The sequence below is a fragment of the Scardinius erythrophthalmus genome (assembly GCF_964197995.2).
Source record: "Scardinius erythrophthalmus genome assembly, chromosome: 3".
In the NCBI taxonomy this organism is placed as follows: Eukaryota; Metazoa; Chordata; class Actinopteri; order Cypriniformes; family Leuciscidae; genus Scardinius; species Scardinius erythrophthalmus.
In genome coordinates this window covers 16398905-16952793 of record NC_138223.1, presented here as the reverse complement: position 1 = coordinate 16952793, position 553889 = coordinate 16398905, and the positions used below count along the sequence as shown (strand labels likewise).

General features: G+C 37.6%; 18 protein-coding genes across 32 annotated transcripts; 15 read left to right on the top strand and 3 right to left on the bottom strand.

Moving 5' to 3' along the window:
- Positions 1 to 14452: 14452 nt before the first annotated feature.
- Positions 14453 to 27396, top strand: frmpd1a (FERM and PDZ domain containing 1a; the record flags this gene model as incomplete). Its single annotated transcript, XM_081360441.1, has 15 exons — positions 14453 to 14553; positions 14664 to 14827; positions 16555 to 16657; positions 16866 to 16911; positions 18112 to 18216; positions 18875 to 18970; positions 19267 to 19392; positions 19936 to 20055; positions 20165 to 20301; positions 21081 to 21204; positions 21573 to 21665; positions 22822 to 23004; positions 23095 to 23239; positions 23449 to 24522; positions 24725 to 27396. 15 exons carry the CDS (start codon positions 14453 to 14455, stop codon positions 27394 to 27396), a joined length of 5289 nt encoding a protein of 1762 aa, XP_081216567.1.
- A 2262-nt stretch (positions 27397 to 29658) lies between these two features.
- On the top strand, positions 29659 to 42756 carry melk (maternal embryonic leucine zipper kinase). Its single transcript, XM_081360875.1, has 18 exons — positions 29659 to 30191; positions 30675 to 30755; positions 30890 to 30975; positions 31171 to 31287; positions 31379 to 31522; positions 31924 to 31992; positions 32338 to 32430; positions 32526 to 32624; positions 32759 to 32827; positions 32912 to 33010; positions 33410 to 33496; positions 34241 to 34369; positions 34913 to 35065; positions 35603 to 35867; positions 36668 to 36773; positions 38706 to 38865; positions 41313 to 41416; positions 42007 to 42756. Exons 2-18 carry the CDS (start codon positions 30692 to 30694, stop codon positions 42182 to 42184), a joined length of 2022 nt encoding a protein of 673 aa, XP_081217001.1. The 5' UTR covers positions 29659 to 30191; positions 30675 to 30691; the 3' UTR covers positions 42185 to 42756.
- Positions 42757 to 75999: 33243 nt separating this feature from the next.
- On the bottom strand, positions 76000 to 130912 carry pax5 (paired box 5). 4 transcript variants are annotated; one of them, XM_081362423.1, is made up of 12 exons: positions 130509 to 130878; positions 125539 to 125976; positions 121397 to 121562; positions 117766 to 117963; positions 116545 to 116609; positions 113899 to 114024; positions 104276 to 104376; positions 95446 to 95575; positions 89140 to 89241; positions 81690 to 81776; positions 80676 to 80762; positions 76000 to 78836 (listed from the first exon to the last, which is right to left on the bottom strand). In XM_081362423.1, the coding sequence occupies exons 2-12, from the start codon at positions 125579 to 125581 to the stop codon at positions 78754 to 78756; spliced, it is 1188 nt and encodes a 395-aa protein (XP_081218549.1). In that variant the 5' UTR covers positions 125582 to 125976; positions 130509 to 130878; the 3' UTR covers positions 76000 to 78753. The 4 variants fall into 4 exon arrangements, with proteins under 4 accessions (XP_081218549.1, XP_081218547.1, XP_081218546.1 ...); XM_081362421.1 differs by having other exon boundaries at positions 104195 to 104376; positions 130509 to 130546; XM_081362420.1 differs by lacking the exon at positions 125539 to 125976 and having other exon boundaries at positions 104195 to 104376; positions 130509 to 130912.
- Positions 130913 to 136107: 5195 nt separating this feature from the next.
- zcchc7 (zinc finger, CCHC domain containing 7) lies at positions 136108 to 189874 on the top strand. Its single transcript, XM_081360626.1, has 9 exons — positions 136108 to 136271; positions 137330 to 137928; positions 168443 to 168501; positions 168664 to 168801; positions 170491 to 170661; positions 173309 to 173344; positions 187309 to 187404; positions 188616 to 188733; positions 188817 to 189874. The coding sequence occupies exons 2-9, from the start codon at positions 137343 to 137345 to the stop codon at positions 189392 to 189394; spliced, it is 1782 nt and encodes a 593-aa protein (XP_081216752.1). The 5' UTR covers positions 136108 to 136271; positions 137330 to 137342; the 3' UTR covers positions 189395 to 189874.
- A 9244-nt stretch (positions 189875 to 199118) lies between these two features.
- On the top strand, positions 199119 to 214436 carry adamtsl7 (ADAMTS-like 7). The gene is made up of 12 exons (XM_081362232.1): positions 199119 to 199334; positions 201537 to 201720; positions 204382 to 204557; positions 204964 to 205075; positions 205966 to 206133; positions 206545 to 206674; positions 208160 to 208373; positions 209384 to 209557; positions 209631 to 209807; positions 212664 to 212843; positions 212927 to 213071; positions 214030 to 214436. Exons 1-12 carry the CDS (start codon positions 199185 to 199187, stop codon positions 214167 to 214169), a joined length of 1950 nt encoding a protein of 649 aa, XP_081218358.1. The 5' UTR covers positions 199119 to 199184; the 3' UTR covers positions 214170 to 214436.
- A 5210-nt stretch (positions 214437 to 219646) lies between these two features.
- Positions 219647 to 226910, bottom strand: primpol (primase and polymerase (DNA-directed)). Of its 5 annotated transcripts, XM_081361050.1 has the most exons (15): positions 226792 to 226910; positions 226379 to 226515; positions 226100 to 226297; positions 225916 to 226010; positions 225602 to 225740; positions 224618 to 224765; positions 224434 to 224485; positions 224114 to 224250; positions 222255 to 222417; positions 222035 to 222129; positions 220955 to 221041; positions 220693 to 220801; positions 220516 to 220598; positions 220109 to 220155; positions 219647 to 220002 (listed from the first exon to the last, which is right to left on the bottom strand). In XM_081361050.1, the coding sequence occupies exons 3-15, from the start codon at positions 226280 to 226282 to the stop codon at positions 219766 to 219768; spliced, it is 1575 nt and encodes a 524-aa protein (XP_081217176.1). In that variant the 5' UTR covers positions 226283 to 226297; positions 226379 to 226515; positions 226792 to 226910; the 3' UTR covers positions 219647 to 219765. The 5 variants fall into 5 exon arrangements, with proteins under 5 accessions (XP_081217176.1, XP_081217174.1, XP_081217172.1 ...); XM_081361048.1 differs by having other exon boundaries at positions 226100 to 226515; XM_081361046.1 differs by lacking the exon at positions 226379 to 226515 and having other exon boundaries at positions 226100 to 226378; positions 226792 to 226879.
- Positions 226911 to 227195: 285 nt separating this feature from the next.
- Positions 227196 to 244461, top strand: ncapd3 (non-SMC condensin II complex, subunit D3; the record flags this gene model as incomplete). Of its 2 annotated transcripts, none has more annotated exons than XM_081360420.1 (35): positions 227196 to 227287; positions 227694 to 227845; positions 227979 to 228141; positions 228344 to 228519; positions 228688 to 228855; positions 229142 to 229203; positions 229713 to 229800; positions 229883 to 230016; positions 230230 to 230302; positions 230769 to 230894; positions 231014 to 231266; positions 231389 to 231427; positions 231518 to 231625; positions 231714 to 231787; positions 232536 to 232670; positions 234458 to 234678; positions 234792 to 234983; positions 235200 to 235297; positions 235747 to 235856; positions 235943 to 236050; positions 237523 to 237631; positions 237883 to 237984; positions 238077 to 238315; positions 238416 to 238495; positions 238593 to 238730; positions 238858 to 238991; positions 240162 to 240358; positions 240437 to 240547; positions 241309 to 241479; positions 241604 to 241737; positions 241906 to 241973; positions 242271 to 242312; positions 242408 to 242470; positions 242606 to 242669; positions 243681 to 244461. In XM_081360420.1, the coding sequence occupies 35 exons, from the start codon at positions 227236 to 227238 to the stop codon at positions 243751 to 243753; spliced, it is 4257 nt and encodes a 1418-aa protein (XP_081216546.1). In that variant the 3' UTR covers positions 243754 to 244461. The 2 variants fall into 2 exon arrangements, with proteins under 2 accessions (XP_081216546.1, XP_081216547.1); XM_081360421.1 differs by having other exon boundaries at positions 227236 to 227287; positions 231392 to 231427.
- Positions 244462 to 246042: 1581 nt separating this feature from the next.
- wdr19 (WD repeat domain 19) lies at positions 246043 to 271976 on the top strand. Its single transcript, XM_081360419.1, has 37 exons — positions 246043 to 246091; positions 246484 to 246575; positions 246661 to 246726; positions 246864 to 246989; positions 247095 to 247210; positions 247662 to 247777; positions 247889 to 247969; positions 248315 to 248427; positions 249140 to 249313; positions 249973 to 250043; positions 250165 to 250337; positions 252227 to 252341; positions 252765 to 252871; positions 252970 to 253092; positions 254097 to 254246; positions 254540 to 254687; positions 254977 to 255184; positions 255372 to 255531; positions 256925 to 257035; positions 257144 to 257253; positions 259396 to 259453; positions 259837 to 259983; positions 260515 to 260597; positions 260712 to 260795; positions 261657 to 261803; positions 261967 to 262091; positions 262812 to 262921; positions 263141 to 263209; positions 264854 to 264931; positions 266152 to 266248; positions 266537 to 266661; positions 267846 to 267927; positions 268515 to 268665; positions 269663 to 269786; positions 270063 to 270139; positions 270223 to 270369; positions 271137 to 271976. Exons 1-36 carry the CDS (start codon positions 246086 to 246088, stop codon positions 270335 to 270337), a joined length of 4038 nt encoding a protein of 1345 aa, XP_081216545.1. The 5' UTR covers positions 246043 to 246085; the 3' UTR covers positions 270338 to 270369; positions 271137 to 271976.
- Positions 271977 to 273883: 1907 nt separating this feature from the next.
- LOC308688019 (glycine receptor subunit beta-like) lies at positions 273884 to 293553 on the top strand. 2 transcript variants are annotated; one of them, XM_081360839.1, is made up of 10 exons: positions 273884 to 274080; positions 275810 to 275935; positions 276432 to 276538; positions 277757 to 277824; positions 277981 to 278207; positions 280569 to 280651; positions 280792 to 280932; positions 291716 to 291868; positions 293060 to 293130; positions 293267 to 293553. In XM_081360839.1, exons 2-10 carry the CDS (start codon positions 275820 to 275822, stop codon positions 293309 to 293311), a joined length of 1011 nt encoding a protein of 336 aa, XP_081216965.1. In that variant the 5' UTR covers positions 273884 to 274080; positions 275810 to 275819; the 3' UTR covers positions 293312 to 293553. The 2 variants fall into 2 exon arrangements, with proteins under 2 accessions (XP_081216965.1, XP_081216966.1); XM_081360840.1 differs by lacking the exons at positions 291716 to 291868; positions 293060 to 293130; positions 293267 to 293553 and adding an exon at positions 281097 to 281268.
- Positions 293554 to 295872: 2319 nt separating this feature from the next.
- LOC308688020 (glycine receptor subunit beta-like) lies at positions 295873 to 300712 on the top strand. 2 transcript variants are annotated; one of them, XM_081360842.1, is made up of 3 exons: positions 295873 to 296019; positions 297966 to 298118; positions 299988 to 300712. In XM_081360842.1, exons 2-3 carry the CDS (start codon positions 297969 to 297971, stop codon positions 300282 to 300284), a joined length of 447 nt encoding a protein of 148 aa, XP_081216968.1. In that variant the 5' UTR covers positions 295873 to 296019; positions 297966 to 297968; the 3' UTR covers positions 300285 to 300712. The 2 variants fall into 2 exon arrangements, with proteins under 2 accessions (XP_081216968.1, XP_081216967.1); XM_081360841.1 differs by having other exon boundaries at positions 297966 to 298124.
- An 8941-nt stretch (positions 300713 to 309653) lies between these two features.
- Positions 309654 to 344176, top strand: gria2a (glutamate receptor, ionotropic, AMPA 2a; the record flags this gene model as incomplete). Of its 2 annotated transcripts, none has more annotated exons than XM_081361362.1 (15): positions 309654 to 309761; positions 309978 to 310118; positions 329972 to 330211; positions 332174 to 332370; positions 332525 to 332578; positions 333267 to 333425; positions 334282 to 334449; positions 334536 to 334640; positions 336320 to 336427; positions 336519 to 336725; positions 338093 to 338460; positions 339049 to 339247; positions 340055 to 340302; positions 342786 to 342900; positions 343931 to 344176. In XM_081361362.1, exons 1-15 carry the CDS (start codon positions 309689 to 309691, stop codon positions 344174 to 344176), a joined length of 2628 nt encoding a protein of 875 aa, XP_081217488.1. In that variant the 5' UTR covers positions 309654 to 309688. The 2 variants fall into 2 exon arrangements, with proteins under 2 accessions (XP_081217488.1, XP_081217487.1); XM_081361361.1 differs by lacking the exon at positions 342786 to 342900 and adding an exon at positions 342231 to 342345.
- Positions 344177 to 362445: 18269 nt separating this feature from the next.
- Positions 362446 to 367264, top strand: tmem144a (transmembrane protein 144a). The gene is made up of 12 exons (XM_081362193.1): positions 362446 to 362700; positions 362784 to 362945; positions 363819 to 363941; positions 364132 to 364231; positions 364319 to 364399; positions 364545 to 364623; positions 365044 to 365120; positions 365379 to 365497; positions 365573 to 365692; positions 365784 to 365881; positions 365969 to 366022; positions 366120 to 367264. The coding sequence occupies exons 1-12, from the start codon at positions 362622 to 362624 to the stop codon at positions 366201 to 366203; spliced, it is 1176 nt and encodes a 391-aa protein (XP_081218319.1). The 5' UTR covers positions 362446 to 362621; the 3' UTR covers positions 366204 to 367264.
- med28 (mediator complex subunit 28) lies at positions 367236 to 369293 on the bottom strand. The gene is made up of 4 exons (XM_081362194.1): positions 369066 to 369293; positions 368678 to 368744; positions 367945 to 368057; positions 367236 to 367792 (listed from the first exon to the last, which is right to left on the bottom strand). Exons 1-4 carry the CDS (start codon positions 369225 to 369227, stop codon positions 367595 to 367597), a joined length of 540 nt encoding a protein of 179 aa, XP_081218320.1. The 5' UTR covers positions 369228 to 369293; the 3' UTR covers positions 367236 to 367594.
- Positions 369294 to 382696: 13403 nt separating this feature from the next.
- npy1r (neuropeptide Y receptor Y1) lies at positions 382697 to 398060 on the top strand (the record flags this gene model as incomplete). Its single annotated transcript, XM_081362192.1, has 2 exons — positions 382697 to 383425; positions 397644 to 398060. The coding sequence occupies 2 exons, from the start codon at positions 382697 to 382699 to the stop codon at positions 398058 to 398060; spliced, it is 1146 nt and encodes a 381-aa protein (XP_081218318.1).
- A 32610-nt stretch (positions 398061 to 430670) lies between these two features.
- Positions 430671 to 478581, top strand: rapgef2a (Rap guanine nucleotide exchange factor 2a). Of its 3 annotated transcripts, XM_081362588.1 has the most exons (29): positions 430672 to 431379; positions 450313 to 450383; positions 450479 to 450535; positions 452480 to 452563; positions 452655 to 452730; positions 452819 to 452986; positions 453486 to 453503; positions 457536 to 457658; positions 458130 to 458307; positions 458415 to 458551; positions 458659 to 458817; positions 459048 to 459200; positions 460554 to 460718; positions 460815 to 460922; positions 461034 to 461237; positions 461325 to 461433; positions 461533 to 461776; positions 461974 to 462134; positions 464181 to 464421; positions 464514 to 464897; positions 465799 to 466010; positions 466115 to 466238; positions 467366 to 467389; positions 472927 to 473144; positions 473591 to 473719; positions 473848 to 473997; positions 475075 to 475234; positions 475328 to 475851; positions 477430 to 478581. In XM_081362588.1, the coding sequence occupies exons 1-29, from the start codon at positions 431296 to 431298 to the stop codon at positions 477453 to 477455; spliced, it is 4491 nt and encodes a 1496-aa protein (XP_081218714.1). In that variant the 5' UTR covers positions 430672 to 431295; the 3' UTR covers positions 477456 to 478581. The 3 variants fall into 3 exon arrangements, with proteins under 3 accessions (XP_081218715.1, XP_081218716.1, XP_081218714.1); XM_081362589.1 differs by lacking the exon at positions 453486 to 453503 and having other exon boundaries at positions 430671 to 431379; XM_081362590.1 differs by lacking the exon at positions 467366 to 467389 and having other exon boundaries at positions 430671 to 431379.
- A 1271-nt stretch (positions 478582 to 479852) lies between these two features.
- Positions 479853 to 503411, top strand: klhl2 (kelch-like family member 2). Of its 2 annotated transcripts, XM_081361367.1 has the most exons (16): positions 479919 to 480196; positions 480889 to 481014; positions 482156 to 482262; positions 484227 to 484283; positions 485986 to 486107; positions 487328 to 487490; positions 487602 to 487711; positions 489678 to 489794; positions 490039 to 490188; positions 491620 to 491737; positions 492947 to 493144; positions 498128 to 498229; positions 499172 to 499300; positions 499391 to 499531; positions 499643 to 499786; positions 502081 to 503411. In XM_081361367.1, exons 1-16 carry the CDS (start codon positions 480180 to 480182, stop codon positions 502107 to 502109), a joined length of 1830 nt encoding a protein of 609 aa, XP_081217493.1. In that variant the 5' UTR covers positions 479919 to 480179; the 3' UTR covers positions 502110 to 503411. The 2 variants fall into 2 exon arrangements, with proteins under 2 accessions (XP_081217494.1, XP_081217493.1); XM_081361368.1 differs by lacking the exon at positions 484227 to 484283 and having other exon boundaries at positions 479853 to 480196.
- Positions 503412 to 504454: 1043 nt separating this feature from the next.
- Positions 504455 to 508768, top strand: msmo1 (methylsterol monooxygenase 1). The gene is made up of 6 exons (XM_081361119.1): positions 504455 to 504552; positions 505553 to 505841; positions 505956 to 506104; positions 506276 to 506402; positions 507574 to 507728; positions 507995 to 508768. Exons 2-6 carry the CDS (start codon positions 505587 to 505589, stop codon positions 508182 to 508184), a joined length of 876 nt encoding a protein of 291 aa, XP_081217245.1. The 5' UTR covers positions 504455 to 504552; positions 505553 to 505586; the 3' UTR covers positions 508185 to 508768.
- A 2549-nt stretch (positions 508769 to 511317) lies between these two features.
- cpe (carboxypeptidase E) lies at positions 511318 to 540632 on the top strand. Its single transcript, XM_081360646.1, has 9 exons — positions 511318 to 512163; positions 532775 to 532971; positions 534513 to 534680; positions 534809 to 534926; positions 536055 to 536237; positions 537391 to 537530; positions 537673 to 537772; positions 538753 to 538871; positions 538956 to 540632. The coding sequence occupies exons 1-9, from the start codon at positions 511923 to 511925 to the stop codon at positions 539052 to 539054; spliced, it is 1365 nt and encodes a 454-aa protein (XP_081216772.1). The 5' UTR covers positions 511318 to 511922; the 3' UTR covers positions 539055 to 540632.
- Positions 540633 to 553889: the final 13257 nt, after the last annotated feature.

The window sequence follows — 553889 nt, the reverse complement described above, 5'->3', positions numbered from 1 at the left end:
GATATCATATAGAGAGGTCCCCTGCAGACACTCATGACGGTCTGTCTGTCACAATTATGTTCTATTAGTTTCACTTTCATGGACTTTTAGGCTAAATCTGAAATCGCCCCCTAAACCCTCATTCACTATTCCCTAGGTTAGTCCACTAATACTGTTCATTGAAGGAGTGAATGAAAATGAGTGAGCGGATTCAGACAGCCGTTTAACTTACATTTGTTGTACACTCATTATTGCAGTGCAATGTGGGATTACATAAGTGCACTCAATAAAGTCCACTATGGTTTCGGACACCACTACAAATGGCTGTCCCTTCAAATAACGCCCTATTTAAGGGTATAGGGGGTGATTTCGGATTCAGCCTTAGTTTGTTTATCGGTAGTTTCTTGTTTTCTTTGTTCTAGTTTCTCGCCATTCCTTAGTTTCCATGGACTCTTATTCAATCATCACAGCTGTTCGTTATTTTGTCATCAACATCGCACTAACTATTGGATTACTTGAGTTTGTTAATAATAAATACTTTGTTCTGTAACCTTTTTGAATCTTCTTCATCTGGACTAAAACGTGACTCTGTCAAGGTCAACAAGTCTCTTAGATTATTAAATAATATAACTTTTTATAAAAAGGCAATTTTAGTCCAGGTTGTAAAAATATCATCTGGGGCAACCCCCCAAAAACCAATGATATTTATGAATTAATACTTTGTGATATTTGTAAAAAGGTTTTACCTTGAAAAACCTATTTTGATTAAGATTTGCACATGCACATGTATTCAAGCACAATATGTTATTGTTTTCTACTTGATGGTTGGACCACATGACATTTTTATGTCATTAAAGTGAAACTTTTCTTGATACTGGGACAAAGGTGTTTTTTTTTTTTTTTTATGAAGCCAAAATAAATATGAAGAGAATAATTACAAAAACTTGGTTAAATGTTAGTAAATTTGGTACAATCTATAAAAAAGATTTGTCCTTTATCGTTGACACTCTTAAATTATTAACCTTAAAATAATTGACCCTGAAATAATAATTACATGTTAATAATTGCATTGTAAAGCACCACATTTATCAAATTGTTAGTGAGTGTAACTATATAAAGTATGTCATTTTATGTACACAATTGTTATGTTAACAATTCCGTATATAAAGCACAATTGGAAAGCACATGTATAAAACAATAAACCTAGTCAAACTAAACATTGAGATATAACTAAAGCTCTTTATAGGGAAAAGAAAAGATGATGCATTTCCTGTTCTAAGCACATCTCTCCCCTCGTGCTAAGACTCCCAGAAGCCAAGATCCAAAGAACAAATAATGCACACACAGTCACATGCAACTTCCCCAGTTCGTCTTTCTATGTTCTTATTTAGCATCTCTTTCTCTTCCTTCAACCTTATCATCTTCCCAGCTTTCTCTATCTCATTCTTTTCCCTTCTATCTATACATCTTTTTCTCATTTTCTCAATCCTCTTCCATTCACCATTTACTTATAACCCCCGATCACCACATGCAGTGGTCAGATCATGCTGCTCTACCACTCTTTCACTGTCTTTTTGTTTTGTTGTGCCTGTGTGTGTGAGTGGCGAGGCAGCATTAAGATACATTATTAAAGCTGTGCACTCTGTGGTTCTCTCTCTCTCTCTCTCTCTCTCTCTCTCTCTCTCTCTCTCTCTCTCTCTCTCTCTCTCTCTCTGCAAGTCTGAAAGAAGTGTTTAAGGGCAATGATAGGATTACTAAAGTGTTTAAGGAGAGTTTGAAGGATGCATGCACTGCTGGGAACTTCATAAATATACATCTGCTCAAACAACCCATATAGTGAACAAATCAATCAAAACCATTACCGTTCTACAGTGCTATCAATTTTTAAAAGATTATTATTTTTATTTTATTTTTTGAAGAAAAAAATTATAAACATTTCATGGATTCAGTCTTTTTCATTCATCCACTGCAACTACTCTCATTGTTTAACGTCCATCTGTATTGCTTTGTTTAAAATCTTTCGTTTGAGAAAGACAGTAATGGCAAAAAAAACAAAAATAAGGGCACTGAAAGATTCTAATAAGGCAGGCTGTGGTTTTTGGGAGAAAAATAGCGCTGAGAGAAGGATAAACTAACAAAAGCAGAGAACAAGCGAGTGAGAGGGAGAAAGAGAGCTGTGTTCTCTGTTTTTACTGGGATACATTAATTATTCAATAGCTAGGAGATGAAAATGTTCAGAGGGGACTCCGACAGCCCTGATGGTTCTGTCTCTCTTTCTCTCTCCTTAATTTCCTCCTCAGACTTCCATTGTCACTTTATCAGTGTTAAGGAAGCTACTTTGTAACTGCTTCTCTATAAGCTTCCCATAACTCAAAATAGATCAAACATAGATGAAAACACTCAAGAATTAGATAATTTTATGCTATTCAAGAGGGAAGTATCCTTTTAATAAAATCAGATTATATAATGTATTTTTACAAGCACAAATGTTTAAATCATTATTATAATAATTATAAATCTTTATTAAAAGATTCTTAACTGTAAATACCAAAATTGCGAGGAAAATCCAACAAGCTGTGAAAGGTGCTTGATAGTCCTATGCTCATCTAACATATTCAAATACAACACCATGGACAAACACCAAAGAACATTCATAACATGATTGATTTGGAAAACACTTATACAGACAATGCCTTTTTCAAGTGTAAATAAAGTATGGATGGAGATAGATATTATGCTCTCTCAAATGCCTCACTACAAAATGGCTTAACTGCACATGCTCTACTTAAATAGGGGGATATTACATAGGGGTTGCTAAATTGCAAACTGGAGCAGGGAACAGCATACAAAAAAAAAAAAAAAAAAAAACAGCATTTAAAGTTGCGGTAATCGATTTCTGAGAAAGACTGTTGATATTTTAAATCAACCCAAACAAACACACTCCTCCTTTCATTAGCTCCACCCCCAAGATACACAAACTCCCAATGCAAGGATGTCTCTTAGCTAAAGCAAAGCAAAATAACGCTTAGTGAAAAATAAACCAAAAACGGCGAATGAATGACAAGGAAGAACAAAAAATTAACATTCAGTTAGTTAGTCACCAGCAGCACACCAGCTCAAGACAAACAATAACGTTCAAAACTGTCTTGTTACTTTAGATAACATTACAACAACTGCATAATTTGGTTCTGTGAAATATAGCAAAACCAATGTTACTCACGCATGGAGCAGAAACAATGCAACCTTGGCGTCCGTTTTCAAGCTTTCCCGCTTAGGTTTTTCCGTGCTGGAAAGCTTTTCTAATATTAAGGGGGGGTCTAAAACTCTTGCCTTATCACAACCATTTCCCCCCCCCCCCCCCCAGTGATATTCCTCTGACCTTTTCTCTTTTGTAAAGTCTATGCCAAGTGTGTTGTGGTGCTCGATCCGATCCACTCTCAACAGTGTTTCTCAGAAATTGCTTACCACACCTTTAACTAAATATTTTGTTACGTAAAAGATGTAAAATGCTATGAAGGAACTTTTATGCATATGGGGCTTCGAATAAGTTAGGTTCATTTTAGTGAATCAGTTTGTTCAGGTGGCTACATTTATATTTCCATTTCCATTTCTAATTATATTTGGTAAATGCTTTTATCAAAAGAGACTTTGCTTTTTATCAGTTTATGCATTTTCTAGGAATTTAACCCAAGACATTGGCGTTGCTAGCACCATGCTCTCTAATGTTTAAATGACAGGAATGAGCTACTCCATGTACATCAAACACGTCACATGGAAGATTAGTGGAAAACCATTGTTGTAGCTCAAAAAATAAATAAGAGAATATTACCAGCAATGCCAAGTTCATGGTTTTGATTTCCAGGAAATATACATGAACTAAAAAATCTAAAAATATTCCTTGAATGCAATGCAAATGCTGTAGGCAAAAGCTAAAATGAGATGCAGGGTCTGTGGACAGGCCATTTCAGGCTGAGATGAATTAATGGCCAGACTTAGTTTTATGGTTTGATAAAGGTAGACAAGATGTGTTGAGGCAAGTTGTTTCAAGCCAGTATGAATTTCTTTCTTCTGCTGAACACAGTAACCAGGTAACCAGACAGTTGATGTACCCCATTGACTTATAGGGAAAAAAAATACTGTTTAGTTACCGACATTCTTCAAAAAAACTTCTTTTGTGCTCAGCAGAAGAAAGAAATTCATATAACAACTTGAGGGTGAGTAACTGATGACATAAATTTCATATTTAAGTGATCTATTCCTTTAAGGGATGCAGGTGTATATGGCATATGGTCTGGATGGGGTTACATTCTGGCCATTATACAACAACAAACTGGATAAGCAGTGATAAGGAAAAGACCTTATTTTCCTTTTAAACAAAAAGAGAAAGCCTTTATTAGCATCGCTTTGGATTAGCATATTAGATGATTGCAGTATTGGCAAAACATTATGCACTTATATAATACAGTTGTAGGAAATAAATAAAATGGAGTAAAAGAAACACAATACAACACACATAGAAATACTGTTGTTACTATATCATTCCTCATTTAAACAAGAAAAAAATGCTTTTCATTGAGAGAGCTCTTTCAATTAAACAAACCTTTGTGGTACAACAGCTTTGAACATCAAACATAGGCTATTGCAACCTAATGTGACTATTCATTTAATTGGTACCTCCTTGCCAGATCTTTAGTAAGGCCCTTTTGGTAATGTCTAATTTCCCTTTTAGCATATGATTGAACAGGTGGATAGGGTAAAAAAAATAAAAATAACTAATAGATATTACCACACTTCCAGTTGACTGGTTAAGAAATGCAAATATTTTTTTATTACAGGTTTTGTAAAATGTTATGTTCAAATATGCAAATAAGGTATAATCTAATTAAATATGCACTAATTTGCATACATTTCCAGAACAGAAATCCAGGTTCAAAATTCTAATTTTCATGACAAAACATTAGGCTACTTTACCACTGTTCTCTACTAAAAGAGTGAGGTATACTACCAGTGTTGGGGGTAACGCATTACAAGTAAAGCGAGTTACATAAACAGACTACTTTTTTAAAGTAGCCTATCTGGTAAAGTAGCACATTACTTTTAAATTAAAAACTAAATATCTGAGTTACTTTTTCAATGAATTATATCAGTGAAATGAACAGAAATGAATAAAAACAGTGAAATGCAAACCTACAATAAGTGATGAATTTCACAAATATACAGTACTTTATGTATTTAATCTCACTTTATTAACCAATTTGCTGCTGACATTTGATTATTCATTTCAACCATACTAATAAGCAAAAATTACTTTACCCCATTCTGCGCCCTATTCCTTTGCAATCCAGAATGACAGCACAGCTGAAAGTTTTGTTTGAGCTGCGCACTCTACTGTACAGGAGTGAATTTGCATTTCCTTCGGCCAGAGGCTTATTAATTTCACTTTTGTTGCATAAGGGCTTTACATTTGCCAAAAATAGAACTTAATTGGTATTTAAAATCAAACAAGCAGATCCAGCACAGATCAGGAAAAGTAACTCAAAAGTAAAGTAACACATTACTTTCCTTAAAAAGTAACTAAGTAATGTGATTAGTAAATTTTTTAGGGAGTACTTTTAAAAGTAACTTTCCCCAATATTGCATACTATGGGAAATGTCTCAGGCGTAACTGACCACAGATAAAACACTCCTCACTCATGATGTGTAGCAATGTTACCATGACGGCTAATCTATAAACTGTTCATTTCTCTTCAAGTTGAGAAAGAATGGGAATGATGCAATAGTGGCAGTGAATTATAATACTGTGAGAGTTGTCTTCTTTGGTCAGTTACGCAGGAATCGTTTCTCATTGTGAGATAAAAAAACAACATCAGATTACATATGTGTCTTTTTGATAGAGCTGAGGACCCCTTGGAGCACCCACCATGGCAACAAAGAAGAGTCCATGTCTGATGCAGAGGACCAGTGGATCAAGAAGAAAACAAAGCACCTGCAGTCTCTGGAATTCATTACTGATGAAAAAAGACTTCTGAATCTTTCTCTTTGCTCTTATTAACCTCAGAATTTTCAGGTCTAAAACATCCATATAGATGCAGTGCAAATGGATAGGACAAAAACTTCAAAATCCCTTACACTGCATATATGTATATTCTGAGCCAATGAAATAAAGACGTTTATTTAATTTTAGCTGTCAATTTAACAGACTGAGGCACAGAAAAGACAAAAAATGAGTAGACCAAAATGATCAAATGAATGCTTTGAAGAATTGGTGATGCAGTCCAAGGAAAAGTTCCTCTTCAATGGGGCGACATATTATCTGACTTTAAGGTAAGTGTAGAGTGTGTATTTGTGTCTGTGTGTACTAGTGTATCCATAGTGTTAGGTGTTTATATGTGTGTATATGGCTCAGTGTGTGACGCAATTACACTTTGTCCCAGCCTTTAGAAACCTAATCCAATTAGAATACTTGTCAGTAACCTTAGGGTCAACTGTCTGTAACTCTCTGTGCATGTACACTCTAAAAAGTCCAATGGGTCCAATGTTAATATGATGAAATCTTCTGTATTTTTTTTATAGGTGTTTTCCCATAATTAGAATTTTGCATTGCACAGTGTGCATGAAATGGATTGTTGGGTTAGGGTTAGGGTTAGGGTTTGGTAGTCTTTTCTTTCTTATTGTGAAGTATATCTGAGCGAAAGGGCTTCTGGAACGAGATTTTTTTTTAGAGTAGGACTTGATTTTGTCTTCGGGAATTGAATCGTAGGAAGTTGCCAGTTTGCAGTCAGTTGTGGGGGATATTTAGTCCTTCCCCTCCCCCGAGATGTACTTTATTTAAGCTGCACCATTTGTTCAAGGCAGAACGTAGCTAGTAGGTCGTAAGCTCTCGTAAGCAGCATTCGAACTTCAGTTTATCCTTGATTCTAACTTATTTTTCCCTAATGAAACAAATGGTAAATTGTGGTACAACAGTTTGTCACTGGGGCAGTACTCTTAAAGGGACAACTTTGTATCTTATTAACCTGTAAAAGTAGTACTTAAGGGTACATATTACCACACTAAGGTACTAAAATGCACCTTTTAGAGGTGGATACGATACAAAGTTGTCCTGCTATTTCATTAGGGGCCAAACACTGAAACACACAATTTTTTTTAAATCGTTGGCGTTCTTTTTATTCTTCTTCTAGCGTATCGTTACGAAACTCGGTATGAGTCATCGGCACCATGCTTTGAAGGGAATTAAAAAGTTTCGGGGCAGCGCCACCTTGTGGTAAAAAAGTTATAACAAAATTTCCAAAAATGCTAAAAACCTATTGCACTGACACTGGTCTTAAGGCAGTGGTCTCAAACCGGTTCCACGGAGGGTTTGTCATTAAGGTTAAAGGTTTGTCATTGTCACCTCACTCTGGCCAGATCACATAAATTTTGTAACTGTGCCACTTATTGGTTGAAAGTGATAATCCATTAAATCATATTTTTAGTTAATATATATGATTTTTCAGCCATTTTGCCTAAATTCATCTTTAAATGTCTTAAATTGCTCCTTGCTGCAGTTGGTCTGACACTCCCAGCCATGTTGTCATGTCTTATCGTCTTCTTTGCACTTGGCCCTGATAATGGCTGCTTGCAGCTGTATTTCCAATTGTTACTTCAGGTCGGAGGCTTCCGTAAATATTTAGTAGTGCATAAGTTGTATCTTAGTACCCCTTTACGCCAAATTGTAACTTGCGCAAAGCTGGTGCAACCAGCCCCTGATTTTGTTCTTATATACTGTACAGTATAACATATAATGATACTTACCATCAGCACTGTCTGTAAGTGATTTTTGAGAGACAGACTTGTTGCGATACATCTGATGTATGTAACTGCGTTGGACACTTTTAGCCTGCTGAAAGATCTATTACAAGCTAGGATCCTGATATACTAAGTGTAAATTTTTAAGCTATTTAGCTGTGCTCAGTGCTAACGTTACATAGTCCACTGCCTGTAATCCTCCCATGTGAATGTCAATGAATTGTAGACAATTCTTACGTTAAATAGTCAAACCAAGCCATTAGCGTTAGCTGCCCATGCTAATGATGGAGTACAGCCATTATCTCTCAGAGAGAGCATGAGCAGACCTTTTTATGAGGGAACATGGGCGTAAGGGGGAATTAAACCCCACTCTACAGGCCACTAATCTAATCGAGAGAGAGAGAGAGAGAGAGAGAGAGAGAGAGAGAGAGAGAGAGAGAGAGAGAGAGAGAGAGAGAGAGAGAGAGAGAGAGAGAGAGAGAGAGAGAGAGAGAGCAGTCAACTGAAATGTTTCATTGTGAAATTCATTGAATATGGGCCCCTATATCTAAATGCTACAACACAGACTTAGTTCCTGGATCCAGTTTAGTGATCTAGCAGTTTACAGAAATTGAATCCCTCTATCTTGAGTATATAATGTAATCTTAAGATTTTGCAGTAAGAAGAGGCCTTACGTTTAGAAGATCTCCATTGACCAAGAGGCTGCTGAAGCATATCATGAATAAAATATATTAAATAGTGCTGAAAAGGTAATGAGATTTGTATAGGAAAACCTCAACAACATTTCGTGCTAATCCTCTTGAAGACCGGGTGAGAGAGGGGAGGTGATTGGTATCCTTAAGTGACTAAGCTTTACAGAGAGAATTAAAGGAAGGGATCTATAGATGACTACCTGGCACCCCTTTGTATTTAAAATAAATAGAGAGTTGTTGTTTTTAGTGAACAACGTTCTTTGGTAGAATAGCTACTTATATGTTATTGTCATTTATTATTAAACTTATCAATATTTAATCAGGAAACAATAATGCTTATGATTTACAAACTGATTTGTTTCAGTACAGTGGAAAAAAAGGCAGGTGCATCATGGTCAAGCGGTGTTTTTCTTTATCCATAATGCAAACCGCCTGAGGTACAAACTGCTTTGGAAACTCTTCAGAGAGCAAATTATAATATTTTGCTATTTCAGTCTTCCCTTTTCTCTCTCTTTCTCTCTCTCTCTCTCTTTCTCTCTCTTTCTCTCTCTCTCTCTCTCTCTTTCTCTCTCTCTCTCTCTCTCTCTCTTTCTCTCTCTCTTTTGTGCATTATTTGCGTTGGCAAGGGAATTGTAATGTTCTGAAATTATGATTTAGTTATTTAAAAAACGTAAAGATTAGGGAGAAAATTTAAAATAATTCAAAAGTATGTCAGAATCAGAATCGTTAAATTCCCCATGAATTATATCTAATCAGCTGTGTTAATTCTTTTCAATGAATGTTACAGCAGCAGTATGTAACTTTTTCTAAGTTAAAATGTGATGCTTTATTGTGGCCTCAGTTGAGCTGAGATTAGATAAACAAAAAACTGTAACCTTATTAAACTAATGGTATTAGAATTGTCACCTGACACTAATGAAAATCTGCCCCAGTAATCTTTAATTGTTAAATAAAATACCTTAGCCTAGAGCAAAGCAGTTGAGTTGTGCTCTATAGGGAGATAGAAATGTTATTAATTTTCACAATACATAAATGGATTTTTAGTGATTTAGTCATTATAAATCATTTAGAACACACCTAGCATAAGCTCTGAAGTTGTTATTGCATTCAGCATTTTCACCAAATTATGTTTACAAACTACACCATTGCAAATGATGTAATGGTTACTGAAGACGCTTCAGGCTAATTCACACCGCGTCAACAGACGACAACAGTCAGAGTCTGTTGGAGCTTGTTTTCGCAGATTGAACATACTGAATTGGATTTAGAATGTCTGAGAAGTGTAATCCGGTGACTGTCGGCATTGGTCTGCGTCTGTCAGTGCAGTGTGAATTGGCCTTTAAACTACTTAAATATTCATACATTTTGCAATAAACATATTCACGGTCATGTTTAGTTTCATTGTCTTGTTTAGTTTCTAGTCATGGTTTTCTTTGTTTCTGTTTTCCTGTGCTTGTATTTTTCATTAGTTGGTTTCAGATTAGTCCACGCCTGTTCATTATCATCCTCAGTGTATTTGAGCCCTCTGTTCCTTTAGTTCATTGTCTTGCATTAATGTTTTTGGATTGTGTTTTGTAGTATTGTTCTCTGTATTTATTAAAGTCTGGGTTTCGTTCATTCTGCGTCACGCATCTCTTGTCTTTGGATTTTAACTACATGCACCCCTGACAATTTATAAATCAATTGTATTTTATTTGTATGAATAATGACTATAATTAAATTGATTTATAGTAACTGCATGTCGTTTTAGATACAGTTACATAATTATCATTGTGTGGTGGTTATTTGCTTCACAAAAGATGCTTTATAGATGTAAATAACTCGCACTGCGTCATAGTGTTGACTAGGTATGTCACATTATCAGATTTTTCACTTCACAATTATCGTGGCCAAAGGAATTCAAAATAATGGGATATCGTGATATCTATTGAAATCTTTTTTTCTTTTCTTTTTTTTAAGATATCAGTCAAATTCAAATTAAAAGAAATTATATTATTGTATAGTATTATATACAGTGATAAAGGCTATGTTGATTGGCATTGCATTATAAATATACATTATCCTTATGAAAATACCCGAGATGGCTTGAAGAGCACAGATAAACCATAATATTGTTGCAATGGTGTGTTTATTCTCTTCATGTTTAATCAGACAAAATGGCTCCATCTGCTTGTTATTCAGCTACAGCAATCGCTGAATGTCTTTATCCATATTAGGAATTTCCTAGGGCCCTTTTTTAACAATCTAAGCGCATAGTCTAAAGCGCACGGCACAAGTGCAGTTAGGGCGTGTCCAAATCCACTTTTGCTAGTTTAACGACGGGAAAAATGGTCGGCGCCCCCGGCTCATGGTCTAAAAGGGTTGTCCCTATTCTCTTAATGAGAAATGGGTGTGTTTTGGGCGTTACGTGCAAAAAAACAATCAGAGTGTAATTTCCCATTCCCTTACAAAGCAAGTTGCGCTCGCACTATGGCGGATTCGCTATTTACATGGCGGAATTTGCAAAGCGGAAAGACTGAACGTGTCTCCAGAGAGCAAACGGATCTGTTGTGCGCGAGGAAAGCGCACAAGCAGACCATCTACCGGGACAAGCCAGATTCCACCATATCTTTATGTACACAAAATTAATCTTTTACATTGTAATCCTTTTAGCAGGATTACTAGCAGCAGCCATATCACCCTGTAGCCCAAGACTGGTTGCCCACTGAAGCTAAGCAGGGTTGAGCCTGGTTAGTACCTGGATGGGAGACCTCCTGAGAAAACCAGGTTGCTGCTGGAAGAGGTGTTAGTGAGGCCAGCAGGGGGTGCTCACCCTGTGGTCTGTGTGGGACCTAACGCCCCAGTGTAGTGATCGGGACACTATACTGTCAAAGAGCACCGTCCTTTGGATGAGACATTAAACCGAGGTCTTGACTCTCTGTGGTCATTAAAAATCCCAAATTTGCCCCTTGGCCTCTGTCCATCATGGCCTCCTAATCATCCCCATATACTGATTGGCTTCATCACTGTCTCCTCTCCACCAGTAAGCTGGTGTGTGGTGGGCGTTCTGGCGTAATATGGCTGCCGTCGCATCATCCAGGTGGATGCTGCACATTGGTGGTGGTTGAGGAGATTCCCACTTCCATGTAAAGCGCTTTGAGTACCCAGAAAAGCGCTATATAAATGTAACGAATTATTATTATTATTTTTATTTTAATATTTGGCTACTAGTTCTGCTGCGCTGCCCTGTGTGTGTAATAAGCAGAGTGTACACGAGTTCTGGACCTGCCTATAGGCGCAGATTACTAACGCGCTCTTTAAATAACCAAAAAAATATTGCAACCACTTTAGACCAGGTTTTTGTTAGTCAAAACATTGAGGTGCCGAATTGCACCAGGTGTATGATAGGGCCCCTAGTCTTGCATAGCCAGACCTTCAGACTAATGGCAGATGGTCTGGACTCCATAGCAGTTTTCATTGGCCAAGGACCACCCAGAAGTCAAGTGAAGGGTCTGTTGATCATCTGCCACCTGTTGAAGTGGAGATGTAATATTTTGAAGAAGATGGGCTTTTGGTGTCCCACTTTATCATTATCTCCCCAGTATTATGTATAAATACATTCAGTACTGTATGCGTGTAAGGAAGATGGGCAATACAGCTTCTCGCATCCCCACTTCCTCATCTACCGCTGCTTGTTGTGGAGTAATGCACAATGTTATACTCCTTCTGTAATTGTAGTTTGTGTTATGAGACATAGCCGAGGAATATGGGTTATTCCACCTCTCGCGTCCTGCTTCGTCAGCCATTGTCTTCCCAGTATTTAGAATAGGGAGGTATATTCCGGGATAAATGTATATGCTTTTTAATATTTGTATGCAAAGGGTTGCCATACACAGCTGAAGAAGAAGGGCTATTTCACTTCTAGACACTATGGTGTCTCCATAGTGTTACAAATGTGGAAATAATACCAATATGCTCCTCCTGTGTTTATAGTTATGCACTGGTTGGCATCGGTAAGGAAAGATGGGCAATTCCGCTTCTCCTATATAAATACAGAGATGGAAGTGTATGCTCCTTTTATGTTCGCAGGGACCATGGCAATTAATGAATGACTAAATTAAGGGGCCGTTTACACTACACTGTTTTCAAATAAAAACAAAAAACTTTTTATGCATTTTGGCCATTCATTTACATGACAACAGCATTTTGGGGACCTGAAAACGCAAGCTTTTGAAAACGGTTTTCAAAGTGCAATTTTTTTAAAACGATATCGTTATCGTCTCCATGTAACCAACAAAAATGTGAATTTGTGAAAATGGTGATGTCTTGCACATGCGTATTACGTGTTCAGTCTGTAGGCGCATAGTGTTTGTTTACAAAGTGACATCGCCAACTACTGGCCTGGCCTGCATAATACAGCTTTTTATCGGTTTCGTGGATCTGTGTGAACTGCGATCATTTTGGACAACGTTGTCATCTGTACATGAAAAACGCAAAGGAAAAACTTTTTAGTTTTTTTAGTACATCATTGTTGTGTAAACGTACCCTCAGACAAATGGTTACAAAGAAAATTAACTAAACAAGGCAGAGAAGCTAAACATAACTGTGACAAAATAGTCTTGTAACTTTCTATTTCTTTCTTGAAAAAGCGTCCTCCTGAAAATATTGAAACATAAACAGGGCTTTTGAAAAAGTGGGCGGTCACTATTGTGCACAGTCTGGGCAAATGTTGCGCAGTCTGTAACGACTTTGATGTGGTGTATACAGTATTGATAACGGTGTTGACAGTAGTCAAAATAAATGGAAAGTCAGATCCAAATCCTGTGAAATCTGAGAACATAATGGGACCATGACTCATGATCTCCTGGGATCTCTGTCTATTATTTGTCGCAATATGTAATTTGTCTCTTTGCCATTGTTTGGCCCTCTCTCTGTTCACCATGAGGCTCCAGACTGTCTCTCACATTCCCTAGTGAGAAATACCTCACCATATAGAAGCACCATAAACATCAAAAGCAATTCTGCAACAACACCACAATTTACAGAACCTACAACATAAAGAGAGACAATGTTTCATACCGTTATAAGAGAGGTTGACCGCACATTATTAGTACTGCTGTAAACACTATTTTGCTTGCAACAGCTATGTCCATTATAAGAGTACATGCTCAACCTGAAGGCCACTGTAAACAGCATGAATACGTTTTGAGTTTTATCACTTCTCAGAAAGTGGATAGAGAAATTTACCAACCATTTATTGAGCACCACCACAGTACTAAAAGTTTGGCTCTTTTCTTCAGCTTAATTCACCTAAAGAGGGGTTTCAGTGTTGGCTTAATACACACAAGATATGTTACTGTTACAATGCAGTTATTATGAACACGAATTACTTAGCAGTTAAAGTCACATGAAATCAAAATTGACATCTTTTTTTTTAATGGAATATTGCAGTATATATTATAAACAAAAAATGTGTGATAATTTGCACATGCATATTCAACAATAAATGCGCATTGTATATTTTCTGTATATTGGTTAACGTTAGTTATTACATGGCTTGGTTGAATTCCAATGTAGAATGCGGTCTGTTATTTCTTGATAACAGACCGCTGCGAATTATATCACACCGTTGCCATGAAAAACAGAGCATTGCTATGGAACGCGGAACGGACTATTTTCTTTAGCGGAAGCAATACAATCGTTTTTAAATCAATAAACTCCTTTTTAAATCAATAATTTGTGTCATTGCCTCCGCTTCGCGTCGGGGTCCCGTTCAGCCTGTCGGGGTTGTTATTCGCTATAACAACCGCCTCGCTATACATTATCCCGCTTATTACATGGCTACCTACAAAATAAATAAATAATCTGACACAAAGAAGCTATTCGCCTCGCTATACATTATCTCTTACATATGAGTGATTATTTTATTTTTTTTATATCACTGAAATTATTACCTTATTTTCTTTGCAATAAATAGTGGCCTAATGGTGAACTTTCACCCTGTGTGTAGCTAAATGGAGGAGCGGGACCGCAGTCGCTCACCATCTCGCAGGACCAGCAGAGTAGAACAGGTGGTGGGACGCTGGCTTCGCCGCTCCAGAGAGTCCATCAGCCGGTACCACTCTTTTAATCTAAGAATAATTGTGTGGACGAGTACTTTTACATTTCTTTTTTGTACATTGTGTTCGAATAGCATCACCCATTTCCCTCTCTGTCTGTATATAGCGAGCGTGTGTTAGAAGATGGGCAAGTTGCTGACAATGGCTCCCAGGATCAGAGGAGCTGTCCAATTAGAGTCACTGTTAAGATCCCACTTGACCCCACCCTTAACTCCCATGGCTTCACTGTATCAACACACACTCCACCCCAGGTGCTGGACGTGACAGAAGGTACGTTACACCCACAATCATCTCTAAAAATATTCATCAGGTCAAATAGTAAGGTTCTTTCATAATTCTTTATTATCCACCTCACATGTAATGAAAGCGCTGAAGCTAAGAACTAGATATTAGCCAGGTGGCCTTGGTTAACTCCAGAGCTCAACTGTGGGACTTCCAAATTCTTATGAATCACACTCACAGGGGTAACAGGCAGGGGACCATTGGCCATACAATTCAGAAACGAGATTATCCTTTTTTGGCGATTTTTGAATCCATTAGATTTTATTTTGGAATAATCCCACAATGATCATTTCTAGATTAGCTTGCTGGCAGGAAAATGCCCATGGACTCCATGAAGATGTTATCGTAATAAGAAGTGGATGACCAGGACTGCATTTCTCAAAAGCATCATGAGCTAAGTTGATCATAGAGACCATTGGTGCGAATGGCTTACGATGCTTTTGAGAAACGCAGCTTTGGTCTGTTGAGCCATTTGATGGAGCAGGTCTGAGGTCAATTACATTTTAAAGTAAAATTTTGATTATACAGCACACAAGCCCTTCATGAAAATCGATAAAACAGTTACAGTGCATTAGCTACAAAAAATGTTCCATTACTGCAAAAAGGATACTGCAGTAATATATTTATTATTAGAATATATTTGAGTCAAATCACAATAAACCTTTAAAAATCATATTTTTCACAAATCACTATGAAATATTTTAACATTTTTGTAGTGCATTTTGCAGATAATTCTACTTGTGTTTATGTATATGATCCCTTATATGCATATATATATATATATATATATATATATAGTATAGTATATAGTTATACTTTACGTTTCATTTGTTAACATTAGCAATAAACAATACTTCTACAGCATTTATTATTCTTTGCTAATGTTAATCTATACATTTACTATTGTACATTTTTAAGATCAAAAAATTGTATCTGTTAACATTAATGCACTGCGAACATAAACTTTTTTTTTAAATAAAGTTACAGTAACAAAGGTTAAATATATATTGCTCATTGTTAGTTCATGTTAGTTTAAGGGACAGTCCACCCAAAGATGAAAATTCTGTCATCATGTTGTTCCAAACCTGTATGCATTTCTTTCTTCTGCTGAACACAAAATAATATATTTTAAAGAATGTTGATAACCATTTTGGTTCCCATTGTATTTATTGTCCATACAATGGAAGTCAATGGAAACCAAAACTGTTTAGTTACCCACATTCTTCAAAATATCTTCTTTTGTGTTTCAAAGAAGAATGAAAGACATACAGGTTTGAAACGACATGAGGGGGAGTATGATGACAGACTTTTCATTTTTGGATGGACTATTTCTTTCATGCATTGACTAATGATAACAAATGAGACCTTATTGTAATGTTACCTTAAAAACTGTAATCTTTAATAGAGCAATTTAAAAACTGATTCATTTTATAAATGTTCTCTGAACATAAGTTTAAGGTTGAAATGTGGCCAAGCAGCTATGTGCATGTATTGCCTGCAATGACAGCAACATGTTGGCTGACTGGTTTGGCACATGGAGCAATGTCTACAGGAAACCCTACTCTTGGAATGGCTGATGCCATCTGGTTACCCCACAGCCAAATGGGATGACATAAACACTCTTTCTCAAACATTCCTTCTCTTACAGCATAATTAAGTCAATCTTGTAAACAGATTGACAGCTACAGTGTACATTGACAGTCTGTTTTTTATAGGAGGCCCTGCTGATGGAAAGCTTGTCCCTGGTGACCAACTTTTCAAAATAAACAATGTTGCTGTTGATGATCTATCTTCTGAGCAAGCTGCTGAAATCATCAGGTATGCGACATGTAAGAGTGTCTATGTGAAACTACAAAATCAGCTGTATCTGGGCTCCCAGATGTCCAGTTTTAGGTTTTAAAATATTTTACCAAATATTTTTGATCATTTTCATGTGCCAAATGTATCTTCGGAACAAATGGGACATCTGGTGGCTCTAGCTATCTGTACCACTAATTCTGTTGTACTCTTTTTCTATTATTTATAGAGAATGTCAGAACACCATAATACTGACTGTCCTGAGAAATACTGTGGTAAGTGTATGTGTGCATATAGTTAGAGACTCACACAAACTGTTACTTCTGATTGGGGAATGGCAGGAGGATACAGTGTTGTTATGCATTATGGCAGCAGGCGGAAATTACCAAAAAGTATTTTTTGATAGATAACTATTAGAATAATAAAAATTCTACAAATCTCCCAACTCTTATGTGTTCATTTATTAAATATTTTTTTTCTAATTTGATTATGCTTTCAGTTTTCAGTAAACCTATTAAATACAAAGCATCAGAGTATATACTGTATATATTTAGGTCCGATGAAGATGACAAAGATGCAAATGGTTCCAAAACAAAAGTATTTATTAAATAAAACAAACTCAGGTAATCCACAGGAATGAAAACGCAAGAAAACAGTGTAATATGAATGGAGCACAAAGAGGAACTTACATACACAGTGATGATGACTAAATAATAAACAGGTGAGATGATTTAATGAATGTCCAGAACCACTAATAGCTGGCAGGAAACAAGAACAAAGGGAACAGGTAACTGAACGGAAACAAACTAAAAGTCCAAGAAAATTAAACTAAACACACAGATCGTGACAATATTCAATTGTTCCTGGGCTGCAAAGGAGTGGAACAAGAATATTCAGAATGTTTATTCTGAATGATGCAACACAAATTAATTTGTGTTTAACTGAAAAAAAAATTATTAACTTTTATAATTAATAAATTAATACTTTAAATCGGCTGTAGTACAATGACAAATAAAAGCTAATAATTTCATTTCGAAAACATCTATTTATAATGTAAATGGCTAAAGTTTGAGAAAAGCCCCTGGTTTATTTTGTTAATGCGATTTCAATTAGGTCACACAAAAAGTATAATGATATTTCCATGATAATTCCATTGCATTCTTTGAATACGGTAATCATTCAGTACCATGATATACAGTATATTAAAGTCCCATGATTGCTCTCTGATACAATTCCTGTAGCATGGTACCACCACAGTACCTTTTTTTGTAAGGGTCATAAAGAGGAAATACAGATAGTTTGATCTCAGGATGTCACTCTGTTTGGAAATAATAGATGTTTCTTAGTGACAGGTAAATTTCACAGTCAATGCGAATGCCAGTGTAATTCTGCAATGAATGTTTTTTGAAAGAATATGTCACTGAAGGTCAAACAGATCCATATTTGTGCTGATTGTCATTATGGCTGTGCCATAGGGGCCAAAGTCGTCCTTCATAACTCCAGAGAAGAGAGCCAAGCTGAAGTCAAACCCTGTTAAAGTGAGGTTTGCAGAGGAGGTGGTGGTCAATGGTCACTCACAGGTTTGACACATTCTGTTCATTCATGCTATGTTAGTATTCACATTCGCTAATTTACAACAACAAAAAAGATAACGTGAATAAGCGATAAAGAAAATAAGAGCGAGAGAATATGAAAAAAAGATGTAGAACAATAGAGAGGCATTGAGAGGGAGAGGTTTGGCAGTCTACCCAGTCTTGGGAAAAACCTTAGTCAATAATTTAGCATTTATTTATTAATTATTCAATTATCCATTAATCATATCTCTGTGTAACTGTGCTGACATGGTGTATAGTATAGCTGAAATTTTGATTATAATAGAGCACCTTAAAATAGATAGAGCACAGTTAGCCTAAAAGTAAAAATTCTGTCATTATTTTTCAGTGAATTGTTCCTTTAGGTGGAGTGCCGTGAGTCTATTCATTTCCCTCGACCCAAGATGTTTTTTAATTAACATCTAATTAAAATTACCCATTATCAGGCACACCACATGACTAAGGCAGTGATAAAGTTGTTTTATCTTTGTTGCATGCAGCCTTTGAGTGCTTAATCTTTTTTAATGTGATAATGAGACTGATAATATTCCCTGGCTTAACTAGAATTGTTTAAACACTGTTGAAACAGGCAGTTGCTTTGCCATTGCTACAATATATTGAACATATATTGACCTTTGACCCCCAGGGTAACTCTCTGCTGTTCCTGCCCAATGTTCTGAAGGTCTATCTGGAGAATGGCCAAACGAAGGCTTTTAAATTTGAATCTAAAACCACTGTGAAGGTACTTTAGACATTTTTACTGTAGTCTGTTGTTATGTGATGCCTTATTTTTCAGTCAGCATTAATTATGTTGCTTTTTTTATGATGTTTATTGGATAGTTTCGATAATTTCATGCATGATCCAATCGCAGTATTAGGGACTTTTTGGAAATGCTATATACACTACCATTCAAATGTTTAGGGTCAGTAAGATTAAATTAAAGCAAGTATGCATTAAAATGATCAAATGTTTAAAAAAACTGGGGTACTTTTGAATTTTGTATTCAACAATCCTGAAAAAAATGTATCACGGTTTAGGACATAGTGATGACTCTGAAGGAGAAACTGTCAATCACCCGGATCGAACACTTCTCTCTGGTACTTGAACAACAATACAGCATCAGCAAACTATATCTACTTCACGAGGAAGAGATTATTCAAAAGGTGCACACACAAACACAAGAAAAAAACAAAAAACAAATACACACATCAATAAATGATCATTTATTCATCATCATGTAGTTACAAACCTGTGGGACTTCCTTTCTTCTCTGGAACATGAACTATTTTTTGAAGAATATACTGGCCACTTACCTCCATGTAATAAAGGTGAATAAAGATGCGAGCGGAAAGTCAAGATCTAAAACTCATAAAAGCATTCTGAAAGATTTTCAGTGATTATGACTTTCTTACACAAAGCTGTCATTTGACTCCAGAAATCCTTTTGCATATGGACCACTTTTATGATACTTTCACAAAGTCCTTTTCCCCTTTCACTTTCCATACATTAAAAAAAAGAGTATGTTCTTCATATCACCTTTTGTGTTCCACAGCAAAAGCAAAGTCATACAGGTTTAAAACACCACAAGGATGGGTAAATAATAACAAAATTTACATGTTGGGTGAAAATGTTCCTTTAAAGAGTTAAGTTACTTCTTTCTACACTCACATACAGTATACATCTAACACTCTGTGTATATGTGACAGGTGGCTGAAAAGCAGGAGACTCACGACTACAGGTGTCTGTTTCGTGTCTGTTTTCTACCGAGAGACTTTAAGAGCATGCTCAAAGAAGATCCTGTGGCCTTTGAGTATCTATACTTACAGGTGTGCGTTTGTGTCTGTGTGTATATACAGGCATTTAAATAATACAAATAATAATATCGCCACAGATTGATTTTAGATTGTTTTTAATAGTTTGTGTGTATGTGTGTAGAGCGTGAGTGATGTATTGCAGGAAAGGTTTGCAGTGGAGATGAAATGTAATACAGCTCTCAGACTGGCTGCTCTACTTGTACAGGAAAAACTAGCAAGCAGTGGACAATCTCTTAAAACACCTCTGAAGGCCATGATGTGAGTACACACACACTAACACATGAGTGTCCATGCTATTTTAACTAATGAACGAAAACTTGTTGCTGCATTTTCTAGTTGTCCTCCTTAGCAAGTACACTAAGGTTTGGGGTCAGTAAGATGTTCTTTTTTTTTTTTTATAAATACTTTTCAAAATTTTACTTTTCAAAAATAAAAATTTTAATTCTATTAAAGAATTCCATTTAAGATAGATAGAAAAATGTCTCTAATCATGTTTCCACGACCGATTTAATAAATCTTTCTTGAGCACCAAATCAGCATAATTAATTCTAAAGGATCATGACTGAAGATTGGTGTAATGTAAAGTACTGGAGAAACATATGATAAAATTGAAAGCTGTTATTTTAAATAGTAGTAATATTTAACAATATTATTGTAACGTGTAGACTAACACCCACAAAATCCAACAGTCTTTTAATAAACAATGTGAGCACGTAGGAGGAATGAGAATAGCAACTAGACTTAACATAAACAATACTGGACGAAGAGGAAACACAGGGCTTATAAACATGAGAAAACGTAATCAGGATGAAACAGAACAGGTGAGTGGGACTAATTAACAAACAACTAGGAAACGAATTAACTAACTTGGAAATCTGGCAAACAGGAACAGATCAAACAGAGTGAAAAACTATAACAAGACATAACAGTACATAACCATTACAATTATTGTTTTTCTGTATTTTTGATCAAATAAATGCTGCCTTGGTCATCAAAAACTATTCACAGTATTCTGTCTGTACTATTTCTGTCTGAAGGAAGGAGTGGGGTATTGAAAGCTTTGTGTCCCACACCTTACTGCGAAACATGAGAGAGAAGGACTTGAAGAAAGCCATCAGTTACCACATGAAAAAGATTCTATCTCAGGAGCCAAAGCAAAAGGTGTGTGCATGTGAATGCTGTATTTGTGTTCTGTCTTGAGCATTGAGTGGAAAAATGTAAATCATGCACATAGTACATAAAGTATACCTGTAACTCAAAAATAAAAATATATATATAACCCATACTGTCTGCCATAGAGCAATGATGGTTTCAGATAGTATTGTGACATATACCATGTTACAGAATAATACTATATCCATTTATCATGTTGTTGTTGTTTTACTTTGAAAGAATATCATGGTGCATGTAAAAATATACCATAGCATTCCCATGGTAGATGTGCTCAAAACATGAATATTTTGGTTTTCTTTGCTAGTGAAGTACAGTACAATGTGTATTTACATTATTTCCCATGGGTGTTTTCATAGGTGATCTCAGTGAATCGTGCTAGACTGAACTACTTGAATGAGATGTCTGAACTCAAGTCCTATGGTGGAAAGGCTTTTAGTGCAACTATGATGGTAAGAGATGCACTCTGAGTCTTAATATCCACTTTCAGACATGAAATCCATTAAACTGCTGTAAAAAAAATGCCATTAAATGTACCCCACCTGCATTTACACACGCAATGGCTTTACATCTTTCATCTGCATTGCTACCACTCACACATCAGCACCAAAATGCCACTTTAGAAAGTCAGAGACCTACATTGCACATGCTCTCTTCAGTCATAGAATTTTCCACCAGTCGGACCAGTAGTTTAGATTCACTGCCTACACCACAAAAAAATGTAATTTACTCTACACTGTCATTCAAAAGATTGGGGCTGGGTTTTTTTCAGGTTTTTGAAAATCTCTTATTCTCAACAAGGCTGCATTTACTTGATTAAAAATAAATTAAAAACAGCAAAATTGTGACATATTATTACAATTTAATTCAACTGTTTTCTATGTTAAGATATTTAAAAATAGCAAAGCAGAATTATGCCCTGTTATTTTTTTCAGTGTTACATGATCCTTTAGACATCGTTCTAATATGCTACAGTTACAGTTAATTACTGTTGAAAATAGTTGCGCGACTTAATATTTTTGTGGAAACCGCAATACATTTAATGAATTAAAAAGGTCCAAAAGAACAGCATTTATGCGAAAAATATAATTTTTGTAACAATTTATAAGTATTGACTGTCGCTTTATGCACCCTTTATTGTCAACGTAATGCCTCATTGATGGATGAAGTATTCTTTTCTTTTAAAAAAAACTTACTGACCCCAAACTTTTGAATGGTAGTATATTTTTACATTTTATTGATGCAGCTGTATACACGTGAGAAAAATATCTTTAACTTCTTGATCCAAATCAATAACAGCACTATTCAATACGTCACAGAAAAACAAATACTTTTACTCAAAAAGTATATGTTGAGCCCTGAAGTGGGCCATTATTTAATTCCTTTCCATAAAAATGTTACCTTTCTGTTTTAATTCAAATAACCTGTATTTCTAAATAAAACAGGTGAAATGAAGTACAAAAAAAAAAAAAAAAAAAAGATGAGATTAAATGTTTACATATTTCTATTTTGGTTTCTCTTTTTGGTTTATTTGGTTTTCTCCCTGCTGTCCATTCCATATATCACATGCTTTATCACATACTGTATGCTCTTTCTCTATTTAACTAGCTACAGGACAGAGAGTCAATGGTGAGTTTGTTGGTGGGAGCTCAGTATGGGGTGAGTCAGGTGATCAACCATAAACTGAGCATCATGACCACACTAACTGAATTCAGCTGCATTACCAGAGTGGAACTATTACCCGAGTCTGACAGAGTTAGTCTGGTCAAGATCTACCTGCAGGATATAAAGGTAAACAATAAACATGCACTCGTACTTCCATCTACATATCCTCTCTGCTCTGACTTTGTTTCACATTGGTCACACTTTTCCTGTCTTCAGCCAATAACGTTGCTGATGGAGTCAGTGGCAGCAAAAGATTTATTGTGTCTGGTTGCTGGATACTGCAAACTATTTGTGGACCCCCAGATCTGCGTGTTCCCCTGGTCAACTAATTCAAAGAGCCACCGCATATCAGCAGAGGAGGGTATACAACCTATTTGTCTGTTTTACTGAATTCTTTGTTCTGGTGAAACATTACATTTTTTACTTTAAAAACAGAATTTTAGAATGAGTTGGAGAGTGGGGTATGATAGGCCGACAGTGTGACCACATTACTGTTTCTGCATGTTTGAAAAAGGATATTTTCACAATGCGATTTATCTGAATTTTGTCTCTGCTTCTGCCTTTGTGTAGGTTATGTGTCACACTGTGGCAGTGACTCTGACGACTCAGACACAGATGTGGATGCTCTCCTTACTCATGTTGCTAGCACTGCTAAAAGCAACAAAACAGCAGTTAAACCCAGAGATAAGCTACCAGATGGAACTGAAAAAACACAAAGTAACAATAAAAAAGATGAAGAGGTGGAGAAGGAAGGAGGCAAAGAAGAGGAGGTGGTTGAGAAGAAGGAAAAGGAAGAGGATAAAGAAACCATCCATGAACATGGTAATAATGAAAAGACAGTAGAAACAGATGATGAGAGAGTAGGCACAGAAAAGGAAGACAAAGAGCAAGAGAAAAAGCCTGAACAACCTCAGTGTATCATCATTGTGGATGACCCTTCATCTGAAGCATCTGATTCATACCAAACTGAATCACATTTCATGACCAGCATGTCCAGTGACTCTATAGATGCCCTAGAAGAGGACGACCTGATGACCTACTTCTCTACCAGACGCCCATGCCATTTACCAGTGAAAGACTCTTACTGCTGTGAAGACCGCTATTCACCAGCATTGTCTCCACAGCAACTGCACAGCAAAGATTCCCACTCTCAAAGTGACCTGTGCTCTGCTGATTCCCATTGTGAGTCTGATATTGACCAATTCTTTTGCTTTGCTGCACTCTCAAATATTGCTGAATGTCTACCTAGTCCCCCTGCAGCCAGTGAAGAGGAGGACTGTGAGGAGTTGGGGCCAGAGACTGAAAAACATGAAAAGAGGTCACCTGCAAAATGTCCTGGAACCACCCTACCCCCTCCTGGAGACTATGTGTTCACCTTTGAACAAGGAGACACTAGACACTACTACAATATCTGCTCCAATGTGACCCCTGACAGTGCCCGCAGCCTTCCACAACCTCTCTCTCCTCCGGGTCCTATAGAAACACAACCGGATCGGGAAGGAAGGGAAGTAAATCAAACAGTAACAGTGCCAATTTTTCAACCTCCACCAGGGTTTGGAGACAGCAGTTCAGATGATGAGTTCTTTGATGCTCAGGAAAGATTCATATCCCCTGAAGAACCCTCCTCAAGTACAATGACAAGAGGTATGACGTAGGGAAGATTCTCTATGAAATGTTCTCAAATTATTATAACAAATGTTGTAGAAGTTAAAGAAGTTAGTTAATCATATGAAAAAGTAGTTATCTGCACTCATAAAAAAAAAAAAGAAATCATATCCAAAATAGTGATGTAGAGTTTTGCTAACAAATACTTACCATGTGTATTTGCTGATATTTCTCTTTATAGAAAATTCTGCAAAGCCAAGCACCATAAGCGTAGGTGGGATTGGCATCCGTGTCAGTGAACAAGAAGCAGAGGATCTAGAGAAGAAACAAAAGGAGGAAGGAAAAATGATTACACAAGATGAATTTTCAAATTTCAATAAAAGATCCAAAAAGCGTCGCTCATTTATGGAAACAAATTACACATCCCTGGTATCATTCCCAGAACAGGATCAATTAGATAACAGCTATGGAAATAGCATACCAAGCTATGGTTCCATATCAGTCAACTATGGTGCTGGACAAATAGCATGTTTTGATGGCGGATGCTCAGATCAAGGGCCATGTCCAACAGTCTCATCTCTGACCGATTCTGAAGGAGAACCATCACCACTGGAATCAAAACCCATCAACCCATCCAAAGTCAATGGATCAGGACCAGATAATCCTACTGATACACAAGTGGGACACTCAAACAAAGCATATCAGCGGAAACAGCAACTTATAGAGATGGAACCAGATTCCATGGAGTTCAAATCAGTCTCTGAGCTAATGTCTTCAGTATCGCCAACTATAGTAGCAGTACGCTCCCGCATGGACCTACAGGACAAAGGTAGTTCCAGTAACCATGGCAGAGATGATGAAGAGGAGGGTGCAGTTGGAGGTCTTGTTGAGAGACTGTTTGGAGGCCACTTGTTCTTTGATATATCTGGAGGAAAGTGTGATAGCAGCGTTTTATTTGGTCAAAGAGATGACCATGTAACCAAACAAATGGAGGATTCATCCCAGGCCAGATTAGTGACCCAAAAGAGCAGTTCACTGCCAAGACTAGGCCAGTTATCCCCATCAAGTTTACCCTACTTCCATCTCCCGAGTATATCATACACCACAAGCCCTAATATAGACAAGGATGATGATACTGCATATCTAGAATCTGGGATGGGAAAATGCTCAGTGGACCCCACGGAAAGGACAAGAAGTCAAAGCATGTCTGCCTACTTTGGCAGTGGTGCACCACATTGCCCATCAAGACAATTATTTTCCCAGCGAGTCGTAGGACCAGAATCTGATGAAACTGACAATTCTTGTAACGCTTCCATCCAAGAACTGTCTTCTGGCATTCCTTCTTATGAACCAGCCCAGAGATTCCTTCTTACGCCCTGTCCATCTGGCATCCTTGGGCAACTTTCTGCCTCAACATTGCGGGGAAAGATCCAGAGCCTTCCTCTCTACTTATCACGTTCCCAGGAAATGCTAACTGCCAGTTCTAATGGCAGTGGCAACGTTAAGCCTGTGAGAAGACTTTCAGAAACACAACTACAAAGAAATGAAGTTGAGGTAGCAAAAGAAGTAACTGAGGATGTGACATTGAATGTAGGTACTCCTGAAGTAACAGAGGTAAAAGTGGTTACCATAGTATCTGAAGAAGTAACTGAAGTCATTGAGGAGATAAGAGAGGTCAACCATATTAGTCCTCAAGCATGTGGACAGCATAAAGCCAAAACTGAACCTAAAGAGTTTTCTGTATTAGCCATATCCCCCTTGTGTTCCAAAGCAGACAACTCTCTCCAAGTCAGCCCCTCATCTGTTGTGGTTACTACACAAAACCTAAACGGACCCTGGGGGCTGGTAACGTCTGGTGGATTACAAGAATATAGCTGCCCTCCCTCAAGCACAACTCCCCAAAACTTTACGTCTAGCTGTGGGGTTTTCACAAACTGCCAGTCCAAACCTACCATAGCCCAGCCACAATCCTTGCCCAGCCCCAATCAACATAAGAAACAAGACCTTAGCTGCAGCTCAGTACTGGCTATGGGTTGTGACACTGTAAAGGAGAGTGTTGAGACACCTTTAGAGGTCTGCCAGACAGTATACACCAACTGTTTCAGTGGAGTTCTTGACAGTGCCAGCTTCGATGATGAACTCACTGTCTACGAGTTTTCCCGCAGAACGAGCCAGGGTGAAACAGGGGATACAGTGCTGACATCTGTCCCTCCTTCCTCTCTCTCTGCATCCCCTGCATCGTTCTCTCCATCTTCTCCATTGCCCTCATTCCCTCATCTAGTACTGCCTGCTTCGTCATCTACAGAGCTCAGTCCCCTTCTGTCTCCCCTGGATGCTCCGAACTGCTTCCTAACGAACCCCCATGGAGATATCATGACTTCACTGCTGACTCGCCGGTATCCTTTACCACCAACAGGATTCCTTTCTTTGCAAAGGGATGTGGATACCATCTTAAGTGTTCTTGCTGGTGCTATAAAGAACCAAGATAGGGTCCACGAGCACCCCAGGGATACCTGTGTGGCTCACTTTTCAGAGAACAAAAGGCGATTACATGCAGAGGCTCGGGGGCTTTTAGCTGGATGTCAGCGTGTGGTCAGGGTTGGGCAGACGCCAGAGGAAACACTTCAATCGTTGTCTGAAAGCTTCCGCTCACTGGTACAGCTGACAATTGTATGCTTATGTTTCTCTAGTTGCCAGCGATGCAGGGAGCGCCATGTCCAAGCACTTACGGGACTAGCAAATGTTGCAAAAACTTATCAAGACTTTGCTCGGGCGGCAGAGCTTGTGGGAAGTGCTAGCGAAAGGAAGACTTGTCATGATCTGAGTATTAAACTCCTGGCTCGCCAATGCACTGCACTGACAACCTCAGTCTTCTGCCTCACCCAGCTCTTTCGCACTCTCACTGCCCTTTGACATTTGGACTGTTACATTGAGTAGTCGCAAGAAACTTGTCAGAATAACTCAAATGTGGTTTAAATAAACTTATTGAGATATACAACATTAATATTGAGGCAGTGTCCTAAGGCACTGTCACACCAGTAATAAGCATAAACTAATACATACACTCACACACATACAGACACAGAAACATAAAACCTGCCATTTAAATGTATTGAATGGATTAGCCTAAAATGACAAATGTACTGAGAACAGAATTTCTAAACAGGGTACTAAACAGCTTGTTTTGCAGTATTTGTATGTTGGGTATAAGTATTTAGTATTGAATGTAATTCTAAACTATAACTGTATTTGTACTATGGTTGTCAGTTATTTATTCTGCTTCATGAGGAAAGCATAGACAGGGATTTTCCATAGTATCCTCCAACATTCTCTGCTATCTTTCTCATAATTGCTCTCTCTTGCTTCCTCACCAATGTTATGCACATACAGTATTCTCTTCTCAATACCTAGTGTCTATTAGAGAATGTTATGAAAGCTTTCTGCAGTAATCACCTGGGTTATAAATGTTTACTAATACAAACAATATTTTACTTGAGTTGCCAGTAATGTTACATGTTCTTTTAGAAAAATATACCAAAGCCTACGGATGAATGATTTTGCAGAGTGAATGCAGATTCATTCAAAAGACTTTACATTAACTTTTTCGTATGCTTTACAGCTTAATAAGGGGGGGTATTATTTGGATCATTAGATTATCTTTGTGGAGAAATAACAGTATCATTTTTGGTGCCATTGATTTATTTTTCACTGACAAGTTATACCTTTTTAGTCATTCCTCCCCCTAAAATATTTTAGTCTTCACAAAACACTGCGCACATAATCATACAATGATCAAATTATTGTAGAAAATGGTTGAAAGGTGACAGGAGTGGAAAATTACAAATTTGAGTTTGAGAAAATATAAAAATGACTAAATTAATAGCCATGTAATTTACCTACCAGTCCAGTACGTGTCTGAATACCAAAAAGCTGCCATGCACTCTCTTCTTATAGGGCATGCTGTAAGCCATAGACATACTGTATACGTTGGAAATAGTGGGATGCATGCAAAAATGAATGCATGATTGAAAGATTGACCAGTGAGTGAATGAATGGTTATAACAATGAAAACCAGCTTTGTAATGCAGCATTCACCCCCATTAAAATGACTTCTAAACAACAGGAGAAGTTTGTTTTATTAATTAGACTTCACACTATTCTCTTCCATATTAATGGCAACATATATTTGCATCAACACCACGGTACAGCCAGGAATTTATATTTATGTTGCGCTGACTGATGTGGGTCAGTGGATTTACCACTGAAGCCTAGCTGCAGATGCAAACTCATGAGAGCAAAAGTTTTCAGTCAGAGTGCGATTGTGATATTCCCTGTCAGCTGAGACTGATTTATTCAGTGAGTGAAAGTGTCTAATTGGGATTGCCCAAATAAAGTGAATGGTAGGCTAATTGGCTAGTCAAGTGATCTTAACGTTGCGATGAAACTGAAGATCTTTTCTTCATATTGTGATGTAGCCTACATCCATGTGTAAAGGGATTATTAAAAATATATTTATATGGCAGGGATTTGGTTCTATGCTTCGGTTGTTTTGAGATGTGGGCATTGCACACAAAAGTGGAGACAGATAAAATGCAAGCTTGAAATGGCAGGGTTTAAGCAGAGAAATCCAGCATACGTCACCAGAAAGAAGTCCAGTTATGATATTATAGTTAAACAATAAAACATTTTTTTTTATGAAACATGCACAGATGAATTGTTCACAATGAGACCATTAACATGCATTTAATATGATGAATTTCATTTCATGCCGACTTTAACACAGCAGACCCATTACACAGCACAGCTTCATGTAAAATAAATAGAATTTTTTTAGATTACTGATATGATTTCATTTGAACTATTTTTCAAAAGTAAAATTAATTTTGTTTAATATTTAAAATTGATATACTACTTATATGGAGTTCCGAAATTCATAAAGCATGTTCATTGGCTATCTGCAACTTTTCAATATGAATAAATAAAATATTAATAAAAAATATATTAAATCTCAATTTAATTTGTAAAAGCATTGGCTCATTTCTTTTTTTTTTTAATTGAAAACAGTCTTATTATATAAACAGTCACAATGTAGTTTTAATTTTTACATTGCCACAGCACATCATGATCACATGACATCATTTAGCCTATAAGCACGCAAGCATTTTAGAGCTCCTTGGCCATAGATAAAGTTGTAAATGTTTGCCTTCCCTGTTTAGTAAATTAGGACATAGTTTTTGTTTTGTTTTGTTTTTTTATTGTGAAACGTAACTATATGGGGTAAATCAATGTGTATGAAATCGAGTAAACAATTGTGACAACTAGCCCTAGTCTTCCAAAAAACGCAAAATAACGTAAAATAAATAGTGCTAGCAGATCATTCACAATAACATGTCATTTTTTATTGCTACATTAAGTAAATAAATAAATATATACTCGCGTTATTCGGGGAAACACCTTCCACCCGAGCTAAGAGACTTTTATCTCTACCGGAAACAGGAACTCGTCTGACGTAGCAAGTGGGAAATTCAAATTTTAAAACATGTTCGACTGAAAGATGTTTTGGTACTTTTAATTTTATATCGCATTATATGTGTAGTCTTGAGTAATATAGTAAACGATTGCCTCTTTTTAACCTTAAATTATAAGTTCTTAGTTGTTTTGAACTCTCTTTTATCGGCATTTTAAAGTGAATCATTGGAGCACAGCTGGTGAGTTTGTTGTTCAACATGTCAGTCAGAACAAGCAATTTTGCATGCCTGATTCTATATCAGTTCAGTTTGTTATCTGGTGTTAGTTTGGCGTATTTACATTTTCAATTTTTCACATTTATTTGGGTTGGAATTTGCTGATGCATCAGTACTCTGATCCACGAGTATCGTTAACGTTAAACGAATCAATGCAGCTTTAGCTGTATTGCCAGTTTGCCACATTAGAAAACTAATCGAGAGCATTAAATAATAATAGTAAAAAACATGGAATTATCTCTAAGGATAGTAATTAAATGAGTTAAAATTGAATATTAAAGCTACACTTTGTGGTTTAATCCTATTTTGATCGTGCTGTGTACGTGGCGTGATCATTGTCATCAAGTACTTGGTATTGTAAACGTGATGAGTGCCATTTAATCGGTTTTCTTAAACAAATATGTCCCCTTAATATATTTGAATAAAAATGTGCTGTTATTAATGCAGGTCTAAGTGTCATCAGTATGCCTGTAGACAACACTTCTGAACTTCTCAAGCACTATGAGGTTTATGAAACCATTGGCTCAGGTAATGCCCCTTGATTATGCTTTTATGGAAAACGTTCTTGATTGCTTCAGAGATTGTGTTTATTAGAGAAAGTTGTAAAATCACCTTTAATCAAGAGCAGTTTTTATTTATTTATTATTATTTCTATCCCACAGGTGGGTTTGCCAAGGTCAAACTTGGCAGACACATACTTACAGGTGAGAAAGTGGCCATCAAAATCATGGAGAAGAAAGACCTAGGGGTAAGATATTCTCCTTAATCCTGGCTTTACCATAAAACAACATTTACATAAATACGCTATGGTTATGGAGGAAGAATGGGAATATTGCTTAATTTATTCTACACTTAGATGAAACGCATTGTTAGCATGATGAAAATGAAAAGAGCATGTTATTTTGAAAAGAAATGCTCTTTAAAGTGTGTATTCTGGATCTAGGATGATCTTCCCAGAGTAAAGATAGAGATAGAGGCTATGAAGAACCTCAGTCATCAACACGTGTGTCGTCTCTACCATGTCATTGAGACATCAAGCAAGATCTACATGGTGCTTGAGGTATGTTTTGCTGAACGTGATTCTGCTGCTTAACAGAAATTGATTAATATGCTTCATATGTTTATATGCATGTATCTTGTCACTTTGTCAGTACTGTCCTGGAGGAGAACTGTTTGATTACATCATTGCTAAAGACCGGTTACCAGAGGAAGAGACCCGAGGGTTTTTCCGTCAGATCATCTCTGCGTTGGCCTATGTTCATAGCCAAGGCTATGCCCACCGAGACCTCAAACCTGTGAGTTGGTTGATGAGAACTTGACTTAAATAGCTTAAGCTTATGTGCACTGAGTTCTCCCATTTAAAGGAACCGATCTCTCAAAAATGAAAAGTGTCTTAGTTTACTCATCCTCATGTCATTCCAAACCCATTCTGTGGAACGCAAAAGAGAAATTCAGAACACTGTGCTCATCCCATTTTCCCATTCAATTACAATTTATCTGGACTGATGTTTTCAAGCTTTGAAAAGGACACAAAAGCACCATCTACATGGTCTTTTTTTTTTAAGCCATGTGATAGCTTAGTGTGAAAAAATTCAGGTTTGGAACAACATGAGGGTGAGTATATGATGGTGATATTTTCATTTTGCAGTAATTTATTACTTTAATAGAGTACAATAACTGTTCTTATTGACCTTAGGAAAACCTGCTGATTGATGAAGATCATAACCTGAAACTCATTGACTTCGGCCTTTGTGCAAAGCCTAAGGTGTGTATCCATCTATTATGCCCCATAAATTCAAGTCACATTTATTTATAAAGCACGTTATACAATACAGATTGTTTCAAAGAAGCTTGACAGTAATAAATGGGAAAATAAGTTAAAATCCAACAATTATAAAACTACCTCAATTTTAGCTATAAAACAGCTCAACAGAATACAATAATGTCATTATTCAGCTCAAATTAGTTCAATGTTGATTGTTCAATTCAATAGTGTCAATGTTGCAAATTCAATTCATGTCATTAATATCTTACCTAAACTTGTTTTTTTTAAGTAACACGTCCCTTGTTTTAGTAGCATTTTAAAAGTTTTGAATTTCATTTTTATTAGGGTGGTTTGGGTTTTGAATTGCTGACCTGTTGTGGCAGTCCAGCATACGCAGCTCCAGAGCTCATTCAGGGCAAGGCTTACATCGGCTCCGAGGTCAGTGTGGCATATGTGTTTCTGCATATTTAAAAGGAATGACAAATTAAATTATAAGTTTAATAAATTATTTCTTGTGTGTGTATATGCTTCAGGCTGATGTGTGGAGTATGGGTGTATTGCTTTACGCTCTACTGTGTGGTTTTCTACCATTTGATGATGACAATTGCATGGTCCTCTACAGAAAAATCACAGTAAGTTTGTTGCATGTGAACATTTAATTACATCACTACATTTTGTTCATCCATGCATTTATTGGGCTACTAAAATAAAAGTAGACTAGTTTTGTGAAGTAAGTGATCTCATATATTGGCTTGTGTTTTGACAGAGGGGCAAATACAGCAACCCGCACTGGCTTTCACCTGCTAGCATTCTGCTTCTAAACCAGATGATGCAGGTACTGTGCATGGTTTGTATGTCTGTTTGCTGTGTTTTAGGAAGTCGATACAATTTCATGGCAGTTTATTCTATTTTCCTGCAGGTGGATCCAAAGAGGCGTTTGACAGTGAAACAGTTGCTTGATCACCCCTGGGTTATGAAGGGATACAGCACACCAGTGGAGTGGCACAGTAAATATCCTGTAAGATAAACATGCTTATAGTTGCATCTCATGCCTCCAATATCCAATTAGTCAAGTGATGCCAATATGGCTCTTTAAGACATAATTTTTTTAGCATAAATGCTGTTGTCATTCTTATTGATTACTTGTCCATAAATTGTATCTGATTTTGTTCCCTTGAAGCTTTAACAGATCAATATGATCTTAATATTTTTAGTCCTTTTGATGAATTAAGCAAACTTGACTCAGGATGTTTGTTGATCAGCAGTGTTTGATTCTTTATAGATGAACACTGCTAATAAAAGTAGAGAATGCTGTATAAGAGTCATACATAATTTTACTTTTGAAAAACAGGCAACCACGTTTTTAACTTACTAAATTACTGTGTATAATTTCCTTTATATGTTGTTCTTTTTTTAGTTGGGTCATATAGATGAAGACTGTATCACTGAAATGGCAGTGGCTTTTAAACGGTCCAGACATCGCACAATCAAACTTGTGTCAGAGGTAGAGAAACAAGACATGTTACTAAGTGTTTCCTGTTATTAAAAATGAAAATAATATTTATTAATATTATAATTAATAAATATTTATTTGTTTTTGTATTTATTGTATAGATCTAACTGCAAAGACGCTACCATTCAAAAGTTTAGAGTCTGTAATATATATATTACAGAGAAAATATATAATATATATATATATATATATAATTTTTTTTCTCTAAATATATATATATATATATATTTACATATTTATATATTTATAAGTATCTTATGCTCACCAAGGATCCATTTATTTGATTAAAAAATTCCGTAAAATTGTAATGTTGTGAAATGATTAAATTAATTTAAATTATTAATCATTCATTTCTTTTTTTTTTAAAAAGGAAGCAAAACATCCCCAACCCCAAACATTTGAATGGTACTCTGTACATGTAATTTAAATAATAATTCAAGCAAATTGTTGCAAACTGTCACTTTATAAGCATGGACTGTTTGTCTCTAACTGAAGAAAGTTTATTTGTAAAGAATGTAAAATTCTTATTGAAATATATAAATGTGTTATGAGTAATGAGAATTAAAGTGACATTTGACTTTTTGGAATTTATTACTATGACCACTAGATGTCAGTAGATTCCAGAGCATCAGCCAAAGCTGCTCGCTTTTAACAGCTGAAATGTGACTTCTAAACAAGAGAATTATACATCAATCACACAAAAGACAAATCTTTACTTTGTGCCTGTTTCTTCAGTGGAAGTATGATCACATGACCGCCACCTACCTTTTACTGCTGGCTAAAAAGCGTCACGGCCGCCCTGTGCGTCTGAGAGCAGAAAGCCCCATGCTTGAGCCCATGTACTCTCCTTTACAGGACATACAAGTAAGTCTTTCATATTCACACAGTCAGGACCATAAAGCTATTATTAGATGCTTTATGATTGCATAATAGTCAGTTAATGCTACATTTATAAAAAAAAGCAGTGATGGTAATGTTTCAGTACTTTTTTGAAAGGGTATTTCAGATTCATTAAGCCACACGGGAGTGATAGATGTGTTTGTTTAATTCTTTTCTGCCCTGTTGTGAACAAAAAAAAAGTAGGCTAGGACTTGATTTTGTCCATCAGGAATTGATTGATTAATTGGATTATTGTGGTTTGCTATTGCTGTGATCCCATGTGAGTGACAGGTTGTCCCAGTGCCACCCAAGCACCAGTAAACACATCATTAGAGAATAGATGAGATGTTAAGAGGGAGGGGAAGTTATTTTCATTAAAGATTATGAAGGCACATGTATTTAAAAAAAAATGTGTATAGATAAATTATTATCACAAATACTGTGACTTAAATATAACTGTAGTCAGGTGTATAACTTGTGTAGTTGCAGTCATTTACAGGAGTTTAATTTTGTGTATCTGTGTCTCAGCTGAAGCAGAGTCTACGCTTCAGTGAGGAGGATGATGGTGTTCACCCAGTGGTGCTTGGCTCTATGGTCCTCCCCCCTGATTGCTACGATGACGAGAATCCCTGGACCCCTCTCACGCCCAAGAACACACAGACCACAAACACTCCACGCATGGTTAGCCTCCATGTTCTCTTTATTTGTCTGCTCTTCCCTCTTGTCCATTGCTGCTTATTCGGCCTGTCTTTTTTTACATCCTTTTTATTTCTCCGCAATCTTCTTTTCTCTGACCAACTTGTCTTGAACTGGAGTGGGTTTGGTCAGGCTATTAAATGTTTATGAACTTTCATCCTTTGTATTAGCAGCCCAGATCCATTATGAATCTATTATTAACAATTTACAGCAATGCTAATCTGTAATTGCAACAAATTAAAATTCATAATATTGTATTCATGATGTAAAACTATTCGTCGATGTCTTGCTCTGGAGGCAGTCATATGCATCATTTGCCAGTGTGACGTCACAATTTCCGCATTATCCAAACGAGTTTTTGGAGTTTGATTAAATAAATGCTTTGTTAATAGTGAGGATGATGTTTTAAGCTCTGAAACTTGCAGGGTGTTTTAATCGTACTTTTTTTATGTCACAAGATCAAGGTAAATTTGATTTTTCATGTCATGACCTCTTTAATGTGGAAACTCTTGTCTTCTTCAGAAGTTCACCTCTGCAACATCAGAGAAGAAATGGAATGAAGTAGACTACTCCCCCATCATAGGGCATGGAAGAACCCGCCAACAGAAGTCAGAGAGGCGTGGCAGAACCAAAGAAAATAAAGAGAATGTGGTGACTGGCACAGATGGAGATGTTTTTGCTCTGCCTGCCCCCCGAACTCCAATGTGCAGCAGAAAGGTCAAATCCAACAGAACTGTTACAACACCCAACAACAACATCACTTACACAAGCAGTGACACAAACAAAGGTGAGCTGGGTAATGAATCGATTACACATCATGGCACCACAACTGTACAACTGATGGACTTTTGTATACTTTTGAAGTTTTTTTCCGAAAACATGCCAAGTTTTGCAATCCTGTGTTGAAATAATGTCTTTGTCTGTATGTCTTTATATATCTGAAGAGCACACTTTTCTAAATTAAATTCTTTTCGCTTGTGTACTAAATGATACTCTACTGTTCAGCAGTTTGTGGTTGGTAAAATTATTATTTAATATTTAATATAACTTGCTCGCCAAGGCTGCATTTATTTGATTAAAAATACTGTAAAAACAATAATATTGTGAACTATTATTGCAGCAAAAATCTTGTATTCTGAGCATTTTTTGCAAATGATGCATTTTAGGTGTCATTTTGCACAGTAGCGTGACTACTGCAGATGCTTCAGTGGCATCTGGCATCTAGAGTATCTAAGAATACACCTAAAAAGAGTGTGTGTTGTGTGCTTTTCATTCATCTAGCATCCTTAGTTTGATTCACTTTGACCAGAGTGTGTGTGTGTGTGTCTCTGTATGGGCGCAATGTACCTGGGGAAAAGTCTTCATGTCCCAACATCCACTGTGTCCACCTCGTTACTGTCACACACCACCTCCTGCACTGGAACAGACAGGAGCACACTGGGGACGGAGCGTGTGTGTATGTGTGCATGCCCGTGTGTACGAGACAACTCCCGAAGCGCATACTGACAGGTGTACGTGTCGCCGTTCCCAGTGCTCCGGCAGCATGTAGCATTTAGTGACACGTGTTTATCCTTTGTGTGTGTGCAGGAGCGGGCAGTGCCACTAAAGAAGTGTCCCACAGGAGAGAGATGGACCAACAGCAGAGCGGCCAACAAGGAGAACTGGATATACTGGCTTTCAGCCCCGAGAGAAGGTAGAGAACTTTCTGTATTTTGTGAAAAGGGTCAAATTAAGGGTGGAGAGAAAGAATGGAGAGGAGGACTGTGGGATTTAAAGGTGAAGTGTGTAACTTATGCCCCGTGAACAAAAGGGATTATAAAAATAGTTTCAATTCCAAGCAGATTTCACAGTTTCAATGTACAAAGGGCTTTTTAATTATACATATACTTAATCCTGGTCAGAATTATTGCCACCCTTCATAAATATGAGCAAAGAAGGCTAAAGGCTGTGAAAATAAATAGATCTGCATTGTTTATCCTTTTTGACCCTTCATTAAAAAAAAAATCGAATCTTTCCAGTGGCGGCTCATAGATTTTAAAATAGAGGCACATTAATTGTAGCTGTAACTGCCTTAACATGGCTTTTTTGGCACTTTTAAACATAAAAGTGCCAAAAAGCCTATCACTTGATAAAAGAGTCCTTATGTCCTTTTAAATATCCACGTTAAAAGAGCATTAAATGAAGCTGATTTTACTATATGTCCAGCGTGGGGTCTTCCTTCATTTTTAATCTGTAGCTGCGGCTCGAATGATAAATCTGTTGGCAATCAAATATTCAATATCTCTACTCTCCATAGCTGCAAAATTATTAGCTGGAGCAGTTCAAACTAATATAGAATTTACGTTTCTTTACCAAGGGAGGCTAGACTCTGCTATAAAAACATATATTTATCAACACTAAACGCTGAAAGTCAAATACGTGATTATGATTATTGGCTAATTTTTGTTACCAACAGAAGCAAAAGGATTTGCCTCCCCCTCCCCTTCTCTCCCCTTCTCTCCCCTTCTCTATCTCCTCAGACTTAGCACAGTTTTCCGAACGGCAGATTCGGCACGTTTGGGGAAGAGCAGCAGTGGTTCTGACTTCAGTAATATTTTATAGTATTACAATGGTGAATTACAAACAAGAAATTCACATTCTGAGACATGAAACATTAAATCATCCTTCTCCCATTTTCCACCTCAAAATTTTATGTAGGCTGTGCCTCCCCTGATGAGCCGCCACTGAAGCTCAAAAAGTAGCTCAAAGCTAAAAATTGTAAATGGAGGGGGAAATCTCGTTATGAAATAAATTAGATAATCAATTTCACTTTACCTTTAAAAATCACACTTTCTTTTTTTTTTTTTTTTTTTCCTAAGTCAACTTATGTTTGTTTGTTTTTAGCCAATAACAGCTATATATGCTATTGTTCAAAGATTTTTTGTTTTGAAAAGAAGACTTTAATACTCACCAAGGCTACAATTATTTGGTCAAAAATACAGTAGAAACAGTAATATTACAATTTAAAATAACCTTTTTCTATTTGAATAAGCTATATATTAAAATGTAATTTATTCCTGTGATGACAAAGCTGAATTTTCAGCATCATTACTCCAGTTTTCAGTCACATTATTCTTCAAAAATATTTCTAATATGCTGATTTGATGCTCAAGAAACATTTCACATTATCAATGTTGAAAACAGATGTTCTGCTTAATATTCTGTGGAACCCGTGATACCATTTTTTTTTTCTTTTATCAATAGAAAGTATAGAAATGTACAAATGTTTATATTTTTTATAATGTAAAAGTCTTTACAGTCACTTTTTATCGTTTTAATGTATCTTTGCTGAAAACAAATTATTATTATTTTTTTTTAATGTTACTTTTTAAAAAGGAGTGTATATATGTTTTTTTTTTGTTTGTTTTTTTACCTTTATGACTTGACGTCAATAACCTCTTTGCATGTGAAATAAATTGCAGGACTTGCTGCACTTTCTCTTGGAGTATTCTGTCAAGCCATTTATAATTTTAACTGCCCCATTCTCCAGTAATTGCCTCTTGGCAAATCCTGTATTGCTTTGTAATAATTGTACAACTACAGAAATGTGCAATTGTGTTCTAAACGGCATTTCCTATGTGTCCAGGTCTCGATCTCTGGACCTGGCTGGCTGTCAAGTGGACAGTGGACAGAAGCGTAAGGGGGGAAAAGTGTTTGGCAGTCTGGAGAGAGGCCTGGATAAAGTCATTACAATGCTCACACCCAACAAGAAGAGAGGAACTCGAGACGGACCACGCAAAATTAAGGTATCATTCATCTTGTTTTCACATTTGCGCTTAGTTTTTTAAGATTGTGGTGTTTGTCCTTTGTGCTTTTGACTGCCTAAAATTTCCCTTGTTTTTCCATATTCCAAAGATTTAGAATTATTATTTTGCATGTTCATCACTCTGCTGCAACCAGTAGCTTTAACAGCGACTCCTATCACAATCACCACATCACTGATGGTTTCACAGACAGGGCTTAATTAAACTAATGCCTAATCCTGGCTTTATCTAAGACATTTAAATTAAGTACCTTTTATAAACTTGTCCTAGATAAAAACATTACTGGTGTGCATCTTGAGACAAAATAATGGCACTGATTTATTTTAAAATATGTCAGTGCAAGTTGCTTTCAAACAGGCATTTTAGTCTGGGACTAGGTTTAAGACTTGTTTGTGAAACTGGGGGCAAATTAGACATGACCCTCATGTCGTCCTAAACCTGTAAACTAAAAAAAAAACTTAAAGCAATTCTCCACAACATTATTCGAAGTTCCCATGACTCTTTTTATTTATTTATTTTCAAACAGGACAGGAAAAAAATTACTCCCAATTTGTACCCTATAAAATATTTTAGAGATTAGCATAATCTGAAAAATGTATATTCATTATAGAAATTCCAATGGAGTTATAAGATTTTATTCATTTTCTTGACTTTTCCTGGTCTATAAATCACACTTAAAAGAAAAGATAGACTTCCTTGTTTTTGATTCCACAGGAATCACTGTTTTTTCAAAGAAAACAAACAGTAGTTATGGGGTTGAATTACAATAAGAAATATCTTGATTTTTTTTTTTTTTTTTTTTTTTTTTTTTTGCTTATTTTAGTGCTTTTTGTTTTTATTTTAATGCTTATTTTAAATCAAAGTGGACCCTGGCCCCCTGATTGAGAACCACTGCCTTAAAGCATAAAGAAAATAGCCCATACATCTTTTATGTTCTTTTCCAAGTCTTTTGAAGCTGTAAGATAGCTTTGTGTGAGGAGCAGACTGAATTTTAGGTCAATATTCACTGTAAATCTTGCTGTATTAAAAACACTGTATTATGCATGCCAGACAAGTAATTGGAAATGTCACTTTGTAAAGAAAGACTACGCCCCCACGCACATATGCATTCAAACGCACATGCCTATAGACTAAACGTGTTATACGCATGTGCATGCCGTCACAGTTTTCACAGATTCACGTGTTTGAAGTTTACACGGAGAAACCCATTTCAAAGTTTGCGTTCTCAGGCCACCAAAACGCCGTTGTCATGTAAATGAACGGCCAGAGCGCATAAAAAGTTTTCTGTTTTCAGTTGAAAGCAGTGTCGTGTAAACGGCCCATGAATTAAAACTAATGATTTTTACAACGGTAATGAAGCAAAGCTGAACTTACTTAAACTGAACAATGACTTCCTTCTAGAGCTGCTGTACAGCCAAAACAATCTTTGTTGCTTAAGTTTCTGTTATCACTGTAAAGCTGCTTTGAAACAATCTGTATTGTATAAAGCACTATATAAATAAAGGTGACTTGACAGATGTGGTGACCATTCACTTTCATTGTATAGAACCAACTTGAAAACATTTTGTGGTCAATGGAATAAAAATGGTTTCAAAAGACATTTGCCCTGTTTAAACCTGGTATTAAGATGCGTTTTGGTTGATCGGATCACAAGTGGACAATGCTAAGTACAGGTGTAAAACGGGGATAAATTGTTTTGAGCTTGTCCACTTCGACCACTTCCAGAGGTAGTCGAAAATGCATTGACCGGATTTCTTAGTGCTGTAGACACTCATGTGGTCGAATGTGTTCAAACAGCCACAAAAGACTCGCCGCCTACTGACCTAATGTCCAAACATTATGGGAAGTGCACTAGCCTTATGGGATTTACACTTTGTTGGCTGAATACCAAAGTTTGGTTTGAAGACTAAAAATGTCCCAAGCACAATGTTCTCTCACCATTCCTGATTTCTTGCACGCTCTCACAGCGATTGGCATGGTCTTGTGGCTATCAGAGCAGAAATGAAAGCTGCTGCTCTCCAAATGTTTTTCCGTCGTCTCAGGGCATTTTCATATGTAAATTGTGCAAGTTTATTTTGTCCACACCATACATTTACCCTCCCATAGACCCTCCCACGAAGAAATCCGAACAGGAGTGTTTGAAAGTGGACAAAAGAGACAGATTAAAATACCAGGTGTAAACGGGAATGTGTCTCCCCCGTCTACTTGTGATCCGACCGACCAAAACGCATCTTAATACCAGGTGTAAACAGGGCCCTTGATAAATGATGATAAAAGTTGTTGAACTGTCACTTCAACATTTGCTTTAAGTCCTCACCTTGTTCATGTGTTCATTGCAGGAAGTCTCTCCATAATGCAGATCTAGATGTATGCCAGTGGCTATAAACTCTGTGGCTACATCTGATTTCATAACTGTTAATGTTTTCCAGGCTCAATACAATGTGACATTTACCAGTCAGACTAATGCTGAACAAGTGCTCAATCAGATTCTCAGCATCTTACCAGAGAAGAATGTGGACTTTGTTCAGAAAGGGTAAGTTAAACTCTTACATCAATTGTTTCCTGAAATGGCAATTCAAATTTGTTCTTCCTCTAAACCAGTTACTTTCATGCAGGGGGCCTCAGCAAGCTTCAGAATAAATTAAAAGTATTTAAATTAATAAATTTATATATATATATATATATATATATATATATATATATATATATATATATATATATATATATATATATATATATATATATATATATATATATATATATATATATATATATAAATCTAACTCTAATCTAAATTAATATTCTTAAAAAACATGAAATCAACTGAAATCAATTAAAATTTTTCACATCAATAACTATTATTTTAATTGAAGAACATATAGTTCTATAATACCGAACATAATTGCATGTTAAGCCAATCTATATATCTATAAAAACTTTGTAAACAAGTAGCTTTGTCATAATTACAGCAGAAATATTGGATATATTGTAGCGTATACATAGAAGCGTCCTTCAGAAATTTTGTTGGACAACAGGAAGTCTTTGTGTCAAAAAGGTTGAGAACCGCTGCTCTAAACGATTAACTTAGTTGTTAAATGCTATCATGTCCTCTTTTTCTGTTAGGTTTACGCTAAAGTGCCACACACAGTCAGACTTTGGAAAGGTGACCATGCAGTTCGAGCTGGAGGTTTGTATCCTGCATAAGCCTGAGGTGGTCGGGATCCGTCGACAGCGTCTCAAAGGTGACGCATGGGTGTATAAACACCTGGTAGAGGACATCCTGTCCTCCACTAACATCTGATGTCACTGTGACGTCACCTTGGGCCCACCCTGAGTTAAATCAGAGGATTTTTGATGTACATTATAGATGACCCTCCAGTTGATGAACATGTCCATCATTTTTCAGCATTTATGTGTGGGAGGCAGTGCAGTATTATTTTATGTTCTTCTCTTGATAGAATTGCAAAAAAATATTTTTGTGTCTTTATACTTTATACATCCTTTTAATTTACCAATAAGCAATACTCATAAAGCATTATGGCAGCACATGTCTGTCTTGTCTTTTATTTGTTTTTGCGTTCGTCTCCATGATAGTGTTAGTGTTGTTTTATTTGTTTTAATATGTAAAGCTTCTAATCTGTTACCCTTTTCAAGATGTCTGTCATTTTGTTCATGTTTACTTTGTAATAATGAAAATCTGACTTGTAATTAAATAAATCTTTTTAATATCTGTCTCACTGTATCAGATGTATTTTAAATTATTTGTCTATTTTCTGAAATAAGTGAAATAAGTTTGTTGGTATTCAAATTCATGCTAAATTATGTCTTGCAAATGACATTTTCCTAAATGAAAATATTTAGATTTTTTTTTTTAATTGATTGAGTTTAATACACAATGATTTATTGACTGAAAGCAAAATGGAATATTTGTAGTTAAATGTAAAATATATTTGCCATATTACAGTACTATTTATAAGAAGGCTCCTAAAAAGAACCTAAATCACACTACACTTCCCTTGCATATATGTAACTTAAAGTCACAATGTATCCGAAGTAGCAGCAGATCTTTTCTTCTGTATTGTGACTCACATGTACATGGAATGGATTATGATAAGACTAAATATAGGGTGGGGGACTTTTTCTTTTATCCATCAGTTGTTGAATTGGATGGAGGCAGATCTGAGTGAGAGCTTCCGGTCGATTGTATGAAAGGGGTGGGATTTAAGGGACTAAATGATTGAAGCAGTCTAAAGAGAAGTCTGTTGTTTCACTAGATTAGAAGATAGGGTTGTTTTAATTAGAAATCACAAGGTCATGCACTTAGAAAATAGATCAAAGTCAAGTTCAATTCCATGCTTATCTTATACCCAAATCATATTTACTCAACAAAATAAATATGTGAATAAGAAAAAACAGGCCTTGAGAAGAAAACCTCACTTTAGCCTGTCAAACGGCTTGTTTAATATTAATTCTAATTCAATAAAGTTGAATAGCTGAAACCCCTCCCATCGTTGTATGTTATATCTGTAAAACCAATATGTCACATGCTGGTAAGATCATGTATTATCTTGCTTTAACTGTTCTATTATGATTGAAGTGGGAGCAACCTGTGTGTCAGTCCTACTGTGCATATCAGCATAACAATAGCTATTAGTGTGACAGATATGAGTGCTTACATAGTTAACATCAGATGAAGTGTGTGAGCTGCTGGGGAGGTGGATGGTTAATGGGGGGGTAAGGTGGTAATATGGGGATGAACTAACCCCCCCACTGATAATGACTCCTGCTGTGCATTTCATAGAAGCGGGGCAAGGGCCAGCTGTGGGAACAGACGCTTGCTGTCATCTCTCACATCTCCTTAAGCCGTCTCTTTCTGTGTTTCTGTTTCTCCATATACACTCTGCTTTTCTTCATATGAATGTTATTTGGTAGCCTATACAGACAAAAATCTTTTTATTAATTACTTCATAACCCCAAGTAATCTTGGACTGTATAGTGTCTTAAATAGGCTTAAAATTAGAAAAGGCGAATTTGATTTCATGTCAGTGCATGTACCCTAAAGTGTCTGCTAACACATGACCCCAGGTCTTTTCCTTCATTACTCTCACTTATACACCATTGAGGAGCTAAACATAATGAGGTGAACATGTGTTTACCCCTTCCTCTGCTTGTCTTTGTGTGTTTTCTTGGGTCAACGAAGGCAGTGATGTTTCTCTTCATTACGAATCTGACAGATTCAGAAGGCGGCTGCACTGTGACGGCTCACTTTCCAATTACCTCCTTCAGTTTTAACGAATTTTGCTTTCCATTGATGGTGCCTGTTCATTAGGGGACTTCATATTCCAGAGATGTGGGTTTCCATCACACACACACACACATACACACAGAGAGAAACCCAGAGCTAATGGGCATGTACAGTAGATGGCGGCGTGTGATGTCTCCAATGGGAAAAATGATTCGCCGTGTTGTTTTGTTAACGGACGACTGGTTCCAGTGGTTGAGGAACAAATGAAGAGTTTGATTCTCATGCCGAAATGTCTTTTCAGCCTGAGAAAACTATTGGCAAATATGCCAGCAGTGCAGGACAATGACATGATCTTTGTACATGTAAAACACTGCTGTTAGAGCAAGGTTTAAAATTATAGTTGAAGATACAGACAGAATGACATCTTTACTGCTTTTTAAGGGATGTCAAGCATTTTTTAGACATACAAAGACTACAGGTTAGCTTACTTGTAGGCTACTAGAATTAAAAGGGTTATCATGAACATTACATTTATATCAAATGCAGAGTTCAGTTCGGTTTTACAGCAGCTCTAAAAGAAAACAGTGCCATTGTTTAGCTAAAGTCAGTTCAGTATTGATTCAGTTCTGTTGTAAAGATCAATTATTAAATTAGTTCATTTCATCTATAAAGCAGTTCTGCAGAAAACAGGGATGTTGTCGTCCAGCTCAGTTCAGTTCTCATCCAATAGTGTCAGTGCAGTCAAATCAATAATATCGATTTCTTTATATTTAATTTCATAATTACTTCTTGTCTTTGAAATATATTTACTGACAAACATTTATGGAAATCTAAAATATACTGTAATGTCAGCTTGTATGTCATGTTTAAATATATTTGTAATTTAAAAATTGCATGTTGCAATTTAGTATATTTAAAACATTAACTTTAAATGCAATATTTAGTAACATACTTTATCTAAAATTATAATAATATATCCTTTACATTTGCTTTAATATGTTAGCCAACACATCAAGATAAGTATAGCCTACTTTTTATTATTACAAAAAAAAAAAAAAAATGAAATGTAGGCTACTTGTAAGTGTCATGAAATTCTGTGAAAACCAACAAGTAACTCAAACCATTTGAGGAAACCAATTGCCATAAACCATTTCATTTCTAAGATCTTATATTTAAACTATATATTCCACTTAATACGTTGCATAACTGAAAAGGTGCAATATGTAACTTTTTTATTTTTTGTTTAAAATGAACCAAATTTAAATTTTGAGTCAATGCATCATCACTCATTCTTCCAAAACATGTTTTGTCTTACCCTGATTCACTATGGTAAGCATATGTAAGGGTTAATGCCCTTCGAGGTGTCCATTGTCAGGTATTAATGGAGGACGGCGAGGCGAGTCGGACGGTTGCCTCTGCCGAAATCCATTAATACCTGACAATGGACACCTCGAAGGGCATTAACCCGCTTATACCTTTACAGTCTATGGCTTATACCATGGTCACTAGCCAAATAACACATTTTTAAAACATTAGTTTACATTTTAATTAGTTTTACAATCAAAATCTAAAGTTTTTACAAACAATAACTTGGTTTCCCTGGTTACGTCTGACGGTTTATTTACCAGGTGTCCTCTATTTTTAATAGACACCCTGCAGCCAATCAGAATCGAGTATTCACCCAGACCATGGTATAATGTGTTTATATTTTAGACCTGGGGTCTGATGACGGTTTTCATGGGAATTTGTGTAACTTCACTCGCTAGTGCCTGTTGTCATCATATCCATAAATAGAGAACAGTTGCTCCAGCTACTTTGAGGCATGAATCATGGCAAATTCCAATCGGAAGTTAGCATGGTGCTCTCACTGCGAAGGGCAGGGCCCTTGACGTGGGGACTTTGGAGGGAGCAGGGCACGTGTCATAATAAAGCCGTCTGGAATGCAGGCAAAGGGAGCAATGAAAGACAATAATGTCCTCATTAGCTTTACATGGAAAGTTACCACAACAAAGCTAAGCAGGAATATCTTATTGTTGGTGTTAATACATACAAATGAATGTAGGCCTACATAATGAAGTAAAATATGCTGTGTGTGAATGTGTGTTCCGATCTGCTCTTAAGTTAAGCATTAAACACATTTCTTACCTGGGTGATTCTTAGACTATGGGCACTATTATGTTCTATTATCTTTGGTCATATTTTTAAAAATACATATAATTTTGGACAAATTCCTCTTTCTTTGTCAAACTAACAATAAAACCACCTTAAAAACTTTTTACTACATTTCTTTTTACATTACTTTTCAACCTCCTTATATGTGTTGAAATGACATTTCTGTATTTTTTTTGTGAAAAAATGGAAGATAGCTTCACTGATTAGCTCTGCATTAATACTTAGCATTTCATGTATGCAAAATACTCTTTTTTAGAATACAATTAATACTTGCGAGATTAGATTTGTGTAATAGTTTTTTATATTATAATGTATTACAATACTTTTTATTTTTATATTTATATTATGATATTATATATATATATATATCCCCCTCCTCCTTGAACTGCCACCTTATCGTGGTGGAGGGGTTTGAGTACCCGAATTATCCTAGCCGTGTTGTCCGTGGCTATATGCCCCTGGTAGGAGTTCGGTGAGGCCATGGAGAAGGACTATCGGTTGGCCTCGAAGAGATTCTGGCAAACCGTCCAGCGCCTCAGGAGGGGGAAGCAATGCCCTACCAACACTGTTTACAGTGGACCTCAACTGGGGATATCGTCGGACGGTGGAAGGAATACTTCGAGGATCTCCTCAATCCCACCGACACGTCTTCCATTGAGGAAGCAGAGGCCGAGGGCTCAGAGGTGGACTCGTCCATCACCCAAGCTGAAGTCACTGAGGTAGTCAAGAAACTCCTCAGTGGCAAGGCACCGGGGGTGGATGAGATCCGCCCTGAGTACCTCAAATCTCTGGATGTTGTGGGGCTGTCTTGGCTGATACGCCTCTGCAACATCGTGTGACGGTCGGGGACAGTACCTCTGGACTGCCAGACCGGGGTGGTGGTCCCTCTTTTCAAGAAAGGGGACCAGAGGGTGTGTTCCAACTACAGGGGGATCAAACTTCTCAGCCTCCCCGGGAAAGCCTATGCCAGGGTACTGGAGAGGAGAATTCGGCCTGGGATTCAGGAGGAACAGTACGGTTTTTCGTCCCAGTCGTGGAACACTGGACCAGCTCTATACTCTCTCCAGGGTGCTGGAGGGTGCATGGGAGTTTGCCCAAACAATCCACATGTGCTTTGTGGATTTGGAGAAGGCATTCGACAGTGTCCCTCACAGCATCCTGTGGAGGGTGCTCCGGGAATATATGGTCCGGGCCCCTTTGCTAAGGGCTGTCTGGTCCCTGTACGACTGGAGAAGGAGCTTGGTTCGCATTGCTGGCAATAAGTCAGACTGTTTCCCAGTGCATGTTGGACTCCGGCAGGGCTGCCCTTTGTCGCCGGTTCTGTTCATAATTTTTATGGACAGAATTTCTAGGCGCAGCAAGGGGCCGGAGGGTGTCCGGTTTGGGGAACACACGATTTCGTCTCTGCTTTTTGCGGATGATGTTGTCGTGTTGGCCTCATCAGACCAGGAACTTCAGCATGCACTTGGGCAGTTTGCAGACGAGTGAGGGAATTATGGATCGGGAGACTGACAGACGGATCGGTGCAGCTTCTGCAGTAACGTGGTCAATGTACCGGTCTGTTGTGGTGAAGAAGGAGCTGAGCTGCAAGGTGAAGCTCTCAATTTACCGGTCAATTTACGTTCCTACTCTCACCTATGGTCATGAGCTGTGGGTCATGACCAAAAGGACAAGATCCCGGATACAGGATACTCATATTTAAACATATGAGACTGTGTTACGTGACTTTTCAACAAGTTTTTTTTATTCAACTTCACAAGGCTAAAAGTGCCCCTGAAGAAACGCCCACCTATGAAACTTTTAAAAGATTAATAGCCTATGAAATGCATGGCGAAAATGTGTGTAATAAATCACAACAAAACAACTTGAATTATTTTGTTTATAATACGTTATCTCCCGCCATATCTAGATTTAAAATGAACACACGATTTCGTCTCTGCTTTTTGCGGATGATGTTGTCGTGTTGGCCTCATCAGACCAGGAACTTCAGCATGCACTTGGACGGTTTGCAGCCGAGTGTGAAGCGGCTGGGATGAGAATCAGCACCTCCAAGTCCGAAGCCATGATTCTCAGTCGGAAAAGGGTGGTTTGCCCGCTTCAGGTTGGTGGAGAGTTCCTGCCTCAAGTGGAGTGAGGGAATTATGGATCGGGAGACTGACAGATGGATCGGTGCAGCTTCTGCAGTAACGTGGTCGATGTACCGGTCTGTTGTGGTGAAGAAGGAGCTGAGCTGCGAGGTGAAGCTCTCGATTTACCTGTCAATTTAAGTTCCTACTCTCACCTATGGTCATGAGCTGTGGGTCATGACCAAAACGACAAGATCCCAGATACAGGCAGCCGAAATGAGATTTCTCCGCAGGGTGGCTGGACGCTCCCTTAGAGATAGGGTGAGGAGCTCGGTCACTCGGGAGGAGCTCAGAGTAGAGCCACTGCTCCTCCACATCGAGAGGAGCCAGCTGAGGTGGCTCAGGCACCTGTTCCAGATGCCTCCTGGACACCTTCCCGGGGAGGTGTTCCAGGCGTCCCACCGGGAGGAGACCCCGGGGAAGACCTAGGACATGCTGAAGGTATTATGTCACCCGGCTGGCCTGGGAACACATTGGTATTCCCCTGGAAGAGCTGGAGGAAGTGTCTAGGGAGAGGGAAGTCTGGGCGTCTCTGCTTAGACTGCCCCCACGACCCGGACCAAGATAAGCAGAAGAAGATGGATGGATGGATTATGATATTATTTTTATTTCTATTCTATTTTAATTATATAACTTTTATATTAATTTATTTCATTTTTATCTATTTTTTATTTTAGTATGCACTGTCGCCTATGTGACGTCACCCCATTAAGTTGACTTACCCGTGGTTTTCACCAACTTCAACGATTTTGTCCTCTCCCTGAAAGAAGGCGGTGAAGTGCACCAAAGACACAGCCATGTTTAGCGGGATCCGTGAGCTAGTCCGTGTGCTAGTGGTGTTGACGTTTCAAACGCGTCGAGAGTTGTAGTCCACAAAGTGCTCTCACACAAAGTCTAACCGTATCAAACTTCTACCCGCTAAATTGGATCATTCTTTTCACGAAAAGTTATATAAAAAATTCACAGACAACATATGTTCACATTCATGGCACAATTCAAACGGGACCAGAAAATAATTATTTTCTCCCATTCACTTGCATTGACGGTTTTTCAACTTTGAGGTCCAGCGGGGTTTTGCCATAGTCAAGTCAAGTCAAGTCAAGTCAAGTTTATTTATATAGCGCTTTTCACAACACAGGTTGTATCAAAGCAGCTTCACAGTAATAAATTAGAACAATACATCAATGTTTGTTTCTAGTGGAACGTCTACGTTCGGTAATGCTGATCAATAGTATCGTTGATTGATTAATTAAATTAAATATCCCCAAATATCCCCAACTGAGCAAGCCAAAGGCAACAGTGGCAAGGAACCGAAAAACTCCATCAGGTGACCTAATGGAGAAAAAAAAAAACCTTGGGAGAACCCGGGCTCAGTCGGGGGCCAGTTCTCCTCTGGCGTTTATGAACTAGAGGTCGGATTTAACTGTAGGATTAAAAGTATTATATGAATGCCTGGCTGAAGAGATGCGTCTTTAATCTAGTTTTAAACTGGGAGAGCGAGTCTGAGCAACGAACAGTATCAGGAAGGCTATTCCAGAGTTTTGGTGCTAAATGTGAAAATGCTCTCCCTCCTTTGGTGGACCTAGATATCCTAGGTATGACCAAAAGCCTCGAATTTAGTGACCTTAAAGAGCGCGATGGATTATAGGGCGATAGAAGATCCGTTAAATAGACTGGAGCTAAGCCGTTTAGGGCTTTATAAGTCAGTAGCAATACCTTGTAATTAATACGGGACTTTATAGGTAACCAATGTAGGGATGATAAAATCGGTGTTATATGATCATATTTTCTTGATCTAGTTAGAACTCTAGCGGCGGCATTTTGGACTAACTGTAGCTTGTTTATTGAGGATGCAGGACAACCGGCTAATAACGCATTACAGTAATCTAGTCTCATATAACACCCAGGTCTTTTACTGTAGAGGATGAAGTAACAGGACATCCTACTATGTTAAAGTTGTATTGTGAGAGGTTTTGTGGGTGGTTTTTTGAACCGATAAGTAGTACCTCTGTCTTGTCTGGATTTAATAAAAGAAAATTATGCGTCATCCAATCTTTTATATCTTTAACACACTCTGTCAATTTGGATAATTTAGCGTTTTCATCTGGCCGTGATGAAATATAGATTTGAGTGTCATCAGCATAACAATGGAAACTAATTCCATGTTTCCTTATAATATTTCCAAGTGGTAGCATATATATTGAGAATAATAGAGGGCCTAACACAGATCCCTGCGGCACTCCATAGTTTACTGGAGTTATGATAGATTTTTCTCCATTTAAATAAACAAAATGGTAGCGGTCAGATAAATACGATCTAAACCACCTTAATGCTTGTCCTTGAACACCAGTATAATTTTGTAGTCGATCTAAGAGTATTGTATGATCTATAGTATCGAACGCAGCACTAAGATCAAGAAAGGGGACCAGAGGGTGTGTTCCAACTACAGGGGGATCAAACTTCTCAGCCTCCCCGGGAAAGCCTATGCCAGGGTACTGGAGAGGAGAATTCGGCCTGGGATTCAGGAGGAACAGTACGGTTTTTCGTCCCAGTCGTGGAACACTGGACCAGCTCTATACTCTCTCCAGGGTGCTGGAGGGTGCATGGGAGTTTGCCCAAACAATCCACATGTGCTTTGTGGATTTGGAGAAGGCATTCGACAGTGTCCCTCACAGCATCCTGTGGAGGGTGCTCCGGGAGTATATGGTCCGGGCCCCTTTGCTAAGGGCTGTCTGGTCCCTGTACGACTGGAGAAGGAGCTTGGTTCGCATTGCTGGCAATAAGTCAGACTGTTTCCCAGTGCATGTTGGACTCCGGCAGGGCTGCCCTTTGTCGCTGGTTCTGTTCATAATTTTTATGGACAGAATTTCTAGGCGCAGCAAGGGGCCGGAGGGTGTCCGGTTTGGGGAACACACGATTTCGTCTCTGCTTTTTGCGGATGATGTTGTCGTGTTGGCCTCATCAGACCAGGAACTTCAGCATGCACTTGGGCAGTTTGCAGACGAATGAGGGAATTATGGATCGGGAGACTGACAGACGGATCGGTGCAGCTTCTGCAGTAACGTGGTCAATGTACCGGTCTGTTGTGGTGAAGAAGGAGCTGAGCTGCAAGGTGAAGCTCTCAATTTACCGGTCAATTTACGTTCCTACTCTCACCTATGGTCATGAGCTGTGGGTCATGACCAAAAGGACAAGATCCCGGATACAGGATACTCATATTTAAACATATGAGACTGTGTTACGTGACTTTTCAACAAGTTTTTTTTATTCAACTTCACAAGGCTAAAAGTGCCCCTGAAGAAACGCCCACCTATGAAACTTTTAAAAGATTAATAGCCTATGAAATGCATGGCGAAAATGTGTGTAATAAATCACAACAAAACAACTTGAATTATTTTGTTTATAATACGTTATCTCCCGCCATATCTAGATTTAAAATGAACACACGATTTCGTCTCTGCTTTTTGCGGATGATGTTGTCGTGTTGGCCTCATCAGACCAGGAACTTCAGCATGCACTTGGACGGTTTGCAGCCGAGTGTGAAGCGGCTGGGATGAGAATCAGCACCTCCAAGTCCGAAGCCATGATTCTCAGTCGGAAAAGGGTGGTTTGCCCGCTTCAGGTTGGTGGAGAGTTCCTGCCTCAAGTGGAGTGAGGGAATTATGGATCGGGAGACTGACAGATGGATCGGTGCAGCTTCTGCAGTAACGTGGTCGATGTACCGGTCTGTTGTGGTGAAGAAGGAGCTGAGCTGCGAGGTGAAGCTCTCGATTTACCTGTCAATTTAAGTTCCTACTCTCACCTATGGTCATGAGCTGTGGGTCATGACCAAAACGACAAGATCCCAGATACAGGCAGCCGAAATGAGATTTCTCCGCAGGGTGGCTGGACGCTCCCTTAGAGATAGGGTGAGGAGCTCGGTCACTCGGGAGGAGCTCAGAGTAGAGCCACTGCTCCTCCACATCGAGAGGAGCCAGCTGAGGTGGCTCAGGCACCTGTTCCAGATGCCTCCTGGACACCTTCCCGGGGAGGTGTTCCAGGCGTCCCACCGGGAGGAGACCCCGGGGAAGACCTAGGACATGCTGAAGGTATTATGTCACCCGGCTGGCCTGGGAACACATTGGTATTCCCCTGGAAGAGCTGGAGGAAGTGTCTAGGGAGAGGGAAGTCTGGGCGTCTCTGCTTAGACTGCCCCCACGACCCGGACCAAGATAAGCAGAAGAAGATGGATGGATGGATTATGATATTATTTTTATTTCTATTCTATTTTAATTATATAACTTTTATATTAATTTATTTCATTTTTATCTATTTTTTATTTTAGTATGCACTGTCGCCTATGTGACGTCACCCCATTAAGTTGACTTACCCGTGGTTTTCACCAACTTCAACGATTTTGTCCTCTCCCTGAAAGAAGGCGGTGAAGTGCACCAAAGACACAGCCATGTTTAGCGGGATCCGTGAGCTAGTCCGTGTGCTAGTGGTGTTGACGTTTCAAACGCGTCGAGAGTTGTAGTCCACAAAGTGCTCTCACACAAAGTCTAACCGTATCAAACTTCTACCCGCTAAATTGGATCATTCTTTTCACGAAAAGTTATATAAAAAATTCACAGACAACATATGTTCACATTCATGGCACAATTCAAACGGGACCAGAAAATAATTATTTTCTCCCATTCACTTGCATTGACGGTTTTTCAACTTTGAGGTCCAGCGGGGTTTTGCCATAGTCAAGTCAAGTCAAGTCAAGTCAAGTTTATTTATATAGCGCTTTTCACAACACAGGTTGTATCAAAGCAGCTTCACAGTAATAAATTAGAACAATACATCAATGTTTGTTTCTAGTGGAACGTCTACGTTCGGTAATGCTGATCAATAGTATCGTTGATTGATTAATTAAATTAAATATCCCCAAATATCCCCAACTGAGCAAGCCAAAGGCAACAGTGGCAAGGAACCGAAAAACTCCATCAGGTGACCTAATGGAGAAAAAAAAAAACCTTGGGAGAACCCGGGCTCAGTCGGGGGCCAGTTCTCCTCTGGCGTTTATGAACTAGAGGTCGGATTTAACTGTAGGATTAAAAGTATTATATGAATGCCTGGCTGAAGAGATGCGTCTTTAATCTAGTTTTAAACTGGGAGAGCGAGTCTGAGCAACGAACAGTATCAGGAAGGCTATTCCAGAGTTTTGGTGCTAAATGTGAAAATGCTCTCCCTCCTTTGGTGGACCTAGATATCCTAGGTATGACCAAAAGCCTCGAATTTAGTGACCTTAAAGAGCGCGATGGATTATAGGGCGATAGAAGATCCGTTAAATAGACTGGAGCTAAGCCGTTTAGGGCTTTATAAGTCAGTAGCAATACCTTGTAATTAATACGGGACTTTATAGGTAACCAATGTAGGGATGATAAAATCGGTGTTATATGATCATATTTTCTTGATCTAGTTAGAACTCTAGCGGCGGCATTTTGGACTAACTGTAGCTTGTTTATTGAGGATGCAGGACAACCGGCTAATAACGCATTACAGTAATCTAGTCTCGAGGTCATGAATGCATGAACTAACTTTTCTGCGTCAGAAACTGATAGCATATTACGTAGCTTAGCAATGTTTCTAAGGTGGAAAAAGGCTGTTCTTGTAACATATGAAATATGATTTTCAAAAGACAGGTTGCAGTCTCATATAACACCCAGGTCTTTTACTGTAGAGGATGAAGTAACAGGACATCCTACTATGTTAAAGTTGTATTGTGAGAGGTTTTGTGGGTGGTTTTTTGAACCGATAAGTAGTACCTCTGTCTTGTCTGGATTTAATAAAAGAAAATTATGCGTCATCCAATCTTTTATATCTTTAACACACTCTGTCAATTTGGATAATTTAGCGTTTTCATCTGGCCGTGATGAAATATAGATTTGAGTGTCATCAGCATAACAATGGAAACTAATTCCATGTTTCCTTATAATATTTCCAAGTGGTAGCATATATATTGAGAATAATAGAGGGCCTAACACAGATCCCTGCGGCACTCCATAGTTTACTGGAGTTATGATAGATTTTTCTCCATTTAAATAAACAAAATGGTAGCGGTCAGATAAATACGATCTAAACCACCTTAATGCTTGTCCTTGAACACCAGTATAATTTTGTAGTCGATCTAAGAGTATTGTATGATCTATAGTATCGAACGCAGCACTAAGATCAAGTAAAACTAATATTGAGATACAGCCTTGGTCAGAAGCTAAAAGTAAATCATTTGTGATTTTAACGAGCGCAGTTTCAGTGCTATGATGCGGCCTGAACCCAGACTGAAACTTTTCATAGGTGTCATTTTCTTGTAAGAAAGAGCCCAGTTGGGCAGACACAACTTTTTCTAGTATTTTAGACATAAAAGGTAGATTTGAAATGGGTCTATAATTTACTAGATTATTCGGATCTAATTGTGGTTTCTTAATGAGAGGTAGACTGTAAAAAATAGACTGTAAAAAAATGCGGAAGGGGCGGGACTTACCAGCTCTATACATTCACATTCATTAACTGTCATTGCCACAACACCCTGTCATTTCCATCACCACACACATTTTTTTTAATATTTATTTAATATTGTCGTTTATATATGATATCTATGGTATAGCTACCATGGACCAGATTTTCGCCTCAGTTAGGGAACCAATCACAGAACGGGGAGGGAGCAGCAAGACGATGACGACATCTATGCGACACACCGAAGCAGTTTGTTTATATCTATGGATCTAACATGAGACGTAAAAATATATGCATATTTTTATGAACACATCTACAAAAATATGCCTGTATTTCAAGTTGATAAAATAATTTAAAATCAACATCAGTTTATTTGTGCCCACGCGCCACGCCCTCCCAGGATCTATAACGTTACCTAGGCTACTTTCATTTTTAAAAAATTCTTCATAACCGCGCGCGCGCGATCTGCTTGCAGTCGTCGAGATGGATGCTGAGGAGTTGAAGAAAAGAATAGCTAGTGAAGATTGTAAAGTTGTCGACAATACGTCATCAAAAATAAAGTAAAGTGTGTGGGAGAAATTTGGAGTTATCTGAAGAAAATATTGTGAAAGGCTTTGCTGCAAACATTTTCGTGTTGGATAGCCGCAAATGTGGAACTTCATCCCCAAGGAAGCACGCAGATAACTGTGGTAAGAAAGCAGTTCTATCGAACGGTATTTTTCATATTTAACACTGTTAAGTACAGTATGTGTGGTGTGCAGGGCGTGTTTGAACCCAAAATGGTCAGATGTAGGCTAGACGAAATTGCGTGGCATATAGTGTTGTAACTTATGCTGCCTTCACGTGCTATGGAAAAGATGATATTTTCCACTTGTGAACTGGTATTTACCAGTGTGTTGTGTTCAAGTGCTTTTGCTGTCGTAATGTAGTACCCGCAAGGTCTGTGTCAGTAGAGTATCTTTTTTATCTTTACAAAAAAAACAAAAACAAAAAACCTAAATGTGGTGCTTTCTGATGATTAAAACATAATAATTAAAAAAAATAAAACATGACAAAAAATGATCAAATATGAACCAAGGAAATTTCGGCGAAGTTGAAAATTGAGTGTTAACGCATTATATTACAATCGTTAATGACACAACATTGTATAGGCTACAAAAACTATCCGCTAACAGTATTCACGGCTGTGTCCAAATTCAGGGTCTGCATCCTCTTTAGGATCCTTCCTACCCGGTTGAAGGAGGAGGGGTCCTCCGACGACCGCAAAGCCTGGAAGTCGGTGTTTGTGAATTTGGACAGCCTACCCTTCTTTCACATATTTTCAGAGGTAGTAGGGAGGTTAAGTGACTTTTGACTTCAAGTCATGATGCAAAGGTCCCCTTTGGTATGGAAGTACCTTAGGGCCATAGAAATCAATTTATCCTAAGACACACGTGAGATCACATTTTTTATCTTATATACGCACATTTTTTAAAAATGGCCGCCGACCATACTTGAGAGGCCCATATCTTTGCTTCTGTTATAGCTATAATGACAAATTTGGTATCAACGTGTACATTTTTTGGCTCAAGGAGTCCAATAAAATAGGTTCCAAGACTAAAAAACAATAATGTTGTCCTTACCATGACAATTGGAGGTGAAGTATGCAATTTTTTGTTAAAAAACGCATGCCAAACACACAGTGTTTCTGCGCCAGAGGTTTTTTCCAAAAATTTTGACATCTTAATTTCAAAAGGCTATATCTTAAAAGTGATAAAAGATAGAGACTTTCTGTAAATTAGATAAATATTAAGGATGACCCAAAGTTTATGAAGGGATTACATTTTCCCATCTAATTTGCATATTATGACGTCATTATGGTGGCGGCCATCTTGGATTATAGAATTTTCATGAAAAGTCACGTTTAAATGATAAAATGATCAAATGCAGCACTTCTTTCCCCCCAAAATGACCCTCACCTTCTGTATGCTATATTACACAATACTGAATGCTCAGGTAAATAGTAAGTAGTAAACAAACTGTGTACCTCATTACTAATAAATGGTAGAAACAAACCAAATGCAAGTAGCGGCTGGCCTTTTGCTGTAGAGATTTTCTATTTACTACATACAGTAATTCATCCTCATTGGCCAAGTACTCAAAAGCCGGCATTCCCATCAGCTTGCGATAGACTATGACATAGTCTGTCCTAGGTCTTCCCCGGGGTCTCCTCCCAGTGGGACGCGCCCGGAACACCTTCCCGGGAAGGCGTCCAGGAGGCATCCGGAACAGATGCCCGAGCAACATCAGCTGACCCCTCTCGATGTGGAGAAGCAGCGGCTCTACTCTGAGCTCCTCCCGAGTGACCGAGCTCCTCACCCTATCTCTAAGGGATCGCCCAGCCACCCTGCGGAGAAAGCTCATTTCGGCCGTCTGTATCCGGGATCTTGATCTTTTAGTCATGACCCAAAGCTCATGACCATAAGTTTCCAGCAGCTTGTTGACCGGGTTGGCCACCCAGGTTGTGATCCTCAGACATCATAGATTTCATTTTTATATGACAACCTTTTACAGCAGCCCATGTCTGATTTCCTAAAAAACAGGTGTTTTGCCCCCTGGGTAATAGGTGAGAGTAGGAACGAAGATTGACCGGTAAATCGAGAGCTTCGCCTTGCAGCTCAGCTCTTTCTTTACCATGACGGACCGATACATCGACCGCATTACTGCAAAAGCTGCACCGATCCGTCTGTCAATCTCCCGTTCCATCCTTCCCTCACCCGTGAACAAAAACCCAAGATACTTAAACTCCTCCACTTGAGGCAGGAACTCTCCACCAACCTGAAGTGGGCAAGCCACCCTTTTCCGGCCTCGGATTTGGAGGTGCTGATTCTCATCCCAGCCGCTTCACACTCGGCTGCAAACCGTCCCAGTGCATGCTGAAGGTCCTGGTTTGATGAGGCCAACACGACAGCATCATCCACAAAGAGCAGAGACGAAATCGTGTTGTCACCAAACCTGACACCCTCCGGCCCCTGGCTGCGCCTAGAAATTCTGTCCATAAAAATTATGAACAGAACCAGCGACAAAGGGCAGCCCTGCCGGAGTCCAACATGCACCGGGAATTCGCGGCTGCCTAGGCTCCACCCCCTGTGATGTGAACCAGCAGTTCATTAGCATTTAAAGGAGAAGCACTAAAATAGTGCGTTTTTCACAGACCCAAAAAATGATGATTTAAACGTGCTGTAAATAAAATTCTGTTGGGTATTTTGAGCTAAAACTTCACATACACACTCTGGGGACATCAGAGAATTATTTTACATCTTGTGAAAAGGGGCATAATAGGTCCCCTTTAAGAGGGATATAATGTTTTTTCAATCTTTAGGGCGGACTGACATAGGAAGCATAAACTCCAGTCACGGCATTCCTATATGGCTAATCTGAAAAAATAAATGAAGTTGCTTTAACATCATAAGAGAGATAATATGAGCATTAACAAGCATTCGCAAAAGTAAAAAACTATCAAATAATGAAGCTAAGTAACTAGCTAGCAACATGTAGGCTATGTGCTTGCTTCAATAAAAATGACGCTAACTAGTCACTAGCTAGTTATGATGAAGCTAACTAGTTACTAGCGACCTAGTTATAATGAAGCTAACTAGTTACTAGCTAGCTAGTTACTAGTTATCTAACATTAAAAGCATTTTTCTATTTAATGAGGAAGTCATACGAACCTCAAAGTGTTAACCTGTCACCTCTGACCTTCAACAGCTGTCACAGCTCCTGGTGCATATAGGATGTGTTGTTGCAGGAACTGATTTGCTATAGGCTACTCCTGACTGGTCGAAATCTCATGCTACTTAGGACAAATGTAATGTACAGAAGTAGCTGCACTGCTTAAATACAAAATTAAAGTTTTTGAAGGAAAAGATAAGTAAAGTCACTCTGATGACACAATTTTTATGTGAAATGTGCATATTTACCCCAAATTGTCATGGTATGGGGAAAAATTGTGTTTTTTTAAACTTGAAACTGATTTTATTGGATTCCTTGACCCCAAAAATGTACACTTTGACACCAAATTTGTCATTATAGAGATAACAGAAGCAAAGATATGGGCTCTAGAGTATTTTCGGCGCATTGGCGGCCATTTTTGAAAAAACCTGTTTATTTCTGATACAAAGTGTGATCTCACTTGTGTCTTAGGATAAATTTATTTGTATGACCCTAAGGTACTTCCATACCAAAGGTGACCTTTGCATCATGACTTGAAGTCAAAGGCCTATTTTTTGGGCTTAACCTCCCTACTAAGGAGAAAGGCGGCGAAATTTAAAAATACTACTGTTACTGTGTCACGAAATGTAGTTTTAAGAGTTTTTCAGTCGACAATGTAGTTGTTTAAAGCTCAAATCTGTGGTTTATTTATAAAGAGAGCGCCATTTTAAAAATGTTATCTGACGGTTTCGGAGTTGTGAGATCCAGGGATCACCGGGTGCTCAGCGCTCATGTACCCCGCCGAGAACAGCCTTGCCTCGGCTAGTGCTTCTAGACGTTCGCCGCTGTCAGTCTAGTGAGAATAATTCGTCCTGTGTTTATCTAACAGGCGATCTTTGGTTTCATTAATCTATAATTTGTTCCTTGGCAGATTGTTGTGGCTGAGGGCAAAGTGAAGTTTCATAACTTTATATATTTAGGCTTATTTAACTTTAACGGTGTAGCCTGCTGTATGTTTGACTGAATCGTTTACTTTATTTCTTGACTTGTATAGCTTCTTATACCTTTTAAAAACTGAAATTTAACAAAAAGAGACAGGGTTGCGTCATTTTATTTTATATAACCTATGTAATAATATGTTAAAATGTATAAATTTACATTATTTATTATTGTTATTATAATAATATACCACTTGCGAATATCAATCTATTATAGTTATGCTGTTAAATTATTTTACTATTCATAGTAACTATTTAACTTATTATTTTTTATTGTCTATATTCTGTAATTGATATTTCATATTCTATTGCTATTATTATAGTATTATACATAAACTATATGCTATTATCAATATATTATTATTATTATTATTATTATTATATTAGTACTTATGATATTATATAATTATACTTTTCATTACTATTTTATTTGCTGTATACTGTTTGTTTATTTTATTGACTAAACTATTTACTATTAGCCTACCTCTCACTTTATCTAATATTTACTATTTGCATTGCACTGTAGTTGTACCATATCATATGTATTACCATAAAGGATCCATCAGTTATCTTTGTTATTGCTAAAATCAGGTCAATGACAGAATATGCTTTTCCCACAATAAGAAAACTTTATTTAATTTAATGTGAAAATTAAATTATATCTCAGTATGGGGGTGTTCACAATTCTTATCCAAGAATGAAAAACCAAATACATGACAAGCCTGAGCTTTGGCCATTCCTTATTAAAAAAAATAAAAATAAAAATTTCAACCACTGAACATTTTTTTTTTTTTTGAAAAGCCAGTTTTTAAAAAACTTACATCGAAAAGCATACTCCTCTCCCACTCCGCTACCGCTCGCTTCGTCCGCCATTACGCTCTGCCGAAAAGAATTATGGGATAGGTAGGACGGGAAAGGATCCACCACACCCATCCTTCCAATTCGGGGAAAAGGAGGACGTATTTGTGGGCCGCATTTGAAGGATCCTACGAATTTGGACAGCCTTCGTCGCGGCGCTGTGACGTAACATCCTTCAAATGAGTACTCCGAAGGATGTAGACCCTGAAATTTGGACACAGCCCACAACTCTTGCGTTGCTCTCCGCCATTTTGAAAAGGTCAAAGGTTATCTCATCTCGGCAACTCGTGCATCAAAATATTCTACGAGTTGCCCAGTGGAAAATACCACATGAGGGGGTGTTCATGTGCATTTTCCATGTCGGCTTTTGGTATTTACTAGGGCTGAACGATATATCGTTATCGTATCTATATCGAGATATGAACTTTCAAGATATTAATATCGAAAAAAGCAACGATATAGACGATATAGATTTTCCCTCTCCGCGCTCGCCCTGCATACAACTCTGGCAGTCACAACAAACATCAGTTTTACGAGTGTCCTTGAATGCACCGCTAAAGCCAGCGCGCGCACACTACCAGGGACGTGGGAACTATATTGTGAGAGGGGGGGCGGCGTTTCCATGGTGACGCGTCATTGCTTGTCATGTGACACACCGCAGCAGCAACAGCGCTGAATGAATGATGATCTGCTTTTATGTCATTTTTCCTTTTTTATTCAGAATATTCACAAATGTGTTAGCTATGGCATGAAATATCTGATATTCCGATTGTCAAATACATGCAAGTGGAAGTATATTGTTGTTTAAACACCTTTATAACGATCGCTTTAGTTGAGCTGTATGCGCGATGGGCGCCGCCGTGTTAGTTTGTGCCGCAGACGCAGTTCAGAGAATCGGATCTGTTGGATTTACAACCTCTATGTTTACAACACGTGAATTCATCCACTTCTCCCGAAATACTGAAAAGTAAGTGGCTGGTGAACTGGGAATAGAATAGAGTAAACATTGAAGTTACTTACACAATGTGTATCTGATATGAATAAAACGTGTCGAATTATAATGGAAAGGATTATTATTACCTCTTCCATAGACATCAGTGTGTATTTTACAAACTCTAAATGTATTGTTTTTTTAGTACTTACGTAGTCATATCGTATTGTATCGATATCGAGATATCTGGCATGAAAATCGAGATATGAAATTTTGTCCATATCGTTCAGCCCTAGTATTTACCATAACTACCATAGCACGTGAAGGCACCATTAGCCGCGTCTGTACGATTGGTAAAATGTGATAACGCTACTCAGTTTTGTGGTAACGTTAGCCATGTTCTTCATGTACACAACACCGGCCTTTTGACAGCTTCGGCTGAAGTAGGGTGTTTCTCAATATGCGTTCTTCAGCGATCTTGCGTCCTTGTGTTCTCGTTTTATGTCATCATTAACCGTCGAAGTTCAGACCCAATTCTCAAGAACGCAAGTACAGAGGACGCATGAAAGAACCCGGATGTGTTCTTGATACCGAGGATGCATCGAATGCAGACTTGAGCTAGTACTCGCCTGGTGTCCCAGAAGTCATTGCGGCCGGTTCCGAGTTCGTTCTTCCAAGGAAGCTTGGCAAGACCGGTCTCCACGAGAACACAAGTCCGTTCTCTGCGTTCTTGGAATTGAGAAACAGCCAGAAATCTCTGACCCATCGTCTTCTTCTTTGTTGAATATCTGTCGCTCTACATACGTCATCTGGTATAATTGAAACGATTGGCTATGAGCTACGTACAGGCGCATTTGATAGACATTTGTAGCGCCCAATAAACGGCTCTGGGCATTCGTAAACCACGCCTCAAATACGAGAAAATGCACATGTGGTTCCCAGACCACGTCTCAAAGAGAAAGTGGTCTGACGTTAGCCAGGCTACCTTTTCATAGGAACTCCTTTTGGAGGAACCAATTTAGCTCCTTAAAAAAGTAAAAAATTAAGCTCCTACTTCAGAGTAGGATCTAACTATCCGTGACGTTAGTGTACGCTGATTGGCTGAACGCACGCGGACAGATCGTAAACACTGAGAATGCCAGCACTGCGTGCTCAGGCTCTGGCGTTCTCAGCGCCGTCAAAATAAAAGTCACAAGAACAAGCGCGGCTTACGTCATCTGACTTCAGCGTTGCTTTTGGTGGTACGAATGCAACCAGGAAAACGTTCCTAGGAGAACCATTAGTTCTCGAGGAGCCACCCTGGTGTATAGTTCCTAGAACTAAGTTCCTAGAACTACCCGGTGCGGAAGCCCCTATACACGGGTTTCTTGTATACAAACAATACCGGATGCGCGCGCAATCCGGACATACTATGATGCATGTATGAATTATCATGTTAACGTTAGACTATAGCAATGTAGTAATGTAATAGCCAATGTTAGCAGTGCAGCATCTATAGAGCTTTGCTTTTATATAAGTTAGCCTTGTTTACGTTACGACCTGCAACATTTCATGACACATATACCGTTACTTTACTGTAAATCAAAGATTTGACGATGGATTATGTGGGAACCCTTAGTACCTCCGACCGTGGCGATTAGGCTAACTTATATTAAAAAAACTTACTTTCAGCAATGGTGAGATCTTGCCGGATCCCTATGCAATACATGACGATCTTTGGATTGTGGATGACAAGAAGTGGCCAGCAATTGTATGATATATAGATATATAGCCTATAATTATCTTATTCAGACACCAAGTATACAAGAGAAATGATTAGAGCATACAAATCCCTTGATGCATACTACATGCTAATATGGTCATGTGCAGCTCGTCAAATACTTTGATGCTGCACCGGATTTTTGCGTGTTGAGGATGTGCTCCCTAGTCAAAGGCAAGGCATTAAAGGTCCCATGACATGCTACTTTTTGTAGGCTTTAATATAGGCCTTAGTGGTCTCTAGTACTGTATCTGAAATCTCTTTTCAAAAATTCAGCCTCGGTGCAGAATTATAGCCACTACAAGCCAGTCCCAGAATGAGCTTCCTTCAGACAGGCCGTTTCGGTGTCTGTAGCTTTAAATGCTAATGAGGAGGAGAAAGGCGGCGCAAGGTGGAGGGTGGGTGTGGTCTTGACCATCTTGCGCAACGGTACCGGTCCGTGCATGTTTACGTTGGATATAGCAATGGCACGAAGACACGCAGTCGTTCAAGCATTTCAGTTTGACCCAGAATCTGATCCGGATGGAGAAGCAACAACTCAGCGGTTCCAGCAGGACGTTTCCGAATGGTTAGTTTAAAATATTATGTCTGGATACGGTACTTTATTCGGATGGTTTACAGTTATTATCATGTAGCTAACGCTAACCTACTGTTGCCTTTTCATGAGAGATCTGTAACATCTGTAATTTATCTTATTACAATTACATCATCAAGCTCTGCGATCTTGAAATGCGGATATCGCGCGCACCATATAACCAACAGGAAAACGGTTATCCAAATAACAAAGAAGTGTAGGCTACAACACTCGCGTTACAGTGTGTGTATTCACACACATAAACTGCATAGCTGCATAGCTAATGTGACAGCCACATTCTACGTGTAACAGTCTAGGCAACCATAAACAGTAAAGCAACACACTTATATATCATTAGTTGACTTACTGTTCCGAGGTGTGTAGCTGAGCCAAAGAGAGTGATCCAGACTTTAGTTTCAGACGTTCAGCAAGCCCAGCTCTGTATTAACCCTTCGGTGTTTATTTGTACATCCAATTATTGAGCAATTGTTATGCTTCGCTCGCTCAAAAGCCATGATATCTCTCGTGGACAAACTAAATTCGCGCGTGCGCGTTCCTACTTCCTAGCTCATTTTCTCATGGGCGGAAAATATTCTCTGGGCGGGCAAAGCAGAGACAGGGGAGGTAACATTCCTCCTTTTAACGTCACAAGGAGGAGATTCAAGATCAGCGCGATTGAGCTTCCATTTTCTCAAAGGCAGAGAAAGATAGCAAAAGCTCGATTTACACCGATTGAAATTTCTAGAAACTTGGGGACCATATACAGGCTAGGGGAACTCATATTAATGTTAAAAAACCTCAGAAAGTGAAAATTTCATGTCATGGGACCTTTAAAGCCAAGCCTTATGATTTTAAGGCATTTTTTTTGGCAAAACCATGCTTCCCCCTAGTAATGTTGAACATCAGGCTCCCAGCACTGGCTACAACTCCTTGGCATTTTGACTTAGCGACAACACCACCACTATGCTACTAGCCAAACCCTTTACTCCGGTACGAAGACCGCGGGTCTTTTGCCTTTTGGTTGCGTGCGCAAGCAGTGATGACGTCGCCGAGAAATCCATGTATAGTGTATCTTTAAATAAATTGCATAACATAATTAAATTAAGAATTTTTTAATTAACTCAAATATTTTATTGTTTACCGCTAGTTTGCACAAGCACCTGCATTAGCTTAATAAGTAAAGATGCAATCACTGTGCTGTTGAACTGTGCAGTGTGCACAGCCGTTGCTTTTAAATAAAGCAATAAGCTAATATAATCAGTTGTTGAGTTTACAACTTTTAGTTGTAGGCTACAATAAATTTTAAGTAATATTTGAGTAAAAAAAAAACTAATTTCATTTAGTAAATATGACTCTATGTTTTACTGTAGTGGTCTCTTGTCTAAGTACATTTAAGTTGCATTTCATTTTATTATTGTTATATTTTCTGCAAGTATACTTTTACAGTATTTTAAATACTACTTTAAGTACACTACAAGTGCACATTCAATATAATTAAGTGCACATCTTTTTCACAATACATTTATTCACAAATGATGTAATTACAGGGAAAGACTGTCAAACCTTGTGCTGCTCCTGACAATGTTACTGAGCATTTCAGGCTAACCTCCACTCGAAACTAAAAACTCTGTCTTCATTGATAAACCTTCATGTTTTTCCGAAAACCAATGACTTTCTTTCTTATGCACAATATAAATGGAGATCATTTAATGAATAGCTGGTTGGGTGAATGCAGTAAAATTGACAAAACATCATTTTTTCAGTGTAATTAATGACAGAAATTTGGGTGAACTATCCCATTAATGCTAAATAGAACACCCAGCAGTGTAAGCAACAATGTATATGCTGGTTGCACATTGTTTTCCAATTTACTTGGATCTGTTTTGGTAAAAAAGTAATCATTTATTTTGATGAGGTGGCCCCCATACTTCTGGTGAAATGGTGAAATGCCCTTATTAAATTGGTGCATAAAAACCATAGACAGTATAAGAAGTGGACAGAGCCATCTCATTGGAACTCAATTGAGACAAGTGAAGCCCATTTTTAGCGATTTTTTAGGACTTCCGTTCCTGACGCGCAGACTCAAACCGACTCAAACTGAGCTTGACGACGTAGATGTGACGTGAGCAACCCATCGGTCTTCTAGTGGCTGTGGCATGAGAAATCTGAATCATTCCCTTCCAAATCTTGCAGAGACGGAGAGTGTGAGTAGGAGCTGTCCATGAGCTAGGAGCAGGAGAAACTTTTGCTAGGTATTCTGATTAATTATTTTGTCATTTTGCCTCCACGTCTCCCCGATTGCCCGCGAGCTTCTCCTCCCGTCCATACGGTAATTTCTCTACTGTGCGACAGAGTCGCGTGGTTATGACGCAATCGTTAGCCTACTTTTACAAAAACTGCTTCTACGGGGCCATAACATAAGCTACAACGTAATGGAGCATTTTATACATTGTCGTGTTTCTTTAGAAATAAATAATGGACAAATGGAGTCTTCAAACGCCTCAGATGTAAAGTTATTCGCTGTCAAAGTGACGCCAAAATGAATGGGAGTCAATGGGATGCTAACAGCAGGTAAAGTTCTGCTACAAGATGGTGGCACACGGCCGGCTTCAACTTCCGGTCGACTTCCTTCCCGCTTGATAAAAACCACCAATAAAACCACCATAAAAAAAAAAAAAATTGGTGTACATTTCTGCCACCTACTGGACTGGAGTATGAAGAACTGGATAGTGCACATGGAGAGTGTTCTGAAGAAAGTAAGTCATACAAGTTGGAACAACATGATGATAGAATGATGAATGAATATTCTATTTTTGGGTGAACTATCCCTTTAAGGGTTCCTGAACAGATCATTTCTGCCACTTATTTCTGAAACTTCAAACAAGTTTTAACTAGTCTTTTTACTCTGTATAAAAATGCGCCGAATATTTGTGAAAAGAGAAATGATCAACGTAAATCTGGTGGATGCCATGCAGAGAGAGAGAGTGTGGGTGTGTGTGTGTGTGTGTGTCAGTGTGTATCATAAAGATTTATTACATTGAAACTGCTCATTATCATGTAGACTGGACTTACTCAGTCATGCAGAGAATTAAAATCCCTAATTGTGCTGTCATCCTCTCTTTATCCTCTCTCTCTTTTTCTCTCCCTCCTTGTATCTGACCCCCTCCAACTCTCATTCTTACCCTCTCTTCCTGTCTGTTTCTCCTCTCTTCTGTGTCTGATCACTTTCTCTTTACTGTCTTTAAATTTAACTTCCACATCCATCTCCTCCATCTCTTCTTGGTCTGTTTTCTGTTCCTCTCAGCTTTCTCTCTTTTCGCCTCCTCTCTATATCTGTATAATTCTCTCTATCCATTGAATGGCTTTTGTCTTACTTTTCCTCCCTTTTTACCTTCAGTGTCTCAGCCATTTTCACTTTTTCATTATCGGTCTGGCCCTCTCCCTAATCTTCACTTTTCTCTCTCCATCTGTCCTGGTCTTTATCGCACTCTAACTGGATGTATCTGTTTAGTGGCTGCACTCCTACGGTGATTGTGGAAGTTCTCACACATGCCCATAAAATGTTCATTAGTTTAATGGAAAAACAATTTAACAATTTTACAGTAAAACCTATTTTTTGTACACCAAAATGTACATAATTCCTAGATTTTTTTTTCACCCTTATTTTTTCTGTGAATTTGTGGTATCCAGAGTTGTTGTTGTTTTTTACCTTTAATGTAACAACAGTATTAATGGATTATGTATGCATCCTTGTGTTTTAACAGGGGAATCTTTTTAAATCTGTTAAAATGAAGGACTTAACTTTCAATCCCTCCAAGTCTTTGAGTAATTTTCTCTCAGTTTCCCTCATGTATCTCTCTCTCTCTCTCTCTCTCTCTCTCTCTCTCTCTCTCTCTCTCTCTCACACACACACACACACACACACACACACACACACACACACACAAACAAACAAACACACATACTTTTCTGCTGTCTTCTTGTCAGTTACATTACAGCTTAAACCGACAAGGTTAAAGTCCTAAGACCTCTTTCAAGAGTGTGTGTGTGTGCCTTTGAGCTACAGACCACTAATACTCACACACACTCTCCACTTGTAAGCAGGAAACAAACACGCCAAAACAACAAAAGCCCAGAGGAAATTGAGAAGCATCAAGGAAAAGCCCTCTATTCACTGCTGTACAAAATGCTCCCAGTGGCTCTTTCAGGTGGGTGTCTGATCTTCCTGTGTGTGTGTGGGGGGGGGGGGGGTGGGGGGGTGGGGGGGCGGGGGGCCTGGTAAGACCTATATTATGGGGATAAAATGTACCCACAAAGATGGCAGTATCCGAAATCCTTGTCCTTGTGGGAAGAATGTTTGGTCCCTATGAATAAAACGGCTTATAAATCATACTGTGATGTTGTTTGAAAATGTAAAAATGCAGAAAGTTTTTTGTGATGGGAAGGTTTAGGGATATGGTTAGTGTAAGGGGACAGAATATGCAGTTTGTACAGTATAAAAATCATTATGTCTATGGAAAGCCCCCATAAAACATGAAAACACAACGTGTGTGTGAGAGATTTAGCTATATTTTGGGGAAATTGTCCTCATGAGTTAGCTCTACTTGGCATAAACTCCCTCTTGGGACATTTAGAGGTAAAAGTAAAATGATTCCTAAATAAAGTAAATGTTTTATTTAATTTTCTCATGTTGCTATTAATGCAATATTATATATCCTATATGTATATATATTACACACACACACACACACACATATATACTACTTAAACAAAAGGTTTTACAAAATGTATTTTTGAGACTGTCAAAGTTAAAGTTTTAGCTTAAAATGTTAATTCATTATTTTTAAAGCAGTATTTTTTGAACACTCCCAGAATCTGATGAGCTTTTTGTGATCCTCCTCCTAAAATGTAAAACGAGTTATATATTTTCATTGTCAAACAATGCTTAAAAATAAATAACTGGGGGACCTTGGCATCAAGAAGTTTAAAACCCCTGCTGTAGTGACTGTAACTGTAGTATTTTTTCAGAAACTGGTTACTGTTACATTGTTGTGTGGGAAAAGTTTTTTTTTTATGTCTGTACATGTGTGTGTTTAAATTAATTCAGACCAGCAGTCTAGTACAGTGTATGAAACACTATAGAAACCCTGCTTTGAAAGTGAGCATAGACTAAAATAATACAGTTCTTTCCTGAATAGCTTACTTGTGTTTGGGATTCTTTCTCTCTCTCGCTGTCTCACTGTCACTCTTTCTTACTCTCACTCATCCCCTCTCTCTCTCTCCCTGTCTCTCTTCCTCTCTCTGTCTCTAATTGGGTCTAGGATGAGTTTCTTTAGACAGGTCCATTCATCATGGACGAGACCAGAAGGACAAACCCTCTGGGAGAGACGGAGAGAGAGAGAAAGAGAGAGAGAGAGAGAGAGAGAGAGAGAGAGAGAGAGAGAGAGAGAGAGAGAGAGAGAGAGAGAGAGTGTAAGGAGGGGGGTCAGACAGCTGGATGAGAGGGTCTTTTGCCTGTCAGCTCACTTCTCTCCTCTTTTTTCCTCCTTTCTTTTTTCCAACTCGTCATGAGTGTCAGTTTTACAGGCGTAGGAAAAGACAAGGAAATTGTACAGCTCACTGGGGCATTAGTTAGACGATTAGATCAACATTTGTTTTAACCCTTTAATAAGCACACAAATGTTCACATACTTGAACTAAACTTTTACTCTGTTGTGCATTTAAGAAATGAGAATGGAGAAGCTGGTTAAAGAAGAGTGAACGGTTGTGTGTGAAAGCAGGACGATAGCAAGAACTCAGTGGCTACTCATGTGAGTAATGTAGTATTAAATCACAGTGCAGACTGTAAGACAGTCCGTGTCCCCTGACATCCTATCAACAAATGCCTGATGTTTGAAACTATCTACATTTTCCATGTCTTAAGAGACACATGGAAACTGCAGAAATGCTTGTTTTATATCTGTTTTATGCATGCTTTTGCATCATGTGATTCACTGTAAATGAAAATTGGGTTGATTTCAAAACCCAAGGTTGGCCTGACGAATTTTGGTTGAAAATTAAAATCAGATTGATCTTAAAACCAAATGTTTTTCACAGTCTGTGATGATGCATTTCCACAGTTATTAACATTGTAAATCTAGCAATTTATATATATATATATATATATATATATATATATATATATATATATATATATATATATTGAATTATATACATTTATAAAACCATACTTTGCAATATATAGCCTTGCCATTATATTTCAGAAAACTAGTTAACGCTGCTGAGTGAGTATTTCTAATATAATGGCTGAGGGAGTGACGGCTTATTTGACAACTTTTCTTTCTTCGGACTACCTTATTAAAGCGCTCTATATTTTTATCCTATTTTTGAAAGTCATAGAAATTGTGGATTTTATCTTTTGCTATTGGATCAAATAGAAAATTTAAAAAACTATATTTGTTGTGGTTTGTTTCAATGCAGAGTTAATAAAAAGGTAATTGTGATTTTATTTCTCCCAATTGTGCTTTTATATCACGTAATTTATTGTATTGTGACTTTATTTCTTATCATTTCTGATTTATTTCTCTTAGAGGAATACCTGCAGTCTTCAAAACATCTTTTGTGTTCCGCAGAAAAAGGAAAGTCATACAGGTTTGGAACGGCATGAGGGTGAGTAAATGATGACAGAATTGTCTTTTTTGGGTAAACTATCTCTTCAAATGAGACTATATCTCACAATGTGACTTTATTTCTTATTTAAAACTTTATCTCAGTTACTTTTTTATTGTTTGTTTTTTCCTCTCTAAGGTAGAAATAGGCTTCCATAACTTCCATTGGGTTCAAGTTATACATTTTCATCAACACGTGCTCCCTGGGATTTAAAACCACAACCTTGGTGTTGCAAACATGCTACATGCCTTCAACACATAATTCACTAGAAAATGTCATTCTCTTATAATTGCAGAACATATGAACAGACATTTAATAACAACTAACTTCTTTGGACATTTAACAGTTTTAAATAAGCGGTAGTACTTTTCTTATTAACTTATTACTGTAAGGGAGTACACTTTCCAGAAAGGACTGTTCACCTCTTGGCCTCCCCTAAGGCCCACTCACGACCATCATGTGTGAATGTGAGAGAAAAAAGAAACTCTTAGTAATCAAGTTACTCAAGTTGCTTGTGTGTGAGGGGAAGAGCACATGTGCGTCCTCGTGTAAGCGTGTGTGTACGTCGATGTGTGTGCCTGCAAGTGTCTTCACCTGCACGTCAGCTTTATGCTCCTGTCTTAATAAGACTCTTGCAATTACCTTACCAGCACCCTCCATTTCCACTCACACACACGCAGAAGTAGCTGCTCTGTGAGTGACGTTAATTTGCATGGCTTCTTGGCCCTCTAATGGCTATCTCTCCCACTTGCGCTCTTCTCGCAGAGCAAGAGCAAATAAAATAGACAGGAAAAATAGAAATGTCATGATTATTTATTTAATCAGGCTTGAAGAAGCCAGTCTAATGAAGAGAAAGAAAATTTGTCCAACACAGATGATTCATTTTAGTTTGTAGACTAAAATTCAGTTCTGAATTATATTTATCTTCATATTGGTGTATGCTCTCAATTATAGCTCCCTGTGTCTTATTAAGGCTAGTGTGGTGTGGATGTAATTAACATGTGGATATAACATTCACATATGTTTTCCTCCTCCATATTTACTAAAGCATGCCGAGCACTTTAAATGCACATGTCATTTGTGTAACTGTGATATAATTATCAACTGCATAATGCAAAGTTTTGGATGGCCAAGCGTCATTCCAAAAGTCCTTGTATACAATCCAACATCACTTGGGCTTTTCACTGTTTGTGTTTGTGCAAATGACTGTCAGTTGGTGCATTTGGGGATCTTTCTGCATGTTACATCATTACACCAGTAGGTGGCAATGAGTGAGTGAGTCATTGAATAATTGACTCAACCACTTCACTCAAAACACAAGGCAATATCACACTCTTAATCATGCTGGTGGTCTGAATATTATCTTAGCATTTTTGTCCATCCATTGAAAGTCCATGCAACCCAAAATTTTCAAGCACCAAAAAGTACATAAAGACATCATAAAAGTTATAATATAGGCTTTTATTCACATATAAACACTGATCAACGCATATTCATAGAGCACATCAAATATGGTAAACAAGCTCAAGCGGGAATGCTTGAGGCACGAGAACAAATCTCTTGCATTCCAGCTTATGTTTACTGTACTTGATGTGCTCCGCTATATAAAGCGATAGTGTCTTTACGATTGAGTTTTGACAAAATTGTTTTAATGTGATATTCACATTAATACAATAGATATTGAATGAATGTGCATAGCTCATTTGTGACACTTTTTAAATTTTTTAACTTTGAATCTCAAATGGAATTCATGCAACCTGATGGCGAGGCCAGCACACCAGGACTGTCCATATTGTCATGCTGGTCTTTTCATCAGGGATGTTCAGCTGGTGGCACTACATTGCTTTGGTAATTATGCCCATTATATTTTAAGTAATCCCTGAGCAAATATCTGTAAGAAATCAGAAAAGGTGTATTGGCTTGGTTTGGAGAATCAATTTGGGATGTTACACATAAGGTTTTGTGGGACACAACTGCACATTTGGCTAAGTAACTTCTGGATGCTTTAATGAGCTTTAGAAAGGGCTGCTAGGAGAGAATGATCCACTATCCAGAATATCCAGAGTCACAAAAGTACACACCTGAGGAACTCCTCTGCTTTGAAGTGCTCATTCATCATGTTATCTGGCTGAGACTCAAGCTCTGCAGAAATCACAATTTGCCACTGTGCTTCTAATCTGGGAATGCACCCAAGCACCGAAATGCCAACCTGGCAAACTAGGTATTCGGGCAGTGACCCAAAACTGTTACTGAATGTGTGTGAGAGACATGGTAACCTGGCACGCGACCAAATGCCAGCTGGTGCTGAGTGTGTATCCAGCTGGGCTGAAGCTGTTTTTCGTGTGTGTGTGGTGTGTTGTTGTTGTATTGCAGTTTGTGGTCCATTATCACCCCGTTAAGACCTCCCGTGGACCAGGCCACCAGCCAAAATTGAAGCGCTGGTAAGCTCCATTCGCACAAGGTGGGGAGGTTGTTTTTATCCAGCTCTATAGAGGGAAGTAGATTAATTTCAACTTTTGTGTAGAAACACTGCAGTTGTTGCCTTTTAAAATGTTTTTCTTTAATTAGGTTTATGAAACCTGTATCATATAGTTCTACTTAGCCTACATGTCTGTAGCAATATAACTTCATTGCTTGTTGAAAGAAAGAAGACATTTTTTAAATGGTTGCTAGAGTGCTTTTCTGTTTACCCATATTTTTTTATTATTATTGTTATTATTTCTGGTTAAAAATTGTAATTTCTACACACATCATTAGGAGATATGCTTGCATCCTTGATAATAAACTCCGTATTATTGGAATTGTATTATTCGCAACTCATTCACTTTACCACACACAACCCCAATTCCATATCTTATACATACATCTGATACATTTCAACTTCCCACTATGTGTGAACTACTACATAACTGGGGAAAGACCCATATCATGAAAGCCAGGCTTTTTTCATTAATACTAATACAACCTGTGAACTTAAAAAATTACTTTTATTCTGATGAACCAATAAAATTATGGCCAATATTTACAAATAATTACTTCTTAGTTTCACATTACAATATACGTAAATTGATAATTCACAAACAACATTCACTCATATGCACATACACAGAGTAGCCTATGACCCTGTATCAGGGATTAGGAGGAATGCCAGACAATTGAATAACCCTGAACAACAGTAAAACAAACAAATAAAATCATAACAATAAAAATAATAATATAACTATAACAATATAATTCCATTAGAAAATCAATATCAAATCACATTTATTTCCAGCTTGTGGACAGACTTTAATAAAATGAAGAAATAAGCTAAGTCATGAAGAACCAAAAAGATTGAAATCAAGTGGCATGATATCTTTGGCAAATTTTGTTCCGCAGTAAATACATTCAAATATTAAGACAACACACGACACGCAGAGAAAAACACCAAGAGTTTTTTACTACTAGAAAATTCAATAAAAAACATATACATTTCTTAAAGAAGCAGTTCATTCATTTACTCATTGCAAATATCTGTTGCCTTCATCTTTCTGTCATGTTGGTTATTTCATAATTTGACATGTTTTTGCACCAGAGAATACTTTTAAACCGGGCATCTCTAACTTTGGTGGATGCTACAGATATGTTATTGGTCTGATTTTTTTCTTCTTTCTTTTTCTTTTTCTTTTGAATTGAACTGATTGCTGTTATCAAATTCGTCAAAACGTTTCAAACTTTCTTAAAATCTTTTATCTTTACTTCAAAAACCGAGTAAAAAATACTTATGAACCCATTGGGAAAGAAACTATTAGCAAGTAATTACAGAAGGAGCTTCCGATTGTACACAGAAGGCCACAATAAGGTGATAACCAAGTCCTCTGTTTTGAAAAGTCTGCTTTTTTTAATCGGGGAAACCTTTAATATTGATCTGGCCGTACCGCTTGTAGAATCAATTACCAAATATATTACAGTTTTAGGATTGGTATCCAATTTTTTGTTTATTTCGGAAATAACTTTTGACTCCTGAACTGAGGAAAACTGGGAGACGCTAACTAATTGAGGGCTGTTCCCACAAGGCAGGTTCACTGGATAAATGTGTATCATTCATGATGCTTAGCTTCTACTTTGGAAACATAGTGGAGTCATATTTAGACAGCAAACTACTTTGTTTTAAGGTATATCTGAAAGCCTGTTATATATTTAGCCACATTTGTGTGAATGAGAATGAGAGTAAATGAGAAAAATAAGATTACTTAAATGAACGTGCATGCCAATAATCTAAAACCAAGATCATTTTATGAATGCTATTTATAACTTAAACACATGTGATTAAACTGAAATGTGCAACGGGAAACCTGTAATAAAAGGCTAAAATAAATGAACTGCTAGTATTGTGAGGTGCTTTTGAAAGATATTAATAAGTTGGGATATTTCCTTGCCACCAAAATTACAATTACAATTTAATCTTCTCAGAGAAAATGGGGGATTTTTATAAAGGTGATCAACGGCTAACTTGTAGAATTTCTAATCCTGATGGCATTGGAGAAAGGGGTTAGGAAGATCTAATGAGATTAAAGGTGCACCGGAGAGGAAACGGGAGTAAAATGGGGGTGGGGTGCAAATAAGAAATTGAAATAAGAGGGGATGAGAAAAGAGAAAGGAGTGTTCTTCGATTTTGCTGGTGCAGCAGGTTTTGATCATGTCGATGGAGATGTGTGGTGTGTTCATGACCTGACTAAGGACAAAAGGACTGCATGTGTGTATTTAATTTTGTATCTCTCCACTTTAAGCCAACAGAAATACACATAGCCACTATTTAAACAAAAATTGTCAGATAAATGGCACGGCAATCCTTTCATAATTAATCTAACATTCATTCTCAGTGCTTAAAGTGATAGTTCACCCTCACATCATTCTAAACCTGTATGCCATTTACATTTCAAAAGATATTTTGAAAAACTCATCAGTGGTTTTATTGTCCATACAATGAAAGTCAAAGTGGTCCAATGTTACTTTCCGTATATTCACAGAAACACTTGGAGTAAATGATGACAGAAGTTTCATTTTTGTGTGAACTTTCACTTTAAGACAAAGGAATTCATGTTGCCATCAGGAGTCTCTTGTACATTCCTAGAAAAAAGGTTCAGTGGGGTTCTATATAGAACCCTAGGGTTCTTGTCTCAATTTTAGAGAACCTTTTATGCCAAAAAGGTTTTATATAAGGAGAAATGTCTTAAATGATTGCATAATACTTTAATGTTTAACAGGTTATTTAAAAACATTTTATAGTGATAAAGGATGTTAACAAGCTGTTTAATTCATAAAATGTAATTAAAATGAAAAAACGAATGAATTAAAACTAAATCCATAAAATGATCCCATAATGAGAACCCCTAAAATGTTCTATATATGATGCGCTTGATAGAACCCTTTAAAGTTCTATATAGAACCTTTTTTTCTAAGAGTGTACCTGTTATATCATCAGAAAATAAAACAGCTTTTGGGTCTCATATGTGGATTTTGCTAATAATTTTGCTATTTACTTTTTAGTCTCATTTAATCTGTTTTTAGTGTAAATTACTTGTCAGAACAATATTGTATATAATAGAACAATGTTTTTTTTTTATTTATGGATAATCATATCTTACTTGCTGTTAGAATATTTAATAGATAATATGAGTATCTTTTTTTCCTCTAGTTTGTTTGCTGGGTTTTAATTAGTTTGTAAAATTGGCATATAAAAAAACACTGTTAAAAATTGTGGGCAGTGGCATCGGTTGATTGATTGGTTGGTCAAGCTCTGATCTCATTATGTCATGCAGACAGCTTCGCAATTTAGTGACGCGTGGTCATTCTGGATGACTCGGTAGAAAAATAAAGGCACTGTCCTTGATTTCAGCTGGTGTACTTCAGGTTCATAATGCCTCAGACTAAAAGTTTAAAAGGTCAAAGTTCACCAGTAGTCATTAGTGGTAAACGGCATCAAGGGTTTCTTTAGAGTTGCATAACTTGCAACATATGGTCTACAAAAAAATCCTAATACTACTTTACAGTCCAGAGCAACAACATAAAAACATAAAAACTATCAACTTCTATATATATATTCATAGGTTTGTCTTTTTTTTTCTTATTACTTCACATCAAAATTTTGGTGCTTGCGACTCACTACTACAACTACAGTGTTCTCCTTTTTCGAAAGCTACTCAGCAATGCACAGTGTATTGAAAAGAAAAGGAAACAAGGAAATCAAGAACTGGGAACACTCATCACAGACAATAGCTAAATAAAGCACACTTTTTGTCTTTGCTCGTCTACTAGAATCTAAAGTTAGATATCAATATATTAGTCAATAATGATATCAAAAGCTCTTGTCATTGTAAATGATAGATGTACAGGATATCTCAGACAGACAAATAGGGAAGAATGTACAGCATTAATGTTGCTACATAGAGAGTTTGGTAAGGCCTCCACCTTGGTCTCATGCATTGTCTTGGCGCAGTATGGATGAAGGGAATATTCAAAAACAAATGCACTCATGGAGCATGAACAAAAAAGGTAACTTCCGGATAACAGATTTGCCACTTTGTGCTTTTAAGAGTGTCTATTTGCACTACTAAAGAGTAGCCTATCTTTGGGGAGGCTAAGGAGATGTTTTGAATGGACGGACAGTATGACATCACTTCCTGTTAGGGACATTAGCATCGCTAACGGTGTTCCCCTTCTAAAATGTAGCGGCTTTACAAAAGTTTGTCAGCGCTTCAATACCAGCAAGCTCTGTTAATTGCAACTGATTTGCGTTTGGAATGAAACATCAGGGGTTTGAAAAGAGAACCAGCTACGTATTCCACGGCAACATCTTTAGCTAGCAGTAGCATTGTAGCATTTGTCTGCAGTAAACTTTTACACACAATTATATATATTACTCTCCATCATAAATAGCTATAAATCTTACTAATGTACAGTTGAATAAGGGTATTCTGTACATACGTAAATAGTATTTATCTACACTGAGGAAGGAGAGGAGTCTTTAAAATACAGTGCTCTCATTCATGACAACAGTGCTTTAATGCTGCTATTTTCCAACTTAATGACTGAAATCACAAAACAGTCCCATTTATATGCGTCTCATCGCACAAATGCTAAACTTCCATCTTATTTAAGAAGTCCATTATGCTTGAATGGTATACCTAGATTAGAACTTAGGGCTCAAATATTCTTGTGCTTACGCATCAGGGCTAATTTCAGAATCTTTCAGTAATCTCTCTCCTAACTCTACTGTAATTACACTCCTATTTCAAATGGAAGCATCCCATGATCAATGGTGAAATGGGTCTGTCCTTCACGCTGGCTAATTTTAAAGTAAATAATGCCAATATTCCGACCTGAGTTATCTGTCCAACTCTATTAAATCTCCGTTCACTTGATACTTTAGGTTCTCTCCAAAACGATTCATGGTTTTAGCGGACTAGTAAAACCGTCTAGTCAAGTTTAGTAAGACAGATTATGATGTGCCACATTCACACAGTTGATGAACGACTCAAAAATCACGTAGGTCATCTCAAGCTGCCACTAGTAGATTGTCTGGTACCAACTCCCAACACCTGATCATCTCTATAAGAACAGACTGCATAGAGATGCAAAGACGATAGGATAAGCAAGGCTTTAATGACAGAAGATAAATTAAAAGCAATAACAGATTTAGGGTACTACGTTTACACGACAACAATGTACTAAAAACGGAAACATTTTTCCTTTGCGTTTTTCGCGTAGTTGTCAAAACAATCCCCGTTCACACGGATCCGCGAAAATTACTAAAAAGCTGTATTATGCAGGCCAGGCCAGTAGTTGGCGATGTCACTTTAAGAAACACTACGCACCTATAGTCTGAACATGTATATGCATGCGCATGACGTCACCATTTTCACAAATTCACGTTTTTGTAATTTACATGGAGACCATAACGGTATCGTTTTCAAAAGCTTGCGTATTCAGGCCCCCAGAACGCTTTTTGCCGTGTAAATGAATGGTCAAAACGCATAAAAAGTTTTCCGTTTTTAGTTGAAAACGGTGACATGTAAACAGCCCCTTAGTGTGAGGTGAGACCACAAGAATACAGGTGAATGGTTGTATACTTTCCACTAATGGACAGAAATTAGACACATCAGCTGAAGCTACTGATTGGACCATTGATTGTAATTGGCAGGAAAACATTGTCACCTCTTCTTTCTTTCTTTTTTTCTTTCTCCATTCTCCTTCCTGCTTCTCCTCCACTTCTTTTCTTCCATATGTAGGCAGTCTCATGTGGGCGTTATCAATCCATTCTCACTCCTCTTTTTTGTTTTTGTTTCTCCCACTCCTTCACCATTCCTCTTCTCCTCTGCTCGGCTGGTCAGTGACGGTCATAGGCAGTGGCAGTTGCTGTAGCTGCCGTTCCTGGTCCCCGTGTGGCTGCGCTATAGTAGTATGGAGATCCTAAAAGGGATATGGAAAAAAAAAACTATCAGTCATTTGATATACAAATGGCCCCCATCTAATAATTAAATTTAATCTAGGTTTTGCAACTCTGTTTATATGATCAAATTAAACCTCACTTTAAATATTTCTGTACACTACCAAAAGTTTGGGGTAGGTAAGATTTAATGATGCTTTTAATGTTTTTGAAAGTATCTTATGCTCATTAAAGCTGCATTTGTTTGATGGAAAACACAGTAAAAACCATAATATTGTGAAATATTATTACAATTTAAAATAGCTGTTTTCAATTTGTATTTATTTTAAAATGTAATGTATTCCCATGATGGCAAAGCTGAAGCAGCTATCACTCCATCAGAAATCATTGTAATATGCTGATTCTTTACTCGAGTAACATTTGTCATTATTATCATTGATGAAAACAGTTGTTCTGTATATACATTTTTGAAACTGTATAGCTTTTTCCAGGATTCTTTGATGAATGCAAAGAACAACATTTATTTGAAATAGAAATCTTTTGTAGCATTATACACATCTTTACTTTAACTTTTGATCAATTTAATGCATCTTTGCTAAAAAACACATACTGGCCCCAATTTTTTTAACCATAGTGTAACGAGTCATGTTAAATGTATTATTTTCAACCATTTTTACAACATTTTGTGGCAGTGCGTTTATTATAACCATGCACTCCTGTTAAAATGATCTGAAATCAACAGCAGTTAAAGATTGCTTTAAAATAAATGCTAAATAAGAAGCAATGCATTCAATACAAAGAATATATTTGATTACAGGATGATGGATTTACCGCCCAGGGTACGTTTGATTTATCAGTCCCCCACAATCATGTCACCCTTCCACTTATTTGAAATGACACCATCATCATCAGCTCAGTTTCTGCTGGGAAAAGACCATTTCTGCTCTATAGGACACATGATCCTTCTTGATCAGTCTGTGTTGGCATTAAGTGCTGATGGACCCCTTAGATCCAGAAATGTCTTTAGTATCATATTTAGTTTTAGCAGGAATTATTTTTCTTTATTCCACACAGAGACAGCGGGCATGAGTGAAGGGTATAACAGAGAACAGGGACAACAACGCTGCTTAGTCTTTATTGACGGAGGTAAAGAGTTTGAAATTGGGAGAAATATGTTGGAGAAATATGGTGGATGTGTGTGTTTGTCTTCCCTGGAAATGAAGATTATATGAGTGTGATTAAGTAGCTTTTGTGTTGTGGTAAAACCTAGTTTGAGAGCGTGAGGTATATCACAATGTCATAGATGCTATAGGGATATATTTCAAATATTTTTTTACAACTATATTCACAATTATTTTGCTGACAACAATATTATGCAACATTGTGATTATTGCAATGATTTACAGTACTTTTTTGTGCCCAGTAAGTTTAAGTAAACTAATTTCACAATTCTTCCTTGTCTCACTACTTAGATGAGAGCATTAAAACAGAGATTTCAATAAAACGATATATCCCTAATAGACACTAAACTTTGCCTTGGAGCACTTCACACAAACACTGTCAAACTTCTGTCAAATCAGGGTCTCTTTCTTGACACACAAAGCAAAAAATCATGAAATCTCCAAGGAACCCCTTGTCCATTGGGAACGTTAAGGTCAGCTCTATGGCTCTCTCTTACACACATATTACTGTTTTTAAGCCTATGCACCTTCACCTTGCTCTTGACAGATGTGTCAGTCTGAGGTTTTGCTGATCGGGGCAGGTTCTTCTAAAACACTTATTCTGTGCACCATACTTGGCATGCTAACCAAACAATGTTTTAAACATCACATCCCCCTCTGATGGCATGGGTGTTTTGGTACCTGTGGGTTGTGGGGTTTGGCCGGAGAATAGACCCGATGAAGCTGCTCTCTCCGAGCCCAGTAAAGAACCGTACTCCTGCTGGAACACTGAGAAGAAAGTGCACACACATACAACAATAAGTAAAATGCAGTTATTTTAGAAATGTGACTATAAATGAATCCTTTATAAAGCACTCTTAAGCCAATGCATTTTATTTTCCACTTAAAAGAATAGTTCACCCAAAAATGAAAATTCGATCTCCCACATGTCCATCCAAACAGGTATTTTGTTATCTATAGAATCTTTTCCATATACAATGACTGGGTCATGCTGATTCGGAGCTCAAGAAAAATCTCTTATTATTATCAATGTTGCAAACAGTTGTGCTACTTTTTTGTGTAACATTATACGTCTTTACAGTCACCTTTTGCATCCTTGATGAAAACAATATAATAAAAACAAAATTAGGCCTATTAGTTTTTTTCAAAAAAGATAAAAAATACTGACCACAACATTTTGAATGGTAGTGTATAAGTTTTACATAACCTTTCTGTGTGGAACAGACTGAAGTTGTTCAATTTTCCGATAATCTTCCCTTTCACTGAAGCCCTGAAATCGGATTCATGTCCATTGGTTCTAGCGCGAGTCCTAACTAGTGATGGCGGCAGTTCAAATATGCATAATGGAGGATGAATTTGCAGATGAGGGCAAATTATTTTAATTGCATTAAAAGTTTAACTGTGAGATATAAAGTAGGAAGTGTTACATATGAAGTCTCATTGTTATATAGAAAGTTGCAATTACGAGAAAGTCGTAATTTGAAATATAAAGTTATATTGGTAGATATAGTCACAATTACCTTTTCATTTATTTTCTTATTCTGAGGCAGAAACCGGCTTCCATATGATGGTGAGTAAATAATGACAGAATTTTCATTTTGGGTGAATTATTCCTTTAAAGCACATTATTACAAAAGCATGGGCTGAGAAAGTTTGCTCCATCACTGTCCAGACGGTGCTTTCAGCAGCTTTTACCTAGTAGACTGGGGTTTGCAAATCTCCAAGAATCATTGTATGTCGAATACTGCGGATGGGAGTATGGACTGCCAGAGAAATCTCCTCCTGAAATTTAAGAAAAGACAATAAAAATATTAGATATGCGTGTAAAATTGTTCAGTCAGCAGGTTGATTTTACATCCTACGTAGTGTGTAGGAGCCTAAAAGTTCCAATTGGCTAGGTGAAAGTGTCGATTTGTGACAGTTTTTCTCCTCCATTGCTTCAGTGTAGTTTTCCCTTTATCTCCATGTCTCTTTCTCTCCCTCTTTTCCCATCTCCCTCGTTCTCCCTTTCCCTGGGGAACACTTTCCCTTTGCTGGCTGTCACAAAATCAGAGGCCCCAACTCTCTCGCTCTCTCTTTCCTTCCATCTCGCGCTCTGTCGGTTCTGCCTGGCTGGTTTTGTGCCCCCCTCCCCTGTGTGTCAGCCCCCCTGCTGAAAGAGAGGAAGCAACAGAACGAAAGAGAAGGAGAGGAGAAATAAGCGATACACTCTGAGAGAAAGTGGAGGAAGAGGATCCAGCAGATATAGGGAGAGAAGAAAAGGCACTACTAATCCATTTTTTGAAAAAAAAATGGCAGTGAAATATATAAATCTATCATATCTGAGAGCTGTAAATAAGCATTAAAGGCATTCATGCACAGTTTTTTTTTTTTTTTATCAAAATTATCAGCATTTTAACGATATCAATGTACTCAACATGACTGATTAAATACAAGCTGTGCAAAATGCTAACTGGGGTTTTAAGCAAGCTAACTAGACACTCTTAAAAATAAAGGTACTAATGGTTCCATGAAGAACCTTTAACATCCATTGGAACTTTTCATTGTAAAAAAGGATCTTCATACTGGAAAAAAGGTTCTTTAGGTTATGAAATGTTCTTCAAACGAAGAAAAATTCTTCAAAAAAAGTCACAATTACAAGAAATGTTAGAAACAGGTAGAAATTAGCTTGCATTAGATGGAGAGTAAATAATGACATTTTCATTTTGTTTATTATAAATTTCAATTTAGAGAGCAAGTTTTCATAATTTCTATTTATTACAACTAACCACAACTAAAGTGAACTTTAATTAAAAAAATAAATATTTAAAGCAACATCACAATTTGTATTGTTTCTGCAGAGTAAAATAGCTAGCTAAATCTCATCTAATTTAAGAGACTAAGATTGTTTCTACTGAGAATGAAGGGACATAAATGAGGGCTTAGTAAGATTATTTATAGATAAATACTTTTATTCAGCATTGACGCATTAACCTGATCAAAAGTGAAGGTAAACGCGTATAATGTTACAAAATAATACAATTTCAAATAAATGATGTTCTTTTGAACTTTTTATTCATCAAACAATCCTGAAAAAAAGGCATCACAGTTTCCACAAAAATATTTTGTGGAAACCATTGTTTGTCTCATTGATAATAAGAAATGTTTCTTGAGTGCCAAATCAGCATATTAGAATGTAATTAGAAAGTTCACGCATACTGTGTATATTATATAAAAGAATAGGGATATGTGAACATGACATTATTTATGAGAATGTTGCCTTCAAAGTAATTAAAATGTAACATCATAAAGACAGGGGGAAAAAAATAGTTGAAGGTAAATGAAATGGGATTATCTAAAGTACATGTCTGGAGCTTTGTTCCTACTCTTAACCTTCAGCACGCTCTTAGATGGGATCGTTGGCATGGTTACCTCTCCTCTGTCAACTCTGCGCCACAGCGTCTAAACCGTGTCAGGTTGTTTAGGGAAGATGCTCGTGAAAGCGAGGGGGATGACTTATGGACGGAGAAGAAAATAGGGATGGGGTCTCCCCAGCGAGAGAGATGGGTTGCAAGGTCATAAATGCTTGTCAGAAGTGGGGGAAACATGGGGGATTCAGTCGGAGGGAAATACGAGACAAGGTTACGGATCTTGCTCTGAAGAGAGGGGACCAGACAAGACCCCACGAGTCACTGTGGCAACCGGGGAGAGCATCGACAGAGACACCCGTGTGACAGACTGGAGACACGACAAGAGACATGTTGTTGTTTTGGCTTGGGTTTGTTTTGTTGTGTTCAGGGAGTTGATACAAGGGTTGGTGAACAATCCTTCATCGTAGACCTTTTGTTTTTTTCTACCAGTCTATTCGTCTTTTTGCACAAGAGATTTCCCACTATATCACTCGTTACCTTGCACTTGATATTGAAGCTAGACAAGCACACATTTGTTACCTACACTTTGATGAGACATTGAGAGAGAAAATTAATTATTGAGTAGCTTTATTAGAACTGAAATCCCTCCTTCCAATTTTTTTCCTTCAAATTTTTGTTACAATTTAGCTTGGTAAGCCACATTTGGGAAGAGAACAGTAGTTGATTAAACAATTGTTCATTCTTTTACATACTACACTAGAAAAGTTTTCATTCATGTGCCTGTGTTACTTGTTTTTCATTACAGTTTAGTCTTCAACCCTCTACGATGCGAGTAAATCACTCGCATATGCGATTAAATTTCACTCTGGGCAAGTGAAAGAATGTCTATTATCAGCCATTGGCTAGTATCAAGTGTGAGTTTAGCATAGTTATATTTGCACTCGCTGAACACTGACTGAGCACTTGAGAGTTTCACTCTCCGTTAAGTGATCTGTAAATATAATGCAAAGAGAGAAAGTGTGAGAGTTTTACATACCACGCAAAATTGACGCGCTACATGTAAACGATATTCTTGTTTGTATTTTCCTGTCAAAATAACGGAGTTCATCTGGAATTATTCAGCTTTTAAGAACAAGCAGAAGATATGCCGGGTTGTCCGGTAATGCGCAAACGGCAATCTCATTGGATGGCACTCATCCCTGTTTTAATTTCAGCAAATCAACAAACGCTGACAATGTGATTAAAATTCATAAACCCAGCAGCTCATGTGTTGTATATTGTCATTATTAGTAGTAGAATTAGTAGTAGGATTATTATCTTTTAATTCCTTTTCCTTTTTTTTTATAGAAACAGTGAATGACCAACAATATCTTAAGCTCTACCACCAGTCCTAAATTAAAGTAAAATTAAGTTAAAATGACAATTTTTTTATTAAGTTTTTGTTCTAATTACTAGAGTTCTATCATTAAATAATACTTGATTATCATAATATCATAATATAATACTTGATTGACTGATTTTAAGTGTAGATTTAGATATTTAAAAAGCTGTGCCATTTTTACAAAGATGAGCTGATTTGGTGGAATTATTATATATATAAATATAAAATAGTATATCAGTCTGGCTAAGGTGTGCGTAGAAGGTTGGTCTTGTTAATTCCCTAGTTCGTTTCATTGGTTGCTAATGTAGTTACAAGTCTCATTTAGTTGCCTTGTGTATATACTCCCTGTTTTGTTCAATTCTTTGTCGGTCATCGTTTTAGGCTATGTCTACATTAATCCGGATACATTTGAAAATGGCGTTTTCGTTTCAAAATGCTCTCTGTCCTCACTAGTGTTTTCACGCATTTTATAAAAGTTTCTCATCCACACTGATCACACATCCACTCATAAAAGCTCACTGAGATGGTACAGATGGAACAGACTTAATAAAGTTCTCTTGCTATTCTTCTGGCAGGATCATTTTATTGAGCAAAATATCTCACCATTCACTGATGCATCCAGGTCGCACTCAGTCACAATTATGTTTGGTCTAAAACGCAACCGCTCTCATGTTTTGCCACAGGACAGCAATTGTGAGTAAATTTTGGAACGCGTTTTTTAAAGAGAAGGCACTCTTCAAGAGATAGTTCTTTTAACTCTTTCCCCGCCATTGACGGAAATGTACGGCTTTCCGTGTTTTCACTGTTATATGGTAGGGGGCGTTATTACGCTTCTTCTGAATCTCCTAATCAAAACACAGGCAAAGAAGAAGCAGAAGCAAACGATATAATATGTAAGCATATAATGTAACTGAATGAAATGTCGACCCAGTAGGACTGTGCAAGCTTTGGGGGTGTTGATGGACTCGATCTACTCCATCGATTTTTATTATTTTTTTGCTCAAAATATTTTTTATTGAACTTCAAGAGTTGATAAAAAAGTAATGCAAGAAGCTAGAATAAAACTCTTTTTTTGTTTAAAAGCAGAGGGTATGTTCTTTATTTTGATTTTGCATATTCAGATATTCATACAACTAAATATTCTGGGGGCCATGAAACTTTTGTGAAAATGACCAAAAATGCTGGTGCTGGCTGGCAACTTTTTTTTGTTTGTTTTTTTTACGCTGACTGCGAAATAATTAATAGGTTAAATTTAGCTACAGTGAGGAAAATAAGTATTTGTATTTGAACACCCTGCTATTTTGCAAGTTCTCCCACTTGGAAATCACGGAGGGGTCTGAAATTGTCATCGTAGGTGCATGTCCACTGTAAGAGACATAATCTAAAAAAAAAAATCCAGAAATCACAATATATGATTTTTTAACTATTTATTTGTATGATACAGCTGCAAATAAGTATTTAAACACCTGTCTATCAGCTAGAATTCTGATCCTCAAAGACCTGTTAGTCTGCCATTAAAATGTCCACCTCCACTCCATTTATTATCCTAAATTAGATGCACCTGTTTGAGGTCGTTAGCTGCATAAAGACACCTGTCCACCCCATACAATCAGTAAGAATCCAACTACTAACATGGCCAAGACCAAAGAGCTGTCCAAAGACACTAGAGACAAAATTGTACACCTCCACAAGGCTGGAAAGGGCTACGGGGAAATTGCCAAGCAGCTTGGTGAAAAAAGGTCCACTGTTGGAGCAATCATTAGAAAATGGAAGAAGCTAAACATGACTGTCAATCTCCCTCGGACTGGGGCTCCATGCAAGATCTCACCTCGTGGGGTCTCAATGATCCTAAGAAAGGTGAGAAATCAGCCCAGAACTACACGGGAGGAGCTGGTCAATGACCTGAAAAGAGCTGGGACCACCGTTTCCAAGGTTACTGTTGGTAATACACTAAGACGTCATGGTTTGAAATCATGCATGGCACGGAAGGTTCCCCTGCTTAAACCAGCACATGTCAAGGCCCGTCTTAAGTTTGCCAATGACCATTTGGATGATCCAGAGGAATCATGGGAGAAAGTCATGTGGTCAGATGAGACCAAAATAGAACTTTTTGGTCATAATTCCACTAAACGTGTTTGGAGGAAGAAGAATAATGAGTACCATCCCAAAAACACCATCCCTACTGTGAAGCATGGGGGTGGTAGCATCATGCTTTGGGGGTGTTTTTCTGCACATGGGACAGGGCGACTGCACTGTATTAAGGAGAGGATGACCGGGGCCATGTATTGCGAGATTTTGGGGAACAACCTCCTTCCCTCAGTTAGAGCATTGAAGATGGGTCGAGGCTGGGTCTTAATGACCCGAAGCACACAGCCAGTATAACCAAGGAGTGGCTCTGTAAGAAGCATATCAAGGTTCTGGCGTGGCCTAGCCAGTCTCCAGACCTAAACCCAATAGAGAATCTTTGGAGGGAGCTCAAACTCTGTGTTTCTCAGCGACAGCCCAGAAACCTGACTGATCTAGAGAAGATCTGTGTGGACGAGTGGGCCAAAATCCCTACTGCAGTGTATGCAAACCTGGTGAAAAACTACAGGAAACGTTTGACCTCTGTAATTGCAAACAAAGGATACTGTACCAAATATTAACATTGATTTTCTCAGGTATTCAAATACTTATTTGCAGCTGTATCATACAAATAAATAGTTAAAAAATCATACATTGTGATATCTGGATTTTTTTTTTTTTTAGATTATGTCTCTCACAGTGGACATGCACCTACGATGTCAATTTCAGACCCCTCCATGATTTCTAAGTGGGAGAACTTGCAAAATAGCAGGGTGTTCAAATACTTATTTTCCTCACTGTATATATATATACCTCAACCCAAAAATACGATACAAAACTGTTAAATGTGTTCCAGTGACAACACAAAAAAAATCAGGTAATCCTTAACCATTAAAAAAAAACATAACAAAAAACAGTTAATTTCAAATTATGTCAGATGAAGAAAACATTTGTTCAAGTTAGTATTATTTAAAGCCACATGCATCTATGCGAACAGTATTCAAAGACATTTGTGTTTGTGAATATGAATATCCTATAGTCAGAAAATCCGTGTGTATTTCTGTGATTCTGAAGTGGCCTGTGGATTAAAAAACAGCTAAAAGAAAGGAGGCCGAGGGAGTCTCCAGGAGAATGAATGAATTAGTCAAGGGTCAGCGATGATTCTCATTAAAAACAAATTACTGATGTTGAGAAGGGACAGCTGTGTGACTGGGGTCTAATAGTCCAGCCACTCCTGCTGAAGACTCAAAGCCAGTCCACCCGCCCCACACTCTGCCAGCCACCCAACAACCCCCCCACCCTTCTCCATCCCATAACCCCCTGGGAGTGCTGTCAACCTGGCAGATGGGGGAGACAGGAAGTGGCAAAGACAAGACCCCCTCCCACTGGGACCTCAACTGAAATAAAGCAGAGGTGAAAAGGGGGTATTGGGAGAGTGACTACAGCAGGAAGAGCGAGAGAGGGTGAGAGAGAAAGAATGAGGGTGGCACATGTATGAAAATTAGCCTATCTATTAGTTTTGTCATCAATCCCTTCTTCAGCATTATGCCTAAAGAACTCAATCCACTATGATGGGATAAACTTCTCTGTCTGTACACTACAATCAGAAGTTTGGAATAATTAAGATTTGTTAATGTTGTTAAGAGTCTCTTATGCTCTCCAAGGCTACATTTATTTGATCAAAATACAATAAAAAAAGTATTATTGTGAAATACTACAATTTAAAATTTGAATATATTTTAAAATGCATCATTACTTCAGTCTTCAGTGTCACATGATCCTTAAGAAATCATTCTAATATGCTGATTTGGTGCTCACAAAACATTTATTATTATTAGCAATAACTAACAGTTCCATAATTAACAAACTTAAGTTTTTGTTGCTTAATATTTTTGTGGAAATCGTGATTTGCACTACCATTCAAAAGTTTGCTGTAAGTAAAATTAATATTTCATTCAGCAAGGATGCTTTAAATTTCAATTACATTTTTTTCCATATAAATGCTGTTCTTTTGAATTTTCTTTCATAAAAAAATCCTAAAGAAATGCATCATGATTTTCACAAAAAACTATAAAACAGTTTTCAACAACGACCATTTTCGTCATGATTAATAACCGAGTGCCGATAATTTCTGAGCACCAAATCAGCATTGATTTCTGAAGGATCATGTGACACTGAAGACTAGAGTAATGATGCTGAAAATTCAGCTTTGCCATCACAGGAATAACTTGCATTTTAAAATATATTAAAATAGAAAACTGTTATTTAAAATTGTATTGATATTTCACAATATTACTGTTTTAAGCAAACCGTAAGTAGTTTGTACGGTTAAAAATTGGTTGAGACTCACCAGGTACCATCCCTGTGAGGGAGGGTGTGGAGTAACTACCCTGCCCAGTTGGAGGAACATGAGGAGGGTAACCAGGGAGCGTGGTGCTGGCCAGGTCACGACCTGTAAAGATAGAAAAAAGAGCATTTCTAGCATGATTAGCATCAACTCCATAGGGAAGAGTTTATTGATCTAACTTGTCAGTGAGTCATTCCAATCACCACAACCATTTATGAAGCAATTTCTCCTATAATTGTTCACTTAACCAGTCTTTAACCTTTTTATCCGCTTGTTAGTTGTGACGCAAAGGAATACTTTTTATAAATAAATGCATAAAACATTTGAAAACAACAGTCTGTCTTCACGGAACGAAGATATTCTTGTTTTGATTCTAGTGTTACCACTCAGCATGGCTGGTAATCAGACCAACAGTGTGAGTAATATATTGCTTTTATGCAACAGTGCAAAAAAACAAAAAGTTAATACTGAAATACTTCGTTACTTTGTGCATTTTTGTTCCACAAATGAAAAATTTCCAAATGAAGCCTAAACCGAATTGACAGTTGTTAGTCACTGACACAGTAATGATGTTCCTAAATGAATTTGGCTTTTTGAACGAATCTGTTGAATAAATCACATTTAATGGCTCACTCATAAAGACTAAATTGGCGTATTAATATAACTTGCTGGACTGTACATCAGAACTCTTTGGAGCATTTTAATAATTGTGCATAAATTTATGACCATTTTTCTTATTAATAAAGTTTCAATTAAGAACTAGTGTAATTTAAAAGCTGATATAGAAAGCGTTCACATTTCAAAGCGAATGAAACTTGGATCTGTGCTGTAGCTTATTAAATCTGATAAGTGACATCTCATGAGCTTGGTAAACTAGCGACATCCTGTATAACCATCCCGATTAATATAGCCATCTTACTTTATGTCAGATCACAAATCTGCCTTTGCCCCAGTAATAGGGTCTCTGGTATAATTATGCACTGATGTATGACAGGGTCTGGTTGTCTCTACTGTTAGTGTAAAAAAATACATGTCCCGTGTCACCCTCAGGCCTGAGAGGAACTAAAGAGAGAATCACGTCAGTGAAATTGAAAGGTAAAAAATGAAGCTCTTTAGGCACAGGTAACTGACTCACATGTGGCAACAGTCAGTACCCTATATAGACTATTGATTAGAGTTAATTAAAAAACAAACAAGGATGTATTATTGAAAATATTAACAAGCGATTTAACTTGTCCATTTCACAATGATCACTGGGCAGTTTCTAAATTTAATTCTCCCTCTCTCTCTCTCTCTCTCTCTCTCCCTGTTGTATGGATGTATAACTGTATTAGGCTACATGACATGGCTGTCAGAGTGAATCATCTCTCAGTCTGCACATGGTGCTGATCTGTAGACTGCAGCCCATTCATCATAATAAACACCATCACCCTCAGTTCATCCATCCTCTTCAACACAGCCACCATTTAAGCCGCTGTAGGGCCCGTGAGGTGGAGGGAGGCGAAAACAGAGTCAGAGGAGGGAAACTGAATACTTTATCAGAGCTTAAAAAACATGATAGAGAAGATGAGAGAAGGAATAAGAGAGATTGAGGCAAGGTGGAGAATAACTCAGGGATGGAGGAAAAGGAGCATATGATGGGAAGAGGTGAAAAGTGTGGACAGGGAAATATTTCAAATACCCATCAGTTTTTGCGCAACGTGAGTGTGTGACCTTTGGATAAAATAAACTCTTTGATCAGTTACTGTTTCTATGTTTGCTGGTATAAAGCGAATGAAATGTGAGTGTTGAAAGAAAACACATACATTTTTAAAATATATTAAAAAAGACAACAGTTAGTTCTGGTCCTCGAATCTGATTGTTCAAGCAGAGTTCCAACAGCACTGAAATAACAGTTTTTCTGCATGTTAGTACCTTTTTCTGCTGGTTACATCATTACGTCGGTAGATAGGTCTTTATGAGTGAAGTTGAAAAGCGCTAATTAATTCAAGAATGAACTGTCTTTATGAATAAGTCATTGAATCATTCACTCAACAGGGGCTTGATTTACAAAACATTCTGAAAATTCTTAACAGCCATTTTCCTCATATTTTCTAACTTAAGAATAGTTATAAAAGAATATTTTGTTTTCTCAAAAAAACATTTATTTTTCTGAAAGAAGACTCTTTAAATCAATTATTGTAAATAACCTCTTAAAGTTAGAATATTATTGTCTTAAAGGACAAGTTCGGTATTTTTCACTTAAAGCCCTGTTTTCAGATCGTTTCTGATGAAATAGAACGGTTAAGATTAAAATTTGGACACATGCTGCTGGCCCGAGAATTTTTAGTTTCTTTCGCTTTCCCCCCCACCTCCACAATGGCTGCATAGGTGCACTGGAACAATCCTTCCTAAAACGCATTAAACTTTCGTTTACAAAGATGTGAAACTCACCGAGTGGTCAGGGGTGTTCACTGATATGCTCACACAAAAATCGCTGCAAAAGATGCTTTCCAACAGGTGTTTTACCATTCGTTGTAAAACTGTGGACCTATTTTTCCAAACGCCTCACACCCGTACATTCTTCCGTTGAGAGCTTGAATAATAGACACTCCAGTCCAGTTGGCGGCGACGGAGTAATACCGTACCCCACAGCACATCCAATACAAGTCAATGGAGTTGGACAAAAACTACGATAAAACCTGTTGGAAAGCATCTTTTGCAGCGATTTTTGTGTGAGCATATCAGTGAACACTCCTGACCACTCGGTGAGTTTCACGTCTTTGTAAACGAAAGTTTAATGCGTTTTAGGAAGGATTGTTCCAGTGCACCTATGCAGCCATTGTGGAGGTGGGGGGTGAAAGCGAAAGAAACCGAAAATTCTCGGGCCAGCAGCATGTGTCCAAATTTTAATCTTAACCGTTCTATTTCATCAGAAACGATCTGAAAACAGGGCTTTAAGTGTAAAATACCGAACTTGTCCTTTAATTTCTTAAATGTTAGATGCTTACTGAATTTATTGGGTTGTTTTGTATATCAAGGATTTTTAAATAACACATATAAGAGGTACATAACACCAGTCATTTTCTTCTTAAGATTAAAATAAAATCAGGAACATTCTGACAAACTTCTTAGAATTTCTTAACTTCTCTCTTAGAAAGATTTTCATGAATCCAGCCCGATTCGTTCACAAACGGGAACAAAAAAAGAAACAACACCTACTGTGTGTTGCTCAGAGTTGCACAATGGTTAGTTCTTCTGCTTTAATGTCATTTGAAATTATTTTAATTTACCAAACAAAAACAAAGTAACTTGCAATATTGTTTCTTAAATGCTATTACTAAATATTAACTGTTGTATAAAAGCAATATCACAATCACAATCATTCTGTCTTCGGCTGAATTGCAGAGATATTGCTTATTAGGGGTGTAATGGTACATGTATTTTTGTTATGAGTCTTTCTGTTCGGTACACATGTGTATCGAACGAATACAGTGTGTACTGAACTGTAAATGAAAAAAATTCATGCAAGTATTTCCATTCCGCATAAAGGATTATCATGACAGCAAGCGAGTCTATTGTATGTTTAACTTCACAGACTTAAATGAACAAGTGCAGGGTAAGCGTAAAATAGACGGAGCGGATTAGAATGGGAGCACAATAATTCTAACCTTATCCTAACATATTTTGAATCTAAAAGTGTAAGCACTTCAAATCCCTTCCCCAATTACAACAGCACCATAAACTGACAGACTTTTTTATTAAAAGACAAACATAGTTTGTACGGTAAACCACTGTTTAATAAAAATAAAAAAAAATATTGTTTTTTCTCCTGCTGTACCGAAAACATAATGAGCAGCAAAAATGTAAAAGTTTCTAACATTTAAAATGTATATGTGACCACTTTACCCATTGAAAATGAACCTTGCCCAGACCTTACACAGTTACAGAGAGTCTCACTCTCTCTCTGTTCTGCTGGTTGCCATGTTAGGGAGTTGTCCATGTTAGGTGACAGGAAGACATTAGTGAAGACTGGATACTAATCCACTCTGGGTCAGTGGACAGGGCAACAGCGAGGGACAGAGAGAGAGATGGACTCTTCAGAGGTAGAACAGACAAGGCCTCGTCCTCTGAGAGACATTGTCAGAAGAGAGAAGAATGAAAGAGGGTAGACAGGAAAAAAAATGTTCTTGTCCAAAAGAGATCAAATCTGGGTCTGGTGGGTAGTTCACATGCTGTGACACATTGAGCAGTGGTGCTAATGTGGTCAATGTAAGTTTGAGTCTGGCTTGTGTCACCCAGAAAAACAACAACAACCATTCATTCATGTCTAATTGTATTTGCATGACTGTATCATTGGTAAATTGATTAAAAAAATTATAGTCATCATAAATGTAAAGTATAATTTCATTTGTGATCTGCCAATAGGGGGCGCCATTATGCAAACATGAGGAACTCAATCCAGTCTTTTCACATGGTCCATTATGAGACGAGCTCTGCTTGTAATCCATTCTGGCTCTCTGTCCTTCTACACACGCGCTCATACACACACACCGTGTAGATGTACAGGTTTCGCTCTACCTTTGTCAGATGGTGCACAAATCCCAATTCCATGATTCCCTCGTTAGGGCTCCTGTCCAAGCAGCTCTTAATTAGCGCTCCCTTACTCCCAAATGGAGTGAGCGAGTAAGGGAGAGGAGGAGACGTGTATATAGTAATTACAGGTCTCCATCCACTCCCTCTGTCCCTTAGGAAATAGAGTCTGAATCTGAATCACTGAGCACTGTTTAACAGGTCTGATAACACTCATCTCATCCCTGGGCTGCCCACAGCAAGCTGAACCACAATCAGGTGGTTCTCCTTCATGTTTAACATAGCTATTATAACAGGAAAGCCTTGCGGATCTCAGATCAGCACTTCAGCTGTTAGCAGACTGGAAGGAATGTAGTACATATCATATATAGTACATTTCTTTTTGCTAACACTGCTTTAGAAATGTCGTACCATACCTTTGACATTTTTCTACTTTTCAAGTTCCTTTTTATATATAGATTTTAATGTTGTAACCTTATCCTAGACTTCCGAACTTAAACTCACTCAAAAGTCAAATTATGCAAATTGTGTGAAAATATACTTTAATTGTGGAAATTGGTCTTAGAACAACAAAGGTGTTGGCCATTTAATTTCAAAATGCAATAATAATAATAATAATAATTTCCATCACAGAATGCTATTAATTTGATCATAATTTGAAAATGACACTATAGTGGGAATTTTCATTACTCAGAAAAAAAGAAACAATTCTTCCATGATGCATGCATGTTTACTGTTGGATGTTATTGGACAAATCAAATGAATGAATTAATTAAATAAACTAGTCTCACTTGTTTAATTAATTGTTTAGTATAAAACATGTTTTGACTAATTTAAGCCTTACCTGTTTTGCTTGTAGTTTGTTTGCATTCAAATGGCATTTATATTTATTTATCCTCTAACCACAGCTATAGATGTACATAAACATTAATTACTTGTAGTTACTACTACTAGTTGTAGAAATGATCAAATTTGATGTACGCCCTTTCTGAAAGTGTAACTTCCCAGATTTTCAACCCGATTTGTATTGTTACAATGTCGGTAGTATGTCTAAATCAACAATATTTACTTGTTTACTGGGAACCAAAAGTAAACATTTAATCTTTGAATTCTTGTATCTGGGAACAATACAAGTTGGCACTATTATTACTAAAAGTTTGCTAAGAAGTATATCCTACTAAAGCAAGGCGGAATTTGACTATGGTGAGCGTATCCATAGCAGACTGGTGGGAGTGGTCTTGGATGGCAACATGTCCAGTGAATTATAAGCATTGAAGTTTTTCTACCTATTTGGCAAACGGGAAGACAACAGGTATCACCGATTTCAAAAAAGTTTCCGCCTTTCTATTGTATAGGCAGCCAAGTTTTATTGAAAGCCCATTTGCCAGCAGTCAAGTACCCCTTTAACCCAGCTGGCATTTCAACATTTATTCACATGTAAATCAACATCATGGATCAAGGTTGAAGCACTGCGATGATGTTTCAACATTTTACTTTTACAATATCTTAATTTCAATGTTGATTTATAAGTGTTAAGTATACTGTTACCATTTTACAACCATTTAGCATTAAACATTATTTCAACATTGAAACAACAACTGACATTATTTCAACCACATTTCAGCTTTAAAGGTTGATCACATGTTGACTGGGATGGGTTGCTTTGCAAAACATCTGGAAAGAAGGCAGAAGTGAAAACTACATGGTTTTTTTTTTTACATACAGTAGTTTGCTTACCGGACACTAGTGGATACGATTGAGGTCCCGCAACAGTGGAACCCAACTCTGCTCCTGTCTGATTGGCCAAGCTGTTCTTCATCTCTTCTAATCCACCAGCCAGAGATGCCATAGCTGAGTAATCAGACGTCTATGGAAACAGATTTCATTAGATGGCTATAATGGAAGAAAATCAACTTCATGCAATTTACTTTGTATGTTAACCCTCATCTTTGTGTTTGCTTGTGTGTGTGTGTGTTCTGCTCGCTGTTTGCATGTGTATCCAAAATATGATTCGCAATTTGTGAATGACACACAGGTACATAGTCAACACTAATGAGTAGAGGTGGCACAGAATCAGGTGATGTATGTGGCCGACCTCAGACTGACCCCGCTTGTGTGCTTTCATGACCAATTACTTACAATGATCTCTGTCCCACACCCACAGTGATTTATCTCCATTGGTGGTAATGGGGTTTGTCACTCAGGTGTGGATGTGGTTTGATGGCAGAGTTTGGGAAGTGGATGTCGCTTCTGTTTTAGTGCAGGAGGAGGTTATTAATAACCCTGATTAGGTGTGAATTAAACTTCAACAAAATCCTGATGATACACCTGCCCCTGCTGTTACCGTACAGTTTGTGCTCTTATACTAGGATTTGGAAATAATCTTTTTCAGAACTGATTCCATTTTGGATAAAAAGACAAAATACTGGAACCACATAATTTGATTTCAAGGTTATGGCTTTAAACACATTTAAAATCTGCAGTTATTTTCTTCAGGAAAAAAGTCAAAGAGATTCTTCACTAAACCACAATTCATTGCTTTCATCAATTGTGATGTAACAAAAATTCCTGTTTTTCTGTTCAGTATATAGTTAGCTCAGATTATTGGGGGGAGGGAGTTTCCTTTAAATTACCTAATATAATTGTTAATGGAACCATAATTCAGTACTAGAATTACAACAGAAAACCACAGCTGTTAAATTCCAATCTATTACACAGGGTAGGCAGGATGTTTGTTTGTGTTTGTGTGTGAATGTATGTGTGTATCCCAGTGACCCCTTAAACACCTCAGTGCTCATCACCACGGCGAGGGCAGTAGACTGTGACCTCACCAATCACAGCTCACGCCGTCCACTTCTCCTCTCTCTCTCTTTCCATCCCTGACTCCTTCCCACTGTCTATTTCTCTCTGTTTCAGTCATTCAGTCTGAGATAGGCATTTCCTCTCTATTTATGCAGCTCGCAACCACCCCCTCATCATGTGTGTATGTAGATGGGAAGGTTAGCGCTAGTAATTGGGGATTATGAAGTTTGGCCCTACCTCTGACAGCAGCCTAGTGAAGATGGATGATTCTCATTTTAGCCTGTAAATGTTGTCAATTCTGAAGCTACGCAACCCATCAGCGACCATGATGCACACACACATTTCACATATAGACGTGGCACACACACACCACAGCTGGGGCAAAGATTGGAGCGAGGCCAGACGTAGAGAGAGGATAAGGTTGGGAAAAAAATGGCTGTTAACAAGGAATGGAGTTTGTAAAATAAATTGAGATGAAAAGAAAAAGAGGGTAAAAGAAAAATGAAGAAAAAAAAACTTTTATTGATTTTGACTAAATAACAAGCACACAGCCTTTCTGAAACTCACTGGAATTCCATTTCAACTGTATTCCTTGTTCTCACGATTTCTCTCTGGGGTCACAGTTTTCTCGGGGGTCGTTTTTGACACAGCCCCTCTGTAATGGCTCTCCTCTTCGCGCACATCAATAACAGATGAGGCCCCTAATCGCGCGACACCAAAATAATTTCACCCCAACCCGCAGCCACATTTACATAATAGTATTTCCTCTCAGATGCTCTTTCTCTCTTCCATTCCCTCTATCTCCCTTCCTCTATTTTTCCCTCAGCTTGTACGCATTGTCTCCTAGAAGAGCCTGTAAACTGCACTATGTGTGTGTGGGACTGAGACAGAGTGATGGGGGAGGTATTTAGCAGTGCATGCAGTATTAAATGAGCCTGACTGGCAGGGAGGCATTTATTGGTGAGCTCCTCTGGAGCAAAGAGTCGCGGCTCTCAGCACGTATAACACACACACACACACAATTTTAAATGCTTTATTTGAGACCATGTTGTTTCCATACCTTTTGGGAGAAATATTATATTTAAAGGCACAATTCCCCCAAAAATGGAAATTCTGTCTTAATTTACTCACCCTCATTCCAAACCTGTATGAATTTATTTCTTTTGAGAAACACAAAAGAAGATATTTTGAAGAATGTTTCAGCAGTTTTTGTCCATAAAATTAAAGTGGGGTCCAAAACAACATTGGACAACATTGTATTGCACCGTTTCTTTTTTGTTTTGCTGAAGAAAGAAAGTCATACAGGGTTGAAAAGACTTGAGTAAATGACAACACAAAGTTTATTTTTGGGTGAATTTGCCCTTGCCAGCACTGTTATACAAATATGTTATATAAGTTATACAAACTTTTACCAAGTGTTGACCGTGTGTAATTTTAAGTAACAATTTTTACATGAGCACACTTAAGTTTTCTTTTTTTATTATTACAGTAGAAAGAGTATGTGAAATGATAGAGAGAATAGGATCAGGACACAGTGCAAACAAGACTCAAATTTTTCGCTCCGAAGGAACCTTCTTATAGTTCCTAGAACTAATTGGCGGAAGTACCTGCGTTTTGGCGTGTTCGCACCACAGGAACTTGGGATGATTTTAGTTCCAGGAACGCCTTTTGGGGAACTAAATTAGCTCCTACTTCAGAGTAGGGTCTAACCCACCACAGTAGGAACTACCTGTGACCTGATTGGCCGAACACATGCGAAACACCAGCACCCGCTATTTAAAAAAAAAAAAAGAAGCTGTGTACTCACAGATCATAGCCTATATATTCAATCCACAAACTAACTCTACGAATGTGGAAAACGGTGATAGATGGACCTCTCAACCTTTACACTAAGAAGAAAATCCAACACGACTTTTAGGGGACCAAGCAAAACATGATTACGTGTTTGTGCTCAGCTAGCAACATTGGGCATCAACCACACTGCAAACGCTAATACATTTTCATATACTATCTACTTTCTTTGTATAACAATTCTATCTAATAACATATTAGACAGGACTGTTAAACAGATCGTAAACTAATGAAGATGGAGAATGGGAGCACTGTGTGCTCAGGCTCTGGCGTTCTCAGCGCCGTCAAAATAAATGTCCTCCGCACTATCAAAATAAAAGCACGGCTTACGTCACTTCAGAGTTCCTACTGGCGGTGCGAATGCAACCAGAAAAATGGTTGTAGGGGAACATTTAGTTCTCGGGGAACTACCTTGGTGGCTAGTGCCTAGAACTACGTTTCTAGAACCCGGTGCGAAAGGCCCTATACACATCATGGCTCAGTAACTGCTATGGTGCAGGGGACTGAGCACCTGCTTGTGCCTATGGCTAATTTTCTGCAAAATTATATCACATACAGTACTTATAGCAGGTTTCGGGACACTCTCATAGTGAAATGTCCTATGAGTGGTGCTAAAAGCATGTTCAGTTTTATCGGTAACAGATGTGAAAAAATTTTTTTTAGTTGTTAGTTTTGTTACTTGTTTTACATACTGTATCGCAGCAGTTAGGAAATGAAATGTCCTGTGAGTGGCGCTAAAATATTAATGCTCAGTTGCATTTTAAACTAACATGCCACCTACACTAAACCCTACTCTATACCTAAACCGATAGTGTTAACAAAAATGTAAAATAAAACTGCATTGTTGAAGCAACCATGCCATTTTAGCTTGCTTCTACAAGTTCTTTCATCATGACTTGTGTTACACAGGACACGAGTGCAATGCTGTATCAGGTGAGCTACCAAGCAAGTTGCATAATCTGCCCCTTGGAATCATAATTTTCATAATAATCATAACCGAAAAGGAATAAAAGTTGTTGTCGTGTAAAAGTAGGATGTAGTGTAACGACGAATTATAATTTTTCCAAAGTGTTAACAGCTTAGTGTTAACTAATAATAGTTGCAAACTGGTACTACCAACAAAATATTAGTGCATTCCTGGAAATGGGCGTCGTTACACTAAATCCTTATGCATCGCTTTCTGCCAGGACTTTTACAGGCTTTTCCCAAATAACGGAAGTGACCTTGACGTCCGAGTTAGCGGTAGCATGAGCCTACGCAAGTGTTATTTAAATAAACTCCTGATGTACTTACAAACTTTCCAATGCCTCGTTTTATGAGTACAGAACCTATTTGTACTACTGTAGAAGTTTGGTACCATTCCGGGCATTATTAGTGGGGTAATTTACGAGATACATCCTTGGGTCCATTAGCGCCTGCACTAAACCATTCGGCTGATATCTCTAAATAAGCTCTAACTTTAATAATGTTCGACCAAGGGAAAAAAGGCTTCTGGTGGGGGGGTGTTTGGCTCGAGGTCATGGTGCAGAGGACCCTAGGTTGATTTTACTCCGAACCATCCCTTTAAACTTGTACTTTTGCTATACTTTCATATAATATAAAAGCGAAAGCCCCCAAAATAAAAATGCTTTGGCCTGAGTCAAACACAACTGCATGCATTTTTGCACTGATCTCTTAATATTTACTATTTACCTCTAAAGCTTGTTTTTATAAATGAATATTTTCCAGTGCCTTTATCTCTCTAGTCTCGTGGTCTAGCTCAGTAATTAGTTCAGTGTAAGGGTTGTTGGGCTGTTGATGTATCTTTGGCATAATATAAAGAGAAGGAAAGAGGAAATTCAAATGAAAAGACTCTCACGAGCGTGCAGTTTTATATGCTCCCCCTTGAAGTGCAGGGCACTAATTAATAGATCTGCCAGTGCTTAATGGTCCTTCCAGCACCACAAACTGAGAGATGGAGAGAGCAAATGAGAGGAGAAGTGAAAAAAAAAATGTAAAAGAGGCGGAGAAAGGGTGCGGGAGGGGAGGATGAAAGATGAAAAAAGAAATTTCATCACTATAGATATAGCTTGAGGGTAAATTTATGGGTGGAGAGAAAAGAGAAACATAACATTTTATGTTTACCATCACAGCAGATGCTTTCATACAACATCGACCTTACAAAGTATATAACAAACAGATTGCTAAGGATATTAGATGCATATTAAAGGGGGGGTTGGGGTCATATCGTACATTTTTTCCACTTCTAATTAATAATAATACATTTAAAAATAGTCAAGGATTTTGCTTCATATATTTTGCTGAAGAACTCATTCTAATTAAATAGGTATTTAATATTTTTTTATTTATTTACTTATTTTCTTTTTTTATTGCTGTGTATGTAAGACTTCTGTTTGATCCAAGGAGGTATATAATACATGGAGCTTTTTGATCTTGATGTAACTTGCTCAGCCATTATATCATCCTCACCTGTCCACAGCACAGGCGCATAAGATTTGCGAATGGACACTCACATATTCAGATTTTTGAGCCAATCATCTGAGCCATAAATATCATGTGACCAATTACTAATTGGCCATAGGAATTATGCTGCCTTCATGTGGTATTTGAATTATTGTAAATATGAATTTCCTAGTCGTAAATTGGAAATGAATGGACTTTCTCGTCGTATAAACTTTGGCACAGTTGAGAACTATTGCTGTAGTGACTGTTAAGTTGAATTCTTTTTTTTTACACATCTACAAGGCTTTCTCTTGCCATTATTACAGTCCTTTATATATAAATAACCATTTGATGCATTTCTGTCAGGACCACTAACGTCAAATACGATTGACAATTAGCATACAGTTTGGATTGGCGGTATGGTTCCGTTCTGGGCGAGAACTCCCTGCGCATCCATGCAGCCTAGCATGGATAAGAGCAGGGAGAGCAGCAATAAGCCCCCTTGGGGTAAACAGAACAGAACCAACATGAATGTTTGCAAATATATTTAATTCAAGATTTTAAAGTACAACATAATTCAAGAATTTATTCTGATTCAAGGGGAATCAGAATGCCAAATCCTGACTGGGCGAGAGAAGGAGCTGGGGATGGAGGAGGGTAATTAGCTCCTGAGAAACGCAATAGCTGCTGATAATACTGAAGGAGCTTATATATGTATACGGTGATATGCGTCGTATTCCTATAGGTAGATGTGGATCAGCTGAGAGTCAGCTGATACTATTCTAACTCAAACTTTCCAACTTGCAGATTTTACATTAGATTGAAAGATTTTTCAGAAGCTTAGTGGTGGTGACGTTGAAGTCATGTGACCATGGTGTAGACCTCTGGCGAATGTATTTAGGCTTCAAAATTCATAAAAACTTTGTTCATTTGTGAGGATTATATGAACAACCTGTGTAAGATGAACTTTTGTTGGTCACAAAGTTATTTTCTTCAATAATCCAAAAGCCAGTGAGAAAATCCTATTTGCTTTTTGTCAAAGGAAACAGAGTGATGCTATTTCTGGGTTGGCCTAAAAAATATGCCATCCTTGCAGAATGGATGGATGGATTAATGGATGGGTGGATGGATGGATGAATATTGCTACTTCTAAATGGCTGAAAGACTTGCTGTACCACCATGAGGTTTAGTTACAACATCTGAAAGAAAGGGTTAACATGTTGGATTTCTGACATCAGAAAGTTGCAGAAGTTTGGAATAAGACCTTGAAGACTTGAAGTTTGAATTCTGAAAGTTGCCGTTTGTTTTCATAGTACTCTTATTTTAAAAGGTCAGGGAAAATTCATATATCATGATTTGACTTAAAATGACAGGTGCTGAATAAAGAGATTATTTGAGAATAAAAGGGATTGATTGTACATGCTGATTTATCATCTATTTTCAGGTTCTTTGATTGTTGTAGGTTTTGTTAGAACACTGTAAAAAGTGCTATCGTTACATTAAGGCAAGTTTCTTTCGCTGGTGTAACTTAATGTAATCCGGTTGATTTGGTCATATTAGGGAAATTTAAAAGACCCATATTAGGGTCATAAAATTCATTCATTTTGAAGTCACTACATGAAGCACACTTTTACTTTATCTAAGAAAACCATATGAATGGTATAATCAAACCATTGATTTTATATAATTGAACCCTTATGTAACCGAATCAAAACAGCAGCTACAGGGAAAAGAACTAAATCAAGTCCCAAGTTCATATCCTGCCTCTGGTAGACACAAACACACTCGACAGATTCAAGCTCTCTATCATTTCTCTCTCCTTCAGCAACATTCACAGGTTAGACTGTCAGCGGAGGGAAAACAACCTGCCAGTCAATCACCTAAGACCACTTAGCATATACCTCTCTCGTACAATCTAATTTCTAAAAAAAAGAGACAGCTCCAAATTCCCAGTTCTCAGTTTGTCTGATCGTTTGTGCCACAACAAACCTGACTCACACACACACCCAGGGGATGTGGATTGACCTTAGGGTTAATGCCCTCCTCAGTAGCCTTTGACCCTGCCAGCCTCAGCGCTCAGTGGTGAAATGGACAGAGGAATTATGGGGTCTTTCAGACAAGTCTATAGAACTCTGACACTGGCCTTGTGTGTGTGTGCCTGAATGAATGTGGGGGTGATAGCATTTGACTTTTGACTGACATCTTTGACTGACTATTCTTGTAGACAGTTTTTATGCAATGTGATTGTTTGTTTGTGCATGCAGCTGTACTTTTGCATCTTATCTGCTATGTGTTAGCATTTACACAAACCCAGCATTGCCCAGAATGGAGACAACAGGCCCATTTTGATCCAAAGGGATTCCCCTCTCCAAAAATGATAAAAAAAAAAAAGTGTTTGTCTAAAATGCTGTGGCAGAAATATTCTATTCACAATTTGGCCAGTCCAGTGAAGTCACACTATTCGCAGATCATTTGCTTTAAACTGCAACTATTGTCATCATGTACCCTCCTTAATGTCGCTCTAAACTTAGGTCACTCTTTTCAAAATGTCAAAGCTGTTATTTTTCATTCAATGAATGTGCAGTACCTGTCCAGTTTATTTGCAATTATAAAATGTTTAAAAAGAAAAAATGTTTTAAAGCTGCATTTATTTGATCAAATATACAGTAAAAACAGTAACATTGTGAAATATTATTAAACTTTTTTTTTTTAATCTATTTGAATATACTTTTAAAATGTAATTTATTCCTGTAATGGCAAAGTTGAAAATTCAGCAGCCATTACTTCAGTCTTCAGTCACGTGATCCTTCAGAAATCATTCTGATATTACGATTTGGTGCTTGGATGATGATTTATGTTATGTTTTATCTCAAATATGTGAGTGACCCAGGCTTGCCACTAGTGCCTGTTTAAATGACGTGGACAGCAGCTAAAATAAAGAAGCCTAAAAGCTCACTATAATATACACTAAATCAAAACTGAACATTTATGAAACCCTCATCTTACAGTATGAAATATTTTTTTGATAGTAATAATTGCAGAATGTATCTTATGTGGACATAGAAACATAATTCCATGTGTGTGAGTAACTTTTGCAAGCTAATAAACAAGTGTTTGCTACTTAACCCTAAACCTCTACACATTGCTGGGACTTAACCTCACCCTAAAACTCGATAGAGGACAGATCAGCACCAGCGGGGTCAAGGCCCCAGAATTAGCTTAAAGAGGTGAAAGGTCAGCATTAGCTTCAGTGTGGGGGCGCATAGGTCAACAGCAGGGTTGGGACAGGGTCAAGCAATATTGGCAGCCAGGCAAGGGCAAGCGTGAGTTTTCAGAGGAGGTGCACACAACCACCGTGGCAGGATACACACCCCTACCCCCCAGCCCTTACCTGGGCGGGCTTGTAGCTGATGCTGTCAGGGACGGGGTAAAAGTCAGGATAGGGCTGTCGATCAAAGACATGGTCCAATACCTCGAGCTGCTGCGGCGTAAAGAGCTCTCCTCGCATCTGCTTCCGCAGGAAGTCCCGCCCTGAATGGGCGTGGCCATTCGCCAAAGGAGAATCCTGTAGAGCTGGAAAGAGATTCACACAGATTTCATGAAGTAGTAATAATATACAAAGTAAAATTTAGGACATTTAAGAATAAGAATGCATATTAAGCACAAGCCCATGTTTTGGATGTAATAAGAACAATAAACCAACTTACAATAAGTTTCTATCCATGAATTTACACCATTATTTTGTTCATTGTTAATTCATAATGTTAACATATGGGTGCTTTCAACTTCAGGCACTTTTATGTGCCAGGGTTTGATTTTTATTTAAACCAATAGATTTCAACTTTTCTTTAAAGGATCCTTTTATCATTTATTTTTGCCAATGTTCAAATGGCTTTAAAGTTTAGAGTTTATTGTTGGAGTCTTGTCCCCAGCCCAGACTTTTAATAATATAATAAAAATGAAAATTCATCATAAAAAATATTATAACATTTTTAGAATAATTTCTGTAAATATTTCAAATATTACAGCTCTTCATTAGTTTTGACGTCATTTCCACCACACCGAACAATTCTGCTCCTATAAAAAAAAAAAAAAGTACTTGTATGCCAAGGAAACAACAGTGTCAATAAAAAATATGCTTGAGATGAAAAATGAGACATGGTGTTTGAAGAAAACGCATCATAATGAAAGTAAGCACATACCTTGAGCAGAATATTTGGTTTCACTTTATTTTGATGGTCCCTTTAACACATTCATTTGTCTATAAGTAACGTTACACCTATGTCTACTAACTCTCATTTTAGAGTGTTAGTAGAGTATCGGTAGACTGGTAGGGTTAGAATAAGTTGACATGTACTCAGGGCCGGTTCTAGACATTAGGAGGCCCTAGGCAAAATTCATGTTGGAGGCCCCCCACCCGCCACCCCCCATAAAAAAACACTTGAAAACAAATATGATTCCTAACCTTTTTATTTATACAACATTTAATTTTAAAAGCAGTATATATTTTACTTACACAGTACATAAGTTTGGACACATTACTATTTGTAATGTTTTTGAAAGAAGTCTCTTATGCTCATCAAGCCTGGATTTATTTGATCAAAAATAAAGAAAAATAATATAGTGAAATATTATTAAAATTTTAAATAATGGTTTTCTATTTTACTATACTTTATATTTATGTGATGCAAAGCTGAATTTAGTGTCACGTGATCCTTCAGAAAACTTTATAATATTCTGATTTATTATCAAATGTTAGAAATGGTGCTTAATATTTATTTTATAACCTGATACTTTTTTTCAGGATTTTTGATTATTAAAAAGTTGTTTTTAAAAAAGTACAGTATATTCCTGTTTTTTCCTGTATTTTTGATCAAATAAATGCAGGCTTGTAGAGCATAATAATAAACTTCTTTCAAAAACATTAAAAATAGTAATGGGTCCAGACTTTTACCGGTACTGTATGTACATATTAATCAAACTTTATCTAAGGTAATGTCTTTTTTGTTTAATGAAGATGTTATTGTTATTGTTGTTGTTGTTGTTGTTATTTTGCTGTTTTATTCAATTTATTCACAGTTCCAGAATCCCACTAAGTGCTTTTATATTGCATTGCTACCTTAAATATGCTTTACACAAATCAAGTGGAAGAGAAAGACACGATCGCTACTGAGCAGAAAAAAAAATATATAAACTGATATTATTGGCGTAATGTCAGGAGATGTCTAATCATCAGCAGAATTTAGAAGCCCATAGATATGAGATCCTTTAGCCTATTAGAAACATTTAAAAATGTTGTACTGTGTTGGCTTTTTAACTTAGAATACACACGTCTTGTCTTTTAATTTTGTAGCTTTTTTACTAGTCAGCTCCCGACACGATGTTATTCATTGTACGCGCAAATTCAAAGCGTCGCGTCTGGGCACGTTAATGACGCTCGCGCTCTTTTAAACTCGTAATAAAGCGGTGAATGATTTTTCCAGAAATGACGCTGATCTACAGTAGGCTACAAGTTTATATTTAGAATACATAATCACTCCAAAATAGATGACGACAACTCACACACCTGCATTATGAGCTGTGCTTCTTTGTGTGCTTATTAGGCTTTTGCCTCGCAGCACCTGATGGATGCGTTCGTTATACTTTCAGAAGCCGGCACCCGCTTTGTAACGGACACATTAATTGGTTTAACTGCAGTAATGTAACAGTCTATGGTTAAGATAAACATCGTCACTATTTTTAGTTAATTAATAAATATTGAAATAAATTGTAGATAGGACATATGTACAATTTTTTTTTTTGTCCCTCTGTCTGGGCCCCATCCCGCCAATCGGGCCCTAGGCACGTGCCTAGTTTGCCTTTGGGTTAATCCGGCTCTGCATGTACTTGTAAAGTTACTTATAGTCAGTAGAATGTCTTTTGAGGGAGCATCATAAAGAGTTAGCAGATATTAAAGGGGTGCTATAATGCTCTTTTCACAAGATGTAAAATAAGTATTTGATGTCCCCAGAGTGTGTATGTGAAGTTTTAGCACAAAATACCAATACAAAAATCGCTGCAAAAGATGCTTTCCAACAGGTGTTTTACCATTCGTTGTAAAACTGTGGACCTATTTTTCCAAACACCTCACACCCGTACATTCTTCCGTTGAGAGCTTGAATAATAGACACTCCAGTCCAGTTGGCGGCGGCGGAGTAATACCGTACCTCACAGCACATCCAATACAAGTCAATGGAGTTGGACAAAAACTACGATAAAACCTGTTGGAAAGCATCTTTTGCAGCGATTTTTGTGTGAGCATATCAGTGAACACTCCTGACCACTCGGTGAGTTTCACGTCTTTGTAAACGAAAGTTGAATGCGTTTTAGGAAGGATTGTTCCAGTGCACCTATGCAGCCATTGTGGAGGTGGGGGGGGAAGCGAAAGAAACCGAAAATTCTCGGGCCAGCAGCATGTGTCCAAATTTTAATCTTAACCGTTCTATTTCATCAGAAGCGATCTGAAAACAGGGCTTTAAGTGTAAAATACCGAACTTGTCCTTTAACTGTTGACTTAAATAATGGTACCAAACCATATTACAAGTCAACCACTTTAATCTCACTGGGTCTCATTCATGAAACACGAGCAGAACGAATTTTTGTGTAAATCGTGTGTAAAGTGGTTCTGGCGTAAATTTTCAGATTCATTAAAATGTTCGTATTTTCCAAATGTTAGTTGGTACGAAAGAAATCTACACCTGCTCCCAGCCACGTGTAAATAGTGCGTTTAACATCCGAACGTTTTGCTCATTAATAAGGCTGCATTTTGAAAAAATATTATATATAGTAATTACATACGGTTTTTCTTTTTACTTTTATTATGAGAGCCAGTAATAGCATCTGTAAACGGAACACAAGTCCGCAAGTCACAAGTGTTGCAGTCAAGCTTCATGTCGAACCATTTTCTTTTCTCTTCTGGGACTGTTCGATTAACAGATAAAACTCCATTAACTGCATCTGTAATTCGTGCCAAGCTTCCTTTTTTTAGGACCTGATACACCACTATGTACGCTTGAAAATAAAATGTGGCGTTTTGAATGAACTTCTGATAATAAAACTTAAATTTCTGCATCTGAGAAATTTCTCTTTTTCATTCGCTTTTGAGAAGACATGTTGAAATCCTTCGTTTGGTGTCATAATATGATGCCCATATATAGTTGTCAGTCGGATTTAATGGGCGGGATTTATGGTAATTGAGAATGAGCGTGCACGCGCGTCCCATTTACGACTGATTGGAATTCATTAACACACACACATTTCACTATCACATCTGACGTTTACAAAGTATTTGTGAATCAGGAGAAGAGTTTTCTCTTTACGCGCAAATCACTCACATATTTACTCGTATGTTTACGAATGTTTCATGAACGAGACCCATTTGTTTTAACATAATCGTGAGGATCTGAAACTCTATAGCTGCATCCTAAATTGTATACTCTATGTAGGCTACTACATGTACCTATATGAACTTACTTTTCAACCATTAAAAAATGTGCCTATACTATTCACCAATCGTCATGTTAGCATTGTCATGTGACCTATGGCATAATTCGCTTTGCCATTCATGACTTCTCTCCCATGGCCTCATAGGATAGTAAAGTGTCCATTGGATGCACACATCCGAATCTCACCATAGTAAGTCATTCAGTTACTTTCCCCTACTGTTTTATGATCAGCGCAAATTTGGTTGAAAATGATCATACTACTCATTTCACTTCAGTTTTTTGCCTGCTATATAGTAGGGAAGTGGAGATACGGGGCCTGACTTGTGTTCCTTATTACATTCTGGGGAAAAATTTATAATAGTGATTTATTTCTCTTTGTCATCATGATCATAAAGATACTTGAACTTTTCTAAAAACCAACAGACAGAGACTCAAGCACACATACAGGCACACAGACAGATTCCTGGACTTGCGTCCTCCTCTCTGAGCGAGTGTTAAGGCAGCGTGTGAGTCAGTTATTACTGGGCTGTTGAGTTTCTGAAGAGACAATTATAAGAGCTGAGAAAGCTACAGCCCTCAAATGATTACAAGGTGAGAAAAGAGAGAGAGAGAGAGGGGGATGAAAAAAGAAGAATAGAAACGAAAATCCCTGATATAGAGCCAATTCATTTCTTCAAAATGCCTCTGAGAGGTTATTCTAGGGAGTTTGAGTCAGAGGCCAGAGCAATCCCCACAAAACGAGAGAGAGAGATGGAGGGATAGAAGGATAAAATTACAGGCAGACAAAGCCGCTATCCTAACGTTCCTTTTTCCTCCTTCATTTGAACACAGAAATCGATCCATTTGAATGTGAATTCAGATCCAGTTTACTGCCGCCTGCAGTTATTTAAAAGAAAGATCTGCTAGTCACTGACTCGCTGATGGCGTGAAGGTCCCATGTGTCTCTAATACACCTCAACGCCAGGACTTACTTAAATGCTCTCTCTCTCTCTCTCACACACACACACAGAACACACTGAGAGTGTATGATCTCCAGTGTTTTGACCCTCTTAATCCCAGCGGTCAGTGTGTCTGATAGAATTCAATTGATCAATCATGTCTGTGAGATGGCACCATTTCAGCAGGTTTATTGCTTTCCACTCTTCTCAAAGACTGTCCACTGACGGCACACACACACACACAAAGGATGGCTGAAAGGTTGGATCTTGGTTTTAAAAAAAAAAGGGCTGTTTGTAAACTGCAGCTCTCTGGAGTGTTTGTGTGCTTTGCTTATATTTGTGCACATGGTTGTTTATTTATGCATCAGTAGGGACTAAAACATCTGAGACCACTAGTGAAAATGCATTTATTTAGCATTCTAATTTCATACAACGTTTGCCTTATTACAAATTATATTTTTAGATTAATATAGAATTTACATGAAATTATCCCCTTTTCATTCAGTGACAGCAGCACTCAAGATATATATATCATACTTAATAAGCAAAGCACTCATATAATATATATTATATATATTTGTTTCATCATAACTTTCACCAGAATTTCACAAAGCAAAAAAAAAAGGTCAAAAGTGTCATGATGTATGAAGCACAGCTCACACAGAAGTCACATTCAAACCAAGCAGCTTTCTGGTCAATATGGCCGCTTGAACCCATTACAAAATCTGCATGAGGAAATCTTTTTACCTCATGCGAAATTCCCAATGGACATGGATTCCTATTGAAATTACTGGATTTCACCTGCAAAAATTTGCAGAACAGCTGTAAATGTGACTGCCTATTATTTCTTCTAGAGCTTCAGGAGTCCACAAACATCCATATCTTAAAACATAGCCGTTGAGTGTCAAAACAATGTAATGGACTTTTTTTTAGCTGTTATTATTACACAGATATGTGTTTATATGTGACTGTTTGCGTGTATGTTATGCGTGTAACTCTTTCACAGTGTCAGCCACCATGTGTGAAATGCAATTTCAAACACATCTGGAAGTCCACTCAGCCATATCAGAGCAAAAGAGAGACAGAAAGAAGAGAAGTCGCCAATAAAGCTATTTTTCACCAAATTTAAACAAACACACCATACCAGCATCACGGTTAACCAACCTTCCTCGTGTTAAGTTTCAAACCCCACAAACCCGCACGTACACAAACAGAATCATTGGTCTTAGGTATTCAGATGTTCTCTGGCCTTTTGTCTTTCAGCCTCTGAACCTGCTTTAGGGAACCACTCTCTGTAACCAGACACAATACAGCCCAGCTGCATTCAGGGTTAACCCCACTATTCACACACACACACACACACACACACACACACACAGAAGGAGAACGGAGGAGAGGAATCTTCCTTGCTTCAAAAGCAGAGACAATAGCAACAATGAGATCACCGTTGTGCCCCCTCTGTCTTTTTCTGTCTTCCTCTCTCTTTCTCTCAGGGGTGAGGTTGAAGGTTTTTGGGGCAGAGAAAACTGTTTGGCTGATTTCTTATGCACTTGATACACTTTGTGTGTATGTGTGTGTGTGTGTGTGTGTGTGTGTGTGTGTGTGTGTGTGTGTGTGTGTGTGTGTGTGTGTGTGTGTGTGTGTGTGTGTGCGTGAGCGTGTGTGTGCGTGTGCCAACCTTGACAGATCAAAGTACAAGTCTCTGAAAGGAGGATACCAACCTTTAACAAATCCCACTGTTATCATCTATCCCCTATCCTCCCTCCCTCTCTCTCACTCCCCCTCTCTTTCACAATCCCCCCACCTTATTAAAAATTTCCCCTATCTTCCATTCAAAATATTCCACAGAATGAACGAGATAAAAATGACTGAAATGAAACTGGACAAGAAGTGAACATATTAAACGGCAGAGGAAATCATGTCTGTCCTGATGATGTCCACTGCTGATGCAAACATCCAGGTTTGGTTTGTTAAACTGAACAGAATAACAACCATACATTTGTATAATTTGTCTATTTGACTTTTTTTTTCCCTTCCACTTTTTGAGGTTTTTACATTAAAGGAAGGTTTCTTTATTGTTTCAGGGGGCAAAGAGAACATTGTCCGACCCCTGTGCCCCGTACCACAGGCCTCCTGTCTTTCTTTATTCTATTTCTCCTTTCCTCCACTCCTCCCCTCGTCCATTCCTCCTCCGTTCTTCGAGAATGGGCAGACACAATGCTTCTGTTCCAGAGGCCCCACGAGTCAAGTTCTCTCTTTCAGATCACTTCCCTTGGGTCAAAGGGCATCAGTGGGCTTTCCTCAAACACACACACACACACACACACACTAAGCCATCCAAACCCTCTGCCACTTCCTTTCCTGCTTGTGTGCAGCTGGAAATCATAGTGTCTTGCTTCACTAAACATGTATTTTGTCTCCCTCTCTCTTTTTGAAAGCATTACCACTCAGCATAGAAATTCCTAGTATTACATAGACGCAATTTACCGAAGTACATGAAAAATGTTTTTATTTAATTTCTCGCTTTTGCTTTCAAAGGCCTGGGTATCAATAGAAATTTCCCAATTCATGTTTTTCTGAAAGTTGAATAAAAGAAAGAAATTTCCCAGTTCATCGCTGATTCACAAGCTTTAAGTTTGACTATATATATATACATATATATATTTATGGTATATTTCAGTTATAATGTCCATTTTGCAAATATATGAAAGAAATTCTCTCTCTCTCCTAATGCTGTATATTAGAGCAGCGATTGAGACTGATTGAAATGAGTAACTCATCTTTTATTCATTAAAACTATTAATTAAAAAAACAACCGGCTAACAAAAGTCAATCATTTTCGGAATTGAGCTACTCTGGTAGCGCTGTGTTTTTGATTCACTAAAAAGAACCATTTCACATGACTCATTCGTTTTAGGAATCGGTTTACACTTGTCATGCAGTATGTTTTTGATTCACTAAAAAGAACAAGCTTATAAGAGTCATTCGTTGCAGTAATTGGTCTACACTGGTCTCACTCTATGCTTTTGATTCACTAAAAAGAACCAGCTCATGAGACTCATTCGCTTCAGGAATCGTTAACACTGGTTGCGCTGTAAGTTTTTGATTCACTAAAAAGAACTGACTCAGAGACTCAAAGAGTCATTTGTATGTACGCATGTCCAAATTGGCCTGTTTGTTATATAGAGTTTTGGCAGTGTTTGTGATTGAGTGAGAAAAGTATTTATGTCATTTGAAAGATGTAGTCATTGAATGCATTTTGTTCCAAAGCAATGATAAATTATCCACGTTTTAGCCCACATAGACTGCTGTTGTGCTAAGTGTGTGAAGAGGTTTGAAAAAGTGACCAAAATATTAAGAAATGGGTCCTATAAATTTGTAAAAGAACTGTAAATCACAATTTTTGTCCATCATACTCTTTCTCAATTTCACAAAACCATGACCAGGCTCCTTAACATGTGCCTTATACTTAAAATTTGCAAGCAGTGTAGGCTACTACCTGCCAAAACTATCGCTTATGTTACTTTATGCCTTCAGCAAACCCATGAGAACGCCCCTCGCAGCAAGCGTGCAGACACACTCACACACACTGCAAAACATCACAGCACTGACCACCCGCAGTTTCACCACGTCAATTAAACACACAAATTCATTTAGTCGCCCCTCCCTCCCTGCTGGATGTGATGTGTTGCATTAATTAAAGTGGCAGACGTCGGCCTAATTGGAGCTTGGATGAACGTTGATGTGTGTGTGTGTGTGTGTGTGTGTGTGTGTGTGTGTGTGTGTGTGTGTGTGTGTGTGTGTGTGTGTGTGTGTGTGTGTGTGTGTGTGTGTGTTCAGCTAAGCCAGTAGTCAGCCTACAAAGTTGCATTGCATCTATAGTTTATGCAGTTGCTTAATTTAACCTTGAGTATTATTGTATTATATTATATTATATTATATTATATTATATTATATTATATTATATTATATTATATTATATTATATTATATTATATTATATTATATTATATTATATAGATAGATAGATAGATAGATAGATAGATAGATAGATAGATAGATAGATAGATAGATAGATAGATCATTTGTCAAAACATTTAATCTGCATATTTACATTTAGAAAGGAATCTTCTATTGTTAATGTCTGGTATTTCATAAGTCATATTGTGTGTGAGAGTATGTGGGTGACATCTGGAGTTCCCTCATGTACTGCAGGGGTCTGCCAAGCAATGGCTTTTTAATAGACACATGTGTGCAAACACACACACACACACACATGCATATCCACATGCACACACTGTGCCTCCCCTGGATAGAGATGTTTATCTAAGACGTGCCAGCGGTGTCCAATCCCCCACCTACTCTGATGCATCTGTCAATGTTCAGCAACTTCCATCTGTGCTCTGTGTGCGCTTGTGTGTATGTGTATGTGTATGTGTATGTGTATGTGTATGTGTGTGCATTAAGATGACGTTGTGCATAAGAAAGAAAGAAAGAAAGAAAGAAAGAATACATGGTGTAATTTAATTTTTGTTCTGTAATTGCTGGTATACATGTCTCATTAGTGTCCTGCATGAAATAAACTTCCTCAGCGCAACAGCATGAATAACACTTTAAGCTAAGTTGAGAGTCGATTTTCTGTTCCCGAAAAACAAAGCGCACACATCGACTTACTTTCATCTCTCTTCCGCTTGCTTGCATCGGCAGGTGAGCTAATTCCCAGAATTCCACTGATAGAGTAGGAGGAGCCTGCAGTGTCACTGGTTACTGAGGATACCTGGGTCACTGCCACTGTAGAGGCTAGAAAGTTACAGAGAGGTTATGAAGACCACAAATGTCCCAAAACAAAGTGCTGCTCATTGCACTGACAGGACATTAACATTGGAAAGAATATACTGTGATAAAGAAAAATCTTTCAAAAATCTATTTTAATATGCTTACACATTGAATATTTGTACACACATAAATCATTATTTTGATTATACTACTATACAACCCAAACTAATCTTGCTTTGTCATAAAAAAAGTAAATTTATTAGGATTTATTAAACTGCAGATGTCCTCTATGTAATTTTTTTTCTTTCTTTTTTTCTGTATGTTGGTTGCACCACATGAATTTTTTGGTTGCACAACATGACAGACAAAAGTTTTTCATATATTAAAAACATAAAAAAAAAAACATTCTTCAAAATATATTTCTTGTTTTCCACAGAATAAAGAAATGCATACAGGTTTGGAACGACATGAGGGTGAATAAATAATCACAGTTTTTTTACATTTTGGGTGAACTATTCTTTAAATAAAGCTTTCTTTTCAAAAAATATCATTTTAATAAGTTTTTTTCTTTCTTTGTTATAATAGCAGGACAGTACCTCTCTAACATTTTTACTTTATGCCCCAAAATATATATCCAAATTTTAAATTAAAATATATTATTAGTTCAAAAAGAAAATTAGCATCATGTCATCAACCCTTATACATAAATGTACTATGAACCATTATCCATTTAATATTTTGTATTGAACTGGTGTAACCTGTAGCGTCTTCCATTTTTAGTCCATTTTAATCATAGGTTGGATTTCCAGGTAATGTTAAAGTGTGTATCTGTGTAAATATCTCCGGACAGAATGGGGTTTTATGTGATTCTAGCCTCTGCCTAGTTAAAGCTCTCAGCCCATTGTCTTTTGTTGACGTGTAGTGTTTTTGAGTTTTGTTTTTCCTCTCAGGGTTCTTGGCCCAGCGTTTTCCCTGTTAAAGACCTTTCACCGAAAACTGCTGTCACTCTATTCTAGCAGCGTGCTGCCGCCCAAGGATAAGATGCTAACAAGCTAACAGCTTTTCGACACGTCTGGCTGTCTGTGAGGTCTTGGCAGTAAGGGACGAGGCCACAAAGTCTTCTCTCTGTCAACCCTTCATTCTCTCTCTCTCTCCTCTTTATCTCACTTCCTGTCAGCTGACGTACAGCCTGAGTGACAGTACAGTGGCCCCAAGGGGACACTAAGGTGTAGAGATGAGGCTAATCCCACATCCCAAAAGACTGCGCTAAAATGGAGAAGGTGGGAAAAAAGAAAAACAAATCGCTCGGAGAAAAGATAAACGCCTTTGCTCGCCCGCCGCTCTCGTTTGCTAACCAGGTGGAAAATGTAATGAATGCATATCCATCCATTTTTTACCCCTGATTTATCGTTTCAATTATCTGATTCTCTTATTCTTTTGCACTTTTTTTTCCCCTCCTCACGTCAAGGAATGGAAACCCGAAGCGAGCGCTTTATATTCAAAATCCCTAAATTTCAATTTTCCGCCTGAGTATGAGAACTATTTATCATCATAATCTGAAGGAGACAGAGAACTGGCGAGCGTCGTGCGTGTGAAATTAATTTAGATTAAGCGGAGGTGTGCGATTATGAAGATTACTGACAGTGAGACAAACACAGTTCAATAGTTTATTAACTGCCGACGGGAGTTTTCCTCTTAAACTGGGCTCAGACCATTTTTAGAGAATACCCTTTGGTTTTTGGAGGTGGCATTTTGAGTGTCTGGGATTCAAGGATGTAATCAAACGTTGAAGACTGAGTATATCCATGTAAATGTTTCAAAATCTCAAGTCTCAGTCCCCCTCAAAGTCTATGGCATTGGTATACAACACTGCCTAGATAAGTTACATAGGGTTACTGGTATGGTGAAACCTTCAGGGAATAAATGAAATTAAATAGAGAGTAAACTGATACTTTTGCTAATTCAACAATGTCTCAAATTGTGCTCAGATTTGCCCAGATAAGTTTGCTATATAACAAATGTAAAGTTTATTTTGCCATATTGTCTGTGCTATCCAAACTCATTTTATTGCTTTCTAACTGCAAACTACTGTTCAAAAGTTTGGGGATTTTTAATGCTTAATGCTTATGATCATTTATTTGATCAAAAGTACAGGAATATTGTGAAATATTATTACAATTTACTTTTTTTTTTTAATATATTTTAAAATTGATCCTTCAGAAATCATTCTAATAAAGTGTTGAAAGTGTTGATAATTGCTACTTAATATTTTTTTACCGAAACTTTGATAAAATAAATTCCAGGATTATTTTATAACATTTTAAATGCATTTACTGTCACTTTTAATCAAGTGAATGTGTTGCTGCAGAATATAGTATTTAAAAAAAATTTAAAGTCAAAATTTTGAATGGTAATTTTATTTCCAGAAGCTACATTTCTATTTATTTTTAAAATCCAAATATATTTCAATCCTACCAAGGACTAAAGTTATCCATTGTGAGGAATTTGAAATATGACAAAAGTAAATGTGACGTTGACTCTTACCTAAGTTATGGGCAGAGATAGCTCCTGATTGGCCAGGTGGTTGCTGGACTTTAGTGCGAATGATCCTGCGGCAAAGAAAGAGCAAACGGGAATTAGACATTATGGTGTGTTTGAGGTTTACCATGCAAGGAAGGCGCTAAGTATGCAAGCACGTGATGTGATGTGTGTGTGTGTGTGTGTGTGTGTGTGTGTGTGTGTGTGTGTGTGTGTGTGTGTGTGTGTGTGTGTGTGTGTGTGTGTGTGTGTGTGTGAAGTGGCTCATGCAGGCTGACATGGCAGCAGAGTCTCACACTTCCTGCATGGCTGCTCAAGCAAAGCACCTTTCCCCTCTCCTCTGCGTCCCTCTCTCTTTCTTTCTCTCTCTCTCTCTCTCTCTCTCTTACTCACTCTCTCTCTCTCTCTCTCTCTCTCTCTCTCTCTCTCTCTCTCTCTCTCTTACTCGCTCTCTCGCTCTCTCTCTCTCTCTCTCTCTGAGAAAGATTGTCATTGTACACATGCTGTTGAACCAGACACTGCTCATGAATATGTGTCTTTTTACTCCCCTAACTCAGTCAGTCGTGTTGTTTTTCTCTATACCCCTCCATTCGTTCTATCTCTTTTCCATGCATTGCTCTATCCTTGTTCTATAGTGATCAACTTGTTCACAAAAATGCATTTATTTGATCAAAAACCGTTATATTGTGAACAGTAACCAGTAATATTGTAAAATATGATTACAATTTAAAATAATTGTTTTCTATTTGATTATATTTTAAAATGTAATTTGTTCCTGTGATCAACATCATTACTCCAGTCTTCAGTGTCACACGATCCTTCAAAAATCATTTTTATTTGCTAAATTGGTGCTCAAGAAAAATGTCTTATTATTATCCATGTTGAAAACAGTTGTGCTGCTTAATATTTTTGTGGAAACTGTGGAAAAAAAATTCTACAAAAAAAGCTAATTTTTCTGACCCCAAAGTTTTGAACAGTAATATATGTACACAAACATGCTTTATGCATGTTAGAAAAGTGCAGAAACAAATTCGGAAAAACACACTTTCAACCCAATCAAATCTTAAAGGGTTAAATCTTAAGTCACACCCTTATATTTTAAGGAAATCAAAGTTGATTAAATTACTGGTGAAGAAATTCAAATTGACACTTAAACGGACATTTTTGTGTCAAGTTGAATAGATAATAATGAAAATATTTTAACAGTGCACACACACACACACACACCTGTTGATTGAGCTGACACTGGGCACGCTGTCATTGTCACACACTCTCTCTGCCAGCAGTCTGTCTCGGATCTCCCAGGCAAACATGGTGGGGTTTTGGCGTTTGTAATCAGCGATTTTGTCGACGACTTTGGGTGTAGCAACCTTTGGTTTGGAGCCTCCGATCACCCCTGGTCTGATGCTGCCTGTCTCATAGTACCTGTGGAGCAAATAGATAGAGAGTTGTATTTCACCAGGCAAGATAAACAGAGAGTTAGAACATATGCTTATCTGGCAATGTAGGTCTATAATGCCTAGCGGTCAGCGCACAGTAACACAGACACCGAGAACAATACATTTCACAAACCTGAAATAAATGATCAATCTGTTCAGCCTGTAAAAAAAATATTTAAGCCATACACACAGGAATTCTGAAATACACCCTGGTCTAAATTCTGATTGGATGAGACGCTTCAAAGCCATGCAGATAAATGCACACCTGTGTCCGCACATTCTATATTAATGCATCTATGGTAAGCGTAAACAGCCTAAATTTAAAGGGATAGTTCACCCAAAAAAAATGTATTACTCACTCTATGTCGCTCCAAACCCTTAAGACTAAGTTCATCTTGGGAACACAAATGAAGATCTTTTTGATGAAATCTATGAGCTTTCTGTCCTTCTATTGACAGCTATGCAACTACCACTTCCCACAAAGTTCATAAAGAGATCATAAAACTAATTGAGCGGTTTAGTCCAAATTTTCTGGAGAGACACGATCGGTTTATATGACGAACAGATAGAATTTAGGCTTTTATTCACATATAAACATTGATCAGCGAACATAAACAGAAGCTCAACCGAACCTGCTTGACGTGCGAGAACAAACCTCTTGCGGAAGCTCGAACCTGCTGCGTAACACACAAGGATGAACATCATTGGTTCTTGCACGTCAAGCTACCATGCTTGAGCTTCTGTTTACCACAACTGATGTGTGAGTTGATTTATATGTGAGTAAAAGCCTAAGCGTTCGAGTCTCATCAGAAAATTTGGACTAAACCGCTCAGTTCTTATGGATTAGTTTTACGAACTCTTTAATAAGTTTTTGAAGCATCAAAGTGGTAGTTGCGTAGACTGTCAACGGAGGGACAAAAAGCTCTCAGATATCATCAGAAAGATCTTCATTTGTGTTCCGAAGATGAACGAAAGTCTTACGAGGTTGAGAAGGCTAATTAATGACAGAATTTGAACTATTCCTTTAAGCAAATCATGGTGGAATAATCATTGGTTTAAATTAGTAATATGAATAAATTATTATAGATTTTTAATATTAATACATTTATTGAAAATATTTAAATATATTGAAAATTAGATCATTCGGTGAATAATCATTATTTAAATGATTCATATTAATGCATTATTATTATGATTTTCTAATATGCTTATTAGGTTAACATTTCTTGTTATTATAAATGCTGAAAACAGTTGTGCTGCTTAATATTTTTGTGGAAACTCAGAACAAGTTCAGAACAACAGCATTTATTTGAAATAAAAATATTTTGTAACATTGTAAATGGTTTAACTCTTTTTATTCAATCCTTGCTCAATAAAAGTATTCATTTATTACAAATAAAACAAATCATAACTTTTGAACTGTAGTGTATATTATGATATTAGCGATATATGATATTATTCATTATTTATTAATAATTATATTAAATCTGATGATTAATATTAATAAATGAATGTGATCTTAGTTTATTAACATTATGCAATTATTGAACATTGGCGCCTCATATATTGCTCTTTCTAGTCTTTTATGAAGCATCCATCCCGGCTATGCATTACAGTATTTTACCAAGGTAAAGGGGTTTTAGGTGCTCTGCTTCATCTTGCATGGCTAGATTTAGTTAATGCCTTACACACAAACATAAAGCATACAGCACAGCCATGATGAGCGCTCACCAAAATGAGCGTGCAGAAAATTCCCTCATTACAAGAGAGCCGAGTTAGTCATACGCCTTATTTACTCAAACCTCACTTGCAGCCCACATATTAGTGTGTTTTCTGCCTGAGCAGTAAGAGGGAGGGAAGATATTACCACACACGCACACACACACACACACACACACACACACACACAGAGAGCGCTGCAGTAACGGTTGAGTGAGTTGGACCGGGGCTGGGGGAAGAGGGTTGAGGCAAAGGAGAACAATGCGAAACACATTTTTTTGATATAGCTAAAGGCTCTAGCACTAATCCACACCTTTATCCATTCAAATTCTGTCCTCCCCCTTAACCCCTTCCTCCCTCTCCTTCTCTCTTTCCTCCTCTCTCTCTCCCTTTCTCTGTCCTTCCAGCCACCCCTTCCTCCTCGGGAGACGTATGGTGCCCGGTGTCATTTTGATGCAAATGTAAAATGTGATGAATCTTTTCTTTTTTGTCCCAGAAAGACAGAGAGAAAAGACAGCGCTTTGACTTTGGCTTCGGTGCGAGATTTGAGAATTACTGAATTTCAACGTGTCTCCTTTGAAAGGAAGCGCTGAGTCAGCCTCAAGTTGAACCAACGGCAGAGAGAATATCAGCCGTACGGCCAGCATTCATCAGTGTATGGATATTTTAGAAATTGATATTTATTATGGATTACGTATAAGTTGACTTGATGAAAGAATGGAAGGAGGGTTGGAAAGCATTTAAAGGCAAGACTCCAAACAGACACTGGCTCCACTGTTTGAACGCAATAGAGGACATTAAGCTGGTTTGCCAGACAATGATTAAGCCTAGTTCTGGATAAAATGGCACAGGCAATGGAGATTCTCCATTCAAAATCCTCTTCGGTCTGGGACTAGGCAAACTCTGTCTGTGGGAACTAATCCATATTATTCACCAATACATTGTTATATGAAATAATCATATAATATCTCAAGAAACTGTCTTTTCATCCCTATACTGACACATGAGAGCTCTATAGCATGTCTAGTCACATGTTCGCCTATAGTTGCAAGACTCATCCACTCTATTATATAATATTGTTCAGCTCAAATGCTAATGTTTAGAGTTTGAGAAGTGAGTTTCATAAAGTGCTACTGTTTGTTTAAGTCTCTTATGCTCATCAAGGCTGCATTTATTTGATCAAAAATACAGTAAAACGGTATAATAATAGATTATTTTCCATTTTTATAAATATTTTTGATGCTCAAGAAACATTTCTTATTATTATCAATGTTGAAAACGGTTGTGCTGCTTAATATTTTTCATTTTTCAGTGATTATTTCAAGATTGTTTGAGGAATAGACCGTTCAAAAGAACAGCGTTTATGTAAAAGAAACTAATTTTGCATCATTATAAATGTCTTTACTGTCACAATTGATCAATTTAATGTGAACTTCTTTCAAAAACAAATCATACTGACCCCAAACCCATTTGTAATGGTATAGTGTATTTGTCAATGTTTAAATGTGATATAAAAACAGCGTGAATATATAGGACCATATAGGATCTTTTATAAAATGTTACATGCAAAGTACTATAAAAGAATCTCTTGGAAAATATGTTAGTACCATGGTATTTTTGGTACTATTTTTCAAGTGATATGAGTTTTTATATAAATACATGCTTGTGTTTGACATTTTCTTATGATAAGCAGAACTCACCTGCCCAGTATCTTGCTGACGCAGCCATGGCTGACCCGGAGCTGGCGGGAGATGTCACATGGACGTACGCCCTGATGGGCCAACTCCACTATCCTCTGCCTCACCACGTCAGGCAAGGGCCGCCCGTTTACAAACACCCCACCCAGCTGATTCACCCCTCCATGCCCTGCGGACACAGACGGCAATAAAAGGACACTGAGCAAATCATATCATCCGTAAATACAGAAGCTGTCACATAGCAGGCAAAAGGTGTTGCTGTCCCACCCTGGGTGTGTGCGCACGCGTGTCTTTGACCTGAAGGTTACGATTCATTATGCAGTCTCTCCCTCTCCTCTTTATCATATCTGCCTCTTGTGGTCACCTAGAGAATTGCACATGACCTCCTCACTCAAGTTTGTTTTTTATTGTCTATAATTGTAGTGGAGTCTTTTTTTGCACCGTGGGTGGTGGGCTGGACCTCCATCATGGGCTTAGACTTTTGGATACCAATTTTCTTTCATTCTTGTACTGTATATATTCATTAGAATTCAGTATCTTATCATCATTTCAGTGCAGAAGTCTTTGTGGTAATCCAGTCAATCTGTCATATTAACATACTGATTGCTTCAGAAGGGGAACACACAAACACACATTTACACACACAAAGGGACTGGGGGATCTGTTAATCCGAGCTACGGGGTAATGGATCTTAAATACATCCGGGCAGGCAATATCAAAAAGACCTAACTGGCCTTGTGTCCTCATAACTATATATAAGTTCAGCTAAAAGAAAATTAATACCCAGCTACATGTCATTTTCAGTCTCTCAAAGCAGTGAGCTGCTTTTTGATAAAGTTCCTTTACTGAGTGATTTGACCTCTGAGAGCTCTGTGTAAGTCTGATTTCAGTTTCGTTTGACCTCTTTTCTATTTCGTTTCTAGTTTGCTTCAGTTTCCTTTTCTCTTTCTTCTTCTGTCGCTCAGTTAGTTTATTATTTAAAAACTTAAGTGACAAAGTCATGTAGTCAGCTATAGCTCGATTGATTTTAAAGATGTACATTAAAAAATTAGGTGTGCAAACTTTTTTATTAACAAATGTATAATTTTTATTTTTTTATGTTTTGTTTAATCCCGTTTTAATGTGATAAACAGCATCACACATGTGTCCTTCTACAAAAGAAACACACATTGAAATACATCAGACAAACACATTTGAAAGTCGAGTATAAAATGATTATTCCTGTGGTTTTTAAATATGCATAACTTAGAGAGTTTTTAGATCAGTTTATGTTGCATTTCTAATACTTTAGTTAGAAAAGGTGGAAACTTTTTCAGCTGCAACCAGTTACTTGGCTATAGTTATGACTATACATATTGAGCAAGCATGTGTTTAAGTGTGTATGAGATATGTGTTTGTTTGAATATAAGAGCGTATGAAATAAGGCTGCAGTAAGGATTAGACGAAACAAGCTATTCAGATGTGATCTGACCCAGACTTTTCTCCCGTTTCTTTAGCAAATACTGCTGGCTTATAAATCGAAGTGTTCCTGGAGCTTTGATTGATTTCGAGGCAGGTTCCGTTTAGAAATGGCGAGAGCGGCTGAAAGACATTCATGCTCCCCCATCCAGAAAATAAACCCGATTAGAGACGCTGCTCCATTACGATCCGCTATCGGCCGCTACGATTAAACCAAACGCCAGCAAAGCGACGTGACATCAGGCGTGCTTTAACAAACACACTCCAGAAGAAAAAAAAAAGAACGAAAGAAAGAAACAAACAAACAAACAAACAAGTAAGAGACTACCTTCATTCATGCAGGGTAAATGCATTGTTTTCGAGAATGAATGCATGCAGCATTTGGAAATAAAATCCCAGATATTTACATTTTAAAAATAAAAGAGTTTGATTTTTCTTGTAGGCTATATTAAAAAATACGTTTAAATATATAAAGTGCAGCCTAAGCGTTTAGGGTTCCTGGATTAAAAAAGTTTTAAAAAGATGTTTTTTTAATTCTTCAATCTTCAATTTAATTATTCTAGTCTAGACTATGTAGGCTACATCATATTATTATTGACAGGCTGATTATTAATATGTTGTCATAGTTTAGGCTATCATAACCTATTATGCCTCACTGCCTGATTAGAAGCCTATTCTTTCTTTTATTTTCTAATAAGTAATTTTTGCATAATTTACGTAAAATGTAAAATTGTACAAAGAAAATAATACTGTTTTTTAATTTTTTAATAAGCGACACCAAACAACCAAGGGAAACTCAAGAGCACAGAAACAAAACAATGTGACACCAGAAATTTCAGCAAAAAATAAATAAATAAATCTTAGCAAACTTCAATGCTTCACTCCTAAATAAGACTGAATTAGTCATTTTTTCGGTAGACAATGAAAATGTATTCGTATTTAAAATAAGTATTTAATTCGTGTTTAAATAAAAACAGATAAAACACTGCAAAATTCATACACTAGCATAATATATGACTCGTATACGGATTCATTGCTCGTGTCAATTTATGGTAAAACTTTAACCAATTTATACGACCAACTAGTGGCATAATAACAACTGTAACATATCATTTACTGCACCAGTGGGAGTGTTAAATATTGTAACTTACATTGTAGGAGAGTTCACACTTTTTATGATCATTTAAAACCTGCAAAGTCTTATGAGAAAGATAAGTAGCCTATGAGTTTAAAACATCCTAAAGTCTTCTTCCTGTCTCTGCAACGTCACTGGAGTTTCTTTCCTAATAGTCTCGCAGGTTCTTGGCACAGTCCATTCTTAAGGCTCGCACCGTTTGACATTTTCGGTGTAATCGTTTTACCCCGCGGATTGTGTTGAGATATTGTGGCAGAGAGGAAACGTGATTCGTTCTAGCTTCTGAAATGTGTATACATCTAATCCACCGTTTCATTCACCGTGCCAATAGATGTCATTTCACATAGACGTGCGTGTGCGTGTAGGAGTGGGTGGGTGCGCGCATATTTGAGTTTTGCGGGTTTATTCATCGATGAGAGGGAGAGAAAGAAAGAATGAGCGAGCGAGCGAGCGAGCGAGGAACAGGAGGAGAGAGAGAGATCACAATTGCATTTTCAGGGTGCATATATGTGATTGGCAGCTTGGTTTTGGTAACAAAGACATTGCAATTTTCGGTTTTCAGAAAATATTTTCTTACAAATTGAAGATATAGGCCTACGCTGATTTTTCATAAATAATTAATAAATATTCAAAAATAAATAAAAAATGTAAAGTCTTGCACACTGAAAATGCTAATTCATAATGAAGTCAAATGTGTAGCAGACTATTCAAATGAAGCTGTTGTTTGCGGGTTGTACGCAACACGAATAACATATAGAGGAGGGAAAGAGAAAAGGGGCCCTTAACGCTGGTATCTTGGGGGACCACCGGTGTCCGCCATGTCACGAATGAGTGACCACACATCTCTCCGCCACAGTGAGCAACTTCAGCTCTCGTTTTTAACCTCACGAGTGGCCTGTTTACAGCTACCCTCAAGCAATGTATTTAAAGGTTACGGAGCCTGTTTGCCATATCCTCAGCTGCGGTTCAAGTTCAGTTTGTGTCCGCTGGCTGCTGGCCTTGGCCGCGATCTCTTCCCCCCTCTCTGTCCCCCAGGGATTGTCAAGCAGGCTAAAGCTCTAACAAAGCAATCCGGTTCTTAGAATGCCAAAACAACCGGACCAAACAGCAAAAAAAAAAAAAAAAACGTCACATTTATTTAAGACAGTTGCCTTATTAAAGTTTACCAGCTATAATGCACATGCTTTGATTTCATTAGAGAGTACACTCTTAAAAATAAAGGTTTCAAAAGGTGGGAACCATTTTTTGGTTCCCCAAAGAACCCTCAGGTCATCAGTTCTTCAAATAACCATTTTTTTTTTTCTTAGTGTGAAGAACATTTTAAAAATCTAAAGAACGTTTTTCCAGAACGTTTTGTGGAATGGAAACATTCCAAGGTTCGTCATGGAACTAATTCCAATAAAGAACCGTTATTTTTAAGAATGTAGCCTGTATTTTTTTTATCCTATTTCTTTAATTAAAAAAAAAAAAAAAAAAAAAAAACATTCTGGGAACTTTGAAAGAAATCAAACATTTCAAACAAGCAGTTAGTGAAAGACTACGGGGAACTTACTGTGCATCGCTGCGAACGGGTCGTGTTTGCAGTGGATTTCCATCGTTTAGCAGGACAGGCCTTCCGTTAAAAAGAAGCAAAAAGTCTTTAATGTCCTGTACTTTTTCTTTTAAAGGTCTGTGCGTTTGTAGTCAGTCCGTTCTGCTCGGAAATGTCTCTTTTAAACGCAGTTTCAGCTGTTTGGAAGTCCAAAGAAACTTTGGTTGGAAAATAAACAATTGACCCTGAAGACCTAAGGCCTATTAGGTCAAGAGTAAAAGTAGTTTTTGTGAATTGCGAGGAGGGAATAAAAAATGATAATTTCATAAATAATCATTTATCTTTTCCGTCATTAATTAGTCGACAAAAATCAGCAAAAAAGGCGGTCAGGGCACAATCCTGCAGGGTCACACAACTGCTTCTGCGGCCCAACATCCAGAGTGAACTAACTCAAGACATCTGTAGGGATTCATCAAAATGGCATATCAAGAAAAGTCCTGGCATGCACCAATTTTAATATTAGTCCGAACAGTCTTCTTAAGCTTTAGATAAAAATGTAGAAGTCTCGTTTCCAAGCTCTATCTTGACATCCTCGCTCCACTGACCGTGACCCGTGAACTGTGACCGAGGTTCGCACTGTCAGAGCGCGTCCCTTCCAGGGATCTGTAAAATCCTGGTGAGGTTTCTGAGAAACCCAAACATTTACTTCATGTTTAACGGATCTTCACATAAACGCGATTTCCTTGCATCTTGATCTTCTAATTGCTCAAATCAGACTCTCTTTTTTTAAAAAAAAAAAGAAAAGAAAGAAAATATTCAGATTACTCCGACAGCACGAAGATCCCCAAACAATAGACATACGACCGTGGACATATGAAATTAAAAAGTACTTGGTGTGAACCCCGAATCAAAATGTTTGCCAAAGTTAAACAGAAAATGATAAATAGCCATTGCGCGAAGCATTTGAACTTGAAAAAAAAAAATGTCCAAGAAATGTCGTGAAGAAGAAACAGGCTTTATCAAGTTTTGACGCGCGTAAAAATCCACGGAAAGTCTCAGATGACTGGTACGGTAGTGTAGTTTTTCTCTCTCGTCGCAACTGATGTCCGCTGAACGGTTGTTCTTCCAGTGTGAGAAGCAGTGGTCGAGCCTCCAGTCCGTACCGCGCAAACACTGCACGAGCGCACGGCGCGTTTCAGAACCTGCTCTCTTGTGGACAGCGCCAAAGCTACAGCGCTCTGAATCTACTACCGAGCCCGAGCGAGACTGTCAATCAAGAGAAGCCTACCTATCCGAGCACTGCACCTCTGCCGTCACAATCGCCCTGAGACGCGCTCAGATAAAGACGACACCGATTGGCTAACACTGAGCCAATATGAGAGTGGCATGCTGTCCCAATTGTGCACCGACAAATAGGGAGTCTTGAATCGAAGTTGGTTCTCTGGCTTCGCTGATCCCATGTCTAATTTCAATTAAGGAACGTGATAAAATTTACATTTTTAAATATCCGTTTGCACTTTTTTTCAGTCATTCAATTAATAAATGGTTAATAATTGGGTATTGCGTCAGAATGTGTTTTCAATTGTGAATAAGCTTTGTTAAATCATTGTAAAAAATTGTTTTTTTTTTTAAATGGTTATGACAACTGACGTATTGCAGCATTTTGCTGAGCTACATGTGCATATAAAAGATAATGATACATAAAAATAAATGAACATATTTTCTCACTCTGTTGTATTTCACATTATTAGAAATTATAAATGATGTCCCACTTGCACGTGCTGTTTAGTATCTTCGACAAAAGTTTTAATATTGTTCATTTGAAAAAACGACTTTAAAGGATTAACAATTCTGCATTCACAATGAAATCGATTCGTTTTTATTTATGAGGTTTATTTGTGCTTCCAACAACAACAGAAATCTGTGTTTGACGGACACGAGCGCTGTTCCACACAGACCTTTGCTCTATGCTAAATCATTTTTCATTACCAGCCCTAACAACAGATTACTAAGCACTTGATATTAAGTCATGTTAAGTTTAGTTGACTTAGAAACTGTGGTGTGATACACTTTAATTATAAAAAAAAAACAGGATTATTTCATTCATTCGTTCATTTTAGATTAATTTCATTATTAGATCAATAATGAAAACGAAAAAGGAACAAAACATATAGGCTACTTGAATTTAACTGATTCAGTCAGCCTATAATGAATTAACTTGGGAGTATTTTCAACACCTATTGATTTTTTTATATAATTACCGTTGTGTATATTTATTTATTTATTTATTTGTCCTTTATTAATTTATATACAAAAAAGACAAAACATAAACGATAAGGCAAAACATAAAACAACCTTATAAATGTGTTACATCACGTTATTCAATGTGTTACATTCAGATGTCCCATTGCCCACCTATATATTTAAAGGAACACCCAAACCTTAACTCTTCTAAAACTCCATTTTAATGTTTTGATTGAGAACACTTTGGGGCAAATTTGCGTGCATATTGTGCGACTAGTCACATTGTTATTCTAGAGATCAAAGATACAATTATCTTACATGTATTTGCCTGTGTGGTCAGAATAATGTAATCTTTAAGTCACTGAAATCCTGTGGTACATGCTCAAAATGCATGTGCTCGGCACACATATTCGCTGCATTCTGTGAAGGAGAGATTCCTCCGTGGTGCGCCATAAGTGCCACGAGGGGGCGAACCTTTGGTCTCTTATGAAGAAGCTCCATCGCGCGCAAATACACACACACACACAGAGCAAATGCACAAGCACACTTATAAACTTGTGAAATTATAGCAACTAGACGTTTTGCAATGTTAAAAAAGACATAAGCGCTATTTGCAGATATCTTGTATCCCGTTTAATTAGATGTTTAAATGTGTATCTGTTTTGTTTTTGAGAGACAAAAACGCAGCTACACTCTCAGAAAAAAAGGTACAAAAGCTGTCACTGGGACAGTACCCTTCAAAAGGGTTCTAATATGTACCATTTAGGTACTAATATGTACAATTTTGGTACCAATATGTACCTTAGAGGGACTAAAATGCACTTTTTAGGTATACCTTTTGAAAAGGTACCGCCACAGTGACAGCTTTTGTACCTTTTTTTCTGAGAGTGTATAATAAACATTAAGTAGGCCTATTTTAGAAATTTATGATGATTTATAGATGTAATTTTTTCGCATATATTATTTGAATTGTTGTAGCCTAGGCTATGCCTATATGCTCCTTTTTGTCTAAATTTCCCCGTGTTTAACTGTGGCCCACGTGATTAAATGCTCTCATATTGTCTTTCTTGAGGAAATGCTTGCTTATAACAGTTGCCCAAATGTTCTGCTATAGCCTACTTCGCAAATTAAATCTAAAACACAGCTAATCATTTGTAGCCTACAGTTTGCTTTTGGCTCTATCTTGGATTTTTTTTTTTTTTTTTTATAAAAGTTCTATCATGATTCAAAACATTTATTTTTTTTCTAAATCATTAATATAATCCATTATTGAGATAGGCTAGTATTGTTTTTTTTACGACAAAATGATTTAGAATTCGTGTTATTAAAGAAATCACTTGGGTTATAAAAAAAAAAACAGGCTAGGCTACATAATAGAGAGTAAAAACAAAAAACACACACAAAATAAAACAAAAATATAGAAGTGTTCAGAAGTCGGTGAGCACAATTTTGAATAATAATTCTGAATAGTTCAGAGCCTATCAGAGCCAAAGACAAGCTTCAGTCCACTCCAAGTTGACGGTAAATGATTTACACCATTGACAGAAACTCGTATTCTGTTCGGTTTAGTTTAGATTACTGTTTAGTTTTATTCGAGTTAAATCGAGTTATTTCCCGGGCGCTATCATTGAGGAAAGGAAACCCTCAGAACATCAGGTGGATGACAGTGCATAGGCTGAGCATTGCTTTTCGACGACGTTTGCAAGTTTTAAAGATAGGTAGCCTATATTTTGACACAAAAAATTAACAATAGCAGTCCTAGCCTATACTATAAAAATTGTATGCTCATATAAAAACACGAGAACCAAATATAGGCCTACTGGGATGTCTGATGTCTCATAATAATATGATTTAGTCTTCAAGGAAATCTGGGCGTAGCCGTTTTGACGCAGGTGAGATGAACCAACTTAGCTCATTTAAACAGGTCTATTTAAGACAGAACTATTAAAGAACGTGTAGTTTCTCGTTAAAAATTCCCTTTAGGCCTATATAGCCAATATACTAACACATTCTACATGTAAACAATCAATTTTGACTACTGCTACATTTGTGAAGCTCAATCTCACGTCGAGCCATAAGCAGCAACAACACCGACAGATTCGACGCAGAAATCTCAACTGCACGCGCCATTTCATTGGGAGTTTTAAATGTGACGCGTGAACGAGGGACGTTTATGAAAACACAAAAATATTTCTTATTGAATCCAAGGGCTGAACATAATTTATGCTTCTGAGTCATAATTAAAACATCTGCAGGGATTCACAAGCCTCAACGTTTTTATTTTCCATTGAAACAAACATCTTTCAAGAACCCCATTGTGTGACAGGAAACGCCACTGGTTTCTAATCCATTTTCGCGTAGGCCTAAATTTCCTGACGGTTTTGAAATTTTGATTATGTTCTTTGGACTGTAGGCCAGAAAAATAGGCCAAAACCCAGCACACTTCAAGCTCAAAACACACTGCTGTCAAAATCAAAGAGTCAGCAAAGGTGTGGCCAAAATAAGCTTGTAGAATTTCTAGACCCATTACAACGTGTTGTTACAAAGTGTCAAAAGATGGACCACCAACATTCATCTCAATATAAGGATCAATCCCAAAAACCAAAACAGTTTTATAAAAGACATCTAGCTCGTTTAGCAAGTGCACAAATGCTGTATTTGTACAAAGTTTTGTAAAACAGAGACCTAGTAGACTACTTTGAACAAACAATAGTTCAAGTGAAATGGAGAAACAGACAAGGCCCTACCCGACCGTCCGATGCGCAGAGATGGACCCTTTTGGTCCAAGTCCATGCCGTGGCTAGAGGTTGGACAGAGGGATGAGCGGGGGGGTGAGAACAGAAAAAGTTCCCTCTCCTATATCCTCTGTTGCTGTTCTCTCTGCTCTCTCTTTTTTTTTTTTTTTTTTTTTTGTAACAGTGGTTTTGACGAATGGTAGTTTGAAATAATGTGACTCTTCCGCTCCCTGTTGCGCCGTTGCAATTGTTCACTGGAGTGAGACTAAACGTTTTAGGTGGAAAAGAGACTCTGAAGGAAGCGTGAAACGATTATGGGGCAAAGTCAAGAAAGAGCCGCGCGCTCATGCCCTCTTTCTTCCTCTTTCTCTCTCTCTCTCTCTCTCTCTCTCTCTCTCTCTCTCTCACTCTCTCTCTTTCTTCCTCTCTCTCTCTCTCACTCACTCACACACAACCGCTCCCCCTCTTCAGATGCTCTTCAGTGGCGTGGTTGTAGGCCCATAGATCCGATCATTTGTTGGTAATACTTTTCAAACTTAACTTTCGCCCCCTCGTTTAAAGAGATAGCTCACCCAAAAATTAACATTCATAATTTACTCACCCTAAAGTTGTTCCAAACCTGTATGCATTTCTTTGTTATGTGAAACATCAAAGAAGATATATATATATATATATATATATATATTTTTACCTTCATACTATGGAAGTCAATCTGTATAGCGAATATTTTTCAGAATAATTCTTTTCATACAGGTTTTGAACAACTTGAGGGTGAGTAGGCCTAAATGATGACAGAATTTTCATTTTTGGGTGAACTATCCCTTTAAGTGCGTCAGGTGATTTTGGGTTCAATAAATAAGTGAAATACAGAACATGATTAGTTCAATAATAGCTAATAAAATAACCACTCTAAACATGTGCGTGAATTTTAGGTTACGGTGAGAAAGCCAAATAACAGTTACAATAATTTTCAATATTCAGTTAATAAAACATGTATTTATTACATTATTTATTTATAAAATCCATGTATAACCTAATCATTAAGATATAATATATGAAAATATATATATTTCTTTTACATTTCATAGGCTAGGCTACTGGCTATTTGAATGTACATTCACCAATGGTCTATAAAGCATTAGTAATGCAGGTGTAGTAATGCTTTATAGTAGGCCTAGCCTGAGTGAGAAGTGTTACCAAACAAATGTATCTGCCAAAACAACAACAAAAAAAGTTTCAGTCGGTGAGGCCTTTTGGTTGCATAATTGATTTGACTATTTAAAGCATAATTTTGTCAACCTAACAAGACTTCTGCTGAATGTTTTTGCTTTTTTTTCCCCCGTATAGCACCGACAATGCACGTGAACGCACGCGCTGGATGACGCCAGGCGATGATTCGAGGTCTCTAGGTTCATGGGCGACACAGACACAATTGAACGCGGAACAATGCGATGGACGCGCCGTTCAGCACTCTCTGACCTCTTCTCAGAAAACAACAAATGTAGCTCATTTAATCGCGCCCCATAAAGCCATGTTCCATTGATAGAGGGCTAAAGGCAGAATAATGAATGAAGCTTTAGACCTTATTAATTTAATTCAGAGCGGCCCGTGGCTTGTCTCGGATAATTTTGGCCCAGAGGTCAATTATTTAATTACAACATTTTTCGCGCATGACGGAAAGCCCGTATTCATTTGCAATACTACATAAATAAAAGAATGATATTTTGAGGATAAAGCCCATGCAGAGTTTGAACTGCCCTCTGTGAGTTGTGAAGCTCTGGCTGTTTCTGTGCAGGTGTCTGTTGTCACGGTGACCTGAGGCGATGTAACCGCATCGCTACACACGACTCTCCGCTCGAAGATCAAAGGCCAAGCTTGTCCTACATCAACTTACATCAACGTCCACTCTTTCTTCCCCTTCCTCCCTTCATATCGCCTCCTTTAACACATGCATGACACCACAGAATTTCCTTTTTTCATTTAATAATAGACTTTAAAATCATAGAATTTATGTCCTCAGTTTTGTATCCACGATGGTCAAACCACAGGCATAATTCTTAAGACATTAAGGACGATAAAATAGCATTTTAGGATTTATTAGTCGAATGACACCGTTTCCGCTTAATCTTACTGCAGCTACAATAGTCCTGAAAAGCGAAATAAAATCTATAGGCACATGTCATTTTACATGTAAGCCTTTTAATGTAGATTTACAGAATTATTATTATCATTATTATTGCAACAACAACAACACCCTAAAAATTATTATGACAAAAAATAGCCTATACAGTTATTGTTCCCACTAAAATAAAAGAAGAAGAAAAAAGGCAAGAAACGTCAGAAAGATTCTCAAAAGTCTTATAGCATATTTTGAAGGCTGTCCCATATAATTTACAATGGCTGTAACAACATATTTTAGAAACTATGCTACTATGAAAAATGTATTAGCTAAATTGCTCTGTAACTAAAAAGTTCAAATATACTTGGAAATATATTTAGGCCTATGCAAATGTAAAAAATAATAATAATAATATTTAAGTAATTTTTTTTATTAAAACAAAATTCTAAAGAGTTTTGCTATTCTGCTAATATTTCGATTGGCAGCATTGCACCGCTCATGCAGTGTTAACGTGATAGGATTACAAAATGTGGTGTTTCAGGCTCCTTCTTGGTTTAATTAATAAAGTAGGCTAATTAAAGCGCGGAGAGTTTTTGGTAAGGGGGATTTTGGTTGTTGCCCTGCTGGAAGCGGAAATAATCGCTTTTGACCGAGACGCGAGACGCGAGAGTCAATGAGGACAATTAAAATAAAAAGTAAACAAATACACAGAGAAAATCAACAACATTAATGGCGCCTCTGTTTCCATTCAACTCATTTGGTCTGTGAATGGTGTTATAGCAGTCCAATAATCGAATGCTTTCCCCGCAAGCTCCCATAAAACAATCTACGTAATCAAAAAGCGTCTTATCAGTAAACATTTAAAAACAAAAACAACAGAAGAAATTCTGTCTGTCTGTCTCTGACCCTCAATGTTTATGCAGAAACACACTTTTTACGTGTTTTTTAATAGCTCGCTTTTTGTTTCCTCAAAATACAATGATTTTTTTTCTTCTACACTGTCATAAAAAAAAAGTAGCCTAAATAAAATATTTACAGAAATATGCAGTTTGAAGGAGATCTCCTTTGGATCCACCTGTATTTCGTCAGACTATATTCGGAGCATTTTTTGGTAAGCAATTACTTTACATATTAGGCCTACTTAATTACTTTACATATCTTATCTGTATCTCCCAAAAACCTGAAATTGGAATTTGCTTGGCTAATAACTACCTCATAAAGAAAAGCTTTTGTTGCAGAGCTGTCAAATCTGTGAAACCATACTTTCCCACCTGGGCTTATTTAACAAATCAAAGGTGTTAACATGCACATTTCCCCCCATATTTAAATAGTATTGTTAGTTTGAAATGCAGAGAACATTGATGTGCTGTTGTCCTATTAGAGTATTATTATTAAACATGGATAGCCCATGTGTTAATGAATGCAGAATGATTGTCAGCCAGAGAAACAGAATCCTCATACTGAAAATCAGTTTAAAAGAGGTTTTTCTTATTCGGCAACACGCCATGTTTGGTGTTATGCCAAAAAATCTGTATCAAATTGGAAATTATCTAATTGAGTGATTTATTATCATGATGCATTTTATGTATTAACCTGCCAACAACTGTGAAAATGTCTCCTGAAGTAGTGAACCCCCGAGCCTCAGCGGGAAACAGTGCCAGTTCTAGACCTGTCAACACTTGGCACAACACCAGACCACACAAAGAGGACATGGGTTTCTTCACTCAATGTTTTGTTCCAGATCATGTGACGTGTAGCGACATGCTGGGGTCAAACTGTGCCTTGATATTCTAAGTGGACCCTCAAAAAGGAAAACAATCAAACAGGCGAATGACATCACCCTTTATAATAAATGATCAGAATCACAAACAAAAGAGAGAGAGAGAGAGAGAGAGAGAGAACCTCATTTGAAGATAAAAAAAACTTATTTATTATTTACATTTGTTATTAACCCATTATTTAGTGTACAATTTGGTACGCTTTATGCGTAACGTTCATATGATTGTTTTTATTAGGGATTCCCCATCTTTATAGCTTGGTTCCTACACAGCAATAAAGCTATTATGTTTGTATATAGCACCCAAATAGACTTATAACTTTCAATGCCATGATAATTGTATGCTCAAATATTGATCATAGCACAGTATGGGGCAATGTTACACTTGAATAACACACTGAAGGTGCAGACTGGAGACATCAGCGATATAAGCGCAGGGGTAGGTGAAGGTGGCCATTTGGCTTCATTTTCCAAATGAAAATCTTTCTCATGCAGAACAGCCATGTGAAATCAGATATTGGAATGGGAAAGCCTGCATCCTCGCTTGTGACTCCATCTTCAACACCTGACTGGTTTGAATTTGTGCAGATTAACAGATGAACAAGCGCCTTCCCTTTTCCTTTTAAAACAATAATAGTAATAATGATCAACAAATACGTCCAATATGGCAAGAGCAGCCAGGCATTCCGTTCTCCAGCTGCAATCCCCTATTTCTATAGCTTTCTCCCAAAATATGGCATATGTGGTGGGCTTTTGGCTTCATTTAGGAAATGTAACCTTTTGAAAGAAAACAATCCACTGCTTTGATGGCCTTTTCTGACACTGACACGCATGGGGACGTCTTCAGAATCAGATGGCATTCACACCGTGATTCCCACATCAGTCTCGAGCTCTGTTCATGTCATAGGCTCTGGAGATGATAAAGGTATAGCCTGTGATTTCACAAAAATAGAAAGAAAGAAAGAAAGAAAGAAAGAGAAAGAAAGAAAAGAAAGAAAGAAAGAAAGAACAAAAATGTGTGATTTGTATTCAGATAGATATGTTTGTGACAGATATGCTGCTGCTGTTAAGATATGTAAATTCTGGACCTCAGAAGAGGCCAAACATAGCAACTGATAAAATGACATTTTGCATGTTATTTCTATCACAGCAATAAAGATAGCAAGAAGTTCACATCTCAAGTAAAAATATCTTGAAATGCCAGCTTGTGTCTTGGATAACTGTTAGCTACAAATGAAATTGTCTTAAGTAGGTTAGGCTATAGGCCAACATGTTAACAATAAAATAAAATAAAAATTACATGGGCCTACATACAGATATTGCACATACACAAACATACATACATACATGGGTTTTGTATTTATTTATTTTTTTTGTAGCCAAGTTATGAGGCAATGCTTTAGGCTATCATTTGGTGTGTGTTGTTTTTTTAGTTATTATTTTCTGCTTTCTGACCAATACCAAAGGCAAATCAAACCTTTATTATAATAATAATAATTATTATCATTAATCATTAACGGCAACCTCTTCACAACGACACTATATCTATTTGAACAAATTGTAAAAAAAAAAAAATTCTTAGGCCTTCAGTAGACATTTCAGGGACCGATGTTTAATGCCTGGCTTCCTTATGTTTCTTGTAAGTACAAATTCCTACAAACAGAGCATTCAAGTATAAACAGTTCAAAGAGTTCCAAACCCTCTCCCGTTCACACTATGAACAAGTATGGTAACAGTTGAAACAGTGCCTAGACTCAGAGCCACACTAACCTTCAGTACATTTTTTTCCCAGGGATGAAGAATAGTTGGCCAACCATTTAATTTCCTGCGGAGTCCGGAAGCGAGTGTCACCGCGTTGCAAATCGGAACTTGTAAACAGGTCAGATTTTTATTCAGCCTGGTAGAAAGCCGTTTAAAACGTGTCATATTGTGTAGTTAAGGTTACAGGTGTTTTAAAACACTGTCGTGCCCGTTTAGTAGTAATACATCCACAGCCGACAGCCATGTGTACGTAAACACACGTGGGTCATTGAGTAGCACTTAATAGCACTGAAGCTAACACATGTTCATCAAATTTATGTTGCCTAATAAGAGTATTCATTGATTTAAGGCTGTTAGATGGCAAGTTTTTTTTTTATGTAGTCACTGCTTTTATACAGATATTTATTATTGTGAACCATTCCTGTTTTTACTGAATTATTCAGGCTTTCAGTTAGCATAGTGTCCATAGCTTGTGTTCTGTTGTGTTGTTTATGCGTTAAATCTGCTGTGTTCGTGATGTTTCGAATCGTTTTTATGGATTTGACTAGAAATCTCTCTCTCTGTGACTTATGTGTAGCTGTCAAACAGGCTAAATTGAAACAAATCCACTCGTGCTTTTTGACAAGTGAGACAGAGAGAACAACAAAACAGAATTTATTATGATGCATGGATCTGGCCTATTTGTTATTGTACAGAAGACAAAGCAGTAAACTGACAATTTGATCAAAAGTAAACAGTAGCTGTCCTTTGTCTACGTCATTGCACTTTGTGTTATGGAAACAGATTGTCTTCTCATGGCTTTCACTTTGAATGAAACAGTTTGACTTGTTAAGTGTCTATCTATCTATCTATCTATCTATGCAAAGTTTACTCATTAAAAATCTAATATTTTCTAATGAGTTCTGATAGTATTAAAAGAATCAGCTAGAACATAAGTAAAATCATGGTTTCATTTTCTGTTATTATTGCAAATTAAAAACCTTATAAATGAATCTAGTTTGTGTTTTAAAACAAAAAATGTTTTTTAAAATAAAATAATGACATAAAAATATTTAGTTATTTTTGTGGTGGGGCTTGTGCAGATATTGGCAGAATGATATTCTGAATAAAGTAATCTTTATGGCCATTGAATGATGACTCATGATGATGTTTATGGCTGGGCTGTTCTCTGTTTAGGGATCACCTTGAGATGTTCTCAGGGTATCAGGAGCGGGAGGACTATGAGGACGAACTGTACGGGGATGAGGCGGACTCTGGTTTGTCTGACGCTGACAGCGAGCTGGAGTTCCGGCTCTATTCCCAGCTGCACTACAACGCTGAGATCCAGGAGGACCGCGAGGACTCGAGAGAGGTCCAGTCACCAGTACCACGGACTCAGCCACAGCAGAAGTCCTTGCCTCCTGCTCCACCTGTAGATGTTATTGTGATCGACTCCGGCCCAGATACCATCACAGTGTCAGACAACACAGAGGAAGATGACAGCGTGTGTGCTAACAAAGGTCAATCATCAAAATACTGGAAAAGGATGTTGCATCCCAATAGCATACCTTCACCCTGTCCACCACAAGTTCAAACAGGAAGGAGCTCTCCAGATGATATCGTGGTGTTGGATTCTGAATCCGACGAGAGCTCTTCTGAATCTATACCTCCTTTTGTGGAGGATCTGGATTCGGACTCGGACTCAGATGTACTGGAGAACTGGATGATTCTGGGTCAGGAAAAACAAGAAGAAGATCAGAGCATCCAACTCAACATCTCCAAATCTGAGAATCCAGGTAAGGATTTTCACTCAAGTTTAAGACAAATACTAAAGCTGTTAAATAAGCTCACCTAAAATGCCCATGTGGCCTTCCACTATAAGAACAGAATGATCTATATTAAAGGCAGGGTAGGCAATTTGTTCCAGAAACATTTTTTGTTATGCTGATTGAAAGTCTCTTCACATCCTGATAGCAATCACTAAGTGAAGTGGTCTAAATGTATTTAGGCTATATATGCCGTCTGTGGAAGGTGTAGGACCATAAAATGCTCGTCCAATCATTGCATTCGGTCCGATACGATGTCATACCTGCCTGTCAACATATATGTATTTTCATATCTTCACGCTCTCTGCTCGCACAGACATCACACTTCATCAGCGCGTTTCATTCTATTTCATTCACGAGTTCTCTCGCAACGCTTTTGTTTGCTCCCTGCTGTACGCGTTCATGTGTTTTGAAGGAGGCGTGGCTTTGGAGACGCCCTCAAGGGAGGGTGGGATCTTATGCTTTCAAAGCTAGCTCGCTATAGAGAGCCTAAGTCCCTCCCCTTCCGGTCGACCACCATGGGACCTTAGTTCGGAAAAATATTGTATGGTAGTCAATGGCGAGAGACAACGAATATTTTGATCTCGTTTGAATTGTGCCCTGATTTACACATATGATGTTTGCCAATTTAAAAGATGCATTTTAAAGTCAAGAAAGTCGCAGCTTGATGTAAAACTGCTGAGGTATAAGACTGTGAAAATACGTAATTACAAAGACTACAAACCCAGAAGGCGCACATGGGACGTCATACCTTTTCTCTCAATGAATGAAGCAAACTTTACTGAAGCTAACGTCTGACATTTTTTCTATAGTCTTACATTATAATCGTAACGTTACGCCGTCATGCCTGAGTGTTTTGAGCCAGAATACACACATACGAGCAACGGATCTTGTGACGTACATAGTGCGAGACGAGAGATGTAGTTCATTGAGCGATTTTCACATAAAACTAAACGTTACTCTTCTGTTTTATGACAAACTGCGACTTTCTTGACTTTCATAATTACCTTTTAAATTGACAAACATCATATGTGTAATTCAGGGCACAGTTCAGACGGAATAAAAAGATAAGTTGTCTCTCGCCATTGACTTCCATACATATTTTTTCCGAAATAAGGTCCCATGAGCCAGAAGCGGAGGGGCGGGACTTAGGCTCTCTATTGCTAGCCTTTCCGAAAATTGCCTACCTTACCTTTAAGTTGTTCGTTTGTTTTAAATGTTTTGATGTAAAAATGTAAACAAACCCTTGCAGACTGCACTTTTAAAGGGACAGTTCACTCAAAAATTAAGATTCTGTCGTCATTTACTCATGTTGTTCCAAACCTGTATGACTTTCTTTCTTTTGTGGAACATAAAATGTTTTGAGAAATGTTTTTTTTTTGTAATCAAAACTGTTTAGTTACCAACATTCTTCAAAATATCTTTGTATTCCTGAGAAGAAATAAAATAATACACGTATGATCACACGTAAATGATGACAGAATTTTCATTTTAAGTGAACTGAGTATTTTGTATTATGTTTGCACTTTTCTTTTCCATGCAATGAATGACTGACTAGGGATTTAAAAAAATAAAAAAAAATGACATAAAATTAGCCCATGTGACTTGAACGCATATGCCAAGCCATCAAAGCCAGTGGTGTAAGAATTCATGGCAACCCATGTTTGATTATTTTTACATTTTTTTTAATTTTTTTTTATTTAATACATTTCTTTTTTTCTTTCCTGGGTAGTGCTGCTTGTACATCATCTTAATCATATTTGCACAATCTTTATGGATGGGCTGCCTAGAGGGTCTGCAGGCCAGAGCACTTGTGTTAATATAAGCAAAGCAAAAATGTGTGTTTATCCCCAAAACTCGGCTGTATGTGAATAATCAGCGAATTTGATGTCTCATCTTCATGTATTTGTCATAAAGTTACCGTGCCGGTGTAACAATTGAACGACTAGGTGTGAGCGTGAGCACATGCGTCCGGCTTTACGTGTGTAAAGTTAATTTGCATGCGTGTGAGAACATGCAGGAAAAGCGATGAGGGAATATTTCTGTGTATGTAGTGGAAAAAACAAACAAAACATAACAAACCTCCTGTCAGAGAGAGAGAGAGAGAGAGAGAGAGAGAGAGAGAGAGAGAGAGACTTTAATCATAGATGAATAAAAATGTCTTTGCAAATCTCTCCAGATCTACACATTAGGTTAACCTGCAGAGCTCAGCAAAGCAGCAAACCTCTCTCTCTGTTTCTTTCTTTCCTCTCTTCCCTCAGTCCTCCCTGAATGTGCTGTCCTCATTTCCATTCGTAGACTCCTTCCTGTTCCTATTATTCATTTTCTACTCTTTCTCCTTCTCTCTTTCTTTTTTTTTGATCTAGTTCTCCCCTTCAAATACAGAGCATTTCATTGTGCCTTTTCTCTCTCTTTCCCTCCCTCCCTCCATCCATCCATCCTTCCTTCTCTTGCTCTCTCTGGCTTATTTGAATGGTGACTGTGGAGGAGTCTGTGGGCTGGTATTTCTGCTCTGTCGGTCATGCCTCTCACACTCATGTGCAGAGGGGGCCTTCTCCTGCCCTGGCCTGCTTTTGTTACCCAGAGAGAGAGATTCAGTGGAGGATGAGAGAGAGGGAGAGAGAGAGAGAGGAGGGGTACAGAGGGATATACAGAGGGTGGAGGGAGGAATGGGGCAGCTCTCTGTCTCTCTTTTTCTCCTCTGTGTCTCTGATCTCTGGGGCTTGACCCTGCACTCCAGAACATGTGGGTCACACAAGGGAGGGGAGCTGGGAGGAAGTGGCTGAAGAGGTTGCAGTCTGCATGTGCACTTACACCTCTAAAAACCAGAGGTTTCCATTGCCAGTTTAACTGTGGTAGAGCGGGACAAAAGGATGCCCGGGTGAGGTGGGAGTGTAGGTGAGGGTTGTGAGACCATAAAAAAAATGTGTGCGTTAATTGGACTTGAGAAAACTTATAGCCTACCAAACCAGAGCCATCATAATTTGTTCCCAGCACCCACAAATTCAATTGACAGCCTTAATATATACCATATCATCATGATATATTTATCATATACACTACCGTTGACATTTTATAAATGTTTTTGTCTCTTATGCTCACCAAGGCTGCATTTTTTTTATCAAAATACTGTAAAAACAGTGATGTTGTTAAATATTTTTTACAATATACAATAACTGTTTTCTATTTTAATATATTATAGGATGTAAGGCAAAGCTACATTTTCAGCATCCTTACTCCAGTCTTCATATTTTTCATATTTCTGTGGAAACCATGACATTTTTTATAAGATTATTTGATGAATAGTTTTTTTAAATTAAATGTGAAATTAAAATCTGTTGTAGCATTATAAATGTTGAAAATAAGTATTAATTTCTCAAAACAATTAATTTTTTTTACTGACCCCAAACTTTTGAACGATAGTGAGTGTATACCATATTGTAGAATAGCGTTGGACTGAAATTTCAGACAAGACATGTTTCTGTAGCTCAAACAGTAACTGATAAATGTATACCTTGAATGCAATGGAAAAGTCGCTTTAAATAAAAACAGTCAACTGTATAAATGTAAATTAGATGAATTCTTGTTTTGTTTATTGGCATTGTCCTAGGACTGCACACACGTGGCCAGTTAACAGAAATGTTAGTTCCCCTTTGTGCCATTTTCAACATCACAACTTAGATTTAAAAATAAATACTTAAATAATAAATACTAAACATTTAATAATTAAATCAATATTTGAAATCTCAAAATTTTAAGCAAATAGTTTTTTTTATGATTTGTTTGATATCAATTAAAAATGTCAAATAAATATATATTAGATGTATATATCAATTCTTTATTATTAAATACAATATTTAGAACGTGAGCATAATATTAGCCATAAGCCATTGCAATACACAATCTACCACTTAAAAAGGCAGATGTGGTGTATATATAGATGGAGTGAGCCTAGCTGTTTTGTTGGCATCTAAAATACCTCCAAAACACAGCATTGTGTGCATAGGGGGACGTAAACACATTTTGATTTGTTAACATGTCCTGTCCTGTCATGGCTATATGCACTCTCCATAGGGGACGAGGAATTTGTGTTTAGTGTGATTGTGTTTGTGATACACTAGTAAAAAGCTTTAGACAGCAGTGACTAATTTCATTTGAGCACACAGACTCACACTCACACACTCTCGCACAAATCCAATTCTCTTCAGTTGCAAGGTCTCAACTATGTGATGTGTCAGCCGAACAACATACAGTCGTATTGTGACACACACACACACACCGAAATCCAATTCTCTACAGTTGTTAGTGTTGCTGTTACTATATGGGAAACACACACACACACATACACATAGGTTGACAGAGGTTGATTTGTACACATTTAGAAGACAAAAAACCTGAGAATGAAAATGCACACAAGTGTTTATCATCAATTAAAGCGAGATTTTAATAATATTTCAGCTCATCCATCTACAGTACTCTGTCAGGAGGACAGGTGGGTGGGTGGAAAAACACAATGATGGCACGATGAGACAAAAAATCCCCCAAATCCCACCCAAAATATCCTATTTGTCCTTACAGTCCAGCACACACAGGTTGTGTCTCTGAATCTATCTGACTTTAGGATGGAGGGGGGCCCTTGGACCCCACTCAAACAGAACAGACAAGAAATATGAGAGCCTCCAAAAAAAGGAGGGGGAAACTCCGCGAAGGGGGGCTCTAAACTTGAATTCGAGTTGTTGAGCCTTCCTCAGTGGTCACACTTTCTTTTTCTTCCCCCTTTGTGCCTTTTTAATTTCCCTTTCCCCCTTTTTATCTTTTTTTCCCCCAGTGTTTTTCCCTCCCCTTTTTGGTTCTGTCTGGTTTTTCACCCTGTGAACACCAAACTTTGTCATTAGGTTGGACTAAAGCAGTGGCAGCAGATGGGCATTAGTTTAAGCTGAATGCATGGGTGTTTGAAAGAGAAGTGTCTTTGAGTGTGTTTGATATACTGCAGGGCATATGCAAAGGTAAGACATTAGCAATCCGTCTCCCTCTCGTTTTTTGTTTCAAGGGTTCAGAAATGGCATTACAGCTTCTTTAGAGTTGTTCGTAGCTGTTTGCGTGAATCATTCTGTTTTTGGCTCTCTTACTCTGTCTATTGTGACTCGACTGCCACCTTCAAAGTAGTAAACGTGGCCCACCGTATCCTATTGGGTGTTGTTTTCTCTTGCCGTCATCGCCTCATTCTCTCTTGATCTCCCTCTTTTTTCTTATATTTCCCTCTCACTCTCTTTCATGAGGCCACACCCAGACTTCCACGTATAACTGACAGGTGTCAATCACCTTTGTTACCTTTCCCTTGAACTTTGACTTTTGCACCATTGTGAAGCTTATCTTTAAATTAGGGATTTTGAATGAAACTAAATTGTTTTGGTAGCCATTTGGTAACCAAAGCTGCATTTATTTATTCAAAAATACAGAAAAACATTTAAATCGTGTGAAATATGTGTACAATTTGAAATAACTGTTTTTCTATTTCAAAACGTTTTAAAATGTAGTTTATTTCTGTGATGCAAAGCTGAATTTTAATGAACCTTCAGTGTCTCATGAACCTTCATGAGATCATTCACAAAATCATTCTAATATGCTGATTTGCTGCTCAAGAAGCATTTCTTATTGTTATCAATGTTAAAACATTTGTGCTGCTTAATATTTTTGTGGAAAACATGGTTTTCCTTGGATTTTTTCCATATACATTTTTCCATCCATTAGAGTTTATTTAAAATGACAATGTAAAAATATTTACTGTCAAAATTGATCAATTTAATGCATACCTGCTAGACTTCATATAAAAAAACTATATATTTATAAAAATGTGTGTATATATATATATATATATATATATATATATATATATATATATATATATATATATATATATATATATATATATATATATATATATATATGAAACAGATATAGGTAATATATTTATTTATTAAATATAAATATATTTATTTATACAGCCAAGTCTTTATATTATTCCCATTGAGAGAGCAAAAGATTAATACAAATGCCAATAGACTTCTAGAACAAAGTTGATTATTGTGTGGTATGGATGTAAAAACTGCACATTTTTGCATATGCTTGCATTTTTTTACGTTTCTTTTGGATTTTGATGTTCACAATCAATCATGGATTTGCATTCTGTTTCAGTATAATAAGTGCTCTTTAACTCAAGACTGTTTCCTTCCAAACACATAAGCAACCTTACAGTTTGTTTCTTAGTGTAAATTCATAGATATTTATGTTTCATGTGCTTGTTTTCACATTGAGCTGTGTGTGGTGAGAAGGGCTTGAAGGTGAGGTGTAAGTGAATATGAATGTGGTTGTTTTGAATACGCAGTCAATAGAAGAGGAGAAGTGCATCATTATGGATGGGTCACAATGCTCTAGCTTGAGGCGGTGGCGGTCGGTCTCGAGAAATGAAACCGTATATGTTGTGTTGTAACTTCTGTTGCTGAGTGCTATAGAGAGTGAAGGTGTTTTATCTGCAGGATTTGTGAAGACTGCGTACTGCTGCGTGATTCTAGCAGCTGTGTGTGTGTGTGTGTGTGTGTGTGTGTGTGTGTGTGTGTGTGTGTGTGAGGCGTGGCAGCTGCGAGGTGATATGTGTCTGTAGGTCTGTGTGTGTGAGATTGGAGGGCTTTTTGGGTGTAAGTTTGTGTAATACAAGTGATGCTGGTGTGTGTGTGTTATTTTGTGAGTGTGTGGACCCGGAGGTGTGTGTGTGTGTGTGTGTGTGTGTGTGTGTGGCAGGGATAGGCATCAACTCTTATCTGGGCACAGCAGTGCCACTTCAGCTGAAACACCACACCCATTTCTCCACACGGTTTGTTTGAACAGACGCCATGTCCTCGCACAAACACACAGATTTGTCATAAAATCACAGCTCGAGGCTGTTTTTTTCTATATTTTGAGATAAGATATTTATTGGTTGGATTTTATTGTAGGAATATTTAATAATTACTACGTAAATACTGTTACGAAATTATTATGAAATGGGCCTTATTGGAATTTATGAGAAACGTCTTAATGCTGTCAGATATTGATGCATTTGTATGAATTTTGATCATACGGTTTTTATTTATATGTATTGACATTAGTATTGACATTAGTATTGAATTGCTTTTCAAAATGTTAAATATAATTTTCCCTATCGTTTCCTACTACATCAAGCCAAGATTATTTAAAAATTATTTTCACTGTACATATTTGTACTGTATGTATTATAATTGTTATTTTTACCTTATTGTGCATGTGTATCTAATTCTGTTTCCGAGCACACACACACACACAAACCAAAATAGTCAAATAATAGCCAAAGTATCATTACAATCCATTGATTAGTGACTATAATTGGTTTCACCTGTTTTCAAGGACAGTCTAACAAGCTCCCAGAGGTCCCATATTTATTATGAAGACTTTTGTTTTATTCAAACAGTATCTATTCAGATCTCAAAAGGTATTGTTATACATCTGTCATACTGTATGTAGTGCCTAAATTCACTTTTAATACTTTATTTTGTGGGTGTTTTTTATTTATTTATTTTTTACAAACCCTATAATATTGTCAGCTGTCATCCTTAACATTAAAAAATAATTATTAGCTTATCTGTATCAAGGGAAATTTCAATATTACTACTTCTCTACGGTCAGATTTTTATCATTGCAAGCTGTTAATATTTTTTTCCACATATTTTTATATATATATATATATATATATATATATATATATATATATATATATGTTTCATATCTTATTTGAACCATTTTCGTCAGGACCGTTCTCTTTATCAAAAAAAGTAGGCAACACGACTCACTAAACTTTTGCCTTAAATCGAAAGAATCTCATCAAACTTTTCCAAGAGATTGTAATTTTCCATCGGCTCGACATCCGGCTTCTCTGTGAAAAGAGCATTTCCATCAGCTCTTTCTTCACGAATGGCCGGTGAACTACGCTATGAGTGTGGGCAGTGTAATCCTGTTTGAAAGGTCTGCGTGTGTTCCCGGTTGGACGTCTGGCGTTTTGGGTGGGCTCTGCATGGGACAGCAGGTATCCTTAATCATGTTACGGGGTGCGGGGTGTATTTTTGAGAAGGCGTTAGCTGGCAAGCTCCCATCCCAATTTCATACTAAATGGTCACACACCAGGTTTGATTAGAGAAGGCAAGGCCGAGGTACCCATTGTCATAGTTTCTGTCATTGGTGCAGAGCGGCAGGTCTGTGCATTTAAAGCCGCTGTAGTTTTTCTGTTGGAGGAATTATTCACTCCATTTTCTGCGAGTTTTACGTATGAAACGAAAAGTATTTTGACTATGGTAATCTGAGTGAATAGACTTAACTTTTTTTTTTTTTTTGTCAGACTTTACTTTTTCTCACATTAGTCCAATACACTTAAAAAAAAAAGAAAAAAAAAAAAATTATATACATTTAATACATGCGTTACATTTATGACAAATGAGCTGTTTTTGTTACATGAAGATTTACCTATTCACCAATGAATCTAAATGCTTTAATGAAGTTATCTCAATATGTTTATTAATATATTTTATAATAGTTAGGAGAATATTCTCCCAGAGCAGGTTAAATCTGAATGTCGTGTCTGTTCCTCTGTGATTATCTTCACAGCACAAAGATGCAGCGTTGTCCCGGAAAACCTCAAGTCCAACATCTGTGTTTGTTTTTGCAGGTGCTCATTTGGTTTGATGCGAACGTTTTTTTTTTTTTTTTTTTTCAATATAGAATATTTGTGTGGGCTGTTTAAGTGTAGTGGAAAAAGTCCCCCCACCCACTAACTTCTGTTGATAATTCCACACACCAAATATATTTGTTTTTCATAGAATTATTTAAATGCGATGACAAGATGGTGGTCAAAAAAACAAGATGCAGATTTAGTTTTTCTAAAGAAGAGGAATTGAGAGGTTGGTGGTCCATTGGCACTGCAACAACGTAATGAAGACCCACAAATACAGAAATGAGTCATGTGGGTCGTAGAGTGACTATTTATTCACATTTAGAGTAATATTGTAATATATGTTAAACTTCATTTAAGTGTAATCCAAGCCAGAATATTATGGTTAAAAATTCCTGGCCTGTGGATATTATCGTTTCCTCTTGTCTCTTATAGTCTGGGTTGATTATCATTCTGAGGTACTGGCCCTCATAAGTTGTGTGTCGGTGCGGGGGAAACTTCAATGAGGGGGAAAAGTAATTGCAATTACCAATAAAATTCATTATAATTAAGCAGTCATTTAATATAAAATCAAATTATTGCCTCAGCAGCCGAGGACGGAGGCACCCCAGTGAGACCTGATTAATTTTTTCTTCTTCTCCCTTTCAGCACAACTGTAACTTTTAAATCACTCTGTCTCTTTGGGTGGGGTGTTTGGGTAAGGGGTATTTATTAAAACTGAGCCAATATGATGATTACCTGACTGTTTGGGATATTTATTAGACTGTACACTATTAGACTATAGATTATTAATATCATTTCATTAGTGCAAAATGAAGCGGGAATATTCTGCATCTGTTTTGAATCTTGTGGCCTCTTTAAGTCGACCTTGTGGATGCATTTCAAAAGGCTAGGAATTGGAAAACTGATATTGTTATACAACAGCTTAGTGCATGGATCATTGTAATGTTTGAAAACAAAAAAATATGATTTGTCTTCTATTCAGTCACTGCATTTATATAACTGCTATAAACCAATTCTCAAGAGCAATCAGATTTGATGTGAAATATTAAGTACAAAAGTAAACAAAATATTAAAGTACAGAAATATTAAAGTAAAGTGTGTCCTAGGTTTGGAAGTTACGTGTATTGACTATAAAAATAACAGTGATTTATGCATATTTACAAGCAACTAATATTAAACCTGTTAATATTACTCGCTACTTATGCGTGTAATTAAATTGTAACAAAGACTCGTTAAAGTAAAATTAAATAGCTATCGCACTTATCTTTATGTACTAAAGATATCCAGATAAATATAGATGGCAACCTACCTATAAAAACTGGGTCAATATTATCACAGTATTCTGTATTACTTTCCAAATGCATTAGTGTAGATGATTGACATTCACTTGTTCAGATGTAGTTCTTAAATATCTACCCCAAAAAATTCATTCTTGATTAAGTTCTGAAACTATGAAAATGTATCATTGGAAAGTCATATTCATGATATTTATATTTTACCTTTTCAGACATATTGCCCTATCTCATTTATTTCTCTTGCTTGTGACTGATCTCTCCTCACACTCATGAGCTTTGAGGTTTTTGTGTGTATATATATTTGTATGCCAGTCAGTCTGTGTCTCACTGTTACTAATCTCTCAAGCCTTCTTAACTCCCTTAGGGACCTTCCGGAAAACGCCACCTCACTATTATTAGGGTCTCTTTTGCATATTAAGGGAGTTGCTCTCAATCGTGTATGTGTGAGGAGAGAGTGAAAGTGCGCAATGTGCAGCAAAAGTTTTCCTTTTTGTTGCGCCAACTGTTAAACCAAACTCGTGACATCAAAAACAACGTAATAACTGCTCTAGTTCTCTAGAATGGTTACGGTTTCTGTGAGGCAGAAAGAAAGAACCTAAAACATCGTCAGTTATTAATTCTCCTTAATAAACCATATTCACCACTGTTCTTGCATTGTAACTATTTAGTTAACTTGTATTTGTTCTACGACTAGTAAGTTCAGGTAAATCCATGACTTCATATTAACATTGTAATGGTTTAACTTTTCTTAAGGTGTATTTTTAATTTTATTATGAAAAAAAAAAAAAAAAAAAAAAAAAAAAAAAAATATATATATATATATATATATATATATATATATATATATATATATATACTATATTATATTATGTTCTTCTTTTTTTGTGATATTGGTCATTTATTAATGTCACATTTAAGATTGTTAAAAATATTTATTTATTATTTTTTAAAAATGTATATATTATTTATTCTTTAATCTTTTAATTTATTTGTATTTTTATTATAGGGTATTAATGCTACCTTAAGAAACCATATTTGCCATAATTCTTGCATTATAACTGGTATTTGTAATAAGACTATAGTAAATTCATGATTTTGCTTCATATTACCACCATGGTTAATTCTACTTTTTTTAATGTTTTTATTGATTTATTTAGATTTCAATTTTTTTTAAATAAAATTTTCAATGTGAGACCTTGCATTTTGCCTTTTCACAGTGGTTCTAATCTCATTATTTTAATTTATTATCTACTTTTCTTGACTCTATGCTCATAAGAATAACGTCTTTCTTATACAAATTTTTGGTCTCTGTGAAATTATAGAATACTTACTTCACTGGTTTGTAGGTGACATTATGTTTTTGAACCACACAAATGCTTGCCTAACGTTTTAAGATGTTTTATTGTTATGTTATTCATTGAAGGCTTTGAAACCCTTCTGTCCTCCTAGATTTCTGTATTTCATACAATGATATAAAAACGTATCAAATAATCCTCCAACATGCAGAAATAATGAAACCCCGCTTTGGGATTTTAAGCTTGAAAATTTCTAGTCATAACTCGTAATGACATGGAGATGTAAAGCTTTGAGTTTCGTCTGCTATCTAATACAGCCCGAGCATATACAGTTGGTTTAGCTGTGATAGCTGACAGTGGAGCTGAGAACCTGGCAGTGTAGATTTTGGCTTCATTGGCGGAATGAGGCCGATATGTTCATGCGGCGACTGTCGGGAAGCCATTTCTCTTATATCATTCCACTTCTTCTCCCATTTACTGTCACTGCGATTGCTGCATACGCCAGACATATTGGTTTATCTTTCCACTAACATCCAATAATGTTTTTGCTAGCTGTCATCCTCATTATCACATAAGCAGGGATTTTTATTATAATATTATGAAGCCTAAACATTTCTTAGAGTAAATAATAGCTACACCAGCAGGAATGCTGTTGAAAAAAAAATAATGTTTAGGCTGGGTGAAGAATAAGACTTTTTCAAAGCGGCATGTTGTTTGTATGGTTTATTTATTTTGCCATTTTTATGACAGGACATTATGAAAGAAGAAGGGGGAAAATGTGTGCTGCATCACCCGTGTAAGCATAGCAGCTCCATGTACGCTTATAGATATGCAATTTGTTTAGTCCTTTTATAGTTCAATAGCCCCATGATAATTGAACAGATCTGGCAGATGTTAAAGTCGTCATGAAACTGAAATTGTCTTTTCTTCCCTGTTGTGACGCATATGTGATTGGAACAACTTCTTAAACTTCTTAAATGGATTTTTGTCCATTGGGAATTGTTTGGATCATTGTCATTTGCTAATTTCTGGAAAGGTTTCATGCGAGTGGCAGGTTGCTGAAGGTGAGGGATTGAAACTTGTCTGCCTATTGGACAACCTTATTGCCCAGCCCTCATGTCGGTCCGGTGTAACACTTTGTAAACAAAAAATGCTCACAATCGCAAGGATTTTTTTAGATGAGGCCATAGAGTACGTTTAGCATGCTAGTTAACTTTTAGCAGATGTACACATTTAAAAGTTTTTGTGAAAAACAGACTAGAAATTGTGATGACTCATCCTGTGCACTACACATTTTATCCAATCAGTTGCTCTATAGTTAAGGGATAATGTACATCCAGCTGGTTGTTATCAGAACCCCGAAGCGGAGGGGTCTTGCATCAGCCTGAAGGGGTTTATTCTGCGATAACAACCGGCTGAATGTACATTATGCCGCTTATTACACGGCTACTTGCTTGCTACTAGTAAATATTACACATGAAATATTGATCTGAGTCTAAATATTTTATTAGCTCTTTAAACGCAAAGCTTCCGCAGAGAAAGCAGTTGCTAGCACGGCAAGTTCAAACTAGATGGACATTTAAGGCATACGGTACAGTCACACCAGTTATTACACGGCATTTCGCCACATAAGTAATAATGGGCATAAGAGATATTGATCTGAGATGAAACTGTTTTAAAATCGTACCTGTTCGTTATCTTATAATCCAACAGTGTACAAAACAATAGTCGCAAAATGGCAGCAGCTGCGTTTGAATGAAGCAAGAGAGAGCGAGTCCACAATACTGGATGACATAATTAAATAACTGTACACAAAATATTGATTTGACTAGGTTTTGATATTTTATTAGCTCACCAAACGCAAAGCTTCCACAAAGAAAAAACTTTCCTAGCAAGCGTATAGCTCTGCTGACTGTTTTCAGCGGTTGTTATCGGGGAATAACATACCGCTGGATGGCGTGATTGACCTATCAGGTTCAAGTATTACACAGAGCCATGTAATAAAATGAGAATAATACCACCTTCCTCTAATTAGCATGTAGCCAGTCATGATTCATGGCTGTGACAGAACTAATTCCTATTGGCTATTAACAAATGGGATGCACCTGTTTTTATATATCGCTGCTGTCAAAGTAACATTCCTATACAAAATAATGTCGCAGTGACAAACGTCCTCGTTTAGGGTGTACCAAATGAGCACACAGTAATGCCCTGCGCCCTCCAGAGTGAGTAGGGCAAAGTGATGCTCACTTTTGAATAGATTTTGCTGTCTATCTGTCTATCTCTTTTCTCCCCTTGCACTCTTCCTCTCTCTCGTTTTCCTGAAGTGCGGTGATCAATAGTAATTGGGTTGCCGCTTCTGACCAGCTTAGTGGCCCGGTGGACCAGCAGGAGGAGAAATGGAGAGTGTTTACGAGGTACTGAGCGTGACTGACTTTCCTCCGTAAATCTCTCCATATTTATTCAGCATTAGGCCTAATCTAAAAATCTTTCTTTCTCAACCCCCTGTTTTATCTATATATTTTTATTTTCCGCTTCTTTCCCTCTCTGTCTCTGTCATGCACCAAAGCGAGAGAGAGAGAGAGTGAGTGAGAGAGAGAGGGGTCCAGAATGTAATCCTTTTTGAGACTAAACCACCGGTACTCTTTGATGGCATATTTAATAGATTTTTCCCATAAAGGCTTTTCCTTAAGTGACTACATTCAAATAGAGAGGTATTAGTGATGGCATTAGGCAATCGTTAAGGTGTATTAAAGAAACCTCCTGTTGTTCATATAAATACGTTCAATTCAATTTGCAGATCACTTTTGGTGTAATTGGATTTTCTGATGTATGGTGCAAGGGCACTTTAGGGTTATATATTCACTCTACTTGGAAAGCTTCCTCTGTCAGTGACAAATTGTATAGCACTCACTTTGTAAACAAAAATGCACACAAACTTGTTCGTTTTTTGTTCATGAGTGAGATGCATGCTATTTGAAGAAATGAGCATTTGCAAATGGAAATGCCAGGCTTGCATGGTAGAATAGAACATAATATAAAAAAACTTTCGTGACTGCGTATAGGACTGCAACGTCATGTGAGCGTAACCGTGATAGAGACTGTACAACATGGAATGTCATGCAATTTTTAATCTGCAAAAAGAGATATGCCCAAAATCTTATATCACGATACAAGTCATTTTAGTTCACGATAACAATATATATCACAATGTAGTTATTTTTGCTTTAAATAAGTGCGTTTTTATTTTATAAATTTTTCATACCATTAAAATTTCATTATTCTTAGCACCATTTTCAATATCAATTAAAAAACTAATACTAGCTTAAAAATCTCAAAGTAAACGGTGATAAAAAAGAGCAAAGAAAACAAACTACAATAGAACATACACACATGAAATAGACCCACCTGAAAAACTTCAAGCCCTAGAAATAAGAAATACTACATAAATTGTGTAAAGTAATCAAATGCTTAAAAAAATGCATAGTCTACTGTGTAAATTGAATAAACATTTATTCTTATTAAAGTTACAAAAGTGATTCAGTCAAGAGCTGAGGGATTTTCTCTTTTTGTTGTTGTTTGATTAACATTAATAACGAAAGCAGGTATATTTGAAAGCTGTCACTTTAAGACCGACTGCACGGATCCATCATACTCGAGCGTTTTCTTTCTCAACTCTTTACATTGACTTAAGACAGAAATTACCATGTTTACTTGCAAATACACTGTGTCAGTGGTTAAATGTACTTGCGCCTCAATGTTTTTATGATGCGAAATGTCTAAAGGAATTAAACAGACAGGACAAAAACATCTTATATTTCAGAAGAGATCTGTGCATAAGTGTAAATGCAGCTAATTAGATCTCCCGCTGTCTATGATGTCATCAGTCAACAGTTAAGCTGAGAGAAAAATCACTCGCAGCTCTCGAATGGAAAACGTTCAGATACTTAAATACTGAAAGCACTCTTTGTTTATTGCTTGTAATATGTTTCTTTGTTCCTCTTTTTTATTTACTACTTCCTTTTATGTTTTGAAGCTAAATTAGTTTATATATTTTAAATTCTTAACATACAATTGTTTTAATATTTTTTCAATATGTAATTATATTTAAAATTACAATTACATATGTAATAATAAAAAAGGTTTTAAGATTTTCAAGTCTGTAAAAAGTAAATCAAAAATCGTTTTAGAATTGGACGTGACTCCCAGATTCATAATCGGATTCATTTCGGATCTGCTGTTTTCCCAAGAAACCCAACACTGAACCAATAGGACAGTGTTTCGGGTAAACATCAAACAGGAAACAAAAAAAGTAAAAGATAAAGATTGTTTATTGTAAAGGAGTTGAATAATTTTTTTTATTTGATTACAAGTTTTATGCATTCATTAGATTCCCACAGTTTTTGATGATCAATTAACTTAACACACTTGTTTTTTTGTTTGCTTGGTTCCTTTTTTTCCTGACCAAAAACAACAACAACAACAACAGTTAGTCCTGGTCCGAGTAGTGTTCAGATTGGCATTTTTATCACCGAACCAAAATAGACCAAACTTAAAGGCATAGAGATATGTTCACAACCTGATTGGTCGGCTTTTATGACGAATTGCCTATTTTGAGACGGAACTTGCCGAACATCCAAAACAATGTCGTGTGCTGGGATAAATGCGCTCGTTGTATGTGCGTATTCTGCTTGTGATGGCATTTTGACCAGCTGAGAACTCGCGAAGAGTTTCAAAATGTGTAAAGGAGTCAAAACAGAGGCAGGAAACCTTGTGCACCAGGGTTCGGATGGCAGCGTTCACACTTATTCAAATGAACCGCACTAACAGAGCAATCGAACCAGGGCTCGTTTTAATCGAACCAAACATGCCAAGTGTGAACACACCCTTAGTGCGGTTCATTTGAATAAGTGTAAACGCTACCATCCGAACCCTGGTGCGCCCCAAACAAGCGGACCAAGACCACTGAAAAGATGGGTCTCGGTCCACATCCAAATGAACTCTTGTGCGGTTCGAATGATGTAGGAACGTAACATGGACCAAATACATGTAATCAAACCAAAAACAGGAAAATAAGACCCTAAAAAGGACAGAATGTAGGTTCACACACTGTAGGCTTCATCACCTTTTTATATTCAGAAACTTCATATTTCAAAGACTTGGGTAGAGTTTCCATTGGAGGGCTGAATAGAGGAGCGAGAACAGGATGCTGTGATGTCAGGTAAGGTCTGAGGACTTGACCCAGTCTATCGTTATCATATTAAACGCACATTCAAATGGGCTTGTCAGTTGGGTTCTCTTTTGGATGTTATTACCTGTCAAAGGCTGAGAAAAACAAAATCGGATGGAGGGATGACTAGAGTGAGAGATGGATGGATGGGTGGAGAGATGAATGGTTTCTGAGGAGTAAATCCAGCCCTGTCTGTCATCTTATGCAAACCATTCTATCCTTTCAATTTAAATATGCATTAATCATCACTGTAAATTGATGTATATACTGTGAATTTAACTGAACATTTAATGATGCTAAATAAAAACAACTTCAAACAAAAGCCTCTTGTTAATCTGCATAGTCGGACTGTAACGGAGCAGACTATTCCAGCTGAAATGGGCGAACCAACAGAATGAATAAACAAGAGCTCGGAATAGCAAGGGAAGACCCGATAAATGAGAATTACGAGCGGGAGAATGAGCAAAGAAGGAAAGGGAGGAATGCCCTGGGGAAGAGAGTGAGGTGAAGATGGACAGGCAAACCCTCTCGTTACACCTTCTCTCTCTTTCTCTGTCGCTTCCTTTGCCCCCCCCTTTACCCCTCTTTCACCCAGCCATAGCCCCACCATCTGTCTTTCCCCTTCCCTTCGCCTCTGCGCCTGACATCTCTCAGCCTTTATTTGAATCTTTTTGTTTGATGGAATTTAATGTGACTGTTTAAAAATTAGACATATCGTCTCAGTCTGTGTTTATTAGTAACGCTAAGCTATAGGAATGAAACCGAAATCACCCTTTAGAGAATTTGCCTTGGTTTTATTACAGTAACACTAAATAATGGTATTTCGACAGAAATGTTCTCACTAATTCATACTAAATATGTTAGGGAACTGAAAGAATCTACTTTTTTTTTGACAGTTTAACCCACTATTTCTCATAATAAAAACAGTATTGTTTTTAAAATAATATTTACATATTTGATCAATTTAATGTTCTACAGTCAATGCACAGAAAATACCAAAAATCAAATAATTACAATGATAAGCAAGAGAATGTTGACAGTCACACACTTACAGTGCAAGTCTATGGGGCAAACAGTGTTTCTCCATAGACTTTCATTGTAAGGGGATTTTGTCAACACTTTTTTTTTGTTTGGTTGAGTTAGTTTAACCATTTCAAGTTGAATTTGTCATGTTTTTTTTTTATTTTTTTAAATGTAATGTAACACCTGTGGCTATTATGGTCTTACTACAAATAAATTGTGGATACTATTCTGGAATTATGGCCCAGATTTTTAAGGGGAGTATCTCGCCATATTGTTTTATCATCACTTAGTTTAGTTTAGTTCAGTTCCTCCATAGACTAATCATCTGCTCTGTAGCTTTGTAGGGAACTAAGTGTAATTTTTCCTATTTTTGCTTCTTGTTTACCAACAGCGGATTTAGTTTTTTTTTTATTGAAGTATTCCTTGATGCTCCGTATGTGGAAACGGCACATTTGTAGTGTTTGTTTCAATGCAACGGTTATTTTTACACATGCTGCCTGCCGTCAATCTAGTGTAACTGAACCCCACCCAAACTCATATTTTATTCCAGGTTGTCCGAGCTGAACAGTGCAGTCGTCCCATACCCCCCCCCCACACACACACACACACACACACACCCGTGGACTTTTCCCCGGGTCTCTTTGGGGAACAGTAGAAATAATTCCTATTGTCTTTCATTATAATTCCAGACTGAGAGATATCGTTTTTAATAATGGCAGCTTTGTTTCCTAATCTAATTTGTGTAGCTATATTTAATGTCTGTCTGTGTGTGTGTGTGTGTGTGTGTGTGTCTTTGGTTCCCACCTGTTTTATATCCATCCTATATTGTTTCCACCTTTCCTGAAGTCCAATGATGGCTACAAGCAGAAAAAAAAAACAAATTAGAATCTTAAAGCGCTATTATTTAATTACCCCAATGGCTATGGATTTGCTGTGTGTGTGTGTGTGTGTGTGTGTGTGTGTGTGTGTGTGTGTGTGTGTGTGTGTGTGTGACTGAAGAGGGCGATAGAAAGGGCAGGATTATTCTGCTTTTTCAATTTACAGAAGCCCCACTGCCCACACACCCCCTAACACCCCAGACCCATAACATACACACAAACACACACACACTTCATCAGCACCCCCACCCAACCGCTGGAAGATAAAACAGCATTATGGTAAATTCCACTTAATGACAAATTTTTAATTTGCTGAACACGGCTGTCTCCCGCATCCCTTGTGTGTGCCTGTGTGTGCGCGTTCACGTTTTAGTGAGTGAGTGAATGAAAGGGAGGCCTAATTACAGTGTGGGTTGGATGGGAGGAAGAAAAGCCCTCCTCTCCTTCTATCACAGCGATAAGGGAAAGGGAATGTAGCCGATTAATGATGGTGTTTATCTCTTTTCATATAATAACAATCATGAAAAGTCGATCTGCCCCTCAGCTTGATAGAAAAACACTCCCAGAGGAGAATTTTCATCCGAATGAAATTGAAGTCGCAAGCTAGTGGTTTTATTAAGTATTTCATTTTTCCTTCTCGCGTGTTTGTGCGTATGTGGATTCGAAAGGAAAACTAAAGGTTTGGAATATTAAGTCTGCTTGTTGTGTTTGTGATAGGCATGTTTCCAGGGTCAATATCAATTAAAAAACGTTCTTTAAAACACACTGCTAGCTGTGGAGACTCTACAGGGAGAGTCTTTTAGATATAGGATACATTCATACAGAACATGTAGTGGTTCACTAATCAAGAAATTTAAGGTTGATACTGCTATTTTGAGAAGCTAGACAATATTATAAAGCTTAAGTCAGCTGATTGTGATCCAAATATTCTTTTTTTTTACCATGCTTTTACAAACATCGAACCATTTGCTCCAGGAAAATGCACCACACTGTAAAATTACAGACAATTTCCGTTTGAAATACATGTCTTGGAATATATGTATAGAACATTGTGACACTAGAAAACAAGTAATGACAAGTTCAGCATCTAAATACTATCAAATCAGTAGTATTTATAACTTGTTTTCCCTAACTGTTGGATTTTATTCAGGTTTGAGTAACATGAGAAAATTCCTATTAAATAAGCATAGTGTCTCAGCCCTGTTATCATTTGTATGACAGGGCAAGCTGTAGACACATTTCTCTGGTGGGCTTTTAAAGCAGGTTTGTCACAGACTAGCGCTGTGACGAGTGACTGAGCGAGACTACATGTGCGCACAAGCTGTTTCTATCAGTGCGAGTGCAGTCTGACTGCCAGTGCACGTTACATCAAGTATTTGTAATTTGCATCATTATTTGTTGTTAAATTTGTTTTTACATGTCTTTTATTGGATTCAGAATAATGATTTTATCTTGAAAATGGATGTTAAATTAAGAGTTCATAGACATTTTATATACCGATATATAAAACTGGCATTAAAAATCTGGTAGTTGTTTAGAGTGCATAACAATTCTGTGCATTATTTTGTCTATTGTCTATTTATTTGGATTCCCCTTTAGCTATGTCCAAGAGCACTGCTAGTCTTCCTGGGGTCCACACAACACTTAAAAACATGCATTATTTATTATCACACACAAAAACATTAAAAATATTCTCAATAACAAACCAGGGTCCAAAAACAACTCATTTGCATATATTCAACATTTCAACCATCTGTGAATGTATAAAAAAAAAAAAAAACTGAAACAAAACAAATATCTAACCAACACCAAGTCTAACACTTATAATGCATCCAACTAACTTCTATGCATAACCTCCTATAAATATGATAATCCAAGGTGTGCCTGTAAAAGTGTGCCTTTACCTGCCTTTTAAAATAATTATATGTTTAATAAGTTAGTGTGGTATAATAAGTATAATAAAGTTTGTGGTGATTTTGTGTAATATTTAGAAGCTTGATAGCCTCTGGTAATTGTAAACTTTTGTTTGCATGATCATGACGAATAGCTTTTTTTATTTAAGCTGTTCCTGATCAAAAGGTTTTACAGTTTACAGTTACCAGAGGCTACCAAGCTTCTATATTGCACAAAATCATCACAAACCTTATTATACTACTTATACCACATTAACTTATTAAACTTACTCCAATGATTTTAATTATAATAATAAATAATAATAAAAAATTTAAAAACACAAAATTCAGAAGTTTCTGAAGCTGATATCTTTGTGTTAGGAATAGACCAAAACAGGGAAAAACTTTTTTATTCACCGAAAATATTGTGTTATTAATAACGTGAATGAGATTTGAGAGCTATGATGTGGAAAATAGATGTTAAGATTTCTGTTTTAGTCCATTTTGGAGTTTGGCAAGCCTCTGGTCACTGTTCTAAAAAGAGCAGCTTCAGCATTCTTCAGGATTATTCCTTTTATGTTCCATGGAGGATTGGGAAGTCATGCAAGTTTGGAACGACATGAGGGTGAGGAAATAATGGCAGAATTAAATTTGGTGACCTGGATGAACTGTATTTTTTTTATGGTTGAAGGCTTTGTTTTTGTTTTTTCATTAACTTGACATCAGATTACCAAGTACAAAGAGTCGTGTTGAGTGTGTGCGTGTGCTTTTCTCAATCCCATGTGACTCTCTTACCTTATCTCCTGTCACTTACCCGTCTGCCACTCTGATTGGAGCGTATGGTTGCCGTGTGGTTGCCATGCTGTTGCCATACCGCGCCCCGCTGGGCAGTAATTGGGCCCCCTCTGGGTTGCAAGAGGCAACGGCACGTTGACAGACAGGTTTGGCCACCTGCCCCACCTCCCCCTTTAAATGAGAAGTCAGGAATGCCAGGAGCGTGGCAGCACGTACTGTGTGCCATGCCGAATGGTGGGTAGGGGCACCGATTTGGCCACATGCCACAGTGTCATTTTGTACCTGCAGAGTTGGTGTAATATGAGCTGATAGTCAGATTGTTTGGCAGACTTGGGGGTATCCTTACTGTACATCTTCATTATCATGCGTTTGCCTGGCTGTCCAAATGAGGACTTCCATTCTTTTCACATTCTTTTGTCCTAATCGGTTAAAATCGTGGTTTGGTGGGGGCACAGGGATGTCCATGGGCCCTCAGGGCCTCTGGTGCCAGGCCTGACTGTTCGTAGCGCTGGTTCATCTGGAAAACTAAAAACAAACCATATAGTTTTATGATCTTTTAAAGATCTGTATGAGGAATTTGTATGGAGGTTTTTCAAAAATGCTGAAGATCTAAGCAAACGCAAACCCAAATTTATATAATGAAGTTTTAGAATCTTGTCAATTCTGTCATTATTCATAGTTATATATCTATTAATCCTTCCACAAATGAACTGTCTTGTTGTTCCAAACATCTTTGCTGATTTAAAATAAAAGCGGTCATATAGACTTATTCCAACATATTCCAAGTCATCATGGGTGAAAAATGATTTAAAGTTGTTTTACAGTTGTATTGGTGACATTACAGCCAGTCACGCTCGTCAACATTCCTCACTCTGTAGATGTGCTCGAATGCCAATTGTGTCATTCTCATAACCAGTTCAAACACTATAAACGCCTTTTATACAGTCCTCTTATTAGCCAGCTGTACATACGCGTAAAGCTCCGTTATTCAGAGAAACCTCGCAGCTGAAGCTATAACGCAGTTTTTCTCTTTTTCACTGTATATGATGAAATTATTTATTCATTTTTTTTGTATAATTTTATATAAATAATATAAGATGTCGTGTTAAGATGAAATATAACTTCTTAACACGGTTATAAGGCTGCACAGAGAAAGTGATTTTTGCGTACGTGTGGTTTCAGTTGTTCCTACATTTTTCATAAATTTAGAACAAATTTTAGTAAGAAAGTTTTTTTAGTGAATCATGATTTGTTCGTGAAAACATTCATACGCAGATTTCACGCACAAATTTGTTCGTACGCATGCATGAGACCCAATGTTTTTATTGTGTGAAGAAGATTTACATAATATGAAAAACTTTTTCCACTATAAAGAACCTTTTTTTTCCCAATGTAAAGCTTCTTTGCGGAACCAAAAGGAGTTCCTAGAACTAAAATCGTTCCTAGTTTAAAAAGTGGCTTCTTCCGCCAATAGTTCCAGGCCGGTGCGAAAGCCCCTATTGATTGCCAAAAAAGAACTTTTATTTTTAGTTCTTTCAGTCTTTTTTTGAAAGCTCTTGATCACTATGAAAGGTTCTTCTATGGCAAGGGTTGCGTAATGATTCTTAAATATATTCTACTTTTGTGTTTCTCTAATAAAATCACTGCATGAAAGTTTGAAATGACATGAGAGTGAGTAAATGACAGAATTCAGATTTGGGTGAGCTATCCCTTTTAAAAACAATGATGGCAGCAACAGACTGCAATAAAACTGGTTGTGTGTTCATATTCAGGTGGTTTTTGTTGCTAAAGTTGTGTGTATGTGTGCAATAGAGATATCAGTGTAATCCATGTTGCAGGGCTCCACAGCAGTGCTGCAAACATGAAGACTGAGCATGAAATGAAATGAAATGTGCCACTGTAATCCATAATCGACCTGTAGGCTACATGATGTATTGACCGAGAGGGAGATCTCTCTGTCTATCTCTCTCATTTCATCTCTGTCTCAACATGTCTGTCTCTTTCTGCTTGATTTCATGTCCTGGTCTTCTCTTCCAACATGGTCTGTTTGTGATCCAACCGGATGCTTGAATTAAGTCGAGTGTGAAACGCTAGCGAGTATGTTTGTAAGCACGCGTATCTCCAGTCTCTTGTACTGAGGTACCCTTGTGTGTGTATTTTGTCTTTGAAGTGTGGCGTTGTTACACACTGTTTGGTTTTCACACTCACATTCACCACTGCTCACCTAACTCACTGTGGTCTGTTCACAGACCATGATGCATTTCACTGCACCACTCATTTGAATTCTGCCTTCCGTCTCCTCTGTCAAGTAGAGTTTAATTGCCCGTGTGGATGTAAATCAGGCATTTCTGGTAAAAAAGGCAACGTTGTTGAATAAAGAAAGCCATGAAGGAACATAGAGGATGGAGTTGTGGCTTAGCGGATGGTGCTTGTGTGGGTTATGAGTGTTTGAATCCAGCTCGCAACATTTCTTATTCTCATTCCCCCATTCATTTCCTGTTCTCTCTCTACTATCATTTCCATAAAAATGGCAAAAAAGGCCATAAAAATAATGAAGAGAGTGAAAGGGCTGCGCAGAAGGTATGAAAGCGTTTTGGAGGCATGGATTCCGACAGGAAATGAGAATGAGCAAGGAGATTATTTAGCCTAGCTGATGAAGGAAGTGCAGGAACAGGAGAATGGCAGGCCAGGAAGAGAGAAAGACATGCCTTTGGTCAAGCAGCCGCGAACGCTGTGTGTGTGTGTGTTTGTGTTTGATCACTCTTTGATTGGATTAAGGTCTGCTCCAGGCAGGGTGAATAGGGACGTAATGCATTTGCTCCGTGGTCCATGTCAAGTATTTGTCAGGGGGTCTGTGAGGGCCACTGACCCCCCATGTCTGCCCTTCTGTGGGGCATCTACCTTTCTCTCTATCGCCAGTCTCGCGTAGCCAGACCTTTGACTAAATGGCAAAAGGTCTGGTCCACATTGCTGCTTATTCTGGCCAAGAAACGCCCACTTAGACAGGGAGAGAAAGCAACCAGCCACAGTTCGTTTTGCGTGCCATTTAGAGGCGGGTTTATCTGAAATAGATGAAACCAGTGTGGGAAAAAAGTCACTTAAATAATGCTGTGGAAGTCTTTAAGAAGGGTTATATGGAAAAGACAAAAAAAAAAAAAAAAAAGCAGAAATGTGGCCTTTTTTTAAAGTATTAAATACAGACCATACGTGCTGTTACATTTCCGGGCAAAATCCACACAATCAGGAATTTCGCATGGGCCGAAAGATTTCCACACACAAATTTCACAGCAGGTTCAAGTCGGTCACGTGGATTTGCTGTGGTGCCCAACATAAAGTTGCTTGGTGAGTTCTGTGAAAGCCGTGCTTCATATATGTGACCCTGGACCACAAAACCAGTCACATGGGTCTATTTTTTGATATTGAGATTTATACATCATCTGAAAACTGAATAAATAAGCTTTCCATTGACATATGGTTTGTTAGGATAGGACAATATTTGTCCGAGATACAACTATTTGAAAATCTGGAATCTGAGGATGCAAAAAAATCTAAACATTGAGAAAATCGCCTTTAAAATTTGTTCATTTATGTTCGCGATTGTGCTGCATTCACTCACAAAAATAAATGTTTTATATATTTACAGTTAGAAATTTACTAAATATCTTCATGGAACATGATCTTTACTTAATAACCGAATGTTTTTTGGCATAAAAGAAAAATCGATAATTTTGACCCATACAATGTATTGTTGGCTATTGCCACAAATATACCCGTGCGACTTATGACTGGGTTTGTGATTCAGGGTCACATATCGCTTCTCTATTGACAAGAGACAACAGACTCCTTTTGATTTTGGGAATCACTGATTTAGTCAATACAAGGCTAAACAAGGATTTTTATTTTATTTATTTTATACAGGCCAGTGTATCAGGTTTTTATCTGCCCTGCCAACATTTTGACTGGTTTTATCACAAAAATTGAGGCAGGTTTTTTTTTTTGTGAAACATTTTATATTATATAGTTATTTTAAATTTATTAGCTGGAAATTATACTAAACTTGCTCTGAAGGCTATGAATTCAAACAGACAAAAAAAGTATTGCATAGTTTGTAAAATATTATTAATTTGTGTCATACTTAGGCTATTGCCAGTCATTTTCAGAATTTTTATAAAACCTCATCTACAATGTTATTCAAAAGTTTGGGGTTGGTATTGTTTTTTTTATGTTTTTGTAAGAAGTCTCGTGCTCATCAAGGCTGTATTTATTTGATCAAAAATACAGTAAAAACTGAAATATTATGACAGTTTAAAATATATTTAAAAATGTAATTTATTCCTGTGACTGTAAAGCTGAATTTTCAGCATCATTACTCCAGTCTTCACATGATCCTTCAGAAATAATTATAATATGCTGATTTGGAGATAAAAAAAAATTTTCATTCATTCATGTTGAAAACAGTTGTGGTGCCTAATATTTTTTTGTAGAAACCATGACTTTCAGGATTGGTTCAAATTTTTTTTTTTTTTTATGGGTATTTCTGGTAACAATTTAACAGTCTTTACTGTCACTATTGATCAAATGATTGCATTCTTGTTGAATAAAAGAATGAACCATTTGAACAGTAGTACACGTTAGCCAAATAGGTCAAGTGATGGTTCTATGAGCTATCCCAAAACACTAACACTGATCCTGTGCCATCAGACCATCTATATTGTTGAGCCCTGCAGTAAGAACCAAAAGTAGGGCTGAACATGAGCAACTTCTCCCTTCCTTCTCTCCTTCACTTAAACGTACACCCTCACACACAAAGGTACATGGGGTCGCCCACACTCGGGCTCCATTGTTATGTATGGCTGTGTTAATCTGACTGCTGGCCTCTCTTCCGCTCTCTTTGTCCCCTCCACCAGCCCAGTGGCAGAAGTCAACAGCACCGCACAAAGGGCCTGCATCCCCCAAAACTGGTTAACGGCGGGGCCTGCTTGAGGCTTTGATCAGCTTTTTCAGGGTTCAGTCCCATGTTCCCCCTCCCTGTGCTGGAGAAGGCTGAATGGTTACACTTGAGGGAGGTTGTTAAGGGAGACGAGTGCGGAGAGAGTTGCTCAGGATTGATACTTGTGTCACTGGTTCAGTAGGGGATGCTATGTGCTGCCTATACAAACACTGAAGGTTTTTTTTTTAGATTCTTTTCAGATTCATTTTGTGATAAGACAACAGATCTATCCAAATAACTTTAGAAAATTCCCTTTGAAGCAAGTAGTTATTTAGCTAACATGATTTACAGTACACTTACAGGTACAGTCCACCTGCATGTAACCCAAGGTTTAAGTCAGCATGAAATCAAAATTGACCTCCTTTACTTACTTAAAGGATTAGTTCACCCAAAAATGAAAATTCTGTCATCAGTTGCTCACCCTCATGTCATTTCAAACTCATGAGACTTAAATTCATCTTCAAAACACAAAGAAAGCTATTTTTAATGGACCAGATTTCTGTCCATTGCCCCAAAACCTTCATGTTTCAATAGATTTAATTTAAGCTTTTATTCATGTATGAACATTGATTAACGCACATGCATAGTGCACAAATATGGCCAGAGAGAAGTTCAAAAGATGTCTTAATGGAAGGGCAGATCTGTCAGGTTTTATTAAAAATGTCTTTATTTTTTATTCGGAAAAACAGTGAAAGCATTTTCTGCTACGGCTTTTTTTCGATGACTAAAGAGCAGAAACAGACAATATTGTGTCTAAAAAGTAACTCACTCAGTTTTAACTTCTTGTTTGTTGAACTGTTGTATAAAATCAATATCATATTCAGGAAAATGGATTTCTTGCTTGTGTGATGTCACTATCAATGTTATCATCAATATAAAAAACTCATATTTTTTGCCCACATAACTTGGATTATTGGGGCATTCTAACTACATTCTAATAGGCCTTATCACGCAGTGAATGCTTTTGGACTCTAAGACGTGTTTCTGTTTGCTTTTTGCAAAGTGAGTGACATACTTGAAAATGTCACCTCGCATTTCATTAAAACAACAATTACGATGTTTTCGTAGACGATAAATATTGCACACCCCTACCTTCAGCTTCCATATTTGGGTCAAAAAGATGCTGGCAGTGTTTCCACTATTGATTGCAAACTGACATCAAGGTCTAACTCCATTATGGTATTGAACACCCAAGTTTTAATGATCCAATCAGTTCCGATCAGCCAAAGTCCCACCTTACTTTTTTGTTCTCATTGAATATTCTGCTTCATTTGGAAATATGTCTCATTACAAGTGCTTTGCTCAATGGTGGTAGCCTCAAATTCCTTCAATGCATAGTGCATGCAAATATAGCAAGGTATAAGCTACAAAGTAGACCGAATTGGATACCAATAGTCAGAAGTCTGACTGTGTGAGACTACAATGGTGGTATTTCACACATCAGCCTAAAGAAGTCCATATAATTCCTAGAGAAAATTATCTGTTAGCATTCTTATTCATCTCAAAGGCACTTGGCTGGCTGCAACAAGACAAAAAACTGCCATATTTGCTGGCTACCAAGCTAAATACCATGTGGCTCTAAAGCAGGGGCGTCCAATCATGCTCCTAGAGGGCCACTGTCCTGCAAAGTTTAGCTCCAGCCCTGACTAAACACACCTGAACCAGCTAATCAAGGTCTACCGTCTTACTAAGCATACTAGAAAATTGCAGGAAGGTGTGTTGAGGCAAGTTGCAGCTAAACTCTGCAGGACAGTGTCCCTTCAAGAGTTCGAACACCCCTGCCTAAAGCCACAGGAAAGTGACGTGCCAATACTGATTGGATCACAAAATTTGAACCTACAACCTGCCCAAATCTTTAAATGATTCATTAGATCATGTGATTAGTTTATGATGAATCATAATCCTCTGTTTCTGCACACATTTAATGAATATTATAAGAAATTCCAATACACCACTGTAAAAAATATATATTTTTTGGAAGTTAAGAAAGATTATTGGAATACATTTTACAAGAAAAGGAAAAAAATTCACGTTCTCTACTTTGTAATTTCACGTTTCATTCAACGTGTTACTTAAAAGTTCTTTGTAATTATTTGTGAAATAGTTTTATTTTTTTATAAATTAATACTTTTATTCAGCGAGACATTAAATGTATTTACAGTGACGGACATTTTAAAATGATACAAAAAAATCTGCTTTAAATAAAAGGTGTCCTCTTGAACTTTCTATTTATCAGAGAATCCTGAAAACAAATACATCACGATGTCCACACAAATATTAGGCAGCACAACTGTTTTCAACATTTATAATATGTTTCTTGAGCATCAAATCAGCATATTAGAATGATTTCTGAAGGATCATGTGACACTGAAGACTGAAGAGACTGAACATTTTGCTTTGCCATCACAGGAATACATAACATTGTAAATCATATTCAAATAGAAAACTATTATTATTATTTTAAATGTATTTACTGTATTTTGATCAAATAAATGCTGTCTTGGTGAGCATAAGAGACTTCTGTCACAAACATGAAGCAAATCTTCATCCACAACATTTTGAATGGTAGTTTATATTCACTGTGGTATTCTTTGTGGCTTTATGTTCGCTTCCGAACTGGCTAAATGCATTTTCCAATGAGGATCCCATTAACAAGTTTTAGTAGCCGTTTAGTTCAGGACTGTGATTCAGCTGTGAGAGGAAACACTCGAGAGTCCCAGACAGTTTGTGTTTTGAGATACGCCTTCACATGGCCTGTTCCCTACACACAGAGTACTCTTAAACTCAGAATAGTATCTCAGTCTCTTTCTGTCTAATGGGAGCTTGTGTTCATGGTTAATTAGTTTCTCCTACACATCCGTTTTGTTCTCCGTGGACCCAACGATGGTGGCCGGGCGCACGCCAGCTTTCTTCTCTCTCAGACTATTAGTCAGCTGGAATTCATTAAAACACACACACACTGATGAAGTTGCACCCTGCGCGCACACCTCTTATTTTTATTTGTTGGTTCTATGTTAATTAGCATACCTATGAGACGTACAAGTAGCATCTGTCGCTATTCCGCTATTCCCCCCTCCCTTGCTCTACTTTTCATCCCTCCATCTCGGTCTCGCTGTATGGTAAGCGAAAGGTTTTTTGTGATGTTGATTATGGCTTACTCTCTAGCGCCCTCCCTGGTGGTGGTGTACAATGTGTGTAGCTGCCAATTGGAGAAACTCCCCACACTTTTATTAATGTATAAAGCCGATTTGAGGTAAAAACTAGGTGGATTTATGAAAATATTTCCTAATATTCATATGAGAAGCACATTATAGTATCTTTGGTGTGTGTGTTTGTCATTGTGAATAGGCCTGGCAGGATTACCATAGTGAGGTCCTCCTTTCTCTGGCTTTGTGTGATTGCTGGGCCGTGACTGACGAGGCATTTCCCCCACGTAGACACGGAGGTGTGTGTGTGTGTGTGTGTGTGAGAGAGAGAGACAGAAGGGGGGCATCAGGATTAAAGGAAATGTTTCCTGTTTATTGTACTTGGGGTCCTCAGGGATGTTTTGGGGGCATTGTTGCGACGTGTTGTGCGCGTAGATTTAAAAAGCACACACACACAAGTTAATGAACGTATAAGGTTTATTTTCATACCGATTTTTATTAGTTTGAATAAATGTGCCTCTGAATGTATATTTTTGTCTGTGAAAATTAGAATTTTGTTTCATGAATCAGTATCATTTTTCAGTACAGATAATGTGACATGCTAAACTAGCATCAGTTTTTGTAGCATCAATAGTTTAATGGCCCTTGTAAGCTCTGGTCACTTCCCAGAGATTTGTTTTGTTTATTTTCATTACTTTGTTCTCTTCTATGGAGTTTGCAGTTGTTGTTGTTTTTTGGTGACTTTATGTATCTATGTACAGGTTTTGGCAATGCGTGTGAGGGCCAAATGTCTTTGCTTATATAGTGAAATATTAACACAACTGACTAGTGAGGGTTATGTTTTTGGTTGGATTAGGCCATAGAAAATATCATTAACCTGATATAACATCAGTGGAAGTCTATGCAATGTCCTCACTAATATAGTGAAACAAACGTGTGTGTGTGTCATTTTTTAAGCTATGTGTGTTGACGTGCAGCTGTGTATTGCTGTAGTAACTGTCTCTCTGTCTCTTGAGAATGATCTTAAAAAAAGGTCAAATTAGGGGAGTGGGCCTCTTGTACTATAGACACACACACACACACACACACACACACACACACACACACACATAATCGCATACAATATCTTATTGAAGTTTTATTTAATTCCATGTCAATGGCTTTAGTTTGTTTTTCTCATGTACTGATCTCTTTTTTTCGTAGAACATGGAAATGATGGAGGGAATATACAAACCTGGACTGTATCAGAAAAGGATAAATGGGTAATGTTACATTTTTGTTAAAAAATGATCAAATTGATAAATAGATATTACTGGTATTTTATAACATACTTTTACAGTTACTTTTTAAAACTGAAAATAATTGTTATTTTTAAGGATTGTCTTTGATAGGAGGTAATTACCATTTTGTGTGTGTGTGTGTAGGCTCAGATCCATAATAAAGGGGTTGGCCCGAGGCGTGTTTCAAACCGCTTCTCAAACCGTTACTACACAGAAAAATCCATCACGTGTCACAACTGCAGAAAGACTGGCCATCTCTCCAAAAACTGCCCCACACCAAAGGTACATCATTATCCACCCTTCACTCTGACTATACTATAGTCAGCTGCCCCTTAGCAAAGGTCCACATTTTCTCATTTCCACTCAAAGAATGTGCTGACACATATAGTACCGGATTAGCCAAGAAACTGTCAGCTATAGAGTTTAGCCACTGTCTCAGAATCCAGCGACTGACCAATCAGAATCAAGTTTTTCAAATTTCAGACAGTTGGAGATAATGTAACTTATAGGTCACGATAAACTCTAGGATGAAAAGGCATTTTAGGTCAAAGTTTTTGTGTGACATGTTAAACATTCGCATATTTTGACAATACTGCATGTAAATATAATTGTTGTCAAAAATAGAGATGAAATTTTCAAATATATTTAAATTGAAAATAGGTATTTTAAATTGTATTATTTCATAATGTCACTTTTTTACTGTATTATGTTATCAAATAAATGCATATCATGCACAAGAATAGATTGTTACCAAATGTCTATGTTAAAAAAAAAATGATGAGCATTGGCATTGAAGATAAAAGGTTGAATAACTCTGGTATAAACTATAACAAGTTCTGAGTTTGAAAAGTATTCTTTTCGATTCATTTAAAATATAAGGAATATCTGTTATTTTTATACTACTTTTTTTTGTTTTTTTTTGTTTTGTGTGACCATTAAAGGGTTAGTTCACCCAAAAATGAAAATTCTGTCAGTAATTACTCACCGTCATGTTGTTCCAACCATGTAAGTCTTTCGTTCATCTTCGGAACACAAATTAAGATATTTTTGATGAAATCTGACAGAATTCTGACTCTTCCATAGGCTTCCAGTGTGACCGAAACTCACCGGCCCAGAATAGTTATTAAAAACATCGTTAAAATAGTCCAAGTGACTCCAGTGGCTCAATCTTAAGTATATCAAGCGACGAGAATACTTTTTGTGCGCAAAAACAAACAAAAATACCGACTTTATTCCACTATTCAATTCCTTCTCTCTGGGCCTCGTAGTGTTTTTGCGTAGCGCGTCTGTGTTGCACGTCATCACGCAACACACACATGACCTTCTTCGGCCAATTGTGAGCCTACGTGGTGACGTGCAACACAGACGCGCTACGCAAAAACACTACGAGGCCCAGAGAGAAGGAATTGAATAGTGGAATAAAGTCGGTATTTTTGTTTGTTTTTGCGCACAAAAAGTATTCTCGTCGCATGATATACTTAAGATTGAGCCACTGGAGTCACTTGGACTATTTTAACGATGTTTTTAATAACTATTCTGGGCCGGTGAGTTTCGGTCACACTGGAAGCCTATGGAAGAGTCAGAATTCTGTCAGATTTCATCAAAAATATCTTAATTTGTGTTCCGAAGATGAACGAAAGACTTACATGGTTGGAACAACATGAGGGTGAGTAATTACTGACAGAATTTTCATTTTTGGGTGAACTAACCCTTTAATACAATTGAATGTTTTGCACAAAATAGCCGTGGAAACAAAAAAAAGGGTGTTGTGTGTAGTTAGTTTATTATTATTATTATTACATATCTTTAATGGGATTTACAATGATTAAAGATAATTCTTTAAAAAAAAAGGTTTTTCTAGTTTTAATATTTTAAGAAAACAATCTTGTATCAACTTAATAGTGTTTTGTAATTTAGGCTCGTGTCACTAAGTATCAGAGTTGTTCTTATTGTGTGTGTGTTTATGAGCAGAAGATGCCATGCTGCTCATTATGTGGGCTTCAGGGACACTTACTGAGGACCTGTCCGAACCGTCACTGTTATAACTGCTCGCTGCCCGGCCACACCTATGATAGCTGTCTGGAGAAAGCTCGCTGGCACAAATGCTGCCACCGCTGTGGCATGACCGGGCACTTCATTGACGTGAGTAGTTCTATGTGGGTGTGTTTGTTTCAGAGTGTATTGTGTTGCGTTGTGTTTTACTTGTTTGTGTGTGTGTGTGAGTGAGTGAGTGAGTGAGTCTATCTCTGGGGCCATTCTCTCTCTCATTAAGACAGACGCTTCACAGGCTGTGAGTGGGACACACGCTCCACTCGTCACCCCCAACAACAACCCCACTGAGAGAGATAGAAATGGGGGAGGAAGAGATACAAGTGACTTTTAGAAACGGCAGGAGAGATGAAAGAGCAAAATATATAGCTTGTTAAAACAGAGACTGGAATCGTATTTCATAACTAGGGATGGGTCAGGGTCATTGCAATTAGTGCAGTGGACTAGTTTTTTCTTGCATGCAGATTGCGTTTTGCTTGTTTTTTTCAGCATTTCACACCATTAGCGTTGAATTTTTACGAAGCCCCTGTATTATCTTCCTTTTTTTTTTGGACGCAAGAACATTCACTCACCATAAAAGCTTGTTAAGTTTGTTCATCTTCTGTTGTCTTGTGGTTTGGAAACAGTTTTAATATAATTTTGGCATAGTTTTAATTGAAACGGAATTGGTTTCCCCATTCATGCATAACATGACAAACAAACACGTTTAGGATTTGGGTGCAGTTAAACAATCCTGCTGCAAGATATTCTGCAGCATTCTATTAGTCAAAGTTAGAAGTTGTGCTGATTATCTAAACTCCGTAAGTTCTCACATCACATGATCACAATCATAATGCCCAATCATCCCTGTAAGACTTCTGGTTGTTGATGGATCTAGAACAGATAGTAAACATGGAATACAGAGCTTAGGTGATCTTACTGGTTAACTGAACAAACAATTCTTCAGTCGTCAGTGCAACATGACTTTTAATTATGCTTATAATCTATAATTACACCAGTCCCAAAAACTGCTATGTAGCATTTGTTAATGAACTCTGAGAGTTGAAAAATATCAGCCGGTCCATTTACTTTCCGGTTTTGGGCTTCCTCTACATAATGAAGACCACCGTTTTTGATACTTACATATATATTACATGTTTGGGATATGTACATTTCTAGACAGTCTGAACCCAGATTGTTTGCAAGATTTATATATATATATATATATATATATATATATATATATATATATATATATATATATGTGTGTGTGAGTGAGTATCTCTCCTGCCGTTTCTAAAAGTCAATTGTGTATATATATATATATATATATATATATATATATATATATATATATATATATATATATATATATATATATATATATATATATATATATAATTGATTGATATTGCCATTATAAAGGCCTTCTCTAAAGTAGACAATTTTTGGAATTTCAATGTTTATGTTCTAAATGTTAAGTTGTTATTTTTTATTTAAACTTTTTTTTCACCCGGCCTTTTCTCACGCTTCTTGAAAATAAAATGACTGATCACTCAAATCAGACACTATTTGTGCCTAATTTGTGCATAGTTTGGCACAAATCTCATTTGGATGTGAAAATATGATCTTGCTTCAAATTGGTTTTAATATTCGATTATACCTCTAGATTTGTGTCTATAAAAATGTCATTTTATCAAAGCTCAGGAAAATCTCAATTGTCATGGTTTTAGATGACCAATAGGCAATGGGCCATCGCTTTGGGTGCCCTCAAACAAGTCTAAAACAACAGTAGAACTCATCATTATATAAAGATCATGGCAGTATGAAAATATGTTTTTAATAGCTTTATTGCTGTATAATCTTGTTACAGTGAGCGAGGGAAAGGAAAGCAGATTCTTAAAGATTTTGAACGTTTCCTTCAATACCCTCAGCAGGGTAACCCTCCAGCCTCTGCCTGGCTCTCAGGTGGGGTTAAATGAAAAGCTAACTGTATAAATGAGTCTGGCTGCTGTGCCCTCGGCACTTTCAATTTTCACAGAAATGTAGGAAGCTCGCAGGGCAAATGCGCTAACCACCCTCGCTCAGTGTCTGTTAAGACGACTTGAGCTGTCAACACCGCACCTCTTTCTTCTCCTACTATTATCCTTTCCTTTTCAATTTCTTCTCCTTTTTTTTCCGGTTCCATTTTTCCTTTCTCCTGTTCTACTGTCTTTTTCCACTTCCTTTTTCCTGGTCTATTTTTTTCTGTTTTCCTGTTCCATTTTGTTTTCCTTTATCCTGTTCCATTCTCTTTTTCTCTGTTCTTTTTTTCCTTTTCCTTTCATTTTCTCTTTTCCATTTCCTTTTCATTCTTCTTTTCCACCTTCTCTCATTGTCTTGCCTTTTCTTTCATTTTCCCATCTCCTTTCATGTCCACATCTTCACATCTCTCATCTTCTCTTGCTTTGCTGGATTTCCTTTTATCTTTATCATCAACACTATCAATCCCTCCATAAACGTCATCCAGTTCATGAATAGTTTCCTAATAGGCCCTAAAAGTTTTCACTCATTTAGCTTCTGCTGTACGTTTAATCCAAATATGACGAAACAAAGCTCGGAAGTGTAGAGCAGAACAAAAACGAACAGAAACGGAGATAAAAAGATGGATTTTGTGTCATAAAAATCTGTGTGATTATTTTTTATTTGTGTTTCTGAACCTACGGACTGTCATTTTATATAAACGTTATGTTTTCACACTGACTTTTTCTGTTCTCAACAGGCCTGCCCAGAAATCTGGAGACAGTTCCACCTTACGGTAAGATTTGTTTCTATGTCTCTCACATAAAATTTGAAGACAACTTGTGTGAACACCTTGAATGCATACAGAATCTGCCTGAGGGAATTCCAGGTGACTGACTGTGTTAAGCGTCTGAATTAAGAAAATGACTGGAGTCCTTTGTGACACAAGTAAAGTCGAAGCATATTTGTGTGCAGCAAAACCTCACATGTATATAAACACACACATTCATCATGAGCTCTATTAGTCCTGATTGTTGTTAGCAGAGAAAAGACTCCCGCTGGTTTTGTCTTTGTGTGAATGTGTATAAATGGTGGACTCCTGATGGTGTGTCTAAGCGGAGGAGAGATCAGCTTTCATTCGCCACAAAGGGCTGCTTTAATAACTAGCTTTGTGCTAAAGTGTATAAAGTTACTTAATACACTGAATTTTTAAATGCAATTTAATATTTTAATGTGACTTTGAGACTCCTTAAAACGACACGATTGGTTTACACGAGTTTTATTGAGTCGCTGTGTGCATTTCTCAGTATTTGCATCTTTGTGTATGCGTTTTGTCACAGAACAATCTGAAAGTGGTTAATTGGCAAACTCAGTGAGCATTTTCTCCCCAAAGATCCACCAGGGTGAGAAGGCATGTGACAGTCACACACACAGCTAAACGTCAAGGGGCGCGCTGGAACATCTGCACACGCACACACATCCGCGCAGACTCCTGGAATATAGACCTCAGCCTAAGAGAAAAGAGCAGGTTGTTTGTCAATTAAAAGACGTGATAAAGCATGAAATGGGCTGCCAGCATCGCGCTGCGCCGAGCAGTCACTCGACCCGTCACACACACACACAGTCTAATTAGCTAGCCTGCCTAATGAAAAGGCCAGATCGTTAGCGCTAGCCTGGTGCGCTGGGTGGCAGAGTGGAGAGAGAGGAAAAAAAGAAAGGTGGGATGAAAAGAAAATGTTGCCTCTAGGGCTGTTAAAGAGCTGCGCGGAGGGTTAAAAGTCTTAAAAAAATCTTCCTCGATTTCACCGATTCTCAGCTTTATGGTTTTGTTCCTCGGTGTAAAAAAAAAAAAAAAGAGTTTCCTGAGTTTGTACTGATTGAGCTCGGAGCACAAAGGAAACTGATATTATTATCACTCATAGCATAAAAGTACCATTGTTATTACAGTTATTGCTTCTACAATTAATTTCAGTGGTTAAGTAACATTTAAAATAAAATTTATTTCAGAAATAAAGTCAAATAATTTCCTGTCCTAAAACCCAAATCCACTATTGTCTCATATGAAATTAGCTTCTGCTTGTTTACGAAATATATATATACGTGTGTGTGTGTGTACATGTGCATTTTAAATGCATATATGATATGCATGAAATGCATGTACATACATTTTAAAAACTTAAAACTTAATGAAAACTTAACATGAATATAAATTTTTTATTATAGTTCATAATTTGTATATAATATTGTATTCAGTCTATTTCATGTTAATAACATAATACATTATTTTAATAATAAATAATGTATAATATTTTATAATAAACATTTTAATATTCAGCCTTATTTTATGTTTATAATTATCTGTTAATAGGCTTATTCTTGGTAATATTAATGCATTTTAATATCTTGAGTTGTATTAAGTATTAATTTGCCTTTCGTAAGATTAATTAAGATACTTTTATTCTGTGTTGGTACGATTTTGATACACTATCTATTGTAAAATAAAAAATCAGATAAGAAACAACAAAAAGAAAAAGAAAAAGAAAGAAAGTGTTTTTACACAGTTTGAAGGAGATCGTTTATCCTTCTGTAGTATAATTGAAATAATTATTGAATTCCAGTGGAAACTATTTATTTACAGCAAAATGTTAGTTCTGTTTAGGCCAAAAGGCCTTTTGCTGTCACTGTGAATTGCTGTTTGCGTGGATGACGTGGACTGTTGTCCGAGTCTGAAGGCTTTATAGTGGTGTAAAATAGCGTGAGATGGTTTCCTTCAGGTCCACTTGGTTCTGCTGGGCTGAGTCCATCTGCTTGTGCATTACTTTCATCCTCTGGGTCCTGCCCTGGTTCTGTTTGTGTGTGTAGGTACTTAAATTGAGTCACCCTCAACAGACGGTCTTTAAGGCCTTTAAACTATCCTGGAGTCTAGAGGGCTCAAAGTTAAATACAGTACAGATACCCGTGTGTGTGTGTGTGTGTGTGTGTGTGTGTGTGTGTGTCGTGCTTTGGAAGCTCTGGCCTGTCGCCCTATGCTAGGCCCAGTCAGGTGTGAAAAGGCATTCTGTCAGACCAGTCCCTTTGTACTGGGTCTGTTTATACTGTCTGTGTGTGTGTGTGTGTGTGTGTGTGTGTGTGTGTGTGTGTGTGTGGATGAGGCCTGCACCTGTCTTCACTAACAAACAACCACTCAACTCTTCTAAGTTTGCCACAAAACCCAAAGGAGACCGACAGAGAGAAGTGCGAGTGTTCACAGAAGCTATGCAAAGAGTGAAAGTTTTACCAAGCAAATGTGGCATCTGGGACAAATGTGCGGTTTGGTGCGATGATACTGTATTTCTGTTCACTCTTTTATTCAATCTTATTCAAACTTTACAGCAGCATTATTATATAATATGGTCACAGCCTGTTTTACATCTGTAAGGACATAATTTTCCCCACAAATCAAATCAAATATCCTTCATTCTCTTTAATATACCGTTTTAAGCATGTTTTGTACACACGCACAACTAGACACATTTTTTGTGACGGCTAGGTGTATTTAGCAGCGCACAACATAGCTTTTTCTCACGGGTCTGAAGGGGGTACGGATTCCAGACCTTTTAAGAGGATATTGGTGAGCAATTACCATTTTTAAAACTCCTTTTTAAAATCCCCCCGTTCCACAAACTGATCAGCCTAGTAATCCTTTACACTGTATTGAAATTTAATTGAACCATTAGTATAAGTGAAATGTATTAGGAACATAGCATTCAAAGTTAACGATTTGCCCCATGCAACTCATTCTTTTAAAGAGAAAGTCAATGGCAATTAATAAAGAAAAGGTTTTGCTGTCATTTTTGGGATTTTATTCGGTAATTCTGACACCACACAACCAACCGAGCCAGAAATGGTCTGAAAACTTTATAACGAACATTTATTATTCCTTATTCACTATAAAGGTTATTATGCCGATAGATTGCACATTTAGTTGCACCTTATGTCATCAGGAGATAAAAAGAGCTAGAATCAGCCTGTTCAAATGTTTAAACAGGAAGCAAATACTGTATATAGTTTGTAAATGTCTACATAGATGTATATGTGTTGGTGTGATAGACATACAGCACCATCTACTGATATAGATGAGGCACTACAGCAGTGGAACATTGTTCTGGGCTTATGTGCATGATTTTGTTTGATCTAGCCATATTTCAAGGACAAATAATGGCTGTAATATGTCCCCAGAAGATATTTTTTATTTAATAATATGGTATGATATGGCATGCTTTCAAACTTTTCCATGAGATTTCTGCCTGGTATAAAATGGGCGAAACAAATAAACTTACAACGAATGAGGGCAAAGTCATATATCATAACCGCTTGTAAGTGTCCCCACTGATTGCCAGGTAAACATATATGAATGTGTGTGTGCCATTTGTGTAAATTGTGTGATGACTTCTCTCCTATGGTGAAGAGGAACACTGTCCATGAGATACAGAGAAGGATCTGACACAGTTTATTTAGAGTATTTGTATCGATTCGACTCCCAAGGGAACAGCTCAGTGGAAATGTCAAAGCACAGCGCTCAGATAAAGCAGTTTTTTCTCATGTTGATGTTGTGCTGCTGAGCTTTTTAAGAGTCTATGATTCCTCTGGAACCGTCTGCAAAAAGCATTAGTTCAGGGTAAGAACAGTTTAAATCAATTGAGAAATTAATATGGATGAATATGTGCTTGTGAGCTTGAATTGAGGATTTAGTTTGTACGATTCTTTTGTTTTTGCAAGAAGTCTCTTATATGCTCACGAAGGCTGCATTTATTTGATCAAAAATACTGTTAAACAATAATATTGAGAACTGTTTTCTGTTTGAATATATTTTACGGATTACTGTGATGACAAAGCTGAATCGATCCTTCAGAAATCATTCTAATACGCAGATATGCCGCTCATGAAACATTTCCTATCATTATCAAAGTTGAAAACAGTTGAGCTGAAAATACTTTTGTGGAAACGTGAATCTTTTTTTCATGATTTTTTGACGAATAGAAATTTCAAAAGACCTTTGCTGTCTTTACTGTCACTTTTTTTGTCAGTTTAATACATCATTGCTGAATAAAAGTATCAATGTGTGTATGTGTGAATTGTAATTCAGCGAGATATAACATTTGCTGATAAATTTTATTCATTAATAGTCTCCCTTTTAATCTATCTCTTCCATATTATTATTATTTTTTTGTATATTGCTTTTCTGTTGATGATGGATTGATCATTGTGATTCATCTGATGGTGATAAGTGTCATCATGCTATGTTGTGTGGTGTCGCCACCTGGGGGAGAAACTTCAAAATGCTGCAGTAGACATTTGTTTGGTAGCAGTATTGTGCTGTTTTCACTTTGTCATATCATTCATTCATCTCTTTCTTGTCTTCTTTCATGTTCTTCTGACTCATGTTATGCTCATTGAAACTCGTATAAGCTAAAGACATGGCATGGGAGCTTTTTGCCTTTTATCAAATGGGAAAGTAAAAATGCAACTGGTAATATTGGGAAAAAGAGGGGTGTGGGAATGGGAAAGAGGCAAGAAGATTCGACACCTTCTGATTGTCTGTGGTATTTTGATAACATTTCAATGTCATGATTCAGAAATCTTAATTTAAGCTAAATATAATGTTGTCTGTCTTTTGACTTTTGGAGTGAATTGTGAAATATGAATTAGAATTTTTCCTTGAGCAGTTTGAATTTTTTTGATGCATCATGATGACCTTTTTAGACGCAAACTCCTCAATCACTGATACAAACACAGTGCTTACGCTCCCGTTTACTTTCTTTTTTTCCCCTTCTGTCTCTCTCTTAAACTCTCAAATCCACACAGTCTCTCACTCCTCCGCTGGTTTGGACGATGGCTTCTGGTTATCAGTTGGAAGGCAGGCACAGTGTGTGTGTGTGGCATTGCATGACAGGCCAGGGGTCGATAGCATTACAAGGCGTGTGCGTATGGCCGCACATCCGTGTAAGTGTGTGTGTGCCTCTTGGCTGCCAGTTTCCTGTGTCTGCATTTGAATTACAAAAGCAAGAGGAGCTGGCATGAAAATAGAAAAAATGTTTATCTGTTAGCCTCTCTCGCCTCTACGTATACACACACACACTTCTTACTGAACACAGAGAGACGGGAGAGTAAACGGTCTGCAGCTGAGACCAGAAATGGGTCAGAGTGTCCTTCATTGCATTTCTTTGCATCTTTTCATTTATGGAATATTTTGGCGTGAAACAAACATGAAAAAGAGGATGTTGACAGGTGGGTTGACATAGCGTTTGTACACAGGGGTATACGTTTCCAGATAAACCTACATACGGTTAATGTAAATAGCCGAAAAAATACTAATTGTTCAGTGTAAATGTAGAAGAAATGGAAGACTGTTTTGGTCTGTTTGTAAATCACATCACAGGAAAGCAGTGTGTACCTGCATGGAAAAGACTGAGCTGCTGCAGCCCTGTCATGTCAATCATCACTCGCTTTCTGTCCGCTGTGCAGAAGAATCAACAATCAACATTTGAGCATGATACATCGATTCCTGTGATTGTGGTTCTATGTATATAAATTTAGGTCACCTCTATGCCATATTAAAATATTATGCCAGTTGATATGTACATGCAATGACAAGACCTGACATTTATATAAGCTATTGCAAGTGGTATATTCCAGGTTATACTGGGAATGTTATACATGTGCCATATTGGACATTATTTAATATATTTTATTGGTCAATATTGGATATATAGTGGTATTTAAATATGCATACTCTTTTCCACTATTATTACATTTAGATTTTAGATTATCTTTGCTAACACTCACTTAAAATATAAAGCTTTAAAAACTCTAACTTCACTGTTAAATGTAAACTTTAGTAAATCTCTAAATATCCAATTTTTGACCTGTACGTTTTAATGTTGTAATGCCCAATTTTACTTTTAGCATTTGAAACGATTGATACAAAACCTGAATAGGATTTTAATATCAGGCATTTATCGGTTATTGGTCCACGGATGATCATAATTATTAGCTTGTTGGTATCGACCAGCATTTTTTATATCAGTGCATCCCTAATTATTACACTTATTTTTTTCCTAAAACACATTAGATTGTGATGTGAATGGGAATTCGGGAGGTTCTGGATATTGAGCCCTGATCTGCTTCCATTTAACTTCCTCTCTCACTCTTTCTCTCACACACAAGAGGCATATGTAATTTGTGGTTTCTTAAAGGGATAGTTCACCCAAAAATGAAAATTCTGTCCAAACCCGTAAGACTTTCGTTCATCTTCGGAACACAAATGAAGACTTTTCTAATGAAATCTGAGAGCTTTCTGTCCCTCCGTTGAAAGTCTACGCAACTACCAATTTCAAACCCCAGAAAGGTAGTAAATACATCATTAAAGTAATTCATGTGACTCCAGTGGTTTAACCTTAATGTTATGAAGAGATGCGAGTGCTTTATTTACGGAAAAACAACAACATAATTTACCATTTTATTTATAAAATATTAATCTCCAAAGCGCATTCACAAGAGCACCAGAACGTATGCATGTTTTGTTGACTCGAGAGCAGACGCTGTTGCATGAACACGTGTTGGAGATATAATATTAAGTAAATAAAATTGTAAATTGTTTGGTAGCACTTATTTTAAGGTGATGTAGTTACATGTTACTATATGTACTTAATAGTAATAACAGTGCATAATTACAAGTAACTAACCCTAAAGCTAACCCTAACTGTAACTCTATAGTAAGTGCATGTAGTATTTAATTAATATTACTCAGTACTTATTTGAGCAAGTACAGTGTAACTACATCACCTTAAAATATAGTGTGACCTTGTTTTTCTGTGCAAACAAAGCACTCTGGAGTCATTTGGATTACTTTAATGATGTCTTTAGACTCTTAACTCCCTTTCTGGGGCTTGAAAGTGGTAGTTGCGTAGGCTGTCAATGGAGGGACAGAAATCTCTCAGATTTAATTAGAAAGATCTTCATTTGTGTTCCATAGATGATCAAAAGTCATACGTGAGGTTGACAGAATTTACATTTTTGGGTGAACCATCCCTTTAAGTTTCTTAATTCGTACTTTTCATTAGTCATGTCTAATGAGTGTTGTTTTTTGTGGAATGCCATATTTTCAATGCATTTCTGGAATGAAAATGGTGAATATCTTCTTATGATTTCTATTTACCTTCATCCCTTTCCTGTCCTTCTGGGGGGCTCTCTAGATTTTTCTATTACGTATGCAAAATGCACCCCAAATCTCCCACCTCTCCCTAATCCACCAAGCACACAAAGACTGTTTACACTGTGTGTGCATGTTTGAATTGTGATTACACTGGGAACAGTTTAAATTTGATGTGGGTTTAAGGATTAAGGTTGTGTCCGCCTGTAGCCAAGGTGTGAGGTACTGTTGCCAGGATGTGCAATGTGTGTGTGTAAATGTGTGTTATATTTGCTTAAACATGTGATTGTGTGGGCACAAGGACCGTTTTCTTTGAGGAGGCAAGGGAGGCGGTGCCTCTTAAAAACATTGGATGAGAAAATAATCAACAGTACAATAATAATACAAGAAATAATATGAAATATGAGAAGAAATATTGTGCAAAGCACTCATCTTTGTAACACTGTCCAACAGCAACACCAGCAGATGAGCTTTCAGAGAGAGGCAGCGTCTCTTTGGCCTCTTGAGCATTATGTTCTCATACTAGAAGCCCTGAAGCATGAGGGGAGAAACAGACATAAAGTCATGTGAGGGAAGCCAGTATATTCATATGTACTTCACTATGATATACTTGATAGCACAAGTATATCTCTGAGACGTCTATTTGATGTTGGCATTTACATCTGCAAGATGTATTTTTTAGACCGTTTGCTCATCTGCAATACGTCTCTAGGGCGTTTCCTGTTAGATGTCATATAGACATTTAAAAAGACATCTTTAAGATGTTTAAGATTTACAAAGCATGTAAAACTGCTTTTTTTAATGCCGGGGACACACTTAACGACCAGCTGAAACAATCTTAAGACTGAACTGAACACACTTTCAGACTGTTTCCAACAACTGGAGCAGATTTTAAACACCGACTGTGAACACTGACTGAACGCGACTCGGAACGTTTGGGCATGATCACGTGCAAGTGTCAAATTACAGTCATAATCGGCCTTACAGTCGTTAAGTGTGTCCTCGGCTTAAGACGTTTATCAGATGTTTTACACCGCAGATGCTTTCCAGATTAAGAGATCTTTAGCAGACATCTTACAGATGTACCTGACCTATCATGATTGCAACCAGTCCGTAAATCAGCCTGAATTGGTCAAACTTTTGTAGTTGGTTTTAATAAATATAGTGTTTGTTGCTTGTTGATAGTGTAAGGCCTTGTCCACACTAATACGTTTTCGTTAGAAAACGCATATTTTTCTCTCCATTTTGGCCTTCCGTCTACACTGAGACAGCATTTTTAATTTGAAAATGCTGTTTTCGTGTTGTAGAGTGGATTATGAAGGTATTTAAAAATGATGCATGTTTAGTCATGTGACGTATATTGAATCGATAGATATGTATGTTTATACCGCCATGTGCTATTCACTTTCACACAGTTGCTAAAGATATGCTACTTTGCACACTCTTCATATCACATTCCTGCAAAGATGGCAGAAAAATTTACTCTCAACTGCTTTCATGTTTTGCTGCAGGACAGCACTTGCATTTTAGACCAGACATATAATGGTGAGTGAGTGCATCCTGGGCGCATCAGTGAATGGTGAGATATTTTGCTAAATAAAATGATCCTGCCAGAAGAATTGCCTGATAACTCATTGCCTGATATTATGACTTGTTCTGTCTGTATCATCTCAGTGAGCGTTTATGAGGTTTTACGCATTCGCAAATTCAAGGTGAATTTAGCGTTTTTCGACATTTCAGTGTGGACAAGAAACTTTTGGAAAACACTAGTGTGGCAGAGAGCGTTTTGAAACACAACACCGTTTTCAAATGTATCTGGAGTAGGCCTAATGTAGACGTAGCCTTAAATATAGGCTGTTAAATTAACCCAGAAACGGTGTAAAAGAATCAAAGTCAGAACATGAATTTATATAGCATTAAATGCTCTTCCTTGACAAAAATAATCAATTTGACTTGAATCTAATTTAATTAGGCTTATACACAAAAGGAGAACATTTTAACCAGATAAATTACATAAAACCTTTTTTTTTAACCTCAAAATGCGACTAATAGCCACCAAAATAATACAGGTGGCACAATAGAAAACCATATGATAAATCAGAGTTCATGGTGTTATGGGTCACACAGTGACCAAAACACCATGACTAACACACACAAGACTAAAGTAATGCTATAAATATAAACTAAATGTAAACAGAAATTGTAACACCCTAATGTTTAAAATCGACAACAAGTATAAGAAACAAAACCATTTAAATAATATGTGTGTCACATAGGGATTTTTTTAATACAGTTTTTCACCGTACGTTATATGGTAATATGGTACTTGCAATAAATACAACAAAATTACATATAATGTGATGGTAAACATTTACAGTTTTTCATCTTATATGGTCAGGTAACCAATTAAACTTTTTTTACTGTAGCATTTTTTTTATTATTTGACAAACGTTTTTACAGTATAGTTTTTCAATAAATATAAAGTCATAAAAGCTGCATACTTTTTACAAATGAAATATAGCATGTCACACTGTAGGATGCAATTTGTCACTGCTTGAAATTTTATGTTAACTCACCAAATAGTACAGTAGTAGTGAGGGATGTTGTAAGATATATTTTGAAGCTTCAAACAAGATTTAGCATAAACCAAAAATCTATGGGTGGGAAAAAATGCTATTTCAGGTGGGGGAAAAAAAATTCTACATTTTATGTCACAACTTAGGCTAACGTTTATTTTTTTTTTTACTGAAAAATGTGGTACAGATATTTGGGTCTATGAATTCAGTTTTGCACAAGGTCGTGTGTGTGTGTGAGAATAGGCTCTGTGACTCTTGGCCCTGAAACACAAACATATCAGAGGCCACCCTCTGCCCCGATAATCCTTTCAGATAGAGGTGATACACACACACTAAAGAGAGGTAATTAATAGTGCCACAGAGCAGCTCTTATGCACCGAGAATCGGATGAAGGAGGGGTCGCCCTGTCGTCTTTTTCTTTTTCTTTCCCCTGTCAGTCTTCCTCCCTTTTCCGGCACATTCGAGCACGAGTGTGATAACAGAAGCTCAAGGTCAGGGGAGGGGGGCACAGCGTAGGTGCGACGGTGGGGAGAGTCTTCCTAAACACCAATTTGCATGAGATATCAGCAAGAATGAAAAAATGTAGAGAAAGAAAAATAGATGGATAGTGAAGGTACAGTATAGATGAACAGAGAGAGAAACAGGAGACGAAAGAACAACATAAAGATTAGAAGGTAGTGAGTAAGAAGGAGCATAAGAAACACTTATGGAGAAAGGGAAGTTTAAAAGCAGGAATGTGGAAAACTGGTTAAAATTAATTTTCCCAAGTCTACAGGAAAAAAAAGAGAGAAACCCCAAAATAATCCAAAAACTCAAAATAAATATACGTCTTTCTTTTGAGTTGTCCTCACTGTGTCCAAACAACAAACAAACCAGTATAGTCCAGTTTGTGAACAAATGACTTGTATGAGATGATTCTTTTTTAATGAATCAGTTATAAAGATGTTGGATCTGATGAGAGATCTGTGTGAACCCGTCTAGCGACTCATTCACTGACTCATCTGGTGTTGATCCTGACTCGCTGGGCCACAAGTCTTTGATTTTGCCATGCTGATGCTTAACTCAAAAATGTAAAGAACTGTGAACTGTTATGTGTGCTTAAGACTTCTAACATTTAAATCTAATTATTGTCTATTTCTAATTATTGAGTGGTTGTTCACATGGGAGCAAGTAGAAAAGAGATACACTACTGTTCAAAAGTTTGGGGTTGGTAAGATTTTTTTAAAATATATAATATTTATATAACATTTTAGAAATATTTTTTAAAGAAATGTCTAATGCTCACCGATTTAATTTATATTTTTTTTAAATATTATTACAATTTATTAAATATATTAAAACTGTTTTCTATTTTAATATATTTTGAAGTGTAATTTATTCCTGTGGGCTTCATGATCCTTCAGAAATCATTCTAGGATGCTGATTTGGTGCTTAAGAAACATTTCTTAACATTGTCAATGTTGAAAACCATTATGCTGCTTAATATTTTTGGTGAAAACCATGATATATTTTTCACTTTAGTATAAACCAAAAATCTGAGGGGGAAAAATGTTTTAATATATTTTGTTCTGTAGAAGGTTAAAAAGAACTGCATTTATTTTAAATAGAAACATTTTGTAGCATTAAAAATGTTTTTACTGTCACTTTTCATCAATTTAACAATCATCTGAATGAAAGTATTAATTTTTTTTATCAAAAAATCTACATATTTTGGTGGTGTTCTCCTCAAAACGTAAGTATTCAAATAATGTTATTTTTTTATTCATTAGCATTTTTATTTAGAAAGGGCTAATAATTAATTAAGGAACTGCTTTGTGGAATCGAAATTCAAATTAAAACCAATCAATTTCGATTCCCATCGTAAGTTAGTGGTTTCAAGGGTGTGCTGTGTGGATGCTTATTGGCCCAGGTCAAAAGAAGGCTCTAAGTTTCTCATTGATTCCTCCTTCAAAGTTCTCACCCATTTCTCACATCCACCAGGCAATCCATCGCTTGGAAAAGTAACAGCATATCTCTCCTCAATATGCCAAATGAATTGAGGTGTCATATATGTCCATAGCACATACAGTACAGGACGAGTTACACTGAAGTATAATACTTAGAGTAAAGGGTTTGACCAAAACTCTATGCATGAGCAATAGTGATGCTTGATTAGCAAATATACCTAATAAAGGCCAGTGGAAGGCAAACCGTGCCATGAGTTTGGGGGGTTAGAGAGAGTGAGTGAGTGAGTGAGCGACAGAGAGAGAGAAGGGTGGGTGTCTGGGGGGGTAACCGGTGGTGTCTTTGTGATGGAGATGGAGAAGTCTCCAGCGCTGAGCTGATAATGACCAACGGTTCTAATAGCATTCACCCCTCCACCCTTTAACCACTCAAGCGGAAAACGGACAGAAAGGAAGAGAGAGAGTGTGTGGAACGGAGGAAGATATGTTTAAAATATGACGTAGTGGGACCGCGTGTGTCCTGGCTTATTGAAAATTTGTGTATATGAGTGTGTGTATGTTTCGACGCCCCCTTGAGGAGACATTAAAAGACAATATGTGTGTAGTTTTCGGGCACGACGCACACACACGCACACAAACATGCTCGCACCAGTCAGCTTACCCTCTTTATCGTGCTGTATTTACGGAGGGCGATGGAGCGTGAAACGCCTTTGGGCTCCCCGGGACCAGATGGAGAAACACACACACATACACACACTCCAAAGGCGGCCTTATCACCAGCGCATTACTGGGATTTGTTGATACCCTCGGTAATCACTCCCTTATATCACCTCAAAGAAAAGGAAAATATACAGATTATATGAATGTCTGTGAGAAAAAGTGGGAGGAGGAGACAGAGTGGATGATGGGAGAAAGAGAGAGTGAATGGGGGTCATCATTCACTAGCGAGATGGGAAATGTAAGTGAGGTTTATAATAACAGAACCGAGTGAAAGGAATTGAGTGAAGTAGAGTAATATAACGCAGGTAGTCGGCTACCGCTGACATACACACGCTCACAAAGGGCACAGCTGAGAGGCCGAGGTGCATTCACACACTTGACATGAGCGTGTTGTATTCTTGTGTGTGTTTAGTGAGTGTTCTGGTAGTGGTTGTGCCCAAATTCATGTCACCCTAATTGGAGGTTTCTTAACCTGACTGCTTGTTAGCTTGTCACACAGTAGATGCTTTTGTTACAAAGGGTTTGTTATTATGAGCATAGCAGCCTGCTACAGGACGTTCGCAGAATGTCAGAGCTGCTCTTTTCCACACTATGAAAGCATGAAGTGACCAGGGACTGTCAAAAATGGACAAAAGTGACCTATAATGTATATTAGCAAAATTGTCCGTTTGACTAATGCCATTCATTGTTGGGAAAAAAGCAGAGATGGTTTTGCAACACAGGAGAACGAGTAAATAATGACAGAATGTCTATTTTTCTGTTAATTATCCCTTTACATCAGTGGGTCTCAACCAGGGGCTCTCGGCAAACTTTCAAGCGGGCCTTAAAATGATTTAAAATAAGTTTAATTGCAAAATAAGCTAAAACAACAACAAAAACAGTTTTTCATTTTTCTTTGAAGAACCAGGGTTCCCACTGGATATACGATGAAGCCTATAAAAGTGGGATTTCTAGACCAGGAAAAGTCAAGTAAATTAATCAAATATAATGTGAATGACTTTTTTTATGATGAATATAGATTTTTCTAGTAATGCCAAGCTTGAAATTGTGAGAAAACATAAATAAGGCAAAATTATTTTGAAAAAATAAATAGAGGAAGTATTGTTGTGGAAAATGGCCGGCCTTGGAGTCAAGAAGGTTGAAAACCACTGTTTGAAATGGTACAATACTGAGTGTGAATGACGGAACTGCTTCACTGTTTTTCTTTTGACAGACTGTAAATACAAGAGAGTACTTTGGTGCACTTTGTCAGTCGAGGCGTCAAACTCTCTTTTAAAGATTTCGGTAATTTGGTAATCATTCTCCCTTTGCTCTGTTTGTTTCTCTGTAGACCACTTTGGGACCTCTCAACAAGTCCAGTGATCCAGAGGCCTGCAGGAAACCTGCCTACTGTTATAACTGCTCTAAGAGAGGACACTTTGGGCATGTAAGTGGATTGGCCTCATCCGTGGGCCATCACATGGGTGTGCTGATGTTGTGATGTCACTTTTGCTTTCTGCAATGGATAACAACCACACATTTCCACACACAAACTAAATGAAAACCCCTGCTTGACACCTGTGCCGGCCCCTCATCATTTCACACTGCTCTGTTTGTCATACTTAAACCAATTGACACATTTTCCAAATATGTGATTTACAAAACATACACTGCTGATTTTTTTTTAATTCTTACTCCGTGTGTACAAATCTTTTTGGCATTATGTTATGTTCATATACAACATGCTAATGCTCACCTAACAATATTAAAACTAAAGTATACAGTGTGTGCATGGTTATTATAAAAGTTGATATTCTTATCTTTTTTTTTTCCTAAGCACATTTTAAAAATCCCAAACCACATCAATCTTAATAATAGAAATTGCAAAATTTAGCCATGACCAAAGGACAAGAAATGTTTATTGGGGTAGCAGCATCACCCAAAAAACAGGTTGAGAAGAAAAGATATTAATTGTAAAAGACTTTAAGAATTAAGGTAAAGAATTAGGTGTGAAACCATCAGGAAGCCTTTAGTCTTCAGTGCCACCGTTTTCCAGAACTGCATCCTGTAAAGGAAAACGTGCTTAATAACAATGCACATGTTAATATAAGGCTTTTTTCCACCTCCAGCCCTTGTTAATAATTATATGTAACTTATAAATGATTATATACAAAACTAGAAGTAGTTATTAAGATTGATGTGGTTTGGAATTGGTAAAATGTGCTTGAAAAATATATGGTATAATGACTTGCACACACTGTATTCACTACCGTTCAAAAGTTTGAGATATAAAGATATAGCCATAAAGAAATAGCCTACATTTATTTAGCAAGAGTGCATTAAATTGATAAAGTGACAGTAAAGACTTTTACATTGTTACAAAACATCAATACTGCTCTTTTGAACATTTAAAAAAAATGTATTGGCTTCCACAAAAAATATTAAGCAGTATAACCATTTTTAACATTGATAATAAAAATATATTTTGGAATATTGGAATGGTTTCTGAAGGACCATGTGACACTGAAAACTGGAGAATTGATGCTGAAAATTCAGCTTTGCCATCACAGGAATAAATTACATTTTAAAATATAATTAAATAGAAACAAATTTAAAGTAATGAATAATATGAGGTGCTAAAGTGTGTGTTTTCTGCAGGAATGCTCTCAGAGGAGAATGTATAACGGGACGTATCCCACCCTGCCCATGATTACTTATTATGACACAACAAAGGACATCAATTGCCGGGAGCACAGACTAAAAAAGAAGGCCAGAGGTTTGTTGGAAACTTTCAGATAAGTTGAATTGATAGACACTGATCAAACTGATCAGATATAAGGACATGCGTTTCTCTTACAGATCTTCAGGATGCCGGATTGATGTCCACTGATGGAGGCGGTTTTACATCTACCCCTCAACCGCCCAGGAAGAAACAAAAAAACAGCCACAAACAGTCTCCGTACCCACACAACACTCACACTAACAACCAGCGCACACCGAAGAGACGCATCGCACACACGCCCAAACATCATCAACAAGCGCACCAACACTTGAGTGTCAAGCAGAACTCACAAACACCAGGGAGCCACGGCAAAGGCAAGTTTATACCACAGCAGCAAAGCCAGAAGGAAGCCAAAAAGAAGAAAAAGAAAAAATCTTCAGTTATAGTTATAGATGAAGATGCAGACTTTCTTAGAGGTGGCAAAAAGGGCCCTCACTGGACAGGGTTTTTTCCGTCTCCCCGGAAAGCCAATATGAAGCTGAAAAAGGCCTTTGGAATAGAAAAGAACAATAAAAAGAAAACGGAAACAACAACGAAAAAGAGGGAGAGGAAACTGAAAAAGAGACAAAAAAAAGCAGCAAACGATTCTTCCGTGTATCCATCTGATGAAAACCTTTTTCAAATTAAACAAAGAAAGGTTAAAAAACGTTCCTAAAAATGCCAAAGCATGCGAATATGACTTCAGATGATTCCATCACCAATGCTGGCTTTCTCAGGTTGGCTAGTTGGTTTTGGTCCGTCTTCTTCCATCCACGTTTTCATGTACAGTATTAGAATTTCTTTAGGATTGTTCTTGGAAAACGAATCAATGCAAATAAGCCCCTCTTGCCCAAATACAATTAAAGTGCTGTTGAATATTGTGAATGTTAAATTGATCACATCTCATTTCAGAGGTTAAAAAAATAGGGAAAACAAATGAATATTGAAATAGCAAATTCACTGTGTCAGTGTTTGGTGCGTTTCACTTTCACAGAATTGTAAAAGAACTATTAATTGCTTGGCTGCATTACACAATGTTTTTCATGTACGAAACTGACTTAGTTTCGATAGGTTTAGCAAACATTCGAGTTCTCTTATTTTATGTACATGCTGAGTTCTGTAACACCATGATTAAATTAAAGTCTGTTCGTTTTGATATCCTGTTTGAGATCTTTTGTATTAACGTCTATTTTAAAGGCGCGATTTTTAGCCTGCTAGCATTGTAAGCATTACGATCCTGCAAATTGCCGTCCAAAGCCACGCCTCCTCCAAAACACATGAACGCACACAGACCAGAAGCGAGACGACCAGAGACGACATTGGATTACATCATGTGTCATTCACTGGTGAGAAAACTTTACAGTACAGTGAATAACAGTACTAACGAACATAAATAACTGTTTGCCTGCCATTCTCTCTCTGTCTACACAGTGTACGTGAACGCGTTGATGATGTATGATGTCTGTGTGAACAAGCTGTGCAGTGGTATGCAAACACACGTTGACTGACAGGGAACTCATGCTTTCATTTCATTCGGACCGAATGCAATGATTGAACGAATATTTTATGGTCCTACGCCGTCCACAAACGATATATACAGTACTGTGCAAAAGTCCCCCCCCCCCCCCCAAAAAATGGTTTTAAGTCAGTTATTTATATATTTTGCTGTAGTTTGTCAGTAGGAAATATCAGTTTACATTTCCAAACATTCTTTTTGCCATTAATTGTAATAATCCAGTGAGTGTCTGACAACAGCCGGTATGATCGGATCTCACCATCATCGAGTCTGTCTGTGATTACATGGAGGAACAGAAAAAACTGAGACAGACTAAATCCAGAAGAACTGCGGGAACATCTCCAAGATACTTGAAGAAACCTTCCTGCAAAGCTACCTGAAAAACTATGCGCAAGTGTACCTGGACAAAAGCCGTTTTAAACGCAAAGGGTCGTTACACTAGCCTGGCAAGCCAGACCTACATCAAGATGTTAGGTCTGGCAACTCACCATAGACACGGCTCAATCCGAGGGGCGGGATAAACGGCTGTCTTTCAAATTCAATCTGCACGCAATAGGACAGCGCTTCAACCAACTAGAGCGTTTTCCCAACAGCGGAGCTAACGTTAGTTGATAGATTCAACTTTTGAATCTGGCCGGCAAAACTACGAACACATCTTCCTTTTTTAAGAATGACTTAAGTGCTGTCCTATGCTCTTTTCTCAAAGAAAAGCTTAACTCCAAGTCCTCCAGAGTCGCGGCCAAAGCCGATTCGAAAGACTGTTCTCCAGCAGCAGCTCTTCTTTGTTTTCAAGCAACAGTTAGCAGGGAACCGTCGCAACTCTGTCGTCATTATGTTAAGCCCGTCCCACCTACTCTACACGACGTGATTGGCCTGACCCAATTTAGGTTTTTCCAGCACGAAAGTCAATGGAGAGTTGCTAGACTACCCTGGCTGCAAAATACATTTTGCTGCCGCTAGGGTGCGTCTAGATTTCTAGGCTATCGTTACACCATATATTGATTTGAATTAGTTAATAGAAGTTAAATCATAAATAAATTCAATTTGTGATTTTATTTTTGAAAGCATTCTCACTTTACAGCATTTTAACACAAGTGGCAGTACTTTTCACAGTACTGTTGCTATGCAGGAAGGTTTCTTCAAGCATCTTGAAGACATTCCCGCAGTTCTTCTGGATTAAGTTTGTCTCAGTTTTTTCTGTTTCTTCATGTAATCACAGACAGACTCGATGATGGTGAGATCAGATCATACCGGCTGTTATCAGACTCCTTGTGCATACAGAAATCTCACTGGATTATTACAATTAAAGGCAAAAAGAATGTTTGGAAATGTAAACTGATATTTCCTACTGACAAACTACAGCAAAAGATATAAATAACTGACATAAAACCATTTTTTTTAGCATCCCACCAGCTTAACCAATGAGATGAGGTAGGGGGCGGGACTATCTGTTTTATCAATCTGTGGCAGATGTGGGAGTGTTTTGAAATCCAGTTTAAAAGCAGCCATTATTTCTGCAATTTTGTTTCATAAAATAAAATATACCCGGTTTGTGCTTGCCTGTTTTTACTTGCCAAATATCTGTATGCCAGTTGGTGGTGACAAGCGAGTGAGCGAGTAACTGAATCATTCACTCCACCTATTCATTCAACAACGCTGATTCATTCAGGAATGCAACTTTTGCTCAGATACTCTCAATGGTGGATTCTGCTTTTGCGTCATTTGGAACAGTTTTCGTTGTCGGATCAAAACAGATAAGTAACTGGCAATGTCGTGCCTTCAATGTTAAGCTCCTCAATATGAGCTTCTTGTTTATTGAACTTGCAATCATGTTGTTGATCTGAGTATCAGCGCGGCTGTGATTACCTGCAATCTCATATTAAAAATCTGTCCGTTGAACTAAATTCTCACTTTCAGACAAAAATATGCGCTCCACCTTTCTCCTCTTTCCCGTGATTATCTCCTTGAGCTCCAGGTGTTGTGTTTAGGGCTGTTCAGCTTTGAAGTAATGACAGGCAGAAAACAGCTGGTTAAGTGGTTAAACCATTGCCGTTTCTTTCCTTTTCCCTATTTTTCACTTTTTAAGATCCCACATTCCTTTTTATTCTCTATATAATTCCTCCTTTCGCATTTACGGGTTGTGTTTTTGTTAAGAACAACATTTGAGCTCCAGAGGAGTACAGATTTGTTCAATTGTTCTGTCAAATGTTTTTATGCTCTGCAGAACTGTCTCTGTGTGTGTGGATGTTTATGTGAAAGTGTGTGCCATCAAGCTTTTATTGCCTGAAAAGTTTTCAACAGTAAAACAGGAGAGATGATTACTTAAGCCAAATATAAATCCAACACCAAACACGGCAATCCAGCCCACATGCAGAAAAAAGATTTGCAGACAGAATGTCAACTCAAGGGTCCCCCAGGGCTTGGCTGAGATGTGTAAGAGAGATACAGTACGGAGTGAGTGAGTGAAGAAACACGCAGTCACTATTGAAACTGAATATAGTTGTGAATCACTCACACTGATTTTCACTGACTAATTCCTTAGAAATGATTAATCAGGCTGTTTACTGGCATAGTTGGCCACAACACATTCCCAGTAATGTGTCACAACACTTGGACTCAACATACAGCTCTCAAAACAATCACAGTCATCCACTTAAGTGTAATTATTGAATCATACTCAAGGTCATTTTCATTTCAAGGACAGTGTTTGCCTGTAAGGAAGTCTTGTTTGTAAGATTGTGATTTCTAGTTTCCTCTGAATGTTTCCTCCACTACTGTGGTCCATTTCAGCTGTGTGTGACATGTCTTTTTCATTAGTCCAGTTCTCAGTGCAGCCCAACTGGGGCTTAATAAATGCTATATATATGTACAATGCACACAGGCTATAAAAAAACATATAAATATGTCTATAAATCCAGCTTTAAACCCATGAAAGTCAAAATATAATGAAAAATGGGAAAAGTTTGTGGTTAAAATAGATGTTCATAGGTTTTTACAGTACTTTTTATGGTCCCTGCATATGTGCTGATTGCTTGCCAGAAAATGTCACTCAGTGCTGAGAATGGCCAAGTTTATGGAAACCGTGACAGAGTCTGATTTAAAAAAGAAAAGAAAAAAAAGACGTTTTGGTTTGAACTGAAAATGTAATTTGCATGCTCAAATATTTCTGAAGCAGTGTTATTTTAGTATTATATACTATTGTATTTAATAATAGTTTAAAATTAGCTTTGCTTTTTATATTTTGAGGTTTCATTTTAGTTTGTTTTGTGATTTTTATTAGTTTTAGCGTTTTTATATTTCTATATATTTAATTTCAGTTTTAGTAATCTACTACATATGGCAACACTACAATAAGGTCTAATTTGTAAACATGCATTTATTAATGTTAGATAATAAAAATGTTCTTGTTCATGTTAGTTCACAGTGCATTTATGTTAACAGATGGAACTTTTGATCGAAAACATTTCTTAGTAAATGTTGAGATTAACATTAGCTAAGATTAATAATTTTATTTAATTAGCATTTATATTTTATTATGACTGAAAATTATTTTTAATAGTTTTCATTTTAGTTAACAATAACAACCTTGTAGTTTGGCCTAAAATCACTAATTATCCAATAATAAATGCAGGTTTTATTTATTGTGTCAGCTCAAAACATCTAACAGACATCAACTCACGGCACAATAACTACACATTTTTTGAAAACCAGAGCTCTTTCAGAACTGTACGGAAGCCCTAAGAGGCCATGGATTCATTTTATACATTTTTTCTTTCATTTTTTCTTTCAACTTAATTTTCTCGTGATCTCAACATAAAAAGCTTTTTTCTCGTGATCACAACTTAATTTTCTTGTGGTCTTGACATAACGAACGTTGTTTCATGAGAAAACTCAATTTTCTCATGATTGCCATTTAAAAAAAAAAAAAAATATATATATATATATATATATAAATATATAATATAACTTCCATTTTAATACAGCTGTTACATGCTCTTTCTAACGGCTGGGATGATTATAAATTCTTCCATTTAATAGAACATTATATGTGTGTTTGTTACTCTATCACCCTCAAGTGAGAGATAAATGTGGCTTAAAATGAACTAATTTTCAGCATTCTTGGAATGTAAGGAATACTGATACTTGGATTAAAGTCTTAAATCACATTGATTATGTCAACATTTTATGTTTCCACTGCCTTGTAAAGAAACACACATAAAATGAAGGCCTTGGATTTTAATGGCCCAAGTGAAATAAGACGTTCAGTCAAGTTTTTGTGTGATCTGCACAGCAAGTTGTAATTTTTGGGATTAGTTTTTTATCAGCTTGTGTCAGCACAAGGTTGTAGACCTATGATGTGCTAATAACAACAAAACTAATTTACTGGTGTTATTTAACCACTAGAAACAACTTTTTTTGGGACCTATAGAACCAAGAGAAGCTCAACTCATAGTTCATTGCCAAGTTGTAGACAAGTTACCCAGATATTTTTGCCTCCGGTATCATGAAGTCTGCAAATTTCAGCATACTTCTCATCTGACATACTGCTTTTTGCATATTAGTTAAGTATGAATATTTGTAGGGCGGGAGAGAGACTGTCTTCCAGGGTTCCCACGGCCATGGAAAACCTGAAAATAACACATTACAATTCTGATTTCTAGGCCTGGAAAGTTTTCCTGGGAGATACATTGTTTTTTTTTTTTTTTTTTTCTCTAAAGTATTTAATCGGCTAGACATTGCTGTTTGTGAGTGCTTGTGTAGAGTAAACTCCCTCGAGGCAGCGCGATAACATCAGTCTCGTTTGTCATTTGAGGGTCTTATTGAAGATATTTGCACACTAATTTGTACTCTAGGATCATTTAAATCTGTATAAAAGTCATGGAAATACAGGAATTCACAACTGTTAAATGTCATTACACAGGCTGTGATCTCTATTGACAATGCTGTATTTTCAGTTTGCATTTCCATCCTCTCAACAGTCATTCCACCTTTAGTACTTTAGCATAAAGATTTGGGGTTGTTTGATTTAGTACACTTGGGAGACATCCACTGTTATTATGTTATTTACTGTCCATACTAATCCACAGCGGGCATGTAGAATGCAGGGCTCAGAGCTGTTATTAAGTATGCTTAGTACTGACATTCCTCTCCAAATCCCTGTACTTTTGGATGAGTCTCTGTCGAGTTTCCAGCTATCTGTTTCTGTCTCTTAAAAACTCTCTACGAAGGCTGTCAGACTTGTCTGCGTTTAACGTCACTTTGAGATTTCCTCAAATTTCCAGTCGCTGAATAGACTTCTCTCTATTTACCATCCTGAAGGATGAGCAAATGTGACTAGTGACCACGTCACACACTTATCCACACACACACATGTACAGATGCATGTCATCTAAATCACTGCACTGCAACAGGTGTGTAGTCAACAGTGTGCGGATTGGGAATGTGTCCGTTTTATGCTTGTAAATCCGAGTAAAGCCCCACTATACCTCTCCTTCCTCCTCAACCGGTGCTTCATACTGTAGTTTCCAGACAAAAAATAATTTTCATAGAGGGCTCTTATTGCAGAACACAACAAAAAACAACACCAGTGGTGGTCACCCAGTCTAAGTAGATCTAATTAAAAAAGAGAACGGAGTAAATTTCACTACCAGTAAGTGGAGTCTTTAATTTTGTAGAATTTCTTTTGAGGGTTTTAAAAAGTGCATGGTCTTGGTCTTGGTCTTAAATCAGACTCAGTCCTAGACTATCCATGTTACTCACAATTTATTGGTATTTCATCTGAGTATTAAATCCAATATTTTCCACTCTTCATTTTGTGCAAACCTCAAATTTCTGCGATGAACTCGAGCTCTTACTGTAAATAAGTATCAGATCATCTTCCATCACAACCAAACTTTGGCCTGAGATAACTGTAATGACCTACAAATGGTCTATAGGTTATCATTTATAATATGAATGCAATAAAAGGCAACTTCAGTAGAGAGCACACTTTCATGACTAAGTGTGAGTACACTTTTAAAAAAGTGCACTGTAATAATGTAAATTGTGTTTTAATGATTATTTAAAGTATACTTATTTTGATGTGTTGACTAACATACTAAAACACGTGGTCTGCTACTTGATTATCATTTTACCTGTCGTGTGTTGTTAGATTACATTTAAAGGGATGGTTCACTTTGAAATTAAATTTTGGTATGTTTTAGCTTTCCTCAAGGGCATCCAAGATGTAGGTGTCTTTTTTTCCGCAATAGTTTCAATTTTGATATTTTTAGGTCAAACCGTTCTTGTCTGTCAGTCATATAATGCAGGTCTATGGTCACTGTCTCAAAGAGCATGCACAGAGTCCAAATTAAAACAATTCCCCATCGTCCAAATTAAACAATTCCCCATCGTAAGTACACATTGATGGCCTAAGACACGAAACGAGCGGTTTGTGTGAGAAAACGAACAGTATTTATATCGTTTTTAGCTCTTATACACAGGCACGTCCAAGTGATCTGAGGGCGCGCGCGCATCCTGGTGTGTGACGTGTACGCAGACTGGTGCATAGATATATACACTAGATGTCGCTTTAAAGACATTCGTTCCAATGAACTGCTGTAGACAAGGCGACATCTAGTGTATATATCTATGCACCAGTCTGCGTACACGTCACACACCAGGATGCGCGCGCGCCCTCAGATCACTTGGACGTGGCTGTGTATAAGAGCTAAAAACGATATAAATACTGATCGTTTTCTCACACAAACCGCTCGTTTCGTGTCTTAGGCCATCAATGTGTACTTACGATGGGGAATTGTTTAATTTGGACGATGGGGAATTGTTTAATTTGGACGATGGGGAATTGTTTAATTTGGACTCTGTGCATGCTCTTTGAGGGGGTGACCATAGACCTGCATTATATGACTGACAGACAAAAACGGTTTGACCTAAAAATATCAAAATTGAAACTACTGCGGGAAAAAAGACACCTACATCTTGGATGCCCTTGAGGTAAGCTAAAACATACCAAAATTTTATTTCAAAGTGAACTGTCCCTTTAATATATTTTAAATGTAGTAAATTGTAACATCATGATTATAAATGTGTAATTACATATGTTTTAATTCCTTGCAACTGTCGCCTCTGGCTTGCTTAGTTGAGGACACTTAATATTCAACAATATTATTGATTTGACTGCACTGACTGTACTAATTTCTGCAGAACTGCTTTGTAGATGAAATGAACTAATTTAGAAATGTATGATCTTTACAACGGAACTGAATCAACAACAATCCGTATTGTATAAAGCGCTGTATAAATAAAGGTGACTTGACAATATACAGAGTACTCACCAGAAAACAAGAAAACACAGTATACTGTGCAACTACAGTAAGACGAAAAATACTGTATTTTGTAGTTACTATAGTAACATGTTTATATTTTTGAGGTTGAGTGATAGCAAAGTCCCTTTCAAGGACATCGAAAGTCTTTGGTAATAGTTGCAGTCGTGAAACGGCTCAGATTTGGCCCAGCTTTTTTTTTTCAGCTTTTTTTTTATTTTTAGATTTTCATTATTTACTCTTGCTCGTGTTGTTCCAAATCCACAAGACTTTCGTTCATCTTCAGAACACAAATGATGAAAAATCGTGATTTAGAATTTTCATTTTGGGGTGAACTTTAACCAGAGAAACACAGATTTCATCGGAGACAACTGTCCCTTCATTATCTTCTTGGTCTCAGTCCCTCAATGCTCTGCCTCTTCCAAAACATACTCACCTGTGTCTTAATTTGATTTTGCGATTAGAATTTGATGTTTTTGCATGTGTGTTAACTGAGACATATTGAGTGCTTGGGTTTCCTAAAAAAGAACATGGTGAAATCTGTTCATGAGGACATTTTTGTGAAGATAAAAAACAAAACAAAAAAACAAATGGAATAAAATGGACCATGTGTGAAAACAGGTGAATAGAGTTTAAAGTTTGAAAGAATGTGTCTTTGTTTAGGGAGCTGAAGTAATGCTCTGGGATTTTATGCTAATAGAATCTGTTTTAATGTGTTTGCAATGAAGAAAAACTGTAAGTCGCTTTGCATTATTGACCTGGAATAAAGAAACACAAAACCACTGCCACAAGAAACATTCCTTAGCCGCGTCAGTCTGAGCTCCAGTAGTTTATGTCCGTGAAAATATTTTCTGTGAACAGAACTGACCGAATGTTTCAGTGCAAGAGTTCTGAACGTTCTCTGTGTTTTTCCTTTAGATCTGATGTCTTGATATTCTCCTTTCCTCTCCTGTTTGATGAGGTGAAGTTCATGTGACCTCCAGAAGGTGTGCAGGTCATAGAAAAACACACTTACCATCTGGACACGAGTGACATACACCCTCATTACTACAAAATTACACACCACAAGACACACTCAAGTATGCGAAGAGACGGCTGTGGACTGCATTACAGAATGGGCCTGTTTTACATTTGTTTTCTGTTCTAGTGGCTTTTAGAGGGAGAGGGAGAGGGAGAGTTTTTTTGCTCTAATTCTCTGATTTAGTTCTGGTTAGGTCAGAATAAGCCTCCCTGAGTGTTAGAAAGAAAGATAGAGAGACTGTGTCTGTCCATCAGAAAGTGATTGTAATTCTAAGCATTTTACAGCTTCTCTCACATGCAGAGAGATTTCTTGGAAGGAAACCTTGCTGCTTATGAAAGAACAAAAAATGGGGTGAGTGGAAAGAGGAGAGGAGGGAGATGTGTGCCAGTGTGTATGTGACTCGCTGTCTGGGGGTGAGACACACACACACACACACACACACACACACACACACACTTAAATACCAAAGAGAGAAACCCCCTTTCACTAAAACTTTCTCTCACACAAACACACATCTCCATTCAGAGACAGCGCCACTGCATCACTTCTCATTAAGACCAGGACATGCACACACATTTACACACTTACTAACTGTCTTGTTCTGCTCATGGCTTGTGGGATGCAACTGCCGACCTGGAGCGGACACCAGTGGAGACTCATCCAGCGTTTCCTCCTGATGACCCTTTTGCTCTCCCTCCTGTGCCCACCCACGGAGCCCGTTCCCCGGGACAACGACTTCAGCAGCGGCCCTGGAGAGGTAAGAACCGCACAGAATGAACAAATGATTCCAGCCGGCAGAACTAGAATGCATGCAAGTGTCTGTAACAAACAGTGTTTAAGTAGAACAATATCTTATAGTGAGTTGGAATACTTCAAACTTAATTAGGATAAATTAAGATGTAGAAATCCACATAAATCTGCACTCACAAAAATTCGAAATATTCAACATCCATAGTATTAAGTTCCTAAATTTACATCGAGTTATCAATTTAATAGGTTGAAATCTACATAAATATGACTTGACTTGATAAATGTTTTGGTATTGTACAATAATGTGATACCATTTTCAAGAAGGTCTTTCCAAAAAGTACATTGCTGCATTTTAAAATGATGCACATTTCTAAAAAAATGCAATTGTTACAATGACAGTAACAAAAATACGTTACAAAGTACAGAGTACTCATTATAAGACAAGAAATACAGTATACTGTAAAACTAGAGTTGGCACAAAAAAAAATTAAGTTGTGAAAAAAATTCTGTCTCTTACAGTTACTATAGCAACCTGTTTACACTCTGAAAGTTTAATAGAAAAATATAAAATAAAAATAATTTTAATATATAAAAATCTTGTTAAAAATGTATTTTTCTAAATATTCAATGTTATCTATGTAGTGCAAAGGACATTTTTTTAAATAGGCCGATATGTATTTTTATTTTTTAAAAATGATATACTATATTATGCGGTATTTGAGAAAAAATCTTTAAGTAGGAAATGTCTATATTATTATTATTATATATTTTTTTATTTTGAGTACTGTGAGAATGTGAGTAGATTACTCAAACTCCTGAGTCCAGTATAGTAAACACTGGAGCAAACATTGATGGCTCTTATAAAGATCATCTTGGGGACAAAACATTGCACAACTATCCGGTACGGATGTGTGTGTGGGGCTCTGGGGTCAGGTTTTGTCTTCATTGTAGTGAAGAAATGTCCCCATAGGAATAGTAAAACCCAAAATCACCTCTACTGTGGGGATCAGTCAAAGGTACCCACGAGGAAAATGGCTTAGTAAACATACTAAATAACACATTAATAACATTGTTAAAAAAAATGCCGAAAGGTTTATTTGAGGTTTGGGGGATAGAAAACATCATGAACTCAGAGTAAAAACAAAAGAAGTCACTGGAAAGTCCCCACTATGATAGAAAAACAAAACTGTGTGTGTTTTGGTGTTAGGAAGCAGAATTTTTCCAGTCTGTCAAGTATGATATTCTTAAAACTAAGCCTGTTTCTTATTGTAAGTCTGACAAACTGGGAGAAAAGGTGTTTTTTCATAGTCGTCTTAATCAATCCCAGTTCTTAAAGATTCTTTGGAACTTACAATAAAAGCAGTTTGTTTAAGCATTAGATGGCTTGCAGTGAGTAATTTTGAATCATGAAACGATGTGGTCCTTGTCTGACCATAAAGTGTGTGTTTCTCATTACTGTGTTATGCTAAGAGGGACTGATGATGGTTTGAATGAAAAAGTTTTCGGAAACGGTTTACAGTGAATCATTGTGATTATAGTAGCAGTGTTTCCAAATCTGTAAATCTCAAACACAAGCAATCTCTCTCTTCGTTGATCTGTTTTTTTTTTTTTCCTGTATTTATCTTTGTTCATCTGCGAGCTTGGGTGAATATTGAATTTGATGTTTACATGTTCAGTATACTAAAACTGTGAAGAAAGTGTATAAGAAGTTGTATTTTTAGTAACTTACGTTAACAAAGATGAATAAAAAATGTATTGCTCATTTTTTGTTAATGCATTGATGTTAAGTAATGAGACCTTATTGGAAAGTGTTACCTAAAATTTTCGTAAAATATGCACTCGTGCTTTGCGTCTAATTTACATATAAATTATAAATGACTGAAAGCATTTTTACAGGCATAAATACAGCTCAATGTGAGTGCATTTTCAGTGAAAGACAGCAATGCCCTTTTGAAGAGCTACATGTTTGCTTTTTTTGATTAACTCTTGCTAGATAAGACAGCCAATGTTGATGAATTTTCTGAAATCGAATCATCTTAGCCGTTCAATTTTGATTTTAATCTTTTTATTAATACGATCTCAAGCAAACATCTGCCCAGATAGTCTCCATTTGAAGTGGTGAAATCCCTGTTTTCATCTGTGTGAAGTCATTACTCAGGTCTGAAGGTTGACTCGTGTGTGTGTGTGTGTGTGTGTTGTTCTCGTGCAGGGCTGTGAGGGTTTCCAGGTGGATGTATGTGGTGTGTGCGCAGGGGATGGGAGCTCGTGTGAGCTGTTCAGTGGGACACTCTTTCTTTCTGTGCTCTCTGTTGGTTACCACAAGATCCTGGACATCCCCTCTGGAGCTCAACGAATCAAAATACAGGAAACACAGAAGACCAGGAACTACTTAGGTAATGGAACTGAATTCTTGCTGGCTCTTGTTTTTAATTTACTTCAGGCTCATTATCATGGCACGTTCCTCAAACAGGGTGCAATTTAGTGTTTTGAGACATAAAACTTGTTTTTGTGTTTGTGTACTCTGAGAAATATGTTAGATAAAAAAAACTGGCATGGTGAGAATACAAATAAATAATTTCATTGTTAACTTATAATCAAATTTTAGCATTGACTGTATTTGATGTGCACAACCATTCAATCATTTTATTATAAGAGTGTAGACAAAATTATTAATCAAATAATTCAAATATTTTCGGGTTGGTAGTATTTAAAAAAAAAATCTCTCTCTCTCTCACAAGGCAGCATTGACAGAATTCAATTAAAAAAACTGTAATATTGTGAAAAATTTAAAATGACTTTTTTTTTACATTTTTCTTTTAAATTTGATTTATTCCTGTGATAGCAAAGCTGAATTATCAGCATCATCACTCTAGTCTCTAATGTCACATGATCCTTCAGAAATCCGTGATACATTTTTTTGATGAATAGAAAGTTGAAAAGAACGGCATAGATAGAAGTCTTTTGTAACGTTTTAAATTTCTTCACTGTCACTTTTGATCCATTAAATGCATACTTGCTGAATAAAAGTATTAACTTCCTTCAAAATAAATAAATAAAATCTTACCAACCTCAAACTTTTGAACAGTAGGGTACCTAATTGGTTGATCAATAACTACAAATCAGCATTTGGTTCCAATACAGCTTAATTTAGACAAAAACCTGTAACCCCACTTCTGGTGCAGTATAGGGGAGCGCGGGGCACAACCTAATGCGGGGCTAGTTGTAACACGCTTGTTTTAAATACTTCCGCACATGCTTGGATAACGAAACTTTGTGTATTTACTAGTTGCCATATCAACACTATATAGAAAAAAAAATCCGCAAAAATGATAATTTTTTTTGGAAGATATCCATAGACATTTATTAAACCATAGCAAAAGTAAATTTCTTAAGTTAATTTTTCATCTCTATTTTTTGTGTTTATTTAAAATAAGACAAATCTGATATTAATTTAATCTCCAAGATGTTATTTAACAGTTGACATAGCTCTTTAATGCTTCGCTGACTAGCAGAAGACACTAGCACGGTTTAAATCCCAGTTGTGCAGGCGGGGACATGTTAACACTGCGTTACAATGTGCCCCTATTAGAAATATGCTATTATATTCTATACTTTTATTAATTTTATTGAGAAAACATGAGAAAAATGTGAATAAAGACTGAGAGTCAATGTTCAGAAATTACTAATTATTTTTTTTGTTTTAACTATGTTGTATAGCTGTGTTTTCATGTGTTCGTAGTCAAAACTCAAAAATGAGTTTATATTTAATTATTAAAAATTGCCATTATTTTATATGAAAAAGTTTTTTAATTGTATTTTATTTAGAAAATATTTTAGTTTGTTATGTATATTTTTTTTTATTAGATCAGATAACATTTTAAGCTGTCATATGTTATGTTATAATGTACCCCTCACATGTTACAATGTACCCCACCTATGGGGCATGTTGTCACATTTCACTTCCATTCTTTCGGGGTATATCAAGAAAAAGGTATATAATGTATTAATAAAACAAAACCACATAATTGTACTAGACATGTGGGAAATTAATGTGGGAAAAAATAAATACTCTGAACCATAAGTAGATTTACACAAACTGAGAAAGTCAAAAAGCGTTACTTTGTGCCCCGCTCTCCCCTACATATTTGTCAATTTTGAATATTTAATGTTTGTTGGTGAAACAAATCATGTTTTTAAACTGTATGTAGACAAATTTTGGAAGCAAGCCTCATATAAAATGGAATGTATAAATATATATACAGTCAAACCAAAATGTATTCAGACACCCTCAACATTTCTCACATTATCACAGTTTATTCGTTATAGTTTAGAAAATGGTAATAAAATATGACAAGAACTATCAGTTGATATTTCACTGGTTTTGGCTCATCCTTCTATTAGACTGCCTCACAAAGGAATTAGGTTGAATAGCCGTCAGCTGTCAAATTTAAGTACACAATTAGATGATACCAATTTAGGTCAACCAATTACCAAGCAATGCTTAATTTTGTTCAGTCTGTGGTGTAAAAAGGTCGCATTAGCAATTAAAGAAAAAACACTTAAGCAAAACATGGTCAGGTCAAAGCGTGTCTGAATAATTCTTGGTCCCACATTTTTATAAGTTTTTCTGGTAGTCCACGGTATGAAGAATTTTTGGGTAGCTATAATATGTCACAGTTTACTTCATTTTGCTATCATCACTTACATAAATGAACTATAGTGTCCTGCACCCACTAGTAAAAAATAAATAATAATAAAAATATCTGGTGTCTGAATAATTTTTGGTTTGACTGTATATTGCTTCTTTCACTGACAGTTATTAAGCATTTCAGGCCCTATTATACCCTATTCTTTAAAGTGCCATATCTTAAGGTGGTAACTGGTTTTACTTCTAACTGGTCCAAGCTGGTAGACCACTGTGGACCAGCAGAATAACAGCTACCATACATATAACAGGTGTGACCTGGTTTATCCCATTAAGTTTAAAATGTGTTATGGAACCATGTGTCCTTCTTCCATCCATAATCTTTTTCCCCCCTCTCTCTTTCTTCAAGCTCTCAGGACAGCGAGTGGTGAATCAGTGCTAAATGGTGACTGGGTAATCGACAGGCCAGGATATTTCTATGCAGTGGGTACTCAGCTCACATACAAACGGCCCAATGAGATCCGCAGCAGAGCGGGAGAATCCATCACTGCTCCTGGCCCAACCAATCAGGAGCTGCATCTCTTTGTGAGAGACCACTCCTACTGTATGATATCACAAAACTGCCTCGATTAAAGATACATATATAGAAAGCGGCTTAGTGTGGAAGATAATCTACACTCTAAGAAAAGTCTGTTAAAATAAAACAGTATTGTGTTAATACAAAGGAATTTTCTGTATAGATTTTTCCACAGGTGTTTTACCTGTATTGTGTATTACACATTGCATTGTGCTGTTTAAGGGTTAAAGAAAATGTAACTGATAATGTTCTGCATAAAATGACTAGGACCGCTTTGGCTTATTTTCCTTACAGTGTGATGCATTGTTTTAGAAAGTTAGGAAGTTTGTTTTTATGATAACAAAGGCTTCTGATTAAGTCCATATAAAAAGCGTGTAAGACTGTGGATTTTTTGTTTTAAACCATATTTTTCAGGTGATTTATCAACAGCCCAATCCAACAGTGTATTATGAATACATTCTACCCAAAGACCCCATCACTGACACTTACTCAGATGCCTATTCTTATTCTAGTGTACTTCCTCTGGGTAAGTATTTCAATATATAATTTTATATTATACTAATGCACATATGGAGTACACTATAAAGATTTTTTTGAAATAAATATTTTTTTATTCAGCAGGGAGGGACACATTTAATTGATCAAAAGTGAGAGTAAACACTTACATTGTAACCAAAAAACTGTTTTCAACATTGATAATAATAGGAAATGTTTCTTGAGCACCAAATCAGCATATTAGAATGATTTCTGACGGATCATGTGACTGAAGATTGGAGTAATGGCTTCTGAAAATTGTAATATTTCTTTTTACTGTATTTTTTATTACATTCAGCCTTGGTGAGCAAAACAGACTTTCAAAAACAAAGAGTTTTGATTCACAAGTATAAAAACAAGATGTTAACAAAATTCCAAAAAATAATCAGAAGTTTTTAGATTAATATAACTGTTTCCATGCTTGTACATACTTTTTTAAGGGTTTTTATCTGCTAGGTAATGGGGTATTTTATAGACTGAATCTGAATATTGTCTTTGAACTTCCGTTTTTGCAGTCGCTCTGTATATTTCTATGGCATTGCTGTCCAGGAGTAATTAGCTTTTGAAGTGGATTTACTTAATGTAAAGTTAACGAAAGTTATCATGAGGATTGTAATGTTTAAAGCAGATGCCTTAACATATGTCAGTAGACCAGGAAGATTATAAAACGAGACGTTCATTCATAAATACGCAAGGTCGCTGTGAAAATACAGACCGGAATTCAAAAGTCAACGAGCGCAGCGCTGAAAAGGGGCGGGGCTACATAAGGTCTATATGCTGTATTAAAAAAAATAAAGTATCTTTAAGTTTTTTTCTTTCTTAAAATCTTAAGCAACCATCTTTCACCTTTCTTTCTCTGTTTCCCCTTCTCTCATCCTCCAGTAGAGAGTCATGGAATGTTTCCTGATCCTGAGAATAGCGACGGTGAAAGCTCAATGGGCAGCCCTCATCCTAACCAAGTTCCTTTGGACCCTATAACCCCGGAACCGGTTCCTCAATACAGCTGGGTTGCCATGAAAACAACACCCTGCAGTGCCACCTGTGGAACAGGTAGTTTTGTTGTTAGTCCATACATTAATGTGCATTTGTGGTTCTTTCTTCTTTTAATTTGGTCTGGGTAAACTAAATTGTCTCTTAAAAGATTCCTAGAATATGTGCAAGACAGAACTAGAAAATAATTATTTTTGGCCCTGAGATATATAAACACACTGTTGTGTTGTCTAATGAATAGTGTTCTGAATTTGAATGTAGTGACACACACACAACATTCACGCATTCCAGGCCATTGCTGAGGTTTTATAATGCCCTCACTGTTTAAAAATCTAAATCAAATCCAGAGTAACCATACTTTTGTGCTTGCGAATAAAACCAGAATAGATTGGTATTCTACTAGCCGCAGACACTGAACTTGTAAGACAGTGTCTGTCTCTGTTTAATCTGTTTGTCTGGTGTGTTTATCAGGCAGTCGTCAAGTTGTGTTCAGCTGTGTGGAAAGGGCCACTCAAACCACTGTACCGGGGGATCTCTGTAGCTACACCAGTCATTCTGGCCCCCAGGTAGAAGAGTGTCAATCGCAGCCTTGTCCAGCCTTGTGAGTGAACATCTTTTACTGCAGACAAAGAAAAACAGCACTAAAGTTAGTTCAAGATTATTTAGTTAGTCAGTCACTTAAGTATATTGTATTAATACATTTGAAATATATACTTAAATAAGCCTATCACATAGGCCTAACACACTACAGTTAAAATTATAATCATGTCCTACTTTACATATATCTTGGTATCGTCAAAACTACTTGCCAAATATACTTAGAATGCTTAATCATACTTTTCTTAATGAAGTACAATTATATGCAGATGTACTTAAACTTTTCTGTATACATGTCAGTCTAAGCCAAGTATACTTATGTATAATTTTGTATGTATCTTACATAAAAATGTGTATACACTTAAAATATGCTAAACTAATAGCACACTTAAAGTCCCTGTAAAGGCAATTTTAAAAAAAAATTCTAAACACATTATAAATGTTAGAAATGTATTGCTAAATCATATTACAAAGACTGTGCACTGTGAAGTACTGAATTGTGGAGTTAGACCGCTAAACAGTTTTTCACCGTTGCTGTGTTCCGGATTTTTTGGGCGGGGCTAAAACGGGGGCTCGATGACGCACTGGAGCCCCTGAGCTCCTGGACACGCCCCTACTTGATGACGCACTGGAGCCCATTCACATCAGTTTGCAACTCAATCGCGAGTTACTGTCAGTACTATTATTTACTACATCCTACAGTTTGCTAGCTAGCTATGCCTTCGTCACGGAAATGCGTATTACCTGGATGCGATCACGTACAAAACAGATCGGTGTCCTTATTTAAATTTCCGAAAAACTATCATATCAACAAGAGGTGGATTCATTTTTTTGAAGAGCCACCTTGATGGAGAGCTGAGGATCACCGACAAAATCCGCCTCTGTAGTGATCATTTTACACGGGATAGTTTTATAAACTTTCGTCGGAGACAACTGGGATTCATTCACTGATAATCCGCTGTTACTGGTGAATGTGGCCGAACCGACTATCTCCCGCCTCGGCCTTCATCCTCCCGTCGCGCCGACAACTGGTGCCATCATCGGCAGTGCGTGCCCACCAATGAGTGTAAGTTGCCTTTGTAAAACAAATTAAGCTGCTAGGAGCATCCTTTCCGGCTGTAGCGGTGACAGTTGAGTGTTGTTGTGAGTCGACGGCAGCGAGCTTTCCCGCGAGTGGGCGTGGTTTCAGCGCAGCCAGCGGACACGCCCCCAGCGTTTGAAAGCAGAGACTACTGCTCATTTTTTCAAGATTTTGATCGCTTATTTTATGTACTTGCCGGCTTTTTTTATCATTCAAATTTGGCTGGGTGGCTAATAACACAATTTTCTGTGGTGTGACAAACTCAGAACACATACTTAATTTTGACTTTACAGGGACTTTAAAAACTGTCCATATGGGCATTTGGACTTGATTTTCAAATGGTGCAAATGAGAAGCACATGTGAATGAAACCAAGCAGTTGTCCTTCAACCAGTGTGTGTGTGTGTAGTTGGGATGTAGGGGAGTGGTCTGAGTGCAGTAAGACCTGTGGTCCAGGTTTCCAGTATCGTCAGGTTATTTGCCAGCAGACGCAGGGACACCATGGCAATAGCACAGTCATCGTGGCGGCCAGCCTCTGCGACGACACGGAAATGCCAGAGACGACCACTGTGTGCCAGCTCAAGATCTGCAGTGAGTGGCAGATCCGCTCAGAGTGGACAGAGGTTTGTGAATGTGTCTGTGTGTAGGGGAGAGTGGGGTAAGATGAGCCAGTTTTTCCTTAAGTACGTGAAGAAAGATGAAATGAGTTAGAGGTTAAACTGATACTCATAACTGTGTTTCATGGCATCATCTATCATCTGGAATTAAAAGAACGCATCTATAACACATAACATCTGGCTATTGAAATATTGACTTGAATAATGTGGTCTCAGTTTGTCCCATAACCACCTAATTAGGAAAAAAATACCTCATTAACAGTGTTGTCATTATAAACAAAAACGAAAACAAAAATTGTAGTTTCCTAAACACAGATGGTGGCTCATCTTACCTCGCTCTCTCCTTATACTACAGTTTAAAAGTTCAATAAGTAGTTTTTTTTCCTTCTTTCTTTTTTCTTAAAAAAAATTTAATTACTTTTATTTAGCAAGTATCCTCTAAATTAATCAAAAGTGTCAGTAAAATCTTTTAGATTGCTACAAAAAAATAAATGCTGTTCTTTTTAACTTTCTATTTATCACGTACACAAAAATATTAAGCAGCACAACTGTTTATATTGATAATAATAAATGTTTCTTAAGCATCAAGTCAGCACATTAGAATGATTTCTGAAAGAAATTTTGTCCTGTGACACTGAAGACTGGAGTAATGATGCTGAAAATTCAGCTTTGACATCACAGAAGTGACATTTTAAAATAAAATTAAATTCACAATATTACTGTCTTACTGTATTTATCATCAAATAAATGCAGCCTTGGTGAACATAAGAGGCGTCTTTCAAAAACATAAAAAAACAATCTTATGGGCTCCAAACTTTTAAACGGTAGTGTAGATGTGAAAAAGAAAAGATGTAAAAGAGAAATTATTATTTACATTATATTTGCTTGTGATAACCTGCACAATACAATATATTAGGCCTAACAGATCATGGTTTTTGGAGGCCAATAGCCATCAATACAAAGTGCTCAGAGAAAACCTCTCTCTCCCTCTCTCTCTCTCTCTCTCTCTCTCTCAGTGCTCTGTGCCGTGTGGAGTAGGTCAGCGCAGAAGAGAAGTCGTGTGTGTGGATAACCTGGGTGACATCGTTTCTGATGAGGAATGCAACATGGCGCTTCGCCCACAGGACCTGCAGAACTGTGACAAAGGAGTGTGTGCCAGCAGCTGGTTCTATTCTCTCTGGAGTGATAGGGTGAGAAATCGTGCGCTTTTCTTCAGTATTTCCCAGTAGCACTTCTAAAACAGCTGTTTATGTCTCTCTGCAGTGCTCTGCAGACTGTGCGGAAGGAAGTCGCAGCCGGTCGGTGGTGTGTATGATGAGTCAGACCAACTCGCTTCCACTGGACAACTGCGATGATGCGGATAAACCCGACGAGCTCATGCTGTGTGACCTGGGACCCTGCTCACAGCGACTGGAATGGTACACAGGAGCCTGGGGACAGGTGCATGGACACACACATGCAGAAAAGTCAGCTAACTGAAAGTTTAGTTGAAGTGCTAAAATTACTAAAGCTAAAACTGAAATAAAATGAAAGGTATACAGAAACAAAAAGTCATAAAAATGATAAAAGCACACAACAAAAGTTCTAAAACTGAAACAAAAATTACGACTAAAAATATAAAATAAAAGTTCATTTAAAAAACTGTCAGTGTCCCGTGGCCATACCAGTGTTTTTTAATTGTGTTTATTTCCTGTCAAATATTTTAGTAATCATTATAAATTAGATATCATTCAAGAGCTAAAACACTCAAAATTCATATTTTGAAATCGCACATGGAAATCATACTTTACTCCTTTTAGCCGGTTCCTCCCCCAGTGAGCGGTGTCATGTTTCACATTTTACAAAATGTATTGGATTATTTTATGGTCAAATCTATTTCTAATCAAATCAAATCACATATGGTTGGAAAAGTCTGAGACAAGGAAAAGTTCTGTATTTGACCACTGTTTTGTGATAGAAGTGATATTGTGACAGAAATGTATTCATTTGTTACAGGAGAATGCACAATTAAAATTTCAGTGGAGTGTGAGTCACTCGGTGGCTATTTTTAGCATAGCGCCTTTTCAAAAGCTCACAGGAACCTCCATTTTTGTGATGATAAACTTTCAATTTGGAACACAACTAAATATTTGGCTTTGATTTTCTAGCGGTTTTAGAGTTCAAAATATTTTGTAAATTATATGGATGCTTCTTCCTTTTATACCCCTTGGGCATGGAATGACTTGCAAAACGTACTTAAATTGAAGTCTTTGGCACCTTTGAATACTTTTAAATATATTTTGCAATCTGTTTAAGTAAGTGTAAGTGCTTTTCTTGACCCTATTTTTTTAACTGTTTTGTTTAAGTACTGTTTTGTAGAGCCCGACCGATAAAGGATTTTAAAGGCCGATACCGATACAAATATTTGGTGATTTAAAAATCCGATATTCCGATATATCGGCCGATATATATATATATATATTTTAAAAATCCAGAAACGCGTAACAAAACATGAACAGTTCTGATAAATATAATATATAAAAATACAAACTTAAGATATTAAAACAACCTTTGAACAAAAAAAAAAACTATTATTATTAATAGGCCTATTGACAGTAATAATTAAAAAAAAATCAATGATGATGATATTATTATGATTATTTTTATTATTTCGAGAACCGTTCATCCAATCGACTTCACAAGGGAGTGTAGTGTCGCATTTGGTGCAATAGCCTATAGACGGACACGCGAGACGCCGCACGTTCAGAATTAATAAACTTTTAGGAAACTACAGAACAGCACGAGCGGGAAGCGGCGCACTTCACGCCGGCAGGGCTTATGCTCCGAGAACGGACACTGCAGTGATATAAAACGCACACGTCTGTTAAATTAAGCAATACTTTTAAGGTAGTCTAATATTTTTCTGTCTAATACAAATTACTGACACAGTAAAGGGTAGATTTAAATAAAGAGAAACGAAATTTAAATAAAGAAAAACGAAATTTAAATAAAGGAAAACGAAATTTAAATAAAAGAAAAACGAAATTTAAATAAAGAAAAACGAAATTAAGTTAAATTAAAAACGAGATTAATTTAGATTGATAATAAGGGGTAAAAAGGCTAATACATTTTGTTTCTACTATTATTCTATTTTCCACAATGTCAAAGCAACGCAGCTTAACCCAAAACACAAGCTCAGGCATGCACTTCGGTCCGTACAAACTCCGCTGTTCTGCGCTCTAGCCAGAGAACAGTCCAGTTGCTGGAACACGGCGTCGGTTCTATTTCTAGCATGCACGCGTTTTCCGCGTGGCTCGAGCCGCGCCTGAGACGCGTGTCTCACACAGGCAGTGTGCAAACTCCAACCTGTTAATGGGAGCCGAAATAAAAACGGAAAAAACGGCCTTATTCAAGCGTGAATGAGAACCATTTCGCGGGGGATCCCAGGTGTGCAAAAAAACCACAAAAAAAAAACGAATATTCCAATGTCAAATTTTCAAATCCGAACGAATATTTGGGTCCAGCCCTAGCTGCTTTTATTTTATTTTTTAAATATTCATTTATCGGCCATTATAAATGCCGGTACCGATAGTTTGGAAAATGCCTAATATCGGCCGATAATATCGGCCCGCCGATATATCGGTCGGGCTCTACTGTTTTGTCCTATAATAATCTGAGAGTGTTTTCTCTAAAAAGAGATCAACCTTATGTCTGGATTCCAAAGCATTCAAGAATTACAGCAATTTAGGTTTATTTAAAGGGATAGTTCACCCAAAAAAGACAATTATGTCCTCATTCACTCATCCAAGTTGTTCAAAACCAGTATGAATTTCTTTCTTCTGCTGAACACAAAATAAGATATTAAGAAGAATGTCGGAAACCAATCAGTTGTTGGGCACCATTGACTTCCATAGTATGAAAAAAAAATACCTTGGAAGTCAATGATGCCTCACAACTGTTTGGTTACAAACATTCTTCAAAATATCTTCTTTCATGTTCCATATAACAGAGAAATTCATACATGTTTGGAACAACTTGAGGGTGAGTAAATGATGACAGAATTTTCATTTTTGGGTGAACTATCCCTTTAAGCATTTTCACATCTATGCTTAAAAATGGAGGTGACTAATTAAAATATTAATAAATACTATAATAATAATAATACATTTAACACTAAAATAAGTCTGCTTTTGAACTATTCATTAAAAGAGCTGACTCATAAGAGTTGTTCGTATTTGGAATTGAGCTGCACTATAACTCACTGAAAACCCCCCAGATCTAATACTGAAACCGTGTTTGCTTATGTGTGTGTAACAGTGCTCGTCTGAATGTGGCAATGGTACCCAGAGTCGAGGTGTGGTCTGCGTTGTCCAAAACAATGTCCAATTAGAAGTCACCTCAGATGAGCGCTGCTCTCATCTGCCCCGTCCTCCGAGTGGACAGACCTGCTATTTGAAGAGTTGTGGTGCGCAGTGGTACATGACGGAGTGGAGCTCGGTTAGTTCCTCACACACACAGTGCAACTTCAACCAAGCTGTTTCAATCAACTCGTTTAACAAGAATGTTTTTAACCACCTCAGTGTTCTCGTTCCTGCGACGGAGGCTTTCGAGTGAGGGAGGTACGTTGTTTGCAAGATGAACTGACCACAAGCCATGACTGTGATCCTGCCCTTGAACCTGCAAATCAAGAGAAGTGTAACACACACACCTGCACGCCACAGATTGGTATGATTTTTCTACAGCTGTCACTTTCTTCATTTAAAATAATTTGTACTTTATCTAGAATTGTTAAACAAATCGTTCACCCTAAATGACAATTCTGCCATCTAATCACCCAAATGTCATTCCAAAACAAGGCTGGGTATCGATACAGATTTCCCAATCTGAATCTGATTCACAAGCTCTTGAATCGATTTGAATATATTCCGAATCATTTATTTCTTCCATTTGATTACATATTCTTCTTATTGCAGAAATAAATTTATGCTATAAATTATTATGGCCAGTGTTTCAGACTTATTTTAAACTTGTCTGTTTTACAGTGTTGTTATTGTTACCTAAATCTAAAACTATTAAAAAAAAAAAAAAAATGGAAATGAAACATAGTAAATAAAGCTGTATTAAAATAAAATATAAATGTTAAATGAAAAACTTAAATGAAAATTAATTTAACTAAAATAAATACGTACATTTAAGTTGATATTCTAAAATTACCAAATCTAAACTGAAATAAAATGTTACATTTATATAGAAATAAAACAAAAACAAAATAAAATTGACAGACACATAATAGAGATACTAAAACTGAAACTTTTCGTATCCAGTCCTCACCCTACTTTTTTCCCTCTGATAATCCATTTCATATAGCTGTACATCCCAATATAGAAAGGTTCCGTAACATCGTGACTTTAACAATGAACATCAGTATTGTGTAAATGAAGATCACGATTAATCAAAATCTATATTTTTACCCAGCTCTTTCCAAACCCATATTTTCCTTCTTCCATGGAACAATTAAGGAGATCTTAAACTAAATGTTAAATTGCTCTTTTCCATATTAAAATTAATGAAGACTTTGTAGCTATCAAACTCCAGAAAAAAAAGTAAATTATGTATGGTAAAAAAACATATAGGTTAGGAATGATCAATGACCTTTAAGATGTTTCTCTGTCTCCGTCTGTAGACGAGTCCTGCAGGGATTTGTACTATAACTGTGTGGTGGTGGTCCAGGCTCGTTTGTGTGTGTACTCATACTACCGCACCACATGTTGTGCATCATGCTCTCGGGTCATTCAGAGAGACACACTGCATAGAATCAGGTGATCAGGTCGGCTCCTTGGGATGTGACATCATCACTCGCCTTTCCTTGGATTGTTATGTCCTTGTCTCTCATCATGACATCATCGCCCACCTGTTTTCAGCTGGATCTGACCCTGAGATGACATCACTGTTCATCACCTCTCTGTCTTTCACTTCAAAAGACTTTAAGTATACATTCACTGCCTTTCTTTTTTAAAACACAAAATGAGAATGCTCTATGAGCAATTGAATATTTATTGCAAATAAAAACAACTGAGCCTCTTTTACTTCATTTATCATGTTCAGTAATGTCTAAAAATGAACAATGACTGATTTTCAAATTAATCTTTATATTTAAATGTTAATTTATGACTATTAACCTATCTAAATACAACATCTAAAACTTTGCTTCTCTGCCATTGTAGAGGGGTCCTTGTATTAATCATAATTTAAAGAGAGGTCCACATGCAATATTAGTCAAGGTTTCTTGCTCCAAAATGAGTTTAGTTTTCAAAACCATTTTCACCTTCTTTTTGATCCTGAATTTTTAAGTTCCATTGAAATGGAAGTAGCAACAGATCTTCCGAATTGATCTTCCGAATTCCGAAATGTGGGCAGATGAACACAAGCTGTAAGGGGCGGGTTTAAGCAGACGAAATGATTAGAGAAGTCTTATCACCAGAGATAAGTCTATTGTTTATATATACCAGAAGATCGAGTTATAAGACTTTAATTAAACATAACGAGGTCAAAAACTGGAGTTTGATAGCATGAGTTATTTACAAATAGTTTTAGAACATGCGTTTAGAAAATAAACTGGGTAAAATTTCATTTCACACTGTTTTAGCTACTGTACATTTAAGACTTCTATGCAAACACTTGGTGTGTGAAATGAAACAGTGCTTATGTTGTAAGCTGAATTTCGACAAATTGTCTTTTTGGACTGGGGAGGTTTTGAGTTTTGATTCAAAAGATCAAAAATAATGTAATTAATAATGTATGACCCCTTGAAGAGGTCACTTCAGTATGAGTAGAACTCATATGAGTAGAACTGAGTAGACTCGCCAGAAATGCACACATGCTTCAGAATGACTGAAAAATGCTTTTTCTGAAGACTGCTCTCACTCTGAAAAATGGACACAAAAAAATGAATACAAAATAAACCTAACGATGAAGGTGAATTCTAAAATAAAGGAAAGACGTGTTCCTTCAGCGAGACACTCTATTTGCTAGAAGATGTACAAAAACTAAACAAGAGTCAAACAAGAACATAAAATGCTCTGAAAATACTGTATATTCACAGTGGTGTCTATAATGTGAGAATGGGAATAGAATGAACCTGTACTTGTTAGATAATAAAAAAAAAAAGTATTTTATTCATTATTAAATAGAAAATAATGAAATTGTTATTAACTCATTAATAACATTATGGGAAAACATCCCATCCCATAAGTGGCATATTTCAATATAGGAAACAAACTTCCAGTGACAACATTGATATAAATAATAATAATATTCATTTGTGCAATAAAAAAAACATTCTTGACAAATATCTTAATCTTGGCATTCAAAATTAATGATTTGGGTCATTGTATGCAAAGAAATAAAACAAAATGATTAATAGGCGATTCAATTAATTTATCATGAAAAAAACATCTGCTTTTACATTAGTTAACATGAACTAACTTCATGTTAATTTCCACATTTACTAATACATAACTAAAACTAAATGTTGTATATATGTTATTCTTGTTATTTAATGGACATGAGCTAACATAAAATGGTAGAGTAGGACCAAAAAATGTTCATCCAATCATTGCATTTAGATTTCCTACCTGCCTGTCAACATACCTCCACACACCCTGCTCGCGCAGACATCACACGTCATCAGCATGTTCCGTATGGCAATGCATGCGTTGTAGACAGACGTCAGTCACCGAGCGCCGCAAACGAACAGCAGCCGCCTTTTACAGTTCTCCTGAACCAAAACAGTGAGCTTATGCTGTGATCCCGCCATGTCGTAATGGTTCTACCGTAACTGTTCTAATCGTTTTTATGCATTTCTATGTCTACCCTATCAATGCTGAAATGAATCTGCAGCAGTCAGGTGGTACAAGTCATTGCTGGTTAATTTTAGTTAATGCATAACTAACGTTAACTAATTGGACCTTATTGTACAATGTTACCATTTTTCCTTAATACAAAATATTATTGAATTTAAAAAGATTTCTATTTGTTTGTATATGTAAAAAATGTCACAATGTAATTGTGTAAATATAGTCATATGTAGAGTCGCAGTCACAGAACAGTGTATAAAGAAATAAAAAGATGTTTGTAGAACACTCATCCACCCTACTAATTTCAAGTTCAGTTTGTTTGAATATAGACTTTCATGATGCATATTGTTCTAAAGAAGCTTTAAAGGAACACTCCAAAAATAGCCGGCTACTATTCACGCTGGTATGTGACGGAAGTTGGGGGATTTCAGGCGTTGTGTGATACATGTATCTCTGCGCCCAAGTAGCAGTGCTTCGCCTGTGCTTCACCCCAATATAGTCCCAAGTCAATATCTGCATAGGAAATCACCTAGTCTTAATCTGCATTGCTATTTGTACTCGTTGGGAATACGCAGGCCACAAGTAATTCGTTTTTTGTTGTTTTTTGATCACTTTTACTCATGACATGCTAGCTGGCAACAAAGGATTCCATTCATTATGCTAAGCTAAGCTAGCGGTGGCGCTTCCAAACTAAAACAATGCATACACTGAGACAAAAATGCGTTCACCTATCTAAATGTAGGAAAGACGGCGAACAAGCCCAATTTAAAAAACAGTGGAGTGTTCCTTTAAAGAGGAAAAAAAAGACCCTTATGTGTCCTTGGGAAGAATCAAGGCTCTGGGGAAGACCGCCTCTTCAGGTTCTCATATTTAAATTTATACAGCAACATAAAGCATTTCCAGCCCTGTCCTGAATCTGTGTTCAGAAGTTGACAAATGCTGCCCTCTCCTGGAATATCACAGTAAGAGGAAAATGGACACTTCTTTACATTACCCAGTATATTATGTTAATAAATCTGACTGAATAAATTAATAAAATGAATCTAATTGTTTGTTTTACTTACAAGAATTTTTCTCAAAAAATTGATCCTCAAAATTATTCTATAAATCAGAAAAGTAACCAAAAGCAGTATTTACTGTTTTTGATCCACACCATTGAAAATGTAATTATTGTTCAAACATTTTGTTAAATGTTTCCATTCAACTCGTCACAATAATTTTTGTCATTTATACTCACTTTTATGGATTATCATTTGCAGAGTTTCAACTTAGTTTTCTTCAATCGAAAGTGGTTGAAAAGGGTCAATTACCTTGTCACTGCAGGTTGTAATTTTGGCAAGATATTTAATTTAAGGCAACAATCAAACTTTACCGTTAAATCAAAACTTTACATTTAAACCATTTTTAAAATAGGTTAAAACATTTTATAATGCAACAGATGACATCAAATATTATGTCTCTTTTGAGGATCTTGAAATGGGTCAAAGGTGTGACATTTAGATGAGCTTGTGTCACAATCTTGACAAATCAGATCAACATGTTATGTATTTACAATTTTATAAAATGTATTGCATTGTACTTAAGCATTTGCATTATTTCTCAGCACTATAAATGTGTATATTTATAATCTATTATACTATTATATGATTTGAAATAATTTATGCTCAGAGATTGAGTTGTATTTCTTTTGTTTGCAGTAAAAGGTGCATATTGACATATATTGATCTCAGTAAATAAAACCTGTTGTTCAGTTATATACAGTTGTAATATCCCAAGCCAAGTCATCTAAAATAATCAGGCATGTGATTGGCTAAGGACAAAAAAGCAGGAAAATATACAGGGAAATATAAGTCCTCCCGGATTGGGGGGGGGGGGGGGGGGGGGGTTGCAGTATAAGTTTTTTTGTTTTTTGTTTTTTACACCAAACTTAAACTGCTTAATGTGCAATATCCAACTTGTGTCATGAGTATGACACATAACAACACAACTAAAAAAAATGCAATATTGTGATATATTATTACAATTTAAAATAATTGGTTTTCCATTTATTAGCCTATACTTTAAATTATCATTTTTTTTCTGTGATGCAAAGCTGAATTTTCAGGATCATTACTCCAGTCCTTTAGAAATCATTCTGATATGATGATTCATTATCAAAGTTGGAAACAGTTCTGCTGCTTAATATTTTTTAATAACCTGTGATACTTTTAGGACACTATGATGAATAAAAAGTAATAAAATTAAAATAAAAATAAAAAAGAAGAAGAATGATTTTTTTTTTTTTAAATAGAAATCTTTTGTAACAACAATATACTCTACTGGTCAGTAATTTGGGTTCAGTAATGTTTTTCTTTCTTTTTTGAAATCAATACTTTTATTCAGCAAGGATGTGTTAAATTGATAAAAAGTGATAGTAAAGAAGATTTATATTATTAGAAAATATTTTTATTTTTTATTTTGAATAAATGCAGTTCTTTTTAACCTTTGATTCATCAAATATATTAGGCAGCAGAACTGTTTCCAACATTCATAATAAATCAGAATATTAGAACGATTTCTAAAGGATCATGTGATAGACCGGATGTCACATGCTGAAGATTAAGTAATGATCCTGAAAATTCAGCTTTGCTTCACAGAAATAAATTATAATTTAAAGTATAATAAATTGAAAACCAATTATTTTAAATTGTAATAATATATCACAATATTAAAAAAAATCTGTATTTTTGATCAAATAAATGCAGGCTTGATGAGCAGAAGAAACTTCTTTCAAAAACATTAAAAATAGAAATGTTTCCAAACTTTTGGCCTGTACTGTATTCCCCCCAAAACTGCACAACTGTAGAGTAAAACATTAATAAAAAGTGATAATAAAAAATGCGTCTTAAAACTGACATGATTGTAACAAAATCACACAGTCTGGAGAACTCAGAACAACTGCTAACATTAAGTTTAAGGTAAAAATAACTGCCATGAAATTATAGTATCTTACTCCTATGCAATTAAGTTAGATAAACTGTTCATTCACTACATCACTTTACCTCTGTCTTTATCCCCTTTTATCCTCTTCTCTTCTTTCTGGCACTGTATCTATCGCAGACTATAATGCTCATTTATAATGTGTCATGTAAATTCGGCCATCCGTCACAATCAGGAAACTTTCACCGCGTCTAGAACTGGCGCGAACTGCCAGGGCCGTTTCTACGAGCCTGTGTGTTAAGCGCCCTCAAATAAAGCAATGCTGTCTACATTGGATGCGGCGTCGCGCACGCTACACAACAAATTACCAACAACTGATCGCGCGCGCGGGGGGGGGGGAGCGCGCCCCCCCCCCCATCCCCCATGATTCACGTATGTATCACATTTTCAGATCGGAAAATCCGGAATTCCAGATTAATCCGGAAAAATCACATCCCTGAATAATAATGGAAATGAATGAACATTTGTCTTTAACTTTGTATTGAACATTTCGTACGGAAACAGAGTTTAAGCACATATTTTACAAATGAATGTATAGAAAGAAAGAAATTCATGTATTGCACTATAGTAAGTTAATAATGGTGTCATTCACACTCAGTCACTGCCTGGAGCAGAAGCTCATCAGGTACCTCTTCAGTGGTGCTTTCTACTTCCTGCAAAGCTTCTAGATAAGCAGGGTCATCAGGCCACTCTCCCCAATCCTCAGTGTTCGCAGGCTGGGCAGCCGAGGAGGACTCTGCTGAAGCATTCATGGGTACAGAGCTCTTGGCAAGCTCAATGTTCCCCAGTTCATCCGTCAAATATTCCTGATCCTCTTCATCCTTAAGATAAAGAAAGGTGTACAAGTCAACACACAAACATGTAATCAGCCAAATGTACGGTTATGTGAATGACAGGTGTCTCCAGACGAGGTGAATCCTGGCAAACCTTCATCAGTAGGTGGCTCATGCAGACCTCCTGAGGCAGTGGGAAGCCTGAACATAGAAATGCCACCATATTACAAACAAACCATTTTAAATGCAATATCATTCCCCACAAACTTTCCATATCTTAACATTCTTATTTTAGTATTATTTATATACTATTATAAAGTTTCTTAACATTTTTTTAATGAACTTTTATTTAAATTTTTTAATTGTATTCGTTTCTTGAAAAAAATGGTTCATTGTTTTTAATTTGCAACTTTACTTCAGCTTAAACCTATAAAAGGGTTTAAAGGGTCATTTTTTTTAAGTGACCTAAAATTACTTTTAATAGTTTTAGTTAACAACAACACTGAAATTTTGCCTATCTGGGAGTGTAATATCATCTATTTATTCCTCTGTGGAGCGTACTGGAGGATCCGAAGTTCTGTCTCCTGCAGTCAGGGTCATGGCATCTCTGATACCACACTTCTTCTTTGAGATCCACCACAATCCTATCAAAAAGAAGAATAAAGAGCATTCGTAATTTGTTGCAAAGCATCAAACAGAGAATGTAAAGCAATGCAAGTCACAGTGATAGAGACTCACATGATGTTGTTGCTCTTGTGGAAGCGCTTCACATTGTGGCACCAGCGGAATTTCTCAATGTCATAAACCAGCAGCTGTTCAGATGCAAAGTAGTTCCATCGCCGGATACCTGTTTGGGTTAAATGTGACATTCAGTTAACAAAGCATTCAGCTGAAATAATTCCTTTTGTGAAAAACATGCCTTCAGCAACATGAGGGTGAGTAGATAATGACAAATTTCATTTGAAAGAAATAGTACACAGATCTTTTTTCTCCTGCTTACTTCCTTGAATGCCATCCTTGCACACGAGTGTCAGCACAAATTCATCCACCTCTTTAAAAGGAGACGGCTTCTGTTCACCTAACAGATCTATACAGAGAGGGCGGAGTGAGAAGTATCTAATTGTAATGAACTGTCTATGGTGTGAAAAGTAAAACATGACATGACATTACATTTATTTCACCCAACAGCCACCAGGCTAGTGAATGTTCAATTTCATTTATATATAAATGCACATTATATACTGTATTTAATGCAAATGTTAAGAAAACCACATTACAGCACTGACCTGAGAGAGTTAATTCTGAATAAATTCACTTACCTATCCTTCCTCCATTCATTTTGACCCAATACTAATTTTTTAATTAAAAAAAATAATAATTGTGTCCATCGGAGTGGTCCAAGACCCTAGGACTTTTGTCACACTTGAACCACGAATACACTTTTTTTTTTTTTTTTTACTGGATTCGAGGAGTTTTGTGGTTGAAATTTAAAAAAGTAACAAATTCTTCCCTTGAGGGTCAACGTGACCCCCTTGGAAATGAATGAAATGCAGAACTAAAACTGCTCAAAATTCAAACTAAAAATGCTTAAACTTTACCAAAAAATGAGTTAACACTTTATTTTAGTGTCCTTGTTACATGTAACATATGTACGTACCATAGTAATAACAGTAAATTATGCGTAATTACATGAAACTAACCCTCAACCAAATCCTAATCCTACCCTAACTCTATAGTAAGTATGTGTAGTTGCTTAATATTACTCAGTACTTAAATATATAATTACACTGTAACAATGACACCTTAAAAAAAAAAAATTATACTTATGAATTATTACTTATTTATTATTTATTGATAAAATCTAATAATTTAAAGGTAAATTAAATAACAAAAAATCTCCAAAAAATTGCATAGAAATAGAAAAACTATTACCAAAATAAAATAAGCTTCCTGGAAAAGAAAAGAAAAAAAGTATAATTTAGGAGCTTCGGGTCATTTTGACCCATGAGAGAAGGATTTGTTACAAAGTGCGAGGGAAGGTTGAGGGTAGCTCTTGGTGATGTTAACTTGTATTTCTCACCAGAGCTGTGTGACTCTCTCTGCAGGGTTGAACACAGAGACCCTGCGGTTTTCTTCTGTGGTATATCATACGTCAAAATCCTCTGTCCTGTGAAACTGGTACAAAACAGTAATGTGCGTTAGTGTGTGTGAAAGCGAGAGAGACACAAAAATAAAATCACAAAAAGCTTGCTCCACCACAGTGTGGACAACATATTTACACAATTTTTGCATACAATAACCTGATGTTGGTGATTAAAGAATCTAGAAATATGCGTTCTTCTTTAGTGGTGTGGTTGGAGGGCTTTGGGACAAACTTGTTGTCTTCTGCCACACTGAAGGCTGCATTCTTTCCCAGTTTGGAGGACTTGTAGAGGCGAAAGTTCCTGTTCTTGGTGTAGACACCTTCAAAAGAGAGCATGGTATTAACATCAGGCATAACTTTCTTGTCCTTTACATTAATAAACTCTTGCAAAAAAGTGTGCTTAATTTTATTGAATACACACTTGTAGTGTACTTCAAATCTTAAAAATATATTTTCTTAAAAACTGTACTAGCTGGACAGGGCCGTAGAAGGGCAACAACCAAGCAGCAGGATCGGTATTTGCTCCTTTGTGTGAGGAGGAACAGAAGCAGCACTGCCAGAGCCCTACAAAATGACCTCCAGCAGTCTACTGGTGTGCAAGTTTCTGAACAAACTGTCTCCATGAGGGTGGCATGAGGGCCAGACGTCCTCTAGTGAGACCTGTGCTCGCAGCCCAGCACCGTGCAGCTCGATCGCATTTGCCAGGGAACACCAGAATTGGCAGGTCTGCTATGGGCGCCTCGTTCTCTTCACAGATGAGACTGACAGACATGAAAGAGTCTGGAGAAGCCATGGGGAATGTTATGCTGACTGCAAAACCATCCAGCAAGACTGGTTTGATAGTGTGTCAGTGATGGTCTCGCACAAACCTTCACATGCTCAAGTTGGATCAGCCTGTAATTTCAATTTTTACTTTGATTTTTGGTCTGATTTTAAATCCAGCCCTCAATTTGTTGATTACTTTGGTTACCATGGACACATAATTTTGATAAATAAAAAAATTAAATAAAATATGGTGCTACCCTGACTAGGGTGTATACTACATATACATTTAATTGTAAATAATATACAATTAAGTGTCTGATAACATTACATTTAGTTTGCACTTAAGTGTATCCTTCTAAAGTATATTATTTCCATAATAAGTATTATTTTTTTCACAAGAGACCATTTGATGTGTTGAATTTATTTAAAGGTGTTCTAGGCGATGCTGAGTGACGTCACTTCTTGTTGACGTTCGAAGTATTGTCAAACAAAATGGAGGCTAGCTCGACCCTCCCTCCTCCTCATCCCGTCCCCTCCCCCTCCCTTCCGTGCTTCCTAAAACAGTCATGAATCATTTAGGAAAAAACTAACTGGATTTACCCACCTGTCCAGCAAAAACAGAGCCACCTGCATGTCGGATTGGAAGCCCTTCTTCCGGCCGATTTCTCGCCACCTTTTGAACGCTTTTCCGGGACTTCGCGACAAAATTCGGGACTTCGCGTTCCTTCTCCTTTTCCCTATTCTTTGTTTTTGTTCATCGGAACGTCGTCTCTTTGGTCGTGTGTCGGCCATATCAAAATTCTCAAGAATATACCATTTTAACATTAGTCGTTGTTAGGACATCTCTCCTCTAGCTAACTCTAGCTCTCTCCTCCACTCCCCACACACCCCCTTTCATGTGTACGCGCACTAACCCCCCAACCCCAAATCATTCTTGTCGGTTATTGGCTGGAACACTGTTTGTTATGTTTCGTGGCCAAGGCTGGGCCAGTTTGTTTTTCTTGCCATTTGTTGAGCCTGGGCTGTCTACAGAGACTGCGTTTTTTTACAGTGTGTTCAGGGGACAGGCAGCTAGCGGATAGTGAGGAGATGTGACAAAACAAGTTTTGGCCTAAAAAACGTGTGACATCGCTTAGAGCACCTTTAATCAACAGCAAAGAGGTTGGTGTACAGCAGTCCTCTAAAGTCCAGTGTGTCATCGAAACAATGTTTTCAAGACTGTAGACTAAAGAACCAACTTTAAATTCTTACCCAGATCAACAAAAAGTTGTTCCTGTCCATTTTTGCTCTTGACTACTAGAAAGCCAAGATCCTTCTCTTCAAACTTTCTTCTCTTGGTCTGAGAACCATCCACATCATCTCTGTTCTCTCTTGGTGCCTCTGGATTGCTTTAAACCAAATCAAACCAATATTATAACAGAAAGGATGTATTAACACTGCAAAAACATTTTAAAAAGTGAGGCTGTAAGAAACTGTAGGAGGGTTTTTACAGAAAACAAGAGGGGGAATAAAGAAATCAGTTCAAAATAATGACTTAAATTACAGCTCTTCCAATGTTTGTCATCTCTCACCTTTTTTGAAGGCTGTTTATAGCAGAATGTAGGATATCATGAATAAATCGCCCTGCAAACACGCACACAAAAATCACAATGACAGATCGTGACAAATATATATATATATGTATTTATAAACCATCAATAGTGTCACTCAACAGAGTCACTCAAAGCACATGATGATGACATGACAATGACTCACCTACATGGGAGTTGTCTTTGAAGGCAGCACTGGGAAGCATGAAGATAAGATGGCGACTAAACTTCTCAGAGGTGCTGGAGTCCAGATTAAGGACGTCTTTTGCAGAGCAGCGTAGACTATAAACCTCCTCTAGCTTCTCACACACATACTGTTATTGTATATTGAGGAAATTACATGTGTAGTTATGAAAACCATTTTAAAACTAGAACAGAAAAATCACCACACCACTTTTGAAAAGTTTAGGGGCGCCAGAAAGATTTGTGTGTGTGTGTGTGTGTGTGTGTGTTTTTGAAAAAAGCCTTTTGAGCTCACCAAGGCAGCATTTATTTGATCAAAAATATATTAAAAACAATAACATTGTGAAATATTATTGCAAGTTAAAAAAAATGTTTGTTTTTTTCTAAATGTAATTGATTCCTGTGGTGGCAAAGCTGAATATTCAGCAACATTACTCCAGTCTTCAGTGTCACATGATCCTTCAGAAATCATTATAATATGCTCATTTGGTGCTCAAAAAACATTTCTTATTTTTATTCATGTTAAAACAGTTGTACTGCTAAATGTTTTTGAGGAAACATTATATTTTTTTCCCTATTTTTTGATAATTAAATGAATAGATAAATAATGTTTAGCATTTAGCATTTTTTAAATAGAAATCTTTTGTAACAATATTTCTTAACATTAGTAAATGTATTAAATAATATGAACTAATAGTGAGAAATATATATATTTTTACATTTAATCATCTTTGGCAATGTTAATGAAAAAAATACAATTGTTACATTTTTGTTCAAGTTCACAGTGCATTAACTAATGTTAACAAATACAACTTTTAATTAAAAATGCACTAGCAAATGTTGGAATTAACATTAACAAACATTGGCTTAATCAATTTAATGCGTATTTGCTGAATAAAAGTAGGCTATTACTTTCTTTTAAAAAAATCTCACTGACCCCCAAACTTTTGAATGGTAGCATATTTACCTGAATTAGTTTTGCTACCATAATCTTGCCGTCCAGGTGCGTGTTGGTGCCTTTGTGAAACTCTAAGTCAAAGTAGAGTTTGCAGACGGCTCCTTCCAGAATGACCTCATAGCAGTGCATCAGAGACTGTCTGTGAGTGCTGAAGAGACACAGATCTCTCATTCACCTACAACAATGTCTCTAAGTGCATGTACATTGTATTAAAAATGAAGTGAAAATAAACAAATAATGTGCAAAGTAACTATTCTGTTGCAGATTCCTTTCCATGAGTAACTTCCCTAACACTGATTTATCATTATATATGTCACAGTTACCTGTAATAATGCCAAAGTTCACTGTAGCTGGTCACTAGGAAAATCCTCTGTCCAGCACCACTGCCTTCCTTCTCAAGTGAAAATATGTGCACGTCCTGACAAAGACAGAATAAGAGAAAAACATTTTAAAAACAGCTTATGATATACTTTACTTGAACGGATATCTAACAGCTAATGTCTAGACCTGTTTTATGTGCTGAATGAAGCCGATGGCTGCGTTCTGGCGTGGGAACAGTCTCCAGACAGAGGAGGGCTGCCATGGCCGGGACAGACGTGGCTTGTATGGACTGCACAGAGGAGAAGACTGAAAGGACGAGGCTCTCTGCTCCAAAGACTTCAGCCTATCCTGCCACTTTCCTCCCATCATCCTTGCCTCAAAACACTGGAGTATGATTAAATCTCACTCATGCTCTGTGATGTGATCATCAGAGGACAGTAATGAGGTCAGGAAAACTGAAGTCACCTGTGAGCAGGTAAAAGTTCAACAGCAAATGTACAGTGAAGGCTTCTGGTACAGCAGATGTAATACTGGGATATTACTGGGCTGGTATATGAATGGTGAAATTATTAACTATCAAGAATGTTGGCCATTTTTGAATCCTAAATAGACAGACAAACAAATTAATAAAATGTTACTGGTTTTGTTTATGTAAATGCTTTATGCCAGACACACAATGTGTTACTAATACACTGTAAACAATAAATAACGTTAGATAGATAGACAGCCAGACAGGGGATAAAACTGAACAATAAATTAAAGAACATCGAACTGCATACAGTAGCCTAAGTTACAGGTTAATGAAACATATATATGAGTGCTACATTATACATTAACGTTAAGAAATAAGTGCACATACACCTAGTTTGGTTGCTTACTTGTATTCTTGCTTTATAGTCCTTTGTTATTTTGTTTTTACGTATTGACAGTCTGAAGTACTTCCTCTATCTGAGCAGCATCACAGGGGCTTTTTGAGGAACGCGCGTAATTGCGCGTCACAGAACGAAGCACTGCGCATGCGCTAGATGCACCGAGCGCGAAACGGAACTTGTTCAAGATCATGAATATTAATTATTTGACACCCCTCATCGTTATTAGAAGTTATTTTCTCTTGTTTTTTAATTGTCTTATTATTATTATTTGGAGATTAGTACCATATATGCATGTTATGCGTACTGGTATTACGTTTAGGTTTAGTTAAAACGAAAAAAAAAAGTCATTTTCTAATTAATATTCATGAGATCGACAGTGAATGCCGCAGTGCATGCCGGGATATGTGACGCGAAGTCCCACTGTTGTTGGCGCGTTGTTTTGAACGAAAGATGGAGTTGATACGTGCTCTGCAGTTATTAAAATTAAACAGCGTGTCTTCAGGTATAGTGTCTTTTTTGTCACGAGCATGTTTTGGGAACAAATGCTAAATGCTTTTTTGAGACTCATCGTGTGTATTTTTCTATTAAACCTCAAAATATGTTGAGCTGCAACTGACATTGTCATACCGGGAGTTTGTTTTGGTTTCGGGTCATAGTTTGTAATATGCGAGATTTTAGGTGTTTTTTTTTTAGCGAAACATTTTGTTCTGCTATATCCAAACTCACTGTCTTTTCTATCTAACGTTTAACTATCCGTTCAAACTGCCATAGTAATATTATATAGCCTAGTCATAGTGTAAATCGCATGCTCATTGTATATTTTAAAACTTAATGAACTGCCTGCATAATGTTTGTGCATCATTAGCCTCAGGATGTACATATGGTATTGACTTGTTGAAATGTTTTAGACTGGGTGGATGCAGTGTGGGATTTCGAGTTCACCGACACAGACCCTCTTGACCCTGTTATTGAGGAGGAGATAAAGGAAGACCCTGATGTTTTCAAAACAGTCTACATGCAGCTTCTGACCTTCTCCAATGAGGATGATGACAATACACAGGTATAACTTGATGATTTTGTGATTTCTTTGTTTCACCTCACCAAGGGCTTACACAAATATCATAGATTAGTTTTGTTATTCACTGCAATGTAATCTACTTATGATTTCTTGAACATGTATTGTTTTCCTGTAGAGTGTCTGGGTGGTGTTTGGTGAGAATGGTGTCTCCGCAAAAACTTTGGTGGCTGTCCTGTCCTACTTCATCCTTAGTGCTAAAGCCAAAAATCCCAGTCTTGAACAGAGACTGTGTGGTCTACAGGCAGCGTCTCTATACTTGTTGCTGCTGAAAATACCAGGTCAGATTGCAACAGATTATTAATATAGCCTAGAGCAAAAAAAAAACTGATTTCAAGTTTGTTAGTGATGTCAAGGACCTGTCATCCACAACCAAAATCCCTACATAAAAGCAAATGTGATGTCAGATCCTTCTATTTTAACATAACACTGTCAGAATTTCTCTTTAGTTTATTTAATCTTTTTCTGTGTGTCCATCTTCAGGTAGTGTTGCAAATAAAGTGTACCATCAGATCCTTTTTGATACCTGTCTGAACATGCCCCTAAAATGCTGGCCTCAAGACTCTGGCAAGAAACGCAAGAAAGATTCTCTGAAGTGCTCCCAAGGTGACCCCAAACCTGGAAAACGATCCAAACCCCCAAAGAAAGCGTCAGAAGAGGTATAGTATATATTTTTTTTATTGTTTGTTTGCATATGTGACATTTACACTCATCATCTTTAAAAGTGTATTTTCCTACTCTGACACGTCAGATTCAGTCTATCTGTCAAAGATAGTGTTGACAGTGATGTCATGTATTGCATATTTTTGTGTTTTGTTTCCCAGCAGATGGAGATTGATGACGATGAAGATGATGAAGAAGAGGGGATGTACTTTTCTGCACAGGATTTGCTGAAACTAAGGGAGAGCATTGTATCACTGGTTCGCACACTTCTGAGACTCCTAGAGAGAATTTCGCTTCGAGACAAACCTCAGAGTGCTGACAGTTGTGTTCAGGTCTGTAAATGATGCGAGATGTGTGCCAGCCTCACCCAGGATTTGTGTGCTTCTTGTGGTAGTTAGGGATTGGTCTTTTTTCGTTTCTTCTACTCCATTAAAAAGAAGGTTGACCCCTTTGAAGAGTAGATAACCTTCTCAGAGCATATTTGTCTCAGCAGAAAAGCAGCGTTAATGTATATATCTGAGTATGGTTAGAACACTTTCACATGTTGATATTGAAACCAAGTGCATTTTGTACAGTTATACTAATGCTGAGATTTCTTACATTATTTTCATTTTTCAGCTTTTCACTGAACTTACCAACTTTGAACCAGTTATTGGAGATCTGTCATTCTCTCAGGAAAGGTAAATGCAAAATTAGAAAGATGAGGAAATGCATTACAGCATTGTTTTAGTTTTATTTATATACTAGTTTTCATTTACATTTTTTGTCTGTCATTTTTATTAATTTTTTAATATTTCAATTTCAGTTTGTTCCCAAGGCAAGATTTACAGTTGTCTTTTAGGGTTTAAGTTTTTCATCTAATGTTTAAAATTGACTTTGTTTTAGATTTATTTGTTTTTATGGTTTTTTTTTTCATGTTTGTTTGAATAATCAGTGTGTTGCAGGGCTGTGTTTTATTGGTTGTTGTCTCCCCTCTACGCTCCCAGTTTTCCACAGATTTGCACACCCAATTTCTAACGACCAGGCTAAAAAAACACCAAAAAGTTTAATAGTTTTTTTAATTTTGTTTTAGTTAAGAATATCAAAACTGATGCATTTCTTCTTAAAGAGTCTTTTACACAAATACATCTGACTTTATATCAAGCTTTGCAGCCTTCTGAGTTTTTTTTGTGTGTGTGTGTTTTTACAGGAATGTCGACCAATTAGAGAGTCTGCCTGAGCTGTCCTATCATGGACTGGGGCTACTCTGCTCAACCATTCATGGTGAAGGAGATGAGGTGTGTGGGGTTACTTTAAGAAGACCACTGTATTTTGGTTGCATGATTACATTGCTTGATCACTGTGTGTTGTATTATACAGTGCCGTCGCCGAGTGTTCCGCAAGCTACTGTATGCGATTCTAATGATGAAAGCACAGGAGAGATCCAAGCCATGTCTTCTTGCTCCATCTCAGGCTGTCTGTGGTGCCAGAGACCAGGCCATCCTTTTCATTAGGTTAGTGACTCCAATTCTATTTCATATAGGAAAAGGGAAAAATAGGAAAAAATAATAAATAAATCCTATTTTTATAGGAAAAAAAATCTATTTTTATTTTTTTTATATAATGACATACAATCTCTAAATGTATTAAGTTGGGTTTACTTAGTCCCCCAATATTTCTTCAGCATTGATACTGTGAGTTGATTCTATCTGATTTATGTGTTCTAGTCATATTGTTGATCAGCAGAGGGATGCCACATTGCCACTTTTACGGATCATTGTGCAACACATCTGCCATCAGGTATATTTTATTTTAAAGGAACATTTTAATAAATAATTTAATTTGAATTATTTCAGTTTTGTCTTTGTTGACTCTCAACCCTCATGTCATTCCTGATATATTTATATAGTTATTATTTTCATGGAACACAAAATTAGATTTTCATAAAAATCTACATACAGTTGCATATATGACATATTATAGTGACCTCAGCTGTTAAGCTTCAAAACAGACAAAAAGCACTATTAAAGAACCATAAAAGTAGTTCATACAACTTGTCTTATATTCCAAATTTTCCAAAGCTATATACACATACAGACATCATTATTCACTATCAAATCATTCATGCAAGTCATTATGCAGCTCTCAAATCAATTCTAAGAACAACAACAGCAGCTTTCATTTTTGGGTGAACTAACCTGTGAGGTGTTGCCATTAAAAAAAAAATCTTCCATTTAATTCCATGTAACTCATTCTGGGTTTTTAGATGGTGGAAAAATCTGAATATCGATCCAGTGGAGCACAGGCAGTTGGGAAGCTGATGGCTAAGATGCCGTGCCAGGACTACGCAGCCATCGTTAAGTGGCTCTATAACTACTCCCAAAATAACAAGGTGAACATTGTGACTATAACGGCCCCTTATTTGAGCACAACTTGACATTTGCACAGATTATTTGATATTTGTCAATGCACTGGTCTTTTCCTGATTCCTGAAAAAAAACTTCTCTACAGGTGGCATTTAGAATGTTTGCGCTTGATGTTACCATGGTCCTTCTGCAGCAGAGCGAGAGGGACGTGGACGACACAGTGGACCCTGAGCTGGCTGTGTTCCTGTCTCACAGGTTCCTGGTCCACAATATAATTTACAATCATCGTAATGACGTCTCTCCCACGGTCAGAGGTCACGCATTGCATTGCCTGGCACAGTGTCTGGAGCTGGGTTCCCAGAATGCCACAAAATGTGTGCATGAGCTATTCTCCAATAGTATGTATATTACTACAGTATAATAACTGTACATCTCAGTGTAAAAATGTTTGTATATGAGGGAATTCTATTCTTTATTTGTAACATACATTTAAATACTGATTAAGCGCATTCTTTTTCAGCAGGTGCTCAGACTATGCTGGATTCAGCCCAATCTGAGCGTAAGATTGTATTTTGGTACTTAAAATGAAATTAGGTAGATGGATTTTTATAGTCAATGATGGTTCACTTCAGTGTGTAATGTTTTTCAGAAACTCTGAAAGGTCAGAAAACTGCCCTGACCTTCAGAACCATTGAGCTTACAAAACACAAGAGCATCACTACGACCAACAGGAGTGGTATGAATACTTCTTTTCAGAGTAAGTTTAACTCAAATAGGCCTTGTCATTTTAAATACAATTTTTTACATCACTATTTCTTTATTAATTTTTTTTTATTTACTTTTAGATGAGGAAACTATGGCTCTGTTTAAAAAGCATGTCAGTGATCCAAAAACCAATGCTAGAAAAAGTGCACTGGAGGTATGAAATACATTGTACACTTTGTAACATTTCACATTTTCCATATATTATACATAAATTATTAAAGTCAATGTTTATTACACCAAAACGGTTCTTAATTATTTTTACTGTATGTGACCACTTTCCACTATGGTCTATAAAATAAGCAGTTTTTGCTGAATTACCCAATAAATTACTGTTTGTGATTGCCAGATCTTTGACCTTCAGATACTGGTGTAGCTCACAGTAGGGTTGGGTCACGATGGGCGATTAGTCGTCCAACTAGTATTTTTTTTTTTTTTAAAGAAATGTATACTTTAATTCAGCAAGGATGCATTGTTAATTAAATTGACAGTAAAGATATGTGCGTGGTTACAAAATTCTGTTTCAATTAATACTGTTCTTTAGAACTTTCTATTCATCAAACTCAAAGGATCCTAAACAAAAAAAGCCTCACTTTTTCCATAAACTTTCCAGAACTGTTTATTGAGCTCCAAATAAGCTGTTGAAAATTCAGTATGGCTATTACAGGAATAAATTAGGAATGAATTATGGTAGAAAACTGTTTCTGTAAATTGTAATAATATTTCACAGTATTACTGATTTTATTTAAATAAATGCAGCCTTTGTAAGACTTCTTTAACAGAAAGCATTAAAAAAAAATTCTTACTTTTCAATGGTAGAGTATGCTAGGCCATTAGTTTCATTGTCAAAACTGTATAAAGCAAGCAGATGTATCTGATCGTGTGTCTTTCATGTGTTTGTGTAGACCGTCATGAGTCTGCTGAAGCATGGTGTGGTCTCATGCAGTGCGGAGAATCTGAGTATACTGTCGGAGCGCTGCAGGGATCCTGCTGTCTCAGTGAAGAAGAAAGCCATGCAGTGCCTTATGGACCTCCTCGCTGTGAGCACCCCCTTCCAACCTCACATTACAACATTATTGCTGCATCTAACAGATGGATTCATACTATCTAGTATCTGTTATGACCAATCAAATGATTAGCTAGTCAAAACAGTCAAACTTTTACCTGTGCCTCTCCATTTTAATGTTTACTGAGATCATGTTTCTAAATTCTAATTCTTGTGTTTTTAAGAACTTGACATTTTTCCTCACGACTTATCTTCAGCTGGTATGGTAGCTTTCTCTGAAAATGGCCTGGCCAATGAGGGGTTGCCATATCTCTTAAGGCCCGTTAATAACAAGAATGATAATTCTAACTATAACTATATTAGCATCCACACCACCGCACTGTCCTTCAGGTTGTCTACTGCCACTTTAAATGTTTAAGGATTCTGATTGGCTGTTAATGTTTTTATCGTCGTGTCAGTGTAAAAAATCATTGTGAAAGTGTTTCCAACCATTATCTTAATCAAAGACTTCAGATATACAAAGACGGTGCTCTCATATTACCAAATGGGAGAAACTACAATGCACAATATGGCGGAATAATTCACGCCTTCTAAATAAAAGAGCCAATCGTTGATTGATAGTCATCTCGTCACTGGAGCTGCTGTAAGAAGCTCTGGTTGCTATAGAAACAGTACATTTTCTGAGAACCATGCTTTTCACTGCACATAAATATTTTTTTATTGCTATTTTATCATAAGAAACCATTTCATGATTTATTTCAAATATGAAATTGAATCTTTAGGTTGGTAAACAGCTTTGGAGAATTTTATGTTTCCTTATTCAAAGAGATAGGAGCTATACTTGCATGACTGACACCCGTGATTTTTTATTTTCTTATGTTTTTTCAAACCAGTTCAGTGGAAATCCCCTGCTGCCATCTTTGAAATTGAGTTTCAAAGATGGCTGCAGAGTGAAATGACTTGTCTTAAACAAGCGGTCAGGAAGTCGACCGGAAGTTGAAGCCGGCCGTGTGCCACCATCTTGTAGCAGAACTTCACCTGCTGTTAGCATCCCATTGACTCCCATTCATTTTGGCGTCATTTTGACAGCGAATAACTTTACATCTGAGGCGTTTGAAGACTCCATTTGTCCATTATTTATTTCTAAAGAAACACGATAATGTATAAAATGCTCCATTACCTTGTAGCTTATGTTATGGCCCCGTAGAAGCAGTTTTTGTAAAAGTAGGCTAACGATTGCGTCATAACCACGCAACTCTTTGTCGCACAGTAGAGAGATTACCGTATGGACGGGAGGAGAAGCTCGCGGGCAATCGGGGAGACGTGGAGGCAAAATGACAAAATAATTAATCAGAATACCTAGCAAAAGTTGCTCCTGCTCCTAGCTCATGGACAGCTCCTACTCACACTCTCCGTCTCTGCAAGATTCGGAAGGGAATGATTCAGATTTCTCATGCCACAGCCACTAGAAGACAGACGGGTTGCTTACGTCACATCTACGTCGTCAAGCTCAGTTTGAGTCGGTTTGAGTCTGCGCGTCAGGAACGGAAGTCCTAAAAAAACGCTAAAAATGGGCTTCACTTGTCTCAACTGAGTTCCAATGAGATGGCTCTGTCCACTTCTTATACTGTCTATGGTCTTAAAGGGACTCTGCTATTCTTTTACATTTAGAATTATTTTTAAAACTATATCTTATCTTTATCGTTATTATTCTAGCTATCGTCCTTGGTGCAAACGGGTCTTTAACCTCAAGACAAGTGCTAGTTTATTTTGTGTATTGTTGTCCTATAACCTTCTTTCTTTCAATTATGATGTGTCCAGGCTCTGCCTGAAAATAGAGAGGTGCAGGAGGCCTGGTTGAGAGGAGTGTTACCGGCTGTCATGGACTCTGAGAGCTCTGTGCAGGAGAAAGCTCTAGAGTGCCTGGACCATGTCATCATCACTAACATTAAGAATCAAGGCAAATATCGGGATGGCGACACCTCTCAGAGGCTGGCCTGGGATTTACTGGGACTGATGTGTGAGAAGTGTCAAGACCTCAGGTTAGTAACACGTTGTCCTAATCATCTGTGATTACAAGTGTGTGACATATCTCCCCCTTTCTTTGCTTTCATTGTTTTATTTCTGTCTTCCTCCACATCCTTCTCTTCGGTAGCCGGTATTTCAGCAAGGCTTTCAGCGTGTGGGCTCCACAGCAGAAGTTCACTCCTGCCTTTGTGAACAGTTTGCTGTCTCACACAGAGGGAGAGAGGGCTGCTGCTGCCTGGCTGCTGTTAGCTAAAATTGCCAGTTGCTCTCCTAAACTGAACTACTCCACCATTCTGGATACCTGGGAGAATACTATCAGGTCAGAAAACAGAGCTGAGGAAGTGGAATTTGTTGTGTCATCAAACCATATGGTAAATGTGCAGACAGTTATAAAGGAAAGAGGTCAAAGAGTATGTAGTTTTTTTAGTGAATAATTTATTGTAAAAATTTAGTGTGTAAATGGTGTCTGCTTGCTTTGCATGTGATTTTGTTCTAAAATATTTTTTTTTAATGATGTGTTTGTTTTAATTATCAGGTCACCAGTTGTTTCAGTTACAATGACCTGTCATATCTTGAGCGTTATGGGTGACATTGCCTCTAATATCAATGATGACACCAAGGCCAGAATAGTTGGTAAGTGTTGTGTGAACCAGTTCCTTGGTTTTTAACCTGAATCTGACTTGTGGTTCAGTGAGTGTGTAAGACCAATTAATTGTGAGTTCAAGACTTTTTAAGTCAGGTTGGATTCAGATAAACTTAGAACTGCTATTGTTTCATTTGTCCTGAAGTTTTTTAAAAAGATTTTTCATGCTCAGAAATTCTGCATTTTTGGGGGAAAATAGAAATACTATTACAATTTAAACTAGAATAACTATATTATATTTAAGCTTATTTTTAAATTTTACATTTATTCCTGTTGGCAAAGCTGAATTTTTAGCAGCCATTACTTCAGTCTTCAGTGTCACATGATCATTCTAAAATAGAAAGTTACAGTTAAAGTTACACATTCAAAACACAGCTTTGTTAGTAATGGAATTTTAATTCAAATACATTACAAATGTGTGCATGTTTTACCTGTGTAGATGATCTGATGGGCTGGTTGAAGACTTTCAGTCTGCCTTTGGAGGTGATTAACTCCTGTGTGGATACTCTGGTCAGGTTTGGAAGATCAGACAACACTCAGGACACATTGGTAAGATCTTACATCCATTATACATTGCCAAGAAGCCATTATTAGATGTATTTTATTTATACTTTCTGTCTTTGTGTGTGTTTCAGAGGTTCCTGGATCGTTTCTGTGGAGAGCTGGTCTCTGTTTGTGAGAGTTATCTGTCTGGTGTCATTCTACAAGAGAAAGGAGCTATGAACATCAATGAAGACCTTCTGGTACAGACAGAGCCTTTATTAAGGGGGATAAATCACACTTTTTTCATTGAGGCCTAACATTATTAAAGTTTTTGCAGCAAAAACAATCAATTTAGTTTTACATGACTATTTTTCACACTCTTATCCCTCTTGTTAAACGGCTTTTTTCTTTTCTTTTTTTTTTCTTGCTGTTGTGCTTTTTAAATCAGAAAGCAACAATATAGTGTCTGTTTACACCTGGTCACTTCATGCGTTTTCTCTGATCGGAAAAGACAAGGTGTACTGTAAATGTCCTCCGAAATGCTTTCGAGACTGATGGTTTCAGGAGGTGGTTTCAGACTCATTCCAAACGAAACTGGACAACCGAAATGCATCTGGCTGTCGAAGCCACATATGTAAATTTTACTCGTGTGAGAGTGTGTTAGGCTATCGGCAGCCAGATATGATAGTGCTACTGCAACACGCAACGCCACAGAAATGGCCCACCTCAGATGAGCAGCTGAGCATTTCTTCAGCAAGCAGATGCTCAAAATGAAGCATTGAACTGTTTAAGAGGGAAATGGCTTTCTGGGAAGAAGCTGTTCCTGTGCCCTAGATGTTTCAGGTCACTGGGCAATAGAACGTCTAGACACAGGAACAGCTTATTCCCACAGGCCATTTCCCTCTTAAACGGTTAAATGCCTCCCAAGGCATAAGCCTGTAAGTGTAATACTCTGCTGCTTAGTGCAATATCTTTGTAAACTTAGTTGATATTTATTCATAATACTGTATATACTGTATGTTCACAATCTGTAAATATGTTTTTGTCTTTCTTTATTCTTTTATATATTTTTAAGAAATATTCCTTGTTTGTGCAAGCATTCTGATTCTGAAACGAAACTGAAAGTTCGGTGTCGCATCCTGAACATACAATAATCATACAATAACTAAAAATAGTGAGACTAAATAATCTTAGAATAAAATAAGCTGATGCCGCTCTCTCTCCTATTGATGTCTTTTGATGAGAAATTAGCTGATGATAAATAATATGCAGCTCTTATTGATGTTTATTTTGCATATGGTATGGGAATTGAAGTTTGGATTTATATTTGTTTTGCAGTGACACATTTATGTGGCTGGGAGTAAATGGAACAGTTTTCACATATTAGATGGTTGTCTGATCAGTAAAAGTGACCAGGTGTAAACAGACCCATTAGCTTTATAGTGTTAATGCAGTATCTAACCTCTAGTCTCAGTCACAGCCACTTTATAAACCTGCATTACATTATGAAAGAAATAACAAAACTATTGCGGTTGAAATTTGCCAATCAGACTTAAATTATCATAAACCTTGTTAAAAATGAACGTACCTTTGACTGTGTGCATTAAACTCAAAAACGAATCTCAGAGACCACAGCTTGTTAAAAGCGTTAAATAAAGTGATAGTTTAATTTACATTTTGCATTTTAAAATGGCAATGTTATATTCCCTTCAATGTATCCTGTGTATCTCAGGTGAAACATCTTTATACACTTGGTGCCACTTCTCTCCATTGTCCTTCTAAAGTGGGGAAGAGAATTTTCCTTCTGGTTCAGTCTGTTCTAACTCCATCAGAGCAGCTAGGTGAGGCCATTCAATTTTTTTTTTTTTTTTTTGCTTGGTATGGATGCACATCTATCCCAGGATTCTTATCATGTGCATGTGTCATTTCAATAAATCACATCCAAGAGCTTTTCAGAAATTTGTTGTAGCTGTAAGCACAGATTAAGATGCAATTTACAGCTGGTGTCAATATCAAGGTCTTGGAATAATGCTTTAAAAACATCTGTCTCATCAACTGCATGTTTTGTTTTTTGTTCTGTGTTTTCTTTCAGTTCCTGCTGAAGGACATGAACTGCCTGCTAGTCAGCCTCTGTCTCAGTTCAAACCCAATTCCATGCCAACAGTGGTCCGAGCTCATGCTGTTATCACATTAGGTGATAAACATTTACAAACCGTTTCTTTTTTTTTTGAGATGCACATTACCCAGCTGGCTCAATGTGATAGAATTGTTCTCTCTGTGTCATAGGTAAGCTTTGTTTGCAGCACGAGGAACTAATGTTGAAGTATCTCCCTGTGTTTGCGCGGGAGCTGGAAGTGGGCACAGAGCTGGCCGTGCGCAGTAACGTGGTGGTGGTGATGTGCGACCTTTGCGTGCGTTACACCAACACAGTGAGCCGATATATCCCAAACATCTCAGCATGTCTGAGAGACAAAGAGCCCATCGTCCGAGAACAGACCCTCATTATGCTCACCAACTTACTGCAGGTACTCATGCAAGACCCTCCAAGCATTTCTTTTCTTTTTTTTATCTGGCTGTGTCAGATTCTTTAAACGTCCTGCATTGTGTTTTTTTGCTCTTCAATAGGAGGAATATGTGAAATGGAAAGGTGCGCTGTTTTTCCGCTTTGCTATTGCTCTTGTGGACCAAAATCCTGCCATTGCAGAGTAAGAAATATGGCTTCACAAAGAAAAGCTTATTACAGTGCAGTTTCTTTTGCCATTTAATATAATGTTGTTGTTTTACGTTTGTTTTGTTGTTTAGTCTCTGTGAGTACTGCCTGGTTGACCTCCTGCTTAAGAAGAGTCCCCTCATGTTTTCCCAGCATTTCATTGAGTGCATTTTCTACTTCAACTCTTATGAGAAACATAAGAAATATAATAAATTTCCTCAAACTGAGAGGTACATTCTGAAATTATCCATTGTATGTTCAGAAACAATGTTTAATTTCCTTTCCCTTTATGGGAGGAATCGACTAATGTGGAATGCTAGGAGTTCTGAAAATGTGTTTTGGTTTGTTTTCTGTCAGTGAGAAAAGCAGGTTTTCTCTGAGAGGACACCAGAATCAAGGCAAACGCTTCAGGATCTACAGGTTCCTATTGAAAAACTTTACAGATGAGCAACGCTTCAATATCACCACCAAAATTTGCCAGGACATTCTTGGTGAGAGCTGTTTGTGATAGATTGCTTTCTGTGGTGTTTGCAGTGTGCAGGGTTTGTACAGGTTTTAGGAGTGAAATTTAAGCACTTTTCCAGCACATTCAATGGGCTTCCAAGCAGGGCAAAATACAGTGATTGAAACAGTGAGTTGACAAAACTGTCTGGAGAAAAATAACTTTTTACACCAGAGGCTATGCAATATAGTGAAATGAATCGCAGACGAATGGTCCTTTTACACCAAGAGCAAAAATGAATATGAAACACAAAATTTTATCTGAATGATTCAGGCTGAAAGAAGTATAAATTCACATCTGTACAGTGCAACAGAAACACACCTTTTCTGCTGCAATACCATTCCAGATATTAAAAGAACAGAACACAAGAGACCCATGACTCGGACTGCATTTGAATACGCATACATCCCTACTAAATAGTTGGCGAAAAACAGTATGTGACAAAAGTATGTCTGATACTTCTCATAAAAGAGAAAGTACTCATAAAAGAGTAGGCAAAAAGTACCGTATGACCTACTACTTCCGGCAAGATTCTGAAGTGTGCATAGGATGATGAACACATTACTATGCCATGAGGCCACAGGAGAGGATTTATAAATGGCAGTAAAGCAATGTAACTCACGCTGGTAGGTCACATGATAATGACAACATGGCAAATTAGTACGTCCAGATTACATTTATACTATATAGAACATATTTTTTAGCAGTCGTGAAGTAATTACCTACTAGTAATGAGTACCTACTCATGAGAGTATGCGATTACTGACACAGACTCGATCTTTTAAAAAAAGAAAAATATTTATTAATCTAACTGGAAGTTCTAAGGAAAAATACCAAGCATTTATTTTCAAAGAGGATCTTCAAAATTCAAGGACATTTCAAACATTGAAAACATAATGTTTAAAACAAGCTCTTTATGAACCCTGAATAGAGCAACAGCCCCACCGATTACAATTTTGTTACAATGTTGTTTATCAATGTTTAACCCTTTAACTATCTTGTGTGTTTTTTTTCAGTAGCAGGAATATTTATCCATGACTTATGTAGCTGTAAATCCAATTTACAGGTTGAAAGCAAATGGTTAGGGACTCAACAGAAGTTCAGAGAAACACTGGTTTATTACATAGATGTGACCCTTACAGATGCCTCTTTTCTCCAGCCAGTTTTGTGGACTCTGAGCTGCCTCTGGACTCTCAGGGTTCAGAGTTGCTTGCAGATACATTTGACATCCTCTCCCTGAAGGAGATGAAACTGTCAGCCATGAGTGGCGCAGCAGCAGGAGAGGAACCTCAGGAGGATGAGATGGCCATGGCTAAAGCTGTCTTACAGGTGGCCCAGAAAAAGTTGGTGTCACAGGTGAGAAAACATCCTGAGTGTAAATTCTGGGGGTGGTCATCAGATCTTTGTTAAACTTGCCATCTGTCTCATGTGCAGGTCCAAAAAAGAAACTTTGTGGAGAATGTTATTCCTATCATCATCAGTCTGAAGAACATGCTGGAAGAGCGACACTCACCTGTCCTGAAACACCTTATGGCGTACCTACAGGTGATGCATACAGGCATGATTAGATATAAGGGATGTGCCTACCCCTCCCTACTTCTTTAAATAAATTAGTTTTTAATTATTTGTCTACATATCAAACACATCAGACAAATGTCTTGGGCCATTGCATCTCATCTCAATTTTTTCAGTCAATAAGATTTATAAAAAAAAACAAAAAAAAACTGTAGTGCCGAAATGAATCCTTTTCACGTTTTCATGTTCTCAGAAACACAAGTCATAGTAATTGAGTAAACTTCCATGGTGGTGAACAAGAGAGTACAACAAATATTAATAATAATATTTTGTTACAATTTGCTCCAGTAAGTAAACTATAGTCCATGATAGGGTTTCTGTGACTTTGCAAAAGAGGGAAAAAATATAGAGAGATTGATTATGGTGGTCAGAAAAGAGAAAAATTCCCTTCCTCAGACATTGTGGTAATGCTAAGGTAATATAACAATATATTCTGTGAAAGGGTCCATTAGTTTACACTGATTCATCAAACACATCCTTGTGGTAGTTGTAGCACTTATGTAGCAATGTTTTAATTAACTGACAGATTGAAAGCACACAAAAAATGTGAATGTGTCATTAATATTTTATGACATTAAATCATATTAATTTATTCATACATTTAAAATAAACCACAATTTTAAAATCAAGAGAGAAGATGAGGCAATTGATCATTGATGTAATTTATGAGTTAATGTCAAGTTATTCACACCCATCACAAGACAAGCCTTTTGTTTATGTGTCTATTGCAGGTGACCATGCAGGACTATCGTTCAGAAGTGAAGGAGCTGTTTGCTGCTGATGAGCAGTTGGCTGCAGAGGTGGAGTATAACATGAAGCAGTTTGAAAAGGAAAAACAACAACAAGAACAACAACAGATGGAAAACCAATTGGCCAACTTCACAATGTCACCCCGACAAAACGTTAGTCAAACATACGCATGCATCGGAAAGTAGCAGAAATTTGACAACAAAGCCTTTACTGCCAGTTTTTGACATTGTCTCTCTTTCTTTCCTCTGTTTCCCTCCCTTGCCCATTCTTCTTTAGGGTAATGCCATGGCTTCTCCTGCCCAGGCAGCAAATGTTGGGAGGCTGACACCGAGGGGAGGTTTTGCCACACCTCTACATCCTCATGCTAATAAAGGACCCGCACGAACCCCAAAATCTGCTGATGCTCTGAGGTAAAACTGAGCCACATCCAAGTACAACAGATAACCTGTAACTTTTTAGTTAGATATCACCAATATCAATATAATAATATCATCAGCAGCACACTTTGTCTGTAAAAATAAGGCAAAAGTGTTATGTATGAATATTCACATCACTTTTACAATTATTCGTTCTCTCAGGCGCCGCACATATGCAGGCATGGTAACTCCAGTCAGGGGCAATTCTTCCCCTACAGTGTTTTCAACAGGTAAACCAAAATCAGCATTTTCTTTTGTCAGCAACCCAATAATAAGATTGCTCATACAGATCAACACAGATCAGTCATTTCTGGGATTTCTTTTTTTTTTTTTCTTTTTTTATATATCTGCAGTACAATAATTAATCACACAACTTCAAAGGCATTTTAGATCATGTATTTTATTATAATTATATTATAAAGAACATCTGTATTATCAGTTGAAAAGAATTTTTAATCTCTCTCTCTCTCTCTCTCTCTTTCTCTCTCCCTCTCCCTCCCTCCCTCCCTCCCTCCCTCTCCTGACAGGACGAGGAAAACAGGTTGGGAGAGCCATTAGTACTCCACAGGGTAAGATTAATTCATTTGGACGTCTTCCATAATTACAAAAGTCCATCTTTAGGGAAACCGCTATTTAATTGAGCTCTTTTCTGATTCTTTTTAAGCGAGCATCAATGAAGTGACATTTGGAGAGCAAGTCAGTGCCATCTGCAATGAATCTAGAAGAGGTATGTTTTTGCGAATGGTCATTAACATTTAGTCTTATGGTCAGAAATCTCATTTACAATGCTATGGTGTTCAAATCTTTAAAACCATTCAACAAGTACATGGAAATTTGCGAAAATGGTCAAATGTGTACTTAGTTACAGATAACAAAGATGCGGAAGAAGAAGAGAGTGTTCTACATCTGATGTCACCAGAGCAACAGTAAGCTTATACATTTCATTATGCATTGAGAGCTAAGCTGAATTTACATTTATTCATTAAACAGACACTTTTAAATAAAGTGACTTAATGAGGGATACAACAAGCACTTCATCTTAAAGAGGCAATAGAAACGAGAAGTGATAGTAATACAAAGTTTTAGACATCGTTCATTAACATTTCAATTAAATGTACACTGTTAAAAAAACAGAACTGCATGCATTTTGCAGAAGACTTTTTTTTGGTTGTGCTTCGGCACTGCATGCGGATGAAAATGATCATCCTACTGCTCATAAAACATTCCCTACTAGGCTTAAGAAACACCAGTTGAGATAGAAAGGATCTCAAGCTGTCTAGCTGAAGATGTTACTGTAGCCATTAAAGGGTTAGTTCACCCAAAAATGAAAATTTTGTCAGTAATTACTCATCCTCATGTTGTTCCAACCGCGTAAGACTTTCGTTCATCTTCAGAACACAAATTAAGATATTTTTGATGAAATCTGAGTGCTGGATCACTCCTCCTGCAGGCTTATGGACACTATAACTTGCTGGCCCAGAAAATGTATTAAAGACATTGTTAATATAGTCCAAGTGACTCCAGTGGCTCAATCTTAAGTTTATAAAGCGACGAGAATACTTTTTGTGCGCTAAAAACAAACAAAAATAATGACTTTATTCCACTTTTCATTTCCTTCTCTCTGGGCGTCGAGTCTTTTTACGTAAAAATAAAAATATCTTAATTTGTGTTCCGAAGATGAACGAAAGTCTTACGGAGTTGGAACAACATGAGGGTGAGTAATTACTGACAGAATTTAAATTTTTGGGTGAACTAACCCTTTAATAGACAAGGTACTTCCTTGAAAATAATTTTCAGCACAGCGCTACAACAACCATAATGAAATGACCCTTCACAATATATACTGTTTTACAATGACCTAAAAATATTAGATGAAGCATGAAGGTATATTGGTTAAGATTTCTTTTTTTTTTCTTCTTTTTTCTTCCACCCTTTAGAAAACCAGTGCCCAGGCAGTGGAATGTGCAATCTCCTCTTGTACAAAAACTGAGATCCAAGAAAAGGTTTTAGTGAATGTTTATCTGTACATTTATTATGATGTAGTATGTATTGATTCTACCTTTCAGTTCACTGTACCTTTATAACAAGCCCTCTTTATTTCACTGTTCTCCTGATAACTCCTTTTTTACCATTTCATCGACTTGTCTTGTTTGTAAAAAGGAAATGTTATTAAATGCTTTTGATACTTTGGATCGTATCATGTGGATTTCCTCCAAACCTGGTTGTTATATGGAAATGTACTGAATGTGTCTGAAATTCGCAATCTACTATCCCTGCCGTTCATATCAGTAGAGAAAGTGTGGCAACTAATGATTATTATATGGAGCAGATTTATCACCCATTGGTACACAAGTGTTCTGGTTCTCCTTTATGATGTTTTTCTAAAACTGTCTTTGAGAGGTTTATATATATATATAATAAAACATTTTGTCATGCAAGTGACTTTTTTTTAAGGTGTAATCCACTTTCTTGTGTGCTTTTAATCCCTGAATATTATCACCTGTGTCTACAGAGTGGATTACCAGTGTTTGCTGTCTTTATTGCAGAAGAAGTGGATTAAATGTATTTGACGAGACATTCATATTAGACATTTCCAATGTTCAAATGTAGCAACCGAAATTCTCATTCTGTACTTTAGTGTTTAATACAGCACCTGTGTGTACAAGAATAAAGTTTAATATAGGCTATTTAAATACCAATAAAGTGAGGTCTATAATTTTTTTATCAGTTTTATTTTGATAAACATGACACAAAATGCCGGTAATACGATTACATGAAGAGTTTTTACTGTTATAAAAACAGATTTTGGAGCATTAGCATAACTGAAAGTGTCAGAATAAACACGAAATGCACATTGTCTTTTGAAGATCACAGCATATACTGGTTACGATCAAAATATAATGTCATAATAATAAATAAAAATACAAAAATCAAGAAAAGCATGAAATTATGCCAATACTGCACATGAACAGGCTGCTCCATAAATATGAATCCAACATCTAACAAATCTAACTTTGAAGAAAATGGCAAACCCTACATTTATGAGGACAAAATATCCCCACCAAGATGGCAATGTCTGAAATCCTTTTACTTGTGGGGACATTTTTTGGTGCCCATGAGGAAAACAGCTTATAAATCATATTGTGATGTTGTTTGAAAATGTAAAAATGCAGAAAGTTTTCTGTGATGGGTAGGTTTAGGGGTATGGTTAGTGTGAGGGGATAGAATAGAAAAATCATGTCTATGGAAAGTCCCCATAAAACGAAAAAACATGCGTGTGTGTGAAAAATAAATTAATAATAAATCATTTTTGGAAGTTACATTCAATGCGTTCAAAACCTGATGATCATGTTAACCAGCATGAATTGATAATTTTCCAAATAACATACCAATTGTTGCGTTTCCTCTCACTTCCACATGAGAGAGATAGAAACCTTTTGATATCTGTCCTGATCATAGACTGTAAAAAAGGTCCATGATACATGATTAAAAATGGAATTCTGACATCAAGAAATAAAGTAACCGTTTGCTGTCTTAGAATTAAAACACTTTATACCCAAATGTCAAAAAAGTTACTCAAATCAATGAACAGCACTAATAAAGCCCCATTCTTACAGATCATTAACTAAAAAAGTTGGTTTAAGCTTTAGTTACCCTTTAAGATCTACATTTCCAATTTGGTCTGTCAACTTTTTAATGGTTGTGCATGGACCATTCAGGATGTATATATATTATATATATTTACATTTTATTTATATATTTACATTTTATTGAATTATTCTTACAGATAACTGCTTTTTAATTTTAAAATAAAAATATATATTAATTAAATTAATAAATATTGAATTAATAAAGAGTTTAATTAAATTCATTTAAATATGTTAAAAATAGAACGAGAAACAAGAAAGAACAAGAATAGAAAGGGTTACCTCATTATTAGAATAAGATGTTCTTGTTCTTCTATTTTTGTTAATATAATTAAATGAATTTAATTATTCTATTAGTTCTTCTATTAGTTTTGCCAGTTTTCTATTAAAATATATAACTTTTTCAACCATGCATTTTTCAACTACATTATGCTTAACATAATTTTGGCAGACAAATAATGTTATTTACTCCTATTACTCCTTAAATATAGCTTTCTATAATTTTTATTACCGTATTTATTAATTAGTACCTTTCTTATTATTTGTTCGACTATTTATTATTATTCTGCTGTTTTGTAAATCATGTTTTACTGTTTGCTGAACGCTGACTGGCTGTTGCTTAGAGGTTGCTAAGAGAGATCAAGACGCGTCGGAGTGAAGCATCCTGGGAAGTGAAACGTTTTCAGCAAACAAAAATGAAGGCACGTATGTTTTTATATATATAAACACTTAGTTTCCTATTGCATTTAAACTGAATATCGCTATTTGAAGTACACGTGCTTTCGCGAAGATGCTTTTAAAAGCATCACGTATAGCATTAGCACGATGGCTAGTTAGCTCAGCAGCAATGTCTTTTACTAGTGAAAAGAAATTAATGTAAATAAAAGTGAACAAACTGCAAAATACTGAAAAAAACTCAACTTTTTCCTGTCTGCTAATAATATAAATGTTGTCCAAAAAGATTGGACAGTTATTACATTATCTTTCAAGATTGTATGTAACATTATTTTTGTTGTCATTTTAGCCTGATATTCTATGACTGTCGTTTATTAATGAACTGTATTTATTTGAGACTTGTTTTGTTTCTTTTCAGCGTGTTTTCACGCTGTCAGAAAAGTCCTGGTCTGGATCATGTTTGCAATACAAATGGCAGAAAACAGTAGGAAACTATCTTGCAGCTGCAGGGTGAGTAGCGTTTGCTGGTTTATATAGGCAAGAAGTGTTCATCTTTTTAGGCAATGTTTGAGTGAAATATTTGATATATCCACAGCCCTGACAATTTAGTAAAAATCTTTGATCGACATGGACAGAAGGTCAATGAGTTAAATCTCCCTGGGTAAGTGAGCATTCAGCCATGCTCTGTCTGAGACTCTAATTTATGTAATATTGTTTCTTTATAACTATAGAGCAATACTGCAGGCCGGACATTCTCTTCCTGCAGTTGCTCAAAATTTTGTGTTTTTGTGCGTACAGGAATTGTCTATCTCTTGACTGGGATAAAGATGGTGATATCTTGGCTGTGATTGCTGAAAAGTCCAGTTCCATTTACTTGTGGGATGCGAATGTTAACAAAACCTCTCAGCTAGACAGTGGTATGAGGTGAGTGATGTGATGAGAGAGGGAATGTGTTAGAGAATAAACTCTCTAAACTGTTTTTCAGCTGATGCCTTTTTTTTTCCGGGTGTTATTTTCGGGTTGATACAGAGATCAGATGTCCTTCCTGCTCTGGTCCAAAACTGGGCCACTGTTGGCTGTTGGCACATCTAAAGGAAACCTTCTCATCTACAACCAGCAAACCTCTCGCAAGATTCCTGTTCTGGGTAAAATAGAATAATAAAAAAAAAAGAAATGTGTGAATATTCCTCATGTCATATATTTATTTCTTCTTTCAGACATGTGTTCTTTTATATTTATATAATTTATTTATTAATATAATTATATAATATATTTCTAAAGGAACAGAAAAGGTTGCCTTTATCCTAATGTTTTAATTGTTTCTCTGATCCCTCTTGCAATTTAAAAAAAAATATATATTCATGAAATGTGAAGGTTTAAACAAAATATATTTTCTATTTAAAAATATATTACAATTTATAATATGCTTCACATATATTTTGGGCAGACACAAAAAGGTATTTGCCGTATGGAATACACTCTGTAAGAGTTTAGGTACTCTTCTACTATCAAATATTATGTTCCTTTCCATTCTACTATTTAGTTTGGGTAAAAAAAGATAAAAAAAAAAAACATACATACTGTATATTCATGTAGGTAAGCACACAAAGAAAATCACATGTGGCTGTTGGAGCTCTCACAACCTCCTGGCGTTAGGCAGTGAAGACCGCAGCATAACGATCAGCAACCACGAGGGAGACACCATTCGACAGGCACGTGAGGATCTGTCAGAGCGAGATCCTGTGTTATCGGATCTGTTGGTGTAGACGTTTAGATAGCATACATAGTTTGAAATGTTGTTTTCCGCTCTTTCTTGCCTTCAGACCTCTGTGAGAGCAGATCCTGCAGAAGTTCAGTTCTCAGTGATGAAAACAGATGAGAGATCATCTCCAGGAGAAAGCACTGTATGTTGACATGCTCATTTTACCTGATTTTTTACACTGATTATAGGTAGAGGTGAACGTATTAGCAAAATCTTAATTACGTTATAAGTAATTTCATATCACAGTAAAATTCATATACTAATATCAACTATTAAAAAATATGTATATATATTTAAGATAATATATATTATTTTTTATAATTGTAATAATCACAATATGGGATTATTCTGTGTATTAATTACTTAATGCAAGGTGCTTTGTCTTTTGGTTATTTACTCTTTATTTTGAACAGTGAAACTTTCTCCATCTCTGTATTTTTGTATGCAAATATTTCTACAGATTGACTAAATGATCTTTAACTTGCAGGTGAGTGTGGCTTTGGGTAAGAAGACCCTGTTTCTTTTTAACATTAATGATCCCGATAACCCTATAGAACTGGCTTTCCAGCAGCGCTATGGCAACATCATCTCCTACCGCTGGTACACACACACACACACACACACACACACACACACACACACACACACACACACACACACTGATGTACTTCAATGTGGGAGTGATTGTTTTAAGTCTTTGACCACTCTGCTCAAACAAGACATTTAACCACAGATTGAAGGACTGTTCCTTCATTCAATTTAGTCATTTTGGATACATTTAAAAAAAAATACTAAATAAACAATAGCATCCTGGTTGCCAGTGCCACGCAAAAGTTAACTACCATTTTAGTTACTAATAATAAAAAGACATTTATAATTATTGTTGTGCTGTCTAATCGATTAATCGCATCTAACATAAAAGTTTATGTTTACATAATTCATGTGTGTGTGTATTATTATATTTATATATATTATATGTGTGTACTGTGTGTGTGTGTATACAGTATACACACATACACATATGTCTACATATATATGCGTATATGTATATATACACACACACGGACACACATATATATATAATATATATAAATATAATATAAACTGTATATACTCACATATATTATGTAAACAAACTTTTATGTAAGATGCGATTAATCGATTTGACAGCACAAAATTATTTATAATGTACCTTTCTTAAAGGTTAAAAAAAGTCAACCGAAACACAAAGAGAAAAAAAACACCACTCAAAACATAATTGCTTATTGTGTTTTTTCATATACTGAACACATATTTTCCTTTCTGTCTATAGGTATGGGGATGGCTATATCATGATAGGATTTTCTCATGGTTATTTTGTGGTAATTTCCACACATATCCGTGAGATTGGCCAAGAGTTGTTTCAAGCCCACAATCATAAAGACAGCCTTTCTAGCATCGCCATCTCACAGTCACTAAACAAGGCTGCGTCCTGTGGGGACAACTGGTAAGTGTTTATTAGTATGAAAGACTTTAGATATACAAAGACGGTGCACTCGTATAACTATGGATGGGAGAAAGTGCAACGCGCAATGTGCCAGAATAAGCCCCGCCTTCTAAATAAAAGAGCCAATCGTAAAGTCACTGAGATGTACACTTATCACTGCACATGTTCATTGGCTGGTCCAGCCTGAGAAATGCAGTGTTTTGTCATGATTTTTTGAGACAGTTGTTAAATTTCATTGGTGATTTCAAATAAGAAATTTAATCGTAAGCTTGGTGAACAGCTTTAGAGAATTTGATGTTTCCCCATTCAAAGAGATATGAGCTATACTTGCATGACTGAAACAGCTGCCCAAGAATAATTTCAAAGATGCCCGCTGAGTGAAATGACTTGCCTTAAAGGGACTTTGCTAGTGTGCACATTACAATAGATGTCTGGATAACTGTCATATACCACATTTTCCACAGTTTAGGTCAGTTGTCAAAACCAATTTACATATACAAAGTCATTATAAATAGATTTAAAGGACTGACCTCACCTACAGCTCTCAGACGCACACTTCACTGTTTCGTCCAATCATGACAGTTTTATCCACCACTCTCAATGAACATGACATTTTATTTCTGTGCTGTTAAGATAACACTATTGTATCTCTCTGTGAGCATTAAGATACATGACCTGACTGATCTGAAGGAGATGTATGCTATAGTCACGTTGGATGAGGAGACCAAAGGTATGCTATGAAATCATTTCTGATGCATATTGATGCCCTGTATATGTGTTAAAAAATAAAATAAAAATTGTTCTCTCTGAAGTGTGCATATTCAGTGAACACTCACTCATGTCTTTCTCAGGCCTTGATCAGATGTGTTGGACTGATGATGGGCAGCTGTTAGCAGTGTCTTCTCAGCAGGGCACTTTGCATGTCTTCCTCACCAAGCTTCCCATATTGGGAGACAGCAGTGGCACTAGAATCGCATATCTTACATCCCTGCTGGAGGTTACAGTCGCTAACCAGTTGGAAGGGGTAAGAAGACGATACAAAGACATATATACAAAAAATCAGTTAAATGTGCTCACGAAGCATTACTATAACTATTGATCATCTTTTTCCAAACTCCTAATGCTAAATGCTAAACGCTAAACATGCATGTAACCTGTCTTGCATTGTTAACACTACAAATGTGTATGATAACGCAAATTGTGCAACTTCTTGAAAAGAGGTGTGCTATTACTTTTCTAAGCAATCAGAATTGCACTTTTTACTGGTACTAGAGCTGCTCAGTTCAGGATACATTGAGAATCATGATTTTTTTGTTTAAAATAGAGATCACGATTATGAATATACAACCAAACAAAATCACGTGTATTTAAATTCTGGGTTCTGAAAAAAGGTTAATTGCTGCTCTCTACTTAACAAAATTTTTTAATTAATCTGAATTATTAATTTAAATGAAGGATTCATTGACTCCATCATAAAGACGTCTGCTGCATCCCAGTTCGCCTACTTATACTATGCCCTAAAAGTATGTACTGTTTTTGTGAAGAAAAAGTACATACTTTTAAAGCGTATATCAGAATCGTAGGCAAGCTTTGGGACATACTACTTCTTCATAATTGCATCTTTAACGGACAGCTCTGTCACTTATTTATGTGCATCCTGTCACCATTTAAACTGACCTGTCAATCATTTTGTCACAGTTAAAATCCTCCACATTCAATGTAATATAATATCCTACCGTATCGAAGAGAAACGTAGATCTGCCAGTCGTGGGTCTTTCATGCAGAGACTCTCCTCATGTGTTTGTATAATGATGCATTTAAAAGTTAATGACCAAACTTATCTTCATAAAAGTTCACAATGGTGTTGCAGATGAAATATAATGTGGATAACATTGAATGAACATTGAATAAACATTAAATAAACATGAATCCTCATCCAACATGCAATGGGTTGTGGGCAATATTAGCCGACAATTATCAGATTCTATCCGGAAATAGTAAACCATCCGGGTATCATTGGAACACTCATTTCAACATAAGTACTACATTGTAGTTTTGAATACTATTTTGGATGGCTAGTATTCGAGTTGGGACACAGCATTCACTTGTTTCATTAATAGATAAATCAGCCTTTTTGAACTAATCTCTTGAATGAATGTTTCAATGACAAATACTTTTATTTAACATAAAAGACATTGCCAAATCGTTTTCATTTATGAATAAATCGCGTGGGTGTTTGAATCAAGATTGCAATCTTTTAACAATTAATTGTCCAGCTTTACCTGGTACACGACGAAACGGTTGAGAAAATCCCTTCGATTTTTGTTGAAGGAAGGACTTGAGCCATATCTAGAGATTTAGGGTGGGTTTCTTTTAATTTGGACCCAACCTCAACCATCTAGCAACTGTCCAGAGCACCCTAGCAACTACCTAGCAACACCCTTAAGGCCTGTTCACACCAAGAGTGATCACTATAAAGATAACTGTAGTAGCATTCACACCAGTGGAGAATATTGTTCTGTTTATTCTAAGCGTGTGCTTGTCTGTCACTTTAAATAAATGCTTGACACCAGGATGGATTCTGATTGGCTGTCAATGTTTTTATCGTTCATCAGCTGGATAAAACCGTTAGTGATTCCAATGATATAGTTTCTCTGTGCTGTTATCGTTACAGCTGTTGTGTGTACTCAGCTATTCTTATATTGAGAAAGATTTTTAGAACTATATCTTTATTGTTATCTTTATCGTTATCTTTATAGTTATTGTCCTTGGTGTGAACGGGCCATTAGAATGACTAACAACTGCATAACAATGCCCTTGCAACCACCCACAACACCCTGTCATTTTGTGGTTTTGCCAGGATGTTTTCTTCCAGAAAATATAGTTTATAGATGGCATTTTATCTCTTCTTAGGAGTCCCCCGTTGCTGTGTCAGTGGAGGTGGAGCCTAATTTCATAGCTGTGGGACCATATCATGTTGCTGTGGGCATGAATAACAGAGCGTGGTTTTATGCATTAGGAGATGGTGGTAAGTGTGGAACAGTATGAATTCACATTTGAGAAAAAAGGAAATATTCTGACTTGTAGCAGTAACTTTCTTTACATCTTAAAGGTTTAGTTCACTTCAGAATGAAAATTCTGTCATCATTTACTCATCCTCAAGTTGTTTCAAACCTGTATGAATTTCCTTCTTCTGCTGAATGCAGAAGATATTTTGAATGTTGGTAACCACACAGGTGATGTACCCCATTGATTTCCATGGTATTCTTTTTCCAACTATGGAAGTCAATGGAGTACATCAACTGACTGGTTACCGACATTCAAAATATCTTCTTTTGCATTCAGCAGAAGACAGAAATTCATACAGGTTTGAAACAACTTGATGGTGAGTAAATGGTGACAGAATTTTCATTTTGAAGTGAACTAATCTGCGCATGTGTGTGTGTTTCAGGTGTGGAGCGTGTAAAAGACACTGAGTATTTAGGGACAGTGGCCAGTATGTGCCTGAACTGTGACTATGCTGCTGCCCTGTTTGAGGGGAAAGTCCAGTTGCATGTGGTAAGAAGACAATCGTGTAAAAAGACATCATTCTGAATACTGTATATGACTGTCAGCTTTTTCTACTTACTTTTTGTTTTAATGTTTGTGTATGAAAGATTGATGGAGATGAGCAGGTTGTTCAGGAGGACAGACAGACTAAACTGTTTCCGGAACCCGATCAGAAATACCGCATCCTCAGTCATGCTCTCACCTCTGAGTTTCTGTATTATGGGACTGATGTGAGTCATTCACAAATACATCTTTTTTTCCATCCTTACCTCATTTTATTAAATTGATAGTTATTGTTCTGAATGCTGTTTGGTTTGTGCTGATACACTTTATAAAACACATTGTGTAACTTCTTAAAAGCCAATATTTGGGCACATTTCTGTTTTTTACAAAAAGAACATGCATGAATGACAAAATAAGGTGCAGAACATAATTAATGTTAAAAAGAGTTAAGCGCAATAAGCCATGGACATAGACATCATGCGATCCTGAATTTAGTTCTCTTTAGCGTGAATTGTGCTTGAATGGTCAGAGACACATTTCAAAATATCTGTCTTCGTGAGTATTTACATAAACATTGTTGTTATGTCTTAAGTGAACGCAAACAGTTGGGGGAAAAAATCTATTTTGTGATTATTAATATAGTAATTATTATTGGTCACACTTTAATGTACACTCCTGTTCCACATGTACATACAATGTACTTATAGTAATTACAATAACTAGGTACTAACCCTGAACTTACCCCTAAACCAAACCTTAACCCATGTAGTTACCTTGTATTGCCCACTACTTTCCTTGGTAAGTACACTGGAAGTACATGTAAGTGCACGTACTGTAAAATAAAGTGCAACCTTAGTATTATTAAAAGAATTTGAGAGAAGATGCATCGAGAATCGTTTTATAATCTAATCAATAACTTCTGAATCGTAATTGAATACGATTGGACTGGAAATTCACTCTATTTAATAATATATTATAGTTGTATTATTTATATAAAGTATATTATGTCCTCTAGCAGCAGGATACTTATTAAAATAACATTTTAATGAAAATGTATGCCCTTAATATTTTGTAGTTTGATAAAAGCAATAAGGCACTCAAGCGTGAGTAATGTGAGCCCTTTAGTGTGACTCCGTTCATTATATAACATGGCCTTTCGTACCTTATTACCTAAATGTGTCATTCTTTGTGTTCTTTCTGCCTATGTTTTTGTTTCTCTCTCATTCTGTAGACCGGGTTGATTCAGTGTTTCTATTTTGAGGACTGGCAGAGTGTGACTGAATATCGCCATACAGTGGGTGTACGCAAAGTCTTTCCCGACCCCAATGGGACACGTCTCGTTTTTATTGATGAAAAAAGTGACGGCTTCCTATACTGTCCGGTACACACAAACAAACACGTTTTCCACTCTTAAAAGGGTAGTTAATGCAAAAATAAAACTTTTTTTTTTTTACTCGCCATCATGTTGTTCCAATCCTGCATGACTTTTTCTGAATATCTTTATTTTGTGTTCTGAAGAAGAAAGAAAGTTAAGTAGGTTTGGAATGATATGAGGGGGAGTAAATGATGACAGAATTTTTATTTTTGGGTGAACTATGTCTTTAATGACAAGCAGTAAAAAAAAAAAAAAAAAGAGACAACCTTTAAACCAAGTGACATCTGTTTTTCCTATAGGTGAATGATTCAGTGTTTGAGATCCCAGACTTCTCTCCTGCCATTAAAGGGGTGTTGTGGGAAAACTGGATCAGCAATAAGGGTGTGTTTGTGGCGTATGAGGAGGACAAAGTCTACACATATGCCTTCCACAAAGACACCATACAGGGTAAAACTAAAAAGCAGAATGTTTTTATTATTGATAGGTATGGGAGTTGTAATATTGTTTCCGATTTCATGTAATGATTACGGATGCATATAATGGATCTGATAGACGTTCTTTTAGACATTTTTTTTGAGGAAGCAAGGACAGAGTTAAAATTCTTTAAAAAAAGGTCTCAATTCCCATTCTAATCATCAATGCCTTGTAATAGACATTTTGCTTTATTGGGCAATGAAACAGACTACACTCCTACTGAATGTTCATTAGTAGCGTGTTTTTGTGTGTTTTTCTCTAGGCTCTAAAGTGATTCTAGTTGGTGCCACCAAGTTGCCATTTTCCCATAAGCCCTTGCTGTTGCATAACGGGGAGCTGACATGTCAAACCCAAAGTGGGAAGATTAACAGTGTGGTTTTAAACACACATTCATTCCTCAACAACCCACATAGTGACACTAGCAAAGACAAACTCCAGTCATTACTGCAACAGGCCATCATGCTGAAAAGGTAATTTCATGCTACATTAATTTGATTTGGAAGTTTATTGTGCATTCTTAACTACAGGATATCAAGCCCAAAAATACAAACCTAAATGCTTCTGAAAGCAAGGTTGTTAAATGTATAATTTATCAATGATTGTATCCACATGATGTCTTCAGCAATGTTCTGAACTCTGTCAAATGTTTGTGTGCAGGTTTTCTGATGCGTGGAATACCTGTAAAGCTCTGAACAAAACCGAGGCTTGGGGTGAGCTGGGCAGGGCATGCCTGCACCACATGGAGGTGGAACTGGCCATTAGAGTATACCGCATGATGGGAAACGTCGGCATGGTCATGTCCCTAGAGGACATCAAGGTGTGACCATGTCACTAGGGCTATGTCTACATTAATCCGGATAGATTTGAAAACGGGAGTTTTCGTCAAAACGCTCTCCTTCCACACTAGAGTTTTCAAATGTTTTCCAAAAGTTTCTTTAAACATCGTAAAACGCTTAATTACAGAGCATGCGTAAACCATCATAAAAGCTCACTGAGATGATACAGACAGAACAAGACATAATCAAGTTACAATGCAATTCTTCTGGCAGGATCATTTAGCAAAATATCTCACCATTCACTGATGCGCCCAGGTTGCACTGCAACGTAATTGCTCAGCAAATGCGAGTGAATTTTCTGTCATCTTTGCAGGACTGTGATATGAAGAGTGTGCAAAGTAACATATTTTAGCAACTGTGTGAAAGTGAATAGCATATAACAGGCACAATACCGGTATAAACATGAATATCTGGGTTCAGTATGCGTCACATGACTAAACTTGCGTCATCGTTTTTAAATGCCTCCGTTTTCACAGTCCACACTACAACGCGAAAACGGCATTTTCAAATGTATCCACTTTGGAGAGCGTTTTCAAAAAGCTTTGTTTTTTGTTGCTAAAAATGCCATCTCAGTGTAGACAGAAGGGCAAAATGGAGAGGCCTAGATCTGTTCTAAACGTGTACTGCCTCAGTAGGCAGAAGTTTAAAGTTAGCATAAAATTGAAATTTATCATTTATCATTTTTTAAATGCATGTTATTGAATTTATTGTGAACAGTTTATCCATGCATTTATGAATTGTTTTCTAATTTTTAATCAGACTGTCATAAACCGATTTTCTGGTGAAACAACAGACTTCTCCAGTTATTTTGTATACATAAACCCTCCCCCTTTCTTACAATCGACTGCAAACTCATATTAAGATCTACCTCTATCCAATCAAGTATCCATCCTACTTTTTTTTTCCGATAATCCATTTCACTCGGTTATATGTCACAGTATTGAAGAAAAGATCTTTCACTACTTCCGTTAAATCGTGACTTCATCATATGTGCACTGATTCTTAAAGCTTCTGTTCCAAAAGCTTGGCATCTCATTCCATTGCCCCCTAAAATGTAATTAATATCAAATTTGTGTGTGCCACGTATATTTATTGTTATTAATTATTGTGTTGCCTGTATTGAAATCAAAGTTGAGTAACCAGTACACAAGGAGCACTTTTATATGACACATTATAACATTCTAAATCAGGTCTTTTATATGGTTCTATTTCAGTTAGGATGTTGCCATAGAAGGAAGCGCCCCATTTAGGCAGTAAGCAGTGAGGGAGCTCACTGGGTTTTGGAACGGAGACATTGTGTGTCCGAAGTAAAGAAGAAGTTTGAACTCTTTTACACACTGAAATGTGCAAATTGTTCATTGACTGTGTCTGCAGGGAATAGAGGATCAAAATTTGCTGGCTGGACATTTGGCCATGTTCTGCAATGACTACAACCGAGCCCAGGACCTGTATCTGACATCTTCGTATCCCATGGCAGCCCTGGAGGTAAAATAGGCATGCGCACACACATGCATGACAGTTTATATCCATGCTAACTATGTACGTTTTTAGACTTCCCAAGTCACATTGACTACTGTACTGTTGTGTGTATAGATGAGAAGAGACCTGCAGCATTGGGACAGTGCGTTACAGCTTGCTAAAAGACTGGACCCTGAAGAGATCCCATTCATTTCTAAAGAATATGCCATACAGCTGGAGTTTGTGTAAGTCAACTACATTACATAGTTAATTACATCTAAAACAGCTGTTTTGGAAACACATCAAATGCACATTTCACTGCACCTAAAGTGACATGGACTTGTTTATTGTACTAGATGCACCTGAAAGGAAAAGCCGGTGTAATAGAGTGCTGCAAGGTTGATGTGTTTTTGTAGGTCAACACGGATGTTAGCATTACTCAGGTTCCCTCAACACAAAAATAATAGGATTTTCCCATTGGCTTCCATTTGCAGGAAATAAGCACTGTGACCAACAAAAGTGTATAATAATTCCCTGATAAACTTCACAAATTAACAATACTTTTATGAATTTTGAAGCTTAAAGGGTTAGGTCACCCAAAATGAAAATTCTGTCAGTAATTACTCACCCTCATATTTTTGGGTGAACTAACCCTTTAAATACAATCGCCAGAAGTAAAAAGCTAAATATAGTCTACAAACAAACTTCACCACGGTCACCACCATTAATCTTCCAACATTATGTTGTAAAAACATTTTCCCTGAAAGCGGACTAGTGAGTAGATGAATTTACCTGTTTGTTGTTATGATGTTTAAAGGGTTCATGAAATGGATTTCATTTTTTTATTTAATATGTTCCTTCAATTAAATGTTTACTTATAATGTTAATAAAGTTTTTTGCACAAAAATCCCCCCAACCAAATATATATGCAGAAAAACAATTGTTTTTAACCCTCATTCTGACCCTCTGTCTGAAATGACCAATTTTTAAGGGGTGGCTCCTTTAAGGTTTGTCAGTAAATGGTCACTGTTATGATTGGCTAACGTCAGTGCATTGGAAACAGTTTCAACCAAGTAAGTGTTTTGAAAACTTTATCCATATAAAACCATCATTTACAGACAAAGCACTATGAAATCATTTACTTACGGTTTGTGATGGAGCTGCTGTCAGATCCAATACAGTTGGCTGCTTCATCTTTCAACAAAAGTTTCTTTGCGAACTCTCCAACAAAATGGTCTGATGAAACATATAATCCTTCAACGCTATCCTGTGACGCCATTAAAATAAACCATCCACTTATTTTGACGCTGGGATCCTTCTGAAGTCTATACAGAGACGCAAATAAGATGAAAATTGGATGCGTCAATTCACCAATTCACCAGTCTGTGTCCAATGTAACTTTAAAATAGCCCAGACAACATACCTCTATTTTTAATGGTATTGTACCCCATTTCAGATTTTTTGGTCTGAGGTTACGGAGAAATTGTGATTTAAAATACCATTTATCCCCTTCTCTCTGTTTGTTAGGAGAACTTTCAGAGCTGCCCCACATTACATCAAATTAGTCCTTATTCTTTTTTTTTCTTCTCATATTGTATTGTTGTAAAATACTTAAAATAATAATAAAAAATAATAATTGGATGCATCAAAACAAACGTTGTTTCAGTCTTCCATTTGTCTGGTTGACAATAATGGGTTCTTTTTGCTTTTGATGTGATGCTCGCATCCTGTGTTGGCAAATGTCAGCCGTTAAGCAACTCAATGCCAGTGGTGCGATGATGTATAACTCATTGTTAATGTCTTTCTCTGGAGGCAGTCATTTGCAAATGTATTTGCCCATGTGGCGTCACTGGTCCGAGGTCCCCCAATATCAAAACGAGCTGTTTTTTGATAGCTATAGCTGGGGCATTTAGAAAATAGGCGTAGCCAAGTCAACCCAAAAGCCTGTCATTTCTAAACAAAAACTTGAAACTTCACAAAAACAGGTGAGAATATGCGACATATGATTCTAAACAAGCATGCAAACTTTTATGGGGATCGGCCCATAGGTGGGGCTATATCTGTTAAAAGGCTTTAAAACCATATTTTCCTCTGTAAATTGTCTGTATTGGCTGTAAATGATCTTTTCCATCAATGATCTTGGTGGTTACAGGCAAATGCTTGAATTTTTGCCTTTTGGAATTTTCTGTCTGAGCATACTACTCGCACTATTTATACTACAAAACAGCATCGAATAGTACGCGAACCGGAACACACCTATTGACTTCATGAAGATAAAATTGCTAAAATGCCAACTTGTTTCTGGGTTTTGGCCTACAAAAATATGTGATCCCTTTACAGCACTCTATTGTTGATGTAATGTCATATGTTTTTGTGTCACCCTCTAGTGGAGATTACGTGAATGCACTGGCTCACTATGAGAAAGGCATAACAGGAAACAACAAGGTAAATGTCTGCATGTCAAATGATGATCAACCACCTTAAAGGAAATTCTCATCCAGAAATGACAAATGTGTTATCATTTACACATTTACAAAGTTGTCAGAGTGCCTTTCTTTCATGGAACAGAAAAGGAGAAATTGTGAATATTCATGGTGCATATTTCAATACAGTGAATGGGGTGACCAAGGGCTATCAAGTTCCAAAAAGGGAGTCTTCTGAAGCCATACAATATCTTTTTCAAGAATAAAATTTGAGAATCATGGAAGAGGAGAAGATTTTACATGAATAACAACTTAAAATGACATGATTTAATTCCAAAAATACCTCCTTATGGTATCTAGAACCATGAGCATAGACAGCAGATCCTGATATGTGTGTGTTTGTAGTTCCAGGATCATGATGAGAGTTGTCTAGCAGGAGTGGCTCGTATGTCCATTAGAATGGGTGATATTCGTAGAGGAGCCAACCAGGCCATCAAACATCCCAGCAGGGCTCTGAAGAAAGACTGTGGAGCCATTCTGGAAAGCATGAAGGTGTGTGTGTGTTCATTTAGTATATGTCATTTTCGCACAGTTGTACGTATAGCCTTTCAAAGTATACTCAAAAAGTACGCTTAAACAGGCGATTGGCGTATGCGCATTACTACAACTTGCACTACTTCCCTTTAGCATCTTTGTAGCCCTGAAATCTGTCATGAAGATATTTACTCATCTTTATAATCGTTTAGGCTAGTAGTTGTACAAATCTAGGTTCTTTCTAACCTCCTTTCAAAATCTCTAATTTACTTAGCCATCCATTGTTGTTGTAGTTTACACATGTTCCTTTCTCTTCTGTTTATTAAATTTGTTCTTCAACTACCTTGTGAATCAATGGCCCTGGGGCGCTGTTGCCCCTTTGTGGATGAACTAATCTGGTCAAAACTATTCAATGCGCATGTTTTTGTACAGTATACTGATGTTCGCGTCATGCACACTGTACGAGGACCCTAGCCCATGAATAAAAAGTGAGAGCAGTTAGTGAAAGTTTTCAGATTTTCTTTTTTGCTGAATGATTTTTGTGTGCAGCAATATTCAGAAGCGGCTCAGCTGTATGAGAAAGGCCAGTACTACGACAAAGCTGCCTCCGTCTACGTACGCTGCAAAAACTGGTAATACAACTTCATAATTTTAATTAACATCGTACATCACTGATTTTAACATTGTGCTAGGGAAACATACTTGTGATTTGTAACTAATATTGATCTCTAACCTCTTAATGTCAGGGCAAAGGTGGGCGAGCTCCTGCCCCATGTGACTTCCCCGAAGATTCACCTGCAGTACGCTAAGGCAAAGGAGGCTGATGGCAAGTATGTACCAAATGAAATGCAGTCCCTCCAACAACGTAAACACTCACTTCATATAGACCTTATGTGCCAGAGAAACAAGGACACAGCCATCTTTAGAATATTGTCTTTGAACTTCCGTTTTTGCGGTCGTGTATATTTCTATAGCATTGCTGTCCAGGAGTAATTAGCTTTTGAAGTGGATTTACTTAATGTAAAGTTAACGAAAGTTATCATGAGGATTGTAATGTTTAAAGCAGATGTCTTAACAAATGTCAGTAGACCAGGAAGATTTTAAAACGAGCCGTTCATTCATAAATATGCAAGATCGCTGTGAAAATACAGACCGGAAAACAAAAGACAACGAGCGGAGCGCTGAAAAGGGGCGGGGCTACATAAGGTCTATAATGAATGACTTACAGAGGTCACGTCATACTATTATTTATTTATTTATTTATTTATTATTTTAAAGATTTTTTTGCCAAAATGAAGAATACATTTTCCATAATTTTCCCTTTTTTTTTTCAACCCTGTGACTATTACAATTAGTTTTCATTGTTGTGACTGTTGTGTAGTACAGCCTCTTCACATGTGAAATGAGATACAGCACTGTGCATTTTCACAAAGAAAACTTTTATTTTGCAAAAAAAAAAAAAAATTCTGGTTGACTGATAATCTGGCTTTTGGAGAATGGAAAAAAAAAATTCAGCTCAGCTTATTAAATTGTCCTCTGGGGAGGCATGTTTGTCCTCTGGGTAGGATTGTTTCCTGGGTGTTCATCCTGGAAAATGTTTCTCCTTGTTTTATGTATACTACTGTGAAACCACATTCAAGAAACACCAACCGAATTGCCACTTTTCACATTTTGTGCGTGTATGTGTTTAGATATAAAGAGGCAGCAATGGCCTATGAAAGTGCACGAGACTGGGACAATGTAATTCGAATCCTACTGGAGAATCTTAACAATCCTGAGGAGGCTGTCCGCATCGTACGAGAAACTCAGTCCATTGAAGGAGCCAAAATGGTAGCCAGGTCAGTAAAGAGAGCAGCTGTGGAAATGAAATGTTTTTTTCTTTTATAAAATGTAGTCTCAACAAGTGATTTTTTATAGATTATTAGGATTTAACATCTGCCTTTATTTCAAGTTCTTTGCTCATCTGGATGTTCTTTTAGTGAAATTAAATGTTATGCACAGGTTTTTCCTGCGTTTGAGTGATTACGGCTCAGCGATCCAGTTCCTGGTTTTGTCACGTTGCAGCGATGAAGCTTTTCAGCTCGCCCAGCAGCACGGGCAGATGGAGGTCTATGCTGACATCATTGGTGAGCTCTCTGATCATCTCATACTTGGGTCATTCCTACAGTACATTATATGTCTTGATAAAATATTAAATTCACATTTTTAAAAGATGGAAATTTTAGTAATTTTCAAAATATCACAATTATGTGAAGATATGGGTGAATACTTCATGTGAATACTTTGGTTTACACTGACTGGATTTTTTTTTTTTTTTTTTTTAAGAAATATTCTAGGTTACTTTTTTCTTTCTCTAATCAAAATGTTCCAAACACAACATGTTTTCATGTCGAGGATATAGTTTTAATTGGTAATTAATATATAGGCTTTCTTATGTACTCTTCAGGACTTTCCATTCTGTTAATCTTTTGTAGTATCCCTTTAATTTACAAAGCCAAAGAAAGAACATAATTTTTCATGGTTAAAAAATATTGACTTAAAGTTGAGGCTATTGTGTAAACTCTCAAACCTTCACTTAGCAATGGCTTACTTCATTCTTTATTTTCTTTCTGTTCATTCTCTTACCATTGTGTAAATAATCAAGCTATAATTAGTAGTTTAAGTGTCTAAACCACTGATATATATAATGACATTATATAGATCAGTGGTCAAAACCTGACCAGTGTATATTTCTAAAAATATGAGGAAACCTGTTATATAAATACTTCCTTCAAATACTGCATAAGCATTTTTTTTTAAGATATATAGTTAAAAGTAAATAACTTAATTTAACTACATGTGTCCAGGTTCGGAGGCTACAATAGAGGACTATCAGAGCATAGCGCTGTATTTCGAGGGGGAGAAGAATCATCTTCAGGCTGGGAAGTTCTTTCAGAAGTGTGGACAGTACAACAGGGTATGAGATCTGTGTGTGCTGTTAGACTCCTTTCTCTCTTTCCCTGCCATGCCTGAGCGCACTGCCCCTCTGTCTTTCAAGCTCTCACTTTCGTCACACTTGGTTGCCCCGCTCTCTTTGCTCATTATCTCCAGAGGGATTATTTACTCAACTGACTGTGCTAATTACCTTGGTCATTAAATGTTATTAATATATTTGTATCTGTCTGTCTGCACACAGGCGCTGAAGCACTTTTTGAAATGTCCTAGCTCTGATGACAGTTTGGCCATAGAGATGGCCATTGAGACAGTGAGTACAGCTGGGGAGCAATTAATTCACTCTTTACCACATAAAATTCACACAATTTATCACAATATATTCATGATATTTATATACTGTATGTATAGTTTACATATTATATATATATATATATATATATATATATATATATATATATATATATATATATATATATATATATATATATATATATATATATATATATATATATAATTAGTATTATGACCCAGAATAGTATTATGACCCAGAGATTGATCATATCGCCAGATCTCTAAATAATTTGAGGGCTTATTCATTAATAATACAGCATAATACATCACACAGCCCTGCTGCCATTGAATTGTTTTTCAAATGCGTCACCACCCATGAAATACACTTGACAGAGACACATTATATAATTTGGCCAGCCATTTACTAGTATGCAGTCATTGCTGTATGTTTATATTATTACGAGGACATAAAAGATCATGATCTCTACGATTTGCTTGAAAATTAGATTGATCTACTTCACACTACGACCGTCTTCTTCAGATTGATCGTCTTCAAGAGCGATCATGATATAAAACCCTATACTTGGAATTTATCCTCTGCATTCAACCCATCCAAGATAGTGCACACACATTAGTAGTGAACACACACACTGGCAGCCATTTTTGCTGTGCCATCTCAGTCATTGAGAATCAAACCCGCAACCTTCTGTTACCAGTCTGACTCTCTAACCATCAGGACACAACTGCCCCTAAATATCTTAAACGGTGTGGCCGTGGTGAGGCAACAAATTTATGCCGATAAAAAGGAAACAGGGAGTGTGTTATAACTTCTGTATACATTGACTGATTTTGATTAAACTTCAGCTGTGTGTTCGTTGTAGGAGGACGATCACATGGCTGTGTCTATTGTGAGAGTCATAGCAGGAAGTGTGTCACTTTCAAAATGCTTTAAAATTGGCTTTGTCAGATTTGTCATAATGTCAAGATATCAAAATGCTGTTGTCATGGCAACGCGTTTAACTTTAATATACTTTTTGAGACTCTTGGCATGCTTGAAATTGCATGAAACTCGACACACACATCAGAGTTGTTGTCCAAAACAAAGCCTTGGAAATGGCCGTGTAGGAGGGGCTCAGTAGTGCCATCTTTTGTCTAAAGTGTGGGATTAGTTTTAACTACAGTTACAAAACTCTCTACATATATTGGTCTCATTGAGCCGGACAACTTTCTAATTAACAGTCATTAGCTCCGACCAACAGGAAGTCAGCTATTTTTGTTTGAAGCTCTGAATTTGTAACTAATGCTCCAAAGGGCGTCAAACGATTCACACCAAACTTTCTCAACATGATGCCAATATATTGAAGATGCTAAATTGCAAACATAGTTTAATATAATTAGTTTAATAAGGTTAATACAATATATATTTTTTAAACTTAAGATAAATACAAAATGTTTAGCTGCAAATGATAACTAGTCATCATAATGGTTATTATTCTTAACAAATAATTATAATTAATTGTACGAGCTAGAATTCCTATATTGATGCCCTAATCAGAATCAAGGTGTTTGGTTTGATGATTATATCTAGTTGTAGCAGTTATTGCTAGAAAATTGTTGTGATGATGATGATGATGATGATGATGATGATTTGTCTGTTTAACAGGTAGGAGAAGCAAAGGATGAAGCTCTAACCAATCAGCTTATTGATTATCTGATGGGGGAAAGTGACGGAATGCCAAAGGTATTTAAAACAATGGATTAAACTGAAACTAAAATTTAAATTTTAATACATTAAAATGAATACATTTATTGGAACTTATTTCTTTGAATTGAAAATTTCCTTCAAGAAATATAGCTCATTTGAATTTATTAAGATGTTGATGATTTTATTCAGAAAGGATGCAATAAATTGATCAAAGGTTACAGTAAAACCTTTTACTCTGTTACAAAAATATTAAACAGCACAACTGTTTTCAACATATAATAATAAGAAATGTCACCTGAGCACCAAATGTGTTAGAATGATTTCTGAAGGGCCATGTGACACTTAAGGACTAGAGTAATGGCTACTAAAATTACATTTTAAAATATATTAAAACAGAAACCATTTATTTTAAGTTGTAATAATATTCCAAATAATTATTATTTTACTTTATTTTTGATCAAATAAGAGGCTTCTTTCAAAAACATAAAAAAAAATCTTACTGACTCCATTTTGAACAGTAGTTTTGTCTTGCTGGATTTGTTTCCTGTATCCTGTATACCCCACTGGATTCATCACCACTCCTTGCTCCAGGACTTGATTTTCACTGAATAGAACCCTTTTAATAATCGTTTATTAAATTATAATAAACATGAGGATTATCTAGTGTCTCCAGAGAGCTCTAACATTGACTTTCACTTTATCATTTATTGTTTCTTGCAAGTGCGTCACCTCTTTTAAAATGTGTGGGCATTGAACCCTTTAAGTGCCTGTCTTTAGAACAAGCATCTATTGATTTTTCAATTATGTTCTGTAAATATTTTGTAACTCATTGTCTGGTGCCTGTTGTCCTTACACTCATCATCTCTCACTCATCATCTCTCTCTCTCTCTCTTGCGTATCATTGCATGTGTGTAGTCTCTTGCCGTGAGTAGCTCATTGCATCTGCTGATACTTCCCCTTGTGGTGACCCGGCAAGCAGAAGGCACTCTGTGTGTCTGTGTGCATATGTGAAAGTGTTTTTGTGCTTCAGTTCAGTTCCTCTCCTTAATCACTTCATATTTTTACTTTGTGTGTTTGTGTGTAGTTCTTTAAACTGTATATGTTTGAAAATGGTTTGATTCAGCCCAAATCATTTTGTATAGAACTTGGGTGGTCTACTTTTTTGTTTTGTTTAATGTACTGGTGTTTAGCATCAGCAGTGCTATCAGAAATATTGTATCAACTAGATAATATTTGTTGGTTCTGCTCTTTCCTAGGATGCAAAATATCTGTTCCGGTTGTACATGGCTCTCAAACAGTACAGAGAAGCAGCGAGAACAGCTATTATAATCGCTAGAGAGGAGCAATCTGCAGGTCAGATTTCAGTGCTTTTTGGTCAGTTATCTAGGTAGTATAGGTTTATATTATAATGTTATTTTATGAAACAGATTGTCATTCAATGTTGTTGCCTTCAGCGCAAATATTTGGTAGCATGTTGCATCCTTGCGTGATTTGTATAATTCTTATCAACTTATTAACCAAGCTCTAAAACAATCCAGACACTAAATGTCTGGATTGTTAGACACAGACACTGTGCAAATAAGAAGACGCAATACATTCTTAGGGAATTCCTATCATGTGTTTTTTGTGTGTGTGTTGTAGGAAACTACAGGAATGCTCATGATGTTTTGTTCAGCATGTACGCTGAGCTTCAGACACAGCACATTAAGATCCCAGCAGAGATGGCCACAAACCTGATGATCCTGCACAGCTACATACTAGTGAAGGTGGGAAACACGTTTACACAAAGACATGTCTTGACTGTGGATGAGAACATTCTCATGTACATTATTTGAAGCAATATAGTGAAAAATACAATGTCACTGTCACAACATGCATTCTTTACATTTTATGTAGTGGGCCCAAAAAGTAAAAATAAAATGAATGTTATTGCAGTATATTGAAAAATAGCAAACCAGTGGGTTCAGTATGATTCATACTTTTATTAAGAAATTGACACACAAAAGTGACTTTTGTGTAGTAAATATTTTCACATTGTTACAAAACAGTCAAGGTTGCAACTTTCTATTCATCAAAGAATCCTAAAAAAAGTGTTATTTTCCACAAAACAATTAAGCAGCACAACTGTTTTCAACGTTTCTTGAGCACCAAATCCGCATATTCGAATGATTCCTGAATGGTCATGTGACATTGAAGACTGGAGTAATGACTGCTGACAATTCAGCTTTGCCCTCACAGCAATAAATTACATTTTAAAATATATTAAAATAGAAAACAGTTATTTTAAATTGTAATAAAAGTTGACAATATTTCTGGGTTTTTTTTTTGTTTTTTTTTTTCTGTATTTTTATCAAATAAATTCAGCCTTGGACCGCATAAGAGACTTTAACGTTTAAAAAACAGACTCCAAATTTTTAAACAGGAGTATATAGTATAATTTATTATAGTTATATTTATAATATTTTTGATTTCTAACTAAATTCAGTGCGTTCAGTCTATAAGTGTGTAGATTTCTTTACAAAGGGACATCGCCAACTACTGGCCTGGATGCATAATACAGCGTTTTTAATAGTTTTCACGGATCCGTGTGAATGGGGATCGATTTGACAACGTTGTTTCTGTTTTTAGTACATCGTTGTCATGTAAACGTACCCTAAAAATCACCTAGATACCAGTTGGTTGTGCATCACATGATTTGATGTTTTTTATCTAAGACTTTAAATTCATACATTTTAACTGTGGTTTAATTGACCAAGAGTGTTTAAATACTTTTTGTGGCCCCAGTATTTTTCATGTTTATTTAATGAAGAAAACTGAATTAACAAACATGTAATAGGTGAGGAAGGCCTAGAAATCTATGTCGGACGTTCATATTCAATGTGTTCATGTGCTCATAAGGTATTCAGTGTTCTTTGAAGTTTTAGATGTTTGTTTTTCATTCATTTTTCAGATCCATGTTAAAAGGGGAGATCATTTAAAGGGGGCACGAATGCTTATCCGTGTGTCCAACAACATCAGCAAATTCTCATCCCGTGAGCCTCTCTTGTACACCCCCACACACACACACAAACGCACTTCAGCACTGTTATGGCTGTCATATCCACCAGATCTTTTCTTATATAGAGAGGAGATGACAACCTCTACGTCTGTATCACTGGTTTAACTGTCAATAATGGGTCACTTGCGCTTGTGAGCTAATTATATAATGACCCTGACCTCATTGAAATGCTTTAAGAGTTTTACTACAGTGCTGAGTAATGAGCTGTTTCCACACAATAGCAGTTGTGGTCTCCCTGAGTATTGCTCCTTTTTGAGCTAATGTTGTAGGCTCTGGATCCACCTTTAATGTAACATAAAGCTGTGTGTGTCTGTGTGTGTGTGTGTGTGTGTGTGTGTGTGTGTGTGTGTGTGTGTGTGTGTGTGTGTGTGTCTGTGTGTGTGTGTGTGTGTGTGTGTGTCTGTGTCTGTGTCTGTGTCTGTGTCTGTGTCTGTGTCTGTGTCTGTCTGTGTGTGTGTGTGTGTGTGTGTGTGTGTGTGTGTGTGTGTGTGTGTGTGTGTGTGTGTGTGTGTGTGTGTGTGTGTGTGTGTGTGTGTGTGTGTGTGTGTGTGTGGCCTACAGACATTGTTCCCATCCTCACATCAGCGGTTATTGAATGTCATCGTGCTGGATTAAGGAACTCTGCCTTCAGTTTTGCCTCTATGCTGATGAGACCAGAGTATCGTAACAAGATTGATCTCAAATACAAGAAGAAGATAGAGGCCATGGTCCGGTAAGGCGCACAAGAGACATTTGCTATTAATGAATTGCACCCATTAAAGAGGTAGTTCACCCAGAAATGAAAATTCTGTCATTACTTACTCGCCCTCACTTCGTTCCAAACCCGTAAGATTTTTGTTCATCTTCGGAACACAAATGAAGTTATTTTTGATGGAATCTGAGAGCTTTCTGTTCTTTCTGTACTGTGGATGGTTAGTAAACAACCATACAAAATGTGACCCTGGATCACCAAACCAGTCATAAGTCGCACGGGTATATTTGTGGCAATAGCCAACAATACATTGAATGGGTCAAAATTATTGATTTATGCGAAACAGTAGGATATTAAGTAAAGATCATGTTCCATGAAGATATTTTGTAAATTTCCTACTGTAAATATATAAAACATTTATTTTTGTGAGTGAATGCAGCACAATCGCGAACATTTACAACTTTAATGTCGCGGACAACTTTAAAGGCAATTTTCTCAATGTTTCGATTTTTTTGCACCCTCAGGTTCCAGATTTTTCAAATAGTTGTATCTCAGCCAAATATTGCCCTATCATAACAAACCATATGTCAATGGAAAGCTTATTTATCCAGCTTTCAGATGATTTTCAAAAATTTGACCCATGGTTTTGTTGTCCAGGTTCACAAATACAGTGTACAAAAGTGGCACACCTATTTATTGAATTCGCTCCGCAGTTTCTCTTTACCCTTGTCCTTTCATTATTGTTTTACTATAATAATAGAGAAAAAAAATATTTTCATTGAATCATTCTGTCCATCTATGAACTAGTTAATCTGTCTTTTACAAGTAGAAAAGAAGTTTGCATTTTCTAAAATTGTTTGATTAGTGTTTGCTTTCTGATGTGTTTTTTTGTTTGTTTGTTTTTCAATCTATTGTATGTGAGGGTTCATTTTTTTATTTTTTTACCTCTAAACTACTGTAATGTATGAAATATCCTGCTTTTGACCCAATCATTGACCCTTTTTCTGTCTTCCATCAGTCGTCCAGATACTTCTGAGGTGGAGGAGGAGAGCTCATCCTGTCCCTACTGCAGTTTCAGCCTTCCTGACTGTGAGCTGCTCTGTCCCGGATGCAAAAACAGTCTGCCCTACTGTATCGCCACAGTGAGTACAGGCACCTTAATCTACTGCGTCACTGCACTGACAGCTCTTGCAACCTACAGCTTCAGTTCCACAGTGCAGACGTCACAGAGCCTCTTCCTCTGCCTGACAAACAGACCCTATTTTAACTCCCTCTTTAGGTGCAATATTTCATTCATGACTCGTCTGTGACCGTAATGAGAGGAATGACAATAAACTTGACTTGACCTTTAAGTGTGTAAATGCAGACACGCACAGTTCCACAGTCTGTCTGATAGATGTGTGTGTCATCATTTTCAGGGTCGTCACTTGGTCAAGGAAGATTGGAGTGTCTGCCCACACTGTGATTTTCCTGCTCTCTACTCGCAGTTCACCCAGTAAGTCTCATCCATCCATGGTTCATCTATCTAGTCACCTATCCATCCATTGATTTTCTGTATTTGTATGTGTTTTGTTTCAGGCTCTTAGAGACGGAGTCAGTTTGCCCCATGTGCTCGGAGACTTTAAATGTCAGTGATGTGAAAAAGGTTTCAGACTGCTCTAAATATCTGCAGCAGGACCAACTGGAGCGCTGAGATCGAGAGAGCAAGAAAGGAGAGATGAAAGGGTAATAAGAGAAAAACATATCTTGCTGTTTTTACTCATACAATGGGGGCTAAATGTCTGAAACTAATGAAAATGCTTCTATTTTGCATTTATCTAGTTTAATATATATTTTTTTTATTATATATTATATAATCCGCATAAAATTTGAGTGCTTAATTGAATTTTTACAATTTTTACATGGAATTTATTGTGAACATTTAAATTTTTATTTTAAATCAAAAGTTTACACACACACACACATAAAATTCAGTCATCATTACATAAAAAAAAACATAATTTGAAGAAAATTGGCAAACAAACAGCTTTGGGTCTCATTGACTTCCAATAACATCAATATCTTCTTTTATGTTCCACAGAAGAAAGAAAGCCTTTTTCATTTTTGGGTGAACTATCCCTTTAAGTATTTCTTGTTTGTTTTATATCATTTTAACAGTTCTTTCATTTCGTTTTCTAGGTTTGTATTTATTTCCACTGTACATACCTATACAGCACAATTTCCAAAAGATATAGATATATGTCAAAGACTACATCTTCTAGCACTTACTTTTGCCTAATGAAATAACATTTTGATGAAAATGTGTGTCCTTGATATTTAATTATGTATTAACATTATATTTATATTTATTGTTCCCTTCAATTTTAGAAAACAGACAGATATGGAATATTAGTGTTTTAATTATTATTTTTTCGTGATTCTTTTTGTAAACAGAGCTAAAAATGGATGATATTTAAAGCATCTAAAGTGCCCCTTATGTTTTCTGTTTTCAGATACAGAGAATTGATGTTCTCAAATTTGCTGACAGTCACACCTCTGATGATGTATGATGGTCAGTCTTTACAGAATCAATATTGTGGGATCACTATTGTAACCTTTCAAGCCAGTCATGATCGCATTTTCCTGATATTGTTGAAAATACAAAAATGTTTATTGGTAATAAACATTATATTATTTATTTACCAATAATATTTATTTACCAATTTGCAATCATGCTATATTTATCTTGAAATACAGAGAGAGAAAAAAAAGAAAATATGTATATCTGTATAGTGACTCTAACATGTACTTCTACAGTGTTTTAAAGGTAAAGTGCATACTTTCATCTGCCATTGGCTGTACAAACAGGTAGTCCCGTCCCAAACTCATGCCATTGGCTAAGTTGCTGTTGCTATGTTGGGCCTTTTTTAAACACTCAAAGCCATGTTGAAAGTACCACGAAGCCTCTGCATTTTTACTTTTTGGGGAAATCAGCCTATGAATGTTATCTCTGCATATTAAACTTGTATAGAAGATAATTGCACATCAGCTTTAATCTGAGTGTTTTGTACTGCTGTTTTGTAGCCTGACCACAAGAGTTCAGCACTGCAGTGTGAGCTAATAAAAGGAGAAAGACAGTTAATCTAACCACCCAAGTGCTGACATTTATTATGAGCTGGACTTTCCATTCACCTTACATGTGGCCTTAAATTTATTAGTGCACATAGATTTAAAGTCAACAACTCTCTCTTTTAATGTTGAGCTTCACCTCACTGTTTTAGACATTTAGGCCAATAGTTCTGCATTCTGTATAAGCTTTAGCTTTACTGTACTAAAAAATTGTAATTCTAATTATTAGAGCATGTGAAGCCTGATTTATTTGCATTTTGTGCTATGTCTGTGCTCTGAGGCTGAACTACAGTGTATGCTTTAAAGAGATTATTGAAGTATGTTCACTTCATAGCGGATAGTTCACCCAAAAATGAAAATTCTGTCATCATTTACTCACCCTGATGCCATTCAAAAACCTGTATGACTTTGTTTCTTTTGTGTAACTCAAAAGAAGATATTTTGAAAAATGTTGGTTACCCTAGTTTTGGTTACCTTTGAGGGTGAGTAAATGATGACAGAATTTTCATTTTTGGGTGAACTATCCCTTTAACATGTATTTTTTGAACATCTTAGGTGTCCCTGTGTTGTGTGACAGATTTTTATGAAGATATTTTTGAGTATTTCAATTAGAAGTAAAAAATTAGGTCAGTGCTCTTATCATACAAAGTTCTGTCTATAATGTGGATTAAAAATATGTACCCTTGCTCTGTCTTTGGACATGGTATTCAATCAGTGAACTCCATTATTTGCTTATAGTGGTCAAAAAATTGTTTGAGCTCAGGATGAATTGTGTTCTTGTCAGCCCCGGACAGATGGTGTGGGTGTGTGTTATATGTATATGTGTAGAAGGCATGGAAGCATGTCCCATATTTAGCATAGCATCTGTCTTGTTTTGTAGTATCAGAGCGGTTATGTAGTATGTCCTTTAATGATCACTTTATAAGAATAATAGTCACTCACTCTAATTGTATTACACAATATTCACCTGATTCACCTGTGAAACTACCACATCTGACAAGCTTGTGTGTGTGTGTGATAGAGGATTAAGAGATGATGTTTTACAGCATCTGAAATGCTGAGGTAAGTTTGTAATTTGTAAAGACCATCATGAAGCTGTCCAGTGAGTGAGTGAGTGTGTGTGTGTGTGTGTGTGTGTGTGTGTGTGTGTGTGTGTGTGTGTGTGTGTGTGTGTGTGTGTGTGTGTGTGTGTGTGTGTGTGTGTGTGTGTGTGTGTGTGTGTGTGTGTGTGTGTGTGTGTGTGTGTGTGTGTGTGTGTGTGTGTGTGTGTGTGTGTGTGTGTGTGTGTGTGTGTGTGTGTGTGTGTGTGTGTGTGCGCGCGCGCGCGCGAGCACAGCGAGAGAGTCTGTGTGTGTCTCCTCTGCAGCATGCTGGCGTTGTGCCACGCTGTGAGCAGAATGGCTTCACCAATTCAGAAACACAGTTGTAGTGTTTTATTTCCCAGTTGCACTTTATTTCTTTGTACTGATATCACACACCTATGCACCCAAGTTTTATATGCTGTTACTTCATGTATGTGTATATACATACAGAGAGAAAGAAAGATATAAATATAAAAGGTGTAACTTTATAAGGTATACTGAGCAAATGATATATGAGCTACATGATATAATTTATACATATATTAATGATATATTTGTATACATATATAAGATATACTGAGCAAATATAATTCATCCTATTCTCATATTGTACACGTGTATCTTGCTCATTCTCTCTCTCTTTATTATTCTCACGTGGGATCATTTATCTTTCCTGCCACTTCCTCTCTCTCTCTAACACACACACACACACACACACACAGAGCCCATCCCATGCCCTCGTTTAGCTCTGTGGGCTCAGTGTAAATCTGTTAAGAGAGAGGGGCCGTGATTTAATGTGACACAAAGGACAAGTCGAGGTGAGGCGGAGCTGTTCACAAAACCACCAACATCTCGTGAAGTCTTGCTCAGTATCAGAGAGTGCGGCTTTCACCGTTATTTCGTTGAATGTGCGTGTACGTTTAACAGCTTAAATGATACCACTCTTGCTTTTACATAACACATGTACCTTATATCTTCAAATTCATTTAATGGTATTGTAGCTCAGTAGGTTTCGTAACTTAAATCCAGGAGGAGAAAGTGACGCCGGTGCGGGACAGCGCCTGCTTCATCACGCGAGAGCACAGCAGAACTCACTGCAGCGGCGGGACAGGTGCATGCACGCGCAATCCATAACACACACCGAAACTGAGCCTGGAGTGTGGACATACATACAATGACAGACGTGTGTTTGCTGGAACCGTGTTTGAGCGGGGGGCACTAATATAATCTGTGTTTTCTTCCTGAGGTGAGGCTACGTGGCTTTATACTGTCATTATGTTCTCACTGACACGCGCTTTTTTCGCTTCAACGTGATTTCGCAAGTTCTCAGAGAGACTTATTACGGGTGTCTTTATATTGTAGTATAAGTCTGCACTGAGGGGGTCTTAAGAGTGTTTAACGATGTAATGAGTGTTTTCTGGTGTTCCCACTGCGGATCTCTAGTGCTGGATTCAGTCCCGGGTGTTTTTCACTTCGCCACTGGAGCGAGAGCTTTTATTAGCTTTAATTAATCTGTACATTATTCTCAAGGTCTGATCAAAGCGCGAGGATCAAGCAGTTCCAGGGGTTTTGTAAGAGATTGTATTGTTCATTTTAAGCTAGGACATTTCTCTATCAATATACGCAACTAAACCAAACATTTTTATATAGGCCTATAATGATAAACATCTATAGTTCAAAACTAATTTGCATTTACATTGGGATCATTTTTGTGAATTCTGTTCTCCAAACTAAAATTCAGATATCATATTTTTGCCATTGTAGCTTTTACGTATGTAGGCTACATTACATTCAGACTGTCAATTAATGAAAATGGATTGAAATGTTGAACTGACGTGTTCTCTCAGGACAAGGGTATTTCATAATATGTCAGGGAATGTTGACACATTTATAATTTTTACTCATCGTTTTAAGTGTTCATGTTTACAATATTGGACATTCCATTTGCAGTTTTGCATTTTTATAAATTGTTTTCTTTCATAACTGTTTTACTGTATTCATTTCCTATTTATTCAATTTGTTTAGCTGAAAGGCCTGGTCAACATAATGTTTCATTGTGACAACCTAGTCCTAGACCATAAAAACTAAGACAACATGGCCCCAGCTGAACGTGTGTTCGGTGAACTGTTTCTGTTTCTGAACATCAAAATGTTCAATAGCTAGACAGCTAGCCTTGGCCAGGCCTCCCATATAAAAATAAGTGACTGTATTTATATATGGGAGAAGTATAATAGAATAGAATCTGTGAAAATTCTAAATTTGAATCGGCCCTCACTTTATTTTCAAACCTATTCTATTCAAATGCAATGTTACAATTTCATCTTTAAAAACAATGCACTGATCTTTCATACATCACATATAGGCCTAATGCATGGAATTATTATTATTATTTGGTTGAATCATGGTTAATATATACTATATATGATATACTATTTATATATTATAAAATATTATATTGCATACTTGGCCTCTATATACTTAATATACTTGGCCTATACAAGCTCAATCAACTTTTACAATGTGTAACTTTCTCTTCTCATCTCTTCTCTGATGATGTGTTTACTGGCGCGAGGGCGGCACAAGCTGTCACTCACAAACCACTACGATCCAATCAATTCCTGACGGACAAAATCAAGTCCCGCCCTTCTTTTTTTTTTTTTTCTTGTTTAAGAAGATGTTTACTTGGATGTACAACATAATATGGAAAAAAGACTATCCAACCATGGCGACTTTATGTTACCGGGTTGGCACTAAAGATTTTTTGAAAGAGAAATTTCATATATCTAGAATTTACGTTGTTATCTATTCAGCAGTAACTTGTTCAAGTGAAATGATTAAAGAATTTCTTTATTCCTGATCTGGATTGATGTTTTGCGGCATTGATGTAGTAAATGCCATATTTAAATTAACCCCACAGTTACATTCAAGCGTTTTGCCATTGTATTTTTGCTGACTAATGTGTCTGTGTGTTGTAGGTGTGCAGTCATGGTTCTTAAGGGGTTGATCGTGCTGATGCTGTTGCTTCAGTTCTCTGCAGAAAGCACAGCAGACGGAGTCAAACCCAAGAAGGCGAAAAAGGGCAAACAAGTCGTCTGTCCCTCGTAAGTCCCCCAGACAGTAACACACACTCTCATGCATACATATGTGTGCTGATCCCATAATCATTTAAGGTTGCCTTGTATGCAAGGATGTCAGTCATGAAGAATCACAGTGCTGTTAAGCAGAGTGAAAGACTGGCAATACATTTCAGAGCCTGCCAGTCTGAATGTTTCTGTTAGTACTGGTCCAGGACCAGCTGTGTCCTTATCAACACTCTCTATTACATACTAACAGATCCAGCTAAATTGGCCTCAGGCCATAGGCAGGGCCAGTGGTCCATTTCTGTATGACTAAGCATGAGTAATTGTCTCTGCTTTTTACTGTATTTTCTGATAGCAGACATTATTCCAGAGGAATGATGTGTTGAATAATAAATATTTCTTGAATCTGAGAGGGCTGTGATTTTTTTTTTTTTGCCGGGGCAAGTTACATCCTAGTATGACTGATGAGTGATGCACTGCCAGTATAATGTGAATGTGTCTGTTTTGACATTGCCAGTCAGTTATCAGCAGAGGACTTGGACAGAGTCCCAGCCAACTCGACCAGCAACATACTGAACCGCCTGCTGATGACCTATGATTCACGAATACGACCAAACTTCAAAGGTACTGAGATTTCAGAATACTATCTTGAAATACTTTCTCATAAAAATGTTTTATTTCATATTATCTTTGCCATAGTGAAGCAATAACCAAAATGACTCCCAAACATTTACAGACGAAAAAATAAGACAAAAATTAAAAAATGCAAATGAAAATGATCGGTAACACATTACAATAAGGTTCAATCAGTAAGAATGACTAATGACTAACTATAAATATGAAATAAAAATGAACTTCAGTTAATGCATTAGGTATGAACTAACAATGACAATTTTTGTAATGCCTTTATTAATATACTGTAGGTTAATATTCATTTCTACATACACAATATTTTTCTAATATATAAATATGAAATATTATTACATTTAAAATGTGTTAATATATTATGAATGAACATACATTTACAATAAGTAGTAAGTATATTTATGAATTAACCTAGCTGATAAATTCTGTAAAAAAAAAAAGTTTTTCATGATACCTAATGGATTAACTAATGTTAATGAATTGAAATTGATTGTAAAGTCAAGTCACCTTTATTTATATAGCACTTTATACAATATAGATTGTTTCAAAGCAGCTTTACAGTGATAAACAGCAAAAATAATGATTCAATGATGCAAACAGAATTCTAAATTTTTCTAAAACAATTTTTTTTTTAAAATATCCTGTTTTACTCTGAAATTCTTTTAGGTTCAGATCAGTGGTCTTTGATTTTATAGTAGTATTTTAGTCAAGCTTTTTGTTTTTGTGTCATACCCTGATTACCAAACCTCTCAGACCTCTAGCATGTTCATAAAGCAACTATAAAATTCAGTACTTGCATTTTTTTCTTCTCGAAAAGTCACAAATAACATAATGGATGACCTCATTGGAATGATAATTTAATCACAGTGTCAGAAAATGGCAAGAGTGTGTATTGTACAGAGTAATTGGAAATTCTCCTCCATCGTGCTGCTGAGCATCACAAGACCCTGTGGGATTAGAATGTGTCGTTCTGAACCCAGTAGGATAAGAATATGTCAGATTGAAACTGTTAGATCAATGGGCTTCTGCTACGGTTCCAAGTTCTTACATCCAACGAAGCACAGAATATTCTCATGTTTGAGAGTATTTGTTTTGCACTTTGGGGAATCTGAGAATAGCACACAGCTTTTATCCTACACACATGGTTGATGTCCATGATTATATTCCTATGAAAGAGTTGCTATCGTGTGTTTGCAGGTGTCCCAGTGGAGGATAAGGTGAACATCTTCATCAACAGCTTTGGGTCGATTCAAGAGACGACAATGGTTAGTATGTGTGTGTAATTTACTAGTTGGCTACTTTATATTCTATTCCATATTATTAATTTAGGCACACAGGATTGTTAAATGTTGTTCATTTGATTGATTTACAAAATATATTTGCCTCTATTGATGCTACATTGTACATTGTTTCATCTCCAGGATTACCGTATAAATATATTCCTGCGCCAGCGCTGGAATGACCCACGGCTGCGTTTGCCAGCTGATTTTAAGTCGGATGCATTGACCGTTGATCCAAAAATGTTCCAGTGCCTGTGGAAGCCAGATCTGTTTTTCGCCAATGAAAAAAATGCTAATTTCCACGACGTCACACAGGATAACATACTCCTGTTCATCTTCCGCAATGGAGACGTCCTCATAAGCATGAGGTAGGTCAAGGCCATAGTTATTGTTTTAATAATACAGTGGCAATATGATAATAAAAACAACAATGGTCAATATAGGGATGCTCCAATCGATCAGCCGCAGATCTGAATTTACCAAATGGATAACCACATTCTATGACTCAATCAGGAGTTACTAAATTTGGCCGATCTCACGAACCGATCGGAATTTGATGACGTAAAACCGCAAAAAGTTGCAAGTACAGATGAGGTTTTTGCGCCACGTTATGCTTTGTATCTTCATGAAACTTTAGTAAACTATAGTAAGTCACACATCTTTATTTAGAGCAGGTTTTCTCGATTCAAATGAGCCCAAACACAACATAACGATGTGCAGATGTTGAGAAAATCCTCACGGAGTGACATGATATGCTGCTTGGTTAAAGCTATAGGACATCCGGGATTGCGTCGCGATTATTTCCCAACTTCATTTGAAAGTTCAACCAATGAAAACTGGATCTCGAGTATGGTGGGTAGGGACGATGTGTCAAGACCAACCGGACACTTGTTTTACAGCTGGAGAACGCTTGGATTGGATCGATCTCTCTGATTGACAGGTCTTGATTACCATGCGGCATAGAAAAGGAGCGCACAGCTAAAAACAGCACTGGAAGATCATCAAAAACTAAACCAAACTTGATTTTATAATTTCTAATAGTCATCATGTCAAGCATGAATAATAACAGAAAAAGTCAATAATTTGCACCATTTTTTCTCAGGTTTCTCAGCAGTGTTGTGACATAAGAACCGCCAAACATGATCAAAATCTATTTTCCTTTCAATTTTAAATGTTTTCTTTCAAATGAGACCATGTACTTTATGATATCATCAGAATAACCAATTACCAACTATGTAATATAGGTCATTAGACCTTTCACACTGGCCAAGCAACAGTTTTTATTTATATAGCATTTTTATAGAACGTGTAATCACAGGTGTGCATTTATCACCACAGATTTATACCAGTCGGAACTATCTGATTTATTATAAAACTTAGGGGATGAACATAACATTGATCTTCAGCACTATTCTATTATTCATCACAACTCTATTTTTAATCAAATAAATACACCAACCCTTGGTGAGCAAAAGAGACTTAAAATAAACATTAAAAAATCGTATCGACCCCAAACTTTTGAATGGTAGTGTATTTTTTGTTGGTTTTATTCAATTTAAAAGTAAACCGGGCTTCCCATGCAATTTTAAAGCAGTCACCATCCTTGGAACTTTTTTTTTATCAAATGGTATCATTCAAATCTAATAATCATAGGTATATATTCAAATCTAATAATGTAATCTCTTTATGGTGTTTCAGAAAGTTTAGAGTTTCATGTCAAAGAACATCAGTGAGCCAATGTTTAATGCATTATTTACCAAATGGTTTGTAGCAGTTGGCCTACATTAGAATTAGGTCTAAACTATATTTGTAGTAGTTGTAAATATGTTGTATGTAGGATGATATAAGGATAAATAAGAAGAAAAACTGTTTAATACTGTTTATGTAATGGAACATAATGTTAAATCTGGCCCTGCAGTTTACTCATTTCACATATACTGTATGAAATGCTTATTGCACCTCTAGCAATGTGTTCTTTTCACATTTCCTTTGCTGAAAGATCTGTTGAAATCTGTTGAAAGTTTTCCAGTATATATTTTTCTTGCTGTTTTTTAGGTTCCATCGTGCTCTTTATTCTGCTCTGATCTTTAACCGCAGCATATTTAGATAGCAGAATGTTAGAAGCCATGGCTATTTGCTCAAGCTGAAAGAGTCTTTGTGGCAGATGAGAGAATATGCTACATCTTTGCTTTACCGTGTGTGTGTGTGTGTGTGTGTGTGTGTGTGTGTGTGTGTGTGTGTGTGTGTGTGTGAGAGAGAGAGACAGAGAGACAGAGAGAGAGCCTTGGGGTGAGAATCCCACCCAACAGCTTCCTTTACTTCCTTTACTCTCTCTCTCTCTCTCTCTCTCTCTCTCTCTCTCTCTCTCTCTCTCTCTCTCTCTCTCTCTCTCTCTCTCTCTCTCTCTCTCTCTCTCTCTCTCTCTCTCTCTCTCTCTCTCTCTCTCTCTCTCTCTCTCTCTCTCTCTCTCTCTCTCTCTCTCTCTCTCTCTCTCTCTCTCTCTCTCTCTCTCTCTCTCTCTCTCTCTCTCTCTCTCTCTCTCTCTCTCTCTCTCTCTCTCTCTCTCTCATCTGCTACTGCTGCTCCACATGTACCCAAGACTAATGAACCTTGCAATGTGTGTGTGTGTGTGTGTGTATCCTCTCTTCATACTCTCTCGCACACATACCGTCTGTTCTAAACTCTGGACAAACTGGCTGTGTATTTACGTAAATGCCCTTTTTTTTCAGGTTGTCTGTCACTCTGTCTTGCCCTCTGGATCTACAACTCTTTCCTATGGACACCCAGCTCTGCAAGATGCAGTTAGAGAGCTGTAAGTGAATTAAACACACACACACTGGTGCTCCTGCGTTACATTTTATTTTTATTTAAGAGATGGAAAGAAAGATGAGGATGAGGTAAAACAGCCATCTTATTGTGGTGTGTGTGTTTTTTTTTTTTGTGCGTACGTAGTTGGCTACACCACAAAGGACCTGGTGTTTATGTGGCAGTCTGGAGACCCTGTTCAGATGGATGAGATTGCTTTGCCACAGTTTGATGTAAAGCAAGAAGACATCAAGTATGGAAATTGCACAAAGTTCTACTCAGGAACAGGTATGGATTGACATAAAGATACATTCATATTTGCATACATATTAAAGGAGGGCAACAGAGAAAGAGGACATAGTGTTTAGAAAGGCAACAACTCAAGAACAGCACACACACACACACAAGTGAGAAATTGCTGAGTTCATTCCTCTTTTACACTCCTAATTCAGACTCAAATGAATCAATACCTCTGAGATCGGTAGCTTGGCTGAACGACCTCAGCATCAGAGCCAGAGTCTTACTATAGCATTAAACTCTTGGAATGATCACACTTCTTTTTTAATGAATGTTGTTGTTATGAAGTGTTTTTTTTTTTAAATGATAAATCTTGCATGCACCTTCTATTCTCTCTCTCTCTCTCTCTCTCTCTCATATATATATATATATAATACGTTATGTAAAGATGCTTTGAAATAATGTGTATTGTCAAAAGCACTATACAGAAATACATTGAACTTGACATTCGCCAAAAAGTGGCATGTTCAACCATAGCCCATTGTGCAAAATATTGTATCTGGCACTTTCCACAAACAGGTTACAAAGAGGGTCTGAAACTTTTTACATTTCCAAACAGTGAATAGGGGTGCTTAAAAAATTTAATCTTTCGAAAATTAAAAAAATTATTCATTACAAGTGGTAATGGATGCCAAACACAAAATCCAAGATGTTTCCAGTGCTTGAAATGTTAGTATTGCATATTGCACACTGTTTCACATACTATATCTAGTATATACTGTTCTGTGCAGTATATAGCAAACGGTATGCAAGTATTTGATTCTGAGCATAGCCAATCATTTGCTTTATTCACAAATCATATATATAGCTCTCTTAGTTTCTGCTGCACTCTGTGCCTGAGGCAGACTGGCAGAGATGTTAGTGATAATGATACTGTTAATGTTGCTATAGATTGTGCACAGCATGTTTGCCATGTAATGTGTGTAGTTATATCTTTGTGTGACAGTCTTGTATGAATACCATGCTTTAGCAGTTCAGGGTTTCCCAGCATTTTTTATTTAATGTTTGTACCCCCAACTCCTATCAGTAATCTATCAATACCAAAGCTGAAATGTGTTCCTTTTATCTCATTATACTGGATTTGAAATAAAAGGTACTTAGTGTTTCAAGTCTTTTTCACAGCCCTAATATACAGGTGAAACTCGAAAAATGTGAATATCGTGCAAAAGTTTTGATATTTCATGCCTTTATTTGTTATAATTTTGATGATTATGGCTTACAGCTTATGAAAACCCCAAATTCAAAATCTCAGAAAATTAGAATATTACATGAGATCAATAAAAAAAAGGATTTTACATACAGAAATGTCAGCCCTCTGAAAAGTATAATCATGCATATGTACTCAGTACTTGGTTTGGGCCCCTTTTGCATGAATTACTGCCTCATTGCGGCGTGGCATGGATGCTATCAGCCTGTGGCACTGCTGAGGTGTTATGGAAGACCAGGATGCTTCAATAGCGGCCTTCAGCTCTTCTGCATTGTTCTGTCTCATGTCTCACATCTTTCTCTTGGCAATGTCCCATAGATTCTCTATGGGGTTCAGGTCAGGCTAGTTTGCTTGCCAATCAAGCACAGTAATCCCATGGTCATTGAACCAGGTTTTGGTTCTTTTGGCAGTGTGGGCAGATACCAAGTCGTGCTGGAAAATGAAGTCAGCATCTCCATAAAGCTTGTCTGCTGAAGGAAGCATGAAGTGCTCTAAAATGTCCTGGTAGACGGCTGTGTTGACTCTGGACTTAATAAAGCACAGTGGACCAACACCAGCAGATGACATGGCTCCCCAAACCAACACAGACTGTGGAAACTTCACACTGGACTTCAAGCATCTTGGATTGTGTGCCTCTCCATTCTTCCTCCAGACTCTGCGACCTTGGTTTCCAAATGAGAATGAAAATTTGCACTCATCAGAAAAGAGGACTTTGGTCCACCGTGCTTTATTAAATCCAGAGTCAACACAGCCGTCTACCAGGACATTTTAGAGCACTTCAACACCTCAGCAGTGCCACAGGCTGATAGCATCCATGCCACACCGCAATGAGGCCGTAATTCATGCAAAAGGGGCCCAAACCAAGTACTGAGTACATATGCATGATTATACTTTTCAGAGGGCCGACATTTCTGTATTTAAAATCCTTTTTTTTTATTGATTTTATGTAATATTCTAATTTTCTGAGATTTTGAATTTGGGGTTTTCATAAGCTGTAAGCCATAATCATCAAAATTATAACAAATAAAGGCTTGAAATGTCTATGTAATATATTAGTTTCACCTTTTAAGTTGAATTCCTGAAATAAATGAACTTTTGCACGATATTCTAATTTTTCGAGTGTCACCTGTATTTTAGCTTATTTTTTAAAATTTGTTTTTTAAAATCTTTCCTTGAACCCCCTATAACCTGCTTAAGTACTCATTGAGGATGTTCCATGAATAGATAAATATTTGGGAATTGAAGAAAAAAGAATTGAAAAAGAGAGAGAGTTTCATCAGACTTTATGTGTGTGTGCGTACAGGAAAATATTAAACCTTTTTACATGGCTGTCTGGAATACTGGATTCTGATTAGTCAAATATTTTTCTATATAGACCACTAAACTATGTAGTTGTTTCTACATCCAGATGGACTAGTTTAATGTCTTTAACAGCACCCCACAATCTCTTTGTTCTCACACAGTTTAATTTCAACTCAAATCAAAACGTCATATACATTTATTTTATTTATTTGTAATGTTAAGTAGCCTTTAAAAAGAGGAATAGTGTATAGTCAGTTTGTCATTATTGCAAAATAAATCCTTTCAGGGTGATTTAAAAAAAAAAATAATTTGGAATAATAACCTGCTAATAATAACTACTGTACATAATCCCTTATTTATCCCCCCCCCCCCGCCTCCCGCCTCCCTCCCTTCATAAACACACATACTCACATTTGTAACTTTAACATAGTATAGCTTTAGAAGTATTGGAGTGTATTTCTCCCGTGGAAATCCATTACATAATACACTATTCACTTCTTATATAAGAAAACAGCATGAGTGTAACTTGCTAAGAACACACACAGTGACAGCAATACCTTCACACTTATATATACATTATCAAACACAGTTACAGCACAAAGAAGTCAATAAAAATAACATCTGTCTGGTCTTAATGATCTGGTCTTTTACGGTAATACAGTCACACTAAGCTCAAAGCTTGTGCTACTTCAGAAAAAAATATTTTTGTCAGTTTCATATTTTAATACTTTCACAGTGACAATGGTATCGCCACATGATGTACATGTCATTGGTTCATCCCTGCGTTTCTAAATGCACTGTTCTGTTCTAAATGCACTGATGATACTGCTTTAAAATGAACACTAAAAGCTTCTAAAAGTAATCAGGAGTGTCTGTGTTATCTATTACATATAGGTAATGAATGTTATAAGTAATGCTAATAAATAAGAGAAATCTGTCATAAATTATCCAACAACTTTGTTTATCTACATTCTGATCCTGTTGTAAACATAATCCATAATCCATTCCATTGCTAAAGTTTTTTCCACTGTGAATATTTTTTTTAGGTGACTATAAATGTTAAAAGAAAACGGTTAAGTTACTGTTGTAATCTCTATTCCCTGATGGAGGGAACGAGGCATGGGGTCGATGTGATGATACTAGGGGTCGCATTTGGGAGCCTCATACACTTCTGATACATCAGAAAAGGCCCATGAGAATTGGCAAGTGGAATTTGCATGCCATTCTCCCGTCGTACGGGTATAAAAAAGTGGCGTGCATCCACTCATTCAGGTTGTGCTGAGCAGCTGAGACAGGCCATTTCAGCGAGCAGTTCAGGGTTGTGACAGGAGGGACATCACGTCTCATTCCTTCCATCAGGGAATGGAGGTTACCACAGTAACTGTCATTCACTTCGATGTGGTGTCGATGTGATGACCCTAGGGGTCCCTATACTAAAAGCCACAACTACAGAACTGAGTCTCGAGAACTGGCGGTGGAGATGTTGGCAGGCTTTCATGTGCAGCTATGCTGTCTTGCAACCTTCCAGCACCTTAGGTCTCCCTATCAAGGGGACCTCCTTACCTCTTGGTAGAGGTTTGCTCCAGCCGCAGGCCCTCTTCTGCTTTTCAAAGAAAAAAATAAATAATAATAATAATGTATAATTTTATTTTTACGGCTGAGTACACATGGTTGTTTACGTTGGGGAAGTGTTCTCTTTTCTGCTGAGAAATTAACACTGTGGAAACCACATCCTACCTGAAGGAGGAGGTTAATATGTGAAAGTACATCCTAAGGACTCACCTGATGGGGAGTACTCCAGGGGAAGACCAAGGGTTCGCTGATAGGGAAACTGAACAGTGGAAGAATACATCATTTTGGGTCACCAGTAATGAACCACTACATACGGAGCACTAGCCAGATTACAAGGGTTCACCTAAAGCGCACACTGGGCACTGCAAAGACAGGGCTGGGTCTCCCTCGTCACGAGAAAGCGCTTGCAGGTTCACCACTTGGTCCCTGAAGGAAATAGAGGGAACTTTGGGCACGTAGCCTGGCCGGGGTCTCAGGACAACAGGAGACTATGCCAGGCCAAACTCTTGGCATGAATTGCTGATAGAGAGGACTTGCAGATCCCAGGTATGCAAATTGCCCACTTCCCTGAGAGGGGCAAGGGCAGCCTCTGTGACTTTCGTGAAGACACGAGGAGATAGGGACAACCCAAAAGGGAGGATCCTTTACTGATATGCCTGACCCTCGAAAGCAAACCGTAGGAACGTTCTGTGCTGAGGAAGGATTGAGACATGAAAGTATGCGTCCTTCAGGTCTATCGCCACAAACTAATCTTGATGCCAGACACGTCCACATGTGTTTCAGCATGAGCATCTTGAACGGGAGCCTGTGCAGGGCCCGATTCGGTACTTGCAGGTTTAAGATTTGTCGCAACCCACCGTCTTTCTTGGGTATGATGAAGTAAGGGCTGTAAACTCTTTCATCTTAGCTGGAGGGACAGGCTCTATCAGGTCCTTCTTTAAAAGGACTGCGATCTCTGCCCGCAGGAGTAGCGCACAATGCTGTACCTGGTGGACTGAATTGCATAGCCGAGTTGATATGTTGATAAGCCAACATGACGGTTAGGACAGCGCTAACCACACATTTAGACTCCGCACAAGAGGCACCAATGGAAAAACATCCGGGATACCCAAGGTGGGAGGCTCACGGCAAGGTGGAGCAGGTTCTGCCACATCAATAGGCCCAGCATCCCGAAGAAACCGTGGCGTATGGTGTAGTGGTGTAGCACCTACCTTGCTCCGGGGGCCCACAGTACAGGGGTTGGTGACAGCGGAGGAAGACAGGCTTTCTCGGCTCGTCACACTTACCTGTCTCTTTGCGCAGGCCCGTGGCAGCAGAACGCGGGAATGCAAGTGTTCGCAGCCACCAGGGTTCTAACGCAGATACTCGACGTATGGCCGTCACAAAGTCGATGGCCATAAACATCTGATATCAGGGGATGACCCAGGGAGAGAGGAAACTGTCCTTTGCTGACCAAGAAAGAGTCGCCTGGCATCGGGCAAAGAAAAATCTAAATTGAAAAAGTCTCCTCCCGTCCCATATTGAGCCACTCAAAATTACCGCAAGGGAAATTCCTTCACCGCAACAGCCCTACTAGAGATACACTATATGGGCAAAAGTATTGGGACACACCTCTTAATTTTTGATTTCAGGTGTTTCAATCAGACCCCCATTGCCACTGGTGTATTAAATCAAGCACCCAGCCATGCAGTCTGTATTTACAAAAATTTGTGAAAAAATGGGTTGTTCTGAAGAGCTCAGTGAATTCAAGCAAGATGGTATTGTGGATGCAACCTTTGCAATAAATCAGTTTTCATCTCTGCTATCACAGTCAACTGTAAGTGGTATTATGGGAAAGTGGAAGCATTTAGGAACGGCAGTGAACAGAGTGGGGTGACTGAGTGCTGAGGCACATGGTGGGTAAAAGTCACAAACACTCTACTGATTCCAAAGCTGAAGTGTTCAAAACATCCACTGGTGTTAATATCAGTACAAAAACTGTGCGGCAGGAGCTTCATGGAATAGATTTCCATGGCAGAGCAGCTGCATGCAAGCCTCACATCACAAGTACAATGCCAAGCATCGGATGGAGTTGTGTAAAGCACGCCACCACTGGACTCTGGAAAAGTATTCTGTGGATTGACGAATCACACTTCTCTGTTTGGCAGACTGATGGGCGAATCTGAGTTTGTCAGATACCAGGAGAAAGTTACATACCTGACTGCATTGTACCAACTGTAAAGTTTGATGGAGGATGGATAATGGTATGGGGCTGTTTTTCATGGGTTGGGCGAGGCCCCTTACTTCTAGTGAAGGGAAATCTTGATGCTTCAGCATACCAAGACATTTTGGACAATGCTATGCTATGCACAAAGCAAGGTCCATTAAAGGGGACCTATCATGCCTCTTTTCACAAGATGTAAAATAAGTCTCTGATGTCCCCAGAGTGTTTATGTGAAGGTTTAGCTCAAAATACCCAACAGATCATTTTTTACAGTATTTTTAAATTGTCACTTTTTGGGGCTGATAAAAACACAGTGTTTTAGTGTGTGCCCTTTAAATGCAAATGAGCTGCTGCTGCACGGCACAGGGGATGGAGCCTCACAAACTCACGCTCAGTCTCAGAACAATCTCATCTCACGGAATGATGATAATATCAAAACAGAAACTCTCAGTAACAGTGTTCATTCCGACCCGGAGTCGGACAATAATGCCTACAGAGTCAGAGAATATATGCTGTATGGAGATGGAACAGGTATAGTTTAGTTTAATTACAATTATAGCGTATTTGTCATCTGCTTGTATCCACTATTAATACAAGCCTGCTGTAGCGGACCCCGTCCCCAAAAATATACTGATGAATTTAATCACACAAGTACAAGTACATCACACAAAAGATGAAGCGTCAGTTTTACTCCAGAAAATCACCGTAAGAGCTGAGTAAACACAACGATATTTAGCGAATTTCGGTAGAGTTGAGGGAGCATTTTCTTTGAAAACAAAATCAGTCCACCTCTTCTGAGCCTTAGTGGCTGTCTCAGATTTTGGGAGTAAATAGAGAGAGCTATGTGGATTAATACATCCAGCCACACAACACCTACAACGCTTGGGAGACATTCTCGTCAGTGCAGCAATGGCGGATGTGTTCAACTCACTGTGAACTCGTGTCTGTCAACATTCGTGGGCGGGGCCTGTGGCTGTTGTGAAGTCATACCAGCCCCATGGCTGAAAACAGGTCATTTGGGAGACACTGCTTATGATTTATGGGGATTTAAAAAAAAGGAGTAAGTGGATTTTTTCACTATAGGGTGGTTGTGTACACACACTGCCAACACACATTTATGTCCAAACACCATGCAAAAGTGAATTTTGCATAATAGGTCCCCTTTAAGACATGGTTGGATGAGTTTGGTGTGGATGAACTTGACTGGCCTGCAGAGAGCCCTGACCTCAACCCCATCAAATACCTCTGGGATGAACTGTTATGGAGATTGCAAGCCAGGCCTTCTCGTCCAACATCAGTGCCTGAGCTCACAAATGCCATACTGAGAAATGTGTAAAGGAGTCAAAACAGCGGCGGTATCCCTACCCCTTTTAAAGAAAAGTCTTAGGACTAAGAAACTGATGGTTTGCTCAAGGCTGTTGATCTGCTGAATTTCAAACAATGCTATAACTTATTGCTTTCCTGTATTCTGCTTCAGCTCTCTTTCTATTGTTTAACTGTATGCATGTATGTGTGTGTGTATTAAATTAGTCTACTCTACATGTTTAGTCTAGTTAATAAAGTCTTGTTCATGTCACATGTAAAGTTGTTTGTGTTTCAAGCTCATATACTGGAGTCCCTAATCATGCAGATTTTGGCTGCATGCTCTGAGTAGTACTGTACAGTAAGAAAGTTATTTCCCTTGCTCCAGAAAACATTTTTAGAATTAATAAATAATTAATACTAAGAGTTCTTTGGACAAACAGGTTAGTTGATTGTGGTATTAATTCTGCTACATCAAGTTAATACTATTAACTGATCCAAAAACTTTCAAAGCAAAAACGCAAGATGCTGCCATTGGAATGAGGGAAAAACACAAGGTCTCGAGACACGTTTTTTTAGAAGTTGAACTTATTTTAACTTGAGCGCCACGTTTTTAGAATGCTGTGTCTTGCGCGAGACGCAGCAAAAGACGCGAGCGCAATGGTTGAACACGTCCGTCTAGCATTTTTACATAGAAAAGCAATTTAAATAAAGTAGCACAGAGGAATGGAAAAACGATTCAGTGTGAACGGCCCCTGATGCCAATGAATGCTTTAATCAAGATCACTATATTTCGTTTTTCACAGATATCTGCGTGAACATGCATAAGTGTCAAATGAGTTCTGAGACATGCTGGTCCTCAACCAGCGTAGTCACGTCACTAACTCCATGCGAGATTGGCTTTTGAAATAGCCTAAATTAATTTCTCAAAGTCAAAAAAACATATTCGACAATATATATAAACAAAATAGTCTTTAGAGTAATTTTATGAATAAAGATGAAAAATTAAAAGGTGTGTCATCTTAAATTCCAGCAATGTGGTGAAACGGCTGAAGCAGCTCCCTTAGCACCTCCAGTTCACGCGGTCATATGCCCAATGATCATTAAAGTTGCTGTATATTATTCATCGTCATTGTTTATCATCATATACTTACAATAACACAGTTACACCACAAACAAGACAATAAAAACATCTGTCTGGTGTTAATAATCTCTTTAACTATTTTACTCTTAGCTCAAAGCTTGTGCTACTTCAGAAAAATCATATTTTTCATAGTTTCATATTTTTATATTTTCACAGTGATGATACTATCACCACATGATGTAAAAGTCAGCGATTCAGCCCTGTGTTTCTAAATGCACTGTTCTGTTCTTCATTTGTATGACTGATGATACTGCTTTAAATTGAAAACTAGAGATTGTGCTTCTAAGAGTAATCAGGAGTGTCTGTGTTATCTATTACATAGGTAATGGATGTCTTTAGTAATGCTAATAAATCAGAGCAATCTGTCAAATGTTATTCTACAACTTTATCTGCATTCTGATCCTGTTGTAAACATAATTCATTTGAACTCACTGCACATTCGCTAAAGTTTCTTCCACTGTGAATATTTTTTGAGGTGACTATAAAGGTTAAAAGAAAATAACACGACAACATTGGGAAGAGCTTTTGACAACATTCTGGATAGTGTATCCATGTGGTGGTCAATTCATGTTCCAACTTCAGTGTGTTGAGAAGTGCACCTGGCAAAATTCCTATTGAATTGTGGCCCGCACAGAGCCCTGACCTCGACCCCATCTGAACCTTTGGGATGAACTGGAACAGAGATTGCAAGCCAGGCCTTCTCATCCAACATCAGTGCCTCACCTCACAAATGCTATACTGGATTAATGGGCAACAATTCTCACAGAAACACTCCAAAATCTTGCAGAAAGCCTTCCCAGAAGAGTGGAAGCTGTTATAGCTGCAAAGGGGGACCAACTCCATATTAATGTCTATGTATTTAGAATACGATGTCATTACAATCCCTATTGTTGTAATGCTCAGATGTCCCAATACTTTTGTCCATATGCCCAATGATCACTAAAGTTGCTGTATATTATTCATCATCATTATTTATCATCATATACTTATAACTTATAATTATAATAATATAAATTAAATAACAAAGACATAAGACAAAAGAACATAAATATGTATGACTATACAGTATGCACAGTATTTTCATGTGAAAATAATTGAATGTCAGGCATTTCTGGGAAAAATCTTGGCCTTAATGAGTTAATTTCTGTTCCATTTCATGTGGGGAATTAGGCTCCTCTGATTAATTCAGTGTGATTTTTTTTTTGTCATTCTTTTGTTTTTGTTGTAGTTTATTTAATGGTTTTTTGACAGATGTTCAGTGTTCAACAGAGATTTCACAGTGATCCCAGGAGAATCTGCAAATGGTTGCACACAAACACACAGCACTGACACATGAGCACTGAAATAAGAATGTGTATCAATTGAATCAATAATTTGGTGAAGTGTATCAGAATGATTAAACTATGGGCAACTTCTGGCCCTGTAGACTTTTAGAAAACACATGTTTCAAACTCACTATTTTTTTTTTTTTTTTCTAAACTAGAAAAAAATTAATTTCCACAACATTCACACAAAATTATGTTTTTTTTTTTTTTTAATTTTGAGGTGGAAATGACAGAGATGGAAATATTTTTGGAATTATACGACTTTTATCTTACTGTAAGGCTAATTTCATAGCCAGTATTTAATTCATCCTAAAGACAGAATTGAGTATTTGTACACTTTTTTAATATTTTGTCAAATGACATCTTGATTGGAAATACATGCAATAAAAATATTCTGTTCACATTTTACACTTACAGTGCCTTGAATTTTCTTAACATATATTACGTGTCTTATATTTCATCTTAAGCTCCTCACTGTCACTGCTGTCTCTTGGGTAACCAAGTACAATGGTTTGTTTATATCACTCTTTGTCTTTGTTAAGATTATTAATGTAATGTTTTTATGAGGATTTTTATATTCTGGGACGAGGATAAAACAATAAAACCTTTACATAGAAAGCATCTTGTTGCAAAGTAAATTCTGAAGATATGGTGCAACGTTTTCAAGAACTTCATATAATTGTATGCATCTCTCTTGTTTCCCCTCTCAAAATGTATAGGTTATTATACATGTGTAGAGGTCATCTTCACTCTGAGGAGGCAGGTGGGCTTTTACTTGATGGGGGTTTATGCTCCCACCCTGCTCATTGTCGTCCTATCATGGCTGTCCTTCTGGATCAACCCAGACGCCAGTGCAGCCCGAGTCCCCTTAGGTGAGTCAGCCTTCAAATGGAGCTGATATTGTTGTGTTGTGTTCGATGACCCATATCAGAGATGCTATTCTTCATACCATTGACCATTTAATGATTTTATAAGCCATGGGGTTTTATGTGACCATGGTGATCAGCTCTGCAGGCTTTGGTAATAGCAATTCCTAATAATTAAATGTTTTTGAAAGAAGTCACTTATGCTCACAAAAATACAGTAAAACACATTACATTTTAAAACAGTTTTCTATTTTAATATATTTTAAAATGTAATTTATTCCTGTAATGGCAAGGCTGAAATTTCAGCATCATTACTCCAGTCATCAGTGTCACATGATCCTTCAGAAATCATTCTTTTATGCTGATTTGCTGCTCAAGAAACATTTCTTATTATTATCATCAATGCTGAAAACAGTTGTGTTGCTTAATATTTCTGAAAATCATAAAACATTTTGGTAGCACTTTATTTTACATCCCTGTTCCCTATGTATATGCTATGTACTTCTTATAGTTATTACAATAACTGGGTAATAACTACGTACTAACCGTGAACCTACCCTTAAACCTAACCTTAACCCATGTAGTTACCTTATATTAACCAGTACTTTCAGGTAAGTACACTGTAAGTGCATGTACTGTAAAATAAAGTGCAACCAACATTTTTTCCCAGGAATCTTTGATGAATAGAAAGTTCAAAAGAATAGCATTTATTTGAAATAGATTTTTTATGTAACAATGTTAAAGTCTTTACTGTCAATCTTTTGCTATGTTTTCATTACAATTAAATCAATTCTTGCCGAATAAAAGTATTCATTTCTTACTTGAAAGGTATCCAGTGGACGAATTGTAAAAATCTTTAGGGGGGATGGTGAGGTCAAAGGGGGGAGCTAACTGTACGCAATGATTACAAAATTAGTCTAATTTTTTAAAGCATTTTTATTGAACAAAAAATAAGCTTTATTAAATAAACTGGGAACCATAAAAACAAAACATGCGTTTAATTGCAGTTGTCGAAACAATCTTGAATTAAACACACTAAATCACAATATTTTCCACAATGATTCATAGCCATGAACTTGTTTCACAAATTTAAAAAAAATGTTTGCACTGGGAACTTCATCCGTCAGTCATTCCCATGATTACCCGAAATCCAATCCGTTTTTCCTCTCTCATCTCTCCATATTCCTCCTCTCATAGGCTCCACCTCTCCTTCATTCCTTTCTCTCATTTGTTCATCTGTCCATTCCAGGGATGGCTGTCAATTCCAGGTCAGTTTTAAAATTAAAGCGTTTTATTAAAGGAAACTCAAGATATCTGCTCAAGATCAGGGCACAGTGAAGTTATTTATGAATGCAACTACATGAGAAATTTGTCTTTCTTTTTCCCCCATCTTTCTCTCTTTAGGTATTCTGTCTGTTCTGTCGCTCTCGTCTGAGTGTACATCTCTAGCATCTGAACTTCCTAAGGTCTCCTATGTGAAAGCCATTGATATCTGGATGATTGCCTGTTTGCTGTATGGTTTTGGCTCTCTTGTGGAGTACGCTGTGGTTCAGGTGTGTATGCACATGTCTGCTGTTGTCTTGCATTGAAACACTGCAGAACTACAGATTTAACAGCTGCTTCAGCACACTTATAAGGGTGTTTCACACTTTGGGCCCTGTGGACTAAACTTGCTTAAAATAAACTTGCTTAAAATACACATTTCACACTCTCACTAGTTTATTTTTCTGCTAACAGTACCCAACAGTGGACAAACATGCATCACAAGAGAATTCTGTCTTTTTTTGTCATTCATTTTTTCCTGAACATGAACATTTTCATCACATTAGATTTTCATTTCAGCCTCGTTTAAATTATGTATTTTAATAACGTTCTGTGGTGAGAATGACACTGAATTTTATAGTAAAATGACAGACTATTTTGTCTTGCTAAGGTAGATTTTAGAGGTAGCATTATATGTACCCTAAAAACACATAATTAAAATGCTGTTTTAATACTGTTTGCATAATTTCACAAATTTACAGATTTAATAAATATTGTTTAATACATTAATAAATATGTAGAAAATTTCTGTAGTCTAATTGACAATATTTGTATTTGAAATTTGGAAGAAATGTTGTCACTTGTTTATAGAATAAAACAAAAAAATTATTTTACCCAAACACATAAATCTTAAATCCAGAAAAACTGCTAATTTTAAGAATGGTTTCTTAATTTTTATCCAGAGCATGATTTGATATTTATTTCACATGAGTTTGTACAACTTCAGGCATCAGACATATATATATCAATATATATATATATATATATATATATATATATATATATACCTTTATATTTATATCTCATATCTGTATTTGTTTGTGTATGTATTTATCCCTTATTCAGCAATATGAGTGAATATTATGTTTAATGATGTTCAGTACCATGGACAGCACCTTTCAAAACAGTATGTGTTGTTTATGTGCAAGTTGTTATTTGCACAACAGATCTGTTATGTTGGATCTGTTTGTATGAGATTTCCAGTCTTTCTGCTGAGGCAAACCTCTATCACTAAAAGCAGTAAACCAGAAGAGGTTGTACAGTACAGTGAATTTACCACAGAAAAGGAGTGTTCTAAGACATGACACAAAGTCCAAATCAACGCAAGGAATGACCTTTTCTGTTTTATTTTTTTTTTAATTAAAAACAGTAATAATGATAGAAGAGACCAATGTTTTCAACATTTATTTATTTATAATAATAGTTTATATATTTTATATAGTTCTTGTAGGCTAATATTGATTAGTAGTTTGCCACTTAAAGGAACACTCCACCGTTTTTTGAAATAGGGCTTATTCACTTTCTTTCCTACATTTAGATAGGTGGGCAAATGCATTTTTGTCTCAGTGCATGCATTGTTTTAGTTTGACAGGGTCGGCGCTAGCTTAGCTTAGCATAATGAATGGAATCCTTTGTTGCCAGCTAGCATGTCCTGAGTAAAAGTGATATAAAAAACCCACCTAATTACTTCTTGTGGCCTGCGTATTCACAACAAGTACAAATAGTCATGCAGATTAACACTAGGCGATTTCCTAGGCAGATATTGACTTATATATTAAGGACTAAATTAGGGGGAAGCACAGGCAAAGCACTGCTACTTGGGCACTACTATCTATGCGCCCAAGTAGCAGTGCTTCGCCTGTGCTTCCCCCTAATATAGTCCCAAGTCAATATCTGCATAGGAAATTGCCTTGTTGTGAATACGCAGGCCACAAGAAGTAATTAGGTGGGGGTTTTTTTTATTTTTTATCACTCTTACTCAGGACATGCTAGCTGGCAACAAAGGATTCCATTCATTATGCTAAGCTAAGCTAGCGCAGACCCTGTCAAACTAAAACAATGCATGCACTGAGACAAAAATGCATTTGCCCACCTATCTAAATGTAGGAAAGAAGGTGAATAAGCCCTATTTCAAAAAACGGTGGAGTGATACTTTAAACGATTGCTTTCTGCTTATGTAGCAATATACTGATGTTTTCTCACTCCAAGAAGAAGTTTTATTTAAATAGTGCCTTTCCGTAGCTCAAGGTCACTTTACATTGTACATTACAATACATTTACACACCCGCAAGTTAAATAGATATGTTTTTAGCTGAGTCTTGAATGTAGCCACAGATGAGATATTATGAAGTGTAAGTGGTAGTGAATTCCATAATTTAGGAGCATTAACACTAAATGACCTTCCACCTACAGTAGACAACTGGAAACGAGGGATGGACAATAAACCAAATTCAGCTGATCTAAGGGACCGGGCAGGGCGGTAAGAGTAAAGTGGATCAGACAGATATGGAGGTGTAAGACCATTTAATGCCTTAAACGTTAGTAGTAATACCTTAAAGCAGGGGTGTCAAACTCAGTTCCTGGAGGTCCACAGCCATGCAGAGTTTAGCTTCAACCCTAATTAAACACACCTGATCCAGCTAATCAAGGTCTTCAGGATTATTAGAAACTTCCTGGCAGGTGTTTTTGGAGCTGGTTGGAGCTAAACTCTGCAGGACTGTGGTCCTCCAGGAACTGAGTTTGACACCCCTGCCTTAAAGTGAATACGTGATGCCACGGGTAGCCAGTGAAGGTCATGAAGCAGAGGAGTAATGTGAGCAGAACGTCTGGTGGAGGTGAGAACTCTTGCTGCTGTCTTACTCCAGTCTTTTAGCCATATGTTTCGGATATAAGCATGATTTATATCCCAGTGTGTTTGAATTTGACTCTTAAAACTTCATCCCAGAACCCAAAATGTCTTGTATAGCTGTTCCCTAAATAGGAAAGTAAAAAAGGCTGACATGGAAATGCACTCTTTTCGAGGAGAAAATAGATCAGTAATCAAAGCCTGAAAACAGAACAGCAACCGCAAGAAAAATCCTTACTAAGAAGCAATGAAATCCTTCTGAACCGTGATAGAGATATACAGTTCCTGTGGTTACATTGTGCTTCAATCCTAAAAAAAAAAACAGCTCCGGGAGCACAGAGCCAGAAAATACTGCAATTTACTTTCTGCAATCACTGAATAATTTATTCTTAGTTTTGTGCTTAACATTAAGAAATTTGAGAAGTGACCTAGAGTGATAACAGAAAACCTCCTGCATTACAAATATTATCAGAATTTTTTGTGTGTGAATAAATATTTATTATAAATATGAATTGTAACAGGTAAAATCAACACAGCAGTAATATTCATTTTTAAAAATGTTCTACAGGAGCAATCAATGGAACAGAGAGAAAGGAGGAGGCTAGAAGACTGCTACCATAATGGCCCTAATATTATTTTAAACTAAACATTTATACCAGTTAACCAAGAAGTCCCCCTGTGGTGAAAATCAAGCTGTTAATGTTGTTTATATGTCTATGTGGTGTTTTTAATTTGCTTTAAATGAACAGTTCACCGAAAAATGAAAATAAGCCCATGATTTACTCACCCTCAAGTCACTTGGTGTATATGATATTCTTCTTTCAGACGAATACAATCGGAGTTATATTAAAAAATGTCCTGTCTTTTCCAAGGTTTATAATTGCAGTGAATGGCTTTTTTAGTCCATCAAAGTGCATCCATCCATGATGAAAGTGCTCCACGCAGCTCTGGAGGGTTAATAAAGGCCTTCCGAAGCGAAGCGATGCGTTCATGTAAGAAAAATATCCATATTTAAAACTTTATCGACTAAAATAACTAACTTCCGGCAGACAAATCCATCGTGTAGACAAACGGTCAAACCGCATAGAAAAAGCTGCGGTTTTAAAAATACCCGTGTTCATGTGGACAGGGCTTAAATGAGGCAAGGGTGTAGAGTTACATTTAAGCTATTTTAAGGCATGAAGACATTTTTTTTTTCAATGAAAAATCATTTTGGTGATCAAAGATGAGTTTTAAGTGATAAAATTATGACTACAGGGGGACTTAAAGCTTTCAGGTTAATTGCATAAAGGGCAATGAGTAACACTGGTTTAGTCTATCTTATTAAAGGCACACTATGCAGTTTACGTTTTTCTCAAACAGCGACCCCTAGAGTCGCTGGAGAGTACTTGTATTTAAAGTTACTGTCGTAAATACCACTCATGCAGAGCCGTCTCTACACTCACGGCCTGATCCTTCCAAAATCCAAATCTTGCGTAGTGTGCCTTTAATATGAACACTATTTATGAAGTTTGAGTGCCATAAAGTGTCCAGAATTGTTTTCGTGAAATGTATTGATTAAAAATATACTTCTCTAAAACAAATGTCACTTCATATTAGTACAAAAAGTTTGGCTTAGGGGCAATTGACACTACTAATTCTTGTGGTTAAAAAACGTGAGTCGCAGGTCAGTGGAATGAAAAAATCACAAGGTCTAGAGTTGTTTTTTAAAAGTTGAACTTATTTTAATATTGAGTGCTGTGTTTTTTAGAATGGCGTGTCATGCGCGAGACGCTGCGGAAGACGTAAGACACAAGGTTAAAGACATTGGTCTGACGTGTTTACATAGAAAAAACTATCGAAAAGTAGTGCAGTACAATGAAAAAACACATTCTGTGTAAGTGGCCCTAAAGTGTCCAAGAGGTTTTTTTTTGTTTTTTTTGTGCTATGTCTTAGGTGATGTTGAACAGTCCCAGAGGCATTGCAGAAGAAAAAATAAAGATGGCTGAGAAAGAGAAAGCTAGAATAGAAAGAGAGAGCAAGATACCACCCAAACCTAACAGTGCCAATGGTACTGGTGGGACACCTGTACATGTCAGCACACTACAGGTCAGTGTAAGTATGCACATGTATTCCTTTGTGTGCCTCATGTGTGTGTGCTCTAATGTTTGTATTCACATACATTTATGAGTGTGTGACTGCGTTCTCTCTCTGTATGATGTGTGTATGTCTTCTCTTTATGTAAGATGAATGTGTGTGTGTTAATGGGTACATGGGGAGATGAAATGGCTGTAATTGAGTCTACTGCTCTGGGCGTGCTCAGTGGGACATGGGTGCAGAGAAGAACAGAGGATTCTGGGGGACTGAGAGTAATGTGACCCGACAGCACTGAGGCCTGAAGCTATGACAGAGCAGCACAGGGGTTCACAAGTGTGTGTGCACTTGCGTGTGTGTATGAATGAGGGGTAGAGGTCATGTTAAAAACAATATTTAAGAGAAATGTCTTGATAGGATGACTGAAATGGCAGGAGATTGAAGTTCATGAGAAACTTGTCATTTTATGAATAAAATAGTGTTCCAATCATACGGTTTTCATTTTGCATTTAACTGACCGAATTGACAATACACTTGTTGGTTTTGACTTCCTTTGCTCTATACTTTGTCAGATTAACACAGTAACCCAGATAGATAGATGGATGGATGGATGGATGGACAGATGGATGGACAGATAGATATATGGATGGATAGATGGATAGATGAATGGATGGATGGGTAGACAGATAGATAGATGGATGGTTGGATGGACAGATAAATAGATGGATGGATGAGTAGACAGATTGACAGACAGATAGATATATGGATGGATGGATGGATGGATGGGTAGGTAGACAGATAGATAGATAGATAGATAGATAGATAGATAGATAGATAGATAGATAGATAGATAGATAGATAGATAGATAGATAGATAGATAGATAGATAGATAGATAGATAGATAGATGGATGGATGGATGGATGGATGGATGGATGGATGGATGAATGGATAGACAGATGGATAGACAGATGGATGGACAGATGGATGGACAGATAGATATATGGATGGATGGATAGATGAATGGATGGATGGGTAGACAGATAGATGGATGGTTGGATGGACAGATAAATAGATGGATGGATGAGTAGACAGATTGACAGACAGATAGATATATGTATGGATGTATGGATGGATAGGTAGACAGATGGATAGATAGATAGATAGATAGATAGATAGATAGATAGATAGATAGATAGATAGATAGATAGATAGATAGATAGATAGATGGATGGATGGATGGATGGATGGATGGATGGATGGATGGATGGATGGATGGATGGATGGATGGATGGATGGATGGATGGATGGATATGGATGGATGGATGGATGGATGGGTAGACAGACTGACGGACGGATGGATAGATATGGATGGATGGATAGGTAGACAGATGGACAGATAGACAGATAGATAGATAGATAGATAGATAGATAGATAGATAGATAGATAGATAGATAGATAGATAGATAGATAGATGGATGGATGGATGGATGGATGGATGGATGGATGGACGGATGGATGGATGGATATGGATGGATGGATGGATGGATGGATGGATGGATGGATGGGTAGACAGATGGACGGACGGATGGATGGATGGATGGGTAGACAGATGGACGGACGGATGGATAGATATGGATGGATGGATAGGTAGACAGATGGACTGATGGATAAATAGATGGATGGATGAATGGATGGATGGATGGATGGATGGATGGATGGATGGATGGATGGATAGATAGATGGATGGTTGGATAGGTAGACAGATGGAAGGACTGATAGATAGATGGATAAGTGGATGGATGGACAGACAGATGGATGGATACATAGATAGATGGATGTCTACATTTCTAAATGTCTTTTGTGTGTTTCACGCTTTTGTAGGTTGTGGAAAACCGCAGTAAGAAGGTGTGCACTTCTAAATCAGATCTGCGCTCAAATGATTTCAGTATTGTCGGTTCTCTCCCGCGAGATTTCGAACTCTCAAACTTCGACTGTTACGGCAAGCCCATAGAGGTCACAGATGCCTCCGGCAAATCACAGAACAAGAACAACAAGAAGCCTTCACCTCCGAAACCCGTCATTCCATCCGCTGCTAAACGGGTTGATCTCTACGCACGCGCTCTGTTCCCTTTCACTTTCCTCTTCTTCAATGTTATTTACTGGTCTGTCTACCTGTAACCATGACAAAGTGTGTGTGCGTGTGCATTTATGTTGATGAGGGCGATGATTAAGCATGAACAAAGTGTCGAAACGTTCATCCTTTACATACTTTGATGTCTGTTAAATAGTCCTGCTTATTTGTATTTCTCCTTGTAAGTCGCTTTTTGAGATGTGTGTCTTTAATACGAGCAGCATGACTGTACAGACAGTGTGTGTTCGGCCATGTTTGGCCCAGGCTGCTAGATAGTGTCCCATGCCAACACTTCAATAAATATCGGTTGTTTATAAACTCAGGCAAGAATGTGCTTATGGAATAAAGGACTGAATAAGATCTGGACAAAGACAGCATGTGGTTTTCAAAATGGGCTTATTGCATATAAGTCTGTGATGAAAAGGGATTAAACTGCTGTTATTGAGCCATACAATAAAGATCCTTTATCAACCGCATTCTCTTGTCTATATTATTTTGGATAATCATATGTTTGCATCATTGACATTCTGTTCGGGGATTTGTTTTAAACTTCTCATGTTAATTTAGCAGCTTAATGTACAGACTCATTCAAACAACATACATTCGAACTTTTTTGAAGATCATTTCAGTCAAAATCTAATATATGTGCTTTAATAAAAATGCTCTGTACATAAAAGTGCAATCATGTTGTAATATTTCCATACTGAATTACAACTGGTTGTCCTCTTTCGTACATCTATTTGCATTCTGAATGAATTACTCCTGTCTTGCATTTAGCCATTTGTAGCTGCCTTTACACTGCACTAGTGCTGAATCTTGTGTGCAGCCGCCTGAAAACAAGACACATGATCACTGTCATGACAACGGCTCTGCAGCATTTTATTTTATGCAGAAAGACTAGAGTACTTAAAACTGTACCGTATTACTGCCTAGCAAGCGCTGGTATTTCCTTTAGGAGATATCTAGATGAATACTAGTTAAAGAATACATTATTTTTGTGTTTGTACGACTGGGCTTCATCAGTGGACTGATGTATTACATTCAGTATTACTCTATAACTGTCATGTTGTTTTTGATTTGGTTTCATGTTTTATTTTACTTCATGTTTCATTGTTCTCTTGTCTGGCTTTGTTAATGTAATCGTGTAAAAAGTTTGTGTTTCTGTTCAAGTTTAGTTCATGTCAAAGTCTTTGTTTATTGTATATTTTGTCTACGTTTATGAGAATAAACTGCACATGTTCTGCAAACTTGCCTTCAGTGGACTTCATTACAATAACATTAATTTCACCATTATTTTTCAAGATTATGTATTGCTATTAGTTAAACTATTAACCTATAAATCTCTATGCACGAAAATCTCTACATTATTTTCTGTTTTTGTGTGTGTGTGTGTGTGTGTGTGTGTGTGTGTGTGTGTGTGTGTGTGTGTGTGTGTGTGTGTGTGTAATACAGACCTACTAATTAATGCATATGTGCATTATGCAACACTTTTGGTTGTGATAAATACATATGTTGAGTTCTTTGACTTCATATTAACCCCCATTCTTCATTTTCTTTTCCTTCGATCAATCTGCACTTCAATAATACCGGTCATATAGAAAACATCAGTTGTTATTCCTGTCCCCCACAAAAACTCATCCATCAGAGTTAAATTACCACAGGCCTGTATCATTAATCTCTATCATAATGAAATGCTTTGAGAAAATGAGGATGCAGTGGCTTGTCTCTTGCACTGTCTACTTCAACACCTAGATATCCCTGGAAATTATGCCAGACTTCTTTTCATTGACTTTACTGTAGCTCCGCCTTTAATTCAATTCAGTGTCACCAGGTAATCAAGGAACTACAGTGTCTGCAAGTTCCATCCTCTAATACAATGGATTTATTCCTTCCTTTCTAATAGACCACAAGTGGGAAAGGTGGACAATGCATTATCGTCCACCATTGTTCTCAACACTGGTGCCCCTCAGGGGTGTGTACCTAGCCCATTTCTTTATATTCTCTATACAAATGACTGTCAGAGTCTACTTGCCACTACTCATTACTTTAAATATGCAGATGATACAGCCATTCTTGCACTGCTTAATAAGAACTTAATTTGATTCTTTTTTTGGACTATCAACACTCCATAGCATATTTTAGTGCATGGTGTGATGATAATATTTCAAAGACTTAGGAACTAAGAAACAATCCATCCTTCCAGTATTATCATTAACAGAGAGATGGTTGAAAGGGCGGAGCATTCCAGATATCTTGACATTACATTGGATAAACAGCTCAACACTCTAGGTATTTACAAGTGCTGTCAACAGAGACTTACAGTTATCCATAAACTAAAACATCTGTCTGTTCAGCCTAGTCTTCTTCTGTATCAAAGTATTATCGAGCCAGTTCTTAAGTATGGTGCCATTTGTTTCTTTCAAAACAGCTACCAATAAGAACACACTCTTAAAGATAACTAATTAAGCTAGAAAAAAATATTGTTATTCCTACTCCTAATTTATTGGCCTGTGTCATTTCATTTCAGGAAGGCACATAAAATTTTAAAAGATCCAGACCATCCACTTTATCAGTATTTTATCTCCCTTCCTTCTGCCCGCAGGTATAGACTCCCAACGTGCAGAAAGGCCAGCTATTGGAATAGTTGTGTTCATATACACTCACCTAAAGGATTATTAGGAACACCATACTAATACTGTGTTTGACCCCCTTTCGCCTTCAGAACTGCCTTAATTCTACGTGGCATTGATTCAACAAGGTGCTGAAAGCATTCTTTAGAAATGTTGGCCCATATTGATAGGATAGCATCTTGCAGTTGATGGAGATTTGTGGGATGCACATCCAGGGCACGAAGCTCCCGTTCCACCACATCCCAAAGATGCTCTATTGGGTTGAGATCTGATGACTGTGGGGGCCATTTTAGTACAGTGAACTCATTGTCATGTTCAAGAAACCAATTTGAAATGATTCAAGCTTTGTGACATGCTGCATTATCCTGCTGGAAGTAGCCATCAGAGGATGGGTACATGGTGGTCATAAAGGGATGGACATGGTCAGAAACAATGCTCAGGTAGGCCGTGGCATTTAAACGATGCCCAATTGGCACTAAGGGGCCTAAAGTGTGCCAAGAAAACATCCCCCACACCATTACACCACCACCACCAGCCTGCACAGTGGTAACAAGGCATGATGGATCCATGTTCTCATTCTGTTTACGCCAAATTCTGACTCTACCATCTGAATGTCTCAACAGAAATCGAGACTCATCAGACCAGGCAACATTTTTCCAGTCTTCAACTGTCCAATTTTGGTGAGCTCGTGTAAATTGTAGCCTCTTTTTCCTATTTGTAGTGGAGATGAGTGGTACCCGGTGGGGTCTTCTGCTGTTGTAGCCCATCCGCCTCAAGGTTGTGCGTGTTGTGGCTTCACAAATGCTTTGCTGCATACCTCGGTTGTAACGAGTGGTTATTTCAGTCAAAGTTGCTCTTCTATCAGCTTGAATCAGTCGGCCCATTCTCCTCTGACCTCTAGCATCAAGAAGGCATTTTCGCCCACAGGACTGCAGCATACTGGATGTTTTTCCCCTTTCACACCATTCTTTGTAAACCCTAGAAATGGTTGTGCGTGAAAATCCCAGTAACTGAGCAGATTGTGAAATACTCAGACCGGCTACATAAGAAATCAGCCATTGACGCTCTTGCATTTGTTGTATGATCTTGTCTTTGTTTTGTTTTTTTGTCTGTGATTGTTTTGATTGTTAGTATGTATGGTGTTGTTGTGTTTGTGTTTTCTACGCATCCATTCGTCTCTGAGGACAAATAAATTATCGATTGATATAATTTGCAAAAGTGTACATCCAGACCTAAATAATAAATAAAAATAATAATTCATTGCATTTATATAGCACTTTTCTAGGCACTCAAAGTGCTTTACATAGAAGGGGGAATCTCCTCAACCACCACCAATGTGCAGCATCCACCTGGATGATGCGACGGCAACCATAGTGCGGCAGAACACCCAACACACACCAGCTTATTGGAGGAGAGGAGACAGAGTGATGAAGCCAATCAGTGTATATGGGGATGATTAGGAGGCCACTGGGCAAATTTGGCCAGGATGCCGGGGTTAAACCCCTACTCTTTCGAAGAACATCCTGGGATTTTTTATGACCACAGAGAGTCAGGACCTCGGTTTTATGTCTCATCCGAAGGACGGTGCTTTTTGACAGTATCCCCGCCTCTATACTGGGGCGTTAGGACCCACACAGACCACGGAGTGAGCACCCACTGCTCACTAACACCTCTTCCAGCAGCAACCTAGTTTTCCTCGGAGGTCTCCCATCCAGGTACTGACCAGGCTCAACCCTGCTTAGCTTCAGTGGGCAACCAGTCTTGGGCTACAGGGTAATATGGCTGCTGGCTGACCTACTCAGATGTAGATGTGTTGTTCCTAAATGAAGACATTTGTAATAATGAAGCCCAGTCCTACATATCCATGCAGACATGGGGAAAGTAGGGAAACTGAGTATCACAGTTAATCATACAATTGGCTGAATCTGTATGACTGATGCAAAAATGTCTGCAAAATGATTTGATTCATCTAAGGAAATCACTGCCTCAGCAAATCTGCTGCTTTATCTGGCTGCATACTCTTAGAATATTCCTTAGTCTCGCAAATGTTTAACACTTAATGCATTGGAATGGTGTGAGAAAGCTAGTCAAACCCATACATGCACCATGCACATTTAAAATGATCTAACCTCTACAGAATTTGCATATTATTGTATTCATCTATTATATAATAAAATGAACTTTGACATTATATTTCTCATAGAACTCATAGTAGGCTATGTATAAGTCATGCACATTGCAGCCTATATGCCTATACCATTACAAAAAAATAAGTTTATTCAAGTGTGCTGATAGTATAATTCCAGTCTACTCTTTATTACTTCTCAAATATTCTTAAAAGTATATACTTGACTTTACTGACAGAAAATTCAATCTTATCCACTTTTTAAAAAGTATAATTAAATATTCTAAGTATACTTGGCCTGTAATTGTGTTTATTCCTTTGATTGAGTAGCCAATTAAATACTTTTTTCCACAGTTTTACGTGCTATACTAAAAAGTGGCCCAATTTAGTCCCAAGAAGTACTGAAATAGTACACTTACAAGTATACTACTACATTGATCTAAGTAAAGAATACTTGAACTTTACATAGGTATACTAAATAGAATGAACTTGAAGTAAAGTACACTTTTTTAAATGAGGGCTTAAAATAATGGTGTCTTAAAAGAATTAGAAGTTTGGAATATGTAGCAGGGGTGTCCAAATCCTGCTCCTAGAGGGCCGCCGTCCTGGAGAGTTTAACCCCAAACTGCTTCAACACACCTGCCTGAAAGTGTCTGCATTTGTCCAGTAGGCGAAAAACAGTATGTGACAAAAGAAGTATGTACAATTCACAGTATTCATAAAAGAGTAGGTAAAAAGAACCTGTATGACCTACTTCTTCCAGAAAGATTCTGAAGTGTGCATACGATGGACATAAGAATTAGGTAGACAATTAGGACGTAAGGAGCAGGATTGGACACCACTGATTTAAGGTGCGTTATGAGATTGAATGAGTGTACTTGATAATGTCCGATATGGTTTCGGACACCACGACAAATGGACTATATAAGGGAATAGGAGCGATTTCGGACACAGTCTTAGAAACTTCCAGGCAAATGTGTTGGGACAGGTTGGAGCTAAACTCTGGAGGAAATTGGGCAAGATTGGACACCCCTGTACTAGAAGATTCAGCATTTGTTGGATCAGGCTTCCACAGCACTTCAATGCTCTCTGCTGGTTGTGCTGGGAACTACTGTGCTGCAAGCAGATTTTGAATAGCTATATGGCAGTATTGGACAATTGCTGTTAAAACAACACAATTCATGAAGGCACCTAAAGACTTCTTCAATATCTAAACCTAATCTTGTTTTGTTTGATGTTTTGTTGAAGTCAATTTATAATTAGATGTGTTCTGATACTGTTTGGCTTAAACTCTAGTCTATGCACATCCTTGTGATATGTTAACTGTCCTCGCCAGCATTTGTTTTTTTTTAATTGCCAGCCATGCCAGCATTTTTGATAATTTTAACAAAATGTTCATGGCCCCCAGAATATTTTTGCATGAATATCTAAACATGCAAAAGTCAAAAGTCTTTTATCAACACTTTATGTGGGTGTTACATAAAAAAAATATTTTTTTGTGAGCAAACTGAGAAAATCGCATTTTTGTCAAAGACTACATCTGGATAAATTTCAGAACGATGATCAAAACGTAGATGGAGTAGATCGAGTCCATCAACACCCCCAAAGCTTTCACAGACCTCATCCTGGGTCGACATTTCATTCAGTTACATTAGGCATTTTTGATTTATATGCTGTTTAATGCTGATGATATACCCAAAAAAAGACTGCAACATTATTACCAAAGCCCAGAAACGTATAGCCTAAAGACATTGTTAAAATAGTCCATGTGACTACAGTGGTTCAACCTTAATGTTATGAAGCGACGAGAATACTTTTTGTGCGCAAAAACACACAAAAATAATGATTTTATTCAACAACTTATTCTCTTCCCTGTCAGTCTCTGACACTGTTCACATTGTAAACACAGTGCAGTGCTTCTGGGTTCTAAGTCTGAACGCCGACTCAGTATTGACCGGCTCCTGCATCAGCATCACATGCATGTGAGAACAGAGCGTTAGAGATCTGACACAGAAGAGAAGAAATTGTTGAATAAAGTCGTTATTTTGGTTTTTCATAACATTAGGCTACGGTTTAACTACAGTAGGCTAGTCACAAGGGGTGCAACGGATAAAAAAACTCACGGTTCGGATTGTTTCTCGGATCAGAGTCACGGATCGGATCATTTTTCGGATCAGAAAAAAAAAAAGACAAGACAAATAAACACAAGTTTTGTTAAATTAAAATATATAAAATCAACAGTGGGAGCGCGACGGGTTCATTCCATGAAGCGTGACTATAAACACACTGATAGCGTTTGTGATGGTTTTAGCCCGGTCTGATTGTGCAATGTTGAGCAGCCTTCGTTTTCACTCCTGTCAGCGAAACACCGGGGTGATGTCGCTTCAAATGCGTGGCCATGCTTGATGTGTTTCCACGGATGTCCCGATACCACTTTTTCAATTCCGATACGATACCGATGACGCAGCTTTGGCTATTTGCCGATACCGATATCAATCCGATATTTTTATTTTATTCTTGAACTAATACTACTAATAATACAATATATGGAAGCACTTTGCTCAATTAGCCACATAAAAACATCTCACTCAAATGGAGAACAAATACTTCTCCCTTATATAGTCCACAACAACAGTTGATAATGAAAGACTGTCACCCTTTATTCAAAAGACCTTGAGATATGTTTGGTAATTGTACCTGAATGAATTTAAAATTAATTTGCTATATTTCAGATCAATATATTTGTTTCCTTAAAATTTTAATTAACTTTAACGTTATTCTCATCTGAATTATAAATCATTTATTTCTGTATAAAATGATACTACCATTAAAAACATTTGATTTTCTTTTTTAATCAATGTAGAATGTGTAACTTCAAAATAAACAAAATATACTGTTTGAGGACAAGAAATGAAAACCAATGCAATATGATGAATGTCCAAAAGATGAGATAATTTTTGCTTTTAAACAGCATGTGTGTGTTCGATCGCGCCCGTGCCTCTCTCTCTCTCTCTCTCTCTGACACACACATTCCAGCATACATCGCAGCCTGTTCATTTTGCTGCGTCCACACCATACGCGAATAGAGCGTCAAATTCGCGTCTAGTTCGATGCTTGAACAGAATCCTTTCGCGCGTCCAAAGCGAATAGGACGCGCCGCGCGCGTATAATGATAAAGCGAGCGTTTGAAGCGACGCGTGTTCCAGGGAAGCCAAAATGCTCCCATACAGAGGATTTAAATGACGCGGGGCGTTCAAGCTCCTCGTTCCTCCGCTCGCCATGACCACGCTGTGTGTGGACTGACTGAACATGCGCACAACTTTTTTTCTTTTTTTTTTCATAAATTAATCCGCGGATCACGTGTGTGCCGAACCGAAGATATTGATCCGAACGGATCACGGATCAATGATGATCCGTTGCACCACTAGTAGTCACATGGACTATTTTAACAATGTCTTTATTACCTCTCTGGGCCTTGAAAGTGGTAATAACATTGCCGTCTGTGGGGGGTGGGGGGCTCTCGGATTTCATCAAAAATATCTTAATTTGTGATCCGAAGATGAACAAAGGTCTTACGGGTTTGGAACGACATGAGTAAATAATGACAGAATTTTCAATTTTGGGTGAACTAACTCGTTAAATATAATTGATCACGGGTTCAGAGTTTGTTAATTAGAACTGTGCTGTATTTTTAAAGATATTTACACTTTTTTCATCTTGATGTGTCATCGTTATTTTATAAATCAGTTCCTTTTTGTTAGAATGTTCCTTATACATACAAAAAGGCTCACAAGCACAATGGAGATTTGCTCAGATTCTATGTAGCCTATCCTGACCCATTTCTGTGACCACAAGGTCAAAAGTCCTCAACAATTTTATCAAAAAGTAGGCTACATATTAAGATAAAATCAACCAAAGCTACAGTAAAAAAAGTCAAATTCAGCTAAATGTTTTCGCTGATGTTTAAGTATGTGAATCATTAGGCTAATGATTATTTTAATGGCTTTTTAATGTAAGCAGCACCATAATAAACTTTTAAACATGTTAAACTGTACTGCAAACAATTGTATACAGGGATCCTGATTCCATCTCTCTCCACCAAGAGGTCATTGGTCCATTGGTTAATGGGAGTATGTCAGTTATTGATTAGTCTGGGTGAAGGTGGTTAAGCGGTTCATTGTATTAGCCTACAGAAGATGGTGGAGCCCAAGCCTATTGGATTGCAGGGGAACATCTGTCACCATTCTGCCTCATAGTGGACACATATTAGGCCTTTTCTAATTCAATAAATTCATAACAATAAGAAATCACGAGACATATAATTAAACAAATTCAAAATTCCTATTTCCTCCTGAAGCAGCTGAGCCGATGTCCAAGAGCGAGCGCGCGCCTCTCTCTGCTGCGCGCGCGTTCAAAATAAGAGCAGCTTCGGCTCCGCTCGGCTCTTTTCGTCTTCATCAGTATTCATACCGTGTCCACTGAGTTGAAACGAGTCTCAGAGACGGAGCCGCAAAGGAGGAGAGGAAGACTCCCGCATCATCGCGCCCGCTCTTTCCCTCAACAGCACCGCGGAATAACCAGAGCCTCTGCGCTTTAACTGTGGTTTATTTTAACATGTGTCGACTCTATATTGTTCCCGCTGTTTTGTGAACAGTGCGTGTTTGGTGGATGTGGTCGCGTGGATAAGCAGAAGACGATGATTTTGTCGGGTCTCCTTTTCCCCGCGTTATGGGGACTGGCGCTCGGCGGATCTCCGAGCGTCCAAATCGGTGAGCGCACTCCACCTGTCTACGCCTTTTAGATCATGCTCATAATTCTCATAATTCTGGTAACAGAAATGACATATAAAGGTCCTCTTTACTTGAGTACCATGTGCGAATTTCATGATAAAACGATATAATCTGTCTGTTTTGGGAATTTGAGACAGTGTGGTGATTCTTCTTACGATATAATTCTGAATAATTTTTTATGTATTAATTTCTCAGGCGGCCTGTTCCCCAGAGGAGCAGATCAAGAGTACAGCGCATTTCGGATCGGAATGGTTCAGTTCGGCACGGCCGAATTCCGCCTCACTCCTCACATTGATAACCTGGAGGTGGCTAACAGCTTCGCCATCACAAATTGCTGTAAGTCAACATGGAGTTTTTACCGCTTGAACTAATTAATTCCCCATATATAGCCTACTAATCTAGATGCTGTTATAAATTAGCCTGTCCATGCACAGGTGTGATCATAGCCAGTTTCCCTCCCTATATTAATTCATCCTGCATTTATGCCATATTACATATTATAGGAGCATGTATGGCAGGATCTATGTGTTATTCCTATTTGATTTAACACAGGATAGCTATCGCCTGCATACATGTGTTCTATTATTAACGCTGGTGTGTTATTTATTCCTTTACGCAACCCATGAAAGGACCGGGGGCTGGATGTTGGCAGTCACTCAGTTTATTATTCAAGCACTTTAGCTTCTAATGAGTCTGAACTGTGGCACATTTTGTTTCTTGCTGTCTGGTTGTGTAAACTATGCGTTGGGAATGGTCGTTATATAAACCAGTTTTTTTTTTTTTTTTTTTGGTTGGGGGGGGGGGTGATAATAATTACCATCCGCGGGAGCAGCATGATGATGGTTTCCACAGTAACAGAGAGGAGATGGCCCCGTTTTACCAGCATCTGCATAATTCGATGGCAAATGAAACAGCAGGTTGCCTCCTTCGAAACGTATTTGTGACATATCGTGTTGAATGTTTTACGGTACAATTTCTAGATTTTAATTTTGCAATAGTCTATGTATAATGAAAGGGTTTTTGACAGAGGTTTGCAAGGCATGAGGACCTCGCGCGTGTCCCTCCCCCACGCATCTTCTTAGGCTACATCTGAGGCATGAAGACCATGTAGGCTACTGAATGATGAAATGCTAACCCAATTCGAAAATGCGATTAATTATTAGTGCATTTGAGTTTGTGTCACATAGGTTAGAAGATTCTTTAAAATTGTTGGTCTTACATCACATCCAGACTGGTTTGAGTCAGATCTCTTCAATAGAGTGGTTCTGTTCAATGGATTCACAAATCCAGCCGGAACGATTTAGGGTGTGTTCACACTTGTAGTTCGGTTTGCTTGGTTTGTTTGGTCCGGACCAAAAAAAAACAACAACATTTAGTCCTGGTCCGCTTAGCGTTCACATTGCCAATTTAACATTGAACCTAAAGATACAGAACCTTAAGGCATAGGATATGTTCACAACCTGTTTGTTTGCTTTTATTACCTATATTTAGCGACGGAACTTACTGAACATCTAAAACAATGATGTGTGATTGTCTAAATGTGCTCATTGTGTGTGAGTAGCCTGCATATGATGCTATTTCTGTCAGGACCACTATCGTCAAATACGATTGACAATTAGCATACAGTTATGATTGGCGGTATGGTTCTGTTCAGGGCAAGAGCTCCCTGTGCATCCATGCAGCCTAGCATGGATAAGAGCAGGGAGAGCAGCAATAGCTCCCCTTAGGGTAAACAGAACAGAACCAACATGAATGAATTGCAGATATCATTAATTAATTTTAATGTACAACATAATTAGAGAATTTTAGTCTGATTCAGGGGGAATCAGAATGCCAAATCCTGACTGACGAGAGGAGGAGCTGGGGATGGAGGAGGGTAATTAGCTCCTGAGAAATGCGATAGCTTTTGATAATACTGACGAGCTTATATATGTATACAATGATAGACGTCGTATTCCTATAGGTAGATGTTGATCAGTTGAGACGAGAGTCAGCTGATGCGAGTTGACTAACGTGACCTGCCAGAACTGACGCTACGCTTAATTTTGACCAGCTGAGAACTCATGAAGAGCTTATAAAATGTGAAAAGGAGTCAAAACAGAGGCAAGAAAACCCTCTGTCAGACTCGCACACAAAAACGATCTGCTGCGATGAGACGTGGTTTTGCCTGTACCGAAATGTGATAGGCAACATTGCGACAATGACGAGAAAAAACAATACCTGTTTTTTCTCGTCATTGTCGCAATGTTGCCTATCACAGCATTCAGCATTCTGTCCTTTTAAGGATTGCATCTTGTGACGTCATGTCCCATTTTTGGTTTGTTTACCTGCCTTTGGTCCATGTTGCGTTCACATTTCATTCGAACCGGACCAGAGTCCATTTGGAAGTGAGACCCATCTTTTCAGCGATCCTGGTCCGCTTGTTTGGTGCTCACCAGGGTTCGGATGGCAGCGAGACCCATCTTTTCAGCGGTCCTGGGGCCTCATTTATAAAACTTTGCATAGGATTTGAGTCAGAAGTGGCGCACAGATGAAACATAGGACGTGCGTACGCACAGAAATATTCGGATTTATAAAACCGTGCGCACGCACATCCTACGCAGTTTTCCCTTAGTAAATCACAATCAGTTCTAAATGTAGCGCAGCTTTTGCGGCTTCATGTCACGCCCATAGTTGCCCATAAATAGTCCGTGAAATGCCCACAAGTTAATATTCATTGATTGCGAAATCATGGCAAACACAGAGAGGAAAACCAAGAAACGTAACTTCACTCAATAAGAGCGCAAGATCAGCCATTGTGCATCATTACGCATTGTGATGTCATCATGGCATTTTATTACCATCCATTTGACTGCATCTGACAAGCTACAGATGTGTTATGAGGATGAATTGCATAACATGCCAATATTATTGCAGAACATATTTCACTTTCTTTTTACAAATATGAGTTAATTTGCATTTCTGTTGTAATCTTCGTTTGATTTAGTTTGTTTTACACTGCAGATCGATCAAACGGCTGTTCGTGTAGGCTGTTAATTGTAAGACTTGTTTTGTGAAGTCTTCATGTTATTTATGAGAGGCAGTATTGCCATTACACAACGGTCTACAGTTTCACACACTTTCACGTGTTTCTTCCATCTGCCGACGGTGTCGCCATTTCTCATTTCACCCGTTTTTGTGCGTACGCCCGGGTCAGAGTTTGCGTGAAGGACCGCACATTTTCCCGTCAAGTTTGCTTTTTATAAATACCAATTATTGCGTAGAGAGCGGCGTACGCCTTCTTTTGTGCGTACGCAACGTTTATAAATGAGGCCCCAGATCCGCTTGTTTGGTGCTCACCGGAGTTTGGATGGCAGCGTTCACACTTATTCAAATGAATCATACTAACAGAGCAATCACACCAGGGTTCATTTTAATAGAACCAAACCTGCCAAGTGTGAACACACCCTATTCATTAATTGAACTGAATTGGCCAGGAGTGCATTTACTGTACAATGACGTAACTCGCTGCTTCAGTACCATAGTACGATGCATCGTTGAAGAAATCAACTAGCTAGTCACGACTGTTTCCCGAAACCGTTTTGTCGCAAATTGGTCGTTCAACCACATTGGTTAATGATGTCACAAAGGTGGTGGAGTAATAAGTGCTTTTAATGAATCTTTGAGATCTTTGAGAATTAATGCTAGATGTTTTGCTATAAATTATGGACATGTCATCTGAGGACTATCTCATATTTTTCTCAGTTATTTGCTTTATTTCTAGATTCAAGAGCACGTTCGCACATGCGCACTCTTTAAAAATGGTGCTTTAAATCTATTGACAAATTAAAAGACGTAAAGGACATTTGTATGTCTTCTAAATAAAAGTTACTGATTGTACTGAATGTCAGCTTGCGTATTTGGCTCAGGATAAGGATTTATTAAGTCCACGTGTAATAAAAACAAGAAACTATTCTTCTAACCACAGGTCGAGAGCCTGTCGTTCCAACCTCACAACTTTGCGATGCTGTTTGCGAATGTTCGTTTCGGGAAACACCGACTTGTTGAACTACGCTGATAACGATGGAACTTGCGAACATAGTTGGCTAACGATGCTTTTTGGAAAAAGTCAATAGGTGTGTTCGACTTGAAGCGACGATGCGCAGACCGATTGGTTTACATAGCGCCGCTTTAAGTCGAACACACGTAACAAAACTGATTCACTGAACTAAGAACTGTCTCTATCCAAAATGTCAGATTCGTAATGAGCCGAGAACCGATGAGTGAGCTGATGATACCAAGGTCAATTAGATTGAAACAACTGAAGGGACATTGCAGAAATGTTACAATTAAACATCTCGGAGATTAATAGTAGTTTAATGTAAATGCTATATTTATATAACTTTATTTAAATTTATATAAATTCTTTTATGTTTTTATGAGTTGAATCATGGCTGCAACAGACTGAACTGGGAAAGAAAACAAGCAACGTATTGAAACAAACAGCAATACGTTTAAAAAGAAATACGTTTAGAGCATTTAAATGTCACGTCAGAATGTCAAAAACCCTGCTATGATGTATTTACGTCATCATGCTAATGAATAATTTAATAATTTTTTTAACCACGTTTTTTAAACAACCCGTTTCGCAGAAATTAGGCAGACCTACTGTGAAATCTAACAAACAGGCTTTTGATAAATGATTCATATTGTAGATACATTGTTTTGTTTAACGATTGCATATTGTAAGACATCATTACAAAATAGAAATCTATGCAATGAAAATTTTACACGTCAAACACGTAGCTTGAATTGAGCAAATCTGAATTGGCCGTGGAGACACTTGGTTTGGCCTCTTTAGTGTATTTTTCACCCAATCCAATAACCTGAATGAGTTTTCTCTTGGTGGGCATGGCTCCTTTTGATGTCAAACACTGATGCTTCACAATGTGAGCTTCACTGCGACAAGACTGTCTCAGCGGCCTGAACAGCCGCTGATTCATGTGAGCGGCCTGCCCACTCTCACACACCCTTCCCACACGTACACACATCACACACACGAAAACTCAATGATACTTCAGGCCAGGGTACGCATACATAACATTATGGAAATTGCTTAGGCATTTTATCGTGAGAAGGGGTGTGGGATAGAGGGATGTGTTTACTGATTTGGGACTGCAAATATTTGAAAATTTGTATTCAGTGCATCTGGAAGATGAATAGGCCTAGTATTTAGTCATGCTATATTCAAACATGCTTAGACCTATAATGTTGTATATTTAACACACACAAGGGATTTCCTTTGCTGTTAGTTGTCACCCAAGCACATTCACCCACATGCAGATATATAAAGATGGCACTGAGCAGGGTTTTCTCTGAAATATATAAGCATATGATAAGAAACACACTGCCAGAAGAGCCCATTGTTTATACAGTTTATGGTCTACCATAGCGAAAAACACATTTATGCTGTAACATGCACTCTGTTATCGCTTGTTTGTAGCCTTGAGGTGGTTGAAGTGACTCATCGGAGACCCATCTTCTATTGACAGATATGTGCCCTAGAAAGGTTTCAGCATTGTTGTTGCTGTTACATGTTGTTTATTCTTCAGTGTGCAACAGTCACTGTTATTCTGTTCAAACACTTTCAACGGCATGTTTGCTTTCGGATAGTCCCATTTGCTTACGCATATTCCTTGATGATGTTAGAGTTTATGTTCCTGGAACACAGAAGCTTTTTTTCAGTAGTCAGATTGAATAACATTAATGTTAACACTGATCATACAATGCCTCGAGCTTGCCGCCAGATATGACATCCTATCACCCTATATACAACAACAACCCTTTACTGTGACGCACCAACAATTGTAACACAGCTCTATCGATTCCTTGATTCTGATTGGTTAATCGCAGCATTATTTTGTTTAATGTTAACTTATTTGTCTGTTTTACCAGGCAACTGATTCTTTACATGCTTGTTTCAAGTCTCACCTGTCATCTTTATCAATCTTTTCTTGTCACATAGAACAGATTCAACTCAGATCAATATTTATGGGCATTTGTTATTTATTTATTTGTTAAATAGCTGTGTTATAAATGGTGCATTAATGAATTACAGTAATGACTGGCTGACTCCACATTACTTCTTTTTTTTCTTTTTTCTTTTTTTGGAAAGAAATTAATACTTTAATTCAGCAAGGATGCATTTATTTGATCTAAAATAACAACATAATGTTACTAAAGATTTATATTTTGAAATGCTGTTGTTTTGAACTTTCTATTCATCAAAGAATCCTGAAAAGAATTGTAACAACTTTTCACAAAAAATGTTGACAACTGTTTCAGCATTCAATATGATAATAATAAGAAATGTTTCCTGATCACCAAATCAGCACAGTATAATGATCTCTGAAGGATCGTGTGTAATGTAATGAAAGTAATGATGCTAAAAATTCAGCTTTGCCATTACAAGAATAAATAAAATGTTGAAATATATTAATATAGAAAACAATTTAACAAATAAATGCAGCCTTAAGAGACTTTCAAAAATCTTACAGACCCCAAACTTTTGATTGATAGTGTTTCATTGAGCCAGTCATTCTAAGATTTTTCCCAGTGAAAAAGAAGAACATTTTTTCCCAGTGAAGATTTTTTTCCCCAGTGATGCTCCATTTTCAGTTTTTTAAATCAGGGTTTTTAAAAACGTTTTGATGCCACAAACCCCTAAATATGATGATCTTGTGAGAGATGGACATAACATTTATACACGTGTTCCAATTTATACTATGAAAAATGTATAATTTATTAATACATTTTACATAATTTACATTATATATTTCTCCTACCCACTACTAAATTGCTTTTATATGTATAAAGCTTAAGAGAAACATTAGAATAAAAGAGCTCTCAGTAGAATAAAATAATAATTAATCTCAAAATTCTTTAAAAAGCAGAAAGAATTAGGTAAATCTTTCTGTAAACTAATTTATATATATGTGACACATCAAAATAACAGTTTCTGCTGACACTGTATGTGGCACACATATAATATGCTCAGCATTTATAAAATGATCTCTCTGTAACTTCTGCTATCTCTTTCACACAACCACCAGCATGTTGAAGGCAGCATGATGATGGTGTGTGTGTTGTATGTGTGTGTGCTATATTAAAGATATTCACATCAGCGCGTCCAGAAGGGGGTGTGGAGGATTTATTGCTGAAGACAGGATGAAAAACGAGTGACTGAGCATTTTCTCTCCTTTACTGACAGTCCTTCAATCCAGCAATCTGCAATCACCTTGAGGAACAAAAAGGGGGGGGGATGCCAAGAAAAGAAGGGGTTTATTTAAAAAGGTTAGTTAATCAGGAGAATACAGTCGACTTTTGAACGAGGAATGTGTATATGACGTGATGATTTGGTGCTCTGCAGAGAAAACGGCTCTTTTAAAGTCATTAATGTGTATGTGCCTGCAAGGATAACCTGATCATTACAGCATGTTTTTGAAGGTTAAAGAGGATTGCATGTCAGAAGATGAATGAGGCCATCAATCTTTTCAAAAGTGATAGGATAAGAAAGTAGTGGGTGAAAAACATGATATCACTTGCTATTAAGAGGTGTGACACAAGTACATGTCCTTGGTTGTCGAGTAATGTTGCAACTTGGCGCATAAATACAGTATATACTAATTCAATTGATGTGCCATCCTTTTCAAAACAAAGTTAATTTGTTATTAATAATCGTGTGTTTTTGTTTGCATCCATTAAGTTCGGAAAAAAAAAGAAGAGTCAGAAGATATTGTCATTTGAATTTTTAAAGTATCTGAATTATCTTAAAATAGGCAGTACCACATGGTTATTAAAAAAATCATTAGATTTCCAGCAAAAATAACTACATTTAATCAAAATCACTCAAGCAAGTTGGTGTTCTGGGTACAATTGGAGCATCTGTGCTGGTATTGCTTTTCAGTTCAATAAACAAGTTAGGATTGAATAACTTACATTGTAAACACAACATTTCCAATTGCTTTGTCAACTTTCCCTCCACCAATGAAAAGTTTCAAATTAAGCCAAGGCTGAAATGAGTCTCCAAGCAACACAGTAGTTGTTTTTCATTCCTGAATGAAGCAGTGGGTTGAACGAATCAGATAAATTAATGATTCATTCAAATTTCTTTCAATTCAATTCAATTGACATTTATTTGTATAGAATGCTCAGCATCTGTCTCACCCTGAGGCCACAGGAGTGACTTTCCTGATGCTAACCTGAACACCCAACCTGCAAGAGAGAGAGAGTAAAATGGCCCCCAGCTAATAATAAGACATGATGGAACGAGCTAGACCAGGACCTTGATAGAGTTCTAGAGGCACTATTAGTAGGAACAACTGAGAAGAAAAATTTATAGTATGTCAACAATCATCTTCAGCATGGCCAGAGAATGCTTTGGCACAGAGGATTAAAGGGCATCAGTGGATCACCTGGAAAATGGCCCACCAGGAGGGAGAGAGATATTGAATCTGATAAAAGAAAGAAATTAAGACTCATAGGGGCAGATTTACTAAACAGGGCAAATTAGCGTGAGAGCGCAATTCCAAAACAGCGCTGGTGGGAATGGAAAGGTCTGCGTGTGATCTACTGACGACGCGCAAGTTAAAGAACACAGATGCAGTCAGCTCATTTCCATAATGACCAACGTAATCTACCAGGTAGTGTCTGGTTTAAGACATGTTTTTTTGGGCAGTAAATAATGGCGCAAACACCAAGTACATTGACGAGCACAAACCTTGCGTGATTCATTTAAATACTGTCCTCCCATACGAGTCTCGGTTACGTATGTAACCCTCGTTCCCTGAAGGAGGGAATGGAGACATAGTCGACGTTACGACTGATTGGGATCACGCTTAGGAATCACGCTTGTCATCTTCGAGTACTGATAAAACGAGCCAATGCACACTCTGGAGTGCAAGCTTTGCATCCACGCTCCACCCCGCAGTGTGGGTATAAATACGGAAGTGGATGCACGCACCTCTTGTTTTTCGCTGAGGATCCAAGCAGAGCCCGGAGTTAGTGGTGGTCCAGCAATAGTGGCGACGGGACTACGTCTCCGTTCCCTCCTTCAGGGAATGCGGGTTACATACGTAACCGAGACGTTCCCTTTCAGTCACTCACATTCGTCATAGTCGACGTTACGACTGATTGGGATCCCAATTAAAACGGCACTAGTACTGCCACCTTCCAGTGCCTAGACAAAAGCCTCCTGATCCCCCCGCATTATTGACAGGGCATAGGCCAGGGAAGTCACTGCTGTTCTGCAAGACCCACTCAGTCAGACTTGGATAACACTGGGAAAGCGTGCCCTTTCGTTGGAAAGGAATACGTGCAGAAGCCACATCCTGCCCGTATGGAGGTAACATGTACCAAGGGATCACAACATATGGACCCAGCCTAGCACAGGTTCCAACAGTGCATACGAGTGTTAGGCCTGGCCTCGGACGCTCCACCCCGTCCGATGCCGAAGGGTGTGGAGGAACTCAGCAGGGTTCCGCTAAAGAGGAACTCTACTGGAGCAAGAACGGTGTATGGTCCAGTCCATAGGAGGCGCAGAAGCCGACACTTCGAACTGGGCTGACAGTTAAACTGGCTTCATGTTAAGGGAGCCCACAGAAAGCAACTGTCTCGACACATAGGCTATTTTTCTAGCAAATGTGCTGATGTCGCCCAGCCCGCAGCTCTAAAAACATCTGTCCCTGTGTCAACGCCCAGGAAGGAGCTACACTCTCTCTTTGGAGAGGCTCACTACCCAGCTGGGCACGGTGCATGTTGGGTAAACACACCAAGATGATGGCAACCACTATCTAGTGGGCCAACCTCTGCTTGGAAACAGCCTTCCCGTCTGCTGGTCTCTGTAACAGACAAGAGCTGGTCTGAGGTCCTGAGTCTTTGTATTCTGTCCTGTTATAACCGCAAGGAGCGGAAGGAACAGAGAAAAGCCAGGGCTGGGTCTGCCTCCTCCGGGGCAGCGCTTGCAGGCTCACCACCTGGTCCCGTTTTAAGGGAGAGGTAGGAACCTTGGGCACATATCCAGGCCGGGGTCTCAGGATATCGCGAGAGTTGGCCGGCCCGAATTCCAGGCACGATTCGTCGACCGAAAATGCATGCAGGTACCCTACCTTCTTGATAGAGGAAGCAAGCAGGAGAACCGTTTCTTTAAAAAAAGGATTTTTAACTCACCTGCCTGCCGACTGAAGGGAAGGTCTCTAAGTGCAGTAGAACCAGAGATAAGTCCCAAGAAGGTATAGAGGGGGCGCAAGGTGCAGACTCTTTGCTCCCCTCAGGAACCTGACAATTTTTGGATCCACTGCATCATGATGTGCGCCTCGCTCCGACCCATCTTGCAGGAAAGAAAGCACGGAAGTGATTGAACACCTTCGGGGGTCTTCTCGGTGAGAAGAACGCCACTCAATGAACAGGTTCCACTTCAGGTCGTAATCACAGTGAAGCACTAACTTTCTTCGCCCTCAACCGGCTGTCAGAGAAACAAACACAAAAAGGAATGCTGTTAAAACAGCAGTTGAGAGCTCAGAAGGCTCGCAACCACCGCTGCATTCGCGCTGTAGAAAAACCAGAACCAGGAGATACTTCTAGAAGAAGCACTAACACACTCGCTTGTAAATCAACACTCTTCAGAGACACCGTCATGAAGACCGATCGGCTCCGAAGCAAAAGACAAGTGGTGCGTGCATCCACTTCTGTATTTATACCCTGCGGGGCGGAGTGTGGATGCAAAGCTTGCACGCCAATGTGTGCATTGGCTCGTTTTATCAATACTCGAAGATGACAGGCTCCCTAAACGTGATCCCAATCAGTCGTAACGTCGAAGTTGAGCGACTGAAAGGGAACTCCTACAAATGCATATAGGTCAGCTGCAAAAATAACTATCCACGCCTTTTCAGTGCTAATTTTTTTCTTTTGTAAATCCTGACAGTAGTTTTTTACCGCCAAAAGAGGGTTTGTGCTGAAACCCCTGAGGAAAAGTTTGACACCAGTTAACCAAAATGGAGAGAAACCCAGGAAATTGTACAGAAAGCCTAATCAGCATCTGCTCCAGGACCAAGTGGTATGCCTTATAAAGTATACAAGAGATCTCCGCAGAAATCTCTCGCAGGTTATGGAAACTATTGCGTAGGATATGGGCAAAGGGCATCATCATATTGTCCTGGAAAAGAGTGGACCAAAGGAGCAAAGGCAAGAATGAAGTTCTACCAGAAAGACTCGGGAGGCAAAATGACATAACAAAGCATCCATTTATTAACAGCCCAGCAAGTATTGTGTTATAAAGTTCTTTGGCGTAGGTCCCGTCCGTAGCTCGCAATCCGAGGCTAACGGAATCTTCATTTCCTACCTGAAGACGAAGGCAGGGGCGCAGCCGACCCCCTGGGAGGTATGGGCAGGGACCATCCTAGTGGTGGTGGGGAGGATGGAGTACTAGAACACGATTGGTTAGATGAGAAGGTAATAAGTGATGTAACAATTGAGTCTTCATGGCAGAACTTACGCTAAAGCTTTCATTTCAAACCAAGGAAGTCAAGAATTATGGTGATCAGTAATGGGAAAATGACTAGTAAGTTCCAACTTAAAGTCCAGGGGGAGGTTATACCATCAAATGATGAAGTCCCTGTAAAATGCCTAGGAAAGTGGTATGTTCCCTTTCTTAATGACAGAAGCAGTGTATTTAGGACAGAGAGACAGGTGGAAGAATGGTTGAGAAAGATAGAATGTTCAGGCTTACCAGGTAAGTTCAAAGCCAGGCTCTTTCAACATGGTCTACTACCAAGACTTATGTGGCTACTCATAATTTATGAAGTGCCTTAGACATTGAGAGGTGATTTAATAAACACCTTTCCAGGTGGCTCGGAACTCCCCCAAGTTTCATGCCAGTAGGGCTATACATAGGATCTGGACAGTTACAGCTACCCCTATCGACAGTGGTTGAAGAGTACAAAGTGATGAAGTGCAAGGCTGTTATGATGCACAGAGATTCTGGTGAAGATCAGAGGTGCAGGCGTCATCACAAGTGCAGGACACAAGTAGGTAACAGATGCAGCAGTGGCACAAGCAGAGAACAGGCTGAAGTTGAAGGACATCATTGGGAATCAGTGCATGGGTGGGGAGGACTTTCAACTACCCATTTGGCAATGGGGGAAGGCAGACCTAATTCAGAGGAGAGAAATGATCCAGGCTAAGGTTTTACACCACTTTTAACCCCGGGTAAAGGAGCGTTTCACACTTGTAATTTAGATGCGGGGTTAGCACCACTTTTTACCCGGGGTTATGTTTGTACTGTGTGAAATGATGCGGTGTTAGAATGTTACAACTAGATGCTTAGCAACCGACAACCAATCACGTGCCTTATGTTCACGTGCTTTGGGCAGTCACAGAAATACCACGCTAGAGCCGTGGAACTTTAAATTACAGCCTGCAGATGTTACACTTACCCTGCTGTAACTATATGAAACAAGGGGGTAACAAGTACCATGTTAGTAATTACAAAGAAAAATGTTGCAATAGTTTTAGTTTTACTTGGCTTGAAACACGGCAGACCAGCTGCACTTTTTTTTATCAAAATAACATATCAGCTACTCTATATATACATGGAGATCCAAGTGTTGTGTTTTATCATGTTATTTTTGTAATTTATTTGCCTGGAAATGGCTGAAAAGAGGTAAGCTTGTTTTCCACTGCATTGCCCGTTGATGATGCAATGCGCTTTTGTCAGGTAAATCCTAGCAGAAACTCATTTAATAATTTCCCGAGATTTCCAGTTTTGTTGCTAAGTCATCTCAGATGGTTGTATACAAGTGCACAACAAAGAAGATGAGTAACAAGTAAAGTCTTTATTAGATCCACACGGAGGAGAAGTAGCAAACAATCATAAAAAACTGACAATACTGGACGATGAACTGAACAGAACTCAGGGTTTAAATCACAGGGATATAATTGGAAGAACAGAAACAGGTGTGGGATGAAGGACAGGGAAGGACGACAGGGAAGCCGGATGAAAGGAGACGCCCAGTGAAGCCGAGGGGGTGCAGGGTCAAGGCGCAGCCGGAGACCTGGAAGTCCATGGTGGAGGCAGAGTGACACCTGACAGATGTTGAGCTGAAGAAACGAAGGAGCTTGGAGGAGTCCTAGGGCTGACAGGCTATGGTGGAGCTGAGGGAACGCAGAGCCAAGGCAGAGCCGACAGGCCGTGGTGGAGACATGGTCCTGGAGGCCCAAGGTGACCACACACTGAGCTAGTGGACGGGAAGCTCGAGGTGGAGCTGAAGAGCCACACGGCGCTAGCGGCGGGGGCAGAGCTGAGGAGCTGGACAAAACCCATCCGAGCCGACGGATCTAGGGGACTGGCCATTGCCAGCGGAGGAGATAGGACTAGGAAACCAGTAGGGAACATCAGAGGAGGATGGGACCAGCAAAGAAGGTGAATATTCGAGGGTGGAAACTTGGGTGAGAACTGGATCCGTCATCCATAGATTTATAAGGCACAGATCCGCTCCTGGCTGTGGGATGGACTCCGTAGACTCCGGGGCTCTGGTTCCGGGACGAACACGGTGGCTGCCTCGAGCTAACAGGTAGTGATGGAGAGACCACCTCTCGAAGCCTCCATCTCAAATACCCCAACAAATTCCAGTTTTCGGGGAGGAGACACAACGCTGGTAAGTCACGGGATGGCTGTATACAAGCGCACAATGAAGAAGATGAGTAACAAGTAAAGTCTTTATTAAATCCACACAAAGGAGAAGTAGCAAACACAACCATAAACACTGATGATACTAGGTGATAAACCTAAACAGAACATACGTTACATAATCTCAATCATGTATCCAGTAATAATAGAATATGTACCCCATAGTTAAAAATACCCAGAGCCATTAATGCACAGACGTTCTGGAACTCGCAAACGCAAGACATATTCACTCAGGGTCTGGGGTATGATTCTCTGTGAAAAATAGCCTATCAGAGCCGCCACCTGGTAGTAGTAATGACGTTACTGATGACACACTATTTGACCAGGGGAAGAAGTTTTGTGCCCTTCAAGTAGAGTACTTGCGAGTTCCGAGCACATGAATGACCAAGCAAAGTTGTATTTACAAGTGGGAAACTGAATTCTTAATGATACACAAGTCGTGACAGTGGAAGGAGATTGTCGATTTTAAACATGACAAATACTGATCTATAATAGGCTAATATCATATATCTTTAATCATAGGCAACGATGTATGTTTCTGCCGGTGGGTGCCCATGCTACTAGAGAACTGGCTGACTAAAATCAGCTTGAAATTCTATCATGAATGAAAATCTCATGAAATAAAGATGAATTTAAAGGTGCTATTTGATCAGTCAATCGCAAAAGTCTAGTAGTTGAAAGCTTCTGGCAACATCTGTCTGACAAACATCTGTCTGTCTGAAGCTCGGTAGACATGACGTGAAGAAACTCAGGCTTGGCAGACATGACATGAAGAAACTCAGGCTCGGTAGACATGACGTGAAGAAGCTCAGGCTCGGTAGACATGACGTGAAGAAGCTCAGGCTCGGTAGACATGACGTGAAGAAGCTCAGGCTCGGTAGACATGACGTGAAGAAACTCAGGCTTGGCAGACATGACGTGAAGAAACTCAGGCTTGGCAGACATGACGTGAAGAAACTCAGGCTCGGTAGACATGACGTGAAGAAACTCAGGCTTGGCAGACATGACGTGAAGAAACTCAGGCTTGGCAGACATGACGTGAAGAAACTCAGGCTCGGTAGACATGACGTGAAGAAACTCAGGCTCGGTAGACATGACGTGAAGAAGCTCAGGCTCGGTAGACATGACGTGAAGGAACTCAGGCTCGGCAGACATGATGTGAAGGAACTCAGGCTCGGTAGACATGATGTGAAGGAACTCAGGCTCGGTAGACATGAAGTGAAGATCCGGAGGAAGACAGGGTACAATGTGTCGAAATCAATTAAGTTTATTTCCTCAGGACTTTGGATGAGGATAGAAACAAGGGACCCAGGAAGAGGGGTCTCGGCGGGACGAGACTTTGGAAGGGTAGCGGGGACGGAAAGATTTGCAGGTGGTGTGGCGAGGAAGATGGTTGGAGATGGTTGTTGAGTGGAGATGTTATCTTCAGCCTCACCCATGGTGAAGGCTGATCCACTCAACAACAGCACATGATCCAGGTATTGAGTGAAAGGTTCTGGCCTTACGGCTGAAGTTGGCTTGTGCAGAGGATTGTCCAGTCCAAGCCTGAAAACTTTCGCTAGGATGTCATCTGTCCAGTTGACCTGGTTTGAAATCTCCAGGAAATCTTGCACGTATTCCTCGATCAGACGGCCAGATGTTGACAGATGTTCTCTCTGCAGATATATATATATATATATGTCCCAGACTCCCAATGTAACGCTTGGTTCCCAAAGGACGATGAAGACAACAAAGATAAAAATAATGAGAGGATTTATTCCGAACACGATTACTAGCCAACATACGGAACATTGTGCATTAAACACAAACAATAACCGACCATGAACATAGAACAGAGAGGAACTTAAAAACACTGATGAACAATGAAGACAAGGTGATAACGATGATCGCTGGTAGGTGCGGGTAATGGTGGAGTGAGTGCAGGTGTGAGCCGGAGAGGATGATGGGACATGTAGTGCAGACAGTGACTAACAGATGACAGTGACAGTGACACCCAGTGTGTCTTTTCTATTTGTTTAGGTAAAAGCAATTAAGTTTAATTAAGTCCTAAGTAGCCATTGTGAATAGACAGTATGTGAGGGGAAAAGGAAAAGGGGATAAAGGTCAAGGGATAGCTTTAATTTTTTTTGTGACTGGGCATGTTTATGCATAAACCCAAATAATAACTGAAAACTCGAACAATATAAATCATAACTTTAATATCTCTAATTGTTAGTGGAGAAGAGGAGAGAAGAATCCTGAACAGAGCTTGTCACATGTTCTGTTAAAAAAAGAAAGAAAGATGGATATCAAGTACGTTGAGAGTGTTTACAGTCTGTTTAGTTGGATGTTTGAGCTCCAGAAAATCAATAATAAGAGTCTTTGAAAGGATTTTTAAAAAGGCAGGAATTAAGAACTCTAAACTAATTTTAGCAAAAAATTGTTCTTCAGGATGATACGGTTCTAAATAGAAATGTTACTATGAGTGAAGAACCAATTTTTTTAGAGTGTAGAAAATACATTTGTTTGTTTGAAATATTTGTATTTATTACTTATCCTTCAGTATACTAACTTTGATTAAACTGGAAGAATATGCTGGAAAAACATTGTTTTCTGCTCACGATTCCCAGTAAGAATATGGCATACAAATTGCCATACTGAAATTCCCTACTGTACTGACAAGACGTTTAAACAGCTAGAGCAATTGACACACAAATGAATCCCCAGTGCACATATGTGTGCGGCCCCGTTCACACACAGGCATATCCCATAAGCCCTGATGTGTGGCATTGCCAGCTCAGACACAGCAGCAGGAGCAGCAGGCTCTCTCCACTGTTCTGTGTGACTGCTGATCAAAGTCTCATATTTAGCTTTCTGACTGCATGCGGATTATCTGCAGATCACTCGGTGTGAGCACAAGTTGCAGCACAGTTTATGAATATGTTTCATAGTTCGATGAGCACACATACTGTACATATACACATGGAATTACAAATGCAAAATAGGGCATATAGGGCATAAGTGACCTATATATATAATATACACGGGTCTTGTAGAGTCCATGCCTCAGCAGGTCTGTGCTGTTTTGGCAGCACGCGGAGGACCAACAGCATATCTGACAGGTGGTCATAATGTTTTGGCTCATCGGTGTATATATATGATCATATGTTTTCCCCTTCAGTGCACCTCTAAAATTGAGAACCATAAACACTACCTATAATATTCAGATAAATAGTATTTAAAGTTGTCATGAAACGGAAGTTGCGATAGTGTTCACTTGAAGTGACGTGATGTATTTCTGAGTGAAACTGCTTCTCAAACAAGAAAAAAAATAGGATGGGACTTGATTTTGTCCATCGGGAATTGATTGATTCATTGGATTGTTGTGGTTTGCTATTGCTGTGATCTCATGTGAGTGACAGGTTGTCCCACCCTCACACCAATAAACAAGTCAAAGAGAAGAGAAGAGATGTTGCCGCAAGAGAGAGGGAAAGTTATTTTGATTAAAGAATCAAAAAAATTATAATAATGATGATGTGCACAATTATTTCTAATAAATAATGTAATATTCCATTAAAAATCATACAAATTTGATTTTATTGGCGTAATTTCATCTTAAAAAGTGGTGTGTTATGGTGGTGCTGGGTATTTATACATCTCCTTTAGATATTCATGATGAAACCTAAAATTATTGGAATTCCAAATATAATATTCAAGCTCCTTTACTATAGGTCAACATTCGTATCAGGAGAACTGCACTGAAAAGGTAGTTAGAAGCAAAAAATATAAAGTATAAACATAATTTATACAAGGGCATCATCAGAGTTCAGCATCAGTTCACTGCTATTTGTGTGTTGTTGTTTTTGTATATGTTTTTTTAATACTAGCACATTTAATGAAACCAACAGCAACCAACTGTGTTTTCTGCAATATATAACATCATTTAAAGCAATTAAAATTTTCACAGCCAAGCAATCCTCCTTGCCTCCCTATTAAAATATTAAAATGTAGCATGTCATGGGAAAAATATTCCAAAAGCTGCACATCTATTTTATATTTATACCTTAAATTCATATCATTTTTAACTTCTGGATAATGATTTCATGCAATTTGTGTGCGTAACTCTGGCATGTATTTTATATATGGCATATATTATTTAATCTAAATGTGTAATGGATAGTCTTATTTTTCTCTTCGATCACACAGAGTGTGTACACACAGTCCAGAGTGTGCAGGTGCTGTGTACATACTTAAGCAGTTTATTTTTGACATCAACCTAGGTTTTGGCATTGATGTTAAACGCCATTGGCTGATAAAATCTGACTGTAGAGAATCATCTTTGTCTGAATATTTTTGTTACCAATATCAATTGGACCTTTAATTGTTTTTGTTAGATTTTGGTAACACTTTATTTTACGGTGCCCTTGATACAGAGTAATTACTTAATTAATTACTTAGTAATAGACTTTGTAATAACATGTAACAAAATGTACTTAACATGTAACTAAGTTATGGAACAGCCTATACTTACAGATTGTAATTACGCACATGTAATAGGCAGCTACTGTTACACATGTGTAACAAGTCGAGTCTGTTACATACGTGTTACGGACTTGGTACACTGTAATTATGTAAGAAAGTACTTAGTATAACACAATGTAACAACAAGTACTTAAATATGTTAGGCTACTAAGGTCTGCAGTTACACATGGTAAATGTGTATGTTCTGTAGCATTACTTGTATGTAACATAAAATAAAGTGTATCAAGATTGTACTTAAGTGCACTTCCTGTGTATCTACATATGTTATCCATCTGAATTAACCCACTAGTTCATAGCTTAAATACATGCATTAGCTTCCTAATTACATTGCAATTACAAAATATTACACAGGTATAAGCTACGTAAAATAAAGTGCATCAAGAATGTACTTAAGTGTACTTTGTGTATACATACCTTATCCATCTCTGCCTTAGTTTGATTTAACTCACTAGTTCACAGCTTAAATGCATGCAGTAGTTTCCTAATTACATTGTAATTACATAATATTACACAGGGATAAGCTACGTAAAATAAAGTGCATCAAGAATGTACTTAAGTGTACTTTGTGTATACATACCTTATCCATCTCTGCCTTAGTTTGATTTAACTTACTAGTTCACAGCTTAAATGCATGCAGTAGTTTCCTAATTACATTGTAATTACATAATATTACACAGGTATAAGCTACGTAAAATAAAGTATCAAGAATGTACTTAAAGTGTACTTTCTGTGTATCTATAAACCTTATCCAACTCGGCTTGTTACACATGTGTAACAGTAGCTGCCTATTACATGTGTGTAATTACAATCTGTAAGTACAGGCTGTTCCATAACTTAGTTACATGTTAAGTACATTTTGTTACATGTTATTACAACGTCTATTACTAAGTACCTAATTAAGTAATTACTCTGTATCAAGGGCACCGTAAAATAAAGTGTTACCGATTTTTTGTATAGATATTGTATAAATGTCTAAATTTCAGGTCTTTATGTTGTTCACAATGCTGATACATTTGTGGTGCTGTGTATGATCTTGTTATGTTTGAGATACAGTAGCTTGTTTTATCAGAAATATCTGAATAGTGTGTCAGAACTAGATTAATGTATGTTTAGGTCAGTTCAGGGTTTCATTTTGATAAATTTGTATGTGCCAGGTTTATTTTTGTTTTCTTTAACTACTAGATCAACTGTCTTTCTTCAACATTAAGTAAGGCTTTTTTGTAGTCAAGCAGCTTGAGTGTCCATCTGTCTATCCAAGTATACATGACAAAATATGCATTCAAAATATTCTGAAAGTATTTGTGGACAACACTAGAGGTTTTTTTCTGATTAACATGTATGCTGGATGAATCGCAATATATACTGTAAATCTATTAGTCCGACTTTCTTAAAAAGATACTGACACGATTTCAGTTGGACTAAAAAGATTACATGACATGTTAGAAAATGAATTATTTATTTAGTCCCTCAGAACCTTCAAAGTGCAAGTAAACACACTTAATTCTCCAATTGATTTCTGTCTTAGTGGTTGCAGTGAAGATCATTTAGTGGCTTCTGTCAAAATGTAGTATCAACTAAAGACTAAATACTTCAGGTTGTTGGCATTTAGTGTGTATATCATGTTTGCATAGATTTATTGTGCTTAAAAAGCCCGGCTGGCCCGAGTGGGCATCATTTGTATCTAATCCATTTCTTTCTCTTCAATGCTCAGTCACACATTCCCAGATCAGATGCGATTAAGCTCAATACTCTCAGACTAGTACAGTATATCAACCATTAGAACTACAGGCACTCTATAGTCCCCTTCCTATGATGTTAAGAATAAGAGAACTGAACTGAGAGAATTGTGGTATTATTTTCCACTACGCGCCTCGTTGTTTATTTTTTCGAGCGGTGTTGTAAATATTTGTGGCTGTTACTGTTTTTTTCTTCTTCTTTTTTTCAGTTTGCTCACAGTTCTCCAGAGGAGTTTATGCCATCTTTGGCTTCTACGACAAGAAGTCGGTGAACACCATCACGTCGTTCTGCGAGACGCTGCACGTGTCCTTCATCACGCCCAGTTTTCCAGCTGACGGACTGAACCAGTTTGTTCTGCAGATGAGGCCTGATATCAAAGGCCCTCTCATCAGCCTTGTGGAGTATTACAAGTGGGAGAAGTTTGCCTATCTGTATGACAGCGACAGAGGTAAACAGTCTCTTTCTTTTGAGAAATGCATGCATTCTTTATCTTTTTTTCTCAGGCAAGGTCTTTCAGTGCTGCCTGCACACACGCATCAACACACATACACTAGAGAATTTAATCAATAGTCCTATTACTTTGTGGTGAAACGCCTCTTGGAGAAAGAGCATGTGAGTTGGGAGTGCTTACAGATAAGCACATTACAGTCTCTCTCTCGCTTTCTCTTTTTCATTCACTCACTCACTGGTTTTTGCTTTATTCACACCTGTTTTCTGTCATTTACTTTTATTTATTTCTTCATTACTTTTTTTTGCAGGCTTTGTCTTTTATACCTAACCAGATGTGACATGACATGTTTCTCTTGACAAGCAATTTATCTGTCCAACTGTAAAACTGCTGTGCAGAATGAGAGTCATAGCCAATCAGATAATATTGTATAATACGTGTAATGTAGTATTATGGGAAATCTGAAAAAATAGATTACGCAAAAATAGAATCCAAGCAATTTTCAAGTTTATCTTGTCATGTGTCACTTGTCCCAACCTCAGCTGATTAAGACACAATGTTTGGTTGTTGTTTTTTTGCATTATTGCATTTACCACCGGGCAATATATTTAGTATTCACAATTAAGTAACATTGTCAGTTCTCTAATTTTAATGCATTTTTTTATTTAGCTAATTTTCTGAAGACTAGTTTCCCAAATCCTTTCTTCTCTGATGAGAGTGCCAGTGTTTCCAATGTCAAGTCAAGTCACCTTTATTTATTTAACGCTTTTTACAATAGGCCTACAGATTGTTTCAAAGCAGCTTTACAGTGATATTAGGAAATGAATGCAAAGATAGATTGTTTTGGCTGTACAGCAACTCTAGAAGAAAGCCATTTTCCTGCTTAAGTAATGTGTCCATTTCTGTGAATTGATGTAAAGGTGTTTTTTTTGTGTGGTTTTTTTTTTGTGTGTGTTTACGAATGTCTGTGTGTGGCATTTTTATATATTTTAACCAATAAATCTCCAGCAGGAATCCAGCTGAAATCTAGCTTTATTACTGGATAAAGCCCTTTTCAATATTATTTATATTGCACTCATAAAGAGCAAAGCAAGAAAAAATTAAATTCACTATAAAAATGACCATGACTTTTCCAGACCTGGAAATCACAAATTTAAAATGTTCAGATATGTTAAGGTTTCCAGATAAGTCAATTACAGTCTGTTTGGTTGAAATTATGGTTCTTCTGACTGAAAAAAATAAAAAAAATAATTTCTTTTAAATAATTTCTGAGAAATACATACATATTTCTATGTAACAAGTATTGTAAAAAGGCTAACAAATATTGCATATCGTAACTCAGTCTTGGACATATTCTGTGAGCTCTTACCCACATTTTTTGGCAGTGTCAGAATGTCTGTCATTGCGACTATGTTGGCTGAATGTTTTCACCGTTGGCTGGAGAGTCCGTTATATGCTGCATCTCTGGTTTGAGGCAGCAAAATAAATCTCTCCCCCAAGACCTAGATATGAAATCAACCGAGAGAGATAGAGAGAGGCAGAGGGGGAGAGATGTGCAGGAAGGAGGGAAGCTTAAGAGAAGAGGAGTACGTACGAAAGGGCAAATGACCAAAAGAGAGAATGTTGTAATAAAGAGAGCAGGGAGGAGAAATGATAAATGAAGGAGAAAAGGTGTCTCAAGGGCCCCTCTAGTGCAGTAAAAATACCTGATATCAAGGTCTTTGGGTGTAATTTGGAGTGGTGGTTGATTAAGGTAGAACAGTGGTTAAAACAGAGAGTAAGCCGTAATTGCGATTGAATCTCGTTTAAAAAGACACAGTGAAGCTAATAGACGTGGGGTTTTAAAGCAATTGCACTTTAGAAAGGTAATTAAAGCTTGAGCAGATTGATGAAAGACATTTTTCTGAAGACATTTTATTTGAAGCACTCACATGCTCACATGCTGCGCATCTCTCTATGTAGGTCTGTCAACCCTGCAGGCAGTGCTGGACACAGCAGCAGAGAGGAAATGGCAGGTAACAGCCATAAACGTTGGAAACCTGAAGGATGAGTGGAAAGACGAGGCATATCGCTCCCTCTTTCAGGACCTGGAGAACAAGAAAGAGCGGAGAGTCATCCTAGACTGTGAACAGGACAAAGTCAAGGACATTATGGAGCAGGTGAACGGCGTACTAAAAACACTTTACAATATACGTGTAAGGTCAGAAATGTAGTTAAAGAATGATGTATTGCGTACACCTTTAACATTCATTATGTGACTCTTTAATTAAATTGCTCTTGTGAACGACTTTTTTTTTGCCTGCTTCCCCTCAGGTCATTACGATCGGTCGACATGTGAAAGGATATCATTACATCATTGCAAATTTTGTAAGTTGTCAAGCATATATATATTTTTAGTGCTGTCAGTTAAAGAAAAGGTTGAAAAATGAACATTTTGTCTTCATTTATACTCTGAAGTACCATTTACCTCTGAAAAAGGTTCTCTCACAGTTATGAAATGTTCAGAGTTATCTGGTCTTTAATAATGTTATCAAAACATTAGCAAAAAAACATTATTTATACATTGTTTATACAACTTCCGAAACGTTTAGTTGGATGTTCGTCTAACATTTGTTAAATGTTACTACTTGTTTGTTGAACATTAAAAAGTAACGTTCCCAAAATGTTTGCAGGATGATAAAATGGAATGTTCCTTTAATAATTGCATAACCACAAAAAAACTGGACATTTTGATCGATCAGAGGACATTCAGAAATAACATTTCTATCACTGCAAACATTAGCAAAACATTCTTAGAACATATTTTTGTTAGCTGGGTTTTGTTCCAAATCCATATGACATTCATCAGAGTGTGTGTATGTATGTTGTGTGTGAGAGAATGAGTGAGTTAGCATTTTTGTTTGTGATGCTAACAATACAATAGCGTGTATAGCTTGAATTATGTTATTAGAAAGTGTGTGTGTGTGTGTGTGTGTGTGTGTGTGTGTGTGTGTGTGTGTGTGTGTGTGTGTGTGTGTGTGTGTGTGTGTGTGTGTGTGTGTGTGTGTGTTTTCAGGGCTTTGTGGATGGAGATTTGTCCAAGATTCAGTATGGAGGAGCGAATGTATCCGGATTCCAGATAGTGGATTTTGATGACCCGCTTGTTGCTAAATTTGATCAGCGCTGGGAAGCACTGGAAGAGAAGGAGTACCCTGGAGCAGATAGCAGAATCAGGGTGAAGGAGTGCAAATATTTAAATTATGCTGCAATAAAGATGCGGCTCACAGCATTTTTTAACGTAGTCAACATCAAACCTCTATTTGTTATGAATGTTATATTATCTATCGTAATGGCTCAGATATACTCACGGCAAAGTACTCGGAACTCCAGTAAAGTCGCGTCATGTTCATTTATATTGAACTTTATACACTCGATTAGAGGCAAGCAGCTTTACAGTATTAAACATGAAAAAACAGTGGCAGTGTCTCTTTCAATTAGAATTATATCTTTAATTTCTACTATAAAGAGGCTCTCCAGTTCTTTCACGTTTTTACTGGCGGACGTCTGACCTCGACTGACTAAACAGAAGAAATGAACCGGGGAAGATTTCCACGTCAAAGAAGGCGGAGCCTCAGAGTGCACCCACCTATTATGTAATCTCCACTGACCAATAGAGTGGTGCCTGAATGACATACATTTTAATAAGTAACTAGATAACACAGCGTGTGTGGTGTGAGTGTGTGCAGTTTACGTTGTAGAACAGAACGTCAAAGTATCGTCAAGTTATGTTTATCACTCATAAATCGAAAAACCCATTAGGAAAATCTCGAAGGAACCAGCGGTGAATTAGACTACCGGTTCTCACGTCATACCTGCACCACTCTATGGTAGTTTGAAGATGTTTACCAGCTAAGACAAACCGGATAGTTCTCTTTGGCAAGCTTATTTTTTCATACGAACTCTAAACGAACTTCGCTTTGGCCTGATTTTGTTAGGTCTATGATTTTGCTTGAAGTATATCAGGGCCTTTAAACACCAAAAGAGACCTGTGGAATTCATTTTTATGGTCTTTATATTTCTTTACCTTGCAGTACACTTCCGCTCTCACATACGATGCTGTGCAAGTAATGACAGAGGCATTCCGCTTTCTGCATAAACAAAGGATTGATATCAGTCGCCGTGGCAACAACGGAGACTGCCTGGCCAATCCTGCGGTGCCGTGGGCTCAAGGGGTGGAGATAGAGCGTGCTCTCAAACAGGTCCGCCCTTCCAACACATCACCAATGCCTGATGTCTGTGTATGAGAACTTTACGCCTTTTAACATTTGTGCGTGTGTTTGCTCAGGTGCGTGTGGATGGATTAACAGGGACTATTCAATTCGATCAGTACGGCAGAAGAGTGAATTACACAGTCAATGTCATGGAGCTGAAAAACAGTGGTCCTGTGAAGGTAACACAGACTGGAACTAAATCTCTGCTTTTTTCATGATCTTGATTATTTCTTGTAGGGATGGGAATTTAAAGAATTCTTACAAGAGATTCTGATTTCAATAGCACTTAATGAGGCCAAGTAATGATTCCTGCACCGCCGCCCTACAAGTTTTAATTACTGGTCCTAATAATTATATGATAAATTTTAAAAAATTTACTCAAGCAACACTCTTTGATAGCATATTACAATAAGGTTCATAAGTTAACATTAGTTAACATGAACTAATGGTGAACTGCACTTCTACAGCATTTATTAATCTTTGTTAATGTTAATTTCAACATTTACTAATACATTATTAAAATCAAAAGTTGTATTAGATAACATTAGTTAATGCACCGTGAACTAACATGAACAAACAATGAACAGTTTTATTTTTATTAACTAACATTAGCAAAGATTAATAAATACAGTAACAAATGTATTACTCAGTGTTCATGACATGTTAGTTAATACATTAACTAATGTTAACTAATGAATCTTATTGTAAAGTGTTACTGCATATTTTAATGTTTTTTGTTTGTTTTTTAAACTACCATCTTTATCTGTATCTTTACTATGGTTCGAAAGTTTGAAGTCAGCAAGTTTTTGTTTTTTACTTAAGAAAATTATTCAGCAAGGACACATTTAATTGATTAAAAATGACAGTAAAGACTTTAAAAGTAAAAACTTTTATTTCAAATAAATGCTGTTCTTTTGAACTTTCTATTCAACATTCATAATAATAAGAAATGTTTCTTGAGCACCGGTGTTTCGTGAGAAATGCATGAATGATTTCTGAATAATCATAAGCCATTGAAGACCGGTTAATAATAAATGTTGAAATTAAAGTAATTACAATTTAAAATGTATTAAAAAAAGGAAATAATTAATTTAAATTGTTATAATAATTCACAAAAAATTTTTTTTTGTATTTTTAATCAAATAAATGCAGCCTTGTTCACATAGGAGACTTCTTTAAAAAAAAAAAAAGGTTTGGCTGACTTCTGCAAAATGGGTTAAGTGTGTTTAACCAATTTGAAAGTACTACACTTTCATTGGTAGCTGAAAACATTGGCCTAATAAAAATATGCTTTTTTTAAAATACTGAATACATTAAGGATGAGGGGTGTGTGGAATTTTAGGAAAGATGGGAAATTATTCTTTAGCCTGTGTGATACATTATAAGAACTGGTTAATAAAAGTAATTATTAAACCAGATCACACTGATTGTGAGGATGGGGGCAAAACAATATAAAGATGTGTTGACAATTTATGGTCTTTGTCTTATTTAACTGCAAACAGTCTTTCTATTTCATCACATTCAAGTCAGACTTCAAGCAGACAGTCCAGTTCAAACATAATATCTGTTGTTTTTTTTGGCACTGTTGATTCAGTCGGGCCACAGCACCACCACTGAATAGCGATGTAGGAAACACTGTCAGAATATTTTAGTACAGTCTTCTGTCTACATTTGCATAAAATATACAGACACTAAAGAGCCACTAACGGTACCCTATATCCAAAACAAAAACATTAGAACAGTTCTGGTTCTTGATTCCTAACCTTAACCCTTAGCACATGGTAAACATTTGATTATTTGTGTCTTGTATTTTCAACAAAAGCGCACTTTCTATTTCATGAGTGTGTACTTTTCTCAGATTGGTTACTGGAATGAGATGGACAAAATGGCAGTGACGAAATCTGACCTTTTCCCTAACGACACCATGGGAATGGAGAATAAAACTGTTGTTGTGACAACAATCCTGGTAAGATATATTCCATGATATTCTATATCAAGAGCAATTGAAATCACTTAAATTTTGTAAATGTGTCAATATATTTCTCTGCATGTTGTAGGAGGCACCATATGTAATGATGAAAAAGAATGCAGAGTTATTCACCGATAATGAACGTTATGAAGGATACTGTGTGGACCTGGCTGCTGAGATTGCTAAGCATTGTGGGTTTAAGTATCAGCTGAGGATTGTAGAAGATGGAAAGTATGGCGCACGAGATTTTGAGACCAAGATCTGGAATGGCATGGTTGGGGAACTGGTGTATGGGGTGAGTAAAGCATACACGCACTCACACGAGTGCACTATTGAGAAACAGTGAACAACAGCTCCAGGAAAATGTTATTTTCATCATACACTAAAGGTCAAAATATATTTATATTTTGTTGAAAGAAGTCTCTTCTGGATTTGCTCACCAAGGCTGCATTTATTTAATGAAAAATACAGTTAAACAGTAATATTGTGAAATATTATTAGAATTAATTTTTTCTATTTTTCTATATTTTAAAATGTGATTTATTCCTGTGATGCAAAGCTGAATTTTCAGCATCATTACTCTAGTCTTCAGTGTTACATGACACATTAAAACATGTGTCACAGTGTCACACCTTCAGAAATCATTCTAATTTGCTGATTTGCTGCTCAAGAAACAATTTTTATCATTATCAATGTTGAAAACAGTTGTGCTGCCTAATATTTTTGTGTAAACCGTTTTATACTGCCATTCAAAAGTTTGGGGAAAGTAGTATTTAAAAAAATAATAATACTTTTATTTAGCAAGGATGCATTCAATTAGTCAAAATATGACCGTAAAGACATTTATAATTTTACCTGTTTCAAATTAAAAATATTCATTAAACTTTGTATTTATATAAGAAGCCTGGGAAAAAATGTATCACAGTTTTAAGCATCAAAAAAATTTTTTTTCATAATAATCAATAAACATTGATCATAATAACAACCATTATTAATAACTGAAACACAAATTCTTAGGATTTCTCAAGGACACTGTGATACTGAAGACTGGAGTAATGGCTTCTGAAAAATCATCTTTGCCATCACAGGAATAAATAAAATTTCAAAACATATTAAAATAGGAAATGCTTTTACTGAATTTTTTATCAAATGGTGAGCAAAATAGTCTTCTTAAAGTCCCCCTGTAGTCAATCATTTTATCCCTTAAAACTAATTTTTGATCACTAAAATGACATATTTAAGTGTTTTTTCCTTGAAAAAAAAACTTCATGCCTTAAAATAGCTTGAATGTAACTCTACACCCTTGCCTCATTTAGTATACGTGGTTCTATGAATATACAAATTAGCCCCACCTCCACTCATTCAAACCAGCTCAGAGATCCACTCATTGACGAGATTGGTTGTGACGTCGGAAACATAGGCGATTTCAAACCGCGCTTTGAAGGAGAAAATACTCAGCAATGGTGCTGACATGTGAATTAACACATGGTTTTTCTTAAAGCATATAAAAACACCTCATAGACGTATAAACAATACTAAAACCTTGGTTTTCACCATAGGGGGACTTTAATTATTCAAATATTTTGACCGTTAGTGTACATCTCTTATATATGTGTGTATGTCTCTCATTTACTCGATTCCTCTGCTCTTTACTGTTGACAGAAAGCAGACATAGCTGTAGCTCCTCTCACCATCACTTTGGTCAGAGAGGAGGTGATCGACTTCTCGAAACCTTTCATGAGTCTTGGCATATCCATTATGATCAAGAAACCACAGAAATCCAAGCCGGGTGTCTTCTCTTTCCTGGACCCATTGGCCTACGAGATCTGGATGTGCATTGTATTCGCCTACATTGGAGTCAGCGTTGTGCTCTTCCTTGTTAGCCGCTTCAGCCCTTACGAGTGGCACACTGAAGAGTTTGAGGATGGGCAGCTGGGCCCTAGCGAATCTACCAACGAATTTGGCATCTTTAATAGTCTATGGTTTTCTCTGGGCGCTTTTATGCAGCAGGGATGCGATATTTCGCCAAGGTTGGTGCGTGCAGTGAGCGCTAATGCTAGCTAGCTAGCGCGTGGGTTGTGCTTTCGTCTTTGTGCACCAACAGTTTTCCCACCATTGCCGTGGTTTGTGTATGTTCACGCTCCTGCAGTTCTTGCTTCGTATCCATTTCCATTGGAAATAATCTAGATGTTATTTAACTTGTAAAATATCTTATTATTATATGTAAGTTATAGTAACTTCAGTGTTCCATGGGTAAGAAGAAAGAGCTAACACAGGATTAGAAATGTTTAATCGAAGTTGTGGTTTAAAATTTGGTTGAACATTTCTTCTGTGAACATATACTCATCCGGCTGGGAACAGTAAAGTGCACAAGGTCGCCGTTTCCTGCCCTCTTGGAGTGGTACCGTGTTTCGGCTGCATATTCCCCATTTTTTCCAAAGTAAAGGGGTTTCTTTCTTTCTTTCTTTCTTTCTTTCTTTCTTTCTTTCTTTCTTTCTTTCTTTCTTTCTTTCTTTCCTATCTTTCTTTCTTTTGAAATATTACAGTAACACCATGCTGGTTCTGTTGGTGGAGCATGTGAGTGTTTGTGTGTGGCTGACTGTGTTTGCTGTGTGTAGGTCCTTGTCTGGCCGTATAGTTGGTGGTGTGTGGTGGTTTTTCACCCTCATCATCATCTCCTCCTACACGGCTAACCTGGCTGCCTTTCTTACTGTGGAGAGGATGGTGTCACCTATCGAGAGTGCTGAAGACCTGGCCAAACAGACCGAGATTGCCTATGGGACATTGGATGCTGGCTCCACCAAAGAATTCTTTAGGGTGAGTGGACCAAAGCCGACTTTAATTAATTTTTAGGGCTGCAGACAGCCTAACTTGCCATGGATAATATGTCATGTGATGTAACCATCAATTAAATAAAAATATTAACACATTGTCCTTAGACCTTGGATACGTACAAATAATCATTTTCCAGAACGTTTTTAATTTTTAATTTTACAAATCATGAATTATTAATTCACAAATAACATTGTTTTTTTTTTTTGTGGGTTTGAACTAACCTTGTCATTTCATGAAAAGATCAAATTATCTGATATTTTGAGACTTATTGACCTTGACACACGAGGGTCAAGACTTTGATTTGACAGACAAATATTTTTCAAATATTTGAAATATTTTAGAAAAACTGCTTAATATTTTACTAATTAATAATAATAAAAGATTATGCCAATGTACTAAATAATTTTTTTATTATATTTTTTATTAAATTAAATTGAATTGAATTTGTTTTATCTTTGTTATAACTTTTGAATTAATTGCCTTTAAAAATATCAAAATGAATTTTAATTTAGATTTTAAATACATGTTCATCTTTGAAGAAGTGTATTTAAGTCATTGTATGTTGTGCATTCAAATAATGAATTGCATTGTAATGTATTTTTGAATAAATTACTAGATGAAGGCAAAAAAAAAACAAAAAAACATCATGTCATTGATTGACCTATTTTTGATATTCAGATCTAGAATGAAAAAGTTGACATTGCTAAGCCTCATTTCCTCACTACCTTGAATCTAAACATTTCCTTTTCTTTGTCTCTATTTTTTTGTCTCTGTCTTTACTTTAACCAGAGGTCCAAGATTGCTCTCTTTGACAAGATGTGGCAGTACATGAAGAGCGCAGAACCTTCGGTGTTTGTTAAAAACACAGTGGAAGGCGTTTTGCGTGTCCGGAAATCCAAAGGCAAATATGCCTACCTTCTGGAGTCCACTATGAATGAGTACATCGAACAGCGCAAGCCCTGTGACACCATGAAGGTCGGCGGGAACCTTGACTCTAAAGGCTACGGCATCGCTACACCCAAGGGATCTGCTTTAAGGTGGGTGGAGTAGTATAACAATATGGCCCATGTTGTTATAGTATCCCACCTACCCTGATGTAGGCCGGGGGTCCCCTTTTAAAATGAGGTAAACTAGGTAATAGCAGCTCTGAGTGTAGGGATGAGAGGTAACCTAAGCATAAACAGCAGTGTAGAGAGTTACCAAGGAAACTGGAGAGATAGTGAGGGCTTTAGAAAGTCTAGCTGACAGGAGACAAACAGGTTACCTAGCAACCGGTGCTCTCGAGAAGGATGGCATAGAAAATGGAGTATAATGTAGTGTTGAACAAATCTTACCATAAGCTTAATAATAAGTCAAGTTGTAAGATTTTGATAGGAAGCAAGTGAGCACCATAATAAAATTGCACAATGAATTGAGATTATATAAAATATTATTAGGGCTGTCAGATAATTAAAATATATATTTAAATTAATTTAATAATTTTTTGTAGTTAACACGTTAACGCATTCAATTCCTTTTTTGAGAAAAGAAAAGTTAAATATTAAGTGTAATTACTGAGTGTGGTAATTAGTGGAAATATGTCTGTATATATATATATATCTGCAATAAATAATGTAACAATTTTCATGTACTTTATGGACTTAATCTTACATGTGATATTTTATACTTATGAGCTTGATAACTAACAGTGCAGTAAGCAATTATTTCTTGAAATTCAACTCAAAATGTTCCTACTGAGCACGAAAACTGAAAACTACTGAAATCCATTGCCTGTGTTACAAAAGCGATATCCGATTAAAGAAAAATGCTTAAATATTGGGAAAAAATATTGACAAAATCTCTACAATTGATCTCTACAATTGAGTCAGGGGAGTGGTGATTAAGCCGAAACACTCTGCCTGTCAATCATTTTGTTTGTTTGCTGATATACGAAAAGTGCGTTAACGGCGTTAAACATTTAATTAATTGCTTGTGCTACCATTATAATTTTGACAGTCCTAAACATAATAGATTAGCTCATGTGATTCTTTTCCAGGAATTACCAGGTCTACTCGTGGAGCTCACAATAGATAAATGAAGAGAAGGTTTCAGATGTGCCCCCCCCCCCCCCCCCTTCCAATAGTCTACAATTTCTGAAGCCTTGTTTTCTCCTGTTTTGCTGATAATCGACTGCCATGTGTTCAATGAAGCAAACATTGGCAAACGGTTGAACTATATTATATTGCTAATAGCTTTCTACCCCCTCTAAACCAAAGCATAGTGTAGTAGTGAAAAACCGGGGACAAGATTTACACTTAGTACTAAAGAGCTAATATGCTAATTTGAGTTCACTGTAACCCCTTCTATTCATGTTTGCCATTAGCATCTGTTTTATTGAATGCATGTCTGTTCTTAATGACTGAAGCAATGGCCTCTTGCAACCAGACTGTTTTGTTATGACAAAAGCTATTATTGATAAGCAGTAATAATCAATGCATGCGTTTGGGCACTTGAATTTTGAATGGTCGCCATAAGCATTACAGAATGTTTAAGCTGATGATTCAGAGGCTGAAAACAGTAACTTGATTATGAATGCATTTGATGATGCACTGTTTGAACTATGCATGCTGTCTTTCTTGATACATCTAACCAGATTTGTTTGCCTCAACGCTTAAATTGTTTTCTGCTAACTGATTTGAGGATATGTATGTGCGGTTGTGTAATAACTGATACTATTGCTGATCCTCCTCTGTTCTAGCCTCCTGCCACAAGAGTTTGAGTTTAAAAAAGAACTCTTAAAGCTCGACCACCTTACATTTTAATGGGTTGTTTAACATGATTTTGATTGGTTGGTTGATTTGATTGATTGATGGATTGTCTAACCCAATGTTCCATTCATTCTATGCAACTTGTGGGGGGCGTGGCCCGCTGCAGCCCCGCCCCCCCCTCATGCTGTCTGACAAGTATGTTTTATCGTTTGTTTAAGAAACGCGGTAAACCTTGCAGTGCTAAAACTGAACGAGCAGGGGCTTCTGGATAAATTGAAAAACAAATGGTGGTACGACAAAGGAGAGTGCGGCAGCGGAGGCGGGGAGTCAAAGGTCAGACCCGTGCTTGGGACATATGGGTAAAAAATGAAATGAACGAAATGCAAATGAGCAAGAAGCACAACCAGTTGTCCCAGGAAACAAGCCGAGGCACCTTCTTGATTATACTACCAATTAGCCAACGAGAGCTTTCAGTAAGACACATCTACACTAAAATAAAATCTAAACTACCAAAAAAAAAAAAAAAAACACATTCCTAGAGGTAAAAGGCTTGTTGACGGGCGCTGTTTCTGCTTCCTGCTCAAGGCGATGAGTCTGTGCACATCTGGCACGGCAAAGCCGCGTTTGCCGACTGCCAAATGGAGCGCAGACTGCCGATCGCCACCACGCTCAGGGCTGAATCATTACCAGCGCTGTTAGCGAGTGCAAATGTTACTGACAATAACATAAAATAACATTGATAATGTTATTTATGTTATTTCCCATACGCGAAGAACGCCAGTAAACCTTGCAGTATTGAAACTCAGTGAGCAAGGCATCTTAGACAAGCTGAAAAACAAATGGTGGTACGATAAGGGAGAATGTGGAGCCAAGGACTCTGGAAGTAAGGTCAGTCAATGCAGGGAGCGTGTGTGTGTGTGTGTGTGTGTGTGTGTGTGTGTGTGTGTGTGTGTGTGTGTGTGTGTGTGTGTGTGTGTGTGTGTGTCTGGCAGGGCTGGAATGTGTATGTGTGTGTGCATGAAAAATTGTGAAAACACTGTCTCAGTTTGGGTGATCCAAATCAAAGCATCAACAGACTGAGTGTGTGGGTCTTTGTGTATTTGAGAGGAAAAGAGTATGAGAGCGATACGAAAGGAAGCTTGTGCAAAAAAAGAATTACAGCCTATGGTAGTGGGTGTGTGTGTGTGTGTGTGTGTGTGTGTGTGTGTGCGCGCGTGCGTGTCAAAGCAAGTCCCCCACACAGATTTACCACCGCATGAATCAGAGCCTGACCTGTGTATACAATCAATGATGCCTATACAAGCAGGGTGATATAAACACAGTAATGCATGCAAGAGACACATAGCGAAGTCATATTTTATATGCACTATTGTGTGTACTTGATCCACATTCCCCTCACACACAAACACTAAACTCATACCTGTATAGGCTCAGAATTTCCTTGTGCTCCTTTGTATTTCTGTGTGCTTTATTGACAACTTGTCCTGTTACTTTTTATTTTTTGTTTCTTACACTCTTTCTTTCTCCCTCCTATCTCTCTTTCTCTTTCCCATGCGGTCTCTCCTTCTCCCTCACCAATGCTGTAAATGTTGTTTGTATATTTGCCTTTTACTTCAGCTGTCTTTAATTGCAATTCTGTAGGTGGCGTCTTTTTTCCTTCTTTATGTGCACACACTGCACCGCACTGTCCTGTTGTACTTTTGTAGCCGTCTGTGTATTCTATGTGATTTACTGTTAGACGCTCATATACACATTTAATATTGTATTGTTTTTGTAGTCTATTTAGAGCAGTTAACTTTAAATTTATAATGTGTCATAAAATTAAAAGTCATTAAATATACAGTGATAATCAGTAGTATTGACATACTGTCATCCTTTCTCTCCCTTATTTTTGACCTTTGTCCTTCACCCCTTGCAGGAGAAGACAAGCGCCCTCAGCCTGAGTAACGTTGCGGGCGTCTTCTACATCCTGGTGGGCGGCCTCGGGTTGGCCATGCTGGTCGCTCTGGTGGAGTTCTGCTACAAGTCTCGCGCGGAGGCCAAACGCATGAAGGTTGCCAAGACTCAGGCTCTAAATCCCTCCTCTTCCTCGCAGAATTCTCAGAATTTTGCTACTTATAAGGAAGGGTACAACGTTTATGGGCTGGAGAGTGTTAAGATCTAGTGGGGTAGGAATGGCAGAGGTTATATTTTTGTCGTTTGTTCACTGTTTTGTTTTTTTGTCATTTCTTTATCGTATGCCTAGCGCTTCATCGCCACTACACGAATCTCTAGGCATTACACTGGCACACATTTGTCAAAGATTTAAAGGGGTCATATCGTAGTTTTCATATCCCAATTTCTTTGTTTTCCCTGAGATCCACTGGAAAGATTTAATTTTAGGCAGTAATTTAGTTGTATGTAAGTTTTCCTCTTTGCTTTGAGCCTTAAGCCGCCTTTCCACTGCACATGACAAACGTTAGCCGATGGACCAGGAGTCATCATTTGCTATGGAGAGTCGCACTGGGGCTTCGTGGGGTGCCGACCATCTGCGATTGCAGAATTTTGAGATCTGATTAGAGCTTTGGATGCGTTAAAAAATTTGAACTTTAGCAACTACACCGTACGCGACATGCCGACCAGATGTGATGTATCACTCTTTCCCAACACTGGGATCCTTTGGAAGTATCATCAGTTAATTGGCATAATAGCATCATTCTGCTTCCTCCTCTTTATTACTTCACTGCAACATGCAGATCAAGTTTCAAAACACAGCACAGGCATCTCTGAAGTGTAAATATGGGCAGTCATGTCTTAATTTATACATTTAGTTTACATCAGAATCAGAAATACTATTTTGGAAAGGATTTTTGCATCTTACTTTCAGTAGATGGTCTTGTTGGAATAGGGAGGGAGTTTTCTGTTTTGAAACATCACATAGTATATCAAACTACACTACCATTAAAAAGTTTGTGGTCGGTAAGATTTTTTTATTATTATTTATTTATTTTGCTTATTGAGGCTAGCCTGGGTTTCCCCATGCTGCCTTGAGCGCAGCGCGATTTTATTCACGCTGCAAGGCACCATGGACCAGATTTTCCCCTCAAAAAGGGAACCAATCACAGAACGGGGAGGGAGCAGCAAGACGATGACGACGTCTATGCGACACACCGAAGCAGTTTGTTTATATCTATGGATCCAACATGGCATCAGACGCGAAGTTACCTTTCGATGCAGCCTTAGATCGTGTTCTAAGTAGTTTAGAATGCAAGTTTATTTCGTCTTCTTCCTCGTCGAATTTCTGTCGCTCTACATACGTCATCTCGTATAACTGAAACGATTGGCTATGAGCTACGTACAGGCGCATTTGATAGACATTCGTAGCGCCCAATAAACGGCTCTGGGCATTCGTAAACCACGCCTCAAATACGAGAAAATGAACATGTGGTTCCCAGACCACGTCTCAATGAGAAAGAGATCTGACGTTAGCCAGGCTATATTGAGGTAGCGTTTACTTACAAAAAAATACATAACAAGAGTAATATTGTGAAAAAATTGTTTTCATTTTAATATATTTTAAAATGTAATTTATGATGGCAAATTACTGTGATGGCAAAGCTGAATTTTCAGCAGCCATTAGTCTTCCGTGACACATGATCCTTCAGAAATTATTTGAATATGCTGATTTGGTGCTAAAGAAACATTTCTTCTTATTATCGATGTTGAAAACAGTTGTGCTGCTCGTCTTTACTGTCACTTTAGATCAGTTTAATGCATCCTTTCTGAATAAAAGTATTGATTTCTTTAAAAAAAAAAAATCTTACTGACACCAAACTATTAAAAAGTAGAGTATATCAAAAGATAAAGGAAAATGAGATTTTTCATGATATGACCTCTTTAAAAAACAGTATCACACAAAGCAATTGTTTGACAGCACAGTTTTGATATGGTGCCTAAAAGCTTGTTACGTGATTAAGATTGAAGATTAAAGAAATATTGTAAAAGTGGACAAGGGATAAACAGAGGGAGGGTAAAATGGATTGAAGGAATCAAAAGATGGAGGATTCATAGATGGGGAAAAAAGTAAAAAAAAAAAAATATATATATATATATATATATAATATATATATTAGCTCAGCTGGAGTGACATCATTTTCCGTTTGTTTATCATCATTGACGCTTGTGGTTGTTTGTGAATTGGCTGCACCGCTTGCTTTTGATATAATGCTCCGTCATCTTAGTGCGAGACCCATTAGCTGTCAGTCATTCTCCACCCCATCTGCTCCTCATAAACATCTACAGTTTATATAAAATATCAAATAAAAATCTGTATTTCATATAAGATGCACTGTATAACGTTAATGAATGTTTATTTGTTTTCTTTCTCTCTCATGTGTGTGCATTTGGGTGTGAATCTGTGTATTTATATATTCCGTTTGTGTGGGTGTGTGTTTGGTAACAGATGACGTTCACAGATGCTATGCGCAGTAAGGCCAGGTTGTCTATAACGGGCAGTACAGGGGAGAATGGGCGAGTGCTGACTCCAGACTTCTCTAAAGCCGTCCATGCTGTGCCGTACCTGAGACCTGGCATGGCAATGCCTCTGAGTGTGAGCGAGATGTCCTGAGTGCCTTACATACACACATACACACACACACACACACACTGGTGCAAGCATGCTGTACCCCCACTTTCATTCAAATCAAACACACGTGTACATATTCTTACACACATAGACACTATATATATATATATATATATATATATATATTCATATACATATATATATGTATGTGATAATAGTTATTTCATACACAATGAATCACACACATGATGTCATATCCATACATGCATAGTAACACTTTAACACATATGTTTACTGTTCAGTGGAGTCATATTTTGATCAACGGTCATGTGTACAACTAACATTTGCAAAAACATGCTGACAAGACACATAAAAAAGGTATACAGGCTCATTGCTGTGTGTACATATGCAGACAACTTCACAAACATTCTGTAGCCACACTTCTATAAAGTTTCTTGTTGTGTACATTTTACATAACTGCTTTTCCAAGTTCTCGTTTTGTCACACACTTGCATACGCGCATAAAATATGACCTCATTTTGCTCATATATTCACTCACACAAACACACTTCATTTTTCATCTACGTTTTTCACATTGTAAGTGATAACATTGCAATGCTGCACTAAGGAACATTACACACTGAAAATAATTCCAATGGGAAAAGCTCGACACCTGTTTCCATAGCAACATGTTTTTGGAATCTCTGATTCTTAAGAACTCAAGCACACGAAACATCTGCATCAAATGTGATTTTGTTTACTCAATCTACATGATATATTAAAAATGTTTGAAAAATCATTTCTTATTATATGAGATATGTATAATAAATTATGTATATAAGTACACTTTTGTTTATTAGATGTTAATGTTACCATGCAAATGCTTGACTTAAAGAAAAAACAAAATGATTTGAGTAGTTTTGTTTCTCCTCCTCACTGGTTTGATTTCTTGTGATGTTCATTTTTTGGATCGCTGTGTTCGGATCCGTTTTTCTTGCCTATGGACGATGCAAGCAGTAGTTTTATAACTGTCTTTTAATTAAAAAAAAAAAGAAGAAAATCTTTAAATAATATTTTACTTTCTGCATTTCACCATTTAGATTATATATTGAAATTGTTATATTAAGATGGATCTGCATATGAATATATGAACTTCATAATATATTACGATATCCCAAAATGCCAAATATTGCAGTGGGCCAAAATATGTCAAAAATGCATTTATTAATATTGTCTCTTTATGGGGAAATGTAAAGACTGAAAATTAGCACCCTTTACCCAAGGGTTTGTTATTTATGTCACTGGCTTTTTTTGTTTTGTTTTGTTTTGTTTTTCATATCAAATGCGTTGTATTTTAATAAGGTGCACTACGATATGCAGTTTTAACTGTGAAAAGCATGACAACCTTTAGTTATGTTTGTTTTTATAAAAGCAATGATTAAGTATATCACTGATATTAGTTAACCTAGGTATTTAATTTTCGTAGTCCAGTTATGACTTGAAGACTAAGAGACGGAGAGGATTACAGATAGTTATATTGATAATTATATTGATAAAGTATAAGCCAATCACCCTTTTCTATGCCATGCTGTGTGGAACTGAAATCTTGTTCATTAGTTTTATATGTATATGTACTGTACATGTAAATAGAAACCATTCATGTGTATAACTTAAAATCTTGGATGATACACAAATTCACGCACACAAAGAGGATTGCTCATATTGTGCATTTTGGGAGTACGCTTGGGAACCTATGAGCGAAGTACCAAGCTCTCTTATACAGTCACACAAATGGACTCATCATCACTAGCATCATTTCAGTTGGAAAGTCTGTCATGGGATGAAATGGAGGACATTTTTCTAAATGGAATGTGGACTGATTGCTTTATTTTTTGGAATCTTTTGGAATAAACAGAGACTGAGAATCCTCTGATATTCTGTTTTACTCTGTTTCATGGAAATGAGAAAGGAGGGGGTTGACAAGCATGTCAGCTGTTCACACATAATTTCACATCCTGGGTCCAAAATTAACACAGAAGATGAAAACGTTTTAGGAATCTAGGATTCCTCTTTCTTTCTTTTCTTACAGAGCATGTGGTAACATTTAAAATATTCCTAACATTAAGTTATGAGCAACAAAATATGTCATCATGATTTTGTGACAGGTGCAGCTTCACAGAAAGGCGGCGCCTGCTGCAACTCAATAGCCAACTAAATAATTCCATTAGGACAAAATGTATTTTGAATAGTTTAAAATAAATTTTCATGGCCTATAATGAAAATTACTGTTATTTACATACCATTGGCAGATGTGGCAAAAAAATAAATCTAGACCCTGCTCTGATCTAATGAAAAGGGTTTGTTGATTTGTTCAAGCTAATGTGCTGTGAGCAGCTCAGTAGCACAGGAACAGATGTGGCCTTGTTCAGTGTTTACTGGGGACACATTAGTGTTGTGCTTCTATGTACTCATAAACAAGCTATAGTATTTGAATATTGATTCTTGTTTCTGATTACCTGACTATCCTTTGGGGGGAGGAAATTTGCCAAAATGTATATGTGTGCGTTCTTAACGATTTCTTAGTGAAAGACCAATGGCTACTGCCTGATGTTAAGGTGATGCCATGTTATTGTTCTGGCACACACACACTCACACACACACACATTCTCTTTTCAGGCAGGGCTCCCAGGCAAACAGACTGGCACAGCATCTGCAGCTCGGCAGTTGAGTTTCCTCTTGCTGTGCCTAGTTCCATATTACTTTTCTCAGCCAATAAGAAATCAGTAATCTCCTGTTGCCAAACAAAGTTGAGTCTGTTTTAGCCAATTAACATTTAGCATCAAATCAATTTAGGTATCAAGTACTAGTACATTTAGGTATCCGTTTGTAATCATGGTTGCGTGCATGATTGCACATTTTAACATGTATTCATTGCACACAATGCATCTAAGCACACTGTTTTTATTTGTTATTAAGCATATTGTATTTAATAGGGGTACCCCAGGGTTCAGTGCTGGGTCCAGTCCTCTTCTCAATATACACAGCTGGGACCTTACATCCAGGCACATTGGTTTTCATACCTCTGCTGCACTGATACACAGCTCTGCTCTCATTCCAGCCTGACAATTCCACAGGGGCTGCAACGATCTTGAATGAATGAACATGACCTTCAGCTCAGCTAAGCCAAGACAGAGCTCCCCATCTTCCCAGCCAGCTTGGTAATCCATCGCAGTTTAGCTATGCTCATCAACAATAACACTATCCAGGATTATGGACCAGGCTAGTGCCTTGGGGCCTCAGACTATCAAGGGCCTCCAAAGTCTTGAAGTCCTAGTCTTCCAAAGGATCTGAATACTAGAGCCCATGGGCCGCTCTGCACATATGGCAAGAGATGGGGCCCCAGATTCTTTAACACCACTAGGGGCCCTGGTCCCATCAACAAACAGCTCAATAGAGTCCCTGAAATTAGACTATTTTTAGTACAATGTTAGCTACCAAAACATATGGTTGATCCAGCGATTATCGTTGTGGTTCTGCACATATGCTTAAAGGGGTCATTGGATGCCCATTTTCAACAAGTTGGTATGATTCTTTAGGGTCTTCATGTAAAGTTTGTAACATACTTTTGGTTAAAATTCCTCAACACCCTTTTTACCTCCTCAAAAACAGCTCTGTTCACAGCGACCCGTTTCGGTGCATGTCTCTTTAAATGTTAATGAGCAACTGCTCACCCCACCCCTCTCTTCTGTGGGGGGTGTTGACACAAGACACATAAAGGCCGGTTTACATGTACATGGTTATTTTGAAAAACGGAGACATTTCCCTTCGTTTGTGCCCTTCGTTTACACGCAAACGGAGAATTCGCGTCTGAAAACGATTCTTTCTAAAAACTGAGTTTTAGGAAGCCAACGTCACAGTATGTGACTATTTTCGGGATTCTGATTGGCTAACGTGGGCTTGAGCTTCTCGTTACACTGCTCTTGATGACATATACACGGGTTCGTGTAAACTAACCCTTTTCTGAAAACTGACAGGTGTGCACAATGTTATTTTTGAAAATGGAGAGGGGTGAAATGTCCATTTATGAAAATAGCCGGCCACGTGTAAACGTAGCCAAAGTGCTACCTTGGCAGACAATATACAAATGGCTGAGGGCGGAAATATGCTAATACGGGACAGTCCTCATCGGTCGTGAGCTGAGCATGAGCAATATGACATCATATTGCTCTGAAAATCCAAACGGCTTGATTATTGACAGTGTTTAGGCTTTTTGAGGATTAAAAAGAAAGGAGTGAATGGATGTTTTTCATTGTATGGTGGTTGTGTTCACACACTGCAAAGACACATTTAGATGAAAACACCATATAAAAGTGAATTTTGCATTCCGATGATGTAGAAGTTTTGTTCGGAATACATGTTACACACATAAACAAATATGTGAATTGAATAACCAATTAATGATTAATATAAACAGAACTTTTAGAATCTGAAATCGAATTAGATTCATCCAGAATCAGATTGACAAAAAATAGTGCATGTAAACATTCCTACTGTCTCACTCCACTTGCCACCAGTTTATCCATGCATAAAGGTTCAAGGCACTGTACATACATAATAGTCACTTGATGTGCACCCAAAGTAAAATCTATGTTCCCTTCAGAAATCTGCAATCAATGAGTCAGTTGTGTGTCATGGCACAAACATAAAGTGGCACAAAATCAATGGTGAGCATCACAACAGATGAATTCCTTTTCACCTTCAAAATCTAGAACTTTTTTTCTGAGCGCTTGACTTGACTACAAAATATAGTGCATTTTAGTAGTATCATTGCATGTTAGTTCTATTTATATCTATGTATTTATTGTCTCTTTCTGATGTCTTAAAGTGTCTCACCTACACATCCTAATTTCTACTTAGTAGAGGTCCTGGGTAAGATTTGTATGCACTTCATTTAGCGGAGAATATCTCAACTGTTATAGACTAATATGACCCCATAGAACAACGTGGGATGTGTGCCAAAATCTCTACCCGGGACGAAAGTCCTGAAAATGACCACAACCAGTGACACTAAATAGTGTATATTATCACACTACAGGTGAATGGGACTTTTTTTTTCCTTAATAGATATCCTCATACATTTCTACCAGTTTAATCTTCATATTAAGATAAATAATTTTTGTATTACACTTTGTCTTAAAAATAAAATAAACTATGCAAATTAGGCAATATTTCATTAAATATGCGTAACGTTACATATAAACTTTTGAAGCTACAGATTTTCTGAGGTGATCACAATGACCATAATTATAAGGTCATAGAAGAGTGTAAGCATTCTGGTTTGATATAAAGCAAATGGCTAAAAAACTGTTAACCTATTACAAACAACTAGCAACATACAGGAATTGCCAGTTATGTATTAACCTAAACTTTAAAAGCTTACATTCCCTACCTGTTCTAAATATTGCTGTCATCACGTCATCACCTCAAACTTTTTTTTTTTCAACAAAAGTTTACTTGGCAGCCATAGTGACCTGAGGTCACTTTTGTTTTGTCACAGGTGTTTGTTTTTGTTGTTATTTTTGCAAAATGGGGAAAATGCCATCACCAGTACATCACAACTTGTGCTCACATAGTTGATGAAGTTACAGTGTCTTCATGTCATTAAGTTATTCCTCACAAAGAACAGATAAGTTGGTACATACCAATTACTCATATTTAAAACCTTATTTTACAAAATTCCAAAAGATCTGGAGAGAGTGAGAGAACAACTTATCCATCCAGTGTCACATACAGTGGGGAGAACAAGTATTTGATACACTGCTGTTTTTGCAGGTTTTCCCACTTAAAAGCATGTAAAAGTCTGTCTGCTAGGCCACTCCAGGACCTTGAGATGCTTCTTACGGAGCCACTCCTTAGTTGCCCTGGCTCTGTGTTTCAGGACGTTGTCATGCTGGAAGACCCAGCCACTACCCATCTTCAATGATACATGGCCCCATCCATCCTCCCCTCAATACGGTGCAGTTGTTCTGTCCCCTTTGCAGAAAAGCATCCCCAAAGAATGATGTTTCCACCTCCATGCTTCACGGTTGGGATGGTGTTCTTGGGGTTGTACTACTCCTCCTTCTTCCTCCAAACACGCGAGTGGAGTTTAGACCAAAAAGCTCTATTTCTGTCTCATCAGACTAGATGACCTTCTCCCATTCCTCCTCTGGATCATCCAGATGGTCATTGGCAAACTTCAGACGGGCCTGGACTTGTGCTGGCTTGAGCAGGGGGACCTTGCGTGCGCTGTAGGATTTAAATCCATGACGGCGTAGTGTGTTACTAATGGTTTTCTTTGAGACTGTGGTCCCAGCTCTCCTCAGGTCATTGACCAGGTCCTGCCGTGTAGTTCTGGGCTGATCCCTCACCTTCCTCATGATCATTGATGCCCCACGAGTTGAGATCTTGCATGGTGCCCCAGACCGAAGGAGATTGACCATCATCTTGAACTTCTTCCATTTTCTAATAATTGATTGAAGATTCTCACCAAGCTGCTTGCCTATTGTCCTGTAGCCCATCCCAGCCTTGTGCAGGTCTACAATTTTATCCCTGATGTCCTTACACAGCTCTCTGGTCTTGGCCATTGTGGAGAGGTTGGAGACTGTTTGATTGAGTGTGTGGACAGGTGTCTTTTATACAGTAACGAGTTCAAACATGTGCAGTTAATACAGTCAATGAGTGGAGAACAGGAGGGCTTCTTAAAGAAAAATTAACTGGTCTGTGAGAACCAGAATTCTTACTGGTTGGTAGGTGATCAATACTTATGTCATGCAATAAAATGCAAATTATTTATTTAAAAATCATACAATGCTATTTTCTGGATTTTTGTTTTAGATTCCGTCTCTCACAATTGAAGTGTACCTATGATAAAAATGACAGACCTCTACATGCTTTGTAAGTAGGAAAACCTGCAAAATCGGCAGTGTATCAAATACTTGTTCTCCCCACTGTAGATAATACTTCATTGGACTGGGCTACAGCGGGAAACATGGTGAGATAAGATTTAATTAAATAATTAAAAATTTTCTGTGGATTATGGGGGTTAAAAAATAGAAAAGTGACATGCCATCCTTAAGGCAACTTTTGTTTGCAACTTTTGTCTCTGTCTAACAGAGAGTCCAATACAAATGGCAGAAACATTCTTGGTCAAATATCTCAAACCATCAACGGACATGGAGACATTTGACGACCTGTGCATTGCTGCGTTCGATAGTAATGCCTTTAAGATGGACTTTGAGAGGACCGTTTACACCTAAACTAATGCAAGAAAACATATACAAAGAGCCTATTATCAACAGCAGCTTTGGGTCCAAGCACCATTTACTGACACCACCTCGATCTTAATTGCATATGCTTATGGTTTTGTAAGAAAGGGTAGTTTATTAGTCCCTGAGATTATAATCTCAAAACCTTAAGGTTTGCCAGATCCCTGCTCGTGTGGCAAGTGTGCACACAAGAATGGGTGTCCCTGTCGAGTAGCTGGTATCCGTTGTTACAAGTACTGCAAATGCAAGGGAGGCAATAGTTGTAAAAATCATATCACTGAATGCCTGGACTCTCTGGTGAAAGTTTTACCTAGCAACACAGGGAATAAACCTGTCGTAAAGTTAACATTCCAATGATAATAGCAAGGTTGTATGTCTGTATATTAATCAAATGCTTGTTTTTATTAATCAAATGAAAACTTGATTAATAATCACCCCCCCCACACACACACACACACACGACATCCACACTGAACATCTACAGAAACACAATTAAAAATATCAAACCAGAATTCTTACACTACATGGTCTTTGTAAACATTGTGATCACCTCAGAAAATCTGTAGCTTCAAAAGTTTATATGTAACGTTACGCATATTTAATGAGATATTGCCTAATTTTTAAGACAAAATGTAATACAAAAATTATTTCTCTTAATATGAAGATTAAACTGGTAGAAATGTATGAGGATATCTATTAAGAAAAAAAAAAAGTCCCATTCACCTGTAGTGTGATAATAGTGTCACTGGTTGTGGTCATTTTCAGGACTTTCGTCCCGGGTAGAGATTTTGGCACACATCCCACGTTGTTCTATGGGGTCATATTAGTCTATTACAGTTGAGATATTCTCCGCTAAATGATTCGCACACAAATCTTACCCAGGACCTAGACTAACTTCAATATTTCTATGAACAGTTCTATAATTTTGTATTGCTCATGTTATTCTCTCCTTAGGATGAATAGATTTAGTTGTGATATTTTCTTCCCTATTGTGACGTGTATCCGAGTGAAACGGCTTCTGAAACAAAACAAAAATGGGATGGGACTTGATTTTGTTAATCAGGAATTGATTGGATCGTTGTTGTTTCCTATTGCTGTGATCTCATGTGAGTGACAGGTTGTCCCACCCTTGTGCCAGTAAACAAGTCATCAGTGAAGTTATTTTGATTATAGATTATGGGAACACATGGATTTTAAAACAATAATGTGCACAGAAAATTAATTTATAATAAATACTGCAATATTCCATAAAAAATAAGAATCGTCGATTTCATGCTGACTTTATCTCTCATTTAGTATCCATTTAACATTCAAATGCCTAATAAAGAATAACTGACATTATTAACTGTAATAGCTGCACTGGGATCCAGATGTTCCCATGGCCCATCAAACAATCAATATTAGGCCACTGAGGCACTTAGGCCTATTCATTCTTATGTTGGGTGTTGTTTGTGACCAAGATTATCTGTGATTTGTGTTTGTAGTTTGACCACTTTTAAATAAGGTTAATGGAAAAATTCTAAAATAATATTTTAAAAACATATAATGAATTGTAGACTTTTTTTTTTACTTTTGATGTAAAACATTGAGTGGTGTTTAGCCTATCAAACGTCACTTAAACAATGTGATTTCTGACAACAATCATCCTAACATTGTTTCGTTTTTTTTTTTTTTTTTTTTTTTTTTGCTGTTTAATTAGCCTGATTTCTCAGGACACCCATTTCAGTAATATCTGTATGATAGTTGAGACATTAAGCCTATGTGGTATTTAAAAAAAAGTTTAAAGAATCACTAAAGTGATAGGCGCCCACTAAAGGCACTAAATGAAAAATCAGTCATTATTTACTCACCCTCATGTTGTTCCAAACTCATAAGACTTTGGTATCTTCAAAACACAAATGTGTGTTGATAATTGTTGTAGATGTAAACAAAACCCTAAATTAAAGATACAATATGTAAGAATCTTGTATCGAAATATTCAATTATGTACTTACATTATCCCAAATGTTTCCAAGAGTTTGTAAATTCAGAGAAATTCACAATTTTAAATAGTGCCCGTCACTTACCTGTCAATGACATAATATCCGCGTTATCCCTGGTTTCCACCTCTACTGCCACAGTAACCATGGCGACAGATGTGGAGTCGGACAACTGCGTAATGTTTAGCGGCACACTCGCTCACGCTGTTGTTGTTTCGTTCAAACATTATGGACCATGGCAAGCACACTTTGGGACAAAAGGAGAACTAAAACGAGGATCTACAGTATAGCGAGGCGACATATATATATGTAACGTTATATGTAATGTATAGCGACCCCGACAGGCTGAACGTGACCCCGACGCGAAGCATAGGGGAGAGTGGGGTGAGTTGTGCCAGTTTTTACTCAAAGTGACTTTAAAGTGAGGCCATGACAGTAATGCCTTCAACTTAAGGATGTACATATATTTTAGGATGTTGTGCATCCCTGAGAATAATAACTTTGGATCTGAAATAAATAGTTTCAGAAATATAGCTTTTGGGAAAAAAGTGGTCTCATGGCACAACTTGCCCCTGGTGCGGGGTAAGTTGTGCCTTTTGGGGAAATATGTTGGGGTAAATTGTGCCAGTGCTTTCTGAAGTAAAACAGAACATTTTACTGTTATGAACCGTATGCTATATGAAAGCAAGACAAATTCAATACAAAATGACTAATTTAAGGTTCATTTAGATATTGTCACCCTGGAATACCATAGCATGCGTTTTTCCTACTATGGTCAATTGCATAGGGATTTTGTATTGAACACAACTCTGGATCACAGTGTCACAGAGACAAGGGGGCGGGCTCATTTTACTCAGACGACCAATCAGTCTCTCAGGATCATTGTGAAGCTATCAAGCTACGCCCTAGCAACCATTTAGAGCACCATAGCAACACAATATATGATATTTGTGAATCATTTCAGGCAAAAAGGCTTTGGCAATAGATTCCTGTTGACAGAACGCGGTCTGTCAATTATGTAACATAAGAATAAAGTTAATTAGCTAATTTCTAAACATCCTATTGTGACTTAGGCCACTTAAAAACGGAATAAAACTTCTCTTTAATAACATAGTGCAAACTCAAAACTGAAATCAGTGTTAGCTAAATTAAACAAATAGCAGGCAGGCCTGAGTCGAACACTGATGAGGCATGCCCATCTCCTCACTTCTCAAGATTATCCCCTGTGAGAATGTAGGTCTCTAGGTGGTCTGGATCTGGCACAACTTACCCCATGCCCTTTGGCACAAATCACCCCACAAGTTTGAATAATTAGCATGATCCAGCAGTTAAGAGCTAACATCATGCTAACTCTATAGGAGGATCTTTGTTGACATCTTTGTACGCATGCGCGAGTGGTTGTGTGGCAACAAATCAAACAGTATTGCGGGCTGTAAAGACGCGACGAGCACTTTCAAGAGAGTTAGCGGGCAAAATCCACAATATATAAGCACTTTAACATCTGAAGACCGGAGGAGGTTTGGAGAGAAGCTCAAAATTTGTATTGGTGACAAAATCGAAGTTATTCAAAGCCCATATGAGATCTCCGCTGACTGTGCGTGCAACTCCCCAAACAGTCGAGGCATTTATACTTGACGCAACTGTTTTGTTTTAGACTGAACACCAGACCATACAACTGATTTAGACGCGCAAACTGGGTGATGATGAGATGTACTAATATCCGTCTGCTCGGGCAGATTCGGCTCAAAGTCGTGCATCTGCGGGGGCGCGCGCGCTGTTAAGCCGAATCTGCCCGAGCAGACGGATATTAGTTTTTTTTATTACCTTCGCGCTCATGCGGACGCGTCGAGTATAAACAAGGTTTTACAGCTCAGCCACTTGTTTTTTTTTTCATATTTTTTTTGCAAGTGGAAGATCTTGGTTTACATTTGGACTTGGGTGTGATCTTATAAGCTTGAAAAGGTTGGTGACCATTGCATAACGCAAACCCAGTCAAACATTTGACTGCAGTATCTTCTATTCTATGCGCTTTATAATCCGGTGCGCCCTGTATATGAAAACAGTTATAAAATAGGCCATTCATTGAAGGTGCGCCTCTGCTTATAGTGCGGAAAATACGGTAGTCTGGGTGCTGTGGATCGCGGTTTGGGACACCTGAATCAGAACGCGAAAACATATGACTCAGTTTTATTTATTATTTTTTATTTTATTCAATCTTCTATAAATACATCACTAAGACGTAGGCCTACCATGAACAAAATGAGCCTCACAAACTCGATCAGTAACGTTAGGAATCCAGGCTTCGGAGCGTCCAGGTTCAATCGCCTAATTGCACGCAACCATTTCTTTCGTTTTTCGCAATCCTTTTCGGAGGAAATTCGAAAAAACTTTTTATCAGGCCCCCAACGAGCCGTACAATCGACCACACAGCAAGAGTGAACCATCCTCTTCTCTAAATCCTCCTCCAAACGTGCAAAACAGTCAAATTACAGGTATCTAGCGGTGTTTCCTGCCACACGATTCCCGTGATGCAACGCGGCAAACATAAACAATGACGTCACAAAAGATCCGCCTATAGACTCACTGTGTAGCCTACTAAAGCACTAAAACATGTGTGAAATGTTTTCAAACTTGTCTATAATTGTTCAGACACTACAATAAAAAACCTTAATCATAGAAAATTTACTTTGAAAGGGAAAAAACAGTTTTTTGCACTAAAATGTGCTTAACTCTCATGCCATGTATCTCTCTTCTTTGGAGGATGAGTAAAATTGATTGCTTTTCAAAATTATGTGGTCACATGACCAAATTATTCTATGGTTTTCCAGAACAAGGGGTGGAACTACTTCCCCCCCTGGCACAAATCACCCCACTCTCCCCTATAGTATTTATATATACTATATAAATATATAGTATATATTTACTACCTACAAAATAAATAAATAAATAATTTGACACAAAATATTGATCTAAAAAGGAGTTTATTGATTTAAAAACGATTGTATTGCTTCCGCTAAAGAAAATAGTCCATTCCGCGTCCATAGCAACGCTCTGTTTTTCATGGCAACGGTGTGTTATACTTCGCAGCGGTCTGTTATCAAGAAATAACAGACCGCATTCTACATTGGAATTCAACCTAGGCAAGTAAAAAAACATATATATTTGCAACGCTTCAGAAAAAACAAGGTTAGGACACAGTAACTGTACGTTCACAACGCCGCCGACTTGAGCTGCATAGAAGCTCTGGCCGCCCTGTCAAGGACGCTTGTCAAAAAGTACGGGGAAGCTTGTTGACGGTTGTTGATATTGAATGCTCGCGCGCGCAGATCTATTGTAACAGTACACAGTACATAGTGATATTGTGAAAGCCGTGGCAAGAGACAAGCAGCTTCTTTATTACTATAGCCTACCTGTGTGCTGTCTATCACAACTTCTGCTTAAAGAGCAACTTGCAGGTAAAAAAAAAATCTAAATGAATATATAACCGTGTATGAAAATACCATATGAAAAGATAATGCAGGATTTAAAATGTTTTAAAACGACATAATGACACCAATTTAGTAGATAAAGTGAGCGTTTCTTTGACTGCTCGTACAAGCCGCTTTTTTTTCAACATCGCGTCATTTTACGTCACACGAGGGAGACGTGTGCTGTGCTCTGCCGCAGCTCAGTGCAGAGTAGGTTGGTATTCAGTAAGAGCGGTCGTGAGACAGTGTGTTTTCAGTAGTTTTTGTATTTCAATTTATCATCGTCATGGTAAATGTATGTGTTTGTGGAGCTTGCAAAAACTCCAGCCTGTCAGGACATCGAGTCCACCGGTTTCCTAACAGGAAAAAGGACGGTGCTATCTTTTGTGCCTGGGTGCGGGTTGTGCAGGTGAAGAGACGGGATTTCTCTTCCGCGTCGGCTTCGGAAAACGCGGTCGTGTGTAGCGTTCACTTCAGATCGGATGATTATCGTCCCGGCGATATGAAGGAGTTCAACATGGGATACCGAAGTAAGAACCGGGTGAGACTCAGAGCTAGTGCGGTTCCTTCAGTGTACGCATCTTCGGGTTCTCCCGCCGGATGTAGGCGCGAGCACAACATCAACTGGCAAACGCAATGTAAGCGGAACGAAACTGAGCTAACAGTTACTCGTTATTGTGTTTGTGTGGACCGTTTATCAGTTTGGACCAGTGCAGCGCGAGCCTGATCAAGCAACACTGTAGCCTAACTGCGAGGTAAATAAAGAGTTCGCCACTGAAGTAATAACATCGCTGCGAGATCTAGTGAGAAATATTCACATTTCTCCGTTATTAACGAATCAAACAGCGCTGACGTGAAAACCAGGAATAAACATTGTGCAATGAATGAACGAACTATCCAGTGTCCACAGATCAGCAACATTCACCATGGCTTTACTGTAGTAACACTAACTGCAACCATGGAAGTTTGGCATTTTCCACTAAGGCCCAGTATGCATCCACCTCCCTGTAACACTGACTTTCCTCAGCTGTAAACATTGCCTCGCATTTCCCACACAAGCACCTATGGAACAAAAAATGTATCATGAATAAATATCTCTCTGTCTCTCCATGAGAAACTGCTAAGTTATATCACGTAACGTTAGTCTGGGCGGATATTAATGAGCATGACAAACGCCTGATCAAAGCTTAGTTTCTGTTATTGTAAGTTCCAATATGTTCTGTCTAACATTAATCCTGGCCTGTCCCTGCTCTCTTGGCAGCCTAGCAGGCTCATAATTGTATGGCTGTGGTCCGTAAACAATTTCCTCAGCGTCCGAAATGTCATTGCAATCCATATTTCCCTGTTGTGTGAATCGACCGCTCTCCCTCGTGCTACGTCACGACTCTCGCCCGTCACGCCCATTTTCAGATGCGGAAGTAAAATTTTCTCACAAAAACGACTCCAGAAGCCACTGTAGCATATTTATAATTTTTTTTTAAAGAAAATCTAGTTCCTACATTATTTTTCTATACATTGACTTGTTGGGTCTTCTAACCTGCAAGTTGCTCTTTAAACTGGTGGTTCCTATCATTATCGGATTAATTGCACAGTTTAACCATCATAGAGTGAAAGTTTATCATTTGCATGCCAGTTTAACAAGGGCGCGCTTGACAGGGCATATATAAGAACGAGCAGAGAGAGAGAGAGAGAGAGAGAGCCCCGGCCGCGCGCGCGCGCTCACTATTAATAATAATAATAATAATAATAATAGTTATTTGATGATAATAATTGAAGATATATTTGATGTTATCACATTATAAAGTACAGTCAGAGAATGTCTAATAAGACATTGGATTGAGGATTGAGGAGTGTATGCAAATAAGGAGGCGTGGCCCAAATACTGGAGGCTGGGTTTGAAATGGCCGGTGCGCAGAGGCATCTTATGGACAGCAGAGGGATATAAATACCAAATGCCCAATCTTAAATACCAAATTCATTTTCGACTTAGACTTTTAGTTTTCGACTTAGACTTTTAGTTTCAAATTTAGACTTTTAGTTTTCGTTTGAGACTTTTAGTTTTAGACTTTTAGTTTTAAATCTGACCCAATAATCCCTCCTAATAATACTTCTGCTCCAATAATACTCCAATAATACCTCCAATAATACTTCTGCTCCTCAGCTCAAACCTGAATGAGTGGAGCAAGCCACTTAATTTGATATCCATATGTCCGGGGGAGTGGCATGCAAATTCCACATGCCAATTTCACTGGCCCTAACTGAAGTATCAGGTGTTTGTGGCTCACAAGGGCGACCCCTAGTGTCACTACATCGACACAAAGTAACCAAGACGTTACACATCCATTCTGTTAAACAGGTTGCATTGCTTCCAGTTTCGGCTCTTTTTGAATGTGTTTTGTTAATATAAAGTTGTTTTACTCTATTCCTTCAAATAACTGATGTCCATCCCATATGCGGGTTGATATCTAAAATAACTCCTACTAACATAATCACTAAGCCCCTTTCACACAGAGATTCCGGAAAATACACGGATGATTTGTTCCGGGATCGTTTGATTTTGGTTCATTCACACTGCCAGTGATTTTCCGGAATCTGTGAGTGCGTTGCACACATCCCGTAAAAATCCTGTAAAGACACGTGGCGTCAGGATGTCATTGCGATGGCACGTGCATTAGGGCTGTCAAAACGGCTGAAAAGCTACATTCGAATTTCTTTCTTAAATATTAGCAAAACTCGAATTACATTCGAATTCTAAAGTCAATAGGCTACAACGTTAGAGGAAAAAAGTACTGTATTCTCTCTTACGCCCACAAGAGGGCGCAAGCGAGCGCAATAAACAAATATAAACCAATTCAAGCATCGCATCTTTTATTGGAATGAAATGACATTCACTTTTTAAAGTGTATTAACTTTTCAAAGAATTGTTCTTAAATAAAATATAATTTCCTTAATGACAATGCACAATCGGCAGTAGCAATAAACCCGTTGTTAAACTAAAAAACAAAGAAGTTATTTTTCACTCCTTTTCAAACCACCGTCCGTCAGCAAATAACGCCACCCACTAACAGTGAAAATGTCAGTAATCATCATATTCAAATATGTGTTGTTCAGCGAGCGTGCTCAAGATGCGTCTACAATCATGTGATCATGACTGTCAGCTGACACGGAAGTCACACGTTTATTCATTGAGCAGCTCTCGCTTGGAATACATTATTCATCCTGCAATCTCCGCATGAAAGTAGTTTTATGAATATCTGTCAGTTGCTTGAAGGCTGTTGCGTGTGAATCTAACATGAATCCTCGCGTGGCCGCGCTTATCATTTCGCTCTTCTGCGCGCTCTGCACCGGCGCCGCGCAACACTTGGACACAGGTAGAGAATACAAAAGTAATTTCTGCATTGAATAACTGATAACTTTAATGAGTAAAACACAATGTAATTTAACTGTGATGCAGTAGAGGGGCTGTCAGACACGTCCGTACACCTTCAGCAAGAGTCCAACAGCACAAACAGCACCAACTCGTCTGATCTGACTTATGGATTCATATCCTGCGCCGTGGCCGCCGTCTTTTTCGGGAGCAACTTCGTACCAGTGAAAAAGATAGATACGGGTGATGGTTAGTCAAGCTTTTCTTATTTTTTGACACTATATTGTGTGTTTTGTCTTCCTGTTGATGCGTTTGCTCAGTGATTCTCAACTGACTTTTCTTCATGTCACTGTAAATATTTATGGTAACGTTACTAAATGTCAACAGAAATGACTTTCAAGTAATGTTTCGACAACATTTAAAAGTATGTTTCCTTTTACTCACCCTCAGTATCAAACCTATCTGAGTTTGTTTGTTCTGTGGAGCACAAAAAAGATAATCTTTCCCTTTCATTGTGTGGCAAAAATGATGCTGAGGATGTCATTCCCTAACAATCTATTTGTGTTCGATGGAAAGTCATACAGGTTTAACACAACATAAGGGTGAATCAATAATGACAGAATTGTCTATTTTTTTCCATCGAAATGTTAAGATTTGCTAAGTATGCTAATAATGCTAAGTAACTGAAGGACTTGTGCCAAATTCAGTAGAGTTTTCAGTGTTGATTCTAGGGACTATGGGAGTCCTAGGCAAAAAAATGTTGTAACAGAGTAATACCATTGTTTTATAAGAATGCCTCATATTTCATGGAATTATATATATATGTGTGGATAGATTTAAGTGGTTCACCTGTAGTGTTTCCACAAGACCCCAACAGTTGAGAACACATCAAACTAATTAATATGGTTCCCATTTAAAAAAAAAGAAAATGGAACCAATTATTATCAAAAAGTATGGGAAATTTGGCAGCTAAAAATATTACTGGGTCTCGATGTCACTATAGAGGACATATAATACTTTTTTGTTGTTGTTGTTGTTGTTGTTGTTGTTGAAATTGAACACTGAAGAGAGAAAGTGTGCTCAATAATATTGCATTTATTTTCTGTTCACCCTACTGTGCAGGTATGTTTTTCCAGTGGATTTTATGTGCTGCTATATGGACGGTCTCCTTAGTGGTGAACATCATTCTGAACAGTCCAAAATTTTGGCCTCTTGTTATGGTGGGAGGAGCCATCTGGGCTACTGGTAACATCTAATTATTTAATATGCCTTTATAATTTAGCATTTGATCATTACTGCTTGAGATATAGATTGTGTGATTACATACACCAACCAGTTTTACTGTCATATTTGAAAAACTTTCTCATTTATGTTTTTCAGTGATGATTCAGTTGTGTCACATGTTTGTGTCATTGTTTACGTGTGTTTTCTATAGGTAATATAACTGTAGTTCCTATCGTAAAGACTATTGGGCTTGGTCTTGGTCTTCTTATATGGGCTTCGTTTAATTTGCTCTTGGGTTGGGCCAGCTCACGGTAAGCAAAATCTGCTTTCAGAATCCAAATAAGGAACTTTATTAATATTCTTCATTATCATACACTGACTCTTGCTGCTGATTTTAGGTTTGGCTGGTTTGGTATTGGTGCTGAGACTGTTTCCAAACCAGTACTGAACTCCTGTGGAGCAGGTCTTTGTTTAATTAGGTAAATGTGATGCATACATATTATTTATTTCGTTTTTGTATGCAACAGAATGTGATGTTACTTTAAAGTCATATTATTTAAAAAAAATGTCTGTTCTCTTTTTTTCCTCCCCCTTTTTAATCCTTTAAATTTTGTATGTTTACAGTGCCATTGTTTTTTTCTTCGTGAAGACTGATGTTCAAAGGTCATCAACATCTGAAGAAACCCCTTTACTAATAGACCATGTACGTTGACATACATTGAAAATTGTGACATTTTTACGGAGCCCCTAAGGGAACATGGTGGTGGACAAAAATATGAGATGGAAGGAAAACGTTTGCGTTTCCCAGAGAAACTTTGCATTTGCCTGTAATCTGTTTTTTTTTTTTTTGAGCGAATGCAAAGTTTCTCGGGAGAACGCTAACTTTTTGCAAATCAACACAAAGTGTCTTAGGGAAAATTAACCCAAGAGCATTTTAATTACTTTTTGCGTTGGCTAGTAAAACCGTTCTTTGTTCTCGGGGTAATAGAAAAGCGTAACCCCCCCCCCCCCCCCATTTAATATATTTTCCATCACCATGTTGTCCCTTTAGAGGCTTCGTACATTTTTAAAAATTGCTTTTTTAAATTATTCAGTTAAATGATTTCATCAATTTAATCTGAAGGCTGTGAACTCAGAATCTGTGGTGTCAACGGATGATTCCTGGGTGGATGCATTAAGACCACTCACCAAACGTATTGTGTATGTACACAACATCACACTTCTATCTTGCATATTGGATTAATAATTTAATTCACATTATATAGCATCAGCATCTAGATGTACAGAATCAAAAATTCCCAAAAAAAAGTAAATGTACTTTTTGGACTAATAGTATCAACTGCAATACATTTTTTTATTAAATTATTATAGTATCTGCATGCTTATACTGCATCTAATAAGAATAATGCATTCTTAAACGGTTTGTTTAAAAAGAGCTTTGAATGTTATGTCTTTCAGTGGAACGTGTCTTGCTGTCGTCGCTGGAGTACTGTACGGGTCATCATTTGTTCCAGTTCTATACATTAAAAATCATGCAGATGATCCAAATAGCCCATACAGTGGGGCTAGCCAGTTTGGTAAATCCAGATTACCTCATGATATGCATTGGCTCAATTCTTAAATATGAACTATAATGCATTTTGTTTGTGTAGATCTGGATTACGTCTTTGCACAATATAGTGGGATTTTCCTCACGAGTACAGTGTATTTCCTCCTGTACTGTGCCGTCAAAAAAAACAAACCTCAAGTTTTTCCAAAAGCAGTCCTGCCAGGTAAACGCCATCACTTGAGTTTCATTTTCACTTCCTTTTGAATTGTTTATCATCTTTCTTCCTCATACCTCTGCTGTTTTTTTCCATGTAGGATTCCTTTCTGGCATCATGTGGGGTGTGGCCACGTGCTGCTGGTTCCTGGCCAACCACTACCTCAGTGCTGTAGTGAGCTTCCCTATTATCACCACAGTGAGTGACAGATCTCATAAGGATCTTTTGGTTACTTTTTACATTTGTATTTTAATGTTAACGTTGATATTTAATGCTCCATTTCAGGTTCCTGGACTGATTGCTGCTCTTTGGGGTGTTGTAGTGTTTAAAGAAGTGAAGGTAAATACTTTGTGTGTTTGGTGTATGAGTTCTGCTCCTGCGGTCTATTGCTTTTATAATGAATTGAACTCCCCATCTCTTCCTCTCTTTCCCTCAGGGTTGGCGAAATTACATTGTCCTCGTCGTTGCTTTCTGTCTTGTTCTATCCGGGGCATTATTGACTGCGTTTTCAAGGGTTTAAACCTTTTAAGACAAGAGCGAGAAATCTACAAAAAGTCTTCGGTGGAGCGTTTTAACATTATATTTTTTTATTTTAAAATCACTGCTGTTTTAAATATTTTGAATACTGCAAATGAGAGATTTATTATGCGGTTTATACAGGTTACGTAGCTATAACAACAATCTGAACAAAATCAAGAAGAAATATCGTTTATATTAGGGAGGGATATGGTCCTAAAATACTTGAAATGTTACAGCAATATTAGCACAGATGTTATGTTAATGTTATTGGGAAGTTACACAATTATATCTCACTATATTTTACTTCTGTTTGAATTAACACACTTTTTTTAAGTCATGTTTACACTATAATGGACCTCATTTCATTGTATGTTTGCACATGTAATGGTTGCACATGTAATGGTTGTACATGTAATGGTTGTTTTTTATTATACTGATGGATCTGACTGCACAGGATAAAAGCAGGAATTATATAGCATAAAGACAATAGACAACGAAGCCTATTTTAAAAAGGTGGTGACTATTTTTATGATAATTAAGCAAATTTTCCACGTCCTTATTTTATTTTACATTCGCAATGAGATTACATTAACATATAGGGGGAAAATTGTAATTAATATCACCATGTTAAAATCTTCATGGTCTAAATAGTAGGCTTTGTTTTCTTTTATATAATTTCTAAATAATTTATATTGAAAATTTCCTTTTGAGTTTATGAAAGAATGTGAAATTTTAGCATGTCATTTACAGGTTTTTACCCATTTAATGATTAATTGATTGCTGATTTGTTTTAATGTTGCCAAAATGTGTCAAAGGCCTTCGTTTTTTTTACTTTACTAAAAGGGAAATAAATATTCAAGTGCAAAGTTACTGGATTTGTGGGTAGCTGGAAAATAATTTAAGTGTCCTTATATTGATCTAGTATGTTATAGAGGGAGGCACAGTGCTGGACTGCCATGCTAGGACATACAGGAAGACCAAAGATAAATTAAATTTTCGCTTGACAAAACATGTTTATTTTAAACTATAAAAAAGGTGTTTTAATAAAATAAGAACAATGTGAAAAAAAAAAACCTTTTAGCCCAATTAATTCTCTCCAACTGAAGCCGTTTCTTGTCAATATAGTTCCTCTACACGACACCTGTACGTAAAATCAACTCAAGTATGCTTATGACTAAATGTTAAAGACTTGAGTGCTTTAAAATGACCACCTACTGGCAGACTTACAAGCCCCTCATGAGAGATAACATCCTTTAGTAGCTCTTGAAACGTGTTTTCACATCGCACATCTCTGACAGAGTCTACAACATGGCTTTATTGTCCAATTTTCTGGGTGGAGAGAGAAAGTGGCCCCTGGAACACAGTCTGAAAAGGGTTTTGGATCTACATGCATCAGTTTGGTTTCATGGGAGCGGGTAGGTTTGCTGAGGCCTGCTCCAGGAAGGCCAGTGGACCTTGTGGCAGTTCTGTGGGCTTCTTGTGCTGGACGTTGATGTCCTCCAACACCTGCTGCCAATGATGGATCTTAGCGAGGTGTTTCTGAATCAGCATCTCCTTCCTCTGGAGTTCATTCTTCAGTTCCGATGCATCCTGAAAGACCAAACAGCACATACAGTTCAACTACAGTATACGGTGTTTCAAATGTCACAGTGGAACTGTAAAAAGTTATAAGGTGGTATTGGTTTAAATAATGTACGGTTGGATTTTTATCAATGCTGCAGAAAAAAAAAATAGAAGTTTACCTCTTTTTCCACCTGTTCTGGTTTCTGTACAGACAGCTGTAGTCTCTTCTGAAGAAAGAAACATTCAGTCTGTCTGGCCACATCCAGAAACTTCTGTATACACTGATCAACCCCTGAAATACACACCAGGCTAAATCAGTATGGCAAGACGTTATAGGTAAAACCATTGATTTTTCATGCACTGGTCAAGATTTTGGGCTATTCTGCTTTCATAACATGCCTTCTTTCAGATAAGCAGAAAGAAAACATCCAAATTACACTATCTATTTGCATCTGTATATTTTCTCATTGAGTCAGAAATCTCCACTTCAATGTGTTTATTCGAAATAATATTTCAGAAAACTTGCAATACAAAATGGTCTATGATTAATCAACTGGGAAAGTATGGCGATATCAGTAATAATTTATCCCTGTTCATCTGTGGTGTTGTGTCTTAAAAATGTATATATGAATGCATTTTAAACTAATGTTAGAATCTGCTAAGTTTAGATAAATGTACAAAACGGTATTTCCATAGTGCCATGTCCAAAACATGGTAATACAATGGGTATTATGGCACTATGGAAATATCATGGAATTCTTTGAAGCAGCTTATAGTATATGGTATATATAAATGGTAATCCTTTAGAAATATATATTTATTAAAATTCCCTGGAATTACCATCTGATATCATAGCATAGTGGTTACAGTCATTTTTATAAGGAACAACAGAAGAATACAAAACATTTTTACCAGTCCGAATTTCTTCCTGGTCGGTTCCATTCACATAGTCTTGACTGACAAGAGATGCAAAACACGCCTGGGAGAAATAAAAACATTAAAGAACATTTTTAAAGCAAAAATATAAATTAATAACAGCACCGATCATATATAATAACTCCACTGACAATAATGACACCGTTTCGATCTACAATTAAGCAAATAATTAATTTATACTAAATGCATTCAACTTGTGATTATATATTACATATAAAACAAGAATATAGTCATATTAAATATATTTTAAAAAATTCAATGCGTGCATAAGCAGTTTACAAATTATCTACAAACAGTCACTCTTAGTATATTTGCATCGAAACTTTCACTGGCATGTTAGCAGCAGCAGTTTTCTTGATCTCACCTCGAAAGAAGCTTCCAGCTCATCTACTAAAGTGTTATTTGTCCCTCTATTACCGGGAGGGCCTGTGAGAAGCCCTGGCTGACCTGGACCGCCTGGACCCGTAGGTGGATGAGATCCAGACGGCTGCTGACCAGTGAACATTCCGCCCATGGACGACGCCATTTTTCCACTAACAACACAACAACTCTTCTTCGCGTGCGTCTCAGTTTCTTGAAAGTGTAATGTGTCGCCACCTATTGCACAGGGCGTGCAATGCAAGTCATACATGCCATGTTTCATAAGCGTTGCTTGAAAACAAACCAATTAAAAAAATGCCACTTGTTGTTTTTTTGGATGCAAACATAGTAATTTTGAGTTTCTTAAAACTCAGAACTACAAATACTTCTCAGGACTTTTTTTGTCTGTACATATTTGTACACTAAAAATACTATTTGTTAATGTAAATCTTCTTATGCAATATTTATAAACAAGTTTTTCATTATATGTTAGCCCATATTCACAAACTACTGTGATTGGTCTATCCTAGCCAGCAGAAAGGAAACGCGTGTTGTTTCCATAGACTGTAAAAAATGGTTGTTTCACGTGGGCTGTGATGTAGGCTAATTAACACCTAAATAGTCTACTGGAAACTTTCAGAGCCATTAAAACGAAGAAGAAAAACAACAACGACGACAATGTGATGCGTTTTAAAATAGGAAAAATATTATTTAGACTCGTATCTGTCCAAATAGGGACGATTTGGACCGCGAAGTCTATATTTCAGGTAAAGTCTCGTCATCTGTTGTTTACTTTAGGCCTATTGTAGCTAAATTTTTGGCGAAATGAATTATGTAGGCTATACAATGTCAAATTAACCAAACAGTGTGAAGATGTGATATAACTGAATGTGTGCATATTTAGGGTAGCCTACATAAAATTCTAGATATAAAGTTCACTTAAAGGGAAAGTTCACCCAAAAATAAAATTCAGTCATCATTTACTCCCTTATGTTGTTCCAAACAAACCTGTATGAATTATTTGTTTTCTGCTGAACACAAAAGAAGATATTTTGAAGAATGTCGGTAATAAAACAGTTAACAATGGCCATTGACTTCCATAGTAGCCTATTTGTTTATTCTATGGAAGTCAATGGGTGCCGTCAATTGTCTGGTTACCATCATTCTTCAAAATATATATTTTTTGTGTTCAGCAGAAGAAAGAAATTCATACAGGTCTGGAACAACTTGAGGGTTAGTAAATGATGACATAATTTTATTTTTGGTTGAACTATTCCTTTTACCAAGACCATTTTATTAGAAAAAAACATTCTCCATCACAATCACGTGTTCATTGTGGTGGAAATGTTTGGGGGAAAAAATAGGCAATATTTATATCATGCAATGGCATGGGTTTTCTTTTTTTTTACGGTTGAAGAGGTCAAACAATACAGAAAAATTATGCAAGACATGTAAAAAGTCAGATTTAATAACAAAATAAAGTTTTAATGAATATGTTTCATCCCCAAAATCAACACCTGGGACATAGAGGAAGGCTACCCAGAGATTAATTTAGTTTCTTATATTGTACCCATTGCATCCTGAAAACCAAACTTTGTAGATTTCAGCTTCATGCCATTGCACATTGTTCATTACACACACACGGATGAATAACAGCTCACAGTTCGCCCATTTTGACCTTCCCACTGACTCGGGCCTTTTAAAGAATTCGAGAAAAAGAACCATGCAGATAAAAAGTGACAGCTCGCACAAACAGGTCAGAGAGAAAGTTCACTGACATTTAAAAGAGCTTGATCTCCAGAGCTGCTGCTAATGTTATTGGCAGAAAAATCTATTGAACTTCTGTCTAGTTGTCATTAAGTGTAAGAAGAGTGTTTCAAAACCTCCTCAGTGCCCTGTGCGTTCAACATAGTTTTACCAACTTTTTATGTCACTTTCATGCAGTAGCGTAGCCAGGAATCACAATGTGGGTGGGCCCAGAGAAAATCAGGTGGGCACAGCCTAAAATGCATCTGTTATCAAAATAGGCCAACACAACTACACCTGCTTGAATACACCACAGTTTAATCAGAGCACAAGCATGTATGTCATCATAAGCAGTGTTAATAAAGAACATAACGATAAGAACAGCATTTCCACTGCGCGCGGCCAGGCCACACCACACACACACACACGCGCATCTGACAGATGCGAATCAACATCATCAAATCAGCAGGACAGTAGTGGACAGTGTGTAAAAACCAAAAACCAAAAACAGTGCTTGGTCATAGTCTGGCTCAGCGGCCACATAAACCACGTTATATAAACAACATTGACTAGGCAACTACATAAACGTAGATTGGCTTACTTTTGATGACTAGCTTATAACAGGAGACGACGGGGCTGGGGGTCGCACACAGTTTTAAATTCGAACACATTATTCTCTGAGTGTACACACACCGGCGGCGTCTGTCCGCGGCGCCCAGCACGGCTCAGGACCTTGTTCAAAATCTTGCCGCGTCACAGAGCGCTATTTACATAGTTTTATATTAAATTTACATTTATTTGTCTCAAATCGTAGTTAATGAATCTGACTTCACCCTGGGCTGCAATATACGTTTAGTTTTATATTCATGTACAGAAATCAGCTGCTTGAATGAAAATTGCTGACATTATCGGATTTTCAGATGAGAGTTGTCCTAGACGCGGCGCTGCGCGTCCAGTGTGCGAGCCCCTTAAGAGTTGAACACTGCAATGATTTCGTTATAGTCCAACGATTCAGTCAATTCTCCTGAACATCTGCATTATCTTCCTCCTGTGGTGGCCGTGGTCTTTTTGACACAAACTTGTTAATCTGTTTCATTTTAGTTTAACATAACGTTACTTAGCTAAACTTCAGTGTCCCTCTGTGAAATGTGCTCGTCGTTGTGAAGGGGGGATGGGCTGTTCGCAATCATCTGAGTCTGACTCCGAAATGCGCTACGCGGGCATTTCGTCATCACCATGACAACCAAACAAGAATCAAGAAACATTAAGATTTATTTTTATAGGTCAAAATTGTTATAATCGCAACATAATTTCCTAGGCTACCTTGTGAGGCCACTGAGTGACTAGATGGGCCTGACTGACAGGTGGGTGGGCCCAGGCCCACCCAGGCCCACCCGTAGCTACGCGAGTGCTTTCATGTTTAATGAAAATAAATAAATAAATCAAATAAAATGGCAGAAAAAAACTTTTTTTAAGTTGACCCTGACATAGTAATAGTCGAGTAGTAGTTGGTGTAATATGCCTAAAGAAATTTATTTTGGAGGAAAATCGAACATTTTAAAGGGAGAATTTATCTATTCTATATCTAATATAGTTATTTTGCTTGCATTTGCTGATGTGGGGTTAAGTGGACTGTGTGAAATTTTTGTTATAAGGAGGCTGTGTTAAATATAAAACAGTTAAATTACTTGTATTAAAGTAAATAATGCTTCCAAACTGAATTGTATCCATTGACATGAACTCAGTTTCTTGCTACTTTACTCCACCAGGTGGCGCTGCTCTATTCACGAGAGTACGAGAAATTTCACATCACGCATGTGGAAGGTTTCCAGGGGGTATTTCAACTGATTCCACAGCATTTGTCAGGGTAGGTTAATTTTTAAAAGAACTTCAAGTATTGGCTACCAGAAGATATTGACCATTTTCACTGTTATCACCCAGGAAATAAAATATACAGATAATTAAACACAGTTGACATGGTGAAGACATGCCTCAATAGCCTGGCATGCACTGTGAATATTATTGACTTTTCAGCAAGATGTTAAAAAGCAATTAATAAAACCACAAAACAATTCATGAAGCAGCAAAAATGTAGCCTAAAAGTTATATAAAGGTATATACATTTACAATTAAAACACATGTGACAACTTGCCCTGACCTGACATTTATGAAAAATATATATTTTTCCTGAGAGCACAATTCAACCTTTTGGTTAAAATCTATCATCATAATATAGTTGGCTCTTGCCTGAGTGTATGCCAGTATGATTTATTGTGTTCACTTGTTTACCTAGCAGCTATCACAAAAATATGAAATGTTAGTGTGGAGGACAGAATTCACAATAATAATCATAATTTACCTGACATTTAAGAGGGTTTTAAACTATTTTTTATACACACTTTTTCCTCTAAAAACTAGTCCCGGCTTCCCGTGTACTTTCCCTAAAAATAAAGGTTCCAAAAGGGAGTTTTCGCCATGATGCCATTTTTTTATTCAACTGTTCAATCCTGGTTTTGCTCTGTGTACCTTGTGGTACTATTGTCTGTGTTAATTTATTCTAAATTTATTAATTACGTGTCCCTGTTTATCCTGAAGTAACTGTTTCTTTTTTATCCATTGCCATGCAATGTATACTAAAAATGACATTGAACTTGAACTTGAGTCCTGTGACTGGGAAAGTCTTTATGGCCTACCTTCATGTACTGTCTTCAGGATATTAAACACTGGATGGCAAATAATCTCGTCACTTTGCTTTCAAAAGTTATTCATGCATTTATCGCATCATGTCCGGACTATTGTAATTCTTTGTATCTTGGTCTTCTCCAATCTTCATTGGCACCTTTGCAGATGTTCAGAACGCAACGGCTAGCCTCTTAACTATAGTGCAAAAACACGTGATCATATCACTCCAATTTTAGCTTCTCTTCACTGGCTTTCTGTCTTTTTTAGAATTCAGTTCAAAAGTTTGCTGGTTGTTTTTAAAGATCTTGTGGACAAGCCCCATCTTTAAGCCCCAATAAAGCTCTCCTACATGTCCCACGGTCACGTCTTAAATCGAAAGGTGACAGAGCCTTTGCAGTTGCTGCTCAACGGTTATGGAATAAGTTGCCACATGACATTAAGAGTGCTCCTTTTAAATCTAGACTTAAGACACATCTTTACTCTAGCCTTTTCTGATTATTAACCTATAAATTATCAACTTTTATTTGACTTTTATTGTAGGCCTATTTTATAATTGTTTTTGTACAGCACTTTGGTCAATGTAAGCTGTAACTAGCCTAAATAAATGTACTTACTTACAAAAAAAAAAAAACATCAGGTCTCTTTCACTTGGGAGTTGACTCAAGATTTGAATGCAAAGACTCTAGACTTACTTGTGACTTGCAAAACAGTGACTTTGTCCCACCTCTGCATGTTGACTGAACCTTTTTGTGCAATGGAAAGGTTCCATTAAATGTTCTTCTTCACCAATAATGCCAATAAAGAACCTTTATTTTAAGGAGCGCAAAGAGCCCCATCAAATGTCAAAGCTTTAATAAAGTCCTGTGAATAGTTTATCCGGATAAACGAACTGGAGACATGTTTTTAACAGCACATGAATGCATCAAGGTGGCATGCTGTGAATCGGTTGCGTTTGGTGTTTTCGGACAGCCATGGACCCCCGCGCTCGTGCAGAGGCACAGTGGAGCCAGCTGTCAGTTCAGTGTCAGTGATGCACACACACACACGCGCGCGTTCACTCATTCAGACTGATGGAGACGCGCGCGTGCCTTTATGGAAAGCGCTTCAGGTAAGACTCTCGAACGCGCTTAATTGGCGACACGCCGGATATATCCACTCGATCGTGAGCATTTCTGCTTTTTCCGTTTATGAAAATGTCATATTATTTAAGAGCAGCCAGTCACGCAATGCGGTTCATTCTCACGTTATATTGTTTGATGTTATTCTGTCTGTTAAGATGCGAAGGAACGCATTGAAATGTAGGGTAGGCTAAATAGATTTAGCTAATTTGTATAATGTGTTATTCAATAAACTTTGAACACCAAAATACTAAGCGCAGCTGGTGGTCAAAGAAAGGATCATTAGGCTATGAGGACTGAAGTACCTGCAGGACTTTGACCTGTTTACGATACACTCAATGAAAGCACTTAGCTCAGGAGTTTGAAGCAATAACGCGCAATAATTTATTGAAAGTGTGGGAACGAAAGGACAGCGAGGAGATGCCTCGCACACCTAGCCTAAATGTTTTCTTTGGATGGGTTTATCTTTCTCTTTAGGATTTAATGGCACATTTCTGATTGTTAAGAGGAGGCATTAAGGTAATGTGTTGGCGAGCTCAAATCAAATCTCTTTGTGTCTTGTCAAGATTGTTTTTCAACACGAGATATATTTTATTGTAATTGCTTTCATACTCTGTGAATTTGTCCTTTATGGTGCTCTATAAATTCCTGGTGCAGGCTAAAAATATCAAAGTTCATTTTGTGTCATCATTCAAGCCGAAGGATGTCTGGTGCTGTGTGTTATGAAAGACAGATATGTTTTTTGTCAGATTTTAAAACTGTTTCGTACAACTTTAAAACTATATTTTGGGGAATTGATTTTTGTGCTTCTGAGATATTGTTTTTTTTTTCTCTCCTGATAAATTTGGATGGTAAGAGGTAGACTATTTAGTTGCAACTGGCTCATAGCTTATACTTACATGATGTGGGATCCAGTTTTGCTTCTAAAACGCTGGCATCAGATATAATTTAAAACAGCTTTTTTTCCACCCTCTCTATCTCTCCTTCCCAATCTTATTTCTCGCATCTTCTGTCAGTTGATATGTCATTGTGTTCTTCAACCCTTCTCCTTCTTCACCTGCTTTTTGTACTGTCTCTCTCCCTCACTTGGTTCCCATGGCTCCCAATGGCTCTATTTGGAGAAACTTGTATGTAATTTTTTGTCATTAGACCTCAAATTGTAATGGAAGTAGTCCTGGATAGTAACTGTTTACATGCAATCCGGATTACGTATCTGATTCCAAAAATTAAGCACTATTATTACGTTTTTAAAATACTCACAATCAGACTACATTACACCTTTTTATTCATTACATGATTACATGTTATTCTCACAATGGCAGTGGATTATTAATAATTCATCGATTATCCATACTACTATCTTTCAAATTTTCCTTTCTAAAAAAGCCTAATAATTATGTTCAGAAGGTCTTCGGGTTTGTGGAATTGCACACACAGATCAGCCAGTCATGTGCCTGCACTGAAAACTGAGACCCACACAGCATTTCATCACTGGACTCAAAGAAGTGTTTTCTCAACATTGAAACATCTAATCAACTCCTGACGAACATGAATTATTATTTATCAGTGAGTCATTTAACCATTATTGCTGTCTTTAGAAGGCTTTTGTCTTTCAAACACATTAAAATGCACAAATTTATATTTCATATTTGCTGGGATTTCCCAACTTTTTTGTCAGCTGAGTCTCTTTGACCTAATTTACTTGAAGTACCCCCTGAGATTTTGAGTTAATAGGTCAATAATAAAGTCATTATTAATAATGATAAATAATAAAATTATGTTCACGGTTCTCTGTCCGTTATTGGTCATATGACATGTAGGTAAACAATTCAAATATATATTAATCCTTTTTAGTAGGTGTTTTATTTTGATTGTTTTATTATATTATTTATTTTAATTATTTAATTACTTAATAGCTTTTCAAACCACCTGCAGTTCCATCACAAATCCCAGTCTTGGAAACCCTGATGTAATGTAATATTTCATGCACTTGTTGTGGATAACCAAGTACAGAATATATTTTTGTTCTTTGTATTGTATATCATTACAAGATTATCCTGTTCAAATCAATGTAATAAATTAGTAAGGTCAAAAGTAATCAAAAAGTAGTTAGATTAATTTACCTGATATGTGAAATGTAATGGAATACGTTATTAACTGCAATTTTGTTTTATGTAATTTGGAATCAGTTACCGACTACAATTTGCAAGTAATTTACCCAGCACAGAATGGGAGCATTTCTTGGTTTCAGAAACTTTTTTAGGCTCCTCAAAGTCTCGATTTGAATGCCATTTATATCAGCTTCTTTATGCGCACATTCTCAGTTTCTTCAATGAGTTTCTTCAATGGGCTCTAGAAAGACAGTCACAGTCGGTGACCTCATCAAAAGCCTCTGCTGATGAATGAATTAATTTCATAGTTTATTGACTCGTTAAAAAAAACTGGTCAGTACTGACCATACAGTCTAATTTTATATTGTTTGGGCTGCCAGTATCACAAGTTTCTGAGACACAGAAGTGCTAGAATGTATCTTAAAGTAGTCAATAACTGTATCCCTAAAACTCACCTTTGATCACCAAAATGACATATTTAAAGTTTCTTCATGCCTTAAAATACCTTGAATGTAACTCTACACCCTTGCTTCATTTAGTATATGTAGTTCTATGAAAATGCAAATTAGCCCCGTTTCACTCACTCCAGCTCAGAGATCCACTCGTTAACGTGATTGGATACAATGTAGTTTGGGACTCAGAAACACCGACGATTTCAAACCACATTTTTTAGACTGTCTTTGTTTCACTGCAGTTTTAAGGAGAAAATCTCAGCAATGGTGTTGACTTATGAATTTGCACATGGTTTGTCTCAAAGCATATTAAAAACACCACATAGACATATAAACAACATTAAAAGCTTGATTTTCCCCACAGGGGGACTTTAAAGGAATAGTTAACATTAACACAACAATGACAGTTCTGTCTCTCTTCTGGTCTTACAAAGCCTGTATGACTTTCTTTGTCTGAGGAACACAAAAGAAGATATTTTGAAGAATCTTAACACAACATTTTTTATATTCAGCCGCAGTTCATAGTGTCAATGACTGTAACAATGAACTATATTGTTATGGCCAATGAACATATGACCAAGGAAATGGTAAATATTACACACTGTTTAATTTTCCCATTAAACCTCAGTAAAAATAATAGAATATTTGAAGCCATATGCTATTTTTGCATGAGGAACAGATCAAAATGGAAGTAGTAATTCTGTGATTTTCACTTCCGGTGGGCTTCTCCATAACTTGAGCTGCAAGTTGATCATTGAGACAGTGTGTTGAACTTGATCTCGAACCTGATTTGTGAACAAACTGTTCAGTTTGATTTCAAAACTGGATCAACTGAGAGAAATGACCCAACTCATAGAATGATTATCAGAAAATTCTGAATATATCAAATGTCCCTTTAGGCAAGTAATTTCACTTGGCGGCCATCTTTGAAACGCCTCTCGGGCAGCAGTTTCAGTCATGCAATTACAGCTCCTATATTTTTGAATGGGGAAATATCAAATTCTCCAAAGCTGTTCACTAAGCTTACGATTCAATTTCATATTTGAAATCGCCAATGGAATCTGACAACTACTGTCTCATTCATTTTGTTTCTAAACTCTCAAATCACAACAAAAAAAAGATGACGCAATGACTTTATCAATTGGCGATTGACTCTTATGTACACATTTAGAAATATATATGAATTGAATACTTATGGTGTAAGGTGAATCTTTAGCGATTTTATTTTTTGTGTCTCTCAGAAAAAAATAACAGCATGCAGGTTTGGAACAACTTCAGGGTGAGTAAATAGTGACCGCATTATTATTTTTGGGTGTCCTGTGGACTAACCTCTGGGTGGACTACTGGCCTACTTAAGACAGTTGGGAATTAGCTTTGTGACCATCAACAATCTAAGAAACAGAGGACACACTCAAAAAATATATAGGCCTAAATTTAAGAGTTTGGTACACTGTAAAAAATATGATCAATAAGGCATGAGAACATATGTTTTTACATTACTTTAAATCTACACTGTGTAATTTTTTAAGTTGGTTCTTAGCAAAAAACACTTTGTTCTTTCAAAAATATATGTGCATTAATGTGTAATTACTAGTGCTGGGCAAAGATTAATCGCGATTAATCGCATCCAAAATAAAAGTTTGTGTTTAAATAATATATGTGTGTGTACTGTGTATAATTATTTTGTATATATAAATGCACACACACATGCAGGTATATATTTAAGAAAACATGTTATTTATATATAAAATATATATATTTATAATAATATAAATAATATATAAATATATATAAAGTATATGCATGCAAATATTTCTTAAATATATGCATGTGTGTGTATTTATATATACAAAATAATTATACACAGTACACACACATATATTTTTTTAACACAAACTTTTATTTTGGATGCGATTAATCTTTGTCCAGCACTAGTAATTACTTGTACCAACTAATCAAGTATTCTCGTAAGCATAGAATCTGCCATTTAGAATACATACGAGCGAGTCGCTCGAATGGCGGCAGCCATGTTGCGCCTTCATCTTGAAAAAACATTAGCCAAAGAGGGACATACCTGGAAATTCAAGCTTCGTCTTTCGCGTTTTTACACTCAGTGGCACCGTGACGAATGCAAGGGGGAGATTACTCGCGACTGCCGGCAGATTTGAAATAATACGGCCACTGTAGGAGTTAAAACTCCCTCGGAATGGGAGGGGCTAGAAAGTAATATTCAGTTGGTAGTCATAAACAATTTCACTGCTATACGGGAGTAAATCCTATACAGTGTAGCTTTAACTCATCAAAATAAGTTAAATAATCCATGTGGTAAAAAATGTATGTCCATGTGGTGTTTTTAATATGCTTTAAAACAAACCATGTGCAAATTCATCAGCCAACACAATTGCTGAGTATTTTCTAGTTAAAACTATTGTTTGAAACCACCCCTGTTTCCTACTGTCACAAACGTGTGACCAATCCCACCAACACGTGCAGCGGGGCTTTTCCACAGTGAGCACAAGAACACCTTTAAGAGGGGACAATACAAATCGGTACATATAGCAATATAATGGCTGAATTATGTATATGATGTATATAACAATGTTATGAAGAACTATATGCCTTTCTCCACTGACGTTCTAAGTTGTTCAAAGCGTTTGTAAGGATGCTGGTTTTTAGAAAGCAGCTGTCTGACTCATTAGGGTAACATTAGCAACACATTAATAGCTGTTTGATACTGTAACATAGTCAAGACAAAGATAATCATATCAATAATTGTTGATATGTGTCCGACGTTATAAAGAGCGATGCATAAAACGCATTACCCTTCTGTCGGCCTACTTTATGACATGTAGATGATCCTGTATAATTTGCTCTTCCTCTTCGTCTTTTGAATCAGTTTATGATTCAAACATATGGCTGAATTAAACCAATATTTCTACTTGCCATTGTGTAGTGTTTACTGCAGTTGACTAAGTAGATCTGAGCTGGTGTGATTAATAGGAGTGTGAAAGTGTGAACGGTTTAAGTATTGCTGGCTGTGGAACAAACAATATTCAATTAGTTCAAATGTATGGGATTTAAACAAATTGGTTAATTGGTGATACATATATAAACCTGGTTATTGTAAAAACATTTCAAATACATAAATTGAAATTTTAGGCTGAAATATTTAGCGAAGGAAAGATGTAAAAAAGAATTGAGACACTGGACCATGTTACATCAAAGTCACAATGTAACGGAAGTAGCAACAGATCTTTTCTGGGAAAAGAAATGAAACAAATTATTTTGTGGAGGCAGATCTGAATGTAAGCAGTAGATTGTATGAAAGGACAGAGTTTATGAGAAAGTAATGATTGGAGAAGTCTAGCATACGTCATCTGAGAGAAGTTTGTCATTTCTCCGTAAAATATCGACATTTTGATTAAAAATTACAAGGACATATAAATAAATGAAACGTATGCATGGATGAATCATTCAAAAGAGGATAGATAACTCACATTTAGAAAACAGATGGGATGAATTTCCATTTTATGTCGACTTGTCTGGTAGGTTTTATGGTTTTTTCAAAAGATAAACAGACCTGTCAGACTGTCATTCAGTGAATGCTCTATTCTATTGAAGCAAACATAACCCAGATATGCTTTATGCATGCATCAAATATCTGAGATACCCGAACAGCCAAGTGTCTTTCAACTTTCACAAAACATCTAAAGACATCTCTTCCGTGAGCACTCGACTCAAACCTGCAAATGGGAGTTTCACCACTTCTCGCTTTTATCTCTGTTCTAGTGTCTAGTTCTCAGAACAATCTTGAAACGGATTGCAGCACTTTTCATGTTACCACGTCCTTAGTGTGAAGTTGCATTGAATAAAAGAGTCTGTTAAATGATTAAATATAAATGTCAGTGCGATAAGAGACTATTATTCACACAGTTTATGTATTAATGAGGCTCCGCTGGAACATTAAACAATAGGGTGTAATATTTGTCATAGCATTTGCCATATGTTGTCCATGACAGTAAAATATTCTTATGATAATTGTTAACCTTTGCAAATTCTAAAGCAGTATTTAATTTAACGTCACTGGAATACATTTTTAATACTCTGCACACCTAATTAGTTTTTCAGTTTACAGGCATGCAAAGACAAATGAATGACTTCGTCTCCATCTTGACATTTAAGCGCCTGTTTCAAATGCTTGCATATTCCCTTTGTAACCCACTCTACTCTTAAGGTCACTTTGTAGAAAAGCACTGTCAAGGGAATACTCTGCACAGAGCATGTGAATGGCCTGCCATTTAGCTTCAGTCTATTGGGATTATCCTCCGTCCATAGCAGTTCATGTGGATAGGAGACTATTGTACTGTAAGCGAATTGGCCTGCTATGAATAAGAAAGGTTAGCCAGAAATTCACAGCTGGGCTTCCTTTAATGTTTCTGTTGTTCGAATACATATTCAATTTATTAACAATAACTGAACATGCTGATATTAGAGCGTTGAAATTGGCTGCTGATAGAGGCAGAAGAAGAGGGAGCTAAAGATGAAAGAACCAGAGACCTAAAAACAGGAGGCTTTGTCACCTCTGTTACCTTGACAACCTGCTTCAGACTCTGATATATAGACCAATGCGAGTCATTCATAGAGTTTATGTCTGGACTTTGTCTGTGCTTATGTCTGGAAGTAAAATTAATAATAATTATGACATCTTTATGATGTCTACGTGCGTTCATATTGTATATTAAAGAAGAAAATAGAAATATGTGGGTCAGATTGCAGTTGGCTTAATCAACACACTAAATAATGTCTTAACGAATATGTAAACATGCAGAAAGGATTTAGGGGGTAGAATATATCATTAGCTTACTATGAAAACAATAGAAGCAAATGGAAAATGCTTAGAGTGTGTGTGTGTGTGTGTGTGTGTGTACTTGTCTTTAGGCAGTGCGCCAAAATCAAATTGCTTTATTCACATTATTAGCTGTAGCTCAGCCAGGAGTATTTGATGGCTTAATTTTAAATATACAAATAAAATGAATCAAGTGCCAAAATCTTAATTAACTTTTCAATTCCATGCACACCTACGCAGGCTTAATTATAGCTTTTAGAAATGGGAAGCATTATTATTATATTTTAATATTAATACATCGCCTGAGAAATGCTTTTGGATGATTCATAATTATTGCCCAATTAAATGTGCATTAGAGCCCTTGCCCTTTAGAAGTGTAATATAATTCTTAGAAATGAGGTCAACAACAAAGGTAATCCAAGAAGATTAAAATAACTCTTTATTAAATAAAACTGAAGAGAAAATGTATTGATTTTTATAACCGGATTGGTCTGTAATCAAACATGACAGTAGAGACGTCTTGTCTTTTGTAAGTATTGATTTGGATGTTTTTTTATGTCCCCACAGTATGTTGTCAGAATTACGAAAACATGGTCCTGGAAAGGTTGTTACCTGGAGGGAACGAGTCTAAGAGCACCTGATTTAAACCAAGACCAAACAACTGCAGAGGAGGCGGAACAATGCCAGACTCCGCCCTGCCTCCACCAATTCCACCAGTCACTGCTCTGAACTGTTCCTTGGGCCTATCCAATTGCTCTTTCGCTAACCTCTCTGCAATTTCATATGGCGATGATGAGTGCTACGGCAGCCACTCTTTGTTTGTTATCATGGCTATTGCCTACAGCGCTGTGGTACTGTTGGGTGTTGTGGGCAACCTGGCTCTCATCCTCGTCATTGCACGGCAACGGGAACTTCACAACGTCACAAACGTCTTAATCGCAAACCTCTCCGTTTCGGACCTGCTGATGTCCCTAGTGTGTCTGCCGTTTACCTTCATCTACACCTTCATGGACCACTGGGTGTTTGGAGCGGTCATGTGTAAACTCAACAGCCTGGTCCAGTGCTGCTCCGTCTCGGTGTCCATCTTCTCCTTGGTTCTGATTGCCATTGAGAGGCACCAACTCATCCTGCACCCTCGCGGATGGAGGCCCAGCCTGAACCATGCCTGTCTGGGCATCAGCCTCACCTGGGCCCTGGCCGTCCTCACTGCCACACCGTTTCTGTTGTTTTCCAGGGTGACAGATGCCCCGCTGAAGCAGCTGCCCTCAGTGTTTCAGGAGCAGTACAGAGGAAAGGTGGTGTGTGTGGAAGAGTGGCCCTCCAGAGAAATCAAGCTCACCTACACCACTGGCATGCTGGTGCTGCAGTACATCACTCCTCTCACCTTCATCTTCATCTGTTACCTGAAGGTAAGAACAGAATGACGAGTAAGAAGAGGCCATACATTTGATTGTGTGTGTGTGTGTGTGTGATTGTGTGTGTTTTTATTGTTAAGAGTATAAATCTTCATGTACAACATAGCATTGTCTAGATTAGTGGTTCTCAACTGGTTTGGCCATAATGGGACACACATTTTCTCATGGTCATTACCTGGCTGCGACCCATTTATTTATTTATTTTAGGAATTTGACCTAATTCCTAAAATAAAATAAAATAAAATAAAAAATGTATAAATACTGCTCCTGATGAATAAAATGAACGTCGTACCTGCATGCAAATCCTTCCCAGCTAACACACAAAGTACCAGTTACGAAATGTATTGGTTTCATGACTTACTAATTGACAACATAAATAACTGATGTTGCATGCTCATAATTTCTTTTGCACTTTATTTATAATGAAGTGATATACAGTGCGCTGTGCGCGCTACGAGAACAGTATAATGGCTGACAGGACAGGAAAGTTAGGGGTTTTTTTAGGTGAGAGACTTTTTATTTCGTATTTAAGTTACGAAAATAACGTTAGAATAATGACACTGACTTCTGACCCCAGATACTGAATCAGGACTACACGTTTTTCTCAGGCACTCTTTACTTAAACTGCATCTGACCAACCTGATCTCACGTCTATTCACATGAGTGAATTCGTAAGATTTTTGTTAAATCGTTCATATTTTACAAGTTGCCCAATTTGTATGATCGTACGAATGACCTAACTCTGACCCCACTCCTAAACCTACCCGTCACTGGGGTTTAGACAAATCGTACGAATTCGTACGAGTGAGGTCATACGCATTTGTACGAATTAGCCACCTCGTAAAATACGTACAAATTGGTCGTCACAATAAAAGTCTTGCATCAGAAACATATTAGAATCGGCGTTTCTTTGACGCAACCCACTCAAAACGGTCTAGCGACCCACTTTTGAGAAACACTGTTCTAGATAATATAGACTTATATATATATAATGAATTTACTAGGATGCATTCAATTGATCAAAAGTGACAATAAAGACTTAATAAGAGCTGTTTTTTTAACTTTCTATTGCCTTTTTTCCCCATCACATATTTACCATGGAAATGTTACTTTAAAGCCTTTTAGCAGGCTCAAATTTTGTAATATCAATTTAAAATTTGGAACGCAACTTGGTTATGTTAGATATATGGATTTGATTTTGATTTTTAAAGTCCAAATCATTTTGTAAATGATATATTTTGTATAAAATCAAAAAAGTTTAGTTGTTTTTGCTTTACGTTAAATGTAAACTTCTATAACTTTTTACACTTTCATTTTTTTGAAATACTTTCACTTAATAATAGTATATTTTCCATACAGTGATTTTAAAGGGGTCATATAATGGTACATGCACTTTTACAAGTTGATTGCACTGAAATGTCTGTTGGCAGTGCCTGTACACAACCATCCTATCATGATAAAAATCCATCCAGTGGTTTTGTTTTAATCTCCTTATATGTTTGACCATCTCTGAAATCAAGCCGTTCGATATTGTGACGTCATAAGATCGTACGCCCCTCCCGCTATTGTGATTGACAGCCGTGTTTCAACACAAGACCCGCCCTGAGCAAGCTGTGACAGCCGTTGTCATAGTAGTCCGCCATTGTTGATATGCTGGAGTAGAATGGCGTCTAAGCGATTGTGGTGTTCTGTTCTTAGATGTAATAAGGAACACAGCAGTCATTTGGATGTTCCTAAATCCGAGCCGTTGAAGAAGCAGTGGCTGAGTTTTGTTTTTGAAGCGATATGCCCAAAGGATTGACGCGGGGATTCCCTCACGGGGATTCCCCACGATCGTCTGTGCTTTCATGTTTGCGCGAATCATTTCACACCAGACAGCTTCACAAACGAGAAAAAACGGATCGGTACCAACGTGTTCCTGCTGAACCTCCAGAAGATGTGAGTGTAATGTTTTATTAACCTTTATATTAGTATTTATATTAATCTTTGCGAAATTTGCAAACTTTGCTGCAGGCTTCACGATGAATGCGTCTAAGGTTTACACTCAGGGTACATTACGGCATGTTTTCTATGTACGACGTTCTCAATATAATTCATAATCCCACGTTTATAACGAATAACACGTGGTTATTGTGTTAGATACAGTCAGAGAATGTCTAATACGGTGTACCCACAAAACAGAGGGGCGGGGTGAGCAAAGCTCATTATCATTTAAAGACACATGCACTGAAACGGCGTGCTGAAAACAGAGCTGTTTTTGACCAGGTAAAATTAGTGTTTTCTTACAATACTAATGAGAATTTTTAATTAAAGTATATTACAAACTTTTAATTTTGACCCTAAAGAATCATATTAGCTTGTACAAAAATGGCATTATATGACCCCTTTAATACAAGTCTATATTGACCTTGTGCTGAAGTAATTATTCACTGATCGAATTCACTATTTGGATATGCCACACATGACGCATGTTGGCCGTCAGTAGCATTAGACGCCATTAGTCCTTGAGTGTCTCTTAGCCAGTGATGTAAAACCTTAGACGTGTCTCTTAACCAGTGATGTAAAACCTTAGATGTCATCATAGGCAAAATATTTTATTTGAGAGCTGCTTCTGAGATCAAGATTATCAGGGAATAATAATCAGACGACTTAGACTAGAAGATATAGTGCATGAATCATGTAGATCCATTTAAAAGTGCTTTTTTGTCTTTTTTGGAGTTTTAATTCTGTGGTCACTATGAAAGGTTGTTTTATGGAAAAGATCGATGTTACATTTCTTTAAACACGTTGTCCTCCTCTAAAATAAATATACAGGGTTAGAATGTCAAAACATAAGGTAACACTAAATAATCATTTTATAGGTGCTGCAGGAATGTTTAATTCTCTGTCAGGACTCTCTGTGGGCCGTGGAGAGCCCAATTTATTCTATATTCCCATATTAGTCTGAACAGAACAGAACAAATCCCTCCTACAACATCCTGACTGGCGTATCACAGCCTAGTACACATCTCTTGTGGAAAAACTAGGATATTCATGCAGATGTACTGTACATGTTGCTCTTTTCTTGTTATTGGGGAGTTCAGCATTTGTCTGACCAGTGAGGTTAGGGGTCAGTGAGATGTCACTGAGAGCTTTGCAGTATGACATTTATTCAGGCTTATCTAAGTACTTATTTGTAAATGTTAAGCTGGCATACTTCATTGATTTAAATTTAATAGTCATTTGATAAACTATATGTATCACCTTAGATAAATTAAGTTAAATAACTGGCTTTTATATTGATATTATAATAAAGCAAATTATCTGGAAAATATTTATTTTGTTTTATGTTGACGCCGTTTTTTTCTATTATTACAATAATGTTAGATGCTTTAACCTTTAAAATACTGTTAGAAACAAGAGTTGTCAAAACAATAAAATAAGCATGATTCATTTTAGGATTTCAAAAAGCAGAATGAAACAATAATTTCAAATGTGTTAAATGTTTTAAAGAATTTAGTGTTAAGGATATTTAATTTATATCTTAAATTAATTTTGACAGGCCTAAAATACATTTTGAAAAACATTTTTACATAACATTATCTTTTTATTTCCCTTACTCCCAGTCACCCCTTTGCACAGTCAATTTCGGCCATGGTAAATGATGTGTTATACATTCCAGTAACAAGAAACTTTATAAAGCCTTGAGCAAAAAGAGCAAATAAGTCAGTCAGTGTTTGACCTAGTGACTGGTGATGCGAATGACTGACTTGATGTCATTGAAACACAGAGTTGAGGACGGTCTTAAAAGTCAACAAGAAATTCCAAAGAGAAATGGGGTTGTCTTAAATTTAATCAATATTTAATCAAAATTAAATATCTTTCTCACTGATGTCACATTTAAGCAAATTCACGTTCGGTTCTGTAATCCCACCTCTTTTCATCATCCACTCAAATCCCAAATGAATAAAATTAACAATGTTTAACTCTGAAATACTCCTCATTACCAGTGTTGGGGTAACACATTACAAGTAACGCAAGTCACATAATCAGATTACTTTTTTCAGATAAAATGAAAAGTAATGCATCACTTTTAAATTTACAACAAAATATCTGAGTTACTTTTTCAAATAAGTAATGCAAGTTACTTTGTTTTCCCATCTATTGACTGAAACCTCTCCTGTCCCCATGTTGAGAGAAATCTGTAGTGAGGTGCAGAGGTGTTGTGTGAGCTGTGTAAACATGATGGTTATTGTTGTTCTAGACTAAATGTGAACATTCCCAGCAAGCAATAGCAGTCAATTCACCGTCTAGGTTAACTAGACCCAATATAGTCCGGCTATGAGTAATCCACTTCTAGCCAAAATAACCTTGAATTTGGTCACCAGTTATTACAAGGTGTTTGGTTTCATTTCTTTGACATGTTCATGTTCTAGATAACTAGTTTATTCTTGGGCTATGGTTAGACATCTATTACATTTTCACTGACAGCCCAAATTTTGACGTCAGGGCTGTGTTCGGTCTTTTAAACGCAAAATTGCTTGCTGGGTTTACTCATCTCACTTGCACAAAAACAGATTCAGTATTCCTCAAAATGAATAAAAACATTGAAATGCAAACCTGGAATATTTAAATATGCTAAATAATACAAATACTTTATGTATTTAATCTCACTTTATTATTAAACAGTGTCTTTCCTGCTGACTTTCGATGATCCAATTCAACCTTACCAATAAGCAAAAATGACTTTAGATAAACATCACATTTGCGTTTCATTTTTTCATCTTCTTCTCCTTTGTCATTTCACTTTTGGTGTGAAAGGGCCTTTACATTTGCCAAAAATAGATATTTTCTTACTTTTGTTAAAATTAATAAGAAACAAGAAATCCCAGCCTATAGGTGTGAAAAAGTAACACAAAATAGCGTAATGCATTACTTTCCATAAAAAGTAACTAAGTAAAACAATTAGTTACTTTTTTAGGAAGTAACACAATACAGTAATGCATTACTTTTAAAACTAATGTTCCCTAACACTGCTCATTACAGAAGTAAAATGAAAATTCATGCAGACTTTTTAAAACCAGATACAAGTGCAAAACACAAAACTAGTTCAATAGAATAGCATTCTTAGAAATGCAATCAAACAAACACACACACACAAAAGAAGGTATGTCTCTTCTGGTCTTCTGTATTGTCGAAAGATTTTTGCTGAGGTTTTTTTATCCTAGAATCCAGTGGCTTTGGACATAGCTCAGTAAAGCAGAGTGTATGTTCTGACTGAACATGACCAACAGCCAACATGATGTGACACATCAGCTCATTGCCAACACAAACCCAGTACTTAGGTTTTGAAAGAGAAGGGAGAGAGGGAGGGATTGGTCAGAGAATGACAGAATAAATGAGTAAGAGAGAGTGAGAAAGAAGATGAGAAGAAAGGGTCTGTGCAAAAAGAGTCATAATCGCTCCCCTGCCAAGGGTACAAAAATAGTAGTAATAATAGGGAGAAATGCGACAATACAAAGGATTCAAAACATAATGTATAAAACAATGGCATAAATGAAAAGGAAGATTCATGTGACAAGCTCCAGCTTCCCAGTAATGGGTTTAATATGGAGATTATTATGCTAATAGAGTTGTAAAAATGAAAATGCGTGTGTGGGGTGACAGAATGAGCATTCTGCCGTCACTGTGATGAGTGTTCGCTGATCAGATTGTCAAGTGCTTTTGAGCGTTTGTTGGTGTTCAAGTGAAATGACCGAATTTTGTCAAGGACGCTTGTCACTTTTACACCCAATTAACCATGGGCGGTTAGTTAAAAAATGGAACAGCACATACACCCACATACACACATATCCATATTTGTCTCATTCATCGCTTGTTTTTTCCATCTCATTTAAAATTTTTGCTTTTTTGTGGTTTAGACCAAAGTGCGCCACAGAAAAACAAAGCCACTTTTCACACTCTTGCTAGTTTATTTCATTTGTTTAGTTGCTAAGTCCAACAGTGGACATTTTTTTGTCTTTTTTTTTTTTTAATGAGAGGTATGAAAATTCCCACCACATCTCAAATTGTATAGGGCCCTATCTTGCACCCAGCGCAATTGACTTTGTACACCGACGCATGTATCATTCCTATTTTGCACCCGTGCAAAGCGGACTTTTCCCTCCACAGACGCACGTTGGTTAACTAAGAAATACACTTGCGCTCCCTGGGCGGTTCAGCGCAAAGAGGAGGCGTGTTCTGGCGCAAACGTTCCTTCATGCTATTTTGCAGGTTTAGAAAACAATTGCGCCACTAACCAGGAAAAAATAGTTTAAAGTCAGTGGCGCGTTGCGCATGTTATTCATATGCTATTTTAAGGGCGCATGCTTGGCCATAATCAATGTAGCGTGTGCACAACGCGCATACACTTTGATTCTCTCATCTACACAGAAGCAGCAGTTTTCATTTTTGCAAATCATACAATATTACGATAGATAGATAGATAGATAGATAGATAGATAGATAGATAGATAGATAGATAGATAGATAGATAGATAGATAGATAGATAGATAGACAATTTATTATAAAAGCATACATCTAGCTTACACATTTACCCAAATTATCATACGCCTGTTTAACCGAAGTTAATTTGGGTGGGTTTCTCCATTTCAATGTAACTTCTCTCTTTTACGGCCGTGACGAGAGCGTTGCTCTCCTCGGCTGTGAACCGCTCCTGGCGCGCGCCTGGCAAATCCGCCGTTACAGTAGGAATCCGCTTTAGAAAAAGCGCGTCTGCTCTTAAAGGGAATGTGAGATGACGCTCTGATTGGTTTATTTCACGTTACGCCCAAACCACACCTATGAATAATGAAGCTACTTCAGACCAACCCCTTTTAGATTTGCGTCTGGCGCAAGAGTCATTTATCCCGCCGGGAAAATAGCAACAGCGCCAAGACCCGCCCACAGCTATACGTGCGCTTTGCGCTTGACACTTGCGTTTCAGATCGTTAAAATAAGGCCCATAGTGTGTTTTATATATATTCAATGGTGATTGAAATGTTTTGAATTTTATTTGTTGTTGTTGCTATTGTCATTTGTCTCATTTAAAGGCTAATTTTACATCTAGCTTTTTTTTGTATCCTAAATACGCATAATTAAATATAATGTTTTCACACATTTTGGATAACTTGCTAAAGCTTAATTGGAAAGATGAGCAAAAACAATATTATGTTCATGTGATATTTACCTTTTTTATTATTTTCTAAACACATTGTGTGTCTCATATTTCATCTCAATTACTTTTATCTCTTATGATGTGATAAAATGATGCCACAAACTTTGGGCAGATCTGTTTTAATTTTAATAAAAAAAAATTAGAAATAATTTCCATACAATAAATACCAAAATGGTTCCTGATTATTTTGTTCTTTGTTTAGATATAGTTTTAAACAAGCAATAAATCATTTTTATAATTGATTTTCATATTTTAAGAGTGAAAACCAGGGGAATGTCACGTGTAGACTAACACTGACACAAAATCAAAGTTCAATAAAGAGTCTTTTTTTTAAAAACAATGTGAACATGCAGGATAAATCAGAATAGCAACTACACTTAACATAAACAATACTGGACGAAGTACTGAGGAAACACAGGGCTTATAAACATGAGGAAACGTAATCAGGATGAAACAGAATGGGTGTGTGGGACTAATTAACAAATGAGGAAATTAGGAACAGGAACAGATCAAACACAGTGAAAATGGAACTTTGACAGGACAAAACAGAACATAACCATTACAGGGACAAGGATAAAACAATATACTCTATGCAAAAGTAGCAAATATGTGACCCTGGATCACAAAAACCAGTCACAAGTCGCATGGGTATATTTGTGGCAATAGCCAACAATGGGTCAAAATTATCGATTTTTCTTTTATGCCAAAAATCATGAGGATATTAAGTAACGATCATGTTCCATGAAGATATTTTGTAAATTTCCAACCGTAAATATATAAAACATTTATTTTTGTGAGTGAATGCAGCATAATCGCGAATATAAATGGACAACTTTAAAGACGATTTTCTCAATGTTTCAATTTTTTTGCACCCTCAGATTCCAGATTTTCAAATAGTTGTATCTCAGCCAAATATTGTCCTATCCTAACAAACCATACATCAATGGAAAGCTTATTTATTCAGCTTTCATATGATGTATACATCTCAATTTAATAAAAATTAACCATGTGACTGGTTTTATGGTCCAGGGTTTGTAAGGCTTTGTAAACGATTTTCAAGAATTCTATCTACTGTAAGTTGAAGAAACAGTTACAAATAGTACAGTTTAATGATGAGAATAAGATGTGCATCTAAAACAACAAAATAAGTGTTAAATTTTACATCATATTTACTTAAAATTCATCACAGTCTTTAAAAAACTGAAAAAGTGCACTATTCACTGTCTTTTGATAACTGGCAATCTTAAAATGGCCACATACCAGCCAATTAATCACTCTGGCCAATATTTTGGTCTATCACTACCACAGAGAATGACTAAAACAATTATATTCAGATGGATCCTTAGGTGCTACTGTCATCCAACCATCCCACGGTCCAATACTTCAGAATGTGAAGCCGACAAAGATTCTGGCTGTCCGGTCAGGGCAGCAACTGTCGGATTGCATCAGATCAGTCTCATTCTGTATGAGCCAACTACTTTATGCGTCCTAATGACTGAGGGACTTTTGTTATGTTCAGCTGTCAGTAAAATTGACCTAGAACCACATTTAATCAGCCCACTAGACAAAGCCAGCTTTCCATGGAAAATTATTTGGATATAGAGACAAACCTACAAATTACATACCAAACTGTATACAAATTCACTATTCCAGTCTGGCTAATGCTGGCTTTCAAATGTGAGCTGAAGTAAATAATAAGTTACAGATAAACACTTGCATCTCAATCTGTGTGTTCAGCCTCTCTCTTTCTGTGCCTCTGGGTTTTGTGTCATGCAGTTATTTCAGGTCATAGGACTCTGTGCCAGTGTTGCCATTCATCAAATAAAGAGAGAGAATGAAAACGGAGGAAAGTAGAGCTAGAAATAAGAAGGAGGGAAAAGTCTGGAGTCAGTTGTGTTTGCAAGACTCTGATCTGTTGGCATGTAATGAACTAATGTTTAATTCATTCATCTTGTTTCGGTAATGCATGCATATGCATGTGCACGAGCTTGTACAGATGTTCTGTTCTTAATGGACAGAATGCTTTTACATCATTAGGAAAGAAAGACGAGGCTTTTGAGAACGGCTACGTCCCATAGATTCACAAAATCACACAACTTTTTGGATGGATGGGCACCAGGTTTAAAGCGGGGCGTGACCAAAAAAGGTTGAGAACCGCTGCGTTACAGGGTTAGACAAAACTAAAAATAAAATCTGCACTCAAAAGTAATCCCTTTTCATTATCCTTACTTAAAGGATTAGTTCAACCAAAAATTTGAAATGATGAAATTGTCATCAATTGCTCACCCTCATGTCGTTCCAAACCCGTAAGACTTTTGTTCATCTTTGAAACACATATTTTAAATGAAATCTGAGAGATTTCTGTCCCTCCATTGACAGTCCACGCAACTACCACTTTGACGCTTCAAAAAGAAGTTCATAAAGAAATTGTAAAATGAATCCATATGAATATAAGGGTGGTGTGGCGCAATGGATAAGACACATGCCTTTGGTGTGAGAGACCCGGGTTCGAATCCACTGTGAGACACCAATGTGTCCCTGAGCAAGACACTTAACCCCTAGTTGCTCCAGAGGCGTGCGACCTCTGACATATATAGCAATTGTAAGTCGCTTTGGATAAAAGCGTCAGCTAAATGAATAATTAAATATGAATTCAGTGGTTTAGTCCAAATTGCCTGAAGAGACATGATAGCTTTATATAATAAACAGATTTTATTCCAGCCTGGTCTCATTGTTAATATGTAATCATTAATATGTAACATTAGCAGGTATAAAACATACTTTTTTGTATGTTTGGATAGATGCTGAAACATACAATATGGACATTTTGGCAACATTTAAACGTAAACATTATTACGTTTTTACAGCTAAAAAATTTCAAATATTATGAATCCTTTATATCAAAGATATTTGCCCTTTTACCATTTTATAGACAATTTTTTTAGATCCTTAAACACAACCATACAACGTAATGGACAGAAATAATGTTCCATATCTGCGCTGATAGCCTTTATGCCAGTTCGATTTCCTACTTGTGGACCTTTCCTGATCCTGTGCTTTGTGAAATGCTCTTAGAGCAAAAATTTAATAGTCCTAAAATTAGGACTGACACAGCCATTATTTTTTTTAAAGTTTCTCCTAAACTGGTAAGTTAGGAGCTACTTTTAGCCTTAAGATGTTTTGTGAATACAGCCCCAGATATAGTAAACGCAAGCTCAAGTATGCTTGCTTGATATGCTACCACTGAGGTTCATTCTTGTGTTACGCAGCATGTTTGAGCTTCCACAAGACCCAATGAGGTTTGTTCTCGTGCGTCAAGCAGGTTCGGTTGAGCTTCTGTTTATGTTCGCTGATATGTGAATAAAAGCCTAAATTCAATCTGCTCATCATATAAAGCAATCGTGTCTATTAAGATAATTTGGACTAAACCGCCCGATTCATTCCATATGGGAATGGTTTTACATTCTCTTTATGAACTTTTTGAAACGACAAACTGGTAGTTGTTTTATTTTAACTTTAGTTTACTGGTAGTTTAAGTTTTTAATTTGTGTTTCATAGATGAAAGAAAGTCTTACAGGTTTGGAACGACATGAGGGTGAGTAATTGATGATTTTTTTTTTCTTACTTTTTTTGGTGAACTAATTTAATATATGGAAAGTTTTTAATTCAGTTCATTTGAAATAAATCAGTTTAGTTGGGTCAACACAATTTATTTGGTTTAGGTCAAATTAATTTACTCTAGTATGTTTAACTGAAATGTATTACATTTGTCAAACTAAATTTTCTTATGCTCATCCAACTGAATTTTTTGTATTAATTTACTGAAGTTCAATTAATTTGTGTTTAAACAGGTCAAACAGGTTTTCAAAACCATGACAATTCCTCCTTTTCATTTTCTGTCTTCTGTTTGTTGTTAGAGTGGAATAAGAGAAATTTCCAAGCATTTGCTTTGATTTGTTTTTGGCATGTTGAGTGTGCTTCCTGAGGTACATTTATCTGTGACACCATTATTTAGCTTGCGACATCATGTTTGCAGCCCTTAAAGAGGGTCCTGTTTGTATTCTGCCCGTCAGTTTGTGTTGAAAACACATACACACCGATATCATCATCTGAAATGTCAGAGCAGCTTTTTCCCCCACTGTGTTTTTAATGATGGTTTGCCCTCAGGTCAGCTATAGTTTATGAGCTCTGGCAAGCATGTCATAGGGTTGTGTGTACCGTGGTTGTTGGTGGAGGGTGTTGATTTTACACTGCATATCTAATTAAAATATATAGTAAATGTGGATGTGTTCAACCTTTTTGATAAAGATCACATTAAAGTGTCCCTATGATGCTATTTAAAGGTTCCTAATTTTGTTTTGGAGGTCTCCAAATAGGCCATACATGCAACCAAGATCAAAAAGCACTTTCATTTTCTCATTATAAACATTGCAGCATAACCTCTTTTCTCACAGTGTCTGAAACGGTTAAAGAAGGCTATGTCTGTCAGTCCGATTGAAATCTTATACAAATTATTAACTGTCCACACTGTGTATGGCAACTGTTCAGATCCAATTTGTGTGTCCCACGGCACTCTTTAGTTTTCTGGAATATCTGCATTGGTTTCTATGGCAATGAAATTGCGTTGGTAGGTACACGCCAAAAACAGCAACATGGAGGGGTTTGCAATACAGATGCTGTTTTATATACAACATGACAATGTGTAGCTGCCACATTGCACTTCTGTGTCTTATGAGGCAGTGGCAGAAATGTAAGAGGCTGGTATGCGCAGCTTTATCCTGTGCTGTCGTCTCCGCCGGTCTCGAACTTCAACATGTCTCCATTATATTATAATTTTCTGCTCGACCAGCACTGCAGCGACTTTCAGCATGTTTCCTATGACAACGTCGGACATGTTTACTTTTTACGTGGCGCGAGGAAGTGACATAAACCACGTGAAATCAGATTAGAACGGTCAGCCTGAAATGGATTTCCACATATAAATGTAGCTTAAACGGATTTGTAAAAATCGCATTTCATGTAATTTTTTGGCTTTCACACTTGTTGAATGTAATCAGATTCCAATCGTATAAATCGGTCTTGGACTGACAGTCCGAGGCTACGTTCGCACTGTCAGTCCAAATACGATTATTTGTGTACCTGATTGGAATCTAATCTAAAATTATTGACGTCCACACTGTGTATCGCAACTGTTCAGATCCGATTTGTGTGTCCATGCATGCAGGTCTTTCATTTTATGGAATTTCTGCATTGGTTTCTATGGCAATGCAACATGAAGGGGTTTGCAGTAGAGTTGTCTTGTTTAAATTTGACAACATTACAATGTGTAGCCGCCTCACTGGTCTACTGCACCTTCTGAGGCAGCGGCAGAACCGTAGGAGGCTGGTATGTGTTGCTTTATTCCGTGCTGTCGTCTCTTTCGGTTTACAAACATGTCTCCTTTATATTGTTATTTTCTGCTCGTCCGCCACTTTGGAACAACACAGCCTTGTTTCGGCAGCGACTTTCAGCTTGTTTCCTATAACAACGTCTGACGTTTACGTTTTACGTGGCGTGAGAAAGTCACATAAACTACGATCAGAGCAGTCAGACTGAAACGGATTTCCAGAAATGTGATTTGAATAGGATTTCAAACCACATATGGAGCTTGAAACGGATCTGAAAAAATTGCATTTCATGTGATTCCGGATTTCAATCGGATAGGCACAAAAATCGGATTTGGACTAACAGTCTGAATGAGGCCTAAAGTATTCTCTTTCAACCCCTCCTTTCAGAGAGCCTACTCTGCTGTGATTGGTCGATATCAAACGATTCAGTCTGTTGTGATTGGTTTTGACTGCCGGTTCAAAGTAGATGTTGTTTGCGGGCAGCCAGTGAAGACGACATGCGGGCATTATGCAAATTTGTTACAAACCTTCATAGGTTCGTGCAGGAAGTAAGACTGGAATAATTATTGACGACTCGTTTCAGGCCGTTCTGAATCAGTTCTTTCTTTTGGGAGACAATAGTTGTGTCCCAAATATATAAACTATGTACTAATGCACTATGTACTCAACCGTGTATTTTATGAATTTTATAAGGTTATTTTGTCATTCGACATCGGAGTCTGATAGCCCCTCCCCATCCGCTACGTAATACGTAAAGCTGCAACATTTGAGTGCATGAAATGTCTAACATTCCACGCTTCATTTTTTCATTTAATTAAGTGCATCATCTAGGTATTTAAAGTGCAGTTTTTATTTTGGTAATTTTCTGTGAACACACTACTTTCAATATTTGTACTACAAAACGTCATAGAATAGTGCATAAGCCTATGCGAATTGTGATGCACCTAATAACTCCATTTATCATGCACTTTGATCTTCGAATTTTTGCAGACCTCTTACATTCCCAGCTATATAACACTACATGAAAGGTAATATCAGAAAAAGCATAATTGGGGCACTTTAAACCCCCCCTGAAGCTTTAGACCATTTTTTTTTTGTCACTTATCAAATGCCTTTTATGTATAAACTAATGTTTTACCCTTTTCCAAGATCCAGATTTCAACCAGAAATTGAGAATTCATTATAAAATGGTGAAAATTATGATAATTTAAACAATGAGTCAAATTAACATAAACCATTTTAACATTTTTTGCTTTAATATTTTTTTAAATTACGAAACTCAAACATTAATTATGTTTTTATGTGATACATAAAATCCGACATACAATAAAATGATTTTACATGTTTTTTAAATAATAATAATAAAATAATGCATAAAATACTAGCTCTGATTTTAGCTTTACCAAGACAAAGGAGTCATTTCATTCCCCCCAAAAAATATTGTAAGGTATAATTTCCATTGCCTTAGGGCATTTAACACTATACATTGTTTAATATGTGGTGGAAATGACACTGTGGTGGAAAATATATTGCTGTTGGATAAATTAAATAATGTACCACAGGGCCAAAAGTGTTAACACCCTAATATGAGATATAAATAAAAGATTTTTTATCTTCTCTTCCACTCAGATCTACACTCGTCTGCAGCGGCGTAATAACATGATGGACAGAATACGTGAAAACAAATACCGTAGCAGTGAGACAAAACGGATTAACATCATGCTCTTTTCCATCGTGGTGGCATTTGCGGTTTGCTGGCTCCCGTTGAACGTCTTCAATGCCGTCATCGACTGGAACCATGAAGTGGCTATGCACTGTACCCACAATCTCCTGTTCTCCCTGTGTCACCTAACGGCCATGTGCTCAGTCTGCATAAACCCGGTGTTCTACGGGTTCCTGAACCGCAACTTCCAGCGTGACCTTCGGGCTTTCCGACTCTGCAAGATTGTGTCAGCACGGGAGAATGAATATGACATGGTTGCCATGTCGACTATTCAAACGGATGTGTCTAAGATGTCACTGCAAATTAGTAGCCTTGATCTCTAGTACAGTTTTGTAAGTGACACTCGTGTCTGTGTTCTGTAAAATGCACTGTCTTGATAAAACGTCTCTTCAGATTTAGTTCAAAAAAGTGTGCATTAAAAAAAAAAAAGAGTGATTGTTAGTAAACATAACGTTTGTTATCATGACTTATGCTGTAAGAAGCCAACTACTTTCCAAGCTCTGTTTTACAGTATAATTGTAAAATTGTATATACAAAATCAAGCAAGGATGCTGAATACATTACTTGGGAAACATCCAATGTCCCGCATTAGCGAGGGCTCAATGGGACCAAGTAAGAGTCTGAAGACATAACGGAAATCGTACGAGGCTCAGACTGAGCTTTGATCACTCAGATGAATTCTTCCTGCTGTGTGTTTGAATTAGAGGGAAGAAAGAAGAAATGAAAACTAATGCAAAGCCCAAGAGGTCACAAATTCAGAAGTGGATTTAAATGTATAATGAATGTCAGATGTGACTTTTAAGAGAGACACTGAACTACTGTTTCTGATCTGGATTCATTTTTCTGAGTGCTGAAACCAAAACTAAATAGATTTTCCTCTTATTTATCCCTTGAAAAAGCAAGCCTGCAGGAAGTAAAGGGCTGTTTTTTTCACACTGACAGCAATTTGCAGCAATAAAGTGACCCGACATTGTTCTATTTCAGTGGGAATAGGCCATTTCTGATGACACAAGTAACAGCGATCGTTGGTGATGAGACAAAAGTTGAGCAACCTCCAGCCATTAAAACGCTGTCAGTGTAAACAAGGCTGTTGTGCCATTGCTCACAATGGTTTAGTTTAAGGCAGGGGTGCCCAGTCCTGCTCCTTGGAGGCCATCATCCTGTTTCCAATTATAATTAAACACACCTGAACCAGGTATTAAAGGTCTTTAGGGGTGCTAGAAACTTTCAAGAAGGATTGGCTACCCCTGCTTTAAACACTTTGTTTTTTGTTTTGTTTTGCTTTGTTTTATTTGCTTTGTTTTGTTTTATTTGTTTTGTTTTGCTTTGCTTTGCTTTGCTTTGCTTTGCTTTGCTTTGCTTTGCTTTGCTTTGCTTTGCTTTGCTTTGCTTTGCTTTGATTTGATTTGATTTTTGTTTTGTTTTGTTTAGTTCTTCGCTTTGCTTTTTTTTTTTTTTTTTTGTGTGTGTGTGTGTTTTTTTTGCCACATAATCCACATTATACACAAACAAACATAGGAATGTATCAGTACACTCTAAATGCTGGGTTGTTTCAACCCATATTTAGATCAAATATGGACAAACCCCAAATTTTAAAATAATTTTTTTTTAAATAGCAGTTACGTTTGTCCATATTTGACCCAAACATGAAACAACCCAGCATTTTTTAGAGTGTTTTATCAATGTAGTTCTGCACTGATGCATAATGATTGTAATTAAACATAAGTATGCTTTGCTATTTCTAATTTGATAATGATATTATTTACCTCTACTTGAATATTACATGTTATTATTGAGGCACTGTTGCTTACTGACAGATTTTCTAAATATTATTTAGATTTATTCCTTCAATATTAGAAAAAAATGTTTTGCCAATGTATTGCCTTCACCATTTGTTTTATTGTCAATGTGGACACTGAAGTTTTAGTTTTAGAGTAACGTTTGAATTTGTGAGAGCAAAAAAAAAAAAAAAATTCTTTAGTATTCCTTATATATGTTACAATACTTTACCCTCAGAATGATAAATAGAGGGCCATTGTAGTGGTTATCAAGCTCCTCTATTGCTTGTGCAGACTGACATTTGCTATTGTTGGGATTTTTCCAACATTGGTGATTGATTCGTTCTAAATTACTACAACAGTATAATCACAAAATGATCAACCCAGTGCAAAACAGTCCCAGATTACAAAGCAACACAATTATAGAGCTTTGCTATGGCATGTGTATGTTCATGCATGGAAGGCACTGTACTTTTTGTGTACAGAATGTACCATATATATATATATATTATATATATATATATATATATATATATATATATATATATATATATATATATATATATATATATATATAATGACTATTTCACTGGATGTCTATTTCTCCATGTTTGTTTATTTTAGACTTTTTAGACATTGCAATATTAAAAACACATTCCAAACAATACTCTATATAATCTTAATTCTTTCATTGTAAAATTTTTTGTCCACCTTGAAACTTGCTAAGAAGAAATTTTTATTTAGATTTAGACTGTTCGAAACATGCCATCAAAATGACACAGTTGTTGGTACAAACAAGTGAGCAAAAATGCATTTCTTAAACAGGAAGAAGCCTTTCATTTTTTCTTTCAGCGTGAGAGAAAGCTCTTTAACTTCCCAAGAGCTTATAGCGACACAGGGGCAGAAATGGAGCAACAAAAATATCACAACCCAAGTAAACACGTTTGACAGATTTATATATTTATTTATTTATTTTGATGTGTAAGTGAGCGCTGATGCCCTTGCCACCATTAGAGGGAATCAAGGGGGAATCTTGTTCTGGGAAAATAACAAGCAAAATAATGAAATATGTATTTCCAGAAAGTGCTGTTTTCATTCTGAATATTCCAACTGTCTGTTATCCATATACTTGTGATATTCGAAAGGAATAGTGTTTTTTACTTTAATGAAATATTTTACTGCCGTATCCTGTGAATTCTGAAGTGATGTTCTAGTTTTTATATTGCTCATATCTAGGCTTACTCTATATGGCATTTCTTTCATGATTTTCGTCATTGTGTCTCTTTGTTACATTCAGACACATCAAAGATGTTCTGCAGTGCATTAAAATCATCCATATTTGCTTCACTGAGTGCAGTGATCTTTTCTCTCTGATAGGCATTTTAGCACATGACCTCTGACACAACATTTCTTTGTAGTATGACATCTGAAATGTAAAAATGCATGTTATGTTTTTTTTTTGTGTGTGCTTTATCTGGATCTCTGAGCTGTTTCATTTGGGAGAAAAAAAAAATCCTTTTATCAAACTGAAGACCCCATGATGTTTAGAGTTTGGGGCTTATAGTCCATTTCTAATGTGTTTAGCTATGCACACTTTAAATTTACGTTTGAACCGTAAAGCCTGACATGTGAAACTAATAGTCAGAAATTGAACATTTTATTGAGCCTTTAAATAAAAATAAAAATAAATAAAAGTTTACATAGGCCTATGTGGTTTTTTTTTGTGGTTTTTTTAAGGGCCCCCTGTTGTGAAAATCAAGTGTTTAATGTTGATTATATGTCTATATGGTGTTTTTAATATGTTTTAACACAAACCATGTGCAAATTCATCAGTCAACTAGTATTTGTCAACACTGGAGTATTTTCTCCTTAAAACTGCAGTTTACCAAAGATGCGGTTTGAAATCGCCCGTTCTCTACGTCATAAACATGTTGTAACCAATCCCGTCAAAGTGCGGGCGGGCTTTAGCATATCATTAACTATGCTGTGAAGCAGGGGGCTCTCAAGAGAAACAAGGTTATCCCCGTTATACAGTGCTGGTCAGAATTATTTTCCCCCTTGGTAAATATGATCAAAGATGGCTGTAAAAAACAAATCTGCTTTGGTTATCCTTTTGAGATATATATATATATATATATATATATATATATATATATATATATATATATATATATATATATATATATATATATATATATATATATATATATATATATATATATATATATATATTTATTTATTTATTTATTTTTTATGCAAAAAGCTAACCTTTTATTGAAGTAAAATAATTGAAAGTGGGGGGAAAATCGCATTATGAAATAAATGTTTTTCTCCAAAAAAATCAGAAAATTAGGCCCACAGCATTAAAGATAGAGTATTTCATTTTACACATGGGGTACTTTTTTATCCATGAATGAAACAAACCCATATTAAGTGTTTGCTGCCAAAAACTCTTTTTTTGTTTGTTTCATCTGATCAGTCCCTTTAGACACTACACTAATAATCATCACAGCTGTTTGTCTTTAAGTTATCATCTCCATGTATTTAAGTTCCTTCCTGTTGCTTGTTCATTGTTGGCTGTTGTCTGTGCTCTGTGCACTCTCACATATTGACTGTTTGTTCTGAGTATTATATTAAATCTTTTGTTATTGAATCATCGTCTTCATCTTCTGTGGAACTAAGCGTTATACAGAAGGTTGGACATTTTTACAATTATACTAAAAGGCTTATTACTTGTTGCTGCTTGTTCAATAAAATAAATGTTCTTCCATTTTACTTATTCCATTTGAGTTGAGTCAACTTGAATGACTTTATTTGGGTTTAAGTAGCATTATAGTGACTAAAAAGGATTTCCCATTATGCTTTATTACACAGATAGGGAGTAAATGTGGAAATAAAGTGTTATTTTATTTTTTAGCAAGATGAGAAAATGTGGAGACTTGTTTAATGTTCTATTATGTTGGTATTTAAAAGAGTTTCTGTTATGTTGTGGGTTACTATTGTGGTAAAGTGTTGAGCGTGTGCACTCAAAAAAATAATCTGTTGAACGAACTTAATTAAATTAAGGAAAGGTTTTCCACGAAATTGAATTACATTTGTCCAACAAAATCTAAATAGTTTGAAATAATGTGTTGTAATCTTGTTGTATGAATTTAAATTAATTTAGTCATTCCTGCTAGATAAAGTTTTGTCGGGTTGACTACATTTAGTTTTTGACCTGCCTTAAATAACCAACATTATAATTTTAGTTAATTTGACTCTATGGTCACTTCTAATGATAGACACTAATGTTCAATTGAATTATTACTTGTGCAGGTCTGTGAGCAAGGTTTACACAGTGTCTACTGAGTGCCCACAGTCTGAACATGAGGTGTAATGCACATATAGCATAATACTGAGCCCACAGCCTAAACACAGTCGCCACTCTTCTGCAAAATGGTAACCACAAAATTCAAAAACATTACAGAAAGTCCTCTAAGTTTATAACATAACTGAACATTAAACACTAACATTAACTAACAACATCTTTCCATTTACTGAAAAACACATAAAATAACACTTTTTCCCTAAATTGACCCTCTTAATGCAGTCCCTTGCAAAGCATGCTGGGAACTACAGATCCACTGCCCGGTTAGATTTCAACAACAATGATTCATGTAGTTTTCACACAAATGAATTAGGTTGATTGAACACAATTAAATTAAGTTGTGACAATATTAAACAATCGTGTTACTTTGGCTTATTGTAATTAATTATTTTAACAAGAGGCCAAAATTATTTTTTTGAGTGACATCCGGTTAAGACGAACGAAAAATATTCATGTTGACTCAATTAAAAAAAATTTGGTAAACCAAATTTTAAAAAAATTACATTGATTACATTTAATGAAATTAAGCTGGAATCATTTCTATGAAGGGTTGTGTTGTATATGCTCATTTTAATTAATGAAATTGAACAAAGAGCTAAAATCATTTTTTTGAGTGTGCTTGAGGACATGCAAACAAGAATTCAAGTTGTATAAATCTACAGTGAGGTAAATAAGTATTTGAACACCCTGCTATTTTGCAAGTTCTCCCGCTTGGAAATCAAGGAGGGGTCTGAAATTGTCATCGTAGGTGCATGTCCACTGTGAGAGACATAATCTAAAAACAAAAAATCCAGAAATCTCAATATATGATTTTTTAACTATTTATTTGTATGATACAGCTGCAAATAAGTATTTGAACACCTGTCTATCAGCTAGAATTCTGACCCTCAAAGACCTGTTAGTCTGCCTTTAAAATGTCCACCTCCACTCCATTTATTATCCTAAATTAGATGCACCTGTTTGAGGTCGTTAGCTGCATAAAGACACCTGTCCACCCCATACAATCAGTAAGAATCCAACTACTAACATGGCCAAGACCAAAGAGCTGTCAAAAGACACTAGAGACAAAATTGTACACCTCCACAAGGCTGGAAAGGGCTACGGGGAAATTGCCAAGCAGCCTGGTGAAAAAAGGTCCACTGTTGGAGCAATCCTTAGAAAATGGAAGAAGCTAAACATGACTGTCAATCTCCCTCGGACTGGGGCTCCATGCAAGATCTCACCTCGTGGGGTCTCAATGATCCTAAGAAAGGTGAGAAATCAGCCCAGAACTACACAGGAGGAGCTGGTCAATGACCTGAAAAGAGCTGGGACCACCATTTCCAAGGTTACTGTTGGTAATACACTAAGACGTCATGGTTTGAAATCATGCATGGCACGGAAGGTTCCCCTGCTTAAACCAGCACATGTCAAGGCCCGTCTTAAGTTTGCCAATGACCATTTGGATGATCCAGAGGAGTCATGGGAGAAAGTCATGTGGTCAGATGAGACCAAAATAGAACTTTTTGGTCATAATTCCACTAAACGTGTTTGGAGGAAGAAGAATGATGAGTACCATCCCAAGAACACCATCCCTACTGTGAAGCATGGGGGTGGTAGCATCATGCTTTGGGGGTGTTTTTCTGCACATGGGACAGGGCGACTGCACTCTATTAAGGAGAGGATGACCGGGGCCATGTATTGCGAGATTTTGGGGAACAACCTCCTTCCCTCAGTTAGAGCATTGAAGATGGGTCGAGGCTGGGTCTTCCAACATGACAATGGCCCGAAGCACACAGCCAGGATAACCAAGGAGTGGCTCTGTAAGAAGTATATCAAGGTTCTGGCGTGGCCTAGCCAGTCTCCAGACCTAAACCCAATAGAGAATCTTTGGAGGGAGTTCAAACTCCATGTTTCTCAGCGACAGCCCAGAAACCTGACTGATCTAGAGAAGATCTGTGTGGAGGAGTGGGCCAAAATCCCTCCTGCAGTGTGTGCAAACCTGGTGAAAAACTACAGGAGACGTTTGAACTCTCTAATTGCAAACAAAGGCTACTGTACCAAATATTAACATTGATTTTCTCAGGTGTTCAAATACTTATTTGCAGCTGTATCATACAAATAAATAGTTAAAAAATCATACATTGTGATTTCTAGATTTTTTTTTTTAGATTATGTCTCTCACAGTGGACATGCACCTACGATGACAATTTCAGACCCCTCCATGATTTCTAAGTGGGAGAACTTGCAAAATAGCAGGGTGTTCAAATACTTATTTTCCTCACTGTATATTAGCAATTTGTTTTATATATATTTTGAATTACCAATACAGTATGTGCATATATGGAAAATGCTAATGACTGAATAAATCTTAGTGGCAGGAAAAATTTCCTGAACATAAAAGTTGATACATTTTTAGCCATTCATCACTAGCTGGCTACTAATCGAACAGAAATGTCGGACAGTTGGACAGAAAGTGTGAAGGATAATGGAGTGAAGGGTAATAGAAATAGGAGAGGATGTGATGAATGTAAGGATGAGTCTGACCAGAGGGAAGATGGTCACCTCTTCTTCACTTTTGAGCCTCATGCACTTAAACACTCCTGACAGCCGCCATGAGCTACAATGACAACAAGGAGAAGTGACGACAGTCACTGGGAACGAACAAACAGATACCATGGCAAAATACGCCACACAGCAGGCTTCATTTTATGATGCAAAACTTGACAGGATACTACAAGTTTACAAACTCAAGTTTCCAATAAGCTCTAAAACACTGCGTGTAATAAAGCGGCACTCGGGCAAAATCTGTTGCCTAGCAACAAGAGGTAGACATTTCAAAGAGTTGTGGTTCTTAGACAACTTTTCTCTCTTCTGTCTGCAAGTACGAAACAGCTGGCTTTCATCCTAAAGAAAAACAAAACAAAACCCTGAAGCATTAAATATTTTGACATTTTGAAATGGCCTTTGTGTTCTCTCACATTTTTATTTATTTTTTCAGTACAATAGATTTCTTAGTTTAAGTGTTTTTTTTGGGGGGGGGGGGGTTAATGAGTAAATGAAAAGGAGGATCTTGGCATAATGAGGATGTGTTTATTTATGTTTGAGGGTAGGCCCACACGTGAGAATGAACGTATTACTGTATATGTCAACTACATATGGTTTTAGGAACCGTTAATATTCTAATGACAGTTTTATAGTTTGCATTTACGTTGTCAAAACAAAATTACATGACATAAGACACACTCTCACTTCCCCTCTTTCTCTCTCTGTCTTTTTTTCACAACTGCTGGACATATACTGATTTACTGGCAGATTCATACTGTAAAAGCAGATTTGACAAAAATATAATGTTTATGTCACAAACAGGCACACATGCAAAAACATCCATGAAAAAAACAGGAAAAACAGACTTCAACTTAAAGGATAATGTCGAAGCCAGGAACTTCTGAATGTGTTTTTGTAGGTCTGGTTTGGATACACAGAAAGTAATTCTTACTGTATTTTTTATTCATATTATTAATGCACAAGCCATAGTCTATTAAGCTGTAACTGCTTGCTATAGGTAGATATGGGTGTATTCTTCATAGCTATGGTAAACAATTTAGTTTTTTTGGATAGCCTATAGGAGCATACAGATGAAACAGGAAAGGTCCAAGGATTGAGCCCGGGGGACTACGTGTCACATCCACCAGCTGGAGTGCCCATGATCTCCACTAGAGGGCACTCCTTGGATCATGGACTGCATTTCCCATAATCCACTGCCTGGACTCATTAGGCTTGATTACATTCAGCTGTGTCTCAATACCTTGGTAACTGCATAAGCCTTGTGTGTTCTATCATTCTTTGCGAAGTCTTGTATGTTGTACACTGCATTTCTGAATGTTATCCTGGTTTTCTGCTTGTTTGGATTGTTTACCCGTGTGTTTGACCCTTTGCTTGTTGGATGGATTACGATTCTGGAATGTCCCAATAAAGCTGCATTTGGATCTTCAACCCAAGTCTCGGACAGTTTGTAACAACACTGTTAAGATTTATAGTTGTTAACATAGTTCTCCCTGTTGTCTAAATATTATCTAAACCAGCTGAGAACCAAATGCTGTCCAGTTTTCCAGTCTTGGAGTCAGGGCCGTGCACAGGGGGGTGGCCCGGTGGCTAGAGCCACTGCCCCTCTGCCCTCATCGACTGAGGTGCCCCTCTTCCCCACCCCCACCGCTCCGCTCAAAGCATGCCGCTGATTCCGCTAATGCGCTCCAGGTTTTCCCGCTCGCTCCGCAGCATCACTCACAGTATACGACAGTTCACGAAAGCTGTCGCATTAACAGGTAGGCTATGCAAGACAGTGGTTGAATCTGCGAAATTAGTCTTTTTTTATTTTTATTTTTTTATTTATGTCGGTAATGTTTTGCTCTTGGTCTTCTGGCTTCTGGCTCTTTGTACTAGTGCTAACAACTTGTAGCCTACAACCAGGGCTGGACTGGCCATCGGGCATACCGCGCACTTTCCCGGTGGGCCGACGTGCTTTTTGGGCCGATACATCTCATACTCGTATATTATTTGTATTATTATTATTTTTTCTTTTTAACGGCCTATAAAAATTTGTACATCGGCAGCTCATTCGTTTTGTTTTGTTTTGCTTAATTTGCGGCCGGTGCTGGGTTTGTGCCGATGTAATGCATTGGTCAGAAAAAGTCAGCGTTAGGTTTTTTTTTCTTCTTCTGACTGACCAGTCCATGAAACACGAAGATCAGTGGCCCATTGGTTCTTTTCTTGATTGACACTGGACTGGGCCAATCACAACTTTAAACGAGTGAGCGAGCGTGCAGCAGTGTCAGTGTGTATCTGTCAAAATAGAGAAGAAATGCAAGTAATGTGCAGAAAAACAGCGTGAAAAAATAGAAACAGGCCCTTAAAGCAGACACTGTAAAATGTGTCAAAATACACTACCGTTCAAAAGTTTGGGGTCAGTAAGATTTTTTAATGTTTTTAAAAGAAGTATCTTCTGCTCACCAAGGCTGCATTTATTTGATAAAAAACAAACAGTAATATTGTTAAATATTATGACAATTTAAAATGACTTTTCTATTTTAATATATTTTAAATTGTAATTTATTCCTGTAATCAAAGCTGAATGTTCAGCATCATTACTCCAGTCTTCAGTGTCACATGATCCTTCAGAAATCATTCTAATATGATGATTTGATGCTCAGAAACATTATTATTATCAATTTTTCAAAATTCTTTGATGAATAGAAAGTTCAAAAGCATTTATTTAAAATAGAATATTTTCTAACATTATACATGTCTTTACTGTAACTTTTGATCAGTTTAACTCATCCTTGATGAATAAAAGTATTGATTTATTTTATTTCTTTCCCTAAAAATAAAATTAAAATTCTTACTGACCCCAAACTTTTGAAGGGTAGTGTTTAATGTTACAAAAGCTTTAGATTTCAGATAAATTCTGTTCTTTTGAACTTTCTATTCATCAAAGAATCCTGAAATAAAAATGTAAATAACTGTTTTCAACACTGATAATAATCATAAATGTTTCTTGAGCATCAGATCCTCATATTAGAGTGATTTCTGAAGGATCATGTGACACTGAAGACTGGAGTAATGATGCTGAACATTCAGCTTTGATCACAGGATACCCAGGGGGCAAAACACCTGTTTTTTAGGAAATCAGACATGGGCTGCTGTAAAAGGTTGTCATATAAAAATGAAATCTATGATGTCTGAGGATCACAACCTGGGTGGCCAACCCGGTCAACAAGCTGCTGGAAACTTGTAATTAGGGTCAAAACAATGCTACCTCAAATTCGGCTTTAACTCCCAGAATCACCCAAACATGCTAAAACGGTTTAATTATATTCATGAATCGTGAGCCATATCTCCCTGATACTTTATGCTAGAAACAAACTGAGCACACCTTTAGAAAGAGTGGAAGATAAGCTTTCATCTGATGCCTTGATTGTACATGTAATTAGAATGTAAGAGTTAACAATGCCTCTTAATTCATAGGTAGGCAAAAAAAAAGAAAAAAATATTGAACATTCCATTTGTAATCGGTAGCATTCTTTTCCCTTTGTTGTTGTTACAATAAACAAATTACCATGTAAAGTTAACTTTTACTGGATGAAATCATATTTTGATTTTTTTTTTTTTACTAACCAGACAGTCCTCATGGCCCACAACACATTTAGAGGGAATTCAATTTCAAGCCTAAAATAGCCTGTCAATTCAAACAAGATCCAAGAAAGAAGTTTACCATTAACTGGTGTTAATTGTATACTGCTCTGTTTCTGTATGTACAGTATATCGTTTGCATATTTATGCAATATCAATTATTTGTATTGCAATGTCTATTTCTAATATTCTTTCACAAGTGGGATAGCTTTATTTATTCTATTGAAATAAAAAAAAGGGATTTGAGGATTTTGGGTTAGGCTGGTTAGTGTTCAATCCTGGTGTTTGGAGTGTGAGACAAAGGTACTGACAACTAAATGTTGAAAGACTAAAACACACAGGAGTCATGTGTGGAGTAGGTTTAAAAGTATTTACTGATTAAAACTGTTACATTAAGTAGCAATTTGTACCAAAAAAAAAAAAAAAAAAAAAACGAAACAGACAAACAGATTACAATTCAGGGTGATAACTAATTTCTGTAATAATGTTTATACAATTTGTTTAGCTGTTTCGGAATCACCGCTGCTGTCGCTGCTCTCTAGTGTTTCAGCATGCTGTGTCCTACTACATTTGGTTGCCAACCCCTAGCAACAGCATCCTATGTAGCAGGAGCAGTTCTTCTGACAACCTTTAACCAGAGATGGGCACAAATACATCAAAAAGTATTTAATTAAAAATAAATAAAAAATTAAAAGTAATTTGTAATTTGAAAATACAAAAATGTATTTTTTACAGTCTTCTGTAGTGTAAGTGTGGCGTTAGGTACATGTAAGAGTCTAGAATATTGCAATATTGTTTAGTGCAGAAGATGCGCTTTTAACGTACATGTTGCCACATACTGTCATAATAAAATATAATTACGCATATAACACTATATTTGTATTATTTACACAAAAACTAGTTAACGCTGCTGTGAGGGTGTTTCTAATAGCGCGGCTGAGACAAAGTTGACAACTTTCTCTCTTCCGACTGCCATTATCTATTTTCTTACTCTTTTTGAAAGTTGTGAAAACACTGTTGTGGCGTTTTTCTTTTGCTATTTGAGCAAATTGGAACACAAAAATATATATTTAATGTAGTCTTTCATTCACTGCTATAGAAGTTAACCCAACTATGATGCCTTACACTTCTGAGAAACCCAGAAATGTGAACAGGGTCAATAGGATGTGTCACATCACGTGATTTACTTGCCAAAAACTGTGATAGGCAATTTGGTAGTCCTATTTGTATTTTATGTCTATGGTCCTAGGGATAGTTCACCCAAAAAGGAAAATTAGCCCATGATTTACTCACCCTGACGTCATCCTAGGTGTATATTACTTTCTTCTTTCAGAAGAATACAATCAGAGTTATATTAAAAAGTGTCGTGGCTCTTCAAAGCTTTATAATGACAGTCAATGGGTATATTTTTCATCAAAGTGCATCTGTCCATCATAAAAGTGCATCTGTCCATCATAAAAGCGTATCTATCCGTCATAAAAGTACATCTATCCATCATAAAAGTGCATTTGTCCATCATAAAAGTGCATCTATCCATCATAAAAGTGCATCTATCCATCATAAAAGTGCATGTGTCAATCATAAAAGTGCGTCTATCCATCATAAAAGTGCATCTATCCATCATAAAAGTGCGTCTATCCATCATAAAAGTGCATCTATCCATTATAAAAGTGCATCTATCCATCATAAAAGTGCATCTATCCATCATAAAAGTGCATCTGTCCATCATAAAAGTGCATGTGTCCATCATAAAAGTGCATGTGTCCATCATAAAAGTGCATCTATCCATCATAAAAGTGTGTCTATCCATCATAAAAGTGCATGTCAATCATAAAAGTGCATCTATCCATCATAATAGTGCATCTATCATCATAAAAGTGCATGTGTCCATCATATAAGTGTGTCTATCATAAAAGTGTGTCTATCCATCATAGATGTACTTTTATGATGGACAGATGCACTTTTATGATGGATAGATGCACTTTTATGATGGACAGATGCACTTTAATGATGGATAGACGCACTTTAATGATGGACACATGCACTTTTATGATAGATAGATGCACTTTTATGATGGATAGATGAACTTTTATGATGGATAGATGTACTTTTATGATGGATAGATGTACTTTTATGATGGATAGATGTACTTTTATGATGGATAGATGCACTTTTATGATGGATAGACGCACTTTTATGATTGTCACATGCACTTTTATGATGGATAGATATGCTTTTATGATGGACAGATGCACTTTTATGACGGACAGATGCACTTTTATGATGGATAGATGCACTTTTATGATGGATAGATGCACTTTTATGATGGATAGATGTACTTTTATGATGGATAGATGCACTTTTATGATGGATAGATGTACTTTTATGATTGACACATGCACTTTTATGATTGACACATGCACTTTTATGATGGATAGATGCAATTTTGTGATGGATAGATGCACTTTTATGATGGATAGATGCACTTTTATGATGGACAGATGCACTTTTATGATGGATAGACGCACTTTTATGATGGATAGATGCACTTTTATGATGGATAGACGCACTTTTATGATTGACATGCACTTTTATGATGGATAGATGCACTTTTATGACGGACAGATGCACTTTTATGATGGATAGATGCACTTTTATGATGGATAGATGCACTTTTATGATGGATAGATGCACTTTTATGATGGACAGATGCACTTTTATGATGGATAGACGCACTTTTATGATGGATAGATGCACTTTTATGATGGATAGACGCACTTTTATGATTGACATGCACTTATGATGGATAGATGCACTTTTATGATGGACAGATGCAGTTTTATGATGGATAGATGTACTTTTATGATGGATAGACGCACTTTTATGATTGACACATGCACTTTTATGATGGATAGATGCACTTTTATGATGGATAGACGCACTTTTATGATTGACACATGCACTTTTATGATGGATAGATGCACTTTTATGATGGACAGATGCACTTTTATGATGGATAGATTTACTTTTATGATGGATAGATATGCTTTTATGATGGACAGATGCACTTTTATGATGGATAGATGTACTTTTATGATGGATAGATGCACTTTTATGATGGATAGATGCACTTTTATGATGGATAGATATGCTTTTATGATGGACAGATGCACTTTTATGATGGATAGATGCAATTTTATGATGGATAGATGTACTTTTATGATGGATAGATGCACTTTTATGATGGATAGACGCACTTTTATGATTGACACATGCACTTTTATGATGGATAGATATGCTTTTATGATGGACAGATGCACTTTTATGATGGATAGATGCAATTTTATGATGGATAGATGTACTTTTCTGATGGATAGATGCACTTTTATGATGGATAGACGCACTTTTATGATTGACACATGCACTTTTATGATGGATAGATATGCTTTTATGATGGACAGATGCACTTTTATGACGGACAGATGCACTTTTATGATGGATAGATGTACTTTTATGATGGATAGATATGCTTTTATGATGGAAAGATGCACTTTTATCATGGACAGATGCACTTTTATGATGGATAGATGTACTTTTATGATGGATAGATATGCTTTTATGATGGACAGATGCACTTTTATGATGGATAGATGCACTTTTATGATGGATAGATGTACTTTTATGATGGGTAGATGCACTTTTATGATGGATAGACGCACTTTTATGATTGACACATGCACTTTTATGATGGATAAATATGCTTTTATGATGGACAGATGCACTTTTATGATGGATAGATGCACTTTTATGATGGATAGATGCACTTTTATGATGGATAGATGTACTTTTATGATGGATAGATGCACTTTTATGATGGATAGATGTACTTTTATGATGGATAGATGCACTTTTATGATGGATAGATGCACTTTTATGATGGATAGATGCACTTTTATGATGGACAGATGCACTTTTATGATTGACATGCACTTTTATGATGGATAGATGCACTTATGATGGACAGATGCAGTTTTATGATGGATAGATGTACTTTTATGATGGATAGACACACTTTTATGATTGACACATGCACTTTTATGATGGATAGATGCACTTTTATGATGGATAGACGCACTTTTATGATTGACACATGCACTTTTATGATGGATAGATGCACTTTTATGATGGATAGATGCACTTTTATGATGGACAGATGCACTTTTATGATGGATAGATTTACTTTTATGATGGGTAGATATGCTTTTATGATGGATAGATGCACTTTGATGAAAAATATACCCATTGACTGTCATTATAAAGCTTTGAAGAGCCACGACACTTTTTAATATAACTCTGATTGTATTCTTCTGAAAGAAGAAAGTAAAATACACCTAGGATGATGTCAGGGTGAGTAAATCATGGGCTAATTTTCCTTTTTGGGTGAACTATCCCTAGGACCATAGACATAAAATACAAATAGGACTACCAAATTGCCTATCACAGTTTTTGGCAAGTAAATCACGTGATGTGACACATCCTATTGACCCTGTTCACATTTCTGGGTTTCTCAGAAGTGTAAGGCATCATAGTTGGGTTAACTTCTATAGCAGTGAATGAAAGACTACATTAAATATATATTTTTGTGTTCCAATTTGCTCAAATAGCAAAAGAAAAACGCCACAACAGTGTTTTCACAACTTTCAAAAAGAGTAAGAAAATAGATAATGGCAGTCGGAAGAGAGAAAGTTGTCAACTTTGTCACAGCCGCGCTATTAGAAACACCCTCACAGCAGCGTTAACTAGTTTTTGTGTAAATAATACAAATATAGTGTTATATGCGTAATTATATTTTATTATGACAGTATGTGGCAACATGTACGTTAAAAGCGCATCTTCTGCACTAAACAATAATATTGCAATATTCTAGACTCTTACATGTACCTAACGCCACACTTACACTACAGAAGACTGTAAAAAATATATTTTTGTATTTTCAAATTACAAATTACTTGTATTTTAATTAAATACTTTTTGATGTATTTGTGCCCATCTCTGGTTAAAGGTTGTCAGAAGAACTGCTCCATGCTACATAGGATGCCGTTGCTAGGGGTTGGCAACCAAATGTAGTTGGACACAGCATGCTGAAACACTAGAGAGCAGCGACAGCAGCGGTGATTCCGAAACAGCTAAACAAATTGTATAAACATTATTACAGAAATTAGTTATCACCCTGAATTGTAATCTGTTTGTCTGTTTCGTTTTTTTTTTTTTTTTTTTTGGTACAAATTGCTACTTAATGTAACAGTTTTAATCAGTAAATACTTTTAAACCTACTCCACACATGACTCCTGTGTGTTTTAGTCTTTCAGCATTTAGTTGTCAGTACCTTTGTCTCACACTCCAAACACCAGGATTGAACACTAACCAGCCTAACCCAAAATCCTCAAATCCCTTTTTTTTTATTTCAATAGAATAAATAAAGCTATCCCACTTGTGAAAGAATATTAGAAATAGACATTGCAATACAAATAATTGATATTGCATAAATATGCAAACGATATACTGTACATACAGAAACAGAGCAGTATACAATTAACACCAGTTAATGGTAAACTTCTTTCTTGGTTCTTGTTTGAATTGACAGGCTATTATAGGCTTGAAATTGAATTCCCTCTAAATGTGTTATGGGCCATGAGGACTGTCTGGTTAGTAAAAAAAAAATCAAAATATGATTTCATCCAGTAAAAGTTAACTTTACATGGTAATTTGTTTATTGTAACAACAACAAAGGGAAAAGAATGCTACCGATTACAAATGGAATGTTCAATATTTTTTTCTTTTTTTTTGCCTACCTATGAATTAAGAGGCATTGTTAACTCTTACATTCTAATTACATGTACAATCAAGGCATCAGATGAAAGCTTATCTTCCACTCTTTCTAAATGTGTGCTCAGTTTGTTTCTAGCATAAAGTATCAGGGAGATATGGCTCACGATTCATGAATATAATTAAACCGTTTTAGCATGTTTGGGTGATTCTGGAAGTTAAAGCCGAATTTGAGGTAGCATTGTTTTGACCCTAATTACAAGTTTCCAGCAGCTTGTTGACCGGGTTGGCCACCCAGGTTGTGATCCTCAGACATCATAGATTTCATTTTTATATGACAACCTTTTACAGCAGCCCATGTCTGCTAAACCCCCTTTGCCCCCTGGGTAGGAATAAATTACACTTTACTGTATATTCACATAGAAAACAGCTGTTATAAACTGTAATAATATTTCAGAATATTACTGTTTTTGTTTGCATTTTTAATCAAATAAATGCAGCCTTGGTGAGCAGAAGATACTTCTTTTAAAAACATTAAAAATTATTACTGACCCCAAACTTTTGAACGGTAGTGTATGTTTTCTGCCCTTCATCAGCTCCTTTGGCAGATGATGATAGTGAGGAGGATCAGGAGAGAGATGAGAACGTGTAGAGCCTGCGGTAAGCAGAACTACTTTCAAAACACCTAGGCTATGTGATGAGTGTAGGAACCCATAACCCAGTTACAGATTATTTCCACATCTGCATAGTTGACGATTACCGCAATTCACTAGAAATTGAATGAGAGGCGTTTGTAAACCATGTTTTCCGCCAAAATAAAAGCTCGATGCAGTTTCTGTCAAAATAAAAGATTATGTGCTTATATCTCTTTCAAGTAGAAATTAGTACAAAACTAATTATGAAAGTTTCCTTTATTGTTTTAGTGCATTTGTTTTACAAAATATGGCTATTACTGTCATTGGATTAATATTATAACTATTATTATGTAGTAGGTGTAATGTAAATAGACACTGTAACTAAAAGAGGTTTGAATTTTTCTTTGTTTAATTTGCACAAAGAATATGGTTTGGAGCTTTTATTTTTGAACTCTCAAAGTGCACCAGATTGATGAATTTAACATTAAAATGCACAAAATTTTCTTATGGCCCCCAAACCCCCCAAGAAGGACCGAGGTCCACCCACCACAGTTTTACCAAAAATCCTGTGAGAAACACTGGTATTGCTATGCCAATGCAGATTATAGCTTGTTTTAGGCTTCATCACTGTATTAATAAATGTCAAATTTTTACTTATTTCATCTGTTAACTCTCACTCGTTCATATACTCACTCATTACATGGCATTAGTGGTTTTAAGGAATTGGAGTTGGTATGCATATATTTATGGGCGTGCAAAGATGGGTGGTGTTTATGATCATATAGTGGGCCAGTCTAGGCCAAAATGCCAGGGCCGATTTTTTTTTTTGTTGTTGCTCCAGTCCAGCCCTGTGTACAACATATCTCGTTCTTAGAATTAGCAGCTTGTCTAATCAAATGATTGTACTCTCGATCAGATCTAATACAAATAACTAAATTTTCTGTTGTTGGCACACTTTGTAGTGCCCCTTTTTTGGTTTAGGCCACTGCCCCTTAAAATGTCTGTGCACGGCCCTGCTTGGAGTATATTGTGGTAGACTAAAGCCGGGTTCACACTGTACGATTTTGCAGTCTGAGACTCATTTTGCAAATCCTAAAAGATTCCTCTGATCCTAGGGTAAAATCTGATGTCTCTGATCGTTAGTTTGAAATGTTAACTGACAGCCGATCAATGAGCACTGCAGTAAAATTTTACCTCCGACAAAATTCTGGCCGTGTCAGAAGATGTGACTTCTACAACGACCGTCAAAATGGTCTGAGTGTGAAAGCCCAGAGTTCGTTCCAGAGTGTGATATCCCCGAATCTGCTCCAGAGAGTATAACGCCTGTGTCTTCCGCCAAAATGGCCGCCATGCCTGGGTCTTCCACCAACATGGCCGCCATGGGTCTTCTACCAAGATGGCCGCCATCTTTTGATCTCTTTTCCTGTTCTGTTCATGTTTGTATTTCTTTGTTAATCTTCTGTTAATTGGTTCAGTTCTCCTCTGCCCCCTGTCAGTTTGTTTCCATGGTTACTAATTGAGTTAGTTCTGTTCAGGCGTGTCTTGTTAATTTACCCTCTCTTGTTTGCTGCGTATTTAAGCTCCATGTTTAGTCCTGTTCAGTGTATTTCATTGTCTGTGTGTACCTTTACTATAGTTCCTGGTTGTTCTGTCCATTGTTTTTTGAAGTATTGAGTATTTCTGTTAGTTTGAGTTTGTCATTAATAAAGACTGCTTCACTGAGATACAGTTCCATCTCTGCTGCAACCAGGACTGTGACAGAAGGGAAGATATAAGATTGATCTGTAGATGTATAATGTGCAATTATCTAGATTGTTTTTTAGAAGGGACTTTGGAAAAATGCCTAAAATGACAGAGTCATTTTCTGCACAGTTCTCTTTCTAGACATTTAATCTGTTTTTAAAGAGGATGCTGGCAGTGTGTCAAGACAGCAGGTGTATGTTTTTAAAATGCCACACCGTTTCATCCAGTGTTTTGCAGTCAATTGCCTGAACATCAGTCATATTGACTGATTTATAATATTGCTGTGACGAGGGCTGTTTATCCCATGTGCTACATGAGCACATGCTGATTCTGCTGACATTCCCATATAAGAGGTGTGTAAACAAACTATCTGTGATGCAGACATGAGAGATTTTGGGTGGAGATTATTGACTAGCATTTTTGATTCATCACAACGATGAGAGAATTGAAACATGTATCTTGAACTGTTTGCTGTTGAATTAACTGATTGTTAAAATGACTCAATTGAAAGAAGATTATTTACAAGCGTTAGGGTTATTTTCTTTATAATGGCAATAAAATGTTCCCAACAAGTCAAATAGGAACAGGATGGAAATAAAGAGCTAGTTAGGTATTAAATCAGCTCATATGATGTTTAGATGGTTACTTGAAGTTCATTTTTTTATTTTTTTTAAATGTACAATAATCTTGAGGATGGAACTAATACCACAAAACATCACTGAATTCATAAAATACATTGCTAATTTTAAATGGTAAAACATAACTGGTGCGTATGCGTGGTAAAAATGAACGATGCGCACCAGAAAACGTGGAAGGAAGCGCTTTTGCTTACCAACATTTTTGGGGACACGGACACGTTTACTTTTACTGGAGTAGGATTTTTCTCTATCTCTGGAAAGATTGCAATCATGATTAGGGCAGCACGATAAAACGTTTTAGCATCGAAATCGCGCAATGTGCGTATCCGCAAAAAGAGTCACATCGCAGGATGTGCGATGTCATGCACGTAACGTTATAGGGAGGGATCTTAGTTGACTGGTTTCGGTTCGGAACGCATGTGATTAATTGCAAAGTTTACCCATATAGAGTGAAAGTTTATCATGTGTTGTCAGTTTAAAGGAACACTCCACCGTTTTTTGAAATAGGGCTTATTCACTTTCTTTCCTACATTTAGATAGGTGGGCAAATGCATTTTTGTCTCAGTGCATGCATTGTTTTAGTTTGAGAGGGTCGGCGCTAGCTTAGCTTAGCATAATGAATGGAATACTTTGTTGCCAGCTAGCATGTCCTGAGTAAAAGTGATATAAAAAAAACCCCACCTAATTACTTCTTGTGGCCTGCGTATTCACAACAAGTACAAATAGTGATGCAGATTAACACTAGGCAATTTCCTAGGCAGATATTGACTTATATATTAAGGACTATATTAGGGGGAAGCACAGGCGAAGCACTGCTACTTGGGCGTGATATCTCTGCACCCAAGTAGCAGTGCTTGCCTGTGCTTCCCCCAATATAGTCCCAAGTCAATATCTGCATAGGAAATCGCCTAGTGTTAATCTGCATCGCTATTTGTACTTGTTGTGAATATGCAGGCCACAAGAAGTAATTAGGTGTTTTTTTTATTTTTTTTTATCACTTTTACTCAGGCCATGCTAGCTGGCAACAAAGGATTCCATTCATTATGCTAAGCTAAGCTAGCGCCGACCCCGTCAAACTAAAACAATGCATGCACTGAGACAAAAATGCATTTGCCCACCTATCTAAATGTAGGAAAGAAAGTGAATAAGCCCTATTTCAAAAAACGGTGGAGTGTTCCTTTTAGTCCTGTCAAGTTTAAGTCCTGTCCTGCAAGTCCTGTCAGTTTAAACATCAAGCGCAACAACAAGGCTGGAACTCACGCGCTGTTTTGTGGCGCACACAGAGCCACGTGACGCAGACAGCACGTGAACACTGAATTCAGGCCTCTTTCTCTTCTCTTCTCTTCTCTTCTCTTCTCTTCTCTTCTCTTCTCTTCTCTTCTCTTCTCTTCTCTTCTCTTCTCTTCTCTTCTCTTCTCTTCTCTTCTCTTCTCTTCTCTTCTCTTCTCTTCTCTTCTCTTGAAAAATCTAAAAGAAGAGAATAGATTTAAAAATATATATATATTTTAGATTTTTGTAAAAAATCTCAAATGCCTGTCTTAAGGATCACAAACACAGTCGGTTATGCTGTAAACAAGTTTCTTTTGAGAAAGAAAACGGATCTGTGCATTTGTCTTAAATTGCTAGCAGCCTAATATAGGCCTACCCGCAGCTGTTTGTTAATCCAATGTTAATCATACAACAAAAGATAAAGAGAAAATCACTTTTATAGCTTTAACACTGATAAATTGTATTAATTACATTAGTTATATTTAATTTATACAGTAAAGACTATAGTCTTATTTTACATTTGATTATTCAATGTCTGTACCTGAATACAAAAAAATGTAAAGCACTAATTATTTAATTTGTGATGACGATAGGATAAGTGTGCTGCATAAAGTGTGAGTACCAAGCAGCATCTCCAGGCTCCCTAGAGAACCAGACCAAAAAAGTTATGTGCACCCCTGCACATATGCCAGATATGAACATATCCAGCACACAATGACACTTCCTCAAATTAAGTAGGGCCACACACACACACAGGCACAGTGATCAGACAGGAAACTGAACACACCAAACAAAAAGAGGGTGCTGGTATTATGAATGCACTGTCTTACGATGCTAAGTAGCCCATTTGAATTTCCTTTCCTCAATTTCCCCCCCTCTCTGTCCTCTCCATTATGAGCTCACTTCATTAAGATTGTTTCTAATCTCTCTGGTTAATAATGTTGGACCGAAATGACTAGCTCTCTCACAGCAGCCGCAGTCTATAGAACCTTTATTCATCCACTTCCACACAACATCATTAAAAATCCTGGATGTAAAATGTGGAATTCTCTTCAACTGTACAAAAGGAAGAGAGAAGAGAACTCGCAGCAATGCAGACATTCTCATTTTGTGTGTTACGTCTGTTGTGTTGAAGCACTTGCTCTAATGGTGGCTCCTATGTTTCAGTTTCTTTGTCTGGCAGCGAAAGAGAGAAAAAGGTTGCTTCCAAATGCTCAAAGGAGTGGTTCATTCATATTTTTCAAAGTGGAAAATAATGGCTTGTATCGTTAAAGCTTTGTTGTTGGTTGTTTAGTTTTTGCTCCTGAAAGAACATAATAAAGTCACATACAGTCAGACTAGCAGTCACTGATTAACATCTTTTAGCACTCAGAAACTAAAGACGGGGAGTAATAAGAAGATGTTTGAGATGCATTTCTTTAACTAGCCCTCCCCCCCTCATTGTGCATCAGTATAAATTACAGTTGGCTGATGTGGGCAATGGCAGAGAGATCTCTCAAATGTACCCATGGGGGAAAACTGATTAGTGCTTAAAATGTCTGTATGTTTGTATTGATACATTCTGACATTACTAAATTACTTGCTTTTTTCCTTCTAGCCAATAAGGGTGTTTCTTCAGCTTAGCTTGGCTGAGTAGGGTGTGTTGATATTTATGGACTTAAATTTAAATGAGCTTACCAAACAATCTAAATAAGGCCTCTTATCTTAAAGTCCCCCGGTAGTCAAAAATGTCATCACTATGATGTATAAAAGCTGTTTTATAGCATGCTGATATCATAAAACGCTAATTGTAATTGATATTTATAGTTCATAATTGGAGCCTAATTGCAGTCCCTCTGTAGTAAATCATTGTATCCCTTAAAACTAATCTTTGATCACCAAAATGACATTTAAAAGTTTTTCAAAAAATTTCTTCATGCCTTAAAATAGCTTGAATGTAACTCTACACCCTTGCCTCATTTAGTATACACAGTTCTATTAATATGCAACTTAGCCCCGCCTCCTCTCACTCACACCAGCTCAGAGATCCACTCATTGACGTGATTGGTTACAAGGTTTGTGACATCAGAAACACCAGCGATTTCAAACCTCGCTTTTCAGACTGTCTTTGGTTCACTGCAGTTTAAAGGAGAAAATACTCAGCAATGGTGTTGACTTATGCATTTGCACATGGTTTGTCTTAAAGCATATTAAAAACACCACATAAACATATATCAACACATGGGGACTTTAAAACCAGTCTCCAGTCTACCCGATTTAAACCTGAATGCAGTCTGTGTAATCCCATAATGCCACATCAAAATGAACTAGATGTACCGCATCGCGGTACAAAATATGACCGCCGCTCAGGCCTGCACTGGCTTTCCACAAAAATAAATGACGTGGAGTAATTTGGCTGTATTGCGTGTTTATGTATATACCTAAAAAAAGTAATAGTATGTGCATGTCTGTCTGTCTGTGTGTGTGTGTGTGTGTGTGTGTGTGTCTGTGTGTGTGTGTGTGTGTGTTTGTGTATGTGTGTGTCTGTGTGTGTGTGTGTGTGTCTGTGCGTGTATGTATGTGTGCATACATGTGTGCGCGTGTGTGTTTGTGTGTGTGTGTCTGTGCATGTGGATTTGTATGTGTGTGTATGGGTGTGTGTCTGTGCGTGTGGATGTCAGTGTGTGTGCATGCTTGCGTTTGTTTGTATTCCTGCATGTGTGTGTGTGACAGTATCATCCTAAACCAGCAACCCTTCGCTCAACAGCACCATCTACAGGCCGATGAGTGTACAGTCACTAAATGTGCACATAAATGAATTTATTTTATACCCCCCCATGGATAAAATTCTACAAAACTTAGCAGAGGATACCCCCAGAGGATGTCAAGTTAATCATACACATGAAATATGGTGCAGTTCTGAACATCTCCACTGAAGATAGGGGCGATTAAAGCAGAATAATATTGCATTTTCATTTTTTATGGGAGGGGCGCAAATCACAAATGAGTGATTATGGGCTAGGTTGATGTGGGCCCTTAAGAGCAACATACCATAAAAATTTCTTCATCCTCGGTGCCACGGTTCAGGTAGTTATTTAGGAAAAACTGCATTTTTTTGGGTTTGGGGGGGGCCCAGCGCGGGGGGGGGGGGGGGGGGGGATGTGGCCCCCGGGGACCAAACGAAATTTTTCCGTAGAAGTCTAGTGGGGCTACATGCCCACCAAATTTCATGTTCCCCGGTGTTTCGGTGTCCCTGGTATCGTTGACGAAAAATTTACGGGGACCCCAGCGCAGGGGGGGGGGAGTGGCCACCGGGGACCAAACGAAATTTTTCCGTAAAAGTCTAGTAGACCAACATACCATAAAAATTTCTTCATCCTCGGTGCCACGGTTCAGGTAGTTATTTAGGAAAAACTGCATTTTTTGGGGTTTGGGGGGGCCCAGCGCGGGGGGGGGGTGGCCCCCGGGGACCAAACGAAATTTTTCCTTAGAAGTCTAGTGGGGCTACATGCCCACCAAATTTCATGTTCCCCGGTGTTTCGGTGTCCCTGGTATCGTTGACGAAAAATTTACGGGGGCCCCAGCGCAGGGGGGGGAAGTGGCCCCCGGGGACCAAACGAAATTTTTCCGTAAAAGTCTAGTAGACCAACATACCATAAAAATTTCTTCATCCTCTGTGCCACGGTTCAGGTAGTTATTTAGGAAAAACTGCATTTTTTTGGGTTTGGGGGGGCCCAGCGCGGGGGGGGAGTGGCCCCCGGGGACCAAACGAAATTTTTCCGTAGAAGTCTAGTGGGGCTACATGCCCACCAAATTTCATGTTCCCCGGTGCTTCGGTGTCCCTGGTATCGTTGCCGAAAAATTCAGTAAGGTGACGAAAAAAAAAAAAAAAAAAACTTTGACAATCCCTATATGACCGCTTTCACTAGCTACGCTAGCGGCGGTCATAATTATTGTGAACATGTATAAGCTACAGTGACAACACCTCCTACAGGTAAATTTACATATTGACATGGAAATATACTGATAACAGCTGAATACCTGCCAATTAATTAGAGATACATTAACATACAGTATTTTATACAGTATTATAAAATAACCAATTATACAGTATTTACAAAATTTTTGAGCATCTGATTTGTTTTTCTCAGGCTATGAACAGGAAGTGTTTCCTAGAATAATATGTCTCATCTAGATGGCGTCTATGTGTGTAAATGTGGGTATATTTGTTTTTGGAGGGACTGTGCATGTCAGGAGGTATGATAAAGTGTGTTGTTCCTGGCACAGTCTTAACATTAAGGAAAATTCTTGGATTAAAATATGTTTCATGCTACTGCACAAAGATGGACTTATATGGTTGAAAAATAAATCATGTTTAAAAACTAATTATTTTACTGCTTACAACAAGACCAATGTCAGCTATATTTTCTCACATAAAAATGTGGCCTTACATGTTTTTGCTGTGACCTTGCAATGTAGTAGTTAAGCTTTATCAGGGGTTAGAAGCAGATATCAGCTAATCTTGTTATCATCCCCAGGCCCTTTACTGTGTACTATACTGTTTTTTATTGTGTAACAATAGCAGAAATACTATAGTGTGTAGGCCTAACACCCAACTTTATCTGTCAAAGTCTGAGACGAATTCAAATTTGTAGTATTTAGTCCGATTCAAGTCGAGAACAAAAGAACAAGAACAAGCAAATGATTTACTGCAAGTCGCAATATTATGGTATCATCCATTGATCTTCTAGCCTGGAAATCCAGACCTAAATCTGAGAGATTAAGGGTCTGGCATCGACTAATGAAAATCGCCCAGCTCGAGGGGCGGCACAAAGCATGCATTTGAAAATCTCACTGCACGCAACTGGATAACATACGACCAATCACAACAATAAGACCCATGAGCTTAGCTACCAGCGGAGCTAACTGGTAGATTAGACTCTTGCCGTATCCGGTCGGCAAAACCGCAAAAACGCCCTTCTTGCAAAGGAACGATTCGAGGGCCGTCTTTGGTTCCTCTTTTAGATAAAAAGCCAAGTCTAACTCGTTCATTGTAGCGGCCAAAGCCGTTTCAAACAACTGGTGTTCATCCATAGCCATCTTGCAATGTTTACTAATAACTTCGACGTCACAGCGCTGTCATCATCTGTTTAGCTCGCCTCTGGCCCGCCTATATCAGATAACCCAAATATGATTGGTGCAGCTCGGATACAAGGGCATATTTAATGAGCATCATTACTCAACGCCACAGTAAACTTGCTGAGCAAATTTAACTTGTGCTCTCGCAAGAACTCTGAATTTCCAGGGTATTGATGTTCACTATACAATCAACTAATTCATTTTTATTTATTTCTTTTCATTTTTATTATTTATGTTATAGCTATTTTATCTGCTAGTTCTTTTTGAATCTGTATGAATACACCTATACTCATTTGCCCCTATGACTGAACATGAGGTTATAAACCAATATTGTTTTCAGAAGATGCCAAAGGTGATTATAATTTACAATTAAATGTCTGGAGCAGCAGCAGAAAGTAGTGAGCATGTTGCATGTTTAATAAGGTTCTCTGAGGAAGACACAAATGAGGAGATGGTTTTTCCACACATCTTTGAAGTGGTGCCCAAATCACAGACCCAGCTCATTATTTTCATATACAACCAGCTCAGCTGCTCTTGAGGATCAAACACGGTATGATTCAAATCCTTCAAAGGGGAAGTCAGGTTTGCAAAGATCTTTTATAAGGTTTAAAAGTCCTTACATTTATTGAATACATTTTATTTATGTACTAAAATGTGTGCATTTATATGCACCACATGACCGAACGTAAGTGAACACACCATTTTAAATGGACAGTTTTGGCTTTTGCAGAAATTCTAGTGGAGAAAAATGTGAAAGGATTTAGTACAAGCTATTCTCAATCGACAGCATTTGTAGTAAAATGTTGATTATATCAGTATATCAGTGTTACAGTAAGGCACATGCAATGAATGGGGCCATTTTTTTGGAGGATTTCAAAGCAGAAATGTAAATCTCATAATTTATAAAAGCACTTTAATTCTCTAATTCTTTAAACTTCTTTAAACTAATTCTTAAAACTTGTTTTATCGAGCTGCAAAACTTTAAATTCTTTAGTCATTTTAGGGTTTTCAGGGTTTACAGACAGTGCTCTGTTGTCATAGTGGTGACATTTTATACAACTTTGCACAGAGATAAATACAGCAGAAAAGAAATATTTTGAAGAATGTCTCAGTGTGTTCCCTTTCAGTTGGTCACATTTGACGGTATGTCAACGTAACAAGGGTTACATACTATGTAGGCTAACCGAGACGTTTTTAGTGGTTCAAGCACGTAGTGCTGAAACACTGTTGTAATTGTTAGAATTCCCAATGATCAGCATTCTCCCCTAAAACACACGTCTTTTAGCCTGGCAAGCCAGACCTACATCAAGATGTTAGGTCTGGCAACTCAGCATTGGCAGGGCTCAATCCGAGGGGCGGGATAAACGGTTGTCTTTCAAATTCCCTCTGCACGCAATAGGACAGCGCTTCAACCAACCAGAGCGTTTTCCCCATCTTCCTTTTTTAAGAATGACTTAAGTGCCGTTCTTTGTTCTTTTCTCGAAGAAAAGCTTAACTCCAAGTCCTCCAGAGTCGCGGCCAAAGCCGATTCAAAAGACCGCTGTTCGCCAGCAGCAGCAGCCATTCTTTGTTTTCAAGTAGCAGGGAACCGTCGCAACTCTGTCGTCATTATGTTAAGCCCGCCCCGCCTACTCTATACACAATGTGATTGGCCTGACTAGAGTTTGGTTTTTCCAGCTCGAAAGTCAGCTGAGTTGCTAGACTACACTGGCTGCAAAATAAATTTTGCTGCCGCTAAGGTGCGTCTAGATTTCTAGGCTACATGTCTTTGATTTGATTGGTGAAATTTTCTGTTTTGTTTGGATTCAAACTAGTCCTAGGTTTTTCTCCCCATCGGAACCAAACCAGTGCAAAACATTTTGATTCACGTCCGTGATGGGGCGCCAAAACAAGATGTTTTGAGTGAGTGGTCAAAGACTCTCCAAGGATCACAGCTGTAGAATTGCAGAGGTTAGTAGAGTCTTTAGGTCAGGAAGCCTAAAAAAAAATATCAAACAGCACCTACATCACCACATGTTGTTTGGGAGGGTTTCAAGTAAAATCCCAAAACAAACTCCAGCATATTCAGTTGTCAGACACGACTGAAACTTCAAAAGGGTCCGGCTTCTATGGTCAGATGAAACTAAAATAGAGCTTTTTGGCAGCAAACCCACCAGATGGGTTTGGTGCACACAGGGATAAAAAGTACCTCATGCCCATGGTTAAATGCTGGATCTTTAAATGTTGTGGGTCTGTTTTTGTTTTTGTTTTGTTTTTTGCTGGAGGCATCTTGTTCAGATACATGGCATCATGGATTCTAGCAAATACCAAATACCAACAGATAAAAAATCTAAATCTTACGGCCTCTGCTTGAAATCTTATAATGGGCCGTGGTTGGATCTTCCATCAGGACAATGATCCAAAACAAACATCAAAATCAACACAAAAATGTGTCACTGAGGACAAAATGAAGCTTCTGCTATGACCATCCCAGTTCCCTGACCTGAACCCTATAGAAACTGAGTGGGGTGAACTGAAGAGAAGAAGCACCAACATCTGAAGAATCTGGGAATCGGAAGGATCTGGAGAGATTCTGTATGGAGAAATGGTCTCTGATCTTTTGTCAGATGTTCTCCAAACTCATCAGGCATTATAGGAGAAAACTCAGAGCTGTTATCTTGGCAAAAGGAGGTTGCAAAATTATTTAATAAAAGGGAGCAAAAAATTGTTCCCAATGTGTGTCTACGAGGACATTCGTGTATCTCGAAAAACATGGCCATGGCCAATGAAGTTCGAGTGGCTGTCAGACAAGGTTAACGGAGGCCGATCGGAAACGAATCTAGCTGGGCCCTTTTGAAATTCGAAACAAATTGGCCACCTTCGCGTTTTTCATATGCGTAAAGGATTGTACATCATGTGTTTTTTTGCACATGCCTACGACATTCATACTGCATAGAAATCCTCATTCTGAGCAACTTTGTTGCCGCTGTCAATCGAATCGTTCGTTAAATAATGGAGATTATTTCAAAAACCTACTTTTGCAAACTATTCCGAGGTTTTTGGCTCAACCTCGATAACTGTTGAAAAGCTTTAAAAACATATATTTCCTGAGTAAATTGCCTGTTTTGTCTGTAAATTGTCTTTTACATCTATGATCTAGGTGGTAGGCTTGCTAAATAAAACAATACCTTTTTACACATTGGCTTAAAGGCCTTAAAGCACTTGAACCCATAATTGCTGCGTGCAGCTATATATTTCCCCCTCCATATTCAATGAAAGTCAGTGGGGTGCAATGTTGTCTTGGACCCCACTGACTTTCATTGCGTGGCCGAAAAAAAAAAGATTTTGTGTTTCACAATAAAAATAAAGTCACGTTTGGAGCCGCAATTGTGTGCCATTCAGGTTTCCAAATACTTTTGGTCATGTTGTGTTGTGTATAATATGAGTCCGATGACAATATTGTTGGCATTGTGTGATCAGTCCATGTGCAATTTGAAGATTTTGCAGGTGTTTGTGTCTGTTCGTGTGTATGATACATCAAGCAGTGCTGCTATGTGCTCATCTTCAGAGACTAATGCAATTAGACAGAAGAGTGACAACAGCTGTTGAACAACAGAATAAGACACACACACACACACACACACACATACACACGCCAGAGTAATTAATGGAAGCACAAATGCATTTAAGATGGCTTACTTAAATTAATTCTGCGTCCTTCAATCATTAACTGTGTGTGTGTGTGTGTGTGTGTGTGTGTGTGTGTGTGTGTGTGTGTGTGTGTGTAAAACGTCAAACCTTTTTTTCCCCTATAGCAATCGTTCTACCATCATTACTGTAATAAAATCAGAGAGCAGTTCAGAATAATGATGAAGGAACCAAACCACTTTTATACATTCACTGTCAATATTTGCATAATTGTACCAGGATGGAGAGGAGGATATAGAGAGAAAAAAACACATAGCCTACAGTATAGGTGGGTGTAGTGCTGCTGGCTGACGCAATTAGATTTTGTATGTTGTTTAGTTTTGATTGTGGATGTAAATTACAGGATGAATAAAGGTTTGAAATAACACATGAACATCAAGCATATACAAAAGCAGCAATAAATCATAGCGCAAACAAGCACCTATATACTTTCACACCGATACTTTATATACCCACACCCATGTTTTCATAACGTAGCTTTAACCATCTGGCCATATAGATTAGATAGATAAAACAGCAATATTTTCAGGACTTCTTTGTTGCTAAGGGAACAGAACACTAGCACACTTGGTGTTAGTCACAGACATATAACACCCATCGTCATGGCCATAATTAGTGCCCTATATAGATCTTTGTACACACATGTTGGTGACACTTGATTTGGACTGTTACACATACCGAAGAATTTCTGTCTGCCCTGTTTTTTTCTCAACCCCCAATTCTTTCATCATCATGTGCGTGTGTGTGTGTGTTTCTGATGCTTCCCTATCTTTGTTGTAGATATATTACTCTTCATGACCTCATGATTTCTCATGAGTTCACTTCTGGGAAGACATTTGTACTACTACAGTTAAATAAATACTATACAAACATTGTAAATATGATAATGTACATGAGAGATTGCACAGGGGTTCCCATCTTTATCAGCTGAACCCTTTTTTAAAATATGTAAATTAATTCAAATGTAAATGATTTAATTTGAGTACCTCCTGTGATTTTTTTTAAATTAATAAACTTTAATAATAATGTTTGGTTCATTTCTGTATATAAATTCTGAATACATTTTTATTTTATTTTATTTTACACATTTTAAAAATTATATAATATTTTTTTAAATATATATATATATTATAATATAATATCATATATAGGAATTACAATAATAATATGTGTAAATGTTTTTCATTTATTCAGTATATTGTCATTTCTATCACAAGCTCTTGAATTTAATTCAATTCACATTTATTTGCATGATGCTTTTCACAAAACAAAAAAGCAGCTTTACAGAAAAATGCATGCTTCAACATTACAATTTAGAGTAGCCTGTTATCAGATGTGTCAAAGTATTGTCCAAATGTCAAAAATATACAGTAAAGATAAAGACTACTAAACAAATCATGCACTTAGCTAGGCTATATATCATTCATTGAGCAGAAAAATGATCTCATTAAAGCAATTATTACAATTTATGATCATAATGATTACAATAGTCTATTATAGAAAATGTTGCATTGGTGCGTGTTGATTCAGGGTTTGATTCATCTGAGGTCCTCGCAGGAGATGGTGTCATCTCTTCACAGGTGTTGGGGCATCTGAAGCCTTTGTAAGAGGCTGGATCCAAACTGGAGCTGACGTCGGCTAGTCTCTTATGAGATGGGCCTCCCAAGGAGACAGAAAAGCAATTTGAAAATAATTAGCGGCGTAGCTGCTGCTGTTGTTCAGAACATTTCAAGCAATAGATAATCATGTGCATTTCATCTGATATAAATGGAGTACAAGGTTATGAGGTGCATTAGGCGTGAATGGTTGGTTAAAGAGTCTCATTCTTGGGAGAGTGTGTCTGAGCCCTAAACATCATCAGGAAGGCTAGTCCTATAGGAGCCAAATGCGACCATGTTCTCCCTCCAGTTTAGTGGACTTAGATAGGTAGGCTACTACCAAAAGTCCAGAATTGTGTGACCTTTAAACTGAGCGTGATGGATTGTAGGGTGACAGAACCTTCTGCACTTCCCCCATGGACCTCTAGTGTCTTGCGAGCGGCTGTTGGGGACTGGGGACACCCTCCATTAAACACTAGTGTCTCTCAATGTAGCCTACAGTTATCTAGCTCGACCTGCCGGTCGTTTCTGGTATTGGTCAATCAGAAGCTTGTCTGTCAGCTGGCACATTTTCACTTCTATAAAACTCTCTTTCATTCTTAATAAAATATCATAACAGTAAATTCGATGTGAACTATACTTAAACACTTAGGCCTATACCAAATTATAGCTTCAGTAAGCATGTTGCTTAAAATGTTCACATCTGTTTAAAATTGTACATCAATATCAATGATCAGCACAGGCCAAGAACCATACTAATATTAGCCTAAATGAATAATAGGCTAATAGATCAAAAAAGCCATTTTTTTGCTTGCTGTGCCACATATTTCATTGTGCTCCCATGGTTTTAGGTAAATTTTATGTACATCTGATTGTTATTATTGCTCCAAATAGTTAAAGTATTGGATCAGTTGTGTTTTTCTCTAAGTCGGAAAAATGAGACGTTTTCGGGTTTTGTAACGCTCGTTGTTTTCCACTGGTCGCCGCAGTGCACCATTACCACAGATCTAGGCTACCTCAAAGTTAGTCTGAACTTGTTTGTCCAATGTCCACTGGGTGCGCTAGAGGTCGGCCATTTAATGTCTTGCTTTCAACTCTTGTGAATCACTGCGTTGTCACCGGTCCAGTTTCACCCCGCCTGCCAGTCCGTCCGGTGTCCGTCACACAGTCGCTATGGACGCACGTCAATTTGTTAAACTTCTCCAACTTGGATTATCGGACGTTTAGTATCGGCTTCCCCTTTAACACGACTGAAGAGACTTGCCAGACGCGGAGTGATGAACAGCAACCCCGAAACAACAGAGTTTACGCCTGTGTACCCGTGAACCTCTATCCGGACACAACACAATGCTCAGACATTTGTGGACGTGTTTAGTTGCTTTATAGTTGTTTCAGGTTACTCGGCAAAAACGGAATTCTGTTAGGCTGTCGTCTTTACGCACTCCTTGGAAAGAGGTTATTGAACGCCGTAAACTTTTAAAGGTGTAGCTGCTAACGTTACACATTTGCCCCCCTGTGCGCCGCCGCTGCGAGGACTTACTGTTAACGTTACCCCTGATTTGAATACAACTCTAGCCCGGGGCTCGGAAACTGGCCCACTTCGAGATATTTTTGTCTTTTAGAGAACGTAGCCTATGGGGTTTTTTCATATGACGGCTCTGCTTAAAATGAGTCGGAAGCGTTAGGGGAAATGTACGAGGTTTGACAAAGGAGATCTTTTGTTACATGTGAATGCACGCGGACAGAATGGCGTCATATGTGGACAATAGTTTTAGGCACGCGATCATGAAGAATCCTGCCGACAGGACGCAACAGGTAAGAGACAACAACTGTACCAATGCTGCCTAGACATAGCCTGTATGTGATTATTTATTTACTTAGTTTTGCTGCTACACAACAGCCATAATGTCCATCATTGTTTTGGGAAACTGTTGAATTTCTAAGTAAAGCATTGTATACAACTCAGACTGACTTAGAGGGTCTCAAGACAAGGGGATATAACCCCTTAACTCAAGCTGGCTTACAACGTTTAAAGGGTTATACTGCTTAAACTGATTTAAAAGTAGCCGTAAATCGGTTTATACAACTAGAAAAAGATAGCTTGAGTTTTATAAACCGTTTTTCTAGGATAGAGTTTACAAAACTCAAGCTGACTTAAAACGTATCAATTCAAGACAACGGTTTATAGGCTACAACTAGAAAAAAGTTTTTACAACTCAAGCTGAATTACAGTATTTTAGTAGTCTGTTTCATAAAATAAAAAACTATTTACAAAATCCCAGCTGACTTAAGAAAGAGTTTCTCCTGATTTTACAGACAAGGCTTAGCCTAAGTCTAGTCCCAGAGTAAAATGCATGTTTAAACTATCTTAACTGAAAGCAACTTGCATGGACATATTTCAAAATATGTCAGTGCCATTGTTTTGACTCAAGATACACACCAATAAGGTTTTTTTTTTCTTTTTTCTAAGACACATTTGTAAAAGCTACTTAAATGCCCTAATTGAACCAAGGCCTAATCCTGACTAAGCACTCTCTGTAAAACCAGGTTCAAGCTGACTTAATGGCCAGGTTTCATAGAAAAGGTTTAGATTTAGTCAGGATTAGTCATTAGTTTAATTAGGACATCTGAGTAGTTTTTATAAACTTGCCTTTGAAAAAACATTACTAAATTACTAAATTAACTGCATCTCGAGACAAAATAATGGTCAGTGCAACTTGCTTTGAGTTAACACGGCTCAAACATGCATTTTAGTCTGAGGCTAGCTTAAGCCTTGTTTGTTAAACCGGGTTGTACCACTCAAGCTGAATTAAAATGTATTATTCAGTTTAAACAGCTAGGAAATTGTTTCTGTAACGATTTATACAACAAAAGCTGACTTAAATCGCTTAAACGTCGAGGAAACCGTTTATACAACTCAAGAGTCAAGGTGACTTAATTGTTGCCTTTATAGGCTACATTGTAAATCAGCTTGAGTTGAATAAGCAGTTGTTGACATTTTTATACACAGTTGACTTAAAATGTCTAAATGAAACAGTGTCTCCGTCACATAGTGGGCTCAGACTTTGGATACATTGTTTAATTTAGTCCTGCTTGTTTAAAGGCGCCAAGAGCTCCAGTTCTACCTATTTTTTTGGGAATTGCGGTGTCCCTTTAGTATGTAAGCAAGACGAAGTCAAGCGACTAACTGTTTTGTTCCACATCTATGCTCAGTTTTGTCGTAATCAGAGCCCACAGTTTTTTTTAAAGCATTGCTTAATATAGTCACACTCATCAGGCTTGTTGCTGTGGTATTTTAGAAGCGTATTACTCATCTGTCGGAAGGGAGTATTTCCTCACTATGCCCTGAAATCCAGACTAGATCATCCTCATTTAAACCATCTGCAATAAACAAATGTCACAGCGCCATTTAGCCCCGGACCACAAGCTCATTAGAGTTTCAGCTCTGTAAACTACCAGCATTGTTTGAATGTCTAAGCACACTGAACCTCCTATCTGTGGCCACGTTAAACTACATTCGTGTTCTGTGTGTGGGACATTTGGCTTGTGAGTTTTGAGCCCAGGAATGTAATGAATCAAAAGAATGTGAGGAATGTAGCTTATAGTGTTGGCTCTTCAGTTCCAGGCCCATGTGTGTTGCTTTAAAGACATAAAGCAGTTCCTTAAGGATTTCATATTTTGCTTATAATTAGTGTGATATGTTCTAAGCTCCAATATGAATCCTCTGTAACCAAGGAAGGATTACGGATCAGCCCCTGGGACCTCTGACTCACTGAGGTCTCAAGCTGAGAGAAACCCAAAAGCCACTGTTTGAATGTTTGCCAGTGACAGTTGCCCCAGTGTGAAATAAATGAAGAGATAAGCACTAACACCTTCTTAACACATTATTGCAGCTTTGATGTTGTATACTAACTTTTTCAGAGGCACAATAATTTCATTGTGCCTCTGACTGCAACCTATTAGTTAAAAATGTGGGCAAGCAACCAAAAAGTTGTGTTTAAATATGGCAGGAATTGATCCAAGAGCTATTACCACTGTGTGCTTTAGCAAGTAACTCGCAGTATCTAGTGGGCTTTTTAATTCGTTTTTTGTAAGTCACCTTGGATTAGTGTCAGCACAATGATAAATTAGGCAAGTCCACAAGCTGGTAGGTTTTTCAGATGGCTATTAATGTTAATCTGATTACCACGTTAAAGTAGTTTTTTGGTCCAGGACCAGGATTTTAATGATAATAAAGTAATAATAATAATAGAAAACCTCTCTTCTTTATTTTGGCAGTTCAGTTAATAAAGTTTGATTTTTACATAGTCTTTTGGATTATAATTTTACTTCAAAGGATGTATGATGGTTTCCCAACAGCTCTTTTCTGAGGCCCTGATTAAACCTGGTATTAAGATGCGTTTCGGTCGATCGGATCATGAGTGGACTGTGCTAAATGGAGGTGTAAATAGGGTCTAAAATATTTTGCGCTTGTCGACTTTCGACCACTTCCAGAGATATTGCTTTCTTGTAAATGCTCATGTGGTCGAATGTGTTCAAACAGCCACAAAATACTCTCCGCCTACTGACCTAATGTGTCGGCTAAACATCATGGGAAGCGCACTAACCAGACAGGATTTAAACTTTGTTCTCTGGAGGCCAAATTTGGTTTGAAGACGGAAAACATACCAAGCACAATGTTCTCTCACCATTCCTGATTTCTAATACACACTCACAGCGATTGGCACGGTCTTGTGGCTATCAGAGCAGAAACGAAAGCTGCTGCTTTCTGTATGTTTTTATCTGTCATCTTCAGCCGCTTTCATATAAATTGTGCAAGATTATTTTGTCCATTAGATTGAAAGATCAGAAAAAGCCCATATATTTACCTACACATAGACCCTCCCCTCTAAGACACGACAGAAGTGGTTCAAAGTGGACAAAAGTGACGGATTAAAAACGAATATGTCTCCCTCATCTACTTGTGATCCGATTGAACAAAACACATCTTGATACCATGTGTAAACAGGGCCTAATTGGTCAAACAACACTCTGGTCTCCTTACATGTAGCCTAACTCATTCATGATCTTAACACTTTGGATACAGTTAAAGTTGTGATGAAATGGAATTAGCAACATATTTTGTGATGTACATTTGGGTGTAATATATTGCACTCAAATATGAGGTAATAGCCTAGTTCTCATAAAGTTTTAGTTAGTACCCTCAGAATAGTAGTGTAGCACAGCAGTAGTGGGAGGAAGCAACTTAGATTATACAATAATTACATAAACTGCCAAAATTATTTGATGTAGGACTAGTAGTTCTCCATTAAGAACAAACTTGCTACATTGGTTTATTTTATTTTAAGCAATTTCCTGCAGTTATAGCAGTTTACTATAAGCATTTGCACAGATGCCATGTTGTAGTTGGTGTATGGTCATGGCCTCAAGTGTGACACAGGTGAACATTTTAGTCCATACTTAATACTAATATGTAATGCATTAAAGTATTATACAACTTTGTATAATTTTGCACAAGTAAAAAATATAACTGACTATAACAAGATCCTAGTTCACATTATAATAAATTGTCTTGCTTTCACATCTCAATCTCATGTTTTTTTTTCTCTCTTCCTGCACTCTTTTTCACATGCTCATATATATATATATTTTGTCTCGTATATGGTTGCCCTCAATGAGACCGGAAAGCCACACTGAACCTTACTTCTGATTGTGTTTCTGCACAACATTCTCATGTCTGTGGTGTGTGTGTGGGCACGGCACATGTGTAAAGAAGTGTGTTTGTGTGCCGTTAGCTATTATCCATTTGTAAACATTTCAGGATATTGAAGCTTTGGTCTCACCAGGGACCATTCTCTCCTCTGTTGTGCAACCAATTGTCTGTGTTCCCTGGCCAGTTATTAATTTTATAAGCCTGTTACGTCCATGAGCACACACATACTAGAGAAAGTGTGAGTTAGAGTTTTAAGGTGTTACTTCCCCCTGTATTGACCCTTTCCTTTGTATGCTTGCTGCTGAGAGAACAACAGGAAAAGAACAGAAGAATGAGATGTACTGAGATAAGAGAGGAGTAGAAGAATGAGAGGAAGAGGGAACGAGAGACCAACAGAAACAACTTTAATTGAGGTTGACGTTCTAGACACTAAACTAAGTCTTTAAAAGGGTTCCTATTATGCCCTTTATGCCCGATTTTGTTTTTGTGGGGTATACCATAATATGTTTTCATGCTTGATTGTTCAAAAATGCATTATTTTTCATTGGCTATATTTTATATTACATCCCCAGTCCCATTATTACTCCCCAGTCTGGGTCAAACACATCGTTTTCGATGAAGCCCCTCCTTCTGAAATACAAAATGTTCTGGGATTGGTTAGCTGGCTCAGTGTGTTGGGATCACAAAATCATGGATTATTTTCCTAAGGGGCGGTGAACAAAAGCTAAAGTAAACACTACATCAATAGTGTAATGTTTGTTAACAGGCAAGCTGAGGCAAAGCTTTGCCCTTCGTTTACATCATAGCTATCATAGCAAAAACATAAAACTTATAAAAACTTGTAATTGGAACTGTTAATAGAAAACACAACTACAAATATTAAGACATCCCAGACAGCAACATCGTGTCGGCCCAGATCCGGCCCACATCTGGTTCTAAGTGTACCAGATGTGGGCCGGATCTGGGCCGACACTATGTTGCTGTCTGGGATACTTACAAGTTGTGAGCCATAAACAACAGATAGTCCCGACAAAATTGGAACGGCTACGTCTTTCAGGAGAAGCTTTTGTGCATTGTACTCTCTGCCTGCAGTTATCTGTCAAATGTGCACCGCACAGACAAACATTGAGGTTACAATGTTCAGGAACATTGTTTAAAATAAATTTTTACACCTGATTTCGTCAGCCTTAGGATAAACTTTTTCCGGGGGTGGAAAAACAGCAATAACACTCTTCATCTTCTCTAGCACAGCTCAACCAGGCCTCGGCAATTTTTTTGCGTAATCTGTGGGATTTTTTAAATGTATTCAAATACAAGCTCCAGATTGAATGTGGAGGAAGAATAAAAAATAAATAAATTGATTAAAAAAAACTTTTCACATTCATCAACTGTCACAGTTGATTTTCTCACTTACAATTTTTAATACAATTTAAAATATTAAGTGTAAAATAAACAATTGTTTCTAAATCTCAACTAAATTATTTATTTATATATTTGATGCTGTAGTAGTTGGACTGAGAGGCACGGTCTAATTTTGTGTTAATGTTGTTGGTTTAGCTTGTAAAAGCTTTATCCTGTGCATAAGTTTTCTTATATTGTTTGGTTTAATATTGCCTAATTGCCAGTTTTGTAAAGGTTCTTCCTAAATTAATCTATTCCATATTTTCTTTTTTGTTGTAAATAAAGTTGATTCGGTTCATATGCTCGAGAAAAGCTTGTTGTTGTTGTACGTCAATGTTGTACAAATAAAACCTGTCCGAAAATGATTTTAATCTTTGATCTGCTTGAGATCAAGTTACCATTGTTCCATAATTATGACTACTGGTACATTTCTTTCATTTACCAAAAATTGTGCCACGCACAAATGCTACCCACACACAGATCTCATAATTATTTTCCTCTGAACCATAAAAGTGCCATGTTTCATCTGCATGATGATTAAATGTGAGACATCTGTTTGTCTGGGTTTCCTAATTCGTTTGAGCTTGCTGATGTGTTGGAAACGCATCAAATCTCAGAAAAAAATAAAATAAAATCTGTCTGCACGGATCACTTTTGGTCCATTATGCTAATTTTAGGCTTTTTTATGAGGCTCGGTGAAAGTTGAGGACAGACAAAAAGAAGGTTTTGAAGAATTTGAGCTCTCCAATGATCCAATGTCTGCTCTGAATACTATACTGAATTTTGTGTTTCACCTACAGTTGTTAAAACGCTGATTTGTTTTTATCACAAAATGAACAATTTTGTAGTGAAAATGTTTGCTATTGTGAGCTGAATGGGGAAAGAACAATGTTTATACTGTCTAATTTTACTTTGGCATTGTGTGAAAAAAATGGACTTTGGAACGGATTTGCATTCTTCCGAAATGCATTAGCCTTGCAGTTTCAAAACAATGGTTTCATTTCCTCCCTCCTGTCTGTTTTTGTGTTGTAGCGAATCAGCCATTAGTGAGTGAGACTTCTGAAATGACTTTTTGAGAAACGCAGAATCACATGTTTTTTGAGTTTTAAATAGAAAATAAAAAAACTTATCACAAGTTTTATCACAATAAAACTTGTCATAAGACTGAATTTAAAGCCTCTTGATTGGCCACAGAATATAAATGATGTAAATGGCTATTGTTATTCCTACTGAATATAATGCCTAATTATTAGATTTACTAGTGTCTAACTTTTTTTTGCATCCTGATATACAGTCGCTGTTTCCATTAGGGCTGGGGGAAAAATGGATTCATATGAATCTCGAACCGAGTCTTCAACCGATTCGCATCGATTAACAAATTTCAAGTATCGATTTTCTAAAGTGTTACACTTCTTTAACTTCACACATTAGAGTGTTATTTATCACAATAAGGCGCGAAAAAGGACTCAATTCGGTGCTCCCGCTGACGGACAGAGATCAAACTTGAGCACAGATGCCGCCTCTCAGATGCATGCGATTGCAAATTCAGTTCTCTTTCACAGTTCATTGCGCTTGCATGGTCAAATACACATATTTATGTCAAAATGCACATCATGTTGAGTATTCACTGCAGAGCCTATGAATATCCAGTTCTGAAGGACACCTCACAGAAACTTAAAGGAATAGTTCACTTTAAAATGAAAATTCTGTCATCATATACTCACCCTCATGTTGTTTCAAACCTGTATGAATTTCTTTCTTCTGCTGAACAGAAAGGAAGATATTTAGAAGAATATCAGTAACCAGACAGTTTCTGGGTCCCATTGACTTCCATAGTATATTTTTTTCCTACTATGGACGTCAGTGGGACCCAGAATCTGCCTGGTTACTGATATTCTTCTAAAAATCTTCCTTTCTGTTCAGCAGAAGAAAGAAATTCATACAGGTTTGAAACAACATGAGGGTGAGTATATGATGACAGAATTTTCATTTTAAAGTGAACTACTCCTTTAATAGAAAAAAGCATTGCTAGATGGGTTGGAAATGTTTATATTTGTGACTGGGGCCAAATTCTCAGCTGTGATCCATTTATTCTTTTTCCAGAGCTTTGGTGACATCATAAAGGTCAGAGGTGAAGCTGAATTGGATTATTTTTAGTCAAGGATGTTTCCGTTTTTACCCAAGTTAGGCCCATTGAGCATGTGAGGGGGAGTGAGAGTCATTTCCCTGATCCTTACTTGTGTTTTTCTGTTCCTCTCTCCCTTTATTGAAGTGATGTGTCAGTGCTGATAAGTCCTTTAGCACACATTACTGTATTAATATTAATGTCTTATCAGCTTTTCCTCTCCTCCTTGCATGTTATTCTCAGTCCTATGCATTAATCAGCACTGATAAACCAACTCCTTACTTGTCAAAATGTGGGCACGGACACATTACACGTTTTTAGCAGAATCATGACTGTTTAGTCTACTGTGGTCTTTTTAATAATGCATGTTTAGTCAAATAAAAAAAAAAGGGCTAATAGCAGGAATGTGAAGGCGGTTGTTTTCATTACTTAAGTATGACAGGCCCTAGGGATCTAGATGTTTCAGAGAAATGGCTACTCAAAACATTACCTACTTTGTGGTCTGCCTGATTGTTTTTTGTGTGAGTGAATCGCCTCTCTGATAGCCTTAAGGAGTTTGTGGATGTTATGGAAAGACATGAACCAGAGCAGTATTGCTTCATATTTGGTATTGCCTGCTGGTGGATGTTTACACAGTCACAGAATCAAAGTTACACCAGGGTCATTAACAGTGATTAAAGTTGCATTCGGGCTGGCTGGAATGCTCAACAAATCAAATGTTTGCTCTTATTGGAGAATGAATTTATGACTGACTTGTAGTTTGCTTTGCAAGTCAAGCTGATATAGGAGAGAGTGTTTAACATAAAAATGTAGGCCTACATATTTACTTTAAATATTACAAACATGCCATAAAGAAAAGAACAAATATTGTCTGTTCTGAATGAACAACCATCCTTGTAACACAGAGCCACATCTTAACCGATCTAGTTCCTCCATGTTAGTGTGCTTTTTATGGGCTGACAGGAATGTGAGTAATTCAGGGTCAGAATCTGAATTTATGTAGTCCTTCTAGACAGATGCTGGTCTTATTCAACATGGATGTGACGTATACAGGATGCATATGGATATTTGATGCAATACAATGGCCTATTCACCATCTGAACTGTTGCTCAGACAATGTTTTACTCAATATAGCATCGCTCATTTCTCGTTTGTGGCATTGCTGTTAAATCCTTCCCCCTCTTGTTCACCCAGCTGGCTATAATGGTTTTTCCCACCTGCCAAGTGCTGACCCTGTCATCGAGACACCGGGGTGGAGGGAATTTCACGCTTTACACACAATGCGTTGTGAAACTTAGAAACCACACAAACACAGATGCTGGGCAACCGTTGGCTTTTTAGTTTTCATCTGTACATTTTCAGTTTGCATTTTCACAGGGACCTTAGGAAAACAGCTTGCAAAACCGTAAATGCTGGGTCGGTTCCCTTAATAGGGAAAGCACTGAATCATGTTCTAAACAAGTAATAGCCTACACGGACACTTTTTTTCCTCATGTTGTGTCATTAAAGCTCTCTCATGGCTAAATAAATAGCCATTTGTTTTGGGCAATAAAAAAAGACATCACTTGTTTAGACTCTGTTACCTCAGTGTTAATGATCAGATCATTTCGTGCATAGTCGATAATGTATTGCTCTTCATTGTTGTCAGATCTTCATTATAAACTAATACTTGTATAGATGTTGTAAATAAATGGGCACTTTACAAAAAAGTGCTGTGGCTGTAATGTTACAATAATTTCAGATGGTTGGATATGACAATCATTTGGGACCATGGTTTATATAATCATACTCTAAAGTACCTCAAGTACTTCAAAGATTCATGGTCAACCATGGTACATGCCTAAAAAATATGGGTTTGCCATGGTGCTTTTTTGTGCTTTTCCATGGTATATGGCAGTGATAATGTTATGGTTTCAGATATTATTTGTGTGTTCATCATAGGGCTGTGCGATATCATGTATCATGATATATTGTTTCATATCGTTCATTATCGATATCTATTGACATTTTTTATAACCTTTTTTTTTTTTATAAAGACAAGTAGAAAAGTTTGAATTCAAACAACTTTTTTATTTATTTGTTATTTATCCACATTATTAAGGCAAATAACAAATTATATTAGTTTTAGCAGTCAAAAACAAAGATAAAATATGAACAAAATATCTTCTTAATGTCATGTGCTGGAAATGGAAGTGCTGTACTATTCCTGCCAAACTTTCATGGTTACAGTTAGTGTTAATGTGTATTAGTGTTAGTCTATTAGTGTTAGTGTTAGTGTATTAAATCCATGGTGAATGTTGCTGATCTGTGAACTTAAAGCCTATAACTAGTTCGTTCATGGCTAGGGTTGGGCGGTATTACGGTAATATCGGATACCGCGGGATCTTAAAATAGCACCGGTATCAGTTTCAATACCGTCATTACCGGCACTTATATAGCCTATAATATATATAATTTATTTATTGCCTAAAAATGCTTGTGTGGTTGCAGTTTGGTAATATTTCTGGTTCCAGCCAAATGAGAAGGGAGAGGCGGTAAATACTGACGAGGCAATTTGTAAATTGTGCCATAAAAAGGTGACCGCGAGAGATGTAAACACCTCTAACCTAATGTCGCATCTCCGAAACTACCACCCACTCACTACTGCCAGGATGCATTTTGTTCTCGAGTTCATTAAATAAGCGCATTAAGTTTCGTATTTGTTAAAATATTATAATGTTATTTTTTCCATCTTTGTTGATTATGAAAAGTGAACAGCACAAATAAGATAGGATGCATCGGGAGTCAGACGATTTGACCACTTCAATAAATTTCGTTTTGTAAAAGGCCTCTTTAAAACGAATTTCGTTTTGTATAAATTGTATCTTAATTTTAATAAATTTTTCATCAACCAAATTGCCTGGATTTAATATAATCATGACATGATGGGCGCTGGCATGCCACGGTCACTTGCATTGAAATCTCATAAATTAACTGAAACTCAGAGATGGCGATCGTCAATTTCTTTAAACAAAACAATTCAAAACGAAAAGAAATATAGGGTAGGCTACTCTCTGATTAATCCATGATGTGCATTTTTCTCTATAGCGTTCACAGAGATGCCGATCGTCAATTTCTTTAAACGAAACAATTCAAAACGAAAAGAAAAAGGCCACTCTGATTATTTAATCCATGATGTGCATTTCTCTTTAGGCGCGTTCATACAGAGATGCGATCATCAATTTCAGTAAACGAAACCATACAAAACGAAAAGAAAAGAAATAGACTAGCCTACTCTCTGTAATCCATGATGTGCATTTCTCTCTATCGTTCACTTTGGAGATGGCGATCGTCAATTTCTTTAAACGAAACAATTCAAAACGAAAATAAATCTGATTGATCAATGATGTGCATTTCTCTCTATAGGCGCGTTCACTACAGAGATGGCGATCGTCAACTTCCATCTTTGCAGAAAAGTTTTATTAATAAAAATCAATGGACACGCGTCACCGGATTACAAAGGCACTTCTTGCTTATTGCACGCACACAGATATTATGTTGAATAATGGTGGGCTCAGGCTCATAATAACAATGCCGTCGGCCGGACTCAGACACAACGTGCACGGCTTGATTTTTTTTTTTTTTTTTTTTTTGATCTGGCATTCAGTTTCTGAACGGTGTAGGCACAAGCCAACAGTTTGGTGACGCCATCTGAGCCCATTATGTCATAATTTTTAATTAGTCACGGTAATACCCTATACCCCGGTAAAATAGGGAGGAGGTTTGACGGTATCAAAATTCCAATACCGCCCAAGCCTATTCATGGCACAATGTTTCTCCTGGTTTCCACGTCAGTGCTGTTTTATCTGTTAAATGTGTTTCTCAGTAGATCTCGCAGCAATGTTATTACTTCTATGGCAAATTCAAATGCTTCCTTTACTGGATCTCTTAGCGCTGTGTGGTAGCACTGTCGCTTGATCAAATCGGCTCGCGCTGCACTGACATTGGTAGTCCAAACTGATAAATGGTCCGTGAAGCACAAAATAATGAGTAGCGCAGTTTCGTTCTGCCTTCATTACATTTGCCATTTGATGTTGGGCAATTTTGGTCGCACCGGCAGGAAAATGGTCCAACGAATCGTTCGGTTTGTAATGCGCACCGAACCGAAAGCCTTGTACCGAATGGTTGAAAACGTGTATTGTTACACCCCTAGGACAATACAAACTTATTATATCTGTAAGAGATATTGATTTGAGATATTGAGCTGATTTATCAAAACATCTGATAGGGTGTTTAAGATCTTCGGGCGATGCGCATGCGTTTTAATGAAAATATTGAGCGCTATATCGAGCATTTTTCATATCGTTACCGACAAGGGTTTACCGTCGATAAATACAGATACCGTTTTATCGCCCAGCCCTTGTTCATCATTTCGTATTGTAACAGTGGATGCATCTGAGTTACACTTATTTAGTAATATTCATTGCTAATTTGTGTGGTTAATGACTCATTGTTAGTTCTATAATTGGTGTTCAGTATTACACTGCTTTACTACACCTGTGCACACAAACTGTGAGAGTCCTGAAAGGAAAGTGGGTGTAAAGTTTCTTTCTCTGCAGCATGTGTTGGGTTTGGTTTTGATGTGGCTGTGTGAATAAAAATGTTTTATTCGTACAGGAAAGCAAGGAGGAATGAGGAAAAAGAAGAACTTGTACACTGATTCATGTAGAGGAACATACTTGGCATAACAAAACTGAGAAATTAAAAAAAAGGGTATCGGCTGAAAAATGATACTGATGGTGCTCTCAACTACAAAAACAGAACAGCTTTTTTCTAAAAGGAAATAGTTGTTAATCTTGTGTAGTACAAGTCATTTGGCTATATTAGTTTCCAGATGGAGGATGAGTGGTTGGTTGTGGGACTTTACAAAATGGTACATTTTAAGGCTATGCAGAACTTTTGATTTGAAAGATGTTAACAGATTTAGGAGCTCTAAAGAGAAAGCACACTCTGGGGGTTCATTAGAATATCAAATAAAATTGGTCAGATTTTAAAATTTGTTAGTATGAAAAGTACGGTTTTGAAAAACCTGTTAGTGGTACATGGTGCAGTCAGAAAACAGAAGCTAGTTGAGTTTCCCAGAGGAATCATTAACCACGTTTCCACTGTCCAAAAGCGAGCGTGCTAGTGCATGCCAGGGCCAGTCGCGTTTCCACTGTCACTTCCGGGGATTGATTAGGGTGGTCCTTATCAAGTCCAATTTTTTATTTATTTTTTGCAAAATGTTAGTGTCTTAACCTCTTAAACTGTTCCTTTTAACTTCAAAATTAGAAATATGCAAAAATATTGACAAAAAAATGTTATTTAGAGATAGCTCAATCATGTGGAAGATTGCCTATGTTAAGCTGTGCGGCGTTGTTGTGATATGCAAGTAATATTAAAAAATTGCTGCAAATGAACTACATTTGATTGAAATCAGAGCAACACTGACATGACAACAATGACAACAATCTCAAAAAAGCACAAAGTTTTCAACAATCCCTCATTTCTGATGCTCAGCAGCCAGTGTTGACTTTTTGCAGTCTGGATAGATCCGTCGGTGATCTTCCAGCACATGAAGGAGAAACTGCTATTGTTCTTCAGAGTGTGTGAGATAGCCATTGTATTCTTGAATCAGAGCCACTCCTCTCTCGGCATGATCATTGACTACTTTCATTGCATGTATGGTTGCCTGTGCCTGATCATCAATAGAAATATGTATTGATTCCACCAGGAAAGGTAAATCTACTAAACCGGGTCATGGATGGATTAATTTGGATTTAGTTTCTACAATAAGTAAACTGAGATATGTATCTAAAATACATATTTAGGAATATATGGTGCATTAGATGCTTTTATGGAGATTTTTTTGGAATTTTGTAGGGCTGTACTCAACCAAAGAAAATCTTGGTCGACTGAAGTCCTGAAATTTTCGACTAAAAATCGACTAAAATCGACTAAAAATGACGTTAGAAAAAAACAAAAACATTAAATTAATTAGATGCGCACTGTGCGCAGTACTTGGTAGCCTTGTTGTCCGCCTAAATGAATTATAAATAAACAAACAACTAGTAGGCTATTTGCAGTATATTAAATCGTTTTTGACCTAATTATTTTGCACTGAAATGAGTCTGACACTCGAGTCTGTCAGCTCTGACAGCGCTGCATCACGTGCACCTGCGCAATATCATGATTTCCGAAAATAGTACTATGTTGTCAACTAGTGATATCATCACAAGAACTGTTGAGGAATATGCAACAAAAATTAGACAATTATTTTTGTCATATGTTATAATAATAAGTTATAACTGTCAGACACTATCATTTCACCGTGCATGTCCTCGCACCGAGCGAGGCTGAACATGAGCTCAGCTTCGCAGCTGAGACACGAATAGACTATTAATATTAACTTAAAGATTTTACTCTTAATAAACACAAAAGGCACGTCCACTTTAATAAAAAAATAATATTTATTTAACAAACCAGATCAAGAGCAGAAACGAAATAAAGTGCATAACTGAAAAATAAAGCATCCTAGGCTCAAAACTAACACAACCAACAGCACAGCGCAATTGCGCATTAGGCTCCAAATAAAAAATAAAAAAGTTAGGTTATCACACTAAAACATTGAAATATGCAAATTCTGATATGTTCATAGCCTACTCAAAACAGACAGGGCAAACGCAGACAAGTGAGCTTAACGTTACCACTTTTAGATGATATGTCATGTTTGTCGTCAAGCTGTGGAAAACTGTTGCTTGCAAACTTTGCATTCGACCTTTTTCATGTTATCAATTTTAACAAAATGCTGCCACACTGTCGATTTCTTTGTTGTTGACATGTTAGAAGAGGACTGACTATTAAACGCTCTCACAATTAAATAAATAATATTCAGCATCAAACCTTCTATGCTCGACGCTCTCTCTTGGGTTGGACTAATCCAAAAAAGGTGAAAACAAGGGGGGTGTTTTGAAGACAGACTGTTACAGTGAAACAAGGGTACTCTGAAAACACCCCCATTAGCAGTTAGTGCTTTCCACCTGATGAAATGAGCGCGCCTCAGCGCGGCAAAACTGATGAAATAAACGCGGCAGAAAATCGACCAATCAGAATTTTGGTCGAACCAGAACGTATCGACCAACTAATCGACTAATCGACTAGGACAGTACAGCCCTAGAATTTTGCTAGCCAGGTACAATACCAATTCAAATGATCTGTTTTTACGAAAATCATCAAAATCTCAGAAAGTTTAAAGCTATTGAGCTACCAGTAATTATTATGTTACTGCCATAAAAATTGGCATGCTGTATTTTCTTATATAAAGGAACAATTTGAAGGGTTAAGAGCATGACAATTGGAGACTTTAAAAATAAGGACCACCCTAGGCTTGATCAGGCATCCTCAGGGCCAATGGCCGGGGTGGTTTGGCCCACCAAATACCAAAGTATAGCCTAGTATACCAACTGGGGCTTTGAGGAGTAGGGTTGAGAATCAAAAATTAATTATAATTCTGGATTTGATAAACACTGAAGAAAAGTATTCTGGAAGAGAGAAGAGAAGGTTGAGTTCTTGTTATCATTGGTGTCTGAGAACAATTTATTTGTATATTCTTTATCCAGATTATCATTTTTATTCATTTTCCACTGAATTATGCGATCTGAAGAGCTTGAAACAGCGTAGAGAGCGCTGTTTTCTTCTGTGTGTGTCTGTTATGAGTCGAGCTCATTTGCTCTGGAGTTGTCAATCATATTATGTGATCATAACTCCTCCCTGGGTTCCGCACATAAACAGCTGAAAGAAACGTTTCTACAGATGAAACATGAAGCCAAATAAATGTATAATTACGACGATATATGTTCTGTATGTGTTTTTCATGTGGCTCGGTGTCTTTTTATAACAATTTATAATAAGAAATGCTTACAAATGCTTAGCAGAGAAATGCTAAGCAGGTGTAGCGTTTTATAAAACCACAAATAATGCAGTTTGCCCATTTATTTAATCAAAATCCAATTTAGATCGCACTCGATGATTGTTTCGTGTAGTACCAAACTTAATTTATCTTAATTTACTGTTGTGTGTTGTGCAGCTGACGAGGTTATTGCCAAATGAGATGCATACATGAGGAAAAATGTATTCTCGGTCAGCGCCACTTATCGTGCAGGTGTGAATTAGCTGAAGACAATCGTCAGCGTTCAGTCAATTTGGCACTCATTCTCTGTTTTTATTATTAACAATTAATCGATCGTCAGTTAATCATTAGCATCCCTAGTGTAATATCTAAATGTTTGACTTCATTTATTTTATGTTTTTACCATATTGGAATCGAAACTGGGAATCAATAAGAATTAGAATCGATAAGCAGAATCGCAATCGCTAAAATTCAAACGGTTTGATAATCCATGAACCGGTATACCACCCAGCACTAAAATCATATATGATTTATATGATCGTGTACTTTATTCATGTCTCTTCAGGGCTAACTGAAGCTGTTTGTAATGGGTGATTTTATTTTTCAGATTTAGAGAGCATCTGAGAAGCCTGTGTAGAGTTAGTTTAAGGATTTGAAACTTCTGATGCCAGGCCGTGAGAGCATGGAAATAAATTGTAATTACGTTGCAATAATGTTTTTTCCCTGATCATTTCATTTGTAGGTTTATTTATATTTTATCGGAAAAGAAACTAAATTACACCAACACATTTAGCCTGAAGTTGTTTCAAAAAGTTGTACTTTTATAAGTGAAAATGAAAGTGCATGTCATATGTTTAGATGGGACATGCCAGCATGTGTGCAAGAAAGTGGTTTCTAGTTTTTTTCACTTGATTCAGTGATCCAGTGGTCAGGACTTCTTCAGCTAACTGAAATGTGACCTTGGTCTCCTTACTCAAAGGTCTCAGTCCATTGCCATAATCAGAACTCTATGTACGTGTCTGTCTCTCAAAGAGGAAATGCCATTGTCCAAGAATAAACATTCCTGCCCTTCTACTCAGATCAACCAATTGCAGACCACAGCACACCACCCCTGACTGGAACCTATTGGGTAGTTTGAATTTACTTTTATTTGAATGTAGTGAGAGCGATGGATCGGTTGAAGGGAAGTCAAAGACGATGAGAAAGGACGTTGGAATGTCAGGGAGGAGAGGAAGAAAGAGTGACGCCTCTAATGTCCTGTTCGAGTGAACTCACTGTGGAGAGCTGATGGTATATGTGGGAATGTTCTGGCCTTGAATGGTCTCTGCACTTCACTTCACACATATAGTGAGATCACTTTGAACATCTGGGAATCAAAGTCAGATTTAAACCTGGAAATTAGCAGTTATTAGAATTGACAAATTAAATGTAACATTATGACGTAAAATCGTTAAAAAGAAGTATCAGAAATTCATCTAAAAGTTTATATATTATATTGTTTTATTTGGACCTCATTTTATGACGTCAGAATGGATATCAAGCTTTAATAACCTCAATATGCAGCCAATATGTCCTCATCACGTAACTGAAGTTTTGAAATCTCATCATCCCAAATCGCAGGAAATGCCAAATGTGTGACTGACCTAAACTTGTGTCGACAGGACCATGTGATCTGCCCTTTTAAGAATGTGTTAAGCAACCTGAGGTGTAGGTAAATCAAGCTATAAATCTCGACAAAAATACATGTTTTGGCAGCTTTTTATTTTTAGTCACTTTTTTGTTACTGTTATGAAGTATTGCATTTAAAGGTTCTTGTAGTTTGCTTGAGGTTTTTGCTTCTTACTGTTTTCTCGCTTTTGCAGAAGTGTGATAAAGAATTTCTATATTAGCATTGATGTGGTTATATCTGCTGCATTGCTCTTTCCTCTTTCAGATATTCTATATGCTCTTGCATAATCGGTTCTTATAATCTCATTGTAAGTCTGATGCTGCATTCAGCTGTGTCAACAGGACAATCTCTGAACAGGAAATTATTTCTTTCACAGATTTTCCTTATCAGTAATTTATTTACTGAAACACGTTTGAGGAAGCGGATCTATTCGACCAGAAACACTAAACAAAGATGTAAATTCTTGACCAATGTGTTGTGGTACAAATCTTAAATGTATTTGCCATTAAACCAAAAGTTGTGTTATTCAGGTAGCTAGCTTTAAATTAGAGTTAAAAGATCACAATCTCAATTCAAACACTCACGCGATCTTATTTCTAAATGACTGCTATTCGGCTGTCTACGAAATCTTTGACAAGTTAAGTATGATCACAGTGAGCATTCAGACCTGCGTTGACATGTATCAATCAGTATGAAACGGCTTCACAAAAAGTCTTTTCAACCACAGTATCATTATTTCTGTTACAATACCGGTAATTCAAATTGTCACAGAAGTACTGGGATAAAAGTTTTTAGTTCAGTTCAATGTGGTTATGTTATATATACATAGGCCTATGTTATGTTATTTTAGTTGTCTATTCAGAATCGTTTGATAATCATGATCTCTATTTAAAATATATTTTTTTTTGATTTGCAATCATGCATGAATCATGCAGCTCTACTATAAATGTTGATTTGCTCAGCAGTGTTTTGGGACAATTAATGAGCTGCCTGACATGATGGCATTTTGGGGAATCAGGCATCTCTAAAATATCTGTATGTGATTTCCAGGAAGATAGGCACTTGCGTTTTAGAATGTGAGATACATCCAGATTGTCTTTCGTCTTATCAAAAGAGGAACAGGATAATGACAAGTATAGTGAACAAAAAACAGAAGTGAGGAAAAAGACCTGAAAGTGAAGGAGTGAATAGAGTATTTGCAAACATTCCATTCTTGTTAAACACTGATTGCGTAACTCAGGATGGGTGGAGCTAAATAGTTCGGAATAGGAAGGTTGTGTGTTTGGTGGTGCATGGTGTGTGTTTATTATTTGTGTGTATATTCCCATATACAGGGCACCTCCTACTGGTGCTTTGGTGTACATGCAGGCAGGTATTAAGTGACTTGTAAGGGGTTTAATCAGGGATTAATGAATATGTTTGTGTACATGTATGTGTTGTGTTTGTTCATTTGTTTATTGCTGGAATGCCAAATTGTCATTCTCAATATAACTAAACTTTTTTTTATTTTTGTCCAAGTTTGCCATTTTTACAGCCCTGTTACTAAGTAATGAACAGAATAAACTAATTAAATGTTCAATGTTGTGGGAATAATGTCAAATAAATAAATATTGATAAATGTTCATGTATTATTATTATTATATTTTTTCTTACAATAACTTAATTATTGAGCTGGACAAATGCAGTCAATGATAAAAATTTGTGTAAAAAGGTTATTTACTTGTCCTCACACTGTGCTGTATGAGTCTAAATGACTGGGGTGTCACAGTTTTAAGGAATCCAGCATACGGTAGCATTTATAGAGCTAAATGTTATATTTTTGTGATAAATAACCAATTACCAATTTGTACTGTTTTAATGGAAAGTGGAGTCATGTAAAGCAGTGCAATTGTAACCTGCTATGTGTTTTGCAGGATCTGCAGATTGTGTACTCGTACCTCCATGGCATGGAAGCACTGTCCAACTTGAGGGAACACCAGCTCCGGTACGAGACCTGTGTTTGTGTCTATGTGTGTGAGGGTACTTTCATTACTATCACAGAGTGTTAAGTGTACTTAACACTGTTTATTTCATTTGCAGGTTGATGTGTGAGACAGTTCGATATGAACAGCATGAAGCTAATGAGGTTTTATACTAGTGAGTATCCAAACGCACACACTCGATACACTCTCACAAAGGCTGTCAGAAAATGTATTTCTATCTAGGTCAGTTTATCAGAGGTTTACATCAAAGTCACGAGGATGATTTTGTCCACACACACATCTGCTCACTCTCCCTCTGTCTCAGACACAAACACACACCGACATCTGTTTAGTGCTCGCTTCATTTAAATCTGTAACGTCCATCTACAGACGGGATTAAGCCTCTAAAGGCTTTTTGAATGTAGACACACACTCTGCCTGTTGAAATGAAACATTACAGGAGCCCATGTTTGCTTGGGTTACTGTTAAAGTAATTAAAGCAATGTTCGGGTACATTACAAGTTAAGCTCATCAACATTATTAGTGACTCAATATCAGTGACCACAGAATATATTTTTGAGTTCAAAAAAACATTACACTACAGAACTTGTGACTGGAAGCACATGAGGCCAGGCAATAAACATTAAAATACACACTGTTTGAAAAGTAAAACCACAGGACTTACATGTTGCCAGGAGACTAGTGTGATAAAATAGTTTGCTGATCTTGGGTGTGCAAAGTTTGTTATATTTAAACTTTCGACTTCATTGGCATGGTGAAGTATCTATTTTCAACTGTTGATGTGTCAAAAAGGGACTGTTTACATGCGCTTCTTTGCCATTATATCAGTAACGCGTAACCAGAAATGACTAAGGGTGATTTTGACAACTTTAGAGCTCTATAATAAACAATAATTATAGTGATTTAACAAAAATACAAGCTTCATGTTCACACTTAACATTTACTTTTATTGCAAATGAATTGCTGTGTTAATGAACATTACCTGATTATATTGACTGTTCAAGTAAATAAAGTATATGAAGTGAAGTCATGCTAGCTCAACAAAATCTGGAACGTTCCCCATTATGTACTTCCCTCTCCTTTTACCCCCCATTTTTCTAACTTTTATTTGCATTACATCTTCACTGTGGTGCAATGCCTGAATTAACCAAGCTGTCGAAGTCTATGCTTTCCAAAACATACAAAATCAGTCATTTGCTGCTTTCACTTGGGAATTGTGTTGTGCAAATGTGTAGGCTCATACGGTTTCCCTCAGCATAGTTTGAAAACCACCAGTCTGGCATGACCAAGGACCACCAACAGTCAGTGCATCAACTTAATCGACTTTAGCCCACAGTATACTTCAGTTTCAGACACGAATACTTTGTGTATGCATACATCTGAACGCACAGCCAATCAAAGTATATATAAATAAATGCTGTAGTGCTGTTATAAGATATTTGTTGTTTCTTGAGCACCAAATAATCATATTAGAAAGATTTCTGAAGGATCATGTGACACTGAAAACTTGAGAAATTGCTGCTAAAAATTTAGCTTTGCCATTACAGGAATAAATTATATTTTTAAATATATTAAAATTGGAAAGTGTTATTTTCTATTGTTATTATTTCACAATGTTCTTGAACAATTAAATGCAGCCCTGGTGAGCAAAAAATAGTTGCTTCGAAAACATAAAATCTTACTGATCTCAAACTTTTGAACGATAATATATATTCGGATCACAGTCCTTACGTATTTACGCTAATGTCCTCTGTGTTGTTTGTAAAACAGTTTTTTTTATATATTGTTCACTTCACTATTGGAGACACTATTTTATTTGTTAAAAGTGGACAAGACCTCATGCGGATAGTAAAAAGTCTGGCTACGTGAGACTTGCAAACCACTGGTGCCTCTTTGCTCTGAGAACTACTGAATTGACCAAAAAACATTCACCCACATTTGCATGATTCATCACATTTGTTTCCTTTGCCCAACGTGGCATGTGTGTTGTTAGGTCACTGCTCCACCCGGAATATAATAGTAAGAATGGACTAAAAATAGATGTTGAGTTTTGTGCGTATGTGTGTGTAATGTTGTCATATTTATTTGTGTGTTATAGTCCTGATGACATTGGAACCTGCTGGTATATCCTCCTGTCTGGCTCTGTCTTTATAAAGGAGTCCATGTTTCTTCCCCGCAGCAGGTATGAGTGTTTGTTTGTGTTTGGTTTGCCCCACTGGTTCCTCACTGTGTCTTATTCAGTGTTTTGTGTGACGTGTACGGTTTCATTTCAGTTTTGGTAAGCGTTCTGCTGGTAGTTTACGTCGTGGTTGTGAGTGTATCGTCCTTGAGGCTTCAGAAATGATTGTGGTGAGTTATACAGTATATGTATGGGTGCAATATTAAGCCATGTATCCATTAGATGGGGATACACTCATCCACTCTTTGTCTCTCTCAGGTGGACTACATGGACGACAACGATGAGTATTTTCAAAGACAAGTATCTCATCGACAGTCCAGGAGAAGATTCCGCAAGATAAACCAGCGTGGAGAACGACAGACTATAATTGATACGGTTGATAATTATCCAGTCAGCAAGCCCCCTCTGCCACCAGGATACCACTCGGTTCGTTCACACATATATATACCATTTTAAATCTGCCCTTTTGATCAAATTATGAGTATATAAATAGTTGCAACTTCTAAGGTGTGGTCACATTAGCAAAATATTTTTAGCAAAAGTCACTTTCACAGAAGTCACTTTCAAACTAAGCAGCTTTCTGTTGGTCAATGTGGTGAATTTGTGTGATCCGCTTGAAGCCACTGCAAGATCTGTTTGGGGAACTTTTTCCACCCTCGAGCTAAATCCATATTGTGTGAATTCCTATTGAAATGTCAGCAAATTACACAAATTGCTGAACAATGGTAAATGTGACTTCACCTTAACTCCTTATTTCACGTTATTTGGTTTTAAGTCGATGTGTGCATCTTAACAAGTTGGAGCTTACTTGTATCACTCATCTTGAGTTATTCTTTAACATTTAAATATGTGAAGTCACTGTATTTTGTATTGAATTAACATGTGGAATGTGTATTAATGTGTTTTTAATTTTGTCTTGCTGCAGGAATGCTCAAAATCCCAGGTAACTTACCTTTTAGTACTAACAAATAATAATCTTTCACATTTTTATTAAATACTTTATCCTGTGAGCTTTATATGCAGAAACAACTAAGTAAACCATTTATAGGTTGATTCCCTCAAAAGGTGTAAACACTTTGACATTGTGGCACTTTTAATGTTATTCCAACATAGTTAAATTGGTGAAAGTTCTCAAATTTGAAAACCATATTATTCTCATTAATTTGATAGTAGCACAGAAAGTACACTGCAGTTTTCACATGCGTGCCTGTTAAGCGACTTGTCTAGTTAAGTATACTTCCTGTGTCTGCATGCCACTTTGGCTTGCAGTATTTTCGAAATCAGCACAGTCCGCTTATATCTGCACACACTTGGTGTGCCGCCCAATTTTTGTAATTGTTATTAGAATAGTCTGCTGATATGCGGTCATGCCTTTGGTGTGCAGACTTTTGCGTAGACCACAGGGCATGTGTGAGTGATTTGAGGACTCAAAAACAAAGGTCCATTAGGTATTGCACATCCGCTAATCCACGCTCATGGTCAGTGGAGTATACTTTGAAAGGCTTGCAAAAAAATTCAGTATTTACCCACTATTTATGTGTGCTATGCTATTAGCAGCATACAAGCAGCAAATTCTATTGGAATCAATGAGTGGTGTCTTCCACCCTGTTTACACCTGTGATTGGATCTCTGAAAATGCATATTAATACCAGGTGGAAACAGCCTTTGTCAGACAGTTACTGCCTATATAGAGTGTTACTCTATAGAGTGCTGCCTTAGAAGACAGCAGCATATGTAGACAACAAGACAGATCACTAGGTTTTGGAATAGAGCCATAGTCTTGGCTAGATTCTTAGCAAGTTTAATCGGGTAAAAGCATCCCTATCTTCTTTTCAATCACTCACAGTTTCTCCCCTGTGGCACTTTGAGCATTTAGTCTCTCTCTCTCTCTCTCTGCATTAGGTTTTTATTACTATCCTCCGTCTTATAATGGAACTGGTAATGATTGACAACAGGGGGTGGGCTCTTGACAGATATATGTGCCATCCTGATTGTTCAGTGAGCTGCCAGTCATTGCAGGGTTGACCCTGGTGACTGGTTTAGTGGGGCAGTGGGTGTCAACCATCCCCCACCCCCTCCCCTCCGCTTAAACAATACCAGCCTCTCGATAATCCCATGATCTTGCGTTGGTGTGCGTGTGTGAATGGGACAGAGGGGCAGGGTCTGATGAAATTGTCCCTCTCTGCCAGAGTGCTGTCTGTTACTGTGGCGATGGGCAGATTTCAGTAGAGAGAGGGATGCTCTCTCTGAGAGTGCGCACTGGGGAGAAAAACATCAAGTAGGTGCAGTTAGAACAGTTAGTCAGATAATGTTTTAGACAGATAATGTTTTAGAGGTTAGTTTAAGTGCACAGAGGATGGTTGGACATTTAGTATTGAAGGCTATGAGACAGATAGTTCTGTCTCATGGCTATGGAGTCAGGGGACAGGAGACCAGGACTGTGAGTATCTCTCTCACACGCAAACACGCTCTCAAAAGCCTCACAAAAAGCCTTTGGACAACAATTTTTTGCACATGCATGCTAAACTCAAGCATGTATTAGTTAATTCTTTAAATAAAAATACATATGCATGAATTCTTTGTTTAGCCATGCTACATTTTATAAAGCGTTATTTATTGATTTTGATAGATGGACAATTTATATATATATATATTGTGAAATACCAAATATATTATGAATTGAACAGAATTATGAGTACTGAATGAGTTGGTCTGTTTTAGGTGTTGATGTTTACTTTGAATTAATAATTAAATTGAAATCTTCATATATTTTTTTCTGGTTTTGTTGTGATATAATTTGAACGTGTATTTTTACATTCTTTTTTAGATATGTTTTAGCTGTTGATTTCCTCCCATTATGTTTTAATACATAATTGTATATGTTATATACAATTGATTTGTTTGAGAGGTCACATTATTGAGTTTTTGAGTTGCGTGTATGTATTCTACATGTGATTTTTGTTATAGGGTCACTGTATGTAGGCCATCTGATCTAGGGCACCAGTACATGAACTTTACTGTAGTAAGCCTCAGGGTGTTTTACAGTAGGGTGTTGGGGAGGGGGGTGTCTGTGCATTAGCAAATATAATCATTATTTTGATTCATTATCTGATGAAAGCTTCAGTCATTACTCCATACATTAGTCCACTACAAATGCACTAAATTTAGAATCATTGGAGTTTTTTTGCTGTAGGTGTGTTTGTTTTTGTTGTGATTGAAAGGCCTGGAATAAGTCAATTAAATTATTTAAGGACCCATGCGCAAACACTAAAAAGTCATGAAAAACACTAAAGTGAATATAATTGTTTCTCTTAAATATTTATTAAAAATGATAAAAAGATTTTAAAAAAATCGTATCCAGTTATCATAAATGACTGATGTGTTCATGATTGGTTTGTGCCTCACTGCTAGCAATAATACTTCAGTGAGTGTTTATTTTAATCAACCAATGACTAAAATGAGTCACAGTAGATGGATTATTAGATGTTTAAAACACTACCATTCACCTGAACTTGTTTGCGTGCGAGAACACATCATCTAAAGAGTAATTGTGCTGACAATCACGCAGGGGTTTTAAAATTAATCCTTGGGTGGAAAAACACTATATTTGCACAAATACTCACAAGCTTTTGTCAGGAAACAATTGCTGTGTTGTCTTTATGCATATACATGGTTAACATAACATTTGGAACAATGTCTTGCATGCAAAATATATATATAAAAAAATGCATAATATAATTATAATATATATTATAATATACATAATTATATATATATATGTATATATATATAATTATAATATATATTATAATATACATAATTATTATATATATATATATATATATATATAAACATAAATATTTTGCATGCAAGACATTGTTCCAAATGTTGTTAACCATATTATAATAATAATTATTATTGTGTGTGTGTGTGTGTGTGTGTGTGTGTGTGTATATATATATATATATATATATACACACACACACACACACCAAACGCCAACGCTCTACTGTTTGAGCTACAGGAAGGCTACATTGTATTGTAGCTACAGGAAGGCTTTCATTGCATGTATGGTTGCCTATGCCTCCTGATAATCTGCTTGATTCGGCCAAAGTTCCGGGTCAATTTCAAGGAACGTAATGTAATTTTTTAAACCAAAAAAATGTGCTCTAAACCCAAACAATAACCAAGGTGATCATCAATAGAAATATGTATTGATTCCACCAGGAAAGGTAAATCTACTAAACCGGGTCATGGATGGATTAATTTGGATTTAGTTTCTACAATAAGTAAACTGAGATATGTATCTAAAATACATATTTAGGAATATATGGTGCATTAGATGCTTTTATTGAGATTTTTTTTTTAAATTATGCTAGCCAGGTACAATACCAATTCAAATGATCTGTTTTTACGAAAATCATCAAAATCTCAAAGTTTAAAGCTATTGAGCTACCAGTAATTATTATGTTACTGCCATAAAAATTGGCATGCTGTATTTTCTTATATAAAGGAACAATTTGAAGGGTTAAGAGCATGACAATTGGAGACTATAAAATAAGGACCACCCTTATATATATATAAATATAAATAATAATTATTATTATTATTATTATTATTATTATTTCTTTTTTCTCGTAATTATTATACATGCAGTTTTAATCACATTATTTGAGATCTACATGGAATATTTGTACTTTTAAAAATGTATTTGTCACTGCAGGACCCAAACTTAACACAACGTTACACAAACTTAAAAAAGCTAAAAGGTGTTGAAAAAGAAATGCTGACCAGTCACAGGACCTGAAATATGAAATGTCACTTATATACATTTTAAGCTAAAATCTGTATTTTTATAAAATTTTAATAATAATAATAATAATGTTTTAAAACAATTTATTTATTTGTTGTCAGTTTCAGTTTTTTTTTATCATATTCGATTTTTGTTTTGTAACTGTATATGTTTCTCTTTTAGCTTCCTGCCGACTTCTCAAAGCTTCACCCCTCTGACAGTTGCCACTCCCATATGACTTCCAGCCAATCACGTTCCAGCATCGCTAGTGATTCGGGAAGTAGCAGCCTATCAGATATTTACCAGGTGATAAAAGACTCAGTTTCTATCCCTCTAGAAAGCAATCTCCTTACACACTCTACAACTGAAGCACATCCTGACAGATTTATTGTGAACATCTGGGACACACACTCACATGCATTTAAATCCTGTTCTGTAGAGTACCCTCCCCCTCCTCCTCTCTGGTCCATCTGTCACCTCTCCATAACCTATTCATGTCAGTCATCAAGCGTACTCACCTTTTGATCCACAGATCAGCATTACACATGCACACACAAACATCCACAGCATGCGCAAACACAGTCACTTCAAAGTGTCAACACATTTCTACCTGTACACACATGCACAAGCAAATCATATTCACGCGTTTTGTTTATTTGAAAATGAAGGTCACAAAGGGCAGAAAGCTGTTAAACCACAAATCCACAAATTTGTGAACATCGCTAGCTGAAAATTTGTGAAGAAACAAACAATTTGAGCTCACTGTTTCTTTTACAGGCCACTGAGAGTGAGTGTGGGGACATGGATCTGAGTGGGCTTCCTGAAACAGCGGTGGACTCAGACGAAGATGATGATGATGAAGACGTAGGGAGGGGAACGGACCCTCTTATGAGTCGAGATATTGTGAGAGACTGTCTGGAGAAAGATCCGATGGACCGTACAGATGATGACATTGGTAAACCTCTGTTGTTTGAGTTGTTCAGTGATGGAAATCCCCTATGCTACATTTTCATTTTCATTTTCACTTTCCATTTCATTTTCTTCTTCTCTTTCTGTAAACAGAGCAGTTGCTGGAGTTTGTGCAGCAGCTCCCTGCATTTGCCAGTCTGAGTGTTTCAGTGCGGAGGGAACTCTGTGCTGTCATGGTGTTTGCGGTCGTGGAACGGGCTGGAACCATCGTGCTCAACCACGGTGAAGAGGTGAGACTGGACCCATTGCAGCATTTTATCTCCTCATTTGTGTCCAGTTCATAACAGGCAAGTGTGTGTGTGTGTGTGTGTGTGTGTGTGTGTGTGTGTGTGTTTAGCTGGACTCTTGGTCAGTCATTCTTAATGGAGCAGTAGAGGTGATCTATCCAAATGGCCGCCCTGAGAATGTGTGTATGGGTGGAAGTTTTGGCGTCTCCCCTTCTTTGGAGAAACAACTGATGACTGGAGTCATGAGGACCAAAGTGGACGACTGTCAGGTAAGAGTGTCAACTAAAGTTGAATATCCAGCAGCTCATTAATGTCAATAAATTTAGTGTAGAAAGGCATTTTTTGCATTTTTACTTGAATATTTCCTATTCAAGATGATTACCATCTATTAAGTAAAAGTTCCTATTCAAGCTTTATTTTTAATGCAAATTTTCACCATAAAATGGTGACGCACAAAAATCACCAGGTAACATTATTATTTGTCTGTGTGTGTGTGTAGTTTGTGTGTATTGCCCAACAGGACTACTGCTGCATTCTGAATCAGGTTGAGCAGAACACACAGCGAGTGGAGGAGGAAGGAGAAATCGTCATGGTGAAAGAACACAGAGAACTTGACCGGACGGGCACCCGCAAGGGACACATTGTTGTCAAGGTAAGCGTTTTTTTGGAAAAATCTGAATGACTTAAAAAAAAAAAAAAAAAAAATCCAAAAAAAAAATTCCAGCTTTACAGTCTGGTCTAATTTAAAGCTGCAGTATGTAACTTTTTCTGTTTTCAAAATTCTACAGTATTTAAGTACATCATAAATCCATTTTCTAAACCGTGTTTTTGTCTAATCTGAATCACTACGGTACACCTGTAATAAATGTTTATATTCTGACTATTTTAGACTGGTTTGGGTCCTACCACTGTGGAGTAGCCCAGTAACTGTGTGACTCATCATAGACATAAACGGAGAGAAGTAGCTCCTGCTACAGTGTTCTTCTGTGAGACACATGCAGTTCTGTTTATTAACCACTAGAGCGTCAAAGTTACAGACTGCAGATTTAATCTCTGAGCTTTTATATTATGTGAATGGAAGTAGTGCAACATAGCTTTGAGAATTTAAAGATGTATAAAATGTATAGTTTTATTCACCAAGGATGCATTAAACTGATAAAAAGTGACAGTAAAGACTTTTATATTTAACATAAATGCTGTTCTTTTTAACTTTCTATTTATCAAATAATCCTTAAAAAAAATATACCGGTATCCAAGAAAATTAAACAGCACAACCATTTTCAACTGTGATGATAAGAAGAAAGCACCAGATCTTGAGCTTGAAATTAGAAGGATCATGTGAGACTGAAAAGGGGAGTAATGACTGCTGAAAATTCAACTTTGCCATCACAGAAATACATTTTGGTCACTCTTTAGATTAGGGTCCAATTCTCACCTTTAACTAGCTATTAACTACAATGTTTTCCTCAAACTCCCAATAACTGCTTATTAATAGTTAGTAAGGTAGTTGTTAAGTGTAGGGATTGGGTAGGATTAAGGGATGTAGAATATGGTCATGCAGAATAAGGCATTAATATGTGCTTTATAAGTACTAATGAACAGCCAATATCCTAGTAATATGCATACTAATAAGCAACTAGATAATAGTGAGAATAGGTTTAGCTAAACTAAAGTGTTGCCTACTTTTTAAATATGTTTTCAAATATATTACATTATAACACAGTAAAGTTCATTTGTAATACTATTTCACAATATTACAGTTTTAATATAGTTTTATCAAATAAGTGCAGCCTTGGTGAGCGTAAGAGACTTTCAAAAACATACATTTTCACTGACCCCAGACATTTGATCAGTTGTGTATAGGGTTTATTTATTTTGTCATTTAACCAATTAATATCCGATTTAAAATGTGTTGTGTTTGTACTTAGTTTTACCAGAAAATATTTTAAAAAGGTCTTTTAAATGTGGTAATTTAAAAGAAAAAATTCTAATGTACGCATTTTAGGGTACTGCTGAGAGGCTAATGCAGCACTTAGTGGAGGATCATTCAGTCGTGGACCCCACATATATTGAAGACTTCCTGTTGACCTACCGTACCTTCTTGCCCAGTCCTCTGATTTTGGGACAGAGACTTCTGGACTGGTTTAATGACCCCAGTTTACGGGACAAGGTAGCGTGACTAAATCAACCTTTTCTAAAAAAAACACGCACACATTAAGCTTCAGTGGGACTGAACTCACAGTTCTTCACTCTCTCTTCTACTCAGGTAACCCGAGTTGTATTGTTATGGGTTAACAATCACTTTAGTGACTTTGAAGGGGACCCTGATATGACCAATTTTTTGGAGGAGTTCCAGAGCGATCTGGAAAAAGAGGTGTGTACAGCATGCAAGCATTGCTCATAAGTATCTCAATAGTCTATATTTGAATTATTCATTATCACATTATCAGACAAGCATCCTTATTAACTGTATTTATCTGAGCAGAAAATGACAGGACAGTTGCGGCTGCTCAACATAGCTTGTGCTGCTAAAGCCAAACCCAGAGTGATTACTATAACAAGAACCGCTCGAGAGATGCCCCTCCCCTTCACACTTATTGGAGGAGCTGAACGTGGGACGCGCCTCTTTATCAGTAGCGTAGAAGTCGGCAGCAAAGCAGAGGAGGCGGGGCTTAAACGTGGAGACCAGGTAACATCTTTCAAACCTCAGCGTGATGCAACAAGACACTGAAGCATTTTCTTTAACACTTTTTTTTTTTTTCATACCCATGTGCAGATATTGGAGGTGAACGGGCAGACGTTTGAGAATGTGCAGTTGTCCAAAGCCACTGAAATTCTCAAGAACAACATACAGCTCTGTATGAGTGTCAAAACCAACCTCCTGGGTGAGATTCCCTCCAGGATACATCCTCAACACACACGGACTGCTGAATTCAACATCTCCGTTTTTTTTTCTTATCTTTACTCATTTTCACTCTTTTCAGTCTTCAAGGAGTTGGTGGCCAGGGTGGCAGAGGAAAGGAAAAACGGCGTTCCTCATCTTCCAAAGATTGGTGACGGAAAGAAAAATATCCGTTATTCTATACCTGAACTTGGGGCTGGATCTGATGTAATGGGTCAAGAAAAGGTCAGCAAGAAGGTCAAAGCACACACAGTGGGCGGTCGAAACAAACTGATGAAGATTCTAGACAAGACGCGCATGAGCATCCTACCTCAGAAACCTTACAGGTATACAAGCGCACACACTCTTCTTCTCACACCATTGCTGACTTTAAAGTCCTCAGAGTACAAATCTTGCCATATTTCATTAATGGGATTTTAAGAAATATTTCACATCAACACCTTGTGGTTTATGTGGAAAATTCTGATAGATGAATGTTAATTTTTACTGAGTCATGCTGAGTCATTATGCCTTTGTTGTGTAGTGACCTCGGGTTAGGGCAGACTCAGGATGACAGCATTGTGGGATTACGGCAGAACAAACAGACTCTGACCACTATGCCAGGCAGCGTAAATCTCTCATCCAGTAACCCTGACTTGGCCCAAGGCCAACAACGCATTATCGACTACAGTTCACAGCCACCAGGTAAATGGATACAGAATACTCGAGTGAATAATAAAAAATTAGTGTGCACAAGATGATAATGTAATAAAATTATAAAATGCAATTGTAGTAAATGGAATTATACATTATTATAATTATATTAATTATGATTATATTATTATTACATCATAAATTAAATATATATAATTTATTTGGTCTGTCAAAAATAATGCATTAAGGATGCGATGATGATCCACATGTAGGCCTATCCTATGATCAGCCGTGCTCACCTCCGCGGGCTTCTCTTTGTGGAGACCCACAGGACGCTTGCACGTTTCAAGCTCCGCTGCCTGTTTTTGATCCTGTCAGTTGTCGCGATGTCTATGTTTACATGGACACTTTTTATTTCAATTTCAAAAATTCTTTTTGTGTTCCTGCTTTACTTTTGTTATATCTGTGCGATTTACTAATGATCCCGCTACCTTCTCCTTGCTCACAGCATCTGGATTCACTCGTGAGTATTTGTGCACTACTGCGGTTCTGCTCGTCCTTTAGACACCTGACGTGTATGGTTCCACTCGTCTCCTCTAGATAACTGTTCTTCTTCATAGAAACCTGTTTCACGTAATTGCCTGTCTATCTCTCTCTCAAAATCTGTTGTACAGTTTTCTCTAGTTGACTGTCTTTTCTTCTCTCTGCTATGCTTATCTTTTTAGCCCTTTATAGTAATCGTTCTTTTACAGATATGATTCAGTTTTGTAAACTTGAGTCAGTGGGAAGTTTTTCACGCTGATGGCATCACCATGGGTAATCTGTCACTTGTGGATAAAAACAGACTTAGAGGAAGTTCTTGTTTTCTTGAAAGTAAAAAATGTGTGTAGCAGCACTGTTGCCATGTTTTTGTTAATATACTGTGTTTTTCCAGTCATCTGGCAAGCCTGACTCACGCTCTAGGTTAAATTAAATGCACCTTAAGGCTGTGGAACTATATCCACACTTTATTACTTTGTCTCTGGTTTATTTCAATGTCCTGTCTGTGTAGACACGTACACTTTGTGCCATCTGAAAAACTTGCCACTGGGCCAAGTCCAGTAGTTAAGTTACCATTTATTTTCTTTTTTAAAACTTTAATTGATATACCACTCTTACCGATTTGTCTTTTTCTGTAGCTGCTGTTTATGTTTAGCATTGTCTTGCAGTATTTCTGAATAAAGTAAGCATAGCTTACATTTTCAATTAAGCACTGCAAGTTCTGAAGTAATTCAAGAAAACTGTAAAAAAAACCCTAACAATACAATGATACAAATGATTTTTTTTAAATCAGTAGATCTAATTAGCTGCATTTATATCTATTTTTACATTCATCCATTTTTTATTACTTACATTTTACCAACTTACATTAACAAAGGTACACTACATATCTCTATGTGGTTGAGTCTAGTGGTTTGAGGTATACCAATGGTTGTCTGTGATCACCACATCACAGCAGATCTTACTAGATCACTCAAAATCAAAGTGGTCATCAAAACCACTGATTGTAAGAGTAAAGTCCTACAAGAAGTATCTCCTAAAGTCCTACAAGAAGTATCTCAGAAAAAAAAAATTGTATTAGCATTCATGTAGCATTTCTGACACCTTGTAAATGACATAAACCTAAAATATCCTGCAAAAACGAATACGCTAAAGGACTGGTATTACCTTTTCTATTTTAAAATTGACGTTACTGAAGAACATGTACTTTTGACAGCTCTACTTGTCTCAATGTCGCCTCTACTTTGCTCTACAAGATGCTGTACAGCTTATATGTTTGTACATCTTTTATTTTCATTAGTGCCAAGATGCCTCATCTGACTTCTGCTTGATCTGGATCTCCAGTTAACCTTTTTGTCTTTGTTGTTAGGGTTCCTATTATCTCTTTTCACTTGAATGTTATATCTACCTCGTCCTTTTAGCTAATATAGTTCTAGAAGTTGCATGAAATCTGTGCTATGCGGGAATGTTTGAAACTTCGTGCTGGTTGAGGTTTACATTCACTTTATGAACCTATATACATTTATTTAATGCTTTGTTAAACTTTTTCATTCGCAGAATTGCAAGACCAGGTGCTGCGTGTTTTCAAGGCAGACCAACAAAGTCGTTTCTTGCTGATCAATAGGGACACCACAGCGAGAGAAGCAGCCAATCAGGCAATGCGAGAGTTTGGCTTGACCACAAGTCCCGAGGCCTATTCACTTTGTGAGGTGTCAGTCACACAGGAGGGCGTTATCAAACAGAGGCGGCTTCCTGATCAACTCTCTAAACTGGCTGACAGGATACAGCTGAGTGCTAGGTTTGGTCTTAAGCTGAATTTGAGAATTCGAATGGACTATTTAGTGATTTATTTTAATATGTGATGGCTGTTTTTTGCTGCTTCCTTGTCAGGTACTATCTGAAGAACAACACTGAGACGGAGACACTGTGTTCAGATGTGGAAGCTCAGGAGATGCAGCGAGAATCTGTGGTCCCTCTGCTGTCCTTAAGCTCCATGGAGATAGCCAATCAGCTGTCAGCACGCAACTATCTGCTCTTCTCCAGCATTGAACCGACGGATTACATAAGTGACCTCTTCAAGCTCCACCCACAAGATCCTCCCACCAACCTGCGCAACTTTGAGTATCTTGTGAACCAGGAGACTTTCTGGGTCGCCACAGAGATTGTACAGGAAACCAACCAAGCCAAAAGAGTGAAGATCATCAAGCACTTTATAAAGATTGCTCTTCACTGCCGTGACTGCAAGAACTTCAACTCCATGTTTGCCATTATCAGGTAGACTTGATTTCTAGGAAATGATCATTATCAAATGAGCACTTTAGTTTGTGTCTATTAGTGTTGTCATGATACCGTGATTAGGTTTCATGGTATGATACCAAGTAGTATCATCATGATGCAATCATGTTTGGATGCATCGTATTGCTGGGGCTGTAGTTTACATTCCCAGGGTGGTTTACATGGTAACACTTTACAACAAGGCCTCATTTGTTAACATTAGTTAATGTAACATAACTAACAATGAGCAATACATTTGTTACAGTATTTATTAATCTGTTAAAGTTAGTTAATAAAAATACAACTGTTTATTGTTTGTTCATTTTAGTTCACAGTGCATTAAGTAATGTTATACAACTTTTGATTTTAATAATGTATTTGTAAATGTTGAAATTAACAATAAATGTTGTAGAAGCATTGTTCATTCTAGATCATTTTAATTAATGTTAGCTAATGAAACCTTATCGTAAAGTGTTACCATTTACATCATATTATTTTAACATTTATTATTATTAATAATATTATTATTATTATATAAAATGTTTGTTATATAAATATAAATTATTATTATAAACAATATTATATTTATTATACTAAATGATTATTATTATATACTATTACTTAATCTTATAATCTATCATTTTCACAGAAAATTAAAGGAAAACCAGCACTGCCAAAACTTTTAATTTAATCCATTAAATTTTCTGCAATAAAATATAACTGATTCAACATAGAACGGGATCTGTTTAAATTTGCCGTTCCATGCTTCTTGCCTTATAAACATGTCAGTGTGCTTTTGTTTCTTGCAAAAATGTGTCAAGTTTGTTGATGTTAATCCTGGTAATAGTCTGTCTCCTCTCCATTATACAGTCTCTAAAGTGTATCTGTGTGTATTTTGCAGTGGGTTCAATCTAGCACCTGTCTCTCGGTTGCGATCCACGTGGGAACGATTGCCAGGAAAATACGAGAAGCTTTTGGCAGAATTACAGGATGTTTTCGACCCTTCTCGCAACATGGCCAAATACCGCAACCTCCTCAACAAACACAACCTGCAGCCGCCAGTCATCCCTCTGTTTCCTGTCATTAAGAAAGACCTCACCTTCCTCCATGAGGGTAACTTGAGCGTTTTTCTGTTTCTGTTGCCTAAAAATTGAGTTTGGTTTAAAAAAAATGTTTAATTAAAAATCTTTGAACCTGTGTCAAACATGTGCTTATAGGCAACAACTCTAAGGTGGATGGTCTGGTGAATTTTGAGAAGTTGAGGATGATAGCACGAGAGATCCGACACGTTGTTCGAATGGCTTCCATCACTATGGACCCTGCATTGCTTTTTAAGACTAGGTACACTCACTCACAAAGTGTACAATTATTTCATATGATATATTTCCAATGATATTTCATACACACAAACACATGACATCAATTAAACCAATTAGGATAAAAGCATAATTACACAGACACACTAGCTCTTTTTCAAAACTTACTGAGCTGTATCGCTACCTGCGCAGGAAATGGAACTTCATCAGTGGCCGATTTAAAAATAATCTGTTTTTTTATTTTTGGTTTGCTGTCTACATGAAACATTCATGTTTTAGGGCAGTGTAATTAAGATACCTACTTATGATGCCTCAAAATTATGGATGCTCCGATCGATCAGCCTCAGATCGGTATCGGCTGATAACCACATTCTATGACTCGATCAGTAATCACTAAATTTGGCCGGTACATCTTTATTTGGACCAGGTTGTCTCGATTTAAGCGAGCCCACACAACATAACAAAATGTGTAAAAGTATTCACGGAGTTACGTGACATGCTTCCGGGATGCGATCATATCGCATTCATGACGCAGTTTTCTAACTTCATTTGAAAGTTCAACCAATGAACCCAACTGGATCTTGGGTATGGTAGTTAGGGACAATGTGCAGAGGTTTTCCCAGCAGTGTTGTAACATAAGGTCCAAATGTCCAAACATGATCAAGATCTATTTGCTCCAAAATTTTACAAAATGAGACCATGTACCTGATGATACCTTGTTTGTAGAGTTATAAGCCATTACTTTTAAATATGCCACTTACATGGTGTAAGGGGTTAACAGTGACACTCAACTGAGAGCTTATATATCACTTATGTAAAGCTTGATTGATTGGGATTGGTATCGGCCGATCATGATGACAAGAAATCGGTAGTCGTATCGGCTGCAAAAATCCTGATCGGAGTATCCCTACATAAAATATTTCCCAAGTAATACATAGGCAGCTCACTAGGTATTGAACACAGTGGGGCATATATCCATTGCTGATAGATTGTGCTGGCAGTCATTTGTGTGCTTGGTGTCTTACTGGACTTCTTGTTTTTTGGGCATTTGCTCTATGGGCTTCACTGTCTAAGCACTAGTGTCTTTTTGTCTCCTTTTTCTTGATCTCTTAATTTTCTTGTTCTTCGGCTCTTCACTGGTCTGTGTTTTAGGAAGAAAAAGTGGAGGAGTCTTGGGTAAGTGGGACTGGTACCGTCTTTCTCTTTGTTTCCTTCACCTTTTCTGTTAACTGTCATTGTTTTTGCTGTGTTGTGTACTAAACCACACTAACATTTCTTTGTATAGCCTAGCTTTAGTTGCACTGCGTTTGTAAAATCTCATATGCTAATTTTCATTCTCTGGAAGGGCATGGATTTATCTTATCAATGTTTTCCTACCATAATTTATATGGTTGTATAAAAGTATATCTGCTACTTGAGTAGGAGTGGGCATTAAGTAATACTGAAGTCGAGTACTAAAATGTTTTTTGTTTTGTTCAGTAATGTTGTACAATCAATACTAGATTAAATGCTTTACTTTTAAAACCAATATGCATTCATGAAAACATCAAGATATAAAAACAATCATAAAAAAAATTTGCACTCGCCTGCGGCTTGCATAGAAAATGCATGTGTCTCTGTTTATATAAAAAGACTACTAAAGGAGGTGTTAAAAATAAATCAAAAGATAAATATCAGCCTTTTAGAGGTTGCAGGGACAATGAAATACCATTCTATCATACATTTTCATTATGAATTCAAAATCACATTTGGTAGTACTTAACCATTAGTAGAGTTCTCTTACGAGAGTCCTCTCGTACTGCGTTTTATCAAAACGCTACGGGAAAAGTCTCTTTTCACGAAAACTGAAGCAAAAAATTATCCTTTAATTTTCATATATGTAAAACGCGTTGCGGCAGCAGCAGTCAGCTATGGCGAGACGGCTTGCTCGCTCATTGGCTGCTCTGCGGCAACTGCTTAAGCCTATCGAGCGAGGCCTGAGATGACATCAGGCCAATGAGGGCGCTTCGCGCCCTCCTCGCCACTTCCCGCCGAAACGGGCGTGGCTTACCTCTATAAAAGGAGCTCGAGAAGGCTGATTCACTTGATTTTAATCTCTTCAGCGAAGCGCACGCATCGCTGGATCACGGAAGCAGCGTCGTTTGAAGCAAGCACTTCAGCGGGACGAGCCCTCGAAGCCGCTGGCCAACGCCGCCTTCTACAGCCGTACCTGCTGCGCTTTCCGACGCCTATATCCTTTATTACTATTGCTTTTCTGTGTGTGTGTGTGTGTTCGCTGCAACACTCACCCCTAAAAGAGCTGCGTCTTTTCAAAGATGCCTTCCTGCGGCTCGTGCCGAGCCCCACTCACCGAGGGAGACAAGCACGTCATCTGTGTCTCCTGCCTGGGTGAGGACCATGCAGCGCTCGCGCTTGCTGACGGCGGCTGCCCTCACTGCGAGCTTTTGCCGATGGTGACTCTGAGGACTCGCCTGGCATCCTTCTCTAAGCCTGCATTCACCGCCGCGATGCCGCGCCGTAAAAAGCGGCATACTTCGAGCCGAAATATCAAAACTGATAAGCAAAGGGGCGATAGAGCGCGTTCCCCCAGCTCTAAGCGAAGGGGGACTATACAGCAGATACTTTCTAGTCCCCAAAAAGGACGGCGGTATCAGACCCATACTGGATCTAAGACGGCTGAACAGAGTATTAGTGAAACGCAGATTCAAAATGCTCACAACCAGCAAAATTCTCGCGCATGTTCGACGAGAAGACTGGTTCATGTCGATACATCTGAAGGACGCGTATTTTCAAATACAGATAGCGTCACATCACAGGCGATACTTGAGATTCGCCTTCGAGGGTCAGACATACCAGTATACAGTCCTGCCATTCGGCTTGTCCCTGGCACCTCGTACATTTACGAAATGCATGGACGCAGCGCTCGCTCCTCTCAGACTCAGAGGCATGCGAGTGCTGAACTATTTGGACGACTGGTTGATCCTAGCTCAATCACGATCACAGCTCATGGAGCACAGAACCATTTTACTCGATCACCTCGAGAATCTTGGTATCACAGTCAACTGGACAAAGAGTTCATTGAACCCCAGTCAAACGATTTTGTTTCTGGGCGTCGTTCTGGACTCACAGTCTATGACAGCGCGGCTGTCACCACAGCGCGTGTTGATCATTCAGCGCGCGGCGAGAGCTTTCCGCCGCGGCGCTGTCACCCCGCTCAGGAAGTTTCAAAGGATGCTGGGTCTCATGGCCTCAGCATCGTCAGTTCTCCGGCTGGGCTTGCTCCGCTTGCGCCCGCTGCAGTTCTGGTTGAAAGCGCGGGTACCGCGCAGAGCGTGGGCGACCGGATCGATTACGCCTCAAGGTCGATCAGAGCTGTGTTTCAGCCCTGGCGCCTTGGACGGCGGACGACTGGTACCGATCAGGTGTAAGCCTGGGGACTTCCTCGAGAGTGAGGATGGTGTCGACAGACGCATCCACCTCGGGATGGGGAGCGCTGCTCGAGGGCAGACCGTTCTTCGGCCTGTGGTCGGAACGAGAAAAGCTCCAACACATAAACTGCCTAGAAATGCTGGCAGTGCACAACGCGATGGCGCGTTTTTGTCCCCACATCAAGGACGAACACGTCATAGTCCGTTCGGACAACATGGCTGTGGTGTCCTACATAAATCGCCAGGGCGGTCTGAAATCCATATCCCTGTACAGGCTGGCGAAACGCCTCCTATTATAGGCTCAGCACAACTTACGCTCGCTGAGAGCAGTGCATGTACCTGGGCTTCAGAATTTGGGCCCAGACAGACTGTCCAGGAACAATGCTCCCCCGGGCGAATGGTCTCTACACCCACAAACAGTCCGGCTGTTGTGGGAGAGATTCGGCAGAGCGGAGGTGGACCTTTCCGCATCCCACGAAAACGCGCACTGCCCCGCGTTCTTTTCAAAGACCGACAGCGCGCTGTCCCGAAGGTGGTCGCGCTGTCCGTTATACGCTTTTCCCCCCGTCTCCCTCCTGCCACAGGTGTTGGAACGGGTCAGGAAAACAAAATGCCCAGTGCTGCTTGTAGCTCCGTTCTGGGAGAACCAGACATGGTTCCCAGTTCTGATGCAGTTGGCAGATATCGCTCCATGGCCACTGCCGTTGAGGAGAGATCTCCTCTCGCAGGCCGGGGGCTCGATTTGGCACCCACACCCGGAACTGTGGTCCCTTCATGTGTGGGCGCTCAACGGATACCCGTTGGTCTCGCAGAGGGAGTCGTGAATACCATCACTCAGGCTAGAGCGCCGTGAACTCGGCGGCTTTATGCTTCGAAGTGGTCAGTTTTCTCCGGCTGGTGTACAGCTCGGAGCCTTTCACCCTTCGAATGTGAGGTAACGGAGGTTCTCTCCTTCCTACAAGAGCTGTTGGATAAGGGCAGATCCCCTTCCACGCTCAAAGTGTATGTGGCGGCTATTTCAGCGTTCTCTGGTTCAACGCTGGGTCAGTTGCTGGGAAGGAATGATTTAGTCATCCGCTTCCTCAGGGGAGCTAGGAGACTGAATCCACCCAGACCTCCTTCAGTCCCTATGTGGGACCTTTCTACGGTCCTGGCGGCCATGAAAGGTGCCCCTTTCGAGCCTATCCAGTCTATTAGCCTCAAACATTTGTCTTTCAAAACAGTGTTTTTGATGGCTCTCGCTTCAGTGAAGCGCATAGGCGACCTGCACGCGCTCTCTGTGAGCCCGGCGTGCTTGGAGTTTGGTCCTAATGACTCTAAAGTCATACTCAAACCTAAGCACGGCTATGTGCCGAAATCCCTCAACACGCCTTTTCGGGCTCAGGTCATTTCCCTGGCTGCCCTGCCGGCATCGAGTGAGGAAGGGGACTCGAGTTTTCTTTGCCCTGTTAGGGCTTTAAGAGCTTATATGTCCCGCTCTGCTGTCTTCAGACAGACAGAGCAGCTCTTTGTATCGTTCAGCGGACGTTCCAAAGGAATGGCTGTTTCGAAACAAAGTCTATCCAGATGGATAGTTGACGCCATAGCGCTGGCTTATACTGCCAAGGGCATTCCATGCCCGTTGGGAGTCAGAGCGCACTCTACGAGAAGCGTTGCTTCTTCGTGGGCTTGGTCCAGCGGGATTTCCCTACAGGATATATGTACGGCGGCGGGCTGGGCCTCTCCGTCTACATTTATCAGGTTTTATAACCTAGAGGTTCCCGCCTTACAGGCTAAGCTTTTGTCGGTGTAACCTGTTCAGCCGTCTGGTCAGACCGCTGAAACCCATGCGCAATGCGCTACCGACTATTTTGGGCAGACCTGTGTAAGACCCACATTTCCCACATTAGTTCAGGTTCCCTACCCTGTCTATGTGATGTTATACTTGCGTCTGTGGACATGTCTATTCTACGACGCTACAGTATAGGGAATTAAGGCTCCCACCCTTATTCCCTGACTCTGTGTGAGTCAATCTGGTGATTATGCACTGTATGCCTGAAATAACTTCCGGTGATCAGTGTTTTTATCCCAGCACGCACGGCGTTTTGCAAGGGGTTCCCGTAGCGTTTTGATAAAACGCAGTACGAGAGGACTCTCGTAAGAGAACGTACTCGGTTACTAACGTAACCTCGGTTCTCTCTAGAAGAGGGAACGAGTACTGCGTTCTCTGCCGTGCGTACGGTTCACTCTGGTTCGCTTCGGCGATCAAAATCAAGTGAATCAGCCTTCTCGAGCTCCTTTTATAGAGGTAAGCCACGCCCGTTTCGGCGGGAACTGGCGAGGAGGGCGCAAAGCGCCCTCATTGGCCTGATGTCATCTCAGGCCTCGCTCGATAGGCTTAAGCAGTTGCCGCAGAGCAGCCAATGAGCGAGCAAGCCGTCTCGCCATAGCTGACTGCTGCTGCCGCAACGCGTTTTACATATATGAAAATTAAAGGATAATTTTTTGCTTCAGTGTTTCGTGAAAAGAGACTTTTCCCGTAGCGTTTTGATAAAACGCAGTACTCGTTCCCTCTTCTAGAGAGAACCGAGGTTACGTTAGTAACCGAGTACGTTATATTCAGTAGGAAAAAATGTCATTGGTGCCTACCTGTGTTATTTAACTAGTAGTTATATACTATCACAGTTTTTATTAATATTTGGAATTAGCTTTTTTTTATTTTCATCTTTCTTTTTAATTTTAGTTGCATTTTTTAGTATGTTTTATGTGCTTTTGTTTATTACAGTTTAGGTTTTATTTATTTGTTTCAGTTTTAGTTTTTAATTATTTCCAGTTTATTACCAATTTTAGTGCTTCAACTTAAAATAATTTCATTTAGATGCCAATGCCAAGTTTTCATTTAATATTAGATTTTATTTTATTTCAGCTTTTTCAGTTATTACATTTTTTTTTGTTGTTGTTCATTTTAGTTATCGATAATAACCCTGTTGCCTTAGGCAAGTAAGTGCGAAAGCACATCAATTTGTGAGTAATTTGATTGGTATTTTCCTAGTTGACTGGTTAGTTGAAGTATGAGTACCTGACTAGTTGATTACTCATGCTCATCCCTACTTCCTAGACATGTAAATATTTTATTAACCTGTAGCATCTAAATTGCCTTCTTTGTGCATGTTAAAAAGGGCCATATTAATTTCCTAGCATGATTCTCTGGCTGATTGATCTAGTTGTCTTGCTAACTGCCTCTGTTAGTTTGTGTTGACCTGTTTCCGTTAACATACATTGTGTCTTTTGTTCTTATGTGTTTAGGTCTCTAAGCCAGGTGAGCAGCTCTTCTCTCTCTGACATCGGAACGATGGGCGGGAAGAGGAAAGGGAGGCGCAGCTCTTTTCTCAGTGCTAAGAAACTCTACGAGGTGGAGATGATGAGCAGACGTGTGCGGCAGTATCTGGACACGCAGTCACATGAGAGTAGTGAAGACACACTCCATGAACTCTCCATGCAATGTGAGCCTGCCAACAGCTCGAGTGAGTTGGCACGTACTTTTTAAAGAACACGATGACACTGACTTCCTGATTTTATTGAGTATTATGAATGGTTAAGATAAAAATAATTGATTATTGCTAGTTGTGTGTTAGATCAGTAGATTACTTTATAGTGCCCATCTCTCATGCATGTATTTTTGCATTGATTGGCTCAGTTTAAGAAGTCATGCATGAATAATTTTCTTTTATGTTCTTAATGTCCTTGAATTCCATAATGTGACATAATAACATAGTAATAAAATGGACTATTCTTAGAGAAAAAATTGTTCTATGATTAACCTTCAATTGAAAAAAAAAATGTTTTGCATAATAAATTTATATCTGAGACTTAATTTTGTTCTGTTTGATTAAAATAATTAAAACATTTATACATTTTGTTTTTATATAATGGGCCAGCTAAACTTGTTTGTGTGTACTTGTGGTTTCAGTACTGAAGAACTCAGGTGAGAGGAGGCGATTGGATGCCTCTCCTGTCGGTCAGAGAAGCACCACTCCGCAGCAAACAAATGGAAGTCACGGTGTCAAGAAATCACTTGACAAAGAGTTACCACCATTTGGTAAGACCTTTCTCTGTACATGGTACCTACATGTATACAAATGAGCTGAGTTCTGGTATTATTGGAGTGCCCTCTGCTGTTTACTTGTAAGTCTTGTTTGCATTGAGATGGCGTTTTTGTGTCTGTAGGTGCCCAGTCTCCTCAGTCTCTCCATAAGATTTTGTCTCTGTCAGAAAAGGGGAGGGACAGACAACGAAAACCACCTGAGGACAGCCAATCAAATGCTTCCTCTCTCCTCTCCTCTCCACATACCTCACCTTACAATACACCTAGAAAAGGTATGTAGTTATGTGTATTGATTCAGTTCAATAAAACTTGGTAGCACTGCTGGCATATTGACAAGATTGCATTTGGCAGTTGTTTCAGATTTTTTTGGCTGCACATCCATGATGTGAATCTCCCGTTTCACCACATCCCAAAGTTGCTCTTCTGCATACCTCAGTTTTAAAGGGTAGTTATTTGAGTTACTGTCAGCTTGTACCAGTACGGCGATTCTCCTCTGGCATCTGAAGGCATTTTCGCCCACAGAACTGCCACTCACTGGATATTTTCTCTTTCTCGCACCGTTCTCTGTAAACCCTAGGGATGGTTGTGAATGAAAATCCCAGTAGATCAGCAGTTTCTGAAATACTCAGACCAGTCTGGCACCAGCAACCATGCCACAATCAAAGTCACTTAAATCACCTTTCTAACCCATTCTGATGCTCAGATTGAACTTTAGCAGATCATCTTGACTTTTTGCCATGTGATTGGCTGATTAGATATTTGTATTAACAAGCAGTTGAACAGGTGTACCTAATAAAGTGCCCGGTGAGAGTGTGTTACTGGCCAAACGTTTGGAAACATAACTATTTTAAATGCTTTTGAAAGATGTCTCTTATGCTCTTGAAGCCTGCCTTTTATTTGATCAAAAATAAAACAGAAATATTGTGAAATATTATTACAATTTAAAATAATGGCTTTCTATTTTATTATACTTTAAAATATAATGTATTTCTGTGATCCAAAGCTGAATTTTCATTAGTCTTCAGTCACACGATCCTTCAGATATCATTTGTAAATTGTAATTATATCATGACATTATTTAGATAAAGATAAATAATTCTAATATAGTTTTTGTAAGAAGTGATGGTTAACTTAAGAAATAAATATTTTTTATTAATCCAAGAAATTAACCCCTGTTCATATATTGAATGGATTAAAAAAAAAATCACCTTTTGGTTTGAAAAGCAATTAATTATAAATCGAAACAGTTCAAGATCAACCCAACCCAAAGATTCACACCACTAAAGCGTGAGATATTCTCTGATTTATTTATTGTTGTTTGCTTATTTATACATGTGTTTTTCTCATAGCCCCACAGTTAGTGGTGAGTGAAGCATCAGATCAGTTGAGTCTGTTAAGCTCCTCCTCTTCTGATCTCATCATGGTAGATGACCACACACATGCTCAACCCCATACACTTGCACACCCACTCAACTCGCGTAGAGCAGAGCCTGACCAAATAAGCCTGGGGTAAGAGGTTTACACACAATTACCCCAAAAGTTAAAAAAAACATTTTTTGGCCTAGTAACTTTTTAAAGTCTTTCTGTATTTCTGTCTCTCAGGTCCTACTCCTTGACTCAGGATCAGTGTGACCGTGCGTCGTTGGACGCAGCAGACAGTGGCCGTGGCAGCTGGACGTCCTGCTCCAGTGGTTCCCATGACAACATCCAGAGCATTCCACAGCGTGTGGGTTATTATGACAACCGCAGCTGGGAGACGCTGTCAGAAGGGATGGGACGTAGTCACGTGACCACACCCACTGGTTACTGGGGTGATGAATTAGAAGGCGACACAGGAACGATAAAAAGAAGAGGTGGAAAAGATGAGACTCCAAATGCAAACAAGAATACTGCGAGTCGGAGGGAGGGACGTTTTAGAGAGCCGCCGCCCACACCACCTGGTTATACTGCTCTGTCGTTGGCTGAGGCAGACAGCCACAGTCATGCTCATGGGCGACGCCCACCAGACTACACAGCCGCTCTGCAGAGGTCTCGATTCCTTAAAAGGTCATGTGATCCTCCTCCAGTGCACCCATCGAGTAGATTGCCAGCATACTGCCAGTCACCACGACGACCACAGCCGGATGGTGAGTGTTTGATTATGCAGTAATCACTACAAAAATATCAGCAAAACATCGCTCTGACTTTCAAAAACATTTAATAGGAAGACCAGAACTAACTGTTAAAAACTGCTAGACCATAGACATTGATTTGGACATTTATTTTCTGGATAATTTTTTAACTTTAACATTTAAATAACAGCCAAAAAAGAAATGTGTAGCTTATCCCTTAAAGACAGAGAAAGCCGTCCTTGGCTAAAAATAAGTATTGTTCTTTTAACAACTTTTGAAGGGCTAATCCAATCCGTATGCTTTAAAAAGTCTCGTAAAGATTCTCGGCTTTTCAGCGGTATCGCATTTGTCTCAGTTGGACATTCTGAGGCTCCGTAGTAAACGTGATTACAACATCAAGTTAAACCGCATTGATTCGTCAAAGAAACTCATGCGTTTTTTTTCCTCTGAGCCAAACAGGAACTATTGTTAATGCTTAATCCCAGCCCCTTCCCCAGATTGGTTGAAACTGTCATCTACTCGACCAGTAAACATAGGTTTTGGTATTTTGAACCACCAGTTTGCATGTTTCTTTGGAAATTTAAAGGAACACAAAGTGAAAGTAGTTATGTGCATGCATGAAAACAAACACAAAATTAACAGATTTGCATGAGTACTCTCTGACAAAGCATAAATTTGGCATAACAAAAAATTAATGTTTTCAAATGAGTCTCTACACAGTGTCCCGGTGGATTCGATTCTGACGGAGATAACTGCCGCAGCCAAGAAGAACCATTTAGTTTATGTAAATACTTATAGAGTTTGTGAAAATCCGTTGCACTGTCTGTATTATTTTTTTTTTTAACAAGACAATTCTCATTTGTTTTCACTACTTGCTGCAGTATTTGCATTTGTTCATGTTCAGATTGAATTTTATATCCAGAGGGTGTGTGTGTGTGTGTGTGTATATATATATATATATATATATATATATATGTATGTATATATATATATATATATATATATATATATATATATATATATATATATATATGTATATATGTATGTATGTATATATGTGTGTGTGTAAACTTTCTTAAGAAAAAAATACAAACTTCAGGAGGTTCTTCAAGGTGTTCACTTAAAAAAAAAAAAAAAAAAAAAAGATTTTGCTTCGTTTTTCTTAATTCTGTAAATTCATCCATTCTCAGACAAAATAAATGTAAAATTGTGGCTTTAAATGAGCTAGATCTTCTGTTTAAAATGATATATGGCACTTGATGCTGACTACTAGAATGGTTCGAGTCAGGTGCTTCAAAAATGTTCAAGGACTTTAATGGTTAACAGTTACACAGCAACATTTTTTGCATAGGAAAAAAAAAATTCTCATTCATAATATGATTTTATTGTTGTTGTCGTTTGATGCACACAAAATAAAAAACTATTAATGCCCCTGATGTCTTAAAAACCAGCATATTGGTAATTGTACATTTAAATGTGAAAATCATGTTTTGGTCATGAAGCACAATATGTCCACCTGTTATTTTTTTCCTAATTTTAAATATTTGGATATTATAACTCAATCTCTCTTTTTTTGTTTTTTTCTCTCTACAGAAAATGAGCAAATATCTGCAGTGTAATAAGGGCCTCTTATAATATCTCTACCCCCAGTGTTTCACAACCTTGGCCCTGGATTGAAATATAGCAAAGCATTTAGGACCTTAATGGAGATCACTGTGAAAGAGGAAAGGAGCAGAGAAAATGTTGGCACTTTTAACATAAATTCTGCAAAACAAAGACAAGAATGAACAAACCGATTGTTGTGTAATAAAATGAAGACCGTAGTCTTGTTTTAAGTACAGAATGATGAGAGGTGTTGCACATAATGCAATCTCAGTGTTACAAAACCATGGAAACCAGTATTATGCCATTTCATTTGAAGTTTTAATCTGCCATGTTACTTTAGATTGTAACGTGTTACAGAAACTGTGTGTGTGTGTGTGTGTGTGTGTGTGTGTGTGTGTGTGTGTGTGTGTGTGTGTGTGTGTGTGTGTGTGTGTGTGTGTGTGTGTGTGTGTGTGTGTGTGAGAGAGAGAGAGAGAGAGAGAGTTAAAATCAACCACAGGAGATGTAGCTCTCTTCGGACACTTGAAGACAGAAAGAAAAGACTGAGCAGCTGCCTCTCACAGACCTCAATATCAGTGTTTAATGTTACTCACGAGTATATGATCATTTTAAACATGCCTTTTCGCATTTGATCGTGACCCTAAAAACTTTCCAAATGTGCCCACAAGATTCTGTTTGAAAAGATTTTAATGTTTTGTATTTTTATTTAATTTTATCTGTCAGTGTCATTGTTTCTGGCTGTCAAAGTGTATGGCACAAATCATGAATTGTTGCACAAATTTTCAGAAGCAAGAGATGGTAGTCAAGAAAATATAAATTATAGTTGTTGCATAGATGTTAGTTGGTCATGATATGGTCAGTAAATAGTTACAATATATTTTATATAGAATGTCATGATTTCAAATGTATCGCTTTTAGCTCCTTGTGTTTCTACCCAGCCAAATCTATAAGAATCACATGTATTTCTACGTCTTTTACAAAGACATCTGGCAAAGTCTGTAACTACTTTTGTATTTTTAATACAACTACTGTAAATATTGGTTATATTTTGTTAAAGATTTCAGAGACCTATTCTGTTTATTGGACACAATTCAGCTACAAATGACTGAAGGAAAATAAACACTGTAGCAATGAAATCTCATGTCTTGTTTCTCTACTTTAATCATTTTAATGTTGTGTACAAAGCATCTCAGAGAAGAAGAAATGGCAAAAAAGTTTGACGCTATTTTGACAAACATGTAGCCCCAATCAAAACTCATGCCATTGGCTGAGAGCCGCCTCTGTTTTCTGATTGGCTAACGTGTGGTCTGTGGTCAGATTCTTCTCTGCTGTTTATAGAGCCCAGGGTTGTATCTCAGGTCACCTGTTTCATTGATACCTGTCAGATAGCGGGGGCATTTTATGCATAATATTTGTGAGGTTGTCACAAAAGAACAACATTAAGATTTAACTCTTATCTTGCCCCTGTGCAACAAGTGGAATGTTTAATTCTCAAGACTTTAAGGTATGTCCATATACTTAAATTAATGTTCAAAAATACTGAGAAATACTGACTGGAGTAAAGAGCGTCAACTAGTTACACTAGACTTCATCATATAAAAATCATTAAAATCATTTTATGAAAGTGTGATGTTAAAGGGTGGGGCACTGATAAGTAAATGTTTTTATTGTTATGAAAACATTGATCTATTTTGACGTTATATATCTTAAATTAAAATATTAGTTTTTTTACAATACTGTTCAAAAGTTTGTGGTCAGTGAGGTTTTTATATAAGAAACTAATACTTTTATTCAGCAAGGACATTAAATCGATCAAATGTGACAGTAGTGAGATTTATAATATTACAAAAGTTTTCCATTCCAAATAAATGCTGTTCTTTTGGACTTTCGATTCATCAAAGAATTCTGAAAAAAATATCACAGTTTCCACAAAAATATTAAGCAGCACAACGGTTTTCAGCATTGCTAATAATAAGAAATGTTTTAAAGCACCAAATTAGCATATTAGAATGATTTCGGAAGGATCACGTGACACTGAAGACTGGAGTAATGATGCTGAAAATTCAGTTTTAGCATCACAGGAATTGCACTTTCAAATATATTAAAATGAGAAAATTGTTACTTTTAAAATGTCATAATATTTTACAATAGTACAGTTTTACTGTATTTTTTTTTTTTTAGTACGCGGCCTTGTTGAGCATAATGGCTCTTTCAAAACATTAAAAATCTTGAATTTTTGAACATAGGTATACGTATATTAATGTTATGACATTGTATATGAATTGTAACCACATAAAATAATTAGAAACACGATGTCATTACTCGGACTCAAAACAATCATGGTCTCAGAGATATTATTACCAAACGCACATTGAGGTCTTCCAGCAGTAGGCGCCGCTGTGGGGCCGCTCGTGCTTTTTGTGTTTCACCGAAGGAGAGTGTCATTCTTTCCTTCACTCTTGTTTTTGTATGTGAGATATAGCGTCTCAGTCTCTGGATGTGTCCTGTCTTCACCCACACAACGGACCTGTCTGCCTCTCATTATCCGGACACGTCAGTCACACTGACACCGTTTCTGAGGCCGATTTTCATTTGCGTTTGCGGAGCTGGACCCGCACACCGGGACTCAGTCCAGCCCGGTTCGGCTCGGTTCTGTGAACGGGACACGGCGGGGGTTTAAACGACAGAGCCCGAACAGAGATGGAGAGACGCAGACAGATGTGAACAGAACCAGCGCTATGGAGATACATCCACTGTAAGTGCTGTGTGTGTGTGTGTGTGTGTGTGTGTGAGTGAGAGAGAGAGAGAGAGAGAGAGAGAGAGAGAGAGAGAGAGAGAGAGAGAGAGAGAGAGTGTGTGTGTGTGTGTGTGTGTGTGTGTGTGTGTGTGTGTGTGAGAGAGAGAGTGAGTGAGAGACAGAGAGAGAGAGAGTGTGAGTGTGAGTGTGTGTGTGTGTGTGTGTGTGTGTGTGTGTGTGTGTGTGTGTGTGTGTGTGAAAGAGAGAGAGAGAGGGAGGGAGCTGCATGTGTTCACACTACTGTAATGTCAGTATAGACTAAATCAGTTCAGCCATAACAAGATCACATGACATCTCTCTGTCTTTGTCCACACACCTAGAACACTTTTTCTCTCACATGTTTAGGAAGTGACACATTTGACAATTGCCATATTATGGAAGGGAACTTTTTATCTCACAATTTTGCCTTTTTTTCTCACAAGTCAGACTTTTTTTTCTAGGAAAAATGTCAATTGAGGGATATAAACCCGCAATTACGAGGAAAAAATAAACAGAATTGTGAGATAAAAGTCCCAATGACCGTTTTTATGTTTTTATTCTGTAGCTAAAGCAAGCAACCATACCAAATGGCCACTCTAAAGATTGTGTGATGTTACTGTGGTAGGTGATGAACCACTCAGAGTGTGTGTGTGTGTGTCTCTCTCTTTCAGATGCACTAAGCTTTGTCATCATAAAGCTGTGGAGCTGAAGGATGATGTGTGTGAGAAACAGAGTGCAGTCACCATCAATCCACGTCACATGAAGAAAGCCTTCAGGATCATGAACGAGCTCCGCAGGTGTGTGTGTGTGTGTGTGTGTGTGTGTGTGTGTGTGTGTGTGTGATATTGTTAGAAATCACGCAGTGCCTCTTCGTAACATTGATTATACACAATGTTTCTGCTCTTGAAAGAATTTTCATTTTTAGGTAAATGATCTATTATCACTTTCTTCTGTGGAACACAAAAGACGATGTTGGCAGAATGACAGCCTCAGTCAAAGTTCACTTTTTTTTTAGATTCAATGAAAGTGAGTGGTGACTGAGGTTAACTATTCTCCCTAACACCTCATTTGGTGTTGAACGGAAAAAAAGAACGTCACATGAATTTGGAATGATATGAGGATGAGTAAACAAATATAGAATTTTGAATGAGTTTTTCAGGTATGTGTATTAAAATGTTATTGTTGTAAACATTAAAACAGTTAATACAGTTACATCAGATAGAACCAAAATATCAACCCAAGTGGCATTTATTTACAACATACAGTACTGTACAAATGTTTGGGGTCAGTAAGATTTAAAAAAAAAAAAATTAATACTTGTATTTAGTGATGCGTTAAATTGAACAAAATATAAAATAAAAGCAAAAATGCTGCTCTTTTGAACAAAAAAAACCCCAGCACAACTGTTTTCAACATAGATTAATAAGAAATGTTTCTTGAGCAGCAAAAGGATTTCTGAAGGATCACGTGACACTGATGACTGGAGTAATGTCTGCTGAAAATTCAGGAATAAAAATATATACAAAATATATATAATATAAAAATATCTAAAAAATCTGAAACATTAAATAATTTTACAATATTTTTTTTACAGTATTTTGATTATATGCAGCCAATCACAAGCACACATTTTAAGCTAAAAAAATAAAAAATAAAAAAAATAATTCTTGAAATTCTTAACCCACACAGTGGCCTCAAAAATTTGAATTTGAGGGAACTTAATTCATATAACCATTAAAATCACCTTGACACTGCTTAAAAGGATGGTTAAACCGGTTCTGTGGAACTTCCTCTATTTGCAGATGCCACAAGGTTTGATGTTTGTAATGTCAAATGCAACAATGAAATTTTGTCCAAAAGTATCCAATTACTTTTTGGGGCCACTGTGTGAAGAATTGTAAAAATTGATCTGTGTATGTTATCTTTACCTTTCTGCAGTCAGAGTGTGCTGTGTGATGTAACTATTATTGCGGAGGATGTGGAGATCGCTGCTCATCGAGTCGTCTTAGCTGCTGGGAGTCCTTACTTCCATGCTATGTTTACAGGTGAGAACCTACACTGTTTTTCACTTTTAATTTCAAGTACTTTATTGGCATGATTGTGCTTAAAGGGATAGTTCACTTTGAAAATAAATTTTGGTATGTTTTAGCTTACCTCAAGGGCATCCAAGATGTAGGTGTCTTTTTTTCCGCAGTAGTTTCAATTTGGATATTTTTAGGTCAAACCGTTCTTGTCTGTCAGTCGTATAATGCAGGCCGATGGTCACTGTATCAAAACACAAGCACAGAGTCCAAATTAAAACAATTCCCCATCGTCCAAATTAAACAATTCCCCATCGTAAGTACACATTGACGGCCTAAGACACGAAACGAGCGGTTTGTGTGAGAAAATGAACAGTATTTATATCGTTTTTTACCTCTTGTAACACAGCACGTCCAAATGATCTGACGGCGCGGGCGGGTATAGATATATGAATAGATGTCGCCTTGGCTACGGTTTCGTTCCAATGAACTGCGTAGCCAAGGCGACATCTATGTATACACATCTATACCCACCCGCGCCGTCAGATCATTTAGACGTGTGCTGTTTTCAAGAGATAACAACGATATAAATACTGTTCGTTTTCTCACACAAACCGCTCGTTTCGTGTCTTAGGCCATCAATGTGTACTTATGATGGGGAATTGTTTAATTTGGACGATGGGGAATTGTTTTAATTTGGACTCTGTGCTTGTGTTTTGATACAGTGACCATCGACCTGCATTATACGACTGACAGACAAGAACGGTTTGACCTAAAAATATCCAAATTGAAACTACTGCGGAAAAAAAGACACCTACATCTTGGATGCCCTTGAGGTAAGCTAAAACATATCAAAAATTAATTTCAAAGTGAACTATCCCTTTAATATTGCCAAATCATCATACAAAAGTAATGACAAGAAAAATAAATGTATAATTTACAATAACAACTGTAAAGTTGCATTAACGGTGCTATGAAATAATAATAAAACAAAAAATTATATATAAATAAATTATATATATATATATATATATATATATATATATATATATATATATATATATATATATATATATATATATATATATATATATTCAGACATTATGACACATTCACACCAGTGGAACATCACATTAGGGCGAGTAGTCCATTAGACCACCAGCTGGCCATGCAGTCAGAGCTGCTGGAATATAGTCATCATAGTCTGGAAATAAAAAAAAATGCCTTACACACATGCATATCTTATGCTAGATACATTAAAAAAAAAAAAAAAGTAATCAAAAGTCAAATAGTAAATCTTTGCCCTCATGATTGGGAATCAAAATGACTACTGGTTTTGTACTAATAAATGCACAAATAAATGGTTCACTTTGCATGGTTTGTTACAATGTACACTCACCTAAAGGATTATTAGGAACACCATACTAATACTGTGTTTGACCCCCTTATGCCTTCAGAACTGCCTTAATTCTACGTGGCATTGATTCAACAAGGTGCTGAAAGCATTCTTTAGAAATGTTGGCCCATATTGATAGGATAGCATCTTGCAGTTGATGGAAATTTGTGGGATGCACATCCAGGGCACGAAGCTCCCGTTCCACCACATCCCAAAGATGCTCTATTGGGTTGAGATCTGGTGACTGTGGGGGCCATTTTAGTACAGTGAACTCATTGTCATGTTCAAGAAACCAATTTGAAATGATTCAAGCTTTGTGACATGGTGCATTATCCTGCTGGAAGTAGCCATCAGAGGATGGGTACATGGTGGTCATAAAGGGATGGACATGGTCAGAAACAATGCTCAGGTAGGCCGTGGCATTTAAACGATGCCCAATTGGCACTAAGGGGCCTAAAGTGTGCCAAGAAAACATCCCCCACACCATTACACCACCACCACCAGCCTGCACAGTGGTAACAAGGCATGATGGATCCATGTTCTCATTCTGTTTACGCCAAATTCTGACTCTACCATCTGAATGTCTCAACAGAAATCGAGACTCATCAGACCAGGCAACATTTTTCCAGTCTTCAACTGTCCAATTTTGGTGAGCTCGTGCAAATTTTAGCCTCTTTTTTCCTATTTGTAGTGGAGATGAGTGGTACCCGGTGGGGTCTTCTGCTGTTGTAGCCCATCCGCCTCAAGGTTGTGCGTGTTGTGGCTTCACAAATGCTTTGCTGCATACCTCGGTTGTAACGAGTGGTTATTTCAGTCAAAGTTGCTCTTCTATCAGCTTGAATCAGTCGGCCCATTCTCCTCTGACCTCTAGCATCAACAAGGCTACGTTCACACTGCAGGGCTTAATGCTCAATTCCGATTTTTTGAAAAAATTCTATTTTTTTGCAAGGCCGTTCACATTTTCAATTAAATGCGACCTTTTGTGATCTCCTGTGTGAACGTGAAATTACCCAGAAGTGACCCGCATGCGCAGAAGAGTACTCAACGGTCAACGACGTCACTTGTTGTTTGCGGAAGTAGCTAAACTTTAACCAGAGCCCGTCTCTGCTTTAACTAACTGTGATTCTCTCACTCACACACACACACACACACACGCACACACACGAGCGCACGCAGCGACCGTTACACAAGAGACAGACTGCAGCTGCTGACCTATCTAATATCAGATTCAGCACAAATAAGTTAACATAACGTATATATAATGGCCGTGGGCTTTTTTTTTTAATTAACGGGCTCGTCAAGGTCGACCCGTTCGGCAGATTTACCTCAGCTCAACGAATATGCAGTCCGTTTTCAAACCGACGACTACTTCAATGCAGAATTATGACGTTTTTCGCGTATCAATGACGTGCAGGTCGGATACATGCGACCTGGCCGTTCAGACTGAAGTCGCATTTCAAAAGATCGGATATGTATCGGATTTGGGACCACATACCCAAGTGGCCTGGGTCGCATTTGAAAAGATCGGATCTGTGTCGTTCAGACTGTCATGAAAAGATCAGATACAGGTCGCATAGGGGCAAAAAAATCGGAATTGGGTCGTTTCAGCCTGCAGTGTGAACGTAGCCCAAGGCATTTTCGCCCACAGGACTGCAGCATACTGGATGTTTTTCCCTTTTCACACCATTCTTTGTAAACCCTAGAAATGGTTGTGCGTGAAAATCCCAGTAACTGAGCAGATTGTGAAATACACAGACCAGCCCGTCTGGCACCAACAACCATGCCACGCTCAAAATTGCTTAAATCACCTTTCTTTCCCATTCTGACATTCAGTTTGGAGTTCAGGAGATTGTCTTGACCAGGACCAACCCCTAAATGCATTGAAGCAACTGCCATGTGATTGGTTGATTAGATAATTGCATTAATGAGAAATTGAACAGGTGTTCCTAATAATCCTTTAGGTGAGTGTATATTTCACTGTTAATTCATGCAATATTTGCTCATCTAACAATAATTGCTGCCGCTAAGGATGCAAAGTGTCTAGAAAATAATGACCCAGAGATAAAAAACTCGTTTTTTTTTAACCAATTTGATGTGCCTTAAAAATCGAACATACAAACCACTATGACAGTGACATATTTGAGGGCAGAGATTTAGTTAGATTTAGAGATCACCATATGCATAAAGTACAGGAGCCACTAACACAACGACACCAGTGCAAATAATGCAGTCATTTGGAGTTACATGCCATGGTGCATGCTGGGAACCGTATTCCTGCCTCCAGCACCCCAGCCATCACTTTTACCTTTAAGTTAAGATGGTACTTAAGGTGCTTAAATTGGTTGTTGTAGGAGAGATGACCGAGAGCCGCCAGAAGAAGGTTCGAATCAAAGAGATTGACGGCTGGACTCTGGGAATGCTGATTGACTATGTTTACACCGCTGAGATCCAAGTAACGGAGGAGAATGTGCAGGTAAGCGAGTGTGGGTGAATTTTTTTTTTGCATGCTATGAAAATATGACCTAAAAACACAGTTGACTGAATCTGTGTTCTTTTAATGTTGTGTTCTTTGGTATTACTCTGAGAGGATAGAAAATCACATCCAGGAAGTGTGCTGTGTGGGTGGGTGTCAGTAGCTTATGTGCCTGTGTCTGCACTGCACATTTGGCTAGACGGAGGGTGTTAAAATGAGGCCGAATCTTTAAGGGAGGGACTCAAATGCAAACTTTGCTGCAGGGCTTAACAATAAGAATGTCCCGGGGCCAGTTGACGGTATCATAACTTGCCCAGTCTGGCATTTATCCTGTCAGTTCAGTTTGCACATGCATAAAGCTTCTTTTGAGCAAATAAAGGTGAAAAGGAGTGAGGGGTATACATACAGGACACATTGTTGCATTAAAAACAGTCAGATGAATTGCAGCTTGGCCTACTTTAAATGGCGTGAGATGCTTAAAAAACAGCGAGACACAATGCAATCATTTCACACACCCAACATAGGTCCGCAGGAGTGCATCCTGTGTGTATACAAGCGTTTCTTGACATTTGCAACCTATTTTTCTTATGTAATGTGACATATTTATTGATTTGATATTGATCGTTGATTATTAATTCTTTTGTTAATATATTTGTCATACAAAAATAAATCAATTAAAAAATAATAATCCACGTCACATGAAGAAAGCCTTCAGGATCATGAACGAGCTTTAAGTAAAAACAGTTGTTGTACCTCAGTGCAAGTAAAGTTATTGCCAGCCCAGGGCAAATAAAAAAAATAAAAGAATTGCCTTACACACATGCATATCTTATGCTGGATACATAAATAAAAATAAAAATCAAAAGTCAAATAGTAAATCTTTGCCCTCATGATTGGGAATCAAAATGACTCACTCAGGTTTTGTACTAGTAAATGCACAAATAAATGGTTCACTTTGCATGGTTTGTTACAGTGTATATTTCACTGTTAATTCATGCAATATTTGCTCATCTAACAATAATTGCTGCCGCTAAGGATGCAAAGTGTCTAGAAAATAAATAAACTAAAAAAATAGATAAAAAATAGGCATTTTTTTAAACCAATTTGATGTGCCTTAAAAATCGAACATAGATTTTCCTATGCAGATCAAATTCTTGAAGCATTCTTGAAGTCATGTGTGTGGTATTTTCTGTGTGTGTATGTATGTATGTGTGTTTTAGGTGCTCTTGCCTGCCGCTGGTCTGCTGCAGTTGCAGGAAGTTAAAAAGGCCTGCTGCGAGTTTCTCATAACTCAGCTTCACCCAACTAACTGCCTCGGTATCCGCGCCTTTGCCGATTTGCATGCCTGCACGGAACTGCTCAATCTCGCCAACACGTATGCAGGTGTGTGTCCGTCCATCCATCCATTAAAGAGAAAAGTACACGATAGTCACAATAGTGTCAGTAACTCTGTTTAACAGTCTCAATCTCTCTCCCACTCACTGACACTCACAGAGCAGCACTTCTCAGAGGTCGTGCAGAGTGAGGAGTTTCTCAATCTGGGCATGGAGCAAGTCTGCAGCCTCATAGCAAGCGACAAACTGACCATTACATCTGAAGAAAAGGTAACGTTACATTTGATGAGACACTTGAATTCCTGTTAGTGATCTGTAACTATAGCAGCACACAGGTGATTTTATCATGCAGACTTTAGCAGCTCTGTTGCCATGGTAACGTGCCGCTGGTACAATAACACTATGGGAATAGCTGTAGCTGCTGGTGGTGAGAGCTTGTTTGTCGTCATGGAAACAAGAGTTGGAAGATGTAAGGCGTGGGCACCATGCTGTTTTTTGGGGTTTTTTTTAACATGGTTAAACAGCTTCTTAAGACATAGTTGTGTTTTTATTAATTACAGCCTTTTTCCGCCTGGTTTTAACATTCATCTCTGGTGATCTGATCACAAGCTGTCAACTATGACAGAATGCTGTTTACACCTGGCATTGACATGCATCTCTGAAATCTCTCCTGTGATTGGATTTTGAGGACAACGTGTCTAATTTAGTGGCTACAAACTTTCAAATTTGACCAAATGCTTATTTCTGCAGAAAATAAACATATAATAGGAAATAATCTCAAACTGTGAAGCCCTGCAGACTCTAATGCCAGTGTCAGGGTCAATAAATCTCTTAAAGTTTCTCTTTAGTCAATAATTGTATCCCTTAAAACTCATCTTTGATCACCAAAATGACATATTTAAAAATGTTTTTCCTTGGAAAAAAAAATCTTAATGCCTTAAAATAGCTTGAATGTAACTCTACCCTCTTGCCTCATTTAGTATACGTGCTTCTATGAATATGCAAATTCTTGACATTCTTGTCTACAGCTGCTTCGGCATCGAAACAATGGCAGACTGTGTTTAGCTCACTCAGGGCGGGTCTACTCTAATACAGCAGTGTCAATCAACAGTTGTGGGCGGGGCTTGTGCAAAAGTACGTCACATTGCCCCAAGTCTGAAAACGGCTTGTTCTGAGACAGTGCTTAGGATTTATGGGGATTTAAAAAAAAGCACTGGGTGGAATTATCATTATAGGGTGATTGTGTACACACACTGCCAACACACATTTATGTTCAAACACCATGTAGAAGTGCATTTTGCATAATAGGTGCCCTTTAAAATATTAGATTGTTTGATAAATAACCTTCTTGTCACAAAGCAAGATTAGTTCAGGTTATAAAATATCATACGATGCGACTCCCCAACAGGGTTATTATTTTTAACTAAGCTTAAAACTACAACTAATTATAATTTTTTTGTTAATTTATATAAATATGAAATAAAATACCTAATACAATCTATCTAATACAAATATTAGATGGAACAACTAAGTAAATATTAGAAATGTTGCCAAGTTAAAGCAATAAAATTACTAACTGACACTAAATAAAAACTCAAACTGAACTCAAACTGAAATTAAAAGTGAAATAAAAATAAATATAACACAAATAGTAATATTAAAAAGCAAAAATTATTAAAAATGACAAAAGCACCTGAAAAAAGCAAATGAAAAGGGAAAATGAACTCAAAATATAAAAAACTATAATAGCATATAAATAATACTAAAATAACACTGCTCCCCAAAACCGTCATAAAATGTATGAATTTGTTATGATTAAGATGTGTGCTCACATACATTAAAGGTGTAAGGAAATGTGTTATTACTTTTTACTTCACGGTTACACCATTTCACATTTTTAAGAGTCATTTTATTTAAACGTTTATTGAAAATGTTAGTTTAAAAACAGATTAAAACAAACAGGAATACAAATAAAATGTTTCTAAGAACTTGGCACATGTTTTAAGCTAGATTTTTAAAAACATTTGAACTTTAAAGATTTTGATTGACTTTTGAATGATTAGTGTTCACTTTTCAAATGTGATGTGATCATATGCATATCTGCATATGTGATTGCATTGATAGGATCTCAAAATGTTTTGGACCTTGTTTACATTTGTAATTTGTCCTGACCATTTGTGATTGAATCACTTGAGACGAATATAAACTAGTATCAACGTTCCTTGTGTGTTTATAGGTGTTTGAAGCGGTCATAGCGTGGGTCACGCATGATAAAGATGTGCGTCAGGAACACATGTCTCATCTGATGGAACATGTTCGCTTGCCCCTTCTTTCCAGAGAATACCTCGTACAGGTGTGTGTGTGTGTGTGTGTGTGTGTGTGTGTGTGTGTGTGTGTGTGTGTGTGTGTGTGTGTGTGTGTGTGTGTGTGTGTGTGTGTGTGTGTGTGTGTGTGTGTGTGTGTGTGTGTGTGTGTGTGTGTGTGTGTGTGTGTCTGTGTCTGTGTCTGTGTGTGTGTGTGTGCAAACGCATTAGTAAATGTGTGCTTTGATATTCTTTAGTGATGAATGTAATTTCATTTTGTGTGTGTGTTTGTAGAGGGTGGAAGAGGAAACTCTAGTGAAGAACAGCAGCGCCTGTAAAGACTACCTTATTGAAGCCATGAAGTACCACCTGCTGCCTGCAGAGCAGCGCTCCATGATGAAGACCATCCGGACCAGAGTGAGAACACCCATCAGCTACCCAAAGGTTTGTTAGGACAGTCTTGATTATGGTCATTTTCTACATTTTCATTGATATTAGCTGTAAAGAGCAGGAAGATATTGGATGAAGAGGAGGGAACATGATCTGCACATAATGCAAGCTATATTTAAACTCTTGTCACACATCTTAGCATCTTAGAACAGGGGTCTTCAACGTTTTTCATGGCACGGACCCTTTAGGCAATAGAGACATGAAGCAGGGACTGCCAATACAAAATGTGTCAAACAGAGCTACATATTAAGCATATGGCCTTCGATATTAATAGAGATCAACCACATTAAGATAGTTATATTATGTTAAGGCAGTAGATAAGAACTAAGCATGCTTTAATCACAATTATTTTAATGGATTTGCAGATTCCTCATACATTCTAATTTTACTGTCATGTGGACAATTAAACATGTACCTGAACTTTAGATTCAAGTTTACAAAAAATTCATATTTTTATTTTACTGTCAGATGTTTTCACCGGTTGTTATCAGGGAATAACATACCGCTGGATGGTGTGATTGACCAATCAGAATCAAGTATTCCACAGAGCCGTGTAATAATCCTTTATAACAGCCGCTAAAAACAGATAACACAGGCTCATCCGGGTTACTGAAGTCAGCAGCGATATACGCTTGCAAGGAACGTTTTTTCCTCGTGGAAGTTTTGTGTTTGGTGAGCTAATAAAATATTAAAACTCGTCATCCAGTATTGCGGACTCGCTCTCACTTGTTTCATAAAAACGCAGCTGCTGCCATTTTGTGACGATTGTTTTATACACTGTTACTATAAGATAACAAACAGGTACGATTTTAAAACATCTCAGATCAATATCTCTTATCCCCATAATTATTTATGTGATGAAATGCTGTGTAATAAGTGGTATGACTGTACCGTATCCCTTAAATGTCTGTCTAGTTTGGACTTGCCAATTGCTAGCAACTGCTCTCTCCGCGGAAGCTTTGCGTTTAAAGAGCTAATAAAAATGTTCATCTCAGATCAATATTTCATGTCTAATTATTTACTTATGTGGCAAGTAGCTGTGTAATAAGCGGGAAAATGTACATCCAGCCGGTTGTTATCTCAGAATAAACCCCTTCAGGCTGATGCAAGACCCCTCCGCTTCAAGGTCCTGATCATCCTGTCGGGGTTATTCTGTGATAACAACCGGCTGGACGTACATTATCCCTTACTTACTTGATGGTTAACACTACATGATGTTTTTAAAGGAATTCTATTTAAACTTTGAAAATTTTATCATTTAAAAATCTTTAAACAATCATGAATGCAAAGAATTTGTTTCTAAGAATTTCTTCTAAAATAACTTTTATAAACACATATTAGATCATTTAAACTGGATAAACAAAGAAGTTGAGACAATAAAGTTGAGTTAAGGGATCTGATTCTTTTCTCACATGTGTGTTAAAGGTGATGGTTGTAGTCGGGGGACAGGCCCCTAAAGCCATCCGCAGTGTGGAGTGCTATGATTTTGAGGAGGAGAGATGGTTTCAAGTGGCAGAATTGCCCTCCAGACGATGTCGAGCAGGTGAGCAGCCACGCTCTTATCATTGACAATGACTGTGCAGGCACAAAAATGACTCACCCTGGTCTCACATTCAACAGCTGTCCTTTTTAAAACTTCCCTCCAGTACTGACTTGACCATTGTGTTGCTTACTGTAATTGCTTCGGTTCTAAAGGTAATTGACTGTATGTACTGAAAATAATGATGGAAACTCTTGGGTGAGTAAACTGTCAAGTAATCTGTCATGACATGGATACTGCTAAAAATGGGGTGCTGTTGAAATGACCCTGGTTATGAAAATGATGTTTAGTTACTGTATACAGTATGTAAGTGATGGCAAGATCATTGGCGTTTTGGACACTTAATGTGGGTGAAAAATGAAAATAAAATTTCTAGTGTAGATTTACTGACTTGAGGCCCATTTTAGGTGGCATATATACCACAAAAAGTTCCTTTTTATGTGGCATAAATGTATTTACACAGAAAACATGAACTGAGAGGGTAAAAAACTATTGGGCTCAAATGTATGTATAGGTAATCAAGTCTTCGATGACAAAACAAAAACATTAGAACATTTCCACCATTATTTTCCCAGGAAAAAATACAATAACATTTTGTGACAACAGAAACTACCATTCAAAAGTTTGGTGTTAACATTTTTTTTAATAGCTGCCTAATAATACAGCAAGGATGCATTAAATTAAATCAAAAGTGACTGTAGAAACTGTAGAATTTATAATGTCACTAAAGTTTTTTCTATTTCAAATAAATGCTGTTCTTCAAATTTTCTGTTCATCAAAGAATTTTCCACAAAAATATTAAACCGCAACTGTTTTTCACAAAAAAATCATCTTTGCCATAACAAAAATAAATTACATTTTAACACAGAAATTCTACATTTTAAGTTAATTTAAATTGTAATGATATTTCACAATATTACTGTTTTTACTGTATTTTTAGTCAAATAAATGCAACCTTCAAAAGCATTTTAAAAAATATTTCCAATCAAAACCTTTTGAATGGTAGTGTGTAGTGTAACCCAGTAGCGGTATATTGTGAGATTATATGGGATAAGTTGTCACAATGAAACCTGCCATTCAACAGCCTACTATGGCTTTTCAACAAAATGTAAAATAAATGATGGAATACAAAATAATTTAATGAACCAGTCTTCACTCACCAACTGTTATATATATTCACAAAAATTTATATATTTTTTTATTTATTTATAGGTGTGGTGTACGTGGGCGGTGTTGTGTATGCTGTCGGGGGTTTCAACGGGTCATTGCGTGTGAGGACGGTGGACGCATACGACCCAGTAAAAGATGAGTGGTGTTGTGTCAGCAGTATGCAGGACCGGAGGTCAACACTAGGGTCCGCTGTCCTCAACGGACTGCTGTATGCTGTAGGGGGCTTTGATGGCAGCACAGGTAACACATACAATATATTTATCTTGCGTCAAAAATGCATTTACTATGTTGCAGCTGCATTTGTTTACGGCGGAGAACTGTTATGCTAGTTATGGTAGCAGTGCTTATTACTATGAAGATACTAATAAAAATTGGGATCATAAGAGCAGGGTTTTAGAAATACTGAGGTCTATTGTATATATGTGCATTTTAAGATTTCTGGAGGGCAAAAATTGGATAACAACAGCTTTAACACCAAAACCATGTCTTTTCCAGTGGTGGTGCTAGGGCGGGGCTTGCCGGGGCTATAGCCCCGCCAGAAATTTGTATAGCGCCAGCACATTAAAAACCTAAATTAATAAATGTTTAGTGTGCTTCTATGTATAAACAATGGTCTCGATGGGGGTAGGAGTCAATTAAGCCACGCTCAGGTACGGCGCGCATTAGCGAATAGGGATCATATTAAGCTCTTCATCAACAGCGATCATAATGGAGCGCTATTAAATATGAAGCAAAAGACCGCGGACTTCAGACACGTCTCAGAATGGCTCAGAAGATAACAACAGACGTATTGTCCTCTTGTAATCTGCTATTGGTGAGTAGCTACCTTGGTGGCTTAAGCTCCTGATTATTGTCGAAAGCCCCTGATCTTTTTGAAGATTCACTCACGTTATAAATGTCAAATAATATAGATTTGAATATAAATTATTGCACTTTGTTTGCCCTAGCCTAGTGGTAATGAACAAGAGAAAAGGTTGTTTTCGATGTAAATGCGTTAAACATTCCGTCTTTGACCTTGGTGCGTTTTTCAGTTTCTCGCGCAAACGCCATGTCAAGATAAATGTTATTTTAAAACATTTAAAAATATGTCTCGACACCCCACTCTTTTCCATTTTGCTAGCAAGCACAAACATGTCTGATCATTTTAATAGTATTCCGCTGCAGAACCACAGTGCCAGCAGTTTGAGACCAGCAGCCACAGAACAGAAGTGAGGGGTGGAGCTTATGCACATAATTTCCTTTTAATAGATATGAGCTATTTTCACATGGATTTTAATATTTCACAACAATCATTTTAAATAAAGTCACTTTGCACAATGAGAACTGTTTAAACATTGCCTATTAATCATATTTAAAGTTGATGGATTCAATCACTATTTCATTGTTGGTTCAACAATATGCAACAACTTTTATTTAAAAAAATATATTAATAAATCTATCATTTCCCATTTGACTGTATTTTTTATGATTTTAATTACGAAATTAATATGATTAATGTTCAGAATTTCTCTACTTTGAAAAGTGCAAAAAAAGAAAATACTTATGAGTAGGGATGCACAATACATCGGTCACCATATCTGTATCGGACGATATATGTTCATTTTTATCGGCAATAAGAAAATTTGGCCGATATATTAAAGCTGATAAATTGTGGATTATTTCCTGAGACACTTCAGATACGCACTGTTCGCCATGATGGTTTTGAATTGGTTGAATTATGATTGAAATCTCTTCCAAAAGGAAAATATGGACCAGCAATGCAGGTTTGATAGGTGGCGCCCAGCCAAATCTCGTGAGAATTACAACTTGCTTTACGGCACGATGTTATATACAGTGAGGAAAATAAATATTTGAACACCCTGCTATTTTGCAAGTTCTCTCACTTAGAAATCATGGAGAGGTCTGAAATTGTCATCATCATCATAGGTGCATGTCCACTGTGAGAGACATAATCTAAAAAAAAAATCCAGAAATCACAATGTATGATTTTTTAACTATTTATTTGTATGATACAGCTGCAAATAAGAATTTGAACACCTGAGAAAATCAATGTTAATATTTGGTACAGTAGCCTTTGTTTGCAATTACAGAGGTCAAACGTTTCCTGTAGTTTTTCACCAGGTTTGCACACACTGCAGGAGGGATTTTGGCCCACTCGTCCACACAGATCTTCTCTAGATCAGTCAGGTTTCTGGGCTGTCGCTGAGAAACACGGAGTTTGAGCTCCCTCCAAAGATTCTCTACTGGGTTTAGGTCTGGAGACTGGCTAGGCAATGCCAGAACCTTTATATGCTTCTTACAGAGCCACTCCTTGGTTATCCTGGCTGTGTGCTTCGGGTCATTGTCATGTTGGAAGACCCAGCCTCGACCCATCTTCAATGCTCTAACTGAGGGAAGGAGGTTGTTCCCCAAAATCTCACAATACATGGCCCCGGTCATCCTCTCCTTAATACAGTGCAGTCGCCCTGTCCCATGTGCAGAAAAACACCCCCAAAGCATGATGCTACCACCCCCATGCTTCACAGTAGGGATGGTGTTCTTGGGATGGTACTCATCATTCTTCTTCCTCCAAACACGTTTAGTGGAATTATGACCAAAAAGTTATATTTTGGTCTCATCTGACCACATGACTTTCTCCCATGACTCCTCTGGATCATCCAAATGGTCATTGGCAAACTTAAGACGGGCCTTGACATGTGCTGGTTTAAGCAGGGGAACCTTCCGTGCCATGCATGATTTCAAACCATGTCGTCTTAGTGTATTACCAACAGTAACCTTGGAAACGGTGGTCCCAGCTCTTTTCAGGTCATTGACCAGCTCCTCCTGTGTAGTTCTGGGCTGATTTCTCACCTTTCTTAGGATCATTGAGACCCCACGAGGTGAGATCTTGCATGGAGCCCCAGTCCGAGGGAGATTGACAGTCATGTTTAGCTTCTTCCATTTTCTAATGATTGCTCCAACAGTGGACCTTTTTCACCAGGCTGCTTGGCAATTTCCCCGTAGCCCTTTCCAGCCTTGTGGAGGTGTACTATTTTGTCTCTAGTGTCTTTGGACAGCTCTTTGGTCTTGGCCATGTTAGTAGTTGGATTCTTACTGATTGCATGGGGTGGACAGGCGTCTTTATGCAGCTAACGACCTCAAACAGGTGCATCTAATTTAGGATAATAAATGGAGTGGAGGTGGACATTTTAAAGGCAGACTAACAGGTCTTTGAGGGTCAGAATTCTAGCTGATAGACAGGTGTTCAAATACTTTTTTGCAACTGTATCATACAAATAAATAGTTAAAAAATCATATATTGTGATTTCTGGATTTTTTTATTTTAGATTGTCTCTCACAGTGGACATGCACCTACGATGACAATTTCATACCCCTCCATGATTTCCAAGTGGGAGAACTTGCAAAATAGCAGGGTGTTCAAATACTTTTTTTCCTCACTGTACATCAACAACATATGAAGCAGCCTCTATGGAAGACACTAGCACGCATAGACGTGAATCATGGCAGAGTCGACGAGGAAAACGAAGAAAGCGCGGTCGGAAGAGTGCAGAGACGGCTATGTTAAATACAAGTACTCCACAGCGACTCTAGGTGTCGCTGTTTGAGAAAAACGGAAACTGCATAGTGTGCCTTTAATAGAAAATAACGTTTTGCTTATAGGCAGCAGAACTCATTTTATAACTCTATTTCTGTCATGACAACTCTGAGAGATTGGCATGGTAATGGATATTGGCAATGTTAATGTATTTGGTCTTGGCGGAATAAATCTGCTACACTGCTGCTGCTGCAGAGCAAGTACAGAGACTTGCTACAGTCAAAACATTCACAGACATGGTGCTGTGAGCATGTAAGACATGGTGCTGAAGCACATGTAACATGCATGAAATAATCCCTGTAGCAGATCTATACAGGTGGAGCTGGGGAAGGTGGGGAGTTTCTGAAGCGCGCTGCAGACTGCTAACAGCAACACTACCAGTATTTGTATGAATGTTGGGCCGCAGCTCATTGGCCGCTAATGCAACAGCAACCAATCAGCTGCGCTATGTAGATGACCAAATGAGTTAAGGACCTATCAGCCTGCGCCATCTAGAGTTTCATGCCAGAACTAAGTAGTAAGACACACTTCTTTCCTGGGGCTGCTGGTCTAAAACTGCTGGATCTGCGGGTTCTGCAGCTGGATATATCTCGTTCATTCAGCTCACTGCAGTTTTAAAGCCCTCAATATCTTTTCTGGCCAGTAGTTGGGACTGTCTGCCAGAAGGTTTCAATAAACCGTTATTGATTCAAAGAGCTGATAAGGTAGTAATAAGATGAAATCTTAATCTGAAGCACTGTTAAACTGTGCACACTTTACAATGTGACCTTGTAAATATAGTTTTAAGGTAAAATGGAAAATAAAATAAATATAATGCAATACATGCAGGATGTTGAAGTCTTTTTCATTTTTGTTTGAATGGGTAAATGATTACTGAATAATAACAGAATTGTCATTTTTAGGTGAACTATCCCTTTAAATATCGAAGTATCAATATACAAAGGTTCCAGACAATTGGGGATTTCTTGTCAAAAGAGAAAATTAAAGGAATAGTTAAAGAAATTGAAAAGTAATGCATCTATTTTCAAACATTATTAATCCTTTTTTTTTTTTGCTAAATGACTGTCTAACCACAACCTATAAACACTCAGATTTTCCATGTTTTAGTGTAGGTCAGAGGATGATTACTGAAAGACTATCCAAGCCTTTTTATGGAAAGTCTAACACAATTAATAAAATTAACTCACAATATGCATAATCTTATTGCCTATGCTGAAAGCAGCTCTGGTTGTGTTGCTTCCATTAGTGTATATTACTGTCGGTCATTTAACATTTTTATCGTAATACAGTTAAATACACTGTAATAATCAAATATTTTAGCTTAAATATTTTATTTGATTGGCCATCTCAGTCGTTTTTACATTGAGCACTGTCACTCACACCGCTAATCTATCAACACAGATGAGAAAGTCAGTTTAAAGTTAGGCAATATCTTTGCAGTATCAAATTATTATTAGGTATAGTGTAGTTATTATTAGTAAATTAGTTCACAACTTTTGATACACCTCAGAAAGAGTACAGAGGTCTGGACCTCAAAGGTGGGTACGTACGGCCATGATTGGGATGATGAACATGAACTGTATTCCTACATCTGTGACCATTACAATGATGAAAATGTTGGTTTGCAGGTTTAGCTACTGTAGAGGCGTATAACGCTAAGGCCAATGAGTGGTTCCACGTCAATCCCATGAACACGCGGCGTAGCAGTGTTGGAGTCGGCGTTGTTGGAGGTTAGTGACGTTAGTTATCTGTGTATTAGATGTACATTGCTGTTATGTATTGTTTGGCATTTGGAGGTTAAGAAAAGGGCCTAAACAAGGGGTCTTTAACCTTTTGAGACCAGGGACACATTACATATACAAAATTTATACAAAGTTGCCTGACATGGAATTGTATATTACCGTATTAAATAATGTATTTGCACATTTTGTTTTGATGCTGCTTAGTGCTTACATTGTAATGCCAATAAAATAATAATAATAATATATAATAAATAAATTATTAATAATAATAATAATTAATAATGTTCAGAATCATGTACACTACCAAAAGCTTTGGGTCAGTACGATTTTTTTTAAGTACTCGATCGTTAATTTTATTCAGAAAGTTAGCATTAAATTGATAAAAAGTGGCAGTAAATCTTTTAATTAATTGCAAAAAATTATATTTCAAATAAATGCTGTTCTTTTAAACTTTATATTCATCGAAGTAGCCTGAAAAAAGAAATCCCGGTTTCCACCAAAACATTAAGCAGCGCAACGGAAGGATCATGTGACACTGAAGACTGGAGTAATGGCTGCTGAAAATTCAGCTTTGCCACCACAGGAATAAATTACATTTTAAAATATATTGAAATAAAAAAAGTTATTTTAAATAATAAGATTTCACAATATTACTGTTTCACTGTATTTTTGATCAAATAAATGCTTTCAAAAACATAATAGTGTATTACATTACTAATGTTTTATTCAACACATAATTTTACATAATACATTTTAATTTGGGATTGATAATGAAACATTTCGCTAAACTTTAGCTTTATAATTTTAGCTTGATATTGTGTTTTTGTGCAACACATACAGTATTTATGTCACACATGTCTCAAAAAATGTGTTTAATATCGAACAGCTGATTTGAACTGATGAAAATTATTTCAAACGGCCTCTTTTTAGGATTGCTTTATGCAGTCGGAGGGTATGACGGAGCAACACGTCAGTGTTTGAGTACTGTTGAGGCCTATAACCCCAACACCAATGAATGGTCTTACAGAGCAGAGATGGGAACCCGTCGTAGTGGTGCAGGTAACAGCCAAACACGCTCCCACGCATACCTTCACAAATGCTGGCTATCAATGTGTATCTGTGTAAACCAGTAATGTTTGTGTTGGACAGGTGTAGGTGTGTTAAAAGGTCTGCTGTATGCAGTAGGAGGGCACGACGGCCCCTTGGTTAGAAAGAGCTGTGAGGTGTATGACCCCGCCACTAACACATGGAAACAGGTGGCTGATATGAACATGTGCCGCAGGAACGCAGGTGAGTTGGTCAAATACTACATACTTGCTGAACAGCACAACATGCATCACTGTGCCAGCTAAAACAAAAACATTTCTAGCTGTGATGTTTCAATCATTTTGTGTGTTCTAGGTGTGTGTGCCGTGAATAACCTGCTGTATGTGATTGGTGGTGATGATGGTTCGTGCAACCTGGCTTCAGTGGAGTTCTACAATCCAAACACTGATAAATGGACACTACTGCCCACCTGCATGAGCACAGGACGCAGCTACGCAGGTCAGAAAAAGAGACTGTTCAAAATGCCATTCCACTTATACAGTTTTTCATTATTATACACGGCCCGGTCCAAAAAAAAGTTGCTGTTTGGATTTAAATAGGCAAATGCTTAAAGGGGTCATATAATGGTACATGCACTTTTACAAGTTGATTGTACTGAAATGTGTGTTGGCAGTGCCTGTACACAACCATCATAAAATGATAAAAATCCATCCAGTAGTTTTTTTTTTTAAATCTTCTTATATGTTTCCCCCTCTCCTGAATCAAGCTGTTCGATTTTGTGACGTCACAAAATCGACGCCCTTCCCACAATGGTTGATTGACAGCAGCGTTTCAACACAGACCCGCCCTCGTGAGCGAGCTGTCAATCATAGCCCGCGCCAACCGGCGCGTTCATTGCTGATAGCTGGAGCACTGAGTAGAATGGGGTCTCGATTGTGGTGTTCTTGGGTGTAATAACGAACACAGCAGTCATTTTGATGTTCCTAAATTCGAACCGCTGAAGACGCAGTGGCTGAGTTTGTTTTCGAAGGGAATTCCCCGCGATCAACGTCAATGCTTTCATGTTTGCGCGAATCATTTCACCAGGCTGCTTTACAAACGAGGGTCAGTATAAAGCTGGTTTTGCTAAGAAGCTGCTCCTGAAAAAAGGATCCGTACCAACTATTTGTGTTCCTGCTGCACCTGCAGTGTAACGTTTTATTGACCTTTATAATAATCTTTATATTAATCTTTGCAAATCGCTTGCTGCACGCTTCACGATGAATGCGGCTATTTTTACACTCAGGTACATTACGGCATGTTTTTGATGTATGACGTTCTCAATATAATTCACAATCCCATCTTTTTAATGAACAACGCGTTATGGTTATTGTGTTACAAACGGTGTGCGCACAGAACAGAGGGGCGGGGTGAGCAAAGCTCATTATCATTTAAAGACACATGCACTCAATAATAGTCTAATTTTCTACCATATACAATTAAAATAAAATTAGCAGCTAGACAACAGCAACTTGCTTTGCACTTTTTTTCTGGTTTCACCTCACTCCAGTCTAAACTAAATAATTTTTTGGTAATCTTTCTACATATTATCATATAAATAACCTGAAAATACTGTATTTTATTAAGGTTAAATCTTGCTTACCACTCTTACTAAAACAAAATGGGGTAAGCACACATTCTCATTTTATGAGGTGTTCTGACTGAGTAAATTATTTGTTTGTAACACTTTACAATATGGTTTGATTTGTATTAGGCTAACTAACATGAACCCGCCCTCCTCTTCACTCTTGCAAAACTCAATGAGTGAAAGAATCGTGCCAAAACTGTAAGCGCAGCTAAAAGAAAGACGCAACTGAACAAATAGGGTTATTTCGGAAACTTTTTTGCCCCATGTACACAAGTCATTCAGACATTTGCAACTTCAATGTTGATAATAAGAAATGTTTCTCGAACAGCAAATCATCATATTAGAATGATTTCTAAAGGATCATGTGACACTGAAAACTAGACGCTTGGCCATCTCAGGAATAAATTACATTTTTAAATATATTAAAATAGAAAACAGTTATTTTAAGTTGTAATATTTCACAATATTTCTGTTTTTACTGTAGATTTGATCAAATACGTGCAGCAGCCTTGTGAACATACTGTAAGACTTCTTTCCAAAAAAAAGAAACACACCTGAATGGTTTAATAGACTTTTTACAATTTTCTATCATCATCAGCCATGGGGAAGCTAGTGTTACGGTCTAAGAAAAGGATCATACTGTGTTTAATTGAAATTATTTGATGAAATCGGTCAAAATTGAACAGATATACCTGAGGCCCCCACTAGAGACCAGAAGAGAGCACAGAATGAGAAAGGGCCCCATCTAGTGGTAATTTGTGTATTTGAACCACGCATGACCTGGTGTTCAAAAGTCACAAATGTTTAATTGTTCTGCATGTAAATGAATAGTGATAGACCCGTCTGCCAAGCTAATATTTGGCCATTTTGTAATTATCAGTATCAGCCGAATAAAACTATTATTATATAATCTACAACAATGCATGACAAATAATTTGTTTAATTTTTTTTTTGTGAATTTTGATGTTAGATAATATATAAAAATGTAAAAAATGCATTAATATAAATTAATTGTATTAATATAATTAATTTATTAAGTCATTTTATAGTATAATAATTCATTTCCCACACCCAGTTTCATGTGATTATTATTAATGATTGCTGTATTAGTCCTCTTTTAGAATGACTGTACTGATCCGCTGTCTGTGTGTGTGTGTGTGTGTAGGTGTGACCGTCATTGATAAGCCTCTCTGAGCAGCTGTGCAGTTGTTGAACACTGGAGCTGACGCTGACGTACAGCAGAGGATTCGCTCACACTGAAGCTCTTACGATGGCTGAAGCTTCATCCTGGAACTGCTTCACCATGGACATGGCCTGGAGAATACTGCTCTCTCTCTCTCTCTCTCTCTCTCTCTCTCTCTCTCTCTCTCTCTCTCTCTCTCTCTCTCTCTCTCTCTCTCTCTCTCTCTCTCTCTCTCTCTCTCTCTCTCTCTCTCTCTCTCTCTCTCTCTCTCTCTCTCTCTCTCTCTCTCTCTCTCTCTCTCTCTCACACACACACACATTCACACACTCATTCAGATACTTAACTACAAGCATTCTCACACTACCTCTTTTTGTCTCTAGCTATACACTTACACACTCTTTATCTCTCTTTTCTTTCTGTTTCTCTTGTTTGAGAGTAGTCAGTGATGAAGTTTATTGCACTTTGAGGAGTCCTGAAGAAGCAGGACCGAAACACAATGTTGCTAACCTCTGACAAAAGACTGGTGCAAAAAATTTGACCAGCGCGTCTGCGGCATCGTCAAAACGTTCCTGCGTTTGAGCCGAGGGAATGGCCAGAGATTTTTGCTGCTTGATCTCTTGTTCTGAAGGAACCCATTGATGGTTTTTGCTTATTCGAATAAAGTTTGAGGGTAAATGTGTCTAGTTTAGGACCAGCACTTTGTTGCCTCTTGGAAGGTTGTTTATGAAGTCAGTGGACTTTAAACATCTTCATAATGAAGGTTGGTTGATGATGATGATGATGATGATTCTTGTTTTATGGTTAGAGCTGAAACATTTGCTTGCCTATATGCAAGAAGGGTCTCTACTGAAGATGATCAAACTTTTACATTTTGCAATTTGTTTGCCAAACAGCATTTGAAGTCTTAAAGTTTGAACCGTCTGTTGTTGTTTTTTCTTTTAATGCCTTTTTTTTTGTTTTTTCTTGTGGTCCGGTTGTTCGAGAATTGCGATCTTTGACATATTCGAAACGTTAACCTGAACGCTTCGGCATGCACGATACTGTGGACTGATGCTGGTTGCTTGGGTATTAAACCGCTTTGCATGGTTCTAAATACTGATGTTTGTGTGCCATTCTTAAACTACTGCTGTACTCACTAACCAACGTGACGTGCTCTCTGTACTAGCGGTATTGAACGCTGAAGAAGTATAAAGGTACAATTTCTTTCTTTCTTTCTTTCTCTCTTTTTGTTCTCTTGTTTCCTTCTTTGTTTTCTGTAACTTTAATGGTTTTCTCTGTTCTGCTCTTGCTGTTTAGTATTTAACTACTGTCACCAAGCCTATTAATGAATATATATATATATATATATATATATATATATATATACAATTGTGTATTATTAATTATCAGTCAAAAGGAATGTTGTGTTCTTGAAGTTTCATAACTTGTTTTATATCATTAATAATAAACATGCTTCTAGTAAAAACACCTAACGTGATTTTTTTTGTGTGTGTAAGTGTGAGAGTGTCTTTGTTCACGTGAGGCACAAAACAATTTAATGTTAGCCTACTGAATATTTCCAATGTGAAATGAACTTATACTTGTGAACTTTCTTTTACTGTAAATATATACAGTTCAATAATGCATGTTTTTGGTACTAAAGTACCATTAACTATTAACACTCCATCAATAAAATACATCACTTAATACAGGGGTTTTCAAACTGGGGTTCGGGGACCCTCAGGTGGCGCAAAGAGCGTTCAGAGAAAGTGAACATAAATAAATTATTATAATAAAAAGAGATTAGGATTAAGATTTACAAAAATATTAAATAATTATAAATAAAAATTATATACAAGTAAATACAATACTTAAAGTAAATAGAGTAACTACATAATTAACTAAATATTGTCCAATATTTAGGCATATTTATAATATTCATTTTTCACAGTTGATAGATACAAATAAAAATGTTTGATTAAAATATATATAAAAAATTAAGTAAATTAGTAAATATATAAAAGCAAAATATAGTTAAATACAGTGACAGGTCTATAACAGTACAGTAGGCTACTAGAAATTATTATTATTTTTAGAATGGGATGCATCGCACGAGGGTGATCTACTGAAACTTTTTTCTTCTTTTAATTTTTTTTTGGTTTTTTTTTTTACCTTATTGCCAGAAGGTGCAGTTCAGTCAGCGCGTCAGCGCAGGTTATGAAAGACAATCGCGGGTTTTCATTGGCTGCAGCTGCGGAAACTAAAGGTCTCACTATCGTCAGTTCATTCCCTCAACCAATCAGGCCGCCGCCCCTGCCCGTATACGTCAGTCTCCCTCTTGTCACAGCCAATCAGCGACCATCCTCAGCCCGCAGACACCGTCTCCTCTTTTCTCGGCCAATGGTCCTATGTAAGGTTCTATTACATTAAAAGCGCCGTGACTGCCAGCGCAGGTAGAAGGAGAGCTTCTCACAGGTGAGTCAACAACACGTCCGTGCTGAAATCTACACTCATATAATAGGATATTTGTTGTAATGTTCTTTAAAAAATAATAGAACTATTCGGGCTCTGTCATCTGCCCTAGTTAGAGTTACAGCAGAATAATGTAAACACGCGTTTAACATGGAAATAACGTAAACAACCTGAATATTACCGTTGGACTAACATAGGTGCATTTGTTGATTGGGAAATTATTTCAATAGATAGTTGCCTTTGAGAGAAAATAAAGTGTTTATGGGTAATGATTGTAATTGTGATTTAACAGACATGCACATGCAGTAATATGAAGAAAATACCTAGTAGTGTCTATGTAATCTTTACGCATTTGTGTATTTATGATTATTTATTTATTGTTATGCAACCAGACCAGCTTATTTAGTCTATTCTGGCTACCAAAATATTATCCATATTTAATAATTCAAATATTATCTGAAATCTCGCCGTTAAAATGTGTTAATTTTAAAATTCTATTTTATTTGTCACCAAAAATGTGTATAAATTTGTTTAAATTGGAAAGCTTGCATAACTTCAATGAATAATGACAAGCAACATCTGGGTGTAGCCAGAGAACAAACTCAACTTGACTTGACTTTGAATTCAAGTTGAACTCATCTTTGGATCTATCTATCTATCTATCTATCTATCTATCTATCTATCTATCTATATATCTATATATATATATATATATATATAGAATAAAATAAAATAAATAAAAAATTGAAATAAATGTAAAAAAATTACTTGAAAAAACTTGAGACTTGATTTAGAAACTGACCTATGACTTGAAAGACTTGGACTAATGTCAAAATACTTGATTTGGACTCTCTGTCAGAGGCTTATGAACATATATTGTAACATATATTAATATTTTGGTGTAACCCTGTAGTGACATGATGCAGTTTTTCCATATGAACTACCTCACTCTGAGATTGATAACTGAGTGTCACTGATCTTTATTCATGTCATGTGTTTATAGTTACTCATTTGGAGAGTCCCACCGACTCGCTGCCATGGAGGTGAACGGCACAGCCAACATTCTGTCTTCTGCATATATGGCGGTGGAATATGTGGATTCATTTCTTCCAGAAAACCCATTACAGGAACCTCTGGAGCACGCGTGGAACCACATGCTGCAGAACTACAGCAAATTCCAGATCGCCACCTGGGGCTCGCTCATCGTCCATGAACTCATCTATTTCCTGTTCTGCCTGCCTGGATTTATCTTTCAGTTCCTCCCTTTCATGCAGAAGTACAAAATCCAACCGGTACGTGGAATCAAAGGATTTATTATTTTAAATTGAACATTTAGATATTTTTTTCTTGTTAAAAATATCATATAAATTAACTTTTCATATGTGTTTTTGTTGTTGTGCTTGCAGGATAAACCAGAGACATGGGAGAAACAGTGGAAGTGCTTTAAAATGCTGCTGTTTAATCACTTCTGTATCCAGCTACCGCTCATCTGTGGAACATTTTACTTTACTGAGTTCTTCAGCATCCCTTATGACTGGGACTCCATGCCTCGCTGGTGAGAACACCTCTCTCGCTTTATAAAGTGATTCAGATATGAAGAATTCTGTGTTAATAGGTCTATGAAGTAACAGTCAAAGTCCTGAGGTTGTTCTGCAGCTTTCCCGAAATCTTTTTTTGAAGCAAGTGGGCCTTGTTTTCATTTTTATAATCTCTCACACCATCTCAGGCCTTCTATATTGGCGCAGTGTTTTGGTTGTGCAGTAATTGAGGACACATGGCATTACTTCCTCCACCGAGCCCTACATCATCGCAGAATCTACAAGTACATTCATAAAGTCCATCATGACTTCACTGTAAGTTACTCGCATTCTCGCAAATACACACACAATGTGCAGATGAAGGGAAACTATAAGACAGCCAAGATAGGCTTGCAGAAGTAGTTTCTGGTGAATTCATACAATTAAATGTTCTTTTCTGTTAGTTTTACATTGTATTATAATTAATATTTTCTATATATATATGTATATATATATTTGCTGAAGGCCTGTTTACACGATACCTATAACAATAATGATTAAAGTATAGTTCTAAAAATCGTTCTAAATATAAAATAGAGTCCACTACACAAATATAACAACGGCACAGAGAAACAATATGGTTAGAATAACTTTCACAAGGATTTTGGTAACACTTTCAACATTCTGTTGACTATAAGTAACTTTGCAACTACATGTCATCTTACTCTCATTAGAGTATTAGTAGACTGTCTGGTTAATATCTGCTAACTCTTTATTGTGATGCTCCCCAAAAGACATTCTAATGACTATAAGCAACTTTGCAAGTACATGTCAACTTATTCAAACCCTACCAGTCTACTAATACTCTACTAACAGAGTTAGGTGTAACCTTACTTATAGTCAACAGAATGTGTTTAAGGGACTATCAAAATAAAGTGAAACCAGGATTTTTTTCCCAGATGATTAACGAAAGAAACATTGACAGCCAATCAGAATCTATCCTGCTTTATAGACCTTATGTAGCCCCGCCCCTTTTCAGCGCTGCGCTCGTTGTCTTTTGTCTTCCGGTCTGTATTTTCACAGCGATCTTGCATATTTATGAATGAACGGCTCGTTTTAAAATCTTCCCGGTCTACTGACATTTGTTAAGGCATCTGCTTTAAACATTACAATCCTCATGATAACTTTCATTAACTTTACATTAAGTAAATCCACTTCAAAAGGGAACAGCAATGCCATATAAATATACACGACCGCAAAAACGGAAGTTAAAAGACAATATTCTAAAGATGGCGGTGCCCTTGTTGCTCTCTATAGAGCTCGAGCATGCATCACATGCCTATGAACACAACCTTTTTTTATCCATCAGCATGGACACTAATATAGTTATCGTTATCTTTATAGCTATAGTTCTTGGTGTGAACGTGCCTTAACTCTTAATTTGTATTTCCTTTTTGTCTTAATAATGATAGTTGATCTACCATATTTTTCATTGTGTGTATGTTAGGCTCCATTTGGCATGCAGGCAGAATATGCCCACCCTGCTGAGACTTTGATTCTTGGTGCTGGATTCTTCATTGGCATCATGGTCTTCTGCAATCACATGATTTTGCTCTGGGCCTGGGTCACTTTCCGGCTGCTTGAAACCATTGATGTTCACAGGTGAGCTCAGGACGCACAATGCAATTGAATGTGGACGTGCCATGGTCTGGATGTGGTGCTGATAATAACTCATTGCAACGCTATATTACAAATGTTACACCGCCTTCTAATTTACAAGTCTGGCTATAACAGTAATTCTAGGATTTTTATATGATTAAACTAGATTTTGTGTGGAAATATGTCCTAGTAAAAATATTTTATAATACTAATATTATAATATGTATGTGTTTTGTTCTTTGACGTTCCTTCTTTTGTTCTCTCTTTAGTGGTTACGACATTCCTCTGAACCCCCTGCATTTGATTCCATTCTATGCTGGAGCTCGTTTCCATGACTTCCACCACATGAATTTTGTTGGCAACTATGGATCTACATTCACCTGGTGGGACAGACTTTTCAACACCGATTCCCAGTTTAACAAACATTACTCACATCATAAAGCTGTGAAGAGCGACTGATTGAGAGAGATTTCTCTCACATACACTGATGGTTCATCATCTAGAATGATCTATCTCTCATGGACTCTTGTGTGGGATTTGGATGGTCTGATGCTTTTGCATTGCCTCCCTCTACACACACTCACTGTAAAGTATTTAAAATTGGACTGAATGGATTCATATCAATGCCAGCTTCTTACAGCAATGTGCCTTTGAAAAGGGAAAACACCCCCCCACAAACATCATTAAACCAACCGATCACAATACTGCAACGGACTGGTTGTTAGGAGTGAAAGGATGGCCTGTGTTCTGTGCTCTCAATTACTATAAACATTCATCTGTCTTAAGTAATGAAAACACCATTCCTCAAAAGCACTTTACTTTCACCTTAACAATGACACAATATTTTAAAATCTTATTTTTGTAATGCCTTTTTTCTTTTCTTTTTTGCTTTGTTGCCTTTCTTGATTTTTTGCAAAATTCCTGTAAAGATTTTATAACTTTCATCAGTGACCAGCCATAGCACATAAACGATTTGGAAAAAAGAGATAATTGAGGTGTTTGCTTGTTAATTTGAATGCAACTTAATAAAAACAACGTAACAGAAACGCTGACTCTGTGGTTGTGCTTTAGTAGAAGAACAGTGAGAGCTCTCAAACACTATCCCTATGTGTGTGCTTTCATCACAATTGTACAATCCCCATCACTGATCATTGTACAAGTCAAGTGTCATATTACAGTACAGTCCCACAACAAAATATACATATTATTACAATATGTATTGTGTCATATGAGGAGCTAGACAGTCTGGGATATACATACTGTAATGTGTTGTGCCATATGTGGTGGGTAGACAGTTTCAAAACAGAATATACTACATACCGGTATATGTAAAGTATTATATGATGTAGACAGACAGTCGCAGATACATATTACAGTATGTAAGGTGTCATATAGAGTTGGTAGATGATCTCTTTATCCTTAATGTACATGAGTCCACAGAGTTAGAGTAATGAAGTACAAATACTTCATAACTGTCATTGAGTAAAATTTTGGGAAATTTCTGCTTTTTGAAAATTTAAGTGAAGTTTACTTTTAAAACGTTCTCCACATTTTAATGATATTTGCCACTACACAGCAAAAATAAATACAATAACATCAGCACAAAAAGCTGTTCTAGAAAAGATTTTCGATTGAATCTTTCGATCAATTCGGTTCCTTTGAATCTCTCCTTTTTGTGAAGGGTTTCGATCAAAATCTCTGTTTCTTTCATTATGTAGTTGCAGTTTGTATTTATGTTAGTTAATATTTCTTTGTTCTGCGTTTGTGTGAAGCGATGCCAAAGACAAATTAATCGATTCGGTTCTTCTGAATCTGTCAACCCGGGTCGCAAGGAGTTCTTAATGATTTATTTCGCAAATCACGAATCTGAATCTCGAGGAGCAGACCTAACTAGTAAAGGGGTCATTCACACTGATTGAATCACACAGAATGCGGATTTGTGTTTAAAAACATGAGAGGCAGGGTAGAGAGACGCATTTTTAAGTAAAATGTAATATAACTTAAATCGCCATGTCATGCTCGAGACGGCAAGTGGACCTCTGAAGCTGGAAGTAGGGGACCACCTGAAAAGTTGGTAGGTGGGCAGCAGGGGGCGCGCTAGATCGTAACAGTTTTTTATTACTGTTTCCAAAAACTTCACACTTTACATTACACATGCAACAAAGTAACAAAAAGTACCATGGACTTACCACGAGTACCATGTAAATATCCAGTACCATGCTATAGGCTATGTACTATGCATGTTATTACCATCTGGTAGGAAGGCTACATGCACTATGAGACACTACGACAGTAGGCCTACTACCTTTTTTTTTGTAAGGGTATTAAAAATGTATCTCCTTTCATTATATAATTGCAGCTTATATTTATATTAGTATATATTTCTTTGTTTTTTGTGTGTTTATGTTATGTCAGAAGATCTAGTGATGCCTCTAGAGACATTATCATAAAGTAAATGATTATGAATATGGCCATGAACTGATTTGTGTCATAGTCTATGACCCTAGTAGCTGCAGATTTGCTACTACTACCAGTTTCTGCAGTAGCTAATGATACTTCAACTTCCTCATGTAAACAATGCATTTTAAATTTCACAAGTATGAAATTTCAACATACAAAATAATGACAGTATATAAAGGCTATTGAATTAGGAGTTTATGACTTTACCACAAACACATTAAAGGCCAGTTACTTCATGGAGCCAGGATACTACGCATCCTGATAAAGTTCCCTTGGCCTTTGGAATTAAAATAGCCCCACATCATCACATAGCCTTCACCACACCTAGATATTGGCATGGAGTACTGTCAAGATCATCTCTCAATGCAAATCAAACCAGCTATTAGGCTAACTGAAATAAAACCATGCCAATCTCTAGGTGTGGTGAAGGCTATGTGATGATGTGGGGCTATTTTAATTCCAAAGGCCAAGGGAACTTTATCAGGATGCATAGTATCCTGGATCCATGAAGTAACTGGCCTTTAAAAATAAAAATCTGCCTGCCTCTATGGGAATTTAACATAGGGGTGTCCAAACTTATGCACCCTGTATTTTAAGGAAGAATATTTATTTATTTACGATACATTATTCATTCACAAAGAAAACTGGTGTCCTTAAAGGTTGGATTTTTCCTAATTTTTTAAATTAAGGCATTAAGTTCAGTTTCCAAAAGATGATTTTTTATTCCTCTTTTTAGTCAACTTTAGTATGGGTGTCTAAACTTATGCATAGCACTGTATAAATATATATATATTTTATAGGTTTTTTTTTTTTTTTTTTTTTTTTGTGTGTGTGTGAACAATCAATCCTTTTAATGTTTGTAAATGTTAATATTTAAATGTATTAACACAGACTCCAGCAACTCTTCACTCAGCTATTATCAGCTGTGCCATGTTTATAGAATTTACCTGCACTTTTGATATATGCTACTTTAATACTTATATCTATATATGTTTTAATACAGATGTTATGACTATAGTAGCCTACATCTCAGATGTACTATAGTCAATATCCATTAAGGTATAGACCTTATGTAGCCCCGCCCCTTTTCAGCGCCGCGCTCGTTGTCTTTTGACTTCCGGTCTGTATCTTCACAGCGATCTTGCGTATTTATGAATGAACGGCTCGTTTTAAAATCTTCACGGTCTAGTGACATTTGTTAAGACATCTGCTTTAAACATTACAGTCCTCATGATAACTTTAGTTAACTTTACATTCAGTAAATCCACTTCAAGAGCTAATTACTCCTGGACAGCAATGCCATAGAAATATACAGAGCGACCGCAAAAACGGAAGTTCAAAGACAATATTCTAAAGATGGCGGCGCCCTCGTTTCTCTGGCGCATAAGGTCTATATACTTTCACTTAAATATGACGGTTGGAAAAACCGTAAGACCCTTCGTCAAACATAAGCCACGCCCCTGCAGGGGTAGCACCGTGCGCGTTCACCCATTTCGCGTGTGTAATCTTGAGCTTTCAGCGGCTTCGCGCTGCACGTTCGTTATGTCAAGCGCGTCCCCGCGTCTAAACAGGTAGTCAGGACTCGCGCCCACGCATCAGTTCTGCGGTTCCGTACGGGGCACGACACAGCAAACGAAAAAGACTGGGTAGAAAACTAAGACAGATAGCAGTGCTAAGAGAGACAGCATAGAAATACGTGAAGAGAGAGAGAGAGAAGTGTCGAGTGTTTCGGGAGTGATGACGGCGGCGGTGTTTTGCGGGGCTCTGCTGATGCTGGCCCTGGCCTCGGGCGGGGATGCTGCGGGGGATGGAGGTATCTCGTTTGAGTACCACCGATATGAAGAGATGCGGAAAGCCCTGGTGTCCGTGTGGCTGCAGTGCCCCTCCATCACCCGCATCTACACGGTCGGGGAGAGTTCCGAGGGCCGAGAGCTGCTCGTCCTGGAGATGAGCGACAACCCTGGCATCCATGAGCCTGGTGAGAGATGATCATTAATTATGCCAGATTATAATAAGAAGACCATAGCATAACCAATGAAGCTCTTTGGAGCAGGATAAGCAAGCATTTTCCTTTGTGTGCCATGTTTATCCATTCTACATGAAATTGGATCAGGCCATTAATCAATAACAAATCAATAAAAGGGATTCTCAAATGACAGTCACCCCTTCCTATTAAATCCCCTTTAAAATGTATTTCACTTTTTAACCTCTTAATTACAAATTAGGTTCTTAAAATGAGAGGTTCATAAATGAGGTGAAAACATTCTGCTCCAGTGAGGCATCCATCCACTGAATGGCCATTGAAATTTATGATTTTAAAATGTTAATGCTCAAATGTATTCAACATTCTGCATTAGAAACTATTTTGCATTTTCACATTGGTGTGCACTGTCACATTTAATAATTTTGCAAGTTTTTCATACATCATCGCATTGATGTATCTCTGCTCGCTGTGACGCGCAGGAGCGCTTTGATGTGTGCCTGTGCGCGCGCTCTCAGAGATGATGACAGCAGCTCACTGTGCGCGTGGACGCCATTTTGCAAAGGTTGCTGGATCTGTAATTGCAGATCAATTACAGACTCATTTACACACGGTTTATTGCATGGCTTCTTACCAAATGAATAAATATATTGATTATATATATATATATATATCGTTTATATTAGTTTATTAGCCTCTTGAATAGAGACTGACTACAACAATGAAGGAGGTTGCACAAATGAGGGGCAGTAATATAGTGTTGGCTTGGACAACGGTAATTATTAAGAAATGTCTGATTGCTGATTGTACTGACCAATCAGATTCATATATTAAATCAGTATTTTTGCTGTGCACATGCAGAGCTTGCATGGTAGGCGGCTATGCTGCCATTTTCTAAATTGTTGCACTGGAAGTTAAGGTATGAGCTTAAACATGAAACTAAAGTAATATTAACACTAACATTTAGTTTGTGTTTTGTAGGCCTGTGTTGGCTACTATGGTTTTAAATCCTTGATCCAAAGCTGTGTATACTAATTAGCTCATTAAGTGTGCTCTATTTGGATTTTGGATCTTTTCCATTTAAAGTCTGGAATTAGGTTGGTGGATTAAGCTAATTACTGAACACCTCACACTGAAACCATAGAGATGCATTCATTATTTAAGAGTGTTGATTTTATGATAATGTATGTTCTGGTTCCAGTACTTGTTTACTGAGACTCAGTAAAGTATGTTATTACATGTATAGCTTATCTCTGTCCATGAAACACTTTTTTTTTTTTTTTTTTATACAGACCTATTAGAGTTTCTAGTAAAATTTCTGCGATGTTGACTGGTGTATAATCGTCAGTTTCTTTACCCTATAATTTACTTTATTCTGATTAGATTAAAGTTGTTATTAACATTAGTTAATGTATTGGATAGAACATGAATGATGAACAATTAATGATACTGTTAAAGCATTTATTAATATAGGTTAATGTTAATTTCTACATATACTAATGTATTATTAACATTTAAAGTTGAATAAATAAATGAAAAAATATAGGCAAGGAAGAAAAAAAATCTTTAATTAATAAAAAGATTATAAAATAAAAAAAACATCCCTTTAACAAATAATAAAATAGTATTAATAGTAATAAATAATCTATTATAATCTAATAACTAATTGTCAATTAATAATAATAACAGATTAATAAATGCTGGAAAATTGTTCACTGTCATCATGATACTCAAAGGATTCACTAATTGAACTTTATTGTAAGTGACCAACATTTCTATGTATGCCAGTTTAGCTATTACAGCTCATTTCCAGCTATAGTCCCTGGACATGTATTAAAAAAAGACACAGGATATTTCATTTACTTTGAAATTGCTGAAGTCACGCATTGGATTTCTATTATTTACACATTAAAATGTATATGTTGACTAAGCATAGCTGAATTGCAGTCTTGTGCAGTTTGTGCTGATGTGAAGTTCTATGTGTATATATATATGTGTGAGAGAGTGAAGGAACACGTGTGTTCATTTATGTTTGTGTGTGTGTGTGTGTGTGTGTGAGTGAGAGCAGTTGGAGCAGTAAGAACCTTTATCCTTAAGGTAGGGCCCCGGTTCCTTAAATAGTATGGTTGGCTCTCTGTATGTGTGTTTGCGTAGATATGACTCATTGCATTAAGTCTTTTATTGCTACCAGATGAGTTTCCAGCCCCACCCTCACCTCAGCAGCGGCAGCAGCGGCAGTGTACAGATGCGAGAGAATGGGATATCAAAGAGAGGCGGCTCTGCTAGAGTTGAGTGTTACGTCTGGGCAGAAATAGCTGTTGCCCTGGAGACAGATCAGCTTAGCACCATGAGCCATGCGCTTCCCTCTGCTCAGTCAGATGAGGAAGAGGATGAGTGGAAGAATTAGCACGCGATGCCGTCTGCCACGGGGGCCGGGAAGTGCCGAGAAACAGGCCATCTGGTGCTCTGCTGAGTTAGCAAGTGACAACAACACCTATACTAGATACACACATTCATCCATTAGCTTGCCGAATAAGATCTGGCCTTTTCACTGCCTTCTTTCAAGGGTTGCGGGTGTCTTAAGCTTTTCAAACTGATCAAGTTTGTCGTATATATTAATGTAAATATTGCATTATGCATATTTTCTTTATGCACTTTCCACAAATGCACATTGGTATTCCATGACTTTTAAAAGCATTAGAGAGACACATCCCTTGGTTTTCCCATTGGTTTTCTCATGGTCAGTCCCATTGAAATGCAGTCATTGTAGTAAATTTGATTTATTTATAATTAATAATTGCATGATACACCTATTTTTACACCTATTGTAGTGTTTAAAAAAAACTATATATGCTAAATTATATATATATAGCCCATAAGTGCTATCTACACTTTTTCCCCACTGGATTGTACATATTAATTGTCCAGAAAAATAAGAGCATAACTGAAGCAGACAAAGCTCTCTCTTTTATTTATGTAGGTTTGTGATGAAAGTGGTATCTTCCAGAGAGCGAAAGTTCATTAATAATACAGTACATCCTAGAGGGATTCCACATCTGTTTTCTCTCCCTCTATTTTTATGGTTAACTTAGACAGAACTACAGTTTAGTCTTTGTACAATCATGTGGCATTCTGTTTCTAAATCAAACCTTTTCTTTAAATATTTCTATCTCCCCCGGTCTCTGCAGTGATATTATTGTTATGTCATACGTGGCCCTGACCGTTTGGGAAATGTGTGTGTGTTTCCACTGCTGAATCATTTTTTTGAATTAATGATCCCCTTTGGTCAACATAGCATGGAAAGCAGCGTGTCTCTGACGTTTCTGGTTCTGTTTGTGTATGTCTTTAAGAGGTAATAGACTTGCGTCAAGAGCACACATTTCCTGACTGGTTGAATTGATGGATTCACGGATGGATGGGTTTGGTAGAAAGGACAGGATTTAAGAAAGAATGGAATCAAAACTAAATGTATACAGAATATTTAAATAATCATTTTTATATCTGAGGTTTCAGTTGGGATGTTTGAGGTTATAGAAAGGAAGAGAGTCTTTCATGTTATGTAAAGTGATAATGTGAGTTTTGTTATCATGTGGTCAGATGAGGATCAGAAAGATTAGAATAAAATCCTTCCTCTTTATTTTCCTCTCGTGAAGATGAGGCAGCAGTTTCTGCTCTCTAAGGCACTGCATTTCTCAAATCTTTGGTCTCTCTGTTCTCTCAATGTGTCTCTCAGGCCAACACAGAGCGAGAGAGAGAGAATGTGAAAGGGCAGCAGGAGGAGTTCCAGTAAAACTAATGCTGTTCTAGTGTGGAATAAAAGTTGTTCAAATCAAATCTGGATTCTAAGGATGAAAGAAATGCACTTATCATTTTGATACTGCAGCCATAATTAATAGCAACAAACTTGCTGTTAAACACATCTTTATTGAATTTTTTTAATTTAATATTAGATATTAACAAATTGAATAGAAAGAGTGTCTTGATGCTTTCAAGTTAAGTTTCAGACATAATTTCTCTATTTACTTTGAATATTTTTCCTCCAAGTTTTAAAAGAAACCAAAGCTGATGCTCTGAATTTCAAAAAACCCACACACTCCACATTCTGGACCGATCACAGACTGTATAGTACTCTGTTATTGGAACAGCACTTGGCCAGTAAGATTAGAAGACTGGAACTTTTAACTGAATAAATATTAAACATCACTTGAGAGTGAAACACAGGCTGACCTATTAATATGAAAGACAAGAGCAGATCACTGCGGTGGCATAAAAAATCTCATTAAATCTAAACGCATTTCAGCAAGGATGAATTAAATTGATCAATATTATAAAGATTTATCTATTTCAATTATCTATTCAACTTTCTATTTATCAAAAAATCCTGAAAAAAAAACTAGCACAAAAAATATATTAAGCAGCACAACTGTTTTCAACATTGATAATAATAAGAAATGTTTCTTGATCACCAAATTAGTAAATTAGAAGGATTTTTAAAGGAATTTCTGAAGTATGGCTGCTGAAAATTCAGCTTTGCCATCAAATAAATTTCATTTTAAAATATATAATATAAAGAAGTTATTTTATATTGTAATAATATTTCACAGTATTACTGGTTTACTGTATTTTTGATACAATAAATGCAGCCTGAAGGGTATATATAATAAAAACGTTTAAAAAATTAGATTGCGTTGAGATTACTCCATACACTGAAGAAAAAGAAAAAGTAAAATTTACTTAATTTTTCTTTGGCAAGTTTTTGCACGAATATTTTTTAAGTAAATTTCACATATGAAATTAAGTAAACTCTACTTAACTAAGTTAAGTGAAAGTAACAAAGATAATAAGTAATTTTAACTTGGCTAGTAAAAGGTTGAGTAATATCTCTATTTAGTTGAAGTTTCCTTTGCAATACACCTAACATATTTTCAATATACCTTTTCACTCAAACAATATAACATTGAAGTAAACTAGTAAAATATCTAAGTAATTATATATTGTGTGAGACACCATCTACGGATCAGAGGTTGCGCTTCATGTGGACGCAGAGACCTCAATACACAATTACAGTAACATTTGATGGATCGTTTTGGTTCTTTGAATGTGTCATTTTGAGTAGAAAATGAACTCCAAATGTCACAAAATGGCAAGTTACTAATCCTAACAACAAAAGCAATGATAAAACAGTGTAAATACAGCTTGAAAACAGTGAAAAATCAACCTCATTAATTATTCAAGGCCCGGTGCATGATGGGAACACCAGTATCAGAAAAGTTAAAGGGGTGGTTGATTATGATTTCACTTTTCTAACTTTAGTTAGTGTGTAATATTGCTGTTTGAGCATAAACAACATCTGCAAATTTACAACGCTCAAAGTTCAAAGCAAAGGGAGATATTTAAGGGAGATATTTGCTTTTAAAGAAAAGGACTACAACAAACGGCTGGTTGGGACTACACAACATTCCTCCAGGGTTAGTGACATCACTAACCCTAAAATTTACATAAACCCCGCCCCCGGGAACACGCAGTCCATGTTGAGAAGAGGAAAAGTTGTATAAGAGTACATTTGTGAGTCAGCTCAAACTTTAGCATCAGTCTTTTCACATGCAATAGAAAGTCACTCTGTGTGCATCTCACAACAGTTCCTATATGAGTGATTTATAGATTACCATGACAGAATATGCTAATTGAAGATAGTTAACTCCACATCAGCAACATAAATTCATCAACTAACCATTCAGAGACGTCCTGTTGCATTCTACATGTTGTCACTTCTTCTTGAGTCTCTCCATCTTTGTCTGACTCCGTTTTAACATTAAAGGCAGAACAGTTTCTGTCATTTTAGTGTGTCTGCGTGAGGTAATCGCAGCTGCTAACACACGAGCTCTTGAAACCCCGCCCTCTGCAGCAGCTCATTTGCATTTAAAGGGCCAGGCACAAAACGGTGCGTTTTTGCAAACCCTCAAAAAGTGACAACTTTAACATGCTATATAAAAATATCTGTGGGGTATTTGTGCTAAAACTTCACACACACACTCTGGGGACATCAGAGACTTATTTTACATCTTGTGAAAAGGGCATTTTACCACCCCTTTAAGTAATTTTACTTAATTTATAACTTTGATATTTACGCTTTCATTTCTACCCGCTTGAATTGAGTACTAATATAGAATTTACTTTTTTTTTTATTCTTGCCTCAACTAACTTTTTCATGTAAATTACATAGTTTTTTTGTGTAGTATTTACTTCACCACAAAATAATGTGTACATTTATGAGAATAACCATTATTTACTGTAATTTATCAACAGCCCTAATGGTATATATTTATTTCACTGCAAGACCCAATTTACATCTTACATTTGCTTCCGAAGGAATTATGATCTGTTTTATAAGTTTGTCTGTGACATTGAATCTTTATTCAAGAAGTTTATTTGAGGCAGATAGTTGTAAGTAAGCATGATATCCTTTTAGCAAGCCTTTGATGAACCTATGCCATTATATTTAGAGTTTTATAGATTTGTCTTAAAAACAGATGTAAGCATACACAAACCACAAAGCTAGAAACAGAATGCTGTGTCTTTAAATGTTTGTCTTCTTGAGGAATTGTCTTAAAGGAGGTTATGATGTCTAACAGTTCTTTTCTTTCTATTGATATATTTTCTTTGTGAGAAAGAGAAGAAAGAGAAAGAGGGATAAAGGGAGTAGGACACTGATACATGAGATAAGTATGTGGGGGGGATGGTGTTGATGTTACAGAATATGTTTAGAGAGAGAGAGGGAGAGAGGTGATGTAGGCTGTATGGCTTACAAATGTGTTATTTTACCCTTTTTGTTTGGCTTTTTCATTGATAGATTAGCAGTTTTCCCTCCCCTGCTGCCCGCACCTCACCTCATCTGTACAGCAGATGATTTTCTCATCACCCCTATCAAGACAGCTTTGCTTTGTTCGGATAAGACACAAATATATAACCGTTTCATAAGAAAGGGAAAGTTGTTCTTCACAATCTGTGTAGGATTTCACACTTTTTGTGGTTATCTTTGATGAAAACCTTCCGCCCACCTGATGTAGGGGTGCAAAAATGGTTTGGACAATAAAAATTCATGAAAAAAATGAAATTTACAGTACCAGTTATTCAAAATATTAATATTTTATAACAATGTAAATCTTTACTATAACTTTTTATCAATTTAGCACATCATTGCTGGATAAAAGTATAAAAAAAAAAAATCAAAAAAAGAAAGAAAAAAAATGACTGACCCTGAACTTTTGAATGGTAGTGTATGTTGTTACAGAATATTTCTATTTTAAATAAATGTTGTTTATTTTGTATTTTTTATTTTTTATTCATCAAATAATTCTGAAAAAGTATCACTGGTTATAATAAAAAAATAAATTATAAATATATATATATATATATACATGTATGTATATATATATATATTATCAGACGCTCATCCATGCCTTTGATTATAATTTATATATATATTATATCTAGGTTGTTTATTAATCGTTAACATGAATGACAAATGTCAAGTAGTAGATAGATTTAGTCTAGATTTTATCTTAGGTGTGGGCAATTGGAAAACCATTTATTGTATTATTACATTCCTTATATCAGTTGATATAAAATATATTAAAAAACACTTAATGAAAGTTACACAGCACATCCTGTCATATATGTTAAAAGAAAAAACAAACAAAAACTGAAAACACCTTTACTTTCTCTCTCTCAGTCTCTCTCTCTCTCTCTCTCTCTCTCTCTCTCTCTCTCTCTCTCTCTCTCTCTCTCTCTCTCTCTCTCACACACACACACACACACACATAGCACTTTCAGACACACATTTCCTGTGGACAGGCCTGGGAATACTTTGCTTTGACTTTAACATCTGTGAAAGAGTTTGGCAGTAATTTAATTTTGAAGTAGTTGGAGCTTCAAAGGCTGGTTGTAAATGTGACAGGGACATACGTCCTTATTTAGGAGCCTGAACACACACACGCTGTGGATATTCCACACATGCTTCTCTTTAATTGCGAGATAAAGAATATTTAGATGTTCAGGGGAGGCAATGAAATGGACGGCTATAAAAAGGCCAGAGCCTGCAAGGACCCCTGCTGAATAAAACAGTGCTTCCATCTGCTTCCAATCTGTGTGCATGGCAATCAAATGCGCATTCAATACTGTATGTCTTTGTTTTCTTGCTTAGGTGTGTTGGCTTTTCTACACAGGTCTGTCCATTATTATCTATTTCAGAGCACATGTAAAGTGCTTATATAATGTTTACAGCGCAATGGTATGTAAATGTTGTCTACATGTTGTGTATTTGTAAACTCTTCGTCTTCATCACAACAAATAGTCAGTATCATGAGCGTATCAGGCAGAATAGTTCTCAGAAGCTCATGTTTCTGAGATTACCAAAGAAAAACGCCAAGTGTCCTTTCCTGGCCTCTTGATTATTTGTGCTTTTGTTACCTGAGGGATGAAATGTGTTTGCCTATGTTAGTGCTCGAGTTTGAGCACAAAATTGTTAGGGAGGGTTTAAATGGGTCAGGACATTGTGTAATAATAGAGAGGATTCTGGAAAGCTCCAAGGACATTACCTGAGCCCATGTTTGCACTGGGTTTAATGAAATAGAATATGTGTTTTGTACTAGTGAGACAGGTACACTGTAGAGAACTTATGGTTAAATGTCTATCTGGTGTCTTTATAAAATGCTATTTTATTTTAAAATGTAATTTATTCTGTTGATGGCAAAGCTGAATTTTCAGCAGCCATTACTCCAGTGAAATTATTCTAATATGCTCAAGAAACATTTCTTATTATTATCAATGTTGAAAACCTAATTCTTTGAAGAATAGAAAGTTCAAAAGAATAGCATTTACTTGAAATAGAATTTATGTCATATAATGTCATTTCACTGTCACTTTTGATCTAGTATTTTATTATCAGCTAAAATAATATAAAATAGAAGCTTAGGCGTAGGCACGGGTGTGCCAGGTTGTGTTAAAGTCTTAATAAAAATGTTTTTCTAAACTTAGACTTAGACTAGAATTGTTGTTTACTTACAATATTTTGTAAATTTAAAATGTCATTTAATTTTTAAATTATTATCGTTAAAAAAATATCTGCTGACATTCGGACTGCCAATCAATCCGCAAACAGCCGCTGACTGTTGTTGTGCTGTTAAGGCTCGCGCAGGGGAGAAATGGAAACAAATGAGCGCAGTTCACACAAAGAAACATAATGAATATACAGCGGTTAAAAAAATTAATGTGGAGTTTTTATATTTATAACATATGATATGATACTGTTAAAGGGGTGGTTGATTATAATTTCACTTTTTTAACTTCAGTTAGTGTGTAATGTTGCTGTTTGAGCATAAACAACATCTGCCAAGTCACGATGCTCAAAGTTCAAAGCAAAGGGAGATATTTTCTTTTAAAGAAATAGCTTTTTAAGGACTATGGCTGGTAGGAACTACACGACATTCCTCCCGGGTTAGTGACATCACTAACCCTAAAATTTACATAAACCCCGCCCCCGAGAACACGATTTATATATTATCATTACAGAATATGCTAATCAATGATTAGAAGATATTTAACTCCACATCAGCTACATAAATTAAAACATAAACAAAAAAGTTTTTGAAATTTTCAGCACACAAGCTGTTGTAGCTCCGTCCCCCGTGCTGGGAGCAGCTGCTCATTTGCATTTAAAGGGACAGACACAAAAACTGTGCATTTTTGCTCACCCTTAAAAAGTGACAATTTGAACATGTTATTTAAAAATATCTGTGGGGTATTTCGAGCTAAAACTTCACATACACACTCTGGAGACATCAGAGACTTATTTTACATCTTGTGAAAAGAGCATTATACCACCCTTTTAAGCAACATCACACGACCACGAGTGCTGAATACCATCACGATTGAAAATGTGATACTGGTTTCATATGAAAGTTCAATAAACAAGTAATTAATATCAAGTCACTTACATTTTAGACACAATATTGACTGTTTTTGTTCTATTTGTGCAGCGAAAATAGTTCCAAACAAAGATCACAGCAGAACAACAGCGCATCTCACCGAAACACATAACCACATTACTGAATGATTCAGCGCTTTGAACAAATCGGTTGAGTCAAAGATTAAATGACCCTGTAACGAGGTTTGTTGGTACGGGAAGAAGGAGGCGGGAACCGGCGAACATTCAACATATTTTAATAAATAAATCCACAAATACAAAAATGAAAGTAAAAGCCAGCAGCCCCTCACGGACGACTGCTGGCAACACAAACCAAAACCAAAAACAAAACATGAACTAAAACACAGGCCTGTCCTCTCTCGCTCTTCACTGTCGTCGCTCCTCCTTTATGCCTCCGCTCCTCCGTGAGAGATGCGAGACCGGTGCGTCTCACAGGTGTAGCTCATCACAATTACGCCACCGATCTCGCGCCGTCCTCCCACGGCCCTCGACCTCGTCCTGCTCGCCACATACCCCCATCGCCCCTCGCAGGCCGGGGGGTACCACCGAGGCTGCGCCTACTCCCCCTCCCCCCCTCCCCGGGGGGACCGATCACGGCGGCTGCGGTACCTGGGGGTATGGACAGACGAGGCGAGAGTACAGGAGACGGAAGCATGAGGAGCGACAGAGACGAGAGAGGGGAGAGAGGAAAAAAAAAAATTCTTGATCCGGTTCCCGGACACACTGCCGCTCGGTCCTCAACCAGCTGAGAGTCACTCGCGGTGCCATGCGATGGTACTGGACATTCGTTGGGGGACGGCTCGACGCCCTTCCGCCTCCTGGCGGCCGGCGGTGACTCCTCTCGAGGGCAGCCGGCAGCGAGTTTCCCGTTCCCTGCTCCGCCCCCATCATGGCCGACGGCAACAGGCTCCGGCCCACGGCGAACGGGAGCGACTCCTCCGCTCCCTCTTGACGGCAGCCACCCCTCCTCGATCCAGGAGCACGGTGTCGAGCTCTCTGTCCCACCAGATCTTCCATCGCTCCAGCACCATCGCCTCGGGCAGCAATCGGCGGCCGACGCTCCCTCGTGCTGCCCGACCTCCTCAGCACCGCGATTCCTCCCAGCAGCGAGGGCTCTCCGACAGCGTGTCCCTCCCTCTTCCCGGGTTTCGGCACCAGTGTAACGAGGTTTGTTGGTACGGGAAGAAGGAGGCGGGAACCGGCGAACATTCAACATATTTTAATAAATAAATCCACAAATACAAAAATGAAAGTAAAAGCCAGCAGCCCCTCACGGACGACTGCTGGCAACACAAACCAAAACCAAAAACAAAACATGAACTAAAACACAGGCCTGTCCTCTCTCGCTCTTCACTGTCGTCGCTCCTCCTTTATGCCTCCGCTCCTCCGTGAGAGATGCGAGACCGGTGCGTCTCACAGGTGTAGCTCATCACAATTACGCCACCGATCTCGCGCCGTCCTCCCACGGCCCTCGACCTCGTCCTGCTCGCCACAGACCCAATAATCAACTGCCTCATTCCTGAACGATTCAGCCGTTTGAACGAATCATTTAAATAAATGACTCAATAACTCATTCATTAAGATGGTCACCTGCCACCCCCTAGTGGTGGTTTAGTTTCGTGTTAAAAAGTAGGCTATCATTCCAATATTTAATATTTGTATATTCAAAAAACATTTAAAACAATCTCATAACATTATTTAATACAGTTGTAATTAATTAATTAATTTGATTGGTAACATCCATATAGAGTCTTATTATTCCAATTTAATTCATTTATCAAATTTAAGAATTTAAAATGAAAGATGAAGTATATATTTAAAACGATTAGGGGAAAAATATATTATACCTCTTTATAAAGGTTAAAATATACCTCTTTATAAAGGTTAAAATATCATAAAATGCAGATTTAAATATGTAAAAGCTGACTGAACACTGATGAGAATATTGCTTCAGAATAAATCATTTTTACAACACACAAAAAAAAACAATTCCTATTTTTTTCTGGACAAGCAATTTTTTGACTTGGACAAGTGAATGACCGATTTACTTGTTCGCAGGACAAGCACATGAAAAGGCTTAATGTTGAGCCCTGAGTTATATTTTATATAGGCCTATAGTATTATGGTTATGTGGCGAGGCTGAGTATAGTTTTACACATCAGCCCAGTCTATTCTGTAAAGTTAGTGATATGCCGGGTCAGGGTTTTTTTGCACATTAATCTGACAATAAATATGGCACACTCAGTTTTTCTTATGCACAGAGACGCTTTTCTAGATACACTAAATAGAAGTATCAGCACCACAGTATTAATCAGAGCTTTGGAATTTAGGGTTAAAGGGATAGTTCACCCAAAAATGAAAATTCTGTCAGTAATTACTCACCCTCATGTTGTTCCAACCCCGTAAGACTTTCGTTCATCTTCGGAACACAAATTAAGATATTTTTGATAAAAGCTGAGAATATATGAGAGCTGTCTCACTCCTTCATAGGCTGCTAGGCAATTGCATCTGCCGGCCCAGAAAAGTTAGTAAAGACATTGTTAAAATAGTCCATGTGACTACAGTGGCTCAACCTTAAGTTTATCAAGCGACGAGAATACTTTTTGTACGCAAAAAACAAAACAAAATAACGACTTTATTCAACTATTAATTTTCTTCTGTGTGGGCCTCTGAGTGAGTTCACGAGAGCGTCTCGGTTACATATGGTAACCCTCGTTCCCTGAGGGAGGGAACGGAGACGTACGTCGTGGTGAACGACGAATAGGAATCTCGCTAGAGAGGCCAATCTACTTCGAGTGAAACTAAACGAGCCAATGCATATTGGCGTGCAATCATTTGCATCAGCTGTGCAGCCTCGCAGCGCGGGTATTTAACGAGCAGCTGGTGTGATTGCACTTCAGTTTTTTGCTGAGGAGCCGAGCCGGTGAGCTGGCTGCCCCGGCGGGTCGCAGCAGATGTGGCGACGGGACGTACGTCTCCGTTCCCTCCCTCAGGGAACGAGGGTTACCATATGTAACCGAGACGTTCCCTATCGTACGGTCACTACGACGTACGTCGTGGTGAACGACGAATAGGAATCCCTACCAAAGTGCCACAGCTGCTGCACCCCATCCAGCGCCCTGAGCAAGCCTCAACACCTTCTTGCCTGTAAGGACGATAGGAGAGGGCTTACACCAAGAGTATCCACACTGTTGTTCCGTGATAACCCATACAGTGAGATATTGGATAACACTGGGAAAGCGTGCCCGAACTGAGGGAGGGGAACGCTGCGGGAACCACATTCTTAAGAAGAGTTATGTGGGAAAAGACATATGGACTAACCCAAGGGTTGTACTGCATATGAATAATGGGTGACTTAGCCCAAGGGAAAGACACAGGCTTCCGTTTAGGAGCAGCCGTGGAAGATATACACATATGGGATCCCTGTAGGGTCACACATATGGGACCCAGCCTAGACCCGGTTCTCAAGGATTCAGCGGATAAAGGCCTGGCACCGGACGCTCCGCCACGTCCGGGCCGAGGGTGTTTGGAGGACTCGACAGGTTTTGACTCTGGAGCAATAAGGGTGCACAGTAGGGTGCAGCAAGCCGACAGAGCCGGTACTCACAGTGTTTCTACCCGTTTAGGGTGAAAACACGGGAGGACACGGGCTCTACACGTAGGCTATAGTATCTAGCGAACGTGTTAGGTGTCGCCCAGCCCGCAGCTCTACAGATATCTGTTAGCGAGGAGCCACGTGCCAGCGCCCAAGAGGATGCAACGCCTCTCGTGGAATGTGCATGCAACCTGAGCGGGCAGGGCACGCCTTGAGCTTCATAAGCCAAGGCGATGGCATCCACTATCCAGTGGGCCATCCCCTGCTTGGAGACAGCCTTTCCCTTCTGCTGGCCTCCATAACAGACAAAGAGCTGGTCTGAGGTCCTGACGCTTTGGGTTCTGTCCACGTACATACGCAGAGCGCGAACGGGACAGAGCAAAGCCAGGGCTGGGTCTGCCTCCTCCAGGGGCAGCGCTTGCAGGTTCACTACCTGATCTCTAAAGGGAGTGGTAGGAACCTTGGGCACATAGCCAGGCCGGGGTCTCAGTACAACATGGTTGTCACCCGGCCCGAACTCTAGGCACGATTCGTCGACCGAAAATGCTTGCAGGTCCCCTACCCTCTTGATCGAGGCCAGTGCAATCAGCAGCAAAGTCTTCAAGGAGAGAAGCTTTAAGTCTGCTGACTGCAAAGGCTCAAGGGGAGCATCCTGAAGTGCTCGGAGCACCAGGGAAAGGTCCCAAGAGGGTATGGAGGGGGGACGAGGAGGATTTAATCGTCTCGCCCCCCTAAGGAACCTGACGACCAGGTCGTGCTTCCCAACTGTTTTGCCATCTATGTGGTCATGATATGCTGAAATAGCAGCAGCATGTACTTTAAGGGTGGAGGGAGACAGCCTTCGCTCCAACCCTTGCCGCAAGAAGGAAAGCACTGACCCTATCGAACATCTTCGGGGGTCCTCTCTGCGGGAGGAACCCACTCGACGAACAGGTTCCACTTCAAGGCGTACGCACGTCTCGTAGACGGCGCTAGCGCAGAAGTGATGGTGTTAAGTACCTCTGGGGGTAAGTCACCTAGAACCTCCGCGTCCCGTCCAGGGACCAGACATGGAGTTTCCAGAGGTCCGGACGCGGGTGCCAAAGGGTGCCCCGTCTCTGAGTCAGAAGATCCTTCCTCAGAGGAATGGGCCAGGGAGGGACTGTCACGAGGAGCATAAGTTCTGGGAACCAAGTCCGGGTGGGCCAATAGGGAGCCACCAGAAGGACCTGCTCCTCGTCCTCCCTGACTTTGCACAGGGTCTGTGCAAGTAGGCTCACTGGGGAAAACGCATATTTGCGGAGGCCCCGGGGCCAGCTGTGTGCCAGTGCATCCGTGCCGAGTGTTCTCTCGGTCAGGGAGTAAAACAACCGGCAGTGGGAGGTCTCTGAGGAGGCAAACAGGTCTACCTGAGCCTCTCCGAACTCTCTCCAGATCAGCTGAACCGCGGGAGCATCGCTCGTGATAGCTCGTCGGCCACACGATTGAGCACACCGGGGACATACATGGCTCGAAGCGACCTCAGATGCTTCTGACTCCAAAGGAGGAGATGGCGGGCGAGTTGCGACATGCGACGGGAGCGTAGACCACCTTGACGGTTGATGTACGCAACGGTCGCAGTGTTGTCCGTACGGACCAGCACGTCTCTGCCCTGTAGCGGCCTTTTCAGGCGGCTCAGAGCGAGACGTACTGCTAGCAACTCAAGGCAGTTGATGTGCCAATGCAGTTGGGGGCCCGTCCACACCCCTGACACTGCATGCCCGTTGTACGTGGCACCCCAGCCCGTGGCAGAGGCATCTGTGAAAACCACAGCATGCCTGGACACCTGTTCCAAGGGGACTCCTGCCCGAAGGAACGAGGGGTCTGACCACGGACTGAAGGTCTGGCGGCACTCCGGAGTGATTGCCACCCGGTGAGTGCCGTGATGCCACGCCCATCTCGGGACTCGGCCATGAAGCCAGTGCTGAAGCGGTCTCATATGGAGCAGGCCGAGCGGAGTTACCGCTGCTGCCGCTGCCATATGCCCCAGGAGCCTCTGAAAGAATTTCAGTGGGACCGCTGTCCTGCCTTAGAACGTGTTCAAGCAGTTCAACACCGACCGAGTGCGCTGCTCTGTGAGGCGCGCTGTCTGAACGACCGAATCCAACTCCATACCGAGAAAAGAGAACCTCTGCACGGGGGCGAGTTTGCTCTTTTCCCAGTCGACCTGAAGGCCCAGCTGGCTGAGGTGCCTGAGCACGAGGTCCCTGTGTTCGCATAACTGATCTCGAGAGTGTGCTAGTATGAGCCAGTCATCAAGATAGTTGAGGATGCGAACGCCCTGTTCTCTCATGGGAACAAGGGCCCCCTCCGTGACTTTCGTGAAGACACGGGGAGACAGGGCCAGCCCGAAGGGCAGGACCTTGTACTGATATGCTCGACCCTCGAACGCAAAGCGCAGAAACGGCCTGTGTCGAGGAAGAATCGAGACATGAAAGTACGTGTCCATCAGGTCGATCGCTGCAAACCAATCTCGGGGACGGATGCATTCGAAAATGCGTTTCTGCGTGAGCATTTTGAACGGTAGCTTGTGAAGGCTCCAATTCAAACTCACTGATCCAAGATCGGTCGTAACCCACCACCTATCTTGGGTACAATGAAGTAGGGACTGTAGTGCCCTGACCTCATATCGGCTGGAGGGACCGGCTCTATCGCGTCCTTCGCCAGTAGGACTGCGATCTCCACGCGCAAGACATGGGCATCGGCTGCTCTCACTGTAGTGGAGTGGATGGCCCGAAACTTGGGGGACGCCGGGCGAACTGAATCGCATAGCCGAGCCTGATGGTCCGAATAAGCCAGCAAGACGGACTGGGGAGCGCTAGCCAGGCTCGCAGAGACCGTACAAGCGGGACCAAAGGGACCGTAGGCTTACCCGGAGTGGGGCAGCGAGGTGGAAGACAGGGCTCAGCTCGGAAGGCTCTCTCTGGGAGGCGGCCCGTAGCGGAGTCTGAGTGTGCTGTGCAACACTTACCTGAATCCACGAGGCAGGAGGTGCAGGAGGCAGCTTGGTTGCATTCTCGAACCGCACACTGTTGCCTGCTGGCGATAGAAGAGGCGGATGAGAGTGGTGAGGATTCTGTCCTCCCACTGCTCTCCTGGCCCTCTTCAGACCCAGGGACAGAAGAACTGCTCTTTTTTTTTTTTTTTTTTTTGAGAATTTGGGTACCACTGTGACTCCAGTGGTGGAACACTCAAAAAATTCGTTCCCCGGCCCTCCACCAGAAAAGAGCAGCTCCCCATCTCCGGGTCACCCATCTCAGGGGTGATTGTTTCACCGACCACTTAAACAGTGGCTGAGACGGGCGGTGTCATCCTCCTGCAGCGGACACAGTAGAGCAGCCTGTGTCGGAGTGTTTTTATTTTTATTTTTATTTATTTATTTTTTGCAGGGGATGACAACCTTGGCGACAAGTAGACTGAGGGGCAGCCCACGAGGCACTCTGGTGGTACGTCGGGGAAGCACTTCAGTCTGCTGCTGACTGCGGAGAACTGCTGGGCCAATTCTCAACAGTGTCGCCGAAAAGGCCACCTTGTGAGATGGGAGCATCGAGAAAGCGTACTTTGACGACGTCTCGCACCTCTGCAAGGACAGCCAGGGGCGCTTCTGGACCACCAAGGTGGACATCGTCTGGCCGAGGGCCTGCGCTGTGACTTGAACACGGTCAGTCGACAAGTGCAGCTCAACTCCGGCTCAGAACTACCCTCGTGCAATAAGAGTGCCTTGGCCTCGCATGCAGGGCAGAGGTGGCTCGCCAGAGGCACAGCCACCCCACCAACGAGGGTAGCGAGAGAGGTGAAAACTTAACAGAATTTGGCACTTTTGGCGTTCCATATTTTGGCACCAATATAGCTCCATACTCCTAAGTTTTCAATGCACATCCGAGAAAGACCCGGGAAAGCATGGCTGTCAGTTCTGAATCTGATTCAGCATAAGCACACACACACTATTACAGTGGGAACTCAGCATACCCTCATTTCCAGAACAAACAGGCCCTCTCTCCGATGCAGCAATCGACATCTGCCCTCAGCTGGAGCCCTGAATGAAACGCTAGGTTCCTCCAATTTTGAAGGACCAGCAATCTCATCCATAAGCTGCACAGCTTGTGATGCGCTAGAGAGGGAGGGGCCCTAGGGGGTTGGTTCCCCGAAGGAGAAGCCCTCAGCTCTCAGATCACCCAAGCCATTTTACTGAAGTAGACCTCTCCTGGTGGCCACCAGGGAGGGCGCTACAACAGAGAATAGACAAGGAGACCGCGCACCTAGAGCGCCGAGCGAGCGCTGGGTTGCCGTGACAACCCGCGCTGCAGCCCGGCAGCTCGACGGCACACGACACGCTGAGGAGCGAGAGATCCGTCGGGTTTTCCCCGCGAACGCTCTCGCTCATGGTCCCCCAGAGTGTCGAGCAGACCTGCAGCTGTGCTTTTACACACAGCAGCGGCTGGCCAACAACAGAGGGGACTCAACTTTCCGGAGAAAGAAGAGTTGACCGGCGTGCCGACGTGGTCATGTTCCCGTGCGAGAACATGAACCACCCACGAACACAGTCTCACATGTTTCCCAGGCATGCGAGACAGTGATCGTGGCCGTCAGTGAGGACAGGAAACGACCGCAACCAGAAACACACGGGTGGAATGTCATCTTTAGAAAGACGCCACTCACACCCATGTAAGCTCTTTCAGGGAAATACTCTCCTAGGTACTGAAGCACGCAGGGGAACGGTCGCAGCGGACACAGACAGGAATATGCAACCTGACGTGCGCTGTCTCTCTTCACGGCGGTCTTACCAGCCATAAGAACGGCTATTCAGCGCTCTTGGCGCACCGTTACCAGCTGTGAAAACAGCTTTTTTGTTTTGCTCAGTCAGAAACACAAAAACAAAAAGAGAGAGAAAAAGAAAGTCGACCCCGCTGCTGCGCTGTATCGCCCGCACCAGACACGAGAGATCATCTTGAAGAGCTTGCTCGTTGTTTGATCACTCAGTAGATTAAACAGCATCGAAACGCTCGGCTCCGAAGCAAAAAGCTGAAGTGCAATCACACCAGCTGCTCGTTAAATACCCGCGCTGCGAGGCTGCACAGCTGATGCAAATGATTGCACGCCAATATGCATTGGCTCGTTTAGTTTCACTCGAAGTAGATTGGCCTCTCTAGCGAGATTCCTATTCGTCGTTCACCACGACGTACGTCGTAGTGACCGTACGATAGGGAACTGAGAAGATGACGCAGATGGGTCTCGATGTAGTGTTTAAAATTATTCTAAAGTGTGTATTTCCTGGATGTCTGAATCGTAAGAAACGTAAAGGTGCATTACCAATGCTGCAAAATGAATGGCTTTCACACTTTCCCATCAAATGATCGTGAGCGTCATCTCAGTTCTCGCGCATGTGTCGTGGCGCTCTCGTGAACTCACGTTATTTGTTATTTGCTCTCTGCAAAAAAAATAAATAAATAAGGATGATTGTATATTTGAGAATATAGGTCCATAGGTTTGAAATGAATATTTGTGCTTGTTGTGAATATACCTTTATGCATATATTTTTTCAGCTGCACTTCTCTTTACAAATATTTACGGACACGTGTAGGCTATCATTACTACATCTGTTCAGTCAATCAAGCATTATGAATGTTATTTAGATTAATGTCCTCTCTCTCTCTGTCTTACTGTGTGTGTGTGTTAATCTTGACATCTGGCTAGGTGTACTTCTCTAGGAATACTTCTCTGTAAATCCACAACCTAGACAATAATCACTCTATAAACAAGGGGACCAAGTCATTCTTGTACACAAATAAGACTATGTCTTGAGTCTGGACTAATTAAAGGGATTGCTTTTAAAGAAGTACAGAAGAGAACATTAAATAACCAAGAGGAAGTCCAACATCTCATATAAAATGAATAGAAAATAAAACAGCTCATAAAATATTTAGTTTGACCTCCCAGGGTAGAAATGACTCAGTCTTTAAAGAATTTCAGGCTCTATTTTTTGGAAATCGACAAGTATATTTAAATATTATTTAATTATGTAGATATTTTAAATATCTGTCCTTGTTGCTTTGATTTTGGGTAATTTTTGATATGGTTGACTTTTTATGTTATGATTTGCGGTGTATTTTATTTATTTTTTTCTGATATTTTCTGATCAGCCGCATCCTTGTATTAACCCTGCTAACAGGGAACATTCTCAGAACTTTGGTTAACGTTCTGCCATGGTTCTTTCATAGTTATGAAGAAACAGTCTTCCAGTAACATTAATGGAACATTTGTTCAATTTTATCTGGTCTTTAAAAAAAATACTAGCACAAAAACGTTATTTATACATACATTGTTCATGGAACTTTTTTTTTCCGTTGGACGTTCGTTTAATGTTTTTGTTACTTCTTGTTTCAGAATGTTTTTCAGAGCATTCAAAAGTAATGTTGCCATAATGTTTTAAGGATGGATTGTTCTCTTGATGTTTGCATATGCAACATTTTGAACATTCAGTTAAAAGCTAAAAGTTTTATAACTTAATGGGAACGTTAGCAAAAAGTTCTTAGAACATATTTGTTTCAGTTTTTGAAATCAACAGTGTAATGAGATAAATTTGTCCGTAGTAAAGTCTTTTTATCATTTAAAAGCTTAAAATATATTATTTATTAATATAATATTTTATTATTTATTGAATGTAATGCAATTGAATTTAGGTTAAAGTTTAAGTTCAGTGTTTATTTTTCTCTCTATGTGTGAATCTCTCTATTTGTTCTAACCCAGTACAAAGGTAATAAAATGTATGTAATAACTGCTAAATTATGGACTGTGATCTGTGATTTGATCCATTGGTAATATACTGTTGGTGTTGTTTTTAACATTTACATATCGATGATGTAGCTGTCAATAACTATTTGAGCATACAACACTCTTTTCATAAAAAATAAAGCTTAAAATAACTGGCAAAGCATCATTTAGTTGTTATTTGTGTCAGTTAATGTGCATACAGACTCATGTCATTAACTGTGTATGTTTCTGTGTGACAGGTGAGCCGGAGTTTAAGTACATTGGGAACATGCACGGTAATGAGGCCGTGGGCAGAGAGCTGCTCATCTATCTGGCTCAGTATCTCTGTAATGAGTACCAGGAGGGCAATGACACCATTATCGACCTGATCCACTCCACACGCATTCACATCATGCCCTCCATGAATCCTGACGGCTTCGAGAAAGCAGCCTCACAGGTAAACACACACACACATCTTACACAATAAAAGAAGAATCTAAAATCTAGAATGCAATTGTAACTCTTTCTAAACTGTATGTGATGGACAGAATCATATTTAGAACTATGGAACAAGACAAACGAAGCTGCTACAGCTACAGTAAGCCCTGATTGTACAGTATTTTGAGTTTTCAGGTATCACCGGTTGACTAGTCTGGTGTTCAACATCTTTTAGCAGATAGTTGTTTTGTCAGAATGCATGGGTGCTGATTTCATAACACTTCTGTGGTTTACCACATCCTTCTGCAGCCTGTACTCACACAAGTGTGGGCTTTGACATTTCAAGACACAATTGACATATTTTATTCATGAGGCCCCTGGAATTTTAGTTACACGTTTGTTGAGGGGAAACCAAGAGATTATTAAACACCTCGCTGGGATGTGGTTTAGCACACTGCTTTACTGCTTCAGAAGTAATAAATGTCTGTGCTGACCACAAAGCAAACATGCGTCGTCTCTGGGCTTTTGTGATCGTTTCAGAGGTGGATGGAAAGTCCTGTCCTGGCAACTAAAAGCACAAAGGTTGCATATTTTATATAGTGCATATTTTATGCAAATTTCTTTAGAAAATGATTTCAGGAGGACAGAGAGGATGATAGAGGTCACAGATAAAATAAAGGCTTGTGTCATTGATTTGGGTTTGTACCTTTAAACAGTTGTAACGGTTGTATTCAGACTTCCTCCTTCAGCCAAACTCACTTTACAAAACTCTGGCATTTCCTGAAGCGTCTGCAAAATGACAAGTGATTTCCTCCACACCACAGTCTGAAGCTTAGTCTCCATATCTCAGTCTGTTTAACTTTCACCTGTGTGTTATGTCAGAACTTCTGTTGGCTGGTTTTAGAGGAGTTGTGGGCACTATTTATCTTGAATACTATCTTGGGGGAGACCAGTTAAACCAACTTAAACCAGCTAAAGTTTTTCAGCAGGAAGTAACACCAACTATAAATTTGAAAATATACTTATAAATACTTGTATTTTTTGTAATAAAAGTTACTTTCTAAAAATAGTTTTTATAAAATCTGTCTTCTAAATTTCTTATATATATAAATTATTATAAAAATATATTTGAAAAAATCAACGTTGATAATAATAAAAAAGTTTCTTGGGTCACTGAAGGATCATGGAAAAAAGGATCATGTGACACTGAAGACTGGAGTAATGGCTGCTGAAAATGAAAAAAAGAAAGAAAAATATTTCCCATTATTAGTTTGTATTAATATATTTATCAAATACAATGCAGCTTTGGTGAGGTATTTGGTAAAAACAAACATAAAACACCAAAAAAAAAAAAAACCTAAAAAGTCACTATGTACTTTACTGGTATGGAAAAAGCTGCATAAAGATTATTTTTTAAAAATAGCATAAGCGTAAGAATGCACGTTTGGGACAAATTTTACTTGCTGCTTAAAATAGAGAGCTTATTATTTTTTAAATCATGTTTTTAATGATTGTGATAATTCTGCTAATGGCATTATTTTTTGTAATATATATGTGCAGTCTGGTGAGATGAAGGACTGGTTTGTGGGCCGCAGCAACGCTCAGGGAATTGATCTGAACCGCAACTTTCCAGATCTTGATCGCATCGTCTACATGAACGAAAGAGAGGGAGGATCTAACAATCACCTCCTGAAAAACCTGAAGAAAGCTGTGGATGAAAACACCAAGGTGAGAAAGGGTTTGATTAACTATTTGTCAAAAATTGCAGCATGGTATAAGTAGTGTCACACATCTAGGAAGAGAATCAGTGGTTTTGGGGCTGGTAAAATGAATGATTGGACCTGTGTATGTTACAGCTCGCACCAGAAACTAAGGCTGTCATTCACTGGATTATAGACATTCCATTTGTCCTGTCAGCCAATCTGCATGGAGGAGACGTGGTGGCCAACTACCCATATGATGAGACACGCAGTGGTGAGTAACCACACATATGCAGTATTATACACAAAAACACATACAAACGTATATAGAATATACAGTATATATTATTATTCTTTAAGTGAGCTTATAATATAATATAATAATAAAATACATTTAATTTAATTCAAAAGTTTTGTCAGTTAGATTAAAAAAAAGAAATTAATACTTTTATTTAGCAAGAATGCAATAAATTGATCAAAAGGCACTTTTAGATTGTTACATTGTTTCTATTTCAAATAAATGCTGTTCTTTTGTACTTTCTATTAATCAAATAATGCTGAAAAAACTGTATCATGATTTCCACAAAAATATTAAGCTGCACAACTGTTTTCAACATTGATAATAAAAGCGATGTTTCTTGAGCAGCAAATAATCATATTAGAATGAATTCTGAAGGATTCAGCACTGACATCACAGGAATACATTACATTTTAAAATATATTCAAATAGAAACAGTCATTATTAATAAAAAAATGTAACATTTGAAGATTGTTACTCATTACATTGCTTATTTTTTTATCAAATAAATAACATCTGCAATATAAATAAATCTAATATAATTACTACACAGTAATCCTAACCATTACACACCTTTTTCCATCATTTAACATAATTCAACTATTATTTAACCTTTTTACTAATTGGTTTTAGAAAATTTCCTTACACATGAATCAACCTTCATCCTTCACGTTTTGTGGTGGTTTCATTTTCAAGTACTTTTAGTTTGTCTTCATTATTTCCTGTATTTCCTTTCTGTTTCCATTATCTCTGGTTGTCATGGTTACTTATTGTTTGATTGATTACACACACCTGTTCCTTGTTTTGATCCTTGGTTTGTTGTGTATATATAATGCCCTCAGTTTCTTTCACTCATTGTCTGGTGTTGCCTGTGCCTTAGCACACTGTTACATTGCATTTTTGTTTGTGGATTATATTCTTTTGCTTTTTGTAAATAAAGTTATGCTGCTATTAGATCTGCTTTGCCTCACCTCGTCTTCTTCCTCTGACCGCATGTTACACATAGAATTAAACCAGGAACATTTATCATGAAATTTGATTGAGTCTTTGTAATGTAATTGATATGGTAATGACAGAACTGTGTCTTTTCTGTTTGTCCATCAGGTTCTACTCATGAATATAGTGCTAGTCCAGACGATCTGGTGTTTAAGACTTTGGCTAAGGCCTACTCCAGCTATAACCCAGTGATGTCTGACCCAAACCGGCCGCCATGTCGCAAGAATGATGATGACTCCAGTTTCACAGAGGGCATCACTAATGGAGGAGCCTGGTACAGCGTGCCTGGAGGTACAATACACAGCTTCAGAAAATCACTCATCTGGTGTCTGTACTACTTGTGCTGTACATCAGAACATCTGTATAAAGGAGTTCAGTGACCTAGTAATAGTGCAGAGTAGTAAATCTTTATTAAAAATAATATGTAATTATATAATTATATACAACACAAATTATTAGTTATTAAAAATGTGTTAAATGCCAGATTTTCATTTTGGATCCCACTGTACTAAATGGTAGATCCTGATTTTACCAGGTACAATATGTTCCTGGATCAGCATCTTTATTGATCCTAGAACAACATTCATATTTGAGGGACAACTTTAAAGTTTATGTCAAGTTGAGGCATACAACCAAGGTTAGGTGCTTATGCATCATAATGCATTAAGTGTTACCTATCTGATTTTCCCTCTGATTTTAGGGATAACTTATGGGTAGGGTTAGATTTAGGGGTAGGGATATGGTTAGCATTACATTTTCAGACAGGAAAGTTGTTCCAGGATCAACAAAATATGTTGACCCAGGAACACGTCCAACTCAGTAAAATCAGGACATGCATATATTATATGATTGCATGGGTTAATGTGCTTACTCAGGACATTTATTTCATAAATGCTAAAGGCAGAAGGTCTAATACCAGATTTGCATAGGAAACTAACAAATGTTTTTAAACGGCTAAACTTTTCAAGAGATCAAGATGGAGGTATATTATAAGTTTAGAGCTTTATTTAGTTGGAAGGAAACTTGTAAATTTATAGAAATGCCATGAAAAAGGCATGGGAATTAATTTGTCAAAAGCTGGCTTTCAAATTAGCAGTCTGGGGAAGGTCTGATAGCATGACCTGAACATCTTTGGGATTAATTGGAACACCAACTCAAGCATGCTGACCATGCTGATGTTCTCCTTTCAAATCCCCACAGCCATGTTTCAAAATTGAGTGGAACAATTTCCTGGAAGAGTGGAAGCTTTTATAGCAGCAAAGGGGGATTAATGCAGATGGTTTTGAAATTAAATGTGCAACAAGCTTATATAAGTGGGTGTTTGGGTGTCCGCATACTTTTGGCCATGTTGTGCATGTTAGCTACAAATAAAAAATCACCAAGAAAAATGGCACTCGCTGTCTGTTGTCAACCCTTGATGTTTCTTTTTCTCTCTCTCTGTCAGGTATGCAGGACTTCAACTATCTGAGCAGTAATTGTTTTGAGATCACTCTGGAGCTGAGCTGTGATAAGTTTCCTCCTGAGGACACACTCAAGCAGTACTGGGACCAGAACCGCAACTCACTGGTCAGCTATATAGAGCAGGTACACCCCAAAACTTTGCTTTCACATGCCTAGTGCTCACAGAAGGAGAGAGTTGTTTTGTTTTCTGTAAAGCTCAGACTCATGAGTCAGGATTAGAAGGGGGTATTTTTTCATCCTTTTTGATCCCTCATGTCCTTCGCAGGTTCACAGAGGAGTAGCAGGATTTGTTCGTGATCTCCAAGGAAACCCCATTTCAAACGCTTCTATTTCCGTTGAAGGAATTGACCACGATATCACCACAGGTATACACACACACACACACACACACACACACACACACACACACACACACACACACACACACACACACACACACACACACACACACACACACACACACACACACACACACACACACACACAGCAATTTAATATTCATTTAAAGGCTAGGCACCACTAGCATCATTAAACAGAATTTATAACTATATACAGTATATATTTCATTCTTTTTTCATAATTGATTAACTTTGACACTATTGAACTGAATTGAATTCACATTGAAATGACTTGAGCTGAATAATGACACCATTAGAGCTGCTTTATAGCTGACATTGAAGTTTTTTCATAATTGATGAATTCTGCAACATTTATTTTTTAATTAAATTTGTTTAATATTAACATTTATTTTTTATATTAAAGATAATATAGAAAAAAAAAATACTGACCCCAAACTTCACAAAAGTAAAAAAAAAAGGATCATGTGACGCTAAAGACTGGAGTAAAGATGCTGTAAATTCAGCTTTGCATCACAGAAGTAAATAATATTTTAAAGTATATTAAAAATAGAAAACCATTATTTTAAATCGTAATCATTTTTTCACAATATTACTGTTTTTTTCAGTATTTTTGATCAAATAAATACAGACTTGATGAGCATAAGAGACTTCTTTCAAAATCATTAAAAATATAAATGTTTCCAAACTTTTTAATAATATATACATATACAAATAATTTATACATTGGTTTTTAACCCGTCAGTGAATTCTGCCTACTATTTTTTATATATTTAATGTCTCTGCAAATTAAGCTCTTGTATAAGAAAGTTTTTTTTTTTTTAGAAAAAAAAAACGGGGGGAAAAATACACATTTCACATTTATGACATGAACTCTACAACCCAGCTTGGTTTCTGCTGAAAACAATTGTGTGTAGGTCTGCCCTCTTGTGGCCATTGTTTGCCACTTTATTTGGAAGTTAAATCACTCTCATTCTTTTTTTCTTTAGCTAAGGATGGCGATTACTGGCGCTTGTTGGCTCCTGGTAACTACAAAGTATCAGCATCTGCATCTGGATACCTCACTGTGGTCAAGAAAGTAGCTGTTCCCCACAGCCCTGCTACACGGGTAAACACAGACCCTCTTTTCTCTTCCTCTTCTCATAATATCTCATTTCCCCTTTCTCATGTCTCCAATTTCTCTCAACCTCAGCTGGATTTTGAGCTGGAGTCGCTGGAAGAGAGGAAGGAGGAAGAGAAGGAGGAGCTCATGGATTGGTGGAAGATGATGTCAGAGACACTCAACTTCTAACTGACCTGAAGCAGAGGCCATCACAAGCATTCTGGGTGTAAAATATTTATTGTTGTCTTATGTGTGTGCTCATTAACCTAAAATAACTTAATTCAGCTTTTTTTTTTTTTTTTTTATTGTTTTATGTTAGAGGCACTACATCTGAACGTATTTACAGTACAACAGCCATATGCACATTATACAATTCATACATGTTAACAAAGACAACCAGTGATAGTGCTGGGCGAGGTACCTGCATACTTTGGATGGTTGTCCTTGTAAATATGGATGAATACATATATTTCCACTAAATGAAATGCTGTGTGAAGTAAAGTTGATCCTTTTGCAGGGTTTTTGCAATTTTGATCAACTTGGTTATTGTTATTTTAGGGCATTGTGTATCATCTGCTTGTGTTTCCTGCAAAGGTACACACAGAAAAGAAACACGTAACATTGAGTCGATATTGTGGAGGCATTGGACCGATCTATTTCTCTTTTGTAACGTTGTGTTTTACATTGATATTGTGAGATTCTTTTGTTGCTATGGTCACCAATCACACCAACCAATCAGAGAGCACTGTGTTGTGATGAATGTACGTGTCAGCAATGAATATGACTATTTATTCTGATTATGACTGAAGCCAATGTAGACAATACTCATTTACACCTGATCACAAGTCTGTTTCTATTCAAACACTGTTTCAATAATATTATGCTTGATGTTTCGAATGGGAGTGCTTTTGATAAACCTGTTTCATTTACTAATGCTTTAATAATTACAACTTTGAATATCATATCAAGACAATTCTTCAGATGAATAGAAAATGGAAGAGGTTATCAATTGAACTCCTATCTTATGTTATAAGAACTATATAGGAAATAAAAAAATATGAAATGATAGATAATAGCTATAAATCTGTGTTATCTATGTTTGTAAAGCAGAGTTTCATTTCAGATCATTTAACAGCAGATTTTAATGGCACAAGCTAAGCAAATAGAAGTTTATCTAGATCTGATGGTTTTGTAATCTATACCAAAATGCACAATTGTGCCCAATGAAATACTATCTGCAGTCTTTATTAAACATTCTGTAATATATTGTCTTTTTTGTCTGTTTCAGTATCTTTATAATTCGTGTTTTTCTGTCATATGAAACGGCACGTTAATGCTAAATCAATGACCATTTTGATCAAGTCTATAATCCTGCATTCAGAATTGGTCCTACTGATTTTGGAAATTTCATGCACATTGAAATTAAACAAATTAAAGCTTAAACTTTCAATATTCATTGAAATATTGAAAGTTTAAGATTTAATTTGTTTAATTTCAGTGTGCATGAAATTTCCCAAATAGAACCAATTCTGAATGCAGGATTATAGACTTAGCATGTGCCATTTCATATGACAGAAAAACATGAATTATAAAGATACTTTCTATTATAAATAAACACGAATTATAAAGATACTTTCTATTTCAAGCCAGCTTATATATTTCTCCTTTGAGACTTCAGTGGTATGTCTTGTATATGAATGTAATGATGGTTTAATTGAATGACGCATTTCGCAACCAAAATAAACTTCCCTTTCTGTTGTCAGACTTATCCTGTTTTTCTTGTCTTTCTAAATCAGTGTGTCTGTTTTGTCTTAATAGCTGCACATACTAACATTAGTGGTATTAAAATGAATAAGTGTGACAGCACTGCAGTAGTAAGTAGGGTCTTGAAACATTTTAATGGTAATATATAACAAGCAGAAAAAATGGCCCAGGTCCATACCTTCTGACTATACATTATCCAATAATTAAAATCATTCAGAACATAATTATGGTGTAATATATAAACCCTTTAGGGTCCAATTCTCACTAGCTTATCGCCATGTGTATTACTAGGATATTGGCTATTAGTACTTATCTGTATAAAGCACATATTAATGCCTTATTATGCATAACAATATTCAACCTCCTTTAATCATACCCAACACTGAACAACTACCTTACTAACTATTCATGAGCAGTTTCTGTTCCATGGACTGGTGCCTTGTCGTGGTGGAACAGCTTGTGAGTCCTAATGACCCTGAGAGCTAAGCTGGCGGGGGCCTTGTACCCCTGGTAGCTTCAAGCAAGCCAGACAGGTCAAAGGCGAGAGACCAGACGAAACCCAGTCCACCCTGCTAGCCCGGCAGCAGGGTCTGGTATGCTGAGTATCAGAGCGCATTTGCTGTCACAGCACCTGAGTTGGTCTGTCTCAGCCGCCCGGTGAGCAGAAGAGCACCTCGCCAATGGTCACGGGGCAATAGACCTAGTCAGCTGGTCACTGCGGGGAAACTCATAACTACACCAACCATCACATACCTGTGTTCTGTTGGAATCTGTAGCATTGAGTCCAGAGGTGGAAGTTTGACCTGGGCACGCATCCTTTCACTTAATTTTTGCCCGGGCGCTCGAGCACCTCATCTCTCCATTATGATGTCTAACATTCAGCCTCCACGACTGGCAACTCGGGAGCACTCTGTCCTTAAGAGTGCTGTCGTTGCTCGGCAAGGTTCACGTGTACGGCAGGCGTGACCTGGTCGTCATCCTGCAACTGTTGCATCCTCCATCGCATGCTGGAATGTGCGTTCTCTTGGCGTTAGTTCTGACGTGGACTGCGTCTCACCTCGTAAATCAGCCCTGATTGATGCAGAACTACTCCGACTTAACATCTCCATCGCTGCCCTGAGTGAAACCTGGCTGACCGGTGTTGGCTCTGTCGGGGAAAAAAACTATACTTTATTCTGGAACGGATACCCAGACCAATGCACGGTGTTGACTTTGCAATCCAAAACAAGCTACTGTCCTCAGTGGAAAAACCTGTGCCAATCTCCTCACGTCTCTCCTCACTGCACCTGCACACAAACTGTGGCCCAGTTACAATCATAGCCACTTACGCCCCTACACTGACTTCTGATCTAGATGTAAAGGAATCATTCTACAATCAACTGAGCGCCATTGTTCAGAAGACCCCCTCAACCGAACGTTTGATGATCCTTGGTGACTTTAATGCCAGAGTGGGTGCTAACTCTAGTGCATGGCCTGACATTCTGGGAATCCATGGATATGGCAACATGAATGACAACGGTCAGCGCTTACTGGAACTTTGCAGCACCCACAAACTCTCAGTCCCCTCCTCATTCTTTCAGGGCTCAAGCTCCTCCAAAGTCACCTGGCGTCATTCACGTTCTAAGCGCTGGCACCAACTTGACCATGTACTGGTGAAGCGTGAGCATTTGAAGGAAGTAACACACTGCCGATCACTGCACTCAGCAGATTGTGACACTGATCACGCTCTTCTATGTTGCAAACTAAGGGTGGTCCCAAGCAAGTTTCATTATGCCAGGCCCAAGCCTACTCCTCGTCTGGATGTTTCTGCAACCTATGCTTCTGCGTCGCATCATGCATTCCAGGAACTACTTGCTTCCAGCTTTGACTCCTCACCTCCTCATGCGGACATCACGGCTGCCTGGCAGCACTTCCACTCTGTTACCACAAAGGCTTTGGAAAGTGATCCAGATCCCAGCCTGACTGTTTCAAAACCCATGCCAGCCTGCTCCTACATGCAACTGACTCTAAGCGTTCAGCCAGACTGTCCTACCTGCAGCATAACACTCGCTCAAATAAGGCAGCATTGAAGTAGGCATGCCGCAATGTCCAACGGGTCACTCGCACAGCCATGGAGGCTTACTGGAGCACACTGTGTGACCGTATTAAGTCAAGTGCATCCACTGGAAACATCCAAGGTGTCTTTGAAGGTCTGAAAGAAGCCTTGGGCCCAGTCCCTAAAAAATCATCTCCACTCTGTTCCCTATCAGGTGAACTTCTGACCAATTTGGAATCTCAATTGGCGAGATGGGCAGAGCACTACAGCCTTCTCTATGCTCAGCCTGTCACTGCCAACACACTGGCAATAACTGCTGCGGTTCCTGAGCTCCCCTCTAAGTCTGATCTGGATGCAGAGATTACCATTGAGGAAGTCAAATCTGCTATTAAAGCACTGAAAAATAACAAGTCTCCTGGAGCTGACGGCCTCCCCCCTGAGGCATATAAGGCAGGCGGTGATGTTCTTGTCTCTGTCCTACATCATCTTGTTGTGATGTGCTGGAACAGTGGATATCTCCCAGATGTCCTTAGATATGCCAACATCATCACCATCTATAAAAACAAGGGGGACCGTGCAGACTGTAACAACTTCAGAGGAATATCTCTGCTCAGTCTTGCTGGCAAGATATTTGCTTGCACTATTCTACCACGTATACAAATCCTTGCTGACCGTATCCTCCCTGAAAGCCAGTGTGGGTTTTTGTGCTGGCCGCTCCATAGCAGACATGGTGTTCTGTGTTCGTCAACTACAGGAAAAGTGTATTGAACAGCATAAACCTCTGTTCTTGGTGTTTGTAGACTTGACCAAGTCTTTTGACTACGTTAGTCGATCTGGACTTTTCCTCATCCTACAAAGACTTGGCTGCCCTCCAAAGTTACTGAAGGTGATCACTGAGTTTCATGAGGGCATGAAGGCAATTGTACAGTCTGAAGGCACTCGAGTTTCAGATAAGGTGTGGGGTAAAGCAAGGATGTGTCCTTGCTCCTACCCTCTTCGGAATTTGCCTTCCCTGATGAGTCAGGTGTCCTTCTACACACCCGCAGCTCAGGAAAACTTTTCAGTCTGCGGGCGAAGACTAAAGTACGCCATGTTCTGGTACGTGAGCTGCTTTATGCTGATGATGCTACCTTTGTTGCCCACTCAGAGGCAGATCTACAACTACTCTGCTCATCTTTTGCCGCTGCATGTCTAGAGTTTGGTTTGCAGATTAGTCTTAAAAAGATAGTTATCCTTGCCCAGCCTGCAACCCTAAACCTTACAGTATACATTAACAACACATGTCTATCTGTGGTAGACAAATTCACCTACCTGGGTTCCACAGTATCAAACAACAATTACCTCGACGCAGAGCTTGACATGCGCATTGGGAAGGCATCATCAATGTTTGGAAAAGTGAGCAAGCGTGTCTGGCACAACAAGAACCTCTCATTGCTCCTCAAAGTTCGTGTATAGCATGCTAGCACCTTACTATATGCAAGTGAGACATGGACAAGATACACGAACATCGCCTCAACGTCTTCCATTTTCGCTGCCTTCGCTCCATACTGGGTGTATGCTGGACGGACCATGTGCCAAACTCTGTCATACTTGAGAGAACTGGTTCCAGTGACCTGTACACCATCCTTCGTGAACGCCACTTCCGTTGGACTGGGCATATTTATCGAATGAATGACATCCGCCTCCCAAAAATCTTGCTATATGGCGAGCTGGCAAATGCCCCCCGCAAACATGGTTGCCCCCATCTACGTTTTAAAGACGTCATTAAGAGGGATCTTCAGGCCTTCTCCATCAACCTGGACAACTGGCACGCAGCAATTAACAGCGGCCGCAGGGACTCTCAGGAGGCCTACAAGTCATTTCTGGAAGAGAGACGCTCAAAACAGGAAGCAGTTTGTCGCACTCGACATGAACGGCCATAGTAGTAGTAGTAGTAGTAATTAGGAGTTTATTGAGGCAAAAGTCATAGTTAATAATAGTGAGAATCGGACCATTGTGACCAGTGTGACCATACTGCATGTAGGCCTATGTATATATACACACGCACACACACACCTGGATTTTACCATAAATAGGAACTTTAATGTGTCACTGTTTTGTCACTGAGATTAAACAAGTTGTGAACAAAGAATAAAGTTTTTATGTTTAGGTACCTTTAGTAAAAGTAAAGTTTTAAGGGCTTTTCACTGCTATCCTCGAAGTTCTGCAGTTATGTAAACTTGTGTAGGCAAGTTACTCAGCTCTGTTCTGTATAGTTGCTTGCATAGCAGATCCAAGCAGTCTTGCCCATTATTCATTCCTTACCTATTAGCATAAACCTGATCAATACTATTGATCAGAGAGGACACAGGAACTGTATGGCAGTTCTCCTGTTGGCCCAGAGGGATCTCTAGAATGCCTAAAACAGCAATACTATCTCTCTGAGGGACGCTTCTCTCATTATTTCCCTGAGAGAGGGTGAGAGTAGCATTGATATGTGTTTAATTAAAGCTAAAAATACACATGCGCTCCAGTCTCCCAAGAGAGCTGACACCGATATCTAATTGAATGCATTAAACAACAGCACAAAGTTTTCACAAACGGCCAATTACTTTTGCACTTGACTGTTTTGGAGTCTTGGCTGACTTGGGCATGTTAGTCACTTTCTTTTTAGATGGTTTCTCCCTCTGCCTTTTTTCATAAAAGTTCCGATAGTTTATTTCTTTCTTTCAAAATGGCCATGTGAAAATATTATAGTCTAGCAAATGAAAGTGAACATCAACAGAGGGCGCTGTTGAAACATTTTGTTACATGTTGGCTAAATGTTCAATCAATGTTACCTTATGGAAGACATTTAGAGGAAAAGTTCTCAGAACTTTATAAATCAGCTCTTATGTACAAAAGCACATATGTATCATTTAATTGTACTCATGTTCCACACACACATTCGTATATCATTGAGACTCTAATTTTAAATGAGGCAGCATGTTAACTGACATAGAATGTTGTTTTACCCCATTTCCCTAGTCAAAGTGTGATGTCTAAATGTTCATAATGTACCTACATTATGAACATAAAGGTATTAATCCAAAATGTTAACAAAAGCAGTCCTGTGGATCTCAGCCGTGGTACTAGTGCCAACTAGTGCCAAGTGGATAACAGATACATAAACTCTCCCAAAAGAAGACAGAAGAGAGAGAGAGAGAGAGAGAGAAAGAGAGAGAGAGAGAGAAAGAGAGAGAAGGATACATGTGTATATGTGAGGCAGAGTGTGTGTTATTGAGGCAGCATTGCTTTGATTCGAGAGCTGTTTCAAATCCTCTGCTTCTTTCCGTTCTCTTCCCTCTTTCTCTTTTGTTCTTCTGGGTGGCCTAACCTTCTCTCCTTTCTCCAAATATCCTTTTATCACTGGGCTGTGAACACCATCCTAATGTGTGTGTGTGTGTGTGTGTTTGTGTGTGTGTGTGTGTGTGTGTGTGTGTACAGTATGTGTGCGTGTGCAACGAAAGAATAATGAGTGAGATTCGTGTTTGTGAGCATCTGTCTGTTTGAGTGTATGTTAATGTTTGTGTATGCAGTGTGCCTGTGGGATGTGATTGTATGTATGAGTTTGAGTGTGTGAGAGAGAAAGGGGGAGATGCTGGAAAGGTCATTGGGTCCAGAAAATGTTTTGTGATGGTAATCATGGGATGTGATCGTCCCATATTCCTCTCTTTCTGTCTTTATCCTTTGGAATAAAATAAAATAAAATAAAATAAAATAAAATAAAATAAAATAAAATAAAATAAAATAAAATAAAATAAAATAAAATAAAATAAAATAAAATAAAATAAAATTTGTAGCTGGACCTAAATAAAATTTAAAAAGTGTTTTTGTATAGCCTTTTTAGAACTCCGGGTCTATTTATTTTAGAGTGTCATAAACAACAAGAACAAATAACTGGAGAAAACAAAATTAAGACGATTAAGATTAAAGATAATTATTAATAGACTTTTGTCATTTATTATTTTCACATTGTGTTTGATGAAACGGGCAAAAAATCCCCATAGATTTGCATTGAAGGGGATCCCTGGTTCAGAAGAGACTGATGGATTGGACTCTTTCGCGTTGGGACAGTAAGTAATCTCCCAGAACACCCTAGCAACCATGCAGCAGCTTGCTAAAAACCACTCAGAATCACCCACAACCTGGCAACCACCAACAACCTCGTATGGCGGTAAGTTTTGGACCTCTCGCATTTTATTAATACAATGCAAAAATCTAGTTTAGTTGTACCTTGGCTTGGTGTATAGTCTAAACTTTGGCATTCTTTGCTATATTGTTGGAATGTGTTATAATCTTTTGTTTTTGACCTGTGCATGTGTGTGGCTATGCCTGACTCAAGCAAATCAGCAATTACCCCCCCAAAAAACACCTCTAAACTATATCTATTAATCATGATACATGCTGGGCTACTGTAGGGAAATCCAGCTGTCTTTCTGTGTGTGTGTGTGTGTGTGTGCGTGTGTGTGTGTGTGTAACTGATTCTCTTTTTGATCTGATCCGTGATCCTGCATCTTTCTTTTAATTTAAAAAGCACAGCGTAACCTCTTGTTCTTTGTCTTTGTAACAAAAGTCACATCCTAAATACAATGTTAACTCTGTGAGTGTGTCCAGTACACCGAGGCTGCATTTGCCCAGTGGCTGCGGTGGAGTCTGACAAACAGATGCCCTGGAGGCGTTTTCATGCGACTGTTGGACTTTGAGTTTTATATATTAGAACAGCTGCTGCTGGGGATCAGCCAATCACAGAGATGAGCAGTCACCTCCACAGACACCTCACACAGACCCCGGCAGAACCCTGCCACAGCCAATCAGAGACAGCGTGTGATAGGTCACTACCCCAGGCACATACACACAAACACGTGTTATTCACATTTTCACACTCTCTTTTTAATGTAACATTAAGTCCATAATCAGTTCTTCTGAGCATCATGACAAGAAAAATAGCTACATAATAAAACACAATATATACATATATATCAGAGTATCACAATATGTATATGCGCCAAAGAATGGATTATAGCAATTCTAAAAAAGAAAACTATATTTTTGTAATGCACTGTGATTTGAAGCGTACAAAGATGAACATGGAAAGAAGTGCACAGCAAGTTTTCTTCCTTTTTATTGATCCAGCTTTTCACACCCACAGTTGAAGGACAAGCTACCACCTTTTCTACTCATCCCCTGTCAATCCGTCCATTTCATTCTGTGGTAAGATCGAAGAGTAGCTCTCCTGAGATAAGAGAGAGAATTGAAGTACAGGAAAGAAGGGAGAGTGACAAAGTAAAGAAACAAAAGTAAATGTAAATGTAGAGCATTATGAATTTGAGAGAATAAAAATACTTTTAGGAGCTTACCAAAAAGTGTCACAAGTAATCTAATTATGTTATCTCAAATATTAAACATTTGTGATGCTAGTCAGTTAGTACTGTATGGCTACTTTGGAATGGCCATCAGTGAAGAAACATGTTTGTTGTGTACAGGAAGTGTAGCAGGAGCTAACCAGAGGTTAGTGGCTAACTGCCCTTGCTAACCAGCCAAACATTAACCCCCTAATAGATTAGACAGTATGCCAAACTGCTGTGGTTTTGTTCTGAATTACTATATGGCAAGACAAACAGAAAGGAATGATTGGCTCATTGAAAGCCAGGCTATTTTTATTCCTTATTATTAAAGGGATACTTCACCGATTAGCATTAAGCTAGTATCAGTAGAAACCCAGATTTTTTTCGAATGACCGTGCTTCCCTCCCTCATGTCCCCCTGAGACGAGAGATTTCTGTATTGTGTGTCTGGAAAAAAAACTCAGATGACGCAAAAAATCGTAATTTTGCGTCATCTGAGGCTTTTTTGGCCAGAGGCTACAGCCAGTAGTAGGAGCTCGTTCCGCATGTTTTCAACCCGCCCATAGAGGGTGGGATCTCACGATAAAATGGCGTCTTTTCAGTTTCGAGTCAACTAGTAGCCTAGTTGTATCATTTCTTCCGATACTGCCCTCTGTAACCAGTAGGTAGTTTGCTACTTACATTACAAAGAAAAACGTCCGTCTGATCAAAATTAAAACTGACCAGTAATTAATTGAAATTAAAAGTTTGACCGGGTGTACAGAAAATGTCAAAGAAATGTGTGCAGACTTTCTGAATGTAGAATTCTGTCTATCAAAAAGTAATAAATACAGGGTATTTCACAGGTATAACTCCAAAATAAAGCAGAATATACAGTTCCATGAGGCATAAGATGGTCTGGGTAAAGGTATACACTGTGGGGGGTCTGGGGTGTTTGCATATGCAACTCTATACATCTTGAATTTTAGATGTGAAACATTAGTTGCATTTGCCAGGACATTTGCCGAAATCTGGCCTTTACAACTGGTGAAACCAGTACACACACACACACACACACACACACACACACACACACACACACACACACACACACACACACACACACACACACACACACACACACACACGCACGGACGCACACGCACACACACACACACACACACAGAAGCTCCTTTAGTTGATGTAACAATCCTCTCAGTATCCTTTGACAAACACTCTTCACGTCCTTTTCCTGTTTCAAAGGAGGCCATTTCCTGTTGGCGCTGCCACCTCAGCTGTCCAATCTTCCCCTGTCCGCAAAGCCAGAGTGGTTTGGTCCGCATATCTTATCTGGAGCAGTCCACACCTTCATAGTGAGGTGATGGGGGACAGAGAATGCAAGGGGCTGAACATGAACCTGAGTTATACACACCTAATGAAATGAAAATTCAGCATGGGATGATATAGTGTAATAACTGTATAAGCACAAATTATGTATTTAGTGTGATATTCTTAAAGGTTTTTTTTTTTCAATTGCTAACACACTAAAATGACATGCACAGCACAATTATTCAAACTGACACACAGAGAGCAAAACCTCTTCTAAAGTCTCCAAAAGTCTAAACACATTTTCTGCTTTGCACACATTTTGCAATTCAAAATGGCACTTTTTAAATGCACTGAACACGGTTCTCTGCATAAGACACAACAATCTGACATAAAGTCACATGTTTGCCATTTCAAAACACTGCCATTCAAAATGACACTACATGAGCTAATTGGCCAATACATGTGCCACCTGGCCAAACACCTCAATGGTTAATTGTTGACACTTCAATCTTTTTCAGTTTACTGTTTTTTTGTGAGCATTTTTTTGTTTAGTCCAATGTTAATAAATCTGCTGTGCATATGTTGCACTGACTTGTTTGGTAAAAAATAAATGTTTCAACAGCTTGTGTGTGTATCTGTAAATATTTCGGTGCATGTGAACAATCTGAAGAACAATCAGAGAAGAGTCCACTGGCAAAAAGAGAATGTGACAGAACTTGTAAAAAAACGAGAATCAACATTGGCTCAGAGATGTCAAAATGTTGTAAAAGCGATGCAGAAACTGTGTTTTTTTACTCAAAAGTTGAATAAGATTTTTTATTGAAAGATAAATTGCCATTAGCTCTCTAACAGAGTTCATGGTAAAGCATTATCTATTGTGAAGGGTCATATTCATCCGCAGTTACGCAGAGCCAAAGCACAACCAAAACAATGTTCTTCAGCAAAATGCATACAGTTTTGTTACAGTGTATGTACCTTTAATGAGGTCTCACAAACAATGTAAATACGTTTTTTAATAACTTTAAAAAATATTTTAAATGACTTTCTTTCATGCTGTATGTTCGGTTAGGATTCCGTTTAGTCACAAACTACTTGCAGAAATGTCCACACTGCTTGCAGAAACGTCAATACATTACACACACTCTCTAAAGCTGAACATAATGCACTTCCACTCTGGAGAGGAAACATATCTCACACAGCCAGAGACAGACTCAAAGAGACACCAGTTCCTGACACACACAAACACTCTTTACTTAAGGAAAATCACAGCATGGTGATTTCTGTGTGTTAGTATGGGGCTGAAAGCTCAGCTCCTTTCAGAAATTACTGGACTATATGCCTTATGTAATTGTAAATGTACATTTCTGTGCAAGCGCATTTTACAAGTGTATATTTTTCTATCTCTCCTTCTGCAGCTGTTCTGTTTCTTTGAAATCATCTAATTGCACTGGTTTTTTATTATTTTATTCTATTGTAATTTGAAACTTTATCTTAAGCACACACACACACAAACAGTTTGCATTGTGTTTACGATAAATCCATGTCTTTATGAGTTTTCTTTTCATTCCACCGTTTCTCCTTGTTTACTGGTATGCCTAATTGCATATTCTCACCATCCTTTTATGTGAATGGAAATGGGCGATATATTGCTGTACGCAATTATAAAACATATTATTTATTCAGCCTGTTAGAGGCATTTGTTGAAAGCAAAGTAACAGTGAAAATGTTAAAATCTCAGTACATCCCTTTCACTGACCTCGCTTCTGTCTCCTCTCTCCTGGAACACACACTCTAACACACAGTGTTTAAACAGAGGAAATCCTCTCTTCCCCTTGGCCAAGTGTGTGTTTACTCACAGAAGGACTCCACTACACACCAGGACTGAGGTCACACACAGGGTCAAAGGGCACGGTCCCTCACTCCCCACTTCCACTTACAGCTGTGTAGTACCAGACTACCAGAATTTATTGAAATATTACATGCACACTCATGCCAAAAACACCAGCAGAGTGTTAAATATATACTGTTAAATATAAACATTTGTATGAAACTGGGGCCACTACGTTTATGTAGCCTATAAACTTCAATATTTATATTTAAAATAAAATGAAGAAGAACATTATAAAGCAGTAAATTATGGTTATTGATCTAAAAGTTTTATTGTCTGTGTTTGCACGTTGCAGTTGCAGACAGGCTGTCAGTCTATGCAGCAGTGGTGGGAATCAGTAGCACCTCACTGCAGTACACGAGATCCAGGGGGCGGAGTTGGATCCAGATCTAAGGGGTGGAGATTGGTAGGTTTAGGGGTGGGTTTAGGGATCAGGGGGTGGAGATGGGTAGGTTTAGGTATGCGTAAGGTGATCCAGATCCAACTCCTCCCCCTGGAGACGTTTTCTACAGGTGGTCTCGTTACGCCAGTAGGTGGCGACATCATTCACTCAAATGATTCGCTAAATTAAATCAGGAACAAAACACCACCGTGTTGTTTGGAGACTTTTCTGTCGTAGCTTCGTTTGGAACCACTTACGTTGGCGACAAAACTGGAGAAACGGTGTCTAAAATGTAAGTAACTGAATACTAAACTTTTCTAACGATTATAAGCAATTGCTTAATGTTGTTGCTATATATGACCTGACATTTTCGAAAGGAGACTCGGACACAGCGACGCTCCAGTTTTAACCGTTAAAGAATTTAACGAGAGTATTTATATATATTTGTTATTTTTAAAAGATTAATTTTTGGTGGTTTTGTTAGGATTTGTTTTATTAGGATAGGACAGTAGTCAGACAGGAAGTGAGGTGGGACTGGGAGAGAGAGAGAGGAGGGACGGGATCAGGATAGGTCCACGAGCCGGGACTCGAACTCTGGTCTCCCGAAGCACATCAGCGGACTTGTGCCCGCGAGGCCATAGTGGGCAGTGGTGTGATATATTTAAGTAAAAAGTATAGGCTCATTACAGTTTTTTTCAGTCGCTAACAAGCGTTTGTCCAATCAGTTGTCACATTTTCAAAACTCTAAACACAATTAGTACAGCATCGGTCTTTTGTGGCCATACCATTCACACATTTCTTGTCGTTTTCACACAATATGCAGTCAGTGAACACATTTCCACAATGCTTACATTGTCTTAACAGACAAGCTATACCTCCCAACAAAATGATGGATTGTTTTTGTAGTATTTACAAATGTTAACACACAACATCCCACAATAGCAAAAACAATATTCCAAACCTTAGATACAGTATGGACTGCATTTATTTATTTACCATTTACATGAAACTTTTACCATTTTTGTAAATTTCATGATTTTAGCAAAATGTGATTTTGATTGCTAGCAAAATGTGTTGCTTTTGAACAATGTCATGAAGAAACAAGCTTTTCTTTCTGGAGTAATGCTGCTGAAAATTCAGCTTTTCATCACAGGAATAAATAACATTTTACACAATTTATTACATGACATACATATTTTTAAACAGAAATCAGTTATTTCAAATTGTACTACAGTAATATTTCACAATATGAAAGTTTATAAAATCCTCTGCTTCTGCAATGATATCAGTTCAAAAACAATATATCAGTGAGAGAGTCAAGGAGCTACAACGACAATATGTCCAGGTATAGTGTAGTATATTCAATTCAATGTCCAGTTCTATAAGCTTTGCACTTTGCAAGTAGGTAACCTACACAGCAATAGGTTACAGTACAGTATAGTATACAGTAAATGACATGATTTACATAAACTTTGTTTTGAGAATTATGGAATTGGAGGCCAACAGGCCCCTCATGAATTCATATACATAGATGAGGCAGGATTCAATCTGGCCAAAAGGCGTTGACCTGGACAAAATGTAATGTGGAGGTGGAAGGTTTATGACCATCAGCCACATGAGCAGATGTCCCTCCTTGAAGTCATGGATGCTGGCTCCAAGGGTGGATCCGACATACCAAGCAGTTTTATCCCAGGTGCATCGCCTTGGATGATATCAGATGTGATCTTGATGAAAACATGTGGCCTAACCCTGAAGATCGCAGAGATTAGATACAGTAATTTTATGTTTTTTTTGCTGTTGTTTTTTTGTTCAGAATGCTCTTGTGTGTTTCATGGATATTTTGTTCACTGTAAGCAATACTGTAAAACTTTTTCTGTTCTATCAAACCGTGTTTCTACTGTACCTCCTGTAGTAAACAGTAAAGGAATAAAAACTGATTTGCTTTTTACTGGAATGCTTATGAATGTGAACAGTACTGTACATGTGGACAGTTCCCAACCAAGAATTTAGTGTAAAATGGTGGATTGCACGTTTTGCATGCAAATACCTGTAAAACTGAAACATAAAAGTCTATGCTGTTTTAGTAATGTCAACAATAGCCAGGATTTTGAAACCTGGTGTACTTTGATTGACTGCATGTACCTTGTGAAGTGAAAACAAGTGTTATTCTTTGACAGAAAAATTTAATTTTGAGTCAGATTTCCAGTGTTTTGGTAAAGTTAGTGTGTGCGCAGAGAAACATGTTTTCTGTTTTGAAATGAAGAGTTAGTATATATTTAACA

What these genes read in the sequence shown, in the direction of transcription:
- melk (XM_081360875.1), top strand. Translation starts at nt 30,692, where the DNA reads ATGCCTGTAGACAACACTTCTGAACTTCTCAAGCACTATGAGGTTTAT. An exon ending in TTATGAAACCATTGGCTCAG is followed by an intron (nt 30,756 to 30,889) that starts GTAATGCCCCTT and finishes TCTATCCCACAG; the next exon opens with GTGGGTTTGCCAAGGTCAAA. An exon ending in CCCACCGAGACCTCAAACCT is followed by an intron (nt 31,523 to 31,923) that starts GTGAGTTGGTTG and finishes TATTGACCTTAG; the next exon opens with GAAAACCTGCTGATTGATGA.
- pax5 (XM_081362420.1), bottom strand. Translation starts at nt 130,554, where the DNA reads ATGGACTTGGACCAAAAGGGTCCATCTCTGCGCATCGGACGGTCGG. An exon ending in CAAGCGGAAGAGAGATGAAA is followed by an intron (nt 104,377 to 113,898) that starts GTAAGTCGATGT and finishes ATCTCTTTCCAG; the next exon opens with CTCTACAGGATTCTCCTTTG. An exon ending in CCTCACAGGGATGGTACCTG is followed by an intron (nt 81,777 to 89,139) that starts GTGAGTCTCAAC and finishes CTTAAATTTCAG; the next exon opens with GAGGAGATTTCTCTGGCAGT.
- zcchc7 (XM_081360626.1), top strand. Translation starts at nt 137,343, where the DNA reads ATGTTCTCAGGGTATCAGGAGCGGGAGGACTATGAGGACGAACTGTAC. An exon ending in AGAGAGGACACTTTGGGCAT is followed by an intron (nt 187,405 to 188,615) that starts GTAAGTGGATTG and finishes TGTTTTCTGCAG; the next exon opens with GAATGCTCTCAGAGGAGAAT. An exon ending in ACTAAAAAAGAAGGCCAGAG is followed by an intron (nt 188,734 to 188,816) that starts GTTTGTTGGAAA and finishes TTTCTCTTACAG; the next exon opens with ATCTTCAGGATGCCGGATTG.
- adamtsl7 (XM_081362232.1), top strand. Translation starts at nt 199,185, where the DNA reads ATGGCTTGTGGGATGCAACTGCCGACCTGGAGCGGACACCAGTGGAGA. An exon ending in CAGTGCCACCTGTGGAACAG is followed by an intron (nt 206,134 to 206,544) that starts GTAGTTTTGTTG and finishes TGTGTTTATCAG; the next exon opens with GCAGTCGTCAAGTTGTGTTC. An exon ending in ACACAGGAGCCTGGGGACAG is followed by an intron (nt 209,808 to 212,663) that starts GTGCATGGACAC and finishes TGTGTGTAACAG; the next exon opens with TGCTCGTCTGAATGTGGCAA.
- primpol (XM_081361048.1), bottom strand. Translation starts at nt 226,282, where the DNA reads ATGATGGGAGGAAAGTGGCAGGATAGGCTGAAGTCTTTGGAGCAGAGA. An exon ending in TCTTTAATCACCAACATCAG is followed by an intron (nt 222,130 to 222,254) that starts GTTATTGTATGC and finishes GTTTTGTACCAG; the next exon opens with TTTCACAGGACAGAGGATTT. An exon ending in CACAAGAGCAACAACATCAT is followed by an intron (nt 220,599 to 220,692) that starts GTGAGTCTCTAT and finishes TCTTTTTGATAG; the next exon opens with GATTGTGGTGGATCTCAAAG.
- wdr19 (XM_081360419.1), top strand. An exon ending in TAGAGAGGAGCAATCTGCAG is followed by an intron (nt 266,249 to 266,536) that starts GTCAGATTTCAG and finishes TGTGTGTTGTAG; the next exon opens with GAAACTACAGGAATGCTCAT. An exon ending in CATCAGCAAATTCTCATCCC is followed by an intron (nt 267,928 to 268,514) that starts GTGAGCCTCTCT and finishes TGTGGCCTACAG; the next exon opens with ACATTGTTCCCATCCTCACA.
- LOC308688019 (XM_081360839.1), top strand. Translation starts at nt 275,820, where the DNA reads ATGGTTCTTAAGGGGTTGATCGTGCTGATGCTGTTGCTTCAGTTCTCT. An exon ending in AAACAAGTCGTCTGTCCCTC is followed by an intron (nt 275,936 to 276,431) that starts GTAAGTCCCCCA and finishes TGACATTGCCAG; the next exon opens with TCAGTTATCAGCAGAGGACT. An exon ending in GGGATGGCTGTCAATTCCAG is followed by an intron (nt 293,131 to 293,266) that starts GTCAGTTTTAAA and finishes TTCTCTCTTTAG; the next exon opens with GTATTCTGTCTGTTCTGTCG.
- LOC308688020 (XM_081360841.1), top strand. Translation starts at nt 297,969, where the DNA reads ATGTTGAACAGTCCCAGAGGCATTGCAGAAGAAAAAATAAAGATGGCT. An exon ending in TCAGCACACTACAGGTCAGT is followed by an intron (nt 298,125 to 299,987) that starts GTAAGTATGCAC and finishes ACGCTTTTGTAG; the next exon opens with GTTGTGGAAAACCGCAGTAA.
- tmem144a (XM_081362193.1), top strand. Translation starts at nt 362,622, where the DNA reads ATGAATCCTCGCGTGGCCGCGCTTATCATTTCGCTCTTCTGCGCGCTC. An exon ending in CCACTCACCAAACGTATTGT is followed by an intron (nt 365,121 to 365,378) that starts GTATGTACACAA and finishes TATGTCTTTCAG; the next exon opens with TGGAACGTGTCTTGCTGTCG. An exon ending in TAGTGTTTAAAGAAGTGAAG is followed by an intron (nt 366,023 to 366,119) that starts GTAAATACTTTG and finishes TCTTTCCCTCAG; the next exon opens with GGTTGGCGAAATTACATTGT.
- med28 (XM_081362194.1), bottom strand. Translation starts at nt 369,227, where the DNA reads ATGGCGTCGTCCATGGGCGGAATGTTCACTGGTCAGCAGCCGTCTGGA. An exon ending in AGCTGGAAGCTTCTTTCGAG is followed by an intron (nt 368,745 to 369,065) that starts GTGAGATCAAGA and finishes TATTTCTCCCAG; the next exon opens with GCGTGTTTTGCATCTCTTGT. An exon ending in CAGAACAGGTGGAAAAAGAG is followed by an intron (nt 367,793 to 367,944) that starts GTAAACTTCTAT and finishes TTGGTCTTTCAG; the next exon opens with GATGCATCGGAACTGAAGAA.
- rapgef2a (XM_081362588.1), top strand. Translation starts at nt 431,296, where the DNA reads ATGCACGCGGACAGAATGGCGTCATATGTGGACAATAGTTTTAGGCAC. An exon ending in CTGCCGACAGGACGCAACAG is followed by an intron (nt 431,380 to 450,312) that starts GTAAGAGACAAC and finishes TGTGTTTTGCAG; the next exon opens with GATCTGCAGATTGTGTACTC. An exon ending in CAAAGAGTTACCACCATTTG is followed by an intron (nt 473,720 to 473,847) that starts GTAAGACCTTTC and finishes TTGTGTCTGTAG; the next exon opens with GTGCCCAGTCTCCTCAGTCT.
- klhl2 (XM_081361367.1), top strand. An exon ending in CCATTACATCTGAAGAAAAG is followed by an intron (nt 487,712 to 489,677) that starts GTAACGTTACAT and finishes GTGTGTTTATAG; the next exon opens with GTGTTTGAAGCGGTCATAGC. An exon ending in CACCCATCAGCTACCCAAAG is followed by an intron (nt 490,189 to 491,619) that starts GTTTGTTAGGAC and finishes TGTGTGTTAAAG; the next exon opens with GTGATGGTTGTAGTCGGGGG.
- msmo1 (XM_081361119.1), top strand. Translation starts at nt 505,587, where the DNA reads ATGGAGGTGAACGGCACAGCCAACATTCTGTCTTCTGCATATATGGCG. An exon ending in TGGGACTCCATGCCTCGCTG is followed by an intron (nt 506,105 to 506,275) that starts GTGAGAACACCT and finishes ACACCATCTCAG; the next exon opens with GCCTTCTATATTGGCGCAGT. An exon ending in AAGTCCATCATGACTTCACT is followed by an intron (nt 506,403 to 507,573) that starts GTAAGTTACTCG and finishes TGTGTATGTTAG; the next exon opens with GCTCCATTTGGCATGCAGGC.
- cpe (XM_081360646.1), top strand. Translation starts at nt 511,923, where the DNA reads ATGACGGCGGCGGTGTTTTGCGGGGCTCTGCTGATGCTGGCCCTGGCC. An exon ending in TCGAGAAAGCAGCCTCACAG is followed by an intron (nt 532,972 to 534,512) that starts GTAAACACACAC and finishes ATATATGTGCAG; the next exon opens with TCTGGTGAGATGAAGGACTG. An exon ending in CTGTGGATGAAAACACCAAG is followed by an intron (nt 534,681 to 534,808) that starts GTGAGAAAGGGT and finishes TGTATGTTACAG; the next exon opens with CTCGCACCAGAAACTAAGGC.